The sequence below is a fragment of the Bubalus bubalis genome, chromosome 11, assembly GCF_019923935.1.
Source record: "Bubalus bubalis isolate 160015118507 breed Murrah chromosome 11, NDDB_SH_1, whole genome shotgun sequence".
Taxonomy (NCBI): domain Eukaryota; kingdom Metazoa; phylum Chordata; class Mammalia; order Artiodactyla; family Bovidae; genus Bubalus; species Bubalus bubalis.
The window spans coordinates 28031449-28608164 of NC_059167.1; the positions used below are offsets into that span (position 1 = coordinate 28031449).

Here is a 576716-nt window from a genome sequence, read left to right on the forward strand (position 1 = left end):
TATGACTGTCCAAAGAAGATTTCTTAATTCTCATGAAGATGCCAAACTGGTTAGTGATAGCTCTAGTTAGAAGATAATTAGGATCTCAGCTGTATTTATAACCTTTTTTATAACAGTGAGGCAAATGCTACAGTAGAAAAAGCATATGGTGGCATTGGAAGAAGACACAGGAAGGGCTCTTCACTAAGTCTTGGACAGTCAAAGAATGGCTTTTGGAGGAAAAGTTATCTAATCTAGGTTCAGAAGGAATATGCCTGATAATATAGGACATGGGTAAAGGAAGAAAGGGCCTTCCCTGGTAGCTCAGTGGTAAAGAATCTGCTTGCCAATGCAGGAGACATGAGTTTGATCCCTGGGTTGGGAAGAGCCCCTGGAGAAGGAAATGACAATCCACTCCAGTATTTTTGGTTGGGAAATCCTGTGGATGGGGAGGCTGGTGGGCTATAGTTCATGGGGCTGCAAAAGAGCCAGACACGACTTAGCAACTAAATAATAACAAAGGAAGAAAGAGAGAGCATGGTAAGTACAAGGAACAAAAAGGAGTGTGGGGAGCAAGGAAGTATGAGGAAGTGGGTTGCAAAGGGGAATGGTGAGCACTGACACTGGGCTAAGTAAGCAAGAGTCTGATAGGGAAGGATTTAAAAAAACTAATTTAGGGCATTAGACTTTTAGCTGAGGACAAAGAACAATTCAGGAGTGTGATGCAAATAGATTTATGTTTTAAGAGCTTTAGCTACAGTGTACGGTAAAGAATGAATTGGGTGGAGCTTGGGGATGGAGGCAGAGAGCAGTTCAGCAGGGAGATAAATCTACATTCAGTTCGGTTCAGTCACTCAGTCGTGTCCGACTCTTTGCGACCCTATGAATCGCAACACGCCAGGCCTCCCTGTCCATCACCAACTCCCGGAGTTCACTCAGACTCACGTCCATTGAGTCAGTGATGCCATCCAGCCATCTCATCCTCTGTCGTCCCCTTCTCCTCCTGCCCCCAATCCCTCCCAGCATCAGAGTCTTTTCCAATGAGTCAACTCTTCGCATGACGTGGCCAGAGTACTGGAGTTTCAGCTTTAGCATCATTCCTTCCAAAGAAATCCCAGGGCTGATCTCCTTCAGAATGGACTGGTTGGATCTCCTTGCAGTCCAAGGGACTCTCAAGAGTCTTCTCCAACACCACAGTTCAAAAGCATCAATTCTTCGGCACTCAGCCTTCTTCACAGTCCAACTCTCACATCCATAAATGACCACAGGAAAAACCATAGCCTTGACTAGATGAACCTTTGTTGGCTAAGTAATGTCTCTGCTTTTGAATACGCTATCTAGGTTGGTCATAACTTTCCTTCCAAGGAGTAAGCATCTTTTAATTTCATGGCTGCAGTCACCATCTGCAGTGATTTTGGAGCCCAGAAAAATAAAGTCTGCCACTGTTTCCACTGTTTCTCCATCTATTTGCCATGAAGTGATGGGACCGGATGCCATGATCTTCGTTTTCTGAATGTTGAACTTTAAGCCAACTTTTTCACTCTCCACTTTCACTTTCATCAAGAGGCTTTTTAGTTCCTCTTCACTTTCTGCCATAAGGGTGGTGTCATCTGCATATCTGAGCTTATTGATATTTCTCCTGGCAATCTTGATTCCAGCTTGTGTTTCTTCCAGCCCAGCGTTTCTCATGATGTACTCTGCATAGAAGTTAAATAAGCAGGGTGACAATATACAGCCTTGACGTACTCCTTTTCCTATTTGGAACCAGTCTGTTCTTCCATGTCCAGTTCTAACTGTTGCTTCCTGACCTGCATACAGATTTCTCAAGAGGCAGATCAGGTGGTCTATTCCCATCTCTTTCAGAATTTTCCACAGTTTATTGTGATCCACACAGTCAAAGGCTTTGGCATAGTCAATAAAGCAGAAATAGACGTTTTTCTGGAACTCTCTTGCTTTTTCGATGATCCAGCAGATGTTGGCAATTTGATCTCTGGTTCCTCTGCCTTTTCTAAAACCAGCTTGAACATCTGGAAGTTCATGGTTCACATATTGCTGAAGCCTGGCTTGGAGAATTTTGAGCATTACTTTACTAGCATGTGAGATGAGTGCAATTGTGCGCTAGTTTGTGCATTCTTTGGCATTGCCTTTCTTTGGGATTGGAATGAAAACTGACCTTTTCCAGTCATGTGGCCACTGCTGGGTTTTCCAAATTTGCTGGCATATTGAGTACAGCACTTTCACAGCATCGTCTTTCAGGATTTGAATTAGCTCAACTGGAATTCCATCACCTCCACTAGCTTTGTTCATAGTGATGCCTTCTAAGGCCCACTTGACTTCACATTCCAGGATGTCTGGCTCTAGGTGAGTGATCACACCATCGTGGTTATCTGGGTCATGAAGATCTTTTTTGTACTGTTCTTCTGTGTATTCTTGCCACCTCTTCTTAATATCTTCTGCTTCTGTTAGGTCCATACCATTTCTGTCCTTTATCAAGCCCATCTTTGCATGAAATGTTCCCTTGGTATCTCTAATTTTCTTGAAGAGATCTCTAGTCTTTCCCATTCTGTTGTTTTCCTCTATTTCTTTGCACTGATTTCTGAGGAAGGCTTTCTTATCTCTCCTTGCTATTCTTTGGAACTCTGCATTCAGATGCTTATATCTTTCCTTTTCTCCTTTGCTTTTCACTTCTCTTCTTTTCACAGCTATTTGTAAGGCCTCCCCAGACAGCCATTTTGCTTTTTTGCATTTCTTTTCCATGGGGATGGTCTTGATCCCTGTCTCCTGTACAATGTCACGAACCTCATTCCGTATTCATCAGGCACTCTATCAGATCTAGGCCCTTAAATCTATTTCTCACTTCCACTGTATAATCATAAGGGATTTGATTTAGGTCATACCTGAATGGTCTAGTGTTTTTCCCTACTTTCTTCAATTTAAGTGTGAATTTGGCAATAAAGAGTTCATGGTCTGAGCCACAGTCAGCTCCTGGTCTTGTTTTTGCTGACTGTATAGAGCTTCCCCATCTTTGGCTGCAAAGAATATAATCAGTCTGATTTTGGTGTTGACCATCTGGTGATGTCCATGTACAGAGTCTTCTCTTGTGTTGTTGGAAGAGGGTGTTTGTTATGACCAGTGCATTTTCTTGGCAAAACTCTGTCTTTGCCCTACTTCATTCCGTATTCCAAGGCCAAATTTGCCTGTTATTCCAGGTGTTTCTTGACTTCCTACTTTTGCATTCCAGTCCCCTATAATGAAAAGGACATCTTTTTGGAGGGTTACTTCTAAAAGGTCTTGTAGGTCTTCATAGAACCGTTCAACTTCAGCTTCTTCAGCATTACTGGTTGGGGCATAGACCTGGATTACTGTGATATTGAATGGTTTGCCTTGGAAATGAACAGAAATCATTCTGTAGTTTTTGAGATTGCATCCAAGTACTGCATTTCAGACTCTTTTGTTGACCATGATGGCCACTCCATTTCTTCTGAGGGATTCCTGCCCGCAGTAGTAGATATAATGGTCATCTGAGTTAAATTTACATTATTGTTGTGATAATCCAAGTGGATGATGAGACCCTGAAGTATTTATCCTCATGGATACAGATTATGAATATGCTCTAGGTACATGAAATTAGGGTAACAAGAATTCTCAGTGTTGATTGCATAGGAGGAGGTCTGACCTCTGGCAGTGCCAACAGTGATAGTAAGTGGCAAATTTAAGAGACCCGTGGATGGTAGAATAAACAAAATTGGCTGTCAGAGCTAGGGATAGAGAAGAATTGCAGCTATTGACTTGACAACGGGGTGGATGGAGGTGATATACACTGGAGGGAGAGAATGATTGGGCAGGCTGCAAGATGATACATTTGTTTTGGATATGTTGATTTTGGGATCTCCATGGAATTGCCACATAAAGAGAGTCAGTCAGCACATAGGTAGGCATGTTTAGAGTTACAGGAAGAGATCTGGAATTCAGAAATTTGTAGGTTTCAATATATTTTTATCTCTTCTATAAAGATTAGTGACAAAATTTCCTGTTATCAAACACATCAGTATCTATGAAGCAAAGCATGTATATTCACAGCAAGTGGGATAACAAAAGAGTACAAATAAGCTTCATGACAGTTCAGGTCAGACTTTTCTGGCAAATGAGTTTGTAACAAATTTATGAAAAAGAAGTTTAGGATTTCAGAGTTTTACATTAAAAAAAGGGGATACAAGACTGCCCACCTGCATTATCTCATTTAATTCTGCTTTTTCTTGTTTAATGATTTTTCTCAGCCTTTTTTTTTTGGCTGAGAAATCATTATTTTTATTATTTTTTAAATTTGATTTTTATTTTATATTGGACTATAGTTGATTTACAATGCTATGCTAGTTTCAGGTGTATAGCATAGTAATCCAGTTATATATCTACATTCTTTACCAGATTCTCTTTCCATATAGGTTATTACAAAATAGTGAGTAGATTTCCCTGTGCTATACAGTACGCCCCTATTGACTGTCTATTCCTTAAAAAAAAATTTTTTTTTTGTTGGAGTATAGTTGACTTACAATGTTTTGTTAGTTTCAGGTGTACAGCAAAGTGAATCAGTTATAGATATACATATATCCACTCTTTTTTAGATTATTTTCTCATATAGGCAATTACAGAGTATTGACTCTATATCTCATTTAATTCTTCAATCAATTATATGAGATAGGGACTGTTATTATTCTCTTTTTACTAATAAAGAAACTCAAGCACACATAGGTTAATTAAAAAGCTGAGGTCACACAATAATATTCAAAACCAGGCAGTCTAAGGCAGGAGAATGTTTTGAGTAGACAGGAGTTGGAACAGGGTCAACCATCATAGGCAGGTGAAGTGAAATTAAGAATGAAATTGCCTCACTGGATTTGGCAATTAAAAAATCTGAACAGAACAGTGAGTAAAGAAAGCATTCTTAAAGCAAATTAGATGTTGAAGAGAGAGGAATGAGGCTGCTGCTGCCAAGTCGCTTCAGTTGTGTCCGACTCTGTGCGACCCCATAGATGGCAGCCCACCAGGCTCCCCCATCCCTGGGATTCTCCAGGCAAGAACACTGGAGTGGGTTGTCATTTTCTGCTCTGATGCATGAAAGTGAAAAGTGAAAGTGAAGTTGCTCAGGCGTGTCCACCTTGGTGGGACCCCATGGACTGCAGCCTACCAGGCTCCTCTGTCCATGGGATTTTGCAGGCCAGAGTACTGGAGTGGGGTGCCATTACCTTCTCCTAAGAGGAATGAGGGGGTAGCTACTAAAGTGAAGTTCTTCCAGAGGCATGAGTGAATAGGATCCAGAGTGCTAGTGGAGGGATGGTGAGGGGAATTGCTTTCTGCTCACTATGAAGAAAGAAGATAAAGGAAAGAAAGCCAAAGCAGGAAGTCTAAGGGTTGACAACATAACCTGTTCTCTGTGGCTCGTCTTCTGAGATGGAGAGGTAAGAGGGCACCTCTGAGGTGTGAAAAGAGAGAAGCAGCTTTGGAAAGATACTGTAGAGAATGGAAGGGTCAGTTGACTAGGGATGTGTAGAAGGCATCCCTAGATGCCTAATATATTCAATGGAGAGGCAAATTGATTATGGAGACCTTGAGTTTCTGGTGCCTCAATCTTGGAGCTTTGGTGATTCTCTCCTGAGAAGCTCAGCAGCTACAAGTATAGAGAAACTCATAGTTGGATATATTAGTGTGGAGTCTTTGCTGGGTGGCTGTACCATAGGTCTGATCCTTGAGAATTGAGGCTGCTGCTGCTGCTGCTAAGTTGCTTCAGTCATGTCTGACTCTGTGCGATCCCATAGATGGCAGCCTACCAGGCTCCCCCGTCCCTGGGATTCTCCAGGCTAGAACACTGGAGTGGGTTGCCATTTCCTTCTCCAATGCATGAAAGTGAAAAGTGAAAGTGAAGTCGCTCAGTCGTGTCCAACTCTTAGCGACCCCATGGACTGCAGCCTACCAGGCTCCTCCATCCATGGGATTTTCCAGGCAAGAGTACTGGAGTGGGGTGCCATTGCCTTCTCTGGGGGGAGGGGATAATCCCATGGTAGATTCTCAGTAGTTGTCTATTTTACACATAGTAGACTTAGAAGCAGCAGCAGCAGCAGCAGCAGTGTATATATTGGAGAAGGCAATGGCACCCCACTCCAGTACTCTTGCCTGGAAAATTCCATAGATGGAGGAGCCTGGAAGGCTAAAGTCCATGGGGTTGCTGAGGGTCAGACACGACTGAGCGACTTCACTTTCACCTTTTGCTTTCATGCATTGGAGAAGGAAATGGCAACCCACTCCAGTGTTCTTGCCTGGAGAATCCCAGGGACGGGGGAGCCCGGTGGGCTGCCGTCTATGGGGTCGCACAGAGTTGGACATGACTGAAGTGACTTAGCAGCAGCAGTGTGTGTGTGTGTGTGTGTGTGTGTGTGTGTATATATATATATATATATATGTATATATATATATATATATATGTATATATATATATATATATCCATCCCAGTCTCCCAATTTATCTCCTGCCCCTTTGGTGCCATACGTTTGTTCTCAACATTTATATCTCTATTTCTGCTTTGTAAATAGGTTCATCATACGATTTTTCTAGATTCCACATATGTGTTCATATGCAATATTTATCTGTTTCTGACATTTCATCCGGTATGACAGTCTCTAGGTCCATCCACATTTCTTCAAATTACACAATTTTGTTCCTTTTTATGGTTTAAACCATAGTTGATTGTATATGTACCATATCTTCTTTATCCATTCCTCTGTTGATGGACTTTTAAGATGCTTTCACGTAGGACAATGGCTCTTAACTTTGCTGCACATTGAAATCACCTCAGGAACTTAAAAAACTACTGATGTATCAGTCTCACACTCAGAGATTCTGATGTACTTGGTCTGGGGGCTGTGGCCAGGACATTGGGATTTTTATAAGCTCCCCAGGTGATTCTAGTGTACAGTCAGGGAATTATTGTTCCCCTAATTTGCTGTAGCTAAAGCAAGTTCGGGAGAAGGCAATGGCAACCCACTCCAGTACTCTTGCCTGGAAAATCCCATGGACGGAGGAGCCTGGTAGGCTGCAGTCCATGGGGTTGCTAAGAGTCTGACACAATTGAGCGACTTCCCTTTCACTTTTCACTTTCATGCATTGGAGAAGGAAATGGCAACCCACTCCAGTGTTCTTGCCTGGAGAATCCCAGGGACGGGGGAGCCTGGTGGGCTGCCGTCTATGGGGTCGCAGAGTTGGACACAACTGAAGCGACTTAGCAGCAGCAAAGCAAGTTCACAATCCATATCAGTTAGGGTAGATCAGGGTATGGTACAGTAAGGAACAGTGCCAGAATCTCAGTGTCTTAACAGAAGCTTATTTCCTGCTTATATAATGTCTACCACAGGTCTAGGTAATCCTTCCTGTAGCTGTTCTTGTGTTGCTTGGCATTCCACAGTCACTGAAGCAGAGGAAGAGGAGCATCAAACACTGAGTTCTGACTCTTATCTGCTTTCACCAGGAAGTAATAAACATTGCCTCTATTCACAGTTCATTGACCAGAACTATTAATAGTTTATGGCCATAATTAATTTCAAGGAAGTGGAGAAGGTGCTTGGTTATTGGTGAGCATAAATAGTGACCACCACCTAGAGCTATTATTGTAGATGAAAATAGAAAGGGATGAAAAGGCTTATTGACAAACATTTATATGGTCCTTGTTACATGCCAGATATTATTTTAATAGCTATCAAATAGGATCTCATTTCATCCTCGTAACAGCACTCTTAAGTAGAATTTCAAATTTCCATTTTTACAGCAGGGGAAATTGAGGCTAAATATTCTGCTTTCTCTTAGATTCTGGGGTGGGAGGGAGAAAGAGGAAGGTTATAAGTTTAAGTGTGGGACCTTGTGCAAGCAAGGGAATCAAATAATAATTTGGATATTTTATTGCTAGAGTAGAGGTTGGGCTCTGGGTGAGGTGGAGAGTGAGATTTGGAAAATGGATTGGGAAACTGGAAATGGTTTGAGCTGATACTGCAGCTAATGTCACCAATCCTGGAGGCCAGGATGGAGAGCAGCTTCTGGCTTTCTGTTTTCTTCTTTCCTCCCATTTCTCCATCAGAACCACCCATTTAGCATCTACAGGTTGCATCTTATACCTCTGTCCAGAAACAGAGAGCAGGGATGGAGAGAAAAATCATCCCCAGAGAGAGTAGTGGGTGGGCCATTTTCAAATAAAAGATCAAACTGTTAGACTGGACCTATTTTTAACGCATTTCTGAGAGTTTACACATAATTATAGCTACTGTCAAATAAACTATATTGTAAATCCTCAAAGGAGGGATAAAAGAATCCTTCAGCAAACCTATAGTAATTACAAACCATCGCTTCCTAATATATCATTTTCTAACTCTTTGCTCTTGTACTGGTTGCTGTTAAACTGGAAAGTGAAGTTGCTCAGTCGTGTCCGACTCTTTGTGACCTCATGGACTGTAGCCTACCAGGCTCCTCTGTCCATGGGGTTTTCCAGGCAAGAGTTCTGCAGTGGTTTGCCATTTCCTTCTCCAGGGGATCTTCCCATCCCAGGGATCGAACCCAGGTCTCCCGCATTGTAGGCAGACATACACCTGCAGCTCAGCCAGCTTTCCCTTCATTTCATAGCTGTGACTTTGGAGTTGGTGAACACCTCTGGGTATTGGAACTCTTGGCTCTCACAGACACCACCACTCTAATTGCAATACTCCAAGACAAAAGGAAAGGATAATGATTCTGCTTTAAAATGTAATCTTTGCAGTGAAATGCCCTTTGTGTGACATTGAAAGCTTACTGATTCCTGTCTGTCTCACCTGTATATCCTGTGGCTTGGTTACAACATATGGACTCTGTCTGAAAACCACTTTTAAAATGCTGTATCGGCACCTGCTGCAATCTGCCAGCACATTCCTTCAAGCCAGTCAGTCCATACGCTGCCAGTTCTGCTCTGTTTTCCTTAATTCTATGTTGATTAGGAACTGTTGCAAGTGATTATCAGGGGTTTCTCTTCTCTGCAGTTCTGCAAAACCAGCGATGGCAGTAGAGATCATCAGATGTTGCTGATCATTACCACGCTATACCAACATCAGGTTTTTTTCTATTATTTACAAGGAGCTCTCACTACAGGTTTAGAAGGCTCGATTCTAGTCACAATGTAGCCTCTAAACCACTGTGGCATCTTGGATTAGGCACCTTATCTCTCCACGCCTTGCTTTCCTCTTCTGTAAATTGAAAATTTAAACTAGAGGATTAAGAAAAGTGTGTAAACCAAGGATTTGACACTTCCTAATGATCAATTTTTTTTGCAATAATCAAAATAATTGCAAAGTTATAATGCTATGATATTATGAAGGACAAAGAAAAAAGGATTCATTTTAATTAAACCTGCAGCTGGAAATAAATGGGGAAATTCTACCAGTAATTGTGTGACTGTGTCTTAATGGAGTCCAAAAGAGTTTCCTCTTTGGGAAGTGTGAGCTAATACACCCACAGAGGAGTGATTAGGAACAGGGATATTTATACTAGATGGGAAATGCTGGCAAGCTGAGATTTATATCAATACCCAGAAGAAAGATGTGGGCAGCTGATGATGTGCAAAAGAACATGTAGATTTGAGATATTTCCTGTAAATGGTGATGATAGATTTATCATATGTTAGAAGCCTAGGATTGTAATCTATGAAATATATTGATATTATGCATGTATTTTATACATATTTATATATTTTCTATTATATATGTGAAATTAGCCTGCTTGTTAATTACCTCAGTACCCGAGACTGTGAATGGCTGATTAGTCGTGGTCTGTACAGTAGCCTAGTAGCCATAAGCAGAGGTCACAGAAGAATCACCAGAAGAGGGGCAAAATCCAATTGTCTGTCTAAGCTCAGGTTTCCAGTTCCTCTTCTGCTTATACAGACTTCCTTGATGGCTCAGACGGGAAAGAATCTGCCTGCAGTGCAGGATACCTGGGTTCAACCCCGGGGTTGGGAAGATCCCCTGGAGAAGGCAATGGATACTGACTCCAGTATTCTTGTCTAGAGAATTCCATGGAGCCTGGAGGGCTACAGTCTATGGGGTCCCAAAGAGTTGGACACAACTGAGAGATTTTGACTTTCATTTTCCTCTTAAATCACACACAGTAAACTTCAGAAAGAGCTGTAACCTCAGCCACATTTCTGACTCATGTCCTGGCAGGCTAATCACCAGGATCCAATCTGAACCTGAGCTCCTTGTTATTTAACTAAAGAAACTCCAATGCATTTATACTAAAAAACACCCCTATGCATTTATAAGACATTCTAGTTGTAGGGAAATGAACTGGCACCACCAGGAGTGCTTGGGGTAGAAATCAAGGCTGCCTGCCAGTGTACTAAGTTGCTTCAGTCATGTCTGACTCTTTGAGATCCTATGGACTGTAGCCCGCCAGGCTCCTCTGTCCATGGGATTCTTGAGGCAAGAATCCTGGAGTGGGTTGCCATGCCTTCTTCTAGGGGATCTTTCTGACCCAGGGAGAGAACCTGCATCTTCTGTGGTTCTTGCATTGCAGGCGGATTCTTTACTGCTGAGCCACCAGAGGAAGCCCAGAAAGCAAGGCTAGGCTAGTGTTATTCCAAGTCTCTTGATTTTGTGTGGAAAAATCCTAGCAGAGCAAACTGCTTCTTACAGCGCATCAACCTTCTGGGTTTTGATCAGTTACCCAATCTCTGGAGGAACTGGTGGAAATTTCAGAGGAGAGGGAGAAAATGACCCTAAACTAAAGCCTGGATATTGGCTGTGCATTTATGTGTCTCTTGGCTACAGGCTAGCTTCCCTCCAGGCTTAGAGGGTAAAGCGTCCTCCTGCAGTGAGGGAGACCTGGGTTCAATCCCTGGGTCAGGAAGATCCCCTGGAGAAGGAAATGGCAACCTACTCTGGTACTCTTGCCTGGAAAATCCCATGGATGGAGGAGCCTGGTAGGCCACAGTCCATGTGGTTGCAAAGAGTCGGACACGACTGAATGACTTCACTTCACCCACTTTGGCTATAGGCTATGGCCCTTACACAGACTGCTCTGGAGAGGGGGACAGTAACTTGAGCGCACTTGGCAATCTAGGGGTCTCCAAAGGAAGTCCAGACACCATCCCTGCTTCCCTATCCCCCTGCCCAGAGTAGGGGCAGAGCAGAGGTTATTTATTCTGACCCCTTCCAGGGAGAATCCTACTGCTTCTGAGCAGCCCAGTTTGATCGTTTCTAGCAAGGGTTATCTAGCACAGGTCCCAGCAAAGGGGACGCCCCCATCCAACTCTCCTTTAGCCTTCCTACTTTATGCTTTGCCTCGCCACTAACCTCTGACCCGGCGGGAGCGCACTTTCTGTCCTCACTCCTCATCCCTGTTTATGCAGTCGTCCTTTCTAGACAGGCCCGGTCGAAGCCTCTGGAGCGAAAGCCTTAGATCAGTTATTCTTAAACTTGAGCAAGAAGAATATTTATCCGGAGGGCTTCTTAAAACATTGTTAGCCCCAGCTCCCAGAGTTCCTGGTTTCCGAACTCTGGGGTAGAGCCGAATAATTTGCATTTTAAACAAGTTCTTAGGAGTTGCTTCCAGTCCGGGACCACTTAGAACCACGGCCTTAGATAAAAGGAGGTATCCTTGCCGTCATGAGCTCCCTTATTTCTTTTCCTCTGTTTCCCCAGTCCCTTCACACTTAGGCTATTTTCCCTTCTCCGTCACAGACTCTGGCTTGTGGGCTCTGTTTTTAACAGTTCCCCTCCTGTCGCTGGTTCCGAGCTTTGTAGGAAACGATTCCCGCTCGTAGTCTCCGGTCCTGGGCAGCTTCGCGCCCACCGCCTTCACTGTTTTTCCACTGCAAATGCTGCTCGCTGCACTCTCCTTCTCTTGGAGGGTGAATTAGTCACCCTCTTCCCCTAATCGTTTCATTAAGTGCAACCTTTCCCGCAACTTAGCGGCGGCGGGGTTCGCCGCTCGCCTCTGCGCTCCGCAGCCCTGGGAAGCATCCCAGTGCAGTCGCAGCGCCCCACCGCGCGCCAGACCTAGTCTGGGGTGCAGGGGCCATTTCCGCGCCCCTCCACCCCCCACCCCTCACCCCCCCAGCTCTGCGCTCGGACTTTATCTGGCTCTGGCTCCAAGGCGTGGGCTAGGGCGGGTGCAGAGAGCTCCTCTGTTAAGCTTCGGGCGCCCAAGCCCAGAGGGGGGCAGTAGCAGCGTCAGGTGGCTTCTCTGCGTCCCCGCGCGCCGCCCAGTCAGTCCCCTTTCCGCTCTCAGCCTGGGCTGGAGCGGGAGATGATCAACACCTCCGCCCCGGCAGCCGCGTTCCCGGGTGCAGTCGGGACTCTGGACCTTGGCAGGAGAAACCGAGATGTGACCCCCTCTGACTGCCTATTGCTCTTTGGCACCCTGCCTGCCTCTCCCCACTTTCTTGCCCTCTCCAGGGCCCCACTGGACTGCGAGCGTTAGCCTCGATCTCCGGGAAGAGAAGAGCGGCCACCGGGCGCGCAGCCGGGCAGAAGTTGGGCTCAGCCGGGCAACCCTGAACCAGCCGCGCCAGAGGGGTGGATGAGGGAAGGGAGAGAGGAAGGGGAAGTAAAGGGTCTGGGAGAGAGGGCTTTGAGTGGGCTTTCCCTGCTCCCTCGGCCCCGGTACTCGGGGCAGGGGAAGAAATGCTGATCCCGCGCCTAGGTGACCGCCGCCGCGACAACAGCCTCAGCGGCTGCTTCAGCATCAGCACCGGCGGGACAGCGACAGCGGGGGCGGCGCAGGCGCATTGTGCCCCGCGGAGCCTGCAGTTCCCGAGCCCCGTGCGCGGCACCGCCACAGTCTGGGCAGCGGCGGCCGGGGGAGTGCTACTACCATGAACTGCCTGGTCCTTCTCCCCAGAGCTGCTCATCCGGGTCGGGCTGGAGACACAGTCAGGGGACCCCGCCGCCGCCGCCGCGCCCCCACTTCTTTCAGCTCGATCTTCTCTTCCACCTTTTCCTCTTCTTGCTCCACCTTCTCTTCCTGCAACCCCCCCTCCCCCGCCGCGGATCCTGGCCGCTGCTCTTTAGACCCAGGATGCCGGGGGGCAAGAGAGGGCTGGTGGCACCGCAGAACACGTTTCTGGAAAACATCGTCAGGCGCTCCAGTGGTAAGAAGAGTTACAGTCAGAACACCCCTCCACCTGCATCCTGCCCACCCACGCCCCCATCCACCTCATCTCATCCCTCTCCCAAGGGGGGAGGGGGATACGGACGGCCCTTTCCAATGGCTTCAGTTACCAGGTGGACCTGATGTGAGGTGGGGGTGGGAACGAGGTGGCAGAAAGAAAGTTTGTTGCAGCCCCTCCCCAAGACGTACTCACCCCCCTCCCACCTGTCCAGAGCCGGGAGCAGAGAAAGTCGAAGGGGAGTAGCGGGTAGGGAGGAGGTACAGCTGGAGAACAGAGTTGAGTTTGTTGAGGGATGTCTTTCTTGTTCATCTTTCCACCACATTTTTTTTTTTTTTTAAATTAAGTAGACTGCAGAGACTGATCAAATTTTTAATCTCGGTGGAAGGGCTTCCCTTAAGTTGGGAATGGCTGTGAAAGTGGCTCCTTAAGATTTAAGTCTCTGGAATGGCTTTCAGGCCCAATGGGCACCGTTCAAAGGAGCCTAGTGTTTGGGAGGGTGCTTGGAATTGAATCTAAGAAAGAGGCTGTTCTGGAAAAAGGGAAAGGCTATTATTTTGGTCAAATTTGAAGTTTCTTTTTTCTGAGGCATTGGTCTATGTTGATCTATATGATATATTTGATTTGACGTAAACAGGAGAAATATAGAGGGAACACAATAGCTACTGTGCTTTTAAAGTAACTAAAGAAACAATTTTAAAAATGCCGTCCTACCTTGCTACTGAGGCTAGGGTTTTCTTGCCTTAAAGTGACTTTAAATTTCTGTCCATTTGTGCCTTCATTTCCTCTAAGATATCTGAATGGGGATGGTTATATATTTCACCTTTTAGGACCTTGTAAACTTTGCATTTTACTGAAATATACATCTACTTGTTTTCAAATCTTTTATATAATTTTTAATTTTACAAGCAAGGTATGTAAAATATGCTTTAAAGTTGTCCTTTTTTCCTTCAGAAGCCAGTTATTTTATTTTGAGATCCTTTGCTTGGAGAATTATGAGAAAGACATTTCTGCATATTAATTACAGTAGATCTTGGACTAAAGCAATGGAAATGCTCTATGCAGTTCCATAATCATTGTTTAATCATTCATTCATTCAATTAAACAATATTTATTTGGATGCCTTATACAAGAGACACTCTGTGGAATCCTTTGGATAAAAAATGATTAAGACACTTCTGCTTTCAAAAAGCTCCCTGCTTAGTGGGCAAGACAGAAAGAGGCACAATTGTGCTTTTCCTGAATTGGTAGATTAAGTTGTTAATTCTTAGGATATAATCTCTTCTAAAACTAGGTTTGCAAATATTTCCCTTGATTTTGGGACTGTAATGTAAGTGTCCCAAGGTACTTTTCATCAATCTCTGACATGGTATTAGGCTTTAATTTGTGACTTTTGACTTTATTTCTTCCTATTTTATCAATGCCTGTCTCAAGTCTTGAACTGACCTTTTGGGGTTGGAAAAAATGGCTAATAGGCCTGGTCTAGTTTTAAAAAATAACTATAATATTTTTAGCCATTCCAGTGTGATTTTGAGTGTGTTTGATTTTTTATGATAATATAAAATATGAACTCATTATGGTAGACAATTTATATGTTTATACATTATTTCCTATATTAATATTGTATAGAAACCTGGAGTACAAAGAGATATTACTGTTAAAACAACCAGTTTGGGAAATTTAAAGTTTATTGGAATTAGCTATTTAAGATATAGCTTTTAAGATAGAGCCCGTTTTTTTCAGCTTTCTCATCCTCTTGGGTTATTTCAACTCCATGCAATTTGGTCTGCAAGAGGACTTTTAAGAGAAGGCCTTAAAAAATTTTGGAGGGTTCTCTATTGCTCTGCATGGTAACTAGAAAGTAGATGAGAATTGACTGAAGTTTACTCTTATAGCATCTTTGGATGAAACTTCTTATACAGACTGAAACTATGAGCCAGTTTGCAGAATATCTTTTATTTTTGATATACCATGAAATTATGACTTACTTTATGTGGCTTAGAAATAGCTGCTTCTATTGCCTCCATTTTAAATCCACTATCCAAATTAATGAACGTTTTATCTTTTTTACACTTCATGTTATAATTGCTTCACTGGCTTAATGTTTCTTTCCATGGATAGCAGCAAGTACAAATGAAAATTCATCTGTTTTTGCATTTTAAATATCACCTCTAATTGCATGTGGCTAACTTACAATACAGCTACTCAAAACCTCTCAGCTTTGTTTGAAATGTGTTAGATATTTGAGGTAAGTATATGTTCTTGTGTATGTAAGCAGTACTGAAATGTCTCAATGCCACTTACATAGGAAGTACCTCAGAAATTGAGAATTACAGTGTTAAATTTTGTGGGAATATCCCACAGTTGTTGTCATTTCTATATGATTTGGCAGAGAAATAAAAAAATTCATTCTGAGAAATTGTTTAATTGAGATTAACAGAAAATACCCATCAGGGTTCTCACAGATGGATTGAGTTTGTCACAGTAAAGATTTCATTATTCAGTAACTTAACAACATTGAAAGCGATGTATTGGCAGAGCTTTAGTGGAAAAAAAGGGAAGTGGTACTCCCAATATATTTAAGAATTGAAGAAAGATGGTTTGGGTTTGGCTATTTACCTGTCCTCCATGAAATTCTTCTCTTTCTGACACAACCTCATTTTCTTCTTATGAAAAGATCAGATCTTTTAGTGAGAATCAGATGGAGTACAAACATATGTAGAGATGCACACAGATAAAATACAGACAGGTATCCACTCAGACACCAAGACAGATGCAGAGGAAATACATTCTTTCACACACTCAGTGGGCAAAAGAGAGATGTAAAAAGTAGCGGAATACAGAGGGAGGGAACAAGAAGTAGGGGAGAGAGAAAAGGAGGGATACAAGCTTTTATTTATTAGGCTATCACTAATGAGCTGAAATCTCAATTAGAAATTCATCAGAATACTTCTTGATGAAGAACAAAAGAGCAAGAAGTGTGATATATTTGGGTATAGGTTTTAAACATGAGGATTTCCTAATAGAGTTCCAAACTCCTCAGTTGCAATTTTCCAGAATAACGGTGCTGTATTCTTTGCCCTAGAGTGGCACTATGGCCTATTTGCTGTTATTTTACGCTTCATGAGATTGGATTTTTATTTTCCTTATTTAGTTGGCTCAGTCTGTTATGGGAAAGCATTTCAAATTGTTATTGGTGATTCAAAGTCTATAAAATAAAATAATGAGGGCCATTGAGTAGGATGGATACAAACATACTATATAGCCAAATACCCAAATGGTACAAGGAGGAAATTCCTCTTTTAAGATAAAAGATATGATCATTTTTAGACAAATAAAAGGAATTACAATCATTACATGTGATTCTAATAGGCAGAGAGTGCACATTATTTACTCCAAGAAGTTGTAAAGGTCAAGAGCATAAATGCAATAGCAAGATTTAGATACATTTTTGGCTAGTAAAATCAAAGTATGTAGTTAGGAAGAGAAAGTTTAGGAACTATGTGGCGAGTTCATTACAGGCATGCAATGTCTCATAGAAGGCTTCCATCCAAAGTGCTTACTGACTGAATCTGTGTCTGAAACATTATTAGGTTAGCTTTCCTTATTTAAATTTCAGTATTTTTGCAAGCTCTTCATCCATATGTTTTGGGCTGTAGGGAGCAGTACACTTACCGGTAGAGGGTAGGTACCTGAAAGAAAGTAGCAGTTTTTTAAAGACTTTCAGGTAGAACTTTAGATTTAAACAAAACAAAATATTTCCAAGGCCTTCAATGTGATTACTGCTTTGGGCAGTACATTTTTGTGTATATGTTGTCTTTGATTCCCTAGCAAATAGGCAGACATTGTTAGTTTGAGTGACAGTAACTAGTTGCCATTTTGAAAATTTTAACTATAAAAATAATTTCCTTTAAATTAGAATATAGCTATTGTTCTTTAATATTTTAGACATTAGGAAAAACTAGAAGTGTTTTCTTTTTAGAGAAAAAAAAGGGGCTCAGGAAAGAAGAAAACAGAAAAAGCAGTATTTTATGAACTGCTTAACCTTCAAGAGAAGCAACTCAGTATACTCAGTTTTCCATTTTACTTGAAATACCTCCCCAAGTACTTTCTTTGCTCTTACCAATAGGAAAATCTAAAATAATTTTTGTGCTATAGTTAATATTTGTAAAAACTGAGATCTTAAATGAGATTCTATAGGAGAGGAAGTAGAAAACTAGTGATTTAAAAACAAAATAAAGAAATAATGACTCATAAGTGTCATCCAATTTAAAAAAAATGATGAAAGACAAATTTTTTTTTTGAATAGAGTACTTGATATTTTTTCTTGAAAAATCTAAAACATTCTTCAGGGGATATTGATAAAACCACTTAGAATTTCTGAAGCTTTGGTTTATCCAAGTCTTATGATGTATCAGTTCTACTTTTAAAATATCACAGAGGTTGAAATTACACTGACCACTTCCTAAATTATAAGTAAGCCAGAGGATTGTCCCATTCTTCAGAGTCCACATTGCCTTATATAACAGATGCAGTACTTTGTTGACTAGGGAGATGTTTATCCCAGGACATCCTTGTGTTCACTAGAAACTGCTCTGTTTGTCTGTCTTTTGCTTGATTCCAGAAGTAGTTCAGTTCAGTTCAGTCGCTCAGTTGTGTCCAACCCTTTGCAACCCCATGGACTGCAGAGGTAGAAATCTACACGCTTGGCCGTCTGTCAACTGCCCTACTAAAAGAAACCTATAGCACGGTATTTTATAGAGTAGAAGGGAGTAACTATGATTGTTTTGACAGTGACTGAGTAAATTTCTGTAAAGGAGTCTTTTAGTTTAGTCAATATTTATCTTTTGCTCTCATTGTTAATAACAGCTGCTTGCTAGCATGGAGGAACAATGCTTCCACATTCTCCAGCCTTTAGTCTAGGAAAAGGTTGCACTGTTCTCCAGAGTCCTGTAGTTAAGATTCACCACAAGAGGGCACTATAGGTTCTGCCACAGGTAAACTAATTTACATCTGTTTCTCTTTTCTGTCCTTTTCCTCAAGTTTGGGGGTTAAAAATCAATGAAGTTAGTCGTCACTCTTGGCAGAAAATATCTAAAATAGAAGACCCATAAGAAAGTGAAATGAAGAAAGGAATTGCAATCTTATATTAGTTGATGATAACCAACATTTTCTGACTGACTGAATGTGATATTAGTAAAAACAGTTTATGGAAACAAATTCAAATTTTAGATTAGTATAACATTCACTTTAGCAGATGAACAAAATGTTATTGTAACCATCTCAATGTGGTGATAGTATATATAAAATATGAAGTTTTGCAGAATAATTATGTATAAATAATGTTCACATTAGAAGGATGAATACATATTTTCTGTTTCAACAAAAAATTTCCTCATCAGATGTCTTAATATAATTTTGATTAAGTTTGATCAAGTAGAATCAGTTCATGATAGTGCTTTGATTTTATTAAAAGATAGTTTACAGATTTACAGATACTTAGCTAGGATGTTACATGATTCTAGTAGTTCAATGTTATACAAACTTTAAAAATGAAATACAGAGCTAAAATAAATATTCTTCAAAGTTTTCCAAACTTATTAAACTCTCAAAAAATATGATTGGAGGTATAGTACTCCTTTAAGAGGTTTTATTTCTTGTCCGTCATCAAGTTTGAATCTTGGTTTTAGGGATTTTTTTTTTTTTTTTCTTTTTGGTAGGGTTAGAAACCATATTTTGAGAGATGCTCTGAAATGTCCTAAACAAAATCAAGTTTTAGTGGGAAAAATTAAAATGTGTCATACAGTACTTTTATGAATAACATAGATACAGTGTGAACGGAGAAGGCAAAGGCACCCCACTCCAGTACTCCTGCCTGGAAAATCCCATGGACGGAGGAGCCTGGTGGGCTGTAGTCCATGGGGTTGCTAGGAGTCGGACACGACTGAGCAACTTCACTTTGACTTTTCACTTTCATGCTTTGGAGAAGGAAATGGCAACCCACTCCAGTGTTCTTACCTGGAGAATCCCAGGGATGGGGGAGCCTGGTGGGCTGCCGCCTATGGGGTCACACAGAGTCGGACACGACTGAAGCGAAAGCAGCAGCAGCAGCAGTGTGAAAGCAAATAAACCTGAATAACAAATCACAAAACCAGTGGTAATTATTGTGGAAATTGAGGTCAAAGAAAGTAGTCTTTATGTGTTGTAAGAAATGGACATTTGTAAAATATTTTTCTTTACTAATAGAATTTAAAAAAATCCAGTCTCATGTTCTTGCCACACACACAATAAAGCAAAATAGTAACTATGTGAAATGATGGACATGTTGATTAGCTTGATTGTATATGACATGAAATCATCAAGTTATATACTTTAAATATATACAATTTTTATTTGTCAGTTATACCTCAGCAAGCCTGAAAAAACATCCTCAGTGTATTTCACTAAATATGCTAGCTTAATAATGTAGGATATAACTCCTTTTTATCAGTGAAGAATGACTAAAAAGAGTCATTTGAATATTCTCATTTTATATAATGTAGATGTTTTAATATTAGAAAGACTTGGTCTTGAAAGATGGTTGATCAAATGAACACTGACAATATTGTCACATATTTCAGAGTGCATTTTAGACATTATTTTAGTATTTGGTTGTTTATGAATATTACTACTAATGCAAAGAAGTATTTGTATACATTCTAGATAATGGTTTTTTGATATATTAAGCTTTCACATGGGAAAAGATAAGAAAATTAAATAAAAAGTGAAATAATTTATAAAGGAAGAGTGGTTGAAAAGCAATTTGAAATCTTATTGAAATGGATTTCTTTCTTTATTGGGTCTGGTCCCATCAGGGAAACATAAGTACTAAGTCCTATTGATTTCACAAGATATATGATTTTAGATCTGAGCTTAGGTGCACAATCAGCAGTTTCTAGAGGTAATGACAAATAGCTGGGAAGTCAGGGAAGTGTCGGTATATGGACTATGCTGCTTGAGGATATGGGTTATACCTTACACATACTTTTATGTCCTCCCCTGTGAAGAGCACTGTGTACTAGTTGAATAAATGTTTTTTTTTTTTTTTTTTTAAATTTTGTCTCCTAAAGTAACCAAGTCTAGAATTGATGTTTTTCTAAAATACGGCTGATCACATCTATTAGGTAAGCTTGTATCAGTAATTGCATAGTTTAAAATATTTAGATAACCAACGTGTAGATCTGAACATGGAAATCACATTGAATGGGGAAAATCAGATGGGACTCTTGAGAGCATGAGAGGTAAATGTGTAAGTGATCTCACATTCATCTCTTATTGCAACTGGATATACAGCTGAAATATTTCCTGTCATTTTTTGTTCTGATCGCTAAGCCTTAAAATGCAGACTATTTTATATAGGAAATAACTTTATAAGTTTGTTGATTCTAATTAATTCTTTTTGTAAAACGATTTTGCATTAGGAGTTATTGATGGTAAGTTTTATCCTTGGAAATTGGTCTATATCAATTTATGTATCTTCTGAGTGAGTTCCGGGTTGAGAAGCAGCTGGCAGTCCTGTGCAGTAATCAGAAGAAGAGACAGGATACATTTTGGCTTGTTAGAGCCTGCAGGGTCAGCCTCAGGTCACCAAGTTTAACTGGAAAACAACTCACTCAGACTAAGAAAGAGCAAAAGTTCATCTTTATCCTCATCTTTTCTGTAAGCCTTTTCATGTCTCCTGGCATATTTTTAATTTGGGACAAATTATAGCACAATGAGTTTATTTTCATAGTGTTGAGAGAACAGAGAAAATTTTCAATGAGGATTAAACAGTCTGGGAATAAATTCACCTAAAATAACTCCCGTCCTTTTGCTTGACCTTCGTACTCTTTCTAGTTAATCATTCACTAATTCGATAATTTGACATAAATTTGTTGAGTGCCCACCATGTACTAGACTCTGATCTAAGCACTGGGGCTGCACATTGAACACAATGATAAAACGAATGTTTCCTCCCGCCCCCTTTTTCTTTCTGTGATGGGCAGGGTACACACTGGTTAGGCACCATGGGTTCTGGAGGCTTGCATTACAGTCCTGGCTCTGATGCTTACTAGCTCTGTGATGAACTTGTCTGTCCCTAGTTTTCTGTTCTGCAAAATGCAAGTAATAATAGTGCCTGGCTTACACGGTGCTGAAGTGAGGATTAAATGAGAAGATACGTGCAAAGTGCTGAGAACAGTCTGGCACTTAACAAGTTCCATGTCAGTATTAGTGTAGCTAGTTATTGTTATTATTTAGATGTTTAACACTTTGAATGCACCATTTGTAGCTGATGCCTTTAAATCTTGGTCACCACTTCCTTTCGAACCTCCTTTCAGTGGATTTCTGACTAAACTGAAATGTTGAGACTTCCTGCTGCTGCTGTTGCTAAGTCACTTCAGTTGTGTCTGACTCTGTGCGACCCCATAGATGGCAGCCCACCAGGCTCCTCCGTCCCTGGGATTCTCCAGGCAAGAACACTGGAGTGGGTTGCCATTTCCTTCTCCAATGCATAAAAGTGAAAAGTCAAAGTGAAGTCACTCAGTTGTGTCCAACTCTTCATGACTCCATGGACTGCAGCCTACCAGGGTCCTCCATCCATGGGATTTTCCAGGCAAGAGTACTGGAGTGGGGTGCCATTGCCTTCTCCATGAGACTTCCTAGAAGGTTACAAGTGAGCATTCTTGTGAATCCAGAAACCTTTCATTTGTCCATATTTTTCTAGTTTTGCAGGATTTAAAACTCTGCTCCCCTATCCTCTCCTCACTTTTTGGCTTTCATGACTTTGTACTTTCTCTTGCCCTTTTCCCTTTCATTTTCTATTCTCTTTCCACTCCCCTTCCCTCCCACCCCCTCCTTTCTCCCCTCCCAAAGGGGAGGTTCAACTCATGTTCAACTTTCAACTGTTTTTCTTACATTTATACCCTTCTTTTCAGAGCAAGTTTGTCCTGTCATAATTTAAACTTTCTGTTCTCCAGTCCCATGTTACCAGTGGCCTACAGAATTTCTCCTGTGCTCCCCACAAGTTATCTAAAACTCAGTGTGGCCACAGTATTGAATTTATCATTGTTTTTGGTGTCAAGCAGACTTACTTCCTTTGGTATTTCCCCATTTCTGTCAAAGGTGTCTTTAATATTTTAATATTTTAGTCTAGAAATTTTAGGGTCATTTTTGGCTTCCCATGCAGTATAATACTAGTCTTACTTCCTAACCAGATTATTTATCTCTAGGGGTAAGAATTTTGCCATATATTCCTGCTGTACTCTTTATAAGTGCTGGGTGCAGAGTGAGTGGATGTATGATAGTTCACTGTACTGACTCATCTCAGGGCATGAGATGTGTCCATAACTGGCATCACATATGGCCAATGTGTACAAGTATGATGGACTAAAGTAGGAATTACAGGTTGAAAGAAGAGTTGCACCATTAACTGGGCCCAGAAATGAAAGATCTCCTCTGAGAGTGAGGAATGAAAGGTGTGATATGTTCTTCTTGTTCATTCCTAAGCAGCCTCTTTTTCTCCTAGAGCAACCATAGTCAAGGTAACTGGTCATCTTTCTGGAACTCTGTAGGGCAGAAAACAGTGCTCTCAACAGATAAAAGGCATTTCCATCTTGTCTCGACACAGACTCCTGTCCTGACTCTAGCCATCGGTCTAGGTGACATCTAGGACTCTACAGGATTACAGTATTAATGATTACCTTGTGGGGTTGCTGGAAAGATTCAGCAAACTCACAAATGTGGTGGCTCTGGCACTGTGCCTCGTCAAGGGCTTAAAAAATATTCACCTGTTCCTATTTTTCTCTAAAGTAGGGGTGATTTTTTCTTTTTTTTTAACCTGAAGAAAGGAAAGTATTAAATAGCTGAGACTTTCTTGAGTTTTATCCTGGTGGATCTTAGCTTAAAGGCATTTGGCTTCACTTTACCAAGGGCGTCCTTATTTGGAGCAAAACCCAAAAAAACAAACACCGCTCTTCCCTACAATGACAACAACAAAAAACTACTCCTTACAGTCAAAGAAGCATCAGTTCTTTTTGCCTCAGTAATTGGTGATGCTTGGATAAGCTCAAGAAGTAGGCAGAAATTTAGCTTCTTTTTGTAACCGGCTCAGTTAAATCTGGCCAAAGGAGAGAAATTTGAATATGTGATCTGTATCTTTCCCTTGAACAATTAGCTCCTATTGCATAGATAGTAGAAATTTAAAAAAAATATATAGGACAAAGCTTTAGCAATTAATTGGATTATAAATATATTTAGAAAAGCCTCCCTTCTATTTTTCTACCAGGTGTGGAGCTGAGACTAGTCTTTTAATTGAAATTCTTCGTTAGTTATCTTGCCATTAGTGTTTGATAGCCTTAAAAGGTAAACTCTAAAGGAAATAGAATCCCTTTATAAGAGCTGAAGTTCGTTTGCAAAAACAAGGTTTCTTTATTTTCAAGATTGAAAATGATGCTTAACCATTAAATATGTAATACTTCTCCCCACTGATAAACGTAACTTGACTGATTTAGCTTCTATCCAAGATTATGTAACTAGTGAATGTTTTACATCCTTATGTATTTTAATGAATATCATTGTAATAAAATTCAGTAAAAATTTGTTTTTATCTACATGGGTGAAGATTTTCTGTTGTACTATGAGACTACAAATCACACAGACCATCATTGCAGTTATCTTTTATTTTTAATGATGCTGACGAGTGTACTTTTAAGAAATATATCTTTCATGAAGAAAACACCAATTATTAAAAGTAGAAACCTTGAATTGTTGGACATTCTTTTATGTGTGTGTGTATAGAAATATTTTCTATAACAAAATTGCATTTTCCTACCATTAGAATTTCAGGAATATATGTTAAAATAGCTCATGAATCCTGAACCACTTAGGCTGGATGGAAAAATGAATTTAATGCCATCAAAGAAACACAGAAACTTAAAAATCTACCTTTGATCTTGAAGAAGATGAAAAGTGGAGGCATATTTTTATCTTTGATGACAGCTGAACAAGTTTGAATAAATTAACAGATTTTTTTTTGCATATTTCAAACTCCCACAGTGATGGTCTGCTTAATGTTGCCAATATTATTATATAATAATTAGTCTCATTGTGAAAGGTACAAAGCGTATGTGTCTACACACACACACACACACACACACACATACTCATGCACACACACATTTCTTTGATACAGAGCTGTAGGATAAAGGTGTATTTGTGAGGACTGAAACATACCAGTCTTATATTCTATTGTTGACATAGTAGAAGTGGGTAACGCACCTACCAGAAATCAACATTGTGCATGTGGGCATGACATATAAATTATTTATGCTTTTGTTTAGCCATCTGTGCCAGGATTTTATTTAACCCAAATAAAATGTGCTATATGTGCCTCAGGGATTGTTCTGCTGTTTCTGTTCTCTGAAACTTAAATATATCTATAGATACCACTCACCCAGAAGACAAGTTTAAAAAGTAATATGTGCTGCATGATTTAAATTCACAGGTTCCCAGAGTTCAGGGAAATCTGTGTTGGAATACCTAATCTTTTTTTTTTTTTTTTTTTTAACAGAACTGTTCATTCTTTGAAAAAAAAAATACCTAGCACAATCCTTATCTATATTCTTGACAATGTCTAGCATTGCTCTAATAATTATTTATTGACTGTATGACTTTAGGAATAAGAATTTTTCTATTTGATTTGATCATTCAACAAACTTGTGTGTGTATACAGCGGTGAACCAACAGACATGGTCGCTGCCCTCATGGAACTTGTAGTCTGGTGGGGGAACAGGCATTTCACCAACCCAAACCAAATATAAATTATAAATTGTGGTAAGCATTTTGAAGGAACAGGGGAGAGTGCTGTGGTCAAGTGTATTTGAGACTAATTTTGACTGGGAGATGGTGTCTGGGAAGACATTCCTAAGAAAGTAGTGTTGAATTCAGACCTAAATAAGAGGTAAATAGATGATGAATGGACAGAAGAGTATTGCAGGCAAAGAAAGCTTGTAAACAGTCCTAAGAAGGAAGAGAAAATGAGTGGCTGGGTTTGTGAAGCTTAGAAGCCAGTGTAGTTGCGTCTCAGTGGACAAAAAAAGAGAAATGTGGAAAACCAGGGTGGAGAGACAGAAACCTGACTATTCAGGGAAAGGCTTTTGCATTATATTCCAAGCGCAGTGGACAGATCTTCTGGCTACAGGGGTCACTTGCTGTATAATGGCTAGTTGGGTTGGAGGAAAGAACAGTGCTAATAGGGGACTAGCCAGGAGACTCTTGTGATAGTCTGGGCAAGAAATGGTGGGGTATTTTGCCTGGGATGGTACCTGTAGAGTTTAAGAGAACTGGGTGCTTCTGCTGGTAAAATTATTAGGGTTTAGTGTTGAAGTTTGAACCAGTCCATTATTCCATGTCCAGTTCTAACTGATGCTTCTTGTCCTGCATATAGGTTTCTCAGGAGGCAGGTAAGGTGGTCTGATAGTTCAGTCTCTTCAAGAATATTCCATAGTTTGTTGTGATCCACATAGTCAAAGGTTTTAGCATAGTCAAAGAAGCAGAAGTAGATATTTTTCTGGAATTCCCTATGATCCAGCAATTGTTGGCAGTTTGATCTCTGGTTCCCCTGCCTTTTCTAAATCCAGCTTGTACATCTGGAAGTTCTCAGTTCATGTACTGCTGAAGCCTAGCTTGAAGGATTTTGAGTATTACCTTGCTAGTATGTGAAATGAGCGCAATTCTATGGTAATTTGAACATTCTTTGGCATTGCCTTTCTTTGGGATTGGAATGAAAACTGACTTATTCCAGTCCTGTGTCCACTACTGAGTTTTCCAAATTTGCTGGCGTATTGAGTGTAGCACTTTCACAGCATCGTTTTTTTAGGATTTGAAATAGCTCAGCTGGAATTCCATCACCTCCACTAGCTTTGTTTGCAGCAATGCTTGCTAAGGCCCACTTGACTTCACACTCCAGGATATCTGGCTCTACATGAGTGACTGACTACACCATTGTGATTATCTGGGTGATTAGGACCTTTTTTGTACAGTTCTGTGTATTCTTGCCTCCTTTTCTTAATCTCTTCTGCTTCTATTAGGTACTTGCCATTTCTGTCCTTTATTGTGCCCATCCTTGCATGAAGTGTTCCCTTGGTATCTACAATTTTCTTAAAGATATCTCTAGTCTTTCCTATTCTATTGTTTTCCTCTGTTTTGTTGCATTGTTCACTTAAGAAGGCTTTCTTATCTCTCCTTGCTTTTCTCTGGAATTCTGCATCCAGTTGGGTATATCTTTCCCTTTCTCCTTTGCCTTTCACTTCTCTTCTTTCCTAAGCTATTTGTAAGGCCTCCTCAGACAACCAATTTGCCTTCTTGTATTTCTCTTTCTTGGGAATGGTTTTGGTCACCACTTCCTGTGCAGTGTCACGAACCTCCGTCCACAGTTCTTCAGGCACTCTGTCTACCAGATCTAATCCCTTGAATCTGTCACCTCCACTGTGTAATCACAAAGGATTTGATTTAGGTTATACACCAATGGCTTTATTCAATTTGAGCCTGAATTTTGCAAAAGGATGAATTTCAATAAGCGATGAATTGGATGGCACGAATGAAGAGGTGTGAAGCATGGGGTTTTGGCTCAAGCACCTGGGAATAGATGGAGGTAGGGATGGAGATGGGGAAAACTGAGATGGAGAAAATTGGAAGATTACTAGGTATAATGTGAAGCTCTAGATATCACCTGCATTATCACTTTGCCTTCTAGCTCCCTTTTCATTCCTTGGAAGAAAGTAATGCAGCCGAAGAGAGCTTTGCTCAGTGTGATTGTGTGCAGAAGTGATTTCTGTATTCTTCTTTCAGAGGCTCAGAAAAAGAGTATCAGGTAATTAACCTGATCAGTCTGGTTGTTTTGTGGATTAGAAACATGTAGCTTCAGATTTTAATAGGAGGCCGGCTCATATGAGAGACAAAATTCTGAGGGGTATGTATGTATGTTTCTTAAGTGGGTTTTTAAAATTGAAGTAAGTATAGTTGATTTATAATATTATATTAATTTAAGAAGTATAACAATGATTTAAAATTTTTATAGATTATACTACCTTTAAAGTTATAATGAAATATTGGCTATACTCTCTGTGCTGTACAATATAACTTGTAGCTTATTTATTTTATACAGTATCAATAGTTTGTAGGTCAGTCTCCTATCCCTATCTTGTTCCTACTCCCTTCTCTAACCAAAATTCTAAATCAAATGTAACTTTATAATGAATATTTGACAGTCAGTAGCTCAGCTGGTAAAAAATCTGCCTACAATGCATGAGACCCAGTTCAATTCCTGGGGCAGGAAGATCTGCTGGAGAAGGGATGGGCTACCCACTCCAGTATTCTTGGGCTTCCCGGGTGGCTCGGATGGTAAAGAATCCGTCTGCAGTGCAGGAGACCTTTCAATTTCACTTTTCAGTGTTGAAATACCTTTTTGAATCCCTTTTAGAAAACATTAGTGATTGGTTCATGAATTTCATTTTGTTGCTTTCAAGCTCCAAATTTCCCTTCTTGGCCACTGATTTTTGGAATTTGAATTCTTTTGCTCTTTGAATTGGAGGATTGTGGAGGGCAGGGTAATACTTGGAGCTGTGAGAGTCTAGACTCCAATCCTTCCCTTCCAGTGCTCACTTTGTGGGTTTCACCTCTGTTGGAGGAGCTCTATGCCAGGGTTTTAGGGCTTTCAGAATAAGAGTGATGACTTCTAGGTGATGTGCTTCTCCAAGGCTAGGACTAAATGAATATAATCAGAAGGAGAATCTGGTTGACTTTCCTCAGAAGCAGCTCTAGATCTTGGAAAAAGTATAAATTTGTGAGCAAGTTTTATTCAGTGTTTCTGGCTCCTTTTTGTGAAGACCTTTCCTTTCCTACCTCCACTGCCCATCTTCTCTCTTCCTCAGGACTCCATAGAATTCCTTTGTGTCTTGTAAAAGCAGAAGTGTTAGTCTCTCCGTTGTGTCCGACTCTGCAATCTCATGGACTGGGACCCACCAGGCTCCTCTGTCCATGGAATCTCCAGGCAAGAATACTGGAGTGGGTGGCCATCCCCTTCTCCAGGGGATCTTCGTGACCCAGGGATCAAACTCTGGTCTCCTGCATTATGGTAGCACTTGTTAAAATATCTGAAAATTTCTCTGTCCTTGTATGGTGAAATACTTCTCACTAGGGTAATTTGCATAAAAATGATGAGAGGAAGAGAGAGAGGTTTAACCCCTCAACAAGTGTTCCATACTTTCATTGTTTATGAAATTTCTGGATCATAAAAGGGGGTAGTTTTCATTAAAAACAAAATAAATGAAACAAAAACCTCAATAAGTATCTAATCATGCCGGACACAGCTAATGTTGCAGTAGAGGAAAGGCATCATTTTCCTAGGAAGGGGAGAAACATCTAATATGCTTTTATATTGTTTTCATTGACTGAATATAACCTTTCTTCTTCCAGAAACTTCTGTCAGCAAAATTATTGACCTCATGGTTTGTACACTATCTCCTTTAGGAATGGGATTAATGTGTGTGTAGTGGTGTTAAATTGAATGTAGTTATTTTCCTTGTTGTCTGAAGAAATAGCCTTGTAAAGAGGAAGGGCTTCCTTTATATTACATGAAAACAGAAGTTTAAACAGCAGTTCAGAAATATAATGGCAGAAGAGAAAGTCTTACATAGTGAGACCTAATTCTATCTTTCTCCCCCACTAAATTCCCTTTACCTGTGTTTGCCAAGTTTTCTAACGTCCCTGGCCAGCTTTCCTATCCTTTACTTTCCTTAAAAAAGGCTTTACTTTCCTTAAAAGTAAGGAAAGGATGCACAAGATGAGTGTATTCATGAGCTTGGGGAATCACCTGATGACCTCACTAAAAAGCAGATTCTGATTCATTCACTCTGTGTGGGTCCCAGATTCTTCATTGCTCATAAACTCCCAGGTGATACTGGTCCACACTTTGAGTAGCAAGGTGTGAGAGCAAAGTTTTCCAAACCTGACAGCATGAGGCTGACCTTTGTGGCTGTATTTTTGCGTGGCTGCCAACATTTAGGGCTTATTAAAGTAGATCAGGACTTCTCCACCCTGGCTACATGTTAGATCACTTGAGAAGATTTAAATATTGATACTTATGCCTGTTTCTCACTCCAGATCCATGAAAATCACTCTTTTGAGAGGTGGAGTCACACGAGTAACTCCTGTGATCCCCTTCAAGTCTCTTCAACATCCATCCCAATCAAATGAATAGTCAAAATTGAGAAACACTCATAAAGATCCTGGTGGTCTTGTGATTTAGTTTTTGACCTTCCAAGCCTTGATGAAAAAGTGTTTCACTTCATGTCCATCTCTGGGAGGATATTGGATGGTCTTGAAAAAATACAATGAAATGTTTTTGAGCCCCAGACACTTGCAGAGATCCGTTTGAGAATCTGTTCTTGTGTGGGATTATTGCTTCTGAAATGTTTTACTGGACTACTACCATCTGTGACAGAAAATTACCCAATTCTTAGAAGCCTCAATAGGAACATCAGATCAGATCAGATGAGATCAGTTGCTCAGTCGTGTCTGACTCTTTGCGACCCAATGAATCGCAGCACGCCAGGCCTCCCTGTCCATCACCAACTCCCGGAGTTCACTGCGACTCACGTCCATCAAGTCAGTGATGCCATCCAGCCATCTCATCGTCTGTCGTCCCCTTCTCCTCCTGCCCCCAATCCCTCCCAGCATCAGAGTCTTTTCCAATGAGTCAACTCTTCGCATGAGGTGGCCAAAGTACTGGAGTTTCAGCTTTAGCATCATTCCTTCCAAAGAAATCCCAGGGCTGATCTCCTTCAGAATGGTCTGGTTGGATCTCCTTGCAGTCCAAGGGACTCTCAAGAGTCTTCTCGATAGGAACATATGTGTGTTTAAAACATTTGGACATGATTGTTGCTAAATCACATGGCTTATAACCAACAAAAATTTATTTCTCACCGTTCTGGGGCCTGCAAAGCCATGGTCAGGGTGGCAGCATTGTCAGATTCTGGTGAGAATGCTCTTCCTGCTTGTAGACTGCTGACTTCTCATCATATCTTCCTCGTATGATCGGAAGCCAAGCATTATTATAAGTATAATAATACGCATTATTATAAGTGTCCTAATCCCAGTCATGACGGGCTCCATCCTCATGACCTCATTGAATCCTAATCAAATCCCAAAGTCCCACCTCCTAATACCATCACACGAGGAGTAAGGTTTCAACGTATCAGTTTTGGGAGAATGCATACATTCATTCCATAATAATCAGGATTGTGATGGTCACTCAGAATTATGGGCAATTTCTTAATGGCTTTGTGTTTTCAAAACTTCTGAGGTGGTCTTGCTTTCGAGATTTGCAACTATCTTCTTTGCAAAAGATGTTATCCTTCAGTAACCAGGTTGCTTTTCCCTGTCATGTTTTAAAGCCAAAGGGAATTAAAATTTTCTGGAAGCAATTTTAATTACTCTGCTATCTTCTTCTTAATATTTGTTAATAATACCAGATTTCACATTTACTGCAATAATAATTTTCATGACTATAGGGAAATGGAGCAGTTGTGTGAATATTTCATATATACATACTGAGTTTCAGCAAACAGATCAGTTTCCAAAAGAAGCTCCTGGACTATTTATTTAATACTTAGTAATTTCCATTTAATTTAGTCTTTAAAATAAAAAAAATAGTCTGTCTTTATCTTTCTTTCCCACTTTCTCCTAATATTTTATTTTGTAGTTTAGCCCTTAGTATAATTTTATAGGTTTTGGTTTGCAGGGTCAACATTTAAATTTTTATTTTTCCTAGGGTATTTGTTTATACACACACAGAGAGAGCTTACACAGAAAGCTCTTTCTGCGTATATAATACAGTTGTAAAAGAATCTTGTACACAATAAACAATACTAGTTTATAGGTAATTTTTACTCCAGTGGTTAGCTTATAAAGATTTTGCTCACATTATTCTAATCTCCATAAACTACCCAGAGTGGTAGGCATTGTTATGAGGAAACCAATAACCTAACTAAAATTCCTCAGGTTTTTCACAGGAGCTCCCTTGGTTGTATTGAGACAATTCAAGTGTTGGCAGAAAATTTGTGGAAAGGGCTTCTAGCGATAATTAAAAAAAACAATTTTTTTAATTGGAGTATAGTTGCTTTACAATGTTGTGTTAGTTTCTGCTGTACAGAAAAGTGAATCAGCTCTATGTATGCACACATCCTCTTTTTTAGATTTCCTTCCTATACAGGTCGCCACAGAGCTTTGAGTAGTTTGGTGATAATTTGTTATGAAAATTTACTAGTTGATGACTTGTTATATGAAGGACCTAGCACTGTGGTTAATTTTCTCAGTTCAGTTGCTCAGTCATGTCTGACTTTTTGCGACCCCATGAATCACAGCACGCCAGGCCTCCCAGTCCATCACCAACTCCCGGAGTCTACCCAAACCCATGTCCATTGAGTCGGTGATACCATCCAACTATCTCATCCTCTGTCATCCCCTTCTCCTCCTGCCCTCAATCTTTCCCAGCATCAGGGTCTTTTCAAATGAGTCAGTTCTTCACATCAGGTGGCATTGGAGTATTGGAGTTTCAGCTTCAACATCAGACCTTCCAATGAACACTCAGGACTGATCTCCTTTAGGATGGACTGGTTGGATCTCCTTGCAGTCCAACGCACTCTCAAGAGTCTTCTCCAACACCACAGTTCAAAAGCATCAATTCTTTAGCGCTCAGCTTTCTTTATAGTCCAACTCTCACATCCATACATGACCACTGGAAAAACTATAGCCTTGACTAGATGGACCTTTGTTGACAAAGTAATGTCTCTGCTTTTTAATATGCTGTCTAGGTTGGTCATAACTTTTCTTCCAAGGAGTAAGTGTCTTTTAATTTCATGGCCGCAATTACGATCTGCAGTGATTTTGGAGCCCAGAAAAATAAAGTCAGCCACTGTTGCCACTGTTTCCCCATCTATTTCCCATGAAGTGATGGGCCCAGATGCCATAATCTTAGTTTTCTGAATGTTAAGTTTTAAGCCAACTTTTTCACTCTCCTCTTTCACTTTCATTAAGAGTCTCTTTAGTTCTTCTTCACTTTCTGGCATAAGGGTGGTGTCATCTGCATATCTGAGGTTATTGATATTTCTTCTGGCAATCTTGATTCCAGCTTGTGCTTCCTCCAGCCCAGCGTTTCTCATGATGTACTCTGCATATAAGTTAAATAAGCAGGGTGATAATATACAGCCTTGATGTACTCCTTTTCCTATTTGGAACCAGTCTGTGGTTCCATATCCAGTTCTAACTGTTGCTTCCTGACCTGCATACAGGTTTCTCAAGAGGCAGGTCAGGTGGTCTGGTATTCCCATCTCTTTCAGAATTTTCCACAGTTTATTGTGATCCACACAGTCAAAGGCTTTGGCATAGTCAATTCTCAGTTAGGCTTTATAAAATATTCAGAAATGGTAGAAGCAGTTCTTATGTTTGCCTTCCTAAACTCAGAGCACATATTGCTAGCATGTCATCATTAAGACCTTGAGGTAAGAGCTGGTGAGCACACAGTTTAGTTACTTTGCTCTCTGTTGGTCTAAATTAATGGAATCAAACTCCAAGCATAAAGATGAATGGAAAGCATATTTCTTTGACCGTTTTTTTTTTAACTTTAAACTCAGTACAAGCAAATATTCTAGTATGTACCTAGCAAATATCTGGATTGTCCATATTCTATATTAATTGTTAAAATTAAGTATATTTATTTTAAAAATAAGATTGAAGTCAGGCAATATTTCAACAACTCACTTTTTTAAAAAGTTCATTTTTAATTGGAGGATAATTACTTTACGATATTGTGTTGGCTTCTGCCATACAACAACGTGAATCAGCCATAAGTATACATATGGTCTCTCCTTCTTGAAGCCCCCTGTACCCCATCCCACCCCTCTAGGTTATCACAGAGTACTGCTTTGAGCTCCGTGTATTATACATCAGCTTTCCATTAGCTATCATTTTACATATGATAATGTATATTTTTCAGTGCTACTCTCTTGATTCATCCCACCCTCTCCTTCCCCCATGGTGTCCAAAGTCTGTTCTCTATGTCTGCATCTCTATTCTTGCCCTACAAATAGGTTCATCAGTACCATTTTTCTAGATTCCATAAATGTGCATCAATATATGATTTTTTAAGAAGTTGTGATACATATATGTAGGTGGAATATTACTCAGCCATAAAAAGGAATGTATTTGAGTCAGTTCTAGTGAGGTAGATGAACCCAAAGCCTGTTAAACAGAGTGAAACAGCTTGCTTTTGATTCCAACTTTGTATTCTTTTCCCCAAACCACTCTGCCTTCAAGCTAATATAAGAATTAGTCTTCCTTGGTGTGAATTGTTTTAAGACTTACCTTTCATTCCTAGTCATATATCCCATAGAAAAGGTTTGAATTTGCAAATATCTCAGTCAAGAATTGGGATTTAAGGAGCTTTGTGCTTCCTGCTTCTGACCTCCTGGGGCACCGGGGCTTCGTGAGTCTCCCACTCATCGCTGGATGGAGTTGTACATGTGACATATGGTCGAAGACCTGGCACAGAGCAAGGGCTCTGCTCCTGGCTGCTTTTGTTATTAATTTTGTTATTATACAGTAATACTAGGTTAGAGGTGAAATAACATATCAACAGCAAATGGATCATGACAGCTGGGCCCTGCTGAGCCGGAGTCTTCATTTTCCCATGTGGAACTATTGAAAGTGGTATGTTGGGGCAGGCTAATATTTTTAATAACTGACTTAACTAGGGACAGTAAGAACTTCTGATCTAAATCTTAAAAAATGTCTTGAAAACAAGTCTATTTATGAGAGAGGCTGATGTGCAAGACCTTTGGGGATAGTTTGAAGCAGGTTTTTAAAACCATAAGATATGACTCTTCACAGGGAGTAGATCGATTTAATAGGTCTTGACTGGCACACTAAAAGATTGAAATAGAACAGAAATGGAGTACATCTTGTATGGAAAGCATTTTCTGAGAAATATTTTCAGTTGTGTGTACATGTGTGCATGTGTGTAAACACACTGAGTCACTATGTAAAATTTATTTCTTACTATGAGCTTTAATTAAACAAAATTGAAAAACACTGATTTGGATAGTTTTTGGGGAAAGAAAGCTCTTTACTGTTTATGGTCCTTCTGTTTTAGAACTGTGGAATTCCCTTTCCTGGGATACTGGGCAATTCCTCTAATCAAAAAAGTAATTACTGTATTGGGGCTTTGTATGCAGAGTAGGCATAAAATGTATAATTCTGAGGACTATATCATCCATATGGAAAGACAAAAATTACCATAGATGAAAGCATACACGAGGTATTTAGGAAGGTACTTCACACTAAATTTAATGATATTAATTATATAAAGAGATCCCTGTAAGAATCTATGAATGCATCTGTTTATTGATATAGTCAGGGCTTCCCAGGTGGAGCAGTGGTAAAGAATTTGCCTGCAGTGCAGGAGATGCAGGCTCAATCCCTGGGTCAGGAAGTTTCCCTGAAGAAGGAAATGGCAACCCACTCTAGTATTCTTGCCTGGGAAATCCCATAGACAGAGCAACCTGGTGGGTTACAATCCACAGGGTTGCAAAAGCGTTAGACAGAATCTAGCAACTAAAACAACAACAAAAACATTGATATAGTCACTCAATTAGCAAGCATATATTATGTGCCAGGCACTGTGTTAGGTATTGGAGGGTCAAATAGGACCTTACAGCTCAACAGGAAGATATGTGTTAATCATGTCATGACACAGATAGGTATAAAATTGCAACCTTGATAAGAGCTGTGATGGAGAGGTCCATTGTATCTAAAATTATTAGGGATGACCTGGTCCAAAGGTCAGGGAAAGGTTCACTAGGGTCATGACAATTGAGTTAAGGTCTAAATAAATGTTGATGTCAACTAGATACAGAGGGAAATGAATGATGTTTAGACAGAGAGAATGTCAAGTTAAAAGGCCTTCTGTGATGGAAGAGGACGAAGCTTACAAGAGAAAGGAAAAGTCACTGTGGCTATCATGCTCAGGGCAAGGGGCAGAATGCTGAGAGCTGAGGCGTGACAGACTTTGAGGTCATTATAGACCATGGATACGTTGGAGGGTTCTGATAAGTTACTGATGGATGTTACAGCAGGAAGGGGACGTGATCTGGTTTGAATTTTGAAAAGGCCTGCTTGGCTTCAGTGTGGATAATCATTGAGAGTCCCCAGTGATTCCTTCATTGAGAGGGTCTGAGTAAACAAATTAGATAGATCTTGGCATGCTCTAGGGGAAAGTTGATGGAAGCTTGGAATTGGAAGATGATGATGAGGATCTAGAGAAATGGTGAGATTTGAAAGGGTTTTAGGAGATAGAATTAGTAAGATTTGGTAATACATTAGGTATTAGGGTAATCAGAAGGATCTTGAAAGATGGCTCCCAGATTTCTGGCTACATAATTGCATTGTTGTTGTTGTGCAGTTGCTGAGTCATATCTGACTCTTTGCAACCCCATGGACTGCAGCATGCCAGGCTTCCCTGTTTCACCAACCCCACAGAGTCTCCTCAAACTAATGTCCACTGAGTTGGTAATGCCATCCAACCATCTCATCCTCTGTCACCTTTCCTCCTGCCCTCAGTCTTTTCCAGCACTAGGGTCTTTTCCAATGAGTCGGCTCTTCGCATCAGGTGGCCAAAGTATTGGAGATTCATAATTGCATAATTCCTCTAAAACAGGGAACACTGGGAGAATATCTGACCTGGGGGAATGACAGGTCATATACATGTTACTGAGGTACATTTAAGCTATCTAAGAGGAGAGGTCAACCTGGGTATAAAGATCTAGAGTTTATAGAAGAGGTCTGGTCTGGTGATATAATACAGTTATAAGTTACTGAATCTATGGAGATAGGTGAAAGCATAAGAGAAGTGGACATGAAAGAACTTGAATATATACTCACTGGATAAAGAATGTTGAGCCTGCAAAGAAGAGGAGGAGTATACAGAGAATCAGGGAAATGTTTTTTTTTTTTTTTTTTTTTTTTTTTTTTTTTTATGAAAGCTAAGGATTGAGACATTTTTAAGGAGGGAGTGGTTACCAGTGCTTCTGAATTAAGTGAAAAGAGCAAAAAATGTCCTTTGGATTCAAGTGACATGAGAAGTAATGAAAGGTTGTTGTTGAATGAAAAGACGCCGGGATTCTTGGCCCCCGGAAGAGAAGAATTCAATCTGGGGCCAGAGACGAGGCTTGATCACTCAGAGCTTTTGTGTAATAAAGTTTTATTAAAGTATAAAGGAGATAGAGAAAGCTTCTGACATAGGCATCAGAAGGGGGCAGAAAGAGTACCCTCCTGCTAGTCTTCAGCTGGATGTTATATAGTCACTAGCAGTCTGTTAATGAAAAAAAGGAATGTCTTAAAACTCAGAATGGCACCAGGCCCCTCACCCATAAGATGCATTTTGGGATAATCTTGGCATCAAATGGTTCATCCTGGGCCATAAATTGATTAACTTGAATCTTGTAGAAGGACAGATTACTATACAAATAGTTTCGTTTACATAGATTCAGTTCAGTTCAGTTGCTCAGTCATGTCCGACTCTTTGTGACCCCATGAATCACAGCACACCAGGACTCCCAGTCCATCACCAACTCCCGGAGTTCACTCAGACTCATGTCCATCGAGTCGGTGATGCCATCCAGCCATCTCATCCTCTGTCGTCCCCTTCTCCTCCTGCCCCCAATTCCTCCCAGCATCAGAGTTTTTTCCAATGAGTCAACTCTTCGCATGAGGTGGCCAAAGGACTGGAGTTTCAGCTTTAGCATCATTCCTTCCAAAGAAATCCCAGGGCTGATCTCCTTCAGAATGGACTGGTTGGATCTCTTGCAGTCCAGGGGACTCTCAAGAGTCTTCTCCAACACCACAGTTCAAAAGCATCAATTCTTCGGCGCTCAGCTTTCTTCACAGTCCAACTCTCACATCCATACATGACCACTGGAAAAACCATAGCCTTGACTAGATGGACCTTTGTTGGCAAAGTAATGTCTCTGCTTTTGAATATGGTATCTAGGTTGGTCATAACTTTCCTTCCAAGGAGTAAGCATCTTTTAATTTCATGGCTGCAGTCACCATCTGCAGTGATTTTGGAGCCCCCCAAAATAAAGTCTGACACTATTTCCACTGTTTCCCCATCTATTTCCCATGAAGTGATGGGACCGGATGCCATGATCTTCGTTTTCTGAATGTTGAGCTTTAAGACAACTTTTTCACTCTCCACTTTCACTTTCATCAAGAGATTACATAGATTAGGGGAACAATATCTGAGTACAACATACTGTTTTGTCAAGTAGGTTCTGAGCCATGGGGCAGAACTGACTTGAAGACAGAGTTTGGGGTAAATGCATAGCGCATTAGCATAGCTTAAGACAAATATTTCCATAAGAAAAATGCATTGGGTATCTCAAAGTTTGAGAATAGTTAACTTCAGGTGAAACCAGGTGTCATTATGGCAACACAGTATTTTAAGAGAAACCTCCTTTTAAATTTGTATAGAGAAGGAAAAAAATATCGCTAGTTTGTTTCCTCCTGCCCCTTAAGAGAGAGAAAAATTTCTGACACTTGCAGACTATTTCCTCCATTTGGCCTTGCTGCCTGGTACCCTCTCAGTAATTGGTGACCTAGGCTGTCTTTGAGTGGTGAGGACATAGCCAGATAGAAGTGAGTTGAGTGAATAAGAGCTGAGAAGAAAGATCCCGTGAGAACAGACAACTTTTATGGAAAGTTTGTCCTGTGAAGGTTTGGGCACACATACTGAGAGCCAGAAAATGTGGGTTGACTGGTAACCACTAACGGTGCCATACAGAATGGATAGTTGAACTGGTTTTTAAACATTTTGATAGGCAAAGGGATAGAGAAAAAGTATTTCATGTGGACAGAGGACATCATGGATGATTATCTTTTGGTGACATAATGAGGAAAACTGACATAAAGTATGGTCTTTAGGAGTAATGAGAAATATGTTTGTACAGGCAGAGAGGCTGAAGCTTATTTCAGAGGACTTTGTAAGTCTGGAATAGGACCCAACGATATAAGCAGTTGTGAGATTTGATCTGAATGAAGAGTAGTAGGAAGGAGGCAGGGTTTGAGGGGGGACAAATGAATGTTAGTTTGAAAATCATCCTGAACGTCAGGATGAGTTGAGACAGGGAGACCTTGAATAACAAGCTGTATGTATCAGAGAAAGGTAGTATTACCATTCTTACAGCTAGAGGACAGCTTACATGACACTGGTGTCCTAAAACGTGTGATCCTCTGGCTCTTTGTGCTCCTGTGTTTTCTTTGAACTTTGAGGTCTACTTTATTTGAAGTGAAAGATACAGATCTTGGGTTCAGTTCAATTAGTTTTGACAAATGTATGTATATACCTCAATAATTTATATCTCTATAAAGAGAAAACGACCTTCTCCAAGAAGTTCTTTTTGCATCTTTCCTGTCAGTCCCTCTTCCATCCGCCCCCCTCAGAAATCATTACTCTAATGCCTATCACCATAGATTAACCTGACAATATTTAAACTTCATGTGAATAAAATCATAGTTTCTGACTTCTTTTAGTCATCATAATGTTTTTCAGATGAATTTGCAGTGTTGCAATCTATCAATATGGAGAAGGAGGGAAAACACACGTGTGTGTGTGTATTAAGTCACTTCAGTTGTGTCCAACTCTTTGCAACCCCATGGACCATAGCCGGCCAGGTTCCTTTGTCCATGGGATCCTCCAGGCAAGAGAACTGGAGTGGCTTGCCATGCTCTCCTCCAGGGGATCTTCCTGACCCAGGGATCAAACCCATGTTTCTTATGTCTCCTGCAGGCAGGCGGGTTCTTTACCACTGCTGCTGCTGCTGCTAAGTCGCTTCAGTCGTGTCCGACTCTGTGCGACCCCATAGACGGCAGCCCACCAGGCTCCCCTGTCCCTGGGATTCTCCAGGCAAGAATACTGGAGTGGGTTGCCATTTCCTCCTCCAATGCATGATGGTGAAAAGTGAAAGTGAAGTCACTCAGTTGAGTCTGACTCTTAGCGACCCCATGGACTGCGGCCCATCAGTCTCCTCCATCCATGGGATTTTCCAGGCAAGAGTACTGGAGTGGGGTGCCATTGCCTTTCCACATAATGTTTTTCAGATTAATTTGTATTGTTGCAATCTATCAGTAATTTCATCATGAGAAACGCTGGGCTGGATGAAGCACAGGCTGGAATCAAGATTGCTGGGAGAAATATCAGTAACCTCAGATATGCAGATGATACCACCCTTATGGCAGAAAATGAAGAAGAACTGAAGAGCCTCTTGATGAAAGTGAAAGAGGAGAGTGAAAAAGTTGGCTTAAATCTCAACATTCAGAAAACTAAGATCATGGTATCTGGTCCCATCACTTCATGGGAAATAGATGGGGAAACAGTGGCAACAGTGGCTGACTTTATTTTTCTGGGCTCCAAAATCATTGCAGATGGTAATTGCAGCCATGAAATTAAAAGACGCTTACTCCTTGGAAGGAAAGTTATGACCAACCTAGACAGCATATTAAAAAGCAGAGACATTACTTTGTCAACAAAGGTCCATCTAGACAAGGCTATGGTTTTTCCAGTAGTCATGTATGGATGTGAGAGTTGGACTATGAAGAAATCCGAGTGCTGAAGAATTGATGCTTTTGAACTGTGGTGTTGGAGAAGACTCTTGAGAGTCCCTTGGACTGCAAGGAGATCCAACCAGTCCATCCTAAAGGAGATCAGTCCTGGGTGTTCATTGGAAGGACTGATGGTTGAAGCTGAAACTCCAATACTTTGGCCACCTGATGTGAAGAGCTGACTCATTTGAAAAGACCCTGATGCTGGGAAAGATTGAGGGCAGGAGGAGAAGGGGATGACAGAGGATGAGATGGTTGGATGGCATCACCGACTCAATGGACATAAGTTTGGGTGGACTCCGGGAGTTGGTGATGGACAGTGAGGCCTGATGTGCTGCAGTCCATGGGGTTACAAAGAGTCAGACACGACTGAGTGACTAAAGTGAAGCATGATCAGTAATTCATTTTATTGTACAGCTGGGTAGTGTCTTGTAGGAATATACCACAATTTTTATTCCATTCTTTTGTTGATGGACGTTTGCATTGTTTTTGATGTTTGGCTATTATGAATAAATCTGATGTGAACAATTTTAAAGTCTTTTTGTTAACATATATTTTCATTTCACTTGAGTAAATGCTTTGTAGTGAAATTTCTGGGTCATAGTTGAATATTTAACTTTACTTGAAACTATTTTCCAAAGTGATCATACAATTTTATATTTTCATTAGCATTTTATAAAGAATTTCAGTTTTTCCACATTTTTGTCAACATTTTGTATCATTAGCCTTTATAACCACTCTAGTGGTTGAGCAGAGATGGATCATTGTGTTTTTAGTTTGTATTCCCCTAATGCATGATGATGGTGAACATCTTATTCTTGTGCTTATTGTCCATTGTATGTCTTCTCCTGTGAAATGTCTGTTTAAGTCATTTGCTCATTTTGTTAATTGGGTCATTTGCCCTCTGGTAGGATTTTTAGGACCTGTTTTGGATACAATTTTTGTCTTGGTATCAGCATGTGAATATTTTCTCTCAATATGTGGATTTCCTTTTCATTTACTTGACAGTATCCTTGAATGAGCAGTTGATTTTAATTTTGATAATGTCTAATTTATTTATTCTGGTAGCTCAACAGTAAAGAATCTGCCTGCAATGTAGGAGATGTGGGCTTAACCCTTAGGTTGGGAGATACTCTGGAGAAGAAAATGGTAACCCATTCCAGTATTCTTGCTTGGGAAATCCCATGCAGAGAAAAGGCTGGTGGGCTTCAGTCCATGGGATCACAAAAGAGTTGGGCATGACTTAGCCACTAAAAACAACAATTTATTTATCAGCACTTTATTTTATGGTGATTAAGAGTCTTGAGCTTCCTAGGTTGCGCAAGTGGTAAATAATCTGCTTGCCAATGCAGAAGACTCAAGAGACACAGGTTTGATCCCTGGGTTGGGAAGATCCCCTGGTATTCTTGCTCCAGTATTTTTACCTGGAAAATTCCATGGACAGAGGGACATGGGGTTGCAAAGAGTTGCATGTGATGGAGTGTGCACATTCACACACACACAGACACACACGCACCCCCTGAAAGAATCTTAGAAATTTCTGTCTCCTCAGAGTTGCAAAGATCTCCTATGTTTTCTTTATAGTTTTCACTCTTGTATTTGGGTCTATGACCTGTTTTAAATTACTTTTGTGTGTGTGGCATGAGGTAGGGTCATGTTTCAATTTTGCTTTTGTGGATAGCCAGTTGTTTTAGCATAGTTCATTGAAGTTGTTTTTATTAATGAAATTGCCTTGGCATCTGGTAAAAATCAGTTGACCATATACATGTCTATCTCTGAACTCTTTAATCTGTTTCGTCAATCTATTTGTCCTCACTCCAATTTCATACTATATTAATTACCATAGCTGTATAGTTCTACAACTTGGTTCTTCTTTTTCGGAATTTATTTTGGGTTATTTTTTGTAATTTGTATTTTCATATTCTATAATTATTTTGTCAGTTACTTCAGAAAAGCCTGTTGGTAATTTCACTGGAATTGTTTACATCAGTAGACTAATTTGAAGAGAATTGAAGTCTTAAAATATCTAGTCTTTCAGTTCTTTCACATGGCAGTCCATTTGCTGAAGCCATTTGAGAGCAGCCTTTTTTAGTTTTAACTCTAGAGGTCTTGCATGTATCTTGTTAAATTTATTTCTTAGTACTTTATATTTTTTGATATCATTCTAAGTAAAATTGCTTTTCATTTTCCAATTTAAGGTTAGTTAATGGAAATAAAATATACTTTTATATTGACTTTATATCTGGTAACCTTGCTAAATTCACTTAATAATTTTAGATATTATTTTGAATATACCTTAGGATTTTCTATGTAAACAGTCATATCATCTGCAAATAGATAAAAATTGCATTTATCTTTTTCACATTTATATCTTTGGTATTTTTTCTTTTTCTTTTCTTTTTATTTCATTATTCATATCATCTGCAAATAGATAAAAATTGCATTTATCTTTTCCACATTTATATCTTTGGTATTTTTTTCTTTTTCTTTCTTTTCTTTTTATTTCATTATTTGGAAATCCAATAAAATATTGAGTATATATCATTGACTTTTTCCTAATTTTGGGGGAAAAATGTTCAATATTTTAGCTTTAAAAATGATGTTAGCTATGGATTTTTTAGTAGGTCTCCTCTATCAGTTTGAAGAAGTTTTCTTTTATTCTTAGTTTGTTCAGATCTTTTAATCATGAATAAGTATGAATTTTGTCAAATGCTTTTTTCTGCATTTATTGAAATATAATCATATGGCTTTTTTCTTTTATTTGGTTGATGGATTACCTTGATTGATTTTATAATGATACATCAAATTATGTTCATGAGATAAATCCCACTTGATTATGATCTATTTTCTTTTTATGTACTGCTAGATTCTACTTGCCATTATTTTCTTCTGGATTTTTACAAATACATTCATAACATCTATTGGTCAGTAATTCTTTCTTTAATAGTTCATTTTTCTTTGAACGTTTTTTATTTCACTCATTAACATTCCAATGTTTATTTCCTCCTATTTAATTTTGGTTTAATAGCTATTATTTTTCTAGTTTTTTTCCATGTAAAAGTTTAGATAATTGATTTTAAACTTTTCATTAAAAATAAACTTTTAAAATGAGAAATTTCTCCCTAAGCATTGCTTTAAATATATACCACAAACTTATTATCATCCAATTAAAAATATCTTCTATATTTCTTTTAATTCTACTTTGACCCAGTGGTTTAGAAATTGGATAACATCCAAATGCTTTAGATTTTTCTAAATAATTAAAAGATGACTTTTGATTAAATTACTTTGAGGTCAGAAAATATCAGTCAGTTCAGTTGCTCAGTCGTATCTGACTCTTTGAGATCCCATGGAATGTAGAATGCCAGATTTCCCTATCATCAAACTTCCAGAGCTTGTTCAAACTCATGTTCAACGAGTCAGTGATGCCATCCAACCATCTCATCCTCTTTTCTCCTGCTTTCAGTCTTTCCCAGAATCAGGGTCTTTTCTAATGAATCAGTTCTTCACATCAGGTGGCCAATGTATTGAAGCTTCAGCTTCAGCATCAGTCCTTCCAATAAATACTCAGGACTGATTTCCTTTAGGATTGACTGGTTTGATCTCCTTGTAGCATGTGGTTGAAAATAATGTCTTTGAATAATTTTATTTTAAAAAGAGGCTTTAAAAATTTTAAGTTACACTTCTGTAAATCAAGGAAATCAGTCCTGAATATTCATTGGAAGGACTGATGCTGAAGCTAAAACTCCAATACTTTGGCCACCTGATGTGAAGGACTGACTCCTTGGAAAGACCCTGATGCTGAGAAAGATTGAAGGCAGGAGGAGAAGGAGATGACAGAAGATGAAATGGCTGGATGGCATCACTGACTCAATGGACATGAGTTTGAGTAAACTCCGGGAGCTGGCAATGGACAGGGAGTCCTGGCTTGCTGCAGTCCATGGGGTCGCAAAGAGTTGGACACGACTGAGCAACTGAACTGAACTGAACTGAAATCAAGGAAAGGAAAGGAAAGGTTAGTCATTCAGTCATGTCTGATTCTTTGCAACCCCATGGACTGTAGCCCTCCAGGCTCCTCTGTTCATGGGATTCTCCAGGCAAGAATACTCGAGTGGATAGCCATTCCCTTCTCCAGGGGATCTTCCTGACCCAGGGATCGAACCCTGGTCTCCCACATTGCAGGCAGATTCCTTACCATCTGAGCCACCAGGGAAGCCCTTCTGTAAATAAAACTGATATACAAAGAATTTGTCCCATCATGTTAAAATTACATTAATACACTTTTTGGAGGAGTTATCCAAAGTTGCCTCTGCTTTTAAGTTTAATATTCTCAATTTGTGAAGAAGTGACTGTAGCCTTAGTCTTAAACTGTTTTTAGCTGTGATTGTTATAGTCATTAACATTTATTTACTATTAACCATACTTTATTTTCATAGCATAGTATTTACTTGAATGCAAGAGTATTGTAAACTAACTTCTTTTCAATGGAGTTTTTAGTTCATATGCAAATCTCGTACTTGTTGCAGATCTCACTTGCTGGTCATACTATGCTAATAATAATTTCAAGGATATGTTTTATTATTTGTGCTATAAACACCAGTTACATTTTTTTTTTTAGTGAATTTGTGTTTTTAATTACTTGTACATGGTTAAATGATGCTAAAAAACTTCCCTTTTCTTCTTTCTTCTTTAGAATCGAGTTTCTTACTGGGAAATGCCCAGATTGTGGATTGGCCTGTAGTTTATAGTAATGACGGTTTTTGCAAACTCTCTGGGTATCATCGAGCTGACGTCATGCAGAAGAGTAGCACTTGCAGGTAGGTAAAAGAACAGCTCAGGAATGTTTTCTAAAGTTTAACTAAACGTTGAAGGTGATTAAAAGACTTAAATTTAGACTCACTGTGATATCATGATTTGTGATAAGAAATACATATTTGGTCTTCCACCCAGTTCCTGGCACTGAGCTCCTCAATTCTTGGCTTTTCTTGTGATATGTTAATGAGGTAACCTTTGGAAAGCCCTTAGATAACCTAAGGATGGGGTTGACTGCCAGAGAAATCAACCATGTGATTAGAAGCGGTTGAATCAGTACCAGTGGCAATGATTTAATCAGTTATTACTGTGTAAATGAAGCTTCCATAAAAACTCAGAGGACAGGTTCAGAGACCTTCCAGTTGGGGCAAAGTGTAGAAGAGCCGAGAGTAAAATATCTGGCAAGGGCGTGGAAGTCCCCTACCTTGCCTCTGCATCTGCTCCATGTGTCTGAGTTATATCCTTTTATGATAAACCGGAAGTCTGGTAAGTAAAATGTTTCTCTGAGCTCTGTGAGTTGCTCTAGCAAATTATTCAAACCAAAGGAAGAGGTCTTGGGAACCTCTGATTTATAACTGGTGCTGAAGTCTAAGGTTGGTATTATGGGAACCAATCTGAATTAGGTGAATTAGAAGTACAGCCAACACCTAGGCTTGTGCTGATGCCTGAAGTCAGTGGGAGGGCAGTCATGTGGCACAGAACCCTCAATGTTCAACCTGCAGAATCTGATGCTGCCTCTGGATAGATAGTTGGAATTGGAATTCCAATTCCCCTCTCCCCCAGATTGGAATTGAGAACCTATTGACTCATGTAAAACCTACAGGGCAAAAATTATATTAGAATATTAAGGAGATTAAATTGTCAGTAGAAATATGTAGTTTAAGAGGCACTGGTGAGAGCTTTTGCTAAGAGAAGTATTCTTGCATAGCTGTGAATTTATCAATTCATTCAATAAATATTTTTTAATCACCCTCTATGGGCCATGAACTGTTCTATGTGCCAAGTGATCAGTGTTGTTGTTCAGTTGCTCAGTCATGTCTGACTCTTTGCAACCCCATGGACTACAGCACGCCAGGCTTCCCTGTCCTTCACCATCTCCTGGAGCTTGCCCAAACTCATGTCCATTGAGTCGGTGATGTCATCCAACTATTTCTTCCTCTGTTGTCCCCTTCTCCTCCTGCCTTCAATCTTTCCCAGCATCAGGGTCTTTTCTAATGAGTCAGTTCTTTGCATCAGATGGCCAAAGTATTGGAGCTTCAGCATTAGTCCTTCCAATGAATATTCAGGGTTGATTTCTTTTAGGATTGACTGGTTTGATCTCCTTGCAGTCCAAGTCACTCTAATGAGTCCAACACCACAGGACTGGAGAAACAGACTTAGGGAGGGCACAAACAAAACCTTGTGCTCACCAGGACCTACAAGAGACTGAACCAGACGTGCCTGTGAGTGTCCAGGAGTTTCTGGCAGAGGTGTGGGTCAACAGTGGCAAGCTGCAGGGCCAGGGGCACTGAATACAACAGTCCTGGGAGCTGTGACTTGATGGCATAGATCCTTTTGAAGGAGGTCGCCTTACCACCATTGTAAAAGTTGTTCAGTCATGTCTGACTCTTTGTGACTCCATGGACTATACAGTCCATGGAATTCTCTAGGCCAAAATACTGGAGTGGGTAGCCTTTCTCTTCTGCAGGGGATCTTCCCAACCCAAAGATTGAACCCAGGTCTTCTGCATTACAGGCAGATTCTTTACCATCTGAGCCACAAGGGAAGCCCATTACTGCCATTAACCCTAGCCTTAGGCCCAACTACAGGGAGGGAACACAGCCCTGCCTATCAGCAGAAAATTGGATTAAAGATTTACTGAGCATGGCCCTGCCCACCAGAGCAAGAGCCAGGTTTACTCACAGCTGGAACCTCCCAATCAGGAAACTTCCACAAGCCTCTTATCCTTATTCATCAGAGAGCAGATAGAACAAAACCACCATCACAGAAAACTAACCAAAACTGATCACGTGGATCACAGCCTTGTCTAACTCAATGAGACTATGAACCATGCCATGTAGGGCCATGCAAAATGGACGGGTCATGGTGGACAGTTCTGACAAAATGTGGTCCACTGGAGAAGGGAATGGCAAACCACTTCAGCATTCTTGCCTTGAGAACCCCATGAACTGTATGAAAAGGCAAAAATTTAAAGTGATCATTGGAGCAGCCTATATCAGAGACCCACTGATATCATCAGTGATGATATCACTGATATCATCAGTGGATATCATCCAGAACTTTTTGAGTTGCTAAAACTGTCTTCAACATACAGTCAGCAACTATCAACCAAGTAGGACATGGTTTTAAACATTTAAAAAGATCAAAAGTTCTTTCATCTTGAATAAATCACACATACTTTTGTCATGTTGGTTTGTTGTACCACTGCTATTTTGTTTGACTTATGTAAAACAGAATCTGGCATTTATATTATTTATAACAATGCTTTTAAAATATTCCATATCTGTGAGCTTAAAGAGAGTATTACCAAAAAAGATCATAAAAAAGAAAAGGAAGCTGTATGTAAGGAACCAATTTAGAACTAAAAACTTTTCACAATATTTCAGTAAGACCAGATGGGATGTTTTTTCCTTGAGTTAATTTTTCTTTAACGCTCCCACTTAACTAAGTACCAAAAATCATGTTATTTTAGAACTGCAAGGTATATGAATTATTTTCTACTCCATATTCTTTATTTTTCAGAAGGAAAAAACTTGAGGTAGAGTTAGGTTAAGGGATTTGCCCAGGGAAACAGTGGTTGATATTTTTCTACCTATTTTTTCTTTCTTTTTTTCCTACCCATTTATGCTGCAAAACATTATATGCATGTACAAATATATATATTCTACATCTTCATGAAGGGTAGGGATTTCATATGGAGTCTAAACCTATTTATGGAAATCACTTAGAGAGGTTTAGCAAAACATAGATTCTCAGACCTCACCTTAAGCCTATTGAATCAGGATCACCCCAGGTGGGTAGGTGGGAGCAGGAATCAGTACTTTTAACCAGCAGCTCAGATGGTTCTGATGCTTAGTGAGCTTTAAGAAATTATCTGTTCAAACATCCTCCTCTTCCAGTTATCCTCATTTTCTCTCTATTAAAGTAATTCTCACATTCAGCCTTCACTTCCAGGCGTGAAATTGGTAAGTGGGAGCAATGGAAAACGGTGGCCCCTCTTTGAGAGACTCCCTTTCTTAGCACTGTTGTCTCTTGTGCATTTTATCTGTGGGGTGGATATATTAGCTCTCAGCCTAGCACTCTCATTGAGGTGTGTGTTCTAAGTTCTGGGAGGCTAAGGTTTGTATGGACCATTTCTGCTCCCTTATGTCTCAGCAGGGTTTAGATTAAATGTTATTATATAGTTTTGAATTCTAGTTAAATATGGACACAAATAATTTCATAGTGAGGGTAACCTTGTAAACAAATCAAAGAATTTTACTGATTTTAATAATGACAAGTTTTAGACAGAATATGAAACTACACATCGGTGGGTATTTGTCTTTCCCAATCCTTCTCTCATTAGACCAGGTGAAGAGAGTAAAAAATTAAATATATTCCTCAGTTTGTGCCAATATTATCATTGTGATTACTCCAGACAAAGTCTCTATTTTATTTGTTTTATTTTATTTCTTTTCTCCTTCATTCCATCCTCCTTCATCTTCCATAGTTATTCATTTTAGTGTATTTATTTTATGTCTTTCTAACAATTCCATTTCTAAAATAAATATGTGTATTCTTGTAATGATGTTGCTTTATGTGCATTTGTTTTTAAGGCCTGCCTAATTTATACTGTGCAGTAAAATATGCAATTTCTTGCTCTTTTCATTCACCATTATGTTCTTGAGATTTTTTTGTTGCTATATCATAATCTGTTTCATCATGTCTGACCATTTTATAGTATTCTCATAGCCTTCATTTTCGTTATCCACTTTACTAGTCTTGAATGCCAACTTCTGCCACTTTGCTACTCCAACAACTTGGAGGTAAACATCCTTATAGCCATCTTCTTGTGGCCCCATGTGAGAAGTTGTCTGTCACTATGCCCAGAAATAAGATTGCTGTACAGAATATATGGAGAATATATGCATAAATTGTAAATTAACTGCTGTCAGATTGCTGTCCAGAACAGCCCTCTGTTTTCACTCTTATCTGCCATGAGGGAAGGTTATAGAGTTCCCTGGTGGCTCAGACGGTACAGCATCTGCCTACAGTGTGGGAGACCCGGGTTCAATCCCTGGGTCGGGAAGATCTCCTGGAGAAGGAAGTGGCAATCCACTCCAGTATTCTTGCTTGGAAAATCCCATGGATGGAGGAACCTGGTAGGCTACAGTCCATGGGGTCGCAAAGAGTCAGACATGACTGAACAACTTCACTTTCACATCCTTGTACTTTATAATAGCAGCTAAATTTCTATTAAAAAATCTGATGTGTGCCATGTACTGTCTCATTTTTATTTCAGCTAAAATTTCAAAAACTATTTTTTATGAAATTTCTGGATTCCTAGGAATTTCAAATGTTCATTTTATTATTTAATAGTTGCATTTCCAAGCTTTTGGACTGTTGCTGCATACTGAAGGACATAAAACACATTGTGTGTTAGAAAGAGATTGTATGTAGGTTTTGGGGGAATGGCATTTAAAAACATCTGATCTTATATCAGGACCCTTATAAAGTCCTGACATTAGAGACATACTGTCATAGTTCAGGTAAAAAGCACTTTAGCATTCTACTTTTGATTAATCTGAGCCTTTTAAAAGCCTGTTCTGCTTTTTAAAAAATTATTTTTATTTATTTTTACTTTTTAAGATAGAAGGGTGGGAAGACCAATCATATACGTAGAGAGGATAGGAGTAGGCATTCGAATACAATTTTTTCCCCCACCCCGGAAGGCCCATTAATAATCCTTAACCAAGCTATCAGATTAGACAATAAAGCAGAGATGTTAAATGACACTTTGTTTTGACAAGTAGTTTTATTAACACAGGGTTACCTCAGTCAACAAGAGAACACTCCACATGATGGATATCAGTCAGTCCCTTTCCATTTGGCTGAGGGCTTTGCTTCACACTGAGGCAAGTACTGGAGGGCAGAGTGCCTCAGTGATCAGGTCACACTCCAAACATTAGAGATGGCTGATGCTAGTCCTAGCTTCCGTTAATTACATGTCATGGATTTAGCTTTTATGACTCGATCTAAATTCTTTTAAGCTCATATAAATTAATGGGCTGTGAAACCTTTTATGATCCATTGTAGAAAGTATGTAATGCTTTGATTTATTATGAAATTACTTCTTTCAGATTTTGAAAGCTGTTCCTATTTATTTCTAAATCCTTCTCCTCACTCTCACTTAGGCTTCTTTTTGATCCTTTGACTATAGATTTCAGCCCATCCTGTGATTAACTTTCATGATGATTTTACTTTTATGGCTGAGTCTGAGGTGGAGACCACATATTTTTAAGTCAATCTGTGTGGTTTCTGTGATGAAGCATTTGCTAGGCTGTGAACGACAGCCTGTATGTAATATTATCCTTTACTTGTGGGGACTGAATGTATATGGGCTTAGTCCAAGAACATTGTTAACCCTTAGCAGATATTTTAAAGTTAGTTTCTACTGTACAGTGAAAGTGAATCAGTTCCTGCATTGCAGTGGATTCTTTACCAGGGAAGCCCTTATGTATACATATATTCCTTCTTTTGTGGATTTCCTTCTCATTTAGGTCACCACAGAGCACTGAGTAGAGTTCCCTGAGCTCTACAGTAAGTTCACATTGTTGGCCATTAGCAGGTTAAGATAGATGGGCCATATTTATGATTAGCTTATATATTTTCTCAGTGTGCACTTTCCTTTCTCCCATGGAAGTCTGTCAACATGGTAGCTGTCCTTCCTGTCTGGGATCATAATGAGGCTCATTTGTGAGATTATGATGGCAGAACAAGGGATCCAAAAATAAGTAAATCTTGCTATAAAGCAAAGCCACTGGTCCCTAGAAGTTTCCAGGGTAGGATGTATGTGAAAGATACACTGCCAAATGCTCAGGCAAGCTGGATATGGCCCAAGCTAGCCTTCAGGAAATCTCTCTTACTCCCAAGATCAGAACTTCCCACAAGTTAGTTGTGTGGCAAGATAAGTGGCCAGAGTATCCAGCAGCAGGCTGTGGGTGAATTTATACCTCAATGTCATGGGCTCACAAAGAAAGAAGACACACAAAATGATGTGTGTATCTCTTTCAGACACAGTGACTCTGCCCAGTAGCAGGAATGAACCAGCTCTTGCCCTCAAATTGTAAAGGATCAAGGGAGTAGGGTTGGGGCTGGAAGGGCCTTCTTCTAACCCCACCCATGAGAAGCATTCCAGTAATAATTCAGTGATTGTATAGTACATTATAATTTATAACTTCATGTACATTATCCTTTTTAATTCTCACTGTCTGAGTTATATTAACATTATCATCCCTGGTGGCTCAGAAGGTAAAGAATCTGCTTGCAGGCAAGGAGACCCCAGTTTGATTCCTGGATAAGGTAGATCCCCTGGAGAAGGGAATGGCTACCCACTCCAGGGTTCTTGCCTGGCAAATTCCATGGACAGGGGAGTCTGGTAGGCTACAGTCCATGGGGTCACAAAGAGTTGGACATGTCTGAGCAATTAACATTTTCGCTTTTCACGGATGAAAGAACTAAGAGTCAGATAAGTTAAACAACTTGGCCATGGATTATACAGTTTATAAACGGTCCTCTAAGTGCAGTGGTCCTCTGTTATATCATGGCTGCTCCATATTATAGCAGGGATAGATGGCTTCTGTGCACCTAATTTTATTTTCTGTCCAATAGGACAACAGTGCAGCTGTGGAAGTCATTTATCATTACTGAAGGGGAGTTTTGTGATCCAATACAGTAATTTGAAGTTCTATAGTTTTTTAGTATTCCCTTTATATATTCCTGGAGGATAGTCAATAAGATACATAAAAGCTGTATAAAATTATTTTATAGATATGTGGTTTCTAAAGTCTGATGATTATCATTTCTAAATCTTGTTTCCATTCAAATACTATTAACCATTCAAAGACTGCATTGAACTTCAGTCATCTGGAGTCAGGTTGCAGGAAACCTCAGTAAAGAAACTCAGTATTTACATATAAGGAAAGCTGAGCAAGTAAGCAAATGTGCCACACCCATAGTACCCATAGTATATGCAGAAGCACTGGTTTAGTCATTTTGGTTTAGACAGTGCTGGGTGGAAATACTTTCAAAATTTGAATTACTTTCCAGAACACTTGCCTTGAAAGAATGGATAATACATTTCAGACATTCTTTTGGGTCATTTTGAAATACCTTGTACTATTTAACTGCTGTATTTTACTACTAAAATATGTGTTCTGTCACTGGAAATACATAGTTTAATAAGCTTAAAAATATGAGTGAAACAATATAAGATATAAAATATTATTTTTGAAAAATTATTCAGAGTATAATAATCTGGCTTTTTTTTTTTTCTTAAAATGCCCCTATTTTTCTTAGAACAGGCTATTTTAGCATTGGGAGAGCTAAAGGAATGGGTTATAGAATTTTCAGAGTTTGAGAAACTGCTTGTTTTCACCTTCTCTTTAGAATTTTAGCTGAATCAAACTTGTGTTGTATTCCTTCTTAAGTGTTACTGTTACATCAGTTTCCAAGATAGTTTCTTTGATTCTTTTATTTAGTTGTAATTTATCTTTAATCCTATTAGAGTTAATTTTTCACCAATTTTGTTCTTGTTCCTTGTTATATTTTAGATGATTTCTTTTTCATGTTTTTTTGTTGGCCAATTGTGAATATTGTGTTTTGGTTTACTGAACCATCAGTTCAGTACAGTTCAGTCGCTCAGTCGTGTCTGACTCTTTGCGACCCCATGAATTGCAGCACGCCAGGCCTCCCTGTCCATCACCAACTCCCGGAGTTCACTCAAACTCACGTCCATCGAGTCAGTGATGCCATCCAGCCATCTCATCCTCTGTCGTCCCCTTCTCCTCCTGCCCCCAATCCCTCCCAGCATCAGAGTCTTTTCCAATGAGTCAACTCATCGCATGAGGTGGCCAAAGTACTGGAGTTTCAGCTTTAGCATCATCCCTTCCAAAGAACACCCAGGGCTGATCTCCTTCAGAATGGACTGGTTGGATCTCCTTGCAGTCCAAGGGACTCTCAAGAGTCTTCTCCAACACCACAGTTCAAAAGCATCAATTCTTAGGCATTCAGCTTTCTTCACAGTCTAACTCTCACATCCATACACGATCACTGGGAAAACCATAGCCTTGACTAGATGAACCTTTGTTGGCCAAGTAATGTCTCTGCTTTTGAATATGCTATCTAGGTTGGTCATAACTTTCCTTCCAAGGAGTAAGCATCTTTTAATTTCATGGCTGCAATCACCATCTGTAGTGATTTTGGAGCCCCCCAAAATAAAGTCTGACACTGTTTCCACTGTTTCCCCATCTATTTCCCATGAAGTGATGGGACCAGATGCCATCATCTTTTTTTCTGAATGTTGAGCTTTAAGCCAACTTTTTCACTCTCCACTTTCACTTTCATCAAGAGGCTTTTTAGTTCCTCTTCACTTTCTGCCATAAGGGCGGTGTCATCTGCATATCTGAGGTTATTGAAATTTCCCCCGGCAATCTTGACTCCAGCTTGTGCTTCTTCCAGCCCAGCGTTTCTCATGATGTACTCTGCATATAAGTTAAATAAGCAGGGTGACAATATACAGTCTTGATGTACTCCTTTTCCTATTTATTGAACCATAGACTCTGACATTTAGTAATAGGAGTAAATGCTTTTTCTTTTCTTAAAGACCACACACATTTAGTAGTTTAATTACTCATATCATACTTTTTGTTTTTGTGTGTTTTAATATTTTCTCTTTAGTAGAATCTTTAGATTAAAAATATCAGTCAATAAAAAGTTTACCTGTCTGTAAAAAAATATTAGCAGTATTAAACTAGTGTTTTGTTTTGGTGGAGGAAAGGAGGGTGACTTTGTTCACTTTAACTGAGGAATTCTAATTTACTTTTGATGCCCTCAGAGATTTTTATAAAACTCACATGACGGTAAGTCAGGCTTTGATAGGAACAGTGGCTTTTCAATGCCCTCTGAGGCATCATGTGCTAGTCTGGCTGTAAGATTATGGAGTTAGAACCTGTCTATTCTATTAGTTCTAGTTAGAACCTAATCCTATTCTAAGATTTTCTTGCTTATTTTACTATTATAATGAAAATTAACTATTCCTTTTTAATAAAAAATACAAGTAATTTAAAATTCAGGATACAGATTGGAGAACATTTGGTTGGTGACATCTATCAGTGGGCTTCCCTGATGGCTCAGACAGTAAAGAACCTGCCTGCAAAGCAGGATTTGATCCCAGGGTCCAGAAGATCCCCTGGAGAAGGGAATGGCTACCCAGTCCAGTACTCTTACGTGGAGAATTCCAAGGACAGAGGAGCCTGGTGGGCTATAGTCCATGGGAGTCACAAAAAGTCAGACACAACTGAGCTACTAACACTTTCAATTTCATCTATCAGTACTTTCTTAGTTTCTAGAATTTTAGTTGCTCAGGTTGGTGTTACCATATGATGGGTCATTACTCTGTAATTTTTAGTTGTGATATGGTATCATCGTTGAATCCTGCTAGTTTTCCTGGTTCTTGCTAACAAACTATGCTTTTCATGTTGTAAACTTTCTAGATTGAGATATTCAGGAGCAGATTTCCTATGAAGATAAAAAACCTTAACCTTTATGCCTTTCTGTGAGTGTATGGCTTTCAAGGCTCTGTACTTAATTTTGTTTTATAAATTTAGTATTCTTCTCCTTAAAGAGGGCCTCTAGAGCTGTATAAGCTTCAGGCCCCACCACACTTGGATTTACTGCTGGCTAATAAGTTAATGTCTTGGAAATTCTAAGAAGAGCAATGACAAAGATATACTTGAGGCTTCAAAAACTGTCAAGTCACACATATTTTTCCTGGTGGAAGAAATTACCTGGACAATCATAGCAACTAGTAGAACTGGGTATTTGAAACCAGATGCACAGCTTATGATTGCAAAAGCATCAAGAATAGTTTTAGAGTCTTGTACTCCTTTGACTGAGTTCTGTTCTGTAAATTTGCAGACTTTTGGTGAAGTTCTCTTAAAAAAAATAGATAATTTCAAATGTTAGGAAATGTTTGTGAGATGTGGAAGTTTACTCTTTGATCTCTGTTTTTATGTTCCTCTAGCCATAGTAATAGCAAATGTCCCCTTCAATTTCTCTTCTTTATTTTCCTTCCGTTAGGTCTACTTGTATGTATTTCAAAAAAATCCTTATAAGTAACGAGAATGCCAATTCAGTAATGCATATAATACTGAATCTTCACATTTCATTGTAGTATGGGAATGTGAAAAAAACCATACAAGCCGAAAGCATGTAGTGTGACCTTAATACTCAATGAAAAAGTATGATTGTTCCGTGACCTTTAACAATGTGTGTCAAAGCATTAAAGAAAATCTCTTTCTGTTGGTTTTAAGTGCAGGGAAATGAAAATAATGGTAACACTAATATTTATTTAGTACATTATTTAATGATCTATAACATTAGAAACATTGAGATTAAAGTGTTTCATTTCTTTGCAAAAACCTATCAAGTCATTTGAACAATTCTTGCATTCTTGTAATATATTTTATGATATGAAGAGAGCATTTTTTTCTACCTCTTAGCAAACAGTATACTTCTTTTAAGTTTGAATCCTCTTCAACTTTATCCTTTTACTTTCAGTATTGTGAATTACTTCCTAGTACTCCTTTAATGTGAAGGTTTTTTTTTTTTTTTTTTTTTTTAATGGTATTATTACATCCTCTGGGAAACGTTGGTCTTTTTTACAACAATCCTTTTCCTGATTTATGTTGATGGGTTTGTCCTCACTAGGTTCCTCTGGCTGCATATTTCAAGTCTCTCAAGTACAGCAATGTCAACATCCCGCCATTCTTTTAGAAGAAATAACTTCTTTTATGTTTAATGTGAATTTCACCTCCACCAGGATCACTTTACATTCCTTTGGTGGCCTTTACTCTTTGATGGTGAATTCCTGCTTTTATTCATGCATTTTTGTAAAATGTCCCATGAGTGTACCACTGAGAGACAAGGAGGTAACACACCTGCACGCTTTGCTGTCTGTGCATGAGCTGAGTGGGGATGCACTGTAATTCTGACAGGCTTTAAAACAAGTAGTGAAATTGATCACTGATTGTTATGGGTACTCGTTATTTATTCGTGACTTGTAGACTGATGATCTAGCAGCAAAGTTTATACTTTATGGTATCAATCATAGTTAATATACTATGAAAACCAAAATTTGGGAAACTGGTATTATTTAACAAAAGGATTGTCTAAGTAGCTAAAATTGATGCATACTGCACTTGTGTAAAGTAAGGACTGTTTTTGTCTCTTACTCTTTCTCACTATATGTTCAAAATCACTTAAAAAGCTATCTTCTAACAAGAGTTTAATAGTCAAGATTAAAACATGGTTTAACTATTTTAGTTCATTTTGTGGGAGCAATTATTTTGTAACTAAATTATTTTTTTAACTAAATTTAATTTAAAAGAGACAAGTATATGATTTTATGTAGCATTTGAAAAGCAACCCCAAACTGAAATGGATTGTTTGGTGTGTTTTTTTTTTCTTCCAGTTTTATGTATGGAGAATTGACTGACAAAAAAACCATTGAGAAAGTCAGGCAGACTTTTGACAACTACGAGTCAAACTGCTTTGAAGTTCTCTTGTACAAGAAAAACAGTAGGTATCTATGTCATCAATAAGATGCGTCAACTCCTTATTAATATTATATATTGGTAAGTGGTAGCTAACTATAGTGTAGAGTGAATATAAAAGATTTATTGCTTCTCTTGGCAGGAGGTATTTGTAAAAATTAAATAGCAAAATTAATAAATAATACTTATGAAAAACAACCTTTTGAGGAATGAAAGAAAAATATAATGCATTTTGAATGTGATTTCTTTTGTGTGTCAGATGGCAGGTTGTTTTGTGATTAATACCCATGGTAAAGATCCTATAGTTATGTGACAGCAGCCAAAAGTGACTGAGAAATTCGTTTATTTCTTCTTATGGTTAAAGGGAAAGTGGATTGTTATCAGTGAGAATGTTATCTTTCAACATATACATAGATGACATGTGAGTGTATGGTGTCTACCTGAGGTGAATCTTTACCAATATGGCTGTTTGCTAGACCAGACTGCTTTGTTGGAAGACTGGTGAGAATAGGTGTTACTTTCAGAAAGTACCATTCACATCTGGTAACTTTGTATTGATTGTATGTGCTGTTGTCTAATGATGGGAGGTATGAGTGGTCAGTTGTCCATTATACAATCACATAATAGCTCATGATATGGGTCTTAGGTAATTATGGGCAAGTTTGATGAGACTCTCCAATAGAGTTTGGAGGAAACAAACAACAAACAAAAAACCAACTAATACACTCATCAACCAAGTCTCCTTTCTAATTTGTTTTCTATGAATAGTCACTTACTTTATTTCTTTGTTGTTGCATTTCCAAATGGGCCTTTTTTTTTTTTAAAGAACAGTCACTGCATAAGATGAGTCAGTTTATTTAGTGTTAATGGTTAAATGATAGCAAAGCCAATTATTATCTTTAGTGAAAATTGATGGTTACTAAATTCTTTCCCAGTTCAGGAAGCATTCTAGCTTCAACAGGAAATGCTTGTACCAAGTGTAGTGCTGGTTGGGTTTTGTGAAGCATAGTTTATCCTCTCCATTGTACCTTAAATGTTTGTTCCCTGTTGAATATTTAGGTTTTCTTTTTATTAATAGGCCATCACAGGGATAACGACAACGATAGGCATTGGTTCACATTAGTAGTGAAGTTCCCATTACCGGGTGGTACTGGCAATGGAAGAATTAGTTTCAATGGTTTTACCTAAGGAATGTTCTATCATCTTATTTTTCATTTTAGAATCAAGACTGAAAATATATTTCTCTTTGACACCATATCCAAATGTCTATTGGCTTGTCAACTAGAGAACAATCCATTCTGAATAATCAGCTCTGTCTTCTATAAGAGAAGAGCCAGTTTCTAGGTGCTTTCTGGGCTTTTTCACTAGATTCAAACACATACTGATATTCTGTAGCCAAAACTTGTATGCCAAAGCTCCCTTTCTTTCTTTCTTTTATTTGCCTCACCACAAGGGAGGATCTTAATTCCCTCACCAGGGATTGACTTATACCCCTGCAGTGGAAGTGCAGGGTCCTAACCACTGGACCACCAGGGAATGCCCCCTTTCATTTTTATACAGGGTTGTTACCCCTTGAATGACTTCAATATGTACCTCAAGTTTAGCAAATGATTTACTATTATTCCATATTACTAAGGTCATTTTAGGGGCTTCCTTGATACCTCAGTTGGTAAAGAATCTGCCTGCAATGTAGGAGACCTTGATCTGATTCCTGGGTCGGGAAGATCCTCTGAACAAGAGATGGGCTACCCACTCCAGTATTCTTGGGCTTCCCTTGTGGCTCATCTGGTAAAGAATTTGCCTGCAATGCGGGAGACCTGGGTTTGATCCCTGGGTTGGGAAGATGCCCTGGAGAAGGGAAAGGCTACCCACTCCAGTATTCTGACTGGAGAGTTCCATGGACTGTAGAGTTGGACACGGCTGAGCAACTTTTACTTCACTAAAGTCATTTTTACCCTGAGATTTGAACAGAATAACCTTTTTTTTTTTTTTTTTTTCTGATTTTAAAGCTTCAAAGCCAGATCCATAGTTTCTGATTTTCTCAAAAATACCTTGTGGAAATTTTGTTTTGTTTATATCCTTTAAATCATGTTAGCAATAACGTTAATATTTCATTTCTAAAAGTTTCCTATGAAGATGGTTTGGATAGTTTGCTTTATTTTAATAGTGCGTAATAATTGTCTGGCCCTTGTTCAGGCCTATCTGATTCTTTTCAGATAACTTATATATACATAGTTGTCTGTTTGGAGTCAGTAGGGATTATGGCACATAGCACTCTATATTAAAACTCCTGTCATTTCTGGATAGTATCTGCATTGAGTTTTTTCCTTAATATGATGAATAGATATTGTCCATGCACTAAAATGGAGTTCTCCTATACTTAAAAGCAGCTTTAAAAAATCTTGTAAATAGTTAGCTAAAGGCTTCTGAACATCAACTGAAAAAAGTGTGCTCTTATGATGTTTTTTAATGTTAGAAAAATTCACACATCTGTAGAGAACTGTTTTGGGAATGCCGAAATCTTGGCCTGAATGCCAAGTCCTCCCAACACTTCCATTAAATAATTAGCTAAACACCATTTGCAAAAGGAGAGATTGAGATATCTGATTTAATATGTATCACAATTGACATTTCAGTTTGCAGCCTCAATTCTTTAGGTCCAATGCTCTGATTATAGTGGGTTGCTTATACTGTTGAGAAAAAAAGTAGTGGCTCTGGGAGGATGACTGAAAATGGATCTTTCTGTTTACACAAAGGCAGACCTGTGATAGCTAGGGCAACTCCAAATAATCAATGCCAGGGTACTGCCTTGAGTTTCCAGCAGCTACAGGTTTCTCTACCTAACCCTCCCAGACTTTCCATCACCTTGAACTTCAAATCCAGAATATAGATATTTGCCAGCCATACAGCAAAAACTCAGCCTCCTTGGAGAAGTCTGAGCCTATGACTAAACTTGAAAAAAGTATACTGTGATTTCTGAAAGCAATTTTAACAACAGCTCTGACTCAATGCCGAAATTTGAAAAGTTGCTGTTTTCCTTGGAAGGTCTGAGCTGTAACATCATCTCTTTCTATTTAGATTTCTAGCAGACCTTGGAAAACGACTTATTTTTAATGCCCTTTTCTCTCTGTTTATGACCCACTGCCTCAAGCTCACTGTGTTGGAACAGCCATAGGCCATGTATCTGTGAGCGTCTGGGTCTGGTGATTTGTCAAACTGTGCACATCACTCACAGTTCATGGACACAGTGTGTAAAATAAGAAGCAGAAAACAAAGAACAAGCCTTCCTGGGAGATGGTGGGATTGTTTTTGAGTTCCCTGTCTCATCCTGTAATCATCTGGGAAAAGGCTATGTCCTTCTGTAGGCTCCCTGGGGCTGCAAAGGACCTGGTTGTCAGAACTAAATATTTATAAAAACCTCTTCTCTGGAATTCTTTGACTTCTAGCATCCGGTAGTCAAGTCACCTATTCTGTGTAAATGGCAAATTTTCCTTTATGGTGATATTTTCAGTGGACAATTTTTGACCACAGATATGGAGATGCTTCTTATAGGTTTTCATTGAAAGTCACTAACAGGCTATCGACTTTCCTCTAAAGATTAAATATTAACAGCTGCACATCTCACTCCCCAAATCCTAAACTTGACAAAAGACCATATGTCTTTAAAATAGACTATTCAGAGAGGCTTTACTGCACTGTGGCTTGGAAAGACTACAATGAAAAATGCATCATTTTGATTCTGATGGAAAATTCCCTCAGTGTTTTATCATTTGGTGAGTAATTACTCCTTTGAAGGCATTTCTTGTGTCTTCAAATATTTATTATTTGATGTAATGCCAGTTTCTGATTTGTCCAAATCCTAAGGCTTGAATACTTTGAAACACTGTGCCTTCTGAAGTCTGCAGGAGCTATTGTTTGAAGATCATTGTGACAGAGTCCAGGCTCATGCTTTGAGCAAGGGAAGTTGGAAGCATGAAGATTCTCATGAAGATGTCTGAGACTTTCAAGGCCTGGGGACATTTTTTTCTTTAACACTGCCTTAAAGTCTTCAGGTATAGCTTTGGGTACTCAGGCTTGTAGTGTTACTGACATCCTATCTCTCTGATGGGGGGATGTGGTCAGAGCTGAAGAGTTTAAGTCTGTTTGATTGATGAGAGAAACTTGAGGTAGAAACAGCAATTCAAAAGTTCCTGCAAGAGAAATACTTATCAAAGCACCAGGTATTGATGTTGAAGTAGACCGGAAACACTTCTCGAAGTAACACGGAGAAGCGCATAGGAATGCTCACACTTGGTGAGAACATGGAAGGGAGTTGTTGAAAGCCACAGTGGTGTAGAGACCCAGATCTAAACGTGACACTGAAAGAAAAGTGAAAGTGTTAGTCCCTCAGTCATGTCCAACTCTTTATGACCCCAGAGACTGTAGCTCACCAGGCTCCTCCATCCATGGAAATTTCTAGGCAAGAATACAGGAGTGGGTAACCATTCCCTTCTTCAGAGGATCTTCCTGACCCAGGGGATTGTCCTGACCCAGGCCTCCCTCACTGCAGGCAGATTCTTTACCATCTGAGCCACCAGGAAGCCCCATTAACAACACTTAAATAGCAAGACTGTCTTTATTCCACTGTATTATGAAATGATGCCCTGTGCTTTATTTTCAAATTTTGATATTTTGATTTGAAAAACATATTCATTAATTTTTGAGCAGCTGGTAGTTGATATAAAATGAAAATTGTACTGATTCTTTTCAGTAATTAAAATACTGTTGTTTTGGTGCTGATTCCTGACATAGCAGTTCGTGGCTGAAGGAGGAGGGAAAGCAGGAGACCAAATCATTGTGGTGTCTGCATCACACTCTGTTGTCCTTTCTCTCTTTTCCAGGAACCCCTGTTTGGTTTTATATGCAAATTGCACCGATAAGAAATGAACATGAAAAGGTGGTTTTGTTCCTATGCACTTTCAAGGATATTACGTTGTTCAAACAGCCAATAGAGGATGATTCAACAAAAGGTAATTTTCAAAGGAATTCCCATACTTAAGGATTAGCCTGTCATTTAAATATAGTATTATTATTTTAACAATATCCATGGGTTGAGCTTTTAAAACAAAATTTTACTATGTGGGCTTTCCTTGGCTTTATATTTATTCTAGTAATTGTCCAGAATCAATTTTATTCAATCATGTTGTTTGAATGGAAATAGGGCATTGAAATATTAGGTGGTTAACTTAATTATTATAAGAGAAATTGAGACAAACTATAAGGAAGAGATTTCACGAAGCATTATAATTTTGAATCAATATGGGAATTTCAACAACTTCTATCATACTGAGACTTAGAAACAAAAAGTATAACAGCTTCTGGGGTTGTTTGGTGAAGTTCTACTGGAGCACAGTTGATTAGTTGATTGAATTTTGTTATATTGATTAGAGCATGAATAGTTGACTTTTTCAGGCTACTTTTCTTCCTTTATTTAGTTGTTGTAGATTCTCTTGGGTAGCTGTTGTTTAATTATGTAAAGAACAATTTTGTCATCCAGAAAGTGGCTGGCAAAATGCAAACATTCTGATTGGAGTCTTATTGACTATAATATTCAGAGAGACTACTATAGAAGACATTAGTGAGTGGTATGAGCTTCTATCCCCTTTTATATGTAATTTACTCTCATTTTATTCTCTCTAATTATTTTTAAATTAGAAACTGATGTCATATAAATGAAGAAATTTAAATACCCTTAGAAGAAGTTTTTATGAAATGGTATTTTTAATTATCTCTTAGAAGACTAAAAATGGATTGTTTTCTTTACATTTAACAAACATTGCATTTTTTTACCTCTTAAAAAAAAACTGGCACAGCAATTTTAATATTTTCAACTGTAATCATAATCAGAGAAAAATTACATGTATATATCTCTCTCTCACATATGTACACTCATGTATGTGTGTGTATGCTCAGTTTCTGTTTAGCATCAGATTGTAAGAGGAAAATTTTATGAAGTGCAGACCATTTAAAGTATGACAGAGAACAATTCATTGTGACTATTTCTGAAAATGTGTATGCAAAAATCATCTCCTGGAAGTTCAAATAAAGTATTGACTTTTCGACTTGTACTACCAGTTGATGATTTTACCTGTAGACCCGGTATCTAGGAAGTTTAGGATATATTGTAATACTATTTTTAAAGAATAGTTTTCTAATAGTGTTTAGGTGTATTGCCCCTTTGTTTTGAAATTCAAGGTGCTCCATCCAACAGCAGCAGAATGCATATTCTTCTCAAATTACGTGGAACATTCACTAGATAGATCATATTCTGGCCATAAAACACACTTTAAAAGCTTAGCTGCTGCTGCTGCTAAGTTGCTTCAGTCGCGTGCGACTCTGTGCTACCCCAGAGATGGCAGCCCACCAGGCTCCCCCATCCCTGGGATTCTCCAGGCAAAAACACTGGAGTGGGTTGCCCTTTCCTTCTCCAATGTATGAAAGTGAAAATTGAAAGGGAAGTCGCTCAGTCGTGTCCAACTCTTAGCGACCCCATGGACTGCAGCCTACCAGGCTCCTCCGTCCATGGGATTTTCCAGGCAAGAGTACTGGAGTGGGGTGCCATTGCCTCCTCGGAAAGCTTTGCTGCTGCTGCTAAGTCACTTCAGTCGTGTCCGACTCTGTGCGACCCCAGAGACGGCAGCCCACCAGGCTCCCCTGTCCCTGGGATTCTCCAGGCAAGAACACTGGAGTGGGTTGCCATTTCCTTCTCCAATACATGAAAGTGAAGTCACTCAGTAAAAGAGTATAAATCTTGCAAGATATGTTCTCAGATCACAATGGAGTTAAGCCAGGAATCAATGAGAGGAAGACAGGTAGAAAATCTCCAAATATTTGGAAACTAACAGATTTCTAAATACCCCACGGGTCAAAGAAGAAGTCTTAAGATAAATTACAAAAATATTTTGAACTAAATGAAGATTTAAGTATGACATATCAAGTTTCTGAGATGTAAAAGCAGTGCTTAAAGGGAAATGTATATCATTAAATGCATATATTTGAAATGAAGAAAGTATGAAACTAAATATCTAAGCTTTCACCTTAGGCAACTAGACAAAGAAGAATAATTTAAACCAAAGCAAGCTGAAGACAAGAAGTAATAAACCTTAGAGTAGAAATCAATGAAATAGAAAAAAATTAGAGAGAATCACTGCAACCCAAAAGCTGATTCTTGGAAAAGAATGTTTAAGTTAGCAAACCTCTAGCCAGGATAACCAAGAAAAAGGGAGAAGGGACAAATTACCATTACCAGAAATTAAAGAAGGACTATCACTACATATCCCATGAGCATAAAAGCATGTAAAGAAATACTTTGAGTGACTTGATAGCCACTGCATCAATAACAGTTAAAATGGACCAATTCCTTGAAAGACACAAACTACCAAAACTCATGATAGGAGGAATAGATAACCTGAATTGTCCTATATCTATTAAATAAGTTAATAATAAATAAAGTTCCAAAATAAGAAGTGCTGCTGCTGCTAAGTTGCTTCAGTCATGTCCGACTCTGTGCGACCCCATAGACGGCAGCCCACCCGGCTCCCCCGTCCCTGGGATTCTCCAGGCAAGAATACTGGAGTGGGTTGCCATTTCCTTCTCCAATACATGAAAGTGAAAAGTGAAAGTGAAGTCGCTCAGTCGTGTCCGACTCTTAGTGACCCCATGGACTGCAGCCTACCAGGCTCCTCCATCCATGGGATTTTCCAGGCAAGAGTACTGGAGTGGGGTGCCATTGCCTTCTCCAATAAGAAGTGCAGATAGTTTTATTGGTGAATTCACAGTCTCTTCCAGAAAACAGTGGTAGAGAAAACTCTTCTTACTCATTCTATGAGGTCAGTTCCATCATACCAAAACCAGAAAAAGATATTACAGAGTAACATTTCTCATGAATGTAGATATAAAAGTCCTCAACAAAAATAGATTGCGAGGATGTGTTAAAAGAATTACACTTAATGACTAAGTGAGATTTATTCCACATGGAAAGATGTTTCAAAATTAAAAAACCTATCACTCTCATTCATAGTACTGATATTAGGTTAAAGAAGAAAATTGATTTGATCATATCAGTTGGCAAATAAAAAGTATTTCGCCACACCCAAAAGTTGTTCATGATAAAAACTCACAGCAAAATAGGAATAGAGAACTTCCTTAACTTGACAAGAAACATTTATGAAAAACCTGCAGCTAATGGCTGTCTGTATCTTAAAGTGCCATATATATTTAAAAAAATTTTTATTTTATGGTAGAGTAGAGTTGATTAACTATGTTGTGTTATTAATAGTTTCAGGTATATAGCAAAGCGATTCCTTTTTCAAATTCTTTTCCCATTTTATTTATTACAAAGTACTGGGCAGAGTTCCCTATGCTATACAGTAGGTCCTTATTGGTTATCCATTTTAAATATAGCAATGTGCACATGTCAATCTCCCAATCTGTCCCTCCCTCTGCCCTTTCCCCCTGGTAACCATAAGTTTGTTCTCTAAGTCTGTTAGTTTGTTTCTGTTTTGTATATGTTTGTTTGTATCATTTTTTAAACATTCTGCATATAAGCAATATCTTATGATATTTGTCTTTCTCTGTCTGACTTTCTTCACTTATTTTGATAAATCTCCAGGTCCATCCATGTTGCTGCAGATGGCATTATTTCATTCTTTATAATGACTGAGTTATATTCCTATATATATATATATATATATATTTATACCACATCTTTATTCATTCATCTTTGATGGACTTTTAGGTTGCTTTCATATCCTGGCTATTGTAAATGGTGCTTCAGTGAACATCGCAGTGCACATATCCTTTCGAATCATGTTTTTCTTGTGATATATGCTCAGGCGTGGGATTGCTGGGTTCTATGGTAGCTCTATCTTTAGTTTTTTTAAGGAATCTCCATACTATTTTCCATAGTGGCTGCACCAAGTTACATTCTACATTTGTAGACTTTGATGAAGCTCATTCTGACAAGTGTGAGGTGATATATCATTTGTTTTTCTCTTATAGTAATTAGTGATGTTGAACATCTTTTCATGTGCCTCTTGGCCATCTGTGTCTTCTCTGAGAAATATCTATTCTTGTCTTCTGCCTATTTTTTGATTGAATTGTTTGTTTTTTAATATTGAGCTTCAGTGAATTGCTTGTAAATTTTGGTAAAGTGCTATATTCTAAAATAAAAGATAAATGATTGGCAAATGACTTGTGACCCAGCATATTCTTCAGATGAATTTTACTTGCCTTCATACATGAATGATTGCCAGACTGAGTAAAAAACCACAGACTTTTCCCCTCAAAAATATTTATACATTTTTAACTTTCATATTTAATGGTTATTGTTTTTCTCTTTCACTTTAACTAACTTCATGGCACAGCTAAAGTTGGCCAAGAAAAGTACAGTACTTTCTCACAGGTTTGACCTGCTGAACATTAATGGTGGTATCTGTTTATGGAAACTAAAAGTTGGCAGCATTTTACAATGAGGTTGGGAGAAAGGGTGCTAATGTTGAAAGACTGACCTTTATTTCTCAAGCTAATAGCTCTCCATTTATCTGCCTCTTCCTCCATCTCTTTGTATCCTTTCATCAGACTCATAGAGCTCTTTCTCTTTTGAATGCATTATTTTATTCTTACAAAAATGAACTCCATTTAAATAAACTCGAGACAACTCAGACCACTTGATTTTTGAGTAATCTGTTCAATAGACCTGTAAATTAAAATTTATAGGGAAAATCAAACCTCATTGTGAAAACCTTAGACTAAAATATCTCTTTCCAATTTGTAGTGGAAGAGCTTATTTTAAATAGATTTTTATTTTGAGACTCCTCCACACCTTTAAAATGCATAACAGATTTCTAAAAAAGTATTGCACAATGTAACTGTGAATGGTGTATATAAGCTACTTTCTATTATTCATGTGAGTTGTAAATTTAATATGAAAAATTCAATAGAACTAAAATATTTATGCCATTAAGCAATCATCCAACTATCCCTATGAAGCTAGCATATCAGAAAGTATATTTTCAAAACTTGGCGCAAAAATGCATCTTTCAACTTTTTAGTTTGAGCAAAGAGGACCATAGAACTTTTGGGAAAGAGCAGATGAGATTTTGTGATAACACCAGAGTATCAATATGATTCGAGTATAGAACATTGAACATGGAGGAAGCAATGTTATTTTTTTATTGGAATATAAATGCTTTGCATTTTGTGTTAGTTTTTATTGGAATATAAATGCTTTGCATTTTGTGTTAGTTTCTGCTGTATGATCAAGTGAATCAGTCATATGCATACATATATCCCTTGCCTCTTGGAGCTCCCTCTCACAGCCTCCTCTCACCTCTCTAGATCATCACAGAACACCTTGCTGAACTTGTGCTTATAGCAGCTCCTCACCAACTATCTATTTAACACACGGTGGTGTATATATGTTAATCTTAATCTCTCTCTCTCTTCATCCCACCCTACCCCGCCCTGCACCATGCCTACATGTCCATTCTCTATGTCTGCATCTCTCTTCCTGCCTTGAAAATAGGTTCATCTGTACCATTTTTTCCTAGATTCTACATATATAGTAATCTTACTTTAGATTCAACCTTGGGCACCAGAGTTACTTAACATGAGCCTTTTTGTGACTCTTCTAGGAGTATTTTTTCTTTTTGTTTATTTTATTTATTTATTTTTCCCCAACCAAGCATGCTGACTGAGCACACAGTATGGTCCTGGCACTATTAACTAGGTTTTGGAGATACAAAGTTCCTTCCATCATATCCTAATGGGGAGAGGCGTGGTGTGAAAACAGATTGATATATAATGGAAGCTTTCTTCTGATTACTCTTATTTTCTCAGTAAAAGAGGAAACATGGTTATCAACTGAGATTAAGGATGGTGAGGAGGTAAGGAGGAGTTGAAGGGGAGAGGAGGAGGAGGAGGAGGTATGAAACAGTTGTGTAGAGAGTGGAGCAGTGAGTGGCAAAGGTTAAATTCAGCAGATTTTCAGTGCAGCACTAAGGTCCATGTGAGACTTGTGGTCATGCATTTCGTTAGTATCTATGAGCATGATGATGTGTTTACTCTACCCTAGTAGAAGGCGATGGTACCCTACTCCAGTACTCTTGCCTGGAAAATTCCATGGACAGAGGAGCCTGGTAGGCTGCAGTCCATGGGGTCGCTGAGAGTCGGACATGACTGAGCAACTTCACTTTCACTTTTCACTTTCATGCATTGGAGAAGGAAATGGCAACCCACTCCGGTGTTCTTGCCTGGAGAATCCCAGGGACGGTGGAGCCTGGTGGGCTTCCGTCTATGGGGTCACACAGAGTCAGACACGACTGAAGCGACTTAGCAGCAGCAGCAGCAGTGTAGTCAAAGGTGTGTAGATGGTGAAGTAGGTGAGTTGAATCCAACCAGAGTTGGGATTTGGTTAGGTGGGCAAGATGAAAAGAATCAGGGAGCTCCAGGATCAGGGAGAAGGGATCAAGGAGCTGAGGATATTTGCAATAGAGTAGGTTGAAGGTGTTTGCAAAAATTTGAAGCAATACTTAGATAGTAAAAGCTTGGCTTTTACTTGGGGATATAGAAAATAGTGTTTTAAATGCAGAACAAACAAGTGAATCCACACATAGGAAAGCCAGGATATAACTTTTTAAAACATTTGTAGAACAAGGCCATTTTGCCTTTTTTAATGTGGAAAAGGGGCAGTGATTGGAACAAAGGTCCATATCTTTTAAGAATGTGACAAAAGTGATTGGAATTGGTATCAGTCTCCTTCGGCTTATATTGGTATTTTTACCAAGAACCTCAGACATATAGGTCAAAAACCTGAGTAAATTGGCTAACTGTGAATTGTACTTCTAAGTTGTATCTGGAGTGGTAACTACAGTGTAATGGCAGCCAACTAATTTGAGAGTAGCACTTCCTCATATGATCACCAAAACTTCATTCTAGATGAATTTCTGCCTTTGAAATTAATGGCACTGAAGGATGTCAACTTACATATACATGAAGGGTGGTAACTATTGAAGGGCAAGAAACCAGTCTTGATTAAGCAGTTACTACGTGTCAGGAGCTTTGTATTCTTTATAGCTCATTCCTATAATTCTGAAAATTAGTGTTATTATCTCCATTTTACTGTTGAAGATTCTGACACTCAAAGTCTGACTGATTTTCAATCCAATGTTCTCTCTATTGGACCATGCTGCCTTATCCCTTTCCAGTGGATACTTATTGGGGTTTGGCCACCTTAAACCCCCTGCTCTCCTTTTTCCCTACAAAGATGAAGCACAGGTTGAGAATAGTCCAATTCTGACAGGACTGTACTGTTTTGAATCAACAGAATTTACTGATGATAATTCAAGGGGGGGAAAGAGTTTTTGTTATCTTTTGTTTCTGATACTGAGGTCCTGGAACTGTTGCTCAGATTATCAGTCAGTGGTACCTGATACATCATTTATAATAATACAAAGGGGAAAAATGACAGCCAAGAAATCCATTCTGTTGATTACCCATATGTGTTCTAAAAGCGATGGTTCAAATCTCTGCCCATTTATATAGTACAGTATTTTCAAACAGATTCAGAAACTGCCAAGACACTTAACAGTGTGAAATATCCTGTGCCAAATAGTTATGGCATCTTTGTGCCAATAATTGAGACAAAAAAAGTTCCTGTAGAATGAAAATAACAGCAAAAATAGCAGCCTTCCCCTTGTAGGAAGCCAATGGTTTTCTTTAAAGAGGAAACAACAGATGAAATATGAGTAATTATACCATGTAGTCTCTTTGGCCAAGAGTATAATTGTTTACCTAAGCTTTTTTCTTATAGATTAGAATCTTGTGTTGCAGTCTAGTAGATTGATTGAACTGCCTCTGTGACTTCCTTTTATTTTTAAGATTAGGCAGTCCATGACAAAGAGGTTAATTGCAACCCAATAGAGCTAAACTAATGTTTTATTAAGAAGGAGTTGGCATCCTAAGCTTTTAGGAGAACAAATGTTCTCATAATGCCATGAACAACTTATAGAGCAAGTATTAGGCTCTTCATATTCAGCTGTCTGTTCACATTACCCCATATCGACCACATCTAAGTAACATCAGTGAACTGTGCTGAATAATCAGTCACACCAGTTAGGTCTCAGTAAAGGTGAAATCAGTAAATGTATCGCTGGGGAAAGTTAGAACTGCTGATAGGCCTTTTTTCCCCTCTGACCTAGACAGTGTGACTGCTTAACTTTTTCAAAGTTTGACTGTTTAGTGAGGGCTGCTGACAGATCAAATTAACTAATTCATCTAATCACATGGGCAATTGCAGATGTATCCAAGAGCACAAAGGTATAATTATAAGGAAATTCACTGTGGCGTTGTTAGTGATAGAAAAAATCTAGAAGCCACTTAAATGTTTGTTAAGTAGAATATATACATGATCAGAAAAGAGCAAATGCCTAATTCTCTAAGATAGTAAAGATACGGCAAGAATGGCAAGAATCAGTTACCATGGTTGGGTGGAACTTGAGATGGAGGGAACAGAAGGGAAGTTGAAGGCTGTTGTGTTTCTTCTGTCTTCTGTTTTTTCAATAATATATTTGATAAGCTAATCTGCTGAGAGTGAGGACAGAGGGACAGCATAAAGAAAATAATGCTGTTTAGAACTGAGGACTGCAAGCAAGCTCTCACCAGAGACAAAAGATCACTGAGCAATTTAGGGAGTGCATCTTTGAGTGCTCCCTTTGATTTAAATGTGAATCAAAACACTCTCCAGCTTTGCATTTGTTTTCTAGCTCTGTGAGCATTTTGATATTGAAGCTCTTAAATGGTTAAATGATTAGACAACTGCCTTTGCTGTCTCTAGGAAGAACCCTTACCAAGTATTGATATTTCCTCTAAACTTCTCTCAGTATCTGAGTCAGTTTGACAATTGTCACCACCTTTTTTTTTTTTTCCTGTTAGCAACTCCCCAGTTTTCATTTTGAGAGAAAAATTATAGTCCTCCACACTTCCTCCTCAACCCTCTACCATGCCCTTTCTAGCTTCTCCAACCCAAAGCCCTTCCTTCACAAGACAGAGTTGTATTCGTATCTGCTAAGAGCTGAACATAGAAAAGCAGAAGATTTGCTTCTTTATTTCTAATTTGAACTATTGGCATGCTGCGATTCATGGGGTCGCAAAGAGTCAGATACGACTGAGTGACTGAACTGAACTGAATACATATAATCTGGGTGCCTTGTTAATTTCTATTTATCTTTTTAACTAATGTTCTCATTCATTCAAAAATGTGTCTAGTGCCCACTATGTTCCAGTCATGGAACTAGACAACCAGGGATAGAAAGAATAAAATCTGGCACCTAAAAGTCATATCATGCAGTAAACTCCCTTTTCATCTATGTTTAAGGGTTGTCTCATGCAGAATAAAATTTCAGATTGAAGAATTAACGTTTTTATTTCTGTTTCTTTCTACTGTTTACCATGAAGAAAAGTGGATGTGTTTTATTTTCACAGTTTTAACATTTTGTCTTCCTCCAGGACATTGAAATAAGGTAAAGGGATGAAATAGTTCTTGATTATGTTGACTTCATGTGTAAAATGAGATACACAGACACAGGCACATTTGCTTTATGCTTAAATGAGGAACTGCTGCTTCCTCATTAAGAAACTGTAGTGTGTACTCACGATTCTTGAAATAGAAAACCAGAGGATGATGATGAACATTCATCATCATGTTTCTCCTTCTGCACATATTTGCTTCTTTGTACTATCCTAGGAAAGGAGTGAACACGTGGTATTTGATGATTTGTATTCTTCCATGTGTTATTGAACTTATTCCTTTGATGTCTCCTTTAATTTTTAAAAAATATTTTCTGAACAAACCGTTATCACACACAGGAAATAAAAATTATCTTCTCTTTTAATCCAATAATCAGATATCCTAATAGGTGCAACATTATTTGTCTTAGAAATAATGAATCTTAAGTTACTATAAGATTGACTTGCAGTAATTATTGGCAGTCCAGTTGCCAGGACTCTGTGATTTCATTGTTGAGGGCCTGAGTTTGATCTCTCATCAGGGAACTAGAATCCTGCAAGACTTGTGGCTCAGCCAGAGAAAAAGAAAAGAAAAGAAACTGAATCAATGTTGACTTGGAAGTTTCTAAAAATATTCACTGCAATTATAATACTCAGTTGCTGTAAAAAGAGAAATGATCAACAGGAAATATTTTAACATACCTGCTGCCAATATAGTCCCTGTCATCTGAGGACATCCTCATCATTTTAATCCAATGAATCAAAAACCAAACCAAAACCCAGTGATAATAATACATGACAATATTTCATGTTAATGCTCATGATAATAAAAATGCAGCTTATTTTTAAATCTTATTTTTAAAGTTACAAATAACTTTTGATTAATTAGTCAATTAAAGGTCTATTTTATGGCAAGCCTGTACCAAGTTCTGAGAATGGAGAGATGAATGGCAGTTTAATGGGAGTGACTGACATGCTTATCAATGACTGCATTAGTATGGTTAGTGCCATGTGAGGTATGTATCCTGTAGTGTGAATGCACAGAGGAGAGTACATCTCTCATGTGTGGAGCCACGAAGCTTCCAGTGGATCCCAGAATGCTTTGACTTTGGAGGTACCAGTAAGCATTAGCCAGAATGATGGGAAGGGAAAAAGCATTTCAGGCAGGCAGCATGATTATAACGTGTGAAAGCATGAAAGCATTGAATGTCATAGGGTGAACAAAGAATTCCTAATGAATTTAGTTTTGTTTTTCAGTTTGTCATTTTAATTTCATAGTGATTTGAGTACAGAGTGTGTATGAGAAGTAGAAGGAGATAGATGCAGAGGAAATCTTTAGGGTTAGAAACAAAATGACACATATACCAAGGATATTCAGTGTTATCCTGAAGGCCTCTAGGAATCTCTTAAAGAGTTAAAAACGGGAGAAGGGCATAGTAAAACTTGTGCTGTAGAAGAGCTCTGGCAGCAATGTGGAAAATATGTGGTCAGAGAACAGAATATAGACTATAGTTTTTAGGAGCTACTGTCTAACTCAGGTGAAAGATGATATATATGACATGACATATTAGCGATGGAGAAAGGAGATTAAATTTTAGGATATTTATGGAAGGAATTGGAAGTGTGTGTGTGTGTGTGTGTGTGTGTGTGTGTGATGTGATAGTGTAGGAGGCTGGTAAATCTCAAGTTTCTGATTCGGACAGCTGGAAATATTGTTGAGTCATTCACTGAGACCAAGAATCCACGAAAAAAGCAGAGTTGGAGATGTGGGGAGAAGGTGATGATAAGATCCGTTTTGAACATGTTTAAGAGTCATCTGAGTAAGAGGTGACCAATGGCCAACTAGACATTGGTCTAGTACTTGGAAGAAAAGTCTACGTTGGTGATATAGATTGCTTGATAGTGTTTTATGTTGATGTTTAGTTCTTAGAGTTGATGACATATCTGGTGCCTCCCTGTTTTTCTAGCATATTGCACAGGACAAACTTTAGGGTTGCATACAATTTCCAAAACCTAACATTCTAGTCACTAGGATGAGCACCATTAATGAAAAAGAATAAAGAATCTTCTATCAACCAGTACCAGTTTACTCTTTTCCCCAATCCAGTAGTTGATATCATAGAGTGAGCTGAATTGATGGGACAATATAAAGCCTACATGAAGCCAGAATTAGATTGAAGAAGTGCAGTGCAGTCCATGGGGTCGCTGAGAGTCGGACACGTGAGCGACTTCACTTTCACTTTTCACTTTTCATGCATTGGAGAAGGAAATGGCAACCCACTCCAGTGTTCTTGCCTGGAGAATCCCAGGGACAGGGGAGCCTGGTGGGCTGCCGGCTATGGGGTCGCACAGAGTCGGACACGACCGAAGTGACTTAGCAGTAGCAGCAGCAGAGAAAGGCTAATTGAGATAAGAGCAGACTGTGGTTGGTTTTGTTCCACTTGGTCACATCTCATTGACATTTCCTTAAAGTTAATTAGCTTAATAATGAAAAATTAATGATTTTAATAATGGAAATAATGGAAGAAAATTCTTTTTTATTAAATTCACATTCCTTCTTCTCAGAAGTTAAAGTTACTACACTTTTAGAAAACATTATTAAAGGTTCTGTATATTTGCAAAATAATCCTTAAATACCAGTGAAATTGTTAGTAAGAGAGAAATAGCATTTTGCTATGTTACAAAGAAGATGGAGGTGTGTGATATGAATTATAGTATGTGAGATTTGTTGAAGTTGGACTTTATTCTCTTATGTATGTATATCTTCACATAAGTACACAATAAGACTGTTTTTATTATGGTAATGCTACCTTCTATAATAAATATTCCCCAACTTCAGTAGTTTAACACAATAGAAGCCTATTTCTTGCTCATATAACAATCCAAGCAATTGATCCTTGGCATATGGCATTCTTCTATGCTCTGATTCAGTGGCTTTGCCATCCCCTGGGGCCTTATTGTCATTTTCATACAGCTAGCAGAAGGAGAGAGAAAGTATGGAGAAGTTTCACTTGCCTCTTAAGTTGTTGCATGCATGGAAGTGACACACATCACTTCTGCTCTCATTCCATTGGTGAGAACTAGAGACATGCCCATACCTAGAGGCACAGAAGGCTGGAAAATGCATTCCGGGCCGGGCAACTGTTTCCCAATAACAAACCTATACATTATAAGGGGGAGGATAGAATTTTATGGACACCTAGCTGCTTGGACTATATGATATTAATAGATTTGCACAAAACACAAAGATCACACATAAAATTTACTTATTATTTTATAACTGCCCTTGAAGTATATGATGATGCCTGTGTAGAAATAATATGATTTAGGTTGATACTTTTCATTAGTTCTGCATTTTCATTAGCATGAAGTGCTAACTTTTCATTACTTAATGCTCTTTCTGAGATCCCTTGAATATTAGCAAGAATATTGACTTCTATATTCATTATGTGTGAAAAACTGAGACTTTCTTTCCTTATTTTGAAGGTTGGACAAAATTTGCCCGATTGACACGGGCTTTGACAAATAGCCGAAGTGTTTTGCAACAGCTCACGCCAATGAATAAAACAGAGGTGGTCCACAAACATTCAAGACTAGCTGAAGTAAGTGCAAGATTAACTTTACTTCTCAACATGCTGGTGGTGGTACATTTTCCCCATCCAAATGTCTCAGTATTGATATTTCTGGCTATTATTTTGCAAATACTTATGTGTTAATTGATTCTTCCCTTGTAGAATTGTAGAAATTTCATATATTTCTTTTCATGGTCTCCTACTTTGAAAATGGGAAGGTACTTTACAACATCCCAGGTGATGTCTGTAGAATATGAGGTTTTCTTTGAGCAAATGAGATAGCAAGTTCATTCGTTCACTTGTGTGTACAGCATAGACTTACTGAGGGTTTGCTCTATGCTTGGTACTATGCAAAGGATATAAGGATGAATAGGCCATGGACCCTATCTTCAAGGAGTTAAATATCCAGCAGAAAAGGGAGGTGGTACCTGAATGAGATGATACCTGGGCTAAGTGAATATTTTTAAAAATTATAGTTGATTTATAATGTGTTATTGGTTTCTGGTATACAGAAAAGTAATTATATATATATATTTATTTAATATAGTATATATATTTTCATATTCTTTGAATTATAGGTTATTATAAGACATTGACTATATAGTAGTTATTATAAGATTTTATATATATGTTGTTTATCTATTTTATGCATAGTAATTTGTATCTGCTAATTCTAAGCCCCTAATTTTTCACTCCCCCCTTCCCCTTTGGTTACTTTAAGTTTGTTTTCAGAGTCTGTGAGTCTGTTTCTATTCTGTAAATAAGTTAATTTGTATCATATTTTATATTCTATATATAAATGATATATGATATTTGTCTTTCTTTGTCTGACTTCACATAGTTTGATAATCTCCAGATCCATCCATGTTGCTGCAAAAGGCATTATTTCATTCTTTGTAATGGATGAGTAATATTCCATTGTATGTATGTGCCACATCTTCATCTATTCCTCTGTCCATGGACATATAGATTACTTCTGTGTCTTGGCTATTATAAATAGTTCTATTATAAGTATTGGGGTACATGTATCTTTTCAAATTAGAGTTTTCTCCAGAGTTATTGGGCTGAGTGAATCGTGAAGGAAAAATGTAGTGAAGAAGAGATGAAGGTCATTTATGCCAGTTTAGTTCGGTTCAGTCACTCAGTCGTGTCCGACTCTTTGCGACCTCATGAAGCACAGCATGCCAGGCCTCCCTGTCCATCACCAACTCCCGGAGTTCACCCAGACTCACGTCCATTGAGTCAGTGGTGCCATCCAGCCATCTCATCCTCTGTCGTCCCCTTTTCCTCCTGCCCCCAATCCCTCCCAGCATCAGTGTCTTTTCCAATGAGTCAACTCTTCGCATGAGGTGGCCAAAGTACTGGAGTTTCAGCTTTAGCATCATTCCTACCAAAGAAATCCCAGGGCTGATCTTCAGAATGGGCTGGTTGGATCTCCTTGCAGTCCAAGGGACTCTCAAGAGTCTTCTCCAACACCACAGTTCAAAAGCATCAATTCTTTGGCGCTCAGCCTTCTTCACAGTCCAACTCTCACATCCATACATGACCACAGGAAAAACCATAGCCTTGTATAGACGAACCTTTGTTGGCCAAGTAATGTCTCTGCTTTTGAATATGCTATCTAGGTTGGTCATAACTTTCCTTCCAAGGAGTAAGCGTCTTTTAATTTCATGGCTGCAGTCACCATCTGCAGTGATTTTGGAGCCCCCCAAAATAAAGTCTGACACTGTTTCCACTGTTCCCCCATCTATTTCCCATGAAGTGATGGGACCAGATGCCATGATCTTCGTTTTCTGAATGTTGAGCTTTAAGCCAAATTTTTCACTCTCCTCTTTCACTTTCATCAAGAGGATTTTTAGTTCCTCTTCACTTTCTGCCATAAGGGTGGTATCATCTGCATATCTGAGGTTATTGATATTTCTCCCGGCAATCTTGATTCCAGCTTGTGCTTCTTCCAGTCCAGCGTTTCTCATGATATACTCTGCATATAAATTAAATAATCAGGGTGACAATATAGAGCCTTGACGTACTCCTTTTCCTATTTGGAACCAGTCTGTTGTTCCGTGTCCAGTTCTAACTGTGGCTTCCTGACCTGCATACAAATTTCTCAAGAGGCAGATTAGGTGGTCTGGTATTCCCATCTCTTTCAGAATTTTCCACAGTTTATTGTGATCCACACAGTCAATGGCTTTGGCATAGTCAATAAAGCAGAAATAGAGGTTTTTCTGGAACTCTCTTGCTTTTTCCATGATCCAGCAGATGTTGGCAATTTGATCTCTGGTTCCTCTGCCTTTTCTAAAACCAGCTTGAACATCAGGAGTTTCATGGTTCACATATTGCCGAAGCCTGGCTTGGAGAATTTTGAGCATTACTTTAAAATTCACATTCCTTCCCCTCAGAAGTTAAAGTTACTACACTTTTAGAAAACATTATTAAAGATTCTATATATTCCCCAAATAATCCTTAAATACCAGTGAAATAGTTAGTAAGAGAGAAATAACATTTTGCTATGTTACAAAGAAGATGGAGGTGTGTGATATGAACTACAGTATGTGAGATTTGTTGAAGTTGGACTTTATTCTCTTATGTATGTATATCTTCACATACGTACACAATAAGACTTTTTTTTTTTGGTTTTTATTATGGTAATGCTACCTTCTATAATAAATATCCCCCAACTTAAGTAGTTTAACACAATAGAAGCCTATTTCTTGCTCATATAACAATCCAAGCAATTGATCCTTGGCAGAGAGGCCAGCATGTCCAAAGACTCAGTGATGAGATAGTATGGTGCCTTTGACTGTGAATTCCATGTGGATGAAGTCAGGTAGGAAAGGAAAAGTTAAGGTGGTATATAGTAAACAGTGGTGGTTGGTGTCCCATGTGCCAGGAAATGACATGGTCATATTTGTGCTTCACAAACCTCACAAAGGGAGATTGGTCTCAATGGTATTTGTAATCCTGTTTTAACTGTATTAATTTGAAAACATTATTCTAAGAAGTTGACATCCATAGATGTCACCAGATTCCCAAGAGACCCATGGCACAAAAATGGTCAAGAACCCTTGTTTGACCTAGTGGCTCTATGTTGAAATGGTAACTAGAGAGACAAGTTAAGAGGTTCTAGTAGTAATTCAGCTTGGACAGCTATGACCTTAGGCAAGGGAGCCAGTAGCAGAAGAGGGCAGATGGCAGATGTACTAAGATTAGAGTCAACACATTTGTTAATGGGTTAGAAATGAACCTGAGAAAGGGGATGAGTCAAGGTTACCTCTGTGTTTTTGGCTTGAACAGCTGGATGGACAGATAGTATTGTTGTTGTTCAGTTGCTAAGTTGTGTCCAACTCTGTGATCCCATGGACTGCAGCACACCAAGTTTTCCTGTCCTTCATTATCTCCCAGAGTTTGCCCAAATTCATGTCTATTAAGTCGGTGATGGTATCTAACCATCTCTTTCTCTGCCTCCCTCTTCTCCTTTTGCCTTCAATCTTTCCCAGTATCAGGGTCTTCTCTGGTGAGTTGTTCTTCACATCAGTTGGACAAAGTATTGGAGCTTCAGCATCAGTCCTTCCAATGAATATTCAGGGTTGATTTCCTTGAGTATTGACTGGTTTGATCTCCTTACAGAGCAAGCGACTCTCAAGTCTTTTCCAACAGCACAGTTTGAAAGCGTCAATTCTTCAGTGCTCAGTCTTTATGGTCCAGCTCTCACATCTGTACCTGACTACTGGAAAAACCATAATTTGACTCTATGGACCTTTGTCAGCAAAGTGATGTCTTTGCATTTTAATATTCTGTCTAGGTTTTTCAGAGTTCTTCTTCCAAGGAGCAAGTGTCTTTTAATTTCATGGCTACAGTTACCATCTGCAGGGATTTTGAAAGTGAAAGTGAAAGTCGCTTAGTCATGACCGGCTCTTTGTGACCACATGAACTATACAGTCCATGGAATTCTCCAGATCAGAATAGTGGTGTGGGTAGCTTTTCCCTTCTCCAGGGGATCTTCCCAACCCAGGAATCAAACCGGGATCTCCTGCATTGCAGGTGGATTCTTGGAGACCCCTCAGATAAAATCTATCACTACTTTCGTTTTTTCCCCTTGTATTTGCCATGAAGTGATGTGACTGGATGCCAAGATCTTAGTTTTTGAATGTTGAGTTTTAAGCCAGGTTTTTCACTCTCTCTCACCCTCATCAGGATGCTCTTTAGTTCCTCTTTACTTTCTGCCATTAGGGTAGTATCATCTGCATATCTGAAGCAGTTGATATTTCTCCTGGCAATCTTGATTCCAGCTTATGATTCATCCAGTCCAGCATTTCACTGATGCACTCCGCATATAAGTTAAATAAGCAGGGTGACAACATACAGCCTTGTAGTACTCCTTTCCCAATTTTGAACCAGTCAGTTTTTTCATGTCTGGTTCTAACTCTTGCTTCTTGACTTGCATATAGGTTTATCAGGAGACAGTTAAGGTGGTCTGGTATTCCCATCTCTTTAAGAATTTCCCACATTTTGTTGTGATCCACACAATCAAAGACTTTAGTGTAGTCAATGAAGCAGAAGTAGATGTTTTTCTGGAATTCTCTTGCTTTTTCTATGATCCAGTGGATATTGGCAAAGTATTTGATCTCTGTTTCCTCTGCCTTTTCTAAATCCAGCTGCTACATCTGGAAGTTCATGTATTGCTAAAGCCTAGCTTGAAGGATGTTGAGCATAATCTTACCAGCATGTGAAATAAGTGCACTTGTATGATGGTTTGAACGTTCTTTGGCATTGCCCTTCTTTGGGATTGGAATGAAGACTGACCTTTTCCAGTCCTGTGGCCACTGGTACATTTTCCAAATTTGCTGGCATATTGAGTACAGCACTTTAACAGATGGTGGCTACTGTTGGTTAATAAAATCTCAGATAGAAGAGGAAGAAAAGGAGGTTTGGGAGCAATGGTAGCAGATTTACTCTTGGGCATACTAAGTTTGAAGTTCCTGACAGGAAATTCAAGTGGAGATCTTTAAAAGGAAGTGGGATTTATGGGTCTGCCTCTCAAGGGGTATCTGTGTTTGAGTTACAGGCCTTGGTATCATCCTCACAGATTTGGCTGTTAAAGTCAGAGGACTGGGTGATGTTGCCCATACAGAGTGTACTGAAACCAAAGAGAAAAGGAATGAGGACAGAACTCGAGGGCAGCTAGAAATTTTGCTGTTGACATGTTTTACATAATCATCTTGTGTCTTACTGGTACAAAAGATGACAAAATAGCTAATCAAGTTACCAAAACTGTGCTGAGCATTTACTGGGCAGTCACAAAATATTCTGAGGTAACTAGCCAAGGAGGAGAAAGATACAATTAAATATGTAAGTTCATCAGTTTGTTTTGCTAGTGAAAGGTTAGCTGAATTTCTCCAGAGTAACTTCCTTAACTTGTTGCAGATACTAAATTTCATTTGGAGAAAGTTAGGGAGCAAAGTATATTCTTCAAATTGGGAGAGTTCTGAAGTTTTTCTTGGAACATAGCTAACAGGATGATGTGTTTGATTTTCTGGTACCTTTGAGGAAAGAGTAATACTTTGATGTGTAGAAATGTTTTTAAAAACCCAAGTAAGACATTAACATATCAAATGTTAAATGATAATAGTCATCATAATATTTTAAAGATAACATGCATTTGACACAAGATTTAATGCACTCAGATACAACTTCCTTTTTAATATAGTGTTTTTTATTAACTACTACTTGATTTTGAAGCTACTTTCTTTTCTGCCTTCGGTTGTTCATTTCTTTCTATAAATCAAGGTAAAGTGTAGGAGCTTGTTTCTGTGACTACTGATTTTTTTGGTCATGACTCTTTCTAGGTCTTAACTACACCCTATTCAGTTTTTCTTTCTTTGTTAATACAACTGGGCAAGAACATGAGGAAAGAGACTAGAGAGAGGAAAAATTTCTACCTTAGCACCCCAAATCACTGAAGATGGTTTTTTCCTCTACCTCAAATGGAGAGTTCCTATCCCCTGGACAGCTCATCACTTTTCATTTTTACTCTTGATGAATTTTCATTCCTGTTTCTTCCCATCTGATTTTTTTCTTTCTTTGCTTTGCCTTTTGGTTATTGTTCATTTCTTTATCAGTCATCCCTAATTTATAAAGCTGATTCAGATACAAAACTGCTTTATGTCAGATCTTAGGCCTTGATTTCAGAGAACATGTGGAAATACCAAGGTTTTCTACAGAGATTTAGTCTATGTGTACTCTTAGGTTTTCAAAGACTGACTGAAAAGAGGCATCAAGTTAGCAGAAAGACAATTTTTCCAGTTGTAGTCAGAATCATGTAATTTGCTCAGCTTGAGTATTTGGATTTGCTGTTAAATTTCAGGCCCTTTCACTTTTCCCAACACATATACATTTTATCTTATTTCCACTAGGCCTCCTAAATTTAGACTGATCCCCGGTTTCAAGGATTCTGGTGTCTATGTAGGCAATTCATCAGTTTTCAACATGCTCTGACATTCTACTGATTGGATTCAGCTTCCACATGCATCTGTGGTTCTGACTCCTTTAGACCCAGTGTGCTCCCGATATTCAGAGAGAAAGAATGTGTCTGTATCAGCACAAAAATACATCAGAACATGTGATTTCATGCCCATCTATCCAAGGCTTACTGCTCCTGAAAGTACAAATGAAATAAAGCAAACAGTCGTTACTCACTGCTTTATAGAAAAGCCCCAGTGACAGGGCTGAGATTAAAGGAGTGCTCTACATAGGAGAAACATCAAACTGACGCACATGGGGTATCCCATGCCTTGCTTTGTCGGTGTTGCCTTTCTTCTCCTACTCTTCCTGCTCCTCCTTTTTCTCTTGGAGCAGTTTTGGATTGCTTTAAAAATTCAAGTCACCGTCTGAAGAACTGGGTTATGAATGTTTAAAGAAATAGAAGACAAGGGTTTTTATTTTGAACTATACGCTATCATCACCTGGAAAGATTTTGAAAGTACGGATTTTCTGAATTTAATTTAATACACAAAATGAATTTAATTATTTTCTGGCATAGGGGTCTAAGCATGAGTATACTGTATTTTTAACAACTTCTCTAGATGATTCTAGTTTGTAGCCAGATTTAGGAAATACTGAACTCAAGAGTGAGTTCATCTCTAGAGGAGACACCTTATATTATTCCAGGGTGCTGAGTGGGACCAATTTGTCTATGAGCACAGAGTGTAGCACCAATAACACTTTTAGGGGTCCACCAGGATGCCTGAATTTCTACTAGCAGTTGAAGGAAAAAAAATGAACTTTTAGGTAAAATAATAAATAATTAAATGTTCATCTTTGTAATAATGCTGTTAAAATAAAAATATAACTTTAAATAAAAATATAAATATTAAACAAACTATTTATATTTTTATTTAAAATGTAATTTTAAATAAAACTTATACATTTATGTTGTATTTATATTTAAATAAATATAAAAATATTAAATAAAGTATAATTTTTATTTTATTATTTTTAAGGAGGAAGGGGTCCAGGAAGGCAAAAGTACTGAGTGCCCGTAAAGGTCCTAATGCAACCTGGCACTGAGTTTATTTTCTAAGTGTGTTTCTTTGTGCTCAAACTACAGAGTGTGTAAATACAGATGGTATAATACTAACATTGAGTATGAAGGAAATTTTCATGTTTAACACAGTGATGTTGGAATGAATAGATCTGTGGTTGAAAGGTGAAGGAGAAGCCATGATTGTATAGGAGTCTTTATATGTAATTCTGTGTCTCAACATGAAACTTAATCTACCTGCAGGATAATTTGTTGCTAAGTAATATAAGATCTCATGGAAAAAGCATTACTGGGGTACTGATAATGAGCATAAATATGTAAAAATCTTTATAAATAATTCTTATAACTCCCAAGCTTAAAACAATAATTATAATATACACCTAAAGAGAATATCAGTGATTCTTTCACGTTTCAAAATAGCAATGATTATATTATATGCTTAGTTTTCAGTTGTGTAAGTTATACATATGAGAGACTTCAGGATAAGTCTCAAATTTCAAAAAATGCTAGTTTACTTATTTTGCTTTGTTGCATATAAATTACAAGCTAACAGGTATTTTTGTTTACATCTATTTGTGCATTGACATAAATTTAGTGCATTTATGATTTTATAATTTGAACTTGTTGACTCCTACTTTCTGGGTCCCGTCAGTCTTAGGGACACTGAATAGTTGAATGTATAAGATGGTAAAGCTGCTGAAAATATTGTTGATCAAAGTCCCACTTACAAACTCCTTAATACACAGGTTTACTCAGTTATAGCTTCATTGGTGGCATGAAGCAGAGGTCTTCAACCTGCTTTTTCAACTGCTTTTCACAATGTCCATGTTCCAGGTTCTGGACGGAAGTGCTAAGTCCTGTGTTTGTTGCCTTATCCCAGGGTTGCCCAGACCTCTGCTCTTGCACTGCCATCTGCTTTTTCTCATTGTCTCTTTAATGAGACCTAATCAGAAGAAGTCAGGGTTCATATAAACTTGCATGGAAAATTGTCAATTTGTCCAAAAGGTATGGAGAAACAAACCTGAGTATTTAGAATTTTTTTTCTAAAGGAAATTTGCATCTGGGCAGGAAATCCAATATTCTTTAAATCTGATTGAAAGGGAAACAGGGGAAAGCAGGCTATAACATTTATAGCTCTGATACTGCTGTGCCTGTCATTAGGGCCCTGGTTGAGTTCCATGTAACAGCAAGATCACCAATTAGTGGGGCCCTGAGGTTCAGCAAAGCCTTTAGAATCAAAGTTATGCTCCTTCAAATCCCAAATATGTAAAGAATGGGTAATGGTGAGCCATGCAAATAACAGCTGGCCAGTCTGTGAGATGTGTGATTCTAGGCACTTCTGCCCAGTGAATGTGCAGTAGGCACTTCCAGTAGTGGATGTCCAGCAGTGCTGTGGATCAGTGTTGGTGTTGGAGGATGTTATCAAGAGGATGGGACTGCCAGGTGTTCCTTGAGCTGGACCCAGGCAACTGGAAGCTCCTCACCCCCTCCCTTGTCCTTGAAATGTACTTTCTGTCCACCATTCCCATTGTGGGAACCATTTTCAAGGATACAACCTTGAGAGAGTTAGCTGTGGTTGAGAACATCTGGACTGTATACATGACTGAAGCCAGTAAACCTCTGTATAAACTTTTAAGATTTGGTGGGTGGGTTCTGAAACCTCTGGTTTTGTGGCTACCCAATGAAACCTTGTAAGTTTCCTTGCCTATGAAAACTGCCACCTGCTGATCTGGTGTGGTCTGCCTTTCTTTGGTCTCTTTCTGCCCTCCGTGTGTGGGCACCAGTTTCTGAACGAGTTGGCCACGGGAGAGGAAGTCAGAGGGAATGGCAGACAGATCAACTTCGATAGAGTGATTGGATTTGCAGTGACTTTGAACAAACCTTGATACAACTCAGGAGAAGAGATATAATTACAGAGCATGGCTGGCTTTGAAACCAGTGGTTTGTCTGCCAGAAAATTTGCACTCATTACTAACTTTGCAGAGACGTCCGGGTCACTTATAAATACATTTTCTCTCTTTTAGGTTCTTCAGCTGGGATCAGATATTCTTCCTCAGTATAAGCAAGAAGCGCCAAAGACGCCACCACACATTATTTTACACTATTGTGCTTTTAAAACAACTTGGGATTGGGTGATTTTAATTCTTACCTTCTACACCGCCATTATGGTTCCTTACAACGTCTCCTTCAAAACGAAGCAGAACAACATAGCCTGGCTGGTGCTGGACAGTGTGGTGGACGTTATTTTTCTGGTTGACATTGTTTTAAATTTTCACACAACCTTTGTGGGACCTGGTGGAGAGGTTATTTCTGACCCCAAGTTGATAAGGATGAACTATCTGAAAACTTGGTTTGTGATCGATCTGTTGTCTTGTTTACCTTATGACATCATCAATGCCTTTGAAAATGTGGATGAGGTGAGTTTCTTTTCTGTTTTTGTTTTTTTAGTACTTTAATCACATATTTTGAGAAAATTAGGATAAAAGGAGTTTATAAATAACCTAAACTTCTTTATAGTCACCACTTTGAACCTTCATCCTACTAAATACCTGCCATAAGTGATCATATTTTATTACTTTATAATTTCTATTCACTCTTTAAAAAACTTCTGGTTGAAAATACTAGGAAATGGCTGTGGTTGGAGGTTGTGTTTGAAAGAGGAGAAGAAAAGCCACAGCATTTGAAGTCAAATATGGTTTATGAACTGGACAGTTGATTGAAAGATTATGCAATATATGTATTTTTTTTGGGAAAACAGTAGCATTTTAAAACTCTGTGCACCCACAGATGTTTTGACTCCTCCCCTCCAGATACATAGGTAGCAGTGTTGTGTTAACAACACTTGTTGTTAACAAAAAGATCCAGGAAGCTTTTATGGTAGAGAAATTCTTGAAGTTTTGCCGTTTTGGTTTCTTTTTTTTTTTTAAATAGTTTTTGCTTTAAGTTTTGCCTAATCATTTGTGGTTAGAGACTGTATTAGATAACTTCTGATATCTGGTCTAATTCAAGATTTTGCTTATTCAGTGTCATCTGCACAACTAGAAATATTAAAACATATGTAATGTTTTAATGACCATTTCATCCAAGGCTTCTTAGTTTCTAACTTAGTTGTGGATGATTTTCAACTTGCTATACCAAGGATGTATATAAATGAATCAATATAGAATGTATCTGTTTTTAAAATGTGTTCATAATAATAATTACAAACTTAATTTCCCTAAAGATTCTACTCTGTCCTCATAGACTGTTCAGATAGAAAATTCTCTGCTACATTGTTGTCATTCTGTGTGTGTTGGGAGGTAGATTGCAATTTTTCTTCAGGATCTTTTTCCATAAAGATTTCTGCATTGAATCAACTTTAATGATACCAAAAATATTTCTAGAAAGTTTAGTATAGACATTGTATTTTGATGCTATACACATAACTGTTAATTTAAAAATTCAAGGAAAAAAGAATCATAGTAATTTGTTTCTAATTTTATTTTTATTTATTTATTTTTTTAAATTCCACCTACATCAAGTTTTTAAGGTATATTTCTATCTTATTTCCCTTCTGGAAGGATTGATAGGGATTAATTTTGAAAATGCTGATCTTATGATAAGAAGATAGTAAGTAGTATTTATATGTTCACTTACTTTTAAACAGATTAATATATTAAGATCAATGCATTAGGATTTCTATTATTTAGAACATTGGCATAAAGATTTTAATACAATTAATCAAAAGGTTGGTTTAGTTCACAGAAAAGAAAATAAATTAGATTGCATAATAATAAATGCATCTAATATACTGTATAAATATATGATGATATCCTCAGATGTATTAGAAAAATTCAAAGTAAACTTATAGACTACTGACATACCATCAGTTATCACACACACTGGGTTGGAGAATATGGTGTCTGAGAATGTGTACTGCTCAGATCTACCTTCACGGAAACCTGCTGCATGAAGCACAGGTAGGGGCTTCCTGGAAGTGGCTCATGGTTTGGAAAAGACATTCTTTAGCATCCCTTTCAAACCCAGCATTCAGTGATATCACACTGTCACCCTGGTAGCTTGAAACTGGCCACGATGGGAGTATTTACACCCTTAAAATGGCAAATGCTATGAATAAAGGCTTAAAAAAAGCCTTTCTATGGCATTAGTTGTTAATCATTTTGCCAATATACCACTGAATACAGTTGACTGACACTTGCTGTGGCTTTCTGATCTGCTGCAGGTCACAGTTCAAAGCTGTTTCCCCAAGGCTACATTCAACCAATGACTAAGAATAGTGGTAATATTATGATTGGGCTTATCAGGTGGCTCAGTGGTAAAGAATCCACTTGCCAAGCAGGAGACGTGAGTTTGATCCCTGGGTCGGGAAGATTCCCTGGAGAAGGAAGTGGCAATTTAGTATTCTTGCCTGGAAAATCCCATGAACAGAAGAGCCTGGCTACAGTCCTTGGAGTTGCAAAGAGTCAGACATGACTTAGTGACTAAACCACCACCTCCAATATTGTAATTAGTCTAGTCCTGCTCAACGAAGAACTCCTTTGCTGAGCAACTTTTGCCCTGGAACTCCCCATTTACCTGTGCTGTGATTGAGGCTCTTTCTACAGAATTCTTCCTTCCATCTTCATAGGTTTCAGACATGCATCGTGGTCTGAAGACCCCTCCCTCCTTTCTCCTTCATAGGCATTTATCCCAGTGAAAGTCTTGCATATCTAACCCTGACTTGGCATCACTCGGTAAGGGATCTGAATTGATACAGTGATGGTATGAAGTCTCTTATACATTGCTCAAGGGAATACTGGTAAAACTTACATGAAGAATGATTGGCAGTATCTAATTTTTTAAAAGAGAAGACCCTAGAGGCAAACACTTTCAGACTGTTTTGGGGATTCTTTTAATATTTGCTTCCATCACCAAACAGCAAAACTGTGTACTTACTCCTTTTGGTTTTTTAGTTTTGGGACTTGTCTTTGACTTCTCACTATCAAATTGGAGGTTTCAGCCTCTTTCTCCCTGCCCTCACTGTATCCATGCACTTATTTCCATCACCTCATTCTCACAATATAGATATATCATCCTTTTGGTTCCATAAATAGTGTTTATATCATTATGTCTACAAATATGCTATTTATGACTGAAAGTGAAAGTAAAAGTTGCTCAGTTGTGTTCGACTCTTTGTGACCCCATGGACTATACTGTCCATGGAATTCTGCAGGCCAGAATACTGGAGTGGGTAGCCTTTCCCTTCTCCAGGGGATCTTTCCAACCCAGGGACTGAACCCACGTTTCCCTCATTGCAGGCAGATTCTTTACCAGCTGAGCTACAAGGGAAGCTCATTTATAACTGAACCTTCAATATATTGTGATTACTTTTCTTCTTCTGCACTTTCCATTTTCCTGAGAGTTGATAATTGTCTGGTTTTATCATTTGCTTTCTTTTATGTACTCATCACTCACTCAACCACTAAACTCTATGCCAATTGTCTAAAGCTCCCTTCCTTGCATCGATGCAAGCAATATCCTATCAACATCATTTTCTTAAACAGATCTCTCATCATCCTACTCTCCCACCTGATGGACAGTTTGACTGTCTGTAATATTCTAGGCCATTGATAATTTATCCTCAGATTTTGAAGGGCGTGGTACCATTACAGTCTACCTTCTAATAATTCTCGTAAGAAACTTTGAGGCATCGTGACCTATTTTCTTTTTCTGGAAATTTGATATATCTTCTCTGTCTAGGATTCTGAATCTTTCCAGTACTATGCTTTATTGTGAGTCCATTTTCATCCATTTTGCTGGGCACTGTCTGGGAGTCTTTTTCAATCTGGAAAAGCATGTCTTCTGTTTCAATTTTTTTTCTTATGAGTTTTCTCCATCTCCTTTCCTGCTCTTCTCTTTTCTCTCTCTTGTTGAAATTCCTTTTATTCTAATACCTACTAGACTTTTCTAATTTTTCCCCCTCTTTCCTTATTTTCCAATCCTTTATCTTTTTGCTATACTTTCTGGAAAATTTTCTCAACATTATTTTCCAACTTTTCTTGTAACTAATAATGCCTTTATTTTCCCCTTAAAGTTTGCTTGGCCTGATACTAAGAGCTAAACTAGCATATGTATATTACTTGATATATGTATTTCTGCTGCTGCTGCTGCTAAGTCGCTTCAGTAGTGTCCGACTCTGTGCGACCCCAGAGACGGCAGCCCACAAGGCTCCCCTGTCCCTGGGATTTTCCAGGCAAGAACACTGGAGTGGGTTGCCATTTCCTTCTCCAATGCAGGAAAGTGAAAAGTGAAAGTGAAGTCGCTCAGTTGTGTCTGACTCTTAGCGACCCCATGGACTGCAGCCTACCAGGCTCCTCCGTCCATGGGATTTTCCAGGCAAGAGTACTGGAGTGGGGTGCCATTGCCTTCTCCAATATGTATTTCTAGCATTTAACTTTTCATCATTCTAGATCGTTATACTCTAGTTGTATCTTTTGTAAATAGTCTATACATTCTGAGAGTTTCTCTATCTGGGAAGTTTAGTCTGTTTATGTTTATTGTAATTAATTACTTTTTGCTTTAGGTAGAGCATCTTATTTTCCACTCTGAAATGTGTTTTAGTCACTTTTCTCTCTCTTTTCTACTTTATTCTTCTTTTCTGCCATTTTTTGGAATGACTGAATTTTAAAAATCTTCTGGATTCCCTCTAATAGATTGGAAGTTTTTGTATTCATCTATTGCTCTTAATATTTTTATCTTCAGTATTTGACTTATAAGTATCTTTGCCCTTCTAAATAAATCATTGGCCTCTGTTTGCCTTCTCATTTTTCAAACTAGTGTTGTCTTACATTTTGGTTCCACATTTTTTTCAAGTTTCTCTTTCAATTATTGGGTGGCTTCTTTAGGACTTTGTTTATTGTGAGCCTTTGGGATGGTGACTATAGATTTCAGTTTCCATATCTGTAAAAAAAAAAAAAGGAAGGGATACTTGACTTTTTTACTTCACAAGATGTTTTTAAAGAGTCGATGGAAAAATAGATATGATTTTTGTTTGTAGAATTGTGCATGTTTGAGGGGATATTATTGTTTTGCTTGTGTGTGTCTATTTCCTCAGCTTGGTGACAAGCCCTCTGGTGGTTAGGAATGTGTTCCATCTCCTTGGCAGTTCTTCACTGCTTACTGCATATTGGTGACTCGCCTACCTGAAGCAATAAAGTGTTAGTAAGGTTTTAGTAGATTGTACAAGGACATAAAACAAAATAGAACTTAAAAATGAGAAATTGAGCTACTGGTAGCTTGGGAATAGAAGAATATGAGTCTGAAGATTACAGCTTACTCCTTTAACATGATACGGTACAAAATAATTTAGGATGTAATGACATTTTCATATTAAAGAGTGTCTCAGATGATATGCTTTCTGAAGACAACTTGGTTTACTAGGAATTCACGAAGTGGATATGTCATTCTTTAAGAGAACTGTGAGGCTGGGAAGATAGTGTCCATTGAAAGAAAGAATTCTGTTTGAAAAGAAATAATGTCAATTTCCTAGATAATATAATGGGGGTAAAAGATATTATCACAAGAAACTAAGGAATAAAACCAAACTCCTTTGTAGTATTTGAACACAGCTCTGGGAGGTCCAGGGAGCTTGATTTCTGGGAGGTTAGGGGGAACTGAATTATAAGACATCATAGAAATATGGGGCAGCTGCAGGTGACAAACAATTTGGTAGACTAAATGGAATTAGGAAACATGATACTTGGGGAATTCAGGGGACAATGAGTGGTATTAGTGGCAAACACAATAAACAAGGTAGAACCAATTGAAATTGGAAAAGTGATCACGAATGCACTGTTTCAGGGGACAAAATGATTGAGCCAGAAACTGCTAGGTGGAAATATTACAAATATTTTTAATTTCCAGAAAAGTTTAGGAAAATCATTTTCTAAATTATAATTTTTCTTGATTTATGCTTGTCAAATGGGCACATTCAGTTCAGTTCAGTTCAGTCGCTCAGTCGTGTCCGACTCTTTGTGACCCCATGAACCGCAGCACGCCAGGCCTCCCTGTCCATCACCAACTCTCGGAGTCCACCCAAATACATGGCCATCGAGTCGGTGATGCCATCCAACCATCTCATCCTCTGTCATCCCCTTCTCCTCCTGCCCTCAATCTTTCCCAGCATCAGGGTCTTTTCAAATGAGTCAGCTCTTCGCATCAGGTGGCCAAAGTATTGGAGTTTCAGCTTCAACATCAGTCCTTCCAATGAAAAATGGGCACATACATCATTTCATTTTAACATATCTGTATATATAGCAAATTTTTATCTCTTATCTAGATATCAAAGCAAAAAATTGGAAATCAAAGCTAATTGTAGTCATATATTTATTTTGTCACTTTTGAGAAATTTCAGGCCCTCCATTAAGGATATATTGGAAATTGCTATTTAATATAATTTGATCATCATTACTTTTTCATTAAAACCTTTAGATAATTAAAAATAATGTTTGAGTGGTATAGAAGAGGATTTCATAGTATTTGTTTTTAGTTTTACTAGTTTTAATCTTAGAAATATTGCCAAGTCACCTTATAATTATTGATTTTTCTTATTAGTGTGATAATAAGACTTTTTTAAAGAGCTGTTTTAGGTTCACAGCAACATTGAGAAGAAGCTACAGAGACTTCCCATAACAGAGGTTGCCCCCACACATGCATAACCTCCCTATTATCAACACCCCCCACCAGAATGAAACTACATTGACACATCAGGTTGTTCAAAGTCCATAGTTTACAATAGGGTTCACTCATGGTGCTGTGCATTTTATGGATTTTGACAAATGCATAAGGGCATATTGTAGTATCATGCAGAGTAGTGTCACTGTCCTAAAACTCTGCGCTCTGCCTCTTCATCCCTTCTTCCTTCCTAACCTCTAGCAACCACTGATCCTTTTACTATCTCTATAGTTTTGCATTTTCCAGAATGTCATGTAGTTGGAATCCTACAGTAGAAAGCCTTTTCAGATTGACTTCTCTCACTTAATAATATTTAAGGTTCTTCCATGTTTTTTCATGTCTGATAGCTAATTTGAGTGCTGAATAATATTCCATTGTCTGGATGTATCAAGTTTATTTTTCCATTCACCTACTACTGAAGGATATTTTGATTGCTCCCAAATTTGGGTAATTATGAATAAAACTGCTATCAACTTTTGAGTGTAGGTTTTTGTGTAGGCAAAACCTTTTGGGTAAGCTATCAGCTCGTTTGGGTGAATATCAAACAGCATGGTTGCTGGATCATGTAAAATATGTTTAGTTTTGTTATAAACTGCCAAACTATCTTTCAAAGTGGTTTTCACCATTTTGCGTTTCCACCAACAATGAATGACAGTTCCTATTGACTCACCTTCTCACCAGTTTTTGGCATTATTAATGTTTTTGATTTTAGCCATTCCAGGACTTGTGATATCTTGTTTTAATTTGAAATTTTCTAGTGATATATGAGGGGACTTTCCAGTTGGTCCTAGTGGTAAAGAACCTGTCTGCCAGAGCAGGAGATGTAAGAGACGTGGATTCGATCCCTGAGGCAGGAAGATCTCCTGAAGGAGGGTATGGCAACCCATTCCAGGATGCTTGCCTGGAGAATCCCATGGACAGAGGAGTCTGCTTGGGCTATGGTCCATGGGGTCACAAAGAGTCAGACATGATGGAAGTGACTTAGCATGCACACACAGTGATATATGAACATATTTTCATATGCTTATTTGCCATCTGAGTATCTCCTTTTGTCAGGTGTCTGTTCAGATCTTTTGCTCATTTTTAATGGGGTTGTTAATTTTATTATTGTTGAGTTTTAAGAGTTCTTTGCATATTTTGGGTAATACTCCTTTATTATTTGCACATGTCTTTTGCAAATATTTCCCTCTAGTCTGTGGCTTGTCTTCTCATTCTTTTGATAGTATCTTTCACAGAGCAACATTTTTAATTTTAATGAATTCAAGTTTGTTATTTCTTTCATGGATTGTACCTTTGGTGGTATATCTGAAAAATGATTACTCAAGGTCACCTAGATTTTCTCCCATGTTATCTTCTTAGAGCTTTACAGTTTATATTTTATGTTTATGTCTATGATCTGTTTTATTTTATTTTTTGAAGGGTATAAGGTTTTTGACTAGATTCATTTTTTTTTCTATTGGCTGTCCATGTGTTCTATCAAGATTTGTTGAAAAACGATCTTTTCTTTATTGTATTTCCTTTGCTCCTTTGTCAAAGGTAAGTTGACTGTATTTATGGGGTTCTGTTTGTAGGCTCTCTATTCTGTACCATTGATCCATTTGTTCATTTTTTTTTTCCGCCAGTACCACCCTGTCTTGGTTACTACAGCTTTATAGCAAGTATTGAAATTGAGTGTCTGTCCTCTGACTTTGTTCTCCTTCAGTACTGTGTTGGCTATTTTGCACATTTTTTATTCCTTCATATAATCTTTACAATCAATTTATTGACATATACAAAACAACTTGATGGAATTCTGATTGAGATTACATTGTAGCTTTAGATCGAGTCTAGAATAACTGACGTCTTCACAATATTGAATGCTTCTGTCCATAAACAAGGCTTATTGCTCCATTTATTTAGTTCTTTGATTTCTTTCATCAGTTTCATAGGTTTCCTAGTATATAGCCTGTACATATTTTGTTATATTTATACCTAAGTTTTTTATGCTAATATAAAGGGTATTGTGTTTAAAATTTTAAATTCCACTTGTTCATTGTTGGTATATAGGAAAGTGATTGGCTTTTGTATATTGATCATATATCCTGTAAACTTCCTTTAATTGCTAATTAGTTCCAGACTCCTCCTCCCTCCCACCACTCCCAGGTCAGTTTGGATTTTCTGTGTCTGACTATTATGTCATCTCTAAAGAAAGATATTTTTTTCCCTTCCTAATCTGTATACCTGTTATTTCCTTTTTTTCTTTTTAACGGTATGATATAATCTGTAGGGTTTTGTAGATGTTCTTTTTCAAGTTGAGAAATTCTTCTCTGTAGCTAGCTCTTCAAGACTTTTTTTAATGATGAATAATTGCTGCATTTTGTCAAATGCCTTTTCTGCATCTGTTGATATAAACATGTGACTTTTTCTTCTTTAGTCTGTGATGTTATTGATTACATTAATTGATTTTTGATTGTTGAACCAGCCATGCATACCTAGGATAAATCTTACTTGGCCATACTGTATGATTATTTCTATATATTGTTGGATTTGATTTGCTAGTGTTTTGTTGAGATTTCTGCATCTATGTATTAGAGATATTCATTTGTAGTGTTCTTTTCTCATACTGTATTTGTGTATTTGAGTATTGGTATTTGAGTAAAGCTGGCCTCTTAAAACTGGGTTAGAAAGTATTGTTTCTGCTTCTTTTCTGGAAGAGACTGTAGAGAACTGGTATAATTTTTTACTTAACTATTTGGTAGAATTCACTCACATGTTAATCTGGCTATGGGGCTATGTGTTTTGGAAGATTATTAATTATCAACTCAATTTGTTTAATAGATATAGTTCTCTTCAAATAATTATTTTTGTATGTATATTTGAGTTTTGGTAGATTGTATCTTTCAAGGAATTGATCCATTTCATTTAGATTATCAAATTTATGGGCACAGAGTTGTTCATATTGTTCTATTATTGTTGTAGTTATTATTATTGCAATTGTTATACTTTAATTGTCTATAGCATCTGTAGTGATGTCCTCTCTTTCATTTCTCATGTTAGTAATTATGTCCTCTTTTTTTCTTGGTTAGTGTGGCTAGAGGTTTTACAATTTTATTGATGCTTTCAAAGAAAAAGCTTTTAAAATTTTGTTGATCTTCTCTACTGATTTCCTGCTTTTAATTTCATGGATTTTTGCTCTAATTTTAATATTTTTTTTCTTCTTATTACTTTGGATTTAATTTGCTTTTCTTTTATAGTTTGCTAAGCTTAGAAATTTAGGTTATTGATTTTATTTCTTTATTACTTTTTAATATATGCATTCTACACTGTAAATTTTCCTCTGAGTACTGCTTTGCTACATTCCATAAATACAAAAAGTTGTATTTTCAGTTTCAATACATTTTTTTTTTGGTATTTCTTCTCTGATCCATATTTTATTTATAAATATGTTGTTTAATTTCTACATATTTTTGTATTTTCCAGTTATATTTGTTATTGATTTCTAGTTTATTTTCACTGTGATCCAAAGCAGCTGTTGTATGATTTCTATTGTCTTAATTTTGTTAAGGTGTGTTTTATAGCCCAGGATATGGTCTATATTGGTAAATGTTTCACATCAGCTTATTTTTTTTGCTGTTATTTTATAAAATAGTTAAAGATGTCAATAATAGACTGTTGATTGACGGTGCCATTGCCTTCCACTATGTCCTTACTGGTTTCCTGCCTGTTAGATCTGACCATCTCTGACAGAGGGATGTTGAAGTCTGTAAAGACAATAGTGGATTAATCTCATTTGTACTTGAAGTTCTATTAGTTTTTGTTAGGTTCATGCATACAAGAATTGTTATACCTTCTTGGAGAATTTATCCTTTTATCATTTATATAGCATTCCTCTTTATCGCTGATAAATTTACTTAACTCTGAAAAGTACAAGATGTTTCTGGATGTGCTGTTTTTTATTACATGTATTGTCTATGATGAAATATATTATTTCTGGGAGGATGTTACCTTCTCCATGGGACTTTCTCTATTTAAGTTTTTTTTTTTTCTTTTTAGTTTCTTAGTAGCTTGCTTTAAAAATTTTAGCTGCTATTTTAAGTCCTAGTTACCTACCAGGTCTTTATTTAAGAAAGCCCACTAATAATCCCAGAGCTTCTAATAACAATAAAAACATTTATATTTTTTTATTGAGGATTGGATTAGTGGTTTACTAACACTCATCTTTCATCTGTATGCTCAGGGGAAGGTTTATGGGTGACCCTATTTTTTATGCTTCAATTTTACTTCATGTTAAGAGGTCAAGTACAACAAAGATCTTTAGAAAACCTAGGGTTAGGTCCCGTACTCATTTCTGGTGGAATCAAAAATAGACCTTATGCTTCTTGCACTGATAGAATCAGTGCAAAGATTCTATCTTCCTAATATCTTGGATTTGAAGTTCCTGGAACATAGTCGTCACACTATATATATTTCTATTGAAGTGAATGAGGCATAAACCATTTCTTGTTAGTAATGAAAAAGACAGGGACAAGGGCAATCTTTGTGACACAACCTTATCTGTGACCCCAAATCCTCCACTCAGAAAATCTAGCATTATCCTTTGGCTACTCTGCTCAACTCTCCATTCATAAGTTTCTTTTCATGAATTTTCTTATAAATAATCTTCCAGTCAGATGTCCTACCCTACCAACTTTCAGTACATGTTTAGGGGTTACCAAAGGGTTTAGATCCCCAAGCTGGGATCTCCCACTACGAGTACAAAGCATTGTGGACAAATGAATGCAAAGATGTGCAAGGCTTAGTCACTGAACTCAATGTACCTACCTTCTAGCTTGAGAGTAAAACTTTTGCACAAACTATTCAAAAGTGTGAATAAAAGAGAACTCAGTATGAAAGAGGAGATGGGGAAAGGATTTGGGAAATGGATGAGAATCAGCCACAGATTTCAAATTGGAGCAGAGTGGCAGTAGGTTGAACTTTTAAATTCTTTTCCAAGTGGGATTGGTGGCATAGAATGTTATCAAGTTTGGGTAATAAGAAGGTTTAAAGATAGATATCCTTCTTATATTTGAAAAAACTGGTGATGTTCCAGGAATATGTTCTTTTGCATTAATTTTCTACAGAGACAAAACAATCTGTTTAACTGAGTAAATTAGCTTTGGGAGGATAGGAAGTTACAAGCGAAGAGGACAGCAGTGAGATTCCTTTATTTGATTTTGTTGCTTACATAAATAGAAATTTTTATGTGTACTGATCTTCATTCATGGTAAATACTTCCTATTATTAAGCATTAGGAAATGATTCTGATATAAAGGCAAAGAGGGGTGAAATATATTACAATATGTATACTATAACTCTTAAAAATTTTGCCTTAATTAACCATGGATACTTGCTTAGAAATTGCTCTTTACTATTTGTATAATAATTATCACTATGCTGAGAATTCATCATTTCCTCATTCTTCTTTGAAGGAAGTTCTAAACTTTCATTCCTACTCCATTTAGTCTTTTTATTACTTTGTTTTATACTGTGATTTTATCTCTTGTTTCACATAACACATGCTGACTCACAGGGAACATGGTTACCTTTATAACAAAATTTTTTATCCTTCAGATCAGATCAGTCACTCAGTCGTGTCCGACTCTTTGCAACCCCATGAATCACAGCATGCCAGGCCTCCCTGTCCATCACCAACTCCCGAGTTCACCCAGACTCACGTCCATCGAGTCAGTGATGCCATCCAGCCATCTCATCCTCTGTTGTCCCCTTCTCCTCTTGCCCCCAATCCCTCCCAGCATCAGAGTCTTTTCCTTAAGAAATTTGTTTATTATACATTGTGGATAAAGGGTTAAAAAACCATTTCTCCTGCATGACAGCTTTACCTTTGGTCAGCTGTCTTCCATTCTTCCTCTGGGAAATGATGAAGGAAATATGCTATCTGTGTTTCTAGGCAATATTACTTAGATTTAAAGTAATATTATATATATATATGATATTATATATATAAATATATGATATTTTATATATATAAATATATGATATATATATGATTTACAAATATAGTCGGACACGACTGAGCAACTTCACTTTTCACTTTCATGCATTGGAGAAGGAAATGGCAACCCACTCCAATGTTCTTGCCTGGAGAATCCCAGGACAGGGGAGCCGTGTGGGCTGCCATCTATGGGGTCGCACAGAGTCGGACATGACTGAAGCGACTTAGCAGCAGCAGCAGCATGTTATATATATATATATATATATATATATATATATATATATAATGGGTAAATTTCATCTGAACTGTGAAGACCTTTTAATGAGCTATAAATAACTTGACAAGGAGACCATAGCTTAAGGGTTCCCTGACTGATACAATTCTGAGCCTATCTCTTATGGAACTCTGAAAGTTATACCTGTATTGTCATTATAGGTATTAAGTTATGTAGGGCATAAAGCATCAAAAGCTAGAACTACAAACGCAATTCATTGATAAGACAAAGCTGAGTTGTGTTTACTGCTTACCATTTGATGGGAGAACACTATCTTGCAAAGATTTGGTAGCATCTCAGATATTTGATAGTATCTTCTGAGAAAATGAGAGAATTTATTGGGAACTGGAAGTTTGATTTAAGGTGGATCTTTCAAATCAGGAGAAATTTAGTAGAGTAGGCTTTGTTAGAATTGGGTAAGGTTTAAGAATCATGATACCATAGTCCAGGATTGGTGGAAACAGTAAGGTGATGATTTTGAGGCAAAAAGTTCAAAGAATCTTAGGGCTTAAACTGTTGATGCTTTCCACTAAAGAACTAATGAGTCTTTGGGTAGTTCCTATAATGAATAATAAAACTATTTGCCTGGGCAGAAGTCCTGAAGAATAAGATCATACTAAGGAAGACACAAATAGTACCAAGTCATGTAGATATAGATGGCTAATTATGGTTTCAATTCTCTGTGTCCAAGCTAAGTATGGGGCTAGACAATTTCAGTTCTTAAGATTTTCAGAGTAAGATGGATTCAGTACCAGCCAGTTGAGTATTATTTGCTCACTTCTGATTTGTCCCCTCCTCTGAAGTCAGATCCTGTGGAAGAAGATGCCTTGTGTTCCTCTACTCATAAGCAGTGATTTCTGCCCTATATCATTTTTTTCTTAATATATACATTTTATTGAAGTAAAGTTGACTTACAAATTTCAGGTGCACAGCAAGGAGATTCAGTAATACATACACATATGTGATTTTTCAGATTATTTTCCATTATAGGTTATTATAAAATATTGACTATAAGTCCATGTGCTATACAGTAAAACTTTGTTGCTTGTTCCATATCTATTGTTTAAATTAGAAATCTAACATTCTATTCATGCTAAGTCAAACAAGTGGAATCAAAATATTATAAGTTTTTTAGTGAGGCAAAAATTCATAAGTTTTCTAAAATATATATAGTATACATACTATTTATATATATGTATACAAAAGCTTTTCTACTATGCTTGATAAAGCCTTGCAAAAGAACATAAAAAAAGAGATGGAGCAATTGGAAAATATAAACTAAATGAAATGGGAGCACTGAATATGAAATAGAAAAAGTGAAACAAGCTAGATAAAAGTAGAAGATCATCATATAGTCCAGTTGTTTTTAAACATGGCTGCTCATTAGAAACATATCTGGAACTTTGGAGAAAAAAAGTAATACCTGAGCTTTGTATTTTTCAAAAAAAATTCCAAGATAAGCCTGATATGCATCTGGATTTTAAAAAATGATTACAGATTTTTCCATTAAATGGTAGTTTTGGTGATATAGAATTCTATTATTTTTCTGTTGAATTTATCATGATAAATTCTTGCAAGGCAAGATAGTGACATATTTCTCAACACAAAAGTAAGCTAATATCTACCAATTGTATATTAAAGTTTATTTTATACATTCATATCTTATCTATTTGGGAGACTGTCCTGTTAAAATGAGACTTCTTTATCCATTCAGTTCAGTCACTCAGTCGTGTCTGACTCCTTGTGACCCCATGGACTGTAGCACGCCAGGCCTCCCTGTCCATCACCAACTCCTGGAATTTACTCAAACTCATGTCCATTGAGTTGGTGATGCCATCCAACCATCTCATCCTCTGTTGTCTCCTTCCCCTCCCACCTTCAATCTTTCCCAGCATCAGGATCTTTCCCAATGAATCAGTTCTTTGCATCAGGTGGCCAAAGTACTGGAGTTTCGGCTTCAGCATCAGTCCTTCCAATGAATATTCAGGACTGATTTCCTTTAGGATGGACTGGTTGGATTTCCTTGGAGTCCAAGGGACTCTCAAGAGTCTTCTCCAACACCACAGTTCAAAAGCATCAATTCTTCAGCACTCAACTTTCTTTATAGTCCAACTCTCACATCCATACATGACTACTGGAAAAACCATAGCTTTGACTAGATGGACCTTTGTTGGCAAAGTAATGTCTCTGCTTTTTAATATGCTGTCTAGGTTAGTCATAACTTTTCTTCCAAGGAGCAAGCGTCTTTTGATTTCATGGCTGCAGTTACCATCTGCAGTGATTTTGAAGACCCCAAAAATAAAGTCTGTCACTTTTCCGCTGTTTCCCCATCTATTTGCCATGAAGTGATGGGACCAGATGCCAAGTATGTACTTATTTTGCCCCCATTTTATGTCAAACAAATATGAAAAAATGTGTTCATAAATACATATGCTTTCCTCAGATTTGTGTCAGTTAGCTTTTTTTTCCCTGCATGACAAACTACTCCGAAACTTTATGGATAATTCTATCACCATTTATTTAACTCATTTGTCTGTGTTCTGAGTGATTCTGCTGGCTTTGGCTAGGTTTGGCTTATTTCAACTATGCTCACCCATGCATCCATGATAGACTGCTGAGATGACTGGTGGCTAGCTGATCTGGGATGGCTCATATGGATAACTCAGAGGACTATTCTTATGACCTCTCATCCTCCTCAAACCTAGTTGCCATTCTTCATATGACAACTTAGAATGGCCATAGGTTCTAAGACCATGATTAGAGGTTATGCTTCTTGAGGTATAGACTTGAAACTGGCACAAATGTCACTTACACTACATTCTGTTGGCCAAAGTAGATCATAAAGCCAGTCTAGACTCAAGTCAAGGTGTGGAAATAGAGTCTATTTTTTGTTGGGAGAAGTTGCAATGTCATGTGGCTAAAGGGTATAGATACAGGGAAGGAAATGACTGCAGCTGCTTTTCTCAAACAAATCTACTACACATCCTATGTGAGAGAATGTTAGATGTAGGTAGAAAACCAAGCAACTGAATATTGTAAGTCTGTATTCCTGTTCTCTCAGCCCCACTTAATTGTCATGTGTCCTTGGACAAGTTCTTTGATTACTCCTTTTCTGTTTATAAAGCAATGGGGAAAGAAGGTAGGAAAGAATACTAGCTGAGTTATCTATTATCCTTGGCTCAGATGAGAGAATTGAGTTGTATCTTAAATGGATTTATCATTGCAAGACAGTATTTTTATGCTAATGACACCCCATGTACTTTTAATGTGGGAATCCACAAAAATACCTTGAAGAGTAAATAACACTGAGATATCTCCAGGATATTGTTCTCTGTGCTCTCATGGCTTAAGGGGCTTGTCAAGTAGGGAAATTGGCTAGAAAGGAAGCCTGATGACTGAAAGTTCTCCATTAGCCCTGCTGTGTTCTATTATGCATTTGATGTGTTTATATTCTCTTCCATCAGTGGAACCCCAGGGATTTGTGAGCTAAGAGCTCAGAGGTTGGGATAGAGGCAGAATGCCACTGGAGTACAGATGAGGGCACCGAAAAAATTGGAAAGCATGCAGTGAAATTAAGCAGAAAATGAATGAGCAGACAAAACTATTCGAAAGTACAGAATCAAGAGCTTGTTATAAATAGGTGGTAGTACAGAAGGAAGTAATTTTATTTTGGACAATCAACGTATCCAGTATTACCACATGGGTTAAATTAAAATTCCTAACAGGGGATTAAGTATAATTTGAGACCCAATCTAAAGTTTATGAGGGTGAGTTATAAAATAAGTAAAATCTGATTTTGGATTGAGTTGAATATGACTCCTCTTCCCCTCTCTCCAAATCATATAATGTGGAAGAAATCATTAATCCAGATTATGTACTGTGGCGAAATGTTAACCTTAATGATACAACAGTGACTAATGGATTTTTCTTAACACATTTTTTCTGATATTTAAATATACTATACTTTAAAAATTCCATCAATCTTACAATCATAAGTAGAGTTTGAAGGATTTTCACAAAGCAAACATACCTAGTAATTCCTAGTAATGCCGTATTAGGAAACAGAATATTGCCAGAGCCTATTCAGGCCTTACATAGTCACAATCCCTCCTCAAACAAAGAAAGCCACTTTGACGTCTAATGGCTTCTAATCCCTAAGAGTAGTTCCATTTGTTTTTAAACTTTTATAAATGGAATCATGCAGTATATACTCCTTTGTTCAATATGACACTTTTTAGATTTATTCTTGTTATTTCATATACTTCTAGTTTGTTCATGTTTATTTCTGGATAGTATTTCATTGAGTGAATATGCAATGATTTTTAAGATCATTTCTACCAGAGATGGGCATTTGGATTGTTTCAAGTTTTAAGTATTTTATCAAGTTTTAAAAGAAATTCATTTAACTTTGAATTTTGATTATAGTGATTGCAGTAAATTTTTTGGATGCAAAACAATGGAGAATGATATAGTTGGAAAAAAAACCTTTCCAAATAAAGCAAACTTCCTTATTTCTGTATTACTTATTTTGAATAACAGTTTCTGGTTTAATAAGCAGATGAAAGGGATACTGTGGACAAATTAAAAGGTGAAATTTTGGGGTGGTTTTTGAGAGCAAAAAGTTTGGTTTGACTGGAACATTATTGTTCAGCAAAGTCATGGTTGGAAATGACCCAGCTGTTTAGAGATGGGCTTGTAGACCTTGAAGGCCAGTAGAAGAGATTGTGTTTAATGTCTATGATGATCTCCTGGAGGATACACTTGATATTCTTCTAGGAAGATTATTATTGCAATGATTATTGTGGTTGAGGACAGGAAGACTCTGCTGCTGTTGGCTATCATGGGAAATGCATGTAGAATCTGAAGACTAGGTCTGAGTGATGCTTTCATTCCTTGCTAGCTGTATGACTTTTGACAGGTTGTTTAACCTGTCTGAGCTTCAGGGTCCTCCTATGAACAATGGAGATAGGAGTCCTGATATTGTGAGGATGAAATGAGTTGGTCCATGTTAGAGAACTGTAGATTCTCCAGGGTTCTAGGGCCTTCACAGACTCTTAAGGGGGTCACTGCTGTGCCTGGCTGGGAATTAGAGGAAAGCAAGCTATTTAATCTTCTTGATTCAGTCTTCTAGAGAATGCTTGTGTTTAAGCTGATACTGTGGGTACTAATGTGATTAGTTAAATAATATATTATGCTCTAGATATAGTGAGGTTTAGAATGAGGTCAGATAGTGAAGTGGTTAGGAACAAGGAGTGTGGATGAGACTGTCTATAATTGAATCCTGGCTCCTCCTCTTACCAGTTACATAAACTTAGCCAAATTACTGTACTTAATTTTTCTAGGCTATGTTTTAGTAGTGATACCTATCATATAGGATTGTTAACTATGCCGCCTCCCTGCCCCGTGACACATTCAATTCATCACACTCACAAATACTTGTGTTGTAAAAATTTTTCATACATTACTGAATATATTGATTGCTTAACATATTACAGTATGCCAAGCTTTGTAATACAATATGCCAACAAATTTGGAAAACTCAGCAGTGGCCACAGGACTGGAAAAGGTGAGTTTTCATTCCAAAACCAAAGAAAGGCCATGCAAAAGAGTGTTGAAACTAATGCACAATTGCAGTCATTTCACATGCTAGCAAGGTCATGCTCAAAATCCTCCAAGCTAGGCTTCAACAGTACATGAACCAACAACTTCCAGATGTACAAGCTGGGTTTAATTGAAAAAAGGCAGAGGAATCAGAGATCAAATTGCCAAAATTCATTGGATCATAGAAAAAGCAAGAGATTCCAGAAAAACATCTACTTCTGCCTCATTGACTATGCTAAAGGCTTTGACTGTGTTGATCACAGCAAACTGTGGAATATTCTTAAAGAGATGGGAATAAACTGCATAAACTGACTACCTTACCTGCCTCCTGAGAAACCTGTATGCAGGTCAAAAAGCAAAATTTAGAGCTGGACATGGAACAATAGACTGGTTCAAAATTGGGAAAGGAATGCGTCAAGGCTGTAGATTGTCTTACTGCTTATTTTACTTATATGCAGAGTACATCATGTGAAATGCCAGGCTGACTGAATCACAAGCTGGGATCAAGATTTCCAGGAGAAATATCAGTAACCTCAGATATGCAGATGATGCCACTCTTAGGGCAGAAAGTGAAGAGAAACTAAAGAGCCTCTTGATGAAAGTGAAAGAGGAGAGTGAAAAAGCTAACTTAAAACTCAACATTCAAAAAAGGAAGATCATGGCATCCAGTCCCATCACTTCATGCAATATAGATGGGGAAACAATGGAAACAGTAAAAGACTTTGTTTTCTTGGGCTCCAAAATCATTGTGGATGGTGACTGCAGCCATGAAATTAACAGATGCTTGCTCCTTGAAAGAAAAGCTATGACAAACCTAGACAGTGTATTAAAAAGCAGAGACATTACTTTGCTGACAGAGGTCCATATAGTCAAAGCTATGGTTTTTCCTCTAGTCATGTACAGATGTAAGAGTTGGACCATAATGAAGGCTGAGTACCTAAGAACTGATGATTTTGAACTGTGGTGTTAGGGAAGACTCTTGAGAATTCCTTGGACTGCAAGGAGACCAAACCAGTCAATCATGAAATCAGTTCTGAATATTCATTGGAAGGACTGATGCTGAAGCTGAAGTTCCGATACTTTGGCCACCTGATGTGAAGAGCTGACTCATTGGAAAAGACCCTGATGCTGGGAGAGATTGAGGGCAGGAAGGAAAAAGGGACAACAGAGGTTGAGATGGTTGGATGGCATCAATGACTCAATGGACATGAGTTTGAGCAAGCTCTGGAAGATGGTGGACAGGGAAGCCTGGTGTGCTGCAGTCCATGGGGTCGCAAATAGTTGGACATGACTGAGCAGCTGAATAATATCAACAACAAGCTTTGTGATTGATACTAGGTATGTTGTTCAAGTGATTTAGCATTTCCTGGCATGTTGTGCACACAAACAGAGACTTGTAATAAAGTACTGTTGTGATTATTATTGTAATATAAATGAGCAAAGAGTATATAATAACACAAAGGAAGAATACCTAACTTTCACAGTGAGTATGGCCATGTAGATGATAGGTTGGGGAGGAGGATGTCAGAGAAATGCATATAGAGGAAAGAGTCTTTGTCATAAACTCTAAGTAAGGCCCTGGCTACCTAGAGAGTGGGAGGGAAGGGTCCTTTAAGCAGAGGGAACAACTTATAATGTGGCATGAAGCAGCATGGGCACTCTGGGAGCTATACATAGCTGAGCATGGTGTGAGCCTAGATAGCATGGGGAGGAATTGCTGGGGGCGATGCTGACCAGATAGACAGATGCAAGGTCCTGAAGAACTTTTCATATCAGAGTAAGGAGTAAGGAGTAAACACTTAATCCTTTATGCAATGAGCTAACACCAAAGATTTTAGGTCAGAGAGGGACATGATTTTATAGTCAAGGCTATGGTTTTTCCTGTGGTCATGTATGGATGTGAGAGTTGGACTGTGAAGAAGGCTGAGCGCCAAAGAATTGATGCTTTTGAACTGTGGTTTTGGAGAAGACTCTTGAGAGTCCCTTGGACTGCAAGGAGATCCAACCAGTCCATTCTGAAGGAGATCAGCCCTGGGATTTCTTTGGAAGGAATGATGCTAAAGCTGAAACTCCAGTACTTTTGCCACCTCATGAGAAGAGTTGACTCATTGGAAAAGACTCTGATGCTGGGAGGGATTGGGGGCAGGAGGAGAAGGGGACGACAGAGGATGAGATGGCTGGATGGCATCACTGACTTGATGGATGTGAGTCTCAGTGAATACATATACATATGTATATGTAATATAAAACAATACCAAGCTAGCCTATCCAGGGTGATCAGATAGGTAGAGGGAGTGAGAATGGAGGTGGGGTGGCTGATGGAGAGCCTATTTCTGTCACACAGGGAGGAAAACTATGAAGCCATGACCAAGACATGACCTTGAAATAGGAAAGAAGGGACATTTTTTGAGAGATTTATTGAGATTTATTTTGAGCAGTTTGAATGCTGAGATCCTCTAAACTTGATAACTGTCTGGGTGTGGCAGGAAAGAGGGTGGGCTTCATAGTGATGCTGTTCACAAGAGAAGCAGATGAAGAACTGATTCAGGAGAAATGAGATTCGCTTTGGGACGTTTACCTGTTGAACACCTATGGAATACCTAAATGGAAATGTGTAGCAGGCATTTGGCTTCTGTATCAGGAACTTAGGGAAAGAGTTTTTTGCTAAGAAGTAAACCTGTGAATCCTTCATGTATTGAAGTCAGTTGAAACATGGATAGGCAGTAAATCAACCAGGAGAGGTTGAGGGTAATTGTATTGAGAATCCTAATGCATAATAGAAGCAGGGAAAAGGCTAGCCCCAGAAAATGATTTTGCAAGAGATGTCAGCCGGGGAGCTGACTAAGATCTAGGAGGAAGTGGTATCATAGAACCCTTTATAATTCTTACCGAATATTTTGTAATATTGAAATGATATTGAACATGGCTACAGAAAATGGTGCTTTTTGATTGTTTGGAGTCTAGAGCAGGTGGTCCTCAGGGTGGATCACCTCCTCTTGTAGAGATCTGCCCACATCAGAGGCCAAGAGTGTGTTCTTCCATCATTTGGCCTTAATTCTAGTAGGTCGTGATTCTTTACAGTCTAGCTGAAGGTTGTGACTATTTTTTAGTTTGATTTGGGGATATAGTTTCTGTGTCTTTTCCTTTGTTTTTAGAAAAAAAAATTAGAGTAGAAATAAATTTTCTCTGTAGTATTTAAATAGAAGTACCATGGTTCTTTTAAAAATTGGAGCCAAGTGGAAGAAAACATCTATAGCACTGTATTTATTTTTTAATTTAACCCTGTTTGAGTTCATGCATTTTGACTATAGGTTTCTTTAGATTAGAAGCAAGGCATATTTGTCTTAATGTCCCCAAGGCCCAACTCATAGCCTGACATATAGAAATGCTTGATAAATACTTATTTTGGTCTTGTTGTTCATAATTACATAGTTCCTTTGATTTGAGAGCTTCCAGACTCTCTTGAATCTTCTTACCTCTCAACATCTCATGTTGATGATGATGCCACTCATCATCTGAATTTTATTAATGCTACCCTTTTGAACTGTTTGAAGTTCAATATCTCTCCTCCCCCAAGTGTTCCAGTGAAATAAGAATTGATTTAAGGCTGTGTATATGCCACAGCCTTTGAGAGTAGGAATTTAAATAGAGCCAGGCCTAAGGATATTGAGCTTGAGACAGAAAACTGAGACAGGATGCTCCTGTTCTTTTGCTTCCACTAGGTCTCCTGTTTCTACTTCTCTTTGTTTTCACTCTCTCTATTTCACATTTTTCTTTTTTAAAATTTCAAACATATACCATCATATAGAGTATAATAAAATGCCTTCTTAACCTTTTTCACTGTAACTATACAATGCTATAATTAGAGACTCATTAATATTGCATCTGTTCTACTTTATCAGCAAGTTCTTCTATGTTGATCAGAATTAAGCTCAGATTAGGTAAAGAATCTACCTGCAATTCAGGAGACCTGGGTTTTATCCCTGGGTTGGGAAGATCCTCTGGAGAAGGGAATGGCTATCCATTCCAGTGTTCTTGCCTGGAGAATTCCATGGACAGAGGAGCCTGATGGGTTACAGTCCTTGGAGTCACAAAGAGTTGGACACAACTGAGCAGCTGACACTTTAACTTCACTTTCAGGTTACGTTAGATTCCTTGTCTCCCCTCTGGGAGACAGAATTAGCAGTAGGGAAGTCATGGACTCTGTGAGACTTGAGGTGATGATCAGATGAGAGGGTCCTGGGTCACTGGTTTGTCTTCCTCTTCTGCACCAGGAATGACGTTAACCTTTCTGACTGGCTTATTGCATGCTTTGCAAAAAAAGTAACTTTGGGAACTTCATGGACTGAATAAAGTCTGTGGTGTGTTGAATAAAGTCTATGCTGTGTTTCCATTTGGATAATGCTCTATTTGGTATTTTGAGCTTCTCAACAAAATATGAATCTTCTTGCTGCTATTCCCTTATAGTATTCTTTTCTATGACTATTGCTAGAGGATGATAGGATTTCATAGGTATCCCATTCTAGGTTCAACTCCTCACTTTTTCACAGCTCTACACATTTAGTGATTTTCATAACTGGGAGGAGGTGGTAGAAGCAGCAGTGACATTTGCTCATTCTTCTAATATAATATTTCTAAATATTTCTAAACAGAAATATTTCCTGTTTGCCTGACAGTAAAACTAGGATTCCTTTTTTTCAGAAGTTTTGCTGTTCATAGCATTTATAAAGTAAGAAATAAAATAAAATCTTTCAGAGTAGAGGAAATTTTACAAGGAGAAGAAATGAAAGGTCTGAATTTATCACCCTATTTCTATACTCTGTGTATTGCATCTGAGCTATTTTCTTCTTTGTTTTTTCTCTGTGCTATTTATATTCCCCTTATGAAAATAAACTGGGTCTTACCTAATGAAACTTTTTTGTAAATCTAATAATTCACAAATATCTTATTTCCTGGTGGGAAGGAATCTGCATATAAAAATTTTCCCTATCATTTAAACTTTTTTGTTGGCTTAAAGTCAGAGCTGCATTATGTATGTGTATGTTCTTAGTATATAAACTGTGCTTGAGTTCATTAAGGTGAGCCATTGTTTTGTTTTCACCAGCCTTTGCTTTTCTGAAAGTGTTGTATCATTCTTATCTTTTTTTCAGGGAATCAGCAGTCTCTTCAGTTCTTTAAAAGTGGTGCGTCTCTTGAGACTGGGCCGTGTTGCCAGGAAATTGGACCATTACCTGGAGTACGGAGCAGCTGTCCTTGTGCTCCTGGTTTGTGTGTTTGGACTAGTTGCTCACTGGCTGGCCTGCATATGGTACAGCATTGGGGACTACGAGGTCATTGACGAAGTCACGAACACCATCCAAATAGACAGTTGGCTCTACCAGCTGGCCTTGAGCATTGGGACTCCGTATCGATACAATACCAGTGCAGGGATATGGGAAGGAGGACCCAGCAAGGATTCCCTGTATGTGTCCTCTCTCTACTTTACCATGACAAGCCTTACAACCATAGGATTTGGAAACATAGCTCCTACCACAGATGTGGAGAAGATGTTTTCAGTGGCCATGATGATGGTTGGCTGTAAGTATCTTTTCTGTTTTTTTAAAAAAGTGTTATTGTCGGCAGCTCTTCAGCTCCAATCTTGGATAGGAGTAAAATGAAACTACTTTGTCTTCAGAAGAATGTTCAATCCATTTCATTTACCTTGCTTTAATTTTTATTCATCCTTAGAAAATAGAAATGCAAACTGATATATTTTACTCTTTAGAATGTATTAGCACATGAAAAACAGTATGAATGGAGTGATAAAAAAATCTGAATGGTATTTCTTTTATTTAATTCTGTTTATAGCATTGTTCCCAGCAGAGCTATTTCCAAAGAAAGAGCAACATCAAGAAAGACAGTGTCTGGCATATTCCATAGGTTTTGTTGACAATGCATTAAATTCTGAAAAGTAGACAGGATGTGATGTGAGATAGCCTGTTTATAAAATGTTTTAGTTAATAGTCTTGTGTAGGTTTTTACAATTTAGGCTAGTAAAAGTGTTTATAAATCTAGTCTCCATTACAGAATTCTAGGAGAAGGAAATGGCAACCCACTCCAGTGTTCTTGCCTGGAGAATCCCAGGGACGGGGGAGCCTGGTGGGCTGCCGTCTATGGGGTCGCACAGAGTCGGGCACAACTGACGTGACTTAGCGGCAGCAGGTGGAATATATGCCAGGTTGAGAGAATGAAAGGATTAGTAATTGTCTGAGCATCCAGCAATGATGAACGTGTCTAGGATGAGGCATGCAGACCTGAGTACCAAATGACTTGACAATGTTCTTGGGAGTAGGATGCTTCTCTACAGGAGTGAAGAACCAGGTATTCTCTCACCACCATCAGACTGAGATTGGACAATACAGGAGATCAGAATGTTAAGGAAATATATACAAAAGAAGCTGTTGAAAAAGGAGATTTTGAGGGAGACTTCACCACCATATACACCATGTGTCACACTGACTTGGATGATTTATCCAAGCCTAGTTCTGAGACCTGGAGTAACCTCAGGACTGAAGTTATAATTAGTGTTACTATGTAGCCTCTGGGTCATGTTAATTGTTTTTGGTCTAAGCCATCCTTTTTGAAATTCCATGTTATACAATTTTATATTTTGACATTAATGGGAAAAATGTTAGAGTCTAGGAATGTCAGTTGACTTGTGAAAGGTCAGTATATTGGGTCTAAACAAGGTAATTTGCAGGGTTCAGAATGTCTGCAAGTTACTGGACACTGATGTTAACAGTGTTTAGGTTTCCATATTCTTTTAATTGGGTACAGAAATAAGAACACACAGGTTCTCTTTGCTGCTTAAAAGTGCGAGAGGTAGAGTGTCAATTCCAAGTGATGTTTGCTCCACAGGCTTTTAGGAGGAAAATGTTCTCACAACGAGATCTTGATGATCTCTTAATTAAAACTGCTGCCTACATACTGAAAGTGACAAGATGTATTGGCAGAAGAGGTGCTTTATAAATTCAGAAGAAAACATTTTGTCAGATGTAGTATTTATTATTATACTACTTTTTAATATTTATATAATGCATTTTGTCTTATGCTTTAGTATGTTCAAGTAAAAAAAAATCATTTTGAAGTAATTATAGACTCACTGAAATTTGCAAAGATAGTCTAGTGGAAGGGGAGGATAAGACGAATTGGGAGAGGAGGAATGACATTTATACATTATTGTGTGTTAAATAGGTAGATAGTGGGAACCTGCTATATAGACCAGGGAGCTCAGTTTGGTGCTCTGTGATAACCTGGAGGAATGGGATGTAGGGGTAGGGAGGTGGGAAGGAGGCTCAAGAGGGAGGGGATGTGTGTATACATATAGCTGGTTCTTGTTGTATAACAGAAACAAGCACAACATTGTACAGAAATTTAACTCAAAAAAAAAAAAAAAGAATAATGAGGACTTTTGTGCTCTTCCCTTAGTTTCCTACAATAGTTATATCTTATAGGGCTCTAGTACAACATTAACATTGGCTGTGATATGGTGTGTGAATAGCTCTGTGTTGTATTATCACATTTGTGGATTCCTGTAACCACTACTGAAATCAAAACACAGAATTATTCTGCAAAGATCTCCTTCATGTCACATCCACCCCTTCCCCCAAGCCTCCCTAACCCTGGCAACTACTGATCTGTTCTTTATCTATATAATTTTGTGGTTTTGAAAATGTTACATAAGTGGAATCATGCAAAATGTGGTTTTCTGAAATTGGTCTTTTCCACTCAGCATAAGTCTCTTGAAATCTAAGTGGCTGAGTGTATTAATAGTTTGTTCCTTCTTATTCCTGAACAGTATTTCATGGTTTGGGTATACTGCTGCTTAATCATTCATCCATTGAAGGACATTTTGGTAATTTCCAGTTTTTGGTTATTATAATAAATAAATTCACTAAATTCATTGCTAAAGGGCTTTTGTGAAAAAGAACATTTTCAAAGTTTAGTTCTGAAGCAATTGTGGAGAATAGCATACCTTGTTTGTGTATAGTTTTTTGTTTGGACATAACTTTTCAGTTCTCTGGGATAAATATCCAGAAAAGAAATCTCTTGGACAAATAGTGTCCTATTTTTATAAAAGAACTTGTCAAACTATTTTTCAGAGTGGACATATTAGCGTAGTTTAATTTTTCAACAAGACAATAACAGAAAAATAAAATCTATGTAGAGCTGAAGGACACCATTATTCACTTTGTTTCTCAGACCCTAAACCTGGGAATTATCTTAGATTCCTGTTTTTCTTGTGTATTACATCTATTCCTAACAAGTCTTGTTGACTTTACCATCAAAGTATATTTGATTATTTCTCTCTGCTTCTGTAGCTTATCATCCAAGATCAACTAATAATCTCCTATATGTTGCTTCTATTTTTACCCTTGACTCATAATCTCTACTCAGAAAGTAAGAACATATTGTTCCTGTGTTCAGAGTCTTCCAGTGTTTTACATTGCATGTGAAATAAAATCCTGATCTCCCACCCCTTCAATCAAAGCTTTAATGGTCTGGCCCTCACCTGCCTCACTCACCTCACTTTTTACCATTCCCACTCTTGCTTATTCTACTCAATCCATGCCAACCATATTGCTGTACACATCAGAAAATGGTACTGTCTCAGGCTCCTTGTATTGCTTCCCCCACTGCTTATAAACCCCTCCCCTGACTTATGCCCCAATTCAGGCAGGTCTCCAATCAAACCACCTCTCCAGAAATTCTTCTCAGTGCTACCCACTGCAATGCCAATCACTCTTATTCTCTTCCCTTTAATCTTTTCTTTATTGCATCTACAAGGCCTGAAACCGTATTTACTCTGTTTTCCTTTTCTTCAGAATGTAAGCTCCATGACAGTATAGCCTTTGTCTGCTTTTTTTTTTTTTTTTCTTGGTCTCTATGTACTCAACTTCTAAACAGTTCTTAATGCTGAGCCCAATCAAAATGTGTTGTATGATGAATGAAGTTGGAGATGTCCCTGATGATCATAATGAAAATCACCAGTCCTTGAATCCACCCCATTTGGATCTCTGATGAGCACACATGCCAAAAGAATGCACACCTTGAATTTTAGCCCTGATTCCTTTGTGAAAGCCTGGTGAGCTCAGCTGTATTGTCTGCCTGTGGTAGTGCAGCAGCTACTTCAGCTGGATTGTTGCTGTTGGCATTTAGTTAAGTCCTGTCCAACTCTTTTGCGACCTCGTGGACTGTAGCCTGCCAGGCTATTCTGTCTATGGGTTGTCCTGGCCTTAAGTTTCTCATGTGGCCTGATAATAAGTTCTGAGAGGCGAGGCAGTAGAATCACCAACAACCGTTTCTCCCACCGTAGTTTTTTTTTTTTTTTTTAATTTTATTTTATTTTTAAACCTCAAACACTGTATTAGTTTTGCCAAACATCAAAACAAATCCGCCACAGGTATACATGTGCTCCCCATCCTGAACCCTCTTCCCTCCTCCCTCCCCACACCATCCCTCTAGGTCGTCCCAGTGCACCAGCCCCAAGCATCCAGTATCGTGCATCGAACCTGGACTGACAACTCGTTTCATACATGATATTACACGTTTCAATCCCATTCTCCCAAATCTTCCCACCCTCTCCCTCTCCAACAGAGTCCATAAGACTGTTCTATACATCAGTGTCTCTTTTGCTGTCTCGTACACAGGGTTATTGTTACCATCTTTCTAAATTCCATATATATGCGTTAGTATACTGTATTGGTGTTTTTCTTTCTGGCTTACTTCACTCTGTATAATAGGCTCCAGTTTCATCCACCTCATTAGAACTGATTCAAATGTGTTCTTTTTAATGGCTGAGTAGTACTCCATTGTGTATATGTACCACAGCTTTCTTATCCATTCATCTGCTGATGGACACCTAGGTTGCTTCCATGTCCTGGCTATTATAAACAGTGCTGCAATGAACATTGGGGTACACGTGTCTCTTTCCCTTCTGGTTTCCTCAGTGTGTATGCCCAGCAGTGGGATTGCTGGATCATAAGGCAGTTCTATTTCCAGTTTTTTAAGGAATCTCCACACTGCTCTCCATAGTGGCTGTACTAGTTTGCATTCCCACCAACAGTGTAAGAGGGTTCCCTTTTCTCCACACCCTCTCCAGCATTTATTACTTGTAGACTTTTGGATCGCAGCCATTCTGACTGGTGTGAAATGGTACCTCCTAGTGGTTTTGATTTGCATTTCTCTGATAATGAGTGATGTTGAGCATCTTTTCATGTGTTTGTTAGCCATCTGTATGTCTTCTTTGGAGAGATGTCTATTTAGTTCTTTGGCCCATTTTTTGATTGGGTCATTTATTTTTCTGGAGTTGAGGTGTAGGAGTTGCTTGTATATTTTTGAGATTAGTTGTTTGTCAGTTGCTTCATTTGCTATTATTTTCTCCCATTCTGAAGGCTGCCTTTCCACCTTGCTAATAGTTTCCTTTGATGTGCAGAAGCTTTTAAGTTTAATTAGGTCCCATTTGTTTATTTTTGCTTTTATTTCCAATATTCTGGGAGGTGGGTCATAGAGGATCCTGCTGTGATGTATGTCAGAGAGTGTTTTGCCTATGTTCTCCTCTAGGAGTTTTATAGTTTCTGGTCTTATGTTGAGATCTTTAATCCATTTTGAGTTCATTTTTGTGTACGGTGTTAGAAAGTGGTCTAGTTTCATTCTTTTACAAGTGGTTGACCAGATTTGCCAGCACCATTTGTTGAAGAGATTGTCTTTAATCCATTGTATATTCTTGCCTCTTTTTTCAAAGATATGTGTCCATATGCGCATGGATTTATCTCTGGGCTTTCTATTTTGTTCCATTGATCTATATTTCTGTCTTTGTGCCAGTACCATACTGTCTTGATAACTGTGGCTTTGTAGTAGAGCCTGAAGTCAGGCAGGTTGATTCCTCCAATTCCATTCCTCTTTCTCAAGATAGCTTTGGCTATTCGAGGTTTTTTGTATTTCCATACAAATTGTGAAATTATTTGTTCTAGCTCTGTGAAGAATACTGTTGGTAGCTTGATAGGGATTGCATTGAATCTATAAATTGCTTTGGGTAGTATACTCATTTTCAATATATTGATTCTTCCAATCCATGAACACGGTATATTTCTCCATCTATTAGTGTCCTCTTTGATTTCTTTCACCAGTGTTTTATAGTTTTCTATATATAGGTCTTTAGTTTCTTTAGGTAGATATATTCCTAAGTATTTTATTTTTTCCATTGCAATGGTGAATGGAATTTTTTATTTTACCAACTACCTTCTGAAACTACCAGCTCTAGACATTTTCACATAGATTCAGTTGAGTTTTCAAAACTTAATTTAGATCATTGTTGGCCTCCTTCTTCCCTAATTCATGTATAGCCCATTATATTGCTATGTCAATATTTCTTTTTCCTGTCTCCTTCTCTTAAGTTCCTGTCTTGATTTCAAGACGATCTGGGCAAAAAGTGGATCCTTTTCCTTCTTGAGTTTCTGCTATATCTCCTTTCAAAGCTGAATAAACCAATTTCTGATATCTTTTGAGTTTGGTTTTCTTTTTATGCCTCTGAAAAAATCCATCTTCTGTAGCCAGAGTGTTCCAAGGAGATGCCTTTTAATTTCCTTCTTAGTCCTTGGGTCCTTAGTAATTTCATGGAATGCTTCCTTTGAAACAACCCAAGAAGATGATTGAAAACTGTTAAGCACCATGAAGTGTTACAGTAACTTTCCACAGTTCCAAATCTTATTAGACACACGTGTACAAAATATCAGCCAAATGTGGCTGTTGCAGCTGTTTGTGTTCTTAGTATAATTTTTTTCCAATATAATTATTTTCCTGTGACAACACAAAGGAAAACAGAGGAAAACAAATCTAGTAAGTGTTCTTAGAACCTAAGAAGTGTTATCAGCCTCAGACTTATCCAGAGATTGTGTGCATGTGTGTGTGTGTGTGTGTGTGTGTGTGTGTGTGTGTGATGGACAAGGGGAGGAAGGGAAGAAGGAGATAAAAAACAGGTTTGTGCTTTCAGTTGCGCTAGGATTCCAGTCAATTTGTGCTGGCTGTTTGAGAAACACCACTTGTAACCTTATAACTCAATAACTGAGAAAGATGTTTTTCAGAAGCTTGATGGAGATACCAACTGCCTATTTTCTGTTGAGAAAGTAATCACTGCTTGTAAATGATAGATTCTTTTTTTCTGGAGAGAGTCACCTGAAACGTTTGTGTCTTCCAGCAAACTTTAAAAATTTAAATGGCAGCAATTCCAGTTCCTAGAGCCTTTCTGAAGCTTCTTCTTTCTTTAATGGCCTGTCCTCTCAGACTCCTCAGTTCTTTCTCCCTGATGCTGAATTGTGTGAACTCTGTCCTGGACCACAGTCTCAAGATTCTCCTTGTTGATATCATAGTTTATGAGCATGGCCTCCCTTCAACCCCCGGCGCCTTCTGTTTCCTCTTGATACCTCTGTGTCAGCCGTGTCACAGGGTATTTCTCTTTTCTGCTACCTAGGGATTTCTTAGGCTTAAATTTAGAGCTCTTACATTTGATCCTGCTCAGATTCCAGATCTGGAAGGGTTGTTTCTTACATAGGTCTATTACCATGTGTTCTTTTTCTCAGATTTATTTTTTCTTCTATGCTTTACGCCTTGAGTGCACCCCTTGGTTCTGGTAGCAGCCATTACTACCCAAGGACAGTCAGCTCCTCCTCATTCCTCTGTCTAATCATGAATGAACCTAACTACTCTGCTAATATTCACTAATCACCACTAAAGGACTTTTGTGAAAAAGAGCATTTTTGAAGTTTAGTTCTGCAGTAGTTGTGAAAAATAGCATACCTTTTCTTTTTTAGATCAAGATGTGGGTAATTTCTGCCAATTTGCTCAGGAAATACTTAATGATGCCTTCCTAAAATGCTTTCTATTCCATTTCATTCATATAATCTTATTATTGAGCCCCTAATAACTTTCTTTTTTCTGAAGGTTAGCAGACTAATTTTGCTTTTCTATTCAGAAAACACCTTCATATGCTGATGACTTGTTTTGATTGCTATAAAACAAAGGAATATGAGTTATAAAATTTTCTGATATAATTATCCTTTTTGCCTTAATATTTTTATGAATCCTTTTCTAAAGATGTGTTAGTTAGTTAAAATAGAAAAAAGGAGTCCAAAATGGTGGTGGCTAAAAGAAAGAAGGGAAAAGTCCGTGAAAATAGAACAAAGGAAGGTCTGAGGACCAGAGTGAGGACCTCAGGTAAAACAAACAGCCCTCCTGGCAACCCAATTTACATAGGGCAGGCTCAGGGGGAGGAGAAAAACATAAAAAGAGGAGCCAATATTGATCCGGGGCTTCTCTTCTCTTTGCATCTGTTGGGTCAGCCCGCCCACATGCCTCAAGGATGTGTTTTCCTTTGCTTGCCAAATAAAACTGAGCTGTAACACAGAGCTGCAACACTGCTCTGTCTGTTGCTTCAAATTTTTGCTGTGGCGAGACAGAATGGAGGAAATTACACACTGCCCCCGACAGATGTATCAAGAAAACAATTGCTTAACTCTTGCTTCATTTCTAAATAGTTGCATAAATTGCATTTTAGCTTATTCCAACCATTGTAAAAAACTATACACTTGTGTTTTTCATTACAACTTTATAAAAAAAAACATAAAATAAGAATGTTTTAAATAACTTTTTGCCATAAACTATGTTCACCCCAAATTTTGTTTTCATTTGCTTTGTTTTGTTTTAATATATTATAAAATATTATACATGTGAGCAAACATGTTAACAGCCTATTTCAAAGGTCTATAAATACTTGGGTATTTATTTTATTTAAAAACAGTTTTCACTTTTTCCATTGTTGCCTGCTTAGTTGCCAATTGAAGCAGCCTGACTCATGGAGTCTATAATGATCAGAATATGTCCTGGTAGGATGCCATGCTGTCTTTAAAAGTAAAACAAAGCAAAACAAAAACTACAAATGTGAAAATTGCCTGGGTTTAATTGGAAGAGAGGAAACCCAGTCATAACAATGCTACTGTAATTTTTAAATGGTCTGTAATTGATGATAGCTCCAACAGTCTAAGAATTTTCTATAATTGACTGGTATGGTTTATAATGCATCAGGCAAATGGTTTAACACATTTAGAAGAATAGCAGGACCATCTGCCAGTGGGATATGTATGACAGGAAATTCAGATCTCCATGAGGGTAGTTATTTAAGAGTGACAAGGGAGCACTTAGTTACACACTGGTCACTCAACATCACGCAGAGGAGACAGATGCCACACATATTCTCTGGTACATGGGCTCATTTAGCACCCCCAGTGGAGTTTAGATAAAAGCCAATCTGAGAGTGTGGTGTTGCACTTACCCCACTCCATAGGAAACAGAAATAAATGCAAGATGGTGAGACTCAGAGATTGTAAAAATGTATTAATAGAATAAGCTGGAGCAAAGGTCTGTGTGACCTTGAAGGGCTTTGGATCTCTTTGGATTTTAATTTTTTCAAGTGAAAAATGCAGAAATTGAAATAAATAACTTTTAAGGTCTCTTTCAGTACTGATGTTCGATATATCTGAGGTTTGGTTAGTATAGTTATGACCCTGTTCTTAGAATTGGACTGGTTATTGGAGCTGAGGTTAATATGGAAAAAGAAGAGGTGTCACTTAAAAGTTTAGGACTTTTCATATACAGTGCATACTTTGTTTTACAGAGAGTAAGGTATGTATTATACAGAATATATTCAGTAAAGAGTTGAGAGGGAAGACTGCCAAGGAATATTATGGAGAAAAGAAATTAAGCTTTTGGAAATAACAGCATTTTATCCTATAGAAGGTAGGCAGCTTGGAAGACTGAAAGACGTTTGCCTTGGGGTAAAGGAATGGACCCAGGGAGAATGCCCAATGGGGACTCTGAGGGATATTTGGTCTGAATAGATATCTAGGCAGGGTTAAAAGTTGTTAACCTTTTAAAAGGGTTAAGAGTTGTTATACTTCTCCAAAAAAATTCAAAAATTTGTCTACAAATCTTAACATGAGACTTTAGATGACACAGATATAATAATAAGTTATATGTTAAATTTTTTCTTTACTATTGTGGTGTAGTTAGGACATAGAGTGTCGACATGCTGATTTTCATTTCTGGTTTTAGTTTAGCCAGATGGAGAGAGCTTTAAGCTTAATGTTTATTTTGGAAACTGGGTCAGTTCTTTGTATCTGCTTTACCCTTGCTTGTAAAAAGACTTTTTCTTCCCTTTTCTTTAATGAGCTTAATATCCCATGAAGAAACATATATTGTGGAGCCCAAAGTTCAGGGTTATGGGCACCTTTTTTATGGTTTAGTAGTTTCAGACGTACAGTCCAGTACTTTGAAAACTGTGTGAAAATTGTCCTGTTTGTCATGTGTTTAGTACAAAGTATTGTGCCTAGTTGATGAAATGAAAGTATTAGTTGCTCAGTTGTGTCTGACTCTTTGCAACACTATGGACCATAGCTGACCAGGCTCCTCTGTCCTTGGAATTCTCCAGGCAAGAGTACTGGGGTGGATAGCAATTGCTTTCTCCAGAGGATATTCCATCCCAGATATTGCATCCAGGTCTCCTGCATTGCAATCAGATTCTTTACTATCTGAGTCAATAGGGAAGCCCTAGTTGGTAGATGTGCTCATTGAACATATGTTGAAAAAAAAATTAATAAAAAAAGTTCACCTAGTTCAGCTTGAGGAATCCAGGAAGGTTTCTAGGAGGAATTGACTTTTGAGCTCAGGATGCAAAAGCAAGTAGGTAAATGAGGCAAGACTAAGGTACTTTCTAGGGAAAGGGAACTTATGTGAAAAAACACAGGAATGAACTGAGTTGACCTATCTGCTGTTCTCTGTGTATTTCACTTTAGCTTGAATGGAAAGTAGGAGGAAGGTGAGGAAGAAAGGTACCAAGATGCCAAAGGCCTTGTATAGGTTGAGAAGGATTTTGTCATTTTTGCTGATGGTTATGAGATAAATAAGGATTTTATTCTTCAGTGTGGAAGATAGATCGAAGGAGATGGAGGCTGTGGGCAAAGAAACCAGTTAGGGTGTTCTTGGAGTAATCCAGGAAGATATAAACTGAGTTGGTAGAGATATGATGGATGATACAGCTTAGAACTGGCAAAATCTTCTTTTTTATAAAGGGCCGGATAATTGTCTTAGGCTTCACAGGTTGTAATGTCTCTTTTGCAACTACTCATCTCTGCTGTTGTAGTGCTAAAGCAGCCATAGAAAGCACACAAACAAAGGAGCCTGCTACGTTCTAATAAAACTTTAAACAGATATAGATGGCCAGACTTGGCACATGGACCATAGTTGCCCATGGTCTAGCATAGACAGTTTGGCTTATAAAAAGACCTTGGACTTTGGAATCAGACAAATCTAGGTTCATTTTTTATCTCTTATTAAGAATTTGCATAAATTATCTAAACTGTCATCTATACAATGGAGATAATAAGCCCTACATACAGAGTCATTTGAAATGCTAAATAAGGGCTTGTATGTAAAATTCCTGGCATGCTGCAGTCCACGTGTCGCAAGGAGTCGGACATGACTGAGCCAATGAACTGAACTGAACTGATGTAAAGTTCCTGAAACATTTAAGTTGTTTTGGTGCATGAATGAATGAGTGAGAAAGTAGAAAGAAGAGTTCAAAAGGACTTGTAGATTTCTGGCTAATTCCGATGAGTGAATGACAAAGTGAATGAAGGGGCAGGTAATACTGGGACAAGAGGGCAGTTCATTTTTGGACATGCTGTGTGAGGGATTTGCAGGTCATTTGTTAGAAATGTCCACTAGGTTAGAAGTGATAAAATTTAGAAGTGTGGCTTTGGATTCCACTTTCAAGTTCAAGAAAATACATTTCTACTAAATTATTTGGTTATTATATATGCATGGGATTTCCTTTCATGTTACAAAGTAGAAAACAAAAAATGATTTTGAGAGAAGTTTTTAATGAGAGTCTGCTTTCTAAGAACAGATATTTTAGTCAGGGGAGAATTTTATTTTATTTTTAATTGGAGGATATTTGTTTTACAATGTTGTGTTGTTTTCTGCCATACAACAACTTGAATCAGTCATATGCCCTCCCTCTGGAGCTGTTCTCCCCTTTCCCAGTCAGGGGAGAATTTTATTTACTGATGACTACAAGATGCTTTGGGACCTTTAAATAAATTTAGTTTTGATTTCCATGATTGTATATATTGCCTGGGGCAGGTTGTTGCTTTAAAGGGAAAGTGGTGCTCTGCTATAGAAAAACATTGACGACTTAATGATCCTTATATATGTAGTATCAAGGATCAATGTACATATGATTTAAATTTTGATGGAGATAAAATAGTTAAATTTTTTCCCCTATGTATTGAAAGACTAACAAATCTATAGATGACTATATTTAGAACATGTTAAGATAAAAGTCATCCACAAAGACCTTTGTTGTTGTTCAGTCACCAAGTCATGTCTGAATCTTTGCCACACCATGGACTGCAGCATGCCAGGCTTCCCTGTCCTTCACTATCTCCTGAAGTTTGCCCAAATTCATGTCCATTGCATCAGTGATGCCATCCAACCATCTCATCCTCTGTTGCCCTCTTCTCCTTCTGCCTTCAATCTTTCCCAGCATCAGGGTCTTTTCCAATGAGTTGATCTTCACATCAGGTGGCCAATGCTTTGGAACTTCAGCTTCAGCATCAGTGCTTCTTCCAATGAGTATTCAAGACTGATTTCATTTGAGACTGCCTGGTTTGATCTTATTGCTATCCAGTTTAGTTCAGTTCAGTTGCTCAGTGGTGTCCAACTCTTTGTGACCCCATGGACTGCAGCATGCCAGGCTTCTCTGTCCATCACCAACACCCGGAGCATGCTCAAACTCATGTCCATTGAGTCCGTGATGCCGTCCAACCATCTCATCCTCTGGTGTCCCCTTCTCCTCCTGCCTTCAATTTTTCCCAGCATCAGGGTCTTTTCCAATGAGTCAGTTCTTCGTATCAGGTGGCCAAAGTATTGGAGCTTCAGCTTCATCAATGGTCCTTCTAATGAATATTCAAGACTGATTCCCTTTACGATTGATTGCTTTGATCTCCTTGAAGTCCAAGGGACTCTCAAAGGTCTTCTTCTACACCACAGTTCAAAAGCATCAGTTCTTTGGTGTTCACCTTTCATTATGGTCCAACTCTCACATCCATACATAACTACTGGAAAAACTATATCTTTGACTAGATGGACTTTTGTTGGGAAAGTAATGTATCTGCTTTTAATACTCTGTCTAGGTTTATCATAGCTTTTCTTCCAAGGAGCAAGTGTCTTTTAAGTTCATGGCTGGTCACCATCTGCAGTGATTTTGGAGTCCAAGAAAATAATGTCTGTTACTGTTTCCTTTGTTTCCCCATCTATTTGCCATGAAGTAATGGGACTGGAATCGGACTGGAATCAAGATTGCCGGAAGAAATATCAATAACCTCAGATATGCAGATGACACCACCATTATGGCAGAAAGTGAAGAGGAACTAAAAAGCCTCTTGATGAAAGTGAAAGAGGAGAGTGAAAAGTTGGCTTAAAGCTCAACATTCAGAAAACAAAGATCATAGTATCTGGTCCCATCACTTCATGGGAAATAGATGGGGAAATAGTGGAAACAGTGTCAGACTTTATTTTTCTGGGCTCCAAAATCACTGTAGATGGTGACTGCAGCCATGAAATTAAAAGACGCTTATTCCTTGGAAGGAAAGTTATGACCAACCTAGATAGCATATTGAAAAGCAGGGACATTACTTTGCCAACAAAGGTCCGTCTAGTCAAGGCTATGGTTTTTCCCGTGGTCATGTATGGATGTGAGAGTTGGACTATGAAGAAAGCTGAGCACCAAAGAATTGATGCTTTTGAACTGTGTTGTTGGAGAAGACTCTTGAGAGTCCCTTGGACTGCAAGGAGATCCAACCAGCCCATTCTGAAGGAGATCAACCCTGGGTGTTCTTTGGAAGGACTGATGCTAAAGCTGAATCTCCAGTACTTTGGCCACCTCATGCGAAGAGTTGACTCATTGGAAAAGACTCTGATGCTGGGAGGGATTGGGGGCAGGAGGAAAAGGGGATGACAGAGGATGAGATGGCTGGATGGCATCACCGACTTGATGGACGTGAGTTTGCGTTAACTCCAGGAGTTGGTGATGGACAGGGAGGCCTGGTGTGCTGTGGTTCATGGGGTCGCAGAGTCGGATGCAACTGACTGACTGAACTCAACTGAATGGGACTGGATGCCGTGATCTTAGGTTTTTGAATGCTGCATTTTAAGCCAGCTTTTTCACTTTCCTCTTTCACTTTTATCAAGAGGCTCTTTAGTTCCTCTTTGCAGATGGTGTCATCTGCATATTTGAGTTTATTGATTTTTCTCCCAGCAATCTTGATTCCAGCTTGTGCTTCATCCAGCCTGGCATTTTGCATAATTTGTTCTGCATATAAGTTAAATAAGCATGGTGACAATATACAGCCTTGACGTACTCCTTCCCAATTTGCAACCAGTCTGTTGTTCCATGACCAGTTCTTACTGTTGCTTCTTGTCCTGCATACAGATTTCTCAGGAGGCAGGTCGGGTGGTCTGGTATTCTCATCTCTTGAATAATTTTCCACAGTTTTTTGTGATCTACATAGTCAAAGGATTTGGTGTAGTTAATAAAGCAAAAGTAGATGTTTTTCTGGAACTCTCTTGCTTTTTGTATGATTCAACTGATGTTGGCAATTTGAACTCTGGTTTCTCTGCATTATCTTAATCCAGGTTGAACATCTGGAAGTTCACAGTTCATATACTGTTGAAGCATGGCTTGGAGAATTTTGAGCATTCCTTTGCTAGCGTGTGAGATAAGTGCAATTTTGTGGTAGTTTGAGCATTCTTTGGCATTACCTTTCTTTGGGATTGGAATGACAACTGCCCTTTTCTAGTCCTGTGGCCACTGCTGAGTTTTCCAAATTTGCTGGCATATTGAGTGCAGCACTTTCACAGCATCATCTTTTACAATTTGAAATAGCTCAACTGGAATTCCATCACCTCCACTAGCTTTGTTCATAGTGATGCTTCATAAGGTCCTCTTGACTTCACACACCAGAATGTCTGGCTCTAGGTGAGTGATCACACCATCATGGTTATCTGGGTCATGAAGATCTTTTTTGTGTAGTTCTCCTGTGTATTCTTGCCACATCTTCTTAATATCTTCTTCTTCTTCTGGTAGGCCAATACTCTTTCTGTCCTTTATTGTTCCCATCTTTGCATGGAATATTCCCTTGTATCTCTAATTTTCTTGAGGAGATGTCTAGTCTTTCCCATTCTATTGTTTCCCTCTATTTCTTTGCATTGATCACTGAGGAAGGCTTTCTTATCTCGCCTTGGTATTCTTTGGAACTCTGCATTCAGATGGGTATATCTTTCCTTTTCTTCTTTGCCTTTAGCTTCTCTTCTTTTGTCAGCTATTTGTAAGGCCTCCTCAGACAACTGTTTGGCTTTTTGCTTTTCTTTTTCTTGGGGATGGTCTCTCAAGAGCCTTTTCCATCATCACAGTTCTAAAGCATCAATTCTTTGGTGCTCTGCCTTCTTTATGGTCCAGCTCTAACAACCATACATGATTACTGGATAGACCATATCCTTGACTATACAGACCTTTGTTGGAAAAGCAATGTGTTTACTTTTAACACATTGACTATGTTTGTCAAAGACCTTTAAGCATGGATTTAAGTACTGCTTTGGAATGCTCCAAAAGACTTTTCTTTGGGACATTTTCTAATTCAGTTAGTTCCCAAGTGGCTGCTTCTTACCTATATATTTGTTGTTGCTGTTGTTAATTTTTACAAAAATTGTGATGACTGAGGTAGGCCTCCCTTGGAGTTCAACTGCTAGAATTTAAAAAATACTCTTTGAAGCTAGCTCTGGAACTACCCTTTTAGATCCTATCTTCTTTCAAGTTGAATTTATGTTTAACAACCCCCAAAAGTCTTAATCTGTGGAAGTCTAAATTGGGAACCTTACAGGTTTAAAATGATTTAAAGGAAGGAAGCTTAAACTCATGCTTCTGGTTAGACTTTAGCAAAGGAGACAGATCTAGTGTTAACTCTTTCAATGAGACTTTGGGGTCGAAGCTAAGACATCAGGAACTTTTCCTATACTAAGCTGCTTATGTGTTTGTAAAACTCCTTAGGAAAGGCTTCAAAAGACCTTCATAGTAGGTTCAGTTCAGTTCAGTCGCTCAGTTGTGTCCGAATATTTGCGACCCCATGAATCGCAGCATGCCAGGCCTCCCTGTCCATCACCAACTCCCGGAGTTCACTCAGACTCACGTCCATCGAGTCAGTGATGCCATCCAGCCATCTCATCCTCTGTCGTCCCCTTCTCCTCCTGCCCCCAATCCCTCCCAGCATCAGAGTCTTTTCCAATGAGTCAACTCTTCACATGAGGTGGCAAAAGTACTGGAGTTTCAGCTTCAGCATCATCCCTTCCAAAGAAATCCCAGGGCTACTCTCCTTCAGAATGGACTGGTTGGATCTCCTTGCAATCCAAGGGACTCTCAAGAGTCTTCTCCAACACCACAGTTGAAAAGCATCAATTCTTTGGCGCTCAGCCTTCTTCACAGTCCAATTCTCACATCCATACATGACCACAGGAAAAACCATAGCCTTGTATAGATGAACCTTTGTTGGCAAAGTAATGTCTCTGGCTTTTGTCTCTAGGTTGGTCATAACTTTCCTTCCAAGGAGTAAGCATCTTTTAATTTCATGGCTGCAGTCACCATCTGCAGTGATTTTGGAGCCCCCCAAAATAAAGTCTGACACTGTTTCCACTGTTTCCCCATCTATTTCCCATGAAGTGATGGGACCGGATGCCATGATCTTCATTTTCTGAATGTTGAGCTTTAAGCCAACTTTTTCACTCTCCACTTTCACTTTCATCAAGAGGCTTTTTAGTTCCTCTTCACTTTCTGCCATAAGGGTGGTGTCATCTGCATATCTGAGGTTATTGATATTTCTCCCGGCAATCTTGATTCCAGCTTGTGCTTCTTCCAGCCCAGTGTTTCTCATAATGTACTCTGCATATAAGTTAAATAAGCAGGGTGACAATATACAGCCTTGTACTCCTTTTCCTATTTGGAACCAGTCTGTTGTTCCATGTCCAGTTCTAACTGTTGCTTCCTGACCTGCATACAAATTTCTCAGGAGGCAGGTCAGGTGGTCTGGTATTCCCATCTCTTTCAGAATTTTCCACAGTTTATTGTGATCCACACAGTCAAAGCTTTGGCATAGTCAATAAAGCAGAAATAGATGTTTTTCTGGAACTCTCTTGCTTTTTCCATGATTCAGCAGATGTTGGCCATTTGATCTCTGGTTCCTCTGCCTTTTCTAAAACCAGCTTGAACATCAGGAAGTTCACGGTTCACGTATTGCTGAAGCCTGGCTTGGAGAATTTTGAGTGTTACTTTACTAGCGTGTGAGATGAGTGCAATTGCGTGGTAGTTTGAGCATTCTTTGGCATTGCCTTTCTTTGGGATTGGAATGAAAACTGACATTTTCCAGTCCCGTGGCCACTGCTGAGTTTTCCAAATTTGCTGGCATATTGAGTGCGGTACTTTCACAGCATCATCTTTTAGGATTTAAAATAGCTCAACTGGAATTCCATCACCTCCACTAGCTTTGTTCATAGTGATGCTTTCTAAGGCCCACTTGACTTCACATTCCAGGATGTCTGGCTCTAGGGCAGTGATCACACCATCGCGATTATCTGGGTTGTGAAGATCTTTTTTGTACAGTTCTTCTGTGCATTCTGCCATCTCTTCTTAATATCTTCTGCTTCTGTTAGGGCTATACCATTTCTGTCCTTTATCGAGCCCATCTTTGCATGAAATGTTCCCTTGGTATCTCTACTTTTCTTGAAGAGATCTCTAGTCTTTCCCATTCTGTTGTTTTCCTCTATTTCTTTGCATTGATCGCTGAGGAAGGCTTTCTTATCTCTCCTTGCTATTCTTTGGAACTCTGGATTCAGATGTTTATATCTTTCCTTTTCTCCTTTGCTTTTCGCTTCTCTTCTTTTCACAGCTATTTGTAAGGCCTTCCCAGACAGCCATTTTGCTTTTTTGCATTTCTTTTCCATGGGGATGGTCTTGATCCCTGTCTCCTGTACAATGTCATAAATCTCATTCCATAGTTCATCAGGCACTCTCTATCAGATCTAGGCCCTTAAATCTATTTCTCATTTCCACTGTATAATCATAAGGGATTTGATTTAGGTCATACCTGAATGGTCTAGTGGTTTTCCATACTTTCTTCAATTTAAGTCTGAATTTGGCAATAAGGAGTTCATGATCTGAGCCACAGTCAGCTCCTGGTCTTGTTTTTGCTGATTGTATAGAGCTTCTCCATCTTTGGCTGCAAAGAATATAATCAATCTGATTTTGGTATTGACCATCTGGTGATGTCCATGTGTAGAGTCTTCTCTTGTGTTGTTGGAAGAGGGTGTTTGTTATGACCAGTGCATTTTCTTAGCAAAACTCTATTAGTCTTTGCCCTGCTTCATTCCGTATTCCAAGGCCAAATTTGCCTGTTACTCCAGGTGTTTCTTGACTTCCTACTTTTGCATTCCAGTCCCCTATAATGAAAAGGACATCTTTTTTGGGTGTTAGTTCTAAAAGGTCTTGTAGGTCTTCATAGAACCGTTCAACTTCAGCTTCTTCAGCGTTACTGGTTGGGGCATAGACTTGGATTACTGTGATATTGAATGGTTTGCCTTGGAAACGAAGAGAGATCATTCTGTCGTTTTTGAGATTGCATCCAAGTACTGCATTTCTAACTCTTTTGTTGACTGTGATGGCTACTCCATTTCTTCTGAGGGATTCCTGCCCGCATTAGTAGATATAATGGTCATCTGAGTTAAATTCACCCATTCCAGTCCATTTCAGTTCGCTGATTCCTAGAATGTCGACATTCACTCTTGCCATCTCTTGTTTGATCACTTCCAATTTGCCTTGATTCATGGACCTGACATTCCAGGTTCCTATGCAATATTGCTCTTTACAGCATTGGACCTTGCTTCTATCACCAGTCACATCCACAGCTGGGTATTGTTTTTGCTTTGGCTCCATCCCTTCATTCTTTCTGGAGTTATTTCTCCACTGATCTCCAGTAGCATATTGGGCACCTACTGACCTGGGGAATTCCTCTTTCAGTATCCTATCATTTTGCCTTTTCATACTGTTCATGGGGTTCTCAAGGCAAGAATACTGAAGTGGTTTGCCGTTCTCTTCTCCAGTGGACCACATTCTGTCAGATCTCTCCACCATGACCTGCCCATCTTGGGTTGCCCCACGGGCATGGCTTATTTTCACTGAGTTAGACAAGGCTGTGGTCCTAGTGTGATTAGATCGACTAGTTTTCTGTGAGTATGGTTTCAGTGTGTTTTCCCTCTGATGCCCTCTTGCAACACCTACCGCCTTACTTGGATTTCTCTTACCTTGGGCGTGGGGTATCTCTTCACTGCTGCTCCAGCAAAGCACAGCCGCTGCTCCTTACCTTGGATGAGGGGTATCTCCTCACCACTGCCCTTCCTGACCTTCAACGTGGGATAGCTCCTCTAGGCCCTCCTGCGCCCGCGCAGCCAGGGCTCCTTGGAGGTGGGGTTGGTCATCCCGGCTGCCGCCCCTGGTCTCGGGCGTGGAGCTGCTCCTCCCGGCCATTGCCCCTGGCCTCGGGCTTGGGGGCGTGGGGTAGCTCCTCCCAGCTGCCGCCCCTGACCTCGGACGCGGGGTAGCTCCTCTTGGCCATTCCTGTGCCGTCGCAGCCTGGCACTCTCAGCGGCTGCCCCTGACCTTGGAAGTTGGGTAACTCCTCTTGGCCGCCGCCCTTCGGGCATGGGGTCCAGTTTCCCCAACTCCCTTCCCAGAGGAGGCCCAGTCTGGAGAATACCATCACTTCTCTGCACCTGGCCCACTATTACACACACAGGCACTCTAGATTCCATTGTACCTAAATAATTCCCAACCTGGATCTGTCTGTCTCTTTTGCTCCTGTTCCAGGATTGCTGACTGGCTGGAATAAACCACACATCCCTGAGAACAGGCACCACTAAAATGCATGGTTCCCAACCTTAGGAATCTTTACTTATTTCAGGTCATCTCCTGCTCATGTTTGCAGAGTAGCTATTCTTATGCAACTTGCAATATGTTTTCTTCCCACTTCTTTAAACCTATGACCAGTGTTTTCCATCTCAACAGTTGGCCCTCCTTATATTTCTTTGAAAAAGAAAAGACAATTATAGCAGACACACATTCTTTTCATTCCTGACCCCTTTCTGACAAAGGCAGGCTAGAGGAGGGTAAGGGGTGAGAGATGGGGTGAGTAAAACACGCAGACAGTTATGTTATCGGCCAATGTAGTAGCTTCTCTTCTGACTTAGATGGTGTTACTTTTAAAAGTTTGGGGCCAAAGAATGGCATGATTTGTTTTATAATTTATGAAGACAAATTTGGCTGCTACATGGAAAACAGATTATAAGGGACAAGGATGGAAGTGGGCAGACAGGTTAATAGTTAAGGTGAGAGAAGATGGTCATGGTGGTTAGAATTGGTTAGATTCTGGACAACTGGTTAGTACCAACAAAATGTGAGGGTTTGAGAGAAAGTGAAGGTTAGGATTTACTTTTAGCCTTTTGGTGTTAGAAACTATGAAGCTAAATTGTGCACAGTCATTTGTCATGTCTAGTGGGTAGTATTCAGTATGAACCTAGAGTTCTGTGAAGTGGTCTAGGATATGGACATAGATTTACTTTGTCTCTTGGTGTTTTCTTTCCTCCAGTTTTTTCCCCTTCTTTTTCCCTGTGTTGTCCATCTATCTTTCTACTGGCTCTTTCTCATCACCGTATAAACATGCTCATGTCTTTTCAATTCAAAAAAAAATACACATATGTAAATAAAACATGTGACTTTGCACTCTCTTTAACTTTTGACAATCTACCAGTTCTACCCTTAAGCAGGCTTCCTAAAGCATGTGTCTTTACTATTGTAGCTCCACTTTCTACCTATTGACAGTGTACTTCTCTGTACCACCTCTCAAAGTACACTTGCTAAATTTCACTAACACCTTTTCATCCATACTGCAGCACCTTCCTTGGTTTTGTCAACCTGAAAAACAAGAATCCAGTTCAAGAGGCAAAATGTTTATTTGGGATCAAGGAATTACAGTTGAAGGTATACAGATATAAGTACAAACTCAAATAGTCTTCTGATCAAAGGAGAGGGGATCAGGGTTTTTTCTCAGGAGAAAGAGGAAGATGAAGTAAGTTGTTTTTTTAGAAGTGTTCATTGATATAAGATGATATAAAACTAGATTTGTACTTCATCGATTGGTCAGGTGACATGGTCACTAGGTAAAAGCTCATTTATCAGTCCTTTCAACAGAAAGAATATTCTGGTTTATTTTACAGCCTTCTTAAAATGGTGGCAGATTGGTCCAGTTCATAAGTATAGAAAATGTGATGTGCAAGGTTGTTTCTCTGGAATGGTTTCTCTGGCTCTGTTTTAAATGTCTCTACTAATGTCATCTTTCACAGCTTCTTTGATGTTTATTTCTCCCTGGTACCCTCCCACTGCTCTGGGAATTTCTTCTCTGTTTGCTTTGTTGGATCGTTGTACTCTGTCTGTCTCTTGAATATTGAGCACCGTGATACTGGCAACAATTTATTGAAAGATCAAAGGCAGCTCTCCTGATAGGCTGAGCAGTGTCTCCTTACAAGGAGTGATTTAAGGGAGTCAGCCAACTTTAAGATCTATTCCTCATTGTTTCCCCTGATGATTTTTTCTTTACGTGTCCTTCCCTGCAGAAGGCCCCTGTGAAACTGCCATTTTGTTCTCTGAAAGGTGTAAGTCTAGCCTCTATCACCATGTCAGCTCAGACTGAATTTCAAAGTAGTTCACTGTCACAATGAAGAGAAAAGAGATACTGAGATTTCAGAGAAGGGTGAAGAAAACATTTGGAACATGGGTTGCTGTTTGGCAGGCAGGCATGGAAAGGAGCTAAGGTGATGATGCCAAGAGTGAAGAGACTCTTCGAGAAGGACATTTTTTTTTCTTCCTAGCTCTAAGCTGGGAAAATAATCAAGGATTGATGAGTCACGCCCCTTTTCTCTGGTTTCCTGCCATGAGAACTTTCTTCCAAAGTCTGTCTAAAGTATCCCTGTCCTCTATTTATATCTCATTATCCCTTTATTGTGGTCTGTAATTATACTCTTTCCTTCTTTATATGCTTATTGCTTGTCTCTCCAACTAAAATGGGAGCCAAGAAGATTGGAATCTTGTCTGTCTGATTCAACTCTGTATCCCTGGTATAATAGGAACATAGTAGGTGTTCAATAAATTCTTTAGAAATGAATGGGTTTTGATATTCCATATGTGAAAAGTTGTAAATTCAGAGCAAAGCAAAACTGCACTGGTTCTCTAGACCTGAGTTTTTAGTGGTGGGTTTAAATAGATATTAAAACTTAGATACATGAATAAATGTGGCTGATTCAGTTTTCTGTAACAGATCTCACTGAGTTGGTGACCTCCCTACTCCTGCCACCCTGACTCTTTTCTACCCTTGAAAGTCTCCTTTAACGTTGCAGCTGTCCTGTGGTTGTTCCTGTCACTATGTGTCAAGTCCCGGAATTCTGAATGGGAGACAGGATACAGTTCTCTGTTGTTTTCACATTTCCCTTTTAACCTATTTTAGGTTTATTTTTTCACCTATATTTCTTTCTATTCTGCCCACCTGTGTTTCACTGCTCCTTCCTTTGACCCCATGTTTTCTGGAAAAAGAACTAAGGTTTAACCTTAAAAACAAAGCACAATAAGAATAACAACAAAAAAGCCATTTGCTGTCTCAGGGGCCTGGCACTCGCAAAGAAAATCTATGCTTTCATGATTACTGTTTTGGCTATGGGCTAAAAAAATGTCTAATTTGAAACTCAAAGCTATGCTGTTTTCTTTGTTCTTAGCTGTCTTTGCACTTCCTTTGAAAAGTGACTGCTACCATTTCGTTGGGAGGACAGCAGAGGGGCCATTAGGAAGAACAAAGAATTAGAGGGACGAAAATGCTATGTGTGTGTGAATGTGCGTGTGTGTGCACAGGCACACACAGTCTCACAAGTTCCTCATCCTCAATCATAACTAACTGCTAAGTCAGTTATTACTTGTTCTTCCAGCTTTAAAAAGTTTTCTTTGTTGTTGTTCTCCTATTTCCTTTGTCCTTGTAGGATCATGGTTAAAAATTTTATTTACTGTTATTTTGTGGAATTTTGGGAAGTAGCAGAGGCACATAAATGTAAAGAATCACTTTGACCATATTGGCTGGGCCTTTCTGTCTTTTTGCATGCTTCTGTCAGTTATACTGGTTTTTACTTCTCTTTCCTCTGTTTATTATCCAGATTTGTACAGCCCTTGATCTAAAATTTTGCACTAGTATTTGCCATTTGTCTCAGTCTACTAAGTAGGGAATTCCCTACTTAGTAGGGAATACCACATCCTTACTAAACCCATCAGAAGTCCATTGATATAATATCTGTCTACTTAACCTGCAAGTCCACTTCAATGTCTGTTTGACCTCTTAGCTATGCCGTATGGCCCCTGATTTTTGGCGTTCTGTGCTGTTATGACAGTCTCTGCTCAGTCATTCTCTTTTGCATTCTTTTCCTCTGTATGCATTGGTGCCAAGCTTTCTCTCATACTATATCAGTCTTCAAGCCCATCTCCAGCAGAGGATCTTTTCCCAATCCCTTAAATATATAGAATGACACTGTAAAAATGATTAAACACTATCATTGGCTAGATTGAATTGGCTGGATGAAGTCTAACCTTTTCCTGTAGGTTTATACATTAGAGTTAAAGGGAGGCATCAAATTTACCAGTATGATGAATGAAGCCAGACCAAAATATATTCGATTTCTTAATGTCAGGATTCTCTTACATTCTTAGGACTAGACATGGTCAGCAATAAAAGAGTGAAAGGAAAAACCACCCTCAGTATGAGGGGCTAAATTTAAGCCAATCAGGGCTAAATTCCTCTTCTACCAGCCTTTAATAAATAGCATGAAATAGACTATAGTGAATTTAGCACAGTGATGTTTGGATTTTTTGAGAAACCTGTTATAGGTGTTTCTCAGTTCATGTTTGCTCTGAAATTCTGTCAGCTGGAATACTTCACTGAGGCAGTCAGTGTTGGATGGGAACATATGTGCCTTTGATGAAAGCCTCTTTGCAGGGAAAATTACTGGTCTTCCTGTGAAGCTGTATCTTGTGAACATTGTTATACAAGCGCTACCTTTAAAGTCTTGAGCTTGAGTCTGAAGTGGTTTATAGAGTACAGGCTTACCAGCTGAGCAGTAGTAAAAATGAAATGTTTTCCTATTGTGATATGTGGAGCTTTTCTGTTGTCTGATAGAACTTTACATAGAGAAATTTACATCAAGAGAAGGCTAGCTAATAAAAATCATCATGGTTACTGGTAAAGCCTTAAAGATTTTATGAAAAGGTTGTATCCTCATTGTAAATCAAGTGGCCAGAATTTCTGGAATAGAGAATGGAGGGAATGGTGTAGGGTGAGGTTACAAAAGTAGTGGGACCTGATCTTTCAACCCAAGAAGCACTGTGGGCAGAATTGTTTCTCCTTGAAATACATATGTTGAAGTCCTCACCTCCATGTGACTGTACTGGAGATAAGGCCCTTAAGGAGATGATTAAGGGTAAATGAGGTTAAATGAAGTCATAGCATGAAGCCCTGATCTGGTGGAACTGGTGCCCTTATAAGAAGAGAAAAGGACAACAGGGCTTTCCCTCCCCCATGTGAAGACACAGCAAGAAGGTGACCTGTTGGAAGCTGGGAAGAAAGCTCTCATCAGAACCCCATGCTGGAGCCTTATTACCAGCCTCCAGAACTATGAGAAAATAAGTTTTTGTTGTTTGAGACATCCAGTCAGTGGTAATGGTTATGGCAACCCAGACAGACTAAGATAGTGGGACTCTGTTTTTTTGCTACTACTTATTCTTGGCATTTTTTCAAACATTAGTTCTTTGGGGACTTTCGATCTCCTAACAATCTAGTTAACTGTCTGCATAGCAATAACTCCCCATTTAGGCTTTGAAAAGCTCCTTTAACTGCATCCAACATAGTACTTTGTGCTGAAGAGCATCTGAAAGTTTCATACATTTATGGGAGCAGCTACGAAGGTGCATGTCCAGCTTGTCAGGCTCCTTTGCACGGAATTACTTTAATTTCCTAAAATTAAAGGTTGAGTTGCTGATGCAAGCCTATCTTTCTTGCTTCCTTTGCATCCTTTTCTTTCCTTTTGCACCCTTATTTTCCTTCTGTACTAATCACTTACAATATTTTCTGCCTGAAACATTTTGAAATGTTTACTGTATGGTATTCCAGGATTTATGAAACATTCATCTGTTCTTGATCAATATGTAGTCTTTGTAATTTTTAAAGCCTTTGCAATCTGGAATGGCAAGAACTTCTTTTTGTATGTTCCTCTGGTTTATATATTAGCAACAACAAAAAAGACAGTACCTGTGAGGTCTTTTCTGTACTTCTTCCAGATTTTATTTTCCTTAATATGGGCATTTCTTTCTTCTTTAATATTTTGTCAGAAAACACTAAAACATTAAACTATTATATGCAGTCTCTGGAAATCCATAATTGGAAATCTAACTTCAGATTCCAGAATTACGTCTACAAGAGTTGATTATAAGCTGTGTTGTGGCTATGTGATACAGACTATGGACCATCTCTGTAATATAGGCACAAAAGAGAATGGCTACTCACTAGGAATTTAATAGTTTAAAGATACCAGGTGGTTACAGAGGCAATGGAGAGGTTGGTTAATTTTTTATTGTCTACCTGTGAAATGCAGAATGAATATGTAATGTCTAATCTTCCCTAGTGGCTCAGACTGTAAAGAATCTATCTGCTATCTGGGAGACCCAGGTTTGATCCCTGGGTCGGGAAGATCCCCTGGAGAAGGGAATGGCACCCCACTCTAGTATTCTTGCATGAAAAATCCCATTGACAGAGAGCTTGGTGGGCTACAGTCCATGGGGTCACAAAGAGTTGGACGTGACTGAACACACACACACATATGCATATCCTGTGTAACATTATGTATCTTATTATGCATAAATATATATTGTGGGCACCAATCTGACACCAAATCTAATGTTGGAAGTGCCATAATTCATTATGGTACTCAAGGGAAAAACAAAACAGTGTACTTGTGGAGAATTTTCAAAGAAGAGGAAACATTTAGATAAATAGTTAAATATGCAAACTACAGTTACACAAAAGAAAGCCATATGGTTTAATGTCGTACATTAATTTGTTTTAAACCTTTTGTGGTTTATTTTCAATTTAAAATGAATATGTGCCTTAATTAGTTTTGAAGTGGGATAGGGAAACATATGTTTTTTAGTTAAACACAGAGTAATTTATGCGGTATTCTCTCTCTTATTCTTGGTGCTAGGTCTAAATTCCAGTTAGCAAAAATAAGTGTGGTTCAGAGACCCAGTTTCAGCCCATCTTTATTATGTTAGTATATGTCTTTTTTCTTCTTGTTATACTTTGCTTAACTAAAAAGAAAGAATTTCTAGTTCTTCATTTGACTATTAATCAAGCACTTATGTAAGAAATTTCATATTTATATATATCCACTATTTAATACAAATTTGTATGCCGCAGTGCCTTAATTTCTTGTCTTTGCCTGGCTATCTTTTTATCTATCTATTAGCATGCATCCTAAGTTGCTTCAGCCATGTCTGACTCTGCAAGTCTATGGACTGTAACCTGCCAGGCTCCTCTGTCCATGGTATTCTCCAGGCAATAATACTGGAGTGAGTTGCCATGCTCTCCTCCAGGGGATCTTCCTGACCCAGGGATCAAACCCACATCTCTTATGTCTCCTGCATTGGCAAGTGGGTACTTTACCACTAGCGCTACCTGGGAAGCCCATCTATCTATCTAATAGAGATAGGTATAGCTAGAGATATCTAGGCCCAGGGATACAAAATGAAGTAAAGTCATTTTCCTGCTCCCGAGACCTCAGAGATATTAAAGAAAAACTGCCTTATAAAGTTGAACATGGAAGAAATAAAATTTAGATACCTGAATGCACTCATGTAAGGTGGAACCCAGAATATATGTCCGCTACATCATTATCCCGTGGAATAAACCAGAAAAAGAGTCTGGTTATAGATATAATCATATAGTCCTATGTATGTCATAGAGTTGTTATGAGGTCAGATGAAATAATGCATCATAAGCATGTTTTGTTTTAAATTTTTAAGTGCAAAAATTATTGTTGATATTCTCAAAATACTGAAAATCCAGTTCTTGTCAAAATGAGGCAAATCAAGATGTATTTTATTCATCACATCTGAGCCCAGAAGGATGAGAGATGGATGAATCAGTTCTTGCCCATCCTGAAATCAGGTCACAACCAGCCTGGTGGATACTGAGAGGCAAGTGGGGCCTGATTCACTGGAGGCCTCAGGGAACAGCCAGTGAGATGTGTACAGACCTGCTTTCGTGTGGTTCTGTGGTACAATTCTTTCCCCAGGTGGTGTGTGTGGCTTTGGAGAGTTATTTGTAGTCATAAAAAATCATGTGTCTTCATGGAGATTTCCTGGGATATTGATGACACAAAACTTGATCAGAACAGATGGAGTTGTCTCTAAACCTTTCTCCACCACATTCAATTTCTGGACAAGACACAGCCATTTTCTTCTTCTTACTAATGGTCTTTCAGACACGACATATTTGTTAGGATTTTGAGATTCTATCCACAATGTCACGAAACACAAATCATACTTTCTTGTGTTTCAAAGAACAAGCTTAATTTATTTTCCATTTATTCAGAGAACTGATAGGTTTTTAAGATTCTATTTTGATTTGCTTTGGATTAATAAGGAGTTTTTTGTAGCAAGAAAGTGAAAACAGAGCCCTATGTCCTTGCAAATGTGTTTAATTATGGAACACGCTGAGCCACATTTGACCATTTTTTTTTGTTGTTGTTGTTGTTTCTAAACTAATGTCAACCTCTCCAGTCTGCTACGAAATGTGTTTTTCAGCTCTACAACAAAGGATAAAAATAAAATAAATGGTTTGGAAAGCCCCGTGAGATATCTAAATGATAGACAGCCGCACATTAATAGAAGTAATAGGCATTAATAGAATGACAAATTAATTGTGCTTCTTTTAAGTGATAACACTGAAAAATTAATGTACTTAGCTGCTTTATTGAAATAGAAAGCTCTTTTGTAGTTTGCAGGATTTCTTTTATGTAATGAGAATGTTCACAAGTTTATAAATGAATGCATGACCTCTGTTTTAGGGGAGTCTTGGTAATGTATTTATGCTTTTTAAATTTTCAGACAGCATTTTTCTTTCTTATCATATACATTCAGAACTGAGTTCCCTAATGAGATAAATTACTATAAATTGTTAATGAGGGAATGGGAAGAGAAATTATTTTTCAGAAATTAATAGCTTTGAATAATTTATTGGTGTTTTAGATTTCATGTTTAATGAATTTTATTTTCAAGACTGTAATTTTTATTTCTTGACAAAATAACCTAAATAAATTTATTGTGAGGAATTTTTAAAAAACTACAACAACACTGAGTCCAGTGGTTTTTAAATTTCATTGGAAGGTTGAAGATTTCTTAGGGTCACCCTGGAACTGGAAGAGGGGTAAGAGAGGTAAGCTGGCAGGGTTCCACACTGTATAACCCATGAAGGTTTTGCATCTCATTGTAATCTGACACTTAGAATGCTCTGTACATCAGAATAAATGGATGAACAAATTAACCCCTACCCTTCCAACCCTGCTTTAGCTTGAGAGGCTCAGTTTTTCTCATTTTCTTCATTGTACTCAGAGTAAGCTTTCCAGATTTCACTAGAGGAGTTCCAGAGTTGATGTACAATATTCTCTGGGATGTCCTGCCCTATTGCTGCTACTCATACACAGGAATATCCTGGCTCCTCTTCCAATCATCTGCCTCTTCTTCCACGTTTTTCTCCACCATTGTTCCTAGACCTCCAGCTCTACTGTACCATTTGCCCCACTGGGAGATGGTGTCCTAAAGTGCTGGTCAAGCATCAGTCTCCATTTCCCTGTTGAACTGGCACAGTGATCAGAAACACTGCCAACCCATTATGGAGATGGGCAAGCTCCCTGAAAACTGTCATGCACTGTGTAAATGCAAGGTATTAGTAATAGTTTTTTTTTTTAATAGGACTTTATTGATTTGTCAGAGTAACTGATATCATTTTGCCAAGATTGGACACCCTCAGATACCCTGGGACCTTGGCAGTCTGGTCTGCCTTCCTAAGCCTTCATTGACCTCTCTTTCTACCTTTGGTGTGGCGATATTATATGTAAATTTAATCACGTTCAAAAGACTGTTTGACCCTTGGTATTCTGAGACAGAGAAAATGATTCATCCTTTCACAGTGTCTGTGTGTGACGCATTGTGAGCAGGTAGATGATAACAACAGTAAATATTTCATATACTTCCATGACAGGAGAGAATGATTCTTTAGAGGATCTCATTTTACAGTGAATAGCTGACAATTTTTTTTAGTATGTCAAGTATGAATCTAAGTGCTTTACATAATTTGACTCATTTCATCCCCATAATAATCTTCTGAGTTAAGTGATATTATTGCCCATGTTTCACCGAGGAGAGAAATGGAGCGTAGACAGGTTGAGTCACTTGTTGAAAGCCGTCCAGCTCATAAGTTATGGAACTTGGTTAAGTTTCACTCTAGTCTAGGATGTGAGATGCTTTCAGTTTAATCATCTCAGCAATACTGTAATTTCCTTTTATGTTTTTTTTTTTTTCATCCCTGTGGATCCCAGAATGCTTTTCTAACCTTATAAAGCTTACAAGGGAAAAAAAAAAACAACCTAGAGCAGTTATGTTGTTATTAAAACATCATTTCTAGGGGATTAGCTATAATATTTGTTTGCTAATAAGATAAAAATAATTTCATTTTGTTCTGAATATAAAAGTAATGCACACTTTTGAAGAAAATTAAATCCATACAGAAAATATAAATGAGAGATCATAATCACCTGAAGTCCCACTACCTAGACGTATTTGGGTGAATACACTTTCTGAAATTTCTCCATGTACATGTGAAAGTGAAGTCGCTCAGTCGTGTCTGACTCTTTGTGACCCCATAGATGGTAGCCTGCCAGGCTCCTCAGTCCTTAGAATTTTCCAGACAAGAGTACTGGAGTACGTTGCCATTTCCTTCTCCAGGGGATCTTCCCAACCCAAGGATTGAACCTGGGTCTCCACATTGCAAGCAGACACTTTACCATCTGAGCCATCAGGGAAGTATGTATAGCTTTTTATTAAGTAACACAAAACTATACATATTGTTCTGTAACCTATTCCTGTGCTCACAATGTATTAGGGATGTCTTTTCTGTGGCCATGACAGTAAGTATATACCATGTTTTAGAATGGTTATATCATACTGCTTTATATGGGCTTCCCTTGAGGCTCAGCTGGTAAAGAATCTGCCTGCAGTGCGAGAGGCCTGGATTCAATCCCTGGGTTGGGAAGATCCCCCAGAGAAGGGAAAGGCTACCCACTCCAGTATTCTGGCCTGGAGAATTTCATGGACTGTATAGTTCATGGGGTCACAAAAAGTCGGACACGACTGAGTGACTTTCACTGTATATGGCTTTAACATAATATATTTAAGCAGTCCCATATTAAAGAACAGTCACTTCCAATATATACGTTATAAACAATATTATAATCATGATTTCCACAAATCTTTTGTTATGTGGACAATTGCTTTTTTGGAAGCAAATTCCTGAAAGTGGGATTGCTGGCACAAAGGGCATTCTTATTTTTATTTGGCTATATAGTGCCAAACCAGAAAGGCTATAACAACTTAACAATCTACCAATATATTTTGAATATTCTCTTTTGCTTCTTTTCAATGTTGATTTTGTCAGTTTTAAAATAGCTTTGCCTGTTTGAGAGTTGAAAAAATTTTGTTTTTATTTCTGATACTTCAATGATGAGTAGGTTTGAATATATATATTATACTTATTGACCATTTATACCTGTATATGAAGGGGACAACGGAGGATGAGATGGCTGGATGGCATCACCAACTCGATGGATGTGAGTTTGAGTGAACTCCAGGAGTTGGTGATGGACAGGGAGGCCTGGCATGCTGCAATTCATGGGGTTGCAAAGAGTCGGACACGACTGAGCGACTGAACTGACTGACTGACTGAACTGATCTGTATATTTTGCAAGTTATGCACCTATTAATGTTATCTATCCACTGTTTTTGTTCATGTGTATTTTCTTTTTACTAATTTTTTTACATATGAAAGATAATTGTTTATTCAGTGTGTTACAAATAATTTTTTTCCAGTTTGGGAGTTATTTCTTTAGCCTCATTTAATAGTTTATGATTTGTCTATTTATTATTTGCATTAAAATTTTAAAATTTATGTGCTCAAACAAGTTTTTAATGGATTCTTCTGGATTTTTAGGCATTCTTAATAAAACCTCCTTTACCCCAACATTTAGAAATGACTTCCTCTAACAGGACACAAAACTAAGTTATGTAACTGTCATTTATTAGTCAGTCTCTTTTAAGTTTACTAGGCTTTCACAAACACTTTCTCATTTATTCCAGTTCCTAATATAATGTTGCTTTTAATATTTCTCAAATGAGGGAAATCAGAAGAAGGGGGTAAATCACTTACCTCAAATCACACATCTAGTAAGGATTAGAATGTCGATTATTCTGATGCCAAAACAGTGGAAACACTGTCAGACTTTATTTTTTGGGCTCCAAAATCACTGCAGATGGTGATTGCAGCCATGAAATTAAAAGATGCTTACTCCTTGGAAGGAAAGTAATGACCAACCTAGATAGCATATTCAAAAGCAGAGACATTACTTTGCCAAAAAAGGTTCGTCTAGTCAAGGCTATGGTTTTTCCTGTGGTCATGTATGGATGTGAGAGTTGGACTGTGAAGAAGGCTGAGCGCCGAAGAATTGAAGCTTTTCAACTTTGGTGTTGGAGAAGACTCTTGAGAGTCCCTTGGACTCCAAGGAGATCCAACCAGTCCATCCTAAAGGAGATCAGTCCTGGGTGTTCTTTGGAAGGACTGATGCTAAAGCTGAAACTCCATTGGAAAAAGACTCTGATGCTGGGAGGGATTGGGGGCAGGAGGAGAAGGGAATGACAGAGGATGAGATGGCTGGATGGCATCACCGACTTGATGCACATAAGTCTGGGTGGATTCCGGGAGATGGTGATGGACAGGGAGGCCTGGTGTGCTGCAATTCATGGGGTCGCAAAGAGTCGGACATGACTGAATGACTGAACTGAACTGAACTGAAAGCCACACTCTCAGCCATGGCCCTTCACTATGCCCTCTTACACAGATGAGAAAGCAGAGGAATAAAAAGGTTAAATGGCCAGCCTCCTGCTGAAAAATATTTTCCTCCTTTGATAGAAAGATTAGGAATTGAATCCTTAACTGTTAATATGATGCTTCTTCTAGTAATCGGATTCCATCTGAGTCTTTTGAAAGGAATTTCAGTGGAAAAGCAATTAGACATTAAAAGAAAGAGCCATAGGAATGTTAAGATTAAGAATAATGTGGGGGTATGCTTTGGATTTTAAGAATTAAGAGGATGACGTCCAAGTAGTTAAGTGAATTTGTAAAAATGGGTCAATAAGAGAGCCCCACATCGGAATGCTTGGTCCATTTTCAGGCAGGCGTATTGAGCAAACTCTTCCCTCATCTCATTTCCAGTAAATAGTCAGAGCAAGTATTAAGCAGGATTTTACATGTACAATTAGAAAAGATTTTATCCCTGGTATTATACTGGATTTTGCAGCAGATAAATTTCTCATTCACAGAACATTTTCAGTCTTCAGGTCAAAATTCACTATTTAAGAGGTGTATAGATTTCAGTTGATAGTACATCATTAACTCTCAGTACATGTGTGAATGCACTGATATTTTCAGCATGCACTATATTTAAGACAATGCAAAAAGTAAACTTTTTTTTTTTGCCCTTTTGTCCCCTAAGAATACATTTAAATAGGCAGTAGTAAGTGAATAATTTCTGTTCTTGCAATGAGATGAACAGAGCTCAGTCTCATAAAAAATGTTAGGACATTTAATGCAGAACAAAAGAAGTTATGTGACAATGTAAAGCCATATAATAGGAGTAAAGCAGATCTTATGCTGATTACAGCAAAACAAAATATAACATCCTTCATGGTAGTTAAACATATTTTAAACTATAGGGTAGGCTCCAGTTTTTATGCTAGTCTATATCCCTGTTTTATTGGTATGAACCCTCAAAACCCAATTTCTCAGATTTCTAGAAAATGAACCACATTACCTCCCACATGAATTGCTTCTCAGTCTTTCAGGATCCTGCTCAGTGATTGAGTGGATAGAAAATTGCCTCCCTGTACAATGTGGGCTCTGTTATTTTTACCTTCATCTGGACTGCTTCTCTTTCAGCTGAATTGTCGGTTACTTGTTGAGATTGAGAGCCTGAAAGGATGAGAAAATGTTTTCTGAGGCTCAGCGTGTATTTGCACCTGTACCACCCTGTGAGCATATGGGTGTGAGCTTCTGTTGAGTTGCTTCTCGCCTATCTAATCAAACCTTTCAGTTCCAGAGCACCTCTGTGTTCTCAAATCCTATTAGTTGTGTTTTCTGGCCTGGAAGTTTTCAGAACAGATCCAGAGTTTATATAGCAACAGGGAAAGATTTTTTTCTCATCAGAAAAACAGGAAAGGCACTTCAGTGGTACAAGAAACTTAATTGTTTCAGTGTCCTAATAAAAAGGCTTCATTGAACCAGGGGCTTTCCCCTGAAGTTAATTACTTCTCACATCAGGGTTGTTCTTTCTAATATAATAAAACTGTAACCTTAAGAAGAAGTCTATTTTTTGACATGTTTTAAAAAATAGCATTAAAATTTGGATGCTTAAGAAATGTACTGACCTTCTTTTTAGCTATGTCTTCCTTTCAGTAGTGATCCCCCAATCAGTTGATTACTCCAGGCATGGTTGTGGTAGAGAATGTATACATCAGCCACACGTGGACTCAGATCCTGGCTGTGGGCCAAGAATGACCTGGGCAAGTTGCTTGTTTCTAAACCACAATTTCCTCATTTGTCAAGTGGGCATTATAATGCCTTTCTCTTACTGAAGTTGCAGTTTAAGATTAAATGAGATAATGTACATAAAATGCTTTCATAGGACTTGACGTCAAATAAATGTTCAATAAAAAAAGATTTAGTACTATGATTAGGTATGATTGTTACCAAAATGGTGGTACTTCCATAGAGAGCTAACCTTTAGAAAATGACTTTTGGAATAATATTTTCCCCATTTACATATACTTTCACTTCAACATCAGTTGAGGATCTGCTGTGTTTCTAACACTGGGATATAGATAGATTAGTACATGACTCGTGGAAACTTAGGAGCTTATGAGATAATTCCATGTTTACTTTTACTGCCTACACTTGTTTAAATCAGTTCAGTTCAGCCTCTCAGTCATGTCCAACTCTCTGTGACTCCATGGACTGCAGCATGCCGGGCCTCCATGTCCATCACCAACTCCCGGAGCTTGGTCAAACTCATGTCCGTTGAGTCAGTGATGCCATCCAACCATCTCATCCTCTGTCATCCCTTTCTCCTCCTGCCTTCAGTCTTTTGCAGCATCAGGGTCTTTTCTAATGAGTCAGCTTTTTGCATCATATGGCCTAAGTATTGGAATTTCAGCCATCAGTCTTGAATATTCAAGATTGATTTCCTTTAGGATTGACTGGTTGGATCTCTTTTCAGTCCAAGGGACTCTTAAGAGTCTTCTCCAGCACCACAGTTTAAAAGCGTTAGTTCTTCAGTGCTCAGGTTTCTTTACACTTGTTTAAATATCATGTGTAAATTTTTATGGGATTTGTAACCCTTAAAAAGTCTACTGGGAAAGAATTAAAGCCTATACCCCCAAAAGTTCCATTTCTTGCTTTGGGGTTTCTTCTTTAGATTTCTTCTATAAATGACAGTAGTTCTGGAACTTTACAAGCCTTAAATATTCTATTAAATGAAGTATACACCAGAGCACATAGTCCCCACTCTCAAGAAATAGTGGGAGAGTTAGAAGAATATGCATATTTATATAGTGGGTTGATGGCATTAATTCAATGCAGAAAAATTACAAAAGCACAATTAGTTATACCCAAATAATTGGTGGGTACCTCACAAGAGTTTTGGCCAGTTACAAAGTTACAGAGTCAATTAGATAGAACAGTTGTTATTCTTCATAGACTGCTTAATTGAAGCAAGGAGATCTCTGGTTGAGACATGCGGTATACTGATCTTATTCCATAAACATTTATTAAATGTTTGTTCTGTGCCAGGAACTGACTCAGCTCTGAATATTCAAAGGTGAATGAGACCAAGAACCTGTTCTCAAAAAATATAAAATCCAATATCTAGTGGGAATTTCCCTGATAATTTATCTTTAAGAATTCACTTCCTGTTATTTTTCACTGCTCAAATGGCAAGATATGCACATTTAAAACTTGAATATTCTCATAAGTATTTTATCAAAGTATTCGTTCTTTGTAGCATCTCACATGGCAGTATTGTGTGTAATTGCCAGATTATGAGGGCCATGTGTGTATGTCTACAAATATACACTATTGTATTTAGAAACATCGTATTAATACAGTGACAGGGGATTCCTTAAAAAGTTAGGGAAGGGTACATAAAGAAAATATCAAAGCAACTAGTTCCATGATAATTTCTAATAGGTATTTTTCCCAGTGGAATCATACTTTGTACTGAAGCTGAAAAATGACACAAATCAAGAAAGGTCAGGTTAAAAACATGTCATTTATTTCTAGATTGTCAAATTTAAAACTGTCATATTATTAATTTCAGGTCATTTTCTAGACTAGAACCTACAGACTGGAATAAGAATAGAAGATATCATTTTTCTAAAGAAAAATTAAGGTAGCTAGTAATATGTAGGCTGCTCTTATTATGACAGATGGGTTATCCTTCTACTTGACTTTTTTAAGGATGGTGGTTCTGGAAAATTGATGATTAATTTGTAATGTTATTCCCATTCATAGCTTACTTTTTGAAAATCAGAACTGCTGATAATGGATAGGGGTTTTGACCTGTTCCTTCTTCCTTTCTCTGATGTGTTTGAAGTGAAGTGAACTGAAGTGAAGTCGCTCAGTTGTGTCCGACTCTTTGCGACCCCACAGACTGTAGCCTATCAGGCTCCTTCATCCATGGAATTTTCCAGGCAAGAGTACTGGAGTGGGTTGCTATTTCCTTCTCCAGGGGATCTTCCTGACCCAGGGATCAAACCTGGATCAAATGTGGGTCTCCCACATTGCAGGCAGACTCTTGTTTACTGAGCACTTAATGAACACCAGACAGTATTCTCCTGGGGAAAATGATGAGGCATGCATAGAACTGATGTTATATTTGAGGTCAAAGTAGTAGGTGTAATAATGTAAGTAATAATAATGCACTTCCTGGTTGTGTCACCTTGGATCACTTAGTGGTCTTTATGAGGCTTGTTTTTCATCTTAAATGTGACACCTATCTTATGGGTCATTGTAAGGGTTGGAGACATGTTCATTTGTTCATTAACCAAGTATTTATTGCACACTAATTTTCAGATGGTGCTAGTGATAAAGAATCTGCCTGCCAATGTAGGAGATATAAGAGACATGTTTTTTTTAAAAAATTAATTAATTAATTTTAATTGGTGGCTAATTACTTTACAATATTGTAGTGGTTTTTGCTATACATTGACATGAATCAGCCATGGGTGTACATGTGTCCCCCATCCTGAACTCCCCTCCCATATCTCTCCCCATCCCATCTCTCAGGGTCATCCCAGTGCACCAGCTTTGAGTGCCCTGTTTCATGCATTGAACTTGGACTGGTGATCTATTTCACATATGGTAATTTACATGTTTCTGTGCTATTCTCTCAAATCATCCCACCTTCGCCTTCTCCCACAGTCCAAAAGTCTGTGTGTCTCTTTTGCTGTCTTGCATATAGGGTCATTGTTACCATCTTTCTAAATTCCATATATATGTGTTAACATACTGTATTGGTGTTTTTCTTTCTGACTTACTTCACTCTGCATAATAGGCTCCAATTTCATCCACCTCATTAGAACTGATTCAAATGCATTCTTTTTAATGGCTGAGTCTATTCCATTGTGCATATGTACCACAGCTTTCTTATCCATTTGTCTGCTGATGGACATCTAGGTTGCTTCCATGTCCTAGCTATTGTAAACAGTGCTGTGATGAACATTGGGGTACATGTGTCTCTTTCAATTCTGGTTTCCTCAGTGTGTATGCCTAGCAGTGGGATTACTGGGTCATATGGCAGTTCTATTTCCAGTTTTTTAAGGAATCTCCACACTGTTCTCCATAGTGGCTGTACTAGTTTGCATTCCCACCAACAGTGTAGAAGGGTTCCCTTTTCTCCACACCCTCTCCAGCATTTATTGCTTGTAGACTTTTGGATCACAGCCATTCTGACTGGCGTGAAATGATACCTCATTGTTGTTTTGATTTGCATTTCTCTGATAATGAGTGATGTTGAGCATCTTTTCATGTGTTTGTTAGCCATCTGCATGTCCTCTTTGGAGAAATGTCTATTTAGTTCTTTGGCCCATTTTTTGATTGGGTTGTTTATTTTTCTGGTATTGAGCTGCATGAGCTGCTTGTATATTTTAGAGATTAATTCTTTGTCAGTTGCTTCATTTGCTATTATTTTCTCCCATTCTGAAGGCTGTCTTTTCACCTTACTCATAGTTTCCTTTGCTGTGCAAAAGCTTTTAAGTTTAATTAGGTCCCATTTGTTTATTTTTGCTTTTGTTTCCATTACTCTGGGAGGTGGGTCATAGAGGATACTGCTGTGATTTATGTCAGAGAGTGTTTTGCCTGTGTTTTCCTCTAGGAGTTTTATATTTTCTTGTCTTACATTTAAATCTTTAATCAATTTTGAGTTTATTTTTGTTTATGAAAAGTGTTCTAGTTTCAGTCTTTTATAGGTGGTTGACCAGCTTTCCCAGCACCCCTTGTTAAAGAGATTATCTTTTCTCCATTGTATATTCTTGTCTCCTTTGTCAAAGATAAGGTGTCCATAGGTGCATGGATTTATCTCTGGGCTTTTAATTTTGTTCCATTAATCTATGTTTCTGTCTTTGTGCTGGTACCATACTGTCTTAATGACTGTAACTTTGTAGTATAGCCTGAAGTCAGGCAGGCTGATTCCTCCAGTTCCATTCTTCTTTCTCAAGATTGCTTTGGCTATTCAAGGTTTTTTGTATTTCCATACAAATTTTGAAATTATTTGTTCTAGTTCTGTGAAAAATACGGTTGGTAGTTTGATAGGGATTGCATTGAATCTATAAATTGCTTTGGCTAGTATACTCATTTTCACTATATTGATTCTTCTGATCCATGAATATGGTATATTTCTCTATCTATTTGTGTCATCTTTGATTTCTTTAATTAGTGTTTTATAGTTTTCTATATATAGGTCTTTTGTTTCTTTAGGTAGATTTATTCCTATTTTATTTTTTTTTCATCACAATGGTGAATGGAATTGTTTCCTTAATTTCTCTTTTTTTCTTGTTGTTAGTGTATAAGAATGCAAGGGATTTATTAATTTTATATCCCACAGCTTTACTATATTCACTGATTAGCTCTAGTAATTTTCTGGTGGTGTCTTTAGGGTTTTCTATGTAGAGGATCATGTCATTTGCAAACAGTGAGAGTTTTACTTCTTTTCCAATCTGGATTCCTTTTATTTCTTTTTCTGCTCTGATTGCTGTGGCCAAAACTTCCAAAACTAAGTTGAATAGTAGTGGTGAGAGTGGGCATCCTTGTCTTGTTCCTGACTTTAGGGTAAATGCTTTCATTTTTTCACCATTGAGGATAATGTTTATTGTGGGTTTATCACATATGGTTTTTATTATATTGAGATATGTTCCTTCTATGCCTGCTTTCTGGAGGGTTTTTATCATAAATGGATGCTGAATTTTGTTAAAGGCTTTCTCTGCATCTGTTGAGATAATAATATGGTTTTTATCTTTCAATTTGTTAAAGTGGTATATCACATTGATTTGTGAATATTGAAGAATCCTTGCATCCTTGGGATAAATCCCACTTGGTTATGATGTATAATCTTTTTAATATGTTGTTGGATTCTGTTTGCTAGAATTTTGTTGAGGATTTTTGCACCTATGTTTATCAGTGATATTGGCCTGTAGTTTTCTTTTTTTGTGGCATCTTTGTTTGCTTTTGGTATTAGGGTGATGGTGGCCTCATAGAATGAGTTTGGCAGTTTACCTTCCTCTGCAATTTTCTGGAAGAGTAGGATAGGTGTTATCTCTTCTCTGAATTTTCGGATAGAATTCACCTGTGAAGCCATCTGGTCCTCGGCTTTTGTTTGTTGGAAGATTTTTGATTACAGTTTCGATTTCTGTGCTTGTGATGGGTCTGTTAAGATTTTCTATTTCTTCCTGGTTCAGTTTTGGAAGGTTATACTTTTCTAAGAATTCGTCCATTTCTTCCAAGTTGTCCATTTTATTGTCATATAGTTGCTGATAATAGAAGAGACATGGGTTTTATCCCTGGGTTGGGAAGACCCCCTGTAGGAGAGCATGGCAACCCACTCCAATATTCTTGCTAGAGAATCCTATGGACAGAAGAGCCTGGGGACTATGGTCCATAGGATCACAAAGAATTGGAAATGACTGAAGTGACTTAGCACACACACACGTATCAGATACTGTTGTGGGCTTTTGGAATATAAGAGTGAGCTAAAAAAAGATTCCTACTCTCATGGGGCCTACATTCTAAAGTGGGGAAGACAGGCAATAAATAATGGACACAGTAAATAAGGGAATTGATAGTATATTAAATGCCAGGTTGGATGAGTCACAAGCTGGAATCATGATAGGCAGGATAAACATCAACAACCTCAGATATGTGGATGATACTGCTCTAATGGCAGAAAGTAAAGAGGAACTAAAGAGGCTCTCCATGACGGCAAAGGAGGAGAGCGAAAAAGCTGGCTTAAAACTAAGTATTAAAAAAAACCAAGATTATGGCATCTGGCCCCATAACTTCATGGCAAATATAAGGGAAAAGGTAGACATAGTGACAGATTTCCTCTTCTTAGGCTCTAAAATCACTGTGGATGGTGACTGCAGCCATGAAATTAGAAGACGATTGCTTCTTGACAGGAAAGCAACGACAAATCTAGACAGTGTGTTGAAAAACAGAGACAATACTCTGTCAACAAAGGTCCATATAAGTCAAGGGTCTGGTCTTCCCAGAGGTCACATATGGTTGTGAGAGCTGGACTGTAAAGAAGGCAGAGCACCAAAGATTTGATGTCTTTGAATTGTGGTGGTGGAGAAGACTCCTGAAAGTCCCTTGGGCAACAAAAAGATCAAACCAGTCCATTATAAAGGAATTCAATCCTGAATACTAGTTGAGAGGACTGATGCTAACACTGAAACTCCAGTATTTTGTTCACCCGATGCTAATGGCTGACTCATTGGAAAAGTCCCTGATGCTGAAAAGAATTGAGGGCAGAAGGAGAAGAGGGCGTCAGAAGATGAGATGGCTGGATGGCCATGCAGTTGACATGAACTTGGGCAAACTTTGGGAGATGGAGTGGTGAGAGACAGGGAGGCCTGGTGTGCTACAGTCCATGGGGTTGCAAAGAGTCAGACATGATTGGGCGACTGAACACCAACAAGCAGATAATAATCACTAGGCAGAAAAAGGATAAGTAGAGCAGAAGCTGGGTGTTTGGGAGTGTCAGGGCAGGGACGGCATCAGGTATGTTTGCTAAGATGGTGATGTTCAAGGAAAGGTGTGCAGGTGATGTGGTTACCTGTACATTTCTTGTGAGAGCACCTTCAAGATGGAAGCAACGGCAGATGGAAAGCCCTTTGGTGGCATTGTGGCTGCGGTGTTAATATCTGAAGAGTAATGAAGAGGAAGCCAATGTGACTATAGCAGAGTAAATGGGATAAAGGGAAATTACATATATGCAATCTGCCCAACATTGTGTCTGACAAATAACAGGCACTCTTCAATTATATTACTGCAGCAGGAGCCCATGATCTGAGGTAGGCATTGAACTGGTTTTGTGGAATTAGTGGTATTTAAGATGTAAATTAAGGCACAGATAGAATGTAGACAGGGCATGCAAATTGTTCTGAATTTTGTTATTTAGTCCTCACAGCAAAAAAAGAGGTTAGGACTTTACCCTAAACTGTTTTATCATCCCAGCAACATGATCTAAACCAAGTCTCTGGTTTTCATTGCCAAAGGCTGGGCATTCTACTATTTTTTACCCCACTGATGCTCTGCATGTCCCTTACATATCTTCAAAGAAACATGTACATGTAATATGTGTAAATGTACACATAACATGTTTTATATACATGTAGATTACATGTGGGGCTTCCCTGGCTCAGTGATAAAGAATACACCTGCCAATTCAGGAGACTCGGGTTAGATCCTTGGTTGAGAAGATCCCCTGGAGAAGGAAATGGCATCCCAATCTAATATTTTTGCTGGGAAATCCCATGGACAGAGGACTCTGGCGGGTTACAGTCCATGGGGTTGCAAAAGAGTTGGACAGGACTTAGTGACTAAACAACAACAAAGATTACATATAAGTGTGAGAAGACAGAAATGAGATTGTTTCCTTTTCTTGAAATGGAAAATTCCCAGAAAAGGAATAATTCTAGTCACTTATAAAGCTACATTGTAACCACCCTGTTAAAATGAGGTTTCGTCTAAAATCATGATTCTAATGTTTTCAACTGTGTCTCTGTTAGAGGCTAGTTTTATTTAACTTATTCATGAAGTTCTGGATAGCTCATAGCTGAGAGTTCCATGGTGATACAGATCCCTATGCCAATCTTTACTTCTTTCCCCTCATTGTATCTCTTAGAGTGATTTGGGGGCCTCCAGAAAATATAATCATGAGTGAGACTATCCCAGACCACATTAGATCAATATAAATGATGACTCACAATGAGTAACTGGATTGAGATGGTGATTAATGATTTCTATTTTTTAGAGATGGAATATGGTTAACATCTGAGAGCTCTTTATACATCATTAGAAAATTTAATTTTTATAATAACTCCTAATATATTTTTCTATTTTAATAAAATAAATTAGTGTTCATGTACTCCTAAAAATCCATCCATTTTCACTCTGCTTATTTCCATTACCAGAATTTCTGTGAATGTGTGTTTTGGTCAGATGTGAGGATGAAGTGAGAAGTAATTCCTGATTTTTATACAAGGGTGAGGGATTTTAGTTGGGGAGGTTTGAGGCTAAAATTGTTGCTTCTCTCTCCACGACTCAAGGAGCTTAACATAAGACGAGAGCCAAGAACAATTTTTTTTTTTAAGCCTCAGGGAAATATTACTGCTCTATGGTTACTTGAAAGATGAATAAAATTCTTTGACAAACTACGTTATTTTAGGTGATGATTATGAATCATTAAGAAATCAAAGCTTTTTCCAGTATGCATTAAAAACCATTTTGCCTTAGATTTTATAGTGTTCGTGCTCTTTAACTTCTCCTGAGTGCTGTAATTTTCTAGGTGGTTATATAAATTGAATTTAAAGAGTCTCTGTAAATTAGACAAACCATTGCTGTATTACTTATTGAATCAGTTGCCCACCAGTCCGTGCCATGTACAGAAGTTTCAGATTTATTTTAACATGCGGTCTGTCCTTGATTTATGTCATTGATCTTTCATGGCTTATTTTATATCCTAAGCCACAAAGATGCACTTGATTTATCCTGTGGCTTCATTTGTCTTGACAAATAACTGCTGTAATCCCTCCTCACTTACATTTTTACTCCTTGGAAAGAGTTTTTTTTAACTAAGTACCAATTTAGAAGTCATTTTTCAAATAGGTATTATTAAAAAATATAAATATATTTGTTAGGTAATTCTCCACAGTTTGAGGGAAGAAAAACTTAACCATATTTGTTCTCGTAGCAATTTATAATCCCAGCAGGGGTTTAGATTTAAGTAGATAGATGTACCAAACCGTGAAACTTAAAGGGAAACATACCTTGCTTCTGTGTCTAAAAAACAAAACAAAAAACAGTTGAAGCTTTCTAGTCCCTCTTAATTTCACACTAAAAATGGTTTTATATGAGTGGTAAATATAAGATTTAATTGTGTTGTATTTGTGGATGGAAGATTGCTTTTCTAGCTAATTATTAAAGTAAATCAATATATAAGAGAAACTAAAAGATAATAGACCAAGGTAAGAGAATAGAAGACTAGATTCTGATGTAATTCAGCAAACATTCTAAGGACTAAAAAAGATAAGATTTGATTGTTGCCATCCCTCAGTTTTCAATTATTATTATAAAATTATAAAATAATTCTTAATACTTAATTTACAAGTTTTTATTATATTAAAGTCATCTTAATACACTTTATTATTCTTTTATAAGTAGCATTTCATTTGATTCTCACAGTGCTAAGAGGTATGCAGACTTAGGTACGAATAATCTTTAGTCATATATATTTTTTCAGTATATTTTTCTCCCTACCTTCACTGAGATATTGTTGACATATAATATTGTGTAAATTTAAGGTATATAATGGAGAAGGCAATGGCACCCCACTCCAGTACTCTTGCCTGGAAAATCCCATGGACGAAGGAGCCTGGTAGGCTGCAGTCCATGGGGTCGCTAGGAGTCAGACACGACTGAGCGACTTCACTTTCACTTTTCACTTTCATGCATTGGAGAAGGAAATGGCAACCCACTCCAGTGTTCTTGCCTGGAGAATCCCAGGGATGGGGGAGCCTGGTGGGCTGCCGTCTATGGGGTCACACAGAGTTGGACACGACTGAAGCGACTTAGCTTAGCTTAGCTTAAGGTATATAATGTGATGAATTGAAATAAGTATATATTGTGAAATAAACAGAGGAGTATGTAAAGCACTTTATATTTCCTGAATTTTTAAAAAGTATTTAAAAGCCTTTGCCCACTAACCTGAAATGCTGATTCCTCTTACATAAAAGTTACATGAACGATGCTTACTCCTTGGAAGAAAAGTTATGACCAACCTAGACAGCATATTAAAAAGCAGAGACATTACTTTGCTGATGAAGGTCCGTCTAGACAAAGCTATGGTTTTTCCAGTCGCCATGTATGGATGTGAAAGTTGGACCATAAAGAAAACTGAGCACTGAAGAGTTGATGCTTTCTTTTGAACCACCCCATTGTTCTATGTCCAGTTCTAACTGGTGCTTCTTGACCTGCATACAGGTTTCTCAGGAGTCAGGTAAGGTGGTGTGATATTCTCATCTCTTTAAGAGTTTTGCACAGTTTGTCATGATCCACATTGTAAAGGCTTTAGGGTAGTCAATGAAGCAGGAGTAGATGTTTTTATCCCTAGCAATCACTAATCTTTTTTCCTTTCCTAAGAATTTTTATTTCGAAATATTTTTTTTCGCTCAGTATAATTTCCCAAAGATTCATCAAAATTGTTGTGCCTTTCAAAAAAAGCGTCTCTTCTTCCTGGATGATATTCCATGGAATATATAGATATCTGGCTGTTGTGAATGAAATTGCCATGAGCTTTTTTTGACAAGTTTTTGTGTGAATATACATTTTCCTTTCTTTGGGATAAATGCTCAACAGTGCAATAGTTTGGTCTTGTGATAGTTGTGTGTTTAGTTTTATAAGAAACTGCCAAACTGTCTTTTGAACTGGTACCATTTTAACTTTCCGTTAGCCCTGCATGAATGATGCAGTTTCCCCTCTCCAGCCTTTGATGCTTTAATTGTTTCTTATTTTATCCATTCTGATAGGTGTGTGATGATATATTGGTTTTAATTTTTGTTTTCCTGGTGACTAATTATTTTGAACAACTTTTTATATGCTTATTTGCCATCTCTCTTTATTTGAAAGCAACTTATTTCAATAAGTTGATAATTTTATTCTTGATTTAATTAAACTTTTACCTGTATTTCCTTTGAGTTTACTTTGTTTTTATCTTTAATTGAAAATGTACATCTTTTTGTTTGTATTTTTATTTTCTTTTAAGCATATCTAATTCTGAAAATTTCCTTGGAGAATCTCTTTGGATATACACCACTGGTTTTGATATGTAATGCTCTCATTATTGTTAAATTTTCTAGTGTCAGTTTGTCTTTAAAATTATTTCTTAATACATGAGTTATTTTAAATTACTTTATCTCCAAGTTAAAATTTTTGCTTTGCTTTTTGATGTCTCTTTTAGTCGTAATTTTCTTTTATTCTGCCCATCAATTGTGACTATTATGAAATAGGTTCTTTTGGAGTATGATGTATTCTAATAGCTTTTGAGGCTGTCTCTTGCATGTTTGAAAATGATGCATATCCTCTGTTGTGTGTGTGTGTGTGTGTGTATACAACTTATTAATACTAATCAAATTTTCTATATCCTGTTTAAAGATCTTGATTTGTTAGGTATATTGAAATCCCAATATGTATGTAGATTTATCAATTTCTCTTAATTTTATTGCATTTTTTGAAATATTATGTTTCTTGCTTCTTCACATTTCTTTAATTAATTTAAAATACTCTTTTTAGTTCCAGTTCTTCTTGCTTTTCATATTGCTAGATTCCCCTCCCTCTTCCCTCTTCTTCTGCTTCTTTTTTTTTTACCATTGCAAGCTTTCTGAGTTTTATTAACTTTTTAGGTATATCATTTTTCCACTCTAATTTCTTCACTTGTGTGAAATTTTGCTTGAGGTATATTTGTATTTAACAGCATTGATGAAAACTTATAGTTTAAAAATTATATTTAATATAGTTCTGTTTAGTTTGAATTATGCAAAATTGGAATCATTTTATGTTTCTCATGCTTCTCACACTTTCCCCACATTGTTTCCAGCCTTTTGCTGAATTGACTATCTTGTGTTTGCTGTTGTAGTTGTTTTTAAAATTTATGTCCCCTTTCATTATTTGACCCTGGAGAAGGCAATGGCAACCCACTCCAGTACTCTTGCCTGGAAAATCCCATGGACGGAGAAGCCTGGTGGACTACAGTCCACGGGGTCGCAAAGAGTCGGACATGACTGAGCGACTTCACTTTCACTTTCATTATTTGAAAGTTTATCTGATTGGCATTCTAAATTTTTATTTTTTTCCTATTTTATTTTTTTAAATATAAATTTATTTATTTTAATTGGAGATTAATTACTTTACAATATTGTATTGGTTTTGCCATACATCAACATGAATCCACCACAGGTATACATGTGTTCCCCATCCTGAACCCCTCTCCCTCCTCCCTCCCCATACCATCACTCTGGGTTGTCCCAGTGCACCAGCCACAAGCATCCTGTATCCTGCATCGAACCTGGACTGGCGACTTGTTTCATATATGGTATTATACATGTTTCAATGCCATTCTCCCCAATCATTCCACCCTCTCCCTCTCCCAAAGAGTCCAAAAGATGGTTCTATACATCTGTGTTTCTTTTGCTGTCTCACTTACAGGGTTACCGTTACCATCTTTCTAAATTCCATATATATGCATTAGTATACTGTATTGGTGTTTTTCTTTCTGGCTTACTTCTCTCTGTATAATAGGCTCCAGTTTCATCCACTTCATTAGAACTGATTCAAATGTACTCTTTTTAATGGCTGAGTAGTACTCCATTGTGTATATGTACCACAGCTTTCTTATCCATTCATCTGCTGATGGACATCTAGGTTGCTTCCATGTCCTGGCTATTATAAACAGTGCTGCGATGAACACTGGGGTACACGTGTCTCTTTCAATTCTGGTTTCTTCGGTGTGTATGCCCAGCAGTGGGATTGCTGGGTCATATGGCAGTTCTATTTCCAGTTTTTTAAGGAATCTGCACACTGTTCTCCATAGTGGCAGTACTAGTTTGCATTCCCACTAATAGTGTAAGAGGGTTCCCTTTTCTCCACACCCTCTCCAGCATTTATTGCTTGTAGACTTTTGGATCGCAGCCATTCTGACTGGTGTGAAATGGTACCTTATAGTGGTTTTGATTTGCATTTCTCTGATAATGAGTGATGTTGAGCATCTTTTCATGTGTTTGTTAGCCATCTGTATGTCTTCTCTGGAGAAATGTCTATTTAGTTCTTTGGCCCATTTTTTGATTGGGTCGTTTATTTTTCTGGAATCGAGCTGCAGGAGTTGCTTGTATATTTTGGGGATTAGTTGTTTGTCAGTTGCTTCATTTGCTATTATTTTCTCCCATTCTGAAGGCTGTATTTTCACCTTGCTTATAGGTTCCTTTGTTGTGCAGAAGCTTTTAATTTTAATTAGGTCCCATTTGTTTATTTTTGCTTTTAATTCCAATATTCTGGGAGGTGGGTCATAGAGGATCCTGCTGTGATGTATGTCGGAGAGTGTTTTGCCTATGTTCTCCTCTAGGAGTTTATAGTTTCTGGTCTTACATTTAGATCTTTAATCCATTTTGAATTTATTTTTGTGTATGGTGTTAGAAAGTGTTCTAGTTTCATTCTTTTACAAGTGGTTGACCAGATTTCCCAGCACCACTTGTTAAAGAGATTGTTTTTAATCCATTGTATATTCTTGCCTCCTTTGTCAAAGATAAGGTGTCCATAGGTGCATGGATTTATCTCTGGGCTTTCTATTTTGTTCCATTGATCTATATTTCTGTCTTTGTGTCAATACCATACTGTCTTGATAACTGTGGCTTTGTAGTAGAGCCTGAAGTCAGGCAGGTTGATTCCTCCAGTTCCATTCTTCTTTCTCAAGATTGCTTTGGATATTTGAGGTTTTTTTTGTATTTCCATACAAATTGTGAAATTATTTGTTCTAGTTCTGTGAAAAATACCGTTGGTAGCTTGATAGGGATTGCATTGAATCTATAAATTGCTTTGGATAGTATACTCATTTTCACTATATTGATTCTTCCAATCCATGAACATGGTATATTTCTCCATTTTTAGTATTCTAAATTTTTCAATGCACATACTTGGTTTCTTTTGAAAGTAAATTTGTTGAAATACAGTGACATGTAATAATATATAATATAAAAACAATAAACTACATATATTTAAAATGTAAAATTTTATATTTTGAAATATATTTCTAATATATATGATTTATATAGAATTATATATTTAAGAATTGATGCTTTTGAACTGTGGTGTTGGAGAAGACTCTTGAGAGTCCCTTGGACTGCAAGGAGATCCAACCAGTCCATTCTGAAGGAGATCAGCCCTGGGATTTCTTTGGAAGGAATGATGCTAAAGCTGAAACTCCAGTACTTTGGCCACCTCATGCGAAGAGCTGACTCATTGGAAAAGACTCTGATGCTGGGAGGGATTGGGGGCAGGAAGAGAAGGGGATGACAGAGGATGAGATGGCTGGATGGCATCACCAACTCTTTGAGTGAACTCCGGGAGATGGTGATGGACAGGGAGGCCTGGCATGCTACAGTTCATTGGGTCACAAAGAGTCAGACACAAGTGAGTGACTGAAGTGAACTGAACTGATATATTTAAAACACAAATATTTGACTTATAATAATATACTTTTATATATGACATATAACCAATTTAGAGCCCTACTACTATGCCAAAGCCTTTGACTGTGTGGATCACAATAAACTGTGGGAAATTCTGAAAGAGATGGGAATACCAGACCACCTGACCTGCCTCTTGAGAAACCTATATGCAGGTCAGGAAGCAACAGTTAGAATTGGACATGGAACAACAGACTGGTTCCAAATAGGAAAAGGAGTACGTCAAGGCTGTATACTGTCACCCTGCTTATTTAACTTATATGCAGAGCACATCATGAGAAATGTTGGGCTGGAAGAAGCACAAGCTGGAATCAAGATTGCCGGGAGAAATATCAATAATCTCAGAAATGCAGACGGCACCACACTTATGGCAGAAAGTGAAGAGGAACTAAAAATCCTCTTGATGAAAGTGAAAGAGGAGAGTGAAAAAGTTGGCTTAAAGCTCAACATTCAGAAAATTAAGATCAGGGCATCTGGTCCCATCACTTCATGGCAAATAGATGGGGAAACAGTGGAAACAGTGTCAGACTTTCCTTTTTGGGGCTCCAAAATCACTGCAGATGGTGATTGCAGCCATGAAATTAAAAGATGCTTACTCCTTGGAAGGAAAGTTATGACCAACCTAGATAGCATATTGAAAAGCAGAGACATTACTTTGCCACCAAAGGTCCATCTAGTCAAGGCTATGGTTTTTCCAGTAGTCATGTATGGATGTGAGAGTTGAACTGTGAAGAAAGCTGAGTGCTGAAGAATGGATGCTTTTGAACTGTGGTGTTGGAGAAGATTCTTGAGAGTCCCTTGGACTGCAAGGAGATCCAGCCAGTCCATTCTAAAGGAGATCAGTCCTGGGTGTTCTTTGGAAGGAACGATGCTAAAGCTGAAACTCCAGTACTTTGGCCACCTCATGTGAAGAGTTGACTCATTGGAAAAGACTCTGATGCTGGGAGGGATTGGGGGCAGGAGGAGAAGGGGACGCCAGAGGATGAAATGGCTGGATGGCATCACTGACTCGATGGACTTGAGTCTGAGTGAACTCCGGGAGTTTGTGATGGACAGGGAGGCATGGCGTGCTGCGATTCATTGGGTCACAAAGAGTCAGACATGACTGAGCGACTGAACTGAACTGAAAGATAAAATGAGTTGAAGAAAGAGAAATAAGTTTGTATCACCACATATTCAGTGTTTAATAAATATTGATTTTTTTTAGGTTAAATAAAATGAAATATGATACTTTTATACAAACTAAGTTGTAAACATGTGGAATCTATCACTCCTAAGAGTTTGTTTCGTTTACACAGATAACTATTTGATAATCATTTAGAGACTGACTTTGTTGATGTATTGGTCAAGGATATACCCTTGGGACATCTGGGAATGTATCCCCGATATTTTGAAGACAGTGTTGTGGTAGATGACTCTGTCTTTGACAATGCTCTTTTGTGGATCTAGCCACGGGAGGGTACTGACCATCCAATGATCTCTTATTTATGATGCTGCTACACAGGGGAGGTGTCCAGAGTAAGGTCCAGATGCTGCTCTGCTTTGGACCTATCACTTGCCATTCCAGCAGACAGCTCCCTGGAGCTTGAGAACTGCTTCCTGCATTACAGAAAACATATGAATAAACATGAAATGACAAAAAGATATAACTTAGTATTGAGATCTGACTTCCTTTTAATTTCTAATACTTGTTACTCAGACTTCTTGTTCAGCTACCAATTCTCAGATTCTACATTCTGTAGGCATTCCTGGATTGAAGCTACCTTGCTGCTTGTCCCAGACACTGATCTCCTTGGATTTCAGGCCCTTTGTTATATACTAACCTTGGCAGTTGCCCTCTACTTCAAGACTTGCATGAAATTATCAATAAGTCCATTATGTGGGAGAGAATATGAACGCATGATAAACTAGGAAACAGTGTGGTGCTGTGAAGACAAATCACGGTAGACTTATTTCATTTTCTTCTCCGATAGAGTGACAGTCCTCATAAACAAGGGGGGAGTAGTGGACAAGATCTATGTTGCTTCCCTGTAATTATTCCCGAAACACTCCAGGTATGACAGGCCATATTTTATGTTTCCATACAGTTGAGAAACAGGATCTTTGTCACTAAGCCTGAATAATCTGTCCAGTTTTTCTGAGAGTCTGCATCTGAGCCAATATGCTGAATAAGTTGTGCTAAACAAAAATCAGGGCAACAGAGCTAAATAAAGAATTAAACTAACTCTGTCCATCTAGAAAAGACCATGAGAGGCTTCATACATGTGGAAGGTTATAGTTAGAATAGCAGGAAGAGGTTGAGATTGTAACATTAAGAAAATATGCTGGGGCTTGAAGATGCAAGGTGTATCTGAACAAAGAATCCAGGAAGAATTGAGAGTGTGTTGCAAATTTTTCAGTGAAGGATACAACTTTTGTTTTTGAGACATTTTAGGTAAATTGTCTGAGAATGCTTTGGCGTGGGCTGGCTTTGGATCCCTTCTTCTATCCAGTGCAGTATTTTTACATATGTACTTTCATGGGGAAATTGGAATGATAAACAATATAGATGTCACCAGAAGATGAGACAGGAAAAAAAAAAGTTTTGTTATTAAAGGAAAAAGAAAACAGATTCTCTAATTTCTATCCTACTTGGGGTGCATGAGGAACATGACTTTTACTTGTGAAGGGTGGTCTATTCAATTTTTCTTCATGGATTTCACAGTTTCAATGGGAAAGCAAAGGGTAAAAGCCTGACTGAGTTCTGTTTATTGTTTAACAGAGAGATGAATGGGTTTTATATTTTCAGTATTCAACCTTTTTTTTTTTTTTACAAGGGAAGATGGATTATTCTCATTTTTAGTGGAAACTGTGAACAGTGTTGATCCAACTGAAATATATAGATTTGTGTAAAAGATAGGAAAGTGGTTTTGTTACAGAATGAGCTTTGGTGTTTCCTCTACCTCTCAGCTCGATCAGTGTTTCATTAGAGAACTCTTCTCTGACTTCTGGACAGTGCTGGCTCAGCCTTTCATATATTCACAGCACTGAGTATATGTAGGAGTCTCTGTGTGACACACATCTGTGTACAGAGGTCCTATTTGTGACTTTTTAATTTAATATTCCACAGTAGATAGACTGTAAGCACCTCTGAACATAGGAAATGTGCAAGTTCTGGCTCACCATTTTCTAATCGAAGCCTAGTATCTGACACCTATTAGACTCTCAGTAAATGAATGAGACAGTGAACAAGTGGATATAGTCTGCTGCTGCTGCTGCTAAGTCACTTCAGTCGTGTCCAACTCTGTGCGACCCCATAGATGGCAGCCCACCAGGCTCCGCCGTCCCTGGGATTCTCCAGGCGAGAACACTGGAGTGGGTTGCCATTTCCTTCTCCAATGCATAAAAGTGAAAAGTGAAAGTGAAGTCGCTCAGTCGTGTCCGACTCTTAGCGACCCCATGGACTGCAGCCTGCCAGGCTCCTCCATCCATGGGATTTTCCAGGCAAGAGTACTGGAGTGGGGTGCCATTGCCTTCTCCAGGATATAGTCTAGATACTAAAATAATTTGAAAAAGAAAAAAATAAATTATGAGGATGAATAGAAATGTGGTCATTGCCCATGAAAGGAGTTTTCACTTAAAAAGTTTTATAGTAAGTGTGTTACCTTTTCAGTAAGGAAGCAAATTTCCAAACATGAAAGAGGCAGAGTGGTGGGTAAGAGGCCACGCTGTCACGTGCTGGGTGGGTGGCAGATGGAGGTGAAGTGGGCCTTATTCCAGCCTCTGTCTCGACCCAATTTTGACAACTGTTACTGAACATGTTTCTCTTTCATCGTGCAATTGAAAGCCCCATTAAAAGCACTCTGCAGGTCCTTTTGATATAGCAAGTGAGAGTGATCAAAGCCGGAAGAGAACTAAACCCCGTTGGCTCATCCTGGAAGGCTGGTTTGTTCACTCCCCTCCACTAACAGCTGCTTCACGGAACAGAAAGGTGGTTCATTTACTGGAGAGCAGGAAATGTAATAGCGGTTTTCACAGCAGCTGAACACATTTAGCAGAGTAATTTTCTAACTTTTGGCAACTCCATGAGTTCATGGCTTCGTCTTTGTTGGGAAAGTCCAGGACTCATATCTTACTTTTGTCATTTTGTTTTCTCCTAAAGTTAAAGAGAAGAAAGGAAAAGAGATCTTAGCAAGAAAGGGGAAAATAAGATGGAAAAAATCCAAACTTTCATCTTATAGTCCCTATGAAATCAAGTCTGGAATGATGATGATTTTCAGGGCAGACATGCATGATTCCAGCCTCCTACAGCCTTTTCCCTGTGACTCATTATTTTCTATATTCACTAATAACTTTTGGTATTAAGGTTATAATGCAAATGTTGTCAACTCTTTTCCCTTTCATTTGAAACAAAGAGTCTTGATTGTCATTCACAGGATCTGATGAACTGGTGAGGTTTTGAGATTTGGAGATAAGGAGGGAGGTTGTGGTTATTTAATTGGAGTTCATCAGAAGGAGATATTTTCTAAGTCTAGTATGGGTTCAATTCCATCTGAACCCAGGCAATTGGCTTGGTGATTTTTCAATGACTTCTTAATCTCTTTGATTTTGTGTACACTCTAAAGAAATAAACTGACACTCAGAAGTGCATCTAGATCAGTGGTGGGTAAATTATGAATTTTATAATGAATGTCCTTTACATCATACTCAAATATGTTTCATTTCCTTTTTCTAAAAAATTTTAATTTTTTGTCTGTGCTGGGTCTTCATTGTTGAGTGGGTTTTTCTCTAGTTGTGGAGAGTGGGGGCTACTCTGTAGTTGTGTTGCACAGGCTTGTCATTGTTGTACATGGGCTTGTCACTGTGGTGGCTTCTCTTGTTGCAGAGCCCAGGTGCTAAACACTTGCAGCCTTGAATAGTTGCGGCTCCTGAGCTCTAGAGCACAGGCTCAATAGTTGTGGTGAATGGGCTCAATTGTTCCTAGGCATGTGGGGTCTTCCCAGATCAGGAATAGAACCCATGTCTCCTGCATTGGCAGGCAGATTCTTTACCACTGAGCCACCAGGGAGGCCCCTCATTTCCTTTTAAGCTTCCTTTTATCTCAAAAGCAGAATTTGAACATGTGAACTAATAATTGTCACCGGCGGGTTAGCAGAAGTCAAACCTCATCAAATTTCAGATGTAAGACCTCAATTTGGCTTGTTGTTAGGGGCAAAATGAGCTGAGAAATACACCCCAAGTTGGAATTCAGGACTTTTGTCAAAGTATGGGCTAGAGATTGCCACTTAAGCCTCAGTTTAAGATGATTATTATATTATAATGATTAAGATGATATATGTGTAAAAATATAAGAAATGATAAACATGTCTAAAAGAAAACTGTTTTTCTACTTTTGATGAGGGCTAAATTTCTGTAGAGTGGGTATGTGTGTATATGTGCTTGTGTGTGTGAGTATGACAAGTTCTCTAGATCAGAGAAGGTGTAGTTTATGAGGAAACCTTTGAGGACCATGGGGGACCTGCGTAGTTTAGTGTATGGGTGGGATTTTGCTAAAGATGAGAGGATCTCTGTGGTTGGATGGGATAAATCAAACATAACACACTCTCCATTATAATTAACTAGGCAACTGCTAACTAGGTTTCCTCCTCTGTTCCTTCTATAATGGTAGCATAAAAGTGGGAGAATGTGCTTGAATTCAGTGTGGTGGAGAACCTTCACAGTGTGGAATAACAGATTCTTGCCAATGAAGGAAAAACATGTATAGTGATTAAGAGAAAATATTCTGATAATCTCATTCTTGATATATAGAGATTGCTTAGACTAAAATTATTTATATGCCAATGTGGAAACAAGTACTTTTTCAAATGTTATTAATGAAGATGGTGTGCATTTCTGAGGGAGTTGCATCTGTAACAAATTCATCAGGGTGTACTCTTAAGGTATTTTTATAGGAATGCCACCATTCTGAGACATTGGAAAACCCTATTCTCTTAATTGCACATAAATGTTACAATTCCTTAAGAAACTGGTGTAAGAATGGTATTTTTCATTCAACAAAAAAAGACTGTGGTCACCTCACAATATTTTCTGAAAAGTAAACAAGCATGATTTACAGTATAATGAACTTTATATAAGAGTCTGATCAACTTTTTAATATTAAACTATTATAATAGCATTAGTAACCATGCATTTTATATAACTTGACAGCCCTAAGAATGGGACCAATCATCCATCTATCTATCCATTTATTATTTTTTAGCTATTTCCTCAGGCCATATGAATGATGCAGTCTAGTTTCATCTTTGTCATTGTGAAACCATCTTTTATTTGTTTATCACTGAAACCCTGGCACTTTCCCTGTCACATCTAGATGATTTTTTTCTGTGTCCACAGGGACTCAGAGTTCTTCATGGGCTAGTAGAGTGTTAGAACTGAAGGAGACCATAATGTGTTGTCAATGAGACTGAGGTCTGGAGATCAAAGTAATAAAATTGGTGTATCCAAACTATTTTTATATTCATTTTAACTGTCTGCATTTCCAGCCCATCTTTCCCTTTAATCTCAGAAAAATAAATGGTTCCTCTTTATTTATTCAGGAACAGACTCAGTTGGTTCCCATTCCTTCTCTCTCTGGGAGAATCCTAATTTCTATATTAAACACTTGACTTAGTCTCATCCTGAGAAGATTTTTAGCTAAATGGAAACCAATAATGGATTGAGAATTGGTAGTATAGGAGTATATATGTGTGTGTGTGTATGTGTGTGCCTGTATGTGTGTGTGTGTGTGTGTGTGTGTGTGCGCGCGCAGTGATGACGGTGGTGGTGGTTTGAGGATTCCATCTTTTGACAGGAACATTGTGGGGAGTGAAGAGGAAGAAGGGAGCTCTTTTGTCCCACTTGTAAAACATTAACTGAAGGACTATAGTATTCTGCTCAACTATTTATTATGCCCTAATAATGATACTGACAGTTTTTAATTTTCATAACTTATGAAAAATCATATAATTTAAATAAATGCATTTATAACAGTCTTATGAAATAGATATTATTATCCACACCTTTTCAGATAAGAAAATTGTAGCAAAGAAAAATTAAGTGATTTGTGTTTAGTCCTACTGCTATCTGGTGGCAGAGTTAGGATTTAAGCCATGCTTCTCTGACTACAGAGTTGAACTCTTAAGAAATAGACTACGCTGCTTCTATCAGACCCAACCTAGGCTGGTTTTAGAGAGGTAATTAAGTCATAGTTTCCAAGAATGAGGAGATAAATATGCAAGTCATAAAGCTAGTGTGAAACCTCATACCTATTGATTAGCAAGATTAAGTTATGCAAAATGAGTAAGTTCTATAGATCTGCTGTACAACACTGTGCCTACAGATGGCAATAATTGTGTTGTACACTTAAAAAGCTATTAAGGCTAGACCTCTATTATTTTTTTAATTATTTTTTAAAAATTTTGTCTTTGTGTTTATTTATTTTTAATATAAATTTATTTATTTTAATTGGAGGCTAATTACTTTACAATATTGTATTGGTTTTGCCATATATCAACATGAATCCGCCACGGGTATACACGTGTTCCTCATCCTGAACCCCCCTCCCACCTCCCTCCCCGTACCATCCCTCTGGGTCATCCCAGTGAGTATTCTTACCACAGTAAAATTTAAAAATTGTATATGGATTATAAAGTACACATCTGTTTACATGTACTTTTAAGAAGTGTTATGGATTTGGATGAGGGAAGAGATTATAAGTACATTATTAAGATTTTTTGTTGTGTGATCATTCATACATCTAAAGAATATTTATTAAATATATGTAGGGTATCAAAGCAGTAAATGTACTTAGCAGGCAGCTTAAAGAAAAAAAAAGAAATCTCTACCAATCCTTCAGACTCCCTCTTCCCTAGAAACCACTCTCCTGGTTTTGTTTTCATAGCAAGAATGTCCACATAAAATGTATTGTTTAGTCTTGCCTGTTTTTTTGCATTTAGTATAAATGGATTCCTACACTATGTATGACTTGATTATTTGCCTCCACACTATGTGTTTTAGATTCGTCATCATGATGTGTGACATTGTAGTTCATTTTTTTTCCCCACTGCTAAGTATTCCATTGTAAGACTGCTGCGATTCTTTTCTTAACCAGTGCAACGTGTGGTAGTGATTATCTCTAGTTCTATTTTTTTGTATAAACAATGCTTATATAAACATTTTTGCACACATCTCTCAGTGCACATGTGTACTAAATATTTATACACCTGGGAGTGGAATTGCCATGTACTTGGTCAATTTTATAAGATGATGTGAAATTTTACTCCATTACCACCAAATTGCTGGGAATGAAGTAGTTGTATTTTCAGATTACATTTCTCTGACTATTAATAAGAATTTTTAAAAAGAGAAGAATAAATTCAGATGTCTCCTACTATAATGGATCTTTTCAAGTCTTCTGTTCATTTTCTTTGACCTGTCTTTTTAATTGGTTCACAAGAGTTCTTTCCATGTTCTGAATATATCCTTTATTGGTTACCTGTATATATATTGCAAATCTTCTCACAGTATGTCATATATCTTTTCATTTTCATTATGCTATCTTCTTAAGAATAGATTTTCATTTAGTGTGGTTAAGTCAATTATTCATGGTTTATGCTTTTGCCATCTTTCTGAGGTCATAGAACTATTCTCCTGTGTTTCCTTCTGCATATTTAAATTTTTCTTCTGCTGCTGCTGCTGCTGCTAAGTCTCTTCAGTCGTGTCTGACTCTGTGCGACCCCAGAGACGGCAGCCCACCAGGCTCCCCTGTCCCTGGGATTCTCCTTTTGCTTAAATTCTAGACAAGTCTGCAACTTATTTTTATTAGGAAATTTCTTTTCACTTCATGTGGATAGTCAATGATTCTAGCACCATTTACTGAGTCGTTCACCTCCCACTGCCCCAACCATCTGTAGTGCTACTTGTTTCATGTATCAGGCTTTCATATACGCATGGCATTGTTGGGAGTTATCCATCTTTACATATAATTTAGTGCTATAAACCACAATATCAAATGTGTATATATGTTTACCACATGCCAGACACTGTTCTAAGCTAACATACAATTTTTATAAGGAAGGTACCCTTAATATCCTCATTTTATAGATATAGCAATCATAGTATGAAGGTTAACTTATTCAAGGTCACATCCAAAAATAGCAGACCCCAGGTTCCAACACAAGCAGTCTGGCTCTTTACACTATGCTGCCTCTCCAATATTTACTTGTTGCCTTTTAGTATTAGAGATTTATGATTCATATTAGTACTTTACGTAAGGGAGATCTTCCAATCTGGTGCTGCTTATGTCAGAGTGTTATGACCTTTCTTTGTATTTTTCTCTTTCATATAAGTTTTAGAATCACCAGGCAAATTTATACCCCTCCCCCCACAGCAATATCTACAAATTATTAACAAATTTGATTAATAAATTTGATACATTGAAACTGTAGATAAATTGGTAGACAACTGGCATCTCATGATATTGAGCATGGCTTATCTTTCCATGTATTTATAATTTTCTTCTTAAAAGTTTTACCTGTCTATTGTTAAGTTTATTTCTAAAAACACAAGTATAAAATATGCTATGCTATGCCATGCTATGCTAAGTCACTTCAGTCGTGTCCGACTCTGTGCGACCCCATAGATGGCAGCCCACCAGGCTCCCCCATCCCTGGGATTCTCCAGGCAAGAACACTGGAGTGGGTTGCCATTTCCTTCTCCAATGCATGAAAGTGAAAAGTGAAAGTGAAGTCGCTCAGTCGGGTCCAACTCTTAGCGACCCCATGGATTGCAGCCTAACAGGCTCCTCCGTCCATGGGATTTTCCAAGCAAGAGTACTGGAGTCGGGTGCCATTGCCTTCTCTGTGTATAAAATATATGATATATTATATGTTAACTTATTTACTTAGTTTGTGAGCTTCAGAAGGACAGAAATTTTTGTCTTTTATTTGCTTATTTTTAACTTATAAAGTTCCAGTACATGAACTAGTGTATGATACATAATGGTCACTTTATAAATACTTCTTAAATTAATAAATTCTAGTAGTATACTTTAAAATTGTGTCCTCTAACCATTTATAGATATTGAATAGGAAAGCCCTTAATCTTTCTTAATTAAACTTATAGCCAATTATAATGACAAACTTTTATCATTTCTAAATATTTGTCTGAAGGTTCTTTTGTGATTTGTATGTTATTAAATACAACATAATTTTTCTTTTAAACCTAATACTTCATTTTTCTTTTTATTGGAACCAGCTAGAATCTCTAGTTCAGTAAGGAGAGTGAATATTCTATCTTGTTCTTGCTTCCAAAAGAAATGCTTCTCTATTTTACCATCAAATATTATGTTTGCTCTAGGGTTTTTAAAATAACTTTTGTCATGTTAAAGTGGGGTCCTTTTCTCTAGTCTGCTTATAATTTTGTAACAAATAGTCAAATTTTATCAAACTATTCTCTGTATTTATTGAGAAGATTATTTTTTTCTCTTTTAATCTGTTAACATAATAAATTTGAGCAATAAAATTGATAATGATGATTCCATATTGTGTTTTCAGAATGAACTTGTTTAGTCATTATGCATAATTATCATATAGATGCATAAGTTTTTAATAGATTATAGAGTTATTTTTGCTAATATTTTATTGAGAATTTTGCATTTATATTCATAAGTAAGAGTGGCAGTAATTTTTTCTTTTTTACGTACTGCTTTTGTCTAATTTAAAAAAATACTTATTTTTATTTGGCTGTGCTGGGTCTTAGTTGTGGCATGAAGGATCTTTTAAGTGGCGTGTAGAATCTACTTCCCTGACCAGGGATAATCCAGGCCCCCTGCATTTGGAGCACAGAGTCTTAAACACTGGACCACCTGGGAAGTCCTGTGTCTAATTTTTGTATTAAAGGAAACTAGCCTCAGAAAAGACTAGGACTTTTCCTAACTTTTCCAGATTCTGAAGGAGCTAATGACAGACAGCTGTTGATATTCAGTCACTAAGTTTTGTCTGACTTTTTGCAACGCCATAAACTGCAGCACTGCCGGGCTCCCCATCCTCACTATCTCCCAGAGTTTGCTGAAACTCATGTCCATCGAATCGGTGATGCCATCCAGTCATCTCATCCTTTGTCATCCCCTTCTCTTCCTGCCTTCAATTTTTCCCAGCGTCAGGGTCTTTTCTAATGACTCAGCTCTTTGCATCAGGTGGCCAAAGTATTGGAGTTTCAGCTTCAGCATCAGTCCTTCCAATGAATATTCAGGACTGATTTCCTTTAGGATTGACTGGTTTGATCTCCTTGCAGTCCAAGGGACTCTCAAGAGTCTTCTCCAACACCACAGCTCAAAAGCATCAGTTCTTCAGTGCTCAGCTTTCTTTATACCCCAACTCTCACATCCATACATGACCACTGGAAAAACGATAGCTTTGACTAGACAGACCTTTGTCGGCAAAGTAATGTCTCTGCTTTTTAATATGCTATCTAGGTTGGTCATAGCTTTTCTTCCAAGGAGCAAGCGTTTTTTAATTTCATGGCTGCAGTCACCATCTGCGTGATTTTGGAGCCCAAGAAAATAAAATATGTCACTGTTTCCACTTTTTCCACATCTATTTACCGTGAAGTGATGAGATCGGTTACCATGATTTTAGTTTTTTGAATATTTGACTGACTTCATCGGTTTCTTGAATGTTTCATAGAATGTTTCTGAAAAACCGTTTATACTTGTTGATACTTTGTGTTCTGATATTAGTTCTAATTCATTGTTTTTCAAGATTTATAGTACCATTTATAATTATGTATCAAAGAAGATTTTCTCTTTTTTTGAACCACTTTGCTATATTGAAAATGAAAGTGAAAGTTGCTTAGTCATGTCCGACTTTTTGCAACCCCATGCAAGTCATGGAATTCTCCAGGCCAGAATACTGGAGATTGAATAGCCTTTGCCTTCTCCAGGAGATCTTCCCAACCCAGGGATCAAACATAGGTGTACCACATTGCAGTCACATTCTTTAACAGCTGAGCCACAAGGGAAGCCCAAGAATACTGGATTGGGTAGCCTGTCCCTTCTCCAGTGGATCTTCTCAATCCGGGAATAGAACCGGGGTCTCCTGCATTGCAGGCGGATTCGACCAACTGAGCTGTCAGGGAAGCCCTTTGCTATATTTAGTTCAGTTCAGTTCAGTTCAGTCGCTCAGTTGCTACAACTCTTTGCGATCCCATGAATCGCAGCAGGCCAGGCCTCCCTGTCCATCACCAACTGCCGGAGTTCACTCAGACTCACGTCCATCGAGTCAGTGATGCCATCCAGCCATCTCATCCTCTGTCGTCCCCTTCTCCTCCTGCCCCCAATCCCTCCCAGCATCAGAGTCTTTTCCAATGAGTCAACTCTTTGCATGAGGTGGCCAAAGTACTGGAGTTTCAGCTTTAGTATTCTTCCTTCCAAAGAACACCCAGGGCTGATCTCCTTCAGAATGGACTGGTTGGATCTCCTTGCAGTCCAAGGGACTCTCAAGAGTCTTCTCCAACACCACAGTTCAAAAGCATCAATTCTTCAGCGCTCAGCCTTCTTCACAGTCCAACTCTCACATCCATACATGACTACTGGAAAAACCATAGCCTTGACTAGACGAACCTTTGTTGGCAAAGTAATGTCTCTGCTTTTGAATATGCTATCTAGGTTGGTCATAATTTTCCTTCCAAGGAGTAAGCGACTTTTAATTTCATGGCTGCAGTCACCATCTGCAGTGATTTTGGAGCCCCAAAAAATAAAGTCTGACACTGTTTCCACTGTTTCCCCATCTATTTCCCATGAAGTGATGGGACCAGATGCCATGATCTTTGTTTTCTGAATGTTGAGCTTTAAGCCAACTTTTTCACTCTCCACTTTCACTTTCATCAAGAGGCTTTTTAGTTCCTCTTCACTTTCTGCCATAAGGGTGGTGTCATCTGCATATCTGAGGTTATTGATATTTCTCCCTGCAATCTTGATTCCAGCTTGTGCTTCTTCCAGCCCAGCGTTTCTCATGATGTACTCTGCATATAAGTTAAATAAGCAGGGTGACAATATACAGCCTTGACGTACTCCTTTTCCTATTTGGAACCAGTCTGTTGTTCCATGTCCAGTTCTAACTGTTGCTTCCTGACCTGCATACAGATTTCTCAAGAGGCGGGTCAGGTGGTCTGGTATTCCCATCTCTTTCAGAATTTTCCACAGTTTATTGTGATCCACACAGTCAAAGCTTTGGCATAGTCAATAAAGCAGAAATAGATGTTTTTCTGGAACTCTCCTGCTTTTTCCATGATCCAGCGGATGTTGGCAATTTGATCTCAGGTTCCTCTGCCTTTTCTAAAACCAGCTTGAACATCAGGAAGGTCACAGTTAATTTATTGCTGGAGCCTGGCTTGGAGAATTTTGAGCATTACTTTACTAGCGTGAGATGAGTGCAATTGTGCAGTAGTTTGAGCATTCTTTGGCATTGCCTTTCTTTGGGATTGGAATGAAAACTGACCTTTTCCAGTCCTGTGGCCACTGCTGTTTTCCAAATGTGCTGGCATATTGAGTGCAGCACTTTCACAGCATCCTCTTTCAGGATTTGAAATAGCTCAACTGGAATTCCATCACCTCCACTAGCTTTGTTCGTAGAGATGCTTTCTAAGGCCCACTTGACTTCACATTCCAGGATGTCTGGCTCTAGGTCGGTGATCACACCATCGTGATTATCTGGGTCATGAAGATCTTTTTTGTATAGTTCTTGTGTGTATTCTTGCCACCTCTTCTGAATATCCTCTGCTTCTGTTAGGTCCATAGCATTTCTGTCCTTTATCAAGCGCATCTTTGCATGAAATGTTCCCTTGGTATCTCTAATTTTCTTGAAGAGATCCCTTGTCTTTCCCATTCTGTTGTTTTCCTCTATTTCTTTGCATTGATCGTTGAGGAAGGCTTTTTTATCTCTTCTTGCTATTCTTTGGAACTCTGCATTCAGATGCTTATATCTTTCCTTTTCTCCTTTGCTTTTCGCTTCTCTTCTTTTCACAGCTATTTGTAAGGCCTCCCCAAACAGCCATTTTGCTTTCTTGCATTTCTTTTCCATGGGGATGGTCTTGATCCCTTTCTCCTATACAATGTCACGAACCTCATTCCAGAAAGTTCTGCTAAATTACATTTTGTAATAAGTTTTCAAATTTATTATCACACAGTTTTCAACCCTGACAAAAAGTTGTTAATATCTGCTGTACCATCATTTATGTTTATTTTTAATTTTATTTTTTTTTATTTCTTTTTTTTTTCTTTGACACTAGGATGTTAGGTACTTTCATTCTTTTTTTTTCTCCAAAGAACCAACATTTGGTTTGTTTATTGTCTCATCCAATTTTGTTTTCATCTTTGTTAGTTTTTGCACTTAGCTGTTTCATTTATTAAATTTCATTTTATTTTTTTAAACTTCTTCATTTGGATACTGAGCTCATTTTCAGCTTTTCATTTCTGTGTTGTAAGTATTCAACACTTATATTCTCTTAGCTTTACCTTATAATTTTTATATGTGGTACCATGTTCATCACCTGTTATAAGCATTATTTTATATAACACTTAGAAAAATGCAATGATAACATAACAGCTTTTCATAATTTATAATTTTTATTTATACTTGTTGAGATATTCTTTAAATGTTTTAAAATATAAGCTTTCCTACATATGAAAGAAAATGTAAAACTAAATTGGTTAAGATATTTAATAAACTTCTTCACATCCAGATCTAGCTCTTCTGAATCATTTATTGATTCAGAGTCATAGATTCTTATTTTTGTTTGCATTATGTCATCCTCTGTGCTATGAAGAGCTTTTATTAAAGAGTGCTTTACTATTTTCCCTGGAATTTTCTTCCAAAATGTGAGTTTTGATGCAGGTGCTCTTTTGATCTTCCCAGAAGTATGTCACTGGATCATTTTTGGTTAGCAAATAAGATTTGTATTTCTTCCTCAAATGGTTCTAAATATTGAGTACACTGAAAAATGGAGGGTACAATTTTCTTAAGTCACCAGGAATAACAGTTAAATGCAATTAATGCAATTATGTCATCTGGTCAGGTAAATTGAAAGTCATCATTGATTATAAGATACACTTTGATTTCTGAAATATTAAATTATGAAAAATGTGGATTATATACATGATATGTACATGCCTTATATTACATATGAGATAGTGCTCAGCTCTAAGTATTTTCTAATTTCTATTTTGATGTCTTCTTTCTTCTTTGACCAGTAGGTTATGTAAAAGCCATTTTAGCATTTCCAAATTCATGAGTATTTTATTTTTGGTATTGGCTGATTATTTGTACTTTTAGTAAGAAATATATTCTGCATTGTATTAGTGTTTTTGAAATTTCTCTTGTTTATGACCTTGATATAGTCAATTTTGTCAAACATCCTTGTATGTTTGAGAAGAATGAAGTTCTCCAGCTTTTGTGGTTTTTGAATTGTATTATTCAGTACCTTTACTGATTTTTTTATCTGCTTGATAAATCAGTTTTTTAGTAAATCAGATGTTTAATAACTCCAATTATCTCTGTAAATTTTTCAAAATCTCTTTGTATATTGGCAATTTGCTTTATATATTTTGAAGCCATGTTACAAGGTGCATACCATTTAAAATTATTTCTTCCTAGGTGATTGAAATTTTGATAAATATGTAGTTGCTCTACATATCACTATTATGCATCTAATGTCTATTATGTATTCATTATATGTCTAGCAATAATTTACAATATCTCTAGCAATAATTTTAAACGATTAGATCTCTAGCAGTATTTGCATTTATCTCTAACAATGATATTTAGATGGATGACTATTTTATCTGTTATTAATACCAAAATTATTTCAATTATGCTTTATCTGGCACATAAATTTAGCCTTTCAGTGTTCCTATACTCTTTTGAATCTTTTATAAACAATTCATATTGTATTTTTAAAAGGTTTACTTTAACAATCTGGCTTTTAATTAAAGATTTTTGCTTACTGGCATTAGTTTTCATTACCAATATTATAAATTTATATCTATAATCTTACTTTGATTTTTCAATTTTTAATTTTTCTATTTCTTTCCCTTCTTTTCTATTTTGTTTTGGATTGAGTTTTTCCCTGTGTACTATTTTGGGAGTTATAATTTCCATGTCTATTCTTTTAGTGATTTCTCTAGATATCTTAATGTATGTGTAATGTGTAACAAAGTCTACTGTTAATGAGTATCTCTACCTTCTTTCAGTGCAATATAAGGGATTTAAAATCAACTTCACTCATTCCCTTCTGAGCTTTTTACTATTATTCTAGTTTTTTATTTCCATCTATTTTTTTTAATGCCAAAAATTAGGTATCGTAGTCACTAAAATATACAAAATGTGACTATTTTTTCTCTTGATTTCTAAAATGTAACCTTAGAATTTAATCTTTATTTTATTATATAATAGATTATATTCTCCATTCTGTGTCTCTAATATATCCTATGTTCTGTAAGACCAGGTATCTGATTTTATTTTTTATTAATTCACAGTGCTTGAGACATGCCATATACTTAGTAGGTAGTTAATAATTTACTGGCTCATTGACTTAGCTTCCAATTATACTCATGAGTTTTCATTAACTGAGAAATTTAACATTCAAGTTAAAACATTAATTTTTTTTTTCCTGCTATGGTTAGTATTGGTTTTTCATGCTCCATTTCCATGGGACTGATTCAACTGGATGTTTCAGTTACTAGGTCAAGTTGGTACTGAAAGTATTGGGTAGAAATAGAGATAAAAAGAAACAATGAGGAATGCCCAAAATATTGTTGCATTTTGTGACTATGTGAAAAGCAGTAAAACTCATATGGTTCCATTTTTTCATTTGCTGCTCTTCTTCCTAACTATATTCTTCTATATTCTTTTCTTTCAAATTATTGACGTCTATGAGTTCTCTTAATGTTCCCATGCTGTAGATGAGACTGTGATAACATTTTATTCCTTGGCCTCCTTCTGCATCAAACAAAGCCATGATAGACCCAAGACAAATGTAAATCTCTTTTCTTCTTATCCATAATGTTCTTTTTTTAATATTCTAGCATCTTTCAGATAAAAAGCCTTTTTCTTCATTATGTGATAAACACCCTTGTTAATTTTTTATCCTTATCTTTTCTACTTGGTTCATCTAGAAAAACATTTCTTTCCCACTAATAGAAATACTTTTCTTGCCTTACAATATCTGATTCAAGAATAGCTTAAAAATAAACCTGAATTTCACTTAAGATAATGTAATAAAGGACTCCAGATCAGACATCTGTTACTCATTATTTATAACCTCTGGCTAAAAGTCATGCTAATCAGGAGTTATTGCTATTTATTTCTCAGACTGCTTGCTCAGAAGACTCATTCATTGTCTTTAGTCATTTTCAATTTGCTTGTGATGTCAGTAAAGGGTAAGTAGAATTTGAAACACCAGTTGTAAGTGGAGTACAGGGGACCATCACCATAAAGCAAGTTAGTGATCAAAATTTCTCAGTTCTAACCCACTGCCTCAAAGTGACTTTTGTCACCTTGTTCGGTTGCTGCAGAGTAATTTGGAATTAGTTGTTGTTGTTGAGTTGCTAAGTTGTGTCTGACTCTTTGAGACCCCATGGACTGTAGCATGCCAGGCTTCCCTGCCCTGCACCATCTCCCAGAGTTTGCAGATGGACTCATGTCCATTGAGTTGGTGATGCCATAAGTAGCTTCAATAATTGTTAATTTTTTTTTCTAAAGAGAGGCAAGGTGCTTTTTATGTGTATTCCTCATATGTGACCATGTGGTATTATTTATATGATCTTAAGCAAATTTTAAATCTTTCATTGATATTATTTGTTGCTGTTTTGTAGTTGTTTAGTTGCTAAGTCATGTCTGATTCTTTGCCACCCTATGGACTGTAGCCCGCCAGCTCTTCTGTCCGTGGCATTTCCCAGGCAAGAACATTGGAATGGGTTGCCATTTCCTTCTCCTGGGAATCTTCCCAATTCAGGGAATGAATCTGCATCTCCTCCATTGTTAGGTGGATACTTGGCAGCTAAGCCCCAGGGAAGCCCAAAGTTAATGGAACTGCAATGGATTAAAAGAGGGCTTCTTAAGGACTCATGGAGATCTTTGTTTAAAACAAAACAAAAAAAAATCTTTGAATTCTGATCAAAATGCCTATAAAAGAAACAGGAATCCATTTCATAGTCTTGAAGTCCAGAAAGCAGTTTCTTGTGTAAATTCTATTGATGACGGTGCAACATATACTATATTGATCATAAAATTGATCTCTGAATGTACCTGAGAAAGATTTTTGAAATGTATGGATCAGTCTACTTTTTATTTTTCCTTTAAGAATACTCACCATAGTAAGAGGAAGGTAGAAGGAAGATTCCTTCACAATGCCCAGTATTCACTGGCAATGCAAGATGAAGAACTGAAGTAACTTTAGCACTAGTAGGCCTCTATCTTGAGCTCTCCTTACCTGGAAAAATTGTTTTTTTTTTATGTCAGTTGCCTACTATTTGCTGACAAAAGTAAATCAAACTGTTTCATTGTATTGCTGTAGAGGTCCTTTGCAGTCAAAACAGAATGTAATTCTGGTTGATTCATAGTTTATAATTGCAGGGACCTATTGACATTTCACATGAAAAAGAAGGATGTGCTTGGTGCCACTAATGAGCATGACTTCTGCCCTTCCCCTCATAGTTCCACAGAACTGCCATCAGGGAGAGCAACATCTTGAGATTGTTGTTGTAGGTTCCCTGTTTCTGGATATACCTATGGACTGTTAGATTGAATACACAACAGATGTTTCTATCATTTCTTCCTACTGGCATAACTTGTGATGTGAAAGCAATTTCTTCTATCTATGTCACACCCTTCACCATCTTTTTCCCCACTAGGAGAGTGAATTAAGTCTTTACCCAAATGGAGTAAGGGTTATACCTGCTATAGGAATTCATAGGAAGGAGAACTTGATGTAGGCTATTCATGTATGCTACAAAGAACTGTTCTTCAGTAATGCTGATGGATCTTTATAAGACATCTCTTTGGAGCATAAGTTCCATCAGTAGATTTTTGTGAGAAAAAGACATGAGTCTTCTGGTTATCTGAAATTTCAGGGTATTCTTGTCATATCTCTGAACTCAGGAGACTGTGATCATAAGTGGTACATTTCAATTTGTCCTTTGCTTCCATCCTGACTCAAAAAAAAAAAAATGATTTGCTTTATTCACATCATTATGTTGAATGAGCTAATGTTGACTAATGAGTTCCTTTATCTGTACTGGTAACACAAGGATTAAATTTGTGGGTGCTAGGTTATCAGAATCTTTGTATAATTTCCTAGGAGACTGAAGTAAATAAAACAACAAATGACATTTATAATTAACATTAGCACTCTAAAATATCCCAAATAGAAAGTAAGAAAAGAACCTTGTCATCTCACAAAAGGCTTATTTAAGAATTAACTGAACACACGGAAATTACATGTTACTTGTAATTTTGTTAACTGAGTCTAAAACTATGTAAAGTCAAGTTTCCTTCCATTATTATGAATTTAAGGTATTTTGCTCTGTTTCTCAGTTACCAATTACAGTAGATTATAGGCTTGGTCATCTATAGATTCCTAGCTGTAGAAGATGAGGAGAATGCATTCATTCAGAATTAAAGAAATTAAATTGAGGAGTTATCTTTTGAAATATATGAAAAGTTTATTGAGCCTTGGTGAGTTTAATTTCAGCACATTTAATGAAAATCAAAGGTGGATCCATTTAGTTAAGGCCATTAGGTGGAGGAAATTGTTCTGTGCAGAGGCTTAAGAGTGGAAAATGACTTACAATGAACTTTTGGCTTATAATTTAGCAAATAGACAAAAATTATCTAGAGTTGACTGGATGTTAACCAATGTTAGACAGCTTTTGTTATGATATAGGGGAAATCATTAGTAACCTTGACTTTTAGGTATTCTGAGGAGTGTGGTTTGAACATTCAGTTTAAATATACTGATAAAAGTAAAGATAGAAAAATTTGCTGGAATAAGAAGCTGAGGTTGATTTAGTGTTGTCACTACTTGATATGGAGGAAATTTATGAGGTAGTTGAACACAAATGCATTTGCAAACACACAAGAGGGCAATGAAGTGACTTATACCCCTAAGTTGACGACAGCATTTATTACTTACCAATCTGAGTGCTTCCTTTCCCACTCCCACACCTCCTAAGATACAGATTCCTTCTCTTTGATACTTAGATTCTGTGTGCGTGCATGTTTTGTGGTGTGTGTGTGTGTGTTTCTGAGTACAGGGTTATAGAATTAGGGGCATAATGTTTAGTTTCAAGTCTTGGTGACTCATGTTGATTTGGTGCCCATTTAATCCATGACATTTTTATAACCTTCAGCTTCTAAGTTTTCCGCTTAACCTTCCAATGCCTTTTTGAACAACTATCTTCAATACTTGTGGGTAACTAGCTTTTCTCCTATGTAGTTATATACTCAACTGAAATACACAGGCACATATGCGTGCAAAGTTGTTTCAGTTGTGTCTGACTGTTTGTGACTGTATGGACTGTACCTCGCCAATCTCCTCTGTTCATGGGATTCTCCAGGTAAGAACACTGGAGTGGGCTGCCATGCCTTCTTCCAGGGGATCTTCCTGACCCAGGGATCGAATGCACATCTCTTATTTCTCCTACATTGGCAGGTGGGTTCTTTACCACTACCATCATCTGGGAAGCCCCAAATACATAGGAACTATGCAGGATAATTTATTACCACACAGAATTGTTACTGTGCAGAATTTGGTACTTAATGAGCCAATTTTGTCTCATATCCAAAACATTGTGGCATGGAAATAGTCTGAATGTCAGAATCTGTCCTGGCTTCTCACCTTGAGAAGATTTGATTCTCAAGACTCAGAGCAATGGGAACTGCGCCTGCATAAAAACCCAGCCCTGCCCTGTCAGTTACTGTGATCATGGGCTGCTCTCTAGACTACTGTATCATCTTTCCCCCAGATTCTGGGTATCTGACTCTTGGTTCTTGCCTCTCTTTACTTCCTGTCATTTGGTTGTGCTATTCCTGATATACTGTTCCCCTATGATTGAGTTTCCTTGGTGCAATCTCTGTCTTCCCTGACTGGATCCGCATGTGATGTTCTGCTAGAATGAAAGCTCCACAAGGGGAGGGTATTTCTCTATTTAGTTCAATACTGTGTCTTCAGTGTCTATGTCAGTGCTTGGCAGGGGACAGACTTTCAATTAATAAGTACACGTTGATTGAAATTTACTTTCTTTTGTCTCTATCATTTTGTTTTCCTCAATTCTCTCACCTTTGAATTGCCATGAGTAATCTTTTTCATCTGTTACTGAACTTGTATTATCTATGGGGTAATAGAGGAACTTGGACAAAATCCCCTCTTTCTTACAGCTCATGTACATCTACTAGCCAACTCCTAGCCTATGGCCATACACTGCATGATATAAACAAAGATGTTAATATGGTAAGGTGTTATCACCCATTAGACTGTGTTGCAATTGGGACCTAAGGATAAATTAGAGTCTCCAAGAGATTCTGGCCTCTCCCAAATTAGTTGTTTTTATGACTAAGAAATTCTTTAGTTCAGTTCAGTCACTTGGTTGTGTCCAACTCTTTGAGACCTCATGGACTGCAGCATACCAGGCCTCCCTGTCCATCACCAACTCCTGGGGCATACTCAAACTCATGTCAATCAGGTCAGTGATGCCATTCAACATCTCATTCTCTGTCATCCCCTTCTCCTCCTGCCCCCAATCCCTCTCAGCATCAGAGTCTTTTTCAGTGAGTCAGTTCTTTGTATCAGGTACCAAAGTATTGGAGTTTCAGCTTCAGCATCAGTCCTTCCAATGAATATTTAGGTCTGATTTCCTTTAGGATGGACTGCTTGGATCTCCTTGCAGTCCAAGGGACTCTCAAGAGTCTTCTCCAACACCACAGCTCAAAAGCATCAATTCTTCAGTGCTCAGCTTTCTTTATAGTCCAACTCTTGCATCCCTACATGACTACTGGAAAAACTATAGCTTTGACTAGATGGACCTTTGTTGGTAAAGTAATGTCTCTGCTTTTTAATATGCTGTTTAAGATGGTCATAACTTTTCTTCCAAGGAGCAAGCATCTTTTAATTTCATGGCTGCCATCAGCATCTGCAGTGATTTTGGAGCCCCCTAAAATAAAGTCTGTCACTCTTTCCATTGTTTCCCCATCTATTTGCAATGAAGTAATGGGACCAGATGCCATGGTCTTAGTTTTCTGAATGCTGAGTTTTAAGCCAACTTTTTCACGCTCCTCAAGAGGCTCTTTGTTCTTCTTGGCTTGGAGAATTTTGAGCATTACTTTGCTAGCATGTGAGATGAGTACAATTGTGTAGTAGTTTGAACATTCTTTGGGATTGGAATGGACCTTTTCCAGTCCTATAGCCACTGCTGAGTTTTCCAAATTTGCTGGCATATTGAGTGCAGCACTTTCACAGAATCATCTTTTAGGATTTGAAGTAGCTCAGCTGGAATTCCATCACCTCCACTAGATTTGTTCATAGCGATGCTTCCTAAGGCCCACTTGACTTCACATTCCAGGATGTCTGGCTCTACATGAGTGATCACACCATCATGATTATCTGGGTCATGAAGACCTTTTTTGTATAGTTCTTCTTTGTATTCTGCCACCTCTTCTTAATATCTTCTGCTTCTTTTAGGTCCATACCATTTATTTCCCTTTTCCCTTGGTATTTCTAATTTTCTTGAGGAGATCTCTAGTCTTTCCCATTCTATTATTTTACTCTTTTGTTTGCATTGATCACCAAGGAAGGCTTTCTTATCTCTCCTTATATTCTTTGGAGATCTGCGTTCAAATGGGTATAACTTTTCCTTTTTCTCCTTTGCCTTTAGCTTCTCTTCTTTTCTCAGCTATTTGTAAGGCCTCCTCAGCCATCTTGCCTTTTTGCATTTCTTTTTCTCAGGGATGGTCTTGATCCCTGCCTCATGTACAATGTCACGAACCTCTGTCCGCAGTTCTTCAGGCACTCTATCAGATCTAGTCTCTAAATCTATTTCTCACTTCCACTGTATAATCATAAGGGATTTGATTTAGGTCATACCTGAATAGTTTAGTGGTTTTCCCACTTTCTTCAATTTAAGTCTGAATTTGGCAATAAGGAGTTCATGATCTGAGCCACAGTCAGCTCCCAGTCTTGTTTTCACTGACTATACAGAGCTTCTCAATCTTTGGCTGAAAAGAATATAATCAATCTTATTTTGGTGTTGACCATCTGGTGATGTCCGTGTGTAGAGTCTTCTCTTGTGTTGTTGGAAGAGGGTGTTTGCTATGACCAGTGCATTCTGTTGGCAAAACTCTGTTAGCCTTTCCCCTGCTTTGTTTTGTACTCCAAGGCCAAATTTACCTGTTATTTGGGTAGCTCTTGACTTCCTACTTTTGCATTCCAGTCCCCTATAATGAAAAGGACATCTTTTTTGGGTGTTAGTTCTAAAAGGTCTTGTAGGTCTTCATAGAACCATTCAACTTCAGCTTCTTCAGCATTACTGGCTGTGACATCGAGTTGGATTACTGTGATATTGAATGGTTTGCCTTGGAAACGAACAGAGAGCATTCTGTCATTTTTGAGATTGCATCCAAGTACTGCATTTCTAACTCTTTTGTTGACTTTAATGGCTACTCCATTTCTTCTAAGGGATTCTTGCCCACAGTAGTAGATATAATGGTCATCTGAGTTCAGTTCACCTATTCCAGTCCATTTTAGCTCACTGATTCATAAAATGTCAATGTTCATTCTTGCCATCTCCTGTTTGACAACTTCCAGTTTGCCTTGATTCATGGACCTAACCATTCCAGGTTCCTATGCAATATTGCTCTTTACCAGACTTTACTTCCATTACCAGTCACATCCACAACTGGGTATTATTTTTGCTTTGGCTCCATCTCTTCATTCTTTCTGGAGTTATTTCTCCATTGATCTCCAGTAGCATATTGGGCACCTACTGACTTGGGGCATTCATCTTTCAGTGTCCTATCTTTTTGCCTTTTCATATTGTTCATGGGTTTCTCAAGGAAAGAGTACTGAAGTGGTTTGCCATTCCATTCTCCAGTGAACCATGTTTTGTTAGAACTCTCCACCGTAACCCATCTGTCTTGGGTGGCCCTACAGGGCATGGCTCATAGTTTTCTTGAGTTAGACAAGGCTGTAGTCCATGTGATCAGTTTAAGTTCTTCAGCTTTATCAAAGAGCAATTTAAGGAAATTCTTAGATAAGTGGACTTATTTTTGTATGCTATCTATTTGGTTGGGGTCAGTGATCTTTCCTGTGGTATGAAAAGTAAACATTGTAAACAAGGACACAGATCCAAATGGATAATGTGGATAGGTGACAGGTGTTCTGCAATCTTAGAAAGTCTACAAGTAATAATATTGTTGTGTAGGTCAAGATGTACACTGACACTTGCTTCTAATATCTAGTGGCTCTATTTCTGCCACTGTGAATTTAATGTAGTTATCTGAGGAGAATTATAGGAATGTATATCGAATTATTTTCCAACTTAAAACATAGAATTATAGATCTTAGAGCTGAAAGCCACCTTAAGAAATCATCTATTTTAGATGCCTGCCTACGGGCAGGTTAGGTATAATTCAAATTTCACACAAAGCATACATCTGAGACCCAAATAGGTTGAATGATTTTCCTGCCAAGGGTGACATAGCAAAGCTTTGAAATAAAATAAATCTCACTTATTGGTTATAGTCCAAAAGATAATATATGTTCTCATAATTTCTGCTTAAATTTTCCTTTCATAGAAAGCTTCTGAAATAATCTTCAGTGTTATAAGTGCATCTTTCTACAACATGTACAGGGCTTTTGAGTCTTTGTAGTTTTAGCTAAATGAGATTAGAGGGTAAAATAAAAGGTTTTCTCCTTTTTTTTTTTTCATGGCAGAGGTTTTGTGCTTTTGGTAAGACAAAGCACAATGCATTGAGTAAAATACAGAAGATTCAGGGTTATCTGCAGAACCTCAGACTCTTGCTTGAGAATATTCATGCCAACATTTTTCATCATTCTTAGGTAAAGGAAATGTAAAATGCTCTTAGAAGCACATGCATTAAAATTAGTAGAAAGGTTTAATAAAATTTCATAGACAAGTGAGACTAAAAGCCATCTCACCTGCAACTTCCTATTTTAAAGAGGAAGAATTGGGTCCTAAAAAGTGATGAGACTATATATTTGACCGCAGTTAAAGAAAAAGCATTGGAGTTTCAAGAGTTTCATGCTGGTCTATCAAAGGCACAGGTGATGGTAGAATACACTGGTTCTGACTCCAGTGCCAAGGCTTTTTTCTGTTTTAATGAAGTCAGTTCCCTTCTAGGATCTTCAAACCTTATATCATGCTCAGCGTTATTTTATCTGATGTGTTCAGTACCAAGCTTTAGGTTGAAAGCTTACTTCCACAGTTCTTTTTTTTTTTTTTTTTTTTTTTAAATATATCCAAATGACTTTTGAAGCATTGGTAAGAGGCAGTTTTGTCTTGCTTTTTTCTCATACTCTGTGTTTTGTCTTCTCACGTTTGGAAATATTCACCACAGAACGTTAAAATTCTAATATTGAATTGTATGGGCCACACAGCGCTAACCTGAAGTCTTGGGCGGTCCTTATTTGGAACTATAGTGTAGTAGCACCAGACTATCTAAATCGTGCTATGTCGCTCTTGCCTCAGTCGAGAACTGATTTGGCTTGTATTCCTTTCCTTCTGTTGCCAGAAAGACCACACAAGCAGAGTAGTATTGTTCTGAAGTCTCCCTGGAGTCCAGGTTTAGTATGTGGAAATGATTAAACCCATATTTTGTCAAATTTCTTTAATGATAATAGTAAAATAGCCATCTCATTTAACTAAGATAGCATAATAACAATTTATATCAGGAGAAATAGGAGCAAAAGAACTAATTATGTATTCTTCTTTAGAATGCCCTTTCTGTTATTGTCAGAGATGGAGGATTAGGTAAGCCAAATGTGGCATTTTCTTAGGTTTAGAAGTATTATTTTAACCCCCTGAGAAGTATAGCTTCCTATATCTTCACAGTACCAGTTCTCAGTTCAATTCAGTTCAGTCACTCAGTTGTGTCCAACTTTTGGTGATCCTGCGGACTGCAGCATGCCAGGCCTCTCTGTCCATCACCAACTCCCAGAGTCTATTCAAACTCATATCCATCGTGTCGGTGATGCCATCCAACCATCTTGTCCTCTGTCGTCCCCTTCTATTCCTGCCTTTAATCTTTCCAAGCATCATGGTCTTTTCCAGTGAGTTGGTTCTTTGCATCAGATGGCCAAAGTATTGGAGTTTCAGCTTCAGCATCAGTCCTTCCAATGAATATTAGGACTGATTTCCTTTATGATTGACTGGTATGATCTCTTTGAAGTCTAAGGGACTCTCAAGAGTCTTCTCCAATACCACAGTTCAAAAGCATCAATTCTTCAGTGCTAAGCTTTATGTACAGTCCAATTCCCACATCCATACATGACTACTGGAAAAACCATAGCTTTGACGAGATGGACCTTTGTTGGCAAAGTAATGTCTCTAATTTTTAATATGTTGTCTAGGTTGGTCATGGCTTTTCTTCCAAGGGGCAAGCGTCTATGAATTTCATGGCTCCAGTCACCATCTGCAGTGTTTTTTGAGGCCCCCAAAATACAGGCTCTCACTGTTTCCATTATTTCCCCATCTATTTGCCCTGAAGTGATGGTACCGGATGCCATGGTCTTAGTTTTCTGAATGTTGAGTTTTAAGGCAACTTTTTCACTCTCCTCTTTCACTTTCATCATGAAGATCTTTAGTTCTTCTTCACTTTCTGCCATAAGGGTGGTGTCATCTGCACATCTGTGGTTATTGATATTTCTCCCAGAAATCTTGATTCCAGCTTGTGCTTCATCCAGCTCAGTGTTTCTCATGATGTACTCTGCATACAAGTTAAATAAGCAGGGTGACAATATACAGCCTTGACGTACTCCTTTTCCTATTTGGAACCAGTCTGTTGTTCCATGTCCAGTTCTAACTGTTGCTTCTTGACCTGCATACAGATTCTCAGGAGGCAGGTCTGGTGGTCTGGTTTTCCCATCTCTTGGAGAATTTTCCACAGTTTTTTGTGATCCACACAGTCAAAGGTTTTGGTGTAGTCAATAAAGCAGAAATAGATGTTTTTCTGGAACTCTCTTGCTTTTTTGATGATCCAGCGGATGTTGGTAATTTGATCTCTGGTTCTTCTGCCTTTTCTAAATCCAGCTTGAACATCTGGAAGTTCATGGTTCATGCACTGTTGAAACCTGGCTTGGAGAATTTTGAGCATTACTTTGTTGGCGTGTGAGATGAGTGCAATTTTGCAGTAGTTTGAAGATTGTTTGGCATTGCCTTTCTTAGGGAATGGAATGAAAGCTGATCTTTTTCAGTGCTAAGGCCACTGCTGAGTTTTCCAGATTTGCTGGCATATCAAGTGCAGCACTTTCACAGCATCATCTTTAAGGATTTGAAAGAGCTCAACTGGAATTTGATTGCCTCCACTAGCTTTGTTCATAGTGATGCTTCTTAAGACCCATTTGACTTTGCATTCCAAGATATCTTGCTCTAGGTAAGTGATCACACAATCATGGTTATCTGGGTTGATGATCTTTTTTTGTATAGTTCTTCTGTGTATTCTTGCCACGTTTTCTTAATATCTTCTAATTCTGTTAGGTCTGTACCATACCAGTTCTACTCATATCTAAATTTTCTGTTATTGAGTAGTCTCATCTAACAGTCTTAGCTGTTCTGGCATTCAGTTCAGTTCAGTCGCTCAGTCATGTCCGACTCTTTGTGACCCCATGAACTGCAGCACGCCAAGCTGTCCTGTCCCTCACTTCCAGTTCTGGCCTTAAGTCCTCACAATTTTTGTTTTTTTTTTAATGCAAAGACGTAGTAATTTACCATTTTATGTTTTTTCAAAATGCTCCATAAACTTCACAAGCCTATTCCATTAGCCAAGTGTTTGGAAGCAAATACATTTTCAACCAGGTGTGTATATTATCTTAATGCTCATGTTGAGAGGAACCATATTTTTTCCTGAAAAGCATGATTGAAGAAGCCAGTTTTGCAAAGAGCTCATGATCAGTTCCTTTCAAGGTTCAACTCAAGTTTGACAGCTTGAAGAATTTCATGGAGCAAATGGCAAACTATTCTTTTAAAAATTTCAAGTGGTATTATAATTATTGTGAGTTTCCAAACATACTCTCACTCCACTCCCAGTTAAAGCCATGGGAAGCCTTGCTGTGCCACAGCTTTAGTGCAGCACAACCATGAAGGATAATATGTGGTCAGGTTCTTGAAAACCTGTATCCAGCAGGATCCTGTTTTATTTTTTTTGTTAGTTTTTCAAGCAGACCACATGACATACTACAAAAATGAAGGCACAGATTTTACATGCAACAAGTCTGCTGCTGCTAAATCACTTCAGTCGTGTCCGACTCTGTGCGACGCCATAGATGGCAGCCCACCAGGCTTCCCTATCCCTGGGATTCTCCAGGCAAGAACACTGGAGTGGGTTGCCATTTCCTTCTCCAATGCATGAAAGTGAAAAGTGGAAGTGAAGTTGCTCAGTCATCTCTGACTCTAGCGACCCCATGGACTGCAGCCCACCAGGCTCCTCCACCCATGGGATTTTCTAGGCAAAAGTACTATATATTCAAGGAGTGGGGTGCTATTTCTTTCTCCGCATGCAACAAGTATAGTTTTTGACAAAATCCCTTCATGCTTGGATGTTAATTTTGGTTTGGTGGGTTCCACAGGAAACCAGTTTATAATTATAGATGTCTTGGCATGTCTGTACCAAAGTTGTTGCAGCCTAAGGATGTTCAGAAGAGAGATATTCGTGTGTGTGTGTGTGTGTGTGTGTGTGTGTATGTTTTCTCTGCAGGTGCTTAATTTTCAAGGAGAGAAATGTTCAGCTTGAGCAAACATGACTAATAATTGTGAGATGTTTATCTGCAAACAGTCAAGTGTTGGCAGCACAGAATCCAAAGCAGAAATTATTACATTAGAGAAGTGCTATGGGATTTAGGGCTTCGTTTTCCCTTTTCTTCTGGCAGTCTTTCTTTGGAACGTCAACATTTTATTTATTTTTATAAAAATACTATATGATATATATTCTCCATCTAACTTTATATTTAATTATTTCTCCCTTCTACTCTGTGATGATAAATAACAACTCTGAAACACAAAAGGATATTTTGACAGTGATCTTCACCATTCTGTCAACAAACTTTATACCCATAATATTTTAAAGTATTTACTTGTTTAACTACTTGCTACTTCCACTGGAATCTAACACTCCCTAAAGCACAGGCCATGTAATTTTGTCATTGTCTCCTGTCACAAGTGTTTTTAACTATGATTTTTAAATTATTATATGTGACCCTGGCCAATGATAGAAACTGATAATCTTAGTTATAAATCTATCTTCTCATCTCAGTCTGGGAAAATACTTTCCCCTTATATAGTCTCCTGTAACATTATATGCTTACTATATTCTTGAAATTCGGGATATAATAATAATTATAACTAACATAATTGTCTTAGAACTTAAAAGAACTTTAGATAGCATGTAATCCAAGGGAAAAACATGAAAATAAAGTACACAGAGATGACCCGATTTGTCTAGTACCATATGGGTAGGTAGTAGTTTTAGTTGTGGATTGTTTGATTTTATGTATTATATATATTTAGTCTGGTGGCATTTCAAGAATCTTTTCCTAAGCACCAAGGTCAAACATGGAAATATAATTACTATCATTATCCACTTCATTCTTCAAGACCTAATCTTTACATTTTTATTCCTTAAAGTACAATACTTGTTTTTTAAGCATTTGCGATCATTTTTTTTTTTTTTTTTGGGTATACTGGCATCCTACAAAGCTGTAAAACTAATTCATAACTTGATTATGTGTCTTTTTCAATGCTTTTTATAAAATCATATAGTTTGTTTCAAAATGTACTCACTTCATACTGGAATTGATATAATTGTGTATTATAGAATTCAGATGAAACTTTTCTGGACTGTAAACTTGTAATAATTCAAGCTTAGAATTTTAATGTTTCTGTCATCAATATTTTTCACTTACTAGCTTATTATTTAGTTTTATACTCTTTTGTATTTGTCATTTGTGTTTTTAAAAACATCTGGCATATTCATGGCATATTTATATTCTCTATGTATATGTACCTTAAAGCTGAGTAAACGGCAAGCCTAGAGTAATAATTTTCATTTCTAAGTCAGTTGTTTGGAATGCAAATTACAGACTCAGGGAAATCAGATTTTTAAGTGTATAAATATAACACATTCTGAATGTTATTAGTATTATAGATATCAGTTCAGTTCAGTTCAATTGCTCAGTTGTGTCCGACTCTTTGCGACCCCATGAATCGCAGCACGCCAGGCCTCCCTGTCTATCACCAGCTCCCGGAGTTCACTCAGACTCACATCCATCGAGTCAGTGATGCCTTCCAGCCATCTCATCCTCTGTCGTCCCCTTCTCCTCCTGCCCCCAATCCCTCCCAGCATCAGAGTCTTTGCCAATGAGTCAACTCTTCGCATGAGGTGGCCAAAGTACTGGAGTTTCAGCTTTAGCATCATTCCTTCCAAAGAAATCCCAGGGCTGATCTCCTTCAGAATGGACTGGTTGGATCTCCTTGCAATCCAAGGGACTCTCAAGAGTCTTCTCCAACACCACAGTTGAAAAGCATCAATTCTTCGGCACTCAGCCTTCTTCACAGTCCAACTCTCACATCCATACATGACCATAGGAAAAACCATAGCCTTGACTAGACGGCCCTTTGGTGGCAAAGTAATGTCTCTGCTTTTCAATATGCTATCCAGGTTGGTCATAACTTTCCTTCAAGGAGTAAGCGTCTTTTAATTTCATGGCTGCAGTCACCATCTGCAGTGATTTTGGAGCCCCCCAAAAAATAAAGTCTGACACTGTTTCCACTGTTTCCCCATCTATTTCCTATGACAGATATATTACAAGTTAAATGGGATTTTGTGAGCTATTGTCCAATTTTATTATAATTTCAATTAGAAAAAATACTTTTTAATTCTAAAACAGAACTTTATACAATGCCTTTTCTTCAGTATTGGCGACTCTCCAAGTGGCAAGAAGGACCGTGGTTATCAGGTAGATTCTCTTGGGATAAAACTTGTTAAATGTCTGTGTCTGGGTAAAAGAAGGCAGATGGCTATGTATATATCCAGATATTCTAACTTGGGAGCAAAGGACATTATCCTCCATGGCTTAAAGATTCCTCGTGCTTACTCTACCACATTTGCTCTTTACACCCATTTTTAAGTTATTGTAATTATTATTGCTGTAATACATATCTATGGTAGAAAAAGAACAGCAGGGTGTAAAATGAAATGTTAATGTTTCCCTCCGTCATTCCAGTCAACGAATGCAATTAGTGTGATTAATAGCTTTCTTGTGTATTTAATATAGTTTTTATGTACCTACAAGTACCTTTCATTAGATTATCTCAGTCTCAGTTTTTCTGTTTGAATATACCATTTACAAGTCTAGTCTTAATGAACCAGGCATCTCAAAGTATACTAGAATTTTGATGTTTTAAAATTTACATTCCATATGTCAAAGACCTTCCCTGGTGGCTCAGTGGTAAAGAGTTCACCTACCAAGCAGGAGATATGGGTTTGATCCCTGGGTCAAGAAGATCCCCTGGAGAAGGAAATGGCAACTCACTTCAGTATTCTTAGCTGGAAAAACCCCATGCACAGAGGAACCTAGTGGGCTACAGTCCATAGGGTCACAAAGAGTCAGACACAACTGAGCAACTCAGTATGTACACACAAGTTTTTCAAAAGCTCAGAAATAGCAAAAGTAACGTCAGGGAATTACTGAAGTAGTAATTAGTAAAATTTTATTTTGTTTTATTGTTTTATTCATAATATTGTACACATGCCAAAGAGACAATTTGCAAACTGGGAGCACTGAAACCAAAATGTAGGAGGCTTGGGGATATATGGTTATCAAGCAGCTTATATAAGAAATCAGTCACTGTTTAGTATTCCAATGATTAGTTATAATATTAGAATTGTCTTAAATGACAGGGAATTGGCTAGTGGTCACCTCATATCAACCTTGGGAAACTGTTTACTTATGATTTCCAAAGGCATAAACAAGGCTAAGTTAGTCTTGCAAAAAAAGAAAATAAGCTAAATTAAGCTTTGCTTGTTTGATTAAACTGGTTTTGTCTGCTTAGGGAGTTATTCAAGTCTGGTCTCTATTGGTGATTTTAAAAATCCCACCCTCTTTTGGTCATTCTCTCAGGAGGCTGAGAGTAAGACCCACCAGCGTAGCCGTACTCTCAGTTACCACTGTGGATGTAGTCAGACCCAAGAATCACATAGTTGGTTTTTCCATTAGGTTGAGTCATTAGGCCAGAGGGCTGTCTAGTCACTGTCTTCATCATTTATGTGTTTTCTGTTTTTTGATCCAGTTGTCTGATTGTAATAGATACCATTTCACGTGTGAGTGGCTGGAGACAGGCTTTTAAATCTTTGAGCAAACACAACACACTAAAAAGGTTAATATGATGAGTAAAAGGAGAACAATAGCCAAGAATCAAAAAATTTCCTGGAGCAGAGATTCCCAGGAGCCAAGATTTAACCAATTAAATAACTTAAATGGGTTATAACTCCTTAAAGTTATTTACATGGGCACAGCCTGATGTATTGGCAGTTACATGTACTCATGATTACTTAGGACAGGATGAATGTGAAGATACTTTATTTCAGGAGGTGATGATGCAGATAAGCTTCCACCTCAATTAGGCTTCTGTATGATGTGAATAGTCAGATAATTTAATAAGAGGTGTTTCTATGGTAACAAAAGAGAAACAAAGCTTGGTAGTTTGAACAAATCATAAATTCAGCTTCAGAGTTTGGAGAGAAGTTAGTTTAAAAAGTTTCTGGATTGAAGTTCTAAGCATCTCTAGATGGTGGAATAAAGATGACAGTTTCTGTCTGATGAATTTTTCTGGTTTGTAGTTTGAATGTCTTTGATGATGTCATCATGTGTTCTACAGAGGTTACTTGAGTGGCCCATACAGCAACAGGGATAAAGCTTGTCCATATGTAACCTGTTGTTTTTTTTTTTTTTTGAAGTTTCCAAGTAGATAAAACCTCAAAGACAGGATTAGAATTTGATAATGGATACACTATAGTTTTTAATTAAAACACAGTTTTTGATATTAATTCCATTTTTATCAAATAATACTTATAATGATACTGATTTGTTTGTGAAATAAGCCTAGTCTTACTGAACTGACTTGATTATATACCTAAGTGGATTCAGAGCAGTAATTCTATGCATGTTCTCAAATATGACATTTCAAAGTTTTGATAATATACAAGAGGTTTCAATTGACTCTATAAAGTCAATTTTGGCTCTTTAAAATTGCTTGATAATAGGGAAGCTCAGATTACACCTTCAGCATCCCTTTAGGCTAAGAAAGTCATTGAGGACTTGTCCAATAGTCTTTTAAATAGGAGAATATATTCTTATTGAATTCATGTAAATATCTATATTGTCATGAACGATAAGAATATTTAATAAGTTTCAGAAATCTAGAAGTGTCAGGTAAAGAAAAAAGATAAATGATTCAATCTTTGTTGCAAAGACATACTTTACCAAATTGTTGTAAGCTATAGAAAACTTAAAAGGCCAGAGAAAAAGAAGTTATTTAAATCTGGAAAATAAAACATTAAATTAACTAGCAATGTTTTAAATGAAGTCACAAAAATTATAATCTTTTTTATCTGTTCATTTAGTCTTATGTAATTAATTCTTATTTTCCTTGACCTTGGGTTAGTGGCTTTATGAATCAGTTTTCCATTAAAGATTCTTTCCCTATGGATCTCTTTGAAGATGAAGCATTTTTGTAGGAATACTTTTGCAAATGCTTCAAAAGAAAACAATAACTGTGAGTGTCAACAGAACTAAGAATAGCCATGGTTAAAGATCTAGTAAGAGTTCCTGATAATGCAATTATCAAGGACATTTGGTTACTTTTGTGATATAAGAATATTTCAAGATAAAGTTTAAATTTTAAGATGGAATTATGATATAACATTATATTAGAACATCTCAGATTCTAAGAATTTCATGTAATTTCTGAATTTATTTATAAGGTAGTGATGGAGAAACAGACATAGAGAATAGACTTATGGACATGGGGAGAGGGGAGGAAAGGGTGAGATGTATGGAAAAAGTAACATGGAAACTTACATTAACATATGTAAAATAGATAGCCAACAGGAATTTGCTATATGGCTCAGGAAACTCAAACAGGGGCTCTGTATCAATCTGGAGGGGTGGGATGGGGAGGGAGACAGGAGGGAGGTTCAAAAAGGAGGGGATATATGTATACCTATGGCTGATTCATGTTGAGGTTACAGAAAACAACAAAATTCTATAAAGCAATTATCCTTCAATTAAAAAAAAAGTTACATAGTTCTGAAAAAAACCTTAGTTCTCTTAATATTGAAAACATCATTTTTTCCTAAGTACCCAAAGGCCTACGACATAGACAAGGTGAAGCATAGGAATTTTTTTCCATGAGATACAGAATTTTCTGTTTCCTAGGCAGATTACATTAAAGATAAAGAAATCTTTTGTTTACAATTTCTGATTAAGAGCAGATCAATAATTTAAAATATCTGGGATTTAACAGAGAAAATAAAATTCTAATTTTGCTCCAGTATACTTTTAATATTAAAACTTTTTAAAATTGAATATAGCTCATTTACAATATTATATTAGTTTCGGGTATACAACATAGTGATTCAATGTTTTTGTACTTTTTAGTTAATTTAAAGTTATTAAAAACAATGGCTACATTTCCCTATACTATACAATATATCTTTGTTGCTTATTTATTTTATACAGAGTGCAATTCAGTTTAGTTGCTCAATGTCTCCAACTCTTTGCAACCCCATGGACTGCAGCATGCCAGGCCTCCCTGTCCATCACCATCTGCAGTGATTTTGGAGCCCCAAAACATAAAGTCTGCTACTGTTTCCACTGTTTCTCCATCTATTTGCCATGAAGTGATGGGAACGGATGCCATGATCTTCGTTTTCTGAATGTTGAGCTTTAAGCCAACTTTTTCACTCTCTTCTTTCACTTTCATCAAGAGGCTCTTTAATTCTTATTCACTTTCTGCCTTACGGGTGGTGTCATCTGCATATCTGAGGTTATTGATATTTTTCCTGGCAATCTTGATTCCAGCTTGTGCTTCATGCAGCCCAGCATTTCTCATGATGTACTCTGCACGTAAGTTCAGGGTGACAATATACAGCCTTGACGTACTCCTTTTCCTATTTGGAACCAGTCTGTTGTTCCATGTCCAATTCTAACTGTTACTTCCTGACCTGCATACAGATTTCTCAAGAGGCAGGTCAGGTGGTCTGGTATTCCCATCTCTTTCAGAATTTTCCACTGTTTATTGTGATCCACACAGTCAAAGTCTTTGGCATAGTCAATAAAGCAGAAATAGATATTTTTCTGGGACTCTTTTTTGATGATCCAGAAGATGCTGGCAATTTGATCTCTGGTTTCTCTACCTTTTCTAAAACCAGCTTGTACGTCTGGAAGTTCACGGTTCACGTATTGCTGTAGCATGGCTTGGAGAATTTTGAGCATTCCTTTGCTAGTGTGTGAGATGAGTGCAATTGTGTCGTAGTTTGAACATTCTTTGGCATTGCCTTTCTTAGGGATTGGAATGAAAACTAACCTTTTCCTTTCCTGAGGCCACTGCTGAATTTTCCAGATTTGCTGGCATATTGAGTGCAGCACTTTCACAGCATCATCTTTTAAGATTTGAAATAGCTCAACTGAAATTCCATTACCTCCACTGCTGCTGCTGCTGCTGCTAAGTTGCTTCAGTAGTGTCCAGCTCTGTGCGACCCCATAAATGGCAGCCCATCAGGCTGCCCTGTCCCTGGGATTCTCCAGGCAAGAACACTGGAGTGGGTTGCCATTTCCTTTTCCAGTGCATGAAGGTGAAAAGTGAAAGTGAAGTCGCTTAGACATGTCCAACTCCTAGTGACCCCATGGACTAGCTTTGTTCATAGTGATGCTTCCTAAGGCCTACTTGACTTCACATTCCTGGATGTCTGGCTCTAGGTGAGTGATCACATCATCATGAATATCTGGGTCATGATGATCTTTTTTGTACAGTTCTTCTGTGTATTCTTGTCACCTCTTCGTAATATCTTCTGCTTCTTTTAGGGCCATACCATTTCTGTCCTTTATTGAGCCCATCTTTGCATGAAATGTTCCCATGGTTTCTCTAATTTTCTTGAAGAGATCTCTAGTCTTTCTCATTCTATTGTTTTCCTCTGTTTCTTTGCACTGATCACCAAGGAAGGCTTTCTTATCTCTCCTTGCTATTCTTTGGAACTCTGCATTCAAATGGGTATATCTTTCTTTTTCTCCTTTGCTTTTTGCTTCTCTTGTTTTCAAAGCTATTTGTAAGGTGTCCTCAGACAGCCATTTGGCTTTTTTGCATTTCTTTTTCTTGGGGATGGTCTTGATCCCGTCTCTTGTACAATGTCATGAACCTCCATCCATAGTTCATCAGGCACTCTGTCAGATCTAGTCCCTTAAATCTATTTCTCACTTCCACTGTATAATCATAAGGGATTTGACTTAGGTCATACCGGAATGGTCTAGTGGTTTTCCTTACTTTTGTCAGTTTAAGTCTGAATTTGGCAATAAGGAGTTCATGATCTGAGCCACCATCAGCTCCCAGTCTTGTTTTTGCTGACTGTATAGATCTTCTGCATTTTTGTCTGTAAAGAATATAATCAATCTGATTTTGATGTTGGCCATCTGGTGATGTCCATGTGTAGAGACTTCTCTTGTGTTTTTGGAAGAGGGTGTTTGCTATGACTAGTCTGTTCTCTAACTAAACTATTAGTTAGTTTCAGGCTAACTCTATTTTCCTTTGCCCTGCTTCATTCTATACTCCAAGGCCAAATTTGCCTGTTGCTCCAGGTGTTTCTTGACTTCCTACTTTTGCATTCCAGTCCCCTATAATGAAAAGGACATCTTTTTTGGGTGTTAGTTCTAAAAGGTCTTGTAGGTCTTCATAGAACCGTTCAACTTCAGCTTCTTCAGCATTACTGGCTGAGACATCGAGTTGGATTACTGTGATATTGAATGGTTTGCCTTGGAAATGAACAGAGATCATTCTGTCATTTTTGAGATTGCATCCGAGTACTGCATTTTGGACTCTTTTGTTTTACAGAGTTAGTTTTGTCTTTTAATTGCATACCCCTATACCACCCCTTCCTATATATCTCTTTTTAAATTTAAATTCATTTCACTTTTAGCTTTACCATGCATAAGATTTCATTTCTCAAGATTCCTATTCCACAAACCTTCTGTCACTTTCTATATTCATTTAGGTTTATTCTTTTTCCTTTCTTATTCTAGAAAAATTATTTTAATTTAGGACAAAATATTTTCTTTTTTGTCTTAATAAACACAAAGAAACAAATAAACTCCAAACCCTTGTCTTCATACCTTTTCTTATCAAAATAACACATTCTGTTTTTCTTACCTACTTTTTATATAATGCATTTTCTTTTATTTATTTCTTTTCTTTGCTTTCCAGTAAAAACAAGGAAGGAGGAAATTTTGAACAATCATTATCATCCTGTATTAGATTAGCAAATTCTAAATATGTAATTATAAAAGCATTTTCAAAGACATGTTTTTATAGTATAATTTTCTAATGTGACAAGAGACTTATGTATTAATAGACTCAGATAGCCTTCATCTCTCTATAAAAATTAAGAGGCCAAGGTGGATAAATTTATCCTGACTAATTAATGTTTCAGTATTTTATCTTATTTGAAATTATTAGATGTTCAATGAATATATATATTATTTAGTTTAACTTAGCATAAACTTTTATCTAATTTCCACTTACATAAGTTACTTGTTTTTAACAATTATGCTTGGATCAGAGATTAAACAGCTATCATCTTATTTTTGTAGTGGACAAATTTGAAGAAATGCCTGCTTTCATTAAGCCAACAAACATAAACTAGCTTTCATTCATGAAAAATTACCCCAGATCATGTGAACTTGAAAGAAATTTGTGTTATTTTCTATATTTCTGAGAGTTTTAGGAATACCAAATTTATATAAAATTTTTTCTTTAAGCCAATTAAATGGAGCTCTTTAGAAATTAATTTTGACAATATCATCTGAAGGTAGAACAATATCACATATCTAAAACATGGACATAGACATACATAAATACACGTGTAGATGCAAGGAGGAATCCTGTAGCTTTTGTTTTAAAATTCTAGCCATGTCTTAGATATAAAACTCAAATTATACTTGGATCCAAATTGTATTTCTTACAGATGCACTAAAGTTAATTTTACCTGCTTAGATAGCCAGAATTTTTCACTAAAGATTTTTATTTGCATACTGAGCTTTTTTTGGAGTCATTTTGTCTTTTATTCTCTTTTTTTTTTTTTTTTTTGGTTTCAGGTCTTAGCTTTATTTTTTTATTTTTTTTTAAATTTTATTTTATTTTTAAACTTTACATAACTGTATTAGATTTGCCAAATATCAAAATGAATCCGCCACAGGTACACATGTGTTCCCCATCCCGAACCCTCCTCCCTCCCCCCTCCCCATTCCATCATTTTGTCTTTTATAAGCTTCTGTATGTACGTGCTCATTTGTGTCTGACTCTTTGAGACCCCATGGACTGTAGTCCATTGGGCTCCTCTGTCCATGGAATTTTCTGGGCAAGAATACTGGAGTGAGTTGCCAGTTCCTTCTCCAGGGGATCTTCCGAACCCTGGGATTGAACTCATCTATTTCAGGTTTCCTACACTGGCAGGCAGGTTCTTTATGACTGTGCCATTAGGGAAGCTCTGAGAGGTTTGGAATCCTCTCTTTTAAGGGTGTTCTTTAAGGTGGTTTTACCTAAATAAAGGTTCCAAAACAGCTACTACAGTTTCTGAAAGGTCACTTGTTTCACCAAAGGCACAAGAGCCTTGCCCATAGACCAGGTGGAACCCAATTTTGTCTTTAGATTTTATAAGACATCTAACTGTGAGGGTTTTTTTGTTTTGTTTTTGTTTTTTTTCCCCAACAGCAGTTCCAAAACACAGGGAATCAAATGTTTTTTCCTTTTTTGAACAGATTAGGATGACTTACCAAGAAACAAAATACAGGTGTATATAATATAGTCTAAGCATTCAAAACAAAACGAGAGCAGAGAGCTCACATCCAAGAGACTTACTCTCAAATTCTGGAGTCACTGAGAAAGCTGTGAACTCAGTGAGCCCTGTGGATATCAGGACCTGTTAGCTCACTGCTCCAGAGTCATTGAGAGTCTTCTTTAGATCTCAATTCTGATGCCTTAAAATGTCAAAAGTTTAAAAATAACAGAGGTAAAACCAATGAATTTACCAAATAGTAATTAGTGAAAATTTATTCTGCATAAACCAGAAAAAAGGACAGCTTGCAAACCAGGAATACTCAAACCAAAACGTGGAAGGAGGCTCAGGGGTATATAGTTATAAGACAGTTTATAAAGTAAGAAAACAGTCATTGTTTAATTCTTCACAGTGATTGGTTATAATACCAGAGTTTTCTTAAATGATGGGAAATTTTTTTGTGGTTACCTCTTATCAACTTTGGGAAGCAGTTTAGGTTAGCTTATGATTTCAGAGGTATAAGCAAGAAATGACCCAGGCTATGTTCAGTTCAGTTCATTTCAGTTGCTCAGTCCATTCTAAAGGAGGTCAGTCCTGGGTGTTCTTTGGAAGGACTAACACTAACGCTGAAACTCCAATACTTTGGCCACCTCATGCGAAGAGTTGACTCATTGGGAAAGACTCTGATACTGGGAGGGATTGGGGGCAGGAGGAGAAGGGGACGACAGAGGATGAGATGGCTGGATGGTATCACTGACTTGATGGACATCAGTTTGAGTGAACTCCAGGAGTTGGTGATGGACAGGGAGGCCTGGTGTGCGCAATTCATGGGGGTCACAAAGAGTTGGACATGACTGAGCGATGTTAGGCTTGCAAAATGAGCTAAATTGAGCTTTGCTTGTTTGACTGGTTTTGTCAGATCGGGGAATGTTTCAAGGCTGTCTTCAGTTGTTTTTTTATTTTAACATGAAGTAGCAGAGTTATCAGCAGAGTTGTCCTGAACTTAGAAGCAGTCTCTAGTTAATCACGATACTCCATACTGAGAAAACTTCTGTTTTTTTTTCAGGTGAAATTACATTTCATGAAGTACCTAAGGAACTAACTCATTTACGAACTTTCTAAACTGGGCAGCTAAATTTTCCTAGATATTGCCTAGATAATTTATTTCTATTGAACTTGGAGATACACCTAATTCTTACTCACAAAGTTGTCCTGATTGGATCAAATAGTTATATGGACAAAAGGATGTGGGAGAAGAACCATACTTCAGAGAGCAGAAAGCAAGCATCTGCTGTTTATCTCCCAGATTAATGAGTGCAGCTCTATGGGTAGAGTGAGTACTAATTAACTCATTAAACAGTTCCCACTGTGATTCCTCAGTGTAATTTCAGGCTAATCTGATGTCGGAGACTTAAAACCTAACTGCAGAAGCTTATCATTGTAAACTATTGATAAAACTTTCAGGCACATTAGAAAAATTTCTTAGTCCATATAGTAAAAAGGAAGTAATAGAAAGCTACAAACTCTTGTTGTCCAGAAAGTACTTAAACTTTTTCTTTAGCTTAGTTTCCTAAATGTTAATTCATTTGACCAATACGAGGCCGAAGTTGCATGTTTTATTCATAAAAGCCTTGATTGACTGTAAATTTGCATCTGTGTCTAATCCTGAAGCCTTAAATGCTGCTCAGTTAAAATCCACCCAAGAAGCATGTATTTTAATAGTAAAACAGACTTATTGGGCTTCATGAAGAAAGAAAAGGCAAGAAAATGAACATTCGAAACTGAGTTTTGAAGTGACTGTTGTGTGAGTGAGAACAGTGGCACTGTTACTCCAGGGCACATATTACACTATAAATTACAGCCACAAAGGCATGCGGCCCTGCTCTATAGTCTAGGGCTACACTGTGAACACTGTCAAGTTATTAGTGTTACACATGAAGCATGAGTCTGATTGGTGAGTGTGTAGCATATTGTTTATTGTTGGATCACAGCAAACTGCAGAAAATTCTTAAAGAGATGGTGACACCAAACTACCTTACCCCCCTCCTCAGAAATCTGTGTGCAGGTCAAGAAGCACAATTAGAACCAGACATGGAACAACCAACTGGTTCCAACTGAGAAAGGAGACATCAAGGCTGTATATTGTCACCTTGCTTATTTAACTTCTATGCAGAGTACATCATGAGAAACGCTGGGCTGGATGGAGCACAAGCTGAAATCAAGATTGCCGGGAGAAAAATCAATAACCTCAGATATGCAGATGACACCACCCTTAAGGCAGAAAGTGAAGAAGAACTAAAGAGCCTCTTGATGAAAGTGAAAGAGGAGGGTGAAAAAGCTGGCTTAAAACTCAGTATTTAAAAAACTGAGATCATGGCATCCAGTCCCATCAGTTCATGGCAAATAGATGGGGAAACAATGGAAACAGTGAGAGACTTTATTTTTTTTGGACTCCAAAATCACTGCAGATGGTAATTGCAGCCATGAAATTCAAAGATGCTTGCTCCTTGGAAGAAAAGGACCAACCTAACAGCATATTAAAAAGCTGAGACATTACTTTGCCAACAAAGATCCATCTAGTCAAAGCTATGGTTTTTCCAGTAGTCATGTATGGATGTGAGAGTTGGACTATAAAGAAAGCTGAGTGCCCAAGAATTGATGCTTTTGAACTGTGGTGTTGGGGAAGACTCTTGAGAGTACTTTGGACTGCAAGGAGATCAAACCAGTCAATCCTAAAGGAAATCAGTCCTGAATATTCATTGGAAGGACTGATGCGGAAGCTGAAACTCCAATACTTTGGCTACCTAATGCAAAGAGCTGAGTCATTAGAAAAGACCTTGATGCTGGGAAAGATTGAAGGCAGAAGGAGAAGGGGAGTACAGAAGACGAGATGGTTGTATGACATCACTGACTCGATGGACATGAGTTTGAGCAAGCTCCTGAAGTTGTTGATGGATATGGAAGCCTGGAGTGCTGCAGTCCATGTGGTCTCAGAGTTGAATATGACTGAGCGACTGAACGGAACTAAACTGAGCACATTGCTTATGAGATCTGGCTAAAGTCCCATGGTATTGCATGCCGTTGAATATAGAAATAACAGCATGAAGCGCAGCACTGATTCTGTAACTCACATTCACTCCCCTTAGAAGCAATGATTATTTTCCTGAAAAAGACTTTTAACGTCCTGTCCTCCCAAGCTGACTTGGCTGGAAAATAAGATTGAAGAGTTTTCAGTGGATTTCAGAATGTCCTTAAAAGATGATTAAATGTCTAAAATAAAAGGTTTTGAGGGTGGTAAAAATATAGTGAACCATCAGTTATTTTAGAAGAATATATCTGATCAGGAGGCAGGATTTTGAAAGTAGCCTGAAATTAATTTGAACCCAGCTTTCACTGCTCACTAACAATGTAACTTTGAGAAGTTATTTAATCTACTGAATATCCTTCTTCTTCATCTAGATCTGTAAAATATGGATATTTATATCAACTTCACAGAGTATTGTGGTACAAAGTGCTTCTTAAATGGCACTATTACTAGCCATATATACAGTGATAATGAGCTATTTTCCATTTATTACAGCATAAGGCATTTCAGAGATTTCAGAAGTGAGACATTCTTGTCATGAGAATTTATCAACAGTGGAACTAATGCAATCTTCCATGGACATCTTTAGACAAGTGATATGTATTTAGTTTCTTTTGTTCTTGTGTACCTCACTGTTGCTTATTTTAGAATATAAGCTCTTGAAAGCTAAGCACCATTTCAGTGTATCATTGATCACCTATACTGCCAAATATGAGTATAAAAATGTGCTCTGTTAGGACATCTTATACTTGTGCATGCTCAGTTGTGTCCAATTCTTTGAGACCCTATGGAATGTAGCCCACCAGACTCCTATGTTCATGGGATTTTTCAGGAAAGAATATTGCAGTGGGCTGTCATTTCCTCCTCTGGGGTATCTTCCTAACCCAGGGATCAAACTCATGTCTCCTGCATCTCCTATATTGGCAGGTATAGGCTTTACCACTGAGCCACCTGGGAAACCCCTTCAGTTCAGTTCAGTTGCGTCCAACTTTTTGTGACCCCATGGATTGCAGCATGCCAGGCTTCCCTGTCCATCACCAACTCCCGGAGTTTACTCACACTCCTGTCCGTTGAGTCAGTGATGCCATCCAACCATCTCATCCTCTGTTGTCCCCTTCTCCTCCCGCCTTCAATCTTTCCCAGCATCAGGGTATTTTCAAATGAGTCAGTTCTTCACATTAGGTGGAAACCCATTGCTGCTGCTAAGTCGCTTCAGTCGTGTCCGACTCTGTGCGACCCCACAGATGGCAGCCTACCAAGGTCCCCCGTCTCTGGGATTCTCCAGGCAAGAACACTGGAGTAGGTTGCCATTTCCTTCTCCAATGCATGAAAGTGAAGAGTGAAAGTGAAGTCACTCAGTCATGTCCGACTCTTAGCGACCCCATGGACTGCAGCCCACCAGGTTCCTCGGTCCATGGGATATTCCAGGCAAGAGTACTGGAGGGAAACCCATTAGGCAATGCAAATATCCCCTAATGCGTATGAATTTTACTGATGCCTTAATGGTGTTTCTTTCTTTTTTTTTTTTTTAAACTTTACAATATTGTATTGGTTTTGCCAAATATCGAAATGAATCCGCCACAGGTATACATGTGTTCCCCATCCTGAACCCTCCTCCCTCCTCCCTCCCCATACCATCCCTTTGGGTCGTCCCAGTGCAGCAGCCCCGAGCAACCAGTATCGTGCATTGAACCTATGCAGTGTCAATTCAACTGTTGAAAAGTGACAAATTTACATTATGTCAGTATTTCTCAATTCACCCCCCTCTCCTTCCCCCACTGTGTCCACAAGTCCATTCTCTACATCTGCACCTCTTTTCAGTTCAGCTCAGTTCAGTCACTCAGTCATGTCCAACTCTTTGTGACCCCATGAACCGCAGCACACCAGGCCTCCCTGTCCATCACCAACTCCTGGAGTTTACCCAAACTTATGTCCATTGAGTTGGTGATGCCATCTAACCATCTCATCCTCTTGTCCCCTTCTCCTCCTGCCTTCAATCTTTCACAACATCAGGGCCTTTTCAAATGAATCAGCTCTTCACATCAGGTAGCCAAAATATTGGAGTTTCAGCTTCAACATCAGTCCTTCCAATGAACACCCAGGACTGATTTCCTTTAGGATGGACTAGTTGGATCTCCTTGCAGTCCAAGGGATTCTCAAGAGTCTTCTCCAACACCATAGTTCAAAAGCATCAATTCTTCGGTGCTCAGCTTTCTTTATAGTCCAACTCTCACATCCATACATGACTACTGGAAAAACCATAGCCTTGACTAGATGGAACTTTGTTGGCAAAGTAATGTCTCTGCTTTTTAATATGCTATTTAGGTTGGTCATAACTTTCCTTCCAAGGAGTAAGCATCTTTTAATTTCATGGCTGGAATCACCATCTGCAGTGATTTTGGACAAATTCAGACTTAAATTGAAGAAAGTGGGGAAAACCACTAGACCATTCAGGTATGACCTAAATCAAATCCCTTATGATTATACAGTGGAAGTGAGAAATGGATTTAAGGGACTAGATCTGACAGACAGAGTGCCTGATGAACTATGGATGGAGTTTCATGACATTTTACAGGAGACAGGGATCAAGACCATCCCCAAGAAAAAGAAATGCAAAAAAGCAAAATGGCTATCTGAGGAGGCCTTACAAATAGCTGTGAAAAGAAGAGAAGCGAAAAGCAAAGGAGAAAAGGAAAGATATACCCATTTGAATGAAGAGTTCCAAAGAATAGCAAGGAGAGATAAGAAAGCCTTCCTCAGGGATCAACTCAAAGATATAGAGGAAAACAATAAAATAGGAAAGACTAGAGATCTCTTCAAGAAAATTAGAGATACCAAGGGAACATTTCATGCAAAGATGAGCTCAATAAAGGACAGAAATGGTATGGACCTAACAGAAGCAGAAGATATTAAGAAGAGGTGGCAAGAATACACAGAACTATACGAAAAATATCTTCATGACCCAGATAATCACGATGGTGTGATCACTCACCTAAAGCCAGACATCCTGAAATGTGAAGTCAAGTGGGCCTTAGGAAGTATTTACGGACAAAGCTTGTGGAGGTGATGGAATTCCAGTTGAGCTATTTCAAATCCTGAAAGATAATGCTGTGAAAATGCTGTACTCAATATGTCAGCAAATTTGGAAAACTCAGCAGTGGCCACAGGACTGGAAAAGGTCAGTTTTCATTCCAATCCCAAAGAAAGGCAATGCCAAAGAATGCTCAAACTACTGCATAATTGCACTCATCTCACATGCTAGTAAAGTAATGCTCAAAATTCTCCAAGCCAGGCTTCAGGAATACGTGAACAGTGAACTTCCAGATGTTCAAGCTGGTTTTAGAAAAGGCAGAGGAACCAGAGATCAAATTGCCAACATTTGCTGCATTATTGAAAAAGCAAGAGAGTTCCAGAAAAACATCTATTTCTGCACCTCTGTTCCTGCCCTGTAAATAGATTCATCAGTCCCATTTTTCCATAATCCATATATACACATTAATATGTAATATTTGTTTTTCTCTTTCTGATTTAGTTCACTCTGTATGATAATTCACACAGGGAGCTCAACTTGGTGCTCTGTGATGACCAAGAGGAACAGAATGAGAATAGGCTTAAGAGGCTGAGGATGTACATATATGTATGGCCGATTCACGATCTTGTACAGCAGAAACTAACACAACATTGTAAAGCAATTGTGTTCCAATAAAAAGGTGACAAAGTTCAATAAACTCAGCTCTTATAAAGTGGAACTGAATTGAACATAGTCACACAGTCATGTCTGATTTTGAGATCCCATGGACTGTAGCCCACTAGGCTCCTCTGTCCAGGGAATTCTCCAGGCAAGAGTACTGGAGTGGGTAGCCATTCCCTTCTCCAGGGGACCTTCCTGACCCAGGGATCGAACCCAGGTCTCCTGTATTGCAGGCAGATTCTTTACCAACTGAGCTATTGCAGTTTCTAGCAATTTTTGCCACAAAATGTCAATTAAAGGAAGAACTGAGCCATATATTAGTGGCTGGCTGGCTCTGTATGTGGAACCTTTGTTAGTTCCAAGTTCAACTTGGCAACAAACATATCCAGAACTTATTTTCCATCTTTTTCTAAAAATAGATCTAGGTTTCTCAGATATTTTAAAATGGACAAAAAGCACACAAAATCTGTAGTGGCTGTTTCTTATTTAAAAAAAGAGGAAATAAATGAAAGTTGTGCACAGTGATAAAATTGCCACTAATATTAATGAAATTCTTCAGACTCTTCTCTTTTCTGTATGCCTACAACCCAGTTTCTTTTATCTCTTGCCCTTGTCCCCCAGAACATCTATACATCATTGTTTTAATATCAGCCTAAAAACTTGCAATTGCATGTAGTTCTGGATCATAGTTCGTACTAAATACTTTGGTTTTTTTTTTTTTTTTTTTTTTTTTTTGAGTGAGAATCTCCTTTCAGTTGTAGAATGTAACAGTATCCTAACAGGTGTGCCAAATGAGATCAAACAATTTCTCATTATACCAGCATTGAAAACCAGATTCTGCTTTCTAGTTTTTTACATTCTGAAATGATTTTTTATACTCTGATAATTAACAGTATGCAAATAGAATGTAAATTCCAAATCAAATTGGTGAAGTTGCAATAAATTTTAATGCCTGATACTGGGTAGAGAGAGAATGAGATAGCTGTATCACACTACAGATGGGAATACAAATTGCTACAAGTTTCTTGGATAGTATTAGGAAATATGCTTCAAAGAACTTAAAATGTGCTTAAATTACCAGAAATGTGATTGAAGGTAAAAGTTTACCTATTCACCTAAAATAAACTAAATGTTCAATAATAATGAGCTTGTTAAAGAAATGCTTTCATTCATTTAGTAAATATTTGTCTATATTCAGTATATGCCGCACACTGTTCTAGTCTCTGGGGGTATTGCTGGGGACAGGTGACATGTGCGTGATTTAATACTACACATTGATTAAAATATTAGAGTTTGATCACATGGATTACATTGATGTCGCTGGTTGTATGGTAAATATGAGACTGCCAAACTTGATTTTTCCCAGTAGTTGTACCACTTTGCATTTCCATTGGCTGTGTATGAGAGTTTTGGTTGTTCTATGTCCTTTTCAACATATTGTGTAATTAGTCTTTATAACTTTACCCATTCTGGTGGGTGTGTAGTAATATCTCATTGTGATTAATTTGTATTGGCCTAGCTGTTAATGGTTTTGAGAATTAGTTTTGTTCTTATTAATCATTCTTTTAATTTTAGTTCACCTATTTATCCTATCCCCCATCCCCACCTCTAGCAACTACCAGTCTGCTCTCTCTATGAACTTATTTTTTTTTTGTTTATTTTTTTAGATTCCACATATAAGAGAGATTACATGTTATTTGTCTTTCTCTGTGTGACTTATTTTCTTAGCAAAATGTCCTCCAGTCCATTCATGTTGTCATAAATGGCAAGATTTGATTCTTTCTTCTGATTGAATAATAGTCCAGTGTATACACATACCATATTTTCTTATCAATTTATCCATTGATAGGCACTTGGGTTATTTCCATGTCTTGGCTCTTTTAACAATGCTGCAGTGAACATGGGGGTGCATATAACTTTTCAAGTTAATGTTTTTATTTTCTTTGGGTGAATATTTAGGAATAAATTTAGTGATCTTAAATTTATATTTTTAATTTTTTGAGGAACCTCCATACTGTTTTCTACATGACTAAGCCATTTTGCACTCTCACTAATAGTGTACAGGGCTCCCTTTTCTCCATGTCCTCTCCAACACTTGTAATTTACTGTCTTTTTGATAATACCCAGTCTAACAGGTGTGAGGTGATATTTCACTGTGGTTTAATTTGTATTTCCCTGATGATTACTGATGTTGAGCAATTTTTTTACATGCACCTGTGGACCATCCATATTTCTTCTTTTTATTTATTTATTTATTTTTAAAATTTATTTATTTTAATTGGAAGTTAATTACTTTACAATATTGTATTGGTTTTGCCATACATCAACATGAATCCACCACAGGTATACACATGTTCCCCATCCTGAACCCCCCTCCCTCCTCCCTCCCCATACCATCCCTCTGGGTCATCCCAGTGCACCAGCCCCATATTTCTTCTTTGGAACAATGTCTATTCAGATCTTTTGCCCATTTAAAAAATTGTATTGTTTGTTTTTTACTATTCAGTTTTATGGGGTCTTCATATATTTGGGGTATTAGTCCCTTATCAGATTGATGTGCAAATATTTTCTCCCATTTAGTATGTTGCCTTTTCATTTTGCTGAGGGTTTCCTTTGATGTGCATAAGCTTTTTAGTTTGATATAGTCCCACTTATTTATTCTTTCTTTTGGTGTCAGAATAAAAAAAAAAATCATTGCTAAGATCTATGTCAAGGGGCTTACCACATATGTTTTTTCCTAGGTGTTTTATGGTTTCAGGTCTTACATTCAAGCTTTTAATCCATTTCAAGCTCACTTTTGCATATGGTCTAAAATAGTGTTGATTCTTTCTTTTTACATGTGACCATCTAGTTTTCCCAACACAGTTTATTAAAAAGACTGTCTTTTTCTCATTTTATCTTCTTGGGCACTTTGTCAAATTAACTGACCATATATGCATGAGTTTATTTCTTGGGCTCTGTTCTATTCCCATTGCTCTATGTCTGCTTTAATACCAGTGCCATTCTGTTTTAGTCATTATAGTTTTGTAATATAGCTTGAAATCAGGGATCATGATTATTATTCATTACTATATATATATATATATATTTTAATGAAAGTTTTATAGGCTGAATTGTGCCTCCCAAATTCATAAGCTGAAGTGTTTAATACCTCAGAATGTGGCCTTATTTGACTATAGATTGTTTAAAGAGGTAATTAAGTTAAAGTAAGCTAATTATGGTAGGCTCTAATTCATTATGACTTATATCCTTGTAAGAATAGAAAATTTGAACAGAGACATGCACAGAGGGAAGATCATGTGAAGACACAAGGATAACATGATGTGTAGACCAATGAGAGAGGACTGCTAATACCTTGATTTCAGAATTCTAGTTTCCAGACTTGTGAGAAAATAAATTTCTGATTATTTTTAAGTCATTCAGTTTTTGGTACTTTCTTATGGGCACCATAGCAAACTAGTACAAAAGGGCTTTGAACTTTTGGGCCATTTTAAGTTAAGATACTGGATTAAAACATATTCTTTATATGTTTTGAATATACATATATCCACATATACTTGTATGTTTGTATTGGGAACATTTTCTCCCTGTTTGTAATGTGAATTTTTATTTTCTAATGAAAATACTTTGGAGTGCAGAAAGTTTTAATTTGTAAGAAGTGCAGTCTATCAATTTTGAAAATATTTAGTGCTTTTGGTGTTCTGTAGAAATACTTTTTTAACTTTAATGTTAATGGTGATGGTACCCCACTCCAGTACTCTTGCCTGGAAAATCCCATGGACGGAGGAAGCTGGTGGGCTGCAGTCCATGGTGTGTTGAAGAGTCAGACACGACTGAGTGACTTCACTTTCACTTTTCACTTTCGTGCATTGGAGAAGGAAATGGCAACCCACTCCAGTGTTCTTGCCTGGAGAGTCCCAGGGATGGGAGAGTCTGGTGGGCTTCCATCTATAGGGTTGCACAGAGTTGGACACAAGTGAAGCGACTTAGCAGCAGTGATAAGATTTTGTCTGATGTTTACTTTTAGTAATTTTGTAGCTCTCGTTTTACCTTTAAGTCTATGATTATACTTTGAATTAAAAAAAATACATGATGTATGGTAAGAGTCAAGTTTTTTTTTTCTTTTGTGTGAAGATGCTATTTTTCCACCTCTATTTACTGTGGACTACTGTCTTTTCTCTGTTTAATTACCTGAACAAACATAAACTAACTTTCTGGACTCTATTTTGTTCCATTCATCTATATAACTTACCCATATGGCAATACAATGTTATCTTGATAAAGATCACTATAAAGCATGTAATATATAGTATGTTTGTGGAATTTTATTGTTCAGTACATATATTTAAACTTATTTTTAAGTATTTTACACTATTTTATATTGATTTTTAAGTATTATTGCTTTAAAAATTTAATTTTTGTGTTATTTATTGGTAGTATATAGAAATAAAATTAGATTCTTGTTTATTCTTTTTGTGTCTTGCACATGACTATATTCACACTTTTTTGTTCTAATAGCTTTTGGTAGAGTTCTTGGGATTTCCTATTTGTATGATGATCATGTTATTTGCAAATCAGCTATCCTTCACCTTTCCAACTACTGTGTCTTTTCTTTTTCCTGCCTTATTCCACTGGTTAAGATTTCAACATAATATAAAATACAAGTGTTGAGAGTCAATATGCTTTACTTCTCATCTTAGAGGAAGATCTTAAATCTTTTAATATTAAATATATCACCTATGTTTTTGTAAATTACAAAATGAGTGAAAAGACTTAAACATATCAACAGAACATGAATAACCCATGAAACATGGCAAATCCTTTTATGTGCATTACTTAGAGTCCTAGGAAGACGATGGAGACAGCAAAATATATTTAAGGAAAGGGAGATGAAATGCTCTCAAATTTAATGAAAGTTCAAAAGACATAGATTGAAAAAGTACAATAATCCCCAAGCAGGATAAAATATCCCCTGAAGGAGGGCATGGCAACCCACTCCAGTATTTTTGCCTGGACAATCCTCATGGACAGAGGAACCTGGTGGGCTACCGTCCACGGGGTCTCAAAGAGTCAGACATGACTGAGCAACTAAGCACAGGACACAAGATAAAATACAACAACAGCAAAAAAGACTATCTCATAATCAAATTGTAAAACCATTGGTAAAAGAAAACTCTGTCAATGTATAATTTTATATCCCATGAAAATATTCTTGAAAAGTAAAGACAAAAATATCTTCACAAAAATAAAAACTGGGGAATTCAGCACTAGAAAACTTTCACAACAAGAAATATTAAAGAAAGCTTTCTAGGCAGAAGGAAAATAACTCCAGATGAAAAATCAGACCTATATAAAAGAATGAAGAACACTGGAAAGAATAAATATGTGGATAAGTATAAAAGCCATTTTCACAATTTTTAAATTTATTTAATGGAAAGTGACTATTTAAAATCAAACAATAATACATTGTAGACTTCACAACACATTTAAAAGTAAAGTATATTAAGTCACAAAGTTGTTTCCAATTGTTTGCAACCCCAAGAATTGTAGCCCACCAGGCTTCTCTATCCATTGAATTTTTCAGGCAAAAATACTGGCGTGGGTTGCCATTTTCTTCTCCAGTTATGTAGTATTAGTATTCTAACACATTTGACTAGTTTCAGTGTCAGGGTAATGTTGCTGGTGCTGCTGCTGCTAAGTTGCTTCAGTCGTGTCCGACTGTGTGACCCCATAGACGGCAGCCCAGCAGGCTCCGCCATCCCTGGGATTCTCCAGGCAAGAACACTGGAGTGGGTTGCCATTTCCTTCTCCAATGCATGAAAGTGAAAAGTGAAAGTGAAATTGCTCAGTCACGACCCCGTGGACTGCGGCCCACCAGGGTCCTCCATCCATGGGATTTTCCAGGCAAGAGTACTGGAGTGGGTGCCATTGCCTTCTCCTTCATCATTAAGTCAGAAATTATTTTTTAAGAATCTATTTTCTGAAAAAAACCTTGCTTAAGATTCCAAACATCTTTTCCTTAAATATTTGAGAAATTCCCTAGAAAAGCCATCTGGGTAGAGTTTTATTTGTGGGAAGACCTTTAATTTCAAATGTCATATCTTTAATAAGCTATTCAGATTTTCTGTTTTCATGGCAGTGTGTTAGTTTGTGTCAGTCATGATTAGTTTCATCGTATGGTGTATGGTCTAGCCAGGTGAATATTTCATATACAGCTGAAAATTTTGTATATTGTAGCATTGTTTGGAGTAATGTTTTATAGTTAGGTCAAGTTGCTTGATAGTAGTGTTCAGGTTTTGCATTTTTTAAATTGATTTTCTCATACTTGTTCAATGAATTCCTGAGAGAGGAGAATTAAAATCTCTATTTGCAATGTTGACTCTTTCCAAGTTTAATTCTTATAGTCTTTGCTTTATTTATGTTGAGACTCTTTTCTAGATGCATACACATTTAAAATTTTTATGTATTCTTAATAAAGTAATGAGTTCATTATCATAAAGTATTCCTCTGTTAATATTTCTTGTACTGAAGCCTCCTTTGATAAATTTATCCCACCTAGCCTTCTTTTTTTAAAATATAAATTTATTTATTTTAATTGGAGGCTAATTACTTTACAATATTGTATTGGTTTTGCCATACATTGACATGAATCCGCCACAGGTGTACACCTAGCTTTCTTATGTTTACTGTATTTTTGGCCATTTTAAAGTTTCAAGCTGTGTCTTTATATTAAAAGTGCACTTCTTATAGTTTGGTCTTGCATATTTATTTAATGTGACTTTCTCTGCTTTTTAGTTGGAATGCTTAAAATATTTTCTTTTAATGTGTTGTCACTATGGTTGGGTTTATATGTACTATTCTGCTATTTGTTTTTGCTGTTTTTCTTTTTTCCTCCCCTCTGCCTTGATATTTAGTGAGTATTTTTACACATTCAATTTTATTGCTTCTGTTGGTTAATTAGCTAAACCTCTTCGTTCTAATTTTTAATGATTCTTCTATGGTTTACAACATGTAACTTTAATTTATCACCATTTTTACCTTCACATGATGCTTTATCACTTTACGTATTGTGTGTGTGTGTGTGTGTGTGTGTGTGTGCACGTGCACACGTGCACGTGTAAATGCTCAGTTGCTCAACTGTGTCTGACTCTTTGCAACCCGATGGACTGGACTGTAGGCTGCCAGGCTCCTCTGTCCATGGAATTTTCCAGGCAAGAATACTGGAGTTAAGTTGCTAGTTCCTACTCTAGGGGATCTTAGTGACCCAGGGACTGAACCCACATCTCTCCTCTCTCCTACACTGGCAGGAAGGTTCTTTATGATTGTGCCACCTGGGAAGGCTCCTTTACATATAATGTAACATGTTCACATTCTATCACTTTAAAAGTTAAATTTAAATTCTATCACTATTCTTTTGCTATGGCTATAATATGTTTTTAAATATGTTGTGAACTCTACAATGTATTATTGTTTTATTTTAAATAGTCACTTTCCATTAAATAAATTTAAAAATGTGAAAATGTCTTTTATACTTACCATCCATTTATTCTTTCCAGTGTTCTTCATTCTTTTATATAGGTCTGATTTTTCATCTGGAGTTATTTTCCTTCTGCCTAGAAAGCTTTCTTTAATATTTCTTGTTGTGAAAGTTTTCTAGTGCTGAATTCCCCAGTTTTTATTTTTGTGAAGATATTTTTGTCTTTATTTTTCAAGAATATTTTCATGGTATATAAAATTATACGTTGACAGAGTTTTATTTTACCAATGGTTTTACAATTTGATTATGATATAGTCTTTTTTTTTGTATTTTATCTTGTGTCTTGTGCTTACTTGCTCAGTCATGTCTGACTCTTTGCGACCCCATGGACTGTAGCCCACCAGGTTCCTCTGTCCATGGGGATGGTCCAGGCAAGAATACTGGAGTGGGTTGCCATGCCCTCCTTCAGGAGTATTTTATCCTGCTTGGGGATTATTGTACTTTTTCAAACTATGTCTTTTGAATTTTCATTAAATTTGAGAGCATTTCATCTCCCTTTCCTTAAATATATTTTGCTATCTTCATTGTCTTCCTAGGACTCTGAGTAATGCACATAAAAGGATTTGCCATGTCTCATGGGTTATTCATGTTCTGTTTATATGTTTAAGTCTTTTTGCTCATTCTTCAGTTTGGATACTTTCTATTGCTATGTCTTCGAGCTTACTGTTTCTTTCTTGTGAAAGAGTTTAATCAGCTATAAACCCTACCCAGTACATTTTTTATTCTAGATTTTGTATATTTCTCTCTAGAAGTTCTGTCTGGTTGTTTGTATACCTTCCCTTTCTCTCCACTTTATGCTCATATTTTTATTTAAATCCTTAATCATATTTAAAAATCATTTTAAAGTTACTGTATGCTAGTTATATCATCTCTTTAAATCTATTTATATTGACTATTTTTTTCTGTCTGTACATCATGTTTTCTTCTTCATGTATCTAGTAATTTTTGAACAAATGTTGAGCATTATCAGTTTTATGTTATTGATTAGATTTTCTTGCCTTCACCTGAAGTGTTTTGAATATTGTTTTTATACATGGCTTGGTAATTTGAAGATAATTTTTATCCTTTTAAGGCTTGTTTTAAAAGCTTTATTGTTGTTGTTTAGTTGCTAAATCATGTCCAACCCTTTTGTAACTATATGAACTGCAAACCACCAGGCTCCTCTTGTCTATGGGATTTCCCGGGCAAGAATACTGGAGTGGGGCTGACATTTCTTTCTCCAGGGAATCTTCCTGATCCAGGGATCAAACCCGTGTTCCCTGCATTGGAAGGCCAGTTCTTTTCAGTTCAGTTCAGTCACTCAGTCGTGTCCGACTCTTTACGTCCCCATGAATTGCAGCACGCCAGGCCTCCCTGTCCATCACCAACTCCCAGAATTCACTCAGACTCACGTCCATCGAGTCAGTGATACCATCCAGCCATCTCATCCTCTGTCATCCCCTTCTCCTCCTGCCCCCAATCCCTCCCAGCATCAGAGTCTTTTCCAATGAGTCAATGCTTTGCATGAGGTGGCCAAAGTACTGGAGTTTCAGCTTTAGCATCATTCTTTCCAAAGAAATCCCAGGGCTGATCTCCTTCAGAATGGACTGGTTGGATCTCCTTGCAGTCCAAGGGACTCTCAAGACTCTTCTCCAACACCACAGTTGGAGAAGCATCAATTCTTTGGCACTCAGCTTTCTTCACAGTCCAACTCTCACATCCATACATGACCACTAGAAAAACCATAGCCTTGACTAGACAGACCTTTGTTGGCAAAGTAATGTCTCTGCTTTTCAATATGCTATCTAGGTTGGTCATAACTTTTTTTCCAATCTTTAGATGAGTCTAAAAGACTCCCCTTCATGGATCACTGCCTTGTTGTTATGAAAGGGCTTGCATTACCTCATTGAAGCTATAAGCCATGCCCTTCAGGGATGGGACCCAAGATGGACAGGTCATATCAGAGAGTTCTGACAAAACATGATCCACTGGATGAGGGAATGGCAAATCATCCCACTATACTTGCCAGGAGTACCTCATGAACTGCATAAAGGGCCAAAAAAAAAAAATGACACCAAAAGATGAATTCCCCCAGGTCTGAAGGTGTCCAACATGGTACTGGGGAAGAGCAGAGAAGAATTATCCATAGCCCCAGAATGAATGAAGCAGCTGGGCCAAAGTGGATACAACACTCAGTTGCTGATGTGCCTGGTGATGGAAGTAAAACCTGATGCTGCAAAGAACAGTACTATATGGGAACCTGGAATGTTATGTCCATGAATCAAGGAAAATTGGATTTGTCAAGCAGGAGATGCTAAGAATAAACATCGACATCCTAGGAATCAGTGAACTAAAATGAATGGGAATGGGCAAATTTAATTCAGATGATCATTCTTCTACTACTACCACCATTATGTGGGCAAGAATCCCATATAAGAAATGGAGTAGCCCTCATAATCAACAAAAAGAGTCTGAAATACAGTACGTGGGTGCAACCTCAAAAATGACAGTATGATCGCAGTTTGTTTCCAAGGCAAGTCATTTAACATCACAGTACTCCAAATCTATGCCCATACCAGTGGTGCCAAAGAAGCTGAAGTTGATCAATTCTATGAAGACCAAGGAGACCTCCTAGAACTAGCGCCTGAAAAAAGATGTTGTATTTGTATTCATCATTGTGAATTGGAATGCAAAGTAGGAAGTCAAGATATATCTGGAGTAAACCCCATGTTTGGCCTTGGAGAACAAAATGAAGTAGGGCAAAGGCTAACTGAATTCTGCCAAGAAAATGCACTAGTCATAGCAAATACTCTTTTTCAACAATACAAGAGATGACTTTACACATGGACATCATCAAATGGTCAATACTGAAATCAAATCGATTACATTCTTTGTAGCCTAAGAATTGTATACATTCAGCAAAAACAAGACCTGGAACTGACTGTGGCTCATATCATCAGCTTCTTATAACAAAATTTGGACTTAAACTAAAGAAAACTGGAAAAAACACTAGGCCAGCTAAGTATGACTTAAATCAAATCCTGTATGAATTTGCAGTAGAGGTAAAGAATAGAGTCAAAGGACGAGAACTAGATAACAATGTGCCTGAAGAACTATGGACAAGGTCCATAATATTGTACAGGAGGTGGCGAACAAAATCATCTCAGAGAAAAAGAAAAGCAAGAAAGCAAAGTGGTTATCTGAGGAGGCTTTATGAATAGTGGAAGAAAGAAGAGAAGTGAAAAGCAAGGGAGAGAGGCTAAGATACAAGCAATTAAATACAGAGTTTCAAAGAATAGCTAGAAAAGACAAGAAGGCTTTCTTCAATATACAGTATTTAATAATAGAAGAAAACAGCAACAGTGGAAAGATTGGAGATCTCTTCAGGAAAATTGGAAACATCAAGGGAGATTTCCACCCAATGATGGGCTTGATATAGGATAAAAATGGTAGAGACCTCAGAGATGCTGAAGAGATCAAGAAGAGATGGAAGAAATACATGAAAGAATGTATAAAAAAGATCTTTATGAACCAGATTATTACGATGGTGTGGTTAATCACCCAGAGCCTGACATTCTGGGATGGGGGTAAAGTGAGTGTGAAAGTGAAAGCCGCTCAGTCTGTGTCTGACTCTTTGCAACCCCATGGACTGTCCATGGAATTCTCCAGGCCAGAATACTGGAGTGGGTAGCCTTTCCTTTCTCCAGAAAATCTTCCCAACTCAGGGATAGAACCCAGGTCTCCCACATTGAGGGAAATTCTTTACCAGCTGAGCCACAAGGGAAGCCCAAGAACATTGGAGTGGGTAGCCTGTCCCTTCTCCATGAGAGTTTCCTGACCCAGGAATCAAATCAGGGTCTCCTGCATTGCAGACAGATTCTTTACCAACTGAGCTATCAGGGAAGCCCTAAGTCAAGTGGGCCTTAATAAGCACTGCTGTTGATAGAGCTAGTGAATGTGATGAAATTCCAGCAGAAGTATTCACATTCCTAAAGGAGGATGCCAACAAGGTTTTACATTCATTATGTCAGCATATCTGGAAGAACCAGCAGTGGCCATAGCACTAGGAAAGGTAAATCCTCATCCCAATTCCCAAGAAAGGTAGTACCAAAGAATGTGCTAACCACTGGACAATTGCACTCATCTCCCATGCTAGTAAGGCCATGCCTAAAATCTTGCATACTAGGCTTCAGTATTATGTGAACTAAGAACTTGCAGATGTCCAAGCTGGGTTTAAAAAGAACAGGAATGAGAGATTAAATTGCCGACATTTGTTGGATTATAGAAAAAACAAGGGAATTTCAGAAAAACAACTATCTCTGTTTCTTAAGTACACTAAAGTCTTTGACTGTGTTCAGTTCAGTTCAGTCACTCAGTCGTATCTGATTCTTTGTGACTCCATGGACTGCAGCATGCCAGGCTTCCCTGTCCATCACCAGCTCCTGGAGCTTACTCAAACTCATCTCCATCGAGTTGGTGATGCCACCTAACCATTTCATCCTCTGTCGTCCCCTGCTCCTCCTGCCTTCAATCTTTCCCAGCATCGAGATCTTTTCAAGTGAGTTAGTTCTTTGCATCAGATGGCCAAATATTGGAGTTTCAGCTTCAGCATCAGTCCTTCCAATGAATATTCAGGACTGATTTCCTTTACGATGGACTGGTTGGATCCCCTTGCAGTCCATGGGAATCTCAAGAGTCTTCTCCAACACCATAGTTCAAAAGCATCAATTCTTCGGTGCTCATCTTTCTTTATACTCCAACTCCCACAACCATACATGACTACTGGAAAAAAACATAGCCTTGAATAGATGGACCTTTGTTGGCAAAGTAATGTCTCTGCTTTTTAATATGCTGTCTAGGTTGATCAAAGCTTTTCTTCCAAGGAGCAAGTGACTTTTAATTTCATGGCTGCAATCACCATCTACAGTGACATTGGAGCCAAAAAAAAAAAAAGTCTGTCACTGTTTTCATTGTTCCCCACCTATTTGCCATAAAGTGATGGGACCAGATGCCATGATCTTAGTTTTCTGAATATTGAGCTTTAAGCCAACTTTTTCACTCTCCTCTTTCACTTTCATCAAGAGGCTCTTTAGTTCTTCACTTTCTGCCATAAGTGTCGTGTCATCTGTATATCTTAGGTTATTGGTATTTCTCCCGGCAATCTTGATTCCAGCTTATGATTCCTCCAGCCCAGCATTTCTCATGATGTACTCTGCATATAAGTTAAATAAGCACAGTGACCATATATAGCCTTGACGTACTCCTTTCCCAATTTGGAACCAGTCTGTTGTTCCATGTCCAGTTCTAACTGTTGCTTCCTGACCTGCATATAGATTTCTCAAGAGGCAGGTCAGGTGGTCTGGTATTTCCAACTCTTTCAGAATTTCCACAGTTTCTTGTGATCCATACAGCCAAAGGCTTTGGCATAGTCAGTAAAGCAGAAATAGATGTTTTTCTGGAACTCTCTTGCTTTTTTGATGATCCAGCGGATGTTGACAGTTTGATCTTTGGTTCTTCTGCCTTTTCGAAAATCAGCTTGAGCATCTGGAAGTTCATGGGTCACGTATTGCTGAAGCCTGGCTTGGAGAATTTTGAGCATTCCTTTGCTAGTGTGTGAGATGAGTGCAATTGTGCGGTAGTTTGAGCATTCTTTGGCATTGCCTTTCTTAGGGATTGGAATGAAGACTGACCTTTTCCAGTCTGTGGCCACTGCTGGGTGTTCCAAATTTGCTGGCATATTGAGTGCAGCACTTTCATAGCATCATCTTTTAGGATTTGAAATAGCTCAACTGGAATTTAATCACCTACACTAGCTTTGTAGTGATGCTTCCTAAGGCCCACTTGACTTCACATTTCAGGATGTCTGGCTCTAGGTGAGTGATCACACCATCATGATTATCTGGGTCATGAAGATCTTTTTTTTTTTTGTATAGTTCTTCTGTGATTCTTGCCATCTCTTCTTCATATCTTCTGCTTCTGTTAGGTCCATACCATTTCTGTCCTTTATTGAGCCTATCTTTGCATGAAATGTTCCCTTGGTATCTCTAATTTTCTTGAAGAGATCTCTAATCTTTCCCATTCTATTATTATCCAGTCCCATTACTTCATGGCAAATAGAAGGGGAAAGGTCAAAGTAATGACAGATTTCCTCTTCTTGGGCTCCAGAGTCACTGCAGACGGTGACTGCAGACAATTGCTTCTTGGCAGGAAAGTGATGATAAACCTAGACAGTGTGTTTAAAAGCAGAGACATTACTCTGCCAACAAAGGTCCATATAGTGAAGGTTATGGTCCTCCCAGTTGTCACGTACTGGGAGTTTTTTCATGATAAGAACCCAGTGGTTGTGAGAGCTGGGCTGTAAAGAAGGCAGAATGCTAAAGAATTGATGCCTTTGAACTGAGGTGCTGGAGAAGACTCCTGAAAGTCCCTTGGACAGCAAGGAGATCAAATCAGTCAATCTTAAGGGAGATCAACCCTAAATATTCACTAGAAGTTCTGATTCTGAAGCTGAAGGTCCAGTATTTTGGTCATTTGATGTGAACAGATGACTCATTGGAAAAGTTCCTGATGCTGGGAAAGGTCAAGGGCAGAAGGAGGAAAGGGCATCAGGGGATCAGATGGCTGTATGGCATCACTGATGCAATGAACATGAACTTGGGCAAATACTGGGAGATGGTGAGGGACAGGGAGGCCTGGAGTGCTGCAGTCCATGGGGTCGCAAAGAGTCGGAAACAACTGGGCGACTGAACAACAACAACAATGAAATATCCTTTATTCTTTTACTGGTTTAACCCTACTCCCAAGACATGACTCTTCTGCGTGCTCTAGAGAGTGTCCTATATATGCAATAAGGTCTCTTCATTCTGGCTGTTTGGAAGTAAGTCTAGGATAGCTTTTTATGATATCTGAATTCAGCTTACATATTCAACAGCCATTTTTATTTGGTCTCTAGGAGTTTTTATCTGTCCATACACAGTATAATATTCAGACAAAAACTCAAAATGGGGGTATATGTATATTTCTGGAGCTTTTTCCTTTGATTAGCATATTCATTTCTCATATTTAATCACAAAAATCTTAGTTTGCTTAGCCTTCCCCAAATTCTGATCTCAGTCTCATCAGCTTAGCCTGATCACCCTCATCAACTTGAAATCCATTTTCTCTTCACTCTCCTCCACCCAATTCTTTTGTCTCCAAAAAGATATTCAAAGTAGTTGTTTGGCTCATCTTATTTACTTCCTGTCCCTCAGTGTAACAGTTATTTCCTTTTCCTTCCCAACTTTTAAATCAGTTGTTTCATGTTTTTGTTTCTTTTTGTTCTCTCCTTATTTACAATGAGAGGATATGTCTGTTATGAATTTCTTTATCATGGTTGGAAGGAGTTCAGGTTTCATTTTTAGGAAATCTCTTAATTTTCCCTAAAACATATCTACCATAATTTCAACTTGTTCAGAGATGAACTTAATGGGAAACAAGAATTACAAAAAATAAATCTTTCTAGTCTAAATTAGCCTTATTAGCTTTTCATCAGGCAATACTTCTAAAAGCAGACTTGATACCTTGCCATCTTGTTTATTTGCTTTATAGAATTTTTAAAACAATAGGTTACTATTTAAGACTAATAAATAAAAAATCAAAAATGCATTTAAGATAGCAAGAAATCTTAGAATTTGGATTTTGCTGATCACCTGCACTCAAGTTCTTGTCATGAAAATGCTTAAGAAGTATTTTTCTGGCTTCCCAAATCTTTACGTATGTCAATATGATATTAATGTCAGATTTCAATTTTCTCATTTAACAACATACAAAGAGCTGACTTTTGGACTCAGTGGGAGAATGAGAGGGTGGGATGATTTGAGAGAATAGCATTGAAACGTGTACATTACCATATGTAAAATAGATAAGCAGTGCAAGTTCAATGCATGAAACAGAGCACCCAAAACCAGTCCTCTGGAACAACCCAGAGGGATAGGGTAGGGAGGGAGGTGAGAGGAGAGAAGAGGGTTCAGGATGGGGGTGACACATGCATATCTGTGGCTGAATCATGTTGCTGTATGGGAAAAATTATCTCAGTATTGTAAAGTAATTATCCTCCAGTTAAAATAAGTAAATATTTAAAAATTTTTGCTATTTCTTATTTTAGAACTATAGCTCACTTCTGCTGAGTGTTTGCATGTGGCAACCTCTGTACAGACTGTTTTATACACATCATGTCATTCAATTCGCTCCCCAAATGATATAGAAAAGGCAAGGCATATTATTATTGTTGTTATTTTTTATCTAAGGAAACAGTTTAGAAAAACTGAATAAATTTAACAAGATTAGAAACTAGTCTATGGTAATTTTGCAACTTGTACCCATATTCACCTGATTCAAAAGTCCCATACTCTTAATCTTACCAGCCATTTAAAATGAAAGAAGCACATTTATACACAACATTTTTATAAATTTTTATTATGAACTACTTTGTGAAGTTCAGGTCTTCTGTGGTAACAAACACACAAGCAGAGTCTCCAGAAAAAAACCTCATGTCTTCAGAAATGAAGTATAGGAGATAAGCTTTAGTCTGTACTCTGCTCCCTCTTCTATGGAAGGATATTTTTAGTTTAATTATGTTTATAATTTAGTTTAATTACTTTTCCAGGAGTCATGTAGGAATGTGAGAGTTTAACCATAGAGAAGGATGAGTGCCAAAGAATTGATGCTTTTGAACTGTGGTGTTGGAGAAGACTCTTGAGAGTCCCTTGGACTGCAAGGAGATCCAACGAGTCAATCCTAAAGGAAATCAACCCTGAATATTCTTTGGGAGAACTGATGCTGAAGCTGAAGCTCCAATACTTTGATCACATAATGTAAAGAGCTTACTTCTTGGAAAAGACCCTGATGCTGGAAAAAGTTGAAGGCAGAAGGAGAAGAGGGCAAGAGAAGATGAGATGGTTGGATGGCATCACCTACTCAGTGGACATGAATTTGAGCAAGCTCCAGGAGATAGTGAAGGACAGGGAAGCCTGGTATGCTGCATTTCATGGTGTTGCAAACAGTCAGACACGACTTAGGAACTGAAAAATTAGAATATTATTATAAGTTGTTTTTATCATTAGCTTCAGGAGTTTCAGGTTTCCTGTTTGCTTAAGAGTTAATAGGTATTAGCCCCTTAAAATACCCTCTTATGTTAGAATTCTGGGTTTAAAATTAAAAATAGAAAGCTCAAAATGTATCAACCCTTGGAGCTGAGCTGTCAGTTGACATCCATAGAGAGAGAAATCACTTTGCATCTGTCAGAAGCAGACTGGTGACAGTCACTCCTATGCTTTGCAAAGTCTAAGGGCTGTTCTCATCTCCAGCTACTTCTATACCCTGCCACCTGTTCCTTTTAACTGTGAAAAAATATTGAGTAGGATTTTTAGATTTATGATAAATAGGTAAAAAATGGTAGTATTTTCTTCTACTCCAAATCTCAAAAAAGAAAATATTAGTGTTCACTGTTTTAAGTGCCTCCAAATGGCACCCCACTCAAGTACTCTTGCCTGGAGAATCCCATGGATGGAGGAGCCTGGCAGGCGGCAGTCCATGGGATTGCTGAGAGTCAGATACTACTGAGCGGCTCCACTTACACTTTTCACTTTCATGCATTGGAGAAGGAAATGGCAACCCACTCCAGTGTTCTTGCCTGGAGAATCCCAGTGATGGAGGAGCCTGATGGGCTGCCGTCTATGGGGTCACACAGAGTCAGACATGATTGAAGCGACTTAGCAGCAGCAGCAGCAAACAATAGTTAAAGAAATTGAAAATATCGGGACATTAGACAATCATCCTCCCCAAATATACAGTCTATGATTTAACCAGTTGGACAACTCATTTTTATCAAGGGCCCAAGGCTGTATAGCATACAATATGTGCTTGAATCTTTGATTTGTGTGTAGTTTTTATTATCAGATAATTCTACAAATTTGCCTAATGACTTAAACAATTACAAAAGGCATTTGTTTCATTCAGAAAGATCCAAGTTATAGGCCTTTAGGCTGGTAACAACACAGAGAATTCTGTGATCCACATCCACCCTGTAGTTGTAAACTACAAGTGAAAATTGGTTATTGTTAAGCAACTGTATTTTCATATTCTTTTTCATATTCTTTTTCTCTCTTCAGTTCAGTCGATCAGTTGTGTCTGACTCTTTGCGATCCTGTGAATCACAGCGCACCAAGCCTCCCTGTCCATCACCAACTCCCTGAGTTCACTCAAACTCATGTCTATCGAGTTGGTGATGCCATCCAGCCATCTCATCCTCTGTCGTCCCCTTCTCCTCCTGCCCCCAATCCCTCCCAGCATCAGGGTCTTTTCTAATGAGTCAACTCTTCACATGAGGTGGCCAAAGTATTGGAGTTTCAGCTTCAGCATCATTCCTTCCAAAGAATACCCAGGGCGGATCTCCTTTAGAATGGACTGGTTGGATCTCTTGCAGTCCAGGGGACTCTCAAGAGTCTTATCCAACACCACAGTTCAAAACCATCCATTCTTTGGTGCTCAGCTTTCTTCACAGTCCAACTCTCACATCCATACGTGACCACTGGGAAAACCATAGCCTTGACTAGATGGATTTTTGTTGGCAAAGTAAGATCTCTGCTTTTTAATATGCTGTCTAGGTTGCTCATAACTTTCCTTCCAAGGAGTAAGCGTCTTTTAATTTCATGGCTGCAATGACCATCTGCAGTGATTTTGGAGCCCCCCAAAATAAAGTCTGACACTGTTTCCACTGTTTGCCCATCTATGTCCCATGAAGTGATGGGACCAGATGCCATGATCTTCGTTTTCTGAATGTTGAGTTTTAAGCCAACTTTTTCACTCTCCACTTTCACTTTCATCAAGACTTTCTGCCATAAGGGTGGTGTCATCTGCATATCTGAGGTTATTAATATTTCTCCTGGCAATCTTGATTCCAGCTGTGCTTCTTCCAGCCCAGCGTTTTTCATGATGTACTCTGCATAGAAGTTAAATAAGCAGAGTGACAATATACAGCCTTGACATACTCCTTTTCCTATTTGGAACCAGTCTGTTGTTCCATGTCCAGTTCTAACTGTTGCTTCCTGACCTGCATATAGGTTTCTCAAGAAGCATTCAGGTGGTCTGGTATTCCCATATGTTTCAGAATTTTCCACAGCTTGTTGTGATCCACACAGTCAAAGGCTTTGGCATAGTCAATAAAGCAGAAATAGATGTTTTTCTGTAACTCTCTTGCTTTTTCCATGATCCAGCAGATGTTGGCAATTTGATCTCTGGTTCCTCTGCCTTTTCTAAAACCAGCTTGAACATCTGGAAGTTCATGGTTCACGTATTGCTGAAGCCTGGCTTGGAGAATTTTGAGCATTACCTTACTAGCATGTGAGATGAGTGCAACTGTGCGGTAGTTTGAGCATTCTTTGGCATTGCCTTTCTTTGGGATTGGAATGAAAACTGGCCTTTTCCAGTCCTGTGAGTTTTCCACTGCTGAGTTTTCCAAATTTGCTGGCATATTGAGTGCAACACTTTCACAGCATCATCTTTCAGGATTTGAAATAGCTCAACTGGAATTCCATCGCCTCCACTAGCTTTGTTCGTAGTGATGCTTTCTAAGGCCCACTTGACTTCACATTCCAGGATGTCTGGCTCTAGGTGAGTGATCACACCATCGTGATCATCTTGGTCATGAAGCTCTTTTTTGTACAGTTCTTCTGTGTATTCTTGCCACCTCTTCTTAACATCTTCTGCTTCTATTAGGTCCATACCATTTCTGTCCTTTATCAAGCCCATCTTTGCATGAAATGTTCCCTTGGTATCTCTAATTTTCTTGAAGAGATCTCTAGTCTTTCCCATTCTGTTGTTTTTCTCTATTTCTTTGCATTGATCGCTGAAGAAGGTTTTATTATTGCTCCTTGCTATTCTTTGGAACTCTGCATTCAGATGCTTATATCTTTCCTTTTCAACTCCTTTGTTTTTCACCTCTATTCTTTTCACAGCTATTTGTAAGGCCTCCTCAGACAGCCATTTTGCTTTTTTGCATTTCTTTTCCATGGGGATGGTCTTGATCCCTGTCTCCTGTACAATGTCACGAACCTCCGTCCATAGTTCATCAGGCACTCTGTCTATCAGATCTAGGCCCTTAAATCTATTTTTCACTTTCACTGTATGATCATAAGGGATTTGATTTAGGTCATATCTGAATGGTCTAGTGGTTTTCCCCACTTTCTTCAATTTCAGTCTGAATTTGGCAATAAGGAGTTCATGATCTGAGCCACAGTCAGCTCTCGTTCTTGTTTTTGCTGACTATGTAGAGCTTCTCCATCTTTGGCTGCAAAGAATATAATCAATTTGATTTCGGTGTTGACCATCTGGTGATGTCCATGTGTAGAGTCTTCTCTTGTGTTGTTGGAAGAGGGTGTTTGCTCTGACCAGTGTGTTCTCTTGGCAAAACTCTGTTTAACTTTGCCCTGCTTCATTCTGTATTCCAAGGCCAAATTTGCCTGTTACTCCAGGTGTTTCTTGACTTCCTACTTTTGCATTCCAGTCCCCTATAATGAAAAGGACATCTTTTTGGGTGTTAGTTCTAAAAGGTCTTGCAGGTCTTCATAGAACTGTTCAACTTCAGCTTCTTCAGCATTACTGGTTGGGGCATAGGCTTGGATTACGTGATATTGAATGGTTTTCCTTGGAAACGAATAGAGATCATTCTGTCATTTTTGAGATTGCATCCAAGTACTGCATTCTGGACTCTTTTGTTGACCATGATGTCTACTCCATATCTTCTAAGGGATTCCTGCCCACAAGAGTAGATATAATGGTCATCTGAGTTAAGTTCACCCATTCCGGTCCATTTTAGTTCCCTGATTCCTAGAATGTCGACGTTCACTCTTGCCATCTCCTTTTTGACCACTTCCAATTTGCCTTGATTCATGGACCTGACATTCTAGGTTCCTATGCAATATTGCTTTTTATAGCATCAGACCTTGCTTCCATCACCAGTCACATCCACAACTGGGTGTTGTTTTTGCTTTGGCTCCATCCCTTCATTCTTTTTGGAGTTATTTCTCCACTGATCTCCAGTAGCATATTGGGCACCTATCGACCCAAGGAGTTCCCCTTTTAGTATCCTATCATTTTGCCTTTTCATACTGTTCATGGGGTTTTCAAGGCAAGAATACTGAAGTGGTTTGCCATTCCCTTCTCCAGTGGACCACATTCTGTCAGACCTCTCCACCATGACCCTGCCATCTTGGGTGGCCCCACACAGCAGGGCTTAGTTTCATTGAGGTAGACAAGGCTGTGGTCCATGTCATCAGATTGGCTAGTTTTCTGTGATTATGGTTTCAGTGTGTCTGCACTCTGAAAAGCTTAATCTCCCCTAGAAAAGCTTAATATTATCCATTTCTTACAACTGTAACATGATCTTTGGCAAGGCTGTCAGGCAGGGGGATGAGAGGTGATAAGTGCTTAACCACAGCAGTGGTAGTTTGGGTGGGGAGAAGAAGCAGATTTCTTATCTGTAAATGGGGGAAGTAATGCCCAGGCCCCTGTTTGTTAGAAGGATTAAATGGAATTGTGAAAGCACATGTGAACTGTGAAAGCCAGGGAATCTTGGGTAGCATCTTTCTTCTTCAGAATGTTAATCAGCCGTCAGCCTCATTTTCCGATCTTTTCATAAGTGTTCAGTTGTAACCCACTTTCAGGTTAGGTACCACCTGATGGGAGCCCTGAAGATCTTTTTCATCACGTGTTTATTATAGCTGACATTTCTGCCACAGTGATGTGCCCAGTAAAATGAACTTGGTATGGCTTTATTCCATACATGTCAGACTTTGGCAGTATGATTTATTGAAAAAGTGAACATTTCATACCTAGTGTTATTAGAAAAAAACGAAACCTAGTCATGTGGGAGATAGAGAAGTTTAGTAATAATCATGCACTGTTTTGTGGATACACAGTGTTTCATGGGCTACATCATCTTGAAAATTAGAAAGAGGAAGATAATTTTATATTATCAAGAATTAAAACCTTTGATATGTTTTAAATCAATGCCATTTTTATAGACCTAACAGGTTTGTGTTGACTGCATTCATTATAAGCAGTTAACTCTTCCTCTTTAGCCAGCTCCTAATGAAAAGACAGAGGTTACAAAGTTTCTGTAGATAGAATGCTCAAAGTTTCTAGGAATGATAGTTCCTAGGAATCATAAGTGAAGTAATATATTCTGCTTTTTAAGTTTCCAGCTGATGGATTTTTTTCATGTTTTCATATATTATTACATGAATTTGTTCTTTTAATTTGATGATGATATGACTGTCTTACACATTATAATCTCTTGGTGATTACTCACCGAGAGATCCAATCCTGTCTAAATATAGGATGGGATATTATCATTAAAATAAGTCAGGGAAGTACCCTATCATATATGAAATACATACCTACAGTGCTTGCTTAACATCAGTTAATTTGTTATTGCAATCAGTGTACAAGATTCTCCTGGGAAATGTGCGATTCATGAAAAATATATTTTCTTATGCCTAATCAATTTACACTTATGTGGAGATGCTAAAGATATACAACTGAAGTGATTTACCAAAAAAAAAAAAAAAAAAAAGAACTTAGAAGATACAGATCAACATAAAGGAAAAAACAGACCGATTAGTGTCAAGTTATGGCCAACCTTTCTCAGGTTCTCCAAGACTGCAAGAACCTAACTGTGTTAGAGTCCACTGACTTATGTTCAGTTGCTCTGCATTGCTGAATCTTCTTCATGTCTTTTGGTTTATCTTGTAGATCCTCATCATTTTCGCTTTACAGAGATGGTATCTAAGCTGGTAGCTTGTTTGCCTGTTGTAATCTTTTCCCCACTCTAGTAAGCTTGTCTAAAATGATAAAAATATGCCTTTTTTCAATTTGCCTTTTATCCATTATTCATCAAATATTGACTCAAGAGTCAATTAAGGAATGCCACTTTAGAGACTCACATAGCATAGTGACAGAGGACTGCAGGAAGTCTCTGCCTAAAACTTCAAAAAGCCTTGGCTAGGGAAAGTAAGGAGCCCAGTCAGCTCACATATACTGTTCTTCACCTTGCTCTCTGCCACTTGGTTATTTTTTGACCAAATTCGAGTTTGACTTCATCACCTGGCACTTCTACTCTTGCTTTTCCTACAGATTGGTGTTACCTTTCATGACTAGTTCCTTCTCTCCATTAGTCTGTGACATGGGTTGATGTAGCACACCAGTTTTTAGATTTGCTAAAATGGGTTCCTCAGTTGCCGGCATGCATTAGCATCCTGGGCTTATGGCAACAGTTTCTCCTGTGCTCCAATGCCTGCATCTGCCTCTTCCTGTCTACTGCAATGGTTGTGAAATGGTTTGCATGGAGATCTGCAAAATGTTACAAGGTTTTTAATGAAGAAAAAGGGTTCTAAGAACAAACTAGTATGAAGAATGGTGTCTTTACTGCAAGGCTTCTTGAAGCTTTTGATATGCTAATATGCATTGTGATATGCTAATGTGAATTGGGATTCTAAGAGGGAGAACTAATATAAAACTTATTTGATCCAGAAACTTTTTTTTAAAGACAAACATCTGTCACCATCACAGGGAATTATAGTGTTCCAAAGAATAAATTTTGCAAATTTTGGACTGCTTGTCAAATCTAATTCCTTATACCTTGACCAAGTCATCATTCCTTCTCTAGAAAATATTGTTTTCCTATCACTCATATTAAAAAAATTTCACTGTTCATTTTAAAGTCCCATAGTCAGTTATATTAGTCTGTATACAGTGTTAGCAAAAAAAGCAGCATAATGGTCTTAGCTTCTAGAGCCTTGGTTTTAAATGTGAAGGAAATAAACATTACTTAAAAGGAAGAGAATACTGAAAGTTGTTAAGGGCAATGTTAAGTCAGCGATGATGAGGCTGACCTAAGATTTTAATGTAGAATAGTTTCAGTAGGAAATTAACTTACCTGTTTAGTTTTGACCTTATTGACCCTTCAGGACATTTTGCCAACTGTATTATTATTAAATGATCAGGCCTCTTATTGTCGTGATATTTTGTCAGATTTCTGATACATTGGAAGATTTTTAAGAAATAAGAGAAAATTCATAATCATTCTTGAGCATCAGTTCAGTTCAGTTCAGTCGCTCAGTTGTGTCTGACTCTTTGCGACCCCCTGAATCGCAGCACGCCAGGCCTCCGTGTCCGTCACCAACTCCCGGAGTTCACCCAGACTCACGTCCATCAAGTCAGTGATGCCATCCAGCCATCTCATCGTCTGTCGTCCCCTTCTCCTCCTGCCCCCAATCCCTCCCAGTATCAGAGTCTTTTCCAATGAGTCAGCTCTTTGCATGAGGTGGCCAAAGTACTGTAGTTTCAGCTTTAGCATCATTCTTTCCAAAGAAATCCCAGGGCTGATCTCCTTCAGAATGGACTGGTTGGTCCATTCCTTGAGAGTCCAAGGGACTCTCAAGAGTCTTCTCCAACACCACAGTTCACAAGCATCAATTCTTTGGCGCTCAGCCTTCTTCACAGTCCAACTCTCACATCCATACATGACCACAGGAAAAACCATAGCCTTGACTAGACAGACCTTTGTTGGCAAAGTAAAGTCTCTGCTTTTGAATATGCTATCTAGGTTGGTCATAACTTTCCTTCCAAGGAGTAAGCGTCTTTTAATTTCATGCTGCAATCACCATCTTCAGTGATTTTTGAGCCCCAAAAAATAAAGTCTGGCAGTGTTTCCACTGTTTCCCCATCTATTTCCCATGAAGTGGTGGGAGTGGATGCCATGATTCTTGAGCATAGACTTTTACAACTAAATTGCTTTAAGTATTAGTCAAAAAATAAAATTATATATATAAAACTGTGCATCTCTTTATCTTCCATAGCGCTTCATATTGCATTTACACACAGTAAGCACTTAATAAATGTGTACTTGACATGTTAATGCATAATCTAATTATTGGCTAATACCAAAAAGACATAAATATAATTATAAAATAGCTAAAACGCCTTTTTAGAAGTTTTGGCAATGTGCATACAATTTAAATGAATTTAAATTTGGACTGACTGTTCAAACTACTGCACAGTTGCACTCATCTCACACACTAGCAAAGGAATGCTAAAAATTCTCCAAGCCAGGCTTTAACAGTAAGTGAACCATGAACTTCCAGATGTTCAAGCTGGATTTAGAAAAGGCAGAACCAGAGATCAAATTGCCAACATCTGCTGGATCATTGATAAAGCAAGAGAGTTCCAGAAAACATCTAACTACTGCTTTATTGACTACACCAAAGCCTTTGACCATGTGGTTCACAACAAGCTGTGGAAAATTCTTCAGAAGATGGGAATACCAGATCACCTGACCTGCCTTCTGAAAAATATGTATGTAGGTCAAGAAGCGACAGTTAGAACTGGACATAGAACAACAGACTGGTTCCAAATCAGAAAAGAGGTACATCAAGGCTATGTATTGTCACCTTGCTTATTTAACTTATATGCAGAGTACATCATGAGAAATGCTGGGCTGGAGGAAGCACAAGCTGGAATCAAGATTGCCAGGAGAAATATCCATAACCTCAGATGTACAGATGATACAACTCTTATGGCAGAAAGCAAAGAAGAACTAAAGAGTCTCTTGATAAAAGTGAAAGAGGAGAGTGAAAAAGTTGTAAAACTCAACATTCAGAGAACTAAGATCATGGCATTGGGTCTCAACAGTTCATGGCAAATAGATGGGGAAACAATAGAAACAGTGACAGACTTTATATTTTTGGGCTCCAAAATCACTGCAGATGTGACTGAAGCCATGACATTAAAAGACGCTTGCTCCTTGGAAGAAAAGTTATGACCAGCCTAGACAGCATATTAAAAAGCAGAGACATTACTTTGCCAACAAAGGTCCATCTAGTTGAAGCTATGGTTTTTCCAGTAGTCATGTTTGGATGTGAGAGTTGGACTATAAAGAAAGCTGAGTGCCGAAGAATTGATGCTTTTGAACTATGGTGTTGGAGAAGACTTTTGAGAGTCCCTTGGACTGCAAGGAGATCCAACCAGTCATTCCTAAAGGAAATCAGTCCTGAATATTCATTGAAAGGAGTGATGTTGAAGCTCAAACTCCAATACTTTGGCCACCTGATGCAAAGAACTGACTCATTTGAAAAGACCCTGATGCTTGGAAAGATTGAAGATAGGAGGAGCAGTGGATGACAGAGGATGAGATGGTTGGATGGCATCACCAACTCAATGGATATGAGTTTGAGTAAGCCCCAGGAGTTGGTGATGGACAGGGAAGCCTGGGGTGCTGCAGTCCATGGGGTTGCAAAGAGTAAGACACTACTGATCGACTGAACTGACTGATGCAACTTAATGTCTTTCATAGAGACACAAACTAGTTTTACCATTTCACCATAAGGTACAGAGTGTAGGCTAACTGTTTTAATATTTTCATGTTAGTTGACTACTTTTGTCAGTAACCCACTTAAAAAAATAATTTATTTTAATTGGAGGATAATTACTTTACAATATTGTGATGGTTTTTGCAGTACATCACCATGAATCAGCCACAGGTACACATGTGTCCCCCCATTCTGAACCCCTGTCCCACCTCTCTCCCCATCCCACCCCTCTAGGTTGTCCCAGAGCACTGACTTTGGATGCCCTGCCTCATACTTTGAAGTTGCACTGGTCATCTATTTTACATATGGTAATATACATGTTTCAATGCTATTCTCTCATATTGTCCCTTCCTTGCCTTCTCCTATATAGTCCAAAAGTCTGTTCTTTACATGTGTTTCTCTTTCTCTGCCTTGCATATAGGATTGTCATTACCATCTAGTTATTCTTAGGGATTATGAAGGAAATTGATATTACTGGCTCTACATTAAAGAGCTTAGAGTATAAATTTATTTAAGGATTATATTGCCTGTCCTTTTATGAATTGTCTACTATGCATTACATGAAATTTTGTTAGGTGTTAAGATTATTCATGTACCATACAGGCAGTTGGAGAGATTGCTGTTGTTGTGTGCAGGGAAATGAGTGCAGATAGGGAAATGATAAATTAGCTTATGGAAGAAATATCAATACAAAGTGCTGAGTCTGGTAGGTAGAAACTTTCCCCCATTGAATAGATCCCATAGATTCTTTCAGAGTGCCCTTACCTTCAAGGCTGTGTGTATACACTAAGTATTTTTTATGGAGAAAATAAGATCACAACATTTTAGGAAATTTTGCCAAATAGCCATGTGCCAACTGTATTCCAACAGAGACTGGAGACTGAACAGCAAGGAAGCTGTTGGGGTAACCTATCCATAGGTTGAAATAACAGATTCTAGGCTCTTAATTGAAAGGAGGCTATCAGTCTGAGACATTCTGAAGGCAGAATGAACAACTCTTGGTCATTAACTTTATAAAGGGGTCACACAGAGATTGGGGACAACAACAGACAGGAGAAGATCAATGGTGCTGTTGCTCATCTCAGGTTTCCTGATGATCTTTTATGTATGTGTCACCTGGGGATTGACCTAAATGTTCTCTAAAGAGATTTATAGCTTCTACCTTTCTAAGGAATACAAATAAATTATTCTTTTTTAAAAAATTTGGAATTTTTTTTTGTTTATTGCAAACATTGCATAATGCTGAAGTTTAAAGAACATCAAAATCATTACAAATCATATTTGCCAAATATACATATGAATGAATAAATGTCCCTTTATAATTAAAAATATGCTGTTAATCTTTTCATATCTCTCCTAAGAGATCCCGTTCATCATCTTAATGGTCACCTAGTTTTCAATTGTGTTGTTTTGCCATCATTTGTATTACTCAATCTTTATTGTTGAACATTTTACTCTTTCTGCATATTATAAAGAACACTTCAGTTATCATTTTTGTGTGTTTATTTTATAATGTCATGGTGTAACTTCCAAGAAATGGGATAATTGGTCCAAACAGTGTATCCATTAAAACTTCAGCTGAGACCACTGAATAACTAAATCTCGCCATTTTTGCCGTCTGCTGGTACATCCCAGGTTTCTTCAGGAATCATGATCTCAAGACAACATTCTAAAATATGCAAGTCCCCTTAATGTCTGGCTCTGGAAATGGCATAATATCATCACTGCCATATTCTATTGGAAGTCATAAACCAGCCCATATTAAAGGAAGCATATTCCACCTTTTGGTGGGAAAAGCAATAAAGTCTTATTGCAAAATGATGTACATACCAAGATAGGAAAAATGTATGGTCAGATTTTGAAATCTACCACAAAGGAACTTAATGACAAAGATTTGGAAGCAAGAGTAAACTGTTTGGAGGCTCAACAAGAAGATAGGTTATGACACTATTTTTCAGAATATATGAGAAACTTTTGTCTGTCCCACAGATACCATTCTTAGTAGCCTCAAGAGTTTATTTAGGTTGTTGGCAGTGCCATTTCACTCTGAGTCTTGGATCAATAATACTCATGTTTTGGCAAAGATGTATTTTAATATTATTTCAAGTTTTATATTTAATGCTTCCGTATTAATGTAAGTATAATAGTAACACCCACTTTATATAGAAAGAATAAGTGATCTAATGTTACCTCCCTCTATTGTGTCTTTTTACATTCTGGTGCTGAAGAGTAGAGAAATGGGTTGCAGGTATAATTAATGAAAATTACATTTAAAATGTCTGTTTGATACAAAATAAACAGAGGAGAGTTATAAATAAATTTATTTTTTCACTATAGTGGATCCATTCTGTATTCACCATATTTTTTCTTTTACTTTATTCTTTTCTGTAGCTGATAAAACTAGATGTACAACTTGGTATAGTGAATTGATGTTTGCATTTTATAATTTGAAGAGAAAAGGAAAATCTCTGCATCAAATCATTGAACTATTGCAAGACTATTTGATCTCATCATTGTAGTTGGATTATTTTGTGTTTTAAAGTTTTTTAAATAAAAAGGTATAAGAATATATATGAACACCCTGAAAAATATAACTAATAAATGAATTCAGTCAAGTTGCAGGACATAGGATTAATATGCAGAAGTCTGTTATCTTTCTATATACCAATAATGACCTATAAGAAAGAGAAAATTATCCTATTTAAGATCCTATCAAAAAGAGTAAAATACCTAGGAATAAAATTAACCAAGGTGGTAAAAGAACTGAGCTCTGAAAACAACAAAACAGTTATGAAAGAAACTGAAGATGATAAAAGTAAGTTTAAAGATAGCCCATTCTCTTGGATTGGAAGAATTAATATTGTTAAAATGGTCATTCTACCCAAAGCAATCTACAGATTTAATGTAATCCCTATCAAAATACCCATGAAAAATTTCACAGAACTAGAGCGAATAGTCCTAAAATTAATATGGAACCACAGCAGATTCTTAATTGCCAAAGCTATATTGAGAAACAAGGACAAAGCTATAAGTATCAGAATGTTTTCAAACTATATTACGGCCTCCCTGTAATATAGGCTCTTTGTTTTCAGACAGTGTTACAAAGATATAATAATCAAGACAGTATGATTCTGTCACAAAACAGACACATAGATCAACCGAATAAATAGAGAGCCTAGAAATTAACCCACACACATATGGTCAATTAATCTTAGACAAAGGAGACAAGAATATACAATGCAAAAAAGACTCTCTTCAGGAGGTGGTGCCAGGAAAACATGGCGGTTAAAAGAATGAGATAAGAACATTTCTTCATGCTATATACAAAAATAAATTCAAAATGGACTAAAGACCTAAATGTAAGACTAGAAACCACAACACTCCTAGAAGAAAACAGGCAGAACACTTCTGGACATAATATTTTTTTTTTGGATCTGTTTCCTAATGTAAAGGAAGCAAAAGCAAAGCTAAACAACAGACCCTAATTAACCTTAAAACCTTTTGCACAGCCAAACAAATCATTGACAAAATGAAACAACAACACACTCAATGGGAGAAAATATTTACAAATTATATGGCTGGAAAGGAGTTAATATCCAAAATATATAAATAGCTTACATTGTAGTGAGCAGTGAAAGTCACTCAGCCATGTCCAAGTCTTTGGGTCCCCATGGACTATACAGTTCATGGAATTCTCCAGGCCAGAATACTGGAGTGGGTAGCCTTTCCCTTCCCCAGAATATCTTCCCAACCCAGGAATCGAACTCAGGTCTCCTGCACTGCAGGTGAATTCTTTACCAGCTGAGTCACAAGGGAAGTCCAAAAATACTGGAGTGGGTAGCCTATCCATTTTCTAGTGGATCATCCTGACCCAGGAATTGAATCGGGGTCTCCTGCATTACAGGTAGATTCTTTAATAACTGAGATATCAGGGAAGCTTGCATATCTGAGAGTATTATGTAAATGAATTACACTTCAATAAAAAATAGTAAGCATTGCCATATAATTATTGCAGGCTTCTCAGATGGCTCTAGTGATAAAGAAACTGCCTGCCAATGCAGGAGATGTAAGAGACACTGGTTTGATCCCTGTGTTGAGAAGATCCCCGGAGGAGAGCAAGGCAACCCATTCCCACATTCTTGCCTGGAGAATTCCATGGACAGAGGATCCTGGAGGGCTACAGTCCATGGGATTGCAAAGAGTCAGACACAACTGAAGGGACTTAGCATGCACACATGTAATTATTGAAACTAGTTTGATATAGTCAGTTTTCATGATGATCATGGTATCGGCTGAAAGCTATTGAAATCTTTCCAATATCTTGCTATAACAAAATAAAAATATTTTGTTCTCTGTGACAACTTATCTTACTAGTTGAGCATTAATTCTAATAATGATTCAGTCAATTCATTGTATTACCTGGAATTCCTCCTTCAAAATGCCAACATCCCTAAGAGGGATAGTGTATCACATTCTTTTCAATATTTAGCACTTCAGTTCAGTTCAGTCGCTCAGTCGTGTCCGACTCTTTGCGACCCCATGAATCGCAGCGTGCCAGGCCTCCCTGTCCATCACCAACTCCCAGAGTTCACTCAGACTCACGTCCATCGAGTCAGTGATGCCATCCAGCCATCTCATCCTCTGTCATCCCCTTCTCCTCCTGCCCCCAATCCCTCCCAGCATCAGGGTCTTTTCCAATGAGTCAACTCTTTGCATGAGGTGGCCAAAGCACTGGAGTTTCAGCTTTAGCATCATTCCTTCCAAAGAAATCCCAGGGCTAATCTCCTTTAGAATGTACTGGTTGGATCTCCTTTTTCACTCTCCTCTTTCACTTTCATCAAGAGGCTTTTTAGTTCCTCTTCACTTTCTGCCATAAAGGCAGTGTCATCTGCATATCTGAGGTTATTGATATTTCTCCCGGCAATCTTGATTCCAGCTTGTGTTTCTTCCAGAACAGCGTTTCTCATGATGTACTCTGCATAGAAGTTAAATAAGCAGGGTGACAATATACAGCCTTGATGTACTCCTTTTCCTATTTGGAACCAGTCTATTGTTCTATGTCCAGTTCTAACTGTTGCTTCCTGACCTGCATACAGGTTTCTCAAGAGGCAGGTCAGGTGGTCTGGTATTCCCATCTCTTTCAGAATTTTCCACAGTTTATTGTGATCCACACAGTCAAAGGCTTTGGCATAGTCAATAAAGCAGAAATAGATGTTTTTCTGGAACTCTCTTGATTTTTCGATGATCCAGCGGACATAACATCAAGTAATTAATGAAATTAATTTCTAACAAGATAGTTGGCATGAATTCTGGTACTAGGTAAATGGGACATGGATTAAGTGAATACTGGGAAAGAGGAAATATCTGGTTCATAACTGATGCCTGGAGGATGCTTTCTTTTATGGGTCATTGCAAAAGAGCATCCAAGGAAACCTGAAGCCATTATGAGACAGCTGGAAGGAGAATAAAACTTCGAAATTGGAGGCCTGATTTTCAGCTTCACTTTGTTCAGCCACTTGGAGTGATTTCAAGTGTTTTAACAGGCTATGTGATACATATACAGTCATATTTTGGTGGAACATTTTCCTTCCATGTCTTAAATTTCATTTATTAAAGGTAGACTTTAGTAAATAGAAATAGAAATGGAAATGATGGTTGAACCACTTATGTGGCTTTAATGGGTACCAAAATGCATTCTTATATAAGTATTTTAAACTACATAGTCTAAGGCTAATGATTACTTGCCAAGATTTATAAAAGAAAGATAACTAGGAAAAATAAATGTTTGATGTCAACACGAATGGGCACAAAAAGTCTAAAAAATATAAATTGTTATAAGACAGTGAATGACTGCAGCGTGACCTAAGGAGCAAACAAAATGAAGTGACTGAGAACATAATTTATTCAGAGAACTGGATATCATCATCTGATCTGTTATTCTGTGCAACTTATAAGAGTGTAGGTAAAGTTACAATTAATTAGCTCAATACAGATTCTGTTTGACTCTGCCAGTTGTTTAACCATAAGAAATAAACTATACTTAATTTATATACTTGGTATCGGTATAAGTTCATCTGTGAATTTTTGTAAACTATGAAAAGGATATGATGATCACTAGTTTTCTTTCAAAGACTATGATTTTGGAGAATTAAGGATTAACACTTTTCCCTTGGAAGTAGTGAGTAGAGTACTATTTGAGAACAGAGATTATGTTTTATACTTAGTGATTATCATAGTGGAGGCATATAATAAATGTACAATAAATATCCATGGAATTAAACAATGCATGAATGAAATCTGGGATTAAGTTATATGACATTATTCAATCATTTAAACTTTGTTTCTTTTTGAAAGCATTCATTCATGACTTCAATGTTTATATTATAAAAATAATGGATGTTTTTGAGTATAAAGATATATTCAATAAAATATATTAAAATTTTTTCCCCTACATATGCTATTAGACTCTGATGTGTATCATAAGGAACTCACTACTCTCCTCTCTCAGGTTTACTAATCAGTTAAGAATCAACTATTCATAAAACTGTTTATTAGAACATTAGAGTTACATAACTAATCAAAATTAGTGGTTTAAAACAAGAACAGCCATTTATTTCACTCACGAATCTATAATTTGTGCAGGGCTAGGAAGGCATGACTTATTTCTGGCACATATGTTACCGCTGGGTTTGCTTGAGTGGGTCTGAAAAATTCACTTATTAGTTGGCTCAGCCACATACATGGCTAGTAAGCTGATGTTGTCAAGCTGTGTGCTGCATACAGAATCATAGATTGATAGGACATTTTCCTTCCCATCTTAACTATAATTATTAAATATCAGTATAAATAGAAGGGGAAGTGATGGTTGAACCATCCACCCTGCCTTAAGTGTTATCAGAAATGTCTTCTTATATCCATAGTTAAAATTGTTCAGCCTAAGGCTAGTGTTTAGCTGGGAACTCAGCCAAGGCTCTTGGCCAGGGGCCTTGATTTCTCTCCATGTGGACCTTTCCAGAGGAATATTCAGGCTCCTTCACAACACAGAAACTATATTCTAGTTATTTTAGCAGGTGTTTTAGTAGTGAGGAATTAGAAATTTCTAGTTTCTTAAGGCATGGGCCCAGATATTGGCATGTGATTATAGTTACCATAGTCCATTAGGAAAATAGTTAATAGAGTATGCCTAGATTCAAGGGAAAGGAAAAAAGACCCTGGCTGTCTATGGAAGGAGTGTCAGAAAATTATAGCCATCTTTAACATAATTTTCTTTAAAATAATCCCCTTGTGGTGAATAAGAAAACTATAGGACTTTTAGGTAAGACATTTACCAGTATATATGTCAGAATTACCAAGTCTTTAAATATGATGTGAAAGTGAAAGTCACTCAGTTGCGTTCAACTTTTTGTGATCCCATGGACTATACAGTCCATGGAATTCTCCAGGCCAGAATACTGGAGTGAGTAGCCTTTCCCTACTGCAGGGGATCTTCCCAATCCAGGGATTGAACCCAGGTCTTCCATATTGCAGGTGGATTCTTTACCAGCTGAGCCATGAGGGAAGCACTTAAATATGATAAGCTAGTACAACTGGGCTTGTCTTAAATTTTCTTAAGCTTAAAAGGCTGCTGCTACTGCTGCTAAGTCGCTTCAGTCGTGTCCGACTCTGTGCGACCCCATAGACGGCAGCCCACCAGGCTCCCCCGTCCCTGGGATTCTCCAGGCAAGAACACTGGAGTGGGTTGCCATTTCCTTCTCCAATGCATGAAAGTGAAAAGTGGAAGTGAAGTCGCTCAGTCATTTCCAATTCTTTGCGACCCCATGGACTGCAGCCTACCAGGCTCACCTGTCCATGAGATTTTCCAGGCAAGAGTACTGGAGTGGGGTGCCATCGCCTTCTCCAAAAGGCTACAGGAAAGCATATAAAAAGAGGCTTAACATATTTTAACTGGTCAATCAAATTATTAGTAGTAAAGTAGGAAAATTACCTCTATGGCATCCCATTCAAAGAAAGTAAAAGTGAAATTGAAGTCACTCAGTCATGTCTGACTCTTTGCGACCCCATGGACTGTAGCCCACCAGGCTCCTCCATCCATGGGATTTTCCAGGTAAGAGTACTGGAGTGGGTTGCCATTTCCTTCTCCAGGGGATCTTCCCAACTCAGGACGAACCTGGGTCTCCCGGATTGTAGGCAGACGCTTTACCGTCTGAGCCACCAGGAAGTAAAGTAGGAAAATTACCTCTATGGCATCCCATTCAAAGTATCAGATCAGATCAGATCAGTTGCTCAGTCGTGTCCAACTCTTTGCGACCCCATGAATCGCAGCACGCCAGGCCTCCCTGTCCATCACCAACTCCCGGAGTTCACTCAGACTCACGTCCATCGAGTCAGTGATGCCATCCAGCCATCTCATCCTCTGTCGTCCCCTTCTCCTCCTGCCCCCAATCCCTCCCAGCATCAGAGTCTTTTCCAATGAGTCAACTCTTTGCATGAGGTGGCCAAAGTACTGAAGTTTCAGCTTTAGCATCATTCCTTCCAAAGAAATCCCAGGGCTGATCTCCTTCAGAATGGACTGGTTGGATCTCCTTGCAGTCCAAGGGACTCTCAAGAATCTTCTCCAACACCACAGTTCAAAAGCATCAATTCTTTGGCGCTCAGCCTTCTTCACAGTCCAACTCTCACATCCATACATGACCACAGGAAAAACCATAGCCTTGACTAGACGAACCTTTGTTGGCAAAGTAATGTCTCTGCTTTTGAATATGCTATCCAGGTTGGTCATAACTTTCCTTCCAAGGAGTAAGCGTCTTTTAATTTCATGGCTGCTGTCACCAAGTTATATAATGGTCCCCTACAAACCTTGCCGGGACAAGCAAGAGCATTCATGTTTGATGAATGACAATAGGCCTTCCCAATTCATTTACTATCTTAATATGGCCAGGAATGTATCACCTTGGTTTCTCAACATTTTATTCTCTCACGTGCATTAATAGTGTGTACTTCTGCGTTTTTGTGTCACCAGTAGTGAAACTTTGATTTGACGAAAAGAATGTTTCTGGAAAAAATGTTTCCTAGGTTTTTGGTGTGTCAGTTTACTGAAAGAAAATATTTAAATACCTATAATGTTCCAGGAACTGATCTTTGTTCTGGAAATACAGCAGTGAGCAAAAAAGAAGGGACAAGGCCCAGGCTAGTATTTACGGATTTTGCATTTCTAATTGGGAAGGTAGATATCAACAGATAAATATGTCATATAAATTAAAGTAGTGATGAATAAGTTTAGGAACAAAGACATAATACGGGGTAGAGACTGATGCTGAAGGAAGGGGATGTTTTTTCTGCTGAGTGAAAGTCAATTGTTTGGAAGCTATTTCCATGATGATGATGCTGATATATACGTAACATTTCATGGATGCTTACTCCGTATTGGACTGTTTTAAAACCATTTTATATGAGTTATCTTATTTAGCACAACTCCTTTGTAAAGTCTAGAGTAACTGTAAAGTTGTAAGAGAGGAAATAAAATCATCGAGAGCTCTAGTAACTGGTCCAAAGACACATAGCTAGTCAGTGGGAAAGCAAGTACTCTTAAAGGAGACAAGGATGCTGGTAGAGGTGGTGAGAAGAAATTGAATAGAGGCTCTATTTTGAAGGTAGAGCCAATAGGAACTGATAATGGAGTAGATTAGATGAATCAAGTGAATTGAAGAAAGACTCTGTAGCTTTAGTCTGAGCAAATAGGTGTGGCTTTGCAATTTAATGAGATGAAAAATGCACTTGGTTGTTGAAGAGAAGGTAGTGTTAAATAAAAGTTCTCTTTTGAACATGTTAGATTTGAATGGCATTAGACATTCAAGAATATCTGTGTATCTCACAGAGTCCATAAGACTGTTCTATACACTGATGTATAGAACAGTCTTATGGACTCTGTGGGAGAGGGAGAGGGTGGGAAGATTTGGGAGAATGGCATTGAAACATGTAAAAGATCATGTATGAAATGAGTTGCCAGTCCAGGTTCGATGCAGGATACTGGATGCTTGGGGCTGGTGCACTGGGACGACCCAGAGGGATGGAATGGGGAGGGAGGAGGGAGGAGGGTTCAGGATGGGGAACACATGTATACCTGTGGCGGATTCATTTTGATATTTGGCAAAACTAATACAGTTATGTAAAGTTTAAAAATAAAATAAAATTAAAAAAAAAAAAAGAATATCTGTGTATCTGTAATTCAAGAGAGAGGTTATTACTTTGGGAGTTAGCAGCATAGAGCTAGTTTCTATTGAGACCGATTTCTTTCATTGTCGGGTGTCATGTTCCACGGTCACTTCCCTTAAGGTTGTACTCTTCTATCCTGTGAACACAAACTGTGGTGAGAAGCAGTATTGTTGCTTGCCATGGAATGTCATACTTGCTGTCACCATATTTTATGAAATGTGCACTCATCTTAAATGTTGAAAATATTTTTAAAGAAGAAGTGATTTCTCTTTTTTAAAATATACATATATTACATAGATTTGTACAGATGATAAAACTTTTATAAAGTTGTATACCCCCCAAAATGACTGCATGTAAAATACTAGTTAAATGTAATGTCTATTTGTTTTTATTGTTAAGTCACTAAGTCATGTCTGAGTCTTTGTGACCCCATGGACTGTAGCCCTCCAATTCTGTCCATGGGATTCTCCAGGCAAGAATATTGGCTTGGGTTGCTATTTCCTCCTCCAGGTGGTCTTCTCGACCCAGGGATTGAACTTGCATCTCTTACATCTCCTGCATTGGCAGGCAGATTCTTATAGTTCTGTAGGATGTCATAATTGAGAGAACTACATGTGGGTATACGTGAGCTTTCTGCTGATTTTTATAACATTTCAAAGTAAAAAACTTTATACATAATTATGTATGTATTATATATGTATATATAATTATGTATATATTATATGTATTACAAATATGTATATATGTACAAATATACATACATATTTATACATATAAATTACATATATTATATATACATATATGCATGCACATAATTATATATATATAGTTGAATGTCTTACCTTAAATTATGACCTTGATTAGTCTTACTCAGTATAGGACACCACACTCACATGAAAGCTGGAGGCAGAGGATATCTTTGTAATATACCCAGCTTAATGGGTTGTTGATTATATCCTTCATTTATTAATGATGAAAACTGTAAATACATTGACAGTTTTATTCATATTTCAGTGCTTAAGCTGTTCATATGACTAGAATGTGTGCATATTTAATGTACCCCAAAAGATGAAATGTGTGGTAATTTGTTTAACTAAAAGGCAGTAGTCAGACACTTTGGCAAATATAGCATATTACAAGCATGTTAGGGAGCCAAACAAGTTGAACATGTCAAAATAATGGTTCTGTAATATTCACTGACATTTTAAAATAGCTGGAGGCTATTCAAAAGCATGACTGTAGCATTATTTAATTAACCTGTAAAAAGCTCATTATGTAAAAAACAAATTCTCTTCATGTCACTTTCTTGGAAATTCAAAATTCCATGTTTGTTATATGATTCTTCTACCATCAATTTGTTCACATTATTTCTGTGCTTGTCTTTCTTAATACCGACAATGAGGAATAGAGTTTTAAGTTTGTGATTACCTCTACTTTTTGTTTGTTGGTCTGTGCTGACACCAACATCCAAAATAATAGCAACCCTCCCCCCATAAAAAAAAACAAAACCCTAAAAAGTGATTTAAAAAAGAACCCGAGTAACTGCTTGTAAAATCACAACTTCCTATTTTGAAATTTTTATTTGTTATGTTCAAAGAGCCATTGTTCTTAAAGAAAACAAGTGATTTTCTGAAAATAGATTGAGGATCTTAAGTTGCTTCACTGGTTTGATGTTATACTCTTTCCATCAAGTGGAATTTGATTGATGAAACTGTGAAATGAAACAGTTCATACATTTTGTTCAGAGGAATTATTTTTTCAAATGCTTAGAGGAACAAGAATGGAAGTGATCATTGTCTGATATTCTATTTATTTGTTAAATGCTTTTGCAATGAGTATGGTTATTAAATATAGTATTCACTGAATATTAAAGGGAATAAAATACTGCCTTCTTTTTAAAAGAGCTTACTTACTGTTAAGGGATAAAACTAAAGGGACAGAATAGATTAGGAGTGGTATGTGATTGAAGATGTATTAATTTGGCTCTGAACTCAACTGCTTTTAAAAGTTTTTTCAAGATCAGCTTAACATTAGTAACCTGATAGATCTGGAGAAAGAGGAGTTGGTAAATTATTGGTTGATGGAGGAAGTAGCAATCAGGGGCATTAAAACACCTTATACTTTTCTTTAGCTACTGTAGATAGATAACAGTGGTTTGCAGGTTACAAGTTACTTTATTCTTAAAATAATGAAGTAAAAAAAATCCTTACAGTACTGGATTACTGACATAAATTTAATAAATAGAAATTATCAGATCAGATCAGATCAGATCAGTCACTCAGTCGTGTCCAACTCTTTGCGACCCCATGAATCGCAGCATGCCAGGCCTCCCTGTCCATCACCAACTCCCGGAGTTCACTCAGACTCACGTCCATCGAGTCAGTGATGCCATCCAGCCATCTCATCCTCTGTCATCCCCTTCTCCTCTTGCCCCCAATCCCTCCCAGCATCAGAGTCTTTTCCAATGAGTCAACTCTTCGCTTGAGGTGGCCAAAGTACTGGAGTTTCAGCTTTAGCATCATTTCTTCCAAAGAAATCCCAGGGCTGATCTCCTTCAGAATGGACTGGTTGGATCTCCTTGCAGTCCAAGGGACTCTCAAGAGTCTTCTCCAACACCACAATTTTTGCTTTGGCTCCATCCCTTCATTCTTTCTAGAGTTATTTCTCCACTGATCTCCAGTAGCATATTGGGCACCTACTGACCTGGGGAGTTTCTCTTTCAGTATCCTATCATTTTGCCTTTTCATACTGTTCATGGGGTTCTTAAGGCAAGAATACTGAAGTGGTTTGCCATTACCTTATCCAGTGGACCACATTCTGTCAGATAGCTGTTAATTCCAATCCTGTTTCTTCCTAGAATCTTCTAGAAATGAAACACCTTGATTTGTCTTCTCATCCTATATTTTTGATATTCTGTCAAAAATATTGATAAGGAAGGAAATATTCCAAAAGCTGGAAGAAGCATGCAATGAGAATGAGCATATATTTCTAAACTGAATCATCAATTCCTCAAAATTTTGAATTGATTAAGCTTCATTCAGGAAGTCAGGGCTAGAGGATAATTTTAGTGATAAGGCTAAGAGGCAAATCATAAACTTGGATCATCTAATTCTTCATGAACTCTATCGATCACCATCATGTTTTACCAAATTGACTAGCTGGTGGTCAGTCATAAAATCATGTTTATCATACTAAAGATAAGATTTACTGAGTGAACACCAAATTCTAGGCACTCTTCTCAGGGGGTTATCATGCATAATCCTGAAAAGTTTTTTAAGGTATATCTCTGTCAGATAATTTATTGATCTGGCCAGTATTCATATCATTTATTTTCACTTGGGATATTTGTTTTATTTTCATCATTTCTTCTCTTTCAGCTCTTCTTTATGCAACTATTTTTGGAAATGTTACCACAATTTTCCAGCAAATGTATGCCAACACCAACCGATACCATGAGATGCTGAATAATGTTCGGGACTTTCTGAAACTCTATCAGGTCCCCAAAGGCCTTAGTGAACGAGTCATGGATTATATTGTCTCAACATGGTCCATGTCAAAAGGCATTGACACAGAAAAGGTATGGATTATTATAACTGTTTTTGTTACTTATTTTATGTTTCAATAGGATCTTCAGATGCATGAAACTTGGTCACTCACATATTACTTGTATATTATTGTTATTCTGTATTTCACAAGCAAATATCAGTCAGTTATATTACTTAGCACTTAGAAGGTAGAAAGCAGTCAACCATTAATCATCAATTAGTACTAGTAGCCATCACACTTAATTTAGGGTTTGTGGTTCCCGAAAACAACTAATTACTTCATTTGCCTAAAATGCTCTCATTACCACTCAGAATAATTTTCCAAATTCCTCAAAAATGCTAACAGTGTTGCCATTTCTCCTGCTAGATTTTATTCCAGATTTCTCTTTTGACACTTTGCTCATTTAAAATTTAGAAACATCCTTGCTTATAACTAAAAGGTTATATGTCTTCTATTTTACCCTCTACTTAAATTCATCTTCTCTCGTTTCTGTTTTATAATGCAACTTAAAATTCTTTGTTTTCCCCATTTCCTTACAAAACATGAAATGAATACCACCTCTGTAATCCACCTGGCATTCCTAATTTCTTTCTTGTATTTTTATGGAATCTCTAAATTTTTACCATCTAACATATACCAGGATGAAAGAAGAAATCAAAGTCCTTTCATGATAAATAAAGTAAAATTAAAAAGTCCTCATTTCCTATACCCAGCTGATTCACATCAAACGTAGAGATTGACAAGTAAGGCTTGCATATAACAATTTTAGAGAAAACTGATCTTGAACTATTTCATTTTATAAGCATTGATGAAGGCTTTATTTTTAGGTACTGATTTTTGACATATGGTAATCAGCACATAACCTGGCCAACAAAAATCCATAGTCAAAGCTATAGTTTTTCCAGTAGTCATGTATGGATGTGAGAGTTGGACCATAAAGAAGGCTGAGCACTGAAGAATTGATGCTTTTGAACTGTGGTGTTGGAGAAGACTCTTGTAAGTCCCTTGGACTGCAAGGAGATCCAACCAGTCCATCCTAAAGGAGATCAGTCCCAAATATTCATTGGAAAGACTGATGCTGAAACTGAAGCTCCAATACTTTGGCCAGCTAATGCGAAGAACTGACTCATTAGAAAAGACCCTGGTGCTGGGAAAGATTGAAGGCAGGAAGAGAAGGGGATGACAGAGGATGAGATGGTTGGATGGCATCACTGCCTCAATGGACATGAATTTCAGCAAGCTCCAGGAGATGGTGAAGGACAGAGAGGCCTGGTATGCTGTGGTTCATGGGGTCCCAAAGAGTTGGACATGACTGAACGAATGAACAACAACAAATCAGCACATAATATTCCTTGCCATTTCCCACAAATTTTGTGTTTTTAATCATAGGAGCTTGACATAGTATTTCTTTCAGACCTTCTCAACAAGCACCTTTCAGTGTCATGGTGAAATAACCAACAAACAAAATAGATTTTTAGCTAGAGGAATTTCATGAAGTAAGTAGGAAATTTTCAGCCAGAACAGGTGTTGTTAGGGGCAGAACGGCTGAGGGGATGGACTTGAAAAGTAAGAGTAGAAGGAGGGAAGTCTGCAGAGAGTGCAAGTGAGATTCTGGAGGATAGCTGTGTGGAAGAATTATGAAAGAGGGTGATATTTGTTCATTTTTCCACAGTTTGCAAGATGCAATTAAATGGTCCCTTAATGTGGAATATGTGACCACAGAGGGGAAAGGACAAATTGCACATCTGTGAAATTTGATTAATGTGTGCCTGAACTGATATAAGGTTATTAGTGAGGGAATCCAAAGAAGGAAAAGAATCTTCCTCAGAGGTGCATGTCAGAATCAGTGTTTAAATTGCCAAATGCAGGATATTCTTTGAGGTCCACACTCAGTGAAACTGAGCTCAGAGGCAACCATCTACCTTGTCAATCAGTATCTTGGTCAGAAGCTTTTCTTTCCAGAAAATTCAGTGGGGTCTTATGGTAGCTGACAGAAAACATCAGTAAAATGTTGGAATGATAGCTCTTTACATAAACCCAGAGCCTATGCCACAGATCTGGTGCAGATCTGATCTTTGAGTTCCTTTCTCTTTCTCTGAATTCCCAGATGCTAGGTTAGTGCAATAATGGAATCAACAGATTCTCACAAGCTTCCCCTCTAGTACCTACTCACCTGTCTGCTTCATGATACAGTTAGGGTATAATACACTGGCATCGGGTGCGTATGGAAGTGCATCCACAATGTAGTTTTAGTATAGACATTTTTTTTGTTGTTTGCTATTCACTATTTGTGGTCACAGGAATGTACTTCTGATTGGTAGAATATTGATGGAAAATGGATGTTAGGGAAAAAAGATGAAGTTAATATTAAAATTGAAATAGAATTTTTATTCACATGAAAATATTTTTAAAGAAATAAATAAAAATATTACAGTGAATTCAGTTCAGTTCAGTTGCTCAGTCGTGTCCTACTCTTTGCGACGCCATGAACTGCAGCACTCCAGGCCTCCCTGTCTATCATCAACTCCCGGAGTCCACCCAAACCAATGTCCATTGTGTCGGTGATGCCATCCAACCATCTAATCCTCTGTTGTCCCCTTCTTCTGTCGCCTTCAATCTTTGCCAGCATCAGGGTCTTTTCAAATGAGTCAGCTCTCCGCATCAGGTGGCCAAAGTATTGGAGTCTCAGCTTCAACATTAGTCCCTCCAATGAACACCCAGGACTGATCTCCTTTAGGATGGACTGGTTGGATCTCCTTGCAGTCCAAGGGACTGTCAGGAGTCTTCTCCAACACCACAGTTCAAAAGCATCAATTCTTCGGCGCTCAGCTTTCTTTATAGTCCAACTCTCACATCCATACATGACCACAGGAAAAACCATAGCCTTGACTAGACGGACATTTGTTGGCAAAGTAATGTCTCTGCTTTTTAATATGCTGTCTAGGTTGGTTATAACTTTCCTTCCAAGGAGTAAGTGTCTTTTAATTTCACAGCTGCAGTCACCATCCGCAGTGATTTTGGAGCCCAGAAAAATTAAGTCAGCCACTGTTTCCATTGTTTCTCCCTCTATTTTGCCATGAAGTGATGGGAACGGATGCCATGCTCTTAGTTTTCTGAATGTTGAGCTTTAAGCCAAATTTTTCATTCTCGTTTTTCACTTTCATCGAGAGGCTCTTTAGTTCCTCTTCATTTTCTGCCATAAGGGTAGTGTCGTCTGCATATCTGAGGTTATTGATATTTCTCCCGGCAATCTTGATTCCAGTTTCTGCTTCCTCCAGCCCAGCATTTCTCATGATGTACTCTGCATAGAAGTTAAATAAGCAGGGTGACAATATACAGCCTTGATGTACTCCTTTTCCTATTTGGAACCAGTCTGTTGTTCCATGTCCTGTTCTAACTGTTGCTTCCTGACCTGCATACAGATTTCTCAAGAGGCAGGTCAGGTGGTCCTGTATTCCCATCTCTTTCAGAATTTTCCACAGTTTATTGTGATCCACACAGTCAAAGGCTTTGGCATAGTCAATAAAGCAGAAATAGATGTTTTTCTGGAACTCTCTTGCTTTTTCCATGATCCAGTGGATGTTGGCAATCTGATCTTTTGTTCCTCTGCCTTTTCGAAAACCAGCTTGAACATCTGGAAGTTCACGGTTCACGTATTGCTGAAGCCTGGCTTGGAGAATTTTGAGCATTCTTTAATAGCATGTGAGATGAGTGCAATTGTGCAGTAGTTTGAGCATTCTTTGGCATTGCCTTTCTTTGGTATTGGAATGAAAACTGGCCTTTTCCAGTTCTGTGGCCACTGCTGAGTTTTCCAAATTTGACTGCCTACTCATAGCCAATGAAGTTGTTCAGAACTGAACTCATCTCCCGTACCAACTCCAGTGACATTCTTCCCTGGTGCAGTTAATGGAAACTCCACCCCTCAGTTGTTTGGGACAAACCTTCTATGTTGAAACTTCCACCAAAATCCTGTTGGCTCCATCTCTATTTCTCACCACCTCCATTGCTGTTACTTGGTTAAAGTCACTCTCTTTTGTCCCATGTGTGTTATTTTGTAGCCAGATGATTGATCTGTGCATCCTCCCCTGTCCGTTTATAAACTATTTTCAAAATGGCAACCAATAAGCTTATTTGGCTTTCATAATAAAGCTTTCTATCTTTTCTGTTACTCTCATCTCTCTTTTCATCTTATTTATCTAATCCATCCATCCATCCATTCATCCATCCATGTATCTATCTGTTATATAATTCATCTTTACTTTTGATAATAGGAATGACATTGGTTGAGCCTGTTATAATAGGATAGAAGAAAGAAAATGAAAGTTTGATGACAGTAATCCATAAATCTTATAGTTGTAGAAATAATCTTAGAAATATGGATTTACTTGAAGATAGCTTTAGTATACAGCACCTGGTTTTTAAGAGTTATGCTGTTTGATACTGGGCTCCTCTGGTGGCTCAGATCTTAAAAAAAATCTGTCTGCAATGCAGGAGACCCAGGTTTGGTCCCTGGGTCAGGAAGATCTCCTAGAGAAGGGAATGGCTACTACCCACTTAAGTATTATTTTCTGGAACAAAATAATGTGTGAAACAAAATCTTTGTTCTAATGCTTCTCTTGTTAGTTTTAAAACAGCTATATATATATTTTTCAGCTGCTGGTGCTATAGAATTTAATGATGCATTGCAGCTAATTAGAGAAAACCTTCACCCCAATGACTGAGATTTCATTCTACCACTTCCACATATTTAGTTTATAGATTTTTTTGAATTCAGCTTTAAACCCACAAGCAAATTAATCATTGTAATTTAATTCAGTCTTAACTTGTCTTTTGTGAATAATGCTTTCTGTAATATAAGTTGTGGCATTAAGATCAGTACTGATGTGAAGTTGTAGCATTTTTATCATGAACGTTTGCCTTAGGAAATTTAAAAATATAGAACAGTATCTAGATTAATTTTATTTGGTTGAAAGTATTTTATTGACTACTAATTACTATAGTTGCTTCAGTTTTTTAAAATTCAGTAACCAAAATCCATCCTCTGGCCTTTGCTACTTGATAACATTCTGCGCACTTAAAAGATAAGAGAAATAGGTGGAATGAGAGGATTTAAAAGGGAAAGAGCAAATTATGGGGGGGAAATAGAAATGATGATAGTTAAACCTAAAAAAATCTATCCGACAGTTTGAGGTAACTTTTCTGAGAAATAATTTAAACGACGTAAATGACTACAGAGTTTATTTTCAGCTTTAGGACTATATGAAAAAATATACAACTTGTGTTATGTGGGGACCACATATTTCTCATAATACTGGATTTATTTTCTGCTTGTTTTGTAAGATATAGTTTAAAACCTCACCGTTTTTTATTTTCCACTGTCTTAACACGTTTTTTTCTAATATATTCTTTGACAAATCTCAATAAGAAAAAAGTTCTTTGGTCTTCATTTCCTGTTTCATGTGTTTTGTAATAAGCATGAAGTATCAGTAGGCAAATCCCATTATATGAAAAATTCTGGCAGAATTATGCAAAACATTCAGGCAGATTTATGCCTTTAGAATATAAAGAAATTGATTTTGAATATGTTAAAATCTTGGATTATTTTTAAAGTGTATCTATCACAGAAGCACTTTACTTCTTCCAAATATAGTAGGCAATATATATTTTTTTCTACAAATTAACTTTCTTTTGTTTACTTTTATACATGTTTTTCAATTTAGAAAAGCCTGTCTAAATATTTCTGTGTATTCCTAAATGTGAAAAACAGGGATGACATTCTTATATATTCATGGTGTCATTATCTTGGTTCAATATTTAAATTATTGAAATACTTCAAGAAGTTTCTATAGCAATGCATAGCTGAACCCCTCGGGTTTAACCTCACCTGGTTAAAGATGCCATGTAAAAGCATACACATGTGAAGATAGTTAAACAAAACTGAATTGATCTTAAGATGAATTAATAGGACTTTTGCATTTGGGTCAAGGGAGGTAATAATCATCCCAATGTAGTCCATGCTATTCATATTATAGGCAAAATATGTTTAGCTGAGTATTTTAAAGAAATATTATCAAATGACAGTATACTGATGAGAGATAATCATGATAACATAAATTTCTGGGAATCTTGTTATAAGATGAATAGTTAAAAGAAATATAAATACTTAGTTTGGCTAATTAAAGATTTTGGAAAGTGATATGATAGGTAACCTGAGATATCTGAAGTGTTTAAAGATGCAGTGCTCTGTCTGCATCAGGCAGAAATTAACTCGCTGCCTGTAAAAAATATAGGCAGAACATAGTGCAAAGTGAATTTTGAGGTCCTGACACTAAAATTACATGCTAATTGTATCTGAATGATTTAGAGTACTATTAAATATCATAGCCATTTTACAATTAAAAAACATATATTCAAGAGATCCTTTATTGAATATTATATTATAAAATACAATAATGATTCAATAATTATTTCTCAACAATTTTTATTAGTACATCTAATGGCTGTAGTTTACACATGAAACTAGCTGGTTTTTCCAATGTGGCATAACAAACACCATCTTAAAAATAATCTTGAGGATTCAGAATCTCTAATGGGGCTAAGCCAGGCCAGGCCCATGGGACAAGTAGCAGTTTTTTTCCCTATGGTTTTTAAATAAACTGCTTGTTGAGCAAAAGAGACTTTGGGTAGTCTATTATTTTAGGAAAATATACTTCAGCCTGTTGTGTGAAAGTAACATGCTCCAAATATCTGAAAACTATGACTTTTCTATCTATACCTTAACATGGCAAGGAAACTTAATTATTGTCATGTGTGCATGCGCTTCTCAGTTGCTACCTTCTGAAAAATTACAGGCTAAGCGGTCACACTTTTCTAGCTGACGTGAAGGCGTTAGTTGAAAAGGTAGACTTTATCTAAAACCTCAATTATATTTTTCCTTTAATGAATCAGAAGTTAACCAAAATACCATTCAAGGGCTTATTGGAAACATTATAAGTAGATAGGAATTTTAAGTAATATTTTCTGTGATAGTAATTTGAAACATCAAGTTATATTTGATGTGTCATGGCTTTTGAAATATTTTAAGAGTACTCCAATGCCAGCTTTATTTTATTGTTAGCTAATATAATTAGTAGTAAATTTTGTATGCGTCATGTAGTAGGCAGTATTATTTTCCTCCGAATGGTAGGGAGACATTGCATGACAGCTTAAAACCAGAGTGGCTCAAATCATTCTCTAAGAATAATATTAAGTGCACTTTTTATGTATCATGTTGAAATTACCTTAGTGCATTAGAGTGGGCTAGTTTGTATTTCATTCTCTCAACATTCTTGTCATAGCCTCTGAGGAAGGGACTAAGGAATCATTTGATAGCTATAGTCCAGGAATGAGAAGGAGTTGTTCATATAAGACCACTGATGATTTGCTCAGTAGCCTGGATTCATCTTGATATGATAATTGCTTTCGATGCTTTTATGAAACTCACATCCACAATAGAGATCACTATCACTTAGTTGGTTAGAGTATGATAAGTGTGCACATAAGGCTTGCATAAGATAAACAATAATGCTATGCTATGCTAAGTCACTTCAGTCGTGTCCGACTCTGTGCGACCCAATAAACGGCACCCCACCAGGCTCCCCGTCCCTGGGATTCTCCAGGCAAGAACACTGGAGTGGGTTGCCATTTCCTTCTCCAGTGCATGAAAGTGGAAAGTGAAAGTGAAGTCGCTCAGTCATGTCCGACTCCTAGCAACCTCATGGACTGCAGCCTACCAGGCTCCTCCGTCCATGGGATTTTCCAGGCAAGAGTACTGGAGTGGGGTGCCATTGCCTTCTCCAATAAGCAATAATACACGATATCAAATAATTTCATTTATTGTGGTTACTTTTGATTTCTTCTTTTACCAATCATAAACTATAAGAATTAGGTTATGCGTGGCACCATTTTTAATCGTAGGCTTTGCTTGTTATTCACTGCATACTGTTGTCTTTAAATATAGATGAAAATAGAACCTCAGTTGGAGGACAATTTGGATGAATAAAATATTTCTATATACATATACCATGAATGAAAATAAATATATTTTGGACTTTGGTGAAAAAAAATAACGAATGAATCCATGAATGTTGTAGGTGGTGTTACAGTATGAGTAGGTGTTTGTAAACAACTTATTATTTTGTACTAAGCCACCTTGATTGCTCTGTTCTTAAACTCTCTAAACTTACTACAGCAAATCTGTAGAAATGGCCATCAAAATAGTTATTTTATGAATGATATTATACTGTTTCCTACAATTTTTGCAGTGTATTATATAAAGGTAGGATTGTTTAAATGGTTGGATTTTATAAAATAAGCTTTAAAAAAAAAAAACTTCCACTTCTATTTCTATTGTTGTTGATACTGTTGTTGTTCAGTCACTCAGTCATGTCCAGCTATTTGTGACACCATGGACTGCAGCATGCCAGGCTGCCCTGTCTTTCACCATTTACTGAGCTTGCTCAAATTCATGTCAACTGAGTTGGGGATGCCATCCAACCATCTTGTCCTCTGTTATCCTCTTCTCCTCTTGCCTTCAATCTTTCCTAGCAACAGGATCTTTTCTACTGAGTTGACTCTTTGCATCAGGTGGCCAAAGTATTGGAGCTTCAGCTTCAGCATCAGTCCTTCCAATGAATATTCAGGGTTGATTTCCTTTAGGATGGACTGGGTTGATTTTTGTTGAAGTTCAAGGGACTCTCAAGAGTCTTCTCCAACACCACAGTTCAAAAACATCAATTCTTCAGGCTTCTTTATAGTCCAGCTCTCACATCTATACATGACCACTGGAAAAACCATACTTTGACTGTATTGACCTTTATCGAAAAAGTAGTCTTTGCTTTTTAATACACTGTCTAGGTTTGTCAGACCCTTTCTTCCAAGGAGTAAGCATCTTTTCATTTCATGGCTGCAGTTACCATCCACAGTGCTTTTGGAGCCCAAGAAAATAGTCTGTCACTGTTTTTATCATTTTCCCATCTATTTGCCATGAAGTGATGGGACTGGATTCCATGATCTTCATTTTCTGGATGTTGAATTTTAAGCCAGCCTTTTGATTCTCCACTTTCACCTTCATCAAGGGCTCTTTACTTCCTCTTTGTTCTCTGCAATTAGGGTGATATCATCTGCATATCTGATGTTATTGACATTTCTTGCAGCAATCTTGATTCCAGCTTGTGCTTCATCCAGCTTGGCATTTTGCATGACGTGCTCTGCATATAAGTTAAATAAGCAGAGTGACAATATAGAGCCTTGATGTATTCCTTTTCCAGTTTAGGACCAGTCCATCTTTCCATGTCTGGTTGTAACTGTTGTTTCTTGACCTACATCCAGGTTTCTCAGAAGGCAGGTAAGGTTGTCTGGTATTCCTATCTCTTTAAGAATTTTGAGTGCAGCATGATCTTTTAGGATTTGAAATAACTGAGCTGGAATTCTACCACCTCTACTTGCTTTGTGATGCTTCTTAAGGCCCACTTGACTTAACATTCCAGGATGTCTGTTTTATTTTTTATTTTTATTTCAGAACCTGTGACTTTCCACACTTCATCCGCTTTCCCATCTCTTTCCTGGTTTTTATGATAATGACTAAAAAATGCCTATTTTTTAGCTCAGGATGATAGTTTTTTTATTTTGGTCATTCATAGTCTATGAAGTATAAAAAGCTACTTTTAGTTTCTTTATTAGTAGTGCTAGATAACTATGATCAGCCCTGTCTAGCACAGCAGAAGGCAGCAAGAGGGTGGAGAAATAGAATAAATACATTACAAGAGAATGGATATTTGTTATTTAAGAAAGAAATTCCTCTAGTTGTTCACTGACAATTGCCTGAGATGCTGTTTCATTCCCTCCTCTGCGTATGTTCCTGGAATTAAGGAGAGAGACATATTGCCGTGCAATTTAGCATCTTTCTCTAAATTTTCCTTCTTTTGGGTATTGATCTGTTTTGAGACCTTTCAACATTCTCTTCTTTTCCTATATTAATTAATACTTTTATTAATACTTAAAGTATTAATACTTTTGTATTTCTTTATATCTTAAACTTCCTTGTGGAAGTATTCATTTCCCTGATTTCTGCTGGGCTATCTCCAAGACAGAGAAGACATCAATTAAGGAAGCATCAATGCTATGATAAAATTTACAAAAAGGAAAATGGCTATCTTTTAAAATTTACATCCACATCAAAGGAAAACATGATTTTACATTCTCCAAGATAGATCATATGATAGTTCACAAAAGTTTCAGTAAATTTAAGAGGATTGAAATCATATCAAGCACCTTTCCTGACCATAATACTTTGAGACTAGAAATCAACTACAAAATAAAATTGCAAAAAATACACAAACACAGGAAGTCTAAACAGTATGCTACTAAACAAGTGAATCATGTAGAATTCAAATAAGAAATAAAAAAAAAAATACCCTGAGACAAATTAAATGAGTACACAGCAATCTAAAGTCTATGGGATACAGGAAAAGCAGTGGTAAGAGGGAAGTATATAGCAATATAAGCCTACTTCAGGAGACAAGAAAAATCTTAAATAAACAACCTAACCTTATACTAGTAAAAGAAGAAAAAACAAACCCCAAAGTTAGTAGAAGAAAAGAAGTCATAAAGATTAGAGTAGGGAAAATTAAATAGAGACTGAAAAAATTTTTTTTAGTAAACGAAAAGATGGTTTTTTGAAAAGATAAGCAAAACTGATAAACCTTTAGCCAGTCATAACAAGAAACAAAGTAAGAGGGCCTGAATCAATAAAATCAGTAATGAAAAGGAAGTTACACCCAACATCACAGAAATGTAAAGGATCACATGAGGTTACTACAAATAATTATATGCCAATAAAGTGGACACCTAAGAGGAAATGGACAATTTCCTATAAATGTACAATCTTCTAAGACTGAACCAGGAGGAACTAGAACATATGAACAGGCAAATTTCCAGTAATGAAACTGAATCAGTAATAAAAAAAATTCCCAGCAAACAAAATTCCAGGACTAAATGACTTTATTGCTCAATTATACCAAATATTTAGAAAATGTTCAGATGTTAATCTATCCTTCTCAAACTGTTTCAGAAATTTGCAGAGGAAAGAATGCTTTCAAATTCATTCTATGAATGAATTCAATGAATTCATCCGATGAATCAAATTCAACCCTAAACCAAATTCAACAGTATATAAAAAGGATCATACACCACAATCAAGTGGGATTTATCCTATAGATGCTAGGTTGGTTCAGCATTCACAGATCAAATGTTATGATCTATCACATTAAAAAATTAAAGAATAAAAAGTCATAGGATGATAATCTCTATAGATGTAGAAAAAGCTTGTGAATTCAATAAAATTCAACATCCATTTATGGAAAAACTCCAAAAAGTTTGTACAGAAGGAACATACCTCACATATTAAGGGCCATTATGATAAGCTGGAAGCTAACATCATACTGAATGGTAAAAAGCTAAAAACATTTACACTAAAATCAGGAATAAGACAAGGATGCACATTTTCTCCACTTTTATTCAACATATTATTGGAAATTCTGGCCACAGTCACCAGGCAAGAAAAAGAAATTATAGGAATACAAATCGGAAAAGAGGTAAAATTGTCACTATTTGCAGATGACATGATACTATACATAAAAAATCCTAAAGATACCTGCAAAAAAATACTACACCTCATCAATGAATTTGGCAAAGTTGCAGAATACAAAATTGATATACAAATATCTGTTACATTTCTACTCACTAACAACAAACTTGGACAGCAAGGCGGTCAAACCAGTCAATCCTAAAGGAAATCAGCCCTGAATATTCATTGGAAGGACTGATGCCAAAGCTGAAGCTGAAGCTCTATTACTTTGGCCACCTGATGCAAAGAACTGACTTATTGGAAAAGAGCCTGATGCTGGGAAAGATTTAAGGTGGGAGGAGAAGGGGATGACCGAGGATGAGATGGTTGGATGGTATCCCTGACTCAGGAGACATGAGTTTGAACAATATTTGGAAAATGGTGAAGAACAGGGAAGCCTGGCATGCTGCAGTCCACGGGATCACAAAGAGTTGGACACAACTGGGTGACTGAACAACAAAAACAACAAACTATCAGAAAGAGAAAATAAGAAAACACTCCTATCAAAAAGGACAATATACCTAGGAATAAATCTAACTAAGGAGATGAAAGATTTGTACTTGGAAAATTTTAAGATACTGACGAAAGAAATTGAAGATGACTCACACAGATGGACATATATACTATGTTCATGAATTGTAAGAATTAATGTTGCTAATATGACCATACCATCCAAAGCAATATACAGATTCAGTGCAGTTCCTATCAAAATACCAAGGTTTTTCTTTCACAGAACTAGACCAAATAATCTCAAAAATTTGTATGGAAACACAGAAGACCCAGTAGACAAAACAATCTTGAGAAAGGAGAACAGAGCTGGAAGTATCACACTCCTTTAATTCAGACTATACTACAGAGCTATAGTAATCAAAACAGTATTGTACTGGCATAAAAACAGATGCAGAAATCAATGGAATGGAATAGAGAGCTTAGAAATAAACCCACACACCTGTAATAGGTTAATCTACAACAGAGGAGGCAAGAATACACAATGGAAGATCTAGAGGGATGGACTTGGAGGGTGGGAGGGAGGCACAAGAGGAAGAGGATATATGTATATATCTGGTTGATTCACAATATTGTACACCAGAAACCAATACAGCATTGTAAAGTAATTATATTCCAATAAAAATAAAGTGAACTCCAAAGCAGTAAAAAACTTAAAAATTTTGTGGAAAAGACAGTCTTCAATAAGTGATGCTGGGGAAACTGGTCAGTCACATGTAAAAGAATGAAATTAGAACATTTCCTCACACCATATAAAAAAATACTCAAAATGGTTTAAAGGTCTATAAGACTGGAAACCATAAAACTCCTAGAAGAAAAGATAGGAAGAAAACCCTTTGATATAAGTTGTAGCAATATTCTTATTGGATCTGTCTCCTAAGGCAAATGAAACAAGCAAATATTAACAAATGAGGCCTAATTAAACCCAAACATTTTTACATACAAAAGGAAAACATCAATAAAATGAAAAAATTATCTACTGAATGGAAATATTTGCAAATGATATGGCTGTTAAGAAATACCCAAAATATATTAATAGCCTATACAGCTTAATATAAAAATATAAAACAACTTGATTAAAAGGTATATGAAGATCTGAATATATGTTTTTCCAGAGAAGACAGGTATGTGACCAGCAGGCACATGAAAAGATGCTCAACATTGCTAATCATTAGAGAAATGCAATTCAAAACAGCAATGAGATATCACCTCATACCCATCAGAATGGCTGTTATCAAAAAGACCAGAAATAACAAAAGTTAGCAAGGTTGTAGAGAAAAGTGAACCCTTATAGATTATTGGTGGGAATGTAAATTGATACAGACACTATAAAAAACAGTATGGAGGTTCCTCAACAAACTAAACATAGAACTGTTATTAATATATAATTTAGCAATTGTTCTCCAGGGTACATATCCAAAGAAAAGAGAAACACTTAATTTGTAAAGATACATGTGCCTCAGTGTTTATAGCAGCAGTACGTACTGCAGCCAAGGTATGGAAGTGATCTAAATGTTCATCGACATGTGAATGAATAAAGATGACATGCCATACACATACACAAACACACACACACACAATGGAATACTACTCAGCCGTAAAAAGATTGAAATTTTACCATTTGCAGCAACATGGGGGTAACTGGAGGATATTGCACTTAGTGAAGTAAGTCAGATAGAAAGAGACAAGTACTGTATGTTTTCACTTTATATATGCAGCCTAAAAAACAAAGCAAATGAATATAACAAACAAACTTTACAGAGAGGAAACTACTTTTATTGGTGGGGAGAGGGAAGGCTGGAGGGGAAACATAGTGATAGAAGATTAAGAGGTATAAACTACTATGCATAAAATAAATAACCTAAAAGGATGTATTATGCAGCACAAGGAATATAGTCAGTATTTTATAATAACTTTAAATTGAGTATAATCTATAAACATTTTGAATCACTATGTCATGCACCTGAAACAATTATATTGTAAATCAAGTTGATAGAAAGAAAAGGAAAACATAGTTTTGTAGGATATTGTTGTAATTGCTACGGACTAGTAAATAAAATAAACATAGATTCTGCTTTTGTGTTGCTCTGAGTTTATTGTGAGAGGAAAGGCTTAAATAACCACAGAGATAAGTGTGTGATTCCAAATTGTGAGGCCACTTGAAATACAATACAGGGAGCTATAGAATATTTAAAAATAAAAGGAGAGAGAGTAAATATACTTTAGATTGGAAGATGTGGGTTAAAGAAGGCAATAGAGAAAGAAATAAAATTTGGACATAAAAGTTTGTTACAAAAGGAAACTTCATGAATTTTATAACGAAACTCAAATTAGTTATGTGCTTATCTTCAACTGATTGGTCAGAAAATGGGGGAAAAAAGAAGAAAAAGCAAAGATCTATTTAGTCCATTAATTACTCAAATCAATAATTAACTTTACCTAGATTTTACATTCTATGTGCTATCAAATAGTTTGAACTGAACATTCATATTGGCTAAAAATCTTATTCTAAAAGCAGTAACAATACATATGGGAACATATTGACTACCTTGGTACTCCAATTCTGATTAAACTAATTAGCATATATTTGTTTATAAATATGCCTGCTGCTTTTGTAGACAAATATTAGAGAATACATTATGGACCAGAGTAGACTTTAAACATTCTGTTATCATCATTTCTACCATGGATGGATAAATGTTAGAAGAAAAATATTTTTCTAATCATTTTCCCCCAAATGTTTATTTAATAGAGATACATGACTGTTATATAGAATAAGAAATGAGAGCTAGAGAAAGAATAAACTATTATAAATCACCCATAATCCTACCATTCACAGGAATATAGCTTGCCACATTTATGCTGTGTGATTTTATGAAATGCTTTATGTTATATGCTACCCACTCCAGTATTCTTGAGCTTCCCTTGTGGCTCAGCTGGTAAAGAATCCATCTGCAATGTGGGAGACCTGGGTTTGAAACCTGGGTTGGGAAGATGCCTTGGAGAAAGGAAAGGCTACCCACTCCAATATTCTGGCCTGGAGAATTCCATGGATTGTATAGTCCATAGGGTCGCAAAGAGTCGGACACGACTCAGCGACTTTCACTTTCACTTATATGCTACCTACCCATTTGTAGTCTGTTTAAAGAATATGTCATAGTTTATCAATATCCTAGTATTGGGTATTTAAGATGGCTTAGAGTTATATTAAGGTAAACAATGAGAATGGAACTTGTCAGTCAAAGGGTACGCACATTTTAAAGTTTATATTATTTTTATTGTTTATTTCTCCTAAAAGATCAAATGTGCTGTAGCCAACATAAGTTTATGTGTGTCCTTTTTCAGAATAGCATTGTCAAGAGCAGGCAGTGATCTTCTTTTAATCTTCATGAATATAATAGACAGTTTTATTATGTGAATTTTTATTCTTTCCAACACATAAATACCATAATCATTCCCATTTGTTAATATGGAAACTATGCTGTAAGAGAGTAAATGACTGCTTTGAAGGTGAAAGCGAAAGTCACTCAGTCGTGTCAGACTCTTAGGGACCCCATGGACTACACAGCCCATGGAATTCTCCAGGCCAGAATATTGGGTAGCCTTTCCCTTCTCCAGGGGATTTTCCCAACCCAGGGATCGAACCCAGGTCTCCTGCATAGCAGGAGGTTTCTTAACCAGCTCTGCTTTAGATCACACATATTGAAACTTGGATTTGGACCAGATCTATACTACAGATGCTATGCTTTTAGCCACTGTATCCCTTGTTGCATATTGTTATCTAGTAGACAAGTATCTCCTTATCACATCTTATTTGTTCCTATTTTTCACATGTTTACATTTTGAAGCAGTGTTTCCCTATCCTTTCTACTTATCATCTTCCTATATCCCCACAGATAAATCCCATTAGCTTTTGATTGGAGTTGCATTGTCATAATCTCAGAGTAAAAACATACCAGAGGCCATCTGAAAACTTGTACAGGTTGTCAGATGAAATGTGGTGAGCTCATGAGAAGCAATTAAAGATATTGGAAATAGGTCTTCTACTGCAGAGTTAGAGGTTCCACTCTTAGAGGGAGGAGGGAGGAGGGTTCAGGATGGGGAACACGTGTATACCTGTGGTGGATTCATGTTGATATATGGCAAAACCAATACAATATTGTAAAGTTAAAAAATAAAATAAAATAAAGTAAATTAAAAAAAAAAAGAAGCCAATGTGAAGATCAAAATTCCATAGTTTGGGTGCAAACTGGAGGTAGTGTAGGTGAGTATGAGGAACAAAATGCTAGATTTTGTGCATTTTGTGCAAAATGCAGTAGGGAGACTTCAGTTCTAGTCAGCTGGCCTTCCAGTCAAGTTGCCATTTTCCAGAGAATGACCAATCACTTAAACTCATTTGGTCTCAGAATATATATTCTTTCATGATCTTTAAATTGTTTTTAAGTTTAGGTACATTTGGTATTCAGTATAAGTTTCAGATATACAACATAGTGATTTACAATTTTTAAAGGTTATACTTCATTTATAATATTTTAAATATTGGCTATATTTCCTGTCTGCACAATACATGCTTGTAGCTTATTTATTTTATACATAGTAGTATGTTTTATTATTTTGTACATAGTAGTTTGTACCTCTTAATCCTTTTCCCCTTCTTTCCTCTTCCCCTCTTCCATCATCCCACTGGTAACCACTAGTTCACTCTCTACATCTGTGGGTTTGTTTCTTTTATGTTACATTCACTGGTTTTATTTTTTTAGATTCCACATATTTGCAACAACATGGATACACTTGAAGGGTATTACACTTAGTGATCTTTCCATTTCCAAAATTAAATTTTGGAAAGATTTTTTGAGAAATGTTAATAGTTTCTTTTTATCAGGAAAATCAGAAAATAGGGTCTCAATTAATAGTTTAATATTGTAATCCTCGTATCTAACTTTAGCTTGACAGTAAATGAGAAATTAATGGAAAGCAAAAGCAGTTTTCTGAGGGAAAACCAGTTACTATAAGAGGAGAAACAAGCCAGCCTAGTCACTGAGTTACACCCATTGTTTCCATTAAGATCCCTCTTGTTTAATGGCACAATTTAAATGCAAGAACCTTCAAGAGAACTATGCCCATTTAATCTGACACTTATTACTTGACTTCAGAGTACCTTGAAAAGTAGTTAAATCAATGGCTGCATAATTTTAGCATTTTTAAATGGTTGATATACTTCAATAAATCACAGTATGATTAGAAGTAAGTTATTTATTCAGCCGTTCTCAAGACTGTTGAGAACCATCCTTCCATATGGTAAGGAAAGAAGCAAATGAAACTAAAACCTTAAACTCAAAATCCTCTTTACTGTTCAGGGTAACACTTCATTATCATTTAAATGTTCTGTTAGAGGGATTTTGATTTAATAATGGTTTATTAACTGTAATAAAATATTGTATGGTTAGAGGAAAAATGGAAAATTCTTTTTAAATGGAGGTGAAATTCTGAGAAATTTAATTAAGAGTGCATAAATATTTAGAAACATATTGATGTGTGGGTTGGTATTTATCAATACATTAAAGATTTGTTTCCTGTTCCAGTATTTAATAATAAATGTTGATTAAACCTCTATTTATATTAAAGACATTGTTCTAGTCTCTGGAATTGCAATGGTGAGTGGGAAAGTGCGTGTTCTACAGTACTCCAAGTCTAACAGACTGATCAAATCAATTTCACTCTCTTTGACCCACTGATAATCTTTTATAATTACACCAAGTGGCACTTGGCCCCCAGGTCTAGAGAACCTGGAAGAATGTATAGATCAAGAATTGAAGGGTAACAGAACACAAATTTAGTGAATATAATGGTGAGTCAGAATTTGATTCTGTTTCTTAGGGTTCTAATTTCAAATTTCATGCTCTTTGTCCTGCACCACTCAATCTAAACCTATTGTGTTCCAGACACTATACCAGGCACTGGTGATAAAGCTGAACAAGATAGGTAAGGTCTTTGCTTTAAAAAACCTATAGTCTATGGGGGAAACAGAAAAATAATTGTGTGATTTATTAATATTTTCTAATCCCTAATAAAAATCTAAATAATTTTGAAGTGTTAGCATTCAGTGTAAAAGAAGAAATTAAAAAAAAAAATCTTTGGTATTCTTTCTTAACATAGAGAAGGCTGATTCTGCTTGCATTGAGAGTGGTGAGTAAATGTGCTACTCCTAAATCTACGGTGCTCTGTGATTTAACTGAATCTTTGTGAAGAGGAACTAAAAAGCCTCTTGATGAAAGTGAAAGTGGAGAGTGAAAAAGTTGGCTTAAAGCTCAACATTCAGAAAACTAAGATTGTAGCATCTGGTCCTACCACTTCATGGCAAATAGATGGGGAAACAGTGGAAACAGTGTCAGACTTTATTTTTTTGGGCTCCAAAATCACTGCAGATGGTGATTTGCAGCCATGAAATTAAAAGACGCTTACTCCTTGGAAGAAAAGTTATGACCAACCTAGACAGCATATTAAAAAACAGAGACATTACTTTGCCAACAAAGGTCAGTCTCGTCAAGGCTATGGTTTTTCCAGTGGTCATGTATGGATGTGAGAGTTGGACTGTGAAGAAAGCTGAGTGCTGAAGAATTGATGCTTTGGAACTGTGGTGTTGGAGAAGACTCTTGAGAATCCCCTGGACTGCAAGGAGATCCAACCAGTCCATTCTAAAGGAGATCAGTCCTGGGTGTTCATTGGAAGGACTAATGCTAAAGCTGAAACGCCAATACTTTGGCCACCTCATGTGAAGAGTTGACTCATTGGAAAAGACCCTGTTGCTGGGAGGGATTATGGGCAGGAGGAGAAGGGGACAACAGAGGATGAGATGGCTGGATGGCATCACCAACTTGATGGACATGAGTCTGGGTAAACTCCTGGAGTTGGTGATGGACAGGGATGCCTGGTGTGCTGCGATTCATGGGGTCAGAAAGAGTCAGACACGACTGAGTGACTGAACTGAACTGAACTATGTATATTTTGTGCTGTGCTGTGAGTAGTTGCTCAGTGGTGTCCAACTCTTTGCAACCCCATGGACTGTAGCCCGCCAAGCACCTTTGTCCATGGGGTTCTCCAGGCAGGAATACTGTAGTGGGTTGCCATGCCCTCCTCCAGGGGATGTTCCCAACCCAGTAATCTTTCCAACCCAGGTCTCCTGCCTTGAAAGTGGGTTCTTTACCGTCTGAGCCACATATGTACATGTTACAATGAGGTGATTTTCGACTACTACCTTGTAAATACCCTGAAGCAAACTAATAGCATTATTGTGACAAGTGTTGTTTTTAATTATCAATAGGAGATATGTAATTTTATTTGACTGAATTGGTATAATTACAACAAAGAACAATGAAAATTCAAATTTTAGTGAGCTTAAGCTGCCTAAAATTGGGATGAATGTTAGATTAATACTGAGACACAGGTTCAATCCCTGGGTCAGGAAAATCCTCTGAAGAAGGAAATGGCAGCCTACTCCAGTATTCTTGCCTGGGAAATGCCATGGACAGAGGAGCCTGGCGGGCTACAGTCCATGGGGCCACAAAGATCCGAACACAACTTAGCAACTAAAGAGCAGCAGTGGCAGCGGCAGCAGGGTTTTCAATACTGAAAAAAAAGTTCTTGTATTTGTATTTGTAAAAGTATTTGTATTGGGGTTAAGAAAAGCTGCTTTCATTTTTACAGATGTTTAGTATGTACTCTGAAAAAAACATGCAAATTTTATTTTCTTAGATTCCTTTAACAACTTCAGTTCCCTTAAAAACTTTTTTATGAACAGATTTCAGAAAGCCATAAGGTCTTACTTAAGCTAAGAAACATACAATACCACAATAAGAAAGTACAGAATGAATATATTAGTCGTGGTACTACCATCGAACTTGTTACTTATGTAGAAAACCTGATGAAAAAGACCTGATTCTGTAATCAAAATTTAGTAAAGTACCAGAGCTAGTATATTTGATAGTAGATTTATCTTTAATTGGTTTTAAGAAGGTTCTTGTAGCAAAATCTCCTTACAAATTCACAGAGGAAGAATTTCATTTATCTGACATTTTGAGGGCTATTGTAAAAGGTTCAAAAGTAAGACAAGAGATATTAAAAAACAAAAACAAACCAAAATAAACAAGCAAATGAATGAAAAAACCCAGTCTAATTCTTCCTTTTTGATAGCTTAGTTTTAAAGTATATTATAGAAGATTCAGAAGAGCTGATAGAAAACCCCAAGTCTTAATTATATGACATTTACTTTCTAACTAATAAAACATGTGACCTGATATCACTTAATCTTAATATACTTTTGTTCGCTATTGGCAATGATACATAAAAATGTCAGTGTGAAAGCATGAGTTATTTCACAGAAGTGTATTTTCCAGATAACTTTGTACCTTCCTGCACAATTATTTAAACAGAAATTTGAGAAAAGTCTTTCAAATGATACTACATATTTTCTTTATACTGTAAATTATATATTACATAAATTAAGAAAATATTTTCATCACCAGAGGCACTATACCTCCTCATGAATTTGGACACGTACTCGTACTAGTTTAACCCCTTAATTCCAAATTCCATAATAGGGTAAGGCAGTTTTGTTACTATAATCTTAAGGGTAACCTTTTAAAATAGTGTATCAAATGTATCCTTGTTTGTTCATATATACATATATTTTCACACAAAATTAGACTTCTCGTAAAATTAAAACAAATATAAATCAAGATAATATAAGGCATGCATAAACACTTCCACATACATTTACAAGGAAAGGATTAAGCACAATGTAGGTGTCCAACCACCTGAAGTCTAATTTTTATTGAACTTGCTCTTATTGAGATTTTGTTTTTCTGGAAAGTTGAATTAAAAAAGAGAAATAATGTCTATTAAAGGAAGAAAACATTTTTGCCTAAACACTAAAATACTTTCTGCTGCCATTGGACCCAAAGAGGACTTTGCTATGCAAATCTTTTGTTTGCAAACAAGAGAGTGTATTGGTTAAGATAGGAATCAGCAAAGTTTTTATAGAAGGGACAGGAAAGTACAAAGTTTAGAGTTTGTGGGCCATGTGGGCTTTGTCTCAGCTACTAAACTTTGCAATTGTAGTGTGAAAAGAGCCACAGACAAAATGTAAATAATGAACATTGCTGTTTCCCAATAAAAGCTTATTTATAGTCACATTAATTTGAATTTCATATATTTTAACATGTCATAAAACATTACTTTCCTTTTTTTCACTAATCACTTAAAAATGTAAAAACCATTCTTAGCTCACTGGCCATTCAAACACAGGTGGCAGTCCACATTTGGCTCTCAGGTCTTAGTTGGCTGACCTCTGCTTAAGATTATTACATCTCTAGTCAGATTGCTGATTTCTATCCTATTTAAAATTACAGCATCTCTATCCTTAGAGTCTTTAGGTCCCTTCTATTATTTAATTTTCTTCACAGAACTTATCACAACCTTAAACATATAGTTCATTTCTTTATTTGTTGTGTCACTATTAGAATAAACATTTCACACAGGCAAGGAGTTTTGTGTCTTGTGTTCATTGCTAAGTAATTAGCACCTAGTGACTGGTACATGTTATATGATCAGTAAATACTTATTTTATCAATAGGTATCAGTCAGTTCAGTTCAGTCACTCAGTTGTGTCCGACTCTTTGTCACCCCATGAATTGCAGCACGCCAGGCCTCCCTGTCCATCACCATCTCCCAGAGTTCACTCAAACTCACATCCATCGAGTCGGTGATGCCATCCAGCCATCTCATCCTCTGTCGTCCCCTTCTCCTCCTGCCCCCAATCCCTCCCAGCATCAGAGTCTTGTCCAAAGAGTCAACGCTTCGCATGAGGTGGCCAAAGTATTGGAGTTTCAGCTTCAGCATCAGTCCTTCCAATGAACACCCAGGGCTGATCTCCTTTAGAATGGACTGGTTGGATCCCCTAGCAGTCCAAGGGATTCTCAAGAGTCTTCTCCAACACCACAGTTCCAAAGCATCAATTCTTCAGCACTCAGCTTTCTTCACAGTCCAACTCTCACATCCATACATGACCACTGGAAAAACCATAGCCTTGACGAGACGGACCTTTGTTGGCAAAGTAATGTCTCTGCTTTTTAATATGCTGTCTAGGTTGGTCATAACTTTTCTTCCAAGGAGCAAGAGTCTTTTAATTTCATGGCTGCAATCACCATCTGCAGTGATTTTGGAGACCAAAAAAATAAAGTCTGATACTGTTTCCACTGTATCCCCATCTATTTGCCATGAAGTGATGGGACCAGATGCCATAATCTTCGTTTTCTGAATGTTGAGCTTTAAGCCAACTTTTTCACTCTCTACTTTCACTTTCATGAAGAGGTATAGTTCTGATGTTTATAGGACATATAAATTTGGAAGCCATTAATATGTACAACGCCATAAGCATTTAGCTGTGATAACTCAAAATGACACTGTAACTACGAAAGAGAAAAGAGAATAAGATCAAGCTTTGAGAAGCTCCTACATTTAGGTGAAAAAATGAAAAGGCCTGAAAGAACATTGAAAAGTGGTTGGTGATATCAGATCAAAAGCAGAAATATGTGATTTCATGGAAGTCAAAAGAGAAAATGAACAACTATCTTGAAATCTTCTAAAATATAAATGAAATGTGAAACATTCTGCTTGGATTTTTCAACATGGAACATATTGGTGGACTTGATATAATAGAAGCAGATTTTTTAGAGTAGTGGAGACAGATGCAACATTGAAGTGAGGAGCAGTAATGTGTAGTAATTAGGAGTGTGATTTTGGCATAGGGATGATCAAATTAACATATGGTAACGGTGTGTGTGCATGCTAAGTTGCTTCAGTTGTGTTCAGCCAGGTCCTCTGTCCATGAAGATTCTCCTGGCAAGAATACTGGAGGGGGTTGCAATTCCTACTCCCAGGGATCTTCCTGACCAAGGAATTGAACCCATTTCTCAGTCTTCTGCATTGGCAGGTGAGTTCTTTACCTCTAGTGCCACAATGGCACAAGTTAATAAATCTAAAAAATAGTCCCAAACATATGAGGAGACATTATATATGACAGAGACGGACCAACATATAAATACATGAGCAAGAAAGGCAAGACCATAAATGTTATTGGGCTTAATGGGGAAAACAAAGTTCAGTTTGACCTCTTTTTCCCCACAGTTTCATATGAAACCACAAAGGACCTCAAATAGCCAAAGCAATCTTGAGAAAGAACAAAACTGGAAACATCACACTTAACTGATAACAAAATACTTAAAATATCTGCAGTCATTAAAATATGTGGTACAAGCATAAAGACAGACATATAGACCAAGGAACACAAAACAGCCCAGAATTTTATTGGCGCATAGATAGTCAACTGATCTTTGATAAGGGTGATAAAAATTCACAATGGGGAAAAGATAGTCTTCAATAATTGGTGTTTGGAAAATGGACATTTGCATGCGAAAGTATGAAATTGGGTTCTTACCTGAAAAAGTAAAGTCACTCAGTTGTGTCCAATTCTTTGCGACCCCATGGACTGTAGCCTACCAGACTCCTTGGTCCATGGGATTTTTCAGGCAAGAATACTAGAGTGGGTTGCCATTTCCTTATCCAGGGGATTTTCCCGACCCAGGGATTGAACCCAGATCTTGGATCGAAACTAGGTCTCCCACATTGCAGGCAGATGCTTTACCCTCTAAGCCACCAGGGAAGCCCCCCAAATCAACAAAAATCAACTCAAAATGAATTAAGAAATTGCTAAGACCGATGTCAAGAAGCGTTCCCCTGTGTTTTCTTCCAAGAAATTTAGAGTTTCAGGTCTTATATTTAAATCTTTGCAGTGATTTTTTGGATATAACCAATAGCACAGGCAACAAAAACAAAAAATAGAAAAATGGAACTATACCAAAGAAAAAGGCTCTGCACAGCAAAGGAAGAAGATAACAGGTGAAAAGACAACTTATAGAATGGGAGAAAAATATTTGCAAACTCTATATCTGATGAGAGATTAATATCCAAAATATATACGGAACTCACAAAACTTAATAATAAGAAAACCAAATAACCCAATTAAAAAATAGGTGAAAGTCATGAATAGACATTTCTCCATAAAAAACATACAAATAGCCAACAGATATAAGAAAATGCTATGTTATAGAAAGAGCAAAGGGACTTTAAGTCACCCAGACCATGAATTTATTATCAACTTTGTAAAATGGAAATAAGATCTGCTTTGTATCATTTTTATACAGATTAAAATAGTGGTGTCATTTTCTATTTCTTTCAAAGTGCAAGCCAATTGAACCTAAGAAAACAATATTGAAATCCCTGCCAAGCTATATTTGAACCTTAGAAGAGGGATATTTTGTTTCCTACTCACTAGATACTGTGATTTCAAAATAGGCTGAAGGCTGCTAACTATTCAGGGGGCAAGATAACTTCTGAGTCACTCAGGTCTTTGGACTTTCCCAGAATGTTACTCATATTTCATTGATAAAATGCATTAGTTTTAGTTATTGTTGTTGTTAACCTATCTTAATCAGAAAACTAGAAACTTCTGAAGGTAGTGGCTGTATATATTTTTTTGTCTATATCTGAAAGACAAATCATTCATTCTAGAATTCATAGGTGACCATCAACCAATGAGAAGATGAAATAGCAAACTGATAGAATTATGAATTTAGGGAAGGAGTTATTCCCTTTACTTCTTTGATACTGCTATCTCAGTTTATTAGATTAGTTACAATTTGCAAAGCTAATATCATTAAAGGATTCACTAAATGAAAATAAAATAATTGTATAAAGATTTTGTTCAGATATAAAACATCACTAAATCCAAATAAATTCTTTGTCTCAGTGAGATTTTCAGTACAGTTTTGAAGGGTCTTGGTATTTAAGAAGATGAAACTGGAATATTTTATAGAGAGCTCTGTTATAAATTGCAAAATTACAGCTTGATTTCCCAGAGAAAAGTGTTTTTTGGCTAAAGCCTTTGGCTTTGTGCTGGAGACTAATGGCTCAGGTCAGAGGTTTGGCATTGGGTTTACCCTGGGGCAGAGGGACAAACTAGAGTTGTCTCTGATGAGATTAAGCTAATCTTCCAGCCAAGCTGGCTCATGTAAATCCGAAGCATACAGACAGTTCTCCTACTGAGGGGCATACTCAAGTATTTTTGGCTTCATGAAAAGTAATGCTTAATAAAAGTGTATAAATGTCACCAAATGCAATACTCTGTTATTAGCTGATGTTCTAGAGACAATGGTTTTTTGAAGGGATTGTTGTCCCTTCCTGGAAAGGGAGAGAAAAAACTTTTAGTTTTTGTTAATACGAAACTCTTAACTTTATTTAAAAAAAATTATTTTGAGATAATTGTAGATCACACGCAGTTGTAAGAAATAACATAGAGAGAATCTACCTTTCCCCCAGTTTACCATGTAAACAGGAAGTTGACATTGATATGAATCATCAACTTTATTGAAATTTCACCAGTTTACACACACTAATTTCTGTGTATGTGTGTGTATGAGTGTGTGTGTGTGTGTGTGTGTGTGCTTGGTTCTACAACAAACAATTTTATCACAAGCATAAATTCATGCAATCACCGCTACAGTCAAGGTACAGGGCAGTTCCATCACTGGGCTCACCTTTCACTGCCGCGGTCACCTCCCTCCCCTGCACCTTCCGAAACCCTGGCAACCACTGATCTGTTTTCCAGCACTTTAATATTGTCATTTCAAGAATGCTGTATAAATAGAACCATGTAAACTTGTAGCTTCTTTCATTATGCATAATTCCCTTGAGATCTATCTAAATTCTTGCATGTATTGCTAGTTTTGTTCCTTTTTATTACTGAATGGATGCTGTGGCATAGATTTACTACAGTTTGTTCAACTGTTCACCCACTGAAGAAAATTTACATTGCTTCCATTTGGCGCTATTACAAATAGAACTATAAACGTTTGTGTGCAGGTTTTTGTGTGGACATTAATTTTCATTTTTCTGAGATAAATGCCCAGAGTGTAATTGTTAGGTCATATGTTAAGCACATTTTTAGTTTTGTATGAAACCGTCAGAGTAGATATACAATTTTGTGTACTCACCAGCATTATATGGATAAGCTAATTTCTTTGCATCTTCTCATCATTTGGGGTCATCATATTTCTTATATTAGGTGTACAATGATGCTACATTGTGGGTTTCATTTCTATTTTCATAATGGCTAATCATGGTGAACATACTTTCATGTGCTTAGTTTTTATCTGTATAATCTCTTTAGTAAAACATCTTTCATGTCTTTTCTTCTAAATGGATTTTTTTTAAACATTGAGTTTTGATACCTTTAATATATTTTAGATATTTGTCTCTTGTTAGATATGTGCAAGTATTTTTTTTTCCAGTTTGTAGTTGGTTTTTTCATTCTCTTCAAGTTTTATAGTCTTGCATTTTATATTTAAGTTCATGATGCATTTTGAGTTAACTTTCTGTGTAAGATGTAACATTTAGGTGGAAGTTGGCTTTTTCCCCCAATATATGTCCAATTTTTCCAGCACCATTTGTTGAAAAGACTATATTTGCTAGTATCGTGCTGTCTTCATTGCTGCAATAATAGAATATGTCGTAACACTGGATAGAGTGATTTCTACTACCTTGTTCCTTTTTCAATGCTCTTAGCTATTCTAGATATTACACTTTTCTGTTTACATTTAAGAATAAGCTTGTCTATGTCTACCAAGAAACTTTGCTGGAATTTTGATAGGAATTGCATTAAAGTTATAGATAAATTTGGGGAGAATTACCCAATTAATTACTATCAATATGTTGAGTCTTCCAATTCACTAATATTGTATATCTCTCCACTACTTTAGATGTTCTTTGATTTTTTTCATCAACATCTTGTAATTTTCAGAATATAGATCCTGTCCATATTTTGATAGATTTGCTATTTTATGGATTATAGATGATACTATATTTTAAGTTTTCATTTCCACATGTTCATCATTATGTTTTAGTTTCTTGACTATTTCTTTGGCTCTACTCTCATCTATTGCTTTTCCTCATAGTCAGCATGCACTGCCTGAAAAATTTCTAATAATTTGCTGTCTTTGATTTGCCATGGGCAGAAACTTGATCATGTTTGCAGGATCTGGGACTCTGGTAGAATTCCTTAAAGAATCAAGTGACATCATCTGTGAAATGGAGATGAACAATAGTGGTACCTACTTCATGGGGTGCCTATGAAAATTAAATCATAATATACAAAAATCATAGTATTCAATATGGAATAAATATTCCATATATTGAATGGTTAAAAAAAAGAATGGTTGAATTCAATATATGGTTAAAAAAAAAAAAGAATCAAGTGACCTCTGAGGCAGATATCATACACTTGCAAGTCTTCTTCTTTTCATGGGCAGGTTTACTTACTCTTGTGTCCATGGCTGTTTTCTGGATGATGAAAATTGCAAGTTTGATTACCGACATGTCTGGTTTCTCAGCAATGAAGACAATGGTGACAAATATCAATGAAAGTAATACATAAATCATTTTCATTTTGGGTTAATTTCCCCAAAATCCTTTTAATAATGTCAACATAACGTGCTATATCAAAAAGATAATTTGGTTTCTGGAATATTGTAGAAGACTAATGAGTATTGACAGAATTTCTTAAACTTACAAAAAAGCATATGTATTTGCCCTGTGCTATTAAATGGACTCATGTAAATAAGAAAAGTTTATTTTTGGTCCTAAAACATTGGAACAGTTTAGTCACCATGACAACCAACATACACACTATTCAGTTCAGTTCAGGTTAGTCGTGTCTGACTCTTTGAGACCCCACGAACTGCAGCACGCCAGTTGGCACTGCTGTCCCTGACAGCACTCCCTGTCCATCACCAATTCCCGGAGTCCACCCAAACCCATGTCTATTGTGTCGGTGATGCCATCCAACCATCTCATCCTCTGTCATCCCCTTCTCCCGCACTCATCTTTCCAGCATCAGGGTCTTTTCAAACGAGTCAGCATTTGGCATCAGGTGGCCAAAGTACTGGAGTTTCAGCTTCAACATCAGTCCTACCAATGAACACCCAGGACTGATCTCCTTTAGGATGAACTGGTTGGATCTCCTTGCACTCCAAGGGACTCTCAAGAGTCTTCTCCAACATCACAGTTCAAAAGCAACAATTCTTTGGCTCTCAGTTTTCTTTATAGTCCAATCTCACATCCATACAGGACCACTGGAAAAACCATAGCTTTGACTAGATGGACCTTTGTTGGCAAAGTAACGTCTCTGCTTTTTAATATGCTGTCCAGGTTGGTCATAAATTTCCATCCAAGGAGCAAGCGTCTTTTAATTTCATGGCTGCAATCACCATATGCAGTAATTTTGGAGCTCAAAAAAAAAAAAAAAAAAAAAAAAGTCAGCCACTGTTTTCCCTGTTTCCCCAGCTATCTGCCATGAAGTGATGGGACTGGATGCCATGATCTTAGTTTTCTAAATGTTGAGCTTTAAGCCAACTTTTTTACTCTCCTCTTTCACTTTAATCAAGAGGCTCTTTAGTTCTTCTTCACTTTCTGCCATAAGGGGTGGTGTCATCTGCACATCTGAGGTTATTGATATTTCTCCTGGCAATCTTGATTCCAGCTTGTGCTTCATCCAGCATTTCTCATGATGTACTCTGCATATAAGTTAAATAAGCACAGTGACAATATACAGCTTTAATGTACTCCTTTTCCTATTTGGAACCAATCTGTTGTTCCATGTCCATTTCTAACTGTTGCTTCCTGACCTGCATATAGGTTTCTCAAGAGGCAGGTCAGGTGGTCTGGTATGCCCATCTCTTTCAGAATTTTCCACAGTTTATTGTGATCCACACAGTCAAAGGCTTTGGCATAGTCAATAAAGCAGAAATAGATGTTTTTCTGGAACTCTCTTGCTTTTTTGATGATCCAGCGGATGTTGGCAATTTGATCTCTGGTTCCTCTGCCTTTTCTAAAACCAGTTTGAACATCTGGAAGTTCACAGTTCACGTATTTCTGAAGCCTGGCTTGGAGAATTTTGAGCATTCCTTTACTAGCATGTGAGATGAGTGCAATTGTGCGGTAGTTTGAGCATTCTTTGGCATTGCCTTTCTTAGGGATTAGAATGAAAACTGACCTTTTCCAGTCCTGTGGCCACTGCTGAGTTTTCCAAATTTGCTGACATATTGAGTGCAGCACTTTCACAGCATCATCTTTTAGGATTTGAAATAGCTCAACTGGAATTCCATCACCTCCACTAGCTTTGTTCATAGTGATGCCTAAAGCCCACTTGACTTCACATTCCAGGATGTCTGGCTCTAGGTAAGTGATCACACCATGTGATTATCTGGGTCATGAAGATCTTTTTTTGTACATTTCTTCTGTGTATTCTTGCCACCTCTTAATATCTTCTGCTTCTGTTAGGTCACTACTACTTCTGTCCTTTATTGAGCCCATCTTTGCATGAAATGTTCCCTTGGTATCTCTAATTTTCTTGAAGAGATCTCTAGTCTTTCCCATTCTATTGTTTTCCTCTATTTCTTTGCATTGATCACTGAGGAAGGTTTTCTAATCTCTCCTTGCTATTCTTTGGAACTATGCATTCAGATGCTTATATCTTTCCTTTTCTCCTTTGCTTTTTGCTTCCCTTCTTTTCACAGCTATTTGTAAGTCCTCCTTAGACAGCCATTTTGCTTTTTTTGCATTTCTTTTTCTTGGGGATGGTCTTGATTCCTGTCTCCTGTACAATGTCACAAACCTCCATCCATAGTTACTCAGGCATTCTGTCTGTCAGCTCTAGTCCCTTAAATCTATTTCTCACTTCCGCCGTATAGTCATAAGGGATTTGACTTAGGTCATATCTGAATGGTCTAGTGGTTTTCCCCACTTTCTTCAATTTCAGTCTGAATTTGGCAATAAGGAGTTCATGATCTGAGCCACAGTCAGCTGCCAGTCTTGTTTTTGCTGACTGTATAGAGCTTTTACATCTTTGGCTGCAGAGAATGTAATCAGTCTGATTTTGGTTTTGACCATCTGGTGATGTCATGTGTAGAGTCTTCTCTTGTGTTGTTTGATGAGGGTGTTTGTTATGACCAGTGCGTTCTCTTGGCAGAACTTTATTTGCCTTTGCCTTCCTTCATTCTGTAATCCAAGGCCAAATTTGCCTGTTACTCCAGGTGTTTCTTGACTTCCTACTTTTGCATTCCAGTCCCCTATAATGAAAAGGACATCTTTTTCGGGTGTTAGGTTTAGAAGGTCTTGTAGGTCTTCATAGAACCATTCAACTTCAACTTCTTTAGCATTACTGATCAGGTCATAGACTTGGATACCATGATATTGAATGGTTTTCCTTGGAAATGAACAGAGATCATTCTGTTGTTTTTGAGATTGCATCCAGGTACTGCATTTTGGACTCTTTTGTTGACTATGATGGCTACTCCATTTCTTCTAAGGGATTCCTGCCCACAGTAGTAGATATAATTGTCCTCTGAGTTAAATTCACCCATTCCAGTCCATCTTAGTTCGCTGATTCCTAGAATGTCAATTTTTTTCTCTTGCCATCTCCTGTTTGACCACTTCCAATTTGCCTTGATTCATGGACCTAACATTCCAGGGTCCTTTGCAATATTGCTCTTTACAGCATCAAACCTTGCTTCTATCACCATATTATTAAGTACATACTATTAAGTAGACAAATAACTAGCAGTATTTACTATTCTGTTTTCAGGTCTTATGAACAGCACTGATACAAACTTAAGATGTTAGACACTGCATTTAGTGATAGAAATTCATTATGATGTACCAATAATTTAAGAAAAGTTATTTCAGTTATGTAAAGTGAAAAAGAGGTTTCACACTCATAAAATTGATTAATTATAAAATAGCCAAGTCTCACTTTGGCCTACGTGGACCAGCTCACTTTCCCTCAAACATTCCTTAATAATACCCTCCTCTGCTGCTACTGCTGCTGCCAATTATTTCCTCTAATGCTGGCTTCTTTTTTGCAACTTGCTTACCTTTCCCTGTAACTTTGACTGACTTGTGAGTGTGTTTTACTTTTCTGGTGTGATAGGCAAGCAACACACTTGCAGAAACTGTAACTATTAATGCCATCTCCTATATGTTTTACATACAAAAGACATTCTATAGCAATACTATGTAATTATTTAATGAAATTAGTCATGTCTCCTGTTCTATTTCATATGTGGTACAGCTTAATTCTATCCCAATTTGCCTAATGCTGATATTTTTAGTGGCTGCAAACTGGTGATAGTAATGATTTTCCATATAGTGTTTTATCTGACACACCCATACATACACACACATAATGTATACAGATCATAGACATAAAGATCAATATGTTTTTATATATGTATATACTATATGACTGCTACTTAGATCAAGATAAAAACATTTTTATCACTCAGAAAGCTGCATCTCATGCTACGCCCAGGTAAAAGGAATGGTCACCCACTCCAGTATTTTTCCCTGGAGAATTTCATGGACTGAGCCTGTGGGGCTACAGTCTATATGGTTGCAGATGTCGGACACAACAGAGAGACTAACACTTTCACTTTCATATGCATATTTCACTTTCCCCACTTTGAAGTAATCAGTTTTAAAAATTGAGATATAATTCACATATACATTTCACCATTTAAAAATGTACAATTCAGTAGTTTTTAGTAGATTAACAATGTTGTGTACCCATCACCACCCTCCAGAACATTTTCATCACCTGGAAAATAAACTTCAGCCACATTAGCGATAACTTTCTGTTATCCCCTCCCCCAAGTCCTTGGAAAGGACTAATTTACTCTCTGTCTCTGGATTTGCTCGTTCTGGACATTTCTTATAAGTTAAACCATATTCACATGATATGTGGTCTTTTGTAACTGGTTTATTTCATTTAGCATGTCTTCCAGTTTTATCAATGTTACAACATGTAACAGTACTTTATTTCTTTTTAATGAGTAAATAATATTCTCTTGCATGAATTTACTACATTTTGATTATTCATTTATCCATTGATGGACATTTGAGTTGTTTGTTGTAACCACTATTTTGATGCTAAACTTCATATAAGTAGAATCATATGGTATATATGTAATATTTAATTATATGGATATATCAAAGGTGCCATCTTCATTCTATGGCTGATGAACATGAGGGTTGCTTCTAAGTTGGGGCTGTTATGTATAAACATATTATGAAATTTCTTTTAGTGAACATATTTACAGACTTCTGTAGTGTATATTCATAGGAATTAAATTGATGAGTTGTAGTATTGGTAGGAGTTTGGTTTTATTAAGAAGTTGTCAAAGAGTCTTGAAAGTGATAGTAATATTTGGCATTCCCACTAGAATACCTGGTAGACCGGTTGCTCCATATGTTCTCCACGTTCTTGGCATATTCTTGGTGTATTGGCAGCCTTTTACATTTAAGCCATTGCAGTCTGTGTGTGTATGTATTGCCATCTAATTGTGGTTTTAATTTGCATTTCCCCATATTTAATGAGTTTGGAAACCTTTAAAAATCACATTGTTTAGATAATCTCTTTTGTAGTTGCCCAACTCATAAGGTTCTTTCTTTCTTTTTTGTAAATTAGGTTCTCTGCCTATTTCCTATTGATTTGAAGAATTTTTTCATTTTATCTTGGATATGTCTCCTTTGAAAGATACATGTGTGACAAATATCTTCTTTTATTCTAAGGCTTATATTTCATTTTCTTAACTTTTAAAATTGTATTTATTATACAAGTTTTTTAAAATCAGTTTTAATGTAGTCTGTATGTTATTTCTTATAGCTTATTTATGCATGAAATACTGCCATAGAAAATTTAGGAGGAATACTTGAGTATGTAAATATTCAAGTAACTATACATTTTTTGTCTGTTCTAGTGGTCCCAGAGAGCTAAATTCCTGAGACATGTTACTAATAGTGAAGGGTCTAATTATAAGGAAGCTCTGTCTGGTATTGCTATCCCATTTCAATTATAAATAATAACAAAGCAGACTTTATTCACTAAAAACATACTGATCAGTGTCCAGTCTGATAAATGTCAGCATATTGGGAGAGTGAATGGAAGAGCTTGGTGTTCTTTGAAAGATTTCTGGTTTTATACTACCTAGTCATTTTACACATTCATACATTACTATTTATTATGTATCTAAGTGTTAGAGTTATAAAATAATGTTTCATTCTAGAAATAATTGTCACCATAAATATATATAAAGCCATATCAAATACCATCTACCTATATCAGATTTTCTAAGGACAGCATTTTTATTTTTTTTATTTATTTTTTTTAAATTTTATTTTATTTTTAAACTTTACATAACTGTATTAGTTTTGCCAAATATCAAAATGAATCCACCACAGGTATACATGTGTTCCCCATCCTGAACCCTCCACCCTCCTCCCTCCCCATTCCATCCCTCTGGGTCGTCCCAGTGCACCAGCCCCAAGCATCCAGTATCGTGCATTGAACCTGGACTGGCAACTCATTTCATACATGATCTTTTACATGTTTCAATGCCATTCTCCCAAATCTTCCCACCCTCTCCCTCTCCCACAGAGTCCATAAGACTGTTCTATACATCAGTGTCTCTTTTGCTGTCTCGTACACAGGGTTATTGTTACCATCTTTCTAAATTCCATATATATGCGTTAGTATACTGTATTGGTGTTTTTCTTTCTGGCTTACTTCACTCTGTATAATAGGCTCCAGTTTCATCCACCTCATTAGAACTGATTCAAATGTATTCTTTTTAATGGCTGAATAATACTCCATTGTGTATATGTACCACAGCTTTCTTATCCATTCATCTGCTGATGGACATCTAGGTTGCTTCCATGTCCTGGCTATTATAAACAGTGCTGCGATGAACACGAGGGGTACTCGTGTCTCTTTCCCTTCTGGTTTCCTCAGTGTGTATGCCCAGCAGTGGGATTGCTGGATCATAAGGCAGGTCTATTTCCGGTTTTTTAAGGAATCTCCACACTCTTCTCCATAGTGGCTGTACTAGTTTGCATTCCCACCAACAGTGTTGGTGGGAATCCACACCCTCTCCAGCATTTATTACTTGTAGACTTTAGGATCGCAGCCATTCTGACTGGTGTGAAATGGTACCTCATAGTGGTTTTGATTTGCATTTCTCTGATAATGAGTGATGTTGAGCATTTTTTCATGTGTTTGTTAGCCATCTGTATGTCTTCTTTGGAGAAATGTCTATTTAGTTCCTTGGCCCATTTTTTGATTGGGTCATTTATTTTTCTGGAGTTGAGCTGTAGGAGTTGCTTGTATATTTTTGAGATTAGTTGTTTGTCAGTTGCTTCATTTGCTATTATCTTCTCCCATTCTGAAGGCTGTCTTTTCACCTTGCTAATAGTTTCCTTTGATGTGCAGAAGCTTTTAAGGTTAATAAGGTCCCATTTGTTTATTTTTGCTTTTATTTCCAATATTCTGGGAGGTGGGTCATAGAGGATCCTGCTGTGATGTATGTCAGAGAGTGTTTTGCCTATGTTCTCCTCTAGGAGTTTTATAGTTTCTGGTCTTACGTTGAGATCTTTAATCCATTTTGAGTTTATTTTTGTGTATGGTGTTAGAAAGTGTTCTAGTTTCATTCTTTTACAAGTGGTTGACCAGAGTTCCCAGCACCACTTGTTAAAGAGATTGTCTTTAATCCATTGTATATTCTTGCCTCCTTTGTCAAAGATAAGAATGGAACTGGAGGAATCAACCTACCTGACTTCAGGCTCTACTACAAAGCCACAGTTATCAAGACAGTATGGTACTGGCACAAAGACAGAAATATAGATCAATGGAACAAAATAGAAAGCCCAGAGATAAATCCACGCACATATGGACACCTTATCTTTGACAAAGGACAGCATTTTTAAAAGTAAAATTAATGAATGAAGTATTGTATTTCTGTTGTTCAGTTCAGTTCAGTTGCTCAGTCATGTCTGACTCTTTGTGACCCCATGGACTGCAGCACGCCAGGCCTCCCTGTCTATCACCAGCTCCTGGAGCCTACCCAAACTCATGTCCATTGAGTCGGTGGTGCCATCCAACCATCTCATCCTTTGTCGTCCCCTGCTCCTCCTGCCTTCAATCTTTCCCAGCATCAGGGTCTTTTCAAATGAGTCAGCTCTTTACATCAGGTGGCCAAAGTATTGGAGTTTCAGCTTCAACATCAGACCTTCCAATGAACACTCAAGACTGATCTCCTTTAGGATGGACTGTTGTTATTGATTTGCAAAGTCATGTCCGACTCTTTGCAACCCCATGGACTGTAGCACTCCAGGCTTCCCTGACCTTCACTATCTCCCGGAGTTTGCTCAAATTCATGCCCATTGAATCAGTGATGCTATTTAACCATCTCATCCTCTGCCACCCACTTCTTTTGCCTTCAATATTTCCTAGCATCAGGGTCTTTTGCTATAAGTTGGCTCTTCACATTAGATGGCCAGAATTTTGGAGTTTCAGTTTCAGCATCAGTCATGCCAATGAATATTCAGGGTTGATTTCCTTTAGGATTGACTGGTTTGATCTTGCAGTCCTAGAGGAAAGTATATATGTGTGTGTGTGTGTGTGTGTGTGTGTGTGTGTGTGTGCATGTGTGTGTGGCACGGTGGTAAAGAATCTCCCTATCAAGGCAGGAGATGAGGGTTCAATCCCTGGGTCTGGAATATCCCTGGAGTAGGAAATGGCAACTCATTACAGTACTCTTGCCTGGACAATTCCAACGGTAGAGGAGCCTGGCAGGCTACAGTCCATGGCATCACAGAGAGTTGGACACAACTTAGCGACTGATTATATATATATATATATATATGTGTGTGTGTGTATTTATATATATATAGTGTATTTATATTATATATATATTCAGTTTTGTCAATACAGTCAGATAACTCGTTTCCACCTACAACATATGAGAGGAACTTCTTCTTTTAAAGACACCAGGAACATCATTTGCCATGGATGACTTTTACAAATATCATGGCCAGATTGTTTCTAGTCTACTGGATAATTAATCAAATTACTTCTAAAATATAATATTAGAAAATATTTTCACAGGTGGAAAAGTATTCTTTTTAGTTATATTCAGTTCAGCTCTGTTCAGTTCAGTCACTCAGTCATGTCCGACTCTTTGTGACCCCATGAACTGCAGCACACCAGGCCTCCCTGTCCATCACCAACACCTGGAGCCTGCCAAAACTCATGTCCATTGAGTTGGTGATGCCATCCAACCATCTCATCCTCTGTCGTCCTCTTCTCTTCCTGCCCTCAATCTTTCCCAGCACCAGGGTCTTTTCAAATGAGTCAGCTCTTTGCATCAAGTGGCCAAAGTATTGGAGTTTCAGCATCAACATCAGTCCTTCCAATGAACACCCAAGACTGATCTCCTTTAGGATGGACTGGTTGGATCTCCTTGCAGTCCAAGGGACTCTCAAGAGTCTTCTCCAACACCACAGTTCAAAAGCATCAATTCTTCGGTGCTCAGCTTTCTTTATAGTCCAACTCTCACATCCATACATGACTACTGGAAAAACCATAGTCTTGACTAGATGGACCTTTGTTGGCAAAGTAATGTCTCTGCTTTTTCATATGCTGTCTAGGTTGGTCATAACTTTCTTTCCAAGGAGTAAGCGTCTTTTAATTTCTTGGCTGTAATCACCATCTGCAGGAATTTTGGAGCCCATAAAAATAGTCAGCCACTGTTTTCACTGTTTCCCCATCTATTTGCCATGGAGTGATGGGACCGGATGCCATGATCTTAGTTTTCTGAATATTGAGCTTTAAGCCAACTTTTCACTCTCCTTTTTCACTTACATCAAGAGGCTTCTTTAGTTCTTCTTCACTTTTTGCCATAAGGGTGGTGTCATCTGCATATTTGAGGTTATTGAGATTTCTCCTGGCAATCTTGATTCCATCTCGTGCTTCCTCCAGCCCAGCATTTCTCATGATGTACTCTGCATATAAGTTAAATAAGTAGGGTGACAATATACAGCCTTGATGTACTCCTTTTCCTATGCACATATAAAGGTACAGAGATGAGATAGAGAACAACAGAAACTGTAAATTTCATCAGAGCCCTACATTTGGAAAGTTAATAGTCCCAAACAGTAGCTTTCACAAGTTAAAAATTGATAACAATTGCTATATTTTTTTTCACTGCTCATTTTGCTAGAAAACAAAGACCATGAAAAGCTTGGTGGGAGTGGCTTTCTGTATTTTTTAAACAAAAACCTATGTCTCACTTTTGTATATGAAGTCTAGTCACAGAAAATTTATCTGTAAATTGAAACCTATGAATTTTAACCTATAATCATTCAATGGTTATAGCAGTCTCTGTTGCTAAAAATGTCCTTTTACTTTTAAATAATGGGAATTAAGTTATTTTGGTTTTATTACATTTCTCTGAGTTAATTCTGTAGGAGTTTTGATACCCCAGGAATTGGCAGACTAACATCCAGTCAGCTGCTCTCCTTTGGTCCACATGGCTGCCTGGCTATACTCAAAATAATAATAATAATAATAATAATAATAATAAGGTTAACTTTCTTTTCTTCCCATAAAGTGAATGAGAATTGAATTCCTGCAGAGAACACTGCTTCACTTGTTGGTAGTCTTGAGCTTTTCATTCCCAGGAAGGATATTAAAAATGTTTTAGGTGCAAATGTCATTTGCTTGACATTTTGAACTAATTTTCACTAACTTAATACTAATTCAGTTGGACTGGTGAACAGGGATTAATTAGCAGGGCATAACTTAATTGCAACAAAGGGAGCAGGAATTTTGAAGAATGTGAACATGACTTCAATGCCTATCAAAATGTCATCAATGTATTTATTCCATTGTTTTAAAAAAGAAAACTGGGAGATCATTTTCAGTAATCAACTATTATTAAAAAACTAGCACTATAGTATTCCTGATATAAGATTTTATAGATAAACAGTAAAATATTTTAAAGAAGTAAGAGATGTCAAGAGGGAGCTTGTTTAGTTCACTACCTTCAGGCACTTAAAATACAATTGTACTTATTATCCCCATTTTCACATTAAAGATTTGTTGAAAATGAATTATAAGTGGTCTGTCTATGATCACTGAATTCAGGAGCAGTGGTAGGAGATACCTCCACTAAAACTAAAGCTCTCCAGCCCCTGTCTCATTACACTATACAGTTCTTTTGTTTCAGATGAAATTGCCATTTGTTTCTTTTTCAAATGCAAGCAGGAGATTTTAGAGACAGATTCTAAAATTGTATAAGATACTCTCATATACAACCAATTAAGTGTAATTTTGTACAAATTTTCTGGGAAACAATTTGGCAAGAGCCTTAAAAATGTTTTTATACTTTACTCAGTATTTTACTTCTAAAATTGCTATCCTTAAGGCATTCTGATATAAAGTGTTGATGGCTAGAAAAAAAAAAAAAGGTACAGGGTATTTGTTATGACTTGGTTTATGAAAGGGAAAACTGAAAATCTCAATATCCCATTATAATACAATGGTTAAATGAATTGTGTTATAATTATATTAGGAATTATTTTGCAGTGATTCAAATTATGTTTTTGAATCAGTATTTCATGGCATGGGAAATAATTATAACATGACATTGAGTGATTATAGCCTGAAATAAAACTTTAGAGACTCAAGTTTTATAAAAATACTCTGCATGAGTATATGTGTACTCTGTGGTGTCCAACTCTTTGCGACTGCATAGACTGCAGCCCACCAGGCTTGTTTGTCCATGGGATTCTCCAGGCAAGAATATTGGAGTGGGTTGCCATGTCTTCTTCCAGGGCATCTTCTAGCCCAGGGATGCAATATCTCCTACATTGGCAGGTAAATTCTTTGCAACTAGTTCCACATGGATCTCCTGTGTTGCAGGCAGATTCTTTACCATCTGAGCCACCATGGAAGCCCCTGTATGTGTATAAATATGTATAAATAATGAAAAATTTCTGTGTTCTTCTTTATAGTTTTTTGACTTCCCATGTTTTGTATGATGAGTATTAAAACACATTTTAAAGTATAGTCAAAGAATGAATTAGAGAGAATCAACCGTTTTCCTTTGACTCTAGTCAATCATTTCCTCAGAGAATCTTGATTTAACTTCTTGGTTTCTAGTGAAAATATTTAGGTCTCTCTTCTTCTAAGCTTCTTCTAAACACTAATACCATATAAAGGATGAAATTGTTGGGGGAGGGGACCTATCTGAATGACATTTATCAAATTTTCTCTTCATGATATAATCTGGGCCTCCTGGTGGCTCAGATGGTAAAGAATCTGCCAGGAAGCTGGAGATTGGGTTCAATACTTGGGTCAGGAAGATCCTCTGGAGAAGAAAATAACTACCAATGCCAATATTCTTACCTGGAGAATTCCATGGATAGAGGAGACTGGTGGGCTACAGTCCATGGGGTTGCAGAGTCAGACAGGGGCACAAATGAGCGACTAACACTTTCACTTTCATACTAGTATCTAGTTCAGATTCTTTCAATATATATGCTAAAACTTATATATGGAATAAGATGCCTTCCCTTTGGCAAATGGTAATGAAATAAACTAATAATTTTCAGTGACTCCTCATGTCTTTACCAACACATTTTGTATGCAGTACAAATGGAGCTAAAATAAAGTGTTTAGTTAGAAACAGAAATCAAGCAAAGAAATCAAGGCTGTTCAGTTATGGTGGTGGTGGCATTACTGATTTCCTAATAAATTAGTTTGATTAATTGGACTTTGATTTTCAGAAATCAGCAGTTATACTTTTGTAATACACTAAGAACCAGAGAACATCAGAAAGTGCCAGATGTTATATTTTAATACTGGTTGAGCTTTGCTTGGGACTGTTGGCTAAGAGCTGGAACTCAATTTGCCAATTTATTGAGAGGCCTTGAGCACATCAGATACCCTTCTGTAAAATGGGGACTGGACTAAGAACAGTGATTTTTCAAACTGTCCCTGACTGGAAGCTCCAGGGAAATAGGCACCATGAGAGTTTTATCTCACAGATCTGAAGGGCCTGTATAATAGCCTGCATGTGGCTAGTACATAACCAGAGCTTAGTGCTGTGAGTTAAATGAATGAATGTATCCTCTGGAGCCCTGCCTGGAGTCAGCTTTTCTATCAGATTTTCAGCCAGCATAATGCCACATGTATGTGCTTTATTTATCAGGTAGATATAAGGTAAGATTGCATTAAAAATGTAAAGGATAATTCTACTGCTGTAAATAAAAATTTAAAAGCTTGAGGATAAAGTCTTTTCAATTCTGTGATAATTTAATGTTACTATTGTGCTATTATTTAAAAATGCAGATCATAACACCTGTGACTCTCATTTTCCCCTTCTATACAATTTAAATATCTATGATAGAGCTGTGTGTAAATTGTATTTGTGAAACAGCAAGGGATGAAATGTGTTTTGATGGATGGATTGGAGGTGACAAGGCAGAGAAGGAGATGATGGGGTATGTCAGTCAAAGGAACAGCATGTACAAAGGCAAACAACCACAAGTGAGCATGGCAACTTTGAAAATGAAAGTGAAAGTCACTCAGTCATGTCTGACTCTGTGACCCCATGGACTGTACAGTTCATGGAATTCTCCAGGCCAGAGTACTGGAGTGGGTAGCCTTTCGCTTCTCAACCCAGGGATTGAACCCAGGTCTCCTGCATTGTAGGATGATTCTTTACCAGCTGAGCCACAAGGTAAGCCCAACTTTAGACAGGCAAGAAGTATGTGACTTGGGTGCAAGGTTGAAAGAAGATAGTAAGAAATGCGGCTGGAAGAGGCTCCCACTATAAAAAGCCTTGTATGCTTGCTTAGGACTTGAGCTGTATCTGGTGGGGAAGCAAGTCTAGATTTTTAAGAAAGTGAGATATTTGTGTTTTACTATGAGTAAAACACATATGAGTCTCAGTGTTGAGATTAGCTCTTTGGAGTCTGAGGGTTATCTGTTAAGATACCTCTTGATCTTGGGTTTAATGAAACTGGTATCATAAATACTCAAAAATGTTATCTTTTCTCAGATAATGGCATACTTTCTCTTTTTTCACACTTGGTTTACAGAATTCTAAAAATGATTCCTTATATATATCAATCCTAATATGTCAATCCTAAAGTAAATAAGTCTTAAATATTCATTGGAAAGACTGATGATGAAGCTGAAGCTCCAGTACTTTGGCCACCTGATGCAAAGAAATGACTCATTTAAAAAGATCCTGATGCTGGGAAAGATTGAAGGCAGGAGGAGAGGGTACAACAGAGGATGAGATGGTTCGATGGCATCACCAAGTCTATGGACATGAGTTTGAGCAAGCTCTGGGAGATGGTGATGGACAGGGAAACCTGACATGCTGCAATCCAAGGGGTTGCAAAGAGTTGGACGTGACTGAACTGAACTCAACTCGCAGAATTCTAAAAATGATCCTGTATATATAGCCAGAGCTCTTCCAAAGACAAAGCATACTGTCTTAATTAAGAATACACTTTGATTTATTACTACCTGGACATGAAGACAAAGAAGAAAATGGCAACCCATTATTCTTCATATTCTCCAGTATTCTTGCCTAGAGAATCCTGTGGACAGAGGAGCCTGGTGGGCTGCAGTCTATGGGGTCACACAGAGTCAGACATGAGTGAATTGACTTAGCAGCAGCAACAGCAGCAGGACATGAAGAAGGGATAAAAAAATCAACACTGGAGTCAAATAAAAGAAGTTACTATTAATTACATATAGTCTACTGAAATGTAGCTTCATTTGTTTATGACTATAAGAGTACATCATGTGACATGCCAGGCTGGATGAAGCAAAAGCTAGAATCAAGATTGCCAGGAGAAATATCAATAACCTCAGATATGCAGATGACACCACCCTTATGGAAAAAAGTGAAGAGGAACAAAAGAGCTTCTTGAAAATGAAAGAGGAGAGTGAAAAAGCTGGCTTAAAATTCAACTTTCAAAAACTAAGATCATGGCATCCAGTCCCATCTGTTCAGCTCAGTCACTCAGTCATGTCCAACTCTATGCAACCCCATGGACTGCAGCATGCCAGGCTTCCCTGTCCATCACCAACTCCTGGAGCTTACTCAAACTCATGTCCATTGAGTCGGTGGTACCATCCAACCATCTCATCTTCTGTTGTCCCCTGCTCCTCCTGCCTTCAATCTTTCCCAGCATCAGAGTCTTTTCCAATGAATCAGTTCTTTGCAATAGGTGGCCAAAGTATTGGAGTTTCAGCTTCAGCATCAGTCCTTCCAGTGAATAGTCAGGACTGATTTCCTTTAGGATGGACTGGTTGGATCTCCTTTCTGTCCAAGGGACTCTAAAGAGTCTTCTCCAACAACACAGTTCAAAAGTATAAATTCTTCTGCGTTCAGCTTTCTTTATAGTCCAACTCACATCCATACATGAGTACTGGAGAAACCATAGCTTTGACCAGATGGACCTTTGTTGGCAAAGTAATGTCTCTGCTTTTTAATATGTCATCTAGGTTGGTTATAACTTTTCTTCCAAGGAGCAAGCATCTTTTAATTTTATGGCTGCAGTCACTATCTGCAGTGATTTTGGAACCCCAAAATATAAAGTCTGTCACTGTTTCCTTTGTTTCTCCATCTATTTGCTATGAACTGTTAGGACCCAATGCCATAATCTTAGTTTTCTGAATTTTGAGTTTTAAGCCAACTTTTTTACTCTGCTCTTTCAATTTCGTTAAATACTCTTTAGTTCTTCTTCACTTTCTGCTGTAAGTGTGGTATCATCTGCCTGTATGAGGTTATTGATATTTCTCCCAGCAATCTTGATTCTAGTTTATGCTTCATCCAGTCCAGCATTCCTCATGATATACTCTGCATATAAGTTAAATAAGCAGGGTGACATATACAGCCTTGACATACTCCTTTTCTGATTTGGAACCAGTCTGTTGCTTCATGTCTGGTTCTAACAGTTGCTTCTTGACCTACATATAGATTCTCAGGAGGCAGGTCAGGTGGTCTGGTATTCCGATCTCTTTAAGAATTTTCCAGTTTGTTGTGATCCAGTCCCATCACTTCATGGCAAATAGATGAGAAAACAATGGAAACAGTGACAGATTTTATTTTTGAGGGCTCCAAAATCACTGCAGATGTTGACTGCAGCCATGAAATTAAAAGACACTTGCTCCTTAGAAGAAAAGCTATGACCAACCTGGACAGCATATTAAAAAGCATAGACGTTATTTTATCATCAAAGGTCTGTATAGTCAAAGCTATGGTTTTTCCAGTAGTAATGTGTGGATGTGAGAGTTGAACCTCTCACATAAAGAAAGCTGAGCACCGAAAAATTGATGCCTCTGAACTGTGGTGTTGGAGAAGTCTCTTGAGAGTCCTTTGGGCTGCAAGGAGATCCAACCAGTCAATTGTAAAGGAATTCAGTCCTGAATATTCATTGGAAGGACTGATGATGAAGCTGAAGCTCCAATATTTTGGACACCTGATGCAAAGAACTGGCTCCATAGAAAAGACTCTGATGCTGGGAAAGATTGAAGGCAGGAGGAGAAGGGGACTACAGAGGATAAGATGGTTGGATGACATCACTGACTTGATGGACGTGTGTTTGAGCAAACTCTGGGAGCTGGTGATGGACAGGGAAGCCAATGTGCTGCATTCCATGGGGTCACAGAGTTGGACACGACTGAGTGACTGAAGTGAACTGATAAGATACTCAATTGGGAGCTATCTGCCAAGAGATTGGATATGACATTCAAAGCAGAGTACATTGAAATTGGGAATAATGGACCAGGTGTGACAGTTATCTTGCAAGTTTTATTTTATAACTTAAAACTAAATTTTGCCTTGTATAAGATACTTATTGGGCTTTCCAGTTGGCAATAGTGGTAAAGAACCTGCCTGCCAATGCAGGAGACATAAGAAAAGCATTTTCGATCCCTGAATCAGGAAGATCCCTGGAGGTGGGCATGACAACCCACTCCAGTATTCTTGCATGGAGAATCCCATGGACAGAGGAGCCTGGTGGGCTACTGTCTGTAAAGTCACAAAGAATTGGGCACCATTGCAGTGACTTAGCACACACGCATTCAGGCAAGACATTTATTAGCTTCCCAGGTGGTGCAGTTGTAAAGAATCTGCTCGCTACTGTAGGAGACACAAGAGATGAGCGTTCAATCCCTATGTCAGGAAGATCCCCTAGAGGAGGAAATGGCAACCCCTCCAGTATTCTTGCCTGGAAAATTCCATGGATAGAGGAGCCTGGTGGGCTACAGTCCATGGGATCACAGAGAGTTGGACACGACTGAGCACAAACATCAGCACAAAGATACTTATTAGGGCTTTCATTTAGAGAAAAAAAAAATAAGATTATGCTCATATCTCGATGACATACACACCGTGATAGAGCACATGCTATATATAAGGGATTGGGTGGAGCTTGCCAGTAGGTGTGACTTTGGTCTATTTAACACTTAGTTTTAATTTGTCACTTTATGACATTTGGACTTTAGTATATACTGTGAATCAAAATAATAAAAAAAGTCAATGTCTTAAGGAAAGTGAAGAAAAGAAGGATGCACTTAAAATGTAATAAAACTCCTCTTTTGGTACACTACTAAACAGAGAATATTGCTAATACTGGGAGATTTCATTTTCAGCATGAATCTTGAAAGAAGTAATTAAAAGGATGTGAAATGACTGTTACCAAAATGAATCTAAAATAATGAAAATTCTGTAAGGTAACAAAAATAGAAATAGATTGATCTGTTTGACCATTAAGCTGTTCAGTGTAATATTTATACATGTATGTATATATTTTAAAATTGCTTTTATGGTTTTTGCTCCCCTAGCACCAATTCTATTTTCAACTTGAGGAAAATATTAACATTAGCTAAAACTTGAAATTTATTCAGGCTCATGCAGAAATACTTTCTTAGTTCTGCCTAGAACTTCATCAAACAGTCAAGAAACAGAATTCAGGCAGGAGTGGAGAATGAAAAAAAAAAGCAAATGGCTTTTAAAGAGAGCTAAAAAAAGCATTACATTTTTTTTGAATACTCAAATGTTTGGTAGGGAAAATAAAGCCTAGCCTTTCTTTAACATTTACCATGTGCAAGACTAAACTGGGCTAAACTGAAATCCCCATTTAATTCCTACAATGAACCTATGAAATAAACACTGTTATCCTATTTCACAGATGAGATTCAGAGTGATAAATAAGTTGCCTTAGGTTACAAAGGTAAGTGGTAGATCTGTTCCCAGACCTAGGACCTCCTGAGGCTGATCTTTCATGATACCTCCAGGCACTCTTCCATGTCACCATGGCCATTCCCCTATCATACTTTTCTCACCATATTATAATTGTCTTTTTACCTCCTATATCCCCCTATTTCATCGTTAGCTCCTCCAAAGCAAAGACAGCATATTACCCTTCTAGTTCCAGGAGTTTAATGCAGTGACATGCCTCGCGGTAGAAGCTCAGTAAGTGCCCATTGAAAGACTAATATTTTCAGGAGTCACTGAAAGTTAATATAGTAAAGAAAACATTGTATTGTTATGGAAACTAACTGATCTGGAAAGTGCCAACTGCTTCTATAGTTCTGTTAGATGTTCCTTTTTTCAAAGATGAACTCTTTCAGAAAGATAGGAGAGCTGATCACTATTGCATATAGGAATTCAGAAGAGTAAGAAAAAATCCACAAAGATCCTGGTGGTGTGACATGGTATCACAGTATTAGGAAAGGTTAAGGGGATGGATATTGAAAGCACAATTTAATTAAGGGTTTTTACATTTACGATGGCTCATCTTCTACACACAGAAGCAACCTGCTTTTCATGGATAGTGAGCTCCAAGTGAAAGGAATATTCCAGGCCTTAGGTCATTTTTTAAAGGTTAAAATGCAATTAGCATAGGAAAGAAAACTATTTTATATGAAAACATTATTTGGTATAATTTAATGAGGACAAATCAACTTAGACTTCAGCTCAAGGGATTCAAATTCTATCAGAGAAAAACATTTCTGATTATAAGGAAGAGTTTACCAAGGGAGTTGGGAGGGGATTCTGAGTTTACACATGCGCCTTTCACAGAGACTGTCCTGACTTCTATAATCATATCTTGCTTGATGATGCTCTGATGATAATGTGATTATATGTCCATTTTAATCTGGGTCTTTAATTGCCTTGTCTGAAAGCTACAGGGAATAAAATTTCTATACCTCTGTCTCTTTAAGCATGTTTCTGCCATTTGTCCCCCTTTCTAAATGGTGCTTGGAGCTTGAATTCAGCTGTTGCTCTCAGCAGTCTTTAGGAATCAAAGACCTGAATGAGCAAGGGCTACCATGCAGCCTGTAGTGCCCACCTCTGCCAGCATGGACATTGCCAGTTTTTTAAGCCTTACAGAAGGCTGGTGAATACGCTTTTGCTCCCTGCACATAAATTTATTAGTAAAATAAAAATATTTCAGAGTGAAGAAAACATATGGAGAGTGGAGTTGTTATCAGCCATGTCAAGTTGCATGACACATGAAATGATGCTTTTGTTTATTTTGTTGTCTTGTAATTGGTTAATATGAATCCACTTCCAATGTGTAGTAAGGTCCATTATCCTGAATTTTGAAGTAGTTATGAAAATAATTATAAAGTAGCAACTAGACTGAAATGAAAGTTAATGACCTATTTTATTTATTTGATGACATTGTAATACATTGTTTTCTGAGACTCTTCCCGGCTGTCTTGAGCCTGTCTTCGATCCATGATGAGATCCATACCCACTCAGAGAGTCACTACATGGTGCTGTGTTGTAATAGCCCATATGCTCATCAGCCCATCTCACTGGATTATTAGATCTTTCGGAGCAGAGCTGTGTCTCATTACCTTTTTCCTCAATACAGCATTTTGCAGACTGTGCCATAGTCAATAAGTATTTGTCAGATTCCTTTTTGTTGGAAATAGTCTTTCTCTCTTTTTTCTTACTTATTCATCTCTCACTTTCTTCAGGTCCTCTCCATCTGTCCCAAGGACATGAGAGCTGATATCTGTGTTCATCTAAACCGGAAGGTTTTTAATGAACATCCTGCTTTTCGATTGGCCAGCGATGGGTGTCTGCGAGCCTTGGCAGTAGAATTCCAAACTATTCACTGTGCTCCTGGGGACCTCATTTACCATGCTGGAGAAAGTGTGGATGCCCTCTGCTTTGTGGTGTCAGGATCCTTGGAAGTCATCCAGGATGATGAGGTGGTGGCTATTTTAGGTACTGTGAACTTTCCTAATGTAGCAGCAAACGTGTAACAGTTTTAGAGGTTTTTACTTCTCAGGTTTCTTAAGAGAAATTTCCTTTGCTGGGTGACTTTGGAAATTGGGTCACTAATGAGATGATGAATCTCAGTGAAAACTAGTAATGCCATTTCAGCAAAGAACATTAGTATTGGTCATAGCTTAATGGGCTGCCCTGGGTTTGATTAAACTTTCTTTGGCAACAATACGACAATGCCTTTTAGACGAGAGGTGATCACAGCCTAGGGTGACTGAACTTCCATGTTGTTAAGTGTGAAAATGGCTTGTGAAATGATTGTCAGGTTAGTAACCTACAGTTTTTGTCTCAGAGGGACAACAGAACCTTTGCAGATCAACACTTCCCTTTAGAGATGTATAAACTGAGGCTTTATACATCCAACAACAGCCAACCAGTTCAGTGGCTGGTTCAGCTAGCTACCTGAGAATTAGTATTTGAGTACAGATCATCTTTCCCCAGATCTTTCTGCTTTCTCGCAGTGGACCTAAGTAATGAGCAGAAAGTAATGAGGAGGTATTTGAATTTGACCTGTTATATTGAAATGATCACAATGCAAGTAAACTTAGGTTTTTAAAGCTGGTTATACCCATCTATATTTATGAGTGAGAAAAATTATTCAGCTAGTAATAAATTTGTTCTAAAATTCAGAGACCTGACATAGTTGTGCTAATGAAAAAAGGCAGTGACAGTACATGTGAGTGAAAAAAATTTTTTAAAAATTGCATGTTTGGGGACAGTGTAATCCATTTTATACTTTATCTTGGTAAAAATTGCTAAATGATATTTTAGATCATTTTCTGCTCAAATATCTGCAGCATAAAGTCCACATAGATAAAAAAGGAAGCAATAATGAGGCCAGAGGAGAATAATTTCTTGTGTTTTTTCAAGTAAAATAAGTTAGAATTGTAGGATGTCAGCTGTCTTTTGATCACATTTTTCATGGCTTCTGTCTCATGAAAAATGAGCTCAATTTTTAAGCTATTGGATTTTTTAGCTACTGAGGTCAACCTACCATAGCTTGAATGCTACTTATTCTCATAAGTAAAAGATTGACTGGTGTATTTTAGAAACTGCAAAAGCAAAATCCAGCCCCAAAATAAAGGATTGATTCAAAAAGCACAATTACCTGAAAAAGACAGAATCGAGAACTGAGAAACTATGATTCTTCCTAAGAAAATAGGTTCAATAAGTTTGTAAGGGTTACAAAAATTAGTTCAAGGATGCAAATGACTGAACACTATTGTTTGTAAAACGTTCTTTAACTGTTGAGAAATAATATTACATTTATGCATAAATTTCTTTTAGAAGCTATTTTTATTTATTTTTTTGTTTGGTTGGAAAAATGCATGCAGCTCTTAGAATCAGCACTCTGGGTGTGTTTAATGTTGCTTACTGTGTGTTCTGCTTTGTTTCCTGGAGCATAAAGGAGTTATGTAATACTTCATAAAAAGTGTACTTTTCACCAGAACAATCCTTTGTGGTAAAATGTAGCATATACACACTACAATAATTCTTGTTTGCTTAAAGAAGATGATAAAACACAAGCCCAAAACAGGCGTATTTTTTCCTACATGTTCATGTCAATGGTGGGTAGGATAGCAGACATCAAATATAAAAAAACGAGTACTGTTGTGATAAATTTCCTAGACTGTGCACTCACTGTCATTTGTTTTGCCCCATTTTCTTCATTGCAGCTTCACCTTGCTAGTTTCTTTTCTAAAAAGATGGATTGAGAAAGCCCTGAGTGCAGTGCCTCTGGGCTAGGTCTGCTAAGCTGGAATCATGTGTGCAGTGAAACAGACAAAATGCATTTTCTTTTCATTTTAAAATAAAATGGTAGCTAGTTTTGCCCAATGACACAGTAAAAATGAACACAGGGCCTCTGGGTATTGGTCCAGTCTCATCACAAATCTGTCATATTTTATTTCTTTGAATGAATGCTTTTTGTTTATCCTCCTCAAAAATCTGAACATTTCAGAGACTTTTCATCTCTTGGTTTAATGAGTTAAATTACATGTATACCTCTCTGGCAATCTTTCTTTCCTTTATTCTGTGGGTCTCTAACAAAGATTAGCTCAGCCAAAAGGCAATCAAAAGTTTCTGTTTAAAAAAAAATTTTGCCCTGGAAGTGATCTTCCAAGAAAGGGATAAGTGCGGGGGCAGGGGTGTGGGAAGGCATGACGCTGGAGAGGCTCAAAGGGTCGCCTAGGTGCCCTGCTACTGCTAAGTCGCTTCAGTCGTGTCCGACTCTGTGCGACCCCATAGATGGCAGCCCACTAGGCTCCTCCGTCCCTGGGATTCTCCAGGCAAGAACACTGGAGTGGCTTGCCATTTCCTTCTCCAATGCATGAAAGTGAAAAGGGAAAGTAAAGTCGCTCAGTCGTGCCTAACTCTTAGCGACCCCATGGACTGCAGCCTACCAGGCTCCTCTGTCCATGGGATTTTCCAGGCAAGAGTACTGGAGTGGGGTGCCACTGCCTTGTGCTGGCCAAAGTCATGTCGTCATGGTGTCTGTGATTTGGATCGTTAATGACAAGATAGTTGTGGAGGAAAACTTTGAGAACTCTACCCTGGTGTTGCACCTTCTACCAATCTGGCAGGAAGGCACTCTGAGGAGATTGTGGAGTAGGAGTGTGGACTCATAGTGAATTTCTGCAGGAGACGGTGTGTGATGTCATATGTGAGAGATGTTTGTACCACATGCCCCAGGGAGTGTGTCTGCCATGGTCCAGATATGCTCTTGTGCTCATATGGCTTATAGGTTCCATCTATGAGCCTGTTGAAGCTTGTGTCTGTTGCCACCTGTGCTTTATCTAAGGGGCATGGAACCTGCCAGAAGGGTCTTTCTTAATGAACCAGCTTGTTGACTTGTAGATTGTCTCGCCAGCTCTGTTGTGTGACTTCACAGTGTGACTTCCACCGGGGATGCATGTTTTCAGACTTTTCTAAGCCAGCAATACTTTCTTTTATAACTAAAAAGGATTTTTATTTTTTATTTAACACTTAAGATGTTTAACAATGTTTTAGGATAGGGAGGGAAAAGGAGTAACTCATCCACATCACTTCTGACACTATGCTGACTGTTCATTCTTTTTATAATCCTATTTTTTCTTATTTCTAATTTTTTTGTAGCCTAATTTTGAAATAATTGCAAACTTAATGAAAAGTTGTAAAAGTTATCAGCACATGAAGTTTGGCATATATCAAGGTTTTCTACCTTATTGAGTAAGTTAATTAGGTTTTCTGTATCTTTACTTATTTTTTTTCCTCTTGATCTATCCTGAAACTGAGAGTGACATGTTATTTTATTATTAATGTGTTGTATCTATGTCTCTTTGTATTTCCCATAGTTTGCTATTTATAATGTTTATTACTGTGTTATTTGGTACACAGATATTTGTAACTATTATATCTTCAGTTGAATTGTGACTTTTAGCACTGAACTCTTTTCTTTTATATAACAACCCTTGTAAGGGTCAGAAAGAAACAGCATCCCCTCCCCCATCTGCATATACCTCAGAAAAATGGATTTGTCTAAGTTGATCTGATAGGAGAAACAAGTAGGCCTTGCTCTCTCTTACGCTGATTTATTTGCCAGCTGAAAAGTAGAGGTGAGGTCATTTTAAAATTAATTAAAATCTCTGAATCCAAAAACCAGGTGCAGTTCATTCCCTTGGATCTTTGCCTCTCAACGGTCTCTTGGTAGCTCCATAATTCTTTAGTGTGTCAAAAGTGTTAAGGTGTTTAATGAATAAGTTCTGAAGCAGAACTAATTAATGGAAAGATAAAAATATAGTCAATAAATACCTTCTCTTTTAACATGGAGAGGTGGCTTCAAGATGTTTTCTAAATAGGGCACATGAAGATAATTGCAGTTCATGTCTTTTTCTAAATTGAAGTTCTTTCAGTTCTTACACCTCCACTTTTTTTTTCTTTTGACCTTCCCACTTTTTATAAAACACAAAGATTTCCAAATTAAGTTCATGATGCATACATAATATTGCATGTACTTTAATATCTTCTTGCATTTTTGTTTTTACCCTGTAATTACTTAATGTGAACAGATTTATTCGTATGCCTAAAATAGCCAGGTTACTTTTAAGTGTCTGACAAAGTATACTGTACCTTATAGAGACTATACAAATGTCATTTCCCTACTAACTTTAGACCCATCTTGTAAAATAGTTGATTTGCTGCATTCACATTTTGACTTTTCTCTTTTCACTGATTATTAAAATCATATGGTTAGAATTATTAATCTAAGGCAATCTATATCTAAGTCTGTTACCTGTAACTTTAAGTTCCCAAGAGAACCATGCTTATTTATGTGGAGTTTAAACAGAGGCTTAGATGGTGTTTTTAAGTTGAAGGGAGAAGGCATAAGAGAAGATGAAAGAGACAGAATTAAATGAACTTAATAATATAAAATGGCTTCCCAGGTGGCACAGTGATAAAGAATCTGCCTCCAATACAGGAGACATACGATCAATCCCTGGGTGAGGAAGATCCCCTGGAGTAGTAAATGGCAACCTGACTGAAGTATCCTTGCCTGGAAAACTCCATGGACTTAGGAGCCTGGTGGTCTATAGTCCATGGAGTCCACAGAAAGTTGAGCAAGACTGAGTGCACACACACAACACAACACAGTAATATGAAAAGTGTAATTTCTATTACCTGGGTAAAGATTGTATTTTAATTAGAATCATTATTTAGAATCAGTTCATCTCTTATAAACATTTGTCAGTTATCAAAGAAAACATAAATTCTTCAAAGAATTTGAAAATTTCTCTCAAAGAAAACATAAGAACTCAAAATCTGCTTCTTATTTTTATCCCCCGCCCACCCCCCCCCAAAAAAAAACCCAGAAACCTGAGATGTGAATGAATAATATTCTTCTATTTTGAGAATCTGTGAAAATGTTACTTTAGTGTTGTGGCTTAGATTTCTTCCCATATACTTGTTGTTGAAAGTCAAGTGTTTCACACTTAAATTCTTTAAAGGGCTTTTCCCAAGCTCCAGAAAATTATTTTCCTTTGTATCCACATTTCTTTGTTTTGAGATGCTGTACTGTGAACCAGGTATATTTGCTCTACATATTGTGATGATGATGAGCTTAGTTAATTTAGACATTTTTATGAAAGTAAACCAGTTATTTGCTTTAAAAAACTCATGCCTGTCTTCTTTTAAATTTTCTAAGTAGTGAGTAAAACATTGTTTGTCTATAGCTTATGTTATACACTTTAGAATTCCTCAGTATATAGATTTTAGGGTAAAATATAGTCTATTATCTGGTAATTTAGACTTAGGGGATTCTCTGCTGCCTTGGTAGTAAAAAAAAAAAAAAGAAAGGAAAAAAGTCCTCCTGCCCGTGCTGGATACCTGGGTTTGATCTCTGGGTTGGGAAGATATCTAGGAGAAGGAAATGGCAACTCACTCCAGTATTCTTACCTAAGAAATCCCATGAACAGAGGAACCTGGTGGGCTACAGTCCATGGGGTCACCAAGAGTTGGACATGACTTAGTGACTAAACAACAAAACAAAGTTTAGACTTAACTTCACACCCTTTCCCTGCCATCCTTCAAAACTGATCTTGTTCATTCTATTTTCTTGGTGTCTCTTTAACCTATACGTAATGTACTTTCTATGGAGGGCCACCCAAGATGGATGGGTCATGGTGGGGATTTCTGACAAAATGAGGTCCACTGGAGAAGGGAATAGCAAACCACTTCAGTATTATTGCCTTGAGAACCCCATAAACAGTATGAAAAGGCAAAAAGATGGGACGCTGAAAGATGAACTCCCCAGGTTGATAGTTGCCCAATATACTACTGGAGATCAGTGGAGAAATCACTCCAGAAAGAATGAAGAGATGGAGCCAAAGCAAAAACAAAACCCAGGTGTGATTGTGACTGGTGATGGAAGCAAGGTCCGATGCTATAAAGAGCAATATTGCATAGGAACCTGGAATGTCAGGTCCATGAATCAAGGCAAATTGGAAGTGGTCAAACAGGAGATGGCAAGAATGAATGTCAACATTTTAGGAATCAGTGAATTAAAATGGACTGGAATGGGTGAATTTAACTCAGATGACCATTATATCTACTACTGTGGGCAAGAATCCCTTAGAAGAAATGGAGTAGCCATCATGGTCAACAAAAGAGTCCGAAATGCAGTACTTGGATGCAATCTCAAAAAACAACAGAATGATCTCTGTTCCTTCCGAAGGCAAACCATTCAATATCATGGTAATGCAAGTCTATGCCCTGACCAGTAATGCTGAAGAAGCTGAAGTTGAATGGTTCTATGAAGACCTACAAGACCTTCTAGAACTAACACCCGAAAAAGATGTCCTTTTCATTATAAGGGACTGGAATGCAAAAGTAGGAAGTAAAGAAACACCTGGAGTAACAGGCAAATTTGACCTTTGAGTACAGAATGAAGCAGGGCAAAGGCTAATAGAGTTTTGCCAAGAGAACACACTGGTCATAGCAAACACCCTCTTCCAACAACACAAGAGAAGACTCTACACATGTACATCACCAGATGGTCAACACTTAAATCAGATTGATTATATTCTTTGCAGCCAAAGATGGAGAAGCTCTATATAGTCAGCAAAAACAAGACCGGGAGCTGACTGTGGCTCAGATCATGAACTCCTTATTGCCAAATTCAGACTTAAATTGAAGAAAGTATGGAAAACCACTGGACCATTCAAGTATGACCTAAATCAAATCCCTAACAATTATACAGTGGAAGTGAGAAATAGATTTAAGGGACTAGAGCTGATAGATAGAGTGCCTGATGAACTATGGAATGAGGATCATGACATTGTACAGGAGACAGGGATCAAGACCATTCCCAAGAAAAAGAAATGCAAAAAAGCAAAATGGCTGTTTGAGGAGGCCTTACAAATAGCTGTGAAAAGAATAGAGGTGAAAAACAAAGGAGGTAAGGAAAGATATACCCATTTGAATGCAGAGTTCCAAAGAATAGCAAGGAAATATAAGAAAGCTTTCCTCAGCAATCAATGCAAACAAAGAGAGGAAAATAACAGAATGGGAAAGACTAGAGATCTCTTCAAGAAAATTAGAGATACCAAGGGAACATTTCATGCAAAGATGGGCTCGATAAAGGACAGAAATGGTATGGACTTAACAGAGACAGAAGATATTAAGAAGAGCTGGCAAGAATACACAGAAGAACTGTACAAAAAAGATCTTCATGACCCAGATAATCATGATGGTGTGATCACTCACCTAGAGCCAGACATCCTGGAATGTGAAGTCAAGTAGGCCTTAGGAAGCATCACTATGAACACAGCTAGCAGAGGTGATGGAATTACAGTTGAGGTATTTCAAATCCTAAAAGATGATGATGTGAAAGTGCTACACACAGTATGTCAGCAAATTTGGACAATTCAGCAGTGGCCACAAGACCGAAAAAGTTCAGTTTTCATTCCAATTCCATAGAAAGGCAATGCCAAAGAATGCTCAGACTACCACACAATTGCACTCATCTCACATGCTAGTAAAGGTATGCTCAAAATTCTCTAAGCCAGGCTTCAACAATATGTGACCCATGAACTTCCAGATGTTCAAGCTGGTTTTAGAAAAGGCAGAGGAACCAGAGATCAAATTGCCAACATCTGCTGGATCATCAAAAAAAAGCAAGAGAGTTCCAGAAAAACATCTATTTCTGCTTTATTGGCTATGCCAAAGCTTTTGACTGTGTGGATCACAACAAACTGTGGAAAATTCTGAAAGAGATGGGAATACCAGACCACCTGACCTGCCTTTTGAGAAACCTATATGCAGGTCAGGAAGCAACAGTTATTACTGGACATGGAACAACAGACTAGTTCCAAGTAAGAAAAGGAGTACCTCAAGACTGTATACTGTTACCGTGCTTATTTAACTTCTATGCAGAGTACATCATGAGAAATGCTGGGCTGGATGAAGCACAAGCTGGGATCAAGATTGCTGGGAGAAATCTCAATAACCTCAGATATGCAGATGACACCACCCTTATGGCAGAAATTAAAGAAGAACTAAAAAGCTTCTTATGAAAGTAAAAGAGGAGAGTGAAAAAGCTGCCTTAAAACTGAACATTCAGAAATCTAAGATACATGGCATCTGGTCCCATCACTTCATGGTAAATAGAGGGAGAAACAGTGGAAACAGTGGCAGACTTTATTTTTTGGGCTCCAAAATCACTGCATCTGGTGACTGCAGTCATGAAATTAAAGATGCTTACTCCTTGGGAGAAAAGTTATGCCCAACCTAGACAGCATATTAAAAAACAGAGATGTTACTTTGCCAACAAAGGTCCATCTAGTCAAGGGTATGGTTTTTCCAGTAGTCATGTATGGATGTAAGAGTTGGACTAAGAAAGAATTGATGCTTTTGAACTGTGGTGTTGGAGAAGACTCTTGAGTGTCCCTTGGGCTTCAAGGAGATCCAACCAGTCTGTGCTAAAGGAAATCAGTCCTAGGTGTTCATTGGAAGGACTGATGCTGAAGCTGAAACTCCAATACTTTGGCCACCTAATGGGAAGAGGTGACTCATTTGAAAAGACCCTGATGCTGGGAAAGATTGAGGGCAGGAGAAGAAGGGGATGACAGAGGATGAAATGGTTGGATGGCATCACTGACTCAATGGACTTGAATTTGAGTAAACTTTGGGAGTTGGTGATGAACAGGGAGGCCTGGCGTGCTGCAGTCCATGGGGTCGCAAAAAGTCAGACATGACTGAGCAACTAAAGTGAACTGCACTGCTCTTGGAAGAAAAGCTATGACCAACCTCAACCGCAGATTACAAAGTAGAGACATTACTTTGCCAACAAAGATCCATCTAGTCAAAGCTATGGTTTTTCCAGTAGTCATGTATGGATGTGAGATTTGGACTGTAAAGAAAGCTGTCATCAAAGAATTGATGCTTTTGAACTGTGGTGTTTGTAGAAGACTCTTGAGGGTTCTTTAGACTGCAAATTCAAAGCAGTCAGTCTTAAAATGAAATCAGTCTTGAATATTCATTGGAAAGACTGGTGTTGAAGCTGAAGCTCCAATACTTTGGCCACCTGATACGAAGAACTGACTCATTTGAAAAGACCCTGAGACTGGGAAAGACTAAAGGCAGGAGGAGTAGGGGAAGTCAGAGGATGACATGGTTGTATGACATCACTGATTCAATGGACATAAGTTTGACTCAGCTCAGGGAGTTGGTGATGGACAGGGAAGCCTGGTGTGCTGCAGTCCATGGGATTGCAGATTCGCACGGCTGAGCGACTGAACTGAATGTCCTTTCCCATGACCATTGCTCTTAAAATTTTGGTTCTGGGTCATGGCTACATCTGAAAGGCCTATCTATTTGCTATCTGTTGTCAACTTGAAGCTCCAATTCTATGTTATGCTGCCATCTGAATAATTTTTCTAAAATATAAAATATCTTTTTTGTCTCTTTGTTAGGATTGGCTTTTTAGCCTCTTCAGGATAAAAACATGACTTTTAGCCTGGACTGTGAGGCCTTTTAAGTTCAGGTCTGTGCCCTGCTTTCCAGCCTGATTTGTGCCATTCCCTATTCCTACTCTCTTTTCACCATGTTGAATTACAGAAAGTTTTCTGAGCACCAAGTTCTGTCTTCCTGGCAAGCTATTGAGTATACTGCTTCTTTGTTTAAAACATCTTTTCTCCTCTTTTTGTCTGACTCTTGCTTCTTTACCTTCTTTTACTCTCTCCCTTTTTGCCTTGGTCTGGACTAAGTACCTTTGTTCTGGGCTTCCATTACATGCCTATACAGGGTTCTTCATCTGTCTTTTACTTGTTTATTCTTCTACTGTGTTGTGAGTACTTGAAAGGTCTTACTCATTTTTGTCTCTCTGTCATCTGTGATAAAAGTGAAAGTGAAGTGAAGTTGCTCAGTCGTGTCTGACTCTTTGTGACACGTGGACTGTAGCCCACCAAGCTCCTCCGTCCATGGGATTCTCCAGGCAAGAATACTGGAGTGGGTTGCCATTTCCTTGTCCTCTTTAATAGTTTCTCAGTAAAGGTTAGGAGAAGGCAGTGGTAACCCACTCCAGTACTCTTGCCTGGAAAATCCCATGGACGGAGAAGCCTGGTGGGCTGCAGTCCATAGGGTCGGGAAGAGTCAGACACGACTGAGCGACTTCACTTTCCCTTTTCACTTTCATGCATTGGAGAAGGAAATGGCAACCCACTCCAGTGTTCTTGCCTGGAGAATCCCAGGGATGGGAGAGCTTGGTGGGCTGCTGTCTATGGAGTCGCAGAGTTTTACATGACTGAAGTGACTTAGCAGCAGTAGCAGCAGCTAGGATCCTAGCTTTAGCATAGATCTAATACAAACTGAGAAAACACTTTCCTACTGTTAGTTGGGCAATTTGAACATGGAGAATAAGAAGGGATAAATGCTAAATATCTCAGGCCACTAAAAACTCTTTACTAAAACACTATTTCCTTGTTTTCCATTAGCAACTCCCAGTATCAAGAAAGAATTGAACTTACACTCTGGTTGTTTGCCATGGTAGAAAATTCTTTTTCTATGGAAGGGAATTTGGCTTTAACTCCTGAAATTGCCATTACTTTTACCATCAACTGGAATGGATAGATCTACAAATTAGTATTATTTATTGGAATATCAATGCTTTAGGGTTAAAAGGGACTTATAGAAAGAAACATCTTATCTCTAGTTAGTAATTGAGCATGCCCATGCCTAAGTAAAATTTAAATACCTAGATATGTTTGGATTTTAAGATTTCCTATCACAACTTGTAAAGTTTATTTTTGAGAAATATAGTCTAGACCCCTAGACTCCTTTGAAAGTCTGGTTTAAATACTAATAGTTGTTAAATACTCACTATCTTATAAATATTATTATATCAAATTCTCTAATTTATCTGTGAAAAAAGTGTTCAGTATAGTCATCTTGTTAGTTGCTCAGTTGTGTCTGATTCTTTGTGGCTCCATAGACTGTAGACCACCAGGCACTTCTGTCCATGGAATTCTCCAGGGTCCTGACCCAGGTATCAATCCAAGGTCATCGGTTCTTTACCATCTGAGCCCTAGGGAATTCATCTTACAGATAAAGAAGCCAAGGCTCTGCAGTATCAGTGAGTCACCCTAGGTCACACCTAGAAAATAAGAAGCCAAGGCTCTGCAGTATCAGTGAGTCACCCTAGGTCACACCTAGAAAATAAATAGAGGATTTGAACCCAGATTTCTCTGACTCAATGTCCATCCTCTTAACCATCACATTTCAAATGTGATGCTTTCTTTACCAGGAATTTTAAAATAGAATTTTGAAATTTTGGTTTAATCTTGACAGAAATTAGAGTGCCAAATATTAACTTTACCGCTTTGTTTCCTTTTACTAAAAATATTTTTTTCTGGGACTTCTCTCAGGGTCCAGTGGTTAAGACTCTGCTCTTCCATTCAGGGACCATGGGTTTGATCCATTGTTGAGGAACTAAGATCCCACATGCCACACAGCCAAAAATAAGCTTTTCTTCTAACAACACTGTTAAGTATTATAGCAGTAATTAACACAAAATTGTAAATCAACTATTCTTCAATAAAAAAAAATCATATCTTAAAAAAAAGTACCATAGAAAGTAAAGTGTAAAGGGCTTTCCTTGTGGCTCAGAGGGTAAAGCATCTGCCTGCAATGCAGGAGACCTGGGTTCTATCCCTGGGTCAGGAAGATCCCATGGAGAAGGAAATGGCAACCCACTCCAGTATTCTTGCCTAAAGAATCCCATGGACAGAGGAGCCTGGTAGGCTATAGTCCATGGGGTTACAAAGAGTTGGACACGACTGAGTGACTTCACCTTAGTTTTTTTTTTTTTTTTTTTTTTACCCAGGTGCAAGATGTTTAATCAGCTACTATATGTCTACAAATATGGCCCTCCTCCAAGTGACTAGTTTACCCCATAAAATTGTTTCAGTCTGGGGAGAACTGACATGAGCCCTCAGAACATAAAATGAGGATATTAAGTTCTGTCTTTTGTGTGGGTATTGGAAAATTTCAGAGTCCATCTGGTTGGTAGGTATTAATGTGGAGGATGCATCACCATTGCAAGAATGGCTACAGATCTTTTCAGTTTCTTCCATGAAGACGTGGAGTCTACTTTTCCACTCCTTGAGTTTGTACTGGTCTTGTGACTTGTCTTGGTTCCTATGCTTAATGCTCCACTCTTCCCTTAAGTGCTAACAGTTTCTGGATAGAGTTGGAAGGCTTGTCTTGCTTTTCTCATTGCTCTTCTGTTTTCCTGAAGTCATGGCATCTGTGTATAGAAAGCTTCATCTTTATTTTTCTAGATTTCTTATACCTACCTACACACCAGTGTCTTGCTCCCACTATGCTCCTCTACTCTGCCTTCCCTTAGTCAAGCCCATTATTTCATATTTTCTCAAAAAGTATCAAGTGTGCTTTTATCTTTAAGAAATTGAAAGTTTAACTAATTACAAGTTTAATAAGTTGGTTTTGTTTTGTCACTAAGAAGATCAAAGCTAGTACATTGTAGGTGTTGGTTGACTTGCTCTGTGAATGCCATTGAGAAGTCAGTCTTCTTTTTGGTATATGGAGGTGGAGGTGTTAGTGAGTAGGTGCACATCAAAACTACTAGAATTTTTTAATTTGTAAACTAAAAAACAGGTTCATAAAGTACAACAATATAAACATATAACCTAATGAAGCTCTGTAGTTCAAAGATCCTGTAACCATTTCACAGGTCAAGTGAAAGACCTTTTACAATCTCCATCCACCTGGGAGAAGTTACACCTTGTGATCCATTCTAAATACCAAGTTTAATTCACCTATTTCTGAATTTGATCTATCATTTAAATCTACAAGTTCCTCTTTTACCCCTTTCTTTTCTTTATAATTATTTGCTGAAGACCCTGAGCCCTTTGTCCTGCAGAGTTCCCACAGTCTGGACTCTGCTGATTGCATCCTGACTGTCATTTAGCAGGCTTCTCCATCCTCTCTATTTCCTGTCAACTAGCAGCTGGATCCAGAGGCCTGATCAGACTCAGGTTCAATCCCTTTGCAAGATTATAAGTGGGTCTGTGTTCTTTCATCAGATGACATGTATTTTTGTCTCTAGCTGTATTTTTGTTTTGTTAGCAACTGTCAGTACTCAATGCTTAGCTCCATTAACTCATTGGAAGTTGCAAAAGGGAAGTATTCTAGTTTATATTTTTGTTTTTGATTGGAATGCTTTTATAGAGAGTTACCTCTCAACTACTATTTGGTTACCCAGTATGCAGTTCACAGGAGAAGGAAATGGCAACCCACCCCAGTATTCTTGCCTGGAGAATCCCAGGGACAGAGGAGCCTGGTGGGCTGCCATCTATGGCAGAGTCAGACACGACTGAAGTGACTTAGCAGCAGCATGCAGTTCACATAGGAGTGACTGCACATATACTTAATACTTTTCCATTATTTACCAACTTTTAAGATAGCCAGTTGGTTTCTTGTCCTTTAAGGGTACCTAGATAGTTCCTTAAAAATATCTTTATGCACTAATGAATTTAAACAAATGATGAATTTTAGTGCATTACAGTTTTGACCACTATTGAAGTGCCAATTTCCTGTCTTTGCCAAGTTAGAGCCCCTTCAAGTTGGCTCCTATGTCTTTTTGATACAGTAGTCTTTGATGACTTCATTGCTATGCAGTATGAGCAGATCCTCATCTTGTATAATTCTGCCTCACACCTGAGGCATTTCTCCAAGAAGCTTGAATTGATTTTTGTGAAATTTATTTCACAGTTTTGGTCCTACAGATATTCACAGCTACTGAGTCATTGTTTCTTGGTCCATTTAATAAATAAAATGAGGAGAAAGATATATCTGTGTTTGTGTCTCTGTATATTTGTGTATATATACCCATATATATATAGATAGATAAAAATAAAATTTCTAAAGAGTTAATACAGATTATATTTAACTAAAATTCAGTATACTAGGGCTTTATTTATTCACTTCTATATTACATCTTCAACTACTTCTTCCATATTGAGACTGCTGGGGATGATCAAATTAAAGTATTGCATAATGTTCCGTTGCTTTATGTGACATTACAAATATAGCAACCTCAGAATAACAATACTAATACCATTACCACCAGTATAATTACTGAAAATACATATAAAGATTTTTGCATATGCTTGTTTTCCCATTCTTCCCCACCCCTCATTATTTTTAGCAGCCATACTAACTCTGTATTTTCAGAGCCTATAGCATAGCATACTGTACCCTTTCCCTTTAACCTTCATTTAGCCTTAATTCTGCAAGTAACTATATAGTTAGGGCTACCACTAATCTGTATCAGTGTCTCTCTAGGTAATTTAGTTGTCTAAAGGATATTCACTAATCTTGGGAAAAATCCATGGGAGCAAAATCCCTGAGTTCTTTTATATTAGTAATATAGTTTGCATCCTTTGTTCTTGAAAATCAGTTTTGCTGGATATGGAATTCTTGGTTCATATTTCTTCATAGAGTATTTTAAATATGTTACTCCCTCGATCTCACTCGAGTCAATAGACAAATCATGGAGCTTTTGTTTTCTACTATCATGTCCTTTATATCTTCCTTTCCTCTTTAATCTTGTCACTGTCTTAACTTGTGATGAGGTGATTGTGAGGCAAGGTGAAGTCATGTATCTGTGTAATCTCTGAAATATCATACGGTTGTCTCACAGTGATGTAATGGTACTTCCTTTGACACTCTTCATACCATTGCTAGTTCTGGTACTAAAGCACTGAATAGGCCATGACTGTCTTTACTTGAAACACTTCTGGTGGTTCTCTCTTTCAAACAGGATGAAGCAGACTGTTGCACAGCACTAAAGTTTCTCCCTCTTGGATGCTCTTTTTTCCCTCTAGACGTGGCCTTCTCACTACATCCCATAGGTTTCCGGTATTGGGGTAACGCTGCACATCATGCCCTGGGCAGATCATGTTCATGCTGCTCTTTCACAAAAAATTACTGCTCTTCTCTCAAAGACTCCACTGTGATTAAACTCAAACACTATTTTACTTGTGAAGTCTTAATGAAACTCCCTTGAATTAAAAATAAACATTTTCTCTTATGTACTTTGTCATTCCTGATCCTACAGTACTTATCTTTTCCTATATTTTTTGGACATATTATATACTTTTGGACATATATACTTTTTTGGACGTATTATATACTTAAAAATTCTTGAAAGCAGGATTTCTATTTTCTGCATGTCTTTTCCCCTACAGTATAAAACGCATGTTCTAGCTTAAGTGTAGTGCTAGAGTTAGGGTTAGGATGCTGGATGCATTCATTGAATGGGGTGGACTGGACAGCCATCATTTCTCCCATTTGACAGATGTGAAAGTTATAAGACTTAGTTATTGTATGAAATTATAATAAGTCTCAACTCTGAATGCTTTCTTTGAAAGAGAAAATAGAATTTTAAGACTTAACTACTTTTTAATTTAGTCTCTTTCTTAGACTTTTTAAAAAATAATATGCTACTAACTTTCTTGATTTGGACACATGTTCAGATTTCTGTATATAACCAATTTGTTCTTAATACTAAGAGTACCAAATTCAGGATTATCAGCCTGCTTATTACCACATCTTCTACCTCCGCAAAGGTAGCCGCCATTGTCCTTCACTTATTCATCAGAATACTTTCTGTTTTTATACATCCACTTAATGAGAACTATTTGGCTCATTTTTTGTGCATGTCAATAAAAATTCATAAGCTAAATCAGTAGTTTTTTAGGTAGATAAGAATTATTTGCTTCTCTCAAGGTGTCAGATTTGCATCTGTTATAATTTTTCAACAAGATGACTTTGAAGATCAATCACTAAAGACTGGCAGGCATCAGTTCTAAATGTTTCAAAAACTCTATTCTAACACACCTATATAATCTCTAAGTTTTAGTGCTCATCATGTTCTTTTCATTCAAAATATTACTTTATGACATTTGCTATTTATAAAGTCAAAGTCAATTTAAAATCACACACTTTAACAACTCTTAGCTTTGTTAATTTATAAATGAATTTTTGTGCATATGAATTCACAATAAAGTTTATGAACTGACTACAACAATCTGTTATAGTGAAGGGCTGACTAATAAAAGTAAATAGGTGAATTAAGTCCATTCTATAGAAGAATTGTTAAATAGAGCTATCACTGTATCACATATAGTCACAGAAAACTACCTAAGTAAGCCTCAAGCACTCTATTTTTAGGAATTCATTGGCTAGAGTGGATCGCTGTACTAATTGATGAATAACTGAGATAATTTTTATGAATTCATTTTATCTATATCATTAACTCATCAAATGACGTGTTTCACATTAAAATAAAAACACTGTAAAATCAGCACCTCAGGGGACTGGTATACTACGATCTGTTTTACTCCTTTAATTATGTTGTAACTATTTGACTCTATTTTGTCTTAAATTTTCCAGTTTTCTGCTATATGAATTGTTAATATCATCTTCTATTTTACAATCCAGTTTCCTGTGGTTTGGAAGTGAAATGCTTCATAAGACTTGATGCAAAGAACTGAGAAAATAGAAATAGACCAAACAACAACTTTCATGTCGAGTGTGAGCTTTTCTACTAATTTTAGCACTTTGGGGGAAGGTTAGTTTTCTCAAACTCTAAAATGTTTATAGCTGAAACTATTTGCACCCAGTGGGAGCTGACCTAAAAACTAACATCAAATATTCTATAGTTAAGAGGATGAACAGGATTTCCCAGTTCTAAAAGTATACAAAGCCTTTGTGATGAAAAAAAGGGCGCTTTTCTATTTGACAGTCCATACATAACCCTGTGTCTCCAGTGCTGTGATTCCTGCGTGTTACTCAGCGTAAATGTGCATGATATTTCCTGAGGAACATTAGTCCGGTTGTAAATTTATTAGTTGAGTTATGTGACAACCATCTTCCCACAAGTGCCTTAAAAGTTGTGAATTGAGTGACTATTAGGTGATATGGAAAACTGGATAAAGAAAAATAGTTTGATTAATGTCTGATTGATATATTGTGTATCCTAATGGAAATTCTGTATTATAAAGCAATCAGTATTGCTTATATGTAGCATGAGTTCTCATGTTTGGAGCAGGATAATCCATATTTATTAATTTTGCTGTGCTTCTCTAGACATTTTTTAGGGAGAGGACCAGAGGGTAATTTTACTTTGGTTGAGTCAGTTAACTTCCCGTGTTACTTTTCAGCCTCATAGACTTTTTATTTCCCCATGATACTAAAAAAGATAAAGAACTTAAATTTTAAAATGTTGATAGAAATATGATGAGAATTTTAATTTCATAAATTTAGGTAAAATAAAACATATAACAGACATTTGAATACCTCCACAATTTAAAATGATCTCTATTGGCAGGGGAAATTTATGTATATATTGAATATCTTTTATCTATTGATGATACACTTATTTATTAATGGATATTTATTTACTGTTCTTCAGATATATGTACCTACTTTATTAATTCAGTCCCACTAAAAAGTATAAGGAAAAACATCTGTGAAAATAATTTGTTATTTTTAAATAAAAAATTCATTAGAAAAAATTTAGAAAATAAAAAGTAGAGAGAAGAAAAACAATAAACATATCACTTGAAGCCAATTTTTGTAATAGTTATGTGCATTTTATTTTGTCTTATCTCCCTTTTGATTATTAACACAATTTATTATCAATTGATAAATAATAGTAACCTATAATATACCATATCGACTAACATAAATTAATAAAACATAATAATTTTGTATCCATCAAGATTACTCTTCTATAAGAAATTAAGGAATAGGAAATGGCAACCCACTCCAGTGTTCTTGCCTGGAGAATCCCCAGGGGCAGGGGAGCCTGGTGGGCTGCCGTCTCTGGGGTAGCACAGAGTTGGACACGACTGAAGCAACTTAGCAGCAGCAGCAGCAGATGTTTTATTGGAGGATAATTGCTTTACAATGTTGTGTTGTTTTCTTCTGTATAACATCGTGAATCAGTCATTACTATATATTTATATCTTCTCCCTCTTGAGCCTCCCTCCCACCCCACCCCTCTTCCTCCCCTCTAGGTCATCACAGAGTGCCAGGCTGCCTCCCTCTGTTACATAGCAGCTTCCCACTAGCTAGCTATTTTTACACATGATAGTATATATATGTCAATGCTACTTTCTCAGTTCATTCCACCCTTTCCTTCCCCCTCTGTGTCCACAAGTCTGTCCTCTATATTGTTTCTCTATTCCTTCTTCCTTGCAAATAGTTTCATGAGTACTATTTTTCTAGATTCCATATATATGCTTTAATATATTCTATTTATTTTTATCTTTCTGTCTTACTTCACTCTGTATTACAGGCTCTAGGTTTATCCAGCTCACTACAACTGACTAAAATTTGTTCCTTTTTATGGCTGAGTAATATTCCATTATATATATATACCATACTTCTTTTATTTATTCATCTGTTGATAGACATCTAGGTTGCTTCTATGTCCTGGTTATTGTAAATAGTGCTGCAATGAACACTGTGGTACCTGTGTCTTTTTGAATTGCTGTTTTTCTCAGCATATATACCCAGCATATATCTCAGCAGTTGGGATGCCTGGGTCATATGGTAGTTTTAGGCTTAGTTTTTTGAGGAATCTCCATTCTGTTCTCCATAGTGGCTTTATCAATTTACATTCCACTAACAGTGCAAGAGGGTTCCCTTTCCTCCACATCCTCTTTAGAATTTATTGTTTGTAGATTTTATTGTTGATGGCCATTATGACTGGCGTGATGTGTATCTCACTGCAGTTTTGATTTACATTTCTCTAATAATGACTGCGGAGAAGGCAATGGCACCCCACTCCAGTACTCTTGCCTGGAAAATCCCATGGATGGAGGAGCCTGGTAGGCTGCAGTCCATGGGGTCGCGAAGAGTCAGACACAACTGAGTGACTTCACTTTCCCTTTTCACTTTCATGCATTGGAGAAGGAAATGGCAACCCACTCCAGTGTTCTTGCCTGGAGAATCCCAGGGATGGGGGAGCCTGGTGGGCTGCCGTCTATGGGGTTGCACAGAGTCGGACATGATTGAAGTGACTTAGCAGCAGCAATAATGACTTTGGCCACCTGATGCAAAGAGTTGACTCATTTGAAAAGACCCTGATGCTGGGAAAGATTGAGGGCAGGAGGAGAAGGGACGACAGAGGATGAGATGGTTGGGTGGCATCACCGACTCAAAGGACATGGGTTTGGGTGGATACTGGGAGTTGGTGATGGACAGGGAGGCCTGGGGTGCTGTGGTTCATGGGGTCGCAGAGTCAAACACAGCTGAGTAACTGAACTGAACTGAATAATGAGTGATGTTGAGATCTTTTCATGTGTTTATTGGCCATCTGTATGTCTTCTTTGGAGAAGTGTCAAGAGATAGACTTTTAATAGAAAATTCTACTAAAGTTTCAGTTTCATTTTTGTGTACTTTACTATAGCTGTAACCATAATTGTATCTTTATTTTTTACTTAACATTATGAGATCTGCATTTTTGCATGGAATTTCTGAAACTAGTTTTAATTCTCATGAATTAATATATACATAGCTATAGATTTCTGTTCTTTGGATATTTTTATTTATTTTTGCCAATCTGAGGTTATAATCAATAGCACTGCAGTGGATATTATATGCGTTTGTTTTAAATCTTTTGATTGAGTCCCAGAAGCAAAATTACTGAGTCAAAGACACTAATAGTTATTGTTGTTGCTATACATGAAAATCAAATAGTTGAAAAGTAATGAATATTTATAAATAGGTCAGAGCTTGTATTATAAGTGATAACTTGAGAAAACATTTCAGAAATTATTCAGAAAGAAATGTAATCATTTGTCTCTCTTCAATGTAAAACCCAGTATAGAAAGAGTAACAATGACAAGAGGAGAAAAGGAATCATAATAGTGGCTCAAAGCAGCCCTTTAAAAGTCCTGTTATTTCCATAACACTGGAGACTATAATAATATAATAGTTGATTTCTTCTGGTTAAAAAATTAAAAGATGTAGTAAAACTGATCCATTATCTTGATGTGAAGAGCCAACTCATTGGCTCTTTTCAAGAGCCAACTCTTTTCCTGATGCTGGAAAAGATCGAGGGTAAGATGAGAATCAAGATTGCCGGGAGAAATATCAATAACCTCAGATATGCAGATGACACCACCCTTATGGCAGAAAGTGAAGAGGAACTCAAAAGCCTCTTGATGAAAGTGAAAGTGGAGAGTGAAAAAGCTGGCTTAAAGCTCAACATTCAGAAAACGAAGATACTGGCATCTGGTCCCACCACTTCATGGGAAATAGATGTGGAAACAGTGGAAACAGTGTCAAACTTTATTTTTCTGGGCTCCAAAATCACTGCAGATGGTGACTGCAGCCATGAAATTAAAAGACACTTACTCCTTGGAAGGAAAGTTATGACCAACCTAGATAGCATATTCAAAAGCAGAGACATTACTTTGCCAGCAAAGGTCTGTCTAGTCAAGGCTATGGTTTTTCCAGTGGTCATGTATGGATGTGAGAGTTGGACTGTAAAGAAGGCTGAGCGCCAAAGAATTGATGCTTTTGAACTGTGGTGTTGGAGAAGACTCTTGAGAGTCCCTTGGACTGCAAGGAGATCCAACCAGTCCATTCTGAAGGAGATCAGCCCTGGGATTTCTTTGGAAGGAATGATGCTAAAGCTGAAACTCCAGTACTTTGGCCACCTCATACGAAGAGTTGACTCATAGGAAAAGACTCTGATGCTGGGAGGGATTGGGGGCAGGAGGAGAAGGGGACGACAGAGGATGAGATGGCTGGAAGGCATCACTGACTCGATGGATGTGAGTCTCAGTGAACTCCGGGAGTTGGTGATGGACAGGGAGGCCTGGTGTGCTGCAATTCATGGGGTCGCAAAGAGTCAAACATGACTGAGCGACTGATCTGATCTGAAGATGAGAAGGGAGCCACAGAGAATGAGGTGGTTGGATGACATCACTGACTCGATGGATATTAGTCTGAGTAAACTTGCTGCTAAGTAACTTCAGTTGTGTCCAACTCTGTGCAATCCCATAGAGCCTGATCCCATCAGGCTCCACTGTCCCTGGGATTCTCCAGGCAAGAACACTGGAGTGGGTTGCCATTTCCTTCTCCAATGCATGAAAGTGAAAAGTGAAAGTGAAGATGCCCAGTCGTGTCCGACTCCCAGCGACCCCATGGACTGCAGCCCACCAGGCTCCTCCGTCCATGGGACCCTCCAGGCAAGAGTGCCGGAGTGGGCTAGTAAAGGACAGGGAAGCCTGGCGTGCTGCAGTTCATGGGGTCACAAAGAGTGGGACATGACTTTGCGACTGAACAACAACAATTATCCTTTTACAAGAAAACCTACTATTTGATACATTTGCTTTGTGTGTGTTTCTGGGAAGAAGAGGGTGCCTAAAATGAGATAGTACTGTATGTATGATTTAATATTCTGCTTTTATTATTTCACATAATGTGAACATTTTTCTGTCATTTTTATGAGACTTGACATGCTGACTCCAGTGCTGAGGCAAATTCGCTGTCACTCAAAAAAGTTATGATATTTAGTGGCTGCATAATAATCCATCAGTTATTTATTTATTTTTTTTAAACTTCATATAAACTTTATTTGCATTAAGGAAATCAATATTTACTTTTTAAAATAAATCATCATTTTAAAGAGGGAAAAGTACATTTCTTTGACTCAGGATGGTGAACTGTTGATTTCAGATCACCAGTGGGTGTTGCTCTGAAGTAAATAGTTGATTTCTGTGTTCTATTATTTTAACATCCACATTTGACTACAGTGCAGCACTCTTCATGGAACTGTTTATGGCATAGCAAATCTGGGCCTCTGTGTTTTACCCAGCCTAGTTTCTTTGGCTCCGTAATTGTGAACTGGAGCTCTCTCCAGGGGCTCTGAAGCTGCGCATGAGGTTTAGCTCTGTGAAGAGGGAAAGGCATCCTTGGAGAATCAGTCTTGGTGAGCTTTTGTTTGCCTCCAGCACAAGCCTTAGGTGCTGAATAATTTATGTTTAATATATGTCGAGTCAGTTCCAGATTTATAAAGCTATAACAGGAGGTTCTTGCATATTGCATTTTACTGTCATTTCTACCAGAAGGAGCAGAAGAAAAGATGAAACTGAGAAGTCACCTTTGCTCCTTTTAGTCAGAATGGGAAAAGTTAAGGTGGCAGAAAGTAATGAAACCATTTCTTAAAATGAGGTTCTTGGCTTCTCTGTTGGATTTCATTTATTCATGTCACTCTAGATTTCCATCAAAGACTGAATTTAGGATGATGTTACTTTACATATTATATGAAAGTGTTGTACATTGTTATATGTACATATGCGGTGTTGCATACTTAGACTTTAAATTATGTTCTATGATCAGTAACATATGAAACTGATTTAGAAAAAAAACATGACTAGGATAAAAAAAACTAGTGTAGATACTTGAATGTATGTATCTTAACTATTTTCCAGGGAAAGGAGATGTGTTTGGAGACATCTTCTGGAAGGAAACTACCCTTGCTCACGCGTGTGCCAATGTCCGAGCACTGACATACTGTGACCTCCACATCATCAAGCGAGAAGCCTTGCTTAAAGTCCTGGACTTTTATACAGCTTTTGCAAACTCATTCTCAAGGAATCTCACTCTTACTTGCAATCTAAGAAAACGGGTAAGTTGTCTGGATCCATTTCCACTTACTAGCCTCTAGAGGGTTAATATATTATATTCTATTAGTTAAAGAGTGGTATAGTGATTTTATTTTGTAGTAGTACATTCCCATCAATGTAAAGTGACATAATTTTCCCCCTTTCTTTTTATTTTGCTTACTTTTTAAAGGAGTGATAAAACCCCTGAATACATGGATAAAGGTTTGAATATCTATTATTTAAATGTAAAATGAAAAGTGGACCTGAGGAGAAACAAACTGTGCTATAATTAGTTAATTCCTGGGGTTTATAATACTGCTGTAAAATTAATATCAGTGTCTCTGACTTTATTATATGAGTCTTTTAAAGCTTCTAAGTTTAATCAAACTGGTTGCCTACTTTATATTCCTGACTCTCTTTACCCCCTCCCTCTCATTTAATAATCAATTCATAAAGCTCATTTCTCATTAATTCTTTCAAAGTGCACTATCTCCAAAAATAATAAGCCATACTGACATATCCTACAAATAGATATAGGAATCTTTTACTTTGTGTGGCTGCTACAAATTTAATCTTCTTGCTGTTTTCTTTTTTATTGATGAGTGTGGCACAAATTGAATTTGCATAAAGAATTCTTCTAGCTCTGATTTATAGGTCATTGGACATTGGTGAGGGCTCTTTTATTGCCAAGAATGAAATAGACGTTTGGATAACTGCACTTAAGGAATTTCATCTAAGATGATTGCCTGTCTGCAGTGAAGTATTTTGAAATAACAAGCCTTCCCTTCCACCAACCCCTTAAATAGAACCTTCCTGCTAGTTAACATAGAGAAAAAAAAAAATCAATCCAAGTGGCAAATGAACATCTATACTGCATCAACATAGAAATGAGCATAAGCAAATCAATATAATTCTCTACTCAGGGTTCTAAGAGGGGATAAGACTGCAGGAGTCATATTCGTGCTAGAGTCACAACACTTGATTCATATTTGAAAAGCAGTTTCTGTTTATATATTGTTAACAAATAGTTATTGAGCATCCACCTGAAAGACAAAATGTAAAGAGCTATAGAGAACATGAGGCCTGAATAACACAGTCTTTATGCTCAAGGAGCTGACAGGCGAGTGTGAATGTTATGTGAAATGCAAATATGTGAAACATCTCTTTGTACAAGTAATTGAGATTTAAGATAATGATAAACCTGGAAGACTGGTGCCAAGTATGAAATAAACAGAGCACCTGCTCCTTCATTAGGGAGATTGGAGTCCTGTCTATTATTACACCGAAATATGTCTCTTCACTCTGTGCTCTACCTTTTCCAGTGACAAATTCCTCTTCTACAAGGCTGCCTGGTGGATATTTGAAACTCATATCTTATTAAATCTTCCCAATATACATTTTGGCAGTTTTAGAATCTTCCCACATACTACAAACTTACACAACCTGGATCTGTCCTTACAGTCCTCAGGGCATATATTATTGGTCACTGTCCTCCTCTAAGTATTGTTGTTTATACATTATCTCATCTGATGTTTATAATATTCTTGTGGGGAAAAGGGCAGTTGTTTTCCCTTCAAAACACATGGTAGGGATTAGTATTAAATAACCAAGTGATATACATGTAATGTAAATGATTGCATCCCTCAAAGAAGGGTAATAAAGACAAAATAAACTTTAGTTCTTCAAAATGTGTTAATCACAAAGCTCTATCATCTTTTTTTCTCTTTCAAACATCTGAGCACATGCATATCACACGTGTCTGGGCACACACACACACACACACACACACACATTGGTTATGAGAGCCAAGTGTGTGTAGCAGCATGTCTATCTCTGACAGGCATAGAAGTAGAGCAGAAAACTTGTGCTATTTTTTAATGGGACCCAGGAATTGTGCACCTGCCTCTAGGTGTGTGAGTTAAATCAAATGACTTCTTCCTTTAATAACCTGTTCCTTGTTATAATGTGTGTCAGGTTTTTTGTTTGCTTGTTTTTAAAAAATATTTCCTGCCCTTCTTTAATTGATGAATGGTGTCAATAACTTGAATGTCGGGTCAGGTGTATTTCTCATCAGTGTCACTTTGTTCTCAGATAAAAGTATTTTCATAATTAAGAGAAACTGAGACAGTATCTTCCTGTGATTCATGAGAAGAGCTACCATTTTGAAAGTCTATTTTATATCCATGTTATTCAACATAATTTACATATAATTAATCGAATTAAATATCAACAACCCGCAAATGAGGCAGTATAATCTTCATTTCATTGATGAGGAGGTTGAGGTTCTGAGACGGAGATAACTGGATGCCAAATAAATTATGGGTCACAGCCTAGATTTGAATCCATCTCTGCCTGTTCTAAAGCCCATATTCTTTAGTTTATACTGTGTTGCTTTTGTTTTTCAAATACCTGACTTTTCCCGCCACAACAATATCCCACAGACACACTTCCACTAATAGTTTCCCCACTGAACTATTAACAAAAAATGTTTTGTTATTATTGCTACCATTTTAAGCATTCTTGAAGTGAATATTCGTTGTGAAGTACAGAGTCAAGTCTCTGTCTTTAGCATACCACTGATGTCTTCTAGATATCATAACCATTAATTAAGAGTGCGCTCCTACTAAGTTGGGAAAGTATATTTGGGACCCAGGTTTTCAGCCTTCATAGATTTATAGCTCTGGCCGCATAAGCACTTAAGGTGTCTCAGTGGGGAGTTTTCTATAGTGTATAGTTCTCAGTGGCTGCAGTAGGAGGAATGTGATAGCAGGAGCTGCTTGTTTCCATCTCCATTAAAGAGAAACAAGATGCTTGTTATGCAAATATAGCTCCCTCTAAGGCAATGGCACCCCACTCCAGTACTCTTGCCTGGAAAATCCCATGGACAGAGGAGCCTGGTAGGCTGCAGTCCATGGGGTCGCTAGGAGTCGGACACAACTGAGTGACTTCACTTTCACTTGCATGCATTGGAGAAGGAAATGGCAACCCACTCCAGTGTTCTTGCCTGGAGAATCCCAGGGACGGGGGAGCCTGGTGGGCTTCTGTCTATGGGGTCACACAGAGTCAGACACGACTGAAGCGATTTAGCAGCAGCAGCAGCAACCATCGTTAGGTCCTTCAGTATAAAATTTCTAGAATTGTAACTGGTATTTTCATCCAAAAACTAGAGAAGGAGTTGGCAAACTTTTCTGGCAAGGACAAGATATTTGAGGGCCTTATAGTTCTTGTCTCAACTACTCAACCCTTCTATTGTAGCATGATATTAGCTGTCTTAACTTGGGTTGCCATTACAAAACACCATAGATTGGGTGGTTTCACCAATGGGAATTTATTTCTCACAGTTCTGGAGGTTAACTCCAAGATCAAGGTGCTGGTCAATTCGGTTCCCCAATAAGGACTCTCATTTCTGGTTTGGCGACATCTGATTCTTGCTGTGCCCTTATGTGGTGGACAGAGAGTTTGGAAGCCATTTCTCTAGTATCTCTTCTTGTGAAAGGAAAAGTGTCAGTCACTCAGTTGTGTCCAACTCTTTGCCCCCCATGGACTATAGCCCACCAGGCTTCTCTGTCCATGGAATTTTCCAGGCAAGAATACTGGAGTAGGTAGCCATTCCGTTCTCCAGGGGATCCTCTTGACCCAGGGATCAAACCTAGGTCTCCTGCACTGCAAGCAGATTCTTTACTGTCTGAGCCACCTGGAAGCCCAATTGTAAAGGCACTAAATTTTATCATGAGGACCCTCATGGCCTCATCCAATCCGAATTATTTCCCCAAAACTCTTCAAATATCATCATATTGAGGGGATTGGGACTTCACCATATTAATTTTAGGAGGACCCAATACAGTCCATAGCAACCAAAAATAGTATGTAAATAAATGAGGTTAGTCGTGCTTCAGTGAAAATTTATAAATACAGGCAGCTTCTGATGGGCCTTAGTGTGTCAATAGCTGAGTGGAAGCCTGCAAGTCAGATGGGAATGGCAGAAGGTATGCAAATAGAATTCTCCTTTTATTAGAAAACAAATTTCTGCTAAGTGCCACCCACGTAGAGGGTTATCATGAAATGGAAAATGCCATATATAAGAGGTGGATGCACACAAAAACAAAATACAAACAAACAAAGCAAAAGAAGAGGTGGCTATAGGAGTCAGGTAGACAGCACACAGGAGTTAACACTACGTGTCTGTGAAGACCAGAGAACTCATACCAGATGTGGAAGGGAAGCTGCTACTTACTCTGATTGTATTTGCCTTGGAATCCCAAACAAAACAGGTCTACCTGCCCTTGGTCAACAATCTGTGAACTGAATGGAATGATTTCATGAACCTCTGATCTTATGATACTAGAAGCCTGAAATTTTTACCTGGATCTTGTAAATGTGGATGAGAAAAAATATTACATTATTAATTTCTAAGTGAAATTTAGCTTTTCTTTCAATTATGAAGGTTGATCCCAAACTATGGTTTTATTAGTGGTACCAAAAGAGATTATGTTATTTTTGCTGAAGACATCCTGAAATGTTTATACTAATCAGTGCTTCATAATTATGATAGTTATTAAACCTGCTGTTAGATGTGTTATTGTGTTAATAAAAAAGCACATAGATTACTGTTTTGTAAATTGCTTTTAATATTTTGATAATTGAATTTCATTATATTCTCTTTGCAACACTATGTATTTTGTTTTGTGCATTTAAAGCAACTCTTCTGGAATGAGGCCTGTTTCACAGGCTTTACCAGACTTCTGGAGATTAAGACAGGACCTCTGCTCCACCCCCCTCCCCACCCCCAATATGAGAGTCAGAAACTGGACTAAGTTGAGCAAAAGGACTGATTGGTATATAGTTTTCAGTAATAATAAGGCAATTCTATAGTTTCCAATAAATTTAAACATATTCAGAAAAGGCATAGAAGAGCAGCAGAGGAAGGTTGCCATACTTTCTGACTTTATTCATAGATTATTTCCTTTACTAATCTAAGATACCATTTCCTGGAATGACTAAATTCTTTTATTTATATGAGGTCTGGCACTCAGTTATAGGCCCAGAAGGCACACAGCAAAACCAGTGAAGGTGATATCTAAATTTTAAAGAATTCTAATCAGACTTTAAAAGTAACCGCCAGGGAGGAGGGTTCAGGATGGGGAACACGTGTACACCCGTGGAGGATTCATGTTGATGTATGGCAAAACCAGTATAATATTGTAAAGTAATTAGCCTCCAATTAAAATAAATAAATTTATATTAAAAAAATAAAATAAAAGTAACCATTATACTTCTGCTCATTCTGCCTCCTGTTATACACTGATGTTTACTGTTTGTGTACAGAGTTAATGCAGCAGGCATGACTGCTAGACTTCGAAAGTCCTGCTTCTAAAGTGGGCCCTTGGCTGGCATTTGAGAACTTGAATTTTAAGATGGTTTCTAATACTTTGACTGGTAAGAGTAGCTCACTATGCCTACTGTTTGTTCAAACAATATGGTTCATGCTGGACATCTGCTTTCCTTCAAGGAGTGTGGAATTTTAGTATGTGCCAGACAGAGGATACCTATTGGCTAAACTCCAGTAAAACCCCTGGGCACTGAGTCCATAATGAGCATCCCTGGTGGCAGCTCTTCACAGGTGTTGTCACAACTCATTGCTGGAGGAATTAGAGAGAGGACGCTTAGAGGCTTGTTCATGGAGGGGAGCCCTTCGGATATTGATAAAAAAACGATGCTAAACAGATGGTTGCCTGTTACTTGTAGTTGCAAAGAAATGCCTCAATGTTGCCTCAGAGACTCCTCTTGCTTCTGGCTGATACTACTTTTTACCATACATTTCTGTATCCGTTAGTTCAAGACAGGGTAATCTGAAACACCTCAATGATATTTTTTTAACCCTCGTATTAGTCTGCTCAGAAAGCCATAACAACATTACACAGACTGGGTGGTTAAACAGAAATTTATTTTCTCACAGGATCTGGAGGCTAGAAGTCCAAGATCAACCCTGCTGGCAGGGTTGGTGTCTGGTGGGAATTCTCTTGGGTCACAGATGGCTCCCCTCTTGCTGTGTCCTCACAGGGCCGGCCAGTACTCTGTGTTTGAGTGTGGGGAAAGAGACAGTGGACTCTCTGATGTCTCTTTTTATAAAAATTATAGATACAGACATAAAAAACAACATATGGACACCAAGTGGAGTGGTGGGATGGAATGCGAAATTGGGATTGATGTATGTACACTGCTATGCATTGTGTATGGGCTTCCCTGGTGGCTCAGCTGGTAAAGAATCCACCTGCAATACGGGAGATCTGGGTTCGATCCCTGGCTTGGGAAGATCCCCTGGAGAAGGGAAAGGCTACCCACTCCAGTATTCTGGCCTAGAGAATTCCATGTACTGTATAGTCCATGGGGTCACAAAGAGTTGGGCATGACCGAGCAACTTCCACTTTATACAGTGTATGTATGCATGATGTATAAAGTAGAAAATATTGTTTGATTTCATTTATATGAGGTACCTAGTATCATAAAGTTCATAGAGTTAGAAAGTACATTTTTAGATGCCAGGGGTTGATGGGGAAAGGGGAAGGGTGATGTAAAGGAGGAGTGGGGAGTTAGTGTTTAATGGGGACAGAGTTCTAGTTTAGGAAGGGGAAAAATTCAGGAGGTTGATCATGGGAAGAGTTCCACAATAATGTGAATGTACTTAGTGCCACTGAACTGTACAGTTAAATATGGTTAAAATAGTATATTTTATACTATGTAACTTTTACCACAATAAAAAAAGGAAAAAGAAAATTCCCTGGAGCAGTGACCTACTCTTATGACCTCTTTCAACCTTTATTGCTTCCTTAGAGATCCCACCTTTAAGTATAGTCACATTAGGTGTTAGGGTTTCAACATGTGAATTGGGAAGGCAGATAAGAAAAATTCAGTCCATAATAATCCTATTTTTTTAAATTAAATGTGAAGGAGTAATTTTTAGAAATATTCTAAAATCAAAAGTTACAGCTGAAATAGGTCTGTATTACTGGGGATGTTCAGCAGTATCAATATTCAGCATTTTTTTCCCCCCCCTGGGAAGTGCATAATTATTGATACTTGATAAATGTTCTTGCACTTGGAATACAGGAATATGAGAAAGGATTCTCATTTAAATTTAGAAAAATTTCCAAGAATGATCAACACAAATGTTCAACTGGAAAAACAGACATAGAGGTAACTGTAGTGTTCTTTTCACCCCATAAAGCCAGAATCCTCCACAGATGGCATTGTTTTTAAGTAGAGGGCAGTTGAAGCCAACTGGCAATTTCATGGATAAGCACAGTACCAATTCTGTATTTTAATGTGCCAGTGCTAAGAAATAGTGGTTTAGACTCACTCTTGCATTATCATAGGCTCAGAACTAAGTAATGGTGTTTCTTTCCAGACAGCATTCTTAAAATGGGAAATCCAGTGGCACAGAATGCCTTTTTTTCCGTGAGCATTGAAGCATCTCTACAGCAGTTACCTTTTGTGGATGGAAAACATTCTGAAATGGGATATCAAACAAGTCTAAAGTGTTTTATTGGTGTGCATGTGTTGTAGCCCACAGGTATTTTAATAGTCAAGACTGGCATCTTTGAAGAAATAGTTTGGAAATGTGATAATGGGAATTCCAGCTTCACTACCTTCTTTGCCCCCTTCCTGCCCATATCTGCTAGATAAAATATGGGAGCACATTCATTTCACAAATCCATATTTCTTAATCTTATGAAAAAGACATTAGAAAAACATTGTCCACAGTTGAAGCAAAAGATATATAAAACTCTGAAGTATTCTATATAGTACCTGTGTTTACTTCTCTTACAGCAGATTGTGATATTTTGGTTTCCTATCTACATTTTTGTTTTTTCAAGAGAAAAACGAGCTTGCTAAAGAAGATATTTTCTGTAATCTCTTTATTGCCAGTGACCAGAATAGTACCTGTAGTGCTTGCTAATTGAAGGAGTGAAATGTGAATCAGTCATGCTGCCCAGCACAGAATAATCTCAGTCATTCTGAGAAGCAAATGATACCCTTGACAACTTTGGCAAAGAGCCTTATGAAATAGGATTATGAAAATGACCGTTACCAATTAGTGTTAAATCACAATTACAGTTAACTTCCAGCTGCAGTTTCTAACCATTTATGTCTGTAGATTTTGTATAATGCTAGTGTTCTCAGGATAGTAAAGCAATTTTAACATCACTGTTGAATGTATTAAGATCACCTGATGCCAGGGGCTATGTTTACCAGGACAATGCCTTAATCTCATTCTAAATAACTGAAGAGCAAACATTTTTTTTTTATTTTGCAGTTTCCTTTGAAGAATCTGCACACCACACTTGAATCTGAGTAGAGTGTTGTTATAACTCTCATGACCTCAATTGAATATCAGGATTGCAAATTCACTGTGAACTGCTGGCCCTGCTGGCAGTTGCTTTTCTTACACGCTATGGTTTGTAGAACTTTCACCTCTAAACTGATGTAGTTTGCACACCACAGGCATTATCTCATTTTAGCTTCAAATCAACACTGTAGGGAAGCGAACAAAGAGAGATGAGATGACTTGCTTGGGGCTGCAGAGCTGGTAGCTGTCCTGAGGCCCCAGCCTTGGTTTCCCAACTCCAAGCTAGCTCTCATTTCACTGATGTTGGTAAAAAGGAGCGGACTTTCAGCAATTCCAGAAGTTTGTCATGTGCATTTAGATGAAGCAGAAACCTAATTATGTAGTCCTCTGAGCCTTTAAGCTGCTTCTATTTAGAGCTCTATGTTGGTCTGCTTCCAGACAGAAAAGAAACTTTCCCACATTTAGTTACCAGGACATAGGTTCACAGATCCGTTGCTCTTCAGTAATGCCTCCAAAGCACTAGCTAAAGACAGAGTTTCTCAACTGTCAGAGGGGGGCTAGATTGAGTAATTTATCAACATACTTGCCAGTAGATTATGCTGTCCTTTGACCACTTTTTGCAACACTGGAATTTATTCTGATTGCAAAACAGTGTGTATTTTAGTAGTAAACAAGAACAAAATGAATAAACTTGTAGACAGAAGAGTATTTAACTAACATAATAAAAGAAGGTAGATATTTTATAAGTTATTTTTCTTGGGAATTCTCAAAGTAGCCAACAATCACTTGAAACAATCATTTGTTTTATTTTAAAGCTGAATTCTGCCTTACAGTAGTGCCTTTCTAGAAGCATCATAACTGGATGCCAGATTGTTCATTTCAAATATGCCTACCATTCTTAATTCTCAGAAATTAATATTTGACAAGGGACCACAGAAAGCCCAGTGCTATATCATGCCATCTTCATTTAAAGAAAGATACTCCTTTTGAATGTGAAAGCAAAGATTTTTATTAGTATTAAGGCTGAAATACACATATTTTTTATTCCCTAATGCCTTTTGGTATTTATTTAAATTTGGTATGCATGCAATTTCTCCTATTGTATTTTCTTTTTCTTTCTCTCTTATGGAAAAAGAAGTCAATGTATGTGGTTGAATGTAAAATACCAAATCTGGATCTATTTATGGATCTGCATTTTAATGAATTTTTAGGCAGAGTTCTTTTGTGGGAATTCCTTCCTCCTCAATCCCCAAGACAACACCGGAACTTGATGATATAGCTTTTATTGTAGGGATTTTTTTCCTTCACTTTTCAAGTAAAATCTATTGACTCAGCCTTTTCTGTACCTGAGGAAATAGAGAGCTCAAAAGTCATGTATTCAAAAGCCTTTCACACTGATTTTGAGAAGTAGGTTTGTAATATTTTGAGAAGGGTCTAGTTTCAAGATGTTTATTGTGAATTCAGACTTTTTCCAATAAAGTAAAACAAATATTGTAATAAAACATTACAATTTTTATAAAACGAAGAATTTTAAAGCATTGTATACATTTTGCAAATGAGAAAATAGAGAGCTGCTCTGTGGTTAGATTTACTTCTTAACAGTTGATTGTTTTGACCAAAATAGAATCTGCTGTCTTGGAACGTCCATTTTTTTCCTCAGCTCAGAGGTGCATGTCACAGATTTTGACATTCCAATCAAGTTATCTTCTCCCAAAGGAATCAAATCAAGTCATTCTACTAAATAGCCAGAGACACTCAGATGACCTGGAGAGGCTAGGTTCTCCTGGAAAAAATCCTTCATTTTCTGCCTCTTCTTTCTAAATCAGGTTATACTTGATTCACCCAACACTTTGAGAAGCTGGCATTTAATTTTACAGAGGTTTATTCTGTGTCCACAGTTAGGGAGTGACGTCATCTGCAGAAGTTCAGCAGAGGTGCTGTCCCTTAGGAAGTTCACAGTGTGGAATGGAAACTGCAGAGTAAAAACTCTACCTGCTGAATCTGCATGTAAAATGCACTCAGTTTTCCTTGCAGGCAGCAAACAGAGGTGGTGTGAGGCATTGGACTTTGTGCAGGAACTTGCTTTCTTCCTTCAGCAGATGCCTTAGCAACTGCCTTGGGTATGGTTGTGGACTGTATCATAATTCCAGTGCGTTAAATGGGTGACATGTAACACAGGTCCCTTGAAAGTAGTTTACTGTGACGAGAAGATGCGTTGTGCCCCTTCTGAGTAAGAAAATAGTGTTTCCTAATGCTTGGGAATTCAGACACCAGGATGTAGAATGACCTACTTAGCCATTGTAGGGCATGCTATTACATGGGGAAGGGTCTGTTATGTGAGCAAAAAGCGAGCATGAAACATCAGATCCAGCCTGCTGGATTTATGACTCCATAAAAATGAGGCTGACTGCGGGTTTGCTAATAGCAACATTTTCACACCTGGCAGTCACCAAGTGGCTTGTTACTGAAATCACACACTAGGAGGACTTTTATCTGTAGGCTCTTTGGAATGGGTATGGATTGAGAGCAAAGAAAACTGCCTGACAAGGCCTGATCACCTTCATTCTAATGCAGCTGACTTTTCCAAAGAGCTTGCAAAAAGAGGACTTAATGTGGACCTTTGGTCTGGTGAGAAAACTATGAAAGTAGATTTGAATTTGGTAGTTTTGCCAAACTGAAAAATCTCTATTTTATGTTCCTAGGCCATTCTACTTGGCATGCTCCCTTTAGATGGATGTTTTAATTATGAACCAGAAATTCTATGGAGGTTGGCAACAGTAATGAAGCTCAAACAATGCAGAGGGAGAGACTTTAAAAATGCAAAACCTCAATCAGAGCAAGTCTGTCAACAGAAAAGACTTGCAACAAATGCAATTATACGAAAGTGTATCTGATGCTTGAAGGGTAAGCTGACTTTATATAACAAGATATAAGAGATTTGGATCTACAGTTTTTGAACTTTATAAAACAAACACATCACTCTTTTTCTGAAAGCAAAGGCACCTCTGCATTTTCCATGATCAAATATCCAAATAGTAGAAACCAATGGATAATTGTTGCCATAAAGCTTTAAATCATTCAGGCATTTTCTCATTGTGTCCAAATTCTCTTTGGAAAAATATGTCCAAATTGGAAAACTGATACTTTTGTGTAGATTTCAGACAGTGGAAGTATTCAACAGTCAGATGTGTTCTACTTTGTCAAAGATGCAGCTGATTAATTTTGATTAAAGGATATCAGAAATGCAATTAATACCACCAAAATAAAGTCAAGCTAAAATAAATGAGCAGGGTGGACTTCCCTGGTGGTCCAGTGGTTAAGACTCCATGCTTCCACTACAGTGGCCTTAGGTTCAATCCCTAGGGAAGTTCTGCATGCTATACTATGTGGCCAGAAAGGGGAAAAAAAAAAAAAAGAATGACCAGGGTTATAATAAAGGCAAAGTATAACAATTCATACAGCAAAAAAGTAGTTCTTTTAAATATAGAACAAGGGCTAAAGTATTCCTTTATTGAATTATAATAGACTTTTTTCTCAAAACTAAAAATTTGTGATCACATCTTTAAAATATGGGACAATGGAATCATCAAGATTTAGACAAATACAGGAGAGTTTGGGAAAAGAATATATTACAAGGAAAAAGATATGTGCCACTTGAATTGCAGTTTTATAAAAGCAATCAATCACCTATCCTATGACTTCTGCTCCCTCCTCAAGGATCAGCTTTGCCCCCACCTTCTCCATGGGCCTCCCCACCTACTCCAGCTCCACAGGACCTCTTCCTTCTCTTTACTCCTGTACCACCCACCACTGTGTCATTTATTCAGTGTTTACTGTATGCTATTTTGGAAGGCTATATGTATTGAACAGATGCCCTGTCCCCATACATTGACTGTCAAGCTCTTGAAAACAGAGAAATGTCTATTATCCCCTACATCCGACTGTTCTTTGTGCTCCAGCACTCCCCTGACATTCGTTGATCGAATGAGTAGTGCCATTGCAGAGTTCATTACTTTGAAGCACTGTGTGCTGCTTCCCTTTCTGGCAGCAGAGCTCGATACCCATGGGGGAATAAGTACTGAGAGTAAAGTAGCAGGAAAAGAGATATCCAATTTCATATTTTTTAATATTCTGATAACTACTGGGATCATTTTGAATACATCTTTAATAGGAATTTGCAAAGATTACATTTTTGAGAAATTAAAAACATTCCTTGGTAAATTAAAGATAAAAAATGTAGACTTGCCATGGGGTAACTCTGAGCAGATATATTTTAACTGAGTAAAACCTGTCCAAAAATATTAAGGGAAAATGGTAATACTGGGGACTCTCCAAGAGGTACCTGAATTCTTTCTTTGCCAGTAGTAGGCACTGAATTTAGGATGAATCTTTAGTTGTTGTTTTGGTGAAAGGAGAAAAAGGGAAAATATGTCCCAAACATGTGGCTCCATCCTTCCTAAAGAACTCGGCGGGGGGAAAGTGGACCACAGCTTCCACTCGATTCAGAACTAAAAGCAGTTTTGTTTATACCCACAGTCAAAGGACATCTATGCTCTTTCATAGGGAATGTTCCAGGATCTATCTTTGTGAGAACTTGAGAGCCAGCTTTGGGTTCAAGAGTGTGATCTTGGGCACATGAGTCTACTTAGTATATCTGTTTGTACATCTATGAAATGCGATAACAGTAAATAAGTATCCAAGAGGTGCCTCTTAAGTGCCAGATACTTTTGTAAATCAGGAATATTAGGAGTGAATAAAATGAATAGTTTCCTGTCCTCATGGGGCGTAGAGTCTTGTACCCTCCTCATAGGGTTTTTGCAAATGTTAAATGCATAGAGACTATCCCATGGGGGTCTTAGTGGAGATTAGTGGTATTGATGGGGATGATGATAGTGATGAAGATGTTAATAAGGATGCATTTCATAAGTGTCTGTGCCAGACTGGTATGCAAGACCCTCTCAAAATTCTAATGGGAAGAAAAGGTCAACCTTTACTCTCAGTATTACTGGAATCTGTAAGTTACTGGTGATATGAAAATAAGAATAATGTTAGCAAGACACCCAGATCTGATCTCTTTAGAAAGTAGAATCCCCCTCTTAAAGCCAAATATAATATGTACTGGTGACGAGTTTCATATGCAGCAATGGAATAAACTGAGAATTGTGGAAATAAGCACTTTCATGCTTTCCCATAATGTTGGCTTTTCCCCAAAGAAATACCTACTTTCTTCGGTTAACACTAAACAACATGTAGCTCTACCTTTTCTCAACTTCACATATTCAGTATGCATAACCTCTGTTAGGGTTAAAATCTCAGCTGTGGTCCCTAACATTTGAGGAAATGATTTTGCTAATGATACACGTTAAGAGAACAGGCAGGGGTTGTGATGTCAAGCATAGCTCCTGGCCCTTTTAACCCATGAATTGCATTTCTCTAATGTAGGTTAATGAACACACTTCTACGCTCTGTTTTTTGTGTGTGTGTGTGTGAAGATTAATATTACCAATTTAACTTGATCTAGAATGTATACTTTAGCTAACTGTTCTAAACTCATGCTGAATTTTATCTATAAAATTTGATTGTCCAAGCACTCTGCAATGTATTGAAATACTGTCCTATTAACTATGACCCTGTGGATATAGAAACAGTTATTACATAAATGTGTTTCACTTAATGGGAAACACTTGGGAAGCACTGGGAAAAATAGAAAAGAACTTTTCTAATCTGTGCTTAGTATTAACCTCATAGTTCTATAAACCAAGAGCTAAGTCTACTCTTATTTAGAACCTCGAGCTACATTTTAATTGCAAATTCAAATTTGAACTTCTTTTAGAAGAGGCAACTACCTTTTGCTTCCATAAGAATTTTAGCTTCACCTGCCCTTAACATTCTGGCATCTTTGAAGGACTTAATTAAAAAAAAAATTATTTGCATCCATTCATCTGCTTGTGAAAAAACATAAGAGAGAGCCCTCTGGTATGGGAAGAATGAGATATATTGCTTTAACAAGCTCATTCCACCAGTCAAATTTGTCAAAGTAAAGGTGAATTAATATCTTTCTTTTTTTAATATTCTCTGCAAGAAAAAGTTGCTCATTTTATTCATGTTTGACATTTCATAGTAAAGGTAAAATTCATTTTTAATGAAAAACATCCCACAGGGTTATTAATTAAAAGAAATGCAGGAAGAGAGAACTGTCATTTAAAAAGAGCAACTCATGAATTAGAGAAAGTCCCTAGTCAAAAATACAGCTCAGGGAAGTTCTCTCTCCGGGATAGGTGGCAGACCGGGCCACTGAAGTGAACTTCACCTATACTCTGGATGGTACCTGTGTCATCTGGGCATGAGGTGCTTTTGCATCAAAGCCGTGGTAACTTGCAGAAGTAACTCCTTGAGCTTAGTACTTAGTACACTTATTATACTTCTTATATTGTATATTGTATATTATATTGCATATTATATTGTCCATTGTTCTCACAGAATTGTAAACTACTTGAAGTCAAAGATTGTGAATAGTGTAATCATAGCATCTACTAGGGAGAAGGCAATGGCACCCCACTCCAGTACTCTTGCCTGGAAAATCCCATGGATGGAGGAGGCTGGTAGGCTGCAGTCCATGGGGTCGTGAAGAGTCGGACACAACTGAGTGACTTCACTTTCACTTTTCATGAATTGGAGAAGGAAATGGCAACCCACTCCAGTGTTCTTGCCTGGAGAATCCCAGGGACGGGGGAGCCTGGTGGGCTGCCGTCTATGGGGTCACACAGAGTCAGACACAACTGAAGTAACTTAGCAGCAGCAGCATCTACTAGCATTTTATATGTGTTGTTCAAATAATGTTTGACAAATGAGTGAATCAATATTTGGAGTACATCCTATTTGCAAGAGGATTGAACACAGTTATCATGTACACTGATTTATATTCCCCGATCAAATTGCCAACATCCTCTGGATCATCAAAAAAGCAAGAGAGTTCCAGAAAAACATCTATTTCTGCTTTATTGACTATGCCAAAAGCCTTTGACTGTGTAGATCACAATCAACTGTGGAAAATTCTGAGAGATGGGAATACCAGACCACCTGACCTGCCTCTTGAGAAACCTGTATGCAGGTCAGGAAGCAACAGTTAGAACTGGACATGGAACAACAGACTGGTTCCAAATAGGAAAAGGAGTACGTCAAGGCTATATATTGTCACCCTACTTATTTAACTTATATGCAGAGTACATCATGAGAAACGCTGGGCTGGAAGAAACACAAGCTGGAATCAAGATTGCAGGGAGAAATTTCAATAACCTCAGATATGCAGATGACACCACCCTTATGGCAGAAAGTGAAAAGGAACTAAAAAGCCTCTTGATGAAAGTGAAAGAGGAGAGTGAAAAAGTTGGCTTAAAGCTCAACACTCAGAAAATGAAGATCATGGCATCCGGTCCCATCACTTCATGGGAAATAGATGGGGAAACAGTGGAAACAGTGTCAGACTTTATTTTTCTGGGCTCCAAAATGACTGCAGATGGTGACTGCAGCCATGAAATTAAAAGACTCTTAACTCCTTGGAAAGAAAGTTATGACCAACCTAGACAGCATATTGAAAAGCAGAGACATTACTTTTCCAACAAAGGTCTGTCTAGTCAAGGCTATGGTTTTTCCAGTGGTCCTATGTGGATGTGAGAGTTGGACTATAAAGAAAGCTGAGTGCCAAAGAATTGATGCTTTTGAACTGTGGTGTTGGAGAAGACTGTTGAGAGTCCCTTGGACTGCAAGGGGATCCAACCAGTCCATCCTAAAGGAGATCAGTCCTGAGTGTTCATTGGGAGGACTGATGTTGAAGCTGAAGCTCCAATCCTTTGTCCACCTGATGCAAAGAGTTGACTCATTGGAAAAGACCCTGATGCTTGGAGGGACTGGGCGCAGGAGGAGAAGGGGAGGACAGAGGATGAGATGGCTGGGTGGCATCACTGACTCGATGGACGTGAGTCTCAGTGAACTCCGGGAATTGGTGATGGACAGGGAGGCCTGGCGTGCTGCGATTCATGGGGTCGCAAAGAGTTGGACACAACTGAGTGACTGAACTGAACTGAACATAATAATATCTCTAAGAAAAGTTTAAAGAGGCTAGAGTTTTTTAAGAATTGTTTGAAGAGGAGCTTATGTCATAAAAATCTGCAGTAGAGACAGGTTGTAAAAAAAATTATAATTTTTCCCTTTAATACCTTCATATCTCCCTACCACCTTTTAAAACTTCTAGTTTTGGCTCTACCCTTACTCTCCAAGCTTTATTCTCCATGTAGCTTTTTGGAACTTAGAAACACCCACTCTTCTGTTGACCATAGCATCTTTTGGAGTGTTGTAGAGGTCTGAAGGATCTAAAATATAAAAACCCTTTGTCTAACTCATATTTGCAACCAATCGAGTTATTGAATTATGACTATTACTACTGATAAAGCAGATTGGAGGTTGTGGCTTCAGAGCTTTATCAAGTGGACTTTCTAGTACGTTAGCCCTGAATCAGGAAGATTCACTCCAAGTGAGTCACATGCCCAGCATGGTTGGAAAGCCATTGCTGAAGTGGCCACTGACTACCCAGGGTTGTGACCAACCTTTGTGATCCCTTGTTCCCTACTGAAAAGAGATGGAGAAGATGAAGTCTTTAGATTCTGAGTGAAGACTCTTTCGACACTAAGGGTAACCAGGGAAATGGCTGCTATAAGGGAATTGTGGATGGTTCCAAGTGTGCAGTATTTCCTTCCCAGAGATTTCTGGCACTTTAGGTCTACACTAGGACATCTGGTCCACGTGAGAAGCAGGACACTGACTAGTATCCAGTCTGTCTGTCTTGTTTTGGGCTTCTGTGATTAATGCCTGCCCCCTGGCCAATCCTCATTCCCCTGCAGTCCTTATCTTAAAATATCTCTCTGGCCACTGGCTCTAACCAAAGACCCTCTTCCAATGATTGCTTAAATAAAAATGGATAAAATACATGTGATTGGTTCTCCGAAAGTTTTAAACTATATGTGCTGTGTGCTCAGTCGCTCAGTTGTGTCCAACTCTTTGTGGCCCTATGGACTATAGCCTGCCAGGCTCCTCTGTCATGGAATTTCCCAGGCAAGAATACTGGAGTTGTTTTCCACTTCATACTCCAGGGAATCTTTGACCAGGGGATCTACTCCAACCCAGGAACTGAATCCACATCTCTTGTATCTCCTCCATTGGCAGGCAGATTCTTTACCACTAGTGCCCCGTGGGAAGCCCATTTTAAATTCTATATCATATAGATCTTTTAAATCATCCTTGTTTAGAGAGTTGATCAACTTGGTGCTTTAGAACATTCCCTACAATGTTAAATATTCTGAGGAAATACTGCTTTTCTTGGAAAGTCAGACTCAATACTGATTTTAGGTTAAAGTTGCCTTGTCTAGGATGACAACCACTCTTAGCATGAGGACAGCTTGTCATTCTTTACAAGTAACATGACTGCTGCTCCGTCTTGGACAACGCAGGCCTTCCTTAAGGTGGTGGGATGAGTGATTCTTTAAGACTTTCTACATTATGAGCTGTGATCTTCATAGACAAACTGAGTAACCAGCTACTGAATTTATTTGCTGTGCAAGATCACTTTTGTACATTAAAAGCCTGACAATTTGACTTTCAGTCTTGCTGTCAATTTATGTAATATAAGTGTCTTATAGGAAAGCAAGTGGTAAAGAACTCTCTGCTAAACTCCAGGTCAAAACAAAATGTAGAGGAGAAGACTAAACTGTGTAAGTCTGTTGATATTAATATGTCCTTGGAAGGACATACCCTTTACATTCTTCCTGGTTACTTATCTCAGTTCCTTCCTTCTCCATTCATTGCACCTAAGAGTCTTTTAGATTCGAAATCAGATTTTGAATTAGGCATTCTGAAAGCTGTGATATTTTACTTGAATTTTTTTCAAAATTCTGATTCTCTTTCTTTATATGTAGATATAGATAGATATAAATAGACATAGATTTTTTTTTTACTTGGTTTGATGTCAAAAAGTCCATTTGGCCATGTTCTGAGAGTATTTGTGGTAATATGAAAAAAAAATATTGACTAAGAATGAGAGAATCTATATTTAAACCAAGGTAACATTTCTTATTTACTTTTTATATTGAGTGGGCACCTTAACCTGTTGTGCCTCAATCTGCTCATCTTTAAAATTGAAATAGTTGTAATATCTGACACATTTGTAGCTCTTGAAGTTTAGGAATCTATTTAAAGTGCAATATTTTATGTATCCTTCAGGGATCATATCTCCATTTAATAAATGAGAAAACCAGGGCCTATAAAAGCAACATAACTTACCAAGACCTCTCAATATTAAATGGTGAATAACAGTTCTGGAACCAAAACCCGTCTTCAGAAAGTCTACTAATTTTTCCCTTATATGAATATGTTCTACAGAACTCAGGGAATTGTTAGGAGAAGTTAAGTGAGGTAGAGCAAAAAGCATTTTAAAAAATCAATAGCTATACAAGGGTAAATTAATATTTAATAAAGCAGGATTGTTTTTTACTAATGAAACCCTGAGATTCTTACTTTTCTCTTTAGTTCCTTGAGATTAGAAGAATTCAAAGCTCATATGAAATAAAGAAGTTAATATAGAGGTAAACATTTGGGTAGCAGTTTTTTTAATCAATTAATTTATCTTAATTGGAGGTTAATTACTTTACAATATTGTGGTGGTTTTTGCCACATGTCGACATGAATCAGCCATGGATGTACATGTGTCTCACCATCCTGAAACCCCCTCCCATCTCCCTCCCCACCCCATCCCTCTGGGTTGTCCCAGAACATCAGCTTTGAGTGCCCTGCTTCATGCATCAAACTTGCACTGGTCATCTATTTCACATACGGTAATATACATGTTTCAATGCTATTCTCTCATATCGTCCCATCCTCGCCTTCTCCTACATAGTCCAAAAGTCTGTTCTTTACATCTGTGTCTCTTTTGCTGTCTTGCATATAGGGTCGTCATTCAGATCAGTCGCTCGGTCGTGTCCGACTCTTTGCGACCCCATGAATCGCAGCACGCCAGGCCTCCCTGTCCATCACCAACTCCCGGAGTTCACTCAGACTCACGTCCATAGAGTCAGTGATGCCATCCAGCCATCTCATCCTCTGTCATCCCCTTCTCCTCCTGCCCCCAATCCCTCCCAGCATCAGAGTCTTTTCCAATGAGTCAACTCTTCACATGAGGTGGCCAAAGTACTGGAGTTTCAGCTTTAGCATCATTCCTTCCAAAGAAATCCCAGGGCTGATCTCCTTTAGAATGGACTGATTGGATCTCCCTGCAGTTCAAGGGACTCTCAAGAGTCTTCTCCAACACCACAGTTCAAAAGCATCAATTCTTCGGCACTCAGCCTTCTTCACAGTCTAACTCTCACATCCATACATGACCACAGGAAAAACCATAGCCTTGACTAGACAGACCTTTGTTGACAAAGTAATGTCTCTGCTTTTGAATATGCTATCTAGGTTGGTCATAACTTTCCTTCCAAGGAGTAAGCGTCTTTTAATTTCATGGCTGCAGTCACCATCTGTAGTGATTTTGGAGCCCAGAAAAATAAAGTCTGACACTGTTTCCACTGTTTCCCCATCTATTTCCCATGAAGTGGTGGGACCGGATGCCATGATCTTCGTTTTCTGAATGTTGAGCTTTAAGCCAACTTTTTCACTCTCCACTTTCACTTTCATCAAGAGTCTTTTGGAAACTGGAGCCTATTATACAGAGTGAAGTAAGCCAGAAAGAAAAACACCAATACAGTATACTAACACATATATATGGAATTTAGAAAGATGGTAACAATAACCCTGTGTACGAGACAGCAAAAGAGACACTGATGTATAGAACAGTCTTATGGACTCTGTGAGAGAGGGAGAGGGTGGGAAGATTTGGGAGAATGGCATTGAAACATGTAAAATATCATGTATGAAACGAGTTGCCAGTCCAGGTTCGATGCACGATACTGGATGCTTGGGGCTGGTGCACTGGGACGACCCAGAGGGATGGAATGGGGAGGGAGGAGGGAGGAGGGTTCAGGATGGGGAACACATGTATACCTGTGGCGGATTCATTTTGATATTTGGCAAAACTAATACAATTATGTAAAGTTTAAAAATAAAATAAAATAAAAAAAAAAAGAGTCTTTTGAGCTCCTCTTCACTTTCTGCCATTACCGTCTTTCTGAATTCCATATATAAGTGTTAATATACTGTACTGGTATTTCTCTTTCTGGCTTACTTTACTCTGTATAATAGGCTCCAGTTTCATCCACCTCATTAGAACTGACTCAAATGCATTCTTTTTTTTATAGCTGAGTAATATTCCATTGTGAATATGTACCACAACTTCCTTATCCATTCACATGCTGGTCGACATCTAGATTGCTTCTATGTTCTAGCTATTGTAAACAGTGCTGCAAAGAACATTGGGGTACATGTGTCTCTTTCAATTCTGGTTTCCTCACTGTGTATGCCCATCAGTGAGATTGCTGGGTCATATGGCAGTTCTATTTCCAGTTTTTTAAGTAATCTCCACACTGTTCTCCTAGTGATTGTAGCAGTTTGCATTCCCACCAACAGAGTAAGGAGTTCCCTTTTCTCCATACTCTCTCCATCATTTATTGTTTGTAGACTTTTTGATGGCAGCCATTCTATCTGGGGCAATGACACCCCACTCCAGTACTCTTGCCTAGAAAATCCCATGGATGGAGGAGCCTGGTGGGCTGCAGTCCATGGGGTCGCTAAGAGTCGGACACAACTGAGCGCACTTTTCATTTTCACGCATTGGAGAAGGAAATGGCAACCCACTCCAATGTTCTTGCCTGGAGAATCCCAGAGACGGGGGAACCTGGTGGGCTGCTGTCTATGGGGTCGCATAGAGTCGGACACGACTGAAGCGACTTATCAGTAGCAGCAGCAGCATTCTATCTGGAGTAAGATGATATTTAATTGTGGTTTTGATTTGCATTTCTCCAATAATGAGTGATGTTTGGCATCTTTTCATGTATTTGTTAGCCATCTGTATATCTCCTTTGGAGAAATGTCTGTTTAGTTCTTTGGCCCATTTTTTATTTGGGACATTTATTTTTCTAGTATTGAGCTGCATGAGCTGCTTGTATATTTTAGAGATTAATTCTTTGTCAGTTGCTTCATTTGCTTTTATTTTCCCCCATTCTGAAGACTGACTTTTCACCTTGCTTTTAGTTTCTTTGGTTGTGAAAAATCTTTTAAGTTTAGTTAGGTCCCATTTGTTTATTTTTGTTTCCATTTTCTGGGAGGTGGATCACAGAGGATCTTGCTGTGATTTATATCAGAGAGTATTTTGCCTGTGTTTTCTTCTAAGAGTTTTATAATTTCTGGTCTTACATTTAGATCTTTAATCCATTTTGAGTTTAGTTTTGTTTATGATGTTATAAAGTATTCTAGTTTCATTTACAGGTGGTTGACTAGTTTTCCCAGCACCACTTGTTAAAGAGATTGTCTTTTCTCCATTGTATGTTTTTGCCACCTTTGTCAAAGACAAGGTGTCCATAGATGCATGGATTATCTCTGGGCTTTCTATTTTGTCCCACTGATCTATATTTCTGTCTTTGTGCCAGTACCATACTGTCTTAATGACTGTAGCTTTGTAGTTGGATAGCAGTATTTAAACTTGATTTTTAGTCTTTGGACTTAATTATTTTCAAAGAATTTGTTTCTTACAAAGAATTTGTATCTTTATAGTTGATTTATAATATTATGTTAGTTTCTGTTGTACAGAAAAGTGAATCAGTTATATATATATCTACTGATTTCTTGACTCTTTTCCCATGTAGGCCATTACAGAGTATTTAGAAGAGTTCCCTATGCTATATAGTAGGTTCCCTATGCTGACTGTATAGAGCTTCTCCATCTTTGACTGCAAAGAATATAATCAATCTGATTTTGGTATTGACCATCTGGTGATGTCCATGTGTAGAGTCTTCTCTTGGGTTGTTAGAAAGGGTATTTGCTATGACCAGTGCATTCTCTTGGCAAAACTCTGCTAGCCTTTGCCCTGCTTCATTTTGTACTCCAAGGCCAAATTTGCCTGTTACTCCAAGTATCTCTTGACTTCCTACTTTTGCATTCCAGTCCCCTATGATGAAAAGGACATCTTGTTTGGGTGTTAGTTCTAAAAGTATTGTAGGTCTTTATGAAACCAGTCAACTTCAGCTTCTTTGGCATTAGTGGGGCATAGACTTGGATTACTGTGATATTGAATGGTTTGCCTTGGAAACTAACAGAGACCATTCTGTCATTTTTGAGGTTGCACCCAAGTACTGCACTTTCAGACTCTTTTGATGACTATGAGGTCTACTCCATTTCTTCTAGGGGATTCTTGCCCACAGTAGTAGATATAATGGTCATCTGAATTAAATTTGCCCATTCCAGTCCATTTTAGTTCACTAATTCCTAAAATATCAGTGTTGACTCTTGACATCTCCTGTTTGACCACTTCCAATTTACCTTGATTCATGGACCTAACATTCCAGGTTCCTATGCAATATTGTTCTTTACAGCGTCAGACTTTACTTTCACCACCAGACACATCTACAACTGGGTGTTTTTCTGCTTTGACTCAGCCTTTTCATTCCTTCTGGAGCTATTCTCATCTCTTCTCCTGTAGCATATTGGGCACCTACCGACCTGGGGAGTTCATCATTCAGTGTCCTATCTTTTTGCCTTTTCATACTGTTCATGGGGTTCTCAAGGCAAGAATGCTGAAGTGGTTTGCCATTCCCTTCTCCAGTAGACCATGTTTTGTCAGAACTCTCCACCATGACCCATCCATCTTGGGTGGCCCTACATGGCATGGTTCATGGTTTCACTGAGTTAGACAAGGCTGTGTTCCATGTGAATGGGATTAGTTCCCTTATAAAAGGGGCCTTAGAGAGTAACGTTGACATATATACACTACCATATGTAAAACAGATAGCTAGTGGGAAGCTGCTGTATAGCATGGGCAGCTCAGCTCAGTGTTCTGTGAAGATCTAGAGGTGTGGAATGGGGGGATGCTGGGAGGCTAAAGAGTGGGGGATAGATGTAAACATATGGTTGATTCCCATTATTGTACAGCAGAAACTAACACAATGTTGTGAAACAATTATACTCCAATTAAAAAAAACTAAAAAGAAAAAAAAGAAAAACAAACACAAACTTGGTAGGGCCAAATAGAGTGTTGCAAATAATAAATGTTCAATTAGTTATAAAAATAAAAAACAATAAGAGACACAAGAAACTCCCTCACCCCATTCCACCACGTGAAGGCATAGAGAGAAGAGAAAAGGTATGAAACAGAAAAGGTACTAGACACAAGAGCTGCTAGCATCTCCATATTGCACCCCTCAGCCCCCAGAACTATGAGAACTACATAAGCCATTTGGTTTATGTCATTTGTGTTACTACAGCCCAAACAGACTAAGACAGAGATCCACAAATATGTGGATCAACAAATATATGTTGAATGACTACTGTGTGACAAAAAGTTAAAGGGAATGAAAAATAATAATGAAGTAAAAAACCTCTTTTGAGCATCAATTTTATTCTGGGAACTGACTTGGTTAATTTAATTAACCAAGTTGGAGATGGAGTCCAGTGGAAAAATCCAAATATTTACTCCTCTGAAATAAATGTAGGCAAGATACATTTGGGTGGTAAAGGACCATCCTGGCCTTAGCAGCGAGGCCAAGTTGGAGCTTTGTGTGTAAAGGCAAGTTTGTCTTTTGATGCAGATTTCTGACTCTTGCCTTGACAGAGGAAGCTGGGATCTTGGAGTGCTTTAATGCAGTGGAGTTCCACTCAGGCTGCACTCAGAATCACTATCATTCTGGGGAGCTTTGAATAAAAGTGTGATGCTGGCTCTCACCCCTAGAGATTCCAATTTAAATTGGTTTGGAACAACACATAGATATCTTTTTCTTTTAATTTTATTTTTTATGTTCCCTAAGTGATTATAATGTGCAGCCAGAGTTGAAAACCATGTTTTAGGTCAGTGATTTTAAAACTGTGCATAACAATCACTTGGGGGATATTGGCTAAAATTTAGATTCCTTGGGGCCTGTCCTAAAAGATTTTGATTTAGGTCATCTGAAGTAGGACCCTTACCCTGCTGCTAAGTCGCTTCAGTTGTGTCCGACTCTGTGTGACCCCAGAGACGGCAGCCCACCAGGCTCCCCCGTCCCCGGGATTCTCCAGGCAAGGACACTGGAGTGGGTTGCCATTTCCTTCTCCAATGCATGAAAGTGAAAAGTGAAAGTGAAGTCGCTCAGTCGTGTCCGACTCCTAGCAACCCCATGGACTGCAGCCTAGCAGGCTCCTCTGTCCATGGGATTTGCCAGGCAAGAGTACTGGAGGGGGCTGCCATTGCCTTCTCCAGGAATCTACCCTAAATGATTATAAATTGGATGCTTCTTGGAAAACACTTTGAGAAATACCACTTTTGAATTTCAAGTGTTTGCAATCTCGTTGGTTGTTTTGTGGAAACCGGACTAGGTCTTTTAATTCACTAAAATCAATATCTAAAAAATCAGCTTTCTCAGATAGCTAAGGGAGAAGAGTATAGTTATTTCATCCGTAATTTTTAAAAAATTTCTGGCCCTTCCCACTTATCTATAAAATTAGGTGTTTGTTGTACAAGAGTGTCTCCCCTTTTGGACTTAGACTCAGTCTATAAAATATTTTAAGATTTTCTGCTTTGGATTATTATTACAATGTAATTGAATTATTTTATTCACTTTATTTGGGCTTCCCAGGTGGAGCTAGAGGTTAAGAATCCATCTGCCAATGCAGGAGATACAGGAGAAGCAAATTTGATCCCTGGGTCAGGAAGATCCCCTGGAGTAGGAAATGGCAGTATTCTTGCTGAGAAAACTCCATGGACAGAGGAGTCTGTTGGCCTATTAACTATGGGACCACAAAGAGTCAGACATGACTGAGCAACTGAGCATACACACACACACATTCACTTTATTTAGTATTTTTATATATTAAAATATAATTGTGTTAGCTTATTTTAAAGTCTGATAATAAAACCTACAAAAAATTGAAGATCTTTCAGAAATCTAAAATAAGTTGAGGGACTTCCCTGGCGGTCTAGTGGTTGACTCTGCATATCTACTGCAGTGGGTACAGGTTCCATTCCTGATTGGGAAACTAAGATAACCACTTAGTTACACTGTGTGGCAAGAAAAATTAAAAAATAAAATAGTAAAATAATTTTGCTGTAAAGAAGTAAGTTGAATCACATATTATAGGGTACGTAATACTCTCTTTTTGTGACATTAGCAAACTAAAGTTTCTAAATATTTTGTATGCTTTTCATGCCACTTGTTTGCAGATATGATTACATTTAATCCTACCAGGCCTTGAGGAGGATATCATGGTTCCATTGTGTAATCCAGAAAACTCAGATCCACAGAAGTTAAGACCAAAGAGTGTAACCCTGATAAGCAGCAGAGATGAAATTAAGCACCAGGATCTCACTTTGAGGCTGGTGGTCTTTTTTTATAGCTAAAAATAAATCACAGATGATTTTTGTAGAATTAACAATTTGTAATACTTCTTATTTAAAACACTAATTCTATTCTTTTTTTGCTAGAACACAAATGTAGAGGCTGTTTTTAAAATAAAAGCAGAGAATGAAACTTTATTGCTATGTATTGCCAGGGAAGAGGATTAGATAGATAATAGAATTTTTAGAAAATAATACTAAATTCTATTAGCCAAAAGTTTCTTTATCATATTCCATTTCTCTCTCTCTCTGGCAATACATTTTAAAAAGTCATTCTAAGTAAATTGCAAATATCACTCATGTGGATGAATTCTTCTCTCCAAGCCTTATACTATTATGGGTGAGGGGAGGGGACTCAGAGATTCTACAAGACATTGGAAGAGATGACAGGGTTTTTACAATCTCAAATCTGTATAACTCAATCAATTTTAACTGAAAGTTGGTTTGGCACATTCAGTTCGTTAAAAGAATGAGCTACTGTGCTAGTAGGTCACTATCTACAGGCAATCTGTAGTACAGAGTTAGAAGATCATTCTGTCTGCAGTATCATGAGCTATCCTTCATGCTTTTCTCCCATCTTAATCTAGTCTATTGACAGAACAGGTCCTTGTATTGTCAATCATCCTCTCATCTGAAAATATAATAGTCTTTTTCCCCCTACATCTGAAGCATTAAGTACCTTAGAAAAGTTCGGAAGAATAGGTCCAAGCCACTTCATCTGAGAGTATACTTGTTTTGCTGGGACCATTCCATTATAAGTCTTCCTCACATAGTGATCTACAGAGTTTAAGATTATAATGCTTGCCCTTAAAATGGGAGAAGGATGTCTTTTATATTTATAAGCATTTACTTTTTTTCCACACTCAGTGAAGTCAAGGCATATGTTTAAATGACTTCTACTTAAAAATAAGACATGTCTGGAAACTAGCAGATTAAGTCTAGTTAAGTAAGTAATGGAAGCCAGAAATAAGACTATGAAAGTTTTCCTGTGAGTTCTTTGTTTTAAATTGCGGCATAGAGCTCATCAGTCAGTATTGCCCAAAAGAAACAGGGAGAAGGCTTTATATGTTGGTGGATATTAATTTCATTCTTACTAAGAATTATCCAAAAATTACTTCTTGACACTAAACAATCAGCTGTGAGTGTAGAGTTGATTAAACTTCATTTTTACCACAGTATTAAATATCTTTTATGTATAGCTTGTCAAAGTAGCAAGGTGAGTTTACTAAAATAAACAAAAGAAGAAAACCAGAATGAGGTTAGAGCATAGGAATGTTTTATTTTGGGGATTATATCTCTTAAAAGTCACATTCTTTGAACTGGCTTTCCAGAATAGTAAGACTTTTTCAGAACTAGATGAGAGCAAGGAGAAATTTTGGGTGTAATGTTGGGAAAATCAGCAGGAGAGCAACACAGGGTAGGGAGCTGATGAGCAAGAGGAGAGAAATAGATGAAAAAGTAGATGGAACGAGGCTACCTTTGTCTGAACACCTAAGCAAGAGATATGAAGGTCATTATTATAATTGCATTTATAAGATCAGATAAGACAAATACACACACATATACATACAGAAAGGTTGAACAATAGACAAATGTGAAGAATGACAAGAAATGTGTCTTTCTGTAGTCAAATATATCTTCACAAATGCCTGTATACATACCTGCTGTATACTGTGGCCACATTTTGGTTTGAAAGACATACATTGATGTCTTAGTCCATGTAATGATTCTATTACAAACTGACTCCTACTTGATTTTCTTTCTTCTGTTAGTTAACCAAATTTATTTAAATGTGTGATTTTAGGAATGGAAAGCAGCTTAGCTATTTATATGGTCTGATTGTCAGAGAAAGGATTTTTAGCAGTGCTGATTCAGATTTTAAAACATTCCCATCCCACACCACCAAAAACACCATCTTACTTTGCTAAAAGGTTCACATTTGATTATATTTTATGTTTATGGCCTATCTATAAAACGCCATTAAATGCTATTGTAAATTAAAGATAATGTGCTATTGGCAATCCTTGAGCTATGCAGCAAACTTTCCCTTCATTTCTTCAAACTTCTTGCAGGGGTTTATATAACAAAGAATAACACTCAAATCCCATGCGCTGAGTCTATAGGAACATAAATCTCCGTCCACTTAAAATGTTCGTGCAGAACTTTCTCATAGTATTTCAATCTGCACAATGGTGCCATGATTGAAGTTGGTGGCCCTTGGGATTTATAGTTTCAGTGAGTCACAGAACTCCCTATGCTCCTTAACAGGTTTCTCTGTTAAGATGGTAAATATTGGTATTTAGTTAAACAATATCTGGGGCTTTCCAGGTGGCGCTAGCAGTAAAGAACCTGCTTGCCAATGCAGGAGACTTGGGTTCGATCCTGGGTCTGGAAGATCCCCTGGAGAGGAATATGACAACCCATTCCAGTATTCTTGCCTGGAGAATCCCCATGAACAGAAGAGCCTGGCAGGCTACAGTCCATGGGGTCTCAAAGAGTCTGACTTGTCTGGAGTGACTTAGAATGCTAACAGTATCTTAGATGTCCTTCAGCATGTTGATGCATAAGTTTTTGTTTTTCAAATGATGTATTACCTTAGCACTGCCTCAGAACTTCACCTCTAAGAACTCTTAAATTTACACCAACACAAAAAAGGAAACAAAAATTCCTCAAAGAGCCATGCCATTTGGACTAAAGGTTCTAAACCTTTGTTCAAATCAAACTTCAAAGAAATCTATTAAATTTTTGAAATAAAATTTAAAATGTTTCATGTCTTGGGCAATATATATTCTTGAGGGGTAATTTATAAGCCTTATTAGATTCACAAAGAAGCACATGACCTCACAAGAGATTGAACATTTCTTTCAATTTAGTTAATAAGACATACTGTATACCACTGCCTTTTACTCTGGAACCATACTATAATTTTTATTGGACAGAAAGTTTAGTGCTGCCGTTATTAATTTCCACAGATCAAGGATGACCCCTAAATATCCACATTACCATTAAAATCTACTTACAGACAAAGTTACCACAAGTCTGTCTAAATTATTCCTGAAGTTGGTACTGCTCCTGTTCAAGCTACTCCCACTGCCTGGCATGCCCTACATCCTCCCTGCTTCTCTTTCTGTTAAGTCCTTTAAGACTCAGCTAAAATAGTACCATCTCTAAAATCTCTTTTAGAACCTTTCAGTCATTTTCCATCTTTCATAATGTGCTTTGTATGTGTGTATGAGAGAGTTCCTTCTATTGAAGGCCTTTTAGAGTTTGATTTGTATTGAGGTTTATATGGCTGTATGTTCCTAAGTAGATTGCAAACTGCTATAAGAGTGAGACTATGTTTTATTCATCATTGCTCCCTCCATCAGTCACTGCCTGACCCTCAATAGATACTTAGGAAGTGATTTCTGTTTAACTTTGGGGTGAATATTAAGTTTATACCAGATATCCTAAAAGCAATTTTAGGATTTGATAGGAAGATGAGCACTATACATTAGCCCTAGAATACTTACTTGGCAGGAATATATTAGCATATGTAAATCATAGTGGGCAAGGTAAATTAAAGAAATCACAGTACAATGTTTTAAAGTATTTCTCTTTCCCTTTTTATGGAGTGATACGCTTTCAGGCAGTAGTGCTGAGTCTCATTTACTCACAATGAATTCTTCATGTTTCAAGAAAGTGTAAATGTCCTGGGTTCTTATGTTCAGTACTCTTAGTAAGTACTAGTTGTTAATAATGAATATTGCATTTCTCAGCTCCCACTTTAAAAAATCTTTAAGTCATGCTTGGCAGGGATTTATTTTATTTTTTCTTTTTTAGAACCTATTTTCAGGAAGTCTGACTTCTCCACAATTAAGAATGCCATTTTTTATTACTTACCTCTGAATATAGAGAATCACTTTCACTCTATAAAACTCTGAATAGATTTATTTTAATAATAGCTCATATTTATATAGCATGGTATAAATTACATATGGACTTTTATATGAATCATCCAAGTTGATCCTCAAAACAACACTGTGAAGCAGATAGAGTGGATTTTGTTCTCATTTTCACAGATGAATAAACAGACTCAGAGATGACCCACAGCAGTCCACTTACCCTCAGTAAGTGATTCCATGGGTACAGAACCCAGGAATTCTAACTCCTGTGGCAGTCAGTATCATTCTACTTTGTGCTACCTCTAAGGAATAGAAATCTATTTATTCACTCAACAGGTACACCTTATACATTGTGCCAGATGCTGTGTGCTCTAAGCACTCAGTGTATACCAGTGAACAAAAAAACAAATATCAAGTCATTTTTTAAGATTAAATTCAGGCTGGAAAAACAACAGATTCAATAAAGGAAATATATAATATACTAGATAGTAATAAATAATGTGGAGGAAAATGAAGTAAGGAAAGGGACTGGTGCATTTTCAGAGGGTTGCAACTGTACATAGAAAATTTAGACCTTGTGAAAAAGTGACTCATGAGGCAAGACCTAAAAAAGATGGAGAGAGTCTTATGATATCAAGGGGCTTTATGCAGAGGAAATAGCAAGTGCAGAGGGTTGAAATAGGATTTTTCTTAGCATGTCTGAGGGACAGAAAGGAGGCCAATGAGGCTGGACTGTGACAAGAAAAGACAGGCTAGTGAGAGATAAGATCAAAAGGTACAGAGTCTAGGAGCTACTATAAGGGCTTTGATTTCTACTCTGAATAAGATGGGAAACCATGGGAGAATTTGGAGTAGAAGGCTAGTATGGCATGATGACATACATGCTTTAAAGATTCACTCTTGCTTCCATCTTATATACTAAGAATATGTTATGGGGTAGAGAAGCAGGGAGATGTAGAAATGCAAAATGAGAGACCAGTGAGGAGGCTGTTGCACCTACTCAAGTGTTGGAGCTCCATTAGTTTGCTAAAGATGCCTTCATAAAGCACCAAAATCTGGGTGGCTTAGAACAAAAAGTTATTGTCTCATAGTTCTGGAGTCCCCAAGTCTGAAGTCAAGGTGACAGCAGAGCTGACTCTGTCTGATGCCTCTAGGGGAGAATCCTTGCTTGCCTTTTTTAGCTTCTGTTGAATCCTCGGCATTCCTTGGCTTGTAGGTATATCACTTCAGTCATGTGGCTGTGTTCTTCCTGTGTCATCACATCTTTCCACTGTGTATGTCTGTCTCTGAGTTTCCTCTTTTTAGGAAAACACCAGTCATATTGGTTTAGGGTTAATCCTAGAGACTTTATTTTAACTTGATTACCTCTGTAAAGACTATTTCCAAATGAAGCCACATTCTGAAGTACTAGAGGTTAAAGCTTCAATAGATCTTATCTGAGGGACACAATTCAGCCTGTAGTAGTGGGTTAGACGAGAATGGTATTGGTATTAGTGGAAATAGTAAGCATCAATATTTATGGACTAATTGAAATATATATTTTCAATTATTATAGATATATATTTCAAAAGTATGTAACAAATACATATTTCTTTAGGTGATGCAAGAGGAAAGCGTCTGAGGAACATCAGACATCAAATACCTCTCTTCAGTTCAAGGGGTCTCTAGGTAGCTCACATGGTCCTAAATCATCTTGCCTCACTGTATTCTACTGCTTGCTTTGCCCTGTAACTGGGATAATTACCATTCCTGAGGCCACCCAAGGGACTTCCTAACTGCAGCTGCAGCCCCAGCATTCTTGTTACCTCTTTATGTCACCAAAATTGATATCAACTCTCCCTGTTGAACCTAAAAGTCTGTGTGCTACAAAGTTGTCCTCCCACTTTCCAACCTGAACATCATTAAGCTTTGTTTCCTGCAATATCTCTAACAGGGTCTCAGGTATAGTGATTATATATAGTCACTATATATATATATATATGTATGTGTGTGTGTGTGTATATATATATATATATATATAAAATCAGTGAGAGCTGATTATTATCAGCTCTCACACATTTTGACATGACACCTTCCTTGGTCTTGAGATGTAAAAATCCAGCCTGATCTGCACCAACTACTTGGTTGCACTTGTCTTAATTTCAAGTGAATACGTAATGTAGAACCTTATACTGGTATATGGCTGCTGCATACAATATATCAATTCATGACTTTGAAAAACTTTCCTATAATATATCAGAATAGTAGGTTTTTCATGGCTATCCAAAATGTTTCAATATCCAAAATGTTTCAATATCCAAAATGTTTCCATATTCATTTTCTAAGTAGTGACACTGATGTTAAGTAGTAATAAGAAGCTTGCAATTACTAATAATTACAGTATTCTTGCCTGGAAAATTCCACGGACAGAGGAAACTTGCGGGCTATAGTCCACAGGGACACAAAGAGTCAGCAGTGACTGAGCACATCAGCACAGCACTCTTAATATTGTTGTAAAGAGCAATATCACATAGGAACCTGGAATGTTAGGTCCATGAATCAAGGCAAATTGGAAGTGGTCAAACAGGAGATGGCAAGAGTGAACATTGACGTTTAGGAATCAGTGAACTAAAATGGACTGGAATGGGTGAATTGAACTCAGATGACCATTATATCTACTTCTGTGGGCAAGAATCTCTTAGGAGAAATGGAGTAGCCATCACAGTCAATAAAAGAGTCCAAAATGCACTACTTAGGTGCAATCTCAAAAACAACAGATGACCTCTGCTTGTTTCTAAGGTAAACCATTTGGTAACACTGTAATCCAAGTCTATGCCCTGACCAGTAATGCTGAAGAAGCTGAAGTTGAAGGGTTCTATGAAGACAAGATCTACAAGATCTTCTAGAACTAATACCCCCAAAAGATGTCCTTTTCATTATAGGAGACTCAAATGCAAAAGTAGGAAGTCGAGAACTATCTGGAGTAACAGGCAAATTTGGCTTTGGAGTACAAAATGAAGCAGGTCAGAGGCTAACAGTGTTTTGCCAAGAGAACACACTTGGCATAGGCTAACACAGGTCAGAGGCTAACAGTGTTTTGCCAAGAGAACACACTTGGCATAGAAAACACCCTCTTCCAACAACACAAGAGAACACTCTACACATGGATATCACCAGATGGTCAACACCAAAATCAAATTGATTATGTTCTTTGCAGTCAGAAATGGAGAAGTTCTATACAGTCAGCACAAACAAGACTGGTTGCTAACTGTGGCTCAGATTGGCTCAGATCATGAACTCCTTCTTGCCAAATTCAGACTTAAAGAAAGTAGGGCAAACCACGAGACGATTCAGGTATGACCTGAATCAAATCTCTTACAATTATACAGAGGAAGTGAGAAATAGATTCAAGGGATTAGATCTGATAGACAGAGTGCCTGAAGAACTATGGATGGAGGTTCATGACATTGTACAGGAGGCAGTGATCAAGACCATCCCAAAGAAAAAGAAATACAAAAAGGCAAAACGGTTGTCTGAGGAGGTCTTAAAAATATCTGAGAAAAGAAGCTAAAGGCAAAAGAGTAAAGGAAAGATATACCAATCCAAATGCAGAGTTCCAAAGGAAACCAAGGAGAGATAAGAAAGCCTTCCTTAGTGATCCGTGCAAAGAAATAGAAGAAAACAATAGAATGGGAAAGATTAGAGATATCTTCAAGAAAATTAGAGATACCAAGGGAACATTTCATGCAAAGATGAGCCCAATAAAGAACAGAAATAGTATGAAACTAACAGAAGCAGAAGATATTAAGAAGAGCTGGCAAGAATACACAGAAGAATGCTACAAAAAAAGATCTTCATGGCCCAGATAACCATGATGGTGTGATCACTCACCTAGAGCCAGACATCCTGGAATGTGAAGTCAAGTGGGCCTTAGAAAGCATCACTATGAACAAAGCTAGTGGAGGTAATGGAATTCCAGTTGAGCTATTTCAAATCCTGAAAGATGATGCTGTGAAAGTGCTGCACTCAAAATGCCAGCAAATCTGGAAAACTCAGCAGTGGCCAGAGGGCTGGACAAGGTCAGTTTTCATTCCAATCCCAAAGAAAGGCAATGCCAAAGAATGCCCAAACTACCGCACAATTGCACTCATCTCACATGCTAGTCAAGTAATGCTCAAAATTCTCCAAGCCAGGCTTCAAAAGTACATGAATTGTGAACTTCCAGATGTTCAAGCTGGTTTTAGAAAAGGCAGAGGACCAGAGATCAAATTGCCAACATCTGGTGGATCATCAAAAGAGCAAGAGAATTCCAGAAAAACATCTAATTCTGCTTTATTGACTACACCAAAGCCTTTGACTGTGTGGATCACAACAAACTGTGGAAAATTCTTAAAGTGGTGGGAATACCAGATTACATGGCCCGCCTCCTGAGAAATCTCTATGCAGGTCAAGAAGCAACAGATAGAACTGGACATGGAAAAACAGACTGGTTCCAAATTGGGAAAGGAGTACTTCAAAGCTGTCTATTGTCACCCTGCTTATTTAACTTTTATGCAGAGTGTATCATGTGAAATGTTAGGCTGGGTGAAGCACAAGCTGAAATCAAAACTGCCAGGAGAAATATAAATAATCTCAGATATGCACATGACACCACCCTTATGGCAGAAAGCGAAGAAGAACTAAGGAGTCTCTTGATAAAAGTGAAAGAAGAGAGTGAAAAAGTTGGCTTAAAACTGAACATTCAGAAAACGAAAATCATGGCATCCAGTCCCATCACTTCATGGCATATAGTTGGGGAAAATATGGAAACAGTGAGAGACTTTATTTTCTTGGGCTCCAAAATCACTGCAGATGGTAACTGCAGCCATGAAATTAAAAGACACTCGCTCCTTGGAAGAAAACCTATGACCAACCTAGACCTCATATTAAAAAGCAGAGACATTACTTTACCAACAGAGGTCTATCTAGTCAAAGCTGTGGTTTTCTCAGCAGTCATGTATGGATTGAGAGTTACACTATTTGTCCAAGAAGTTACCTTACAGGGAAAGCAATGGAAAAAAAAAATAAAGAAAGCTGAGCACCGAAGAATTGATGCTTTTGAACTGTGGTGTTGAAGACTCTTGAGAGTCCCTTGGACTGCAAGGAGATCCAACCAGTCCATCCTAAAGAAAATCAGTCCTGAATATTCATTGGAAATACTGATTCTGAAGCTGAAACTCTGATACTTTGGCCATCTGACGCGAAGAAGTGACTCATTGAACCCTGTTTCCAGGAAAGATTGAAGGTGGGAAGAGAAGGGGATGACAGAAGATGAGATGATTTGATGGCATCACTGATGCAATGGACATGAGTTTGAGTAGGCTCTGGAAGTTGTTGATGGACAGGAAAGCCTGGCGTTCTGCAGTCCATGGGGTTGCTAAAAGTCAGACACAACTGAGTGACTGAGCTGAACTGACTCAATTTATGAAAAAAAATTCTATTAAATATTTGCTTAATTTAAGTAACTGTACTATTCAATGTTAAAAGATAACCAAGTCATGTTCCCTGGCTTAGAAAACTTCAGATTTAATAAGGTAGAGAGAGATACTAACACATAATTTTGGTATACTATTTTAAATTCTCTGAGAGATTTTATGGGTGTTATAGGAGCCCAACTGTAGACAGCAGAAGGGCAGTAGGAAAGGCAGAGTACCAGCAGATGAGAGGCTGGGTAAATATTTGCTGGAGGAGGGGTTTCTTGAAAGAAAGAAAAAAAAAAACATTGTCAAGGCCAAAACACTAAGAACACAATCAGATAACATGATCAAAAGCATTTTGGGAAAAAAAAAAAAAAAAAAAAGCATTTTGGGCAAGAGTGACAGATTTCAAAAGACACAGAGGCACCCAAGAGCCAACAAGTTTCAGAGCAAGACATACCAAGCTAATTCTCCAACAAAGCAGGAACATAACCCCAAGCACAAAAATATAGGTGGCCAAAAGTCACATCAAACCCATAGACACCTCAAAACTCACTACTGGACACTTTATTGCACTCAGAGAGAAGAGATCCAGCTCCACCCACTAGAACACCAATGCAAGCTTACCTAACCAGGAAACCTTGACAAGCCACTTGTCCAACCCTGCCCACAGGGAGGAACCCCCACAACAAAGAGGAACCACAAACTTCCAGCACACAGAAAGGCCTTCCCAAACACAGCAACCTAAACAAGATGAAAAGGCAGAGAAATATTCCGCAGGTAAAGCAACATGATAAAAACCCAGCAAACCAAATGAAAGAGGAGATAGGGAGTCTAACCGAAAAAGAATTCAGAATAATGATAGTAAAAATGATCCAAAATTTGGAAAACAAAATGGAGTTAAATAGTCTGGAGACAAGGATTGAGAAGATGCAAGAAAAGTTTAACAAAGACCTAGAAGAAATAAAAAAGAATCAATCAATAATGAATAGTGCAATAGCTGAGATCAAAAGCACTCTAGAGGGAACCAATAGTAGAATAACTGAGGCAGAAGATAGGATAATCAAGGTGGAAGATAGAATGGTGGAAATAAATGAAGCAGACAGGAAAAAAGAAAAAAGAATTAAAAGAAATGAGGACAACCTCAGAGACCTCTTGGACAATGTCAAACACCCCAACATTTGAATTATAGGAGTCCCAGAAGAAAAAGACAAAAAGAAAGGCCACAAGAAAATACTTGAGGAGATAATAATTGAAAACTTCCCTAAAATGGGAAAGGAAATAGCCACCCAAGTCCAAGAAACCCAGAGAGTCCCAAACAGAATAAACCCAAGGCGAAACACCCCAAGACGCATATTAATCAAATTAATGAAGATCAAACACAAATAACAAATATTAAAAGCATCAAGGGAAAAACAATTAACCCACAAGGAGATCTCCATAAGGATAACATCTGATCTTTCAATAGAAACTCTTCAAGCCAGAAGGGAATGGGAGGACATACTTAAAGTGATGAAAGAGGAAAACCTATAACCCAGATTACTGTACCCAGCAAGGATCTCATTCAGATACGAAGGAGAAATCAAAAGCTTTACAGACAAGCAAAAGCTCAGAGAATACAGCACCACCAAACCAGCTCTCCAACAAATACTAAAGGATCTTCTCTAGACAGGAAACACAGAAAGGATTTATAAACTCAAACCCAAAACAACAAAGTAAATGGCAACGGGATCATACTTATCAATAATTACCTTAAATGTAAATGGTTTGAATGCCCCATCCAAAAGACAAAGACTGGCTGAATGGATACAAAAACAAGACCCTTATATATGCTGTCTACGAGAGACCCACCTCAAACCTAGGGACACATACAGACTGAAAGTGAAGGGCTGGAAAAAGATATTTCATGAAAATGGAGACCAAAAGAAAGCAGGAGTAGCAATACTCAGATAAAGTAGACTTTGAAATAAAGGCCATGAAGAGAAACAAAGAAGGACACTACATAATGATCTAAGGATCAATCCAAGAGGAAGATATAACAATTATAAATTTATATGCACACAACGTAGTGAAAGTGAAGTCACTCAGTCGTGTCTGACTCTTTGCGACCCGTGGACTGTAGCCCACCAAGCTCCTCTGTCCATGGGATTCTCCAGGCAAGAATACTGGAGTGGGTTGCCATTTCTTTCTCCAGGAGCACCACAATATGTAAAGCAAATGCTAACAAATATGAAAGGGGAAATGAACAGTAACACAATAATAGTGGGAGACTTTAATACCCCACTCACACCTATGGATAGATCAACTAAACAGAAAATTAGCAAGGAAACACAAACTTGAAATGATACAATAGACCAGTTAGACATAATTGATGTCTATAGGACATTTCACCGCAAAACAATGAATTTCACCTTTTTCTCAAGTGCACACAGAACCTTCTCCAGGATAGATCACATCCGGGGCCATAAAGCTAGCCTTGGTAAATTCAAAAAAATTCAAATAATCTCAAGCATATTTTCTGATCACAATGCACTAAGATTAGATGTCAATTACAGGAAAAGAAAAAAAAACTATGAAAAATACAAACATATGGAGGCTAAACAACAAACTTCTGAATAACCAACAAATCACAGAAGAAATAAAAAAAGAAATCAAAATATGCATAGAAATGAATGAAAATGAAAACACAACAATCCCAAACCTATGGGATTCAGTAAAAGCAATGCTAAGTGGAAGGTTCATAGCAATACAAGCCTATCTCAAGAAACCGGAGAGAAAGCAAATAAATAACCTAACTCTACACCTAAAGCAACTAGAAAAGGAAGAAAAGAAGAACCCCAAGGTTAGTAGAAGGAAAGAAATCACAAAAATTAGGGCAGAAATAAATGCAAAAGAAACAAAAGAGACCATAGCAAAAATCAACAAAGCTAAAAGCTGGTTCTTTGAGAAGAGAAATAAAATAGACAATCCATTAGCCAGACTCATCAAGAAACAAAGGGAGAAGAATCAAATCAAGAAAATTAGAAATGAAAATGGAGAAATCACAACAACACAGAAATACAAAGGATCATAAGAGACTACTATCAGCAACTCTATGCCAATAAAGTGGACAACTTGGAAGAAATGGACAAATTCTTAGAAAAGTATAACTTTCCAAAACTGAACCAGGAAGAAATAGAAAATCTTAACAGTCCCATCATAAGCACAGAAATCGAAAACCGTAGTCAGAAATCTTCCAACAAAAAAAAAGCCCAGGACCAGATGGCTTCACAGGTGAATTCTACCAAAAATTTAGAGAAGAGCTAACACTTATCCTACTCAAACTGTTCCAGAAAATTACAGAGGAAGATAAACTTCCAAACTCACTCTGTGAGGCCACCATCAGTGGACTTTATCCCAGGGATGCAAGGAAACTTCAATATTCACAAATCAATCAATGTGATACACCTCATTAACAAATTAAAAGAAAAAAACCCATATGGTTATCTCAATAGATGCAGAGAAAGCCTTTGACAAAATCCAGCATCCATTTATGATAAAAACCCTCCAGAAAGCAGGCATAGAAAGAACATACCTCAACATAATAAAAGCCATCTATGATAAGTCCACAGCAAACATTATCCTCAATGGTGAAAAATTGAAAGCATTTCCCCTAAAGTCAGGAACAAGAGACAAGAATGCTCACTCTCACCACTACTATTCAACATAGTTTTGGAGGTTTCGGCCACAGCAATGAGAGCAGAAAAAGAAATACAAGGAATCCAGATTGGAAAAGAAGAAGTAAAACTTGCACTGTTTGCAGATGACATGATCCTCTACATAGAAAACCCTAAAGACTCCACCAGAAAATTACTAGAGCTAATTAATTAATACAGTAAAGTTGCAGGATATAATTAACAGAGAAATCCCTTGTATTCCTATACACTAACAATGAGAAAACAGAAAGAGAAATTAAGGAAAAAATTCCATTCACCATGGCAACGAAAAGAATAAAATACTTAGGAATAAATCTACCTAAAGAAACAAAAGATCTATGTATAGAAAACCACAAAACACTAATGAAGGAAATCAAAGATGACACAAATAGATGGAGAAATATACCATGTTCATGGATCAGAAGAATCAATATAGTGAAAATGAGTATACTACCCAAAGCAATCTATAGATTCAATGCAATCCCTATCAAGCTATCAATGGTATTTTTCAGAGAATTAGAACAAATAATTTCACAATTTGTATGGAATTACAAAAAACCTTGAATAGCCGAAGCAATCTTGAGAAAGAAGAATGGAACTGGAGGAATCGACCTACCTGACTTCAGGCTATACTACATAGCAACAGTCATCAAGACAGTATGGTACTGGCACAAAGACAGAAACATAGATCAATGGAACAAAATAGAAAGCCCAGGGATAAATCCATGCACCTATGGACACCTTATCTTTGACAGAGGAGGCAAGAATATACAATAGAGAAAAGACAATCTCTTTAACAAGTGGTGCTGGGAAAACTGGTCAACCACTTGTCAAAGAATGAAACTAGAACACTTTCTAACACAATACACAAAAATAAACTCAAAATGATTAAAGATCTAAATGTAAGACCAGAAACCATAAAACTCCTAGAATAAAACACAGGCAAAACACTCTCTGACATAAATCACAGCAGTATCCTCTATGACCCACCTCCCAGAGTAATGGATATAAAAGCAAAAATAAACAAATGGGACCTAATTAAACTTAAAAACTTTTGTGCAACAAAGGAAATTATAAGCAAGGTGAGAGGACAGCCTTCAGAATGAGAGGAAATAATAGCAAATGAAGCAATTGACAAAGAATTAATCTCAAAAATATACAAGCTGCTCCTGCAGCTCAATTCCAGAAAAGAAAGCAACCTAATAAAAAAATGAGCCAAAGAACTAAACAGACATTTCTATAAAGAGGACATACAAATGGCTAACAAATACATGAAAAGATGCTCAACATTACTTATTATTGGAGAAATGCAAATCAAAACCATAATGAGGTACCACCTCACGCCAGTCAGAATGACTGCTATCAAAATGTCTACAAACAATAAATGCTGGAGAGTGTGCAGAGAAAAAGGAACCCTCTTACATTGTTGGTGGGAATGCAAACTAGTACTTCCACTATGGAGAACAGTGTGGAGATCCCTTAGAAAGCTACAAATAGAACTGCCATATGACACAGCAATCCCACTACTGGGCATACACACTAAGGAAACCAGAATTGAAAGAGACACGTGTACCCCAATGTTCTTCTCAGCACTGTTCATGATAGCCAGGACATGGAAGCAACCTAGATGTCCATTGGCAGATGAATGGATAAGAAAGCTGTGGTACATATGCATAATGAAATATTACTCTGCTATTAAAAAGAATACATTTGAATCAGTTCTAATGAGGTGGATGAAACTGGAGCCTATTATACAGAGTGAAGTAAGTCAGAAAGAAAAACACCAATATAGTATATTAACGCACATATATGGAATTTAGAAGGATGGTAACGATGACCCTATATGTGAGACAGAAAAAGAGACACAGATGTAAAGAACAGACTGTTGGACTCTATGGGAGAAGGCGAGGGTGGGATGATTTGAGAGAATAGCATTGAAACATGTATATTAACGTATGTGAAGTAGATCACCAGTCCAGGTTTGATGCATGAGACGGGGTACTCAGGGCTGGTGCATTGGAATGACCCCGAGAGATGGGAAGGGGAGGGAGGAGAGAGGGAGGGTCAGGATGGGGAACACATATACAACCATGGCTGATTAATGTGAATATATGGCAAAACCACCACAATATTGTAAAGTATTTAGCCTCCAATTAAAATTAAAAAAAAAAAAAAAGACGTGGAGGCATAAAATAGTAGGATTTGAACTGGGAAGTATAAGCAGTTTAATATTAATAACACAGAAAGCACAAAGCATGATAATTCCAACTGCTGAGACTGAGGATACAAGTAAGGTTTAATGTGGAAGAAAACACTTGTTTGCCTTGAAAGAGCTCAAGCTACAGTCATTTAAGGGTCCTATATAGTGGAGTGGCATGGTCAGATGTTTCACTCCAGAATTTCTCTCTGGTAGAAGCATAACAGTAATTTTCAGTGAATCGTGAGGAAGCTGATATGGTGAGGAGTGGGGAAGAGAGAGGAGACTAGGATGACTCAGACTTCTGGTTGAATGAACAGAGCCATTAGCCTAGAGAAAAAGAGAAGTTCTGAGGCATGTAGTGTAAAGACAGTGATTGTAGTATTGGCCATGCTGCACTTACAGTGTCATTAGAATGTATAGATACTTGTGTCTAAGTGAATGGCTGAATTTGGACTGTTTTGGAAATGCTTAATGTCTTGAGAATGAAGGGCTTAACTTAGGAAAGTCATATAATGTTAAAAGGAAACTAGGTAAGGGACTGAACCATGAGGAACACCAGTATTGGAAGGGATAATAGTAAGAGGAACTCAGGAATGAGATATAGAGGGACAGCAAAAAGCATTTGATGAGTCTAAGTATAAGGGAGTTAATTTCCTAGAAGAATGAAGTGGTCAACAGTATAAAATGGAGAAAAAAATGTCAAATAAAATATGACTGAAAGGATGACCACTGGATTTGTCTATGTGGAGACCATTAATAGTGACCAGAGAGAAAGAAAATACATTCAGTGTAGGGATGATGGGACAAAAGCTAAGTTGTATAGGTTGATAACTGAATAGGATGTGTGTGAGTAGTATATCAAGAGCCTCTTGATGAAGGTAAAAGGAGAGTAGAAAAACTGGTTTAAAACTCAACATTCAAAAAACTAAGATCATGGCATCCATTCCCATCACTTCATGACAAATAGATGGGGAAGCAATAGAAAGAGTGACAGAATTTATTTTCTTGTGCTCCAAAATCACTGCAGATGGTGACTGCAGCCATGAAATTAAAAGACCCTTGCTCCTTGGATAAAAAGTTATGACAAACCTAGACAGTGTATTAAAAAGCAGAGACATATTTTGCCAACAAGCGTCCATCTAGTCAAGGCTATGGTTTTTCCAGTGGTCATGTATAGATGTGAGAGTTGGACTGTGAAGAAAGCTGAGCGCCGAAAAATTGATGCTTTTGAACTGTGGTGTTGGAGGAGACTCTTGAGAGTCCCTTGGACTGCAAGGAGATCCAACCAGTCAATCCTCAAGGAAATCGACCCTGACTATTCATTGGAAGGACTGATGCTGAAGCTCTAATACTTTGGCCACCTGATGCAAAGAACTGACTCATTAGAAAAGACCCAGATGCTGGGTAAGATTGAAGGCAGGAGGAGAAGGGGACAACAGAGGATGAGACAGTTGGATGGTAGCAGTGACTCAATGGATATGAGTTGGAGTAAACTCTGGGAGATGGTCAAGGACAGGGAAGCCGGGCATGCTGCAGTTCATGGGGTTGCAAAGAGTCAGACATGACTGAGCAACTGAACAACAACAACAAGTATTATCGATATAAACTGTTCTTTCAAGGAAATTATATCAAGTGGAACCTAGAAGGAGAAAAATCACAGACTCTTATTGGATAATTTGAGATGAGGTAAATAAAAGGCTTACATACAAAATGTGGATAGCCCTTATGGTTTCTCCACATAAAGGATACTGCTACCCATGGAGAAGTTACAGCACACAGTTACTATCTATTGACCTAAATGAGGTAGGAGAAAGGAGGAAGAGAGGGATAAGAAGGAAAAGAGTGAGAGAGAGAGACAGCTTGTATCAAGGAAGTTGCCTGATAGAATCTATGACATTTAAATAGGAATTAAGCCAGACCATGGAGACACTCCAGGAGGAGCTGGGATAAGAAAGCCTAATCCTCAGTCTCCTTACTTCCTTAAACTCTTCCTTCTAATGCTTCCCATTGGCCAAACCTAACTGGAAGCAAGGCAGAAAGTAGGTCCATTGATACATACAGGCCAACATCCAGTGCACAGAGCAAGGTCAAGAAGGGTTATGAGTGGATCTGGAGGGGCATATGGAATATATTCAGTACAAAATTAGTTTGAGTAGATCAGTAAGAAGATACAATATTAGTTAAAGTGGCTACAGAGTCCAAGGAAGGGGTTGAGTTTTATTAAGTGTTTTCCCACTTTACCAGCATGCAGAGAGCCAAAAGCTGAGGTTAAAAACTCAATAGAAAAGAAGTTCATTCTATTGGAGTATTTAAGGATAAATGATAGATGGCTGAATGGCATCACCGACTCGATGGATGTGAGTTTGAGTGAACTCCAGGAGATGGTCATGGACAGGGAGGCCTGGCATGCTGCAATTCATGGGGTCGCAAAGAGTCAGACACGACTGAGTGACTGAACTGAACTGATAGAGACAAGTCCTGGAGAATTCAGGTGATAAAGAGTCAAAATGAAGGGGAGTCTTTAAATAGAAGGAAGAATATCTTATTTTCTCAGTTTGGCAAGAAAGAGAGGAAGAAGCACAGTTGTACTGGATCTATAGGTAGTAAAGGGGAGAGGTAAGAAATTGAAAGAACTGTCCATAGAAAGGATATGATCATCTGCTGAGCATACGTGCATGCAAAGTCACTTCAGCTGTGTCCAACTCTGCGACCTTGTGAACTGGACCTTGCCAGTCTCTTCTGTCCTTGGGATTTTCCAGGCAACAATACAAGAGGGGATTGCTGTGCCTTCCTCCAGGGGATCTTTCTGACCCAGGGATCAAACCCAGATCTCTTGAGGGTGGAATATCTTGGTGGATTGGAGGAGAACTATATATCTTTTAAACAGACACTGTGGGGAACAGAAGCAGGAAGTGATCAAGACCTAATGTGCCCACTGAAAGCCTGGTTAATGTTGGAGATCCTGAGCTCTCACATGTGGCCTATATGTGTGACTGAGGGATTGTTCTCTACAGCCTGATGATGTAATGCAAGGTCAGTTAAAGGGATGCTTTGGGATACAGGTTTTATCACATTAGTTTGGTAGCAGAGTAAAACTAAAGGAAATGAGGCCATTGGTGATATTCCCTCAATATCCATCTCACACAACTGTAATAATTTTATTTTCTCCATCTTGTTTTGGGTGCTATTTTAAAAGTGTACTGGCAACATATATACTTAAATCCATGCTAAAGGTGGCATTCTTGGAAATATTTCATAAACTTTAGATAAAATATCTACAAGTATTATAGCTATCATTTTCATTCTTAGTGCAACAAATTTTTTTCTGAAGGTTAAATCAAGTGTCACATAGGGCTTATAAATATAGTGTAGGTTCAAATTTTAGTAAACAATTGAATAATATTTATATCTCTACATTGCCTGTGGAAACCATGAATGGTATTTGCTAATTCCATGCAGCTTATAACTAACAAATTAATATTGTATCTCAAAATAGAGAACTACATTGAATTATTGTAGTATTTTCTTTTCTTTTTCCTATCAATATGTCAGTATGATTGAATGTCATTTCTGCTATGGCCCAACCTCTACATTCTTTATGGAGCTATTTTTCTACTCTTCCCCAGGAGCATATTGGACACCTATTAACCTGAGGGACTCATCTTTGGTGTCATATCTTTTTGCATTTTCATACTGTTCATAGGGTTCTTGAGGCAAGAATACTGGAATGGTTTGCCATTCCCTTTTCTAGTGGACCACGTTTTGTAGGAACTCTCCACCATGACCCGTCCATGTTGAGTAGCCCTACACAGCATTGATCATAGCTTCACTGAGTTACACAAGGCTGTGATTCATTTGATCATTTTGGTTGGTTTCCTGTAATTGCGGTTTTCATTCTGGAGGCTATGGGATTGTAGTTCTTTCTTCTACTGTCTGCCCTCTTAATGACCCAGATAACCATGATGGTGTGGTCACTCACCTAGAGCCAGACACCCTGGAGTGTGAAGTCAAGTGGGCCTTAGGAAGCATCACTACAATCAAAGCTAGTGGAGGTGATGGAATTCAGGTTGAGCTATTTCAATCCTGAAAGATGATGCTATTTAAGTGCTGCACTCAGTTCAGTTCAGTTCAGTTGCTCAGTCATGTCTGACTCTTTGTGACCCCATGGATATCCAACCATCTCATCCTCTGTTGTCCCCTTCTCCTCCTGCCTTCAATCTTTCCCAGCATCAGGGTCCTTTCAAATGAGTCAGTTCTTCACATCAGGTGGCCAAAGTATTGAAGTCTCAGCTTCAGCATCAACCCTTCCAGTGAATATTCAGGACTGATTTCCTTTAGGATGGACTGGTTGGATCTCCTTGCATTCCAAGGGACTCTCAAGAGTCTTGTCTAAAATCATAGTTCAAAAACATCAATTCTTCAGGGTTCAGCTTTCTTTATGGTGCAAGTCTCACATATATGCATGAATACTGGAAAAATTATAGCTTTGACTAGACAGACCATTGTTAGCAGAGTAATGTCTCTGCTTTTTAATATGCTGTCTAGGTTGGTTATGGGCTTCCCTAAATGCTCAGTTGGTAAAGACTCTGCCGGCAATGCAGGAGACCTGAGTTCAATTCCTGGGTTGGGAAGATCTACTGGAGAATGGATAGGCTACCCACTGCAGTATTGTGGCCTGGAGAATTTCATGGACTGTAAAGTCTATGGGGTCACAAAGAGTCGGACATGACTGAGTGACTTTCACTTTCAGGTTGGTTATAGCTTTTCTTCCAAGGAGCAAGCATCTTTTAACCACTCAGTATGCCAGTAAATTTGGAAAACTCAGCAGTGGCTACAGGACTGGAAATGGTAAATTTTCATTACAACCCCAAAGAAGGGCAATGCCAAAGAATATTCAAACTATCACACAATTGCACTCATTTCACATGCTAACAAGGTAATGCTTAAAATCCTTCAAGGTAGGCTTCAGCAGGACCTGAACAGAGAACTCCCAGATGTACAAGCTAGACTTAGAAAAGGCAGAGGAACCAGAGATCAAATTGCCAACATCTGTTGGATCATAGAAAAGGCAAGTAAATTCCATAAAAACATCTACTTCTACTTCACTGAGTATGCTAAAGCCATTGACTGTGTATCACAACAAGCTGTGGAAAATTCTGAAAGAGATGAGAATACCAGACCACCTTACCTGCCTCCTGAGAAACCTGTATGCAGGTCAAGAAGCAACAGTTAGAACTGGACATGGAACAACATACTGGTTCCAAATTGAGAAAGGAGTATGTCCAGGTTGTATATTGTCACACTACTTATTTAACTTTTATGCAGAGTACATCATGCAAAATATCAGACTGGATTAATCACATGCTGGAATCAAGTTTGCTGGGAGAAATATCAACAACCTCAGATATGCAGATGATACCACTCTAATGGCAGAAAGCAAAGAGGAAATAAAGAGCCTCTTGATGCAGATGAAAGGGGAGAGTGAAAAAACTTGCTTAAAACTCAACATTCAAATAACTAAGATCATGGCATTTGGTCCCATTTCTTCATGACAAATAGGAGAATAAAAAGAAACAGTGACAGATTTTACTTTCTTGGGCTCCAAAATCACTGCAGATGGTGACGGCAGCCATGAAATTAAAAGACTCTTGCTTCTTGGAAGAAAAGCTATGAAAAACATAGACAATGTATCAGAAAGCAGAGACATCACTTTGCTGACAAAGGTCCATCTAGTCAAAACTATTGTTTTTTTAGTAGTCGGTTATGGATGTGAGAGTTGGACTATAAAGAAGGCTGAGGACCAAAGAACTGATGCTTTCAAACTGTGGTGCTTGGAGAAGACTTCAGAGTTCCTAGGACAAAACTAGTCAATCATAAAGGATTTCAACCCTGAATATTCATTGCAGGACTGATGCTGAATCTGAGGCTTCAATACTCTGGCCTCCAAGAACAGACTCATTGGAGAAGACTCTGAAGCTGGGAATGATTGAGAGCAAGAGGAGAAGGAAGTGACAGAGGATGAGATGGTTGGGTGGCATTGCTGCCTCAATGGACCTGATTTTGAGCAATCTCTAGAAGATAGTGAAGGACTGGGAATCCTGGCATGCTGCAGTCTATGGGGTCGCAAAGAGTGGGACACAACTTAGCGACCAAACAACAATTAATATGATTAGTATTTTAAAATGATCAGCGGTTGCAATTTCAAAATTCCTAAATCATTAATTTTTGCCAGTAAAATCATGGAAAAATGATATTTTTAGAAAAGAGTGGCACATGCTTCAGCTACACACATCCCAAATCTATATTTATTGTTTGGAATATGATTAAATAACATACAATTTGATATTGTGCCTTTGTAGTTTTATTCTACCAACTTTAAATATGCGTTCTTGTGTCAGGGATGAAGTCTACCTGTCAGTAAACACAGATTTTAATTGTATATAATGTCTTCCTGGCAAAAAAAAGATTTCTGGGAGTCTATTATGTTTCCCGATTCATTTAACAAATAAACTTTCCATGTGTTGTTCTTGATTAGATATGGAAAGAGGTTTCTTAATTCTGTTAATATTAAACAAAGTGAAATAACTTGGAGAGATTTCTTTCCACATAGTGAAGAGTAACCAAAGGAAAATAAAGAGGAGTGATGTGTCAGATAAATTGATTTACTATGCCATTGATTGTAGCACTTGATTCACAGTGAACATTTTTGCTGTAAAGTTATTTATTTTGCTCTCTTGCAACTTATTTTCCCCATTACTATCAAAGGAGGTAAGATAATCTTATCAACAGGAATCATTAATTCTAAAGCAATGCTTGAAATTAAATAGCTAGAGTCTATCAGCTATTTTATTTGGGCTTTTTATAAATAAGGATCAGAAGATAATACTTGACCCATATATTTCTTGTCCTTGATGTAGTCTATTAAGTCCCCAAAGATAATTTTTTATTTTAAACTATAAAAGGAAATTCCTGGGATAAATTTGCATGCTTGCATTCTGCTTTGCATGCAAAATGTAGATTATTTTAAACATACTCGTTGACTTCAACAAAATATTTATATGACAATGTTTAAATCAAATTGAAAATTCACAGAAAGTCTATTAGTTTCTTTGTAAAGGAGATTCTAGCACCAAAATATCAATAATCTCCCAAATTTCAGTATTTTCATAAAATTTTGATTGTTGTTTATGTAAAAATCCAAAGAAAATGTTTGGTGTGTAGTCTCCAATAGAGTGATTCAGGGACCCAGAATTTTCCATCTTTTTACTCCATCATTCCCTAGATGCGCTAACAGAGTGACTGACAAGTGAGGCAAGAAAATGTCATCCAGCCTTGTGCAAGGGGGGAAAAAAGTTTAGTGATAAATTAGTAATCTGCAATGCATATTGACTATATATCTTACAGAGCACAGAGCAGACAATAGCTAGTCTCATCTAAGCACTGTATCCAGTTCAATGTCTGGGATGTCCGAACAGCGTGCAATCCTCTTTCTCACATTTGAATATGAAGAATTTTTTTTGAGCCATGTTGAGGTTTACGTGCCTATTGGCTATCTAAGGGCAGATGTTGGGTCAGTAGCTATATATATATGGTGTCCATATGTTCTACTTTGCCCAGGACAGTCCTGATTTATGCTTCTTATCTTGCAGTAATTGTTAATAGGAACTTCTCTATATAAAATATATTCTTTTTAGATGATATATTATGTGAATATGAAAGCTTGAAGTTTAGATTATGACCACAGAAAGTTTTTGATTATTCTTTGGGACATGGCTGTTATTTAAAATGGTGGACCCTCAGGCACTCTGATATTCAGAAATCAGGAAGAAGATGAGGATCCAGATAAGGAAACTAAGGCCAGTGACTAGGAAGTGAACCAGGAGAATGTGGAGGTCACATGATTTGGAGAAAAGGTAGAAATGATGACTACTTTCATGGAATTCACTTCTCCAGTGGATCTTTCCAACCCAGGAATTGAACTGGGGTCTCCTGCATTGCAGGCGGATTCTTTACCAACTGAGCTATCAGAGAAGCCCTATAGAACTCACAGTCTTCTGAAAAAGAGTGAAAAATTTAAAAAGTAAGTTTAAATTACATTTTTAGATTAACCTTCCATCTTTTAGTCCCAAGAAACTTTGATTCCAAGTCAAAGTTTGACTAAATTTCTTTTTATGCACCATGATCTTAGTTTTCTGCGTGTTCTACCAGATGAGTCTCTCTGCCTACCATTCCTTCCATTCTACTCATGATTAAAGATCCTGCTCAAAAGTTTAGGAAGCTTTTCCGGTCCCCATCCAAGGCAACATTAGTGACTTCACACAATTAACTATCATTAGTTATTCCTTCCTCCCAAGATCCAACCTAAGCAACTTATTTTAATCATCATTATATTATCAGCTCCTACAAACCTATCATGCACATGATAAGGGCTCCTATAAATTTTTGATGAATTATACTAAGTTATCATACTGCATTTTAGTAGCATGCTACTGAGAGGATCTACTCCTACCTACTACAATGATAATCATTGGGGAAAGGACAAACCCATTTATTACCTAAGTAAACTATTAATTGATAAATAACTTACATATAGATATATGTATAAATCAAAATATTCAGTTCAGTTCAGCCACTCAGTTGTGTCTAATTCTTTGTGACCCCATGGACTGCAGCACACAAGGCTTCCCTGTCCATCACTAACTTCTGGAGCTTGTGGAAACTTATATCCATCAAGTTGGTGATGCCATCCAACCATCTCATCCTCTATTGTCCCCTTTCCTTCTGCCTTCAGTCTTTCCCAGAATCAGGGTCTTTTCTAGTGAATCAGTTCTTTGCATCAGATGGCCAAAGTATTGGAGCTTCAGCTTCAGCATCAGTCCTCCCAGTGAATATTCAGGACTGATTTGTACAGCTTAAGAGATTTTTACAAACTGAGCACACACGTATAATCGCCATCTAGCTTGAAAAGCCAAATAGCACATCAGAACTTTACCTGCTTCACTGCATTCACGAAGAACTGTCCTTTTATGACTTTAATTAATTAATTAATTAAATTGAATGAAGCATTCTTTAAATTCTATAGTGCTTTACAGATTTCAAAATTTGCATATGGATGATTTCATATAATCCCATTATAATCCATTCTTTCCCCTAATCCTGTAAGGCCCCTTCCCCTTCCTTCTCCCCACTGCTAACCATTAGTTTGTCCTCTAAGTCTGTGGGTCCACTTTTGTTGTGTTTATTTATTATTTATTAGTTTGCTGTACTTTTTTAGATTCCACATAAAAGCGATATCGTGCAGAATTTGTTTTTCTACGTCTGACTTATTTGACTTAACATAATGCCTTCCAGTTGACCTATTTCAAATCCTGAAAGATGATGCTGTGAAAGTGCTGCACTCAATATGCCAGCAAATTTGGAAAACTCAGCACTGGCCACAGGACTGGAAAAGGTCAGTTTTCATTCCTATCCCAAAGAAAGGCAATGCCAAAGAATGCTCAAACTACCCCACAATTGCACTCATCTCACACGCTAGTAAAGTAATGCTCAAAATTCTCCAAGCCAGGCTTCAGAAATACGTGAACTGTGAACTTCCAGATGTTCAAACTGGTTTTAGAAAAGGCAGAGGAACCAGAGATCAAATTGCCAACATCCACTGGATCATGGAAAAAGCAAGAGAGTTCCAGAAAAGCATCTATTTCTGCTTCATTGACTATGCCAAAGCCTTTGACTGTGTGGATCACAATAAACTGTGGAAAATTCTGAAAGAGATGGGAATACCAGACCACCTGACCTACCTCTTGAGAAATCTGTATGCAGGTCAAGAAGCAACAGTTAGAACTGGACATGGAACAACAGACTGGTTCCAAATAGGAAAAGGAGTGTGTCAAGGCTGTATATTGTCACTCTGTTTATTTAACTTATATGCAGAGTACATCATGAGAAACGCTGGGCTGGAAGAAACACAAGCCGGAATCAAGATTGCTGGGAGAAATCTCAATAACCTCAGATATGCAGATGACACCACCCTTATGGCAGAAAGTGAAGAGGAACTCAAAAGCCTCTTGATGAAAGTGAAAGAGGAGAGTAAAAAAGTTGGCTTAAAGCTCAACATTCAGAAAATGAAGATCATGGCATCTGGTCCCATCACTTCATGGGAAATAGATGGGGAAACAGTGGAAACAGTGTCAGACTTTATTTTTCTGGGCTCCAAAATGACTGCAGATGGTGACTGCAGCCATGAACTTAAAAGACGCTTACTCCTTGGAAGGAAAGTTATGACCAACCTGGATAGCATATTGAAAAGCAGAGACATTACTTTGCCAACAAAGGTCCGTCTAGTCAAGGCTATGGTTTTTCCTATGGTCATGTATGGATGTGAGAGTTGGACTGTGAAGAAGGCTGAGCGCCGAAGAATTGATGCTTTTGAACTGTGGTGTTGGAGAAGACTCTTGAGAGTCCCTTGGACTGCAAGGAGATCCAACCAGTCCATTCTGAAGGAGATCAGCCCTGGGATTTCTTTGGAAGGAATGATGCTAAAGCTGAAACTCCAGTACTTTGGCCACCTCATGCAAAGAGTTGACTCATTGGAAAAGACTCTGATGCTGGGAGGGATTGGGGGTAGGAGGAGAAGGGGATGACAGAGGATGAGATGGCTGGATGGCATCACTGACTCGATGGACGTGAGTCTGAGTGAACTCTGGGAGTTGGTGATGGACAGGGAGGCCTGGCGTGCTGCTATTCATGGGGTCGCAAAGAGTCAGACATGACTGAGCAACTGAACTGAACTGAACTGAATGCCCTTCAGGTCCTTTTGTGTTGTTATAAATGATAAAATTTTTTTTTTTTTTTAATGGCTGAGTGGTATTCTGCTAGGGATCCCCAGGTGACTCAGTGTTAAAGAATCCTCCTTCCAATGCAGGATACACAAGAGATATGGTTTGATCTCTGGGTCAGAAAGATTCCCTGGAGGAGAAAATGGCACCTACTCCAGAATTCTTGCCAGGAAAATCCCATGGACACAGGAGCCTGGAAAGCTACAGTCCATAGGATTGTGAAGAGTCAGACACAACTGAGCATGCATGCATGATATTCCATTTTGTATACACACACATACAAATCAGTCAGTCAGTTCAGTTGCTCAGTTGTGTCTGACTCATTGCAGCCCCATGAACTGCAGCACACCAGGCCTCCCTGTCCATCACCAACTCCCAGAGTCCACCCAAACCCATGTCCATTGAGTTGGTGATGCCATCCAACCATCTCATTCTCTGTCATCCCCTTCTCCTCCTGCCCTCAATCTTTCCCAGCATCCAGGGTCTTTTCAAATGAGTCAGTTCTTCACATCAGGTGGCCAAAGTATTGGAGTTTCAGCTTCAACATCAGTCCTTCCAATGAACACCCAGGACTGATTTCCCTTAGCCTGGACTGGTTGGATCTCCTTGCAGTCCAAGGGACTCTCAAGAGTCTTCTCCAACACCACAGTTCAAAAGCATCAATTCTTTGGCACTCAGCTTTCTTTATAGTCCAACTGTCACATCCTTACATGACCACTGGAAAAACTAAAGAGCCACTTGATAATAGTGAAAGAGGAGAGTGAAAAAGTTGTCTTAAAGCTCAACATTCAGAAAACTAAGAACATGGCATCTGGTCCCATCACTTCATGGCAAATAGATAGGGAAACAGTGGAAACAGTGGCAGACTATTTTTCTGGGCTCCAAAATCACTGCAGATGGTGATTGCAGCCATGAAATTAAAAGACGCTTACTCCTTGGAAGGAAAGTTATGACACATACATAGATGTGTGTGTAAAAACATATATATATATATATATATATATATATATATGCATACACTACACCATTTTCTATCCATTGTCTGTTGATGGACACTTAGGTTGTTTCCATGTTTTGGCAATTGTAAATAATGCTGCTATGAACATTGGGGTACATCTGTCTTTTTGAATTAGTGTTTTTGGGTTTTTTTTGGATATATACCCAGTACTGGAATTGTTGGGTCATATTTAGTTCTATTTATTTTTTGAGAAACCCCTATGCTGTTTTCCATATTGTTGTTCAGTTTCTCAGTCGTGTCTGAATCTTTGAGATCCCATGGACTGCAGTATGCCAGGCTTCCTGTCCTTCACTATCTCCCAGAGTTTGCTCAAACTCATGTTCATTGCATTGGTGATGCCAACCATTTCATCTTCTTTTGCCCTCTTCTCCTCCTGCCCTCAATCTTTCCCTCAATCCTGCCCTCAGTCAGGACCTTTTCCAAGTCGGCTTTTCATGTCTCGTGGCCAAAGTATTGGAGCTTTAGCAACAGTCTTTCCAATGAATATTCAGGACTGATTTCCTTTAGAATTGACTGGTTTGATCTCCTTGCTGTCCATGGGTCTTGGCACTCAGTCTTCTTTATTGTCCAACTCTCATATCCATACACAACTAGTTGAAAAACAATAGCTTTGACTATACAGGCCTCTGTCAGCAAACTTAATGTCTCTGCTTTTTAATATGCGATCTAGGTTTGACATAGCTTTTCTTCCAAGGAGCAAGTGCTTTTAATTTCATGGCTGCAGTCACCATCTGCAGTGAATTTGGAGCCCAAGAAAATAAAATCTATCCTTTTTTCCACTGGATGCACCAATTTGCATTCCTAAAAACAATAAGAAGATCTACAAGACCTTTTAGAACTAACACCCCCCAAAGATGTCCTTTTCATTATTGGGGACTGGAATGCAAAAGTAGGAAGTCAAGAATCACCTGGAGGAACAGGCAAATTTGGCCTTGGAATATGGAATGAAGCAGGGCAAAGACTAATAGAACTTCGCCAAGAGAATGCACTGGTCATAGCAAACATCCTCTTCCAACAACACAAGAGAAGACTCTACACATGGACATCACCAGATGGTCAACACCGAAATCAGATTGATTATATTCTTTGCAGCCAAAGATGGAGAAGCTTTATAAAGTCAACAAAAACAAGACCCGGAGCTGACTGTGGCTCAGACCATGAACTCCTTATTGCCAAATTCAGACTGAAATTGAAGAAAGTAGGGAAAACCACTAGACCATTCAGGTATGACCTAAATCAAATCCCTTATGATTATACAGTGGAAGTGAGAAATAGATTTAAGGGACTAGATCTGATAGAGTACCTGATGAACTATGGACGGAGGTTCGTGACATTGTACAGGGGACAGGGATCAAGACCATCCCCATGGAAAAGAAATGCAAAAAAGCAAAATGGCTGTCTGGGGAGGCCTTACAAATAGCTGTGAAAAGAAGAGAAGCAAAAAGCAAAGGAGAAAAGGAAAGATATAAGCATCTGAATGCAGAGTTCCAAAGAATAGCAAGGAGAGATAAGAAAGCCTTCCTCAGTGATCAATGCAAAGAAATAGAGGAAAACAACAGAATGGGAAAGACTAGAGATCTCTTCAAGAAAATTAGAGATACCAAGGGAACATTTCATGCAAAGATGGGCTCGATAAAGGACAGAAATAGTATGGACCTAACAGAAGCAGAAGATATTAAGAAGAGGTGGCAAGAATACACAGAAGAACTATACAAAAAAGATCTTCATGACCCAGATAATCACGATGGTGTGATCACTGACCTAGAGCCAGAGATCCTGGAATGTGAAGTCAAGTGGGTCTTAGAAAGCATCACTACGAACAAAGCTAGTGGAAGTGATAGAATTCCAGTTGAGCTATTTCAAATCCTGAAAGATGATGCTGTGAAAGTGCTGCACTCAATATGCCAGCAAATTTGGAAAACCCAGCACTGGCCACAGGACTGGAAAAGGTCAGTCTTCATTCCAATCCCAAAGAAAGGCAATGCCAAAGAATACCCACACTACCGCACAATTGCAGTCATCTCACACGCGAGTCAAGTAATGCTCAAAATTCTCCAAGCCAGGCTTCAGCAATATGTGAACTTTGAACTTTCAAATGTTCAAGCTGGTTTTAGAAAAGGCAGAGGAACCAGAGATCAAATTGTCAACATCCTCTGGATCATGGAAAAAGCAAGAGAGTTCCAGAAAAGCATCTATTTCTGCTTCATTGACTATGCCAAAGCCTTTGACTGTGTGGATCACAACAAGCTGTGGAAAATTCTGAAAGAGATGGGAACACCAGACCACCTGACCTGCCTCTTGAGAAACCTATATGCAGGTCAGGAAGCAACAGTTAGAACTGGACATGGAACAACAGACTGGTTCCAAATAGGAAAAGGAGTATGTCAAGGCTATATATTGTCACCCTGCTTATTTAACTTCTATGCAGAGTATATCATGAGAAACGCTGGACTGGAAGAAACACAAGCTGGAATCAAGATTGCTGGGAGAAACATCAATAACCTCAGATATGCAGATGACACCACCCTTATGGCAGAAAGTGAAGAGGAACTAAAGAGCCTCTTGATGAAAGTGAAAGAGGAGAGTGAAATAGTTGGCTTAAAGCTCAACATTCAGAAAACGAAGATCATGGCATCCGGTCCCATCACTTCATGGGAAATAGATGGGGAAATAGTGGAAACAGTGTCAGACTTTATTATTTTGGGCTCCAAAATCACTGCAGATGGTGACTGCAGCCATGAAATTAAAAGACGCTTACTCCTTGGAAGGAAAGTTATGACCAACCTAGATAGCATATTGAAAAGCAGAGACATTACTTTGCCAACAAAGGTCCATCTAGTCAAGGCTATGGTTTTTCTATTGGTCATGTATGGATGTGAGAATTGGACTGTGAAGAAAGCTGAGTGCCAAAGAATTGATGTTTTTGAACTGTGGTGTTGGAGAAGACTCTTGAGAGTCCCTTGGACTGACTGCAAGGAGATCTAGCCAGTCTATTCTAAAGGAGATCAGCCCTGGGTGTTCTTTGGAAGGAATGATGCTAAATCTGATACTCCAGTACTTTGGCCACCTCATGCGAAGAGTTGACTCATTGGAAAAGACTCTGATTTTGGGAGGGATTGAGGGCTGGAGGAGAAGGGGATGACAGAGGATGAGATGGCTGGATGGCATCACCGACTCGATGGATGTGAGTTTGAGTGAACTCTGGGAGAGTGGTGATGGACAGGGAGGCCTGGCATGCTGTGATTCATGGGGTTGCAAAGAATTGGACACAACCGAGTGACTGAACTGAACTGAACTGAACCAACAATATACAAAAGGTCCCCTTTTATCATATGACCTCCAATATTTGTATTTGTGGTCTTTTTAATGACAGTCATTCTGACAGGTATGAGGTGATATTTCATTGTTGTATTGCTTTGTCTTTCTCTGATAATTAGTGATATTGAACATCTTTTCATGTGATGCCTCTTGTATGCCATGTTGGGAAGAGTATCTACTCAAGTTATCTGCCTGTTTTTAATCTTTTTCTAATGGCATCACTGACTTGATGGACGTGAGTCTCAGTGAACTCCGGGAGTTGGTGATGGACAGGGAGGCCTGGCGTGCTGTGATTCATGGGGTCGAAAAGAGTTGGACACAACTGAGTGACTGATCTGATCTGATCTGATTGATTTGTATGAGCTATTTATATATGTTGGAAATTAACCTTTTACCAGTCATATTATTTGCAAATATCTTCTCCCATTTAGTTGGTTATAGTTTTGTTTTGTTGATGGTGTCATTTTCTGGGGAAAAGTTTTTTGTTTAATTTGGTTCCATTTATTTATTTTTGCCTTTGTTTCTTTTGCTTTCAAAGATAGAGCCAAAAAATATTGCTACAATTTATGTCCCAATGTGTTCTGCTTATGTTTTCCTCTAGGAATTTTATAGTAGCAGTCTTAATCCATTTAGGTTTTTAATTCACTTTTAGTTTATTTTTGTGTACAATGTTACAGACTGCTCTAACATTATTCTTTTACATGTAGTTATCCAGTTTTTCCAGCACCATTTATTGAAGAGACTGTTTTTTCTCCATTATTTATTCTTGTTTCATTTATCATATATTAATTGACAATAAGTGTGTGAGTTTGTGTCTGGGACCTCTATTCCGCTTCCTTGATCTATGTGTGTTTTTGTGCTAGTACCATACTTTTTTGATGACTGAAGTTTTGTGGTTGAGTCTGAAGTCAGGAAGCTTGATTCCTCTAGCTTTGTTCTTTCTTAAGATCGCTTTGGCCATTCAGGATCTTTTGTGTTTACAGTTTTTAAAATTATTTGTTCTAGCTCTGTCTGTGAAAAATGCCATTGGTATTTTGATAGGTATATGACTGAATCTATTGATTGCCTTTGGTAGTATTGTCATTTTAACAATAAGAGAGCTTCTGATGGAATAATATGTTATATCCTTCCATCAGTTTGTGTCGACTTCAGTTTCTTTCATCAGTGTCTTGCAGTTTTCTGACTACAGGTCTTACCTTCTTAGATAGGTTTTTTCCTAGGTATTTTATTCTTGCGGATGCAGTGGTAAATGGAATCATTTCCTTAATTTCTTTTCTTGATAGTTTGATGTTAATATATAGAAATGCATCAGGTTTATATATATTAATTTTGTATTTTTAAACTTTATCAGATTCATTGATGAGCTCTAGTAGTCTTTCCTTTTTGTCTGGTGGCCTGTTATGGTGCATGAGGCCAATAGCTTCGGATCTTGCCCATTCAGGTTGGGGAGTGAAGTGCTGGGGCCCCTTTTGCCCTTTGCCATGAAAAAATAAATTTTTTCGCTCCAGTACACTGCTTGGATAAGGAAATGGCAACCCACTCCAGTGTTCTTGCCTGGAGAATCCCAGGGATGGGGAAGCCTGGTGGGCTGCTGCCTATGGGGTCGCACAGAGTCGGACACGACTGAAGCAACTTAGCAGCAGCAGCAGCAGTAGTTTTCTGGTAGCATCTTTAGGGTTTTCTATATATAACATCATGTCATCTGCGAACAGTGACAGTTTTACTTCTTCCCTTCCAGTTTGTATTACTTTTGTTTCTTTTTTTTTTTCTGATTGCTGTGGCTAGGACTTCTGAAATTATGTTGAATAAAAGTGATGAACATGGACATCTTTGTCTTATTGCTGATCTTAGTGAAAATGCTTTCAACTTTTCACTATCGAGTATGATGATGACTGTTTGTTATATGGCCTTTATTATGTTGAAGTATGCTCCTTCTATGCCTATTGTCTCGAGAGTTTTTAATTATAAACTTATGTTGAATTTTATCAACAGCTTTATTTGCCTCTGTTGAGATGATCATATGGTTTTCATTCTTCATTTTGTTAATGTGGTGTATTACATTGACTATTTACATATATTGAAAAAATCCTTGCACTCCTGGGATAAATCACACATGCTCATTGGGTACAATCCTTTTAATATATTGTTGGACTCAGTTTCCTAATATTTTCTTGAGGATTTTTACATCTATGTTCATCAGTGATATTGGCTTGTAATTTTCTTCCTTTTTGAAATATCTGTGTCTGGTTTTGGTATCAGGGTGATACTGGCCTCATAGAATGAGTTCAGAAGTGTTCCTACCTCTGTAAATTTTTTGGGGGGACAATTTCAGAAGGATAAGTGTTAACTTTTCTCTAAATATTTGATAGCATTTACCTATGAAACCATCTGGTCCTGGACTTTTGCTTGTTGGGACTTTTAAAATTACTGATTCAATTTTAGTACTGGTCCTTGGTCTATTCATATTTTCTATTTCTTCCTGGATCGGTCTTAGGAGATTGTACCTTTTTAAGAATTTGTCCTGGGAGGTTGTACCTTTTTAAGAATTTGTCCATTTCTTTTAGATTGTCCATGTTATTGGCATGTAATTCTTCTTAGCAATCTCTTATGATCCTTTTTAAGGTGTTCATGGTTGTAACATTTCAAATTAAATCTCAAGTGTTAGTCACTCAGCATAACACTTTGTGACTGTACCCCGCCAGGCTCCCCTGTCCATGGAATGCTCCAGGCAAGAATACTGGACTAGGTTGCTATTCCTTTCTCCAGGGGATCTTCCCAATCCAGGGGTCAAACCCAGGTCGTCTGCATTGCAGACAGATTATGGTCAAGAGTTAACTACTGTTCTGACTTCTGACTTTTAATACTTTGTTTAGTTCCACCTCTTTGATTTTTAGAGTTATATGAATAGAAATACATATTTCATACCCATTTTATCCGGCTTCTTTCATTCAATATTGTTTTGTTGGAATCGTTCATGTTGCCTATAGTTGTTCACTAATATCCACTGTAGTTTTCTACTAAATAAATATACTTCAACTTGTCTGTTCTACTCCTGATGGACATTTGGGCTTCCAGTTGGATTATTATAAACTATATTGCTACAGAATCTTGTGTATGCCTCTTTATTTACATTTGTATAACATTTTTGAGAGGAGATATACACCTAGAAGTGAAATTTCTTAGAGTATGCTTTTTTTAAAAATTTTATTTTATTTTTAAACTTTACAATATTGTATTAGTTTTGCCAAACATCGAAATGAATCCGCCACAGGTATACCCGTGCTCCCCATCCTGAACCCTCCTCCCTCCTCCCTCCCCATACCCTCCCTCTGGGTCGTCCCAGTGCACCAGCCCCAAGCATCCATATCGTGCATCGAACCTGGACTGGCGACTCGTTTCATACATGATATTATACATGTTTCAATGCCATTCTCCTAAATCTCCCCGCCCTCTCCCTCTCCCTCTCCCACAGAGGCCATAAGACTGATCTATACATCAGTGTCTCTTTCGCTGTCTCGTACACAGGGTTATTGTTACCATCTTTCTAAATTCCATATATATGCGTTAGTATACTGTATTGGTGTTTTTCTTTCTGGCTTACTTCACTCTGTATAATAGGTTCCAGTTTCATCCACCTCATTAGAACTGATTCAAATGTATTCTTTTTAATGGCTGAGTAATACTCCATTGTGTATATGTACCACAGCTTTCTTATCCATTCATCTGCTGATGGGCATCTAGGTTGCTTCCATGTCCTGGCTATTATAAACAGTGCTGCGATGAACATTGGGGTACACGTGTCTTTTTCCCTTCTGGTTTCCTCAGTGTGTATGCCCAGCAGTGGGATTGCTGGATCATAAGGCAGTTCTATTTCCAGTTTTTTAAGGACTCTCCACACTGTTCTCCATAGTGGCTGTACTAGTTTGCATTCCCACCAACAGTGTAAGAGGGTTCCCTTTTCTCCACACCCTTTCCAGCATTTATTGCTTGTAGACTTTTGGATCGCAGCCATTCTGACTGGCGTGAAATGGTACCTCATAGTGGTTTTGATTTGCATTTCTCTGATAATGAGTGATGTTGAGCATCTTTTCATGTGTTTGTTAGCCATCTGTATGTCTTCTTTGGAGACATGTCTATTTAGTTCTTTGGCCCATTTTTTGATTGGGTCATCTATTTTTCTGGAGTTGAGCTGTAGGAGTTGCTTGTATATTTTTGAGATTCGTTGTTTGTCAGTTGCTTCATTTGCTATTATTTTCTCCCATTCTGAAGGCTGCCTTTTCACCTTGCTAATAGTTTTCTTTGTTGCGCAGAAGCTTTTAAGTTTAATTAGGTCCCATTTGTTTATTTTTGCTTTTATTTCCAATATTCTGGGAGATGGGTCATAGAGGATCCTGCTATGATGTATGTCGGAGAGTGTTTTGCCTATGTTCTCCTCTAGGAGTTTTATAGTTTCTGGTCTTACGTTGAGATCTTTAGCTTTAGTAGATACTCATCAAACAAATTTTACAAGTGGTTGTATGAATTTGTACACCCACCAGCAATTTATGAGCGTTCAGTTTTTCTACATCCTCACCAATATTTGTTGTTTTCTTTCTCATTTGAGCCATTCTGGTGAGTGTGTAAGGGAAACACATTGTGGTTTTAAATTGCACTGCCTTGATTCCTATTTAAGATGAGTACTGTTCCATATAGTTAATAGTAATTTATATATAGCTTTTTCTTGGTAAAATGTTCATTTTTCTATTGGGGTTATCTGTCTTTATTCTTAATAATTTGTAACAATTCTTCATAAATGTTGCGTGTGAGTCCTCTATAGGGTATAGGTATTGAATGTCACTCTGATTGTCTTTTGATTCCCTTCATGGTGTTTCTCAAAGAACAGAAAGCTTTAATTTTAATGTAGTTAGTTTCATTTATTCTTTTCCTCCTTTTTGATTCCCACTTTCTGCTTGCTGTTTAAGAGATCTTTTCTTATCTTAAGGTACTGAAGATTTTCTCCTATATTTTCTTTTAAGAGCTTTATGGATATGGCTCTCCTTATTTGGATCTGCAATCTATCTCGTTTATTTTTGTGTTATAATGTGAGATAAAGGGCAAGGTATTTCGGGTATTCCATTTATCATATACCTGTATTGAAAAGATTATTTTCCCCTATTTACTATACTATTACTTTAATCATAATTTAGTGTCCAAATATGTATGGGTCTATTTCTGGACAGTCTATTCTGTTCATTTGTTTATTTGTCTATTCATGTGCTACTATAGAGTGAATAATTATGTTCCCTCAAAATTCATGTCTTGAAATTTACTCCCTAATGTGATGGTATTTTGAAGACAGGCCTCTGGAAAATGAGTAAGTCATTTGGTAGAGCCATAAATGGGATTAGAATCCTTATTTAAAGAGGCCCCAGAGAATTTCCCTCTCCTTTCAGTGAAAGATGAGCCAGGGCTTCCCTGGTGGTGCAGAGGGTAAAGAATCTACCTACAATGCAGGAGACCTGGGTTCTATTCCTGGATCAGGAAGATCCCCTGGAGAAGGGGATGGCTACTCACTCCAGTGTTCTTGCCTGGAGAATCCCATGAATAGAGGAGCCTTGTGGGCTACAGTCCATGGGGTCTCAGAAATTCGAACACAATTGAGTGACCAAACACACACACATAAAAACCAGGAAGTGGGCCTCACCATATACCAAATCTACCAACGTTTTGATCTTGAATTTCCCAACCTCTAGATCTGTGAGAAATATATTTCAGGTGTTTATAAGTCACCCATGAAATTCATGCAACCATGAAATTAAAAGACACTTACTCCTTGGAAGAAAAGTTATGCCCAACCTAGACAGAATATTAAAAAGCAGAGACATTACTTTGCCAACAAAGGTCCTTTTAGTCAAGGCTATGGTTTGTCCAGTAGTCATGTATGGATGTGAGAGTTGGACTATAAAGAAAGCTGAGCACCGAAGAATTGATGTTTTTGAACTGTGGTATTGGAGAAGACTCTTGAGAGTCCCTTGAACTGCAGGGAGATCCAACCAGTCCATGCTAAAGGAAATCAGTCCTGAATATTCTTTGGAAGGACTGATGTTGAAGTTGAAACTCCAATACTTAGGCCACTTGATGTGAAGAACTGACTCATTTGAAAAGACCCTGATGCTAGGAAAGATTGAAGGTGGGAGGAGAAGGGGACGACAGAGGATGAGATGGTTGGATGGCATCACTGACTCAACGGACATGAGTTTGAGTAAACTCAGGAGTTGGTGATGGACAGGGTGGCCTGGCATGCTGCAGTCCATAGGGTCACAAAGAGACACGACTGACTGAGCGACTGAACTGAATTGATAAATCACCCAGTCTATAATATTCTGTTGTGGCAGGCTGACAAGACTAAGACATATGCTATACCACAGTATCTTAATTACTATTGTTTTTAATAGGAAAATATAGGCAGTATGTCTTCTAGTATTTTTCCTATCAATTGGTTGTGATTTGGCTATTGTATACATTTTACATATCCATATAAATTATAAAATTGCATTGTTAATTCTTCAAAAGATCCTGCTAGGGTTTTGATTTGCATTATAATAAATCTATGAATCAATTAGGGGAGAGCTTCTTCCATCTTCACAATAGTCAGTGTTCCAGACCATACACATGGTCTGTCTCTGCATTTATTTATCATTTATTTTTATATTCTCTATGCAAAATTTTCCAGGAACCCAGCTGACCCTCAAAAACATAAACTCTCATACTCCTTCTCCTTCCCTGCTTATGTCCTCAATCAACTATGATCTCTCATAGTCTCCCTTTTATCCCATGTGATTCTCAACTAAAAATAATTAGCTTAGTCCTCAGAGATTATCTTTCATTCAGATCCAAAATTCTCTGAATTATCAGATGAGCTATATAGTTTGTGCTTTCTAAGGAAACAGGGCAAAGATTCTTCTCAGGTTACATATTATTTTACCTGTGTTATTAGGAGACAATACCTCCAATCACAGTAATGTATGGAATATAATGCCCTTCCACATAAGGATAACACAACTAGCTAACAATAAATAATAGCTAATAATAAATAGAAAATGATACTGGCAGATCTATCTTGACTGTAAGCATATTTGTAAACATATTTCCAAATACAATAAATCACAGATATATGTTTTAATTAATGAATAGTAATTTGGTACCAATATATGAATATATTATTATAGGAAGCTTCAAGTGAGGTTATCATATATTATACTGCCATTTAATACTCACATATAATTTTTCAAAATTTGTGCCCCAGAGCCTAGATCTCTTTAACCAGACCTTACAATGGTGAGAGCTCAAACTTTACTTCCAGGAGCCTCTGTTGGCTCTGCAGTGTGTGTATGCATGTGCATGTTGGTGGGAAACCGAACTGACATATCTCAGTCACTCAGTCAATCCACAGCTCTGTTCTTTATAAAACTGTAGTTTCCAACTCCTGACAACAGCAGCAAAAGAGACACTGATGTATAGAACAGTCTTATGGACTCTGAGAGAGAGGGAGAGGGTGGGAAGATTTGGGAGAATGGCATTGAAACATGTAAAATATCATGTATGAAACGAGTTGCCAGTCCAGGTTCGATGCACGATACTGGATGATTGGGGCTGGTGCACTGGGACGACCCAGAGGGATGGAATGGGGAGGGAGGAGGGAGGAGGATTCAGGATGGGGAACACATGTATACCTGTGGCGGATTCATTTTGATATTTGGCAAAACTAATACAATTATGTAAAGTTTAAAAATAAAATAAAATTAAAAAAAAAGAAACAGCCACAGAGCTTCTCACTCTTCTTTGACTAGAATAGCTAATTACAGTTTAGCACTGTGGGAACAAAGTTATTACCTAATACCCAATTCTAGACACTGCAATTCAATTACTGGCCCACACTCTTTAGAAGCACAACCTTGGTAATTAGCAGCAAACTTTCATCTTATCTCAGCACAGCATGTGAGCAGCTGCCTGTGGAGGAAGCAGAATCAAAACAAAAATAAAAGCAGCACATGTATGTATCCTAGCTCTGTAATTGTTACTGAGGGTCATAGGAGCCTCAGCAGAGCCAGGGTTTGATGAAAAGAATTTTGACATTTGGAAAATTAGGCAAGGGTGCAATCTTATAGCAAGAAGTTATGTTAGGAATAATTTAGAGAGAGTAAAGTAGATTGTCTTATTTCATATATCTGAAGATAGTTAAAGCTGAAAAGAACTAAATCCAGCCTTGTCATAAGTGAAGGGAAAGCTAGTAGTCATGTCCGACTTTTTGTGACACCATGGATGACAGTCCATGCGATTCTCCAGGTCAGAATACTGGAGTGGGTAGCCTTTCCCTTCTCCAGGTCCCAGCCCAGGGATGGAACCCAGTTCTCCTGTATTGCAGGTGGATTCTCTACCAGCTGAGCCATCAGGGAAGACCAAGACATAAGAAATTAGGTAAAGAAACTAAAGTCCCAAAAGATTATGGGACTTGTACAAAAGGTCACATAGCTAATTAGATCCCTGGCTAGGACTAGAACTCCAGTCTCCAAATGACCCATCATTGTTCTTTCCACTGGATCCTCTAAATATCAGGTCTCTTGCAAAAGGTGTTTTTAAGTTGGAAGGGGGCACTTATCACCAATTCTGTTTCTACTAGCTTTTACTAGAATGTAATGTATTGAAAGTATTGTACAAGTTATTCAAATGGAATAGAGATGTTCCAAAGAGGCAGGGAAATATTACTTGCACATTTAATTTAGCTTTTACAGAAAGTTCAATAATCCAAGTAGTGAATGAAAGAGGAGTGATTTCTACACAAGAACTTGGTTATTTTTCAATCAACAAATACAGACACCATTTTGAATTCAGCTGGGTCAACATATGCTATATTTATACCACTCATTAGATTCAACATAAGCAATTGATGTCTGTTTGACATAGAATAGCTAAATCAGCCTGATAAAATAGAGAATTATTTACCTGTATAACTAGATATTTAAGTACATCTGATATTTAGAAAGGCTGAGTGGCTCAGTCAACTTTATACAGGTAGTCAGAGATAGTATCCAAACCCTAGTCTCCTGACTCTCAGAGACATCTTTAAAAAAAATTGATGCACCATTTTAATCTACAAACAAGAGAGTGGACTTAGCTCTGAATCTAACTGAATGGTTGGCTATCCATCCAAATGCCCATTCACTTGATTCCTCTTGAGTTTCAGCTATCAAATTCCACAAAATAAAGAAATGTCCAAGAATTATTTTATGTAAATTTGATTCCAAATGTAAAAGATTGAAACAGTAAGATAGCATCTAGGCTAGATATACATAGCTAAATTTTTCTAGAAGATAACACTCCAACAGATAATTATTTACCTATCAATTTATATTTCCCAGCAGCAAAGAATTTGTGTGTGATAGTAACTAAAAGCTGCAACATTCTTTTAGCATCAAAGGCAAAAATGAACACATATTTAAATATACTAGCGTTGGTTTTTCAGACAAAACCGTAGAAATTTTCTTTCATTAAGAAAATATTTTTTGAGGTATTGTAACTGCCTTACTTCGATAATGGTTCTTCCTGAGGCACAGGAATTATCTTACAAGGCAAATGCTAAAGCCACACATTAGATGTGTTCCTGGGGACAAAGAAATAGTATCAAATGAGATCTAGTAGAGTAATATAGCTGAAAGTACATTGTAAACTATAAAACAAAATTATACATAGCATTAGGAGTGTCAGCATGGAATAGTGGAAGGAACACTGGAGTTGGCAGTAGAAAATAGATTTCAGTCCCAGCTTGGCCATTTGCTAGCTAAATGAATTCAGGCAACTCATGTAACTTCTCTGACCTTCATCTGTCAAATAGGGATAATAATAATTGCCCTGCCTGACTTGTAGAGTTTGGAGAAGGGGGATGAGGCAACATATGCTTAAGTGTGTTATAAAATGTATCACATTTGACAAATGTTAAGCAGTGTTATTTTCTACTTGCATACTGAAGAGTCCTATTACATATTCATATGTCTGTATCTCCTTCCGTGTGTTAAACTTTCAGCCCAGTCATGACTTTGGTGTATGCTGTTACTAAAGTGATTTAACCTCATTTATCATTTAATTTCCTTTTCCCTAGGCCTTTGATCCTTTAGATCCTTTGCATCTCTCCTAAATTTAGATAAGGCATTCTTAAATCAGAGAAATCTAGTTTTTGAGTTCAACAGAACCAGGCTGGAAACTTAGTTTTGTCTCTCATTAGTTGTGTAGACTTGGGGAAGATTTTAAAATCTCACTAAGCCTCAGTGTTTTAGTCTATAAAATGGATTATTGTTCAATTTAGATGAGCAAATAATCCATGGGAAATACTTAGTACAATTCCCCCAATCTGGTATTTTTATTGCAGCAATTCCAAGATGAAGACATGTGGACACAATTGCTACTGTGACAGAATAACTATGTTATCAAAAACATTGTGATCTAATGGTCCATTTATGGATTTTAGCCAATACTAATGGCTTTAGTCTTACATTGCATAGCAAGCAACATGTAATGGTGATTTTTTTTTTAATCAATTTTGTTCCTTTAAACTTGAGTGTTCTAAAAATTCTATAAGAACTTAAAAAGTAAAATAACTTTATTCTTCTGAATCTTCTAAATATCTAAATGCTTACAAATAGTTGCAGTTGAAAATTATAGTTCTTTAAGAAGGATCCTTTTTTTAATAGTATATGTATGCTGTGTTCAGATTCTGGGAAAATAAATTTTCTCTAATTTTTGTTTAGCACTGCCTAAACAATTATTTCCTTTTTATGACTTGTTCCCCAAAATTAATTTCATTTTTGTTTTTATCTATATATCAAGTACAGAGCCCCTGGAGGCTCAGACAGTAAAGAGTCTACCTGCAGTGTGGGAGACCTGGGTTCAATCCCTGTATAGGGAAGATCCCCTGGAGAAGGAAATGGCAACCTTCTCCAGTATTCTTGCCTGGAGAATCCCATGGCCATGGGCTCACAAAGAGTAGGACATGACTGCGTGACTTCACTTTCTTTTTCTTTCAACTATGTAAATGACAATTTTCTGCTCAATAGGCTTGAAACTGTGATGTTGAATTCAAATTTGAATCTCCCATATATCTGTTGCCAGTAAAACTATGTGAGTGTTTGTTTAATTATTACCCTTCCATTGTTCTTGTCTTATGTAATTTATTTTCCTTCTTGGTTAACAACCAGTGTTTTAGTTTGTCTTAATCAGTAGTTATGGAAATAGTCTTAATTTCATGTCTATTTATTGATGAATTTATATTTTTTGTGTGTGCAAGATGACTTTTTCAAATTGAAGATAATTTTTTTAAAAGTTTATGATTCTATTTTTAGGTATTATTTGAATTCTTAATTGTTGGAAAAAATATAACATAAAAATTTACCAGCTTTATTTAAACCATACAGTCCACTGTGTTAAACATATTCTCATATTTGTGTCACTGAAAATAAATTGTTGAGTATCAGCTTAAGTTGATACCAAGAGTGAGACTCTATCAACATTAATTCTAAAATATGAGGCAGTAACTTAACAGGAATAGAAATAAGTAAGGAAATTGATATTTGAGGCATGAAAAGATGGAAACCAATATTTTACAGTGATGAAACATGCGGTATAGTGGCCACCTGTGATTGTGTTCCAATGCACTAGTTCTTTTGGAAAAGTTTGGAAAGCAGAATTCGAGTAGTGAGTGGGGGTTGTGACTGGTTACATTTAGCAAGGCATGAGAAGAAAGAGGTGACCACAGGCAAGAACTGGATGGCCTGTAGGCAGATATGGAAAGGATTTAGAACATGAAAATGTAAAAATAAGACAGAAAAGTTTTTGTACAAAAATGACTTTTTGGTACAAAAAAAGTCTAGATGGTTTTATGGCTTCCCTGGTGGCTCAACCTTCCTGATAAGGAATCCGCCTGTAATGTAGGAGACCTGGGTTCAGTACCTGAATTAGGAAGATCCCCTGGAGAAAGGAATGGCCATCCACTCCAGTATTTTGGCCTGGAGAATTCCATGGACTGTATAGTCCATGGGGTTGCAAAGAGTCGGACACGGCTGAGTGACTTTCACATGGCAAAGATCAGATAATAGAGATGTGATATCCCATCAAACCTGATGCTTTCAATGTAGTTTCCATCATGGAGAAAGAGACAGAGGCAGAGACTGAGAGTAACAGAGACATGGTGCCAAGAAAGTAAAGGATTAAACCAGACTTGAGAACTATATCTAGGAAATACCTTTTTTTGAGGTTGCAGGAATATGGAGTCGACTATAAACAGATCAGAAGCTAATTTTTTAAAAATAATTATATGGCCAAAGAAACCATCAGTTCAGTTCAGTTCAGTCACTCAGTCGTGTCTGACTCTAACCCCATGAACCACAGCACACCAGGCCTCCCTGTCCATCACCAGCTCTCAGAGTTTACCCAAACTCATGTCCATTGAGTTGGTGATGCCATCCAACCATCTCATCCTCTGTCATCCCCTTCTCCTCCTGCCTTCATTCTTAAGCTTGGTCTTAAAAAATCATTTTTTTGTTTTTAATGTGAGCTCAAAACCAAACCTCAGGCCCCTAATCTGCAGGCAGGAAGAAGCTGAGGAAGCTCTATAGTCTTGAAATAGGATAAAATTTCCAACTCCAATAACAGGTTTGAACTGTAGAGGGAAATAGACAAAAATGAGCATCCAAATAAAAGGAATAATGAGCCACAGAGAACAGTGGATGATAGAACTTATCCCACATAGTAGACTGAGAAACTCATAAAGGACTTTACCCCACTGCCAGGGCAGAGGGGCATCACAGTGCCTGCCTGGCAGATCTCATCATTATCTGGGACCAGTGATGGCTGAGCCTCTCAGCCGTGATTCCCTTCAGCTTTTAATGGGAGTGTTAAGTCAGGTATACTGCTTTTGTTCCACTTTGATACATTGTGCACATGTTTATATATGTATGTATGTATATATGCATGCATCTATGTATGTGTGTGTGTGTGTGTGTGTGTGTGTCTAGGGGGACAGATAGCTTGTCTTTCTAGTTTATAGGATACCATATCAGGTTTCACCATCAGAAAATGGTACTGCTATTTATACTTTTGTGTAGCCTAAAGAGAGACCTTAAAATGTTTTAATATTTTCTTAGATTGTTTATCCAGTACATCTGCAAACTCCATTAGTCTTACTGGCAAAATAAATTCAGAATTTGACCACTTGTTACTACCTCCATTTCTATCTCTCTTGTCTTAGTCAAACATGATGTCCCAGCAGAGTTACCCAAAAAGCTTCCTGATTGGTACCTTCTTCCTGTCCTTCTGACTATATAATTTATTTTTTCCCACAACAGCCTGAGCTATCCTTTCAGAGTGGAAGTGAGACCCTCTGCTCCAAAGTCTCCCACGGCATCTCCTCACATTTAAAAACCAAAGTCCATGGCCTCCTCTCCAACCTCCTCGGCAGTAATTCTCCCCATGGTTACTAAATGCCAGCAGCTCTGTCTTCCTCACTGTTCATCAAACATGCAGACGCTCTCAGCTCTGGTTCCCCCCGTCCCCATGGCCATCTGCATGACCAGCTTCTTCATTCCATGACTGTCTTCGCTCCAATATCACTTCCCAGTAGAGATCCAACCACTTTGCCTTCTCTAGGTTCTGATGCTCTTTCTTTTTCTTTGTAGCCCACATCACCTGACATTCTATGGAATAGTTAAGAGGTTTTGTTTTGTTTACTGATATATACATAACTCTTAAACAGGGCTTGAAACATGGTAAGTGTTTAACAAATACAGTGTGAATGATTATCTTATTTGCTTCTGTATCCCACCATTCATGTGCCATAAAATAAATGCCCTGAAGCGTCTGACTGCAACACAGGAGATCTGGGTTCGATCCCTGTGTCAGGAAGATCCCCTGGAGAAGGAAAAGGCAACCCACTCCAGTATTCTTGCCTGGAGAATCCCTTGGATGGAGGAGCCTGCTGGGCTACAGTCCACGGGGTCGCAAAGAGTCGGACACGACTGAGAGACTTCACATGACATGACATGACATGAGGATGTAGAATAGGACAGAAGCGAAGAGTCGGACACGACTGAGCGACTTCACTTTCACTTTTCACTTGCATGCATTGGAGAAGGAAATGGCAACCCACTCCAGTGTTCTTGCCTGGAGAATCCCAGGGACGGGGGAGCCTGTTGGACTGCTGTCTGGGGTTGCACAGAGTCGGACACGACTGAAGCGACTTAGCAGCAGCAGCAGCAGCAGCAGCAGCAGCAGCAGCAGCAGTTCTACCTGGGCAGTAAGTGAAAGTCTCCCAGCACGGTGGCTTCCTGGATGCCCAGCCTTAAGACTTTGCTCTTAGGAGAAGAGCCCAGATCTTGGTTGAATACTCTGTTGCTGTTATCTTGAAATTCTTCATCATTTCGAACAAGAAGACCTGCTTTTTTTTTAGTGATATAATTCATGCACCATACAATTCACCATTTTAAAGGATACGGTTCAGTGATTTTTAGTACATTCACAAAATTGTGTAACCATCACCACTATCTAATTCCAGAATATTTTCATTACCCACAAAAGAAATCTCACACTTGCTAGGATTCATTCCCCATTTCCCATATCCCCTAAACTTTGGAAAACATTACTTCTTGACTAAATTTGCCTATTCTAAACATTTTATTTAAGTGAAATCATACAATGCATGACACTTTGTATCAGGCTTCATGCACTTAGGGTGATATTTTCAAGGTGTCACATGGATCAGTACTTTGTTTCCTTTTATGGCTAGGTAATATTTTTTGTATGCGTATACCACATTTTCTTTGCTGATTCATTCATTATTAGATATTTGGGTTGTTTCTACTTTTTGGCTATCATGAATAGTGCCACTATGAACATTCATGTACAAGTTTTTGCATCACTACATTTTTATTTTTCTTGGATATATGCCTACTAGTGGAATTGCTGGGTTGTATGGCTACTCTATGTCACATTTTTGAGAAACTGACAAGCTGCTTTCCACAGAGGCATTTTTATATTTGCACCAGAAGTGTACGAGGGTTACAGTTACTCTACATCCTCCCAACACTTGGTATTTTCTGCTATTAATAATACTTGTTATCTTTTTATTATAGCCATCCTAGAGGAAGTGAAATTGTGGTTTTGGCTTGCATTTCCCTAATGATTAATGATGCTGAGCACCTTTTCATGTGCCAGTTGATAATTTGTATAGCATCTCTGGGTAAATATCTTTTCTAATTCTTTGACTATTTTTGTATATTTTTATTGAAGTACAGTTGATTCACAATGTTGTATTAGTTTCAAGTGTAAAGCAAAGTGACTTACGTTATTAATCGATCCCTCCCCCTTACTGTTTCTCTTCTGGTAAGCGTAAGTTTGTTTCTATTTCTATTGGCCTATTTCTCTTTTGTATATAAGTTCATTTGCAAAAGCTTTTTGAGATTTCATATATAAGTATTATTATATTTGTCTTTCTCTCTTAATTACTTAGCATGATAATCTCTAAGTCCATCCATATTGCTGCAAATGGTATTATTTCATTCTTTTTTATGATTAAGTTTTGAAGTTTAGTGAAGTCCAAATTATCTATTTAATATTTTTGGTAGCTTGAGATTTAGGTGTCTAAGAAAGCTTTGCCTTATTCAAGGTCACTAAAATTTATGCCTTGGGTTCTTTCTAGGAATTTTATAGTTTTAGCTCTTACATTTAAGTCTTTGATATATTTTTGAGTTGAAATTTCTATATGGTATGAGACTTGCATCTGTATCTATCTATCTATATATTTTTCTTTTTTGTGAACATGCAGTTGCTCCAGCACCATTTGTTGAAAAGGTTAATCTTTCCTAATTGAATCCTCTTGGCATTCTTGTCAAAAAGCAATTGACCATAAATGCATAGGTTTATTTTTAGACTCTTAGTTCTATTCCATTGATGTATATGTCTGTCCTTATGCCAGTACCACATTGTCTTGATTACTAAAGCTTTGGAATAAGTTTTTAAACTGGAAAGTACGAATCCTCCAACTACATTCTTATATTTTGATATTTTTAGATATTCTGGGTCCCTCGCATTTCCACCTATATTTTAGGGTCAGCTTGTCAGTTCCTGAAAAATAAAATTTTTATTTTAATTCCTAATCAATTTAGGAATTAATTCTAGAGGAGAATTTGGGGGATATTGTCATGCTAACAATATTTAGTCTTTCAGTTTATAAACATGAATATCTATTGATTTGGATCTTTAATTTATTTGAACAATGTTTTATAGTTTTTGTGTATAAGTCCTGTGTTTCTTTGGTTAAAAATTTTCCTAAGTATTCTATTTTCTTTGATGCTGTCTTCTGACATTATTTTCTTAGTTTTATTTTTAGATCATTCATTACTAGTATAGAAATACAACTAACTTTTTATTGATTTTGTATCCTACATTTTTGCTCAAGTCCTTTATTAGCTCTACTAGTTTTTTGTCTGTATGTTTGTGTGTGTGTGCATGCATGCACAACTGTATGTGGATTCCTTAGGATTTTCTGTGTAACTAATCATGTCATCTCCAAATAGAGATGATTTTAATTCTTCTTCATTCTGAATGTCTTTTATTTCATTTTCTTGACAATTTCCCTGAGTATTAGCTTTATCACAGTGATGAATAGGAGTGGCAAGATGGTACATACCTGTCTCTTTCCTGAACTCTTGAAAGAGCTTTCAGTATTTTACCATTAAGTATGATATTAGAGGCCCTGAATTTTTATGTTGTATTTGGCCCTACATATTGTATAGCCGGGCTTCCCTGGTGGCTCAGATGGTAAAGAATATGCCTGTAATGCAGGAGACCTGGGTTCAATCCCTGGGTTGATCCCCTGGAGGAGGGCATGAAAACCCACTCCAGTGTTCTTGCCTGGAGAATCCCCATGGACGGAGGAGCCTGGTGGGCTACAGTTGATAGGGTCACAGAGTTGGACATGACTGAGCAAGTACAAAAAAAAAAAAAAGCACATTGTTTAGCTGGTCCTGACTCATAAAGACGAGCAGAGTGAGCTGAGGATTAAAGGATAAGTAGGAGCTCCCCAGCAGGTGAGGAGGAGGAGAGAGAACACTATGTGCAGTGTTAGATTCTAGATCTCAAATTGATTCAGTAGCTGGTGTGTGAAGGTCAAGTGAGAGTGAAGGAAAACAGAAGTTGGAAAGGAAGGTTAACTAACCACTGTAGGCTTGCTGACTGCATTAAAGAGCTTTGATTTTACTCTGTGATTTTTGTGTTTGGGACACTATCATATTTGATATATAATAGTAAAGAATGGAATAAAGGGAAATCTAGAAACTGAGACAGGGAAGACAAATCATGGATTATTGCAATATTTGAGACTGAGTCTAAACTTTGCCAGCTTTACCTTGGATTAGCTATAGTCTTGATTTTGAAGACTTTGGCTTCCTGCTTTTATATTTTTTTAATGAAAAAACTTTAGTAATAGAAATGCGTAATTATATCAGTTAAGTCTAGAATGTCCTGCTGCTGCTACTGCTGCTGATGCTAAGTCACTTCAGTCGTCTCCAACTCTGTGCAACCCCATAGACGGCAGCCCACCAGGATCCTCGTCCCTGGGATTCTCCAGGCAAGAACACTGGAGTGGCTTGCCGTTTCCTTCTCCAATGCATGAAAGTGAAAAGTGAAAGTGAAGTCGCTCAGTCGTGTCCAACTTTAGCGACCCCATGGACTGCAGGCTACCAGGCTCCTCCGTCCATGGGATTTTCCAGGCAAGAGTACTGGAGTGGGGGGCCATTACCTTCTCTCAGAATGTCCTGCATTTGCATCTTATTAACCACATCTATTCGTATTAGGCATTTCCCAACACATTAACAAAATCAAACAATTTTCTTTTTCTCTCATTTCCTTACTTTTTCCTTTCTACTCGCCTCCCTTCCTTCCTTTTTCTTTGTATTAATCACTTAATTAATTAATTCCTCAAAGCTCATTTAGGACCTAAGGGGCTGAACTAGATCTATAACACAGTCCTTGCCCTGGAAGAGCCTATGAATGGTTGAATGAAGCAAGGCAGCCATATTTCAAATCAGAGTGTGGTGTATCATTGTTATCCTTCAGTCACACATGGTCACCTCCCACAGCTCTGTCACCGAAGCCTTTGTTAAAAAAAGTTTATAGCATCTGATATGTACACAATAGTGATTGCTAAGTACTTCTTTGTTGTATTAGTTCAGGTTGGAATGGTTGAAAAGACTAGAGTTAGAATTAGTGACTAAGTTTATACAAACAGTAAAAGGAACCAAAGCACCAAAACAACTAAGTCCTTAAAGACAGTCAGATAATCTGGAGCTGGTGTTTGATTGTATAAGTAGCTATAAATTCCTAGTCAATTCTGTAGATTCACAGATCTGGGAAGCGATGAGCCATTTCAGAGAGTACACCTCTATCCTCCAAATTACATACTACTAAATCCATGTCATTAAATAAATGATTCTAACCCTTTTTCTCCCCTTGCTTTTATTGGATTTCAAAGTTCAGTACACATTCAAATTATTCAATTTTGATATCCCTTTTATTATCAAATGTCCTACTTTTGAAATGGAAAGCTCAGTTGGCCATGTTCCCTGTCAAGTTTAAGAAGCTTTTATCATTTAAATAAATTAAACCTTCCAGCATGGGCTCCACAGAACATAATGAAGCAAGGAGAAGAAAAGCTTAAATGAAATAAACCCCTTTACTCTTAGAAACAGTACAGGCTATTGTGCATTCTACCAATAAATGTGTGGCTCTAATCATAGTCTCATTTGTGATTTTTCTTTTCTAATTCTGTCCTTAATTTTTTAGTGTTTATTAGCAATTTGACTTGCCATTCAGCAAAAGATAGACACGGTGCAAGAGGTTGTAGGAAGCTCTTGCTAAAGGTTCCTAAAGAAAAAAAGCAAATATTGCATTTTTAAAAGCTGATTTATTTTAATCCTAGTTGTTTCTTTACACGATTTAATTCTTATAAAAGTTGATCTCCTCTGAATTTCACTCAGATCCTTTAATTATTTTTTAAAATAATGTTTTGGGGGATTTTGCTTTTAAATCTTTGTTTTCTAAGGAAAAATAATCATAATTTTATGTTATCATTTGGCAGAATTAATGTATATAGCTTATGTATTGAATTATTGAATTAATAGGAAATTTTTTACTTTCTGTATGACACATTGCCAATGTAAGAATCAATTGGATGATGAAAATTCTTATTATTTGAAGATTCTTTCAATGCCAAAAAGTAGCCTGCAGATTATTTTAATCTAAAATAAAAACACACTGTTTTGAAGGTTTAACTAACTAAAAATTATCAATCTTTCTCCTCCTTATGAATTTAAACCATTTTATTCTACATGATTAAAATGTTAAAGGTTAAGAAGCACTTCTTTAGAAGGAAAGATTCAGCATGGACTGAGATAATTTATATGAGAATATTCATGCTTGTAATGGTAATGTAGAATAATTTTCATCCTATTTTTTATGATGAAATGTCTTCCTCATAATAAAAACATACTGTTATTCAAAGTTGGAGTTTAGAGTCATAAAATTATCTTCAAACTATGAGCATTTATTATATTTAATGTTACTACCTTTAATGTTTTTGAAACACGGTGACTTTATTTTCTTATTTGTTGTGTAACACATTTTTTATAAGTCATAGCAAAGTCTATCAGGCTTTGCACGTAAGACATAGGCCAACTGGTTGTGACACCTCTGTAATTTTTTTTTAAATTTTCAGGGCCTATATTCTCATACCTCACATTAGGAAAGTTTTGCTTTGTCATCAGCCAGAAAATACATTCTTAATGGATGTTATTCTATTCTTACAGTTCAAGGATTCTTACTCAGGTTCTTTAAAGATTGATCTGTGGGTCAAAAACTTGAACTTGATTCTACTCAGCAAGTGTTTGTCAACTCTACTTATTCAACAAGCACAGAGCTTCAGTTGTTTATTCATTTCACCACTTTGAGGGATGGTTCGTCATGGCAAATGCTCTGTGAAGGGTTGCCTTTTGGATGTTAAACTGCTGTATCACTCCCTACTTCATCCACTCACCTGTCTGGGTTTTCACAGGTACAGGAGGTGGTGTCAAAGTTATCCTGAAGAACTGCATTAGACTGTAATGGTTAACTGTTTGGAATCTGACTCCATGGATTTGTACCCTGGCCATTTACTAGCTGTGTGACCTACTGCAAACCATTTAAACTTTTTGTGCTTCAGTCTGCTTTTCTGTAACATGAGAATAATAGGACCTATCTCATAGAGGAGTAATGACAGTTAAATGAGATAATACATTTGTAGAAGTGACCTCTTTTTTAATAAGTATTTTTGATAAGCATTTTTGAAAAAGTCATAATTTCTGTTCTACAGTCAAAATAGATAAATTTAGTCTCATTCAGGAAACTCCATTCAATTTAAAAGTTTTTTGTTTTTTTTTTTAAACTGAGCTTTGACTTACAAGTCTGTTTATGCTAAATAGTTGATTAAATCCAAGTATGAATTCTTCGGATTCTGTTTTTCATATACAAAACCTCATTCTTTCTTTTTCTCATTTCCTTTTACCTCTTTTTGGTGACAAAATATGGCAACCCAGTTCTATTTTATTTGTCCCTTGATGCAGAGTGGCAGCCTGGCCCTGTCACAGAACTCCCCTTGTACTCAGTAGTATGGCATTAGGAGTCTTTGTTCTCCACTTAGTGGTAGCAGTGTCAAAGGCCTTTGTTGGTTTTTGGTTGATGGAGAGGGCCTGACTGGTAAGGGAAACTGGAGAAAGAAGGCTTATTTTTTTAAACTGATGTTTTACTTGGGCATATTACATCCTTAAATCACAAAGCATCCCAAATTTGGTAAGCACACAATAATTATAAGCAATTATTAGCCATTGTATTGAAAATTTAAAGCATAAAAGTATGGCCTAAAATGCCCACAGGTTCTCAGTCTCCAAGAACCCCAAATCTTTCATCTGTGAACCTCACATGACAGTATAAATTTATCCCATTCAGATAAATAATGTATGATTTTTTAGTGTGTCCTAAATATTGCATGGATGTCTTGTATTTTATCTGACATCCCTGTGCACCAAGCCTTGCCCTCCTCCACTGTTCATTTGACATAGATGCATTTCTCCACCCCCAAAATGTGAAGGGTAATCTCAGTTACCACCCCTCACCAAGGCTATGTCTTTCCAAGGCTAAGTAACTACATTTAAAAACAAACCAGGCTGGAGTCCAGTGGGAAGAAGGATGTGACCCACCATTTACATTAGTCCCTTTATGTCAGTTCATAGAATCAAAGTAACTGCATTTACAATGAAAGGGAATGATCCAGGAATAGAGTATCTTCATTTCCATGTTTAGATTTGTCTGGTCTCAAAAAGTGTTAATATCTTGAAGTTTAGCACAAGCCTTATTTACCTAGGAAGCATGAGAAATATGTCAACCCTTTGAAAGACTTCTTATTAAACTGCTGGAGCTTTGATATCAGACTAAAGAGATTAGAATTACATTTTTCAAAAAGATCCATTTCATGTACTAGTGGAGAGGGGAAAATATGCTGGTCTTTATAGACAGTTACCAGATTTAGAGAATATTTATTTTAAAATATAAATTATTACTTCTTGATAAGCTATATTTAGTGCATCAATATCAATTTAGAAAATGTGCTTTTATAGGGAGAATTGCCTCTCCCTGACTTCTCTGTTTACAGTGATCATCACTAGTATTGGTTCTAGCATAAGATCAATGACTATACGGAGACAGAGGTGATGAAAATGGTTTCAAACAGAAAGTGTTTTATGAGAGTTCAAGGGAGATAATCAACGTATTCTGAGAGTCTATTACATGAGAGAGACTATATACTTCACATGTAGTTCTAATCCAACCAACAGCTTAATAAGAGAGGGTGATGGAGGCAAGTCATTTTGCTAGCATCATAAAATTATCTGATTCTGAAAGCACATTAATATAACTCCCTTGTGAATATTCCTTATAACCCTCATCTGTAGTTATTTTGTTCTTTAGAGTAAAAAATCTCACACTTTCCAAATTCACCTCTGACTCTGATAATTTAAGTGGTAATAATTTCTTACATAGTCAGTCTTTTATATTTTTCTTGATGGAGTTGTAACTTCACAATATTATTTTCAAAATACATTTTTAATAAAATCTATGCTTACTTATTTGTGAGTGCTCATCTAATCCTGCATGTACTATGTATTTAACTTTACATTTGAATTTTTAAAATATTGGAATTTGAAGAGTCCAGCCTCCTACTCAGTGAAAGTATTACATGGACAACGTTCTTATTTCTGTTCGAATATTTCAGTGGTGTGAGTTTCATGAGTTTTTGAGGCAGTGAAATCAGTTAATGCGTAGTAGTTTGAAATAAAGTTTGTATACTGACCTGGTACTTACCTTCCCGAAGCTTCTATATATAAATCCTTGTTCTAGCCTCAGAGCCACATAAATAAATTTAATCCCTCCTTCTATCCAACTCACAGTGCTATGTAGGTAGACTGCCTAAATTTTCAGTATTTTTATAGCTTAGAACTCTTATTATTTGACCTCTAAACAGAGGATGACATTAAGAATGGGTTTGAATCATATTAATATGATCAAAAAGAAAAAAGAAAAACTTACAGGAAATAGTGATATATTGCAAAGAGATAAATATGTTTTCTTGCACATGCATGTATACATGTATAAATATACATATATACTAACATATTAATAGATGTTTATATTTATGTATTTGTCTATGTTCTGTGAAACGGGAACGTGAACAAGAAAGCAAATAGCTCTATTTAGTTGTTTCTTTACTACATTCCCCCTCTGATATGCAAGGAAGTGGGACAAAATAAGCTGAGCAAGCTTACTCAGTGTTTCCATGTCTAATTTCAAGTGTACAGTACCTGTTAACTGGCACTGGACTATTTTTCCCTTCAGAAGTGGTCTTGCTTGCCCTATCTTCAAGAGTTTCCTTTGGAAAACAGAATACACTTGGTATCTTGTCACACAAGTATTAAGTCATCTGTTTTTATAGTCAAGTTTTTAATCTTTCTGCCCCTCCACAGATCATTTTCCGCAAAATCAGTGATGTGAAGAAAGAAGAGGAGGAGCGCCTCAGGCAAAAGAATGAGGTCACCCTCAGCATCCCCGTGGACCATCCGGTAAGAAAGCTCTTCCAGAAATTCAAGCAGCAGAAGGAGCTGCGGAATCAGGGGTCAACGCAGAGTGACCCCGAGCGGAACCAGCTGCAGGTAGAAAGCCGCTCCTTACAGAATGGAGCGCCTATCACCGGCACCAGTGTGGTCACCGTGTCGCAGATCACACCCATTCAGACGTCTCTGGCCTACGTGAAAACCAGCGAGTCCCTCAAGCAAAACAACCGCGATGCCATGGAACTCAAGCCCAGTGGTGGCGCTGACCCCAAATGTCTCAAAGTCAACAGCCCCATAAGAATGAAGAATGGAAATGGGAAAGGGTGGCTGCGACTCAAGAATAATATGGGAGCCCATGAGGAGAAGAAGGAAGACTGGAATAACGTCACTAAAGCTGAGTCGATGGGGCTATTGTCCGAGGACCCCAAGGGCAGTGACTCAGAGAACAGTGTCACCAAAAACCCATTAAGGAAAACAGATTCCTGTGATAGTGGGATTACAAAAAGTGACCTTCGTTTGGATAAGGCTGGGGAGGCACGAAGCCCATTAGAGCACAGCCCCATCCAGGCTGATGCCAAACACCCCTTTTATCCCATCCCCGAGCAGGCCTTACAGACCACACTGCAGGAAGTCAAACATGAACTCAAAGAGGACATTCAGCTGCTAAGCTGCAGAATGACTGCCCTGGAGAAGCAGGTGGCAGAAATCTTAAAAATACTCTCAGAGAAAAATGCACCCCCAATCTCTTCTCCAAAATCCCAAATGCCTCTCCAAGTACCTCCTCAAATACCCTGTCAGGATATTTTTAGTGTTTCAAGGCCTGAGTCACCTGAATCTGACAAAGATGAAATCCACTTTTAATATATATATACATATATATTTGTTAATATATTAAAAACAGTATATACATCTATATACATATGTGTATATATACAGTATATACATATATATATATTTTCACTTGCTTTCAATATGATGAACACAATATGGATTTTGATGTGTAAATATTGCATGTCCAGCTGGATTCTGGCCTGCCAAAGAAGATAATTATTAAAAACGTAGATATTGCTTGTATATTATGCAGTTGACTGCATGCACAATTTACATTTATTTATAATCTCTATTCTGTAATTTTTAAAAGTATGATTTTTGTTAACCAAGGCAGTGTAATAGTTGAAGAATCAGGGTCCAACCTGCCAATGTTGCCATGACAAATTTGATCTCAGGCTGAGTATACTGATCTGTCATTTCCTCACTCTTCTGTTAAGTTAAAATTATAAATTAATGCCAAGGAATCATTCAACCTTTTAAACTATTAGTGCCATTTTATGATTTCATTCCATAGGATATTTTTCTGTAACATAGTATTAGGTTATTTTCCACAACAGACAGTATTTGCTCCATTGAAATAACTGTTTTGTTGCCTCAGTCAGACATCGACGTGGGATACGGAACTTACTACTTGGGTTTGTGCATGAATTGCATTTTTGCTCAACTGTACCTCTCCTTGTTTAACATTTACTTAGATAGTAAACATTAACTCTTATGTAAGGATATCCCTACTCCCTTCATCTTGGATAACAGCCACCATCTTATAAGCTCATGTTTTTCAACCCCATAAATACTGAACTATTAATATAGTGTATATTATTATAGAAATACTGCACCACAGGGTAAAAGGGTCTTTTTAACAATTTATGTTAGAGATGCTGATTTTCCAAAGGTGATGAATGTTCTAAATTTTATTTTTAACTTGCTCAAAAGTGAACTTGAAAGGTTCTTAGCAAAAGAAAACCAAGCAAACAATATTTAACATATACAAAATTTAACTAAAATGACATAAAATAAAAAAGAATATAAAAAGATAAGTTTTGTAGCATATTTGTGACTTAGAAAGAATGAAGCACAGATACAGAATTGCTCACACCCGATTCTTACTGCTTGTAAAGGTACTACATGAAACGTGGTTAGGAAAAAAAAAAAAACAACACTAAAAAGTAGATGTTAAGTTGTTCAACTCAGACAACTGCTTTTCTATAATATTATTATAGTTACAATTTTCTAAAGCTTTTTTTGCACACGGTTCTACTGCTGGACTTCTGCTGAGTTGATACAATTGAGGCTCAGGCAGATCTGCTTATGAAAGGAGGGTACTAAAGACCAAATTTCAGAGTCTTTTGGGCCACAAATCCTCTTCTTAGAAAGTGCCTATTATCAACTAAAAAAAAAGTAACAGAAGATCGTGTATAGCTACACTCTCAAATGCTATGTATTGAGAATAAAATGCACATTCATTTGTAAGAACTTAGGAAAATTTATTTCTTTTGACTAAAGTTTATTTTATAAAGTTGATCAGTGAGGCATACTTTTAAATTGGTGCATGAATGACATTTAATAGTGGAAGCAGGGCAGTTAATGTTTGCATTGAGTTGAAAATATAAAACAGTAATTTGTATATTATTGGACCATCTGTACATATATATTAACATACATGAGGTGATAGCAAAATCAAAAGAGATATTTTGATGTATTGTACCCATTTTTATGAGCTTTTTAAACTGTCTCCCAGGATCCCCAAACAAAAACAACAGAACTAAAAGACAAGTTATGACCATCTGCCTGGAGAAGTATAAAGCAAAGTGATTTGTAAACACAGTTGATATTTTAGAACTTCTATTAGAGCTTCTTCGCATGCCCACAAGATGTGCCTCTTTAATCCAAGAATTTCAGGACAGATGTTATGTGCCATGGGTTCCATTTTCCTATTTTTGTGCCCATAATTCCCATTACTCATAATGGAAGCTTTCAGGGTAGCACATCTTCATGCTATGCTACAATAACTACCTACCATAGGCACAGGACAATGAAGTAATCATGGTGTAAGAAATCAACGTTGCAAGTGGGACTCCACTGCTTTCATGATGAGGATGGTACTTTTCCTTGACCTCTGATATTTATTGAATTTCAGGGTATTTTCTATTTAACCATGTCTGAGACAAACTTGCCTAAGCTTTCAAAAGTGAGTGATAAAAAATAATCTGAGTACAGAAATGGTTAGTTTAACTTTAGCCACCTGCTTCAGAAATAGCGGTTGGTGTAAAAGTATGAGTAACTGAAACATCAGAGTGGTTTGTAGCTGGCAATCCATGCCTTTGCTTATTAGCATTGCTAATATTTCCTGTGTTCTAACATTGACTTCATCTAATTGACCTACAATAGTGATGTTCATGTATTGGGAAAAGAAATATATGGCTTAAAACTACTTTAGTACAAAGGAGGGAAGAGTATCAGTTGCTTATTTATGGTGCAGTTATCACACTATTCTTCCCAGCCACCCCTGTTCCTGTGTGCATGACATGATGTGGTGCTGAATACACTCTGCTGTTTTCAGCAGAAATGCATGTGTTCAGCAAACATTGTATATAGAGTAATCTTATAGGTTCCCAGATTCCACAACTCTTTCCAGTCAGACTTACTCAGACTTGGGTAAAGGGTGATCGCTTACTTTAATATGTCCACTAATGATACAATCATGTTCTGTGTTGCCTCAACCAGCACATAGACAGTAGGTTCTCTCTAAGGGGACCAGAGGACTGCATGTTTCATTCTTACGCTGTATAGATGCTCTTGGTGCATCCAGAATAAAATTTTTTATTATTATCTTTCTGAACAATGTAATAATAGGAGTAAATAGATATGTATTTAAAATTGGAACATTTTCCAAAGCACCTTACACATCTTCAATATTCTTCAATAATAATGTATAAGATCAGATGCTGTACCCTGGACAGGTGGTTGCAACATGATAGCAGAAGTCAAACAAAAAAAAATGTGAACTGCATATCAGGATGACAAGTTTTATCAGTCTATATTAGGATATTATTGCACTACATTGATCTAGTAAATAGAGGAGCTTATGATAAAGGCAAATAGGAACACAAAAGGCAGATGACAATTTCAAAGCAGTTCATGTACCACATTGACATAAACAATCTTTAGAATGGTCCAGGCATAGATGTTGAATAGAGACACAGACTTCATTGTTAAAATGGAAATTTTTTTTGTTATGACACAGGTTTCATCTTACATTAAGTATAGCAGTACAAATGTCCTTTCTAATTCTCTGGCTCTGATCTATGGGGTTGCAAAGAGTTGGACATGACTTACTAACTGAACAGCAATAGCAACACAGACGTCCTAAGTATTCAGTTAAAAAAAAATGTAGATCAGAGCAAGAGATTTAGAAAGTTTGGGGTTTTAAATTGTTCCTAAGAACAAATATATATTCCCAGAGTACCCAGCACTTTAATAGGAATATTAATTATGACCACTAAATAAAGTGCATTTTGAAAGCTAATCTTATTGGAGCCTAAATGAAAATCTGTTTTCTGTCCTTAACTTTAAGGAGATTTGGTTCACCTGTTCTATTTTAAATAACTAAATTCTTTTAGAAAGCTTTATTTTTCAATTAGTCTTCAGAGCAATGATTGTTTATGAAGTGTGCAGTGGCTGACACAAGTGAAATTATTTGTCATATCCCTAATAAATGCTACTCTCTTGTAAAATTGTTATCTTTTCATCAATCTTATGTCTCCTTTCCAAAATTTCATGTAGGTAATCAGAAAGTTTGTCTAGAATGTACATACCCATACATGGATAACTTTAAAATAGGAATATTTGTAATCACGTGACTGTTGTGTTTCATACTTTGTTATGTATAAGAGTATTTCTCTTGTGGTCTAGATGGAAAGGGAGAGAAGAAAGAACAACTGTTTGGAAAACTAGAATTCAATCCTAGGATGAATATCTGAGCTCTGTCTTGGATTCAGAATCTGTGTCTTTGTCATAATCACAGTAACTATGAGTAGGTTAGCTGTTTTTTAGTGTATCTGGGCTTCAGTTTCCCAATCAGTAATTCATAAGGTAAGAACTGTCCTCTTCTTATATCAAGATGATGTTAGGTCAGTGGAAAATCATCTTCCTCTTTGATGAAAATAACATTAAAGACAAATTATCATTTTGTTTTGTTTTTTTCTTTCATAGAAGACCAGCCAAGATGCATTTTCTAAATATTCTAGGTTTTAGAGAAGACTTCTCTGGTCAGACAGTGGTGATGAAAGACATAAGTGGCTAAATAATTATTGGTCACTGACATGTGAACATAAGATTTTAAAAAATTATCTGGGGATATAGAGCTACTAATCAAACATGAAAAGAATGAAGAACTTTTAGAAAAGAAGAGAGAAATAAGAGAAAAAGTCATATATCAATATTACGATTTTTCTTATTCTATTTAATCATATAGCTCAGCAGAAATTCTCAATTTTGTGAGAAAATGTAAACAAATTGAGTATTCAAGGTATATTTCATCTTCAACCTTTTGTATGAAAATAATGACTTACTCAAGATAGTGGTTCCACATAGGTAGATGCTCTTATACCAAAATTTTTAACTATGAAAGAATCCTTTCCAATGACCAATCAGTTTTTCAATGTGTATTTTGAACTGGAAAAAGAACAGTTTTAAAAAAGGAAAACCATTTGAATTACATTAGGGAACTACTTATGTTGTATCCTAATGAGAGTGTTTTAATTTTTAAAAGTTATAATTTATGATTAGTGATATCGATAACTCAAAGAAGCTACTTATAGTATGTAAAAATTTATTTTCAAAAATGAGATTCATTTTCTTAATGATTGTTCATTCTGCAAAGACAGGCCTGCAAGCTAAGAGATACACTCAAACCTGCTGTATTACGTTTGCTATGACCCTTTGAGCAAAGAAAACAGCAAAAGCATGTAGAAACAAAGGGGAAGTTTTAATGTACTACAAGAGGTATTTAGATCTCTTATTGGATTTTCTAATCTTTCCATCAAATCAGAATTTTAAAATTGCTATTAAAAATTAGGAATTAGATGTTATTTTTAAAACAGACACAATATCTCAAGTTAAAGGAAGAATAGTTATAAATGTCTGAGACTTCCAAGGAACATTAAAAAAGGTTTAAGGGGATAGATAGATAGATCATCATTGACCATGACTTTTTGCTATGCATTGTAATCCTTATGAGTTATTTGCCAAGTGGTCAGTAACATATTTTTATCTACTGTGATGGGCCTGTGGCATTCCAAGTCACAGTCTTATTACATATGTATTTGCATATGTGAATAAATGGTTTCAATCAGCTTGCTCTCAGTGTAAACTGGTACTTCCTAAATATTGTTAGCAACTTCAGTAATAAAGACTCTTCCAAGTATGATATGACATTTATTATTTTTTAGAGAGCTGATATATATTAATTTGACATTATAGGAAAATTCTTCTCATCTTGGTTTGAGAAAACATACCAAGAAGTTATACATGGGGGACTACAGGATCAGAAGAAAAATAGAGTAAGGTTTTAAGCAGGATAGTCATGCCAGACTGCATGATTTCACAGGAGTCCAGATCAGGATTTGCGTTTTCATATTTGGAACAAATCTACGAAGAATGTAATGGAGATTGTAGTTTAGCGCATGGAGATGTAAGTGTGGTCTTTGGCAAAGCTTACAGGTACAATCAGATCAACTTTTGTGAGTTTATGTAGAATTTTTTCCTTTTTTTGACTTCCCTTTGTTTTAATGGTGTACATTGCTTTACATTACTTTTATTAACTGCTCTGTGTAAATATGTGCAGCCTTTTCAATGAGAAAGGGTAGCTAAGTCTGAATCTTTCATTAATCATCATGTATATATGGCTGGGGAGTAGATGAGGAAGCTTGTCAGGATAGCATAGCTATTGAGATTTTAACACAGGCAGGCAGACCCTGGAGATAAAACTTTATTTTACAGACTACTGTCATGCAAGGGCTATCTAGTCCAACCACAAATTTCAAATATTTCAAGATACGTACTTTAAAAGTTTCCTAAAATTAAAATAATTTTTAAAACTTCACTCTATGATATAAATGTAGTTTTTAAATTTTCCATAGTAGATTAGAATAAATGACAGAGATTGAACGCATAACTGTTGCAAGCACAGAGTGCCTCATCCTAATAATGAACTTTTCCTTTATTTCTCCCCACAATTGACAGATATCAGTAGAGGTAAGTTGCCAAATGTGGTTATAAGTAAGAAGCAAGTTGTGGTCACTAGTATTAATATTTCCTTTTCCAACTTTATTTTAACATAAAGAGGTAATGTATGATATTCAAGAAAAACAAGAAATATTCAATTTTTTGCCTATAATCTCTCTTATTTTTTATTATTGGTATTTGAATGAGACTATAGAATATTTTATTTTTAAAATTTATTTTGACCCACTGAGTTCTAAGTAGATTATGCAGATCTTTTCTTTTTTTAATTATACCACTGTTGGCTTCTTGGCCAAACCACTACTAAACACATTATCCAAATGAACTATTTCAGCTTAGAATAGCAATTTGTATTATTTCCAAATTGAATTAACTTTTTGTATGTTTATTTACTTCAGAGAGTTTAAATAGTTTTCTCTAATGAAAAAAATGTTAATTTTCTTCATGTGATTTATTTATTCTATGCTTTGAAATGTTTTTAAGCTAATGTTTTGGTATAAGGAGGAAAAGCAAGGTATTACATTATACTCTGGGATCCTCGGCCCAAACCATCTTGTTTTCACTTTGATGATAATACAGTGAGAGGTAACCATAGCAAAGATCAGTCTACCTTTTTCATAACAACTGGGGAGGACCCCGATGACACTGCATAAAGCTTTTATAGTTGGTGCACTTTCATCCCTGGCTTTTACATTATCACTGTGTTACTATAGAAATAAGGCCATGACTTGTGCTACATCTAAATATATTTGTTCAAGGAATAGTTGACCTAAAAGTGCAACTGGGCCAGAGTTATAACTGAGGAAATAAAAAAAGAGGAGTGGGAATAACAGTTCCTTCCTCTTAATGTGTTTTCCTCTGTGTGATGCTTTTAGATGTCTATTTATTTATAGATGGTTTATGTTGTCAAAAGCATCGTTGAACCTTTAATGAAACACAGGAAGTGATGTGAAAATTTGTTAAGTGCCATAGCTTTAATACATATATAGATGAGTGCTCCCCCATCAATTGAGTTTAGAACCTCTAGATCTAACTGAGAAGCCGAGGCCCATAAGTACCTAGCTGGTTGGGTTCTTCATGGAGTAAAACCAAGAGGATCTGATCACTGTCTCATTCATGCATATGCACTGACTGTTGAATGATGAGCCAAATCAAGCTGAAAATATCTACAACTGATGCCTAAATAAACCATATTGAGTATTCGTAGTAACCAAATTAAGTCATTCACTACCAAATAATTTATCTTCCTCTGCTAAATCCTCTTCGGTGACATGAAATTTAACGTCTTCCTTCCACAGTCAGGCTCTCTATTGGGAAACTGGACTTTGTGATTAGGGCAACATAAAGATTACTTAGGTCACAGAGATGTTTGTATCATGAATCCCTCATTTGCTCTTCAACTTTTTCCAACCAAAGTATGATGGGAAGGATCCTAGATGAGACCGTGATATAGGTAAAAAGGAAGAACAGCTAGCCAACTATGCAAAATCATGATCAAGATTCATTTTGAATTTCATATCAAAGATATTTTGATAGACCTGGGTATTTAATAACAATATATCATAGTCATGCATTGCCAGTTTATTTTAAAAAATCCCAGTGTGCTTTCATTTAAAATCAAGATTATTTAAAATATTCCATATTTATAAAAATAGTGGCAAAGATTGGTTTTTGATCTCTTCAGAAATGTTTTCATGTTATGATTCTCAGTGTTCTTTTTCAAAGAGGGTAAAAATGTCTTGATGTCTTGTTCCTTCCATCTTATCGGCAGCACTGCCATCTTCCACTGAGCAGTCATCTTCCTCCTTAGATTCTATTCACAGTTAAAGTGAGCTAAAACATGAATTTGATGTTAAGAACGATGTGATTGTTACTGCACTGAAACTGGAAGCCAATTTAGATCTATTTCTACCCTAAATGTCCATTGTAGTTTATGGGAAAAGCAATGATTCCTAGAAGTGCTTGGTACTCAGACAAAACAAGGTAAAATGTGCATATTTATGATAAATCAGAGACTATAGATTTCGTTCTATTCTATGCTCTAGTGACTTTGTTTACATTAGTTGCAGTGTTTTGTATATTATACTGCAGATTCCTGACTAAAACACTAATGTTACTATGGAAATTCACTTTTGCAAATTTGTAAATGTTTTTGCCACTGCAACCATACTAATGGGAATTTGGGGTATTAAAAATGTCTGTATCTATAAAGGTTAATTCACTGGAAACAACTGGTTTATTGTATTGGCCAAGGATATAATGCAAAAACTTCTTGTGATGTTTTAATACCTATGCTAAGCAGTACTAGTTTGTTCTGTTCAAAATTAATTCATGTTTAATAGATCATTTTTTTCTACTTAAAGGTATTGCAGTGTGTAATGCAGAAATTTTGTATGTACTATTGACTTATTACTGATTGCTGAGAGAATGTGTGAAAATGTTTTGAATGCTTGTGATCAAAATTTAATTATTTCTGGGAAGTTTATGGTGATTATCACTTTACTTAAGATTTGTTCTCAAGAAAAAATCATTTTTAAAAAGTGAATTGGCAGGTGGAAGTTTCTAACCCAAAAGAATTCTGGGTTTCAGCACAATAAACTGTATTTCATCAGGGAGGATTAACTTTCATTTTTTCCCACTTTATTTAAATGTGAATATTTTTTCATGATACAGAATAAAATGTGCATTTTATGGAACTTGTTTGAATTGAGTCTTTGTTGAAAATTATTGTCTTGAATTTAGAAAATGAAATGTTTCACATTACAAACATATGAAGCAGTGGGTTCAAATAATCTTTTGATATTAATATATTAGCTTAAAATGTAATTTTAAAATTTTATAATACCTTTCCTCTGATAAATTGTAGTGATGGGAGAAGTAATAAAATTAGAGTCATATCTGAAACTGAATTTTAAACCCCAGTGGTAAGTGTGCTTGAATTAGAAGATATATCTGTTTTGTGAAAGATAGAAAATAAAATCTAGATAGAATATTGGAGAAAATTTTATTTTTAAGAGATTTCTTAATATTTCTTCATTCTATCAATATATAAAAATGTTATTATTTCCCTAACATTATAGGTTTATCCCAGTCTATGAAGCATAAGGGTAGAATATATAATACACAGGAAAATAGAGTACTTTCATTTTTGGGAAACATTCATAAATGGTTCTGCCACTAGCCCTTGAAGCATTAAAAGGTAAGGGTTGAATATATAATAAAGATTGTTATTTGAGAATACAACATTTTTTTTCTAATTGAAGAAATCCAGTTTAAGAGGTGCATTTTTTAATGTCACTGAATGTTGTTGTTCAGTTGCTAAGTTGTCTGTGACTCTTTGTGACCCCATGAACTTCAGCAGCCCAGGCTTCCCTGTCCTCCACTGTCTCCTGGAGTTTGCTCAAACTCATGTCCACTGAGTTGGTGATGCTATCTAACCATCTCATTCTCTGCTGCCCTCTTCTCCATTTGCCTTACATCGTTTCCAGCATCAGGATCTTTTCCTATGAGTCAGCTGTTTGCATCAGATGGCCAAAGTATTGGAGCCTCAGCTTCAGCATTAGTCCTTCCAATGAATATTCAGAGTTGATTTCTGTTAGGATTGGCTGGTTTGATTTCCTTACAATCCAAAGCTTCTTAAGAATCTTCTCTGGCACTGCAATTTGAAAGCATCAGTTTTGTGGTGCTCAGAATTCTCAATGCTCCAGCTCTCATATCCATACACAACTACTGGCAAAACCATGGCTTATACAGACCTTTGTTGACAAAGTGATGTCTCTGCTGCTTAATACCTTGTCTAGGTCTGTGATAGCTTTCCTCTTAAGAAGCAAGCATCTTTTAATTTCATGGTTGCAGTCACCATTCACAGTGATTTTGGAGCCCAGAAAATAAAATATGTCACTGTTTCCACTGTTTACCTATCTATTTGCCATGAAGTGTTGGGACCAGATGCCATGATCTTTATTTTTTGAATGTTAAACTTAAAGCTAGCTTTTCACTGTCCTCTTTCACCTTCATCAAGAGGCTCTTTAGTTCCTCTTCACTTTCTGCCATTAGAGCGCATATATACATATACGAGTTTGTTGATATTTCTTCCAGCAATCTTGATTCCAGCTTGTGATTCATCGAGTCTGGCATTTGACATGATGTATTGTCACCCTGTTTATTTAACTTATATGCAGAGCACCTCATGAGAAATGTCAGGCTGAATAAGTTACAAGCAGGAATCAAGATTGCTGGGAGAAATGTCAACAACCTCAGACATGTAGATGATACCACCCTACTGGCAGAAAGTGAAGAGAAACTAAAGAGCCTTTTTATGAGGATTGGAGAAGGAAATGGCAACCCACTCCAGTACTCTTGCCTGGAAAATCCTGTGGACGGAGGAACCTGGTGGGCTACAGTCCACAGGGTCACACAGAGTCGGACACTACTGAGTGACTTCACTTTCACTTATGAGGGTGAATGAGAGTGAAAAAGCCAGCTTAAAATTAAATATTAAAAAAAAAAAAACAAGATCATGGCATCCAGTCCTATCATTTCATGGCAAATAGAAGGGAAAAACGGTGGAAGTAGTGACTGATTTCCTCTTCTTGGGCTCTAAAATCACTTTGGATGGTGACTGCAGCCATGAAATTAAAAGACAATTGCTTCCTGTCTTGGCAGGAAGGCTATGACAAAACTAGAGTGTGTTAAAAGCAAGGACATCACTTTGCAGACAAAGAATCCTATAGTTGAGGCTATGGTCTTTCCGATAGTCATGTACGGATGTGAGAGCTGGGCAATAAAGAAGGCAGAGCACCAAAGAATTGATGCTTTTGAACTGTGGTTCTGGAGAAGACTTTTAGAGAGTCCTTTGGAATGCAAGGAGATCAAACCAGTCAATCTTAAAGGAAATCAACCCTGAATACTCTTTGGAAGGACGGATGCTGAATCTGAAGCTCCAGTACTTTGGCCACTGGATGCAAAGAGCTGACTCATTGGAAAAGACCCTGAAGCTGGGAAAGTTTGAAAGCAGCAGGATAAGAGGGTGACAGAGGATGAGACTGTTGGATTGCATCACCAATTCAATGGACATGAACTTGGGCAAACTCCAGGAGATGGCGAGAAACAGAGAAGTCTGACGTGCTACAGTCCATGGGGTTGCAAAGAGTTCGACACTACTTGGCAACTGAACAGCAGCAACAATCTGCATATATGTTAAATAAGCAGGGTGACAATATACAGCCTTGACATACTCCTTTCCCAATTTTGAACAAGTCATTCCATATCTGGTTCTAAATGTTGCTTCTTGACCTGCATACAAGTTTCTCAGGAGACAGGTAAGGTCGTCTGTTATTTCCATCTCTTTAAGAATTTCCCACAGTCTGTTATGATCCACACAGCCCAAGGTCTTAGCATAGTCAATGAAGCAGAAATAGATGTTTTTCTGGAATTCACTTGCTTTCTCTATAATCCAATGAATGTTGGCAATTTAATTTCTGGTTCCTCTGCCTTTGCTGAACCTAGCTTGTGCATCAGGAAGGTCTCAGTTCATATACTGCTGAAGCCTAGTTTGAAAGATTTGAAGCATTACCTTGCTACCGTGTGAAATGAGTGCAATTGCGTGGTAGTTTGAACATTCTTTGGCATTGCCCTTCTTTGAGATTGGAATGAAAACTGACCTTTTCTTGTCCTGTGACCACTTCTGAGTTTTCCAAATTTGATGACATATTGAGTGCATCACTTTAACAGCATCATCTTTTGTGATTTTAAATAGCTCAGTGGGAATTCCATTACCTCCACTATGCTTCCTAAGGCCCAGCTGATTTCACACTCCAGGATATCTGGCTGTAGGTGAGTGACCACACTATCCTGGTTATCTGGGCATTAAGAACTTTTTCGTATAGTTCTTCTGTGTATTCTTGCCACTTCTTCTTAATTTCTTCTGCTTCTGTTCCTTACCATTTCTGTCCTTTATCATGCCCATCCTTGTGTGTAATGTTCTCTTGATATCTTTAATTTTCTTGAAGAGATCTTTAGTCTTTCCCATTCTATTCTTTTCCTCTATTTTTTTGTATTGTTCACTTATGACATTAATAACATCACTGAATAGTTATTGATATCTATTTCTTTTCTTTGAAATGTAACATTTTGATTGAGAGAGGACTAAATAAAGCTTTCTCTTTCGTATGGATACATTAGGGTATGTTTATAGAGGGCAGAGGTTCTAAAGGAGTCAGCTCTCATACGGAAGCCAAGGATATGATGATCACACAAAACTAAATGAATATCAAAGTTGTTGCATACTTTCTGCTCAAAATATCAGTAATTAATGCTTCCTCCACTTTTTACCCCTTTTTTCCCTCTTTCCTTACACACACACAGTCAGCAATATATTACAGTCTCTCCATGCAAGTTTGGTGGTAACACCGTAATAGGCAAAGACATCAATTTTTAAAACGTGATAAAACATATTATGGATTTATATAAGATTAAGAGGAGGATGAAATATAAATTTCTCTCCCATGAGACATTTTCTCCTGAGTGTGTGTGGTGAAGAACAAAGCTTGTATGAACCTTTAGATTCTCAATCTTATATTAGCATGCTTCTACTCCCAACCAGCAAGGAAGGTTTTGCTTTCTATAACATTTCTGAAAACAAGTCATATCCATTTGTTTAATCTAGGTAAACAAGCATAAGCTAACTGGATTAAATAAAAATGTGCCCAATGTGAGCAAACCAGAAGTGACATTTTACAGCTGGAATGGATGTTGGAAATGAATCAGCACCACACTCACTTCAAGAAATGAAGATACTAATAATTGGAGAGGGTAAGTGATTCTCCAAAGTTATATGTATAGTTATTGTGATCACATAGGAGCTAGGATTGAAATTCAGCTATCTTGATTCCAGGTCCAATGCCTGTTCCACTATATCACATGGCTGTGTTCATTTTCCACAATGAATACTTGCTCACTCTCTCTGTCTCCCACACACACATTTCAGCTAATGCTACTAAAAACATTGCTAGTCTCGTCTCTGAGTGTTGTTGAAATAACAATTGTCTGACTGTGCTATTTACTTAAAGCTGTGTGTCCTTTATTTCAATTTTATTAAAATGGTATCTCACAAAAGATGTAATATACTCTCCCTCTGATATTATTTGGTGTCCTACAATCATAATACTCTCTTTATTCCTACGAATTTTCGAGTCAGAACTAAATAGATCAAGTGCGTTGTATCTGGCTAATGATGTAAGTTGGGAAAGAGTTCAAGAAGACGTAAAAACTTGGCTGGTTGCTGAGCAACCCAGATGGCTGTGTGAGGAGCAAAAGCTAGAACTTCTGGGCCTTTTGTCTCCTGCAGTCCATGTGGGTGCATCAAACATGACTTTCCATTGTGCCTGATTCTACTCTCTCCTGGTACCCAGACTTAAGTCTCTAAATGTGTGTATGTATGTATATGTGTGTGTTTAGGGAGGGTATCTTCTTTGATTCTTAAAGCTCACTGGGACTGTTTCAATAGAAAGGGAAAGTATATATCTATGTTACAATTTATAAATAAAAGTGTTCAATATGGTCAGTGGCTGGTAGAGGAGTGCTGGCATCTTGTCACCTGGAATCATTCAGCCCATCAACAAACATTGCTTCTGTGTATGATATGATGAGCATATTGATCAAATATAGCTACACACCCAAGGTATGGACCTTTGGGTTGGCTGTCTTCCAGAGCTGTGAATGTTCTGTTCTAACACCCACAGCGAGATTCTGTTGAAATGCTTATGCTAATGACTTTTGAGCTATTTAATTTACTGATTGGCAGGAGTGCCAAGAATGATTCCTGGGTTTAGAGAAAAGGAAGAATTTCAGCTTTCTCATGTTGTTGTTGTTCAGTTGCTAAGTCTAGTCTAACTCTTTGCAACCCCATGGGCTGCTGCTCACCAGGCTTTCCTGTCCCTCACTGTCTCCTAGAGCTTGCTCAAACTCATGCCCATTGAGTCAGTAATGCTATCTAACCATCTCATCTCTTTTCTCATACCTTCTTTAAATTTCTGCCCTCTTTACCCTTCCTCTAACTCTGAACAATTTGGGCAAAGAGAGAAGAGAGCAGATTTTTAGAATCCTGTTTCTTTCACTGCTGCCCATGCACACTAGCTGCTGTTCCCTGTAGTTTTCCACTGGGCTCTAAGCAGGGGGAGGAGAAGAAATACTGCAGGTGACCTTGAGCTGATGTCTTTGGGACTCCCTGCCTGCCTCAGGGAAAAAAAAAAGGGAGGACTAAAGCAAGATATCCAGCAATCACCATTAAACCCTCTTAATGACAGTGTCGGACAGGATGGAATGCAAGGAGGAGAGCTGCTTTCCAGAGCACCAGCAGTTCATAAGACACTTCTGTGCTGTGGGGCTGCCAGGAGCTTCTCACCTAGTCCTCTCTTCTACTAGTGGGTACTTTATTTTTTGTGCAGCCTGGAGTAGGTAGGCATAATCAAATGAGATAATAGTGAAAGTACTTTGAAAAAGTTAATGAGTTATACAAAACTGTGCGCGTGTGTGTGCTCAGTCGTGTTTGATTCTTTGCAACTCCATGGACTGTAACCCCACAGGTTCTTTTGTCCATGGAATTTTCCAGGTAAGAATACTGGAGTGGGTTGCCAGTTACTATGCCAGGGGATCTTCCCGACCAGGGATCGAGCCCGTTTCTCTTGAATCTCGTGCAGAGAGATGAATTCTTTACCACTGTACCACCTGGGAAGCTGATACAAAACTTGAGGTTCTTTCTATTTACTATTAGTTTTCCCAGTACTCAAGGGTAGATTCTAGAATTTATTTGAGGAATCATAAATATCAGTAATACACATGACACCCAATTTCTATGGATGTTCCAGATTTTCTAACCTTCTTTATAGAGAAAATCAAATAAGATCAAAGTTTGTTCAAGCATGATTAGCAGCTAGAGTGCTTTTACTTCCCTATCGACCATTAAAGCAAACACATACCCCACACACCATCTCCTATCCTACCTCCCACTTCAGGAAATAAAATATATTTTTTTAAAAACCTCATTAACTTATGGGCTGTATAATAGCCCTAATTTAATTAATCTGAAATTCTCAAGAAACAGTACCATTCAACATTTTTACTTTCAATGAAAGCATCTTATGAAATCTCTGTTACACTAACTGGAAATTAAGTACTGTTTCAGTATCCTTTCTGATTTATGATTCAGAGCTATAAGATAAATTCCCAAAGTTGATGGTAAAGCAGTAGAGAGGCCCCTAGATGTTGAGTTAGTTTAGGACTCTCACTCAACTTCTTTACCTGCAAGTGAGCATGGCAATTTAGTGCTTATATTGAACATGACACGGACCAAAATTCAATACCAACAACTATACCCTCCTTTATAAGCCTCCCTTCCATGCCCTGACAGGATATCTGCAGCTTATACAGAACTGCATCTTTTGTGCTTTTGCCCTTATTTTTACTGTTTTACTCAAATTGATTTTCTTGTAAAACCAAGATTCTTACTATTTTGTATGCTGTATATAGACGGGTGGATGGATAGATAGATAAATAGAATTGTCTATCATTTGTTTCATAGAGTCCTAATTACTTTCATATGTAATGCCCCCAGTGACCCCATTAGAGACTCAAGACCACAGGTTCTGGGTGATTAGGAGACTTTTCTAAGCTCATACGCTAGAAAGTATCAGAGAAAGTTTTCAAAGCCAGAGCTCTGGCACCAAGTTTATATTTGCCTCAAAGTGTTTCTCAGATTTGCGTTAGATACCTGGTTTTTACATAAGCACTTGAAAAAATAAATGTTAATGTTACTTGAGGGGATTCTTTGGTGTTTCATGGTTCTCATAGAAAGTTATCATCTGATCTCGGAATTTCAAGCTTCCCAGGTGGCTCCGTGTAAAGAATCTGCCTGCCAATGTGGGAGATACAGAAGATGTGGGTTTAATCCCTGGATTGGGAAGAAGCCCTGGAGTAAGAAATGGTAACCCGCTGCAGTATTTTTGCCTGGAAAATTCCATGGACAATGGAGCCTGGCAGGCTACAGTCCATGGGGTTGCAAAACAGTAAGACACGACTGAACACACACACATGCCCAGATTTCAGGGTTTGACCTTGTGTTGTTTCTAGGGCATGAGACAGTGTAAAGGTTCACCATCACATGTGGGCTGTGTGTGCACAGGTGTGAAATACTGCAATCCATGGCATCGCCTTAGTTCCTCCTTTGCATGGTGATCTGCGTGGAAAAGCCCCACAGGAGCACTGAGATCAATGCAAAACTATCTGAGGATGTTGACCTGAAGCTATTTAAAGAAAAAAAACTCTGTGTTTTTCTTCCTCCTCTATAGTTTCCCTCAGTGCTCAAGTGTGCCCTGTACACACTGCAGGTCTTGAAAGGATGCTGGAAATATCCCAGGTCTATTATTTTTAGACTCACTTCAGTTTGAAAAGATTTAACACAGCTAACTCATACAGGAAAAATATACCTATCACATGGTCTTCTCTTTGCATTCAGGATGAGCAAGGCATCATGCATCACTTCCACCTGTCAGAGGTAACCATGAATTCCCCGTTCTTACCCTAGGTGCATGAACAGCCCCATTTAGCATGAAAAGCTCCCCACCTGGCTCATTCTCTATCAGCCAGAACAGCTGTGTTCCTCTCAGTCCTCAACGAAACAGATTTCACTTCCCTGCCAGCCCAAGTTTTTCAAACAAGCCAATCACATCCTCAGATGGGAACCAAGGGCCGCTCCCACCCTCTTGTTATTACGAAGCCTTCCCCTCACAGCCCTTGCTTGTTCTGCTCTCAAATGCAACCCCAGTGCAGCCCTTCATGGAACAGAGTTTCGTTCTCCCCCAGACTGTGAGTATATGTGACTCTAACTGCTATTTCACATTTCCAATGTTTGGTGTTGTGTGTTTAACCATCTTGCACCATTTGGAATGGTGGATTCTTCCATAACCAACACAGTAAAGAGGTTGCAGTTAGAACAGAGTGTTAATTCAGTTTACTGAAGAGAAGTTTAATGTCTATCAACAAACACTGCTCTTCAAAAATAAGCACATTATGTCTCCTCTCATTTTAATTAATTAAGTGACAATCTCTAAATACAGTGGGGCTTTGTAGTCAAATGTGGTGATAAAATTTGATTGGGTATAGATTTTGGATTTTGTCTTTTGACTCGTTGCTAATATTTCATAATAAAGGCAATTTATTTAGCATAATGGGGATCAGCCATGTAGTAAAAATCAATCTCTCTTTATGTAGTTTGAAAGTTTAGAACAGACTTATTTACCTCACTCACTATTCTTGATGGCTGCCGTTTTCTGATGCAATAAAACATAACTAATTATATTTTCCTTCTTGCAAATGTCTAAACTTTCAAAGATACTCACTTTGCATAGTTTAGGTATCAACAGCTTTATAGTTTATCTGGATAATTTGATGGCGAGAGACATTATATTTTTTCCAAATTCATATGCAAGCTTTTGACTAAAGAATTTGGACTGATTATTTAGACCATTGGTTTTTAGTTATGGATAATTTTGTACCCAGGGGGAATTTGTCAGTTTCTGTGACATTTTGCTTGTTTAATTGGGGCAGAAATGTTATGGGTGTTTATTGGATAGAGACCAAGAAGGCTGCAATGCGTTCTGCATCATATAGAATAGCTTGCCATAATAACAATTTACCCAGCCTAATATATCCATAATTATGAGCTTGAGTTGTGATACTGCAATTTATAAGAAAAAAATATATATTTGGCCCTTGTCCCTGTTTTTGGAACAGAGGTCCTAAAACTCTTAGAATTTCCTACGTGATAAGAGGGATGGAGAAGTCTTTTGTTAAAGAGGTGACTTTCAGATAGCAGCTAAGATGGGTTCTGTTTGCCAGAGGAACCAATGATGTGATTAGAGGGTTGGAATCTTTTAGTCCCACCCCAGTGACTTCTGAGGAGGGGAGTGAGTTGGAAATTGAATTCAATCACCAATGGCCAAAGATTTAATCAGTTCTGCCTAGGTAATGAGGCCCACATTACCTGAACCCAGAAGGATTAGGTTCAGAGAGCAGCTTGTTGTACCTGTAGAAATTTGAGGAGAGTGGCATGCCTGGAAGAATACAGAAGCTTCCTATTCTTTCTACATCACTTGCCCTCTGCTTCCATGTGGCTGATCCGGAGTTAATAGCTTTTTGTCATTAGCCATAAATCTAGCAAGTAAAATGTTTTGCTGAGTTCTGTGAGCCTCTCTAACAGATTAAACTCAAGGAGGTGGTCATGGTAACTTCTGCTTTATTTATACCTGGTCAGTCAGAAGTACAAGTTACAACCTGGACCTGCAATTGGCAGCTGAAGTGGAGGCAGACTTGAGGGACTGTGCCCTTAACTAACAGAATCTGATGCTGTCTCTGGGTGCATAGTGTTGAAATTGAGTTGAATTATAGGGAAATGGCAACCTACTCCAGTACTTTTGCCTGGAGAATCCCAGGGATGGAGGAGCCTGGTGGGCTACAGTCCATGGGGTCACAAAGAGTCGGACACGACTGAGTGACTTCACTTCACTTCATAGGGCACCTAGGCTTCCCAGGTGGCACTAGTGGTAAAGAACATTCCTGCCAATGCAGGAGACATAAGAGATATGGGTTTGATCCATGGGTCAGGGAGATCCCCTGGAGGAGGGCATGGAAACCAACTCCAGTATTCTTGCCTGGAGAATCTCATGAACAGAGGAGAGTGTAGTCCATGGGGTCACAGAGAGTTGGGTACGACTGAAGCAACTATGCATATAAATGCATAGGGCACCCAGCTGGTGTCGAAGAATTGTTGCATGTGTGGAAGACCCACTCCCACTCCAAAGACACACCCACTCACATTATAATTGATCTCCTTGAGAAACTTTTCATTTAGACCATGGCCATAGGGTATATTGCTTGCTATTTTCACATTACAAAAAAAAAAAAAAAAAAAAAAAAAAACCCAAAAAACTATAATATAATGTGACTGATTTGACCCACAAAGCAGCCCCAAACTGTCCAAAACACAATAAAGACTGGGGGCTATGGTATAACCCACCGAAAAATTTCAACCATTTTAGTGTATATATAATCTCTATACCCCAAAATCTCTTCCTACATGTCTGAACAAAGCAAAATTCATTGTATATTCTCCCATGATAGAATGGCAGATCTCAATCTAATTCTGTAAATTTCAGCTCAAATATCTTTTACAGAACATTTGTATCTTTTTCATTTGATATTTAAGTTTTTTCATATATTTATATATTCTTCTTTTATTTGAAATTTGTGGATGGAAAGATATTTAAATTCCTAACTTTCATTTTTAGAAGAACTCACTGAACAATTAAATGATTCTTTGAAGTACCTCTCAAATTAAAAATTAGCCTTTAAAAAAAAAAAAAAAACAGTACCCAGTACATTATAGCTTAAATTGCAGGAGAATAAATGTTGATGATAATATATTTTCTGGGCTCATTATGAACAATTTAAAGAAATGCAACCTGGCTTAATTTTGTTGGGATTTCTTCCCTTCCTCACCTTTTTCTTTGCCTTCTGAGTTGTAATAGCTCTGATGGACTCATTAAACGATCTTTGGAAGGAAAGCCTGGGCTTAGAGGCAGAGATGTGAGCTTGTCTGTGCCTGTCAATGAGAAATCACATTGAGAGCCCTGCACAAGTTCACGTTTCTGTTACTGTTATTACAAACTTCAGAGTAAATGTGATGACTTCTACATGAGCACATGCATATATCACATTCATGTGAGTGGAAGAAGTTTGGGAGACAATACATAATCTTAGCAAATAGCCTCATTCTCATTTCTTTTTGAATATCATTATTCCTTGAAATATTTCTTGTCTCCAGCAAATAGGCCTCCTTTTGTATCCAAAGTATACAAAATCGCACAAGTGAATTTTTTCTATTAGAGATTCGTTACCAGGTGAAGATCTACTGGAGAAGCTTTCTTTGGAGAAGCTTTATTGTCGCTTTACAAACAACTTTTTTGAAGTTGTATCTCTCTTCATCCTGTTCGTGACACCAATTGTCTTGCCGTATCTCACTATGAACCCAGGATAGGCAAGGTGCGAGCTAAGAGGCTGGAAGGAGACTAAAGGATCCGTAGGAACTGCAGATATGTTTATTCTCTCCTGGCTGACGCAGCAGCCATAGCATAACCTAACACACACAATTTCTCTTCTGGCTGGCATAGCAGCCATAACAGTATTGCCTCCTAGCTGAAGCAGCAGCCATAGCAGTAGACACACTATATTCTCTCCTCTAGCTACTGACCCAATGGACTCAACTGTGACACAGTAGTAAATGCCTCCACTTTCTAGGTGGAGTTCATGTATCCCTAGAGCACAAAGTGACTCGTGACCAAGTGAGTACCTCATGACACACATGCACAGTGCTATAAATGTTCTCAGCTGTTACATAATTGTTATTTACAAAGCATGGGGCAAGAGAACCTGTACATGCCATCTTGGCTAATTTGCTCTCCCCTCATGGAAGTGTAATTTAAACAGAACAAAATTTACTTATTACTATAAGTGTACAATTCAATGACTTTTAGTAAATTTATATAGTTGTCTAATCATCACCATAATTCAGATCTAAAGCATGTCCATTATCCAAAAATTTCTTTGTTAAATTCTTTATTTTGTAGACGAGTCACCTAGTTTGCTTTATCCACTAGATTCTTTAGCAGCCTGCAGTTTTTGCTGTTTTTTTTTTGCTTTTTAGTTAAAAAAGATTCTTCTTGCTCTGAAATTGAGTAGACATGGCTATATAACAATGCTATGTACTGATATTCTCTTTAGAAAAATCTTACTTTAGTTCTCAAGCTTAGGAAATGTAGGGGTATAGAACATACCAATCCACCCATGTTGGTTTGTATTGCAAACTCATTCTTGGAAATTTATGAAGAAAATACTTTTTTCTTATGACTTGTTAACCTTGATTTGTTCTTCCAGAATAACCTAATGAGAAAGGAATATGACTTGGAATATGTTGTGCAGAACAGACTTGCTCACAGTTAGAATTCAGTATTGCTCCAAACCAAGTTTTGGCTCAGTTTTCTCTGCCACATCTCAAGGCACAGTGAAACTTTGAAAGAAGATGCCTATTGAAAACTGTTTCACAGTCCTGGGACCTTAGACTGTGCTGCTTCTAAATGTACTTGTCCTGAAGTGTATTTAGTATAGAAGTTCAAACTAGGTTCAAATAAGTTCAAACTAGGTTTCCACTAATTTATAAAAATAAATCCCATTTCCATTGGACTGATGCTGTGACCTGATTCCATGAGGACTAAGACCACATCTCCTGGACAACATTTTTAGCTCAGAACCTGGAAAATGGCCATGCACCTAGAATATATTCAATAGTTATTTGTTGACTAAACAAGCATTGAATGTTACCTTAACATTGTCAAATGTTAACACTCAAATGTTGAGGGAATATCTAAATACCTCACTGGCTCCCTCCCAGAGAGACTGTCTTCTGCCTCAGTGTTTTCAGTTTTCTTTAAATTTATTCCTTTTGGTGCAATACAATTAAAATGAAACAAAAGTTATATGTTCTGATAAAATCTAACAACATTATAGAATATATGGAATTACCAATGCATAACTGTGCCATTTTAATTTTCCTTTAATTCTGAAGAGGTATTTTATTTTACAAACATGCATTAGATTCATACTATATAGAACGTCTATGCATAGAAATGGAGAGTTACAGAGGTAAATCAGAGAGAAAGAACTTGCTTTCAAATGAGCTTATGATTGGGATAGGAGGCACAAGAGTTAGTCATTCAGTCATGTCCAATTCTTTGTGACCCTGTTCTCTTCTGTCCATGGAATTCTCCTGGCAAGGGTATTGGAGTGGGTTGTCATTCTCTTCTCCAGGGGATCTTCCCAACCTAAGGATCAAACCATTGCAGGCAGATTTTTTATCACTGAGCCACCTGGGAAGCCCCATAGGAGGCACCGAGATAAAACAAATATCAAGAGACTTAGCAAAGGTGGAAGGAATAAGAAAGGAAACAGAGAAAATGATGATTGTGGAAAGAATCGCTCTGAAACTTCCAAATGGGAACATTAGTGATAAGATCTACCCTAGTTTTCACTCTGAGGGATGTAGAGCTGTGAACTAAAAAGCAAATAGCCAGAAGGCACTACTCCTGAGTCCCAGAGGTGTACATAATGCTCAAAGAGTGAGCCCTGCTCCAGTTCAAGGGAGCTGAAAGTTGTTAGAATAAACTATACCATCTTCCAGACCTGTCATGCTAAGTTTTCTGAGCACAGTAGTGAGTGAAGTCACCCGAGTCGTGTCCGACTCTTTGCGATCTCATGGACTGTAGCCTACTAGGCTCCCTCGTCCATAGACTTTTCCAGGCAAGAGTAATGGAGTGGATTGCCATGGCCTTCTCAAGGGGCTCTCCCCAACCCAGGGATTGAACCCAGGTATCCCACATTGCAGGCAGACACTTTACCTTCTGAGTTACCAGGGAAGCCCTTTCTGAGCATAGATGTATTATTTTACCATATTACCTATGTTTCTCCCAGAGTCTGTTACGAATTAAGATTTGAAGTTTATAGAAACCAGATTATTTTATTGGATAGAAATTAGATTGAAAATGCGTGTTCTATAGATATAAAGATGTACTATTTTATTTTCTGATTTGGAAGAGTGTTATACTATTCAAGTTTTGAATAAGATGATTTGAATAAGTTTTGAATAAGACAAGTTTTGCAGAAGACACCTCCCCATCTTTATTGTCTGTGAGGGAATAAAATTCACCATCATTTAGTACTGCCTTGCTAAAAAGGCTAGTGACTCTTTTTTCAGCTCAAACTCCGCGTTAAATTCTTAACAATACATTCCAGCAGTAATTTTTTTTGAGATTTGAAAGTCATAATTTACTTAGCATGAGAAATCATAAAATTTAAAGCTTAAAAATGCAGACCAATGCCATAAATATCAGAAAGTCCAGAAAAATTTTATTTTATTAGCTGTCTGATGTATGACTAAAATACCTTTTGTTACCTTTTTTGAGTTACATATTCAAAAAATCTACTCAGATTACTTCTCCAAATGTCACCAATTTAATAATAGCTCTGCAAAGAGGAGACAAGTCAGCCTTATTTGTAGCATGTTTGTTCAACGTTTTTACTTATTGATAGTTTAAAATTTTTCCAGTTTCATGACTCATTATTGGAAATATCATGTAAACGTTTACAGTTCTTGTCAATTTGGGGGAAACTTCCAACAAGATTTCTTTCCTATATGATTTCAAGATTCCAGAACCTATCGAGTTTTTTTTCAGTGGTGACTAATCTTAAACACTCTTTGAACTGAGAAATAATCATTGATTAATCAGCTGGTCATCCGTGTTCTTTTTATAGAGACATATTATGAGTTGTATATTATCCTCATAGGTGTCAGTTTGTCAGTGAGGAATGCAAGTCTTTCTGTAACACAGTCATAAGATTAACTCGTCTTCACTGACTGGATTATTAAGCAATTCCAGAATCTATTGATTATTATTCTATTGGAAAGTTAACTCTTCCACTTACTGAATTACTTCTTTTGATATGGTGAAACATTTTTTGGTAATAGTTCTATCTTTGATGTCAGAATAATTTTTGTTTATTTCATTAGTTTTCTTTTTTCAGTGACTTTTTCCCTGAAATTTCTCTCAGTTCTTGAATAAATGTATTTAAAAATGATGAATGAATGTCACCTTCACATGGGCCAATGTTGGGAGTCTATGGCTCTCTTATTTATTTTATTGAAATGTTCCAAAATCTTTCCAAATTGAATTAAAATGACATACTGAGCCTTATGAACTTTTAAGTGAACACCCTTCTTATTTGTATTTGAATTTCTCTTCTTGTTGCCAGTGAATTTAATGTTCCTGCTTTGTCATAAAAAAATTTGGAGACAAAGCAATAGGTTAGAAGTAGATTTATTTAGAGAGAAACTTTCCACAAACAGTGTGGGCCATCTCAGAAGGCAAGAGAGCCTCAAAATATGGCGTGGTTAATTTTTACAGGATGAGTAATTTCATAGGCTAATAAATGTGTATTAGTCAGTCAGTCGTGTCTGAGTCTTTGTCAGCCCATGGACTGTCGCCCACCAGGCTCCTCTGTCCATGGAATTCTTCAGGCAAGAATACGGGAGTGGGTTGCCATTCCCTACTCCAGGGGATCTTCCTGACCCAGGGATCAAACCCAGGTCTCCTGCATTGCAGACAGATTCTTTACCATCTGAGCCACCAGAAAAGCCCAATGAGTAGGAGGATTATTCCCATTATTTCAGGGAAGGGGTGGAGATTTCCAGGAATTGGGCCACTGCCCACTTTTTGGCATTTTATGGTTAGCCTCAGAACTGTCATGGTGCTGGTGGGTGTATCATTTACCATGCTAATGTATTACAATGAGTGTATGATGAGGCTCAAGGTCTATTAGAGGTTGACTTGTCTGCCATGCTGCTTCTAACCAGTTTTTGTCATGTCCTATGGCTCTGTCATTTTTTTAAAGGTTGTGCCCTGCCCCATTGCCTCTTGTTTCTTGTTCCCTTCAAAGATTTTACTCCCATATTTTTATGAGAAGCAGAAGGCCCATGGTTCATCTCCTGTAACTTCTTCAAGGCTGAGTAGGGCCATTCATTGACCCTGCCATCAGGGAGTTAAAATCTCTGGATGCCTGATCTGTGGGCCCAGTGGCAGGACAGCTCCTTGTTTTAAGTTGGCATCAGCTGGAATCCTTGCATAGCCATCACCTTGATGTGGAACTGTTGTAACTGTTTCCTTAACCTTTCTATGAATCTCCTTGATAAAAGAAGAACTTTTTGTAACAGCATCAGAATACAAAAATATAAATGACAAAAGACTGTCATATCAAGGGTCACTTCATCTGTGGTTTCTCCCTTGTGATGATGACTGTTTTCTTAGGCGCCTTAGGAAGTTCCAGGTCCTGTCAGTCACTGCCGTGACTGGCGTGGGGGAATTTCCTTGTTCCCTTTTGACTTGGGGGCATCCCCTCTGTCAGTGGCCCATATTTTTTCAGACTGAGCACAGTGTTTGGTCATAGGCTGGGACCTATTTCCTGAGCATTCCTTACTCCAGTGTTCAAGACACTCCAAACTGAAATTTTCTCCTTTTCTTGGGAGAGGTATTCTGAGAGTACTTTTGATGTGACCAAGAGGTGGGTTGGAGTAGGAAATGGCAACCCATGCCAGTACTCTTGCCTGGAAAATCCCATGGATGGAGGAGCGTGGTAGGCTACAATCCATTGAGTTGCAAAGAGTAGGACATGACTGAGTGACTTCACTTTAACTTTTCAGAGGTGGGTTAGGTCTTGTCAGGACAGTTGTCAAAAGCCTGGCTTGCCATCATCTCTTCCTTAAGTCGGGCTATTCATTCTTTTTATCCTCAGCCTGGTCTCTACTGTTAAAAACCCCGAAGACTACATCAGTAAAAAGGCTGAGAGAAGTTATAGGGTGCCACGTCAAACTTTTGGCCTCAAATTCTTTGGTGAACCAGTTAGAGTCCTCCAAGAATCTGCCTAAGTGATGTGACATTGGTTAAGGTCAGGCAAGGAAAAAGGGGTATGGACTCTGATAATCCTCTGAGACCCATCTACTAATTCCTGATGGGGGCAAAGAGACTGCTTGCATTTTTGGGTACAGAAGGGTAAAGAGGCTGATAGGGTAGGGGAGAGGCTGAAGAGGATGGAAGAGTGTGGGGCCTGGGTCTTCTGTCTGGGGCTCCTCCTGTTCTTCCAGGGCTGCCACTTGAGAGGGCTTCTATGTAGCCTGAATGGGTCCCAGCTGGCAGTTACCTAACATAGGATTTTCATAGCTCCGGGTTTTCTCTTAGGGCCATAAAAGCCTGTATGTATGGAAATTCTGTCCATTTCCCCTGCCCTTTGCAAAAGATGTCTGACTGGAGAATGGCATTGTAGTTGAGGCTTCCAATTTCTTACCAGGCCTCATTGTCCTCAAGTTTATATTGGGATTCAGCCTTATTACAAAAGAAAAGGAGCCTTTTCATTTTAAAAAGTCTGGAGGAAACTTGTCCTAATGACTCAAAATTTGCCTGAGGAGTGACTCGTGAGAATGGAAGAGGTTTTTCCCCATTGTTCCTTCAGGGAGAGGATGTTCCTATACCAGAGAGGAGCATTTGCATTCGGAGGTCCTGTGGGGATTCTCTAAATCAGGACTGGATCCAGGCATTTCCGGCAAACCTAATCCTGTTCACTTTATCCATTATGGGGGGTGAGCTACACCCCTGTGGCAGTCCTGTTGGTCCCTATGTCCTGGGACCTGTGTCCTATCCTAGCATCCATGGTACCAAGGATGACTGGCCTTCCTGAAGGCTTTTCTATAGATTCTGTAGATATGTTTCCCTGGTATAGGCATCCTCATGGTTCTAGGACCTGTTTAAGTTCCAGCTTTTTTCTCTACAAAGGTGATAAGTTCTGGAAATCAGTCACTGGCCATTAAGGGATATGGTTTGTGAAATGCATCCTGCCCTGCCCTAACAGGGTGGGATAGGGGTGGGGTCAGAGTGAACCCTGGAGGGGGCCAGACGGCAGTGAATGAAAATCTTACCACCATGATTCCCAAACATCCCAACCACGTGGTGCAGGACCATCCCCCATCTCCTAATACCTGAGGGTGCACACTCTAAAATCACTGCAGATGGTGACTGCAGCCATGAAATTAAAAGACACTTACTCCTTGGAAGGAAAGTTATGACCAACCTAGATAGCATGTTAAAAAGCAGAGACATTACTTTGTCAACAAAGGTCTGTCTAGTCAAGGCTATGGTTTTTCCAGTGGTCGTGTATGGATGTGAGAGTTGGATTATAAAGAAAGCTGAGCGCTGAAGAATTGATGCTTTTGAACTGTAGTATTGGAGAAGACTCTTGAGAGTCCCTTGGACTGCAAGGAGATCCAACCAGTCCATCCTAAAGGAGATCAGTCCTGGGTGTTCATTGCAAGGACTGATGTTGAAGCTGAAACTCCAATACTTTGGCCACCTGATGTGAAGAGCTGACTCATTTGAAAAGACCCTGATGCTGGGAAAGATTGAGGGCAGGAGGAGAAGGGGACGACGGAGGATGAGATGGTTGGATGGCATCACTGACTCAATGGACATGAGTTTGGGTAGACCCCGGGAGTTGGTGATGGACAGGGAGGCCTGGCGTGCTGCGATTCATGGGGTCGCAAAGAGTCAGACACGACTGAGGACTGAAGTGAGTGAGTGAGTGACACGCACAGACCACCTACTGTGTGAGGGAGCTCCCAAAGGTATCACAGCCACTATAATCCTGGCACAAACTCTAAGTAAGGTGATATATCATATTTTTACACAATTGGACTTACTAACAGTTAATGTAATGTGGATAAGGCAAACCCAGAGGGTGAAGAGCCTATGGGTTGTGTCCCTAGCTGCCTGTAAGGATGGCTGGAAAATTTTCCTGACATGCTCTGAACATAGGTAATAGTAAGTAATGGAAGACCTAGCAGCAAGTTTGGAAAATGCTTGGCATAGTTCTTTTGCCCCATTTTCAGCAGAGTAAAGCATGAGGTTAGAGTGGAAAGCAAGAGTGAGGAAAGGGAGAGAGTAGGAGGGTAGTGATGGGGAGTACGGAGAATACCCCACAAGCACAGGGAAAGCGAGAGGCTGAGACTTACCCAATTCTCCTGGCTGGATTCGCCAATATGCTGCTGATGAATTTAAAGCTCTTGATTGTTCATGAAAGAATTCAGAAATGAACAGATAGGTAAGAAGTAGAATTCTTTAGTGAGAAACACAGTCCACAGACAGAGTATGGGCCATCTCTGAAGGCTAGAATCCAGCACTGACATTTTAAGTTAAATTTAAAATTTTGAAATACTTACAGATTCATGAGCAGTCATAAGGTAGTTTGGAGAGGTCCTGTGTACCCACTTGTACTAGGAATTTGACATTGGCACAATGTGTGTTTATAGTTCTAAGTCTTTTCCCACACGGGTAGTATGGTGGGGTAACCATGATGGCAATCAAAGCACAGAACTGTTCTACCACTGTTCCTGGTGAATTTCAGGTTTTTTCATGTCTTGAAAGAACTCGGAGATGAACCAGAGAGGTTAAGAAAGTAAGAGTTTATTTAAGCAAGGATATACTCTCAGAGAGAGAGCAGACAGATAGATGAAGTGATGCTGCTGCCCTGGGTTACTTTGGCAAGCCAGTTAAAAGGGGCACACAAATGAAGGGGTGGAATATTCACTGGGGAAGGTGAAGTTTGGGGGTCATATTCCTTGATTTTCATCCCAGGTCCATTTTGCCTGGGGAAGAAGAGCTTTTTGTCCTTATTTAGCTAAGATCAGAAGTGTCAGAGTGATGGTGCATGAATACTTCTTATCTGTAAGGCTAATCTTCTATGTAATAAGAGCACAATGAGCAAAGGGTTACATTTGGAGGCAGGAGATTCCTGCCTTTCCTTCCCTTTCTTTGTCTGCTATCTGGACCCTTCTCCTTTTGCCTTTCCATATTGGATTCACCTGATGTGAAGAGACAACTCACTGGAAAAGATCCTCATCCTGGAAAAGATTATACTGGAATGAGTTGCCATTTCCTTCTCCAGAGGATCTTCCCAACCCAGGGATTGAACCTAGGTCTCCCGCATTGGAAGCAGACGCTTTAACCTCTGAGCCACCAGGGAAGCCAAGGCAGGAGGAGAAGGGGCCAACAGAGAACGAGATGGTTGGATGGCATCACTGACTCAATGGACATGAGCTTGAGCAAGCTCTGGGAGATGGTGAAGGACAGGGAAGCCTGTTGTGCTGCAGTCCATGGGGTAGCAAAGAGTCAGACCCAACTGAGGTACTGAACAACAGTGAACTCTTATCACCCTGAATGTGTGGTTTCCTGTCAGTCTGAAGCTTCTTGCTTTGCTTTGTCTGCCTATGGAACCCTGCTGTTAACAAGATGTCTGATTTCCTGCCATCTGGCTTCTGCCCACGTTTCTCTGCTCCTACCTAGCTATCTGCCTGCTGAAACACTTTCACAAAGATCTCTCTTGTTCTATTGCCTGTTAGTCACAACCTCCACTCTCCCATCTCATTTTCATCTACAACTCTGGCAACCACTAATTTGTTCTCTACCTTTATAATTTTATCATTTCCAAATATTTTGTGAGTAAATTCACACAGTATGAGATCTTATGAGATTGACATTTTCATTTAGCATATAACCTTGAGGTCTAACCAATTCATTGTGTGTATTAATAGTTGATTCCTTTTAACTTTGGCAGAGTGTTCCACAATATGAGTGCATGGTGTTTGTTTCACCATTGAGGGTCATTTTCACTGTTTCCATTTTTAGCCTATTACAAACAGCGCTGCAGTGATCAATTGTGTAGAGGCTTTCTTGAGAACTTTAGTTTCATTTGTCAGAGATAAATGTCTCAGAGTGCAAATTATTGGGTCATGTGTTAAGTGTATGTTTAGTATTGTTGATTGGAAAAAATACATGTGCCTAAAAGTTGAGAGTAGGTTTATTTGGTGGGAATCGTGAGGACTTCAAGCTCGGGAGATGGCATCTCAGGTGACCCTGAGAGAACTGTTTCTGAGGAGGTGGGGAAGGGAGGAGCCAGGCTACCTAGAAGTTTTCCGAAAGAGGCAGGTAATCTGAATATTAAAAGATTACTGTTAATTAAGGAAAACCAGATCTCTTGCATTAAATTATTAGCACTCTTTTATGTATGTGGAGATGCACGCATCCAGGCTTACTGAAATCATTTTTCCATATGTATCTCAGCTATCTGGGGCCAAACTGTGCTTTTTGATTGTTTTCATCCTCAGTTTGGCTGCAGCCCATGGGGTCACAAAGAATCAGACACATCTGAGTGATTGAGTAACAACATCATTAATTCATCATTTACCTTAAGGGGTGGTGGGTGTGGCAGATGGCTGTCTCGTGCACTTTCTCACCTCCCTGAGCTCCTCAGCTCAGGAGCTGAGGAAGTGGCTGATGACTGCTAGATGACAACCTGGGCTCAGAAATTTGCATTTGGAAGGCTAGAATCCCTGATGACTGTGACATAGCTGTGACATGGTATTTTGGTGTTGTTCAGTCACTAAGTCATGTTTACTGGTATAGCAGAAAATAATTTATTTCACACAAATATTTCATTTTATAGTATTTTAAGACACTGTCCAAGTGTTTCTGGAGAGACTATACCACTTTATGTTCCTACCAGAAATGAATGAAAGACCCAGAGCCTCGACATTCTTACCAGTATTTGGTACTGTAACTATTTTCCACTTGTTTTTGTTGTTCAGTCGCTCAATTTGTGAACCCATGGACTGAAGCATGCCAGGCTTCCTTGTCCTTCACCATCACCCAGAGTTTGCTCAAACTCATGTCCATTGAGTTGATGATGCCATTCAGCCATTTCATCCTCTGTTAACCCTTCACCTCCTGTCCTCAATCTTTCCCAGCATCAGGGTCTTTTTCAATGAGTCAACTTCACATCAGGTGGTCAAAGTATTGAAGCTTCAGCATCAGTCCTTCCAATGAATATTCAGGATTGATTTCCTTTAGGATTGACTGGTTTGATTTCCTTGTAGACCAAGGGACTCTCAAGAGTCTTTCCAACTCCACAGTTGAAAAACATCAATTCTTTGGTGCTCAGCCTTCATTATGGTCCAACTCTCACATCCATACATGATTACTGGTAAAACCATAGTTTTGGTTATATGGACCTTTGTTGGTAAAGTAATGTCTCTGCTTTTTAATATGCTAGTCTAGTTTTGTCATAGCTTTTGTTTCAAGGAGTAAGCATCTTTTAATTTCATGGTTATAGTCATCATCTGCAGTGATTTTGGAGCCCAAGGAAAAACAAGTCTGTCACTGTTTCCATTATTTTCCCATCTATTTCCCAAGAAGTAATGGGACCAGATGCCATGATCTTCATTTTTTGAATGTTGAGTTTTAAGCCAGCTTTTTCACTTGCCTCTTTCACCTTCATCAAGAGGCTCTTTAGTTCCTCTTCACTTTCTGCCATCAGTGTGGTGTCATCTGCGTATCTGAGGTCACTGATATTTATCCCAGTAATCTTGATTCCAGCTTGTGTTTTTTCACTTGAGTTGCTCTAATAGGTGTATAATGATTTCTTATGGTGGCTTTACATTGCATTTCCCTAATGGCTAGTGATGTTGAACTTTTCATGTGCTTATTTGCCATTGGTATTTCCTTTTCAGGGAAGTGTCTCTTCATGTATCTGCTATTTTTTAAATTGAATTTTTTTAATGTTGAGTTCTGTGAATTAGTTATGTATTCTAAATGTGAGTCTTTTGTTGGATGTGTGGTTTGCAAATACTTTCTCCCAGTCTATAGCATATCTTTTCATCCTTTTAACAGGGTTTCTTGATAAAGTCAAAGTATTTAACTGTAATTAACTTCAATTTGTAGATTGTTTTTAATAATGTTTTTCAAACTATGCCTAAGAACTCTTCACAGTGTTCTGGGTCATTTTCTTCTATGCTGTCTTCTGAAAGTTTTAGATTTTTATGTTTTACACAAATCTATGGCTTGTTTTAGAGTTAGTGTTTGTAAAAGGTGTGAAATTCATGCCTTTTTTTGTTTACAGATGCTCAATTATTTTAGAACCATTTGTGAAAAGGTTTATTCTTCTGTTAAGTTGTATTTTCACCTTTGTAAACAATCATTTGGCCTTACTAATTTGTTCTGTTTATTTATGTGTCTGCTACTCTACCAGGACTGCATGATCTTGCTTTCTGGAGCTATAGAAAAAGAACTAAAATTACGTAAAGTAATTCCTCCCAATTTATTCTCTCTCTTCAAAAGTATTTTCAACTATTTTAGTTTCTTTGTCTTTCATATAAATTATAGAATAATCTTGTCTATATCTATAGAAAATTTCACTGAGATTTGATAGAAATTGCATTAAACCTGTATATAAATTGGGGGAGAATTAATATCTTCACTGTCTTCAGTCTCCCAATCTGTAATTACAGAGTATTTCTCAATTTATTTAGAGATATTTTAAATATCTTTATCATTTTGTAGTTTTTAGGATACAAGTCCCATACAAGTTTTATTGGATTTACATGTAAATATTTGTGTGTGAGTGATTGTAGGTGGTATTGTGTCCTTAATTTGGTTTCTACAAGCTTACTCCCATTGTATAGTAATATAATTTATTTTTGTATGTTTATCTTGTATTCTGTGACCTTGCTGAACTTACTCATTAGTTCTGGCAGTATTTTTATAATGTCCTTGGGATTTTCTATGTAGACACAGAATCTACATACAAGTTGAGACAGTTTTACTTCTTCCTTTTTGATCAGTCCACCCTTTGTTCCCTTTCTTGCCTTATCACACTGGCTAAAACAGTTGATGAAAGATAAAACAAACAAACAAACAAGAAACATTAGATGGCTAAGACCTTCAGGGAGCAATGAGAAGTTTAACTTGGCAAGAACAAAGGTTAACATCTAGGTTATCAAACTCTTGTCTTTACATTCTTGATGTAAGAGGAGGAAGGAATTAGAGAGGTGCTTTTCATTTGCAGTGGAAAAGACGCCAAATGCCAGAACAAATGGGAGAAAGTAACATGGCACATAGAATATAAAGGCTACAAACCAAAGTTTTCATAGTTGCTTTTTCTTACTTTCTAACGCACAATGATATCACCCATATTTTACATTTTGAAGCTTATTAGAATTTATTACCATTTAAGAGCCTAGATTCTAAGATTTTTAAAAAGTAAAGTAGCAAGTTTTCTTTTTGGCACTGGTTTTGAAGGTTTTGTGTGTGTGTGTGTGTAAGACAAAAACAACTATGCTTTTCTATTTAAATTTATTTTTATTTTTCACTTTTTATATTCCCAGCTTTGGTAAATAATAAATTCATAACTCCTTATAAATTCTTCTTGCTCAGAGTTATTAAATTTTATATTATAAAGAAATCTATTAAAGCATTTTTGAAGAGCTTCTTCAAGCCAAACCAACTGACCAAGAAAAATGTTTCTGAATAAGATATAAAGATTGACAAATTTTAATACCCATTTCTTACCATAAATAACAGTTGGTAGAAGAAAGATGAAAATAACTCCTACTTTTAGCATATTTAGTGAAGGCTATGTAGGGTGGAAATTTTGTTAAATGTTAAAAAACAAAAGCAAACAATAGACAAGCTGAATAATGGAATTGCAGTGGGTAGTTGAAGCATCTTTCTATTAAATCATGTCATGAATACTTCCTTCACATTCAGACTTGCATCATTTCTTAGAAGATTTTGTTGTCATGACAACAAGTTTTATGAGACCATTTTCAGCTTCTATAGTTAGAATTATACAAAAAAGGGTTTGATACAATGAACACAGGTGAGCCTTAGATATTACATTTGGATAAAAGCCACCTGCTTTATCACAGTCATATCCTTGAAAAAATTTAAAATGTGATACTTCTTCTCTTTTCCAAAAAAGGTCATTTTACTATAAAGTTTTTTCTCTTGAGAAAATGGGTTTAAAAGGCCCCAAATTTTTCTGTTTAAATGCTGTTAGATTGAAAGGTAATTTATAACGAATAAGACATGACAACATCTAATACATGAAAGGACTTTGAAGCTGTATTCTATTTCTTGTAGAGATAAATTTTGATGAGTAGAACTAAGAATAATATAGTTGAAAGTATAGGTAGAACATGAAAATACTGAAGTATGTAGTGATAATCTGCACTGGACTTATTTTATCTTACTTGAAAATCTCATTAATGTAAAAAAAAAACAAAAAACAAAAAACCTCTCAGGTTATCCTGTTTCTCTTTTGCAAATAACTTCAAGACAAATGGGAACTCTCTGTGTTAATTTCAAATGTGTACTCCTATATAGTGTTTTTTAGCTATGTATTAACAGATGTGCTTAGTTGCTCAATCTTGTCCAACTCTTTGTGACCCCATGAACTGTAGCCTGCCAGGCTCCCCTGTCCTTGGGATTTTCCAGGCAAGAATACTGGAATGGGTTGCCATGCCCTCCTCCAGAGGATCTTCCCAACCCAGGGACTGAACCTAGGTCTCCCTCATTGCAAGAGGATTCTTTGCCTACTGAGCCAGCAAGGAAGCCCATATGCATTAACAGATAATCATCTTCAGATAATCAACACATAAAGTTGTATCTTGGCATGTTCATTAAGAGGTGAAAAATCAATATTTTGTGCTCTTTAAAAGCATTTCTTTAATATTAAAAAAAAAGCATTTCTTTAATATTTAAATTTCTTGAATATTTATAAATTATTATTGAATCTAGCATATGACTCTTATAGCAGCTTAATTGGGCCCAAATTTTAGTGCCATATTTTTCCTTATTCATATTACTTTAAGAGTGTTTTTTCTAACTCCAGATATGTCCCCATTCTATCTTCATAAAAATACTAATATTCTGAAAGTGTTCATTTGTATGATCATTCTAGCTTATCAATTATAGTATTATCTATAGCATATAGTCTATTGCAGCTAGAACTTGAGGAGACTGCAAAGCTCAATGGCTAAGAATGCTGTCTCTGGGGTAAGCCTCACTGGGTTCTAGCCCTCTCTCTCTCTCTTAGTAGGATGTAATCTTAGGTTAGTTTTTTCACCTATAGGCATTTTGTTTTATTTTACCCAAAATAGGGCTAGTATGACTATTGTAGAGCCTTCTGGAACTCATACTCCTTTTAGTTTCCAGGTTCATCATTCCAAGGGGGGACTTTAATTCTCACTGTCAAAGATGGCTCCTAGAGCCCATTCCATCTGTGTTCCAGGCAGTGGATATAAGGGGAAGAAGAAAAAAGACATGGGCCTCAAACTTTAAAGGAGACTTCCTAGAAATGCTACACAACACTTTTGATTACATTCATTGGCCAAGACTTAGTTACAGACCCTACTTAAGTGTAAGAATGACTGGGACATTTTGAGTTTTAGCAGAGTGATAATATGGTTGGCCAAATATTCTGGGTCACTTGGTGAAATAGAAACAGCAGAATGGATTTTGGGAGATGATTTCCAAATCAAAGTCCTAGTAAAATGTTTATGATCCTGCTTTACACTTAGTATTTCAAAGTAACATGTGAAATGACTGAATGCTTCAGTTAGGAAAGTTCTTGGTAAACCATCTTTTTCCTCTGTGTACGAAGTCACATAGCTAATTCATTTAATGGGTTTGTGCAGATATATTTTTTAAAAATCTACTATTTATGAAAGACTAAGCTTTATGCTGCTAGGACTGTAATAGTAAGATACACCCACCACTTTTAATGGGATGGTGGGTAAAATAACCATTGCTTAAAGAATGATATGGTAAGTTTTATAAAGGATCTATAAAGGTTTGGAACTCAAGGTCACTACCCAAGAGAAGTGACACTGTAACTTGATGGATGGATTAGCATAGAATGGAATTCCAATGCCTATTATGTTGATGGGTGGCATTGAGGGAGAGGTGAAAATAAAGTGTATAGTGTAAACAAAGTTATGGATGGGTGAAATAATGGCGGTAATTTGGGGGGTGGGGGATGGCTTCACTACACCATGTATTAGAGATGAAGACATAAAGCTTAGGGAGGCTGGAATAAAGCAGGCCCTACATGCATTACTAAATGGCAAATGTGTTCTGAATTCATTAAGAAAATGGTGAGCTATTGAAGGTACAAGCAAGAGAGTGACATGATTATAGTTATATCCTAGGACAATAATTTCACCATAGTATGTAAAGTGTATTAGAGACAATAAGGAATGGAGGCAAATAAAGTAACTATCCCTGAAGAAGGGAATGGCTATCCACTCCAGTATTCTTGCCTGGGGAATTCCATGATCAGAGGCACCTGATTGGCTATAGTCCATGGGGTCGCAAAGAGATGGACTCGACTGAGCAACTAACACTTTCACTTTTTTCACACAAAGTAAATATACACTTACCTTAATAGAAGTGTACCAATGAGAAGTAAGCAGGAATTGGATGATAGTGTCAAGAAAGGTTCTGGAAATGATCATCCAGACCAGGTTTACAGATGTTTATATGCCAGAGTCAAACTCTGAATTCAAATCCTCCGTGGCCAATTACTAATATGGTCACCCAGGATAGGTGAATCAATCTCGTTGTGACAGATTCAGCGTGCATGTGAAAATAGTACCTGCCTCACTGGGTTGCTATGAAGATATAATTTTTGAATATCAGTCCTTGGGTGGTGATAATTTGTGTTAGTCATTATTATAATGAAAACTCTTATTATTTCTGGATTGTTTAGTGCTTGTAGCGGTTGAGAAGATAGAGGCTAGCAAAGAAGACAGAGGAAGGACAACAGAGGATCCAATGGCCTAGAGTCTACAAGCAGAGGGAAACTTGGTTCCTAGGATCATAACCTTCCTAGAGAAAGAAGACAGAAAATGCCAATAGATTTGGAAAGTAGAATCATTGAGATAGCAGATTCAGTACAGGGGTAATGGCAGAACCCAGACTTTGAGGGGTTAAGAGTAAGAAGATAGTGAAAAAGTGGAAGTAAACGTATCCTAGTTGTTTAAAAATAGTTGGTACTTAAGGAAAGGAAAGGAATAAATTTAAGTAGTCAAAGCTGACAGCAGAAGAGAGAAAAATTAATTTTCTTTTTTAATTTTAGGAGTCTAATTTTTTTTAATTTAATTTTATTTTTAAACTTTACATAACTGTATTAGTTTTGCCAAATATCAAAATGAATCCACCACAGGTATACATGTGTTCCCCATCCTGAACCCTCCTCCCTCCTCCCTCCCCATTCCATCCCTCTGGGTCGTCCCAGTGCACCAGCCCCAAACATCCAGTATCGTGCATCGAACCTGGACTGGCAACTCGTTTCATACATGATATTTTACATGTTTCAATGCCATTCTCCCAAATCTTCCCACCCTCTCCCTCTCTCACAGAGTCCATAAGACTGTCCTATACATCAGTGTCTCTTTTGCTGTCTCGTACACAGGGTTATTGTTACCATCTTTCTAAATTCCATATATATGCGTTAGTATACTGTATTGATGTTTTTCTTTCTGGCTTACTTCACTCTGTATAATAGGCTCCAGTTTCATCCACCTCATTAGAACTGATTCAAATGTATTCTTTTTAATGGCTGAGTAATACTCCATTGTGTATATGTACCACAGCTTTCTTATCCATTCATCTGCTGATGGACATCTAGGTTGCTTCCATGTCCTGGCTATTATAAACAGTGCTGCGATGAACATTGGGGTACACATGTCTCTTTCCCTTCTGGTTTCCTCAGTGTGTATGCCCAGCAGTGGGATTGCTGGATCATAAGGCAGGTCTATTTCCAGTTTTTTAAGAAATCTCCACACTGTTCTCCATAGTGGCTGTACTAGTTTGCATTCCCACCAACAGTGTAAGAGGGTTCCCTTTTCTCCACACCCTCTCCAGCATTTATTACTTGTAGACTTTTGGATCGCAGCCATTCTGACTGGCGTGAAATGGTACCTCATAGTGGTTTTGATTTGCATTTCTCTGATAATGAGTGATGTTGAGCATCTTTTCATGTGTTTGTTAGCCATCTGTATGTCTTCTCTGGAGAATGTCTATTTAGTTCTTTGGCCCATTTTTTGATTGGGTCATTTATTTTTCTGGAGTTGAGCTGTAGGAGTTGCTTGTATATTCTCGAGATTAGTTGTTTGTCAGTTGCTTCATTTGCTATTATCTTCTCCCATTCTGAAGGCTGTCTTTTCACCTTGCTAATAGTTTCCTTTGATGTGCAGAAGCTTTTAAGGTTAATTAGGTCCCATTTGTTTATTTTTGCTTTTATTTCCCATATTCTGGGAGGTGGGTCATAGAGGATCCTGCTGTGATGTATGTCAGAGAGAAAGCAGGAATAGAAGGAACATACCTCAACATAATAAAAGCTATATATGAGAAACCCACAGCAAACATTATCCTCAATGGTGAAAAATTGAAAGCATTTCCTCTAAAGTCAGGAACAAGACAAGGGTGCCCACTTTCACCATTACTATTCAACATAGTTTTGGAAGTTTTGGCCACAGCAATCAGAACAGAAAAAGAAATAAAAGGAATCCAAATTGGAAAAGAAGAAATAAAGCTCTCACTGTTTGTAGATGACATGATCCTCTACATAGAAAACCCTAAAGACTCCACCAGAAAATTACTAGAACTAATCAATGACTATAGTAAAGTTGCAGGATATAAAATCAACACACAGAAATCCCTTGCATTCCTATACACTAATAATGAGAAAACAGAAAGAGAAATTAAGGAAACAATTCCATTCACCATTGCAACGGAAAGAATAAAATACTTAGGAATATATCTACCTAAAGAATCTAAAGACCTATATATAGAAAACTATAAAACACTGGTGAAAGAAATCAAAGAGGACACTAACAGATGGAGAAATATACCATGTTCATGGATTGGAAGAATCAATATAGTGAATATGAGTGTACTACCCAAAGCAATCTATAGATTCAATGCAATCCCTATCAAGCTACCAACAGCATTCTTCACAGAGCTAGAACAAATAATTTCACAATTTGTATGGAAAAACAAAAAACCTCGAATAGCCAAAGCGATCTTGAGAAAGAAGAATGGAACTGGAGGAATCAACCTACCTGACTTAAGGCTCTACTACAAAGCCACAGTTATCAAGACAGTATGGTACTGGCACAAAGACAGAAATATAGATCAATGGAACAAAATAGAAAGCCCAGAGATAAATCCACGCACATATGGACACCTTATCTTTGACAAAGGAGGCAAGAATATACAATGGATTAAAGACAATCTCTTTAACAAGTGGTGCTGGAAAATCTGGTCAACCACTTGTAAAAGAATGAAACTAGAACACTTTCTAACACCATACACAAAAATAAACTCAAAATGGATTAAAGATTTAAACGTAAGACCAGAAACTATAAAACTCCTAGAGGAGAACATAGGAGTCTATTTTTTTTTAATTTATTTTTTAATTGAAGGATAATTGCTTCATAGGGCTTCCTTGATAGCTCAGTTGGTAACAAATCCGCCTGCAATGCAGGAAACCCTGGTTCAGTCCCTGGGTCTGGAAGATTCCCTGGAAAAGGGAAAAACCACTGACTCCAGATTCTTGGGCTTCACTTGTGGTTCAGCTGGTAAAAGATCCGCCTGGCCTGGAGAACTCCATGGACTAAATTGCTTTGTAGAATGGTTCAGTTCAGTTCAGTTCAGTCGCTCAGTCGTGTCCGACTCTTTGCGACCCCATGAATCACAGCACGCCATGCCTCCCTGTCCATCACCAACTCCCGGAGTTCACTCAGACTCATGTCCATAGAGTCAGTGATGCCATCCAGCCATCTCATCCTCTGTCGTCCCCTTCTCCTCCTGCCCCCAATCCCTCCCAGCATCAGAGTCTTTTCCAATGAGTCAACTCTTCACATGAGGTGGCCAAAGTACTGGAGTTTCAACTTTAGCATCATTCCTTCCAAAGAAATCCCAGGGCTGATCTCCTTCAGAATGGACTGGTTGGATCTCCTTGCAGTCCAAGGGACTCTCAAGAGTCTTCTCCAACACCACAGTTCAAAAGCATCAATTCTTCGGCGCTCAGCCTTCTTCACAGTCCAACTCTCACATCCATACATGACCACAGGAAAAACCATAGCCTTGACTAGATGGACCTTTGTTGGCAAAGTAATGTCTCTGCTTTTGAATATGCTATCTAGGTTGGTCATAACTTTCCTTCCAAGGAGTAAGCATCTTTTAATTTCATGGCTGCAGTCACCATCTGCAGTTGGTTTGTGCCAAAGGTATAATTTTTTAAAAAATAATTTGCTGTTCAGTCAATAAGTTGTGTCTGACTCTTTGTAATCCCATGGACTGCAGCATGCCAGGGTCAAGCTTCCCTGTCTGTCACTGTCTACTGCGTTTGCTCAAACTTATGTCCATTGTGTTGATGATTTTTAATATTTGCTTTTACTTATTTGGCTGTGCCAGGTCTTAGTTGTGGCAAGCCAGATCTGGTTCCCAGACCAGGGATCTAAACTGGATCCCATGCATTAGGGGGACAAAGTCTTAGCCACTGGATCACCAGGGAACTCCCAAGAGAAACGTTTTTGAGATTGGTTTGCCTCTGTGTGTGGGAGAAAGGTGAACATATCTCCTTTGAGAATTTGTATTCTCAAAGGAGGTTATATTATTCTTACAGCTTTTTAAAAGGCTTTCAAGGAAAATCTGAGAGAACCTGGATGTACATGCAGAGGTTTTACTTTTTCTTTCTTCTTCTTTTTTTTTTTTTTTTTGCTATATCACCTTTTAGATGAAACCAAGGGTATTGTTACAAATTGAGATATAATAATCTTGGGAAGTTTTTCATATGCTTGATGGTTGTTAAATCTTCATTGTCAATAATGTATAGATGATAATCTATCAATGTTCTCTTTCCACACTTTTCATTCAGTTCAATTCAGTCACTCAGTCATGTCCTACTCTTTGTGACCCCATGGACTGCAGCACACCAGGCCTCCCTGTCCATCACCAACTCCCAGAGCTTACTCAAACTCATGTCCATCAGGTTGGTGATGCCATCCAACCATCTCATCCTCTGTCGTCCCCTTCTCCTCCTGCCTTCAAACTTTCCCAGCATCAGGGTATTTTCAAATGAGTCAGTTCTTTGCATCAGGTGGCCAAAGTATTGGAGTTTCAGTTTCAGCATCAGTTCTTTCAATGAATATTCAGGACTGATTTCCTTTAGGATGGACTGGTTGGATCTCCTTGCAGTCCAAGGGACTCTCATGTCTTCTCCAACACCACAGTTCAAAAGCATCAGTTCTTTTTGGTGCTCAGCTTTCTTTATAGTCCAACTCTCACATCAATACCTGACTACTGGAAAAACCGTAGCTTTGACTAGATGGACCTTTCTTGGCAAAGTAATGTCTCTGCTTTTTAATATGCCGCCTAGGTTGGTCATAACTTTCCTTCCAAGGAGCAAGCATCTTTTAATTTCATGTCTGCAGTTACCATCTGCAGTGATTTTGGAGCCCACGAAAATAAAGTCTATCACTTTCCACTGTTTCCCCATCTGTTTGCCATGAAGTGATGGAACCGAATGCCATGATCTTAGTTTTCTGAATGTTGAGTTATAAGCCACTTTTGCACTCTCCTCTTTCACTTTCATCAAGAGGCTCTTTAGTTCTTTGCTTTCTGCCATAAGGGTGGTATTATCTGCATATCTGAGGTTATTGATATTTCTTCCTGCAATCTTGATTCCAGCTTGTGCTTCTTTCAGCCCAGCATTTCTCATGATGTACTCTGCATATAAGTTAAATAAGCAGGGTGACAATATGCAGCGTTGATGTACTCCTTTCTCTATTTGGAACCAGTCTGTTGTTCCATGTCTAGTTCTAACTGTTGCTTCCTGCCCTGCATACAGATTTCTCAGGAGGCAAGTCAGGTGGTCTGGTATTCCCATCTCTTTCAGAATTTTTCAATTTGTCATGATCCACACAAAGGCTTTCGTGTAGGAAATAAAGCAGAAGTAGATATTTTTCTGAAACTCTCTTGCTTTTTTCATGAGCCAACTGATGTTGGCAATTTGATCCCTGGTTCCTCTGCCTTTTCTAAATCCAGCTTGAATATCTGGAAGTTCACGGTTCACATACTATTTAAGCCTGACTTGGAAAATTTTGAGCATAACTTTACTAGCGTGTGAGATAAGTGCAATCGTGTGGTAGTTTGAGTATTCTTTGGCATTGCCTTTCTTTGAGATTGGAATGAAAACTGACCTTTTCCAGTCCTGTAGCCACTGCTGAGTTTTCCAAATTGGCTGGCACATTGAGTACAGCACTTTAACAGCATCATCTTTTAGGATTTGAAATAGCTTAACTGGAATTCCATCATCTCCAGTAGCTTTGCTCATAGCAATGCTTCCTAAGGCCCATTTAACTTCACATTCCAGGATGTCTGGCTCTAGATAAGTGATTATACAATCATGATTATCTGGGTCATGAAGATCTTTTTTATATATTTCTTTTTTGTATTCTTGCCCCTGTTCTTAATATCTTCTGCTTCTGTTAGGTCCCTACCATTTCTGTCCTTTATTGAGCTCATCTTTGCATGAAATGTTCCCTTGGTATCTCTAATTTTCTTGAAAAGATCTCTAATTTTTCCCATTCTATTATTTTCCTCTATTACTTTGCATTTACCACTGAGGAAGGCTTTCTTATGTCTCCTTACTATTCTTTGGAACTTTGCATTCAAATGGGTATATCTTTCCTTTTCTCTTTTGCTTTCACTTCTCTTCTTTTCACAGCTATTTATAATGCTTCCTCAGACAACCACTTAGCCTTTTTGCATTTCTTTTTCTTGGGGATGCTCTTGCTCCCTGTCCCCTGTACAATGTCACAAACCTCCATCCATAGTTCTTCAGGCACTCTGTCTATCAGATCTAATCTCTTGAATCTATTTGACATTTCTACTGTATAATCATAAAAGATTTGATTTAGGTCATACCTGAATGGTATAGTGGTTTTCCCTACTTTCTTCAATTTAAGTCTGAATTTGGCAATAAGGAGTTCATTATCTGAGCCACAATCTGCTCCCAGTCTTGTTTTTGCTGACTGTATAGAGCTTCTCCATCTTTGACTGCAAATAATATAATCAATCTGATTTTGGTATTGACCATCTGGTGATGTCCATGTGTAGAGTCTTCTCTTGTGTTGTTGGAAGAGGATGTTTGCTATAACCAGTGCGTTCTCTTGGCAAGACTGTATTAGCCTTTGCCCTGCTTCATTCCGTACTCCAAGGCCAAATTTTCCTGTTACTGCAGGTGTTTCTTGACTTCTTACTTTTGCATTCCAGTCCCCTATAATGAAGAAGACGTCTTTTGTGGGTGTTAGTTCTAGAAGGTCTTTTAGGTCTTCATAGAACTATTCAACTTCAGCTTCTTCAGCATTACTGGTCAGAGCATAGACTTGGATTACTGTGATATTGAATTGTTTGCCTTTGAAATGAACAGAGATCATTCTGTTGTTTTTGAGATTGTATCCAAGTATTACATTTCAGACATTCTATTAACTATGATGGCTAATCTGTTTTTTCTAAGAGATTCTTGCCCACAGTAGTAGATATAATGGTCATCTGAGTTAAATTCACCCATTCCAGTCCATTTGAATTCACTGATTCCTAAAACGTCAATGACTCTTGTCATCTCCTGTTTGACCACTTCCAATTTGCCTTGATTCATGAACCTAACATTCCAGGTTCCTATGCAATATTGCTCTTTACAGCATTGGACTTTACTTCCATAACCAGTCATATCCACAACTGGATGTTGTTTTTCCTTTGGCTCCATCTCTTCAGTCTTTCTGGAGTTATTTCTCTACTGATCTCCAGTAGCATATTGGGCACCTACTAACCTGGGGAGTTTGTCTTTCAGTGCCCTATCTTTTTGCCTTTTCATACTGTTCATGGGGTTCTCAAGGCAAGAATACTGAAGTGGTTTGCCATTCCCTTCTCCAGTGGACCACATTTTGTCAGAACTTCTCATTCATCAACTAATAAATGTTGGCTGGTCCTTCTCTCTGCTTAGGCAAAGAATAGTGGGAAAGAAAGAAATAAAAGATTTCTGTTTCATTGTGTACAGGAGACAGTTGGAATCTGGGTAATTTAAACACACTTTCTAACACAGTAGAGAAATATGCAAGTATTTTTTAAAGCCTAATTTATGTTCTTTGGCATTTTGGTAGGATCTTCATATAGATTTAAAGGGTTTAAATTGTTTCAGTGATGCTTCTTATTGCTTAACTTATTTCAAAAAAATTAAGAATACTATAGACAGACACACATTGTGATTCATTTGGGAAATGTCCTATTAGAATTATAGAATAGTTTAAAAGTGACATTTTTATTTTCAAGTAACTAATATGATTACAATTCACTCCTAAAAGCATTGATAAGTAAATAACACACCAGATCTTTTAAAATGAGGTTTTACGTTTATTATCATTTACCTACAAAGAGTTTAGGGCTGAACTGCAGAGCTGCAAACATGGAATTACCTAAGTGACAATGGCTTGGTGCGTGTTGACGTGCACAAGAAAAGTGTTGTGGTCCTATCTTTGTAGGTATGACTGGTGGTAATTATCATCTGTGTGTGAGACTGTGGCTTAGATGATCAATACCAAGTGGTGGGCCTCACCACACTATCCCCAATCTGCATCGATCTTTGATTTGTGGTTGAAACTATTGTCCACTATAATTTTACATCAGATAAATTGCATACACACTCTTGTGGTTTAGGATTACTGATATTTGTTATTCAGAAACTGTATTCTCAATATTCATGCTGCAGAAGCCAGGTTGTAACCAAAACAGTTTGTTGCTAAATATTCCTTATACCTTATTGAGCAACAGGGCCATTAGGAAATCTGGAGATGCAGTCTTATTGATAACACAGTCTGCTTACCATCACAATTCCTACAGGCTTACCTGAGGCCAAAAATAAGGTCATATCTTAACTTCTGTCTGCTCAGTTGACTGCTTCCATAGTCTCATGACCAGACCCAAGCCTAGAGCAACTCTTCAGCAAAATATGTCTTTGGTTCTTCCTGGAGCTCTTTTTCCTTTTCATATCCTCTCTTTCCTATAATTTCTGATAATTAGCCAAAGGCTTAATTTCTATAGATAAATTATTGACACTACACAGATGTATGTGCATTCTTAACAAAGAACATCTTTCACATCTCTTGTGAAAAGTAAGTTGAACCAAATTAAAGCAAACAAAGCAAAAACTATGCTTATTTTGAGCAGGCTGTAGTTTTCCACAGATATTTGTTTGTTGCTAAGTTTTGACAATGTACATTAGTTACTACATCTATTCTTAACCTGAAAGACCTGAATTCAATTTACCAAATCTCAGTACCTCATTATAGAGACATCTGAATATTTTCTGACCCCTTTCTTATACTTCCTTCATTGATAACTTTACAGACTTCCAAGTAGTCGCTTTAAAAGATTGATATTTATAATTCTTTCTTGGTCTCCATTTTTACTTGGAAACCCCTATATTGGATCATCCAAATATGTAGAAATTCCTTTCCAGAATTTTAGGGAGGCAAACTTCTCCTATTTTCTGGACTCTTGATTCTTCTTTAGTTGAACTCCCACAGTATGATAATGACTCCCTGGTGTCTAGGATGAATCTTGGCTTTTGGTAAGAGACATTTGGGATGCTCTAATCTAATACCCTGGGAGACAGATGGTTACCTTAGATTCTTCTCTGATCTTGTGTCTTAATTCATGCTCCTAGACTAGGTCACTCACTGTTTCAGTGTTCTCATTCCTTAACCCTGACTCTTGGACCTGGTCTCCTGCTTTCATCCCTGCCTTGATCTTGGCACATTCCCATCAATCACGCATTCTTGCCTCCAGGCTCCTGCAGTGGTCCTGCCATCCGTTCTCAAAGGTCCCACTCTACCACTACCCTGTGCAAAACCTCACAGTGCTCTGTGTTGTGTGCTTTTAAGAGCTACTCTTTCTACTAGATGCTGAGGCCAGTATCTCGTTACCTTTAGTCTCCTTGTTCCCTCACTTCACTTAACTAGCCACTTGCCACATTGTGTAGATTCTTTGTTCACCGTCTCAAAGGTGTCCTTAACTTATCCATGGCTGTTGCTCTGATTCAGGCTCCCATTTTTTCTTATATGAAGTATTACAATAAAAATTAACTTATTAGCATTGATGGTCTTTCCTTTCAACTGGTGTGAGTCCACTCATCTGTGATAACATCCCTGATCTTCAGTGAAATAAGTAGTCCCTTCTCCTTTACTATATATTTATCTAGTGTCTCTATGAGAGTAAGAATTACATTGTATCAAAGCAATATATGTATGTGTGTCCAATGCTAGCCTAACAGCTTTACAACTATTAACTCATTTAATACTTACAAAAACTCTATTCTACTTTTATGGGTGAAAAAATATGAGGCATAGAGATGTTAAGTCATGGGTCCAAGATTATCTTGCTAACATCACAAGAAAGTCATACATAATTTGAGCTCACAGAGTCATAATTTGAGCTAACTTTAGAGACTTTCACAACTCTAAAATTAATTATTGTATCTTTGAAGAGGATATTCATAAATATTCAACAAATTGTAATAAGATGGCAAGGATAATCTGGGCTTACTTTAAAGAAAGCTTCTATTTGGAATATTGTTGTTGCCCAGTGATGTTGGACTCTGCGACCCAAGGATGATAGCATGCCAGGCTTCCCGTCCCTCACCATCTCCTGGAGTTGTGCAAACTCATGTCCATTGAGTTAGTGATGCCATCCAACCATCGTGTCCTCTGTTGTCCCCTTTTCCTTCTGTCCTCAATATTCTCCAGAATCAGGATCTTTTCCAATGAGTCAGCTGTTTGAATCAGGTGGCCAAAGTATTCGATGCTATTTTAGCACCTGTTTTTCTCTGCTTCAGTAGATATGAAATATCTTTGGATATTAGTTATATTAGTGATTTTTATACCAAATCTAGGAAAGTTATTATTAAAATCTAATAATAGTTTAGTATATACTACCTTGAAATAATGAGTCTTCAAGAAGGAGACAATGGAGTTCAGAATATTGGAGGCAGCTGTGAAATACAAGAGGGCCTTGAAAGCAAGGAACATATTTTATGTATATAAATAAGTAGGCAGAAAGTATCTGAGGCCAAAGACAAGGAGAGGCAGTAAGAGGTTCATAACACTGTAGAGGAGGTGGTGATCAAAACCATCCCCAAGAAAAAGAAATGCAAAAAGGCAAAATTGTTATCTGAGGAGGCCTTACAGAGAGCTAATAAAGAAGAGAAGTGAAAGGCAAAGCAGAAAAGGAAAGATACATCCATCTGAATCCAGACTTCCAAAGAATAGCATGGAGAGATGAGAAAGCCATCTGAATCCAGACTTCCAAAGAATAGCACGGAGAGGTAAGAAAGACTTCCTAAGTGAACAATGCAAAGAAATAGATGAAAACAATAGAATGGGAAAGACTAGAGATCTATTCAAGAAAATTAGAAATAGCAAGGGAACAGTTCATGCAAAGATGGGCACAACAAAGGACACGAACAGTACGGGACCTAACAAGAAAAACAGATTAAGAAGAGGTGGCAAGAATGCAGAGAAGAACTATACAAAAAAGATCTTCATGACCCAGATAACCATGATGGTGTGCTCACTCACCTAGGGCTGGACATCTTGAAGTGTGAAGTCAAGTGGGCCTTAGGAACCATCACAAAAAACAAAGCTAGTGGAGGTGATGGAATTTCAGCTGAGCTATTTCAAATCCTAAAAGATAATGCTGTTCAAGTGCTGTGCTCAATATGCCAGCAAATTTGGAAAACTTAACAGTGGCCACAGGACTGGAAAAGGTCAGTTTTCATTCCTATTCCAAAGAAGAGCAGTGCCAAAAAATGTTCAAACTATCGCACAGTTGCACTCATTTCACATAATAGCAAAGTAATGCTCAAAATTCTCAAAGCTAGGATTCAACAGTACGTGAACCAAGAACTCCCAGATAATCAAACTGGATTTAGAAAAGGCAGAGGAACCAGAGATCAATTTGACAACATCCACTGGATCACAGAGAAAGCAAGAGAATTCCAGAAAAACATCTACTTCTGCTTCATTGACTACACTAAAGCCTTTGACTGTGTGGTCACAAAAACTATTGAAAATTCTTTAAGAGATGGGAATACCAGACCAGCTTATCTGCCTCCTGCAAAACCTATATGCAGGTCAGGAAGCAAAATTTAGAACCAAACATGGAATAATGGACAGGTTCCAAGTTGGAAAAGTAGTACATGAAGGCTGTATATTGTCACCCTGCTTATTTAACTTAAATGCAGAGCACAACATGTGAAACACCAGGTTGGATGAAGCACCAGCTAGAATCAAGATTGCTGGGAGAAATATATATTTTTTACATTCCTAATTTCTAAAACAAGTATGTCCTTTGTGTACTGCTTCAATAACCCTTTGCTTCAAGGAAGAGGAAGATTATACTTAAGTTCCTTCTTTTATTTTATCTATTTATTTTTTTATTTTTATTTTTTTTCACTATTTATTGTTTGGAGGCTAATTACTTTACAATATTGTATTGGTTTTGTCATACATTGACATGAATCCGCCACAAGTGTACATGTGCTCCCCATCCTGAACCCCCCTCCCACCTCCTTCCCCATCCCATCCCTCTGGGTCATCCCTGTGCTCCAGCCCCAAGCACACTGCATCATGCATTGAACCTGGACTGGGAGAAATATTAATAACCTCAGATATGCAGGTCACACCACCCTTATGGCAGAAAATGAATAGGAACTAAAGAGCCTCTTAATGAAGGTGAAAGAGGAGAGTGAAAAAGCTGGTTTAAGACTCAACATTCAGAAAACAAAGATCATGGCATCCAGTCCCATCAGTTCATGGCAAATAGATGAGGAAACAATGGAAACAGTGACAGACTTTATTTTCTTAGGCTCCAAAATCACTGCTGATGGTGATTACAGCTATGAAATTAAAAGACGCTTGCTTCTTGGAAGAAAAGCTATGACAAGCCTGGGCAGTGTACTGAAAGGCAGCAGAGATCCTTTAGCTGACAAAGGTCCATATAGTCAAAGATATGGTTTTACCAGTAGTCATGTATGGATGTGAGAGTTGCACCATAAAGAAGGCTGAGCACTGAAGACTGATGCTTTTGAACTGTGGTGTTGGAATATACTCTTGAGAGCCCCTTGACTACAAGGAGATCAAGCCAGTCAATAAAGGAAATCAACTCTGAATATTCACTGGAAGTACTGATCCTGAAGCTGAAGCTCCAATACTTTGGCTTCCTGACTCATTGAAAAAGACCCTGATTCTGGGAAAGATTGAGGGCAGGAGGAGAAGGGGACCACAGGGGATGAGATGACATCACCAACTCAATGGATAGCATCACCAACTCAATAGATATGAGTAGCAAGCTCTGGGAGATGGTGATGGACAGGGAAGCCTGGCATGCTGCAGTCCATGGGGTCACAAATAGTCAGACATTACTGAGCAACTGTAAAACAACCACAAATAGGCTGTATCTTCTCCTGAGTTGGTGTAATCTCAAGAGATGGGAAGAAATGACAGTAATGCATTTCTAAGGAAAAACTTTTCTAAGAGAAAAAATTAAATAACCTCAAAATTTCTCCCATAATATTCACTCATATGATGATTAAATATGACAAGGTTGAAAGCTGAACAAAGTTCCTGTTGAATTATTTATCCAAATTTGGTCTAAAGTCAGATTAATATGTGAAACTCTCTTGTCACCAAGAGTGAAACCTTACTCTAAATATAGCAACTATTAATCAATGTGCTATACTGTGGATAGAAAGTGTCATTCTCCTCAATGTGTTTATAACATCTGTAAATATGATCTCTATAGTATATTATCCACCAAAACTGTGCTGTTTCACTTTTGGTGATGTACTGCTTTACCTCCCATTAGCTTTTTGATTAGTAAGAAAATGAGGGTTCAGGATGGCAATCACTACAAACACTATCAATAATAAAGACTTGAGACCCTGTCTGAACTTTGTATGGGACATGAGGAAATATCTTTTAAAGAAGCTTTTTAGTCATCTCTCTACTTTCTCTATTCATGTATAAAAGCATGCAGTCTAAAAAGCATGGAATATAAAAGAAGGGGCAAATAAATAGTAGAAGTCTTACTCTACTCAACTATGACCATGACTTCCTTTTTAACTGGTTCCCATAGGGTATCACATACTCCTATATACAAGTGCAAGTATAAAAATATAAAATGAAATGTTTTTGGATTATGCTAATAGCCATGCTTGTCTATGAGGCAATCAACAGTGACTCTATTTGCTGATTCCCCATCATTAAATAAATCAACTACAAACACAAGCAAAAATACTCCTGAATCCTGCATTTGCTCCATTTATATATCCTTTGTGTAGCAGGCATGCGCAACATTATTATATCCTCATTCAAGGCTGATAATTAATTTTTAGTAAAAGAAAATAGCTCTTTTTAAAGAATAGTTCTTATTATTTATTAAGTACATATTCTGAGTCCAGAAAACATGGAAATACATCACACTGAATTGATGTTGAAAAGGATGGTGGTAAAAATCACAGATGGCATGAATCATTTGTATCCCTCGATATACCACAATCAACATTCAAGTAAGAGTTTGGGCAAGCAGGCAGCTCTGCACCTCTTCCACTTAGATTCAGATTATCTTTACCACACTTGATGGTCTTCACAAAGTAGCTGTGCAAACTACCTTTAATCAAGAAAGCTAGCCAAGACTTATAGGGGTGGTATCAGATCAGATCAGATCAGTCGCTCAGTCATGTCTGACTCTTTGCGACCTCATGATTCGCAGCTCACCAGGCCTCCCTGTCCATCACAAACTCCCAGAGTTCACTCAGACTCACGTCCATCGAGTCAGTGATGCCATCCAGCCATCTCATCCTCTGTTGTCCCCTTCTCCTCCAGCCCCCTATCCCTCCCAGCATCAGAGTCTTTTCCAATGAGTCAACTCTTTGCATGAGGTGGCCAAAGTACTGGAGTTTCAGCTTTAGCATCATTCCTTCCAAAGAAATCCCAGGGCTGATCTCCTTCAGAATGGACTGGTTGGATCTCCTTATAGTCCAAGGGACTCTCAAGAGTCTTCTCCAACACCACAGTTCAAAAGCATCAGTTCTTCGGTGCTCAACCTTCTTCACAGTCCAAATCTCACATCCATAGATGACCACAGGAAAAACCATAGCCTTGACTAGATGAACCTTTGTTGGCAAAGTAATGTCTCTGCTTTTGAATATGCTATCGAGGTTGGTCATAACTTTCCTTCCAAGGAGTGAGCCTCTTTTAATTTCATGGCTGCAGTCACCATCTGCAGTGATTTTGGAGCCCAGAAAAATAAAGTCTGACACTGCTTCCACTGTTTCCCCATCCATTTCCCATGAAGTGATGGGACCAGATGCCATGATCTTAGTTTTCTGAATGTTGAGCTTTAAGCCAACTTTTTCACTCTCCACTTTCACTTTCCTCAAGAGGCTTTTTAGTTCCTCTTCACTTTCGCCATAAGGGTGGTGTCATCTGCATATCTGAGGTTGTTGATATTTCTCCCAGCAATCTTGATTCCAGCTTGTGTTTCTTCCAGTCCAGCGTTTCTCATGATGTACTCTGCATAGAAGTTAAATAAACAGGGTGACAGTATACAGCCTTGACGTACTCCTTTTCCTATTTGGAGACCAGTCTGTTGTTCCATGTCCAGTTCTAACTGTTGCTTCCTGACCTGCATACAAATTTCTCAAGAGGCAGGTCAGGTGGTCTGGTATTCCCATCTCCTTCAGAATTTTCCACAGTTTATTGTGATCCACACAGTCAAAGGCTTTAGCATAGTCAATAAAGCAGAAATAGATGTTTTTCTGGAACTCTCTTGCTTTTTCCATGATCCAGCAGATGTTGGCCATTTGATCTCTGGTTCCTCTGCCTTTTCTAAAACCAGCTTGCACATCAGGAAGTTCACGGTTCACATATTGCTGAAGTCTGGCTTGGAGAATTTTGAGCATTACTTGACTAGCGTGTGAGATGAGTGCAATTGTGCAGTAGTTTGAGTATTCTTTGGCATTGCCTTTCTTTGGGATTGGAATGAAAACTGACCTTTTCCAGTCCTGTGGCCACTGCTGAGTTTTCCAAATTTGCTGGCATATTGACTGCAGCACTTTAACAGCATCATCTTTCAGGATCTGGAATAGCTCAACTGGAATTCTATCACCTCCACTAGCTTTGCTCGTAGTGATGCTTTCTAAGGCCCACTTGACTTCACATTCCAGGATGTCTGGCTCTAGGTCAGTGATCACACCATCATGATTATCTGGGTCATGAAGATCTTTTTTGTACAGTTCTTCTGTGTATTCTTGCCATCTCTTCTTAATATCTTCTGCTTCTGTTAGGTCCCTACAATTTCTGTCCTTTATCGAGCCCATCTTTGCATGAAATGTTCCTTTGATATCTCTGATTTTCTTGAAGAGATCCCTAGTCTTTCCCATTCTGTTGTTTTCCTCTATTTCTTTGCATTGATCACTGAAGAAGGCTTTCTTATCTCTTCTTGCTATTCTTTGGAACTCTGCATTCAGATGTTTATATCTTTCCTTTTCTCCTTTGCTTTTCGCTTCTCTTCTTTTCACAGCTATTTGTAAGGCCTCCCCAGACAGCCATTTTGCTTTTTTGCATTTCTTTTCCATGGGGATGGTCTTGATCCCTGTCTCCTGTACAATGTCACGAACCTCATTCCATAGTTCATCAGGCACTCTATCTATCAGATCTAGGCCCTTAAATCTATTTCTCACTTCCACTGTATAATCATAAGGGATTTGATTTAGGTCATACCTGAATGGTCTAGTGGTTTTCCCTACTGTCTTCAATTTCAGTCTGAATTTGGCAAGAAGGAGTTCATGGTCTGAGCCACAGTCAGCTCCCGGTCTTGTTTTTGCTGACTGTATAGAGCTTCTCCATCTTTGGCTGCAAAGAATATAATCAATCTGATTTCGGTGTTGACCATCTGGTGATGTCCATGTGTAGAGTCTTCTCTTGTGTTGTTGGAAGAGGGTGTTTGCTATGACCAGTGCGTTCTCTTGGCAAAACTCTATTAGTCTTTGCCCTGCTTCATTCCGTATTCCAAGGCCAAATTTGCCTGTTACTCCAGGTGTTTCTTGACTTCCTACTTTTGGATTCCAGTCCCCTATATTGAAAAGGACATCTTTTTTGGGTGTTAGTTCTCAAAGGGGTGGTATAGTTCTGGTTTATTCCCTATACTGAAATATCTTGAATGAAGATTGTTATTTTGAGAAATTTTGGATCTTCCCTAAACAAAAATCAAATTATTGAGCATTTGGAACAGGCTAACTACTAAAAATGGTAAATTACTCATGGCATATCATGGAAATGATCACATCTCTCTTTCTGAGGGTCCTTTCCAAGCTGGTTGTTTTATTTCTCTGGAGTGAGTGCCTGACATACTGGGCAAACCATAGTCTCAGAACCTGGCTTATTTTAGAGTGGTCTGTTTAGAGTATATGGTCTCTGGAGCATGTCATTTTTCTTAACCCCTTCTTCTGTAGGACAAAAATATTTATGGTAATAATGCAGTAATCAAAGTTATTATTTTTAGATTCTTTATTATTTTATAATAAAAACTAATAAAAGTGAAAGATTAAAATCTAAAGAAATTATTCAAATTCAGCGAATGTTTTACCTATGAACTAAAACTAGCAGCCAACACAGAAAAGTATTATATTATTATTATATTATCACTTCACACTTCGTTTCAGTGTTCTAAACTGTAAATGCAAATAAAAACAAATTACATATATATGTAAAAACTAAAAGCAATGAATGAAGGATTTGTTTAGAACTTATGTGAGCAAAATAGTTTTTGAGGGATATATTTATCACTAATGTGAAGAATTGCCAACTGATAGTGCTAATGAAATATACACCCACTTTCAGTTGTTTTATTATTTTTCAATTCCGTAGACTCAAAGCATCCCCTTTTCCTCTTATTGCTGCACCAGGACAGACCACTCCCAACACTAGCTTTGGTACCACTCAGCTTGAATAAAATTCCCAGTAGCTCAAATTAGCATCTCCTGTGCCCTTCCACATAATTGAAAGTACTTAAGTTCAAGTGAGTACTTTCTGGTGTGGAGCAGCCGGTTATTCTTCCCCCTCGTCCACACACATTTCTTTCAAATGGCAATATAAATGATCTTCACAGGATCAGAACTTTTACTATAATCGTCTCTTTCTAAAACTTCCTGTGAGAACTGTAGTTCTGTCTGATCTAACAGCCAGCCTGAGGGTAACAGATAATACTGGCCAAGATGTGATTTATCCCCACATTTCCTTTAGAGATCAGTTTGGCCCAATTCTCTACTGCATACCAAGCTTCTGAACTGAGACACCTAGAAATTGCTCTTTGCTCATAGCTCCACTAGCAGACAGGCTTCCCTGGCCCAGATTAAATGCATTAAAATTACACACAGATGAAAGTATAATGATCTAATATTCATTTTAATGCTGTTATCTCCAGTGAAGGGGAACAGAAAATAGAATATCTAAAGAAAGGAACATACATGAATATCTTGTTAATAGCTTTCTTGCTGGTTAGGACATAGTGAGCAAATAAAAGTAAGTATAATAATTCAGCAAGACAGAGGATATTAAAATGAATCATTACCAAAATGGGACCAAAGCCAATACTGCTGAAGTAGATTCCTTCTGCAAACTTTATCATGTCTTGACAGTGGGAGTTTTTATTTGCTGAGTCTTAGAGATCTGTACTTAGAAAAATTATTATTGTTAAGCATAGAATCTAATAGTCCCCAAAGCCAGAAAACTGCCATAACTGTATGCTTTTCAAACATTTTCTTTGTGGTAATAAATAGCAAGTAATTGTGTGACTGTCCTCTTGTACTTATTTCAAATGTCTGTTGTAAGGGGGTGGAGAAATGGCAACCCACTCCAGTGTTCTTGCCTAGAGAATCCCATGGACAGAGAAGCCTGGTGGGCTGCAGTCCATGGGGTTGCACAGAGTCGGACACGACTGAAGCGACTTAGCAGCAGCAGCAGCAGCAGGAGGTTGTAGCAGTATGTATCTGTGAACTCATTAACATTGAAATTCTATTTTGTGAAATTCTGGAAATGTTAGGACCCCAAAGTTAAATTTATTCAATAAAATTGTTTATCTGCATGTTTTTGGCAAAAAAAAAGTTTAAGAAACTGAAAGAGCACAACTTAATGTGTGATAATGGATCTCTATAACTATAGAAGAAAAAATAATGCTTGTGAAATAATATCTGTAAAATTATATTATCCCAGTATAAGTAGTTTAGGAAAAATCAATAGCTCTTTGAATTCAGGAAATTCAATTAATTATTAAACCAGGTCATATATGCATATATATTATTCAACTTTACTAAATATGATGGTCATGAAAGTGGGGTCAGCATATCTTATTTACATATATTAGGTATATATGATCTTTAAGTACCTCACATGTTATACATACAAATATTATATATATGGAAAATATATATGGAAATATATATATATCACAAACTTCCTTGGTAGCTCAGCTGGTAAAGAATCTACCTGCAATGTAGGAGACCTCTGTTCAATTCTTGGGTTGGGAAGATCCTCTGGAGAAAGGACAGGCAACCATTCCAGTATTCTGACCTGCTGAATTCCCCGGACTGTATAGTCCATGGGGTTGCAAAGAGTCAGACATGACTGAGCAACTTGCACACACACACACACACACACACACACATATGTATGTCACAAGTAGGTTACCTAATAATCACCCATTTTGAGTTTTAGGATTTATGTATAGTTAATACACCTACTCATATACAGTTTGTTTTTCTTTTTTTTTATTTTAATTTAATTTAATTTTATTTTTAAACCTGAAACACTGTATTAGTTTTGCCAAACATCAAAACGAATCCACCACAGGTATACATACGCTCCCCATCCTGAGCCCTCCTCCCTCCTCCCTCCCCACACCATCCCTCTGGGTCCTCCCAGTGCACCAGCCCCAAGCATCCAGTATCATGCATCGAACCTGGACTGGCAACTCGTTTCATACATGATATTACACGTTTCAATGTCATTCTCCCAAATCTTCCCACCCTCTCCCTCTCCAACAGAGTCCATAAGACTGTTCTGTACATCAGTGTCTCTTTTGCTGTCTCGTACACAGGGTTATGGAATTTAGAAAGATGGTAACAATACAGTTTGTTTTTCAAGCCTCACAGTTTGTGATCCCTTCTGGTTCTCTGGCTCTTCCTAGCTGCAGGAGTCACTTGGCCTTGGTGTGAAGCATTGATGAGACCAGCCCTGAAATCCAGCAAGAGTGACGGAATCTCAAGGAAAAGCTTTGTGGTTCAACACTTGAATCATTCTGATTTGCCTCTAATCTGGCTGTAAGTTTGAGTCCTCATAACTAACTGGATCTTCATCTTGTTCCTTGCATCTAAATTTTGAGACCAGACATGGACTTAGACCAAACTCCACTGAGAAGTGTTCTTGACTCAGCAAAAAACCCAGATCCCCAGGCAGAAAAGGCCATTCTCTGAATTTGTCCTCCTGGAGTTCTTCCTTCTTCAATCCCTAAGATCTGGTTCTCAACTATCGGTTTATTTTTTTGTTTGTTTTGCTCTGTTCTTTGAATTCCATGGCACCCAAATTTATCTTACATAAATTTAGGTGTTTATAAAATGTTTGATCACCTGGTTTCCAAAATTCTAAAATCTTTTGTATTTGATTGCCCTCTGGACTTGGCATCTTCTGGTTCTTTTCTGGCTTATCACTTGCACTGATCTTGACTCTTCCTCCATGTTGTGAGGGTTTGTCTCCCTAGAAAATCTTACTGAGAATTTGGGACCCAGCAATTGGGAACTTATTTCCTGACCCTAAATTTTACCCTGGCCACCTGCTTCTCAGCTCTACCCTATTATAGTCAGCCTATTTCCTTCTGACCCTATCATTCTAGTCTAACACTTTGCTCTGAATTCTTTACTCTGTCACTAACACTCCTCTAAATTGGCTCTTAATGTGCTTTGGTTGGGAAGAAGGAAACTTCATCAAGTTCTGTGACACAGAGAAAATAGTATAAAGCCTGCGTTTGGTGCCATGGACTTTCTTTTGCGACTTTAGTAATTTTATGTAGTTTTTCCTAATTTACTTAACAATGAAGTTTTGTGAAGTTTTAACTGGACAATGTATAGCAATGCATCTATTAGAGGGCCTGGCATACCTTCTCTGTCATTCGGGATTTCATCAGAGCAGCAAAACCATCAGAAATGAGATAGAATAAGGGATTTATTCGGGGCGCTTGACATTGTGCCAGTGTGGGAGTTGGTTAAACAATTTATGTATGGCTGTTGCTTTTGCATTTGGTGCTGGACCTGAAGTGAGTAGGGAGTTGGAAAGGAGAGATGGATGGGAAGTAGACAAGAGCAAGGACGATCTATAATCCAGGAGGATATATTGGAACCCAAAGGGTAAGCTGACGATTGAGTTAATCCGTCACCACTGCCAATCCTTTGATTTAGATGAGGCAGTTGATTTGTAGGAGAGATGGACGCTCTTTAGGATCCTAGAAATGCAACTGACCCAGGTGTGGGAGAAACCCAAGGAGATTAGACGAAAGTCAACATGGCGAATCAGCATCTTCACAACATAGTCAGCTGCACTAGCATCTGACCTGCCGAGCTAAACCAGCCTCTTGATTCACTTCCAGAGTCCACTCCTTTCACAAATTTCCCATATGATTAGCCCTCAACCAGAATCATACAGAGAAGAGAATTCTAGGAAACATATTTCAAGCTTAGCTAAGCTGGCATAGTACAAAGACTCCACATCTTTTTCTTTCTTCCCATCTGTGTTTCAAGTCTATATCTCAAAAGATGTGGTGAAAAATAATATGTAAACTCTTTAGGTCTTGTTTAAAAGACCTAATTGAATTGGCAATCTCTGATTCAATCAGCAAGATCAGTTTATTCTATTTGTCACAAAATTGGACACCTGGTTAACCCTATTTTAGTCTTTGCTCTTTAAGCCGGATCAAGTTATCTCACTTCTCTTGGCCATAGTTATTGTGTATCTAGGATTTAACACTACCTTTGAGACTATAACTATACCAATTTTGTACTTCTTTCAAGCATGATGGGAAGATAATTGGTTTATGACATATGAAGCCCTTTTAAGCTTCTGGGGTGAGCAGGAGGGTGGAGGCATCATAGCACCAAACTTCATAAAACTGTTCATTTAATTGTTTTTACTCATCCAGGCCCACTGCTGATAATCCTGATATGAACACTGTGCATCATTCTTCCAAGGGCAGGGTTATTTTAGTTTTAGAAACGTCTCAAAAGCTTTTTAAACCTGTTTGAGCTCTGAAGGTCTGTGAGAGTAATGCATTTTTCACCACGTTAAATAATACATTCAAGTGTAAGTGGCCTTCAAAGTGAGGAACTAAAGAAGAGGGCACTGGCTGAATCTGCTCTTGCTGTGTCTCCAAGGTGACAGTTTGTCATGTAGCAATGGGTTGGCCCTCTGACAAGGCTGGTGGAGAGGGGTGGTGTAATCAATATATTCCTTTTCAGAGCTGCTGCTCATACTAGATCTGACTAAATTCCTCAAAACATTGAGTTCAGTGGCAGAAAAGGAAAATGTGATATGATACTGTCCATATCAATCTTGAAACTTAAAGATAACATATTAATTTTCTACAAAAGAAATCTTTTAAGAACTCAGATTTACAACATTTGCAAATACATACAGGGAGAAGAACTGGGGAAACACATTCTTCAATAACTTCTAAACAACAGGAGGATAGGATTTCTAAATCCTGCTTTAGCTAATAGTACTTATGGATCTCAGTAGCTTTTTTTCTGAAGAAAATGTATCATTTCTTAGAAAATTTGGAATCTCTAATTAAACAATTTATCTGTCATCCCTTTGAATATTGAATGTGTCTTTAAGCACCCCATGGAAACAATCACTAATTTTATTTCTAGTTTCTAAATTAATAGTTTCTAAATCTTCTAGCAACAAGTCTCTAATATGTCATCTAATCATTTATTAAAGATAGAATACTAGGTTAGCAATTAATTATGGCCAAAGGCAAACCCAATTAAGACCTCTAGAAATTGTCCAGAGGGAAATAATAGGACCTGAAGTGTGGCAGTGAGGCCAGAGAAATAGAAGATGGAATTGAGATTTCCTGACTTGAGTGGTTGGCGAATGTACAAAAAAAGCCAATTTGGAGCTTGGACCATCAGGTAGATGATAATGCAGTGATCTGAGAAATAAAATGGAGGAAGAGAAGCAGGCAGGAGATGAAAAGATCAGTTTGTAACCGATATCTGGAACTAACTGCTGCATCATTGGCTGCCTCTGTGGAAGTTCTTAGTGGTTTACCCATCAGTATCCATCCTCCTGAGCACCAACAAAATCAGTCTAACGTCTCACCATCTGCATTTAGTGAGGGGAATCACAGCTGCTTTCCATGTCCCCACAGTTGGAAAGCCACACAATACTGTCAGTATTTCAGAGCAGTGGTTGGCGCTGGTTCGATTTGTGGGTGGATTTCATTGTTGATAATAATAGTTCTGTTGGCTGTTTTCAGGACTAGAGATTTATCTGCTACTTAGCATAGGAAGCAAAATTGCTGAATTCAGTGCACCTGGGGAGCATCTTAAACTCATGCCCTTTTGAAATGTTAACTAATGAATTTCAGTTTAATATTTTACCAGAGCTCATGGGATTATGGGTGATTAAAAACTAAAAATGTAAGGTTGATGTTCTGGAAACAATGATACAATTTGCTTTTTATGCAATTTTAGAAAATGCATAAATGTTCCAGGTCAGGCGGCATAGCAGCTGTCATAATGTGTTGGCATCTTGTCACTCTTACACTTTACCCTCTGCGTAGGATTGTGCTTGTTCAGACTCTGAATAGCATTAAGTTGCTTCCTATTAGAATAAAATATACTCAGTTCCCTAAATACTGAATTAAATTCACTTCAGTATTTTAATACTGGTTTTTACACCCAATCTTAATAAACTTAGATGCACAGCTGCATTAAGTGAACAATTGAGATGTACTTAACTTTTTTATATAATGAGTAAAAAAGAGGGTTTCATGAATATTGACTTATATTGTATAGGTGTGTTATAATGTACATTTACATTTTTTTTCCTCTCTACACAGGAAAAGTCTGACTTTTAATAGAGTAGCCCTGTCTTTGCATTCTTCTGTTTAATTCAGAATACCTGCCTGCATATAGAATATATTCAGAATATTGGTAACAGATATTAGAGGAAAATGGACCAAGAAAAAAATCAGGCTTTCTAAAACGTCAGGTTGGGAAAATTAAATGATGTATATCTTTTAAAATGTCTGAACATATCATCTTTTAAAACCTTAAATCAACTCCCAGTTCTTACCAGAATTATTATAAATAAAAAATTGATTTACTTTAATGTTCTCTTTACTTTGGTGCTATATGTATCCCTTTGCCTTACCTTTGGATAGTCTTTATCATTTAATTTTTTCTTCAAGTGCTGTCTCAGTACATTTCTTCATATTATTCCTCTATCAAAAACTGGGTTCATTTTTTTATACTACGTAGGTATGAAATTGAATCTTTTAGCACTCAAAGAGTTTTCACAATCAGAGCTATCTGCCTAATTCAATACTTGTGTCATCCATCTATTACTCTTTTAAACTGGTACTTTTGTTCTTCAACGATACGCCCCTCTTTCCTTCCTCCATTGTTTTTCCTTTCTAAGAGTGCCCTCACAACTCCTCTGCCTTTCCAAACTAGACCGACCCTTCTATGTCCTACCTCAGGTCCAAGCCCCTTTTTCAAACTCCTCTGGAATATTCTCTGACTTAATAATCTCTACCCTGCAGTTTAGTTTTGAATTAAATGCTATTTTAACATATAGAACTCTAAGGTGTGAAATTTCACTGTTTAAAAACTTTAAGTTGTGGAAAAATATTTCAACAAGTGAAAAAACAGACAATTTAGTAAAACAAGCATTTATGTATCCATTGCCTGGCTTCAGAAAGGACCAACTCATATCTAGTCTTGTTTGATCAATGCACCACCTCTTTTACTTCCCTTAATATTTCAGAGTAAACCTCAGAAATCATTGCATTTTATTTTTAAATTTTAATAATGTGAAATAAACTTTTTGAGTTTATTTTCAGTTTAAACTATATGTATAAATAGATATATCTGAACCTGTGACTCTATCTCTATACCACATCTGTCTGTCTATGTCTAATATACTAGAAGGGAATTTATAACAAAAATATTTGAACAAGCTGAACTTGTGTTATGGAATGAAGAGACTTCACATTCTTCTATTCATTTAGCACAAGCATAAATAACTTATAAACGGTATCTTTTCCACAGTAAGTTTTTCATACTAGTTTGCTTCCTTATTATAGAAGCTTCTTCTCTTCTTATGGGCTTCCCAGGTAGCTCATTGATAATGAATCTGTCTGCCAGTGAAACAGACAAAATAATATGGATTTGATCCCTGGGTCAAGAAGATCCCCCAGAGTAGGAAATGGCAACCCACTCCAATCTTCTTGTTTGGAAATTCCATGGATAGAGCTCAGTCCTCTATCCATGCTACAGTCCATGGGGTTGCAAAGAATCTGAAATTATACAGATGCTCTCTGAGTGTTCCATGCTATATTTGACTAACGCTGAAGAATTGGTGCTTTTGAACTGTGGTATTGGAGAAGACTCTTGAGAGTCCCTTGGACTGCAAGGAGATCCAACCAGTCCATTCTAAAGGAGATCAGTCCTGGGTGTTCTTTGGAAGGAATGATGCTAAAGCTGAAACTCCAGTACTTTGGCCACCTCATGTGAAGAGTTGACTCATTGGAAAAGACTCTGATGCTGAGAGGGATTGGGGGCAGGAGGAAAAGGGGACGACAGAGGATGAGATGGCTGGATGGCATCACCGACTCGATGAACATGAGTTTGAGTGAACTCCAGGAGTTGGTGATGGACAGGGAGGCCTGGTGTGCTGCAATTCATGGGGTTGCAAAGAGTCAGACACGACTGAGTGACTGAACTGAACTGAACTGAAATAACTATTATAAATGGTATCTTTTCCACAATAAGTTTTTCATACTAGTTTGCTTCCTTATTAAAGAAGCTTCTTCTCTTCTTATGGGCTTCCCAGGTAGCTCATTGATAATGAATCTGTCTGCCAGTGAAGGAGACACAAGTAATGTGGATTTGATCCCTGGGTCAAGAAGATCCCCCAGAGTAGGAAATGGCAACCCACTCCAAGTAGTAGATATATTGGTCATCTGAGTTAAATTAGCCCATTCCCATTCAATTTAGTTCACTGATTCCTAAAATGTCGATGTTCACACTTGCCATCTCCTGTTTGACCACTTCCATTTTACCTTGATTCGTGGACCTAACAGTCCAGGTTCTTATGCAGTATTGATCTTTACAGCATTGGACTTTACTTTCACCACAGACACATCCACAACTGGGCATCGTTTCCACTTTGGCCCATCTGCTTCATTCTTTCTGGAGCTATTAATAAGCGCCCTCTGCTGCTGCTTCTAAGTCACTTCAGTCGTGTCCGACTCTGTGCGACCCCATAGATGGCAGCCCACCAGGCTGCCCCGTCCCTGGGATTCTCCAGGCAAGAACACTGGAGTGGGTTGCCATTTCCTTCTCCAATGCATGAAAGTGAAAAGTGAAAGTGAAGACGATCAGTCTTATCCGACTCTTAGCGACCCCATGAACTGCAGCCTACCAGGCTCCTCCATCCATGCGATTTTCCAGGCAAGAGTACTGGAGTGGGTGCCATTGCCTTCTCCGAAGTGCCCTCTGCTCTTCCCCAGGAGCATATAGCATAATTGCCCTCTGCTCTTCCCCAGGAGCATATAGCATAATAGTGCGCTATTATGCTATATGCTCCTGGGGAAGAGCAGAGGGCAGTGGCTAATAGCTCCAGAAAGAATGAAGCAAATGGGCCAAAGTAAAAATGATGCTCAGTTGTGGATGTGTCTGATGGTGAAAATAAATTCCAATGCTGCAAAGAACAATATTGCATAGGAACCTGAAATGTTAGGTCCATGAATCAAGATTAAATTGGATATGGTCAAGCAGGAGATGGCAAGAGTGACATCTTAGCAATGCAAGAGACATCTTAGCAATCAGTGAACTAAAATGAATGGGAATGGGTAAATTTAACACAGATGGCCATTAGTAGTACTCTTAACTAAATTCTCTCTTTTGCATTCCAATATATATCTAATTTACTTAACATCCTTTCTTTTTCCACCAAATCATTTAACTCTTTTTCCAGTCACACCCTGTACCTCCACCAAAGTCTGGCTGTCAGCCCAGCATACTTCTCTACTCACTCCCTGTGTGCAGCTAGTGATAAAACCCTGCCTTTTTTTCCCCTTTATCATTTCTCTCCCATTTTCCATTAATACTTCGATTTTATTAGTTGTGGCTCTCTTGTTCTCTATCCCGAGATATTATCCCAGGGAAGTTACCAGATCTTCCTGTCTCCTCTTGTCTTCTCCAATTCATTCTTTATACCAGAACAACCTTCTTAAACTAGCCCATAAAACATAAACCACAAAAGCTCAATAGTTGTGGTATGTGGGTTTAGTTGCTCCCAGGCACATGGGATCTTAGTTCCCCCACCAAGGAGGGATTGAACCTGAGTCTCTGGCATTGCAAGGTGGATTCTTAACCACTGGACCACTGGGGAAGTCCTTGTTACTTTTTATTTTTTTACCTGAACTATTTTCTTCTGCTTATGTCGATTTGACTCCTCACATATTTGTCCCTCCACTGTGCTCTATACATAATTCCATAAAGCACTCAAGCTACACTATTGTATTGTCTGTTTGCACATGTCTTCTACTATAATATGTTCATTGGAGACAAGATAAGGTTAAATTCACTTCTGAACTCCTGATACCTAACAGAGCACCTAGTTTATAGAAAACACTAAATGTTCATTGAAAGATGGGATGGAAGAATGATGCAAAAAAAACAAAGAATGATGCAAAACTTTCTATTTATTTGATGTTACTCAATTACCTATTTGTATGTTTATAAACTTAATCTTTTGGTAAATTGATATTCGATTCTCTGAAGAAACTCTCCTGGTAGGTATCAGGAGTTCAGAGGTGAATTTAACCTTGTTCTTTTCTTCAATGAACATATTATAGTAGAAGACATGTGCAAACAGACAATACAATAGTGTAGCTTGAGTGCTTTATGGAATTATGTATAGAGCACAGTGGAGGGACAAATATGTGAGGAGTCAAATCGACATAAGCAGAAGGAAATAGTTCAGGTAAAAAAAGTCACTAGCAAAGTGAACTAACACTGTGATATGGACCTGGTAATTGATTTTACTCTTTCAGATGTGATATGGTCCATGTTAAAAATTAACCATTTTAAATCGAAAGGCATTGAAGAAAACATAATTCAAACTTCATGTTGGGTCTTCCCACTAAGTGGAGTGGACAGACACATGGATATTTTGACTGCCCAGCATCTGAATCCCCTTCCTGTGTTTCTACTGTGTGTCTTGGTGGGATGCAGTGCCTAATCCTACCAAAGCTCCATAGAGCCCAGTTAATTTGGATTCAAGCTTCTCTCATGAATGAGATCTAGGTTTGGTCAACAAGATCAAGATACCCCTCGCATTTTACATTTGAGGGAGTAATACTAAATTCAGAGACAGCAGGATGCATTCATCTGTGCGGAAGCGACACCCATTTCCCAGGTTGGATGTCCGCTCCAGTAACAGGGGAAGCAATATCTTCACATAACCACTCCAGTGGTCTTGCCACCTGCCTGATATTCCTTGTTGCCACTTGTTTTCATTTCATTTTCTAGATTTCTGAGGAACTTCCTAAGTTAATCCATCTTGATAAAATCTTTCAGCTTTGATTGACCAGAATCAATTTTTGTTTCTTTCTGCTAACAAAATTTACTAATAACTACTGATGAATTTTACTTATGTGGAACTGTTTAAGTGGAAGACTATGTGCTAATATGTCTCTAATTTAAAATGAATGTATTTAATTCACTAAATACATTGAGCAGAGTTATTCCCAGTAACAAATATAGAAGCAAAATGTTCTTCTAACACAACACCAGGGAGCAGACTGTGGGTAAATGACATAAGTAATTTATGGACAATAACCATTGCTTTGCCTTCAGATATTTCTTTATCTCTTTTGCATGCCATTCCCCAGGTGCCATCTGAAAAGGGAGTAGTAGGCAGCTAATGAAGGTGTTCTCTGTGGTATTATAAGCAGTCTCAAGAATAAGGAATGGAGCAATTGTCTGCAATCATAACCAGATGTTGTAAAGCTCTACAAGCCTTAATGGCTGTTGTTTCAATACAGCTTTTTAGGAGGAAAAAAATCAATAACACTAAAATAAATTATCTATGGGAAGCATTTACTCACCATTTTTCAGGAGAAAATTACTGCACAGAGACATAATTGTGCTCTTTGGATGTAGTTTGAAAGTTGAAAAGCTAAAGGATTATGTTTATACTTGCATGTTTGGCTTTTGTGAGTTTTATGAATTATTACTGGGGCATCTATAGAATGTTTTCTAGTGAAAACTGTGCATGATGTTAGACTTTAAGCCACTTAAAATATGTGAAAGGAAAACTACATCCTGTTTAGTTAAAATCATGTAGTACTAAATGGAGCAGATGTGGGGCCTCAAGATTTGAATATGTCAAAACTGTAGATCTCTTTGCTCTCTTAAATTGGACTTCTGGTGGCTTCAAGAAGAGGGAGCAATATGTGTGCAAAGCCATCTAGATGTTTTCCTCCTACTCATACACCAGATTCATGGACAGCGCAGGGTGTAAATTAACTGGGAGATGCTGGCATCTTAGTCTCTACCAGAATCCCAAAGGGTGGCCCTTCAAGTGCATACATCAGTCACTTGGGCTGCTTATTAAAAGTGTAGATTCTTTGGTCCCACCCTACACACTCATTTTAGGACCACATAGAAGTACATGTGTCTGTGATACTATACTCTCTAGCATCGATCATTGATAACGTCCTTCTCTCCTTTTAAATGCCTTCCCTAGGACCAGAATTGGACTTCCCTCATAGCTAAATTGGTAAAGAATCTGCCTGCAGTGCAGCAGACCCAGGTTCGACCCTGGGTTGGGAAGATCCCCTGGAGAAGGAAATAGCAACCCATTCCAGTATCTTTGGCTGGAAAATCCCATGGAGATAGGAGCCTGGTGGGCTGCAGTCCATGGGGTCACAAAGACTCAGGCATGACTGAGCGACTAACACTTCACTTTCACTTCAGGACCAGAGTTAATTCTAATTAAAATGTGAATAAGTACAGATGTATTAATATATGTAGAACCTTCTTTCCTGCCTGGTCCCCTCCCTTCCCAACCCATTTGGGAAGCATTTCTTAGCCACGTCACTGTGTTTTTCTACACAGTCCACTATCTGGGGCTTTCTCCTAATGCTAAATGCTTTCTGTGACCCCACACACTCAGAATTTGGTCATCACATTCCTCAAACTCTCTTGATCCATTAAAACAACTGTCCTAAATTTTATCCTTGTTGCCAAGTCATCCACAGCAATAAGGAAATATTGACAGGTTATTCTGTAACAACATGAGAGGGCTGAAGAAAATGTCATAAATAATCCTTCCATCTTGAGTAATACTTCAGCATTTAACAGACCTCCCCTGTACAGAGCACCTCATCAGCTGTCTCTTCCAAGTGAGTCAATAATCACATAAGATTCTGCAGCTAGTATACTTTTAATAAATATTTGTTAAAAAATTATGGAAATTGCGATTCAGGTTGAAGGGAATGGTAACATGATGATAAATCTATGAGAGTAATAAAGCTTCTAAATCACGAATAAGAAGTGAAGACTTGTCAGTGGCAGGTAAATGATTTAACAGAAGTGACGTAAGAAATGTACTGTGTTCAATGCTCAAAAAAAGTCATTAACCAAGTAAAACGGATATCTACTGCATGAATGAGGGGGTGGATGGTGGGGAATATAGTGTGCGGTATGTGAGTGGTGCAACAGGGCAGGACAATTTGAAAATACATCTAAAAGGAACTTGGATAAGAATTCACTTGTTATACAAAAAGGGATTCTAGATGGAGGAAACAGATGAACAAAGACAGAGATGGGAAAAGGCTGAACTTGGACATGAGTTGTCCCTAAGTTGGGTCCAACTCCTTGCGACCCCAAGGACTGTAGCCCGCCAGGCTCCTCTATCCATGGGATTCTTCAGGCAAGTACTAGAGTGGGTTGCCATTTCCTCCTCCAGGGGGTCTTCCTGACCCAGAAATGGAACGCATGTCTCCTTTGTCTCCTGCATTAGAGGGCAGATTCTTTACCACTGAGCCACCTGGGAAGCCTGAACTTGGACATGTAAAGATCTAAACTAGAGATGGAAAGAAAAGAATTGGCATTGGACTCATTGGGGAAAAGGAATCTAAAAGGAATTGAATAGGGACTTCCCTGGTGGTCCAATGGTTAAGAATCCACCTGCTACTGCAGAGGACACTGGTTCAATTCCCGGTCAGGGAACTAAGATTCCATATGCTGTGGAGCGACTAGGCCCACATGCCACAACTACTGAAGCCTGTGTGCCTAGAACCTGTGCAACAAGACCAACAAGAAATGTCACCACAATGAGAAAGCCTCACCCCCACCAGGAAGAGTAGGCCCTACTCACCACTGCAGTTAGAGAAATCCTGCATGCAGCAATGAAGTCTCAGCAGAGTCAAAAATAAATAAATGAATAAATTAAAGAAAATAAAAGGAATTGACTGAAGCTGTAGACATGTGTGTGGGAGGGGAGGGGGACTCTGCTTTTAAGTCCTGCTGCTGCTGGCAAGTCACTTCAGTTGTGTCCGACTCTGTGCGACCCCATGGACTGCAGCCTACCAGGCTTCTCTGTCCATGGGATTCTCCAGGCAAGAACACTGGAGTGGGTTGCCATTTCCTTCTCCAATGCATGAAAGTGGAAAGTGAAAGTGAAGTCACTCAGTGGTGTCTGACTCTTAGCGATCCCATGGACTGCAGCCCACCAGGCTCCTCCATCCATGGGATTTTCCGGGCAACAGTACTGGAGTGGGGTGCCATTGCCGTCTCCCGCTTTTAAGTCCAGTTGATGCCAAATAGGTTGGTAGTTTGAGTGTGATAATAAGACTCATCTTTCAAAACATCTTGAAACTGTTTTCCCTGAAAGTCCTGTACAGGTAGAGTTTGGTCCTCTTATTGTACACCTTCTATGCATTAGTGAAAACACAGTTCCTCTTTTCCATCCTTCTGTTATTTGCTGAAAGCACCCATGTGATGATTATCTTATTACTAGAATTACCCAAATAAGATTCTCAGGAAATGGAGAAAGGATATTTGAAAAATGCAGTTTCCTTTTCCTTTGAAATGGGAAGTCTAACATTCTTAATGATGCCAGAAACCACAGACCCTTAATTTGATTTCTTTCCACCACAGATAAAGAACATCATGATTGTTTTGCTGCTTTAGTGAAGGAGAATTACCCATAGGCAAGAAACTGTAGGGGGAAAAGTCAAGAGAAACATTGAAGTTATTTTAGATAAACAGATAAAGAATCAAACCACATTTGGGAGGACCAGTCATTATCCAGGAGGCATTTACTGTTAAAGTGATAGAGTCTGTTAATCCAATAATATTTAGGGAGAAAGTGTAACATCTTTTAATTTAAATAGATGTCCATATCAATTCATTTATTATTTTGTATATTTCTGATATTTGGATTTTTAAAAATATATATGCAAATAAATTCTTCCTTTATATTAAAGTTATCTTTTGGATCTCTGATAAATTTTCTCATATCCATTTGGATTCAGTTACATTTCTTCAAGGGTTATATTATTTTTTTCTGAAGAGTTTGTAATGAACCAATCATACCTGGGTATCTTGGAGAAGAGAGATGGATCCACCATATCAGCCACCTGGCCTCCCTCATTCCAATTTAAACACATCTGTGTCCTGTTGGCCAGCTTATCTCCCTATTTCATTGGCTCTGCATAAAGAGATCAATTTCCCTCTAGGATTGAGAAGAGATTCTTATGCAAGTATGCAAAATTTTACATCCTAAATTGTATGTGAAACAAGAAATTTGATTTTGTTTCTCTTAACACAGTTAATCACATCTTATAAACTCAGTAAGAACACATAATAAAAACAAGATAGCAAATAATCTACACAGAATGTTAGCACTTGTAATCTTTAAGGCTTTCAACTAACACAAAAGTAAACTAAGTCTTTTAGTAATATTTCTATTTCTCACTGTAATTAAAATGAACTATTTACTTCAAAGGGTAAGGAAAAAAATCCAGTGATTCAACAGTGATACCAATTAAGTTTCTATAATGCTTTAGAATTGTCAAAGTATTTTTTTAAGATTTTAAACTTATTTAATTTTCAAAACACAAAATCTAGGAAAGCTATGACAGATACTATTTCCTTTTGATGCATGTCATAGCTGAGCTGGTAAATGGCTAGGTTTAAGTCTGAAAGCTATTAAGAGGCAAAGCCAGAACTCCAATCCTGGTGTTCTTCCGACTTCAGTGGTCAGTGTGTCAAAAGAGTGCGTTGAGTAGCATATTCTGATTTTTATATAGGAATTCAGAATAAGACTGACACTCATGTAAAAATTTACAAATATATTTCAACAATGGATCTGATTAATATATTCTAAGTTTGGTAAAATATCTTATAAGATAGTAAATGCTTTAATTAAAAAATTACATGATTTTATACACATTTATAGTTATTACAAAATATTGGCTATATTCCCCTGTTGTATAGTACATCCTTGTAAATAGTGAACAGTTTTATTTTGGTAATAAAAATACAGCATAAAATTGTAAAACAATAATGTTAGGCAATTTCTTTTCAAACTTAATTACAAAATGCTTTGCAAATTGGAAAACTGGAAATCAAGATGAAATCTTAATGACTAAAAGGTGTATACTGAATTAATGTTAAGGAATTGAACAGTAAATGTTAACAGGATAGATGGATTTAAGTATTTATTCTTAAATGGGAGAAAGTAAGATAAACAAGGAAGAAAATGCTTATTATCATATATTTTAGAAGAAAACAATGCAGTAACTTCATTAAAACTTTTAAATGTTTCCAACAATTTAAAATTTCTATCATTTGTAATACTCTAAATATAAAAATCTGCCTGAAGCTAACAATTTATAAAAAGCTTGAGCAAAATCCTTCATATTTTAAAATTATGATACGTTTTAGTACTTCTTAGTTTAAGCATGGAAAATTGTTATCATAATAGATGACTTGCCTAAAGCCACTTGTATCTTTCCATTGGAGCTTTTGAGTAAAAAGAATGAATAAAACTTGGATTGAAAATATGCTACTGTTTTACGAGAACACTAGAAGAAAAAAATTCAGAAGGTGATATGAGACTTCATGAAAGCTTCAAAAAAGCTTCATGATCAAGAGCACCAAGGCACCTTGTTAACATAAAAAGGCACGTACATATTGCAAGCAAATAATACAGAGAATGATTTTGGTATCAACTTCCAATTCTTTCTGTCTAAGGTGACTTCAGTATATTTAGCAGAAATGTGTCTCCATATCTCCTCAGATGTCTTTTCTTTTATGATTCTAATTCGGAATTTCAGTGTTCCAAAGACCTTCACTGGAATGGACAATGACTTGGATAGTGTTAGCATAGCAATTTCAAGGAAATTCTATCTCTTGTTGAATTTTCATAAAGTTCACAGTTTAAATGCATCATGTTTAATTCTTCTTTTGCCTTTAATTTTCTCTTTATTTTCTGAGAATATAACTTCAGGAGGACATATAACTTAACTCCTTCACAGTGTATTATCTGTAAAAATGTCTACAGAGATCCTATCCCAGGAACTATAGAGAGACTGCCATGCCTTTCAGTAAAAAGAGCCTCTTAACCCCCATCCTCCTCACCTCACTATACTACAAGAGTCCTAAGAGACCTCATTACCCCCCGTGCTGCACTCAGGAACCCCTATTCATCTTGAAGAGCATCTTCCCATCATCGCTTGATAACTAGCACAACAGTATGTAAGGAAAGGTACTAGCCTTTTAAGCAAGGCTTTGCTCAGTCTAAAGAAGTGAAGAATAAAATTTTAGGCATTGTGGCATGGTGAGTGGAAAATACTGATTAAAAAAAGGAAAAGCATTGCCACAAGTGGGTCACTTTCCATTCTTTCACTAGACACCATTTTTAGAAAAACGTTCCTGGTTTTCATGGCTTTGCCTTACTAGCTATATTTCCTCATAGAGATATGAAAATGAATATGACAGTCACTGATCTCATCCAGACATTCAAGTTCTTTTCTGTCCAGACATAGACAAGATTAAACTTTCTTACTTCTTAAATTAGAAGGAATTGTGTGATTTGCCTTGACCCCAAAACTATAACCAGAAGTGTCATGAATCACTTTCAAGCGGATAATTTAAGAATACATACACAGTGAAGTCAGTCAGAAAGAGAAAGACAAATACTGTATTTTAACATATATATGTGGAATCTAGAAAAATGGTAGAGATGAACCTATTTCCAGTGTAGGAATAGAGATGCAGATGTGAGAATGGATATGTGGACACAGATGGGAAAGGGAAGGGAGGGTGGGACAAATTAGGAGATTGGGATTGACATACATACACTACCATGTGTAAAACAGATAGCAGCTAAGTGTTCTGTGATGACCTAGATGGGGGGAGGGTAGGAGAGATGTTCTAGAGGGAGGGGATACATGTATACATAAAACTGATACACTTTATTGTACAACAGAAACTAACACAACATTGTAAAGCAATTATACTCCAATTAAAACAAACAAAAAAAGGAGTAAGCACACCAGTCACCATACTCCCTTTCGTCATCTTTCCAATCTTGGAAATGCAGAGATAGGGCCCCTTAGCCTGGGTGCCTAACCATACTCCCTTTCGTCATCTTTCCAATCTTGGAAATGCAGAGATAGGACCCCTTAGCCTGGGTGCCTAAGTGTGGATGATACATGGCAAGAATCCCTCCCCAGATAACTCATGATAAACAAGTAGCAAAAATATACCTTTATTGTTTTAAGCCAATGATATGCTGGAGTGGTTTGTCATTACAATAAAAACTACCCTATCTCGACAAGTGTTAAGAATAAAGTTGAATATAATGTAAAACTACTTCAAAGGCTTTTAAGTTCACATAGACATAAGCTATCATTTCCACAAGAGATGCCTACTGTCATTTATAAAACAGGCTCTAAGTTTCATCAGCTCTTTGTAAGCAATTTTTTTAAGTTTAGTCTTGATATTTATACTTTATCAATCAAGAGTTTTGCTACTAAATATTGAAATATTGATGAACAAAGAATTCTGGAGGCTGCCTAAGTAGCTCCTTTTATCATACCTTTATTGTTGTAACTGGTTTATAACATTTTGTAAGTTTCATGTCTACAACAAAATATTTCTACTTTTGTATCCATTACAGCATGCTCACCACCAAAAATCAGTTCCATTCATTATTATAGTCTTGATCTCTTTTACCCATTTTACCTCTCCTCTACCCCTTCCTCTTTGGTAACCACTACTTTGAACTCTATCCCCAAGTTTGTTTGGTTTAGTTTGCTTTGTTCATTTGTTTTGCTTTTTTGCTTTTTATATTCCATATATGAGTGAAATCATATGCTATTTGTCTTTGTCTGACTTACTTCATTTAGTATAATACCCTCAAGATCCATCCATGTTGTCCCAAATGGCAAGATTTCATTTTTTATGGCCAAGTAATATTCCATTCCCTGTGTATACCATTATTTCTTTATCCATTCATCTACCATTAGACACTTAGATTACTTCCACATCTTGGCTATTGTATATAATAATGTGATGAACATACAGATGCATATTTCTTTTCAAATTAGTGTTTTTTATTCTGTGGATAAATAGCTGAAAGTGGAATAGCTAGATCATATGGCAGTTTTATTATTTATTTATTTATCTTTTAAAATTTCAAATGGGACATCTTACCATTTTAAAGAGAAGCAGATAAAACTATTTGGTGGAGAGTGAATGGTTCCAGGATAATGGGATCATTCAAATTTTCCACCCCTGGGTTCCATCAAGATTCATTAACAGAGCAAGAAGTTGCAGACAGCTTTGTAGGCCATCCTGAGAACCCAAGACCATTTGGATCTCATATGGGTTTTGTCCCATCTCATTGCCTTCAGGTTTTTTGCTTGGTTACACAATGTGGGTCCTGATTAGGTTGGAACATAGTTTAGAGTAAAAAGTGGTTTTAGTGGACTTCAGGACTACAGTTCTAAGCTATATTTAGAGTCCTAGATAAAAGCTATGTGGAAACCTAGAATAGGTAAGAGTTGGGTAACTTCATATGATTGAGAATCTAATTTTAAAAAATCCTTAAAATCCACGTCAAAAGCAATGAAAGGCCATAAGATATTTTTTCCAGTATGTGCTTCTGAAAGGCTAGTATTTTTCCTTTCTTCTCCTTTTGTTATATTTCTCTCCGTGTAATTTAATTCCATCCTTCTGCTCCATTAACCTTCAAAGAAGCTATATAACAGGTGCTAGACTGAGGCAATGTCAGAGCCCAACAAAGACACATTAAGTAATTAAAAAACATATAAAATTTGTTAACAATTCATCTATGCATTAAACATTTTGAAAAAGGACTGTTAGTAATTAGTGATGTTTAATGTTCAGTATATAAGGAAAATGACAGTTTTAACTGCCACCTTGAAAATAAGCAACATATTTATTGATCTGAACTTTAAAGTGAACTTCTAACCTAGTTAGAGTAACTGTTTTGACTCAGTCTATAATGTTTTCCTATCATTATTTGATGTTTTTAATGAAACCTCTTATATCCTAATAGTAAGTGGTACCTTAACTGTAAGTAGGCTTTTTTCCCCTAAAATGATCCCTAACATATGGATATCTTAATTTATACAATAGCTCCTGTGCCTAGAATAAGATAGTCCATAAAAGCCTTCAAAGTCTTGTCAGAAGAGCATCATCCATTTTCCTTAACCATACTCTGCTTGATTTGTAAGAAAAAAGTTATTCTGTTTGCTATTTCTTCTCCAAAAGAGATTAGTATAGCATGCGGGCACCCTATTTCTGGGTTTTTTAAGGACAGTATTATGATCTCTTAGGCTTAACAAGCAGTGTTTTTTAAGCTTGGGCAAGCAATAAAAGCACTCCTTCACTGGGGTAACCTGGGGGTCCAGGGAGATCAGTTGTCTTCCCCTCAGAGGCATTCTGCCCAATCTGAAGTAAAATGTGAATTAAGAGAATAAAACTGACAGGCTAAAGCAGGAGCAAGATACACATGAGATACTCAACTAACAAAATCAGTAGGAGAAAATATTTACACATTTTAATACACTTAGTGTTTTATTTTTGTTTCTCACAGTACAACTGTGGGTGTGGAAGGTATCTGCTCAAACATAGCCATCTGGCTTGGAAAATCTAGTTAAAATAAACGTAAAATGCACAATGAGTGTATCGATATCAACACACACATGCACGCACGCACACACACACACATACACACTCATATAGGAAGATTGGTGTAGCTTTATTTTCTTTTGTAAAGTGTAGAATCCTAAACTCTTTAGATCCAAGAAGCTTATAGTTTTTGACTTCAAACTTCCAGTTGACTGCCCTTCCTGAAATAGCTTTTGTGCTTCTTTAGTCTTTAAGCAGCTTGTGTTTTGCTTAGCTAGTCATCCCAGTTTTTTCCTTTTCTCCATTTTTGCTGAAAGGAAAATTGAGATGCAGCCAAGCTCAATGATTCAGGGGACTTGGGGAGAAACGTTATCACAAAAAATAGTCATTCTACTTCTTTAAAGAAACCACTGGTGGTTCATTTCACTGTGTGTCCAAGTTGCTATTGTCTGGCTTGTCGAAATCATCTGTATTTTGAGATGAAAAAGCTTCCAAGTTGAGTACGTAGTAAACTTGTCTAGCTAAGAAAAGAAAGTAAAGTTGATCATGACAGGAAAGTCAGAAGACCATCATGAAAAAGGATTACAATTCCTGAAAAGCTAAGGTATCAAGCTAAAGAGATTGCAGATACTGACAAGTCTCATCACAATTCACTGGCAGGATTTTACTTGTTAATTCACTGATTTTTTCCCCAAAAATGGTATTTCCCTACTCTAATAATGAGAATACTGTAAGCTTTAAACAGTGAGGTATCAATGTTAATAATAAGATTTTTGAAAATAATCAAGTTGCAAGTGCAACCTAGAAGCTATCATACACTTGATGAAACCTACTATATCTTTACTGGCTGTTGATATGGTAGGCAGGTCTGAGAAACATGTCATTTTAAGTATATTCTGTGATTATAGCAATTAAATATCTGCTGTGTTTAAGATAAAATGCAAGCTACTATGTGCTTCATTTTATGTACAAGTAAAACCCCACAGAAATAATATAAAAGCTGGAAAGTTTACCAACGCATTCACAATCAGCATTGATTCAATACTGTCATTAACTCAACCTCAGAATCAAAATTTACTTTTCAAATAATTCTTGAAAGCAAGGCCAGAAAATAATCTGAAAAGAGAGGAAAAGAAACTCTGTAAAGTAAGTCTATAAAACTGTAATAGTTCAGAAAAGTATTACTGATTATGATTGAACTTCTTCAAGCTTAATCACAATCATTTTACAAACAGTAGATAGAAACATCTGTTATTTACAGTGATAAATAGAGATCATTACTTTGTAGATAATATTGTTCACTTACCCTCTGAGCCTCATTTTTCTCGTCTATGAAGTGGGTAATGTAATAATCCCTATTCCATAGAATTATGTGAGGACTGACTAATGCATGTAAAGCAATGCATGCATGCTAAATTGCTTCATTCGTGTCAGACTCTTTGTGACCCTTTGGATTATAGCCTGCCAGGCTCCTCTGTCCATGGAATTTTCCAGGCAAGAATACTGGAGTGGGCTGCCATGCCCTCCTCCAGGGAATCTTCCTGACCGAGGGATCAAATCCAGGTCTCTGCTTCACCTGCTCTGACAGGCAAGTCCTTTACTGCTAGCGCCACCTGGGAAGCCCCACGTAAAGCGGTAAGTCAAGTGTATTGGCCATAGACATTATTTAAAAATACAGTCCAAATAATTTTTATGTCTTTCTAATTGCACTGAGAATAAAATCCAAACATACTATCAAGGTTTCTTAGGCTGTAAACACCTGAGACTCACCTACATCTCTTTCTTTATCATATACTATATTCCCTTTGCTCCACATATGCCAGCCACATGTGCTGGCCTTCTTTTGGAAGTGTAAACACACCAAAGAAATTCTCAATTCAGGACCATTGCCCCTCTTGATGCCTTTTCCTGGAATGACCATCCTCTAGGCTTCTGAGGTGTCCCCATTTCATCAGTCAGCTCTCAATTCAGTGGCTGCATTCTCTAAGGGGTCTTCCCTGACCAGCAGGTCTAAAGCTGCTCAGCCCCTCCTCCAGCCTCATTCATCTCTGTCTCACTAACCTCGCTCATTTCCTTCATAGGTTTCAGCCATTGTTAAAAAGGTAACTTTTAGAAAAAGTTAAAATCATAAGCCTCAAGAAGACATAAAACTAAACAAAGATTCCCTGCCACTCCTTAACTAACATCATACAAATCTGTGGATTAGACAAACTTGTAGATAAGGGATATTGAAATGAATGTGCAAATAGAGACAAAATAGGCTTTTTTTTTTTGCAGGGAGTGGAAGAGAGTGGAAAGAGATGGAGAAGAGAAGCCAAATGTACTTCTAGACAGAACAGAATTTGAAAGTGTACAAGGTTTATTCTACATTGCCTATCAGTTGTCTACAACTTACAGAACTGTAGAATTGCCGAAAGATGAATGACTAAAAGCAGATAAACTAGAGGATTATCCTCCTGACGGTGCAATATTTTCAATTAAAGCATAAATGTTTTCTACACTATATATATATAATATACACGTATATTATATACATAATATATGCGTATTTTTTTTAATATATATATACACACACCATTATTTATTTGGCTGTCTTGAGTCTTAGTTGTGGCACAGACTTCTTTGCGTCACGCAAGATCTTTCACAGTGGCAGGCAGACTCTCTAGTTTGGCCTGTGAGTTCAGTAGTTGCAGCAAGCAGATTTAGTTGCAACAAGCAGATTTAGTTACTCTGCAGCATGTGGGATCTTAGTCCCCCCACCAGGGCTTGAACCTACATCCCCTGCATTCCATGGTAGATTCTTAACCACTAGACCACCATGAAAGTTCCATACTTGATATGTTAATTCATTTACTTATTTTCTTTTTAATCCACTTACCTATTTATTAAAATTTGCCCTCATTGCAAACTTCCTGAGGGCAGAGATTTTGATTTGTACACTGATAAATCCCAAATGCCTAGAACCGTGCCTGACATATATATGCTACAAATACAGGGCTTAAAAAAGGAAATACTTGATATATGGTTGTTTTCACTGCTTTAGAGGTACTGTTTTCACCTTTCTTGAAATTTGTACAGTCTTGTTCACATTTTTATTCTCTTCTGCTTCCCCTGCTAACTTCAGTATCCTTAGAAACATGGAAATTTAAAGCTGAGGGGGAAACTCAGAAATCAATAAACTTCAAAACATTTGTTTAATGGATAACAAAATTGTTGTCTACAGTGACTTACCAAATGTCGTTAGCAGAGCCAGGGCTAGATCCTGCTGTCATTATGATACTCGTCCCGATACTCATCTCAGGGTTCTTCCCCAAACAAGATTTTCTTAAATATAAATGATGGAGTAATTCCCTTAAATTAAAAGTCTAACTCAGAGAAGCACTGACTTAAGAGCTCAAAGTATCAAAATATCTTTCATTTGGGCATTACCACCTGAGAAATCAAGTTTATAACTGATTAAATATTAATTTAGGTTATCATCCAAATAAGAGCTACAGATTAAAAATCCTCTTCTGAAAAATTCTCAGGAATATATGCATGGATTCAATGTGAAAAAAACAGAACCCATTTATGACCCTCCAGCCAATCTGATATCACAGAATTGCAACTTTTTTTTCACTATCATTGCCTTAAAATTGATTTTAATTCTACAAATGTCTATAGTAATTGAAAACAAGGTACAGTTAAACAGCAAATATACAAATTAAGTTACATCCATTATATAGAGTTGCAGTTGGAATACACAGGCCTGAGAATCAGGAGAGCCGATGATGGTATAAATTTCAGTCCAGAGTGGCAGGCTCAAGGTGCAAGAAGAACTGAAGTTTCCATTCAAGTCCTACATGGGAAAAGACTGATATCCCAGTGCAATCAGTTAATCAGAAAGAGCTCTCTCCTCTCATGGGAGGATGAGCCTTTTTGTTTCATTCAGTCCTTCACCTGTTTGGGTTCGGGTTTCCCATGTTAAGTATGACAATCTCCTTTACTCATTCTACTGATTCAAATGATAGTCTCATCCAAAAACATCCTCACAGGCACCTAGGACAATGTTTGATGAAATATCTGCACACTCCAAGTCCCAATCAGGTTGACATACAAAAGTTACCAACATGATTTGTAATTTGTAATTTAATTGCTATAAAAATTTTAAAGGTTTGAAAGAGTTCATTTCAGAAAAGAAGATATTTCCCTCATTTATGCTTCAATGCTATTGTTCACTCGTATGATATTTATTGAGCAGTTACATGGGAGAGATGCCACTTAAAGACTGGGATTTCAGCACAAAGTCCTACTCCTATAGAGAAGGTATGCTCTGGTGGTATAGGCAGCACCTAGACCACAGAATCACTCAGCACTCTTCCCAGCTGTCCCACTAAGAGGCTGGCCTGGGTGTCTCTATTCCCAAACTTTCCACAGCTCTTTACTTGTCATCCCTCTTGCTTGCCAATGCTCCTAGCAGATTAGACATTGCATTCCTTCTCTGTTCACCCATTTCAGATATTTATTAAGAAAGCTGGTGATTATTGGCTCAGTCTGGGTCTGTGGTTCAGCCAAGCCTTTTAATGTTCATCTTTCCTTTCTATTATGCCTACTGGGCCATGTCCACATCGTGCTGTCAACCTTCACTGCACCTGGACTGCAGGGACCCTCATAGTAGTCACTGTGGAAACCACCACACATAGAACCTGTGTTGTCCTCAGTACCATTCTATAGCTTTTCTATTTCGGGCAGGCCTTGTATTGCTGCTGCTAAGTCACTTCAGTCGTGTCCGACTCTGTGCAACCCCATAGACTGCAGCCCACTAGGCTCCCCCATCCCTGGGATTCTCCAGGCAAGAACACTGGAGTGGGTTGCCATTTCCTTCTCCAACACATGAAAGTGAAAAGTGAAAGTGAAGTCGCTCAGTTGTGTCCGACTCTTAGCGACCCCATGGACTGCAGCCTACCAGGCTCCTCCATCCATGGGATTTTCCAGGCAAGAGTACTGGAGTGGGGCGTTGTATTATATGCCCACAGACATCATCATATTTTCACATCCTAGGATCCTTCAAGTTTGGGAGTTATTATGATCCCCATTTTGCATACAAGAAAATGCAAACTTTAAGAGATTAAAAAATTTTCAAGGTCATACATCTCAGAAATGATGTACCCAGAATTTAAACTCACACAGCGCAGTTCTGGATTCCAAATTCTTCGAGCCATGTTATTCTGTCTGCTCTGAGACACCCTCCAGCTCTCATTGCTCCCCTTGGACTCTTCCTTCCACCTCTGTTTCCTTTTTCTGTTTGCCTTCAGTCTCTTTTCTATTAACTCTTTCCTGACTTTAAATCTGCTCAGCTGTCTCTAACCTGGAGGGACGGTCCTACGTTAAGCAGACAGACAGACAAAAAACACACAACACGTGTTTCTATGTGTTCAGGACAACTTTCAGTGAGGCACTGAGGCCTGCTATCAGCCTACTTCTCTCCCTTCATTCCAACTTACAGAAAAGCAGCCAATTTCTACTTTAAAAAAATCACATCTTTCTTTCTCTCAAACCTTGAATAAGTTTGCATTACTCTCACTCCATTAGAATTGTGTCTTTTCATCTCCTAGGGTGTTCACACTGCCAAATAGAATGGCTTTTTCTGAGCCCTTATTTCATATTCTCTTAACGTTCTCTTGGTTCTGCGGACCTCATAGTCGTTTGGAATATTTCAGCATAGGTTGAATCTCTAAATAGAGCAGCGGTTCTCAACTGGGTAGAGGCCAGGGGAGGGAAATATTGTCCCCAAGGGACATTTGGAAGTGTCCACAGTTAATTTTTTTGATGGACATGCTAAGGAGGAAAACTACTGGCCTCTAGTGGGTAGAGGCCAAGGATGCTGCTAACTGTCTTTGTAAGTCAGAGACAGCCCCTCATAACAAAGGATTATCTAGCTCAAAAGTTAACAGGGCTAAAATTGAGAAATCTTTAGACTGAGCAAAAGGGAAAGATGATTTTTGAAATTTTCTGTGGTTCAAACTCCAGGTAGATCCACCTGGTTTAAACTGTCATAATTGGGTTATAGAAATGTTTATTCAACTTTTATTTTCTACTTTGGTGTCTGGCACAGACAAAATGATAAATGCAGCAGACAGCACGTCATAGCCAAGCTCTGGGTGTGTGTCAGACTATAACAGCAGGTGCTACCTACCAGCTGCAAATTCCTAAGAGGTTTTCAACCTGGATGCCTTTCAGAATTTACCCATGTGCCATGATATTCAGGTCAGCAGCAGTGTTCCTATTAGCAGTGCTCAAAATTCAGCTTCATGAAACTAATAACAGAGTATTTTCCACAGAGTCTTGTTCTCCCTATTTTCCCTCATTTCTGGCTAGATTTGAAAGAGCTTCCATTTTCTGGTCATCACTGGTCAAGCACAGAGAGGTTTTAGAAGGAGGTGGTTACAAATTTAAAAACAAGATTATATTGCATTATGGAATATCTGAAAAATACTCAATAAAATACAGAAAAAATTCCTGACACAAAAATTGCAAATGTCCGATACAGTTGTAGATTTTCAGCAAGCGTTTGTTGAATAAGCTACCATCTTTCCATTCTGACTCCATAGGTTGTAACCATCGAAAACCCACCCTGACCTCCATGATCCTCTTCAATTCCAGGACCTCTTCAACTAGATCACAGCCTGGCTCCAACTGACCTTCAAGTTTTATTTCTCAATAATTTTGCCTATGAACCCCTGCTGTATTTAAACCAATATAGTCAAAGTTTAAAAAATACTCTGTGCCCACAAGTCTTTCTAAACTACAGGACTTCTACAATATGAAGAAAAAACTCTTCTGAAAATGTAGATTCTATTCAATGAAGCCCAATAGTTTTATTTTTATAGCAATATTGTATTATTAAATTTTTAGAATAAGAAGATTGTTTTTATAAAATGGAAATAAAAGAACAAAATTGAGCTTTATTCAAGGAAAAAAATCACAATATAAAAATTAGACTCCTATCCAGGGAGCTGATGCTGGAACATGTGAAGTTTTGCCTCTTTAGCAAGTAGGAAAAGCTTGCCAAAATGTCAAAATATGTTAACCACCCTTTTCTTTACCAACCCCATAGACATGAAACAAATCCTGCAGCACACAAAGCATTTAACAATCTCCATTTTCATTATAACATCACCAACAATTAGAATCTAATACTACAAAATTGATTTATATGTGTCATATTTAATACTAAATAGTCCCTTGGACTGCAAGGAGATCCAACCAGTCCATTCTAAAGGAGATCAGTCCTGGGTGTTTTTTGGAGGGAATGATGCTGAAGCTGAAACTCCAGTACTTTGGCCACCTCATGTGAAGAGTTGACTCGTTGGAAAAGACTGATGCTGGGAGGGTTTGGGGGCAGGAGGAGAAGGGGACAACAGAGGATAAGATGGTTGGATGGCATCACCAACTCGATGGACGTGAGTTTGAGTGAACTCTGGGATTTGGTGATGGACAGGGAGGCCTGGCGTGCTGTGATTCATGGGGTTGCAAAGAGTCGGACACAACTGAGCGACTGAACTGAACTGAACTGATGCTTCATAATGGCAGAAAGTGAAGAAGAACTAAAGAGCCTCTTGATGAAAGTGAAAGAGGAGAGTGAAAAACTTGGCTTAAAGCTCAACATTCAGAAAACAAAGATCATGGCATCCGGTCCCATCACTTCATGGCAAATAGATAGGGAAACAATGGAAACAGTGGCTGATTTTATTTTTTTGGGTTCCAAAATCACTGCAGATGGTGATTGCAGCCATGAAATTAAAAGACGCTTACTCCTTGGAAGGAAAGTTATGACCAACCTAGATGGCATATTAAAAAGCAGAGACATTACTTTGTCAACAAAGGTCCATCTAGTCAAGGCTATGGTTTTTCCAGTAGTCATGTATGGATGTGAGAATTGGACTATAATGAAAGCCGAATGCCGAAGAATTGATGCTTTTGAACTGTGGTGTTGGAGAAGACTCTTGAGAGTCCCTTGGACTGCAAGGAGATCCAACCAGTCCATCCTAAAGGAGATCAGTCCTGGGTGTTCATTGGAAGGATTGATGTTGAAGCTGAAACTCGAATCCTTTGTCCACCTGATACGAAGAGCTGACTCATTTGAAAAGAGCCTGATCTTGGGAAAGATTTATGGAAGGAGGAGAATGGGACGACAGAGGATGAGATGGTTAGATGGTATCACTGACTCAATGAACATAAGTTTGGGTAAACTCTGGAAGTTGGTGATGGACAGGGAGGCCTAGCGTGCTGCAGTTCATGGGGTCACAAAAAGTCAGACACAACTGCGCAACTGAACTGATGCTTCATAACAATATCCTACTCTAAAAAATTCCCAAGGATATGAGTTCTTTTTTTGCCTGGTGTTGTGGAAACTCCTTATTCTCCTAAAATCTTATTGTCTTACCCAGCTTATCATTCTTAATTTCTCATTGCTATTGTTTCTCTGCTTTCCTCTGAAAGCCTCTCCCTTTCATGAAGCTCATTTCATTTCAGCTGTGGTGAAGTGGTATAGCAAAGCTGTTAAGAGCATTTGGGCTTTGGAATCAGACATTTCTGGATCTTAGTCCACATGTTGACATTTACTAGTTGATACTTGAGGCCTCTCATCCTCAGGCAAGATGGTTGCTGCTGCTTCAAGCATTGCATTCACAGACCTGGCCTAAAGGAAAGGAAAGATCCAGAGTGAAAGTCCTTCTAGCAAGGTGCTATCTTGGAAGAGATATACTCTCCAGGGATTTTTGGTATATCTGATTGGCTAGAGGAAATTGAGGGATTAAGAAAAAAGGAGGTTATAATAATGCTCACCCTTCACTCTGCCTTGTGGGAGTTCCACAAATACCGAAGGCTTGATACAGCATCTTTATTCATTTGCTCAATTTCAGTGTATTGTCATGTATTTAAACTTATATACTCTTGATGAGGAGAATGTATGGACTATATTATCTAATTATAACCGAACGAAATCTCACAGAAAAGACAGCATCTTAAAATGATTTTGCAAAAAAACTATGATATGAAGACACTATTACTAATAAAAGAAACTACAATACAAGGTAATTATCACACACATTTTGAGACTAAAATGATCACTAGCCAAACATATGAGAATAGAAATCAGGCAAAGAATATTGAAATTGTGCAAAAGACTTAAGAGTAAATTTCACCACTGTGATTTGTCTGAAAAACATTCAGAATTTAAAACATATAAATGCCAAGCATGTAGAATATGAAAACAAACTCTATAACTATATATAATGTTTTAATAGCAAGAAAGAATTGTGTCTTATAACAATTGGTAGCAGTCAAATTGAGAATACTTGATCAGGTTCTATAAATATTTAGAAAAAAAACCCCATAAGCTTTACTCAAAGGTGGAATAGATAGTGTGAGTGAATGTGAATGTGAAAGAACAAAGTCAAGGACTTAGGCCTGAATGATTAGAAGGAAGCTGTTTCATTTCTGAGCCTGGAAACACTAGGGGAGAGGCAGGTTTGAGATGAATAAAGAGTTCACTTGAGGAAATGTTAGGTTTGAAGAGCCCTGATAGAATAGAGTGAAGTGGAAATGTCAAGTAAGCAGTTTTATATATTTGAGAGTAAAGTTCAGGGTAGAAATTGTGCTTGAGATATACATTTGAGAATAATTATCAAAGTGGTACTATTAAAACTCATGAGACTGAATTAAATAATTGAAAATATTTCTAAAAAATGAGATGTATAAAGCCAAGACCTAGCACACACTTAGAGGTCTGGGAGATGGGTAAGTATTAAGAAAGGTACTCACAAAACAGGATGTGATATGAAAGGGCAAAGAGAATGGTATTCTGGAGGCCAAATAAAAAAGGGTATCCACTCTATCTATTAATAGTTGGCTGATAGACTGAAGAAGATGAAGACTGAGAAGTCATATTGAAACATGTAGAATCTTTGTGGGGTGGTGGTAGTGATGATGAAAGCCTGCTGGGAGTTGATTTAAGAAATACTGGGAGGAGACGAAGTCGAGAAGTCACCTCTAGAATTCTGCTATATTAGGAATCACAGAAATGTATAGTAGCTGGGGTAGAGTGAGGGTCAAGGCATTTTTCTATTAATGTGGGATATATTGGTGTTTTTCAGTATCTAAGGTGTGTCTAACTCTTTGCGACCCCATGAACTACAGCATATTTGTATAACTTTGGGAATGATCCAGCAGAGAGGTACAAATAGTAATGCAGGTAAAAAGTAACAACTGTGGAAGAATATGAAGTTGAGTGAGTGCTTGAGAGGAGGTCTTGATATTATGCTTTATAAGAGAAGGAAAAGTATAGTGCATGCAGATGGGTTTGTTGATTTGACAGTTTAAGCATGTCGATATTTTCTTTTAGTTGCCTTTCAGTGAAAAAACAAGGAATTTAAACCTGGGTGTTCATTGGAAGGACTGATGCTAAGGCTGAAACTCCAATACTTTGGCCACCTCATGCTAAGAGTTGACTCATTGGAAAAGACCCTGATGCTGGGAGGGATTGGGGGCAGGAGGAGAAGGGGACAACAGAGGATGAGATGGCTGGATGGCATCACCGACTCAATGGACATGAGTTTGGAGGAACTCCAGGAGTTCGTGATGGACAGGGAGGCTTGGCATGCTGCAATTCATGGTGTTGCAAAGAGTCAGACATGACTGAGTGACTGAACTGACTGAGCTTGACATATTGACATAGCAATATGTCCAGGAAAGGAGAGAACACATGAAATCAACTATTAGGAGAGTGTGTGAATGAATAGACAAAGGAATTTAGGAAGATATTTAGGTCACACTACAGGCTTGGTCAGTAATTTATCTTGGTTGTGTTATTTCTCCTGTCATGGTCCTCTATTCTAGTGCAGGTGTGGACTAAGAGTTGTATTTAACTGAGTATGACAGCTATTATATGATGGTCAGCAGGAGAAGTAATAGGATGGAGAGAATGCAAGAGGATGATTAGAAGGATATACCACATAATATAAATTGGGCAAAGAAAGAAGTGAAAGAGAAATAGGGCTCATGAATGAAAGTACAATAAGATTTGTGAAGATGTAGAGGAGTATTTTGATAAATGTTTTAAAACTTGATTATGAAGGCTGTTTAGTGGGTCATAGTCAGCACTGGTTAACAATAAACACAAATGAAAGGAATTGAATACAGAATACCAGGTAGCACCACAAGTAATGAGTGAAAATATTGTTTCACAAAATATTTGTTTTAATTATATACATGTATATAGTGGATCTAATGGAAAATTCTGAATGAATTTTTGGCCAACCCAATACATATACATATGCTAGGTTTCAATGTAAATATATATATATATATATATATATATAAAATCTGGTTCCTTGTCAAAGCTCTTTGTAATCTTATTTAAGGGCTGTGCTTGGTAAAGACCTGGGACATCAGCCTCATTTGTTACTACAAATACAGATTCATTGCTACAGTTTATAACTCTTCTGTTTTGTAAACAAAAGTAATCAGCCTTTCAACTCTATTAGGCTGCAAATTATGGGATTCGTATTCAATTTAGATAGCAGGCAAGGACAGAGAACAGCTCTCTTAGCGGTGCCCTATTTCTTTCCATCTTGGTTTTTTGACTGGTGAGGTCTAGTTTAAGTTCATATTTCTCTATCAAGACATTATTGCTGAAAATGACAAGAAAATAATCAGTATACACCAAAAAAAAAAAAAAAAAAAGAAAAGAAATCTGAATTTCCTGCCATTTTCCCTGACACTGCAGCCTTAATAGGAACAAAATCTGTGGTTTACAGCAGGTGAAAAATAGGCCAAATATTCCCTCACCACACAATAAAGGTAACCAATTCCCCATGACAATATGTATGTCATCCTTCTCAAGGTCCTTATAAATCAGTTCTATCTTGTAGCATCATACTTCCCCTTACCAAATTCTACTACAGGCAGGGGTAGTAATCAGCCCAGTGCAGCAGAGAATACAAATAATGGCTGTTTAAACAAATGGGAACTTATCTAATTTTTCATGTAACAGAATAGCCCAGGGCTGTTAAAAAAAAAACTCCTCCTTGCTACCAACATCCCCAAATCTATCTTTCCACTTAGTTATATTTGGTTAAGTATCTGTTTTCTACAGCTTTATGCCTATTCTTCTCGACTCTTCTCTGAACTGCTGGCAATGGAACTCTGCAAGCTATGTTTCCCAGACTATTCTGGCAGCTGTCTTCTTGTTACATTTTACCAAAAAGGAGTCACTGATGGGAGATTTTTAAAGTAGGAAGAAGCAAGAACAATGCTTATTCTGGCTCTGAAAGTGTCGGCAGTTGCTCTAGTAGCTGGTGGTTTTAAGAGTAGTGGAGACCAGATGGCCATGCATTTACTCCAGCAAGCCAATACTTACTGGTTTTCCAGCTCTGGCGAGGGTAGCACCCTTTGGAAGTTCTAGTCCCTTCATGCTATTGGCTCCATTGCAGACATGATAGTGATTTTCTGATTTGGGGGTAACATCTTTTCTTCCTTCTGCTCCTCTAGTCCTTTTCATACTTTTTAACTCTTTTCCTTTATTCAATTTTCTCTGCTTGAAGTATGTCATTTTATGTTTTCTTTTCCTGAGACAATCAATTACTTGATCTTTGGCAAAGGATTATTAAAAATAAGAAACGGAAAGCTCTTGAACAAAATATTGTAAGAATTACCTGTGGAAAAATAAAATACTGATGGCCCATGACATGGTTAATTTTCATAATTACTTTAAATATAATCTGTTTGAGCTGGAGAAAGAATTTATATTGAAGACAGGGCATGGGAAACCAACTGAGCTCTTGAAGATCCTCTGAAGCAGGTATCTTGCATGAAGATGTTCATTCTCCTCTAGACCCACCCTACTATTCCTTATTACTTCTAGACCCATAACTAGAGCCATAATACAGGAAGTTCTAGAAGGAATCTTAAAAACTTTAGGATAGAATTGAGTTTGAGCTAAACAATAGAAAAAGTTGTATAATAATAGAAACTTTAAAACTATGTTGAAATGAAACTTTAAAACTATGTTCTCAGTTCTCAGGGTTTATGGAGATCATCTGTTACATGGAATTTGCTTGGAGTCTATCTCATAATGGGTCCAGTGGATCTAACCATCATGTGGTTATTTCCTCAGTTGCTAAATACAAAATTGTGATAAACATACTTAGCAAATGGCAAAATCAACACATTGGTCAGGAACTTCACCTTTTCAGCGTGTAAACCAGAGCCAAGGTTTTATATGTGGTACTACAGAGATTAGTGTTCTCATCCAAGACTTGAAAGTTACAGAGGTGATGACTCCTGCTATGTTCTCATTCAACTGCCCTGTTTGGCAAGTGGATTCTAGAGAATGGCTATGGAGTATCATAAATCCAACTAGGTGTAACTTCATTTACAGCTGCCATTCCAGATGTGGTATATTTATTGAAGCAAATTAAACAGCCCTTGACAGCTGATATGCATATTGATCATATTGTTTTTCCTCCATATAAACAACAAGGACCAGCAGAAACAATTTCTTTCACCTGGTGGGGAGAGGGCCCTATCAACCCTACTCTTCTCAGTTATAACAGACAGTGGAGAACCTTGATCCTCCTGACATCCCATAGATCATTTATTATATTGACTGGACCTGAGGAGTAGTGCAAGACAAAAATCCTAGAAGCTTAAATAAGATAAATGTGTCCAGAGGGTGGGATATAACACCATGAAAATTCAGGGGTCTGTTTATTTAGAAACTTTTCTAAGATTTTAGATGTCTGGGACTTGTTGGAATATTCCTTCCAAAGTGAGTTTCCTACCATTAAGAAAGAAGTACAATCATCTCTGAATTTTAAAAGCAGTATATACCAATGTGAGTGTGCTCTTCTCAGTCACTAACTTAGCAACTGACATTTGAATGAGTCCTGAAGCAAAGCAAGATCTGCAGAAGGCCAGGCTGCAGTGCAAGCTACTATACTGGCTGGTATAAGGATGCTGAAGTATGTGGCAATCAGGGATGTTGCAGGCTCCTGCTTATTACTAGGCCAAGTAAAGATTTAGATACTGATTATGAGGTACCATATGGTCACATAATCCAAGTTACCCAACATGAACCAAATGATATCTAATCCACCAAACCATAATGAAGTCTGAGGACATCAACACTGTTATTAAGTGGAGGTGGTATGTAATAGACCAATGACTTGAGTATGGTACTTTTTAATTCTATAACCAAAATGTGACAAATTCAGGAGACAAAGGGTGAAAGTGGAAAAGGTTCCTTGTTACTACTGTTAATAACCTACTCCACAAAATGTGGCTTCCTGTCCCTAAAAATTTGAACACTTCTTATTCAGAGATGTTAGTTCCTAAGAGAGTGTATGCTAGTTTGTATTAAGTGCTTCAAAGGCTCTCAATTGGTCCCTACAACAGTGTAGTGGGTAAGAAGTCCCCTTCTTACTATCGTTGGTTTGGTAATCAGCCAGAGGTCACCCAGGTGGTAGTAGGTTCTGGGATATGAACTTAGATTCTTCTATTTCCAAAGCCTGTGCTCTTTCCCACTGCATAATTTTAGCCTCGAAGATAACTGCAAAATGCTGCCCCTTATTCTTAGCAACGGAGAAGGCAATGGCAATCCACTCCAGTACTCTTGCCTGGAAAATCCCATGGACAGAGGAGCCTGGTAGGCTGCAGTCCATGGGGTCGCAATGAATCGGAAACGACTGAGCGACTTCACTTTCACTTTTCACTTTCCTGCATTGGAGAAGGAAAGGGCAACCTAATCCAGTGTTCTTGCCTGGAGAATCCCAGGGACAGCGTAGCCTGGTGGGCTGCCGTCTGTGGGGTCGCACAGAGTCGGACACGACTGAAGCGACTTATTAGTAGTAGTAGTAGTAGTATTCTTAGCATGATGGAAACCATGTCTTGTTGGTAATAAGTTCATTTGTTTTGGTTACTATTACTGTGGAATAGCCATCCTAAAATAATGACAGATTTTAGTTTGTTCATGCATCAGCAATTTAGGCAGGGCGAAAATCCCATGGATGGAGGAGCCTGGTGGGCTGCAGTCCATGGGGTTGCTAAGAGTTGGACATGACTGAGCAACTTCACTTTTACTTTCCACTTTCATGCATTGGAGAAGGAAATGGCAACCTACTCCAGTGTTCTTGCCTGGAGAATCCCAGGGATGGCAGAGCCTGGTGGGCTGCCGTCTATGGGGTCGCACAGAGTCGGACAGGACTGAAGCGACTTAGCAGCAGCAGCAGTGGGACTCCACTAATGGCAGTTTGAAGCTGGAGGGTTAGAATCATCTGAAGGCTTGTTCACTCACATGTCTGGTAGGTAATGCTATCACCTGGGACCTTCACTGGGGCCAAAGTCATAACACCTATGCAAGACATCACTATGGGTCCTGGGTTACCTTACAATGTGATGACTTGTTCCCAAAGATGAACATAGTAAAGAAGAGAGAGGCAGATGGAAGATGTATGGCCTTCAATGACTCAGTCTCAGGAGACATACAGGATTATAGTCACCTCTCTGTATCCTTGAGTTTTGCGTGTATGTATTCAACCAATCATGGATCATATTTGTGACAAAAATTCCAGAAATTTTCAAAAAGTAAAACTTGAATTTACCTCATACTGTCAATTATTTACATATCATTTATATCATATTAAATATTTTAAGTAATCTAGAGGTGCTTTAAAGTATACAGGAGTATGTGTGTAGGTTATATGCAAATACTGTGCTGTTTTTATATTAAGGGGCTTGTGCATCCACAGAGTTTGATATCCCGGGGGTCCTGGAACCAATCCCCTGAAGATACCAAGGGATGACTGTGCTGCTACATTCTATTTATCTCACAAAATCTGGCCCAATTTCAAGAGGAAAGGAAACTGGGTGGGAAACCTCTGGGTGGGAGAGTAACAAGTTTCTAAAGCATGTGAGGCCAGAAATATTGCCATGGTCAGTTTTGAAAAATAGAATATGCCACATCATTGCTAAAGCTAATTGAGAAGAACTAAAGTGCATTGGGATATACATAGTCAGACTATGGTGGTCTTAAGCCCATGGATGGGATCCAAGGTCAATTCAGCTGTAGGAAGCTGAGAAGATGAGTCAATTGCTTATAACTTGGAGAGGAGCTTAGACTTTTATATTTTTAACTAAAAGAACTCAACTTCCAAGCTCACCACCCACTCTCCCTACCACCACAAAAAAAGAGCCCACCCTAATCAATTTATCGTGTCTATTGATCTTTCTGCCCAATGTCTCCAAGTATAGCAATGAATCTTTACTGCCTTCTTTGAGTGGGACAATATCAAGTGTCATGAAAATTTTTATGAGGAAATAGCAGCATCTTGTTCCCACTCATAATTTTATAAATGAAGTGGTTATTAATTACCAACTCATTTTATACAGGCAGAAAAATTAAGAAAATATATGAAGTCATGTTACATACAGGGTAAAAGCAAGTCTTACTTTTTGTCCTCATTTTCTCCCAGAAATTGAAGAAGAGATGTAACAGATTGATATATGACATGTTGCATGAACCCTGACACACTAAATGAGGAATAGGGATGGGGCAGCTGTACAAACTGGTGAATGACACTCAGAAATTACCTGAATAATTCCTTGACTTGGTGATGTCAAGTTTCCCTGGCCCTCACTAGCTCATTGACTCTTGGCAGCCTGCCCCATACAACTCCTTGAACCCTGTTCCATCACCACCCTGAGTGTCATGGGTGAGCCCAGGAATGAGGGTGGGAGAGGAAGATGGCTGATGTGTTTATAGATAGTTCTCTCATAGTTTACCTCCTTCCTATGAAAATACTCATTTATACCCCAACATCATTATCTACCTATCTTTCCCAAACAGCAAGACCCCTCACAGGCCCTGTGCTGTGTGACATGTGAAGCACAGGAGGATAAATCTCAGCTAACCACCCCATCACATGCAGCCACTCTACCTCTCACCAGAACTCCAGAAAACAAATTCCTTTGGTTTCCCCCTCCATCATCCTGGCACATATCAAGAGACTGGACTAGAAATTGAAGGCAGAGATAAGTGCCTCCATACTCTTTATCCCTTGGCCACCCCACAGACATCACTCATCTTTTCTGCTATGCTCATCTAAGTGGGATTCCCAATATGGGCTCAGTATTGGGCATCTATTATAAATACTCCATTTTGCAACTCTTTTAAGTCTTTGCAGTGTTCTCTAAAGGTCATGCAGGGTCATGAGTGGTGATGAGATTTGGTGAGATAGGCAGGACTCATGGCCTGGAAGAAGACTCTTAATTGTGGACTCAAAGATTACTCTATGGGGAAAAAAAAGGTTGGAAACAAGGACAAGGCAGAGATGGGACTTCTGGAGAATGAAGCTAAAGCCTGATCAAATTAGTAGGAACCAGTCACTGAATAATAACTTCCATTTCCCATCAGACCCATTGACTTTCATCATTGAAGAGCTAGATAGGGATAGAAGTAGAATTATTAAGTATGAAAGTTAAACATAAATTTTATTGTATCTCTTCTTGATTTAAATCTTTTGGTAGCTCCCCATTGTCTTCTGAATAAAAGCATAAATTCCTAAACATGGCATATAAGGACCTCCCTAATCAATTTCTTACCTAACTTTTTATCTTCATCTCCTGAACTAGTCATCTAGGGCTGCCATAATTAAGTACCATAGTTTGGGTTGAATAAATAAAATAAATTTATTTTCTAATGATTCTGGAAGCCAGAAGGCCAAGGTCAAGGCCAAGTCATGATTGGTTCTTCTTGAGGCCTTTCTGCTTGGCCTATAGATGGCCCTTTACTCCTTGTGCCTCTACACGGTTTTTTCTCACTGTGTATCTGTACTAATTTCCTTTTATGATAGGGACAGTAGCCACATTGAATTAGGGCTCAGCATAATGACCTCATTTAACCTTAATTACCTTTTGAATTCTTTGTGCACATATTGTTATGGTGTTGGAAAGCTTAATAAGTCTACTGAATGCTAAATTGCTTCAGTCATGTCCAAATCTTTGCAACCCTATGGACTGTAGCTTGCCAGGTTCCTCTGTCTATGGGGTTTCACAGGCAAGAATTCTGGAGTGGGTTGCCATTCTTCTCCAGAAGATCTTCCCAAGCCAGGGATCCAACCCAGGTCTCCTTGTGTCTCCTGCATTGGCAGGTGAGTTCTTTACCATTAGCACCACCTGGAAAGCCTCAATAAATCTACTAAGCTCAGCTTTTTTGAAAACTTCCACTGCAGCTCTCTTCATCAGGTTATGTTCTCATAGAACCTTCTGTAAAGTTCTATCATGTTGTCTATCACTTGAAATTGTAGTAAGCTATTACCTTTCCTCCCAGACCATAGAGGTAACAAAGGTGTGTTTGAGGTCTTCCTGCATATAGTAGATATCTCACACCTTTTTAAAGGGTGAATGAAAGTCTGTTACTACTTTCTGTACAATAGCTGGGAGACAATGATTAAATTAAGGAGAGGGGCCATGAGCATTATTCTAATCTCCATTTTTTTTTTTTGTCCAGGGCTAGGATAAGTGCTACAAGGAATAGAGGTAAAATGTTGCCATTAAATGCAGAGTCTGGTGACTGAAGGTATGGTAGGGTTCAAGCCTCATGGAGGCAGGAGCAGCATGAGCTCAGAGTAGGCAAGTCTGGGTCCTCATGGTGTATCTACTCCCCAGCTCTGCTTACTTTGTGCCTTCAGGTAAATTTCTTGACTTCCCTAAACTTAATTTTCTCATAATATAAGTAGTATTAATATTGCCTATTTTGAGTTCGTGTTGTGAGAATTCAATGAGATACTTTACACAAATATGTAAAGTAATCATTATTTAACCTTTGAAAATGTTTTGATGAAATAAGCTCTAATGACATAAAAACTTTCTAATATTTAATGTGAAGACAATAAAATTGTTAAATATATTATAGGAACTCAATTATATATCAGACATTAAACATGTGTATACACAAATACAGACATTTAGGAAAAAAAGAGCAAATATTCCCTTATGTTTGTTGATTCTTACAAAGAGTAGACATCATGGTGGAATTAGGAATGTAAGTGCTCTGTTTGTTGGGGGAGTGAAAGATAAAAGGAGGAGGAAGCAGTATGGGGCAGAAATAGCCTTTAGACCTCAATGCAGATCTGATATCTGTGACGTGGGAGAGTGGAGAAAGTCCTCTTCAAAAAGCAGATTTGACTGTCTCTGCCAACCCAAGAGGGAGCTCCAGAGCAAAGATTGACCTTTAGAGAGGTTCCATGTTAGGCAGAGAGGAGATACCCAGTGTCCGAGGTCAGGGGCAGCGGCCTGGAGGAGATACCCCATGCCCTTAAGCCCGAGGCCAGGGGTGATGGCTGGGAGGACCAACCCCACGCTGCGCGGGCACAGGAGGGCCAAGAGGAGCTATCCCACGTTGAAGGTCAGGAAGGGCGGCAGTGAGGAGATAACCCTCGTCCAAGGTAAGGAGCAAAGGCTGCACTTTGCTGGAGCAGCTGTGAAGAGATACCCCATGCCCAAGGTAAGAGAAACCCAAGTAAGATGGTAGGTGTTGCAAGAGGGCATCAGAGGGCAAACACACTGAAACCATACTCATAGAAAACTAGTCAATCTAATCACACTAGGACCACAGCTTTGTCTAATTCAGTGAAACTAAGCCATGCCCGTGGGGCAACCCAAGATGGGCGGGTCATGGTGGAGAGATCTGACAGAAAGTGGTCCACTGGAGAAGGGAATGGCAAACCACTTCAGTATTCTTGCCTTGAGAACCCCATGAACAGTATGAAAAGGCAAAATGATAGGATACTGAAAGAGAAACTCCCCAGGTCAGTAGGTGCCCAATATGCTACTGGAGATCAGTGGAGAAATAACTCCAGAAAGAATGAAGGGATGGAGCCAAAGCAAAAAGAATACCCAGCTGTGGATGTGACTGGTGATAGAAGCAAGGTCCGATGCTGTAAAGAGCAATATTGCATAGGAACCTGGAATGTCAGGTCCATGAATCAAGGCAAATTGGAAGTGGTCAAACAAGAGATGGCAAGAGTGAATGTCAACATTCTAGGAATCAACGAACTGAAATGGACTGGAATGGGTGAATTTAACTCAGATGACCATTATATCTACTACTGCGGGCAGGAATCCCTCAGAAGAAATGGAGTAGCCATCATGGTCAACAAAAGAGTCCAAAATGCAGTACTTGGATGCAATCTCAAAATGACAGAATGATCTCTGTTCGTTTCCAAGGCAAACCATCCAATATCACAGTAATCCAAGTCTATGCCCCAACCAGTAACGCTGAAGAAGCTGAAGTTGAATGGTTCTATGAAGACCTACAAGACCTTTTAGAACTAACACCCAAAAAAGATGTCCTTTTCATTATAGGGGACTGGAATGCAAAAGAAGGAAGTCAAGAAACATCTGGAGTAACAGGCAAATTTGGCCTTGGTATACGGAATGAAGCAGGGCAAAGACTAATAGAGTTTGGCCAAGAAAATGCACTGGTCATAACAAACACCCTCTTCCAACAACCCAAGGGAAGACTCTATACATGGACATCACCAGATGGTCAACACCAAAATCAGACTGATTAGATTCTTTGCAGCCAAAGATGGAGAAGCTCTATACAGTCAGCAAAAACAAGACCAGAAGCTGACTGTGGCTCAGACCATGAACTCCTTATTGCCAAATTCAGATTTAAATTGAAGAAAGTAGGGAAAACCACTAGACCATTCAGGTATGACCTAAATCAAATCCCTTATGATTATACAGTGGAAGTGAGAAATAGATTTAAGGGCCTAGATCTGATAGATAGAGCGCCTGATGAGTTATGGAATGAGGTTCGTGACATTGTACAGGAGACAGGGATCAAGACCATCCCCATGGAAAAGAAATGCAAAAAAAGCAAAATGGCTGTCTGGGGAGGCCTTACAAATAGCTGTGAAAAGAAGAGAAGCGAAAAGCAAAGGAGAAAAGGAAAGTTATAAACATCTGAATGCAGAGTTACAAAGAATAGCAAGAAGCAATAAGAAAGCCTTCTTCAGTGATCAATGCAAAGAAATAGAGGAAAACAACAGAATGGGAAAGACTAGAGATCTCTTCAAGAAAATCAGAGATACCAAAGGAACATTTTGTGCAAAGATGGGCTCGATAAAGGACAGAAATTGTAGGGACCTAACATAAGCAGAAGGTATTAAGAAGAGATGGCAAGAATACACAGAAGAACTGTACAAAAAAGAGCTTCACGACCCAGATAATCACGATGGTGTGATCACTGACCTAGAGCCAGACATTCTGGAATGTGAGGTCAAGTGGGCCTTAGAAAGCATCACTACGAACAAAGCTAGTGGAGGTGACAGAATTCCAGTTGAGCTATTCCAAATCCTGAAAGATGAAGCTGTGAAAGTGCTGCACTCAATATGTCAGCAAATTTGGAAAACTCAGCAGTGGCCACAGGACTGGAAAAGGTCAGTTTTTATTCCAGTCCCAAAGAAAGGCAATGCCAAAGAATGCTCAAACTACCGCACAATTGCAGTCATCTCACACGCTAGTCAAGTAATGCTCAAAATTCTCCAAGCCAGGCTTCAGCAATATGTGAACAGTGAACTTCCTGATGTGCAAGCTGGTTTTAGAAAAGGCAGAGGAACCAGAGATCAAATGGCCAACATCTGCTGGATCATGGAAAAAGTAAGAGAGTTCCAGAAAAACATCTATTTCTGCTTTATTGACTATGCCAAAGCCTTTGACTGTGTGGATCACAATCAACTGTGGAAAATTCTGAAAGAGATGGGAATACCAGACCACCTGATCTGCCTCTTGAGAAACCTATATGCAGGTCAGGAAGCAACAGTTAGAACTGGACATGAAACAACAGACTGGTTCCAAATAGGAAAAGGAGTATGTCAAGGCTGTATATTGTCACCCTGTTTATTTAACTTCTATGCAGAGTACATCATGAGAAACGCTGGACTGGAAGAAACACAAGCTGGAATCAAGATTGCCGGGAGAAATATCAATAACCTCAGATATGCAGATGACACCACCCTGATGGCAGAAAATGAAGAGGAACTAAAAAGCCTCTTGATGAAAGTGAAAGTGGAGAGTGAAAAAATTGGCTTAAAGCTCAACATTCAGAAAATGAAGATCATGGCATCTGTCCCACCACTTCATGGGAAATAGATGGGCAAACAGTGGAAACAGTGTCAGACTTTATTTTTCTGGGCTCCAAAATCACTGCAGATGGTGACTGCAGCCATGAAATTAAAAGACACTTACTCCTTGGAAAGAAAGTTATGACCAACCTAGATAGCATATTCAAAAGCAGAGACATTACTTTGCCAGCAAAGGTCTGTCTAGTCAAGGCTATGGTTTTTCCTATGGTCATGTATGGATGTGAGAGTTGGACTGTGAAGAAGGCTGAGCGCCGAAGAATTGATGCTTTTGAACTGTGGTGTTGGAGAAGAGTCCCTTGAGAGTCCCTTGGACTGCAAGGAGATCCAACCAGTCCATCCTGAAGGAGATCAGCCCTGGGTGTTCTTTGGAAGGAATGATGCTAAAGCTGAAACTCCAGTACTTTGGCCACCTCATGCAAATAGTTGACTCATTGGAAAAGACTCTGATGCTGGGAGGGATTGGGGGCAGGAGGAGAAGGGGACGACAGAGGATGAGATGGCTGGATGGCATCACTGACTCGATCGACATGAGTCTGAGTGAACTCCGGGAGTTGGTGATGGGTAGGGAGGCCTGGCGTGCTGCGATTCATGGGGTTGCAAAGAGTCGGACATGACTGATCAACTGATCTGATCTGATATTAGGCAGAATTAGCTAAGGAATTAATATCTCCACCATGCTCTGCTATTGGCTGCAAGGAGAATGGCTTGAGCTGCAAAACTGAGGAGGATCTCCAAGGTGTTAGGGGCTGGAGGTTGGCAGCTAACTGCATTCCTTGCAGCCGCACTGAGAGGTCTTTCTTGAAGGGAGATTCAAGTGACCTTCATAACTGCTACACCAATTACTCTTATTTGTTTTTCAAGTATATAGTACATTTTATTACTATAATCATTATGCTGTACATTAGATCCAAAGTGGTTCTTGGTTTATAACTGGAAGTTTGCAGTCTTTGACCAACATATCTCCTTTCCCCCCAACCCCCAGCCTCTGATAAGCACCATCCTCTATTTCTATGAATTGGCCTATTTTAGATTCCACATATAAGTGTTACCATATAGTATTTGTCTTTCTCTGTCTTGTTTTATTTAGCAAAATGTCCTCAAGGTCCAAATGGCAGGATGTCCTTCTTTCTCATGGCTGAATAATATTCCATTGCATATATGCAGCTACTCCTGGGTAACTGTGGGGGATTGTTTCCAGGACCTGCTGCAAATACCAAAATCCACAGATGCTAAAGTCCTATAACCAGCCTTCCATATCCCTGGTTCTGTCTCCATGGATTCAACCAAACTTTGACCATATTTGTTGGAAAAAATTTGGATATAAATGGATCCACATGGTTAAAACTCATGTCATTCAGGACCAACTGTATTTACCACATATTATATACTACATCAGGTGTATTATACTACAGATGAATCTTTATCCATTCACATGTATTAACTTTTAAGGAAAGAAAGGACTATTTCCATTTTCTTCCTCATCTGCATTTTCAAAATCCCTTATACTTTTTCATTCATCCTTTAATCAGAAATATATTTTAAATTAAGCCCAGATGGGGAAAAAATAACCTTTAAACTTATGTTCTAAGTATTAAGATAACCTGTACTGCTAGAAAAGCAGTAGTTTTAATAATGTTGTATGTAATAGATAATATTTTATTAATTGTATCTTATATACCAGTCAGTATATTAAGTGCTTAATCTGTATTTTCCTATTTAGTCCTTGCAATTGTATTATTTTTCCCACTTCATCTGTGCATAGCTGGATGGACTATGATACATATATATATATATATATATATATATATATGGAGAGAGACAGTCAGGTTATACAGTATAACCTGACTTGGGTTAGGTTAGAGAAGAATTGTGTTGGATCCACTATGCCACATGTGCTCAGTTGCTCAGTCATATACAACTCTTTGAGCCCCATGGACAGTAGCCCGCCAAGTTCCTCTGTCCATGGAATTTTGCAGGCAAGAATACTGGAGTAGGGTGCCATTTCCTACTCCAGGTTACCTTCTTGACCCAGGGATCAAACCCACACTTGATCCTGTGCCTCCTGCATTGGCAAGCAGATTCTTTACCACTAGCATCACATGGGAAGCCATGTTGGATGGACGTGGGGCAGCCACAGAGTCTGCAGGAAGGCTGGTGGATGAGGTAGGGACCTGGTTCCCCAGGGATGGAAGAAGGTAACCTGCTCAGATGTTGTCTAAGGCTCCTGGATTCTCCAGGCTGCTCCTGCTGTGCATTGGCACCATATGTTTCTCATCTCTCCTTTTATGTATGCTCTCCTCCCTCCAGAGGCAAAGCCTCAGCAGGAAGAATTGTTGGCCACATGCTGGAGTCTTAACCAACAGGATGGGAGGTTGGGGTTGAGAGGGTGTCTGACTTCTTTGGCCTCCATAGTGGGAAGTGGTGGATAAAATCTACCATACAAGTGGCAGATTCCTCAGAAGGAAGAAAAGAACCTTTGTGTGATGCCAGCTGGAAAAAAAAAGGAAAGGAGGGAGGGAGAGAGAAAGAGAAAGAACATAAGATGAAAGAATAGAGAGAAAAAAGAAGTGGAGGAAAAAAATAGAAAAACTTCCTCTGTTCCTATATTATAGGTGAGGTTACAGAAGTTAAATATAATAATCCTACAGAAGATAAGTAAAAGAGCCAAGATTCAACACCAGGCAGCCCGATTTCAAATTTTGTGCTTTTAATCACACTCCTGTTCTTGCACCCCAGACTCTGAGAAGCCAGAAACAAAGAAGAGAATGCACAAAATACAAATTTCTGCTTTCTTAAGGTCACCTTACCTCGAGACACTGGAGCATTCCAGACTGAATTCATAACTGCATACTAGTTCCATCTGAGCACTATCTCTGCTCCTTCCAGAAAGTTTGTACTCATTGAGAAAACAAAGCCTCCTATACACTTGATGCAAGCCAGAAAGAAAAAAAAAAAAAAATAGGCTGATCCCAACTGCAGACTGGGCTATTTTAAAGTAAAGCAAACATGCTGAGAAGCAACTTATCTTAGGTCTAGCTCACCGCCCTTCTTTCTGTCCCCTGTTTTCTGGAGCAAAAGACAGCTGGGACTGTTGTTTTAATACCTCAACTATAGTTCTTGTGTGAGCTAAAAAAAAAAAAAAAAAGGCTTTTTTTTTCCTTTAAAGAGTAAGACTTACTTTGGGATTTCATTTTTCACATTGATATAGTAATCTAGGTTCCTGAAGTGTTTAAACTAAATGCTCAATTTTCTGAAATGAGATCTGCCACCTGGGCAGTGACCTGTAAGCTTTACAAAAATATTCTTTGTCTCTTTCACTTATTCAGTGTATTGCTTCCTATAGATTTTTCATTAAGGATTCCTATTTGTCACTTTCTATCTCTCAGTTTCCTGGACATTTATCTCATTAAGAGACTGATGCTGGTCATTTGAATTCCTCACTCATTTCTAAAAGACACTTTTATGATATCTATTCCACATAGATCACACTTTGCTCACCACCATGAGGTTCCAGAAATAACAGAATTGTTCCTGCGGTACTCAAACCTTTAGATGGCAACTAAAATGGGGATCTAAACAATCATCCAGAAATTGGGGTGATGAATGCCTTGGAGGGATGAACATTATGACATGGTAGAAAGTGTTCCTGCTTTGAGTTCAGGAGTGTTGGGTCTCCTGCCCAGCACCATAATGTACTGGGTTGGCCAAAAAGTTCCTCAGGTTTTTCAGTAACCAGCTGAGCCACAAGGGAAACCCAAGAATGCTGGAGTGGATAGCCTATCCCTTCTCCAGCAGATCTTCCCAACCCAGGGTCTCTTGCATTGCGGGCAGATTCTTTACCAACTGAGCTATCAGGGAAGCCCTCTTCAATAATATCTTATGGGAAAACTTGAACAAACATTTTGGCCAATTCAATATAAACTATGTGACCTTAGGCAAGTAATGTATTCTTTCTGAGCCTTGATTTCCTTGTAAATGTGAATACTAAATTGTGCTTCTCTGGATGGCTGTAAAGTTCATGCTGGATAATGTGCATGAATGAGCTTGAAACTGGCCAATGAAATATAAATGATGCTATTTTTGTTGCTGTGGACAGTCTGGAAATGGTCTTGGAAGTTGGAAGAGTAAATTTCAAGGCTTGCTGCCTCTCAAAAAATACCAAATTTTCTTTTGACAGACCTGAAACAGGCCTCCCCAAGGCAGAGGCCTAACGTTCAAGGGCAGGGGGCCTTCTTTGCTGTCAGACAGCAGGGTGCTCCCCAGCTCGTTCCTGGACAACACACCAAAGCACCTTGACCAAAGCAGAACAATAGTGTGCTCTGCCCACACTGTGGCTGAGTAATTGTTAGCTTACGTCATTTCTGGGAGCACTGCCGTGCCAAGTGAAAGCTGAGGAGGAGATGGCTGCTTAACAATTTATGTTCTCGAGACTCCCCAGGTGGCCCAGTGGTTAAGACTTTGCCTTCCAATTCAGGTGCTACAAGTTCAATCCCTGGTTGGGGAGCCAAGATCCACATCCGTCTTGCCAAAAAAAACAAAACATAAAATAGAAACAATATTGTAACAAATTCAATAAAGACTTTAAAAACTGTCCACATCAAAATAACCTTCAAAAAAATTTGTGTTCTTACTTTCTGCTCTTTACTTCATATCCTTTATCACAAATTAGAATCATGCTTATTTTGTGAAAAAAAAAAAAAATGTTTAGTGTTGATCTCTATTTGTACATTATAAGTTCATTGAAAACATGAAAGAGGTCTATTTTTATTAACAGCACTTTTGTTCTCAGCACCACAGCAAGTATCTGTCATAAAGTAGTGACTTAAGAATTTAGTGAATAAGTTTATGAATAATAGAGTATTCTCGGGAATTTAGTAATCATATGTGGTACCACACTGACTGTTATCTTGTGTAGGAATATTTTAGCATCCTGTAAGTGGAATCACAGGAGAGGGAATTAAGGATTGATATGCATACACAGTTCCATGGAAATGTATTTTTTCCATTTCATATTTAGTCAGTTATTTGAGTAGCTAATATTGACTGAGATGATGTATAAAAATATATTTTGTTTTTCCTTTTTAAATCTCCTTTTTAATTTCTAAAGAATAATACAGCAATGAAGTATTCAAGCTTTGCTTCTTTCTTCAGAGGTCCTTTGGGAACACTGTACCATGATAGCCCAGAATCTCAGGGACACCATTGCATAAATAGGTGAATGACATTCATCTCTGTAGTGAAGAAAGACACCAGCAGAGAAACAGCTGGGAGCCATTTTTGAGGCACGCATAAACATTTCCCAACTCACTTCCCTTTTTCCATATTCAGACAATTCATGCAGCTAATGACAAACATAAATTTTGGAGAGCTGTTTTCTGCAAGACATTTCCAGAGACTATCTATAATTTACCTCATCAGGCAAGAAGTATGAATTTTCTTTTATTTTTAGTTAAGAACAAAAAAATGCTTTCTTAAATTCATTCTGGCATTGATTGGGAAGAAAAATGAATTTTAGCAGCTCTGAGATCCGTTCTCCCCCAACCATCCCTATTAAAAACCCATCAGAAATTCAGAATTATGGTTGTTACAGGAATTGGATTAATCATACGATCATGGCACAATGCTTTGCAGGCCTCCGGCAAGCCCAGTAACTAATGGTTTACAGCTGTCATGGCACTCCAGTGGCGGCTAATAAGAAAAGCTCTAGGATGTCTATTAAAGCAACTGGAGTGCAAAGTAAGAAAACCAAGTTGAGTATTCTGTCAGAGCAAAGGATCTGATTTAGTAGAAAAGCTGGAGTTCCCATGCCACTCAACCAAGAAGGCATTACATAAATAATGCCCAAACATAGCTTGGGCTTCTGTGAAAATGCAAATGAATGTGAGGAGAAGGGAGGGCAACATGTCAGGAAGGATTCACCGACTCAATGGACATGAGTTTGAGAAAACTCCAGGAGATAGTGAAGGACAAGGGAAGCCTGGTATGCTGCAGTTCATGGGGTTGCAAAGAGTTGGATGTGACTTAGTGACTGAACAATACAGATAATAGCTCTGCCCATTTGGAGATAAGCATGCTTATTTTTTAAATGCTATGAGGATTTTTCATGCCTTTGAAATAATTTTCCATATATGGATAAAGCTGAAGCTATGCATTCACATGCTTATCAAGCACAAGGAGTGTGCCTGGTACTATGTTAGACATTGAAGACCAAAATTTGGTCTTTTTTCCATATATGGATAAAGCTGAAGCTATGCATTCACATGCTTATCAAGCACAAGGAGTGTGCCTGGTACTATGTTAGACATTGAAGACCAAAATTTGGTCTTTGGTCTTAGAAACTCAGAGGATAATGAAAGAGAATGTAAACAAATACTATAGCATTTGAAAGACTAAACCAAGTGCTTCATAGAGGGAAGAGGCATGTCTTCATCTTTATATATTTTTAGCTTTTAGTCCACTGCCTGGCACGTATATTCAGTGCTTCATAAACACTGAAATTGCTGAGAACTGAGATATGATTATAGAGTTTTATAACATAGGAGTTCAACTTTCCAGAGGAAGTGAATTTTGAACAGATTTGTTAATGACACAGGCTAGGCAGACAAGGAAAGAGACTGTGAACATTCTAGGCAGTGGGAAAAGTGTGTCCGAGAGAGTGGAGTGATTGAGAGTGTGCTAATTTCCTAGAATTGCAAAACAGTATTTGGTAATGTCTGCAGGACAAGATGAGTGGTGAGGAATGATCAGATGTGGGGCTGGACAGGGTACAGGGATCAGACCTTGGAGAATGTCAAGCTAATGAGCTTGAATTTTAATCTTGAGTGATGAAAAACCATCGAAGCATTTTAAGCAGGAAACTGACATGCCTGGATTTACAGTATTAAAAGACCAGAATGATCACTTTATACTAAAAGGTTCTCTGATGGCTCAGATGACAAAGAATCCACCTGCAATGTGGGAGATCAGGGTTCGATCCCTGGGTCAGGAAGATCCCCTGCAGAAGGAAAGGTTACCCACTCCAATATTCTTCCCTATAGAATTCCATAGACAGAGGAGCCCAGTGGGCTATAGTCAATGGGATTGCAAAGAGGCAGACATGACTGAACAACTAACACTTTCATCATAGCTTTGGACTTCCCCAGTGGCTCAGTGATAAAGAATCTGCCTGCAATAGAGAAGCAGCAGGAGATACAGGTTCGACCCCTGGGGTCTGGAAGATCCCTTGGAGGAGGAAATAGCAGCCCATTCCAGAATTCTTGGGTTTCCCAGGTGGCACTAGTGGTAAAGTAACCACATGTCAATGCAGGAGAAATAAGAGACATGGGTTCCATCTTTGGGAAGGGAAGATCCCCTGGAGGAGGGCATGGCAACCCACTCCAGCATTCTTGCCTGGAGAATCTCATGGACAGAGGAGTCTGGAGGGCTACAATCCATAGAATCGCAAAGAGTTGGACAAGACAAGTGACTTAGCATGCATGCACATGTCATAGCTTTATGCAGGATCATTTAGAGGGGCAATAAAATTGCAGGCAGAGTGTGATTGAGAGGCTTTGGAATATTTCAACAAAAATTGATGGGGACTTGATAATGACAGTGGCTGTGAAGATGGAGATATGTTGACTAAATTGAAAGATATATAGGAGGTAGAGCTGGCACACCTGGTGATTATATGCAAAATGAGAAAGGAAAATGTGTCAGGAAAGGTGCTCAGGGTTAAGACATCAGCACCTAGGAGAAGGATAACACCTTTTATTGACCGAGGTGCTGAGCACTGAAAGGGAGAGATTTGGCTGAGATAGATAATAGTGCTTCTCTTTCTATATGATGAACTTAAGGGTCTGGGGAAATTCAAATGGAGATACCAGTAGGTTGTTGAATATTTGGGTATGTAGATTATATATCAAAACAGAGTTCTGGATTGATGATGTAGCTTTGAGAGTCATTGACTTGTGTGACTTGCAACTGAAGCATAGGTACAAGATGAGATGATATAGAAGAGAAGATGGAATGACAGGAGAGTCTTCAGAGGAAAAAGTCAAGTTCCTTTAAGTAGCTTGTCTCAAATAAGAGGCTGAATGAGTAGGAAAAGAAATAAGAAAATGGTGAGCATATATCCACTAAAGAAGTAGCACTCAAAAAAACAGTAAAGGATCAGTCACTGTCTTGTCTCAATAAATATTGCTTGATTTCACATTTATTGTCTCCAACATTCAGCATTCCCACATCATAAACATACCAGAATTGTACATTTTTAAATTCAATGCAAGTGGCACAAAAATGTACCTGTTCAATGATAATATCATAACAGAAGAGCCCCAAAGAAAAATCTCTCTCATTTGGGAATCAGAAATTGCAACTCTCTCCTGCCGTTTCTGTTAAAATTCCTGCTGCTTATTTTGGGTTATGTGCCGTGGTAGTGATGGGAGTAGAGTGGATGGAGTCTAAGAAGAGGAAATTTTAAAAGATGATACAGTTAAAAAGTAGAAAGATTTAAGTTTTATATGTCTTTGAAAAAGTGTACTCATTGCAAAGGATATATTGGTTTGTTTTAGCTATGCCTGAAGTGGTGGTGGGCACCACATGAGCAAAATTTCTGACATCACTTCAGACACAGGGTTTTATGGCCTTTCTTTAAATCTGCTTTTTGAGGGTCCATTTTTATAATCCTCTTTCTATAATTAACTTTTGTTATTTTGATGATGTAAAAATCTGCTTTAATAGCCAGTGGGGATTTGCTGTATAATTCAGGGAGCTCAAACTGGGACTCTGTGACAACCTAGATGGATGGATGGAGTGAAAGGTGGGAGGGAAGTTTAAGAAGGAGGGGACATATGTATACCTATGGCTGATTCATGTTGATGCAGGGCAGAAACCAACACAATATTGTAAAGCAACTATCCTTCAATTAAATATAAATACATTTTAAAAAATCCACTTTACTTGTCAGCTTTGGTGCTTCGTTTGGTGCCTATACACCCAATTTCAATGGCATTGGCTATCATCTTTAAAATAGCAATCACCAAAATGGATTCAGACTACCCACCTATTGACAGTGTGCAACTGAAGAGCCTAAAGCAAATAAGGTCAGATCTAGTGTTGGTTGAAAAATTAATTATTCCTCCCTGATTCTATTAAGAAGTAAAATGCTTATTTATCCTTATTTCTGGATGTAAATTTTTAAAATTTTATTATTAGGTATAATTGCTTTACAGTGTTGTGTTAGTTTCTCCTGTACAGCAAAGTGAATCAACTATGTGTATAAATATATTCCCTCCCTCTTGATCCTCCCTCCCACAACCCCACCCACCTAGGACATCACAGAGCACAGAGCTGAGCTCCCTGTGCTATACAGCAGCTTCCCATTAGCTATCTACAGACAATTTTTAAACATTTTTTGTTTTATATTTATTGGCTTATAGCTGATTAACAATGTCATGACAGTTTCAGGTGCACAGCAGAAAGACTCAGCCATACATATACATGTTAGATATAAACATTTTAATGTGTACTTTACCTACAATAAAATCAACATAATCTAGATATGCATTAAAATGGAATAGTGACGGCTTGGAAATAAAAGGGAAGTTCAGTTCAGTTCAGTTGCTCCGTTGTGTCCGACTCTTTGCGACCCCATGAATCGCAGCACACCAGGCCTCCCTGTCCATCACCAACTCCCAGAGTTCACTCAGACTCACTTCCATCGAGTCAGTGATGCCATCCAGCCATCTCATCCTCTGTCGTGCCCTTCTCCTCCTGCCCCCAATCCCTCCCAGCATCAGTCTTTTCCAATGAGTCAACTCTTCACATGAGGTGGCCAAAGTATTGGAGTTTCAGCTTTAGCATCATTCCTTGCAAAGAAATCCCAGGGCTGATCTCCTTCAGAATGGACTGGTTGGATCTCCTTGCAGTCCAAGGGACTCTCAAGAGTCTTCTCCAACACCACAGTTCAAAAGCATCAATTCTTTGGCGCTCAGCTTTCTTCACAGTCCAACTCTCACATCCATACATGACCATAGGAAAAACCATAGCCTTGACTAGACGAACCTTTGTTGACAAAGTAATGTCTCTGCTTTTGAATATGCTATCTAGGTTGGTCATAACTTTCCTTCCAAGGAGTAAGAGTCTTTTAATTTCATGGCTGCAGTCACCATCTGCAGTGATTTTGGAGCCCAGAAAAATAAAGTCTAACACTGTTTCCACTGTTTCCCCATCTATTTCCCATGAAGTGATGGGACCAGATGCCATGATCTTCATTTTCTGAATGTTGAGCTTTAAGCCAACTTTTTCACTCTCCACTTTCACTTTCATCAAGAGGCTCTTTAGTTCCTCTTCACTTTCTGCCATCAGGGTGGTGTCATCTGCATATCTGAGGTTATTGATATTTCTCCCAGCAATCTTGATTCCAGCTTGTGCTTTTTCCAGCCCAGTGTTTCTCATGATGTACTCTGCATAGAAGTTAAATAAGCAGGGTGACAATATACAGCCTTGATGTACTCCTTTTCCTATTTGGAACCAGTCTGTTGTTCTATGTCCAGTTCTAACTGTTTACTTTACCTACAATAAAATAGGTAAATAGGTAAACAATAAAAAGCAACATAATCTAGATATGCATTAAAATGGAATAGTGAAGCCTTGAAAATAAAAGGGAAAGAAACCTACAAATCTTCCAGCAAGAAATAAACCCAAATAAAAGCAAAAAATAAAGTTTGGAAAGCAATAGTTTTATTTATAAATAAAGCACCATTTAAATTTTCTTCACATTCCCTACTTTGTTGCCTTGCTACTTCATTTCTTCATTTTCTCCATTTTATAGATAAAAGTCCTGAAGCAGGCAGAGTAAGTGAATTGACCAAGGTCAGAACTAGAGAAGAGATCAGAATTCAAACCCAGGTTATCCATAATCACTGGCCAGAAATAATTCCATGGATGATTAATCCATGGAAATAGAGAACTGGTGATTTGCAACTCTGTTATTTAAGAAATGATCGAGAAATGATACACTTCCAAAATGGACTGCAAGCCTCTGGATTACCATACTTGAACAACTCTTGTCCAAATAAAGTATTTGTGTTTTTGCATTTATGTTCATTAATTAAAATTTTCTTAACAATTAGTATATTTCACAGGTGAAATTGAACTCTTCTATTCACAACACTATTGATTAAATAGTGCAATAAGAGTTCTAATTTAATTGTTTTCTCTTTCAAACAATGCAGTAAGCCAAACTTGCAGTTTCTTTTCTCAGTTGTATTGGTTTCATGAATGTATCTGACATGAATATTTCAGGATTGGGAGTTTATTGAGTTCATAGTGAGGTCACTAACTGCCTGTATGGCCAGGCCATCAAGACAGCTGTTACCCTGTTCTCTATACATCTCCTGCCTGACCTTTACCTACACTGTTGTAGTAGGTCTCGCCAATCCTCTTAATTATCGGATCTAATCAGTAACTGCCTACCGGCTTGCTCCTGCCTCAGGTTTCTCTGGTAACTGATGAGCTCACCTGACATTAATTCCCCATATAACTGGTAGAGTCCTTCTTCCCCCTTAGTAGGGAAGATGACTGCCACATCGTGGCTGCCATCTGCCATCCATGGTGGAGTGTTGGCCTGGGACTTTTGCTTCAAATGTGTAAGATTCCCTAGCCAATACGTTGTGGGTATCTCTGTCGCTGTCTCTAGGCTCTTCCTTCAGTCTCATAGCTGGGAAATGACAAGACTTGAAGGCCTGCAGGGTGTAGCCCAACACTTTCACTGGAGCATATTTTAATGAACATCTTTTGGTAAGTGACGAACATTTGTCTAGCTGGATGTGAAGATTTTCTTTACACATATATGTTATTGACATGTAATATACATGCATTTTGCTTACTTATATAAATAAGTACATATAGGTAAATAAATTGATAAACATATGTTTATATATATATATAGAGAGAGAGAGAGAGAGAGAGAACAGAAACTCAAGGGCTAAATACTGACTCATTCTTTTTTTTATTCTGAAAAATTTATAATTCATCTAACAGGTCAGTCAGAACTATTCTCAGTTCAGTTCAATTGCTCAGTAGTGTCCGACTCTTTGTGACCCCATGACTGCAGCACACTAGGCTTCCCTGTCCATCACCAACTCTCAAAGCTTGCTCAAACTCATGTCCATTGAGTAGGTGATGCCATCCAACCATCTCATCCTCTGTCATCCCCTTCTCCTGCCTTAAATCTTTCAGCATCTTAAAAGACCAGCATCAGGGTCTTTTCTAATGAGTCAGTTCTCATAAGGTGACCAAAGGATTGGAGTTTCAGCTTCAGCATCAATCCTTCCAATGAATATTCAGGATTGATTTCCTTTAGGATGGACTGGTTGGAACTTCTTGCAGTCCAACTGACTCTCAAGAGTCTTCTCCAACACCTCAGTTTAAAAGCATCAATTCTTCAGTGCTCAGCTTTCTTTATAATCCAAATCACATCCATCCGTACATGACTACTGGAAAAAACATAGCTTTGACTAGACGGACCTTTGTTGGCAAAGTAACGTCTCTGCTTTTTAATATGCAGTCAAGGTCGGTCATAGCTTTTCTTCCAAGGAGCAAGCATCTTTTAATTTCATGGTTGCATTAACCATCTGCAGTGATTTTGGAGCCCCAAAACATAAAGTCTCTCACTGTTTCCATTGTTTCCCCATCTATTTGCCATGAAGTGATGGGACCAGGTGCCATGATCTTAGTTTTCTGAATGTTGAGTTTTCAGCCAACTTTTAAACTCTCTTCTTTCACTTTCATCAAGAGGCTCTTTAGTTCCTCTTCACTTTATGCCATATGTCATCTGCATATCTGAGTTATTGATATTTCTCCCAGCAATCTTGATTTCAGCTTGTGTTTCATCCAGCCTGGCATTTCACATGATATACTCTGCATATAAGTTAAATAGGCAGGGTGACAATATATAACCTTGACGTACTCCTTTTCCTATTTGGAATCAGTCTGTTGTTCCATGTCCAGTTCTAACTGTTGCTTCTTGACCTGCATACAGATTTCTCAGGAGGCAGGTCAGGTGGTCTGGTATTCCCATCTCTTAAGAATTTTCCACAGTTTGTTGTGATCTATACAAAGCTTTGTATAGTTAGTAAAGCAGAGGTATTCTAGACCAAAACTTAAAGTTTAATTGGATTCTATACTGAGATTGAAATATTTATTCATTTCTATATGAAATGAGGTATACAATATATTTAGAGTAGGGTTTGTAACAATCCTTTGTAAGTTTTGCTACTTAATTCAAAAAGTTAGTTTAATAACTCTGAACTGCACTAAAATCAATCCAAATTCATGCTCATTTGACTCATGACTGACCAGTCATTTTTACATTAACTTCTCTCCATGCCTTCTGTAATCCATGAAAATGTTTTAAATTTAGCTTAAACACATTTGTGTAATTGTGTTATTTCAGTATCTTATCAAGTCAGCATAAGGTATATTCTGCTAATAGTTTAATGATAGAAATATTCATATATGAAATACCTAATTTAATGTATTTTATTAGCATATTTAAGTTTATCAATCCCATTTCTTCAGAAATATAATTTGATCTTGGTTGAAAATGACATAATATTCCTAGGTATTTTATTCTTTTGGATGTGATTGTAAATGGGATTATTTTTTAATTTCTGTTTCTCCTCTTTCATTATTAATGTATAGAAATACTAGAGAATCCTGCATATTAATTTTGTATCCTGAAAAAATTTACCAGATGCATTTATGAGTGGTAGTAGTTTTGGGTTCGCATCTTTAAGATATTCTATGTATGGTATCATATTATATGTTAACAGTGACAGTTTTACTTCTTTTCCGATTTAGATTCCTTTTATTTTTCTCTGATTGCCTTGGCTAGGACTTCCAAAACTATTTTGAATAAAAGTGGTGAGCGTGAACATTCTTGTCTTGTTTCTGATCTTGGAGGAAATGCTTTCAGCTTTTCATCATTGAGAATGATATTAGCTGTGGGTTTGTCATATATGGCCTTTATTATGTTGAGGTAGGTTCTCTTTATGCCCACAATCTGGAGAGTTTTTATCATAAATGGGTGTTTAAGTTTGTCTAATATTTTTTCCATAGCTATTGGTATGGTAATTTCATTTTTATTCTTCAGTTTGTTGATGTGGTGTATCACACTGATTGATGTACAAACATGGAAGAATCCTTGCATCCCAGGGATAAATCCCTCTTGGTTCTGGTTTATAATCCTTTTAATACATTACTGGATTTGGTTTGCTAGTATTTTGTTGAGGATTTTTGTGTCTATGTTCATCAATAATATTGACCATAATTCTCTTTTTTTTTGGTAATTTTTTCTGTAGTATCTTTGTCTGGTTTCAATATCAGAGTGATGATGGCCTCATGGAATGAGTTTGAGAGTGTTCCTTCCTTGGCAATTTTCTGCAAGAATTTCAGAAGGGCAGGGAATAAGTCTTCTCTCAATGTGATATAATTTGCCTGTGAAGCCCCCTAGTCCTGGGCTTTTGTTTGTTGGGAATTTATATGTCATGGTTTCCGTTTCAGTGCCTGTGACTCTGCAGGCCCACTTCTGGGCCTACATTCAGAGAAAACCTTAATCTCAAGAGCGCCCAATGTTCATTGCAGCACTACTTACAACATCAAGACATGAAAGCGACCTAACTGTCCACCTGACAGAGGAATGGATAAGGAAAATGTGGTAGTATGGAATCGTAGCTGTTAAAAAGAGTGAAATAATGCCATTTGCATCAACATGGATGGACCTAGAGATTATCATACTAAATGAAGTAAGTCAGGGAGAGAAAGATAAATATCGTATGATACCATTTACATGTGGAACCTAAAAAAATGATACAAATGAACTTATATATAAAACAGTCACAGACTTCATAAACACTTATGGTTACCAAAAGTGAAATATGGGAGGAGGGATAAATTAAGAGTTTGGGATTAAAATATACACACTACTATATACAATATAGATAATCAACAAGGATCTACTGTATAGCACAGGGAAAGCTACTTAACAACCTATAATAACATATATGTTAAAAGAATCTGAAAAAAATGGATGTATGTACATATATAACTACATCACTTAGATGTACACCTGAAAGTAACACAACATTTTAAGTCAGTTATACCAAAAAATATTAAATTTAAAAAATGTACATGTAAAAACAGATGATGTAATAAATGTTATTATAAAACATGGGCTTTTTTTATTTTAATTTGGGTATTATTGCTTTGTCAATTTATCTTTATATTTCAGAATTTTTCTGGATATTCTTGGTGTTTTTTTTTTAATGTGAATTATAGAATATCTCATCAGTTTTCTTTCTTCAACTCCAAAATTGATGCTAGTGTTTTTTAGAGACAATTTTATTGAAGGATAATTTACATAAACTGTGCTGATTTTACGTGAACAGATTAGTAAGTTTTGGTAAATATGTGTAACTATATATTTCCTTTACCCCACAAAATTCTCTGATACTTCTTATCACCAATCTTCCTACCCTGGCCCCAAGTAGCCACTGATCTGGTTCCTATCATTATAGATTAGAAATTCATGTAAATAGAATTCTAATATATAAACTCTTATTTCTAACTTATTTTATTCAACCTAATGATCTTGGTAGTCATTCATGTTCTTATATATAGAGTAGTTTCTTTTTATTCCTGAATACCATTCCACTACATAGGGGCACCATTCCTGTTTTTAATCCATTCTAGAGGGACAAGGAAATTTTTTTCTTTTTTTTTTTTTTTCACAGGGAGAAAATAACCAAATGGAGTTCCTGGAGGTAAATCTCAAAATGTGGGGTCCCACTTAGGAATGGGCCCCCTTGGAAATACTAACCCTCAAACTACTCTATACTGTCAAGAAGCAACAGTTAGAACCAGATGTGGAACAAATTAGGAAAGGAGTACATCAAGGCTGTATATTGTCACCCTGCTAATTTAACTTACATGCAGAGTATATCATGTGAAATGCCAGGCTGGATGAAGCACAAGCTGGAATCAAGATCGCCGGGAGAAATATCAATAACCTCAGATACGCAGATGACACCACCTTTATGGCAGAAAGTGAAGAGGAACTAAAGAGCCTCTTGATGAAAGTGAAAGAGGAGAGTAAAAAAGCTGGCTGAAAATCCAACATTCAAAAAACTAAGATTGTGGCACCTGGTGCCATCACTCCATGGCAAATAGACGGGGAAACATTGGAAACAGTGAGAGACTTTCTTTTCTTGGGCTCCAAAATCACTGCAGATGGTGACTGCAGCCATGAAATTAAAAGATGCTTGCTCTTTGGAAGAAAAGCTATGACAAACATAAACAGCATATTTAAAAGCAGAGGCATTATTTTGCCAACAAAGTTCCATCTAGTCAAAGCTATGGTTTTTGCAGTAGTCATATATGGATGTGAGAGTTGGACTATAAAGAAAGCTGTGCACCGAAGAATTGATGCTTTTGAACTGTAGTGTTGGAGAAGACTCTTGAGAGTCCCTTGGACAACAAGGAGATCCAACCAGTCAATCCTAAAGGAAATCAGTCCTGAATATTCATTGGAAGGACTGATGCTGAAGCTAAAGCTCCAGTATTTTGGCCACCTGATGAGAAGAACTGACTTGTTAGAAAAGACCCTGATGCTGGGAAAGATTTAAGGCAGGAGAAGGGGACAGCAGAGGATAAGATGGTTGGATGGCATTATCAAATTGATGGACATGAGTTTGAGCAAGCTCCGGGTGTGGGTGATGGACAGGGTAGCCTGGCATGCTGCAGTCCATGGGGTCACAAAGAGTTGGACACAGCTCAGCAACCAAATGGAACTGAACTGAGCCTCCAGTAGTTCATCAGTTACTGTTTGAAGTGTTCCCACTGAAAGGGGCTTCTGCTATGTACATACTGTGATTCTCTGTATCTGTGTGGGGTCTGTCTTTCTGAATTTCAGAGCAGTAGTTTGTCTTGTGACCTCAATTCTCTGATGGACCTGAGTTGTTGATTTACAATTTGTTCAGTTTTCTTGTGAGGATAAGAATGATAACTTCTATGGTCTTTACATATCATCTTGGAAGCTAGAAGTGCTTGTTTGCTTTTTTTTTTTTTAAGTAATCCACCTCCTTATTGAGTAAAAGGGTTTTTTATATTTTGTGGATAAAGTATTTTTTTTGTCAGATACATGGATTTCAACTAGTTTCTCTTTTAGTTTTATTTTTTTCAATTGTTCATTTTTATTTTATACCAAAATCAGCAAAAAAAAAAAAAAAAAAAGAGAGAGAGAGAGAAATCTCACCTACATGGAAAATTACAAAAAAGGAAGAGATCATACAATGGACAAAGGGATGTCTCTTCAATAAATGGTGTTCAAAAACCTAGACAGCCACATTTGAAAGAATAAAACTAGAATGCTTTCTTTTGTAGCATATAATATTTACTCAAAATGGATTGAAGGACTTGAATATAAGATCAGAAACCATAAAATTCCTAGAAAAAGAAAAGTAGAGTAACCTATTGACATTGGTCTTGGTGATGCTTTATAGCTCTAACTCCAACGTCAAAGAAGGTAAAAGCAAAAATTAAATGGGACTACATCAAACTCAAAAGTTTTGGCACATTGGACAAAATCATTATCAAAATGAAAAGACAACCTAATGAATGAGAGAAACTACTTGCAAAATCCTATGTCCAATAAGGGGTTAACGTCATAATATATGAACTCATAAAACTCAACAACAAAAGCCAAAATGACCCAATTAAAAATTGGGCAGGGGACATGAATAGACAGGTTTTTCCAAGTAGATATACAGATGGCCAACAGATACATGAAAATATGTTCAACAACACTAATTATTAGACCAAAACCACCTCACACCTATTAGAATGGCTATTACCAAAACACAAGAAATAATAAATGTTTGAAAGAATATGGAGAAAAGGGAATCCTTATACACTGTCGATAGGCTTTTAAATTGGCACAGCCACTATGGAAAATAGTATGGAGATTCCTCAAAAAATATGAGTAGAATTATCATATGACTCAGCCATTCTACTTTAGGGCATTTATCCAAAGAACACAAAGACATTCATATGAAAAGATATATACAGCATTATTTATAATAACTAAGACATGTAAGAGACAGAGGGTTGATCTCTGGCATGGAAAGATCTTCTGGAGGAGGGCACAGCAACCCACTCTAGTGTTCTTGCCTAGAGAATCCTATGAACAGAGGAGCCTGGCAGGCTGAAGTCCATATGGTTGCACAGTGTCAGACACGACTGAAGTGATTTAGTGCTTAGCACTTGCACGCAGGATGTGAAAACAACATAAGTGACTATAGATAGATGAGAGGATAAAGAGGATGTGATACAAACACACAGAAGAATATTACTCAGTCCCAAAAAAGAGTAAAATTCTTCCACTTGGGCCAACATGGATAGACCTTGCAGGTATTATGCTAAGTGAAATAAGTCAGAGAGAGAAAGACAAATACTGTGTGATTTCACTCATAGGTGGACTCTGAAAGAAAACAACAACAACAACAAATAAGCTCATAGATAAAAAGAATAGATTGATGTTATGAGAGGGCCAGTGGGAAGGGTTAGTGCTGAGGGAAATGGGTGAAGGTGTGATATTAATCCTAATACCATTTTTGTAGATCCTTTAGAATTGTTTATGTGTAATCATGCTGTATGTATATACTGTTTTGCTTATTTTTTGCTACCTGTAGGTATTTTATTTTTCTTGACTTATTGCAGTATCTAGAACTTAGTGTACAATGTTGACATAGTGAGAGCATACTTTTCCAGTTTGCCCCATTCCCAGTCTTAAGGAGAGTTTCTCTTTCAATATTAACTACAAAGTGTGCATGGATGTCCAAAGTTTGCTGAGAGTGTTCCCTTATATTTATAATTTTCTGAAAGTATGGGTTTCAATTCTGACTAATACTATTTTCCCTGGTGTCTCAGATCATAAAGAAGCTGTGTTTGATGCCAAAGACGTGGGTTCAGTCCCTGGGTTGGGAAGATCCCCTGAAGGAGCACATGGCAATCCACTCCAGTATTCTTGGCTGGAGAATCCCCATGGACACAGGTGCCTGGTGGGCTACAGTCCAGGGGTCACAAAGAGTCATACACAACTGAGCGACTAAGCACACACACACATTTTTGTTATAATTTTGTTTCTTTCATTATTGATACTTTATGAAGTATCATTTTGTTTTGTGTGGTCATCTTTTTTCTATTAGTTCGCTTTGGTATTGATATAGTGACTCCAACTTTCTTATGTGTTTTTATGATCTTTTTTATCCTTTATTGTCAAGCTCTATATTTATATTTAAAATATGCTTCATGTAGATAGCATATTTAGGTCTTTTTTATATCCTGTATGGCAATCTCTACCTTTTGAGTTTTGGAAATAATTACATTTAATGTAATTATTTACATGGCTATGTTCTTATTACCTACCTTGATTAGTTTTCTTATTTGTCCCATATCCTTCATTTAATTTTTTTCTCTTTTCCTGTGTTATTTTGGATTAAGTTAGTATATTTTGGTATTTCACTTTCTCTCCTTTTGGTTTATTAAGTATACTTATTTGCATTAAATTTGTTTTTTCTATAGTTTATATACATATTAAGCTTATCATGATATACCTTCAAAGACTAATATACCATTTCTCAAACAATATATGAATTTAGAGTAGTATATTTCCCTTTATCTCTCTTTTATTTGCAGTATTGTTTTTATACCTTTTATTTCGACTACAGTTTTATGGCCAAAGCCCAGTGATAATTTTTTTTTCAATAGTTATCTTTTAAAGAAATTTAGAAAGGAGAAAAAAAAGTTTTTTGTGTTTACTAACACATTTATCTTTTATTGTGTACTTTATTACTTCAGTTCAGTTCAGTCATTCAGTCATGTCTGACTCTCTGCAACCCCATGAATTGCAGCATGCCAGGCCTCCCTGTCCATCACCAACTCCCGGAGTTCACTCAAACTCACATCCATCAAGTCAGTGATGCCATCCAGCCATCTCATCCTCTGTCATCCCCTTCTCCTCCTTTCCCCAATCCCTCCCAGCATCAGAGTTTTTTCCAAAGAGTCAACTTTTCGCATGAGGTGGCCAAAGTATTGGAGTTTCAGCTTTAGCATCATTCCTTCCAAAGAACACCCAGGGCTGATCTACTTTAGAATGGACTGGTTGGATTTCCTTGCAGTCCAAGGGACTCTCAAGGGACTCTTCTCCAACACCACAGTTCAAAAGCATCAATTCTTCAGCACTCAGCTTTCTTCACAGTCCAACTCTCTCATCCATACATGACCACTGTAAAAACCATAGCCTTGATTAGACGAACCTTTGTTGGCAAAGTAATGTCTCTGCTTTTGAATATGCTATCTAGGTTGGTCATAACTTTCCTTCCAAGGAGTAAGCGTCTTTTAATTTCATGGTTGCAATCACCATCTGCAGTGATTTTGGAGCCCAGAAAAATAAAGTCTGACACTGTTTCCACTGTTTCCCCATCTATTTCCCATGAAGTGATGGGACTGGATGCCATGATCTTCGTTTTCTGAAAGGTGAGCTTTAAGCCAACTTTTTCACTCTTTTTCACTTTCATCAAGAGGCTTTTGAGTTCCTCTTCACTTTCTGCCATAAGGGTGGTGTCTTCTGCATATCTGAGGTTACTGATATTTCTTCCGGCAATCTTGATTCCAGCTTGTGCTTCTTCCAGTCCAGCGTTTCTCATGATGTACTCTGCATAGAAGTTAAATAAGCAGGGTGACAATATACAGCCTTGATGTACTCCTTTTCCTATTTGGAACCAGTTTGTTGTTCCATGTCCAGTTCTAACTGTTGCCTCCTGACCTGCATACAGGTTTCTCAAGAGGCAGGTCAGGTGGTCTGGTATTCCCATCTCTTTCAGAATTTTCCACAGTTTATTGTGATCCACACAGTCAAAGGCTTTGGCATAGTCAGTAAAACTTTATTACTTACATAGATATAAATTTTCATTTGAAATAATTTCTCTAATGTTTTAATTATTTTTTAAAATCATTAGTTCAATATTTTGATAATAACATCCCTTGGTGTGCTTTTAAAGATATGTATCTCTTGCTTGGAGTTCACTGAGCTTCTTAAATACTTAGGATTAATCAAATTTGCAAATTGTCAGCCATTTTTTCAAATATATATATATATTTTTCTGCCTGACACATTCTACTTTGAGAACTCCAATTAACCTTATATTAGACCATTTCATATTGTCCCACTGATCACTGAAGCACTATTTCTTTTCCATCTTTTAGTTACTGTGCTACATATCCTATACCAGTTCTCCCAAAACATCTAGAAGCACAAGTCCCTCTATTTCTCTTTTATTTCTATGTATTTAAATTTTGTTTCTCCCCCAAATGTGTTTAATTATTAATTCATAACAGGAGATATTGTACAATTTGGAAACAGAAGTTGTATTCTATTCATGAATATAATTATATGTTGTTGTTTAAAATATTTTGTATTATGTATACATGGCAGTTACCATTCATTAATAAATACAAAACCAAAGATGACCAAATATTCGAGGAAAATAAACAAAGCAAAAGATATACAATATGAAGTAACAAAACAAATGCCTTCAAAAATTATAACTATATAATTTATAATATAAACTACAAGAAAGAAAAATAATTCTAATTGGTATCCTCAAAATGATTTGCAAAGTAAGACACTGCATTTGAAAAGCAAGAATTGACTGATCTGAAAAAGAAGTTATCAGAAAACAAAGCAACAACAAAAAATTTTGAAATTAAAATATGGGAAAATAGTAAATTCAATAGATGGGATTACAAAATACAGATGAACTGTTCTAGGGTTTATTTCAGCATCCTATTAATGCCAACCACCTTGCAAATATGGCAAAATGATCACAACAGTAGAGATATTTAATGATCAGCTCAGCTCAAAGTTAAAGTTTTATCACATTTGTTTCTTGGAAAATAACCACAAAATTTCATCGGTTGTCCAAAGCATCAGTTTCATAAAGAAAGGACAATATATTGCAAAATATTATGAATAATCAAATTTTCTGCTTAAATCCACCCTTATGCTATATTTTCTAGCTATATACTCTTTGAGCTGTTTCTAATTCCATTGTCCTAGGTAGAAAAGATGAATCTTTCAGTATTTAATTAACACCAGGAAAGTATTAAAATCCTTTTAAGACAAAGAGAAAGAAACTAGAATTTAATCTTATCTTGCAAATATGTTGATCAAATATCTTGATCAGCATTGCTATGCCATGAATCAGTAATTCAGATTAACTTCCATTTTTCTGTGTTTAGAGGAGTAGATTTTTATAAGTAAACTTGAATAGCAGAACTGAAAATTTTGATTGTATACAATACAATCATAAAGTTAGAGTCAGCACATCCATAAATAATTGTTTGAACGTTGACAATAGATACACCAAGTGAATTTGATTGGCTGGACCAAATTATTGAGTGTGGAAAGTTTGTTTTGCATAAAATTAAATTACATAAACAAAACACTGATGAATGGTTAACACCAGGCCAATGTTTATACTAAATCAAATAAGTTGAGCTGCTGTAGACCCAAGCTAATAAACTAGAACATGCTTTGTTTCTTTAGGATGATGGGTATAAGAATGTCTATTACATTAAGTATGATTGATAGTTACTTTTTATGAATCCTAGTAATGAGCTTAAGTCATCAAAATGTCTCATATAATCAACATTATCATCTAACGTTTTATATATCTAAGATAACTTTTTAGTCAACATATTTTTCCTTCAAATTACTTCTTTGGGTATTCTTGTGTTTTTGTTCAATCCTAGTTACAAGGATATTTTTCACAAGTTTGTCTATAAGTCAAGGGTTTGAAAAGTATAAATAATGTTTAAAATGGTGATTTTTTCAAGAGTTTTCTCACCACCATTGTGAAAATAGTGTGGATGAATACTAAGAATGTTATTTTGTTTCTGTTTGAGATATTCAAGACTACTGCTGAGCTATTCTAGAAAGAGTGGCAGTCATGTACTCCCTTATTTCTATTGATCCCAATTACAGAGTTACTTTTATTTTAAAAGATGTTTTAAATCTAAATCTCTAAAGCTTCTAACCCAACAATGAGATATTTGGCATCAATGCCAAATATGTGTCAGGTTGACTATAGGTTTATAAGAAAGCAACAATCCTTACAGTTATCCTTGAAACATGGATATAGTTATTTGGAATGTTGTGAAGTAAAACAAAGTTGATTAAAAAAAATTTTTTTTTAATTCCATAGGGAAGGGAAGTTGAACGACATAATTTGCATAGAGAGTAGCGGTAAACCAGGCAACTGCTGGGAGTCATCTCTTCAGGCCACAACCTAGGATGCTCATGTCCCCTGCAAGAAGCCTGGCTGCTGGCCAGTGTCCCTCCATTCAGTCTTTTCTACAAAACTTCATCTCTCTACCTTGAATTTCCTCATATTTTACTTGTCCTCAATTCCTTCCTATCTTCTTTCCTTGACAAGTTATGTTAAATGAAATCAGACTATTGTACTATCAGCAAATTTAGCTTTAAATTACATAAGTTTTTATTTTCTTCTGAAGCGAAAACCTGAAAGCATAAATCATCTCCTCAAGTCTTTTCATTCTCCACTTTGCTTTGTTCTCAAAATCTTTAAAATATCACACTGAGGTGATTATCTTTGGGTCCCCTCCTCTTTTCATTCCTTCCACTTCTCTCCAATCTAGTATTTGCTTATGTTGTCTGTTCCTAGTTACATGGCAGAGTGCCCAGGTCACGTCTGGAAAGACTGAAAATTGGACTATCAACCCATAGAAACTAACCAACATCTTTTACTGTCACAAGTATTTCATAGACAGAACATATTGTGCTGATTAATAACAATGGCAGGGTTAGAAATAATCCAATATCTCCTCTTTGAAATAGTTGATAGGCAGGTTAAGAAGCATAAGAAGCTTAAATTCAAAACTAGTGAAAAAGAGCATAACATGGGAGAGCCCACAGTGATTTCAGGCTGTTAGATAGGTAGGTCCAGATTTCCAACTTTTCTACATGTGAGAGGGTTCATCTATGACATTAATAGTTAGAGTGCTTCTCTATAAAACATGAAACTAGATGCCATGGAAGACAAGAAGGTAAAAGATGCATGGAATCTTTATCTATGTTGTGCATACCATGTGGCTGAAACATTGAGATGTTTAGTTAAATGGTGTAATACAATATAAGAAAATGTCAAACAAAATACTACTAGTGTTTTGTGATTTAGTAAGAACAGAATTCTATCTGGATAGCAATTGTTTTATATAATATGACTATAAAGTAAGAAAAAGTGAACATAAATTTAAGCCAATGGATTTGATTGTAAGGAGCATGCCATGAACAAAAGAAGATGACTTTTTTTTCTTGGGCAGAATGACAGTGACTCTGCTTTCATTATGGAAGTGGGAAAATACTATTTCATGGTTCCTTTCATTCCTGTGTTTTAGATAATAACTATTAATTATTTTTATTCTCATTATTTTTATTTATAGTTGTAGTTTATCGGTGTATCTCCATGGTAACAAATATACAGCAATTAAAATGCAATAGTTAACCATGTCATCTTTCTGTAATGATTTTAATTTGTAAAGCCATTAAGTACTATGTTACAAAGCAATAGACTATAAAAGGTAAGAATATGAATCATAATTAGCATTATAATAAAATGATTAGACAAATAGAATACACTTTTAACAACGTACAGTTAACATGCTATGAATGCAAAAATATAGTGGCCTACAGTCCATGTAAATAGCAAATTGGTATTTCTTTTATGTGACCAAATTGTTAGTTAAGCAGTCCCATTTCCCCCATACAATTTTGAAAGCAAAACATCAAGAGCTAGTAACTCTTGTAGCATAATAAAGTTGCTATCATTTTATTATTTTAGATAGACATATCTAATTCTTTCATAATCTGCTCATTTTAACATATAGCTTTTACCTATTTTTATTTCTGTGACTTTCTAGTAGGTAGATGTTGAAATCTAATGGACATGGAAATCTAATGTCTTTAGGTTGGCCAAGTAGATTTATGCTTAGTTATGATTTTATTTCTACATTAGATGTTCAATTCAAAAAATAGCTTGGAGTAAAAATGATCTAGCTTTAACAGAATATTCTAATGATGTCAATTTAGACCAATAAAAGTAAAACAGACTTTATTCTGAATATATATTTCTTGATAGATCCAAATAATTCCTAAATGTTTTTCTAAATCCTGACTCTCTCCTAAAAAGCAAGCCTCTAGTTTTGTCTTAGAGTCAAAATATCAAAACAGAGAGACAAACACATGATCAGGAACAGCACACAGTGCCATTGAGGTTTTCAGTATGGTTGGAACACAGTTTCCATTTATTAGAGACCTAGAATTTACACTAAAGTTTATTTTTAGAGCAAAACCCTGGACCAGCATCAAGGAAACAGGCTAAATCAAGAAAAGTAAGAAGAGTGGGAATCAAGACTGGCATCATGTCAGATTCAACACAGAAACAGAAGTGTCAGAAAACTTATCAGAGAAAAAAATGAGTCATGGTGACTGGGGTGAGTGATTTTCTGAGAACCAAAGTAAGAAAAATACAAAGCTAGTAAGGAAACTGATTCAAGTAAGGAAACTAAGATAAATAAAGCAATTGTTCTGGCTTGGGTCAAGTGCTCTTATCCCTGTTTCTTAGAACTGCATTGTTGAATATGATAACTACTAACCTCATGTATGGATGTGAGAGTTGGACTGTGAAGAAAGCTGAGCACTGAAGAATTGATGCTTTTGAACTGTGGTGTTGGAGAAGACTCTTGAGAGTCCCTTGGACTGCAAGGAGATCCAACCAGTCCATTCTGGAGGAGATCATCCCTGGGATTTCTTTGGAAGGAATGATGCTAAAGCTGAAATTCCAGTACTTTGGCCACCTCATGTGAAGAGCTGACTCATTGGAAAAGACCCTGATGCTGGGAAAGACTGAAGGCAGGAGGAGAAGGGGACGACAGAAGATGAGATGGCGGGATGGCATCACTGACTTGATGTACATGAGTTTGAGCAAGCTTCGGGAGTTGATGATGGACAGGGGAGCTTGGTGTGCTGCAGTCCATGGGGTCACAAAGAGCTGGACACGACTGAGCGACTGAACTGAACTGAGAAATATGAATCAATCCCATGGTGAAAACTAAATGGTTATAAAGAGGAAACTCTACTTGACATCCTCTTTTTGTAAATCATCAAACTGAATATATGAAACAACAGCACTCAGGCATGGTACAACTGGTGATACAAGACTGCAATCCATGAGAGTTGAGACACTGTGGGTAAGATCTATAATCAGAACAGCTACCTACCTGGACATAATAGTCTGGCCACAGCACACTGAGCAAGAGTAGAGCATGGAAATCATGCTGAATTGAAGAGTCAGATATCAAGAACCCCTAGAAACTTAAGTCATTGGAATATATGGGGAAAAACATTGGCAATGAGGCAATTGTGCAGAGGGTTTCCCAATGGGTTCTTGGCAGTGGAGCAAACTGAGCATTAGCAGACAGCATTGGGCTTACTGGATTGTGCCTGCTACAGAAATGATCCCAGGGAGAGTGCAAAAAAATTGTAAATATTCTTTTTTAAAAAAATGTTTAATGAAGTATAGTTGATTTACAATGTTGTGTTAGTTTCAGGTGTATAGCAAAGTGAATCAGTGTAAATATCCTTTTAACCTGGTGGGCATTCAGCTGAGACATCAAAAACCTTCATCTTAAAAACAAACAACAGCAACAAAGACCTACTCTAGATCTGCCCTAATAAAGCCTAATGTCCTAGCTACATTTACAGGGGAGATAGTGTTTAGATGTTGAATCCTATCCAGCTAGAGGGCCTTGGGAAATGTAGTAAGCTTTTTAGAGATCGCCAATAACAAAATGTGAAACCAAGCATATACAAGTTCGTGATGTTCAGCCAGGAACTGTACATGAAACTAGAACAATAATCACTTTCCAGGGAAAGATAGGGCTTCCCTGGTGGCTCAGACAGTAAAGAATCTTCCTGCAATATGAGAGACCTGGGTTCAATCCCTGGGTTGGGAAGATCCTCTGGAGGAGGGCACAGCAACCCACTCCAGTGTTCTTGCCTGGAGAATCCCATGGACAGAGGAACCTGGTGGGCTACAGTCCATAGGGTGGCAAAGAGTCAGACACGACTGAAAGACTAAGCATCCAGGTCACCAGGGGAAGATAAAAGACTTCAGAGCTTCTAAAATGTATCAATTACAATGTTCAGCATAAAACAATATAGTAGAAGACATTTAAGAAATAGAAAACTATGACTTACAGTCAATAAAAATAGTCGATAGAAACTGACTCATCAAAAAAAAAAAAGAAACTGACTCATCAAGAGTCAGATGTTGGATTAATCAGGCAAAGACTTTGAAGCAGTTTTGATAAACAAGTAAGTTCAGAGAATTAAAGACAAAGTTGTTTAAAGTATTAGGGGAAAATGTAAGTCTTTCCTTAGGGTGTGCAGCAGCTGTCACAGTTTTAAGAGTTGGGGCTGGCGATGGAGGGACTAGAGTTGGATTCAGGTGGGAGGCAGGTTTTTTCCTGTGCTGTGGCCACCACCACCCTATTGGTGGTGGGACTTGATCCAAAGTTGCTGGAGCAGAGGGCTTCCCTGGTGGCTTAGATGGTAAGGAAACTGCCTGCAACACAGGAGACCCAGGTTTGATCCCTGGGTCGGGAAGATCCCCTGGATAAGGGAATCGCTACTCACTCCAGTATTCTTGCCTGGAGAATCCCATGGACAGAGGAATCTGGAAGGCTAACGCTACAGCCCACGTGGTCACAAAGAGTCAGACATTATTGAGCCACTAACACTTTCAATGTTTACTTTTTTTTTTTTTTTTTGTGGAGCAGAAGCCCTGAGGGTCAGGCCCAAACTGGTTTTGTTCCCTTTAAGAGTGTGTTTTCTTCTCCCTGAAGGGCACCCTTTGCCTCCTGGAGTCGGGTGGCAGAAAGTGCTAAAGCAGTGAAGCCTGTGAAGGCTTCTGACTCCAGTCAGTCACAGGCTGAGAGACAGTGTATTGCCTCTGCAACCTCAGGTGCCAATCCTCTTTGTCCCTCACAGCTCATCATACCCTCAGCTTCCACCACCTCTGCCCACGGTACAATTGCTCTGCGGGGCCGAAGGCCTGTGTGGGCTCTCAACATGTACTGGGGATGGGTGAGCTGTGTTGGAGTGGCTGCTATGAGAGATCCCAGCTGCTTCAGAGGTGTGCTGCTTGAGAAAGTGTTAATAATGGCTGCAGCCACCCACCCAGGCTCTGCCTCAGGACTGGGTTGCCTCTGGGTCCCATAGGCAAGTCTTTTCCCTTGTCATGGTTACCCTAGATCCAGTGCTGCATTGCAGTGTGGAGTGAGTGGAGCCAGAGAGTTTGCTTGGCCCAGGCTGGGGTGCTCAATGAGTTAGTTGTGGGAAACCCTGCAGTTGCTAGAATAGATTTCTCTATGCCCTGTCTGAGGGCAACCAGTGAGTGCCAGTTCAGGCTTCTTCAGAGCTTCTGTTAGTCTCAGAGTTCCTGCAACTAGCCAAGGGGGCTTGTCTCCCCTCCATAGGACATCAGAACTGCAGCACTCACTCTGGGACTTGAATTGCTCACTCCCTAGGTTCGATGTCCTCCCATGTAGTCTCCCTTTTTTTCTGAGTTCCCTCTCAGGGGCACAGGTCCCCCATGGATTGCTTTTTCCCTCTTTCAATCCAATTACCTGTGGGTCTTTCTTACAACCTTGGTTTTACAGGAGTCCTTCTGCCAGTTTCCAATTAGTTTTCAGTGAGAATTATTCCTCATGTAGATTTATTTTTGATGTGTTCGTGGGCAGAGGTGAGCTCTATGTGCTCTTATTCTGCCACCTTGATTGGAATTCCCTTGTAGCAATTATTTAAATTATATATTTTGTAATTCAACTTCCTTTAGATGTGATATTTTGCTGTTATCGTTTAGTGCCTCAGTCGTGTCTGACACTGCAACCCCATGGACCGGGCTCCCTGTCTATGGGATTTCCCAGGCATAGGAATGATAACAAACACCCAATTATGTCTTGACTCACCATTTAATCATTACTTGGAATTGCTTATTTTTACAGAAATTTTCCTATAATTTTATCTGAATGTTTGTACTTGCCATTATTTGAAATTTTTGCAGTGGCTTTTCTCATACAGAGCTCTACATTTATGGCTGCCACTTGAATCCTATTGGCACTTCAAATTTTATTTACTCAAAATTGTATGAATATATTTTTTTTTCCACATCATTATTTCTCTGAAATCCCCACATTTCCTAGCATCCCATATCTAATCAATCCCTCTAATGTCTCTCAAAACTGGTCTATCCTTTCTTGTCCCGTTACAGTAATTCAGGCCCCATTACTTTTTACCTGGGCCCTAACTATCGTAATGGCATTACTTCCAATCTATTAATTTTCATACTGTTTTCTTTCTTTCAGGATTCATCCTCCTAATGCCCACCTTAATCATTACAGAAGGCAACACTTTCTTTTATTAGATTTCTTTAGAGATTGGGTGTTATATTGTCACTTGGAATCCATGTCACAATGTGTGATATGTAGCAGGAAAAGACAGGCCATTCCCATTTCTCCAAGGCACATGGCATGGTGCAAACATTCTGAATGCTTCAGGGATGTTTTGTCATTTGGTCAACTGAAAGATTTTGCAGGCTCAGAAATGGTGAGTAATAGGTAAGGAAATTGAGTTCCCCAATAAGTGTGCTGATAGTTAGGCAACAGTGAAATCTGTCTTCAAGTGAGTTTTTAGGTGATGAATATTTGGGATTGTCCTCTTCTCTATCATCAGTCTTCATTTAATGGAGCAGTTCATAAGTATACCTGGTTTTATTGTGCTTCATTCACGTGGCTTTTTTTTTTTTTTTTTTTGAATTGAAGCGTTGTGGCAGCCCCGTGTCAAGCAATTCTGTTGGTGCCATTTTTTCAGCAGCATTGGCTCACTTTTGTCTCTGTGTCACATTTTGGTAATTCTCACACTATTTCAAACTCTTTCAAAATTATGATATTTGTTATTGTGGTCTATGATCAATGATCTTTGAGGTTACTACAGTAATTGTTTTGGGTTTCATGAGTTGCAGCTGTATGAGATGGTGGGATTAACTGATACATTCATGTTTGCTTTGACTACTCTTTCCACTGACAGTTCCCCAACCTGTTTCTCTCTCCTCAGTCCTTCCTATTCTCTGAGATACAGTGATACTTAAATTAGGCCAATTAATAATTCTACAATGGCTTCAAAGTGTTCAAGTGAAAGGAAGAATCACATGTCTCTCACTTTCAATCAAATCTACAAGTGACTAAGCTTAGTGAGGAAGGGATGTCAAAAATGCATAGGCCTAAAGTGAGGCCTCTTGTGCCAAACTGTTAGACAATTTGTGAAGGGAAAGGAAAAGTTCTTCAAGGAAATGAAAAGTGCTACTCCGGTGTACACATGAATGATAAGAAGCAAAGAAAACAGTCTCATTACTGATGTGGAGAAAGATTTAGTGTTCTGGATATAAGATCAAACCAGCCACAATGTTTCCTTAAACCAAAGCCTAATCCAGAGAAAGTGCTAACTCTCTTCAATTCTATGAAGGCTTAGAGAGGTGAGGAAACTGCAGAAGAGAAGTCTGAAGTTATCAAAAGTTGGTTTATGAGGCAGAAGCTGCAATAAGTTATCCAGGAGATCTAGCTAAGATAATCAGTGATAGTTACCACACTAAGCAATAGATATCTAGTACAGATGAAACAGCCTTCTCTTAGAGGAAAATGCCATCTAGGACTTTCAAAACTATAGAAGAAAAGTCAATATCTGGCTTTAAAGGAGAGGCTGCCTCTCTTGTTGGAGGCAAATGCAGGTAGTGACTTGAAGTTGAAGCCACTTATCATTAAAAAATCTTAGAGTCTTTAGAATTATGCTAAATCTACTCTTCCTGTGTTTTATAAGAATGACAAAGCCTGAATGATAGCATGTCTGCTTGCAACATGGTTTACTGAATATTTTATGCTCACTGTGGAGATATACTGCTCAGAAAAAAAATATTTCTTTTAAAATAGACTCTTTGTGACCCCATGGACTGGCCCACCAGGCTCCTCCATCCATGGAATTCTCCAGGCAAGAATACTGGAGTGGGTTGCCATTCCCTTCTCCAGAGAATCTTCTGAACCCAGGGATTAAACTCAGGTCTCCTGCATTTCAAGAGGATTCTTTACCATCTGAGCCACCAGGAAAGCCCTAAGATATTACTAGTCACTGTCCGTCTAGTCAAGGCTATGGTTTTTCCTGTGGTCATGTATGGATGTAAGAGTTGGACTGTGAAGAGGCTAAGTGCTGAAGAATTGATGCTTTTGAACTGTGGTGTTGGAGAAGACTCTTGAGAGTCCCTTGGACTGCAAGGAGATCCAACCAGTCCATTCTGAAGGAGATCAGCCCTGGGATTTCTTTGGAAGGAATGATGCTAAAGCTGAAACTCCAGTACTTTGGCCACCTCATGCGAAGAGTTGACTCATTGGAAAAGACTCTGATGCTGGGAGGGATTGGGGGCAGGAGGAGAAAGGGACAACAGAGGATGTAATGGCTGGATGGCATCACCGACTTGATGGACATGAGTCTGGGTGAACTCTGGGAGTTGGTGATGGACAGGGAGGCCTGGTGTGCTGCGATTCATAGGGGTCGCAAAGAGTTGGACACGACTGAGCGACTGAACTGAACTGAACTGAACAAATTCACCTGGTATTTCAAGAATTTGGAAGGAAATGTGTGAAGAGATTAATGTTTTTGTCATGCCAACTAACTCAACATCCATTCTACAGTCCTTGGATCAGGAATAGTTTTTGACTATTAAGTCTTATTATTTAAGAAATATGTTTTGAGGGTCTGTATCTGCTAAAGATGGTTGTCCTTCTGACTGTTAAGGCAAAGTAAATTGAAAACTTTCTGAAAGGATTCACTATTTTAGATGCCTTTAAGAACATTCATGATTCATACAAAGAAATCTAAATATCCATACCAACAGGAGTTTGGAAGAAGTTGATGGTAACTGTCAAGGATGACTTTGAGGGGTTCAAGACTTCAATAGAGGATGTCACTGCAGATGTGATGGAAATAGCAAGAGAACTAGAAGTGGAGCCTGAAGACGTGATTGAATTGTTCCAATCTCATGATAAAACTTGAGCAGATGTGAAGCTGCTCTTATGGATGAGAAAAGAAAGCAGTTTCTTGAAATGGAACCTGCTCCTGGTGAAGATGCTGTGAAGACTGCTGTAATGACAACAAAGGATTTATAATTTAAACAGAGTCTGAAAGGATTTGACTTCAATTTTGGAAGAAGTTCTACTGTGGATAATATGCTATCAAACAGTATCGTATGCTACAGAGAAATTTTTCCTGAAAGGAAGAGTCAATTGATATGGCAAACTTCATTGTTGTATTATTTTAAGAATTTGCCAAAACCATCCCTACTTTCAGCAACCAACACCCAAAACCCTGATCAGCCAGCAGCCATCAGCATTGAGACAACACCCTCCCCCAACATAAAACGTTATGACTCACTGAAGTCTCAGATTATAGTTAGTATTTTTTAGCAGTAAATTATTTTTTATTCATCTTGTGCATTGTTTTTGAAGACATAATGCTATTGGAACACTTAACAGAATACACTACAGTGTAACATTTATACACACTGGAAAACTAAAAAAGACCGTGTGACTCAGTTTTTTGTGATATTCACTGTATTGTAATGCCCAGGAACCAACCCTCAAATCTCCAGATTATTCCTGACCAGATTGTGCTAAAATGTTTTAAAATTATCAGTCTGGTTATGATGTTGACAGTGGTTAAAATAAAGCATTGAAAAAGGTGCTAGAGTGTTAAGAATTAAACACATAAATAAAAAATATTTAGGAAATAAGCTTTTTCTAAGAATCAGAATAAAAATGCAAATACCATATGAAGTTTTTAAACACAAAATATTGGTAACAAGGTACAGTGGAAAGGGAATATCTGGTCTCTATAGTGAAACAAAACAAAATTCCTGAAGAAGCTACAAGAACAGGCCAAATATTGCTGTAGGACAGAGGGCACTGTATAAGCAGAGTAACTAGGATTTGGTAAAGAACCTGGGTGCAGTAGACAAGAAACTTAGGAAAAGGGGAATTTTAATCCAAATTTAATGTGCAAATCCAATCAATGGGTATCACAACTTTTAGAGATACTAGCTACCTATCAATACCCAAGTAGACTTTAGTTTGGTAGATGTAGAACATGAATCACAACATTGCTATATCCACATTGCCTGATTAATTTTATTATTCAGCACTGTTACAGGAAAAAGTCAGTTCAGTCACTGAGTCATGTCCAACTCTTTGCAACACCATGGACTGTAGCATGCCAGGCTTCCCTGCCCATCACCAGCTCCTGGAGTTTACTCAAACTCATGTCCATCAAGTTGGTAATGCCATCCAACGATCTTATGCTCTGTCATCCCCTTCTCCCATTTTCAGTCTTTCCCAGCATCAGGGTCCTTTCCAATGAATCAGTTCTTCATGTCAGGTGGCCAAAGTACTGGAGCTTCAGCATCAGTCCTTCCAAAGAATATTCAGGACTGATTTCCTTTAGAATTGATTGGTTTGATCTCCTTGCAGTCCAAGGGATTCTCAAGAGTCTTCTCCAACACTACAGTTCAAAAGCATCAATTCTTTGGCACTCAGCTTTCTTTATAGTCCAACTCTCACATCCAATCATGACTGTTGGTAAAACCATAGCCTTGACTAAAAGGCCTTTATTGGCAAAGTGATGTCTCTGCTTTTTAATATGCTGTCTTGGATGGTCATAGCTTTTCTCCCAAGGAGCAAGCATCTTTTAATTTCATGGCTGCATTCACCATCTGAAGTTATTTTGGAGCCCCCCAAAAGTAAAGTCTGTCACTATTTCCATTGTTTCTCCATCTATTTGCCATGAAGTGATGGAACCAGATGCCATGAATTAGCTTCCTGAATATTGAGTTTTAAGCCAGCTTTTTCACTCTCCTCTTTCACTTTCATCAAGAGGCTCTTTAGTTCTTCTTTGCCTTTTGCTATAAGGATGGTGTCATCTGCATATCTGAGGTTATTGATATTCTTCTCAGCAATCTTGATTTCAGCGTGTGCTTCATCCAGCCCAGAATTTTGCATGATGTACTCCGCATATAAGTTAAATAAGCAGGGTGACAATATACAGCCTTAACATACTCCTTTCCCTATTTGGTACGAGTCTGTTGTGCCATGTCCAGTTCTAACTGTTGCTTCTGGACCTGCATACAGGTTTCTTAGGAGGCAGGTCAGGTGGTCTGGTATTCCTATCTCTCAAGAATTTTCCACAGTTTGTTGTGATCCGAACAGTCAAAGGCTTTGCATAGTCAATAAAGCAGGAATAGATGTTTTTCTGGAATTCTCTTGATCTTTGATGATCCAATAGATGGCAATTTGATCTCTGGTTCCTCTGCCTTTTCCAAATCTAGCTTGAACAACTGGAAGTTCACAGTTCACATAATGTCAAAGCCTGGCCTGGAGAATTTTGAGTATTACTTTGCTAGCCTATGAGATAGGTGCAATTGTGCAGTAGTTTGAGCATTCTTTAGCATTGCCTTTCTTTGGGATTGGAATGAAAATGGACCTTTCCCAGCCCTGTGGCCACTGCTGAGTTTTCCAAATTTGCTGGCATATTGAGTGCAGCCCTTTCACAGCATCATCTTTTTAGGATTTGAAATAGCTCAACTGAAATTCCATCACCTTCACTAGCTTTTTTCATAGTGATACTTCCGAAGGCCCACTTGACCTTGCATTCCAGGATGTCTAACTCTAGGTGAGTGATCACACCATTGTGATCTTCATGAAGATCTTTTTGTATAGTTCTTCTGTGTATTCTTGCCACCTCTTCTTAATATCTTCTGCTTCTGTTAGGTCCATACCATTTCTGTCCTTTATTGTGCCCATCTTGGCATGAAAATTTCCCTTGGTATCTCTAATGTTCTTGAAGAGCTCTCTAGTCTTTCACATTATATCGTTTTCCTTTATTTCTTTGCACTGATCACTGAGGAAGGCTTTCTTATCTCTCCTTGCTATTCTTTGGAACTCTGCATTCAAATGGGTATATCTTTCCTTTACTCCTTTTTTGCCTTTTGCTTCTCTTCTTCTCATAGCTTTTTGTAAGGCTTCCTCAGACAACCATTTTGCCTTTTTTCCTTTATTTTTCTTTGTGATAGTCTTGATGACTGCCTCTTGTACAATGTCACAAACCTCTGTCCATAGTTCTTCAGGCACTCTGTCTGTCAGATCTAATCCCTTGAATCTATTTGTCACTTCCACTGTATAATCATACGGGACTTGATTTAGGTCATACCTGAATGGTCTGGTGGTTTTCCATACTTTCTTCAATTTAAGTCTGAGTTTGGCAAGGAGGAGTTCATGATCTGAGCCACAGTCAGCTCCCAGTCTTGTTTTTGCTGACTATGTAGAGCTTCTCCATCATTGGCTGCAAAGAATATAATAAATCTGATTGAGGTATTGACCATTTGGTGACATCCATGGGTAGAGCCGTCTCTCATGCTGTTGGAAGAGGGTGTTTGCTATGACCAGTGTGTTTTCTTGGCAAAACTCTGTTAGCCTTTGACCCTACTCTAAGGTCAAATTTGCCTGTTATTCCATCTATCTCTTGATTTCCTATTTTTGAATTCCAGCCCTCTATAATGAAAAGGACATATCTTTTGGGTGTTAGTTCTAGAAGGTCTTGTAGGTCTTCATAGAACTGTTCAACTTCAGCTTCTTCAGCATTACTGATTGGGGCATAGATTTGGATTGCTGTGATACTGAATGGTTTGCCTTGGAAACGAACAGAGATCATTCTGTCATTTTTGAGATTGCATGCAAGTACTGCATTTTGGACTCTTTTGTTGACTATGAGGGCTACTCTATTTCTTCTAAGGGATTCTTACCCACAGTAGTAGGTATAATGGTTATCTGAGTTCAATTCACCCATTCTACTCCATTTTAGTTCACTGAGTCCTAAAATGTCAATGTTCGCTCTTGCTGTCTCCTGTTTGACCACTTCCAATTTGCCTTGATTCATGGACCTAACATTCCAGGTTCCTGTACAAAATTGTTCTTTACAGCATTAGACTTTACTGCCATCACCAGTCACATCCACAACTGGGTGTTTTTGCTTTGGCTCTGTTTCTTCATTCTTTCTGGAGTTATTTCTCCACTGTTCTCCAGTAGCATATTGGGCACCTTCCGACCTGGGGAGTTCATCTATCAGTGTCCTTTTTTTTTTTTTTTTTTTTTAACCTTTTCATACTGTTTATGGGGTTCTCAAGGCAAGAATATGAAATGTTTTGCCATTCCCTTATCCAGTGGACCACATTTTGTCAGAACTCTCCACCATGACCCGTCCATTTTGGATGGCGCTCCATGGCATGTCTCATGCTGCTGCTAAGTTGCTTCAGTCATGTCCGACTCTGTGCGACCCCATAGACGGCAGCCCACCTCATTCATTTAGACATGGCTGTGATCCATGTGATCAGTTTGATTAGTTTTCTGTGATTGTGGTTTTCATTCTGTCTGCCCTTTGATGGATAAGAATAAGAGGCTTATGGGAGCTTCCTGATGGGAGAGACTGGCTGAAGGGGAAACTGGTTCTTGTTCTGATGGGCAGGGCCATGCTTAGAAAATCTTTAATCCAATTTTCTGTTGATGGGCATGGCTGTGTTCTCTCCCTGTTGTTTGCCTTGAGGCCAAACTATGGTGGGGGCAATGAAGATAATGGCGACCTCCTTCAAAAGGTCCTAAGCAGGCACTGCCATACTCAGTGCCCTTGACCCTTCACCAGGCTACCGCCAACCCACGCCTCTGCCGGAGACTTTCTGGACACACATGGGCAATTCCAGGTCAGCCTCTTGTGGGGTCACTGCTCCTTTCTCCTGGATCCTGGTGTGCACAAGGTTTTGTTTGTGCCCTCCAAGAGTCTGTTTCTCCAGTCCTGTGTAAGTTCTGGCATCTCTATGGTGCAGTTAATGTTGACCTCCTCCAAGAGGACTTATGCCATACCCAGGTCTGCTGCACCTAGAACCCTGCCCCTGTGGCAGGCCACTGCTGCCCTGTACCTCTGCAGGAGACACAAACACAGTTCTGGCTCAGTCTCTGTGGGGACTCTGGGTCCTGGTGTGCACAAGATATTGTCTATGCCCTCCAAGAGTCTGTTTCCCCAGTCCTGTGTAAGTTCTGGTGGCTCTATGGTAGAGTTAATTGCAACCTCCTGCAAGAGGGCTTTTGCCATACCCAGGTCTGCAGCACCCAGAGCCCCTGCCCCTGCAGCAGGCCACTGCTAACCCATACCTCTACAGGAGACACTCAAACACTCAAAGGCAGGTCTGGCTCAGGCTCTGTGGAGTCCCCTGGTGTGCACAAGGTTTTGTCTGAGCCCTCCAAACATCTCTGGCTGGTATGGGGTTTGATTCTAAATGCAATTTCGCCCCTCCTACCATCTTGCTGTGGCTTCTCCTTTGCCCTTGGACATGGGGTATACTTTTTTGGTGGGATTCAACATTCTCCTGTTGATGGTTGTTCAGCAGCGAGTTGTAATTTTGGAGTTCTAGCAGGAGAAGAGGAGCACACATCCTTCTACTCCGCCAGACAGTTGAAAATGGAAAACATTCACTTTCTTGGTGCACTGGATTAGTCTTCCTTCAATCTCAGTAGTCTAGACTAATGCTGCACAACATATAGTATCTGAATTGATAAAGACTATCAACTCGGTTACAGATCTGCAAAAAAAATAAAAAAATAAAAAATACTGTTAGTGAGGGTAAGCATTAAGTGGATTTGTCATTTTGAATAAGATTAGACCAGTTCAGTTGTTGAATTCATGATATGATTTTTATATGTTTCAAACTGAACCCTACTATGCCATATGAGATAATGTTGTGAGGTGTGATGTTTTAAGGTGTCTGTTACCTCTATTTCAAAAGATTTAAGAATATGAGAAAATATAAGCTTTTATATTTATAACCATATTTTATACTTAATATATGATCATTTTTTCTAAATTTAATATCTATAATTTATAATTAAATTAAAGAAGTCAATTTTTAATTATTTATTTTAAAATGTATCTTGTTCAGTTACTTTCTTGTGCAGCTATTTGTGACACCATGAACTGCACCACAATAGGCTTCCCTGTCCTTCATTATCTCCTGGGGTTTGATCAAACTCATGTCCATTGAGTCCGTGATGCCATCCAACCATCTTATCCTCTGTCTTCACCTTCTCTTCCTGCACTCAATCTTTCATAGCATCAGGATCTTTTCTATTGAGTTGGCTCTTTGCATCAGGTGGCCAACATATTGGAGCTTTGGCATCAGTCCTTCCAATGACTATTCAGGGTTGATTTCCTTTAGGATTGACTGGTTCAAAATCCATGCTGTCCAAGGGCTTCTCAAGAGTCTTCAACATCACGGTTCAAAAGCATCGATTTTTTGGTGCTCAGCCTTCTTTAAGGTCCAAATCTCACATCTATACATGACTACTGGGAAAACCATAGCTTTGACTATATGGACCTTTGACAACAGCAAAGTGACGTCTCTGCATTTTAATGCACTGTCTAGGTTTGCAAAAGCTTTTCTTCCAAGGAGCAACTCTCTTTTAATTTCCTTGCAGTCACCATCTGCAGTGATTTTTGAGCCCAAGAAAATGAAATCTGACAAAGTTTCCACTTTCTATCCATCTATTTGCCATAAAGTAAGAGGATTGGATGCCATGATCTTCATTTTTTGAATGTTGAGTTCTAGCCCAGCTTATTCACTCTTCTCTTTCACCTTCATCAACAGCTATTCAGTTCTTCTCCACCTTCAGCCATTAGAGTGGTATAATCTGCATATCTGAGGTTGTTAATATTTCTCCCAGCAGTATTGATTGCAGCTTGTGATTCAAGCAATGATTCACAAAATGTACTCTACATGTAAGTTAAACAAGTAGGGTGATAGTATACAGCCTTGTTGCACACCTTTCCCAATTTTGAACCAGTCTATTGTTTAATGTCCAGTTGTAACTGTTGCTTCTTGACCTGCATACAGTTTTCTCAGGAGGCAAGCAATGTGGTCTGGTGTTCCCATGTCTTTAAGAATTTTCCACAATTTGCTGTGATCCATACAATCAAAGAATTTAGCATAGTCAATGAAGTAGAAGTTTTTCTGGAATTCCCTTGCTTTTCTTGTGACCCAATGGATGTTGACAATTTTATTTCTGGTTCCTCTGCCTTTTCTAAATCCAGATTGCTACATCTGGACGTTCTTGGTTCATTTGCTGCTCAAGTCTAGCTTGAGTGATTTTGAGCATAATCTTGCTAACATGTAAAATGAATGCAATTGTTTGGTAATTTGAGCATTCTTTGGCATTGCCTTTCTTTGGGATTGGAATGAAAACTGACCTTTTCCAGTCCTGTGTCCACTGCTGAGTTTTCCAAATTTGCTGGCATATTGAGTGTAGCACTTTAACAGCATCATCTTTTAGGATTTGAAATAGTTCAACTGGAATTCCATCACCTCTACTAGCTTTGTCTGTAGTAATGCTTCCTTAGGCCCACTTGACTTTGCATTCCAGGATGTCTGGCTCTAGGTGAGTGCTCACACTATCGTGGTTATCTGGGTCATTAAGATCTTTTTTGCACAGTTCTTCTGTGTATTGCCACCTCTTCTTAATCTCTTCTGCTTCTTTATGTCCTTGCTCTTTTTGTCCTTTATTGTGCTCATCTTTGCATGAAATGTTCCTTTGGTGTCTCTAATCTTCTTGAAGAGATCTCTAGTCTTTCCCATTCTATTGTTTCCCTCTATTTCTTTGCACTGATTACATAGCATGACTTTTTTCTTTTTTTTTTAATCTCTCCTTGCTATTCTTTGGAACTCTGCATTCAGATGGGTATGTCTTTCCTTTTCTGCCTTGCCTTTCACTTCTCTTCTTTTCTCAGCTATTTGTAAGACCTCCTCAGACAACCAGTTTGCCTCCTTGCACTTCTTTTTCTTGGGGATTGTTTTGGTCACCACTACAGTGTTAGGAACCTCCATCTACAGTTCTTCAGGCACTCTATCAGATCTAGTTCTTTGAATCTGTTCATCACCTCCACGGTATAAGGGACTTGATGCCTAGGGATTTCCCCTACTTTCTTCAATTTGAGCCTGAATTTTACAATAAGGATCTGAGCCACAGTCATATCCAGGACTTGTTTTTGCTGACTGTATAGAACAGTTTATCTTCGGATGCAAAGAATATAATCAATCTGATTTCAGTATTGACCATCTGGTGATGTCCATGTGTAGAGTAGTGTCTTGTGCTGTTGGAAGAGGGTGTTTGTTATCACCAGTGGGTTCTCTTGGCAAAACTCTGTTAACCTTTGCTCCACTTCATTTTGTACTCCAAGGCCAAACTTGTTACTCCAGATACCTGTTACTCCAGGTATCTCCTGACTTCCTACTTTTGCATTCCAGTTCCCTATGGTGTACAGAACATCATGTTTTTGTGTTAGTTCTAGGAGGCCTTGTAAGTCATCATAGAATGGTTCAACTTCAGCTTTTTTCAGCATTAGTGGCTGGGGCATAGACTTGAATTACTGTGATGTTGACTGCTTTGCCTTGGAAATGACTGAAGCTCATTCTTCATGTTTGAAATTGCAACCAAGTACTTCATTTCAGACTCTTTTGTTGACTATGATGGCTACTCTATTCCTTGTAAGGGATTCTTGCCCATGGTAGTAGATATTATGGTCATCTGAATTAAATTCACCCATTCCAGTCCATTTTAGTTCACTGATTCTTAAAATGTTGATTTTCACATTTGCTATCTCCTATTTGACCATATCCAATTTACCTTGATTCATACATTCTAGGTTCCTATGCAATATTTTTATTTACAGCATTGGACTTTACTTTTATCATAAGATAAAACCACTACTGAGCATCCTTTCCACTTTAGCTCAGTGTCTTCCTTCTTTCTGTAGCCATTTCTCTGTTCATCCCCAGTACTATATTGGACAGCTAATAATCGGGGCTATTTTTCTTTCAGTGTCGTATCCTTTTGCCTTTTCAAATAAATATGTCTTACATGTAAGTAATAAAACTTCATTGTACCCTTTTCCCTAGCATGTTAATAGTAATGAATTATATAACAAATATAACATATTACAAAACAAATACAACAAATTATAAAACAAATATAAATATATATAACAAATAACATTTACTATGTTTATAATATATAATACATTTTATATTAATTGTAATATATAATAAATTTATATAATTATATATTTTTATATAATTATATAAATAATTATATATTTAAAGGCAGAGGAACCAAAGATCAAATTGCCAACATCCACTGGATCATGGAAAAAGCAAGAGAGTTCCAGAAAAACATCTATTTCTGCTTTATTGACTATGCCAAAGCCTTTGACTGTGTGGATCACAATCACCTGTGGAAAATTCTGAAAGAGATGGGAATCCCAGACCACCTGATCTGCCTCTTGAGAAATTTGTATGCAGGTCGGGAAGCAACAGTTAGAACTGGACATGGAACAACAGACTAGTTCCAAACAGGAAAAGGAGTTCATCAAGGCTGTGTATTGTCACCCTGTTTATTTAACTTATATGCAGAGTACATCATGAGAAACGCTGGGCTAGAAAAAGCACAAGCTGGAATCAAGATTGCCGGGAGAAGTATCAATAACCTCAGATATGCAGATGACACCACCCTTATGGCAGAAAATTAAGGGGAACTAAAAAGCCTCTTGATGAAGTTGAAAGTGGAGAGTGAAAAAGTTGGCTTAAAGCTCAACATTCAGAAAATGAAGATCATGGCATCTGGTCCCATCACTTTATGGGAAATAGATTGGGAAACAGTGGAAACAGTGTCAGACTTTCTTTTTTGGGCTCCAAAATCCCTGCAGATGGTGATTGCAGCCATGAAATTAAAAGACGCTTACTCCTTGGAAGAAAAGTTATGACCAACCTAGATAGCGTATTTAAAAGCAGAGACATTACTTTGCCAACAAAGGTCCATCTAGTCAAGGCTATGGTTTTTCCAGTAGTCATGTATGGATGTGACAGTTGGACTGTGAAGAAAGCTGAGTGCCAAAGAATTGATGCTTTTGAACTGTAGTGTTGGAGAAGACTGTTGAGAGTCCCTTGGACTGCAAGGAGATCCAAGCAGTCCATTCTAAAGAATATAAGCCCTAGGTGTTCTTTGGAAGGAATGACGTTGAAGCTGAAACTCCAGTTCTTTGGCCACCTCATTGTGAAGAGTTGACTCATTGGAAAAGACTCTGATTCTGGGATGGATTGGGGGCAGGAGGAGAAGGGGACGACAGAGGATGAGATGGCTGGATGGCATCACTGACTCGATGCACATGAGTTTGGGTGAACTCCAGGGGTTGGTGATGAACAGGGAGGCCTGGAATGCTACAGTTCATGGGATCACAAAGTTGGACACGACTGAGTGAACTGAACTGAACTGAACTGCCTAATGAAGCAATTAAACCATTAAAACCTAAGTAGAATTTTCAAACAAACCATTACAAATATATTCACACAAAAATAATAATTTGAAAGAAAGAATATTGAATTATAAAGTCAATGTAAGATGTGAATATTAAAAGTTTAAAATGTACTCTTTCAGTAAACACATATAGGTTTTATAATTTTCATTTTTTATATTTTATGTTCCGATTATATTTTTGAAATGTAATTCTATGTCTAATAAATATCAGGATTGAACCTAATAAAAATCAAGATTTTATAGTATATGTTTTATTTTAATATTAATAAATTTCTTTTATACTATATTGATCTCAATGGATATGAATCACAAATAAAAGCAATTAAAAATATTCACAGACAGTTGACAAGCCTCTTCTCTAGGCAGCCTGTATTTTGGCTTAGTATTTCTCAGGCTGATTTTAATATGTGTGAAAATCTCTTGTGGATATTGTTAAAATGAGTATTATGAATTCAATATATTTATGATAGATGATATTCTTCATTCTATTGATTAAAAAGTTTGCAGATGATGCTAAAGCTGCCAGTTTCTATATCACAGTTTGAATATCACATTATTATAATTTTCTCATATATTCAGTATTATCCCACTTCACTAACACTGATGAATATGAATATGACTCTCCATCCCCTCCCCCTCCAAGAAAAAGAGTGGAAGAGGAAGCCAATAGATATAATGGAAGTTTTGAAGTTTCATGTGACTATCTTAATTTGACTTGATGAAGGAATATTATGAAGAGATATCTGGAATTTTCCTATAAGGGTCATAATTCTATGCAGATAACCTAAATGAAACAGTCATACTCTTTTTTCAGGCAGCAAGAATATGCTCTATCCAGATACAACAGTGCTTCTTCACTATAAATCTCTGACTGAAGTGCAGACCCCTCTTGACTTGAAGAGGGAATCTCAGGCCCTTGGAGACTGTGGGCTACTTCTATGTGCAAATAACTTCCTTGAGGATGAGATTCTGGGCCATAACCTTATTGGTTCAAGTGCTAAAAGTAAACAGCAATTTTAAAAGGGGAAGTGGGGTTGTATCCCTTGTTAACAAAACTAAGCATAAAATAACAAGAAGTAGCTTCATGGTATAAATGACAGCTTCTCTGGCTTTCACTATTATAACATGATATCCACAAAAATTGGTGAATGGGGCTTACATATTCCAGTAATAACAATGTGGCATGCTGAGATTAAGCCTCCAGGAGACATAGCAGAAAGAGATACCTATATAAAATTTAAGACAAACATATAGCATCACCCAACTGATGCTGGGAGGGATTGGGGGCAGGACAAGAAGGGGACGACGGAGGATGAGATGGCTGGATGGCATCACTGACTCGACGGACATAAGTCTGAGTGAACTCCGGGAGTTGGTGATGGACAGAGAGGCCTGGCATGCTGCGATTCATGCGGTGGCAAATAGTCGGACATGACTGAGCGACTGAACTGAACTGAACTGTGTGAAGGCATAGGATAGTGATCAAAACCATCAACTGGAAGGGAATCTTCCTTTGAGAGACAGGAAAAGTTAGATCCTGGCAATATGTGTAATTTAAATTTTTTTTTGTCTGACTCATCCCCCAATCTTCCCTTGGCTCAAGACATCAGAAAACTGTGGGTTATCACAAAACTTCAGCTTTACTAGCTTCAGTTATTAGAAGACATTTGAGACTGGTAAAAAAAAAAATTAAGGGGCAGAAGATCTAGAGAGGAGGAGGTCGCATAGATGAAAGCCACGAAATCTTCACGTAAAATGTGTAATCACTGAAATCTTTGGCTAACCAAGGATCTGTGCAATTGTAGAGGAGACACCAGTGTCTACAGTAACTTGAAGATAGAAAAACTGATTAGAGATTTCAACTGCTGTTATAAATAGAAACCTGAAATGCAAAGTTTGACTTAGCTGTGTTAAATGCTTCCCTGCTAACTCACATGGTACAGAATCCAGCTGCAATGCAGGAGACCCAGGTTCAATCCCTGGGTCGAGAAGATCCCCTGGAGAAGGGAATGGCTACCCACACCAGTATTCTTGCTTGAAGAAATCCATGGACAGAGGAACCTGGTGGGTTACAGTCCATGGGGTGGCAAAGAGTCAGACATGACTGAGCAATTATCACACACTTGAGAAAAAGGTAACTAAAGTCAAAGTCTCTACAATGTATCCATCATAATCTTTAATATTCATGTAAAAAACACATAGGTTTTTTAAAAAGCATTATAAAATATAACATATAAGTACTAATCAAAAGAAATCTTCAGTAGTTTTATTAATATCAAATTAGTGAACTTTGGGGCAAAGAAAATTATCAGGACTAAACATAACAGTTCACCAAGAAGACAAAACAATACCAGAAATCATGCACAAAATAAAAATCTTAAAGATACATATGGCTTATGTATTTTTGTAATATATAGAAAAATTGAAATAACTAAGAGGAGAAATTTATAAATATCCTTAAAATTTAAGAAGATTGAAATCATTTCATGTATCTTTTCCAAACACAAAGGTATAAAACTAGAAATCAATAGCAAGAGGAAAACTGGAAATTTCACAAGTATATAAAAATTAAACAATACAATCTTGAACAACCAATTGTCAAAGGTATACTAAAATAGGAAGTCGAAGATATCTTGAAAAAAATGAAAATGGAACCACAAAATAATAAAACTTGTAGGATACAACAAAAGCATTGGTAAGAGGGAAGCTGACAGCGACAAATGAGTGCATTAAAAAAATTTCAAATAAATAATCTAATTTTATACCTTTGTTGTTGCTGTTCATTTGCTCAGTTGTGTCCAACTCTTTGAAACCCATGCACTGCAGCACACTAGACTTCCCTGTCCTTCACCATCTCCCGGAGCTAGCTTTAACTCATGTGCATTGAGTCGATGGGCTTCCGTGTTGGCTCTGATGGCAAACAGTCTGCCTGCAATGTGGGAGACCCAGGTTCAAACGATCCCCGGTTGGGAAGACCCCCTGGAGAAGAAAACGGCAACTCACTCCAGTACTCTTGCCTGGAAAATTCCAGACAGAGGAGCCTGGTAGGCTACAGTCCATGGGGTCACAAAGAGTCGGACATGACTGAGCGACTTCGCTTTCTTTCCCATAGAGTTGGTGATGTCATCTAACCATCTCATTCTCTCTCATACCCTTCTCCTCCTGCCTTCCATCTTTCCCAGCACCAGGGACTTTACTAATGAACCAGCTCTTCACATCAGGTGGTCAAGTATTGGATCTTTAGCTTCAGCATCTGTCCTTCCAAAGAATGTTAAAGATTTATTCCCTTTAGGATTGACTGGTTTGGTCTCCTTACAGTCCAAGGGATTTTCAAGAGTCTTCTCCAGCATCAGCGTCTCAAAGCATCAGTTCTTTGGCACTCAGCCTTCTTTATGGTCCAGTTCTCACATCTATACATGACTACTGGAAAAATCATAGCTTTGAATAGACGGACTTTTGTTGGTAAAGTCAGTTTCTGCTTTTTAATATGCTGTCAAGGTTTGTCATATCTTCTCTTCCAAGGAGCAAGCATCTTTTAATTTCATGGCTGCAGTCAGCAACTACAGTGATTTTGGAGCCCCCAAAATATAGTCTGTCACTGTTTACACTGTTTCCCCATCGATTTGCCATGAATTGATAGGACTGGATGCCATGATCTTCGTTTTTTAATTTTAAGCCAACTTTTTCACTCTCCTCTTTCACTTTCATCAAGAGGCTCTTTAGTTGTCCTTCGCTTTCGGCCATGAGGGTGGTGTCATCTGCATATCTGAGGTTATTGATATTTCCCAGAGAAATCTTGATTCCAGCTCGTGCTTCATCCAGCCCTGCATTCCATGTAATGTACTCTGCATATAAGTTAAACAAGCAGGGTGAGAATATACAGCCTTGACATACTCCTTTCCCAATTTGGAGTCAGTCCATTGTTCCATGTCTGGTTCTAACTGTTGTTTCTTGACCTGCATACAGTTTTCTCAGAAGGCAGGTCAGATGGTCTGGTATTCCCATCTCCCATCTTAGAGAATTTTCCACAGATTGTTGTGATCCACACAGTCAAAGGTTTTAACATAGTTAATGAAGCAGAAGTAGATGTTTTTCTGGAATTCTTTTGCCTTTTCTACGATCCAATGGATGTTAGTAGTTTGATCTCTGGTTCCTATGGGTTTTCTAAGTACAGCTTGAACATCTGGAATTTTTTGGTTCATGTACTGTTGAAGCCTAGCTCATAGAATTTTGACCATTACTTTCCTAGAAAGTGAAATTAATGCAATTATATGGTAATTTGAACATTCCTTGGCACTGCCTTTCTTTGGGATTGGAATGCAAACTGACCTTTTCCAGTCCTGTGGCCACTGCTGAGTTTTCCAAATTTGCTGGCATGTTGAGGTCAGCCCTTTACCAGCATCATCTTTTAGGATTTGAAGTAGCTCAGCTGGAATTCCATCACCTCCACTAGCTTTGTTCATAGTGATGCTTCCTAAGGCCCACTTGACTTTACACTCCAAGATGTCTGGCTCTTGGTGAGTGATCACATCATAGTATTTATTTGGGTCATTGAGATCTTTTTCATATAGTTCTGTGTATACTTGCCACCTCTTCTTTATCTCTTCTGCTTCTGTTAGGTCCATATTGTTTCTGTCCTTTATTGTGCCCATATTTGCATGAAATGTTTCCTTGGTATCTTCAATTTTCATACAGTGATCTCTAGTCTTTCCCATTCTATTGTTTTCCTCTATTTCTTTGCATTGATTACTTAGCATGCCTTTTAAAAAAATCTCTCCTTGCTATTTTTTGGAACTCTGCATTCAGATGATATATCTTTCATTTTCTGCTTTTCCTTTCATTTCTCTTCTTTTCTTAGCTATTTGTAAGGCCTCCTCAGACGACATTTTGCCTTTTTGCATTTATTTTTTGGGGGGATAGTTTTTCTCATTGCGTCCTGTACAGTGTTATGATCCTCTGTCCGTAGTTCTTCAGGTACTCTGTGTATCAGATCTAATCCCTTGGATCTATTTATCACTTGCACTGTATAATCAAAAGTGATTTGATTAAGTCATACCTGAATGGTCTAGTGGGTTTCCCTACTTTCTTCAATTTAAATCTGAATTTTGCAATAAGGAGTTCTTTATCTGAATCACAGTCCACTTCCAGCTGCAAGGATATAATCAATCTGATTTTGGTATTGACCAGCTGGTGATGTACATGTTTAGAGTTGTCTCTTGTGTTGTTGGAAGAGGGTGTTTACTATGACCAGTGTACTCTCCTGGCAATACTCTGTTAGCCTTTGTCCTGCTTCATTTTGTACTCCAAGGCCAAACTTGTCTGTTACTCCAGGGATCTCTTGACTTCCTACTTTCACATTCCAGTCCCCTATGATGAAAAAGACATCATTTTTTGTTGTTAATTCTAGAAGGTCTTGTAGGTCTTCATAGAAATGTTCAAGTTCAGCTTCTTTGGCATTAGTGGTTGGGGCATAGAGTTAGGTTACTCTGATATTGAATGGTTTGCCTTTACACCTTAAACAACTAAAAAGAACAAACTAAGTCTAAAGTTTGAAGAAATGAGATAACGTCAATCAGAGCAGAAATAAGTAGAGAACAGAAAAAAATATATATAAAAATCATTAAAATTAAAAGTTGAACTTTGAAAAGAGAAACAAAATTGACAAAACTTTAGCTAGACTTATCAAAAAATAAAGTGAGGACTCAAAATTAGGAATTAAAGTGGAGCTACTACAACTGATAACACAAAATTGCAAAGAGTCATAAGCAACTACTATGAATAATTACTTGCCAACAAACTAGGAAACCTAGAGGAAATGGATAAATTCCTAGAAAATATGTAATTTATCAATATGAAATAATGAAATAAAAAAATCTAAACATATCAGTAATGGGCAAGGATATTGAGTCACTGATTAAAAGCTTCCCAGCAAATAAAATCCCTGGACCAGATGATGAATTCTACCAAACACTTAAGAAAAATTATAACCAATCTTACTCAAACTATTCCAGACTGTTGAAAAGGAGGGAATACGTCCAAACTTATTTTATGAGTACAGCATTACCTTGATATCAATGCTAGATAATGACATTAAAGCTACAAGCCAGTATTCTTGGTGAACATAGATATAACAATTTTCAATAAAATGATACCAAACTATGTACAACACGGTATTGGAGATTCTAGCCAAAGCAATTAAGGAATAAAAAGGCATCCAACTGAAAAGAAAAAGGTAAAATAGTCTCTACTAATGATGTGATCTAGTATATAGAAAATCGTGAATTCTACCAAAAAGTTGTTAGAACTAATCAATGAATCCAATGACATTGCAGAATACGAAATTGATATACAAAAATCAATTGCAGGGGAACAAAATGATGTGGCTGCCTGGGTGACAACCCCGAGCAGGAGGGATTTCTGTTTTCCCCATGGAGGAGCAGGCTGCGGGGTAATGAGCTCAGTTATGTGAACTCCAGAGCCTGCCTGGCTGTCTCATGCCTGAGTCCTGCCACCCCTTCCTCCAAGAGAAGACACCCATCAAGATCTGTCCTTGGAGAGAACAAGATGGTGGAGGAGTAGGTGGACGTGGAGTACATCTCTCTCCCCAGATACATCAGGAGTACACCTTCAGACACATAAGTGCATGCAGAACACCAGCTGAGAGTGGACAGGAGTACCTGACCAGTGGAAAAGAAAATATAGAACCATGCAAAACTTGATAGGATGAAGGAACTAGGGGGAGAAACAGGAATGTTAGTAGGACTGGACCTGCCCTCCATGGGTAGGGGAACTGAAGCAGGGGTCTGATTCCCACATTGGGGCAATTGTCTGAGTCAGAGGAGAAATATTTAAGGCTGAGAGTGAAACAGCTGATCTGTGGCAACCTAAATGGAATGAGAATCAGACAGTCCTTGCTGCAGCCATATATATCCTAGACAGGGACACAGCTCCCCTAGAAGGCACAGGAGCTGGGAGTTGGAGTTTAGGGATTGTGGAGCAATCCCATGGCTAGGGTTGCTGTTTATTGAAGACAGATGGATCCAGGGGATGTGAGGGACGAGTTTGTGGTGGGAGGTGCCTGTGGAGGGAAGCCAGGTAGCCATGGAAGCAAGGTGACGCTGCTGAGTCATGCATAGTGGGTGGAGCTATCACCATAGCCTCTCCCACACTGCCACCATCAGCAGCTGAACAATAGAGAGGCAGTTCAGTTCAGCTCAGTCCCTCAGTCGTGTCCGACTCTTTGCGACCCCATGAATCACAGCACACCAGGCATCCCTGTCCATCACCAACTCCCGGAGTTCACTCAGACTCACGTCCATTGAGTCAGTGATGCCATCCATCCATCTCATCCTCTGTCATCCCCTTCTCCTCCTGCCCCCAATCCCTCCCAGCATCAGAGTCTTTTCCAATGAGTCAACTCTTCGCATGAGGTGGCCAAAGTATTGGAGTTTCAGCTTTAGCATCATTCCCTCCAAAGAAATCCCAGGGCTGATCTCCTTCAGAATGGACTGGTAGGATCTCCTTGCAGTCCAAGGGACTCGCAAGAGTCTTCTCCAACACCACAGTTCAAAAGCATCAATTCTTCGGCGCTCAGCCTTCTTCACAGTCCAACTCTCACATCCATACATGACCACAGGAAAAACCATAGCCTTGACTAGATGGACCTTTGTTGGCAAAGTAATGTCTCTGCTTTTGAATTTGCTATCCAGGTTGGTCATAACTTTCCTTCCAAGGAGTAAGCGTCTTTTAATTTCATGGCTGCAGTCACCATCTGCAGTCATGTTGGAGCCCAGAAAAATAAAGTCTGACACTATTTCCACTGTTTCCCCATCTATTTCCCATGAGGTGATGGGACCAGATGCCATGATCTTTGTTTTCTGAATGTTGAGGTTTAAGCCAACTTTTTCACTCTCCACTTTCATCAAGAGGCTTTTTAGTTCCTCTTCACTTTCTGCCATAAGGGTGGTGTCATCTGCATATCTGAGCTTATTGATATTTCTCCTGGCAATCTTGATTCCAGCTTGTGCTTCTGCCAGCCCAGCATTTCTCATGATGTACTCTGCATGTAAGTTAAATAAGCAGGGTGACAATATACAGCCTTGATGTACTCCTTTTCCTATTTGGAACCAGTCTGTTGTTCCATGTCCAGTTCTAACTGTTGCTTCCTGACCTGCATACAGATTTCTCAAGAGGCAGGTCAGGTGGTCTGGTATTCCCATCTCTTTCAGAATTTTCCACGTTTTATTGTGAGGCAGGCCCATCAAATGCCTGATGTACTGAACTACAGAGTAGGACCCCACCCAGGTTGCTCCTTTAAGAGCCTGAGGCACTGATTTTCAGAGTAGGACCCCAGCCAGGGGGGCCCCTCTATGTGCCTGATGTGCCAAACAACAGAGAAGGACCCCAGGCAAGGGAGTCCTCTAAGTGCCTGAACGGTGGAGCTATGGAGAAAAACTGACCAAAGAGGCCTTCTGATCGCTAGCGACAAGAGGCTAGAAAAAAGACTCTGGTAGGTCCAAAACTCCTGCAGTGGAGGCAGTCCATGTCCCTGCACACTTAGTGGTGCCAGGGTCCCACAGGCCAAGCAGATGTTCCACCTTCACTCTCAACTCTCACTAGGGCATAGCTGTCACAGACAAAAAAAGTCTTGCGTCTATGTGCACAGGGTTGCTTTGGTCATGTCCAACTCTTTTTAACCCTATAGACTGTGGCCTGCCAGGCTTCTCTATCAGGGGGGTTCCCCAGGCAAGAATACTGGAGCGTATTGGCCAATAATGATTGCCATACTCTTCTAGAGCAATGTATCTCCTGCTGCCCTTGCTGCCAACTCCCCTGAGTATCTGGTGCTGCCAGAACCCCTGCAACCCAAACAGCTTTGACACCTCCACATCTGGCCCTCACAGGAGCAAACCCAGGCCCTCCAGGGCAGCCTCAGGAGACCCCAGTGGCCAGCACACATGCAGAGGTGGAAATAAAACCACAGTTGAAACCCAGGGGCAGTGTGGCTAAGGAAGAAGACTCAAAACCTCCCCACCAGCTGTATAAGCTGCAGATTAAACCCACATAATCAAACTAGGCAGACTCTGTATCTATGGGATATATAAAGGCACATTGAGAGCTCCCACAAAAGAAAATGCACTAGCTTTGATAGGTGTGGACATTGGTGGCAAGAACACACAGGAGTAGAACCAGATTAGAATCTGAGCTGCACCCACAGCAGGTCCAGAGATCAGCACAGTGTTGGGGAGCATCCTAGGGAGGTGAGGTGGACTGTGACTCTCAGCGAGAGAAAGGACTCTGACATCAGTGACTCAGGACAAACATTTCTTATTCTTATGTTTTGACTTGTTCTGTAGATCCTTTTCTCTCTTTTTTCTTTTTATCCCCTTCTATTGTAGTTGTCAATTTTATTGGCACTATGAAATCCAATTAAGTTTTTGAGATTTTTTTCCTCAGTCACATTTTTTATTGTTGTCATAAACCTCTGCCTCCACATTGGGATTTTATAGTTCTGTGGAGTTTTCCTTTTTTTTTTTTTTTGCTTTCTATTTTTTAAATTTTCATTTTTTAAACCTAATATTATTTTTCCTACATTTATTCCTTTGTTTGCTTTACCTACTATTCTTTTCCCCTTTCAGTTAATCTTTTTTTTATTTAATTTTATTTTTTAACTTTACAATATTGTATTGGTTTTGCCATATATCAAAATGAATCCGCCACAGGTATACATGTGTTCCCCATCCTGAACCCTCCTCCCTCCTCCCTCCCCATACGATCCCTCTGGGTCATCCCAGTGCACCAGCCCCAAGCATCCAGTATCGTGCATCGAACCTGGACTGGCGACTCATTTCATATATGATATTATACATGTTTCAATGCCATTCTCCCAAATCTTCCCACCCTCTCCCTCTCCCATAGAGTCCAAAAGACTGTTCTATACATCAGTGTCTCTTTTGCTGTCTCGTATACAGGGTTATTGTTACCATCTTTCTAAATTCCATATATATGCGTTAGTATACTGTATTGGTGTTTTTCTTTCTGGCTTACTTCACTCTGTATAATAGGCTCCAGTTTCATCCACCTCATTAGAACTGATTCAAATGTAATCTTTAATGCATATAAATCTTCTTTATCTACCTCTATTTAACTTTGCATATATATTCTTTCTTTTCTTTCTTTCCTTTCCTCTCAACATATTTGCTAGTATTATTTTCATTGCTTTATTCCCAATTCACACCTTGCTTTAGGTTTTTGGTTTTTTTTTTTTTTTTTCCAATTTGTGCTTTAGTTAGCTTTGTTATTAACAGGTAGATATAACTTTCAGATTCCTTTGTTTTCTGGGTCAATCTATTGTACTTTATTTTTGCTGGACTGTTTTGATTTTGCTTATATGTATACATGTATATTCAGTTACACTTTTTATTGTTGCTATAAGCCTCTGCTTCTATGTTGAACTTTTGCAGTTTTGTGAAGTTTTCCTTTTTTCCTTCTTTTAAAATTTCTTCTTCATTTCTTTTTTTTTCTCTTTTTTACAATTTAAAATTTTAATTTCTTTAAACCTATTGTATTTTTTCTACATTTATTCCTTTGTTTACCTTTCCTACTGTTCTTTTCCCCTTGCAGTTAATCTTTAATGTATATACATCTTCTTCATCTATCTCTATTAAATTTGCACATCTATTCTTTCTTTGTTTTTTTTCTTTCCTTTCAACATACTTGTTAGTTTTGTTTTCATTGCTTCATTCCCCACTTGGCACCTTGCTTTAGTTTTGTTTTCCAGTTTGTGCTTTAGTTAGTTTTGTTCTTAACTGGTAAATATAACTTTTAGTTTCCTTTGTTCACCAGGTCAGTCTACTATACTTTATTTTTGTTGGCCTGTTTTGACTTTGCTTATAGGTGTATATTGGAGCAGGAACTGGCAACCCACACCAATATTCTTGCCTGGAGAATTTCATGGACAGAGGAGCCTGGAGGGTTACAGTCTATGGGGTCGCAAAGAGTCGGACACAACTGAGCAACTAACACACACACACATGGGTGTGTATGTATATGTGTATATTCAACTATTTTAATTATTGTTTGCCTAATTTTGTGACTGCCATTTGTCTGGGGTTCATCTTTGGTTTCTCATTTTGGGGTATGTGTTTTAATCTCATTTAATGCCATAACAAATCACTTGTAGAATCTTCATTCCTGACCAGAGATGAAGCTCTGAGCCTTTGGAGTGGGAGCGCTGACTCCAAAACCCTAGACTACCAGAGAACAAACCCTATGGAGTATCAAATAGTGAGAACTCACACAAAGGAAATCACTTGCCTACAAGACCCAGCATCACCCAACCACCATTAGCACCCTGTGCAGGACACCTCATCTAAAAAACAAAAATACAAACCCAGTCATCAGCAGACAAGATTACCACCTTACTCAGCCTTGCCCATCAGAGGAAAAATGAACAAACAAGCAAAAAAAACTCAGCACAAATCTCACCCTATAGGAAGCTTATGCAAATCACTGGACCAACCTTAGGAGGGCAGAAACCAAAGGAAGAAAGAATTCAACCTTGAAGCCTTGGGAAAAGGAGACCTCAAACACAATAAGTTAAAAAAAAAAAAAAAGTAATGAAAAGGCGGATAAATACTACACAAATAAAGGAACAAACTAGAAACACAGAAGTCCAAATAAATGAATAAGAAATAGGCAAGCTGTTCATAATTTCTATTTCTTCCTGGTTCAATCTTTCGGAAGAAATAGAAATTATGAACAGCACAATTACAAGCACTGAAATTGAAGCTGTAATCAAAACTCTCCCAAAAAACAAAAGCCCAAGAACCAATGGCTTCACAGGCGAATTCTATCAAGTATTTAGAGAAGAGCTAATGCCTATCCTTCTAAAAGTCTTTCAAAAATTTGCAGGGGAAGGAGCACTTCCAAACTCGTTCTACAAGGCCACCATCACCCTGATACCAAAACCAACCAAAGACAACACACAAAAAGAAAACTATAGGCCAATATCACTGATGAAAATAAATGTAAAAATCCTCAACAAAATTTTAGCAAACAGAATTCAACAACACATCAAAAAGCTCATTTACCGTGATCAGATTGGGTTTATTCTGGGGATGCAAGGATTCGTCAATATATGCAAGTCAATCAATATGATACACCATATTAACAAATTGAAAGATAAAAACCATATGATAATCTCAGTAGATGCAGAAAAAGCCTTTGACAAAATTCAGCACCCATTTATGATTAAAACTCTTCAAAAAATGGGAATAGAAGGAACCTATCTCAAGAAAGTAAAGGCCATATGTGATAAGCCTACAGCAAACATTATTCTCAATGGTGAACAACTGAAAGCATTCCCCCTAAGATCAGGAACAAGACAAGGATGTCCACTTTCACCACTATGCCATTATGCATTATGCTAAGTGGAATGTTAGAGGAAGACAAGTAACATATAATCTCACTTCTATATAAGATCTGAAAATATCAAATCCATAAAACAGAGAGTAGATTGATGGTTACTAGTGTCTGGATTGGGGGAAATGAGACATTGATCAAAGTGTATAGACATTTAGCAGCAAGAGAAATAAGTCCCTGGGATCTAATGTACAGCATGGTGACTACTGTTAACAATAATATATTCTACACTTCAAAGTTGCTAAAAGTTTCGATCCTAAATGTTACGCCATAACAACAGCCCAAAGATTTGAGGTCAAGCCTGTGTTAACTAAGTTTATTATAGTAAACATTTTGCAATATAGATGTATCAAATCATTACATTGTACAGTTAAATGTATATGATGTTAACCTGTTGATTATATCTCACTAAACCCAAAAAAATTCAATTAATGTAACCTATGTCTTATAGTTTAAAGAAGGAAAAATTCATCACATTATTGAAAGATAAAAGATAAAAATTGCTCCATAGAGAAATATTTGAACCCACATTTATGATAAAAACTCTAAACAAATCAAGAATACAGAGGAACTTCTTCAAACTGATAAAAAAAAGTATGAATAAAAATATTACATCTATCCCCATATTTGAAGGCGAAAGACTAAACACTTTCCCCAAAAGATCAGGAATAAGCCAAGAATTAACTATAGTTAGTTAAATTATAATCTAAATAATTAAAATATAAATTAAATTATTTTAAAAATAATCCCTAAATTACTATAGATTTAATATGAAGTCACAGAAGAATTTGTGCTAGCTACAAATAGATTGTAACATTTAAATGAAAGGCAAAGAGAATAGCTAAAACAGTTTTGAAAGAGAATAAATTTGGAGGAATCATACTGTTTAATTTTGAAAACTTACCATAAACCCAGAAAACCCCAAACATGGTGATATTGATGAAGGGATCAACACTGAGATCATGGTCCATAAATAGACGGTTATACTTATGGCTGGGCTTCCCTGGTGACTCAGATGGTAAAGAGTCTACCTGTAATACAGGAGACCTGGGTTTGATCTCTGGATTGGGAAGATGCCCTGGAGAAGGGAATGGCTACCCATTCCCATATTCTTGCCTGGAGAATCCCATGGACAGAGGAGCCTGGCGTGCTATAGTCCATGAGGTTGCACACAGACACAACTGAGCAACTAACACTTTCACATGTGACTAATTGATTTTGGTAAAGTTACAAAGGAAATTAAATATGGAAATTATGGTCTTGGAGTAATTGAGCATTCATATGAAAGAGAATGAATCTCAACCTAAATATCATGTTTTGTGTAAAAATTAACTAAAAAAAGGTCATAGATCAAAATGTAGAGTTACACATATTTTGGAAGAAATCATAGGAGAATATCTTTGTGACCAAGGCTATATCAAAGAGTTTGTAGACATGATATTAAAGCACAATGTAAAAATAATAAAATTTTGCACTTTGTCAAAATTGTAAACTTATGATCACCAAATTTCATCATTAGGTAAATATACAGGCAATCACAGCCTGAGAGAATATATTTGTGAAACACATATCTGAAAACATCCTGATATTTAAGAAATACGAAGAACTACTGCAATTCAATAATAAAGACAAGAAAAAAATTGGCAAAGTTTTGAACAAATTCTTAAAAAAAGTTTGCATGTGAAAAAAAAATTTATGTCATTAATTTACATCAGGAAAATGAACATCAAAATCACAATGAGACACTACTACATATCAACTAGAATGGCTGAAAGTAGAACACCTGTCTGAAAATATTATTTGTATTTTAACATATAGTCAAAACCTGGAAAGAGTCCCAAATGTTCATCAATAGGAGATGGATAAAGTGTCATATAGACATTCGGTGCAGTACTAGTCAATAATAAAAGCAACAAACTATTGTCTTGTACAAAACGGGGTGAACATTAAAAACATTATGTTGAGTAATGAGGCATTACATAAGAGTATATATTTTATGATTTCATTTATATGAAATTCTAGAACAAGCAAAATTAATCATGGTTTAAAAATATACAACAGAACTGCCTCTAGGAATTGCAATTGATTGAGAAAGGGCAGGATGAAAATTTCTAGAATATTCTATATCTTAAGAGGGATAGCAGTTAGATAGTCACTGTTTATAAAATTTATAGAATAGCACACTTAAAAGTATTCATTTCCTTGTATGTAAATTTTATCTCAAAAGAAAAAGAAATGTGAACAAAGATAAAACTTTAGTTAAAGTGTCACATTGAAGCATTATGGGTTAACTGCACTGATGTTTCACTTACTTGGAAACATAAAAAATTAAATGGACTGACATGTGGGCAGGCAGATAAATAGATGAATGGATATGTAATAAATTATAGTATATAATGTTAATTATAGAATCTAAGATTTCAATCCTAAAGGAAATCAACCCTGAATATTCATTGAAAGGATTGATTCTGAAGCTGAAGCTCCAATACTTTGGCCACCTGATTCAAAGAGCCAATTTATTGGAAATGACCCTGATGCTGGGCAAGATGGAAGGCAAAAGGAGAAGGCTGAGGATGAGATAATTAGGTAACATCACCAGCTCAACAGACATGAAATTGAGCAAACTCCAGGAGATAGTGAATGTCAGGGAAGCCTGGCATACTGCAGTACATGGCGTGAGAGTCGAACACAATTTAGCGACTAAACAACAAAAGCGTTATGCATATGGTTTTCACTGTAATATTCTTTAAACTATTTTTTTTTTACATTTGAACATTTAATATTAATTATTGGAGGAAATGTGATTCATTAAGCTTTATAAGACGTTGAAACTACATTACCGAAGAAGAGCTGAGTTCTAAGGGAATTCATAGAACACCTGTCAGGGAGACCTTTCTCTAATATGGGGAAATATTAAAGTGGCAGGCAATATTCCTACAATGTACTCCTCAAGATGAGACTTGTGCAACATGGCTGCCCATTTAGGGCAACTGGAGTAGGGGAGGTAGGAAGGTACCATTAAACCATTCATACTCACATATTTTTGTACCATTAGGCAAGAATTTATATTTCCATAAGCAAAACTACTGCTATTTCAGAACAATATCTTTCTGTAAATTTGACCCCAAAATCAATTTGTTTGCCCAGTTTTAAAAATTCAGAATTTTGGATGAGTTTTACTAGAAAGGCACAAATTCATATGTGTAACTAAAATATTTATGTAAAGACATTTTATTTATAATTCTTTTAATTCAAAGCTTATATATCATATAATGAGAAATAACTGAATAAAATAACACCTTTTTTTGTTGTTGTTGTTTTTGGCTTTGTTGATTTTTTTTTTTTAATTTTACCATACATCAACATGAATCCACCACAGGTATACAAATATACAAGCAACTCCTGCAGCTCAATTCCAGAAAAATATTTTTTATATTATTTTACAATCATCCCAAATATTTGAATTAAGATCAAGCAAAAGTAGTTTATAATAAATGTATTATTGGGTCAGTGGTTTTAGAAAGATATATTTGCAATCTTCCAGAAAAAGTGAATCCTCAAATTGATAATGACATATATCTTTGTGCTTGTTGACAGGATTTCTATTCACTGATTTCTTTCTTTCTTAGATGTAAGGACATGTACTTTCAGACTCAAAAGCATGCACCAAACAACTCTTTTTTGGGGATCCTTTTATGAATAATACATTAACAAGCTTTCAGAAGTTTATAGTCATCTCTTCCACTTAAAAGTAAGAAGAGGAGAAGGATGAACTAATTTGTAGAAGGCAGAATTTCTGTATTCTCTACTGACTCACTTCATGAATTCATCCTTCCAAGTCTAAAGATAGGTTATACAATGTAATGACATATACTACTACATTACTATTGACTACAAAGCTTTAAAACAAACAAACAAACAAAAAAACTTGTCTTCAGGGTTGCCTTTGTATTCTGGGAAACCTAGATGCGTTGTACAAAGATGTCTATCAATATTTATGTACGTGTGCTGCAAGGTAGGATGTATGTTGTAGCAACCTGCTATATTGTGAAGTGCATGAAAGAGCAACATACACATTAACAGAGTAATACATATACAGAGTTATACATAATACAAATCTCTACAGAAAAATATGTTGACACAGAGCCAAGTGGAATGGATTGGGAGTTAGTTGGGAGATTAAGCTTGACAAGCTTTTGAAATGGATTACAACCAATGAGAGAGAAATGTTACAAATGCCCTCCAGTTCTGATTTTCACTTGAATGATTGGTGGAGTCTTTCACTAATATAAAGAATAGAGACAATGTCTTATTAGATTTGGGGTGGAGGAGAGACAATTGACTTTCATCCTGAGTATTTTGAACTTGAAGTACTTATACAATATAGGAGACATTCAGTTCAGTTCAGTCGTTCAGTCATGTCCGACTCTTTGCGACCCCATGAATCGCAGCACGCCAGGCCTCCCTGTCCATCACCAATTCCCGGAGTTCACTCAGACTCACGTCCATCGAGTCAGTGATGCCATCCAGCCATCTCATCCTCCATCGTCCCCTTCTCCTCCTGCCCCCAATCCCTCCCAGCATCAGAGTCTTTTCCAATGAGTCAACTCTTCGAATGAGGTGGCCAAAGTACTGGAGTTTCAGCTTTAGCATCATTCCCTCCAAAGAAATCCCAGAGCTGACCTCCTTTAGAATGGACTGGTTGAATCTCCTTGCAGTCCAAGGGACTCTCAAGAGTCTTCTCCAACACCACAGTTCAAAAGCATCCATTCTTAGGCACTCAGCTTTCTTCACAGTCCAACTCTCACATCCATACATGACCATTCAAAAAATCATAGCCTTGACTAGATGGACCTTTGTTGGCAAAGTAATGTCTCTGCTTTTGAATATGCTGTCTAGTTTGGTCATAATTTATCTTCCAAGGAGTAAGCATCTTTTAATTTCATGGCTGAAGTCACCATCTGCAGTGATTTTGGAGCCCCCCAAAATAAAGTCTGACACTGTCTCCACTGTTTCCCCATCTATTTGCCATGAAGTGATGGGACCAGATGCCATGATCTTTGTTTTCTGAATGTTGAGCTTTAAGCCAACTTTTTCACTCTCCTCTTTTACTTTCATCAAGAGGCTTTTTAGTTCCTCTTCACTTTCTGCCTTAAGGGTGGTGTCATCCGCATATTTGAGGTTATTGATATTTCTCCTGGCAATCTTGATTCCAGCTTGTGCTTCTTCCAGTCCAGCATTTCTCATGATGTACTCTGCATATAAGTTAAATAAGTAGGGTGACAATATACAGCCTTGACATACTCCTTTTCCTATTTGGAACCAGTCTGGTGTTCCATATCCAGTTCTAACTGTTGCTTCCTGACCTGCATATAGATTTCTCAAGAGGCAGGTCAGGTGGTCTGGTATTCCCATCTCTTTCAGAATTTTCCACAGTTTATTGTGACCCACACAGTCAAAGGCTTTGGCATAGTCAATAAAGCAGAAATAGATGTTTTTCTGGAACTCTCTTGCTTTTTCAATGATCCAGTGCATGTTGGCAATTTGATCTCTGGTTCCTCTGCCTTTTCTAAAACCAGCTTGAACATAGGAGACATTAAGTAGATGTTAGATATATGGTCATGAGCCAAAGATATACTTTAGGTATATTAGTGTAAGGGAGAATTCAGAATCATGGGTTGGGATAAATTCCCTGACAAGTCTCCACAGAGTGAGATTAGAAAACAGCCTAGTACCATCCTTGAGGAACTACAATATTTGATGCCTGAGTAAAGGAAGACAGATCTCCAAAAGGGACTACAAAGGGAGCATGTGAAAGAAGGAAAGAAATTTAGGAGAATGTGGGATGATTAAAATCAAAAGAAATTTCAAGGAGAGACCAATCAACTGTGTCAAATACTCTTAACAAATCAGATACAATAAAGAATTCTTTAAACTGGCCTTTTGAGGAAGATAGAGATCATCAGTGATTTTTGAAAGAAATGTTTTGGTGGATTGATAGGGGGATGGACTGAGGAATAAGTATAAAATAAAGAAAGGGGACAGAAAATATATGCATCTCTTTTAAAGATTCTGTGAAGGGGAGAAGATTAGTGAGGCAATAGGAGGAGGATTTTGTGATCTAAGGAAGTTGAAGAAAGGTTTATCTGTGAGACCCTAACTAAGACTCCTTCAGACATTAGCAAAGACATTGTAAAATGTTTATGGCAAAGATACTCCTACAGTTTTGGTTTTTCCCTTTTTATTCCCCCTCCCACATCTTCTCTCCTTTTCCAGTTTTAGTTGCTTTTCATGGTCATTCTCTTATTCCCTCATTCCTGCAAAAAACAAAAAGAAACCCATTTGTGTAGATTGTGATTTTTGGAAGGTTACTTTAAGGAGATAATGTCCTAGCAGACAAGTTGGGGGCCAGGGGGCGGGTGTGGCAGGAAGATATTTTCCCATCTGATTTCAGTCATTTCACTCTAAACATTAGGTCATTTTATGCTAAATATCCAATGTCTGCAGCGCTACACCTCTGCAGCATTTTAAAAATAAGTTAAAAATTTTATAACATAGGTAAAACGCAAAAAGAGAATGCAAAAAATTATATAAAATGCTCTTTTAAGTTCTAAATTATAAAGGTAATTAATTGGCTTCAACCCAAAGCTGCAGTCCAAAATCCTTAGCCTTTGAAAGAGGTGATTTTTAGAAAATTGTGTAATTTTGCTTCTCTCCTCACAAGTGTCAAATCAGAGAAAAGCACAGGAAACAGAGTAAAGGAAGAGTCTTAATTTCTGAGAATACACAATTTTAAGGAAAAAAAAAAAAAACTTTTTAAAGTATTTACGAAGTTTTGAAATGACAGTTTTATATATACAAAGGATTTTATGTAACATGTATAGTACAAAGAATTTAAAACCTAAACATTCATGAACCTATCTCCAGCTAAAAATAGAGCATTTCATCCTCTTTTTACAGCCATCTCTGAACCCATCTTCAGAGAAAAGGAAAAAAAAAAAAGATTAAAAAAAATGAAATTACCTCAGACCAACTCCTGCCCACATGAAGGTGACCTCAATTACCCAAGGAAGCTCTCAGCTTAACCTCCAAAATAATATGGCAGCCGTCTTAAATTACATACCTGAGACAGAACCATGGGGAAAGAACCAACCTCAGAAAATGGGCCCCCTGGAGCTGCAGAAAGCACTGAGACACTCAGCCCCATCATTTTTCAGATCTTAAATAATTTGGTAAAATATAAATTTCAGATGAGACTCAACAGAAACTGTCCCTTGATACTGGTCCTGCTAAAAGAAGCCAGGATGAAACCCTGGGTTAATGACTTTAACATACTCCCTGGAAGAATGCTTTTTTTTTTTTTTTTTTGCTGCCCAGGCTATGACATATTTTCTTTCCTATAAAGTGGGAAAGAAAAGCTGACAGAATTTAATAAAAGTTTGTCTCTATCTATAAACAATTCTAAACCAGATAAAACAACAAACCTACTTTGGCACATATTACTTAAGCTCTTCAGAGATGTTAACCCCTAAATCCTCACAAACCAACCTGAAAAAGAAGTTTGTATTTCAATTGCCTGTGTACGACTGACTCATTGAGTCCCAAATTAAAACATGCCTCAGGCAACAAAAACATTTTTGTGTTGCTATTTCTGTAGTGTCTGACTATAATGTGGGATATGTCAAAAGCTTCTTGAATATCCAGACTGCAAGCTTCAATTAAATAATTAATACTATCAAAATGTGGTTTCTTTTCTCTCCAGTAATTCCTCTAAAGTTTGATTTTTTTTTTTCTTTTTTTAGCCAGAGTCAAGCTCTTTTCAGGGTCTAGCTTTGAGGAAGCTAATTATTGATAATGCTCATACTCTTGCAATAGAAGATTATCTTGGAATTCAAAGGAATACATAATGGACATTGAGATTTTCTGAAAACTTATAAATAGGAAATTAATACATAAGTATTAGACATAAAACTTAACCATACAAACTTGAATATTGAAAAGATTATATCCCTTCCATATTTCTACTCTTGTGAAAAATAAAACCATTTAACATCTTTATCTGAACAGAAAACCAACATGATGTGAAAACTGCAACAGATACTGTTCTGTATCAAGACTTAGAAGATGAGGATCTGAGTGGTCAAAGTTGATTTCTTCATTGAAAGACTTGGGAAAATATTCCTCCCTAGGTGATTCCAGAATTATACTCTGTCACCTAAAAAAGATCACATAGCATGTAAAAGTGCTTTGACCATTGCAAAAACACTACATACATGTGACCTTTTAGAGAGACTTCTCTTTTCCATTTCTATGCCTTAACTTTTGTCCTCATCATTTAAAATAATTCTTATTATAATAGTTTGATTTTAGTGGCAAAGACATTTCTTCAAACATAATCTAATTTCACAATAAACAAGATCAGAAATTAATATTAAATATTTATGGGAGGGAAAACAGTTATATGTGTATATGGATGTGTACACACACAACACACTACAGGTATTTGGGTAGAGATGGTGTATTAGTCAGCATTCTCCAGAGAAAGAGAACAATGGAGGCTAGATAGAAGATCGAAAGAAAGATAGATGGATGGATGGATGAACAGATAGATGAGACTGAGAAATCTTTTGATTTTCTGTCTGCAAGCTAGAGACCCAGAAAAGCTGGATGTATAATTCCAGTCTGAGTCCAAGGCCAGAAAACCAGAGGAGCCAATGATGTAAATCCTAGTCCAAATGCAGGTGAAGACTGATGTCCCAGATCAAGTGGACAGGAATAAAAGGAACAAATCCTTTCTTCCTCTGGTGTTTTGTTCTATTCAGGCCTTCAATAGATTGAACGATGCCCACTCACACAGGGGAGGACAAATGTCCTCACAGACATACCAAGAAATAATGTTTAATCTGCATACACCATAGCCCAGTCAAGCTGATACATAAAATTAATCATCACAGATGGAAACACCATTAGCTATCCAGGTTTTGTCTTTTCCGAATCTGCTTCTACCTTTATCTTGGTTGACTTAAACCACCAGATTTCCTTGCTTAAATTTCATTCAGGCTCATTTCTAATCCTTTCTTCCTTCTTTGAACTAGGTTAGGCTTGTTCTTGGCCATCACTTCAAACTGCTAAAATTCTTACTGAATCTGTAGGCTTTCTTCCCACCCACCTCAATATCTTCTGCATTTTTAAACATTCTATCTTGCTATGGCCAGCTGTATAGTCAGCCCTTTTATGTTTTCCCCTTGCTCTTTTTAGATCCTCTCTCTCACAACTTCATTCTTCATGTTTTCTTTTCCAGATTTCGTTGATGTTCATGGACATTCTTTTGTGTCCTCACTCTTAAAAGCTTCCTTTGACTCTGTTTCCCATTCACTATACTCACTCATCTTAAACTCTTTATTGCAAAATTCAAACTTAATTGAAGAAAGTAGGGAAACCACTAGATAATTCAGTTCAGTTCAGTCGCTCAGTCGTGTCCGACTCTGCCACCCCATGAATTGCAGCACGCCAGGCCTCCCTGTCCATCACCAATTCCCAGAGTTCACTCAAACTCAGGTCCATTGAGTCGGAGATGCCATCCATCCATCTCATCCTCTGTCATCCTCTTCTCCTCCTGCCCCCAATCCCTCCCAACATCAGAGTCTTTACCAATGAGTCAACTCTTCACATGAGGTGGCTGAAGTACTGGAGTTTCAGCTTTAGCATCATTCCTTCCAAAGAAATCCCAGGGCTGACTTCCTTTAGAGTGGACTGGTTGGATCTCCTTGCAGTCCAAGGGACTCTCAACAGTCTTCTCCAACACCACAGTTCAAAAGCATCAATTCTTTGGCGCTCAGCTTTCTTCACAGTCCAAATCTCACATCCATACATGACTACTGGAAAAACCATAGCCTTGACTAGACGGACCTTTGTTGGCAAAGTAATGTCTCTGCTTTTGAATATGCTGTCTAGGTTGGTCATAACTTTCCTTCCAAGGTGTAAGTGTCTTTTAATTTCATGGCTGCAATCACCATCTGTAGTGATTTTGGAGCCCCAAAAAAGAAAGTCTGACACTGTTTCCACTGTTTCTCCATTTATTTCCCATGAAGTGATGGGACCAGATATCATGATCTTCGTTTTCTGAATGTTGAGCTTTAAGCCAGCTTTTTCACTCTCCTCTTTCACTTTCATCAAGAGGCTTTTTAGTTCCTCTTCACTTTCTGCCATAAGGGTGGTGTCATCTGCATATCTGAGGTTATTGATATTTCTCCTGGCAATCTTGATTCCAGCTTGTGCTTCTTCCATCCCGGTGTTTCTCATGATGTACTCTGCATATAAGTTAAATAAGCAGGGTGACAATATACAGCCTTGATGTACTCCTTTTCCTATTTGGAACCAGTCTGTTGTTCCATGTCCAGTTCTAACCCTTGCTTCCCGACCTGCATACAAATTTCTCAAGAGGCAGGTCAGGTGGTCTGGTATTCCCATCTCTTTCAGAATTTTCCACAGTTGATTGTGATCCACACAGTCAAAGCTTTGGCATAGTCAATAAAGCAGAAATAGATGTTTTTCTGGAACTCTCTTGCTTTTTTGATGATCCAGCAGATTTTTGCAATTTGATATATGGTTCCTCTGCCTTTTTTAAAACCAGCTTGAACATCTGGAAGTTCACAGTTCATGTATTGCTGAAGCCTGGCTTGGAGAATTTTGAGCATTACTTTATTATTGTGTGAGATGAATGCAATTGCGTGGTAGTTTGAGCATTTTTTGGCATTGCCTTTCTTTGGAATTGGAATGAAAACTGACCTTTCGCAGTCCTGCGGCCACTGCTGAGTTTTCCAAATTTGCTGGTATATCGAGTGCAGCACTTTCACAGCATCATCTTTCAGGATTTGAAATAGCTCAACTGGAATTCTAACACCTCCACTAGCTTTGTTCATAGTGATGCTTTCTATGGCCCACTTGACTTCACATTCCAGGATGTCTGGTTCTAGGTGAGTGATCACACCATCGTGATTATCTTAGTCATGAAGATCTTTTTTGTACAGTTCTGTGTATTCTTGCCATCTCTTCTTAATATCTTCTGCTTCTGTTAGGTCCATACCATTTCTGTCCTTTATCGAGCCCATCTTTGCATGAAATGTTTGTTCCCTTTGTATATCTAATTTTCTTGAAGAGATCTCTAGTCTTTCCCATTCTGTTGTTTTCCTCTATTTCTTTGCATTGATCACTGAGGAAGGCTTTCTTATGTCTCCTTGCTCTTAATTATTGCTAGATAATTCAGGTATGATATAAATCAAATTCCTTATGATTATGCAGTGGAAGTGACAAATAGATTCAAGGGATTAGATCTGAGTGCCTGAAGACAGAGTGCCTGAAGAACTATGGATGGAGGTTCATAACATAACACACATGTTATGTTATGGAGGTTCATAACATACCACATCATAACATTATACAGGAGGTGGTGATCAAAACCATCCCCAGAAAAAGAAACACAAAAAGGCAAAATGGTTGTCTGAAGAGGCCTTACAAATACCTGAGGAAAGAGAAGTGAAAGGCAAAGGAAAAAAGACAAAATATATCCATCTGAATGCAGAGTGCCAAAGAAAAGCAATGAGAGATAAGAAAGTCTTCCTCAGTGATCAATGCAAAGAAATACAGGAAGCAATAGAATGGGAAAGACTAGAGATCTCTTCAAGAAAATTAAAGACACCAAGGGAACATTTTATTTATTTGCATTTATTGCAAAGATGGGTACAATAAAGGACAGAAACAGTATGGACCTAACAGAAGCAGAAGATATTAAGAAGAGATGTCAAGAATACACAGAAGAACTATACAATAGAGATCTTAATGACCCAGAAAACCAAGATGGTGTGATCATTCATCTAGAGCCAGACATCCTGGAATGTGAAGTCAAGTTGGCCTTAGGAAGCATCACTATGAACAAAGCTAGTGGAGGTGATAAAATTCCAGCTGAGTTACTTCAAATCCTAAAAGATGATGCTGTGAAAGTGCTGCACTCAATATACCAGCAAATTTGGAAAACTCAGCAGTGGCCACAGGACTGGAAAAGGTCAGTTTTTATTCCAATCTGAAAGAAAGGCAATGCCAAAGAATGTTCAAACTACCGCACAATTGTACTCATTTCACATGCTTAAAATAATGCTCCAAATTCTCCAAGCTAGGCTTCAACAGTATCTGAAGTGAGAACTTCCAGATGTTCAAGCTTATTTAAAAAATCCAGAGGAACCATAGATCAAATTGCCAACATCTGTTGGATCATAGGAAAAACAAGAGAATTCCAAGAAAACATCAACTTCTGCTTCACTGACTATGCTAAAGCCTTTGACTATGTGGATCACAACAAACTGAGTAACATTCTTAAAGAGATGGGACTATCAGACCACCTTACCTGCCTCCTGAGAAATCTGTATGAAAGTCAAGAAGCAACAGTTAGAACTTGACATGGAACAATGGAGTTGTTCCATATTGGGAAAGGATCACGTCAAAGCTGTATATTGTCACGTGGCTTATTTAACTTATATGTAGAGTACATCATATGAAATGCTGGATTGGATGAAGCACAGTTGGAATCAAAATCACCAGGAGAAATATCAATAACCTCAGATATGCAGATGACAACACCCTCAAGGCAGAAAGCAAAGAGGAACTAAAGAGTCTCTTGATGAAAGTGAAAGAGGAGAGTGAAAAAAGTGGCCAAAAACTTAACATTCAAAAAACTAAGATCATGGCATCCAGTCCCATCATTTCATGCTAAATAGATGGAAACTGTGACAGACTTTATTTTCTTGGGCTCCAAAAGCACTGCAGATGGTGACTGAAGCCATGAGATTAAAAGAAGTTTGCTCCTTGGAGGAAAAACTATGACAAACCTAGATAGCATTTTATAAAGCACAGACATTACTTTGCTGACAAAGGTCCATCAAGTCAAAGCTATGATTTTTTCCGTAGTCCTGTATGGATGTGAGAGTTGGACTATAAAGAAGGCTGATCTCTGAAGAACTGATGCCTTTGAACTGTGGTGTTGGAGAAGACTCTTGAGAGTCCCTTGGACTGCAAGGAGATCCAACCTAGTCCATCCTAAAGGAAATCAGTCCTGAATATTCATTGGAAGGACTGATGCTGAAGCTGAAGCTCCAATAATTTGGCCACCTGATACGAAGAACTGACTCGTTAGAAAAGACCCTTGATGCTGGTGAGAGAGTAAATTCCTAGGTAGGTTGATAAGAAGTCCAGGGTTCCTGAGGAGGAGAAAGGGGTCCAGAGCCCTCGAGAAGGAGAAAGTAGTCTGGGGCCCTCAAGGAGACAAGGACATTTTCTACATTGCTTTTTTTTTTTTTAATAATTATTTTCTACATTGCTTTGTTTTAGTCAATATAACAAAGTATCTTGCTGGAGGACATGTTTCTCCTTAACAAGAAGGTTTTCTGACTAATCTAGTTATCTTAAGAAGTATGTTGTGCGAGTGGGTCTGGTAAGACCTTTCTATTGTTAATTCTAATCTTGTTAATTTAAGATGTATGTTGTGGGTGTGGATCTGGTAAAAGTATGTAAGGCCTTGGTAAGACTAGAAAGTGGGGGCATTCTCTGCCCCCTTTTCTTTAACAAATCTCTGCTACACAAAACCTCTTGAGTGATCAAGCCTAGTCCCTGGTCCTGAAGCTAAATCTTCTTCAGAGATCATGAATTCGACATCGTTCACCACAAGCTATCACTGGGAAAGATTGAAAGAGGAGGAGAAGGGGAGGACAGAGGATGAGATGGTTGGATGGCATCACCCTCTTGATGGATGTGATTTTGAGCTAGCACCAGAAGTTGGTGATGGACAGGGAAGCCTGGCATGCTGCAGTCCATGGGGTCACAAAGAGTTGGACATAACTGAGCAGCTGACCTAAACTGAATGTCACAAAAAGCTGTCTTTGTTCAGTATCTTTCCATTCTTTGTTTTTTACTCCCCCACCTTAGGAAGTTTTACTTTGGTCATCACATTGCCTTGAGTCTGCCCCGCCAATGCACTAATTCCTACAAATCAGAAGGATCAACTCCTGCCTTTTGCAATCCATTCAACTTGGCTTCCTTATAGCCTGGACCACTCCTGCCTCTTCCTGCCTTTTTGGTTCACTGTACTTCCTTCTTTGATGTTTCCACTTCTTAAGCTACTAAACACTGGTGTTTCACAAAGTATCCTCCTTAGTAATTGCTGTATTTTCCTTCTCTGGACACCTACATCCACTCCTATAAACGTAACACTTAATCTGATGCAGAGGACTCCCAGATCTATATTACCAAATTTGATTTCTCTTGACCTGAGTTCAGAATTTCCAACAGTTATCAGGACATCTTCGCTTCTAACCTAAAACTCAATCTACTAACAACTAATACTATTTCTTAAGTGTTACTGACATCTCTTCCCTCATCCCTACTGCCAATATATTCTTTTGAGGCCCCATCATGTTTTACTGGGACTATTGTGAAAGACTTGAAACCAACCCTATTTCTCTGTCCCCAGTATAGCCCCAGGCTTTATCCTCCTAAAGCACTATTGTGAGCTTGACCTTGATTTGCTCAAGCACTGCTGATGTTTCCTGACTTGCTATAAAAATAAAGCTGACATTCCTTAGCATATCTGTGGTCACTCCATTTTTATCTTCCGTTAAAATCTTTCTCCCACCACTCCCACTTCTAGTCTCAAACCATAATACTCGTTGTCATTCCCCAAATTCTGTAATTGCTTCTGTTGGTTTTCATTGCTTCTTTTGGTCTTTTTGCCAGCATATCCCACCCTAATTTACAGTTTATATACAAAAGCAGGTTCAAATCTAATCTCCTTAAATGGTTCCCTAATTGTCCCACTTAAGTTTTATTGTCCTCCTTTTTATGTTTGTAGGACACTTTCACCATATAAACACAGTTGTAACTTGAATTTTACTGTCTATATGTCTGCTTGCTTCCCCAGACTCTCAGCTCCCTTAAAGCAAGAAGAATATGTTATTCATCATTAAATTCCTCCACACAACAGTACTTTGTACACTAGGAATTTAATAAAAAATATTTTAGTTTGACATCTTTCTCATGAAAAGATTTTTATATCCCTGAGCAGTACAGCCAAATGACCTTAATTAACAGCAACAACAATCTGTTAGCATGTGTTCAGAAATGCTAAATACTGAATTAAAATTTTTGATTATGGTACTTCAAAATGTCCTTCATTTATAAAATTCTTTAGCTTTTTGGGAGCATTTTAGCATTGCCATTAATATTATTTTAATAATTCCTCAACAAATATTTGTGGGGCAAATGTCCAGTGAATATATTGTCATAGGAGTTCATTTCTATTTGATTAGAAAGTGAAAATTATGTTGCCTAAGAGAGGCTTAAAAGGAAACTTTCAGCTCAAGTTCTAGTGGAGGTGGCCTATTTCACACCTGACTGATAAAGTGCTGCAGGACGGCTTCCAAGAACGGTTTTCCTTTTTCTGCAGGGCAGCTACTCTCCAATGGCTTCATTTTCTCACAGCTGTCATCTTTTAACCTTATTTTTAAAATCAGCTCTATGGGAAAAAAACACCTGCTTTTCCAGCAGGTATACAGGAACAGGCTTTAGTGGGAGCCAGCAGGAGTGACTTCCTAATGCCATCATTTCATGTAGATTAGCCAAGACTACAGGGTGGTGCCTTCACTGTTCAGGTATCATTTAATCTAGAGTGTGCATTTCAGAGCCAGTCCATTGCAGCAATCACTGTGACAGCTCATATCTGCTTAATTACCAGGTTGTAAATGCACCGTCTCTGGTTAAGTCCAAGTCATTTTTCTTCCAGCCACATACTGCTGGATATCAAGGAAGCATTTCATTAGCAATAAGAATGACTTTCATTTTTTCTTTCGCTTTCAGGTTTTTGAAGAATTCTCTAAATGAAAAAGCTAGCAACACTTGATTTTCATTTTAGCTCACTGTCACTTTGATTTATTCTCTAAGCAACCAATGAATGGGAACACAGAGCAGGCAATAAAAATGACATTTTTTTTTTTTTCATTTTCAAAGAAGATTCTCATTTTGGCTCAAAGAAGCTTCTTCTTTAGTAAGCCAAAGTATTGATCTGAAATTAGTTACCTATGACTAGAGAATTTTACCTGTTTTACTACTAAAAGGTTTTTTTTTTTTTTCCTATTATATACATATATATATCTCCACACTAAAGAGACAAAAATATTTATCTGATCCACCCTATTTTTAATTCTTCTCACAGTCCTTATTTATTTATTACTCACTGAAATCTTTACAAGTCAGAGTGAAACAGTACAGAATAGGAGTTAAGAACAATTTTGACTGGGTTAAAACTCTGATCACTTTATTTCATAGCTCTAAGGTCTTGGACATTTACTGCCATCTCATAATCAGATGCTTAATCTATATGAAAGTGAAAGAAAGTGAAGCTGCTCAGTCGTTTCCGACTCTTTGCTACCCCATGGATAGCAGCCAACCAGGCTCCACCGTCCATGGGATTTTCCAGGCAAGAATACTGGAGTGGGCTGCCATTTCCTTTTCCAGGGGATCTTCCCAACCCAGGGATCAAACCCGGGTCTCCTGCATTGCAGACAGACGCTTTACCGTCTGAACCACCAGGGAAGCCCAATCTATATGAGAGGAATAATTTTACTCACTGTGTGGCATTTTATGAACATTGCGTAGTGACATATGTAAAGCATAAGCATCAAGCCTAGAACACAGGGGTAGCCAGAAATGATAATGACTATGATTAATCAAAGCACTGTCATGTGAAGTTGGAAAAGCTCATGAGTAACATGCATCCAGTATATATGGAGTCTCCATCGTAGCCCCAACTGCCATCTTACTGAGTGGCTTCCTCAATTCCTGGGATGCTGAGTTGTATGAGCTGTTTATATGTGTTGGATTTTAACCCCTTTTTAGTCAGAGCATTTGCAAATATTTTCTCCCTTTCAGTACATTATCTTTTTGTTTCTTCATGGTTTCCTTTGATGTGCAAACGTTTTTTAAGCTTAATTACATTCCATTTGCTTATTTTTGCTTTTATTTTCTTTGCTTTAGGAGATAGTTCCAAAAACATCTCTATGATTTATGTTTCAGAGTGGTCTGCCTATATTTTTCCTCTAGGAGTTTTATGGTATCTGATCTTACATTTAGGTCTTTAATTCATTTTGAGTTTATATTTGTGTATGTTGTTAGAGAATGTTCTAATTTCATTCTTTTACATGTAGTTGTCCAGTTTCCCCAATATCAGTTATTAAAGAGATTTAATATTTCCTCCATTTCATATTCTTGCCCACTTTGCTGTAGATTGACCTTAAATTCATGGGTTTATTTATGGACCCTCTATTCTGTTCCATTGATCTATATTTCTGTTTTTGTGCCAGTACCAATACTGTTTTGATGGCTGTAGATATGTAATACAGTCTGAAGTCAGGGAGCATGATTCCTTCAACTCTGTTCTTCTCAAGATGTTTTGGCTATTTGGGGTCCTTTATGTTTCCATACAAATTTTAATATTATCTGTTTTAGTTCTGTGGAAAATGACATTTGGATTGCATTGAATCTGTAGATTGCTTTTGGTAATATGAACACTTTAACAATATTAATTCTTCCATTCCAAGGACACAGTATATCTTTTCATCTATTAGAGTCATCTTCAATTTCTTTCATCAGCGTGTGATAGTTTACCAAATACAGGTCTTTTGCCTCCTTAGGTCAGTTTATTCCTAGTTATTTTATTCTTTTTGATGCGATGGTACATGGAATATTTTCTTTACTTCCTTTTTCTGAGAAAGTTTGTTAGTTTATAGAAACACAACAGGTTTCTGTATATTAGTTTTGTATCCTGAAACTTTACCAAATTCACTGATGAGCTCTAGTAGTTGGCATCTTCAGCACTTTCTATGCGTAGCATCAAGAACATGACAAACTCTTAATTGAACCTTCTAATAACTTTTTGTGGTACTTAGACTAAAACCCATAGCCTGCGGTAACTTACCAGGTCCTATGAGATTAAATACTTACCCCCGCCCCCTCCTTATTCTTGTTTGTCCCATCATATGCTTCATTCAGCTAATCTAAACAATGAACTCAGCACTTGTAGCATTACCTGGAACACACAGTACTTAAATATATGTTCTGCTGCTGCTGCTAAGTCGCTCCAGTCGTGTCCAACTCTGTACAACCCCATAGATGGCAGCCCACCAGGCTCCACCATCCCTGGGATTCTCCAGGCAAGAACACTGGAGTGGGTTGCCATTTCCTTCTCCAATGCATGAAAGTGAAAAGTGAAAGTGAAGTCGCTTAGTCATGTCCGACTCTTAGCGACCCCATGGACTGCAGCCCACCAGGCTCCTCAGTCCATGGGATTTTCCGGGCAAGAATACTGGAGTAGGTTGCCATTACCTTCTCCAAATATGTGTTCAGTTAATGAATATATAGATGCTTTACATTTTAATTCATAAACTTTCCTAAATCCCTCAAAGGTGAATGTTATATTTTATCCATCTATGGATCTTCAGCTTCTGTGGCCTCTGCTCTCATGAAGCATATTCTGTGGAAGAGATAGAATGTAAGTAAGTAAACAAATGAGGTGACTTTTAGATGGTGAGAGATAAATCTATGGAGAACACAGCCATATTAATTTTTCCCAGGGTTGCTTTTATGAAGTATCCAGAACAAGGTGGCTGAGAACAGAAATGTATTGCTCAGAGTTTTGGTGGCCAGAAGCTCATAATGAAGGTGGCTTGTGGGAGCGTAACTTCAATTCTTTACCTGGTATTTTCACTGTATACATGTCACAGTTAACTCTCCTTATGTACTAATACTCTCAATTAATTTATAAATATTTCAAGGTGAAAGACCATGTTGATGATCTCACATTCCATGTATGTGATATTCAAATTGAATATGTATCTAGAAGTAAATAGACCCATTTTATTAGAGAGCAGTTAGCAATTGTTAGAGTGAATAGAAATTTTAAAATGTTGTGCATTCCTACTGTAAACTGAACCCAGAAGAAGCTGGAAATAAATTGTTTATCAACAGAAATAACATTTTATGGCCCAGAAATTTGCTTTAAACATATCTTAGCATATGAATTTAGATATTAGAAATTGTCAGTGGTATACACAGAAAAGATCTGTTGAATGGAGCTATAATACAGATATTGACAAATAAAAACTTCTCAAAAGGACATTCTGTACCTTCAACCTTTCTTTCACCTCTCAGCTAACTAACCTGATAATAGGGTTCTGCTATGTCATTAATTAGAGCTATATTGGAGCAATCAGCCTGCCGTATGCTTCTCCACAATTGCACTGAATTTGTATGCTTTTGCTGATGTTTGGCTTTATGATTCTTTGGAATGATCTTTACCAAAGATGGGAGGCTGAGAAGATGAGCCAGTGGGGACTTTTTATTTTAGAAACTCAGCCCTAAGTATCTGAGAATAGAATTTCAGGGACAGTTTTACTTTATGCTCTCCTGATACAGTCTTCGGGGAACAGCACGTTAGCCATCCAACTCTGCTATGCAATGGAGTAATTTCTTGCACATGCTAATCAAGGTACTTAAACTCTGAAACTGAAACAGCTTTGTCAGGTGGTAATTTTACCAGTTGTACATAAGTCTGGAAACTTAGATAATTTTTTAAAATTTATTCATGCACTTACTTTGGCAACCTGATAAGAACTGACTCACTGGAAGAGACCCTGATTCTGGAAAAGACTGAAGGCAAGAGGAGAAGGGATGACAGAGGATCAGATGGTTGGATGGCATCACTGACTCAATGGACATGAGTTTGAGTAAACTCTGGGGGTTGGTGATGGACAGGGAAGCCTGGCATGCTTCAGTCCATGGAGTTGCAAAGAGTCAGACACGACTGAGTGACTGAACTGAGCTTACAGATAGAAAATGTCCTTTATGACATTCTATATATTTGATTATATTTTCTAGACTTTATGGACCCTCTGTTTTCTCTTGGAATTTTAATGGACTTTCCAGAAAGTTTCAGGTATATAGGATCTTCTTAAGGAAAATTAACACTTTTGGTAGTTTTACATCAAAAAAAGTTTCTGCGAAAGTGTGAGTCCCTTAGTCTTGTCCAAATCTTTGTGACCCTATGGACTGTAGCCCACCAGGCTCCTCTGTCCATGGCATTCTCCAGGCAAGAACACTGGAGTGGGTTGCCATTCCCTTCTCCAGGGGATCTCCCTGACGCAGGGATAGAACTCAAGTCTCCTGCACTGCAGGCAGAATCGTTACCATGTGAGCCACCAGGGAAGGAAAAAAGAGTTTCTATAGTGCTTCTTGAATCCACAGTTTGTACTATCTTTCTTGAGGAATTTTAGCAACATATATCAAAAGCTTTAGTGTTTTGTCTCTCCTATGAATTAATAATTCTATCTTTAGAAATTTATCATGCAGACATAATCATGAATGTGAATAAAGAGTTAGCTATGTAAATGTTCATCAAAGCTCTGCTTGTAAAAGGGGAAGTATAAGTTGTATTTAGCTGTAAGGCACAGAAAATCATATTAATTATGTGGAGATAGTCTAGTCCTAGTTTTTCTGCAATCTGATTGAGAAACTATGCTCTTTCTATCCTTCTTCCTTGCCATCCTCATCAGGCAGCATTTCTTAAATCTTATTTCTCTTGGCCACAGATCCAAGCAACAATCAGGAGAAAAAGAAGTAAATTATAAATAAAGCTCCTGATCTATTATGAGGAGGGGTGATAGTTTCAGAAATCTCCCAATCTCAGTAGACTTGCTGCTACCTCTTATTTGCCAGAAGTGGGTCATATAGCAAATACTAGATGCAAGGAGGCTGGGAAAGTCAGTACCTGGTAAAAAGAGATTTTTCCATGATTTATTTAATATTTGGAACCCTCTTGTATCATTTCCTATGGTCTAAATACATTGAACCTCAAAAAAATCAGAGTTAAATTATCAAGAAAAGGAGAAAGAATGGCCATTGGGTAGGTACAAACACTCTTGCCAATTGTGTGTATAGTAATTAGGTACAGACACAATAAATCTTTTAAAGTTTTGTTATAAATGTGTTTAATATCATGGAAAGTAATTGTTTATAAATATTACACTTTATTGTACTTTGGAAGATTTAAAAAAACATTCCTAGATTCAAAACAGGGAAGGAAAACAGAAAGGCTTTGCCCTAAAGTGTTCTGATAATCATCTCTGGGTAGAAGGAATTGTTAGGAATCACAATGAGATTATAGTTCTGATAGGTAACATTAGACCAGGTAATCAAATATTCCATCCTATGTTTTAGTCATTCTTCTACACGAACCCTCCAAAGAATGAATTTGTTATCTGTCTGTAAATCTGAAATCCCAACAGGCTGGTGTCCCAGGATAGATATCTAAGTAATCTCTTAATATCTAATGCCCACTCAACACCCATTTCCCTATACTACCAAGCCCAACCTTCATCTTTGAACCTTAGTTTCTGGTGGCAGAGAAAAGAGAGGGGAGCAGGCTGGGTCTAATGAAAGGCCTGGATTCAGTTGCAATAACCTCCTATTTGGAGGTTTGAGAAGGAAAAAAGCTTCATCCAGGGTTTAACTTTTTAAAACATAATGACTCTAACCATTGGAAAATATACCCTAGCAGCATTCCAATCGATGGCCTATGCTGTTAATCTTCTGTTTCATAAAGTGAAAGAGGAGGAAGAGAAAAGAGAAAAAAACGTTTCCCTCTCTTGGTCCACAGGATAATTTACATTTCATATGAACCTTCTAAATTTTCTACATTGAACATACTTTAATTCTATAAGAAAAATAAATATTATAATAGCATGTCATTTCTGACACAAGCTGAATATTTAATGAGATGTTATTTCCTGAAAGAATGCATGCTGTTTCATGTTGTTTCACTCTTTTGTTTCAAAGGTCATACTTTTTGCTGCAGTAAATAACATATAGTAGTCAATACAGGGAAAGTTATAGAATTTGAAATTAATCTTTACAACAAAGGGAAATAAAATGAATTTTTATAAGTAAAAGGAATAGGATCAAGAAAAGGAATATAAACAAAAAAATAACAGGTAGAAAAATAATGTTTTAGATTAGAGATGAAGCTTAGACGTTATCTACTTATTCTAATTTTTCCCTCTCAAAAGGCACTTCAAAGATATACCAGGTTTTTCTTGGTTCCCTGAATAAATGGGATCTTTTGGCTTTTTGGGGAAAAAAAAAAAAAGCAATCACCTCTACAACACCCCAGACATAGTCCCTTAAATTCTACTTGAATGCTTTCAGTCACATTGTATTCATTATTATTTATATTAGTATAAGTTATATTATCACTGTTTATTTATTACAGGTGGTTTTGGAGTTGTTCTGGAAGCTTTTATTTTAAGATCCCACCTGCTCTCCATCTCATGGTCTAAACTTGCAAACTTCCAAATAAGTGTCTGGTGAGATAGATTAGATGGATATGTTCTTTCTAAAAGTTTTACATAATTTACTTTTGCTCAAAAGAGCAAAATTTCTATGACCCCAGTATTATTTAAACCCCCATATCTTCAAAGTTAGGTGCAATGTTAATATTTCTTACTCATTCATTAATACATAAATTTATTCTTATTTGGTGAACTTTATTTTTAATATATCTTACAAGTTATGTCTCTTTTTTTCATGATGCCTTTCCTAATTCTCTGTGTTAACTATCTGGCTTTGTTGTTGTTGAGTCGCTAAGTTGTGTCCAACTCTTTGCAACCCCATGGACTGCAGCACACCAGACTTTTCTGTCCCTCACCATGTCCTGGAGTTCACCCAGGTTTGTGTCCTTTGAATTGGTGATGCTATCCAACTATCTTATCCTCTGCTGCCCTACTCTCCTTTTGCCTTCAATCTTTCCCAGCATTAGGATCTTTTCTAATGAGTTGGCTTTTTGCATCAGGTGGCCAAAGTATTGGAGATTCAGCATCATCCTTTCAATGAATATTCAGGGCCGATTTCCTCTAGTACTGTATGGTAGGATCGCCTGCTATCCAAGGGACTCTCAAGAGTATTCTCCAGCACCATTTAAAAGCATCAGTTCTTCAATACTCAGCTTTCTTTATGGTCCAACTCTCACAACCATACCTGACTACTGGAAAGACCATAGCTTTGACTATATGGACCTTTCTTGGCAAAGTGACGTCTTTGCTTTTTAATATGCTGTCTGGGTTTGTCATAGCCTTCCTTCCAAGAAGCAAGTGTCTTTTAATTTAATGGCTGCAGTCACCATCCACAGTGATTTTGGAGCCCAGGGAAAGAAAATCTGTCACTGTTTCCACTTTTTCACCTTCTATTTGTCATGAAATGATGGGACTGGATGCCATGGTCTTATTTCTTTAATGTTGAGTTTTAAGCTACTTTTTCAGTCTCCTTCTTTTGTTTTCATCAAGAGACTCATTAGTTCCTCTTCACTTTCTGCCATTAGAGTGGTAACATCTGCAAATCAGGTTGTTGATATTTCTCCCAGAAAACTTGATTCCAGCTTGTAACTCATCCAGCCCAGTATCTTGCATGATAAGTACTCTGCACATAAGTTAAATAAACAGGGTAACAATATACAGTCTTGTTATACTCCTTTCCCAATTTTGAACCAGTCAGTTGTTCCATGTTACGTTCTGTTGCTTCTTGACCTCCATACAGGTTTCTCAGGAGGCAGGTAAGACTGGCATTCCCTTCTCTTCAAGAATTTTCCAGTTTGTTGTGATCCACACAGTCAAAGGCTTTTGTGTAGTCAATGGAAGAGAAGTAGATATTTTTTTGGAATTCCCTTTCTTTATGATACAAGGAATGTTGGCAATTTTATCTCTGGTTCCCCTGCCTTTTCTAAACCCAGCTTGTGCATCAGGAAGTTCTTAATTCAAGTACTGTTGATGCCTAGTGAAGGATTTTGAGCATAACCTGACTAGCATGGGAAGTGAGTGCAATTATCCAGTAGTTTGAACATTCTTTAGCACTGCTGGCTTTGTGCCACTTCTTCATTCTCCTTATTGATGACTTTATTATACTAGTTGCTTTATTACTGTGTAGCTGTATTGCAACATAGGACAAAAGTGTTTAATTTTTTTCTTTGTAAAGAATTCTGAATTATTCAGACAGCCTTTATGTTACAAAGTTAGCTCTAGTATGTTTCCTCTGCTCTTAAAATACAGGTGGAAGGCTCCATGTCTTAAACAAATTTTTGTCACTCAGTGCTTAACAGGAAACTTAATTATAAAGTCTGTCTCTACATAGAGTATATAAGGAAGCATACTATATTCTTAATCTATACTATAAATATTATATATATGTGTGTATATGTAATCAGAAATATATACATATATATATGATAATGAGAAATTTATAGTGAATCTTATAACTAGAATTGTTTATCTTTTTGAACTTTTAAGAAGCCCTGACATAAGCAATATTAAGATCTCTGCTTTTGGCTTTCTTATCAGCCAACTCTTAAACTATAGTTCTTCCAGAAGCAAGCTTTTTATTCCTGCTGATAATTTCTTGAGAGTACTGAAAAAGAATTTTTAAAAAGAGAGTATTTCAGAAAAGACTGTTCAGTAAAAGAGTGATTACAAAACTATGAAAACAATAAGGAATTTTAAGTCACAGACATACACAGAGTATAGGATTGATCCTCTTGCCAGACTCATGCTCTGTACATTTTGTGAAATTACAGTTCTTTCACATAAATAAGATCATTTTTGGAATATGCCAAGAAAGATGCTAATCTATGCTTTTGCCTATATTGGTGTATTTGTTCTTAAAAGACAAATACAAAATTACTTATCTTTATTATTCATGCATCATCACACAAATATAAGCACTCTGTCTGGTTTTAATTAGTGATTCAGATAAGAAATAAATTTAGCTTGAAGGATCTTTTGGATTTCTGTTACTGAATTTCCATTTATGACGCAGATTCAAAAGTCACCCATGTGTTGATTTGACAAATTTTATCACAATTTTGGAAGAATGTAGAATTTATCTGCTCTAATTAAAGATTTTACACTCAGCCTTTTTACCCAAACAAATATTTAAACTTCCAAATATCCACAGAATGTAAATTTTTGTTAAGTTTCCTTCCTTTGAAAGAAATCAATAGGGAAAAAGCATAACTAAATGCACATTACCTATCAAATGAGAAATACATTATTTGGAAAGTGCACTAATGGCATCGCTTTGTGTAATGGACATAAAGACGAAATGTACAGAAAAGTATATCATTTTTGAGGTCACTCACTTGATTCAAATTCCAGGTTGGTCTGTCACTGTCTAGAAGTGTGATCTCATGATATTTATTTAGCTTCTGCCTCATTCTCCTTATCTCTAAAATGGGGATGATAATACCTATCTTTTAGCATTGTAATGATAATTAAATGGAAACATGTACGCTTAACTTAAAGCTTGACATATACATTTTAACTATTATAATTAATGTAAAATATAGTTTCTGTTGAATTCAAAATTCTATTGGAAGTTCTATCCAGAACAATTGGAGAAATAACAAACAAAAGGCATCCAAATGAGAAAAGAAGATGTAAAATAATTTCTGTTCACAGATGACATGATTTTATATGTAGAAGCACTAAAAATGTTAAAGGTAGTAAGCAAATTCAGGAAAGTTGGAAATATAAAATCAGCATGCAAATTCAGTTGCATTTCTATACATTAATAGTGAGCAATCCAAAAAGGAAATTAGAAGACAACTTCATAAAAGGAGCATCAAAAAGAATAAGAAACTTAAGAATAAATTTAACCAGGGTAGAAAAGATTTGTACACTGCAAACTATGAAACATTCCTGCAATATACTAATGAAGACATAAAAATACATTTTTTAAAGTCCTACATTTATGGATTGGAAGACTTTAGATTGTTAAGATGACAGTATTACCCCAAATTATTTGAAGATTCAATGTAATTCCTATCAAAATATCAACAGTGATTTTTTTTTTTTTGCATAAATAGAGAAAGAGAAAGTGAAGTCACTCAGTCGTGTCCCACTCTTTGCAACCCCATGGACTGTAGCCTACCAGGCTCCTCTGTCCATGGGATTTTTCAGTCAAGAGTACTGGGGTGGGTTGCCGTTTTCTTCTCCAGGGGGTGTTCCTGACCCAGGGATTGAACCTGGCTCTCCCACATTGTAGGCAGACACTTCGATGTCTGAGCCACCAGGGGAGGTATAAATAGAGAAACCTATCTTTAAGTACATACGTAATTTCAAGGGAACCCAAATAGCTAAAACTATCTTGAAAAAGATAAAGTGGGAGAATTAAGACTTCCAAATTTCAGAATTTGCTACAAAGCTACCATAACACCATGATTCTAGCAGGAGAAACAGATATATAGATAAGTGAAACCAAATAGAGTCAAAAAATAAAATATTGCCTATATGGTGAGTTGATTTTTGACAAGGGCATCAAGACCATTAATACAAGAAGGGTTGTCTTTCCAACAAAGGATGCTGGCAAACTAGATATCCATATGTAAAAAAATTGAAATTGTACCCTTACCTTCTACCATACACAAAATTTAACTCAAAATAGATTAAAATTTCAATGATTTTGAATAAAATTTCAATAAAACTGAAACTGTAACAACTTTTTAAAGAAAAATTAGAGGAAAATATTCATGACAGTTGATTTGTCTATGATTTGAATATGACACTGACCAAAAGATAAGTAGATAAATTAAACTTCATTAAAATTTAAAACTTTTGTCCGTTAAATGACATTATCAAGAGAGTGAAAAGGCAATCCTCAGAGTGAGAGAAAATATTTGGAAAGCATATATATGATAAGGGATTCATAGCCAGAATATATATAGAACTTCTATAACTCAGCAACCACTAAAAAAATAAACAATTTAACTTTTAAAAATGCATAAGGACACTTGGGTAGACATTTCTCCAAGGGGCGTATGCAAATAACCAGTGAGCATATGGAAATATCTCAACATCATTAGCCACTAGGTAAATTAAAATTAGAATCACAATGAGATACCACTTCATACTCATTAGGGTGGCCATTATTAAAAAAGGATGAAATAAATATTGGTGTGGATGTTGGGGAAATTTGAAATCTTGTGCATTCTTGATGGGTTATAAAATGGTTCAGCCACTGTACAAAACAGTTTGGTGGATCCTTGTAAAGCAATACATAGAAGAATCACTATATAATACAGCAATTTCACTCCTTGTTATATACCTAAAAGCTTTACTGAAACAGATACCTGAATGCCTATGTTCATAGCTACATTATTCACAATAGACAAAACACTGAAATCAACCTAAATATCCACAACAGGTAAATGGATAAATAAAATGTAGTATATACATATAATGGAATGGAATGGCTAAAAGGGATGAAATTCTGATACATGCTCCAACTTGGATGATTCTTGAGAACTAAGTGAAATGAAGCCAGACACACAAAAAACAAACACTGTATAATTCCACATATGGAGAAGGCAATGGCACCGCACTCCAGTACCCTTGCCTGGAAAATCCCATGGATGGAGGAGCCTGGAAGGCTGTAGTCCATGGGGTCGCTGAGCGTCGGACATGACTGAGCGACTTCACTTTCACTTTTCACTTTCATGCATTGGAGAAGGAAATGGCAACCCACTCCAGTGTTCTTGCCTGGAGAATCCCAGGGTCGGGGGAGCCTGGTGAGCTGCCCTCTCTGGGATCGCACAGAATCAGACACGACTGAAGTGACTTAGCAGAAGCAGCATTGGGTACCACTAGAATATGAAAATTCTTAGAGACAGAAAGTAAAACAGGCCCGTAGGGTGAGAGAATGGAGAGTTATTATTTAAGGGGTGCAGAGATCCTATTTGGGATTATAAAAATGTTTTACTGTTAGATGGTAATGATGGTTGCACAACATTGTGAATGTACTTAATACCACTGAATTGTACATTTTAAATTGGTTAAAATATTAAATTTTATGTATATTTTAACACAATAAAATATTTTCAAGGAATAGGAGGCAAAAGGATATCCCATGCACTAATCTATAGGAATTTGGAATAGAGATGTTTTGTTAAAAAATGTTTATATCAAATCAAGTAAAATTAGCAGAGGTAAAGAAGGAAATTACAGTTAATCTTGAACAACATGGGGATTAGGGATACCAACTCCTGCATAGTCAAAAATCCACATAGAACTTTACAGTTGGTCTTCCATAGCTACAGTTTCACATCCAGATTTATCCAAATGTGGATTGTGGAATATGTATTTATTGAAAGGGCTTCCCTGTTGGCTCAAGGGAAAGAATCCACCTGCCAATGCAGGAGATACAGGTTCAATCCTTGGGTCAGAAAGATCCCTGGGAGAAGGAAATGGCAACTCACTCCAGTATTCTTGCCTGGGAAATCTCATAGACAGAGGAACCTGGCAGGCTATAGTCAGTGGGGCCATAAAAGGGTCTGACATGACTTAGCAATTAAAGAACAGCAATTTATTGAAAATAATGCATACAAGTTGACCCACATAGTTCAAATCCCTGTTGTTCAAGGGTCAACTACATACAATCAAAAGTTCAGTCAGTAAAAAGACACAACAATCATAAATGTTTGCATATAGCAAATACCAATAGAATTTCAAGCTAGAAGAAACAAAAACCAATAGAACTAAAAGCAGATTTAAATAAACCAAAAATTATAGCTGGGAGATTAGAAACTCCTTTCTCAGTAATCAGTAGAAAGTCAGGTTTGATGCACGATACTGGATGTTTGGGGCTGGTGCACTGGGACGACCCAGAGGGATGGAATGGGGAGGGAGGAGGGAGGAGGGCTCAGGATGGGGAACACATGTATACCTGTGGCGGATTCATTTTGATATTTGGCAAAACTAATACAATTATGTAAAGTTTAAAAATAAAATAAAATTAAAAAAAAAAAGAAAGTCAGTAGGATATAGATAAAGATTTAAATAACACCAGCAAGCAACACATGTGGCATTTTGAAAACATCCCAAACCAAAAGATGAATATAGGTTATTTTCAAATCCTATGGATTATTCCCTGAAAGAGAGAAAACAAAAGAAAACTATATCTTAAAACAAAGCTACTATTATCATAAGCCAAATACTAAGCAAATTTAATATAATTGAAATCATGCAAAATGTTCTCTGACTGTAATGGAATTCAACAAGAACTTAATAACAGAAAGATAACAAGAAAATCTCCAAGTACTTAAAAATTAAACAACATATCTAAATGATACCTGAATTTTTAAAAAAGTCACAGGTAAATTGAAAAATATTTGGAACTGAATGTGTGTGAAAGTCCAAATAAAAATTTGAGGGATATAACTAAAGCAGTGCATAGGGTAAATTTATACTCGTAAATGCTATTAAAAAAGAATAAAGGTCTTCATTGAATAATCTTATTTTTTCACCTTAAAAACTAATATATACAAAATAACCCAGATTAAATAGAAGAAAGGAAATAATAAAGACCAAATCTATTCAATAAAATTGGAAAGAGATAAAAAAGAAAATCAGAATGTTCTTTGAAAACATTAATGATAGTATTATAATAATAAAAATTATTGATAACTTCTGCCAAGGCATATAAGTACCTATAGAGAAGCATTTCTCTTAAATACAGATGAAAAATATCTTCAATATTATACTAGCAAAGCTAATAGAATTACATATAGAAAAAATAGCACAACATAACTGAATGATGTTTATTCCAGGAATGGAAAGTTTGTTCAATATTTCAGTCAATGTAATCTATCATATTAACATAATAAAGAAAAATCACATGATAATGTCAATTGACGCAGGAAAAGAGCTTGACAAAATTCATCATCTATTCTTTCATCATAAAAACTCATCAAACTGGGAATATAAGACACTTCCTCCACATATTAAAGAATATTTACAAAAGCCTACCTCAAATATCACTTTTAAAGTAAGAAACTGAGGGTTTTCCAGGTGGTAGTAGTAGTAAAAACCTGCCTGCCAATGCAGGAGATACAAGAGATATGGGTCCAATCATTAGTTCAGTTCAGTCACTCAGTCATGTCTGACTCCTTGCAACCCCATGAATCGCAGCACGCCAGGCCTCCCTGTCCATCACCAACTCCCGGAGTTCACTCAGACTCACGTCCATCGAGTCAGTGATGTCATCCAGCCATCTCATCCTGTGTCTTCCCCTTCTCCTCCTGTCCCCAATCCCTCCCAGCATCAGAGTCTTTTCCAATGAGTCAACTCTTCGCATGAGGTGGCTGAAGTATTGGAGTTTCAGCTTAGGCATCATTCCTTCCAAAGAAATCCCAGGGCTGATCTCCTTCAGCATGGACTGGTTGGATCTCCTTGCAGTCCAAGGGACTCTCATGAGTCTTCTCCAACACCACAGTTCAAAAGCATCGATTCTTCGGTGCTCAGCTTTCTTCACAGTCCAACTCTCACATCCATATGTGACCACTGGAAAAACCATAGCCTTGACTAGACAGACCTTTGTTGGCAAAGTAATGTCTCTGGTTTTGAATATGCTATCTAAGTTGGTCATAACTTTCCTTCCAAGGAGTAAGCGTCTTAATTTCATGGCTGCAGTCACCCTCTGCAGTCATTTTGGAGCCCCAAAAAATAAAGTCTGACACTGTTTCCACTGTTTCCCCATCTATTTCCCATGAAGTGATGGGATCAGGTGCCATGATCTTAGTTTTCTGAATGTTGAGCTTTAAGCCAGCTTTTTCACTCTCCTCTTTCACTTTCATCAAGAGGCTTTTTATTTCCTCTTCATTTTCTGCCATGAGGGTGGTGTCATCTGCATATCTGAGGTTATTGATATTTCTCCCAGCAATCTTGATTCCAGCTTGTGCTACTTCCAGCCCAGCATTTCTCATGATGTACTCTGCACATAAGTTAAATAGGCAGGGTGACAATATACAGCCTTGATGGTATTCCTTTTCCTATTTGGAACCAGTCTGTTGTTCTGTGTCCAGTTCTAACTGTTGCTTCCTGACCTGCATATAGGTTTCTCAAGAGGCAGGTCAGGTGGTCTGGTATTCCTATCTCTTTCAGAATTTTCCACAGTTTATTGTGATCCACACAGTCAAAGGCTTTGGCATAGTCAATAAAGCAGAAATAGATGTTTTTGTGGAACTCTCTTGCTTTTTCCATGATCCAGCAGATGTTGGCAATTTGATCTCTGGTTCCTCGGCCTTTTCTAAAACCAGCTTGAACATCTGGAAGTTCACGGTTCACTTATTGCTGAAGCCTGGCTTGGAGAATTTTGAGCATTACTTTGCTAGCGTGTGAGATGAGTGCAATTGTGCCGTAGTTTGAGCACTGTTTGGCATTGCCCTTCTTTGGGATCAGAATGAAAACTGGCCTTTTCCAGTCCTGTGGCCATGGCTGAGTTTTCCAAATTTGCTGACATATTGAGTGCAGCACTTTCACAGCATCATCTTTCAGGATTGAAATAGCTCAACTGGAATTCCATCACCTCCACTAGCTTTGTTCATAGTGATGCTTTCTAAGGCCCACTTGACTTCACATTCCAGGATGTCTGGCTCTAGGTGAGTGATCACACCATTGTGATTATCTTGGTCGTGATGGGGAAACAGTGGCAGACTATTTTTTTGGGCTCCAAAATCACTGACGATGGTGATTGCAGCCATGAAATTAAAAGACGCTTACTCCTTGGAAGGAAAGTTATGACCATCCTAGATAGCATATAGAAAAGCAGAGACATTACTTTGCCAACAAAGGTCCGTCTAGTCAAGGCTATGGTTTTTACAGTGGTCATGTATGGATGTGAGAATTGGACTGTGAAGAAAGCTGAGCACCGAAGAATTGATGCTTTTGAACTGTGGTGTTGGAGAAGACTCTTGAGGGTCCCTTGGACTGCAAGGAGATCCAACCAGTCCATTCTGAAGATCAACCCTGGGATTTCTTTGCAAGGAATGATGCTAAAGCTGAAACTCCAGTACTGTGGCCACCTCATGCGAAAAGTTGACTCATTGGAAAAGACTCTGATGCTGGGAGGGATTGGGGGCAGGAGGAGAAGGGGACGACAGAGGATGAGATGGCTGGATGCCGTCAGCAACTCGATGGACATGAGTTTGAGTGAACTCCGGGAGTTGGTGATGGACAGGGAGGCCTGGTGTGCTGTGATTCATGGGGTCGCAAAGAGTTGGACACGACTGAGCAACTGAACTGAACTCATAGG

General features: G+C 37.8%; 1 protein-coding gene across 6 annotated transcripts; it reads left to right on the forward strand.

Annotated features, from left to right (window-relative positions):
- Positions 1 to 12918: 12918 nt before the first annotated feature.
- Positions 12919 to 401708, forward strand: KCNH5 (potassium voltage-gated channel subfamily H member 5). 6 transcript variants are annotated; one of them, XM_006068056.4, is made up of 11 exons: positions 12919 to 13136; positions 44578 to 44701; positions 56428 to 56534; positions 61390 to 61518; positions 74540 to 74655; positions 84190 to 84582; positions 107874 to 108300; positions 242069 to 242268; positions 289433 to 289685; positions 312254 to 312450; positions 391852 to 401708. In XM_006068056.4, the coding sequence occupies exons 1-11, from the start codon at positions 13064 to 13066 to the stop codon at positions 392797 to 392799; spliced, it is 2967 nt and encodes a 988-aa protein (XP_006068118.1). In that variant the 5' UTR covers positions 12919 to 13063; the 3' UTR covers positions 392800 to 401708. The 6 variants fall into 6 exon arrangements, with proteins under 6 accessions (XP_006068118.1, XP_044780820.1, XP_044780819.1 ...); XM_044924884.2 differs by lacking the exons at positions 12919 to 13136; positions 44578 to 44701 and adding exons at positions 47748 to 47881; positions 55665 to 55885; XM_044924886.2 differs by lacking the exons at positions 12919 to 13136; positions 44578 to 44701 and adding exons at positions 47748 to 47881; positions 55665 to 55816.
- The last annotated feature ends 175008 nt before the right edge of the window (positions 401709 to 576716 follow it).

Coding starts and splice junctions, on each gene's coding strand:
- KCNH5 (XM_006068056.4), top strand. CDS start 13,064: ATGCCGGGGGGCAAGAGAGGGCTGGTGGCACCGCAGAACACGTTTCTG. Junction 61,519..74,539: donor AGAGGATGATTCAACAAAAG/GTAATTTTCAAA, acceptor CTTATTTTGAAG/GTTGGACAAAATTTGCCCGA. Junction 289,686..312,253: donor TGAGGTGGTGGCTATTTTAG/GTACTGTGAACT, acceptor ACTATTTTCCAG/GGAAAGGAGATGTGTTTGGA.